The sequence below is a fragment of the Aquarana catesbeiana genome, linkage group LG03 (genome assembly GCF_042186555.1).
Source record: "Aquarana catesbeiana isolate 2022-GZ linkage group LG03, ASM4218655v1, whole genome shotgun sequence".
NCBI lineage: Eukaryota > Metazoa > Chordata > Amphibia > Anura > Ranidae > Aquarana > Aquarana catesbeiana.
The window spans coordinates 541187838-541764553 of record NC_133326.1 but is presented as its reverse complement, the minus strand read 5'-3'; the positions used below and the strand labels follow the sequence as shown (position 1 = coordinate 541764553).

The following is a 576716-nucleotide window of genomic DNA, read 5'->3' as shown; positions in this document are numbered from 1 at the left end:
GCATCTGCAAATGTGTGCAGACTAAACCCCTACTTTTAACGCATACTGTTAGACAGGTTACTTGGCTGTCTGCGGGCTGATGGTAAGTTAAGCTTGGTTTTTACTTGGATTTATCCTTGGCCTTGTTTGTACACTACTTTCTATCCCCTGACACCACAGGCCCAGTAAATTGTAAGTCCACAATACTGTATACTAAAAGTATTGGGACGCCTGCCTTTACACGCACATGAACTTTAATGGCATCCCAGTCCTAGTCCATAGGGTTCAATATTGAGTTGGTCCACCCTTTGCAGCTATAACAGCTTCAACTCTTCTGGGAAGGCTGTCCACAAGGTTTAGGAGTGTGTCTATGGAAATGTTTGACCATTCTTCCAGAAGCGCATTTGTGAGGTCAGGCACTGATGTTGGACAAGAAGGCCTGGCTCACAGTCTCTGCTTTAATTCATCCCAAAGGTTTTCTATCAGGTTGAGGTCAGGACTCTGTGTAAGCCAGTCAAGTTCCTCCACCCCAAACCCCCTTGTCCATGTTTTTGGGAACCTTGCTTTGTACACTGGTGTGCAGTCATGTTGGAAAAGGAAGGGGCCATCCCCAAACTGTTGCTACAAAGTTGGCAGCATGAAATTGTCCAAAATGTCTTGGTATATTGACCAACTATACTATATTGGAACTAAGGAGCCAAGCCCAACCCCTCAAAAACAATCCCACACCATAATCCCCCCTCCACCAAATTATTTGGACCAGTGCACAAAGCAAGGTTCATAAAGACATTGATGAGTGAGTTTGGGATAAAGGAATTTGACTGGCCTGCACAGAGTCCTGACCTCCACCTGACAGAATACCTTTGGGATGCATTAGAGTGGAGACTACGAGCCAAGCCTTCTCATCCACATCAGTGCCTGACCTCACAAATGCGCTTCTGGAAGAATGGTCAAACATTCCCATAGACACACTCCTAAACCTTGTGGACAGGGGCGTACCTAGAGCATTTGGCACCTGGGGCAGATCCTATATCTGGCACACCCCCCCACTTTAAAATGTAAAAACACCCCACTGTGCTCCCTGCATACATCTGTACCCCCCAATATCTCTTTGTCACTACTGTGGACCCCCTCTCCACAACTGCATCTCTGGACCCCTTTACATTACACAGCCCCTCGTAGCTCTGGACCCTTTTACACTACACAATCCCCCCACCACCACAGGTCTGGACCCCTACATATTACACAGCCCCCCACACTATCTCTGGATCCCTGCACATTACACAGCCCCCCATCCCATCTCTGAACCCCTGCATATTACACAGCCCCCCCCCCACACTATCTCTGGATCCCTGCACAGTACACAGCCCCCCCCCACAGGGGTCTGGACCCCTGCACATTACACAGTCCCCCACCAAGCTCTGAACCCCTGCACATTACACAACTCCCCACAGCTCTGGACCCCTGCATATTACACTGCTCCCCCACCCCAGCTCTGAACCCCTGCACATTACACAGCCCCCCACCTTAGCTCTGGACCCCTGCACATTACACAGCCTCCCACCCCAGCTCTGGACCCTGCACATTACACATCCCCCCCACCCCAGCTCTGAACCCCTGCACATTACACAGCCCCCCATCTCAGCTCTGGACCTCTGCACATTACACAGCCTCCCACCCCAGCTCTGGACCCCTGCATGTTACACTATTACACATCCCCCCCAGCTCTGCACCCCTGCGCATTACACATTGCCCCCCCAGCTCTGGACCCCTGCACATTACACACAGACCCCCCCCCCACAGCTCTGGACCCTTGCATATTAAACAACCCCCCAGCTCGGGACCCCTGCACATTACACATTGCCCCCCCATCTCGGAACCCCTGCACATTGCATTTTTCCCCCCACCCAGCTCGGGACACCTGCACATTACACATTGTCCCACGCCAGCTCGGTACCCCTGCACATTGCCCACCCCAGCTCTGGACCCTTGCACATTACACATTGCCCCCCCACCCACCTCGGGACCCCTACTAACTGCTGGAGATAATTTTTCATATTAACATTGCTAATGATTGGTGCCCCCCCCCCTCCCGTTGGTATGCCACTGCTTGTGGACAGCCTTTCCAGAAGAGTTGAAGCTAACTCAATATTGAACCCCACAGACTAAGACTGGGATGCCATTAAAGTTTATGTGCATGTAAAGGTATGTGAACCAGCTCCATAGAGAGCCGGTCACAATATCCTGTCATGCGAATTGGATGCGGGGAAAGCTGTATCCAATTCGCACTAGTGTGAACCCAGCCTTAGAAGGGAAGAAGGCCTTGTGTCTTCAGATAGCTCTTTGTTGGTGTACTTATATGTCCGGTTTATTAGGATGATCAAGGTATATTTGGCGATGTCCTGGCAGGCAGGGGTGATGTGCAGTGTGCTGGCAGTATCCGGGTAAGCAAGGTAGATACTATAACTGCCTTGCAGGGTGTAAGTGTAGCACAGGTTCTCCTACCAGGTGAATCAGAGAAACACTGGTGACTGCATTCAGTGTATTGACTTGTGGATGACTGGGCAATTGCCCACTCACCAATCCTGCGTCAGGAGGCCAAAGGAGAAGATGTCCTGGGACAGGCTCTTCAGGTTGCCTGACTGGCTACCCAACAACCAGAATGCCTCACGCCTTTAGAAATGCCCCTAGAGATGCACCCGGGGTCCTTTTCTGGTGGGATGTCCGTGACCGGTCGTGGCGGGAAACAGTCACACAGACCCTGGATGGCAGCACCTCTTCTCCTGCTTCCACTCTTCTCCTCCCCTTGTGGTCTCTCCCCCTGCTCCAAGGAAGCCTCCTCGAGTAAGATTCCTCCTCTTTCCTGTGGCATGCTGGGGTGTGTACTTCTGCCCTCAGGGATTGGTATGGGGCCACCTATGTTGGGGACTACATGTCCCAAGATGCTTTGCTGTTCCTGCCAGAATTGGCTCTCTGTTCCTGCCAATGATAAAGCAGGGGAGGGAGCAGAAAGGGGGGGGGGCGTGTCTTTGTGAGTGCCGCTCACACACTGTACAGTTGCAAATGGTGCATGTTTAGGAGATATTTACTGTACTTATAGGTAAGCCTTATTATAGGCTTACATGTTGGTATAAATCATTAAAAGGCCTTTACTTCCAATAAGTTTAAGATTTTTTTTTTTTTACAATAAAACAAAAAAACATTTTTTAAAGCCCCCTGTCCCATCATACCTGCACATACATATGTTAACAAATGTGTCCAGTGTATTTACACCATACATATTAGGTATCTCACATGTTATAGGGTAATCATTTGTATTTAATTCTAAACTGATGACCAGTAAAGGCTTTTAAAGCAACACCTGTGGACAATTTTTGGTAAAGACATTTTTCACCATTTCATGGGCATGCCCAATTTTAAGGCTTGACATGTGGGGTATCTATTTACTCAATGCAATCTCATCTTCTTTATTTTACCAAAAATGTGGGTAATATACTGTGTTTGTGTGCACTAAAAGAACTTTAGTCTATTTTACTGTAAACATTTTAGTTTGATAAACATTTGCACCAATATCATGTGACAAAAACTACCACTATGTTATTTTCCAGAGCCTCTTCTTTAAAAAAAAAAAGTATAATATTTAGGGGTTCTCATTAATCTACAGGCCTAAATTGTGCATTTTAGCACATGTGCAAAAAAAAAAATGAAAAATGGCCTTGGATTTTGACTTGGTTAAAGGATATATGTATTTTTATTATTGCCTTTAATGTAAGGTCTCCATTCTTCCCTGTCCTGGTCGATTTGTCCCTGTGAGCCCAGTAGCAATAAGTTTGCAGTGCGCCGGTTCCAACTTGTCACCAGTGGCAGCCCATCACCAGTGGCAGCCCCCCCTCGTCCAATGCTCCAGCCCCCTGATCTACATACAGGGCGCCAGACTATGAATGCCAATGTGGGGGGGGGGGGCGGGGGTGGGGGATTGAAGCACGTGATTAGAGCCAGAGGCGCAGAGCACTGTGCCCTGATCCCACCCAGTTGTGTGACAATAGCAAATAAATATTTGCTATTTTCACACTAAATTTCCTCCCCACCAATCAGGAGGCGGGTCGTGAGACCCGTTTCTCGATTGGCCAAAATGTCAGGCGATCCTAATGGATGCCTAGCGCTTAGGAGGAACAGAGTGGAGACGTATGGTGGAAAAGCCATGGAGGAAGCCATTAGAGGAGCAGACACCGGAGCCACTGCCCGCACCCCGCCGCCCACCGCCTAGATGGGGTCCGTGCTGGAGGACAACGGAGCCGCTGCACTTACCTAAATGGAGTAAGTGCGGACTGCTGGCTGCCGGACGGGCAGTGTTGTGCCGCCGGCCGACCGGGGGTGGTTGTTTGCCGCCCCTCGCATCCCAAAAAAAAAAAAAACACCAGCCTCCACTGCTTGTCACACTGCTGAAGTGACAACTGAAACATGGTGGCACTAGAGTACCCTGCTTGTGAACGGAAATGAATGCAGCAGACAGCTACAGCCAGTTCTGGATTGGTGCTCACAATGTGATGAGTTGGAGTCTGAACACTACAAGCTACCATACACTATGTGGCTCACTGGGTCGATGTTGGGCTCCAACGAATGACAAGCTCCAATATGCTAGTAGCTAATCTGACCTGACTTGTTTTTCTAACAGGTACCCACTCCCCTTTCTGCAATTTTTGCCTAGGCAAGAATTACATCAGCTTGATCTTTGAATTCTCTGTGTTACTTAATCCTGACCCTTGACCTCTGTGTGCCACTTACTCCCACTGACTCCCAAACTCTGTGCATTACTTTCTTTGACCCCTGAACTCTTTAGCAGTCTGTACTTTACTTAATCCTGGCCCTCGAACGCTGTGTGCCACTTACTCCTGACCCCTGAACTCTGTACATTACTTAATCCTGATCCTTGCACTTTGTGTGCCACTTACTCCTAACCCCTGAACTCTGTGCATTACTTAAAGTGGAAGTCCAGTCAAATCCAAACTATACTTAAATCTGCTCCCACCCCCATGCTAGGCCTATTCTAACTACCCTGTAAAGAAAACTATGCTGAGGGCGTTCCGGTCCAGTTACATCATTGGCATCAGCAGTGGCTTCAATGTAGAGGAGGGAAAGCAGACAACAGATGCCCCATAGTAAGCCTATGGGTAATGTCATTTCTCAGGCTCTGCAGCCAATGTTTGCGATCTCTCCTCTGCACTGAAGCCGTCTGCTGGAGAGATCATGTGACCGGACCAAAGCGCCCTCAGCATACCGTAGGTAAGTATAGGAATCTTTCCATTACAGGGAGGTGGGAGCAGGTTTAAGTATAGAAAGGAATCTTACTTTAATCCTGACCCCTGAGCTCCATGTGTTACCTAATCTTGACCCCTGAACTCTGTGCTTTACTTAATCCTGACCCCTGAGCTCCATGTGTTACCTAATCTTGACCCCTGAACTCTGTGCTTTACTTAATCCTGACCCTGAACTATTTGCCTTACTTAACCCTGACCCCTGAACACAGTGTGCGTTACACTTAATCTTGATCCAGAACTATGTGTGTTACTTCATTTTGACCCTGAACTATGTGCATTATTGAATCCTGACCCCTAAACTCTACTCATTACCTAATCCTGACCCTTGAACTCTCTGCATTTCTTAATCCTGACCCCTGAACGCTCTATGTTACTTAATCCTAAACCCTGAACGCTGTGCAATTCTTGATAACCTCTGAACTTTCTGTGTTACTTAATTCTTACCGTGAACTCTCTGTTACTTAATCCTGACTCCTGAACTTTGTTACTTAATTCCTACTCCTAAACTCTCTGCGTTACTTAATCCGAATCCCTAAACTCAGTGTGTTACTTAACCCTGACTCCTGAACACTGCATGACTTAATTATGACCCTGAACTCTGTGTGTTATTTCATCCTGACCCCTGTAAACTACGTGTTTCTTCTAGCCGAAGGCTGCCATTTTGCTGAAGCCCAGAGCCCCTGACCAGCAGTAAATCATAAAAGGGAACTAAAGTCATGGATTTAACAATTTCAAAAAACAGTTACATTCCTGGAAAGCCTGGACTGCAAACTGACCCATTTGCTTGTGCCCTCAACCAAACTTTTAAACCATCAAATGGTTGGTGTCATAACTGATCACATGTGCAGCACAATGGCAGTTGCAGATCAAACAGAAGCAGCTTCCTTGGCTGTAAAGAATAGGAGCTGTCAGCAGATTGGCCTCTATAAACCTGACAGTGCCTAAAAATAGAGAGCAACTGAGCATGTCCAGAGCAGGATTAAACTGTGTATTACTGGATTTGAAACAGTATAGACACTTATTTTTTATGTTTTACATAGCTATACTTGCAAAAGGGGCCAGCCTGAAGTTATCTAGCAGGACTTAATTTTTTGACTAAAGTTCCACTTTGCGTAACGCAGAGGGTTTAGGGGTCAGGATTAGTGGTTGTAACCCTAAAAAAATAAAAACATGCTTCTATCCCTTTAAGGAACAAGATATAGCACAGTGCTTTTTCCTTGTCAATTGTCCCTTTCTATGTTCTATAACACCTGATTGTTCCTGCCTGTTCTTGTCTTCCAATCCCCATCATCCTGCTGTGTATTCAGTGTCTTTGCATTTCCCCCTCCCTCTCCCCTTGTCATTTCCTCCTCCTGGCTTGATTGAGTATTCTGCTGCAGCTGCTCCTCCCCTTTGGTAAAGTGTAAAGTAACATCTATTATATACTTTTATCCTCTCTGTTTCATGAACATTTTAAGTACAGTGTGTGTATTTTCATTTTCAATTATAAAGCTAAATACCGTTTTTTCCCAGGGCTGATGTGTGGTCACATGTCCTCCCTCTGCTAGCTTGTATATGTCAGATGGGATCTGTCTGTTTTACATTGACAGATCCCCGTTCTGGCTCTCTGAGGAGCAATCGCGGATGGCCAGCAGACATTGCGGCCACCGACCACGCGCATCGGCTCTGGTGTCACGCCACGGGCGCGTGGGGGCCACCTATAGTTTTTTAAAGCGGCCAACGTACAATGACGGCGATTCGCGCAGCCGTGCCAACCTGCCGCAGTACAACTGCGCCGGTTGGTCATCAAGTAGTTAATATGTTCCTAAAACAAAGGATAAAAGAATATAATATATGTGATTTTACAACCATAGAAAGCCCCCATAGAAAACAACTTGCTATGGGGCCACTCGGGGGGGGGGGGAGCCAGGAGCCCTGGCGGCGAACCCCAGAAGAGGAAGATTGGGGCTGCTCTGTGTAAAGTCATTGCACAGAGCAGGTAAGTATGACATGTTAATTATTTACAAAGAAAAATACCTTTACAATCACTTTAATCCTAAACTTTTTCAGGGCACGTTAAAAAACTGGAGCGTGATTTGTGGGTGTGGTTACCAATTAGGATGTGGTTTTGTGGTTGTGGTCAGTAGAGTGTCCCTGGATTTCATTTTGAAAATCTGGTAACCTTATCTTCTTATCTTTAAGCCACATGAGGCTGTGTCGGGGAAACTGTATTTTTTCACTTTTTTTTTGCATTGGTGCATGTTCTCATTGCCAGGTGCCCAGCTCCCCATGACATTTTTTTAACATTAGCTTGCAAATTTGAAGACAAAAAAAAGGCCAGAAAAAAAATGACAGAATTGGCTTCCTATTAACCTCAATTGGGTTTGGCGTGGGTTCACAAACTTCCTCAGGGTTTGCTGAATGTTTGCAGAACTGAAGCCAATTCACTCATCCCTACACAGAGGGAGGCGGGGCTTAACATTGTTTGCTGTACACTGTGACAGGTCCTCTTGTGTCATCTGCTCTTCTGATTAAGCATCTATATTGATGTGAAACGCGTTAGCATGTCTGTACCTTTCATCACCATGATGTAAGAGATTTTTGGATCTTCTACACTGTTTTGGGAGGAAGAAAAGGTGTTATTTGGAGTGCGGCCGATCAGCTGTTTTCTTCGATTTTCTTAGCAACTCATCGTTTTATCTGACATTTGCTATTTTTCACTCAAACAAATGTTCAGTGTGAAAGGCCAGGCTGAATTCAGAAGGGAATGTGGCGCAGACATGGCGATCCTCAGACCTCAGGCACAATTTAGGGGAGAGTCACAAATCTGTTATACAATTCATTATCGTGTGCAGGTGATAGTAAAAACATGGCTGCACTCCGGTGATGTCAGGTTGGAGAACAATCAGCCATTCTAATCATATAGCCAGAGCCAGGTTTACCAGGGTTCAAATCACCGTATGGTAGGGGTCCTCCTGGAACTTCCACTAATAGGATTACTAGCTCTGTTCATCTCCACTCTGTGCATTTCATACATTTATTGTTCTGATCTGTCTATATCTATCTATCTCTATCTATCTATCTATCTATCTATCTATCTATCTATCTATCTATCTATCTATCTATCTATCTACAGTATCTCACAAAAGTGAGTACACCCCTAACATTTTTGTAAATTTTTTATTATATCTTTTCATGTGACAACACTGAAGAACTGACACTTTGCTACAATGTAAAGTAGTGAGTGTACAGCTTGTATAACAATGTAAATTTGCTGTCCCCTCAAAATAACTCAACATACAGACATTAATGTCTATAAACCGCTGGCAACAAAAGTGAGTACACCCCTAAGTGAAAATGTCCAAATTGGGCCCAAAGTTTCAATATCTTGTGTGGGCACCATTATTTTCCAGCACTGCCTTAATCCTCTTGGGCATGGAGTTCACAGGTTGCCACAGGTTCCAGCACTGCCTTAACTCTCTTGGGCCTGGAGTTCACAGGTTGCCACTGGAGTCCTCTTCCACTCCTCCATGATGACATCACAGAGCTGACAGTAGTCCATTTAGTATAACCAATAGAAAACAAACAAACAAAGAAACAAATAGAAAACCTCCATTCACACTATCCTATACCCACAGATTATCCTGGAAAAAGCCCTAATAAAGCATGATCCAGGTTGCTCAAGTGCAGGCATAAAATTCCTTCCTGATCCTCCAAAAGGCAATCGGATATTCCTTAGATAAACTACCCCTGTCGTTATTACCTCTAAATATTAATATTCACGTATACTGTGTTTTGTGCATTTATGAATGTATACAGGTCTTATTAAAACAATCTACTGAGCTGGCCAGCTCTTGAGGAGTCTTTTCCACATTTTCACAGCTCTGGGAAGAAACCTCCAGACATAAAGACATAAAGAGCGCCCCCTTGTCCTCTGTGATGACCTTAAGGACACTTTCACACTGGGGCGAGGGGGTTAGTGGCGCTTTTCGAAAAAGGGTTAAAAGCACCCACAAAGTCCTGCTGCTGAAGTGCTTTGCAGGCGCTTCGGCAACACAGGCCATTGATTTCAATGGCAGGGTCATTTTAGGAGTGATGTATACACTGCTCCCGCAATGCCCCAAAGATGCTGCTTGCAGGACATTTTTTCCCGTCCTGCAAACACATCGCTCAATTGTAAAAGCACTCGGGTACTCCCACTGGAGCTGCAGGGGAGGCATTTTTCAGGCGCTTTACAGGCGCTATTTTTAGCCATTTGGCATCTGGAAAACGCCTTAGTATGAAAGTAGCCTTAAGTGAATAACTCAACACCAAGTTCATTTTATGGGACCACTTATGCATTTAAATATGGTGATCAGAACCTCACCTGCCATGAACATTAAAAAAAATTAAAAAATAAATAAAAATAAATAAAAAATAAATAAATATATGGTGATCATATCCCCCCTTAAATTGTAGCTGCTTTCATAATAAACAGACACTCATCTGTTCAACAGGGATGTGCAGTCAGGGGAGGCAGGTGAGGCAGAACCTCACCTGCCATGAACATTAAAAAAAATGTAAAAATAAATAAAAATAAACAAAAAATAAATAAATAAATTGAGCTTTGAGGGTCGTAGCTCGGCGACATGAGGTCACAGAGGCCCCAAATTTGGTAGCCTAAGTCCTACCCCACTACTGGTAAAAATTTGGGGCTCCTACGACCTATGGTTCCGGAGATACGGGGATCTTTGCACAGCCTGTCAGAAGCTAGATACAGAGCGGCCAGGTTAAATACAAGCTGTCCCTCCCCCTTTTTTACCCTCTCTATCCCTGTGATAAAGGGAATACCCTTGAATGGTTGCCAGCCAATCATGAGAGCTGATGAACACTGATGAACCAAGTCTCTGAAATTCCCACAAAATCGAAATCCTCCTGGTACAACATTATCTCTAGTTCTCCCATCTTGTCCACCAGGCTCCTGGCATTGGTGAACATGCCACGTAGTTTAGACCGGTCACATACTGTCCTCTTATTGGGCGTTCCGAGATTGCAAATAGGACTTTCTGATGTGGCTCGAGGTACTGGTAGTATTTCTGAGAATACTACCTTTGGAGGTCCTTTTCCTCAATTTAGCTCCTAAGTCCCTAAAATCTTCCCTGACTTGTTTCACCAGTGTCACTCAATGGAGCGTACTTATTGGGATGTTCCAGCCCAGGGTCGGCCTCCCTGGCACCTTGCCCTCTAAAAAATTGGGAAAAACTCAGCACTTAGGATTAGACAAGGTGTGCAGCCTCCCCTAATAGACCCCCTAGGGGGGTAATTGATATGAGTAAGTAAAGTGGGATAGATGGCGCTACCTATACTTGGGGAAAAACTTCTCCCTGATATTACAAAAAATGTGCACCCTTACACGTTACAGTGCTCAGATAATCAGATAGTGATACTACAATCATATATAACAACATGTGATCTACAATTTAAAGTGCAGCCAAACCGAATCAATAATGACATATAAATGGTAAGTGTCCAAAATTAATTACTCCTGTGTATAAAAAAATAATATATTAAATACCATAAAAAATTGGCAAATACATCAAAAAATCATCAAAAAATTGATATGTATATTAACAAAAAAGTCCAAGTGATAAAAAGTCCCAAAAACAGTGTTAATAATGTGAAATTGGTGAAGCTCCAAAATGGTCAAGTGTTCAAACAATCAAGTGACTCTTGTGCTCAACAGATCAGGAGACTCATGTGCTCCCCCTTATGGGTCCCCACTAGGGATGAGCTTCGTGTTCGAGTCGAACGCATGTTCGACTCGAGCATCGTGTGTTCGGACGTTCGCCGAATTACAAACTTTATGTGCCGTTCGCGCCAAATTCACTGCGGCACCGCTTGCTCCAGTGATGAGGAGGGAGGGAATGATGAGGTCACTGACTCCTTGTGGGTGCCTGATAGGAGAGAGGAGGAGGAGGAGGAGGCACATCACCAACGAGGCAGGATGCCCTCTAGGGGCCAGCCTAAGGGCAGCACACTGACTGCATCACACCACAGAGCTCCGCATGTGCAGGGCGCTGCTGTCTCTGCGCGTTATTCCAAAAGTTCTTTGATGTGGGCCTTTTTTGAGACAAGTGCATCAGATCTCACTGCTGCTATTTGCAACATATGTCTCAAGCGTATCTCGCGTGGCCAAAACATCTCCCGCTTGGGCACCACATGCTTGACCAGACATAGGTTGACCTGCCATGCAGTTCGTTGGCAAGCGTACCTAAAAGACCTACACCAAAGAACAAAGAGGACCTCTCCTTGCTCCTCATCAGCTGGGATCTCCAACCCCACTATACCTTCAGTCCTCTCTGAGACCTGCACTGAGAGGAATGAAGGTGTAGAATTAGGTGTGTCACAGCCAAGTACTTGCGGGCAATCTGCTATCGGTACACCGACGTCAGATTGTACCAGGCAAATTTCCCTGCCCCAGCTGCTGCACCGCAGAAAGAAGTTCGCTCCCAGCCATCCACATGCCCAGCGGTTGAATGCTAGCTTGGCAAAATTGCTAGCACTTCAACTGCTACCTTTTCAGTTGGTAGACTCTGCCCCCTTCCGTGAGTTTGTGGAATGTGCGGTTCCTTGGTGGCAGGTTCCCAAACACCACTTTTTCTCACGGAAGGCGATTCCAGCTCTCTACCGGCATGTGGAAGGCAATGTCTTGGCCTCGCTGGACAGGGCGGTCAGCGATAAGGTGCATATTACCGCTGATTCATGGTACAGCAGGCATGGAAAGGGACGTTACCTAAGTTTCACGGCGCATTGGCACCACGCCTCCAAAATGCCAGTACTGGTGATTCTGACACACCTCTCTCCTCCACCCCCTCCTCTTCTTCTTCCTTCATGGCCTCTTCCTGTGCTTTGTCCTCAGAACCAGCTGTGCTCCCTAGGCGTTCAAGGGGCTACTCAAGTATGCAGGCCAAAAGATGCCATGCGGTGCTTGAGCTGGTGTGCTTGGGGGACAGAAGCCACACTGGGGCAGAGATTCTGTCAGCTCTGCAGGGGCAGGTTCAGAGGTGGTTGATGCCACGCCAACTTAAGGCAGGAATGATGGTTTACGACAATGGCACCTACCTCCTCTCCGCCCTCTGACAGGGACAACTGACCCATGTGCCCTCTTTGGCTCACGTCCTTAACTTGGTGGTGCAGCGGTTTTTAGGCAGGTACCCGGGCTTACAGGATGTCCTGAGGCAGGCCAGGAAAGTCTGTGTGCATTTCTGCTGGTCATATAATGCCAGTGCTTGGCTGGCAGACCTCCAAAAGGAATTTAACCTGCCCAAGAACCGCCTAATCTGTGGCATGCCCACCAGGTGGAACTCAACGTTGACCATGCTGCAGCGGCTGCACATGCAGCAGAGGGCCATCAATGAGTACCTGTGCGACTATGGCACCAGGACAGGGTCAGGGGAGCTTGTTTATTTTCCCCATGCCAGTGGGCCATGATCAGGGATGCATGCACTGTCCTGTCACCATTTGAGGAGGCCACAAGAATGGTGAGCAGTGACAGTGCATGCATCAGTGACACTGTCCCCCTTGTCCACCTGTTGGAGCACACGCTGCATGGAATAATGGACAGGGCACTTCAGGCAGAACAGAGGCAGGAAGAGGAGGACTTCCTTAGCTCTCAAGGTCCCTTTTATCCAGACAGTGTTCCTGTGTGCCCGCCGATCACACAGGAAGAGGACGAGGAGGAGGATTGTGTCAGCATGGAGGTGGAACCTGGCACTCAGCATCAGCAGCAGTCTTTAAGGGATCATTTACAGTCCCAAGAAACCCATGAACTTGTACGTGGCTGGGAATCATGTTGTCCCTAGTGACCCAGAGGACTCCGGACCGAATGCCTCAGCAAACCTACGCTGCATGGCCTCTCTGATCCTGCAAAGCCTGCGGAAGGATCCTCGTATTTGTGGTATCAAGGAGAGGGATGCAGACCTTATCTTGCCGTTGCAGAGGGAGCAGAGGATGAAACATCTTTGGGAGGCCTTGCAGAAAGGTCTGTGCAACGCGTTCCCAGAGACTGGGAGTTTACAAACTCCTGTTCCTGGACAACGTGTCAAAGTCAGTCAAAGAAGGAGCTGTGGAGAAGGTGGCCGTCTGACCGATGCGTTCAGACAATTTTTTAGTCCGCAGCCCCAAGGTATGATCGGTTCCAGCAACCATCGCCAGCATCTGTTTTACATGGTGCAGGAATACCTAGGGGCAAGATCTGACTTGGACAGCTTTCCCACTGAAAATCCTCTGGGTTACTGGGTCTTGAGGATGGATCACTGGCCAGAGCTTGCACAGTATGCAGTTGAGCTGGCCTGTCCTGCATACAGCATTCTTTCGGAACGCACATTCAGTGCTGCTGGAGGCTTTGTAACCGATCAGAGGGTGCGCCTGTCCACCGACTCGGTCAATCGACTGACCTTCATAAAAATGAATCAGTCTTGGATCACCACCAGATACCAAGCACCTGATGCTGATGTAACCGAATACATTTTTTTTTAAATGTCAGATCCCTTCAAGACTGCCTATACTGATGCTGAGTGACTATCCTGTTATGCTGAGTGACTATCCTCTTCCTCCTCAATGATCATGCTGATAGCTTGTTTCTGGGCGCCGCCACCAGTGCCTAAGGCCCAATTTTTCAGCCCCTGTTTAACAGGGGCGTGTATTTACAATTTTTGATGCAATTCTTTGCAGCAGGGCTCGTTCCTGCGCTCCAACTAGAGTATCTGTGAGGGGTTGCAGTGTTGTGGCACCAGCACCAGTGCCTAAGGCCCAATTTTTCAACCCCTGTTTAACAGGGGCGTGTAATTACAATTTTTGATGCAATTCTTTGCAGCAGGGCTCGTTCCTGCACTCCAACTAGAGTATCTGTGAGGGGTTGCAGTGTTGTGGCACCAGTGAGTGACTATCCTGTTATGCTGAGTAACTATCTTCTTCCTCCTCAATGATCATGCTGATAGCTTGTTTCTGGGCGCCGCCACCAGTGCCTAAGGCCCAATTTTTCAGCCCCTGTTTAACAGGCGCGTGTAATTACAATTCTTGATCTAATATTTCACAGCAGGACCCGTTCCAGCGCCCACCAAGAGTAACTGTGAGGACTTACAGTGTTGTGGCACCAGCAAAACCACCACCACCACCACCACCAAAGGCCCAATTTTTCTGCCCCTGTTCAACAGGTGCATGTAATTACAATTCTTGATCTAATATTTCACAGCAGGGCCTGTACCAGCGCCCACCAAGAGTAACTGTGAGGACTTACAGTGTTGTGGCACCAGCACCACCACCATTACCAAAGGCCCAATTTTTCTGCCCCTGTTCAACAGGGGCATATAATTACAATTCTTGATTTAATATTTCACAGCAGGGCCCTGTGAGGGCTTACAGTGTTGTGGCAACACCAACACCTAAGGCCCCAATTTCTGCAGAGTATATAGGGGAGGGCCCTACTTTCCAACATCCAACTTACAAACTATTCCTACTTGCAAATGGAAGGAGACAACAGAAAGTGAGATGAAATCTACCCCTAGGAAGGGAAATTCTCTCCTGTAAGAGTTAATATGGGAAAAACGTTTCTCCTTTCCACTGATGCTTTATCACCAATCCTTGTTTCCAGGGCTTTTTTTCAGCAGGAACGCGGGGGAACGCGCGGGAACACGGGGGAACGCAGTTCTGGCACCTCCAGCACTGAATACATCTAATGGCAAGGGGTGCTGGGGTGTGCTGGAGGGTCTACTGATGCTGGCTGCTGGAAGATCTATTGTTGCTGGAGGGGATCTGTTTTTGTGTGGTGGCCTATTGTTGCTGAGGAGGTCTATTGTTGCTGGTGGGGGATCTATTGTTGCTGGGGGAGGTTATGTTGCTGGGGGGTCAACTGCTGCTGTAAGGGATCTACTGTCCATTGTTTCTGGCTGCTGGGAGACCTGGCCTTGCTGCCGGGGGTCTATTGTTGCTGGGATGGTATTGTGTTGCAGGGGTCCTATGTTGCTGGGGGGTCTATTGTTGCTGGGGGGGGGGTTATGCTGCTGGCTGCAGGGGATCTATTGTACTGCTTTTCTTGTTATCATTACCAATTTCCATACAAATTACTTTAGCATAGCATGGCATAATCATACTTGGCTCTGTATTCTCTGAATGAGATGGTGCTAGGAGGTGGGTAAGGGGTGGAACCAAGAGATGTTGCTCGGAGGTGGGTAGGGGGCAGAGACAAGAAGTGACTCAGTAGGTGGGAGTTCCAGCACCTATTCTCTGAGAAAAAAAAGCCCTGCTTGTTTCACTAAAAACCCCAAATTTTCTAAAAACATTTGTCATTGTGACAGAAAGTGAGGTGAAATCTTCTGAAGAGGTGCACAGACCGCAAAACAAATGTCACAGGGGTGATAACCCTTCCCTATGTTTTCCAAAAATTTTAAAAATAACAATTTTTTGGCTGGAGCTACACTTTAAAAATGTACCAGTTAAAAATTTCAAACAGATTCTACTTAACAACAAACCTACAGTACCTGTCTTGTTTGCACCGTCTGTATACTGCTGTTCAGAGTATATAGGGCCTGGGGGCCTCACGCCTTTCCTTTTTTTAATTTGGATGCGGGGTTCCCCTTAATATCCATACAAGACCCAAAGGGCTAGGTAATGGACTGGGGGGGGGGGGGGGGGTACTCATGCCGTTTGTCTCACTGATTTTCATCCATATTGTCGGGACCCGACATTACATTAAAGCCGCAAGCAGTTTTAACCACTTGCCGACCGCCGCACGCCAATGAACGTCCAAAGTTTGGTGGCGGATATCGTTGTTATGGCAGCAGCTAGCTGCCATAACCCCAGTATCCCCGTTTTCGTGCGGCGGTCGGCTTTCAGATAAAAGTGGTCTCTGCGGCGAATTCGCCGCCAGATCACTTTTATCAGTGGCAGGAGAGGGGGTCCCCCCTCCCGCCGTGATCTTGTGCCCTCCGCCGCTTACCGGAGCCGTTGTAGCGGTGGAGGCGATCGCGTCTGTCTCCTTGCTGTGCCTGGAGACGAGTGAGGCTAAGATGGCGCCCACTTGTCTCCATGACGCTGCAGGGCAGAAGTGATGTCAAAACGTCACTTCCGCCCATACGTCTTAAAGGCACATTTTTTTCAATGTCATTTTTTTAAATGACTTTTTTTTTTTATTGCATTTTAATGTAAATATGAAATCTGAGGTCTTTTTGAACCCAGATCTCATATTTAAGAGGTCCTGTCATGCTTTTTGTTATTACAAGGGATGTTTACATTCCTTGTAATAGGAATAAAAGTGACACATTTTTTTTTTAAACAGTATAAAAATAAATAAAATCATGTAAAATAAATAATAAACGCATACTTGAGTAGCGCCCGCATATGAAAACGGTGGTCAAACCACACACATGTGAGGTATCGCCGCAATCTTTAGAACGAGAGCAATAATTCTAGCTCTAGACCTTCTCTGTAACACAAAAGATGAAACTTGTAGAATTTTTTAAACGTCGTCTATGGAGATTTTTGAGGGTAAAAGTTTGACGCCATTCCACGAGCGGGCGCAATTTTGAAGCGTGACATGTTGGGTATCAATTTACTCGGCGTAACATTATCTTTCACAATATAAAAAAAATTGGGCTAACTTTACTGTTGTCTTATTTTTTTTTTATTTTTTCAAAAAAGTGAATTTTACCCAAAAAAGCGCGCTTGTAAGACCGCTGCGCAGATACGGTGAAAAAAAGTATTGCAATGACTGCCATTTTATTCTCTAGGGTGTTAGAAAAAAAACAATATATAATGTTTGGGGGTTCTAAGTAATTTTCTAGCGAAAAAAAACTGTTTTAAACATGTAAACACCTAAAACGAGCCTGGTCCTTAAGTGGTTTAAATGACTTTTATTCCTTTAAAACTGTCATTTTGTGCAGGGACTGTTCTAAGCACGGGAAACATGCGCCACTTTACAGGCATACTATAGACACTCCCCAGGTACGATATTTAATGGAATATTTCACTTTTTTTTTCACTTTAGGCATCATTAAAATCACTGCTCCCGAAAAAACGTCCGTTTTTAAAACTTTTTTTTGCATTGATACATGTCTCCTGGGGCAGGACCCGGGTCCCCAAACCCTTTTTAGGACAATAACATGCAAATTAGCTTTTAAAATTAGCACTTCAATGGGGTTCTAACGTTCATGTGAAGTTTCGGTCCGTTCGCAGGACCTGCGAACCGAACTGGGGGGGGGGTTCGGCTCATTTCTAGTCCCCACTCACCAGCTCCTGTTACCCCTGTGGGGGTGATAAGCATATATTGATGACTGTGGGTAATCTTCCTTGATGGCTCCACCAGTGGTCTGCCCGTAGCCTATCGGGCCTCTACATCCGCTCCACCGGACCAGGGCATCCAAACCGGTCTCCTGCTCAGCAACTCACCAGTCACTGTATCAGCCTAGGCGGAGCCATGCACTTACGTAATTTCCGGTACAGAAGTAGGGAGCCTGGAACGCAGTTGAAGAGCACGCTGCAAACCGGCCCCCCCTACATACTGCATTGACCATACGCTGTAGTAGTTTTTTAAGGTCTTTTCCCATTTGATGGGAACTTTTTTGTTTTTAGCTTTAATTTTTAAAATAAAGTACTTTTTACTGCTACACTATGGGAGCCTTGTCTCTTCCTATGAGGAGCTAGCCTTGGGAAGCTGCTGAACATTTTTCTGGATACGGTGAATGGTGAGGTGCTGAGCGGGAGACCGGTTTGGATGCCCTGGTCCGGTGGAGCGGCTGTAGAGGCCCGATAGGCTACGGGCGGAGCATTGGTGGAGCCATCAAGGGAGATTACCCACGTTTATCCATATATGCTTATCAACCCCGCAGGGGTAACAGGAGCTGGTGAGTGGGGACCCATAAGAGGGAGCACATGAGTCACCTGATCTGTTGAGCACAAGAGTCACTTGATCGTTTGAACACTTGGCCATTTTGGAGCTTCACCAATTTCACATTATTAAGACTGTTTTTGGGACTTTTTATTACTTGGACTTTTTTGTTGATATACATATTAATTTTTTGATGAATTTTTGATGTATTTGCCATTTTTTTCTGGTATTTATTATATTATTTTTTATACACAGGAGTAATTAATTTTGGACACTTACCATTTATATGTCATTATTGGTTCGGTTTGGCTGCACTTTAATTTGTAGATCACATGTTGTTGTTATATATGATTGCAGTATCACTATCTGATTATCTGAGCACTGTAACGTGTAAGGGTGCACATTTTTTGTAATATCAGGGAGAAGTTTTTCCCCCAAGTATAGGTAGCGCCATCTACCCCACTTTACCTTTCCCTCTACCCTTCCTGACTATCACCCATCTACTCTTTTCTAGTGCCTGCACCTCTTTGTCTCCACCTGCCACTGTGCTGGCCCCTGCCAGCACCTTCCGGGTATGTTCCTGGCTCTCCTTTAGTATGGAGGGTCTTCTCAGTGCTGACAGTTGCTTCCCCAGATTCAGAACCTGGGCTTTCAGGGAAACAATGTGCTTACATTTTGCACAGCAGTATTCGCTCTCAATCAGATGATCAAGGAACGCATATACCCTGCAAGTTGTACACCGAGTAACATCTCTGCACCCGCCGGGCATCGTACCCACTAATTTAATGAGGATTGGGGATTATACCCTGTCCAAATTAACTAACAACCAGCTTACTGACACTAATACTCAACAATACACAGGTACTCAGCAATACAATATACAGGTACTCACAGCCCACGTGCACTCACAGGCCACGTGCACTCACAGGCCACGTGCACTTGCAGCCCATGTGTACTCACAGTCCACTTCTCTCCTACGTGTAATAATCATAATTTTTTTGCTAGAAAATTACTCAGAACCCACAAACGCTATATACAGTATATTGTTTTAGCAGACACCCTAGGTAATAAAATGGTGGTCATTGCAACTTTTTATGTTACACAGTATTTGTGCAGCAATTTTTCAAATGCATTTTTTTGGGAAAAAACTGTTTCATGAATATAAAAAAAAACTGATTTTTTTGAATAATGTAAAAGTTAATGTTACGCCAAGTAAATAGATACCTAACATGTAACACTTTCAAAATTGCGCACACTCGTGGAATAGTAGTAAGAGTAGTAAGAAGAGCCGGCAGAACTGTAATCCTTGAAGTGTCGTTTATTGGTACATCAGAGTGACAATAAAACAATAGAGCTGACGCGTTTCGGCAATAGCCTTAGTCGTAGTTAGTTTGAAACAGATATGGCAAAATATATATATACTCACATACACATATGCAAACTCTATCTCTACATAATTGGCCTATCAGGTTAGTGTCACAGAAAATTAACATATTTTATTGATACCATCAATTTTCCAAGTGGTTAGTCACTACACCTGTTTTTAGCCAGCATGAGAAGGGGGAGAGGAAACAAAGGCAATATAAAAAGTTATTTTGTTGTGCCAAAAAGAAGTATGAAAAAATGCTACATGAGATATTAGGACCTTATTACGCTAAGGGAGAAATGTATTCCTTAGAAGAAGGTGAAAATGCAGACTCATGTTCAAGTAAAATACTTTGTGGTAGCAACACAATGTAAAGCCAAATTATGGCGTAGAATGGCGCCATACTTCAGTACTTCAAAATCTCCAAAGGCGATGCTTTAACATTTTTTACAGATTGCATGTTTAGAGTTACAGAGGAGGTCTAGTGCTAGAATTATTGTTCTCGCTCTAACGATCACGGCATATGTAACCCATGTGTATCTGGCTCTGATACTAGCCAGTGCCTGACCAGCCACTGACCTCACCGCACGTGCCTGCTGTCCAAGGATCCAGCGCTCTGCTCACCTGAGCTGTCCTTTCCCTCCATCTCCTTTCCCCAGCGCTGGCATTTCAACTGTGGACACCCTGCATTGACAGCTTGTGGCTTTACAGCCGGGTGTTCACTGCAAATGCGTGAGCCGTGCTGCGCATTGTGAGTGGTCCCATAGTCTTCTGGGGCCTGTGACATGTCCCAGAAGAATGCAGGGAGGGGGAGAGGAGAACTTCCGGTCGAATCGCCTAGGCTATCAGAACGGAAGTGGGAGTGGGTACCTGTCAAAACCAAGTACACGCTCCCCCCCTAAACAAAAGTGCCATTTTGGGAAGAGGAGTGGGTGAGGAGGCCTTAAAGTGGAACTTTCCCTTTTAGGTGGAGCTCTGCTATAATCTCCTCCTCTCGAGACAAAATAAATTCAGTTCAACTTATCTTTCCTCATAGCTGAGCTTCTCCATACCTCTTTTCTGCCCCTCCCTATTAGATTGTAAGCTCCCAGGAGCAGGGCATTCCTAACTCTCTTGTATTGCATTGTATTGTTGCTGTATTGTCTCCCTTTATATTGGAACGCTATCTATCTATATTTATCTATCTATCTATCTATCTATCTATCTATCTACAGTATCTCACAAAAGTGAGTACACCCCTCACATTTTTGTAAATATTTTATTATATCTTTTCATGTGACAACACTGAAGAAATTACACTTTGCTACAATGTAAAGTAGTGAGTGTACAGCTTGTATAACAATGTAAATTTGCTGTCCCCTCAAAATAACTCAACATACAGACATTAATGTCTAAACCACTGGCAACAAAAGTGAGTGCCCCCTAAGTGAAAATGTCCAAAGTGTCAATATCCTGTGTGGGCACCATTATTTTCCAGCACTGCCTTAACCCTCTTGGGCATGGAGTTCACAGGTTGCCACTGGAGTCCTCTTCCACTCCTCCATGATGACATCACGGAGCTGGTGGATGTTAGAGACCTTGCGTTCCTCCACCTTCCATTTGAGGATGCCCCACAGATGCTCGATAGGATTTAGGTCTGAAGACATGCTTGGCCAGTCCATCACCTTTACCCTCAGCTTCTTTAGCAAGGCAGCGGTCATCTTAGAGGTGTGCTTGGGGTCGTTATCATGTTGGAATACTGCCCTGTTGCCCAGTCTCTGAGGGAGGGGATCATACTCTTCTTCATTATGTCACAGTACACGTTGGCATTCATGGTTCCCTCAATGAACTGTAGCTCCCCAGTGCCGGCAGCACTCATTCAGCCCCAAACTATGACACTCCCACCACCATACTTGACTGTAGGCAAGACACACTTGTCTTTGTACTCCTTACCTGGTTGCTCCCACACACGCTTGACACCATCTGAACCAAATAAGTTTATCTTGGTCTCATCTGACCAGAGGACATGGTTCCAGTAATCTATGTCCTTAGTCTGCTTGTCTTCAGCAAACTGTTTGCAGGCTTTCTTGTGCATCATCTTTAGAAGAGGCTTCCTTCTGGGACGACAGCCATGCAGACCAATTTGATGCAGTGTGCGGTGTATGGTCTGAGCACTGACAGGCTGACCCCCACCCCTTCCACCTCTGCAGCAATGCTGGCAGCACTCATATGTCTATTTCCCAAAGACAACCTCTGGATATGACGCTGAGCATGTGCACTCATCTTCTTTGGTCAACTGAGGCGAGGCCTGTTCTGATTGGAACCTGTCCTGTTAAACCACTGTACAGTATGGTCTTGGCCACTGTGCTGCAGAGTTTCAGGGTCTTGGCAATCTTATAGCCTATGCCATTTTTATGTGGAGCAAAAATAATTTTTTTCAGACCCTCAGAGAGTTCTTTGCCATTAGGTGCCATGTTGAACTTCCGGTGACCAGTATGAGAGAGTGAGAGCGATAACACCAAATTTAACACACCTGCTCCCCATTCGCACCTGAGACCTTGTAACGCTAACGAGTCACATGACACCGGGGAGAGAAAATGGCTAATTGGGCCTAATTCGGACATTTTCACTTAGGGGTGTACTCATTTTTGTTGCCAGTGGTTTAGACATGAATGGCTGTGTGTTGAGTTATTTTGAGGGGACAGCAAATTTACACTGTTATACAAGCTGTACACTCACTACTTTACATTATCTATCTATCTACCTAGCTATGTTTCTATCTATCCATGTATCTGTCTGTCTTCTGTCTATTCATAGCTATATTATTATTATTATTATAATACAGGATTTATATAGCGGCAACAGTTTGCACAGCGCATTACAATGTTAAGGCAGGCAGTACAAATACAATACAATACAATTCAATTCAATACTGGAGGATCAGAGGGCCCTGCTCTATCTATCTATCTATCTATCTATCTATCTATCTATCTATCTATCTATCTATCTATCTATCTATCTATCTATCTATCTATCTCCATATTTATACTTATATCTATCGTTTTCATATTCTATCTATTTATCTATCTATGTATTTTCCCACCGATACATCCTCCGGAGGTGATGGATTATGGCGGCGGGCATTCACCCATGGAGATGACCGGCGTTGGGCGTAAGTGTAAGTCACTCAGGAAAGTTTTTATTAATCTGCGGCACACATGGTCACCAGATGTGATGGGAAAGGGTGTTTAAAAGCAAAAGGGGGCACCGAGCAGGAGCTCTGCATTTTTTAACCTAATAATCTCGCTTTTGTTTTGGAGTCTATTGTGTTTGGGGGAGGGGGGGCCTGGGGGGAGCCGTCTGAAGTTTAGTGCGGTCATTATACCCGGAGATGAATGGAATTCTTTGTATGGGCAGAAAACAATGCGCTCTGTTGATGCGGAGATCCTTTCATGAGCATCAGAGTTTTGTTCTACCATTGAACTTAATGGAGGCACTGGCCATGTTTACGGCTGATACAATGACTTTTCTGAGGATTCTGTGTCCAGGCGGAGCGCCCTCGATGAACTCATTCCCACTTCATAACAAACATGGAGAACATTCTCAGACGTGACACGCACAGATAGCACCGACCACAAAGCTCAGATTGTCATTCCGGGGAGGTGACATTATTTTTTATCCGGATACACCAGAAAGCGACCCTTCCCATCCCCCCCTTACCAACCCCCTATCTGACATTGTCTTTCTTAAGGAAACCGATAAAACGGTTCATCTTTATCTATATCACTTTTTATTTAAAGCTGAAAACCAGGCATAAAAAAACTTCATTTAACTATGTTCTTCAATTGCCACAAAGGATCTACCTTCACTTTGTGTGCACCAAATGCCTCTACACACCCAGATATTACCTTGTAACGTATAGGGGACTTCATCACTCTGCTCTACATAGCCTGTGCAGAGAGTAGAGTGGTGGGAGGGACCCAGCAGGACCCCACCCACTACAGGCTGCTTGCAAACAACTCAAGGAGGGGGCTGAGACAAGACCGCTCACCCTGCACAAAGAGAGAGAGCAGCAGTGACCGGTCTTTATTACAGGAAGCTCCTGCACAGAGGTAAAGTTTCACACTGGATTACTCTACAGATCTGGAAGAAATGCACAAAGCACACCAAGAATCAAGTAAGAATAAATGTCTATTGTATTTAGACAATATTTGCTTATCCTGGAGTTTAAAGATTTTTATGCACCAGCAAAGCATTGTAGAACTGATGTTGGTTAAAGTGATTGTAAAGTCTTGTTTTTAAAAATAAGATAAAAATGAATAAACATGTTATACTTACCTCCTTTGTCCCTCTCGGGTCCCTCTTCACTGCTCCTGGCCCCTCCCTCCTGTCGAGTGCCCCCACAGCAAGCAGTTTGTTATGGGGGCAACTGAGCCGAGTCACAGCTCCCTGTATCCATTCAGACATGGAGCTGTGGTTCAACCCGCCCCTCTCTCTCCTGATTGGCTAACTGACTTTGATTGATAGCAGCAGGAGCCAATGGCGCCGCTGCTGTGTCTCAGCCAATCAGGAGGGAGAGTCCCGGACGGCCGATAGAGATGGACCTCAGGTAAGTATTTAGGGGGGCTGAGGCGGGCTGCTGCACACAGAAGGTTTTTTATCTTAAAGGGGTTATAAAGGTTCAGGGCTTTAAAAAACAAAAAAAAGTCATACTTACCTCCGCTGTGCAGTTGGTTTTGCACAGAGTGGCCCCAATCCTCCTCTTCTGAGGTCCCTCAGCGGCACTCCTGGCTCCTCCTCTTATTGAGTGCCCCGGTCGGAGAAGCGCTTTCCTTTGTCGACACCCGTGCGGGCGCGCTCCCGTGTCCTGCTTCTGTGTCTATTGACACAGAAAGCAGGACTCGGCCCCACCCCCCGCATCATTGGATTTGAATAATAATAATAATTTGATTGACAGCAGCGGGAGCCAATGACTCCGCTGCTATCAATCTATCCAATCAGGACACGAGACACAGTCCGGAGCTGGTGTGCTCATTCCCGTCATGGGAAACACAGGGCTCAGGTAAGTATAACGGGGGCTCTGGGGGGGCTGCTGAATGATAGAATGCATTAGGGTGAAAAAACACAAGGGTTTACAACCCCTTTAATGAATAGAGTGCATTAAGATGAAAGACCTTCTGCCTTTACAACCCTTTTAAACTGTGCCTTCTACTTACATGTAATCTTTTATATAATGTTTAATCTGCTCACATTTTGCCTTCTCGAGTTCCTCTTTTCCCCTCTCGTTAACTTGCTGATATCATCACTGGGTCTCTGTGCCTCTCTATCCAATGCAGGCAGATCATGGCTGGTGGCAGGGTATGTACATAGCTTTCTGAAAACAGGAAGCCCATTTGTGATGCTGAGCCTCCATGAATAATAGAACAAAAACACACAGAATGAAAGGGGCAGGCCAGGAACAGTCAGGATGGGCAGCAAAAGGAGCTAGATGGTGCTGGATATCCTCCAGTCAGGAAATGAGGCTTGCTCCAACTTCTAATACAAAATGTGAAAAGCTCACAATGTACATTGAAATCAGAGGAAGCAAATTCAGTAAGGAGCAGAGCCTGTGGATGTGCAAGACTGAAAGGAAGGCTAGAGTTCAACTCTAAAGTGTTACTAAACCCAGTAATGTGAAAATAGTTAATCCACCTACCCCCCCCCCCCCCCCCCCAAGAGCTCCCACAGCTTTTAAATCTTTTTACATTAAAATACTGCCACTATATAACTTTTTGGATGATCTGTATACCACGGTTACATGATAAACAGCACAGTTTCTCCAGTGCTGAGAGTTCAGGTAGGAGGAGACTTCCACTACAGCCTGTATACACGCCCACATGTGTGATGTCAATATCATGTGACCTGACGAGGTCTGAGAACAAGTAAATGTTCTTTCCAGCATAAAAGACACAACTGAGCATGTGCAGGTCAGCTAACCCGTCAGCTAACCTGCCTGTGTTAGCTGGCTTTCCTCAGATAGACAGTGATGGAGGGGGAGGCTCTGTGCATACAGAATAAAACAACCTTTTTACACAATGCTGAGGATTAACCATTTAAGTTCCACAGTGGATATAACAAGCATCCTAGGCTGCATATACAGACAGATTTTACTGTTGTGGGTTTAGTAACACTTTAAAATAGGTGTAAAACCAATTAATAAAACCTCAAAGACGTTTTGATAATTTTCAATCCATTTACTTATGCAGTGTTTCATTAACCAGCCTCAGAAGATTTGGCTGCTGAACGACCAGGCCATTTTTTGCGATCCGCACTGTGTCGCTTTAACTGACAATTGCGCGGTTGTGCAACGCTGCACCCAAACAAAATTGATGTCTTTTTTTTTCCCATAAATAGAGCTTTCTTTTGGTGGTATTTGATCGCCTCTGCGGTCTTTATTTTTTGCGCTATAAACAAAAAAAGAGCGACAATTTTGAAAAAAACACAATATTTTGTACTTTTTGCTATAATAAATATCCCCATTTTCATTTTTTTTAAAAAAGCTCATTTTTTTTTCTCAGTTTAGGCTGATATGTATTCTTCTACATATATTTGGTAAAAACAAAATTGCAATAAGCGTATATTGATTGGTTTGTGCAAAAGTTAAAGCGTCTACAAAATAGGGGATAGATTTATAGCATTTTTATTATTATTTTGTTTTACTAGTAATGGCGGCGATCTGCGATTTTTATCAGGACTGCGACATTATGGCGGACACATCGGACACTTTTGACACATTTTTGGGACCATTGGCATTTATACAGCGATCAGTGCTATAAAAATGCACTGATTACTGTAAAAATGTCACTGGCAGGGAAGGGGTTAACACCAGGGGGTGATCAAGGGGTTAACTATGTTCCCTATGTGTGTTTCTAACTGTAGTTAGGAAGTGACGGATCATGGTTCCTAGCTAATAGGAACACGATCTGTCATGCCTCACAGAACAGGGATTTGTGTGTTTACACACACACACACGTCCCTGTTCTGCCTCTCGTGCCCGCGATTGCTCGTGGCCAGCGGTCATCGTGACCATCGGCCACGAGCATCGGCACCCCCGCTGTGCAACGGGCGCCTCCGGCGGTGTGCGTGCGCCTGCTAACCGATTCCGAGAGCCGATGTATAGCTATGACGGCTCATGGGATCGTGCCGACCTGCCGCAGTAAAATGACGGCAGCTGGTCGGCAAGTGGTTAAGATAATCACTGGTGATTCTGCCATGATGTTCCTTATACTGGAACATCTTATTAGAGGTTGGCAACGCACTGTTCCTGTCTTCCAGTTGTGGTCCTGTGTTGTCACCTAGGCTTTAGATGGAACTTCAAATGATATTTTTTGATTGCGCCCACCCGGCTGTGGTCTCACTGGCTCCCTTACATGGCCGGGACCTGCCAATTGTCTGAGTGAGTCACAGGAGACAACACAAACCTCTCTACTAGAGATGGGCTGAACGACTACCTGTTCGGTTCATGACAGAACGTTCGAACATCGCAAACGTTCGGAACCGAATAACGAACCCCATTGAAGTCTTAGGGACCCGAACTGGAAAAATCAAAAGTGCCTGTTTTGAAGGCTTACAGTATCTCACAAAAGTGAGTACACCCCTCACATTTTTGTTAATATTTTATCTTATTTTTCATGTGACAACACTGAAGAAATGACACTTTGCTACAATGTAAAGTAGTGAGTGTACAGCTTGTATAACAGTGTAAACTTGCTGTCCCCTCAAAATAACTCAACACACAGCCATTAATGTCCAAACCGCTGGCAACTAAAGTGAGTACACCCCTAAGTGAAAATGTCCATATTGGGCCCAATTAGCGCCCCCCCCCCCCCCCCCCCGGTGTCATGTGACTCGTTAGTGTTACAAGGTTTCAGATGTGAATGGGGAGCAGGTGTGTTAAATTTGGTGTTATCGCACTCACTCTCTCATACTGGTCACTGGAAATTCAACATGGCACCTCATGGCAAAGAACTGTCTGAGGATCTGAAAAAACAATTGTTGCTCTCCATAAAGATGGCTTAGGCTATAAGAAGATTGCCAAGACCCTGAAACTGAGCTGAAGCACGGTGGCCAAGACCATACAGCGGTTTAACAGGACAGGTTCCAGTCAGAACAGGCCTCGCCTCAGTTGACCAAAGAAGTTGATTGCACGTCAACCTCCCAAAGAGGTTATCTTTGGGAAATGGACTTATGAGTGCTGCCAGCATTGCTGCAGAGGTTGAAGGGGTGGGGGGGTCAGCCTGTCAGTGCTCAGACCATACACCGCACACTGCATCAAATTGGTCTGCATGGCTGACATCCCAGAAGGAAGCCTCTTCTAAAGATGATGCACAAGAAAGCCTGCAAACAGTTTGCTGAAGACAAGCAGACTAAGGACATGGATTACTGCGGTCTGATGAGACCAAGATAAACGTATTTAGTTCAGATGGTGTCAAGCATGTGTGGCGGCAACCAGGTGAGGAGTACAAAGACAAGTGTGTCTTGTCTACAGTCAAGCATAGTGGTGGGAGTGTCATGATCTGCTGACACTGGGGAGCTACAGTTAATTGAGGGAACCATGAATGCCAATATGTACTGTGACATACTGAAGCAGAGCATGATCCCCTCCCTTCAGAGACTGGGTCGCAGGGCAGTTTTCCAACATGATAACGAACCCAAACACACCTCCAAGATGACTACTGCCTTGCTAAAGAAGTTGAGGGTAAAGGTGATGGACTGGCCAAGCATGTCTCCAGACCTAAACCCTTTTGAGCATCTGTGGGGCATCCTCAAACGGAAGGTGGAGGAGTGAAAGGTCACCAACATCCACCAGCTCTGTTATGTCGTCATGGAGGAGAGGAAGAGGACTCCAGTGGCAACCTGTGCAGCTCTGGTGAACTCCATGCCCAAGAGGGTTAAAGCAGTGCTGGAAAATAATGGTGGCCACACAAAATATTGACGCTTTGGACCCAATTTGGACATTTTCAATTAGGGGTGTACTCACTTATGTTGCCAGCAGTTTAGACATTATTGGCTGTGTGTTTAGTAATTTTGAGGGGACAGCAAATTTACACTGTTATACAAGCTGTACACTCACTACTTTACATTGTAGCAAAGTGTCATTTTTTCAGTGTTGTCACATGAAAAGATATAATAAAATATTTCCAAAAATGTGAGGGGTGTACTCACTTTTGTGAGATACTGTATACACAAATAATTGGGCATACAATGGTTATGGGGGTCCGGGTACTGCCCTGGGGGACATGCATCAATAAAAAAAAGGTTTGCAAAAAACATAATTTTTAAATGAGCAGTGATTTACTGATGCATAAAATGAGAAATAACAATAAAATGAAAAATTCCTTTAAATATAGTGGCTAGGGGGGATCCCCTTAGTCTGCCTGTAAAGTGGTAAATCTGTACCGTGTATAGAACCTGCTGCAGCAATAATGACATTAATAAAGCCAAAAAAAATTACATTTTCCATTCAAGCTTTCCTTATTTTATAAACAATGGCTTGGGGAGCCAGTCTGTATGATGAGGCCACAATTTAGTGCACTCAGAACAAGACTATAGATTTTTTTGGATACATTTTGGTGTCTCTACCACAGACTTTGGATAGAAGTAACAGGTGTGGAAAAATTAAGCTTTGGGTTTCGGTGGTGCCTTCACACCGTAACCCTATAGAGAGGTACTCTTGATGAAAGCAAGAATTGGGCTTGCTGTCAAAAATTGAAATGATATGCACCTGTAAAACCTGTAAAAGCTTTAGGTGTTGGGGTGCCTTCACATTGTAACCCTATAGAGGTATTCTTGATGAAAGCAAGAATTGGCCTTGCTGTCAAACATTGCAATGATGTGCACCTGTCAAACAAGTGCAGAAAAATTGGTCTTTGGGTGTCAGTGGTGCCTTCACACCGTAACACTATAAAGGTACTCTTGATGATAGCAAGAATTGGCCTTGCTGTCAAAAATTGCAATGATATGCACCTGTCAAACAGGTGCTGACAAATTGGTCTTTGGGTGTTAATTGTGCCCATGAAACCTACACCAAAACATTTCTTCCAGATGAAATCAACACCCACAAAGCTGGGCAGTCTAGACAGTCTTTTAGAGATTTGAGATCCAGAAAGCAGTTAATCAGCGACATCGGCATCGGGGCCTTGATAGCTACTAATCAAGGACTGATTCATTTTGATAAATATCAGCCGGTCCATGGAGTCTGTGGACAGACTCGCTCTCTTATCTGTCACAAAACCTCCGGTAGCACTGAATGCTCGTTCAGAAAGCACACTGAATGTAAGGCAGCTCAGCAGCTCTGTTGCATACTGGGCAAGTTCTGGCCAGTGGTCTATTCTCATGACTCAGTAACCCAGTGTATAGTCCACTGGAAAGCTCTCCATATCTGTTTTCGCCCCTAGATAATCTTCCCCCATATGATAAAGATGCTGCTGATGGGATGTGGAAGCAGGACAAAAAAAAATTTGAAATGCATCACTGAGGTGGCCCCCTTCTCCACCACTCCTCCCTTGGCCAACAAAAGCCCCAAAACAACGTTTTCCACCAGACTGTAACCTACCAAAGTCAGGAAAGACGTTATATATATTCCTCCTTAAGGTCCCCTCAACAGATTTCATCTTCTGCTCCCTCTGTGGGGACAGAATAAGTTCTGAGACTTTCCCCTTGTAATGGTTGTCAAGGAGGGTTGCCAACCAATAGTGATCCTTCTCCTTGATGCCACGTATTCTCGGTCCTTTTGCAGGCTTTGAAGAAGGAAGACTTTGAGGAAGCCCGTGCACCGCAAGTTTGCGGAGGCATAAGAAGCAGACTTCTCTGGGTCACTGAGGATTATAGTACCTGGAACTGCCTCCTCCCAGCCATGTACTACTCCCAAGGGTTCTGGGGATGGAAAACCATCTGTTATATTATTAAAGCTCTGTAATAGGAGGAAATAATTGACCACTGGCCAGCCAATCATTTGTGAAGTGGATAGAAGACTCTTTTTTCAGGTAACCAACCAGGATTGATACAATGTAACACGAGCTAAGGGGAAGGAGGGGGCAGAGTTACACCATAATAATACATGCCAATTGGCTGACCAGTGGCCAGCCAATCATGTATGAAGAAGGTGCTCTGTCTTCAGGATACATATCTTGATTGATACATTGTAACCTATGCCCAAGGAAGAATGAGGCAGGACTGCTACTACAAGTGAGTTTAGCCAATCGGAGATCAATGCCCAGCCAATCATGCCTGATGTTTATAAGATGTTTTTTTTTTTCAGGTACTAATCACGATTGATACATTGTAACTTAAAGTGTTTGTATACCCCCAATGCGGAAGTTGTACCTATAGGTAAGCCTATAATAAGGCTTACCTATAGGTACTGTAAATATCTCCTAAACGTGAGTCGTTTAAATATTTACCTTGTAGTGCGCCAATGTCTCTTCACTAGCAAGTGCCTTGACTGACGGCTCCTGTGTGCATGCGTGGGAGTGACACCACGTAACTCCGGTCAGTAACAAAGCCGAAGTCCGTGGCCACGGAAGGAAGAGGGGCGAAGATGGATGCGGCCACCAGTGGGGACAGCGCGGGCTTCGTTTTCAGGTAAGTGGCACATAATGGGCTAGTATGCGATGCATACTAGCCCATTCTGCTTTTACTTTGCAGGAGAAAAAGAGAAAGTAAAACCCATCAGGGTTTACTTCCTCTTTAAAACAGATCTTCACTGCATCTGAGCACCACCAACTAAAAACACTATTTGATTCATTTTTAATATTCAAAGCAAACTCCCCCATGCATCAATGTCTTCATGCTTCCATTAGTTAAGAAATCACTTTGAAAAACACCCTGGCATTTCTGGCCATGGTCATGTTGAGTAAGGGCAAATGATTCATGTAGCATGTACTTCCTGGAATCCATCTGCCCTTAGTTTAGGCATGCAGGCAGGAGGGTGTGCTTAGCACTGGTGAGCACAGATAAGGCACTGGTGACAACGCACTGATGGGCACAGATAAGGCACTGGTGAAACCACGCTGATGGGCACTGATAATCTGCACTGGTGACACCGCACTGATGGGCACTGATAATGTGCACTGGTGACACCGTGCTGATGGGCACTGATAATCTACACTGGTGACACCGCACCAATGGGCACTGATAATCTGCACTGGTGACACCGTACTGATGGGCACTGATAATTTACACTGGTGACACCGCACTGATGGGCACTGATAATCTGCACTGGTGACACCGTACGGATGGGCACTGATAATCTACACTGGTGACACCGCACTGATGGACACTGATAATCTACACTGGTGACACCGCACTGATGGGCACTGATAATCTGCACTGGTGACACCGCACTGATGGGCACTGATAATCTACACTGGTGACACTGCGCTGATGGGCACAGATAATCTGCACTGGTGACACCGCACTGATGGGCACTGATAATCTGCACTGGTGACACCGCACTGATGAGCACTGATAATCTGCACTGGTGACACCGCACTGATGAGCACTGATAATCTGCACTGGTGACACCACACTGATGGGCACAGACAAGGCACTGGTGACACCGCATTGATGGGCACTGATAATCTGCACTGGTGACACCGCACTGATGGGCACAGATAAGGCACTGGTGACACCGCACTAATGGGCACTGATAATCTGCACTAGTTGTCCCTGACATGCAGCACTTGTGGTTCCTGATATTCGGCACTGGTGGTCCCTGATAAACTGTATGGTTTGTTTAATATGCATTTATATTAAAATGCTTTGTATTTATAAGGCTGTAACCTATCATACTGTGGTGTCCGTTTATGAAGCAGTGAAATCTATTCACTGCTTCATTCTCCGGCATTCACAGTGAAGATCTTTCTCCTCTGTGTGCCAGTTTATGAAGCGGTGTAGATCGCTTCACCTTCTGAGGAGTGAAGTGATCTACAAACGCTTCCAACAGTGGAGAACGGCCCCTGATACTGGAATCTCGTGAGACTTTATGAGATTACAGTAACAGAAATTCACCGAAACACAAAGATGTCAGTTTATTAAGCAGTGATAAATCATCACCGCTCAATACACTGACAGAAGGTGTGGATTAATGTTAATAAAATAATGAGTCCCCCTACATTATATACATATGTATACACACACATTATATATACATGTATATACACACACATTATATATATATACATATACACATTATATGTATATATGTATACACATAAATATGAGAGGGGGACATGGTTACAGTGTTGGGGGGTCTGAACGAGGCATAAGGAAGTTAAAAATCTTCCTCCTTCCCCCTCAGATCCCCCCAGATTTCCTCTTCACTCCCCGATTCTCCACCTCTGAGCTGGTGAACCTGGGAGTGTGAATTCTGACACAGATTGTCAGTGAAGCGGTGAGATCACCGCTTCATAAACTGGCCGTTACTGTGTCATTCATGAGGATTCTCCATGTGTAGAGATAATCGGCGGGAGAACAAGTTCAAACATGTTCTCCCCCAATTATCACTGTTTCATAAACTGTTTATGGACTGTGATCAGCGGTGATCCCGAGGATCACTGCTTCATAAACGGACACCTGTGTGTTATGTGGCTTGCTGGCTGCAGAATGAGGGGGTGTGATTTATGTTGAAGTGGGCGAGTTCACATTTACATGTACAGACCTAGTGTACTCTCCCACATTCACTCCCATCCTAAGTATTCATGGGAAATGTAGGCTGATTACAGTTAGAGAAAGAGAAGAGGATATGATGCAATCCCTTCTAAGAGATCCTCCCTGCCAAAATACAGGCTGCATTTTTTGAATCACAAAGCTGACTTCCTATAAATTCAATCAGACATGCAGTATCTCTTAAACGGTAAGACATTTCACAAATATAATAACGGTTTAGTGTTTTGTGTAGGGGGAGTTCTGCTTTAAGCTCAGGAGAAGAACAAGATGGGACTACACCAAGTAACTAGAGCCAATCACAGATGACCAGTAGCCAGCCAATCACATGTGAAGTATTTTTTCCCAAAAATAGAATACAATATACATAGCTCCCAATTGTCCCTGATATCAAGGGACTGTCCCTAATTTTATCTTTCCCAAAGAGTTTCACAGTGCAAAATCTTTCATCCAGTTTCTAAATTGCTGCATTTGTACATTTCAAAAACCAGTATAAAGGAATAGTAGTGGTAAAAAAGCACTTTTCGGTTTAACTAATCTTTTTTTTTTATAATTCTCCTTTAAGGGGTGTGGCGGGGGTCCAATGCCTACATACTTTTGCTAATAGGTGTCCCTCATTCCCGTCTCAAAAAGTTGGGAGGTTAAGAGTCTATTGCTGACAATGTCACCGGAGGCCAGCCAGTGTGAACAAGAGGATACAGGTCAGGTAGTGTGGTTGGCACTTTTGCAATGTAAATCAGTACAATGGGGTCAATACACTAAGAGTTAAATAAAGGCCAAAAAAATTTGGTAAAATAACGCTTGCGGTAAATCAGTTTTGGAAGTGCAATTCACTAAGAATTTTGTGTTAAATACTGAATGTGATGTTTGTTCGATTCATCGGTAATTACCGCATTGTTTAATGCATTGTTTAACTTATCGCATTGAGCTGGTTGCTAAGGAGCGGGTCGGGAAGAGGGCCGCCGTATCCTTAACAACGGATGACTCATCAAATGTCAGCGGGTTCCCCATTGACAGCTGAATATTAAAAAAAATTCCGGTAATTACAAATTACTTAAAAACAGCATGGTGTCCCACCCCCCAACGCATGCCAGGCCCTTCGAGTCCAAATTAAAAAAAAAAAAAAACCTCATGGGGTCCCCTCCCAAAATCCATAGCAGACCCTTATCCGGGCATGCAGCTCGGCAGGTCAGGAAATGGGGGAGCGAGCAGATGGACCCCCCCCCATTCTGAACCATACCAGGCCACATGCCCTCAAAATGGGGGGGTGCTTTGGGGAACAGGGATCCCCATCCCAAAGCACCTTTCCCCATGTTGATGAGGACAAGGACCTCTTCCCCACAACCTTGGGCTGTGGTTGTGGGGGTCTACGGGCCCAAGGGGCCCCCCAGATCCCGGCACCCCATGTGAATGTGTATGGGGTACATTGCACCCCTACTCATTCACCAAAAAGAGTGTCAAAAAGGTAAGGGCGGTGCCACCAGATATTGTCCCTGGGTGGCCCCGCCCCTTACCTTGTGACATCACCGACCGGTGCATGCTAGTTCGATGTGATGTCACCAGATGGACCCGCCCATGTTGAGGACATGTGGCCTGGTATGGTTCGGGGGGGGCACTCACTCATCCTTCCCCTTTCCTGACCTGCCAGGCTGCATGGCAGAGAAAAACGAAGGGATCTGGAAGCCGCACACCGGTCATGATAAGTGCCTTTATTAATGAAAAAGTTGAATCATGGAGGTATACAAAAACACTACAGCAGAAGTGAACAGGGATCACTTGACGCGTTTCGCACTCACAGCAAGTGCTTACTCATAGCTGGCATACATGCCAGGCTGCATGCTCGGATAAGAGTCTGGTATCGATTTTGGGGGGGGCATGCTGTTATTTTTTTTTAACTTTGGCGTGGGGATTCTCCTTAAAATCCAATCCCAAATCCCAAAGGGCCTGGTATGCATGGGGGGGGGTTCATAATTTTGATTTGCCTCGTGTTATTTTTACATTCAGCTGTCAGTGGGGAACTCGCTGACAGCTGATGAGTCATCTGTTGTTAAGGACGCAGCGGCTGGCTTCTCGACCCACTCCTTAGCAACCAGCTATTTGTCAAAAAAACACTGTTTTTTGACAAATACCGCATGTGATACCGCCAGCAAAACCTTGGTGATAAATATTGCATGTTTTTTTACTCTCTGTTCCAGTTGTGAATTGGACTTAAGAGCTTACCGCATGGTTTTTAAACGATATTTATCAGCACATTTTTCATTTTGCAGTAAATACCACATAATCGTTATTTTATGTGAATTGGACGTTAATCATTTTATTAGATGTTATCGCATGCGGTAAATGTTAGTGAATTGACCCCAATGTAGTATATAAATATATAAAAGACAGTAAAAAATGTTTCAGCTTCTCCCCAGGCTTCCACCTGTTTCCTACTCACTGTTGGTATCATACAGACCATCATAGGTGCGCGCGGCCCATTGCATTAGGGTGTGCACCCCAAAGCTTAAACACACATGCCTTTCTCTGCAGCCTCAGCTACACAGGACAGGGAATGAATGGGAAGTACTCTGTTCCTGTTCATTCACAAACTGAAGCATAATAAACACTTTACTATGCTTCAGCTATGAATGAACATAGTGAGTGAGTGTGTCCATTATGTTCATTTAGAAAGGAAGGGGCCGGTATATTACATATTGACTAGCCCCTTTCCCTGCTCTCTATCCTGAAACATTCCCCGCAACAGCCAGGGGGGAGAGGAGAGGAGGAAAGCCAGCAGCAATGCGGGGGCCCAACACAGGGGGATGCCGGGAAGTAGGGGAAATGGCCACTGCACAGTGATTAGGTTGTGCCCAGGCACACCTAGTACACCCCTTGTGCACGCCTATGCCATACCTCACAATTTTCTGAGATGGGAATGAGGGACATCAATTAGCAAAAGTATGTAGGCATAGGGCACATCCCCTGTCACAACCCCTTAAAGTATTAGTTAAACCCATGGGTGCTTTTTTTTTTACTACTACTATTCTTTTATACTGGCTTTTGATATTTACAAATGCAGCATTTAAGAAATTGGATGAAAGGTTTAGCACTGTGAAACACTTTTTGAAAGATAAATAGTGCATTTAAAATACAACTATATAGATCAGACCAAAATGAGGCACAAATGAGGAGGAAAGAGGGACAGAAGGAGTTTGTTCCAAATCAGGGACAGTTGGGAGCTATGATACAGACCCTCGTGAAATCACAGATACAACTGTAACTCTTTCTGACAAAACTCCTTAGACGAGCACACTGAAGTTTTCTCCCTGTTCCCAGGTGACCCCGTTTTCTAACAGTACTTCCAGTAGGCCCCCACTATGCAAACTTGTTGTCCCTTTCATGTTTTTTCCATCATTCCTCCCTCCGAGGTGATGACACGGATAAGACGTTTACAGGTACCGCCATCTGTTCATACTAAATTCTTAATTGCATTGTCGGATCCTCCAGAATGGCGATGAATATTTCATCATCACAAACTCACGGAGAAGACGATGGAACCATCTAAACCTGCCGTCTTCCAGAAATGAAGACACTTCGCTGCAGTGACTTTTTATCACCTAATGCACATAAAAGCTGCTGAGGATGCCACATGTATGTTATTTTCACAGATCGTACTTCACCCCCTCCCCCCCCAACATTGTGCTGGCTTCCCCCCCTCCATAGCAATCTGATGGCAGGAATACTGCTGAAAAGTGTGAGAAAAGCCAATGACTTGGGGTAAGGGACACACAGTTCTAATATACCACCTGTCTGCATTTAAATCCTGATGAAAGTAACTGAAATAAATATGCATTGAGATACTCACTGTAATAAAAAAAATCTTGTTTTTAATTAGCCTTTCCTTTCCTAATTACCGTGCTGTGTGTATGTGTATATATATATATATATATATATATATATACACATACATATAACATACATATATATATATAATCCAATGAGGGCATCAAACAAATGTCCAAGATAATTTAATGATAAAATAGATTCATAGCAGGGATTCACTAACACTGGTGTAACCTGCCCCCCTGAAACTTTCCAAGCAGTAAATAACAGATTTATTTGGTATCTGCTTACCTGAGTCCATTTAAGCACAGTCAAACTTATTGAGCCCTGATTAAGTAGGAGTGTGTTTGGCCCATGAAATGGGTTGGTTTTTCTCTGCTATGAATCAATTTTATCATTAACCACTTGCCGGCCGCCATGTAGCAATATGACGTCGGCAAAGTGGCTGCGATATCCTGACCGGACGTCATATGACGTTGCCAGGATATCAAGCCGCTTCGCACCCCCGGGGGCGTGCATCGTGGCGATCGTTGCTGTGGTGTGTCAGACTGACACACCGCAACTCCGATCTAGGTAAAGAGTCTCTGGAGGAGACTCTTTACCACGTGATCAGCCCTGTCCAATCACGGCTGATCACGATGTAAACAGGAAGAGCCATTGATCGGCTTTTCCACACTCACGTCTGTCAGAGGCGAGTAGAGGAGAGCCGATCGGCTGCCCTTCTGATGGGGGGGGGCTGTGCTGATTGATTATCAGCACAGCCCCCCCCCCCCCCCCGAGGTTGCCCACAGTGGACCACCAGGGACGCCATCAGGACCACCAGGGATGCCCACCACTAGTCACCACCAGGTATGCCACCCTAGACCACCAGGGATGCCAATCAGTGCCCACAATGGATGCCAATCAGTGCCCACAATGGGCATTACTGATTGGCAGGCATTATTGTTTGGCACTGATTGGCATCCATCAGTACCATCCATTAGTGTACATCAGTGCCACCTATTAGTGCCCATCCGTGCTGCCTATCAGTGCCCATCCATGCCGCTTTTCAGTGCTCATCAGTGCCACCTATGTGTACCCATCAGTGCTGCATATCAGTGCCACCTATCAGTGACGAATATTAGTGCCCATCAGTGCCACCTCATTGGTGCCACCTCATCGGTGCCCATCAGTGCCGCCTTATCAGTGCAGCCCATCCATGCCCATCAGTGAAGGAGAAAACTTACTTATTTACAAAGTTTTGTAACAGAAACAAAAAAAAAACATTTTTTTCAAAATTTTCGATCATTTTTTTATTTGTTTAGCAGAAAATAAAAATCCCAGATGTGATCAAATACCACCAAAAGAAAGCTCTATTTGTGGGAACAAAATGATACAAATTTAGTTTGGGTACAGTGTAGCATGACCGTGCAATTGTCATTCAAAGTGCGACAGCGCTGGAAGCTGACAATTGGTCTGGGCAGGAAGGTGTATAAGTGCCCTTTATTGAAGTGGTTATGTTATCTTGGACTCGTGAACATTTGGTGCTTTCATTGGATTGCATGTGCATGGATTCTCAATTCTGGGTCTTTTCCCTTTTCCCAAAGTGGTCCCGTTTTGTAGTGTGTTGCTGAACTGGAGCCAGTGATATTTTCAGTGACCCTTATGCCCCATACACACGATCAGAAATTCTGCCAGCAAAAGTCAGATATGAGCTTTTGGTCAGAAATTCCGACCGTGTGTATGCTCATTGGACTTTTGCTGGCAGAATCTATTTTTCAGTCGGAAAAAGTTCCTATCCAAAAATGCGTTCGTCTGTATGCAATTTGGACGCGCAAAAAATCATGCATGCTCGGAAACAATTCGACGCATGCTCACAAGCATTGAACTTAATTTTCTCGGCTCGTCGTAGTGTTGTACGTCACCGCGTTCTTGACGGTCGAAAGTTCAGAGAACTTTTGTGTGACCGTATGTATGCAAGGCAAACTTGAGCGGAATTCCGTCGGAAAAACCATCCAAGTTTTTTCTGACAGAATTTCTGGTCGTGTGTATGGGGCATTAGAAAATAAGAATCAAGTGACCTGCTTTTCTTGTGTTTGGGTGTCTACATATGACTGTGCTGTCCAGTCAGTAGGCACAGTGCACTCAGTAAAAGGTCTGATCAGACATGCCCCCTCTCTGGTTTGACACATCCTTTTTCTCTCTCTGCAAAACAGGTCTGTGTGAGGACATAAAGGGGTGTGGCTGTGATGAGGGGTGTGGCTGTAGTGAGGGGTGTGGCTGTTACTCAGCTCTACCAGCCCAGAGCACTGGAGGAGGAGATAAGAAGGCAACATTTTCACTGAGAGAAAAGGGTATTTTAGGGTATTTCTAAGCAAAATCATAACATACAAGAAAAATACAAAACTATAAAGAGAAAAGAAAGATGTGGGACTTTGTTTGGGCTTTAAATACACACTGGCACTGATTTGTAGCATGGCGGAGATGTTTATGCCTCATGCATAGCTCAGGCATATTTCATTGGGTGGATCAATGACACAAACATACCAGTGCAGACTCAGAAAAGGTGGTCTCAGCCTGTAGGGCAAAGTAGCCATATACAAGTATAAAACGGGCTGAACAGAAACATTTTATAGAACAATGGCTACAAAGGTTTTCAATTTTTTTTTTTGGTCCGGAGTTTCTCTTTAGGTAAGGTGGTATGTTTGCAGCAGCCAAAAAGAAAGTTATGGGAAGAAATCTTTATCTGCAGCTTTTGCTATAGGGCTGGAAATATATGCTTTCATATGCATGGGAGGCATGGTGGAGAGTGAAGCCAGAGGATAGGGCTGTACAGGGCGTGAGTTGTGAATGAATAAAAGACTTAGCAGCCTTTGTTGCCTGGTGACACCTCCCACATTCTTGTTTCTACAGCGTCACCAACATAACGTGTGCCCGGAGGGCCTGAGAACAATCCCTTATGACCATGTGATCACTGGAACGTCCATCCAGACCGTCCTCTAACTGTCACTCTTATACTGTCTGTGGAACTTTGTTACTGTGCCAGAAAGACACATTTCTCAGAGGCTATGCCCTAGAGAAAAGCCCAGTATTTCATGTGTGCAGGGAGGAGAAAGAGCTCTGAAACAAAAAAAAATTTTTTGTAAGTTCCATAGCTGAAACATTACATGAAATGTTTTCTTTATATTCCTTATTTTAGACCCAATGACTTCATCACTGGGTCACTGTGCTTCACTATGCAATGAAAGAAGCAAGAGAAGGTAGAAAGAAACAAGGAACGGAAGGAACGAGAGAGGAAAAGAAGCAATGAAGAAAGGAAGAAAGGGGAAAAAAGAAGCAAGGAAAGAAAGAAGGGAAGAAAGGAATAAGAGAGGAGAAGAAGCAAGTAAGGAATGAGGAAAGAAAGGAAGCAAGGGAGGGGGGAAGAAGGTAAGCAAGGGAGGAGGAAAGAAGGGAAGCAAGGGAAGGGGGAAGAAATGAAACAAGAAAGAAGGGGAGGAAGAAATAAGAGAGGAAAAGAAGCAAGGAAGGAGGGAAGAAAAGAAGCAAGGAAAGAAAAAAGGGAAGGAAGGAATAAGAAAGGGGAAAAGGCAATTAAGCAAAGAGGGAAGAAATGATGCAATGGAGGAGGGAAGAAAGGAAGCAAGCGAGGAGGGAAGGGGGAAGAAAGGAAGCAAGAGAGGAGGGAAGAAGGGAAGCAAGGGAGGAGGGAAGAAGGGAAGCAAGGGAGGAGGGAAGAAGGAAGTAAGGAAGCAAGGGAGGAGGGAAGAAGGAAGAAGGGAAGCAAGGGAGGAGGGAAGAAGGGAAGCAAGGGAGGAGGGAAGAAGGGAAGCAAGGGATGAGGGAAGAAGGGAAGCAAGGGAGGAGGGAAGAAGGAAGAGGGGAAGCAAGGAAGCAGGGGATGAGGGAAGAAGGGAAGCAAGGGAGGAGGGAAGAAGGGAAGCAAGGGAGGAGGGAAGAAGAAAGAAGGGAAGCAAGGGAGGAGGGAAGAAGGGAAGCAAGGGAGGAGGGAAGAAGGAAGAAGGGAAGCAAGGGAGGAGGGAAGAAGGGAAGCAAGGGAGGAGGGAAGAAGGGAAGCAAGGGAGGAGGGAAGAAGGGAAGCAAGGGATGTGGGAAGAAGGGAAGCAAGGGATGAGGGAAGAAGGGAAGCAAGGGAGGAGGGAAGCAAGGGAGGAGGGAAGAAAGGAAGCAAGGGATGAGGGAAGAAGGGAAGCAAGGGAGAAGAGAAGAAAGGAAGCAATGGAGGAGGGAAGAAAGGAAGCAAGGGAAGGGGGAAGAAGGGAAGAAAGGGAGGAGGGAAGGGGGAAGCAAGGGAGGAGAGAAGAAAGGAAGCAAGGGAGGAGAGAAGAAAGGAAGCAAGGGAGGAGAGAAGGGGGAAGAAGGGGAGCAATGGAGGAGGGAAGAAAGGAAGCAGGGGAGAAGGGAAGCAAGGGAGGAGGGAATAAAGGAAGCAAGCAAGGAGGGAAGGGGGAGGAAAGGAAGCAAGGGAGGAGGGAAGAAGGGAAGCAAGGGAGGAGGGAAGAAGGGAAGCAAGGGAGGAGGGAAGAAGGGAAGCAAGGGAGGAGGGAAGAAGGGAAGCAAGGGAGGAGGGAAGAAGGGAAGCAAGGGATGAGGGAAGAAGGGAAGCAAGGGAGGAGGGAAGAAGGGAAGCAAGGGAGGAGGGAAGAAAGGAAGCAAGGGATGAGGGAAGAAGGGAAGCAAGGGAGGAGGGAAGAAGGGAAGCAAGGGAGGAGGGAAGAAGGGAAGCAAGGGAGGAGGGAAGAAGAAAGAAGGGAAGCAAGGGAGGAGGGAAGAAGGGAAGCAAGGGAGGAGGGAAGAAGGAAAGCAAGGGAGGAGGGAAGAAGGGAAGCAAGGGAGGAGGGAAGAAGGGAAGCAAGGGAGGAGGGAAGAAGGGAAGCAAGGGAGGAGGGAAGAAGGGAAGCAAGGAATGAGGGAAGAAGGGAAGCAAGGGATGAGGGAAGAAGGGAAGCAAGGGAGGAGGGAAGCAAGGGAGGAGGGAAGAAGGAAGAAGGGAAGCAAGGGAGGAGGGAAGAAAGGAAGCAAGGGATGAGGGAAGAAGGGAAGCAAGGGAGAAGAGAAGAAAGGAAGCAATGGAGGAGGGAAGAAAGGAAGCAAGGGAAGGGGGAAGAAGGGAAGAAAGGGAGGAGGGAAGGGGGAAGAAGGGAAGCAAGGGGGGAGAGAAGAAAGGAAGCAAGGGAGGAGAGAAGAAAGGAAGCAAGGGAGGAGAGAAGGGGGAAGAAGGGGAGCAATGGAGGAGGGAAGAAAGGAAGCAGGGGAGAAGGGAAGCAAGGGAGGAGGGAATAAAGGAAGCAAGCAAGGAGGGAAGGGGGAGGAAAGGAAGCAAGGGAGGAGGGAAGAAGGGAAGCAAGGGAGGAGGGAAGAAGGGAAGCAAGGGAGGAGGGAAGAAGGAAGAAGGGAAGCAAGGGAGGAGGGAAGAAGGGAAGCAAGGGAAGAAGGGAAGCAAGGGAGGAGGGAAGAAGGGAAGCAAGGGAGGAGGGAAGAAGGAAGAAGGGAAGCAAGGGAGGAGGGAAGAAAGGAAGCAAGGGATGAGGGAAGAAGGGAAGCAAGGGAGAAGAGAAGAAAGGAAGCAAGGGAGGAGGGAAGAAAGGAAGCAAGGAAAGGGGGAAGAAGGGAAGAAAGGGAGGAGGGAAGGGGGAAGAAGGGAAGCAAGGGAGGAGAGAAGAAAGGAAGCAAGGGAGGAGAGAAGAAAGGAAGCAAGGGAGGAGAGAAGGGGGAAGAAGGGAAGCAATGGAGGAGGGAAGAAAGGAAGCAGGGGAGAAGGGAAGCAAGGGAGGAGGGAATAAAGGAAGCAAGGGAGGAGGGAATAAAGGGAGGAAGGAAAAAAGAAGCAAGGGAGGAATGAAGAAAAGAAGCAAGGGGGGGGGGGAGGAAAGATGGAAGAAAGGAAGCAAAGAGAAAAAAGGAAGGAAGGAAAAAGAGGACAAGAAGAAGGGTGGGAAAGAAGCAAGGAAGAAAGTAGGTAGGAAGGGAAAAAAAAAGGAAGGAAATCATAAAAGAGGAAAAGAAGGAAGAAAGGAAGAAGGGAAAGAAAAAAGGAAGCAGTTTGTCACATACAGGAAATTTCTTGTTATATCTCGGTCATACAGAGAGTGTGGTTTATTAACTGCCACCCCAGTTTACCAGCACTGAACATGGAATTCCCGTCTTTGGAAATATTAGTATGTAAATAAACAAGCAAATGGTGAAAGTGTTTGGAGCATTCCCTGTGAGTGATGTGAGCCTTTCCCAGTGTTTGTCGTGAACCTTCTCTGGGAGTTGTTCATTTTCCCTCATTTTGTAGTTTGCATTATTTAGTGAGGCATCAATCCAAAGCAAATTCCATTGGTGCCATTTTTAAAAACACATTGCAATGGGCCTGTCAGATATCTTACCGTATATGGCTGTGGGACTGCAAATTCCCTAAGTGACTTGTTCAGTGATTGAGTGCCTGTTCTTTGGCCAATGTAAACATCACAATGGTCATCTGTGTCTCTGCAGCTCTATTTGTGGGGATGGAGAACCCCAAACAGCACGACTAAAGTGAGGGCCAGTGTGGGCCAGTCCTCACCGCCTCCCCTGCTTGGTCTCTGGTTCTTCAACATGGAGTTACACCTGATATTGAAATATGTGTAAACCTCTAACTGAATGACATATAGTTTGCTCTGTGCATAGTGAATCATAAATAATTCATTTTCTAATAAAATACTTGTTCTCATCATTACTTAATCTTGGTTTCATCTCAGTGCAGTTGATCTCCTGCAGCCTCTTTGCAACCATTTCCTGTCTACATGCACTCCAGCGATTGTGGCATTGCTTTTTTCAGCGTGGTTTTTCTATCGGAAACACATGTGACAGGTACCAGCTGTTTCACCCTTTAAGAGGAGGTGCCTGTACAGAGACCATTACAGCAGGATCACCGGGGATTATTTTCAATGAAAGCTGCAGTTTTGAAAATATGTTTTTTTAAAGTCACAGAAAAGATTAAAGTGATATTAAACCCCCAGCTTTAAGCACTTTCAACAGCTGATTTAATCACCGGGTGCGTGTCTACAATTGTCCCTATCCCTGTACATTGTGTCTCATTAAGATGCTCAGCTATTATATTATTATTTATTTAAGGTACCCATATAGCGTTGTCAATTTATGCAGCCCTCCACACATACATCGCACACTCACATTGGTCCCTACCCTCAAGGAGCCCACAATCTAAGGTCCCCAACTCACATTTATACACTAGGGCCAATTTTGGGCAGAAGCCAATTAACCTACCAGCATGTCTTTGGAGTGTGGGAGGAAACCCGGAGCAAACCCACGCAGGCACAGGGAGAACATGCACACTCCAGGCAGGCAGTGTCGTGGTTTGCATTTGAACCAGTGACCCTTTTTACTGCTAGGTGAGAGTGCTACCCACTACACCACTGTGCTGCCCCTAAAGCTTAAGCTGGTTAAGCTGGTGCCATGGCCACTGACCCAGGTTTTCTGTTTCAGGGTGGCTGCTTTCTTTTGCAGTGTCCAATGGAGCCACCCTTGCATGCAGGGGCCAGAGTTATGTCTCCCTACACTGTGTGTACCAATAGAAACACACGGTACCATAGCCTTGGATTGCGAAAGGCCCTCCCTTCTTCTCTCTCTTCTCCAAGCTAATAGGCTGCACTGTCCAATGTTAAAGCAGTATTAAACCCAAATACAAAAATCATTTACATTGTAACTTACCAGTCCTTGCATGTAGTGGGTGCATTAGTGTTCTTTTTTTAGGCATTTTATTCATTTTTTTCACCTGGTGATTCAGCAAGTAAATAAGTCTGCTATTTTTCAACTTCCTTTAACAGACCAAGCTGTTCAGAAAAAAAGTGTCAGTTAGAGGGTTGAGACAAGCCGTTCAATACTGTCAGGAGAGCTTACAAAGAGCAGAGAAATACAAATCAAATCATTATTTGGTGTGACCACCCTTAGCCTTCAAAACAGCATCAGTTCTTGTAGGTACACCTGCACACAGTTTTTGAAAGAACTCGGCAGGTAGGTTATTCCAAAAATCTTGGAGAACTAACTACAGACCTTCTGTGAATGTAGGTTGCCTCAAATCCTTTTGTCTCTTCATGTAATCCCAGACAGACTCCATGATGTTAAGATCAGGACTCTGTGGGAGCCAAACCATATCTTCTAGGACTCCTTGTTCTTTACGCTGAAGATAGTTCTTAAAGACATTTGCTGTGTGTTTGGGGTCATTGTTCTGCTGCAGAATAAATTTGGGGCCAATCACACACCTCTCTGATGGTATATCATTATATTAAAGTATCGGCCTGTATTTCTCAGGATTGGGGACACCATTGATCCTGACCAAATCTCCAACTCCATTTGCATAAATGCAGCCCCAAACTTGCAAGGAACCTCCACCATGCTTCACTGTTGCCAGCAGACACTCATTATTGTATCGCTCCCCAGATCCGTCCTTTGTGCTTAAAAGCATTCAAAACGCCAGGATCAGCATTTTTGAATACTTTTGATTTTCAAAAAATGGCACTGTTGGCATCCAGGTAAACCAGAAGTGATGTCAGGTCATCTCTTCTGCGTTACCATAGCACAGACCCGATGAATGCCAATTCCAGCTGTGTATGCGTCACCAACCAGCTGGGGGATTTGCTGGCTTGTGGTAGAGACCCCGAGAGCGGCAGAAGGCGAGAGGGAATATCCCATTCCACTGCGTGTAACAGCAATCTAGTGGCTAGTTAGCTGCTCCAATTGCTATTACAAGAAAACCAACCGTCGGCTCGACAAAATGGTACAGGTGCAAGCATCCCCCCCCCCCCGGTACAACCACTTGACATACCAGGTACGTGATGTGGCGGAAAGTGGTTAACTGACCCGAGCTGTATACTGTGTGTGCCAGTTGCTTGCATTACACCTCTTTATTAACTTCAGACCAGGCAAGGACAAAGTTTCAAAAGCATTATAGAAAACTCTCAGCATACAGAACAAAGTGCACAGTCTTTGCCTAGCATCCCTAACTCAGACTTTGTAGCTGCTCAGCATACCTGCACAGGATAGAGTCCATTATGGCAACCCTCCAGACTTAGTATCTTTAGATGATTTGCGATCTTAGTAGACCCATATGCTGCAGTAGGTTCTGTATCCACAGGTGCTCCACGGCAGCATGTTTTATAGTATGCGCAACCCTCCCCCCCCCCTATTTTATACAGCACAGGACCAGTGGGTCAGACCCAAGAAAGCCAAGAAGGTCTCGGGAAGCAAGTTAACGCTAACCCTCTCGACTGGGGCAGCATTAAACGCAACCTGCTTACATACTTATAAAAACTCTGTATATAGTGAATACAGATGAGCTTGGGTGTCCTCTGAATTCATTTATGTTCAAACTCCAAATTTGTGCAGACTGTTTCATCCTGGTCCTGCAGCTCACGCAGACAAGGAGGTGTTTATGACCCAGCCCACAGCTCAATGGAGGTAAAAAAAAGACAGATTGAGTGGGTCCACCCTCAAGTCCACCTGCCAGAACACCTGGCTGATTATAAGGTGAAAGGCTGAGAAGCTTCAAGGGAGGAGGTGGTGGAGTATAAAAACTTAAAGCTCAGGATTCAGATAGACATGAGTTTGAAGTATGCTCAAGCTCGTCTCTAATAGTGACTGTTAGGCCTCATGCACACAGGGCATTTTTCCGAAAAAAATTTCTGATGTACAAGATTTCCAAAGTGTGCCACATCCCAACGATCTCATGTATGTGCAATTAAATAAGAAGTATCAGCACTTTAGGCCTTTTTTGGCTATGCATTTTGGGATTAATATAATATAATATTATATTAATATATTAATATAACTTAACTAACTTATTGTTGATTATTTGTATTTGAATTTTATAGATTATATTTTTCCTGTTAAGCCCTGATGAAGGAGACAACAGTCAACTCCGAAACGCGTTGGGTATAGGATTTCTGTATCAACAATTTGCATATCTTGATTCTCCAATATTCATGACTTTTTTCAATATTCAATGTATTTTTCTACAAAATTATTAAAATTATTATTCTTAATTTTTATTGTCTGTTGGTAATGCCTCCAAAATCCCACCTCCAGGGGTTTACTTTCTTTCTACAGGGCATTTTTCCTGCCACTTTTAGGAGCATCAGGCGTTTTTTTTTTTTTTTTTTTTACAGCATAAAAACGTCTCTCTGTGTTAGGTTTTTAGGAGCTGTAAGTGGCATAGGTGTTTTAAAGCTGTAAAAAAAACCAGGGCCAGGGGGTTCTGGGGCAGCAGCGTTAAGCTGTAGAAAAGTCTGACGCTGCTAAACGTGCATTAACGCTGTTTACAGCGTTAAGCCATGTCAAGTGTTTTTAAAGCATAGGTCCACCCTAAAAAACATTTATACATTAACAATTTCTTTGAAATAAATTAAAAAACAGAAACCCCTGTTGCTATGCAGTCTTCCTAATCTGCCTCTTCCTATTTCGCGGAGCTGTTTGGTTACTTCCTCCTCTTCAGCGAGCTGCCCCGCTGCCTTCTGGGACCTGTGTGTGTCCCAGAAGACGACAGGGCGCAGTAGGAAACAGGCAGTGAAGCCGCAAGGTGCCTGTTTCCCTTAGTTAGGATGGCGGCGCCGGCACCCGATCCGATGGACGGATCGGCCTTGGGGGGGGCGACATCGTGGGCTCGCTCGAAAGGTAAGTGCCCTTATTAAAAGTCAGCAGCTACAGTGTTTGTAGCTGCTGACTTTTTTTTAAAAAACGGCTGGAACACCGCTTTAAGCTGTAGTAATTGGATTTGGGAGTGGAAAATAGAAGAGGGCAGAGAAACGCTGCTAAATGGTAATGCTGCTAAATGGTAACGCTGCTAAATGGTAACGCTGCTAAACGCGCATTAATGCCAATGCAAAACGCTTCTAAAAGCGTGTTTTTACAGCTGCTTTTTCCTGGCGTCAGTACTGGCTTTGCAGCTCGTTTTTTTTGTGTGCATGAGGCCTTAGGTGTGCGAGAAGCACTTGGAGGGATCGACTATGAGTTGGTATAAGGCCTCTTTCACACATGCTGTCCATTTGTCTGTATTTCATCCATCCGTTGATGGAGGAAAAACGGACATCAATGCATCTCTATGGATGATCATCCATTTACATCAGTTTACATCCGCATCCGTCATCATCCGTTTTTGAAACTGATCAAAGCTCTATTTTTCTCCCGTTAAAAAAAATGGATCGCATGAATAAAGGATGTACAGTAAACTGACAAATGGTCAGTTTTTCATCTGTTTTTGCATTGATAGTGGATGTAAAAAAATATGAAAAACTGATGAGCACTGGTGAAAAACGGATGAGCACTGATCAAAACCTGATGAAAAATGGATGAATACTTCATCCTTTTTGACGTGACTGAACTGATGAAATGAGCGGTCCGCATGCGTGAAACAGGGCCCAAGGCTAAATAAAGGCCTACTCATACCTCCCAACTTTTTGAGACGGCAACTAAGCACACCTATTAGAAAAAGTATGTAGGCATAGGGACACACACCCTGCCATGCTCCCTTAAAGGAAAATTATACAAAAAAAGATTAGTTAAACCCACAAGTGCTTTTTTTTACCACTACTGTTCCTTTACATTGGCTTTTTTTACAAATGCAGCAATTTAGAAATTAGATGAAGTGCATTTTATATATTAGTAAGTAATCCCTCAGAGAAACTGTATTGCACCATGCCTTCCTGGCACCGAACTATCATCTGAGAGTGTCCCCTGTCACAATATATATATATATATATATATATATATATATATATATATATGCAAAACACTGAAAAAGCAAAGAAAAATATGTCCACAAGAACAAACGACCATTGACCATTTCTTTATAGAAACCCAAGAATGTGCCTTTGTGTTTAAACACTCCATAAACATTCCATCTCCGAGCAAACATTGCCTTTGTTCTGTGTTATTGTCTGATGTATGGGCGGGATTATTGATAGGAGTGACATTTTACGGGCTGCTTGAGCGCAGGACTCCGGCTAATGCTCTGCGAAGGGATCTGACAGCCTGAAAGAGGGGAGAGTGGCTAAATGGGGCTTTTTGGCTAAAAAGAGAGGAATAATAGTGACAAGTGAGGATATAACTGCGGGCAATCGTCGATAACCTTTCCTGTGAACTTGGGAGAGTCACTTTTGTTTTGCCGCCCTTCATGCGTAAGAAATGAATTTGCAAGCAAAATGCCACGTCGGTGAGGAGAGGTGGCAGAGTGTGCCAGGGTGGCCGGGACACGGAGAGACCCTCTGTGGAAAGTGGAGAGGGACTTACACAGAGCCCAGCTACAATAACTGTCTTCACATTGGGAGGGTGAATTGATGCTTCTGTTTTCTCCTCGAAAAATAAAGCTTTAAAAAAATATACACAGACATTTTTCATTGCTGTCTGTGTCCCTGCTGGGGAGATTCACTCTCTCTAGGTAACCATTGTCATGATGTAGAATTCTAAATATTACAGTTGCCACCAGAATAGGAAGTTAGGGTAAATCTCACCATACACTGTATATTATGAGGGGTTTCCACCATCCATGTTATGTGTTCTCAGGGTAGAACAGCTGCTGTGCTCATTTTAAAGGGTTTCCACCAACCCTGTGCTGAGTCTGCACACCTCCTGTGCTCATTATGAGGGGCTCCAACTAGCTCTTTGCTAGATTCCCAGGTCTGAACACCTGCTGTGCCCATTGTGAGGGGTTTCTACCATCCATGTGCTGAGTTCCTGGGTGTGCACACCTGCTGTGCCCATTATGAGGTGCTCCCACTAGCCCTTTGCTAGATTCCCAGGTCTGAACACCTGTTGTGCCCATTCTGAGGGGTTTCTACAATCCACGTGCTGAGTTCCTGGGTGTGCACACCTGCTGTGCCTATTATGAGGTGCTCCCACTAGCCCTTTGCTAGATTCCCAGGTCTGAACACCTGCTGTGCCCATTCTGAGGGGTTTCTACAATCCACGTGCTGAGTTCCTGGGTGTGCACACCTGCTGTGCCCATTATGAGGTGCTCCCACTAGCCCTTTGCTAGATTCCCAGGTCTGAACACCTGCTGTGCCCATTCTGAGGGGTTTCTACAATCCACGTGCTGAGTTCCTGGGTGTGTACACCTGCTGTGCCCATTATGAGGTGCTCCCACTAGCCCTTTGCTAGATTCCCAGGTCTGAACACCTGCTGTGCCCATTCTGAGGGGTTTCTACAATCCACGTGCTGAGTTCCTGGGTGTGCACACCTGCTGTGCCCATTATGAGGTGCTCCCACTAGCCCTTTGCTAGATTCCCAGGTCTGAACACCTGCTGTGCCCATTCTGAGGGGTTTCTACAATCCACGTGCTGAGTTCCTGGGTGTGCACACCTGCTGTGCCCATTATGAGGTGCTCCCACTAGCCCTTTGCTAGATTCCCAGGTCTGAACACCTGCTGTGCCCATTCTGAGGGGTTTCTACAATCCACGTGCTGAGTTCCTGGGTGTGCACACCTGCTGTGCCCATTATGAGGTGCTCCCACTAGCCCTTTGCTAGATTCCCAGGTCTGAACACCTGCTGTGCCCATTGTGAGGGGTTTCTACCATCCATGTGCTGAGTTCCTGGGTGTGCACACCTGCTGTGCCCATTATGAGGGGCTCCCACTAGGCCTTTCTGGGTTCCCAGGTCTGCACACCTGCTGTGCCCATTCTGAGGGGTTTCCACCACCCCTGTGCTGAGTTCCTGGGTCTGCCCACCTGCTGTGCTCATTATGAGGGGCTCCAACCATCCCTGCACTGACTTTCCATGGCTTGCAATCTCCTGTGTCTATTATCAGGGGTTCCCACCATCATTTAATGTGCCCATTACCAGGGATTGTTACATCTCTGTGTAGAATTCCAGGGTCTATACATTTGTTGTGTATATTATGAGGGGTTTCCACTATAACTGTGATGTGTTTCTAGGTCTGTTCACCTCATACCAGGGTTTCCTACATCTCTGTGCTGAGTACCTGGGTCTATACACTGGCTGAGCATATTATAAGGGGTTCCCACCACCCCTGCTGATTTTTTTTTTTAATTTTAATATTATGGAGAATTGATCTGGAGGTTCTGAACATCTGGCACTATAGCTGGGAGATCTTCTTACTGGAGTCTTTAAGACATGAAAGATGTCAACATTTGGCCCTTAAAACAGTAGAGAACTTTATATAAAATTTAAATTGCCAGCTCAGTCCTTACACAATCTTTAATTATATTTAATCCTTTATGGTGGAGCTCCGGCCCAACAGCCAAATGCACAGCTGAGACACATCATTATCAATAAGTCAGAATGTTGCAAGCACATAAAACAACCATTAAACTTCCAGCGCAACTTTCTGATTACGGCCTTCAGAAATATTTATGTGAAAGTTGACATTCCATCCCATGGCGGGAGCTGCCATATACATTGTAGGGCTGCCTATTGTTCTCAATTATCAGCCACGGGGAGGTCACCGCGAAGCTGCCAGTGTTGTCTTTTATTAGCAGGAAGTGAGCTGTGTGTTGGGAATCATCTCCCTTCAGGATCAGCACTTTATCTGAGCCATCTCGATAAGCTTCTGCAATGTTTGCACGCCAATCCAGGAATGTTATCAGTGGCTATTTAAGTGATTTTTTTTCTAAAGAAAAAGATAAGCCTTTTTTTTTTGCTTTTGTAGTAGAATAGAATATTTTCTATATGATCCGAGGCCACACCTGTAAGGAAATCACGTGAGGTGGAAAAGTACAGTGGAACTTTTTGAAACTGGAAACATGGAGCTGTCAAATATTTTAGGACCCCGTTCCCACCTGAGCGATCTGAAGTGTGATTTGAGCTTTTACCAAAAGCGCTTCGTTGCTCAACTCTCGGATTTCCATTATATTTATTGGTGCCATTCTTACCTGAGTGTAACATCGCTTGAAGCTCATTGTTCAAAAAACAATACGAGCTTCTTATGCTGCACTTGTGTGTTTTGGCCTCAATAGACTTCGAAAGGGTGCTTGAGAAACATGCAAAAATTAAATTTTTGGTGTTTTTTTTGCCCTAGTAGCTAGCTTTTACGTTGATAAAAATATTATTATTTATTATACAGGATTTATATAGCGCCAACAGTTTGCGCAGCGCTTTACAAAATGAAGGCAGACAGTACAGTTACAATACAATTTGCTAGAAGAGGAATCAGAGGGTCCTGTTTGTTAGAGTTTAAAATTTAAGATATTATAAAATAATGATTGCAAAAAAGTTGAAACCTGAAATGCACACAAAAGCACTTAAAAATGCGTGTACAAACACTTAAAATTGACCAAAGATGCTCAGATCAGGTGTGATTGTGAAATCAAGGGTTTGATAACCACTTGAGCTCCCAAAGGTTTTACCCCCCTTCGTGATCAGCCCATTTTTTGCTATTTAGCACTGTACTACTTTAACTGTGCAGTCTTGCAACGCTGCACCCAAACAAAATTTACATCTATTATTTCACATAAATAGAGCATACCTTTCGTGGTATTTGATCACCACTGGGTTTTTCATTTTTTTTTATTATATAAGGGAAAAAGGACTGAATATTTTGAAAAAAAAAACAATATTTTTTACTTTCTCCTATAAAACATATTCAATAAAAAATAGGAAAAAAAATCGAATTTCTTCATAAATTTAGGTCAAAATGTATTCTGCTACATGTCTTCGGTAAAAAAAAAACCCAATTAGTGTATATTAATTGCTTTGTGTGGAAGTTAAAGGCATGTACAAACTATGGTATACAGTATATACTGGATTTTATTTCATTTTTATACTAGTAATGGCAGTGATCAGCGACTTATAGTTGGACTGTAATAGTATGGCGGGCACTAACTGGCATTGGGTGGGAACTGACTGACACTGACATCACTAGTGACACTAATATAGTGATCAGTAATAACACTATACACCAGTTGTCTCTAAACTGTGGCCCGGTGGCACTATTTCATCCACTGATACCAACAATGGGGCATAATTCCCCCCACTGACACCAATGAAGAGGCCACAATTCCATCTTGGGGTAATCAAGGGGTTAAGTGTGTGTCTAACAAGTGCTAATGTGTGTATTATGTGCTTTTTACTAAAAATCTATTTGTTCCTTCTCCGTGCAAAGAGATTGTTCTCTCTGTACAGAGCCCTGTGTTGTTTGTCAACACAGGGCTCTGGGCTGTGATTGGACACAGCAGATCAGCAGGTCCCGGCCGTGAATCATTGTACCTGCTGGCAAAATCCTGCTGTGTCTGAAAGTCGCCCTGAACCCGGAAGAAGGCAAAGACGTACAGGTATGTTGCTGTGCCTGTAGGAGCTTCCTGTCCGCAGTACAATGTGGTCGGGTGGTCCTAAAGTGGTTACGTTTTTGACCGAAGTGACAAGAAAATTTAAAGAGGCAGGAAGGAAATGTTATCTCAAACAAATGAAATTTAAACAGTAAATGTAGTTTTCATTTGGGAAAATCCATTCACTCCAAAATTGAATGTTCAAAGCAAACCAAATTACTTTCAAACAACATTCGGCAAGTCATGTATGATAAGAATCTTTGTACGAACATTCGCTCAAAATTTACTAGTGTATAGCCCGCTTTATTTGCGTACTGCACATAGACAGTGAGCCATTTTTAAAATTGTGATGCACTGAACTGTAGTGGTGCACGGTTGCTGATGCGCAGGGGTTCCGTTACTAATGGCACCACGAGCGTCTGCTAAAGAGCAGTGCGTTTCTAAAAAACGTGCGACTTTGCGTACGTTCCCGCCACACATAGATCTGAACCAAGCTTAACTCAAGAACACATTACTTGTGGAGATCAAGGTTGCGAGTGGGCGTTCCCCAAATATTTAGAGGTGGAGTCTGGGCCATAAAGTATGCATAATTTGGGTGTGCCCACCTAGAAAGTGGATGTATGAAATGCATACCGTGGGTAGGGTTAGCAGTGTCCTGGGATTGGGGACCATAATGTTGGTAAGTATTAGGCCCCTTTCACACGGGCGATCTGATCAGGTCCGCTTGTCAATTTTTCAGGTGAACCTGATCGGGCCCTTTAGTCTCTTCTATGGAGCGGCGGATGTCAGCAGACACATGTCTGCTGATACCCGCCGCCATCCAATCTGATCCTGTCCACCAAAAACAGATGGATGGGGGACTTATTTGCCATCCATCTGGTGGATCGATTCGAATGGCATCGGATGGAAACAGACAGGCGGACGGGTTTCCATCCAATTGACCCATAGATGAGAGCGGGCTGTGTCCGTGTCTGCTCTGTATAGGGAAGTGGACCTGTCATTCGCCCACTCAGTGGAGATCAGTGGAGAGATCCCCCCGCTGAGCAACCTGATCCCACTTCACTGAGGCTCCCTATGAAGGGGGCCTTAGACAACTGGCTGAAGGTCCTGTAGACATGTCAGAAGGTGCAGGATTCCTTGTTCCCCTGAGAGTTCAATCCACGTAATCATAGTACCAAAGGATCCACACTGCAGTGGAGGAGCAGGAATTTTAGCGCTGAGATTTAAAGGCAATTGCTTATCTTGCAGTTAAAATGCAGACTGCTCACCAGGTGGAGACCTTGGCTCTCATCCTGCTAAACCTTCAATCGGCACTGCGTGGTGTGACTATCATCATGTCTATGCAATTACTGATCATGTCAAAGTCGCTATCACAAAGGCAGAGATTTATTTGGATGTTTAAAACCCTATACGACACGTTTTGTGGCGTACAAAGGCCACTTCTTCAAGTCTAGGGATGGGAACAGGTTCTTCTTGCAGCAGAGTGATCGGCCCTTCATGACATTGTAGCGGAGTTCCACCCATAATAAAAGTCAGCAGCTATAAAAAGTGTAGCTGCTGACTTTTTAATAATCAGACACTCACCTCTCCCACGGTGCGAGCGAACAAAGCCTCGCTCCTCTTCCCCTCCTCTCTTTGGCGCTGGAATTTTGACTGTGGGCGCCCGGATGTGGCTTCACAGCCAGGCACGCACTGCACATGCGCGGGCCGTGCTGCACGCTGTGATTGGACGGGCAATCTTCTGGGACCTGTGACGTGTCCCAGAAGATTGCACGGAAGGAGGGGGGAGAGGTGAACTTCCTTCTGGCTCAGCATGCCCCTAAAAAGAGGGTATCCGTTCCCCTCCAAAAAAAATGACATGCCAAATGTGGCATGTCAGGGGGTTACCTTCACTTAAAGCGGAAGCTCCATTTTTGGGTGGAACTCCACTTTAAACTTACATAGCTGTGATATTTCCTTAAATTACAAAAAAATGTTCCGAACATTCCCCACGCAGCAGAATAGGACTTGTAAAAATATCATTTTTTTTCTTTTTTTGTTCCTCTTCCTTCAACAGAAAATGTCAGCCCCAGTGTACTGAGCACAACATACGACGTCTCATTTTATCTCATTTCTGGGTGTTTATTTTCAGACTCAACCCGCCAAACCTGTCATGACTTGTTTGTCTCTCACAGCAGCCCTGCACGGCCTTTCCTTTCTGGAGTCTCACTCCTTTTGCTGCAATCTCACAATAAAATGTATCTATGGTCAAAATGTAAAGTTGTTATATTAATTTCTACATTGTATTTCAATTACTTCTAGCCTACTCCTATTACAGGGGGTCCCCTACTTACAAACATCCGACTTACAAACGACTCCTACTTACAAACGGAGGGAGACAACAGGAAGTGAGAGGAAATCTACCCCTAGGAAGGGAAATTCACTCCTGTAAGAGTTAATATGGGAAAAAGTTGTCTCCACTGATGCTTTATCACCTATCCTTATTTCCCTAATAACCCCAAATTTTCAAAATCCAATTGTCATTGGGACAGAAAGTGAGGTGAAATCTTCTGAACAGGGGCACAGACAGCAAAACAAATGTTACAGGGGTGATAACCCTTCCCTATGCTATCTACAAAACTTAAAAATAGATTTTTTGGCTGGAGCTACACTTAAAAAATGTACCTGTTCCGACTTACAAACAGATTCAACTTAAGAACAAACCTAAAGTCCCTATCTTGTTTGTAACCTGGGGACCCCCTGTACATGCTCCCAACTGTCCCTGATTTTGATGGACTGTCCCTGATTTTGGAACAAAGCCGATCTGTCCCTCTTTCCTCCTCATTTGTCCCTCATTTTGGTCTGATCTATATAATTGTATTTAAAATGCACTATTTATCTTTAAAAAAGTGTTTCCCAGAGCTAAACTTTTCATCTAATTTTTAAATTGCTGCATTTGTAAATTTCAGAAGCCAGTATAAAGGAATAGTAGTGGTAAAAAAAAAGGCACTTGTGTGTTTAACAATTTTTTTTTGAATAATTCTCCTTTAAGAGGGTGTGGCAGGGGGTGTGTCCTATGCCTACATACTTTTGCCATTAAGCGTCCCTTTTTCCCAACTCAAAAATTTGGGAGGTATGGTATGATTCTGAATAATCTGAAGGTTTATAAACTGACTTTGTGAAGATCCTCACACATTTATTCCCTTGAATTCTGTGATATGTAGTCACTATGCCCTGTGAGCAGGCACTGCTGTATCACACTTTTCACAGAGTCTGTCTTCTGAACTACAAAGGAACTGAGAGGAGGAGTTTCTGGAGGCAGAGTCAGTACAGTAATCACTGCTTGCAGTCAGCAAGGTACCATGGGATATGTAGTCCTTAGAAATTTAAAGTAAACAACAGAGGAGAAGCTGCAAAGCACATAGGGAATTCAGGAAGTTTTGAAAAGACATGGCCAGCAGACAGGCAGCGCTCACACCATGAAATCCGATTTTTGAAGTAAGCTTATATTGGATTGTAAAATAAAACTATTATTTGTATTGTTATTACAATGCTGATGTTATAAAATTAAAGTCTGTGCTGTGACTCCTGGAAGGAAAATAAGTCTTGCCATGGTGGGCAGAGCTGGGAAACCAAGATCAGAGATTTCACTGTGGTGCTAATTATTCTATTTAAAATAAAATTCATTAATGTATTTCAAAACTTGGATGGAGCAGTGGGGTGATAGAACCCCTTTCAGGTTTTTATTGCTGTTTGTGTCCCCACTAGGGAGATTTACCCTCTGAGTGTTGTCATCCAGACAGACAATGATGGCAATGTAACATTTTACGGTTGTCACTGGAACAGGTCTAGATGGGAAATCTTCCATTGGGAACACCTGTTCTTGCGAAAAACTGTCTAAGAAGGGTTAACCCTTACTTTGAAGATAGCTAAAAACCTAGATAAGGGCCTGTTCACACCTGCACATTTCAGTAATGTGTGATAAAACATGCACTGTATGTCCATTGGTGTGCTGTAGCACCATCCATAACACTCCTGCGCTGCAACACATTACAGTACACATTGGGGTTGATTTACTAAAACTAAAGCGTGTAAAATCTGGTGCAGTTGTGCATGGTACCCAATCAGCTTCTAATCTCTACTTGTTCAATTAAAGTGATTGTAAAGTCTTGGTTTTTTTTTCCATAAAAATAACAAACATGTTATACTTACCTGCTCTGTGAAATGGTTTTGCACAGAGCAGCCCAGATCCTCCTCTTCTCTGGTCCCTCTTTGGTGCTCCTGGCCCCTCCCTCCTGTTGAGTGCCCACACAGCAAGCAGCTTGCTATGGGGGCACCAGAGCCGAGCTGCAGCTCTGTTTGTCCATTCAGCTCTGGTTCACACTGGAGCATTCTGACATGTGATTTGACAAGTCAAATCGCATGTCAAATCGGCGGCAATTGCCGTCAATGGCACCGTCCTGGCAGATGCAGCGTTGCACCGATTTCAAAAAGTAGTTTCTGTACTACTTTTTGCAATTTCAGGCTGTGATTTACATTGACATCTGTGCAGAAACCTGAACTCGCACGGCTTCATTCCCGCAGCTCAGAGTGAACCTGGGCTCAGACATGGAGATGTGGTTCGGCCCCCCTGATCCCTCTCTCCCCCCCAGACTGCCAATGCTACTGTCCAAAGGTGCCCCCTGTGCTCCTTGATTCAGAGTGGGGGGCACTCTAATATAGGAGATGTGTTACTGGCCAAATCACCAGATGAAAACAGGCTAAGAAAACAAAACCAATGCAGCCACCACATCTAATGATTGGTAAACTGCAATATATTACATTTTTGTGTAGCACCCTTTAGTGTGTGCTAGAGTAAGGCTGGGTTCACACTTATGCAAATTGGATGTGGGTTTCTCCGCATCCAATTCACACAGCAGGAGATTGTGACCAGCTCTCTATGGAGTCGGTGCACATATCTCAGCAGTGGCTTTGGTGCGAATTGCGGTCCGTTTCAGGTCCAAATTCAGCCAAAACTTCGGGCTGAAATCAGACCTGAAACGGTGAACGAGAACCCCTGCTGTGAACCTCCGCTGCGTGCTCATATGTGAACTCAGCCTTAAGGTGGTTTTGTTAGTATAGGTTTGGTAGTGTAGGAGAGGTCGGTTTGGCTTGGGGTTATGCCTGAGCTGTGAATCTGGGTCAGGGTTCAATGACCCAGGGATGGGTGACTCATCCTGACCGCTCCTCTGGTGCCTCTGCCTTGCCTGGAAGGTGGTAGAAACTTCCAGAGCTAGTGGGTGGAAGTTATGAGGAGCTGTTTGGAATATTTATGAGGGCCTCAGCCAATCCCCAGCAAAAGACTGGCAGGGAGCAGGTTCACCTCATAAATAGGCATGGGAGATTGTCTATGGCCCTTAAGGGTGCTGCCTAGCCTGGGGGGGGGGGGTGAGCTTGGGCCGGGGCTCGGGTGATGGAAGGATCCTGCCACAACACACAGAGGAAGCCCTTCCTGGAGGCATGGGAGCAAGTGTGAGGACAGTGTGAGTAGAGCAGCACTACTGGGGACTTACAAGGGGGGAGACTGCCACATGTAGCCAGTTCTCCCTGAAGGCCGCGTTGTGCCAAGTCTTCAACCCTTCCCGGGGAGATCTCCTGCAGAGTCAGCCGGGTGGGCTGATGAAGAGTCAGTCTGAAAGACTGTGGAAGGAAGTTAGCCTGGAGGGCTAGTGAAAGGGGTAGCTACAGTCAGGTAGGTTGGCAGTGCCTGAAGAGGTGGTGCTGGGATCAGTAGCCACTGGAGGGAGATTGCAAGCTGATCACTGTATATTATTACACAACAAGGGGCTTTGAGTTCCTGCCTACAAAGGGCTATTGCTAAATCTGAATGTGCTTGTCAGATCCATTTCAGTGATTCAGCTGGAGTCTGCAAGCAAGTAAAGTGCATGACTATGGTAAGACAGATCCAAACTGACCCTTAACCACTACACCTACTATACATATTGTATGCCAAATTAAATGACCAGACGACACCCTTTTTGGAGTAAAATTGGCTGTACCGGCCATTTATTAACAAATAACCATAACATTTTATTTACAAACAATAATCTCACAGATAGATCTTAACCAGGTTGCTGATCTTTGAAGGCACTGAAAAGACCCCAAATCAACTTAGTATCAGCGTGACCACACAAGGTCCCCAGTCGCAACACACCGACTCGGGGATGATAACAACTCCCCACCTTCCAACTCTGATACCCATATCCAAATACCCAGTTAAACCTTGGCTAACTGGCATCTTACCGAGGACCCCATATCATAGATGGTTCCCCACTATGCCATATCGGTATTAATTTAGAAGGCCTCCAAAGATCCCACACCACTACAATAGTCACTGCCGAACGTCCATTCCCCAAAAAGTGGTGGGAGGGTGGGAAGCTGGTTCTTCATCGTCCGATGACCTCCAACTGACCACTGGACACTTGGCACCTCCCTTCCTAGACCTGCAAAACCCCTCCTGGCCACCCCCACCTAACTGACCCAACTCAAAACACTGTGTTAACCCCTTGTGTCCTAATTGCACTACCACCGTGTCATGCCAGCCCTACACCTATTTTCTCTGTCTTTTTGCTACGGGCTTCTCTGGAGGAGTGTCGAGGTAGCTGAATCTAGGCTGTGTATAGACTGTGTTCAGGAAGATGTCCCTGAAGATGTTGCTAAAATGTTGTTGCTAAAGTCAAGTGGGCATCCCGTAATTTCCCATCCCCATCCAAGTTATTAACCCTCAAAAAAACAAAGTTATGGACTGTCTCCGGAGTGAAAATTCAGTGTGCCTGGCTGTGCCCCTTTCACACTGACGGACTGATCGGTTTCGGTTGTCCATTTTTCAGGCAGACCCGATTGGTCAATCCATTGCTCTCTAGCGCGGCAGATGTCATCAGACATGTCTGCTGACACCCCCCGACATCCGATCCGATCCTGTCCGCTAAAAACAGACAGATGGAGATCAGATCGGATGGAAATGGACAGGCGGTCTGTTTCCATCTGAAAGCCCATAGAGGACAGCGCTAGTAGAGTGGACACGGACCTGTCATCCGCCTGCTCAGCAGAGAGAGAGCCCCTGCTGAGTGGGCGGATTTGCCAGTGGACACTAAGAGCGGAGCTGTCCATTTATGTCAATGGGGAGGGGCGCTTTAGGGGCGATGTATACACCACTCCTAAAGCGCCTCAAAGAAGCTGCTTGCAGGACTTTTTTTACATCCTGCCAGCGCAGCGCCCCAGTGTGAAAGTACTTGGGCTTTCACACTGGGATTGCAGATGAGGCATTTTTCAGGCGCTTTACAGGCGCTATTTTTAGTGAAATGGGTCTAAAAGGGAGCTAACCATCATTCTTATTTCATCCAAAACTTAAAGAATTCTATCCAAAAATAGCAACATAAAAGCAAATAGCACATTAAAAGCTAAAATAACAAAACCAGCTTTTACTGCAGTATTCACCTTCAATCCAGAGATTTCCCCTGCAGTACTTGTATTTCTGACACTAGATGTCTGATGGTCAGCATCATTCTACCCACTTACTTGTGACTTGACAGTGAAAAGAGAACCAGTACAGTGATGAGCTCATCTCTCTGTTGTTTTGCTCCTTTTTTTGTTAGCGCATGAACCAATTGGCTCCTTGTGCTGCTTCACCCTTTCACACTCCAGCCCTGCTGTACAGAGACTGCAGCGGACGGATACCAGGTCAGATTCAGATACTTACACTGCTCGCATTTAAAACATATTTTTAATGATGTATTAATGATTACAGAACTGCATTATCTGTGTCTTTTATACCTGTCTGGGTTTGAGCTTTAAAGTGATACTAAACACACACTGTTTAATTGACATTGTCCCTTCTATTTCTGTATGTGGATGATGGCACTGTAATTATTTTAATTAAAAGAAAACATCTAAGTACCTTTTTCCTAATCGATATACAGCTGTCACATGACCTAGCTCTGTCTCAGCCTGGGAAACATAAGCAAGAGGAGCTTCTAGTCCTCTGCTGCTGGTCACATGTTCAAAATTAAAAAAAAAAAAAAACAGCTTTTGGAATACAGAGTAAAAATAAATTATTAATATCAATAAACTGTTTTAGGTTGTCATATAAATATATATTTGAAATCAAAACTTTATTATTTTTTGGCAATAACATGGTGAGGGCAGATTTCTGCCAGTCATATTCTGAGTCACGCCCCTTCAGCCTTCGTCTTAAAATAAGAGGGAGGTGAAGCCTCCATCAATCTACATGTAATATCACTGCCCCTTTGTGTTTAGCTAGTTACTGGGCATGGAGGAGGAGGGAGGTAGTGGGCTGTCATTTACCACTGTGTATACTCCCACATATGTGACTCTAGAGTCACATGGCCTGCTCAGATGTGATATGGAGGAAACGCATAGAAACTCACTGAAATCTGAGCATGTGCAGAGTTGCCACCACAGCTGCAAAATCCCCAACTGAACTGGGGACATGAACAAGGTGGAGGTAGAGAACAGCAGGATGCAGAATACAGAAAATGAATTTCAGAGTGAGTATAAAGAGCATGTAATACAGCATTAATTTAAATAGCTTTTTATGAGGTGGGTTTAATAACACTTTAAATAATAAAAAAATATATTGGCTACAGATACACTGTAACAGCCCAAGGAATCTAATGAAAGATAGCTATTTGTACATACAGGTAGATCATATTCAAATCATACAAGGCTGTACAACAAGAGCTCAAAAAGATCCAAATTTACACCTTCTGAGCAAAGTTCAGGAATTTTTCTCTACTAACAAGGGGCCGGCAGCAGAGTATTGTCCGCCAATCAGCACGGCCTTATCAATAAACAGAGTCCATGGTCACTTTCCTGGGCACAATGTCCCCTCTACCACAATGCAGAATGAATGTGGAGTCACACCAAGCTGGGACGCCCTGCGTTCCCCACGTAATGCGGCCGGTTTACTGGTCTGTGCGGAGGATAAATAAAACATTATGAAGGTCTGAATGGTGGGGAGGGGGAGAGGGGAAGTCTAAATAACAGTCGTCCACAGATGTCTAGAAAACAAACAAGCCAGGAACACTCCGCTATTGATTATGGAGGGTGTGGAATGTTCTGAAGGTGGAAAAATCAGCTTTACTGACACACTAAATGGAGGAAAAGTTCTCTGCATGTGTAGGCTCTATTCATGGCCTCGGCGGCCAATCAACATAGCCCCCACCGGAGAGCATTTACACAGGTTTACCCAAAAATGTCCCAACGCCTTTTATGTCAAACACAACTATGTATTATGGGAGGGGAGAGCCCGACGCGGGCAATTACACCTATCCCAGGGGAGACACAGCAAAGACTGAATCGCCTTGTCCTCCAACAATACAGACACATTGTAGCAAGACGTGGCAATCAAAGCATGCCGAGAGCCGCAACGGGAAACACAAACGACAAATTGCTTTATGGAAATCTGAGTTCTGATAATATATAAAAAAAAAAAGTATCAATTTATCAAGCAATAAAAAATTTTAAAAAGACGGCCCATGTACGCTTTTGTTGCCTTCGCTAACTGTGTATAAATGTATCAGAAATTAATGAAATTTAATAGAAGAAATTACGCTGATACCAGAGCAAGATTTTTCAACTCCCCAATTCCATAGGTGTCATGTACCCTGGCAGCTCCTAAACTTGAGTTTAGGAACTTTTGACGTTTTTTTTGCCCAAGCTCTTAAAGGGTAACTAAAGGTTCAGTAAAAAAATATATATATATATATGTCATACTTACCTCCTCTGTGAAGTTGGTTTTGCACAGAGTGGCCCCGATCCTCCTCTTCTGGGGTCCCTCAGTGGCGCTCCTGGCTCCTCCTCTTCTCGGGTGCCTCATTGGAGAGCCGCTCTCCCTCGGGGCACTCGTGCGGGCGCACTCCCGTGTCCTGCTGCGTTCATTGACACAGACAGCAGGACTTGGCCCCGGCTCCCGCGTCATTGGATTTTATTGACAGCAGCGGGAGCCAATGGCTGTGCTGCTATCAATCTATCCAATCAGGACCCGAGACACCGGCTGGAGCTGGTGTGCTCGTCCCCGTCTCTGGAAAGACTGGGTTCAGGTAAGTAAAAGGGGGCTCTGGGGGAGGGGGGGGGCAGCTGCAGCACAGAAGGTTTTTCACCTTAATGCATAATATGCATTAAGGTGAAAAACCTTGAGAGTTTACAACCCCTTTAAACTCAACTCCATAAAAGCCTATGGGGTTGATTTACTAAAACTGGAACACAGAATCTGGTGCAGCTGTGCATAGTAACCAAACAGCTTCCAGGTTCTATTTAGGAGCTGCCACATTTAGGTGAGGTTAAATTTTCCTCTCCTGTACGCGAAAAAATCGCGTTCAGGATATGAACTTTTTGACCACCGCCGCAGGAAAGCGTAATTTGTGACAAAATTGTGATTTGCGTTTTTGCAGCGGTTTGCATTTTCCGACGGCCGCGGTCAGAGTAGGCAAGTGTACCTGTACCAACCGTCATGGAAAATCCTGTTCTGCTGCCCAGCCTCACTACGTTTGTTTCTTAATGTCTAGTACTAATTGTTTCTTGAAGTCCGCTGGAAAACTGACACTTCCAGGAGTGTCGATCTCCTGGTACCTTCACAGCTCTCAGGGGTTCCTCCTGCTGACCTCCAAGTCATTTTACATCATACAGTGGTGATTAGTGTTGCTGGAATATGCTCCTGTATAATTTGCGGGGAGTTCGACCAAACGAAAATCAACAAAAACACCAAACCCGAATCCAAACACCGGGATATCACAGTCATACACTATTATTCTAAAAGGGGCTTCCAGATACCCCATATTATCCCCACCTCCTTTTTGGGGCACCAAAGGTGGGGAAGATGCCCTTGTTCATCAACAGTGCTTAATAAGGAAGGGGAGCTTTGCTCTCCCCACCTTTAGGGTACCCCTCTTTAAAGTGTTACTAAACCCAGGACCCTGCATTCACTAAATCTGGTCTCCCACACTACACAGAACATGGAATGCAATTATTTTAGTAAATATAAACTGCTAAATATCTTTTCTCATCATCATTAAATAGCAGTCTTGAGACTCCTATCAGTGTCTGGCCAAGCACTGGTTAAAGCTTGTAGGAGGAGTTTTCATTCTCCGCTTACTGTCCTGTGAGGCCACAGGTCCCCTGATCCTCTGTCTGGACAGTGCTGATTGGCCCTGTGCTGATCACATGCACCCTCCAAAAAAAAGTTCAGTAACCAGAACGGATAGTCAGCCAAGCCAGAATTCTGGATCAACATAGTGAAACATCAAGCAGGATCTGGAGCCAGAAGGGATGTCAGCAAAGCAAGTCTTTAAACAGGAACACAGTAGATAGTCTCTGTGATGCTGACCAAGGTGAAGGCAGAGCTCCTCTGGACTGGACGGCTTAAGTAGGTGGGACTGACGAACAGGATATCATCAACAGCTGAGTAACTGTGGAGAGATAGGAGCTGGTAGCTCAGAGAAGGAAGGGCTGAGCCCAGCCCTGACACATGTGCAGAGTGCCCCCAAGGCTCTGTACTATCAGCAGATGGATTGGGGACAATAAAAGAAGGGGAGTATCAGAGAGGACAGGATCAAACAGCCTTTTTTATACAATACAGAGGATTAACCCCTTAGGTTCCACAGTGAGTATAACAATCATGCTTTACTGCATATACACATTGATTTCACTGTTGTGGGTTTAGTACCACTTTAATGGTAACAGGCATATGGCTGGTATGATACAGAAATGGGGGGGGTTTCCCGCTCGTTGCCCTCCCTTCTCTACCACACCATGGCTGCATTCATAGGTTCAGTTGGGATGCTCCTAACCCACACTTTTCTTTATTTTATTACTACATATCCTGCACAGCTTTTGTGTCATTTTGGTGACAATACATTGCTGAAATATAAACTAGCCCTGTATTGGAATATCATTCTTTACTATAAATAGACCCCCACGGACTTTAAAGAGCTGCCCGAATGATTACCGATATGAACATAAAATTATGCTCGTTGCGTAGCTATTAGCACATTTTTTTGCACTGAGGACAGTGTACGTGAGGGTCACAGATGTTTGGTTTCAGCATTTTGCTGAGTATAAACAGCAACCCTATTAGTGACATGGAGATCAGAAGGAGGAATCAGTGCAAGCTGCAGGAAACCCAAGAGATCGACTCTCTAAAAAGAGTCAGTTGACTCAAAAAGCCAAATCATTAGCTTAACAGCCAGGGAACTAGCGTTTTTAAAAGGAGAGTTCAGCAATGACAACCTTTATTTTTTTTCCCAGTACAAAGTCACTTTTAAAACATTTCTAAACCCAAGCACAAAAATGTAACATATTGCAGCTTAGTTACTGTTCTCCTTTTTCAGGCTTTGTTCCCTTTATTTCCATCTGATGGTCCTGCCTGCAACACACTTACTGTCCTAAGGTGACAACGCTTACTCGTTGTAGTGTATTTATGGAGAAGCAGCGTTGTCATCCTAGGCCAGAATCACAGAACACCACCCCTTCCCTCTTCCCAATAATATAGGGGTAGGTATTTTATAGTCAACAGAGATAGCCAAGAACAATGTAAATGATAACTGTGCGGCACAGGCAGACAGCAGAGGAAGTCATCAGCACACTCTATTTCTGGCAGGGTCAAGGGGTATTTTTTAACTTAATGAACAGAATGCTTTCAAGTATACATTTAAGGTTACCTGTGCTTATCTTGGCAGTCCTAAAGCAGGGAAGCTAATTCCGTGACATACAGGTGACCACTAGAGGGGGCACTTCTATAGAAAATACCCATCTTATAGTCCCCTATGTTACATTGGTACAAATATCCTATTTCTTTCACATAAACACTTTAATCCCTGCATGAAAATTAAAGGATCAAAAGGAGGCTTAGAGCGGATTTCTGCCCGCCCCTTTAAAAATTAAAAGTCAGCAGCTACACATTAGGGCCGAAACAACTAATTGATTAATTGACAACTAACAGACTATGAAAAGAGTTGACAACTATTTTCATAACTGATTAATCGGCCAGCCGATTAGTTGGCCTGCATACAGAATGCATTATTTGTTTAAATATCAGGAAATACAGTGAAGCACACATACAGTTCAGTCAGTACACCACCCATACATGTCAGTAAGTGCCTGAGAACTTGTAAATGTGAACGTGTGAGGAGCAATGCCTCTTGGGACGTGTAGTCCTGGCAGGAAATGAGTGGTTCTAAAGGCAGAAGGTTTTTTTTACCTTGCTATAGGGGCACTCTATACTATACTTTGCAGCTTGCTTTTGGGGCACTCTGAATGCAGGAGGAGCCAGAAGCGTCAGTGGGGGGGGACCCCAGAAGAGGAGAATCATGGCTGCTCTCTGCAAAACCATTGCACTGGGCAGGTAAGTATAACATGTTTGTTGTTTAACAAAAAATAAATAAAAATCATTTTAAAGAGGAACTGCATTCTGCTCACATAATTTGTAATAAAAACATCTTTGCCATTCTGAAGCTTCCCTCCAACCACTTTGCATATTATTTTATATATATACTGTAATTCCGTACTTGCCAAATATGCTGCAGAAATCTCCCTTCACTAAGTCTGGCTGCAGCCATTTTAACTGTGGGCAGCTGAAGCTGCTGCCTGTTCACTTCCTGGATTTACATAGACACACACCTCCAGCTCTGCAGCTCTTATTGGCCCTCTTATGACTCATCCCCCCCTCTCTTCCTGGCAAACTCTCACGAGAGTGGGAGAGGGGACTGTGCATGATGTCATAAGCCTAGGCTTTTTACCAGACAAGAAACAGGAGGTGGGCTGTATAAGGTTTTTAATGGCAGAAAAAAACATTTACTATTCAAAGTTAAAACAACAAGGTCAGAAGATTTAATAGATGGAAAGATGAAAAAATGTGTGAAGGTCCCCTTTAAAGACTCTGTGTGGGGAAGATCTGCATCTGAACCCAGAGAAGGTGGAGGCTGATAGACTGGTAGTAAAAGAAAGCATTACAATTACATTTAAAGTAAACTTTTACCAGTATTGTACATTATATTTAAAATGATCATATCCATGAAAAAAGTCTCAGCTTTTAGTACTACTTTAATATAAAAGATTTATATCTCCCTTCTGCCTTTCATACAGCTTCATGTCTGACTCCTAGTTAAAATGCCCATTTACCACTGCATATAGATATTTAAGAATAAATTAATTGCCTTTTATTTTAAACTTTATATATTAACTAAATTGTACACCACACTTTTTTTAAGGTTATTATTCGAATCATTGAAACAATAATCGGCCAACTACTGTAGCTGCTGATGTTTATCATTAGGACACTTACCTGGGGTAGAGTCCAACAATGTCGGCATCGCAGCCGATGTTTATATCGGCTGGTTGGGTGCTGCCGCCTCCTTTGCGGGTAGGGGAACCCGGCAGTGTAGCCTTACGGCTTCACGGCCGAGTCCCTACTGCGCATGCGCGAAGCGTGCTGCTCTCTCTCACTGGCCCGGCAGAAGGGGAGGTAGGAGGGGGTCGAGCTGATGACATAATTTGCCGTGGCACCAGAGGGGGGGGGGGATCAAATACGCGTAAGTTCCACTTTTGGGTGGAACGCCGCTTTAAGGAGAGTCAAGGTGGCAGAGTTTATTCCCATAGGTTACCTCTTTCATCATTAAAGGCTAAGCCGACCTTTAAAAATAAATAAATAAATGCACATATTTTTCAAAGTAAAAAAAATTTAATTTTTTTTTTTACTGGAGCCCGCAGAGCATTGCATGCGCGATCAGCAGATTGTGGGTGCAATGTCAGGCTCCTGCACAGTTTTCCTCTAGCTTGGTGCACGTATCTCTGTATGGATTTCTGTTACAAAGCTAGGGGAAGAATAAATAAACTACAAGCGTGCTGAGCTGCGCGCCTGCAGCCCATTCAAACTACAAGTCTCTCTGCCTCAGTGACAGATGGTACTTGTAGTTTTGTCATTCACAGAGATCTATAAGTGAGTGACACAACTGTCAAAAGGTGACAGGGAGAAGATCCACAGAGAGAGAAGTGCTGGTGGCAGCATGTTACATGTTACACTCTAAATATGTGTATAACATGTAACACGCTCCTAAAGGTGAACTTATCCTTTAAAGCGGAGTTCCACCCAAAAGTGGAAGCTCCTTTTATCTGACTCCCTCCCCCCTCTGGTACCACATTTATGGGGGCGGGGGGAGCGGGTACCTGTTTTTGACAGGTACCTGCCCCCACTTCCGAGAGATCTTGCCGCAGCAATCACTGGAGGTTGGCCCTCTCCTCCTTCCCCCGGACGCTGGGGCAAGCGCAGCGTAGTAGGGAACCGGCTGTATAGCCGTAAGGCTTCACTGCCGTTTCCCTTACAGGCTATGGCGGCAGCCCCCGAGAGCCAACGGAAACATCAACTGGGGTGCTCTGGATTCCAGGACAGGTAAGTGTCCTAATACTAAAAGTCAGCAGCTACAGAATGTGTAGCTGCTGAAATTAATTTTTTTGCTGGGGGGAGGGGGGTGGGGCGGAACTCCACTCTGAGCACACATACCTTCACTGAAATATATTCTTAATAGCTACAAAGGATGTAAAGGTACTTTGTTTGCAGCAAATGCTTTCGTAAACCCAGATATTACCTTGTAAAAGTATCAGTGTCATGACTGTGCTATACATAGAGCTGTGGGAGGGACCCAGTAGGCTCCACCCACTACATGCTGCCTGCAGAAAACGACAGGAGGGGGGCGGAGACAAGACCAGTCACCCTGTACAAGGGGAGGGAACAGCAGTGACCGGTCTTTATTACAGGAAGCGCCTACACAGAAGTGAAGTATCACTGGATTACTGTACAGATCTGGAAGAAAGATACAGAGCACATCAAGATTCAAATAGCAATACACATGGCTCTTGTATTTTGACACTATTTGCTTATACCGGACTTCACCTTTTTTAAAGGGACTTTTAAAAAAAAAATCTCCCCACGGGGGAAATGGAAGATTCCCAGGTGTGAGTAACTTTCGACGGCGCAGGTTTTATACACCAGGCGCTTACAGGGCATCAAAGTCGGTATGAAGTGACATTATTTAGTCATTAGGCCTAATGAGGTTGTCACATTAAAAGTAAAAGAAAGGAGAGATGAGAATCCAGGGATTATCACCGAGCTTTATCTGGCCGCGTCCTACGACGGCAATTCAGCGCCAAGCTTCCACTCTCAGCCTCTTCCTTTTCAGAGACTTGATTAAGCAACTCCGGATGAAATAGAAATCCTGTGATTTGACCTCTGTCTGGCCCGGGAGGCCGGCTGTTCGTATAACAATTTCCTTTTGTTCTTTGTTCGCAGTTATTAATCCAACATGAGCTTTGAATTAATCAGACTACGGCGCTGTTATATCTCTAATTCATAGCGCCACTGCCTGTGTCTTTTTTAATTAAGGTCGAATGATAGCAGGCCCCCGCTTCTGATTGCAGCCCTTGCTAACTATACATTGCAGGATGAAGAGGCTAAACAAACAGAATGAGATTACTCCTTAATTGTTTCTTCCTTTAGGTAGAGGGGCTGCGAACGAAGAGGCTAATTCCAGCAGGAATGTTTCACATTTATTCCGCGTGTTTAAGACAAAGGACGCCCTGATTGCAGGGAGGCAATATTAACAGCCCCGGGGTATTTATTTAAAACATACATCCTGCCTGCCGCACACCAACCTAAAGAAAATACATTTAGGAGGAACTCTGACATTCTAATAATGACATTGTTAGGACAGACAATGCATACTATTCACATCAGTCTTTGCACCACATGAGCTTACAGTCTAATATTCCACCAAAGTCACACATTGTTATTATTTATATAGCTCTGACATATTCTGCAGTGTTGTACAGAAAACTCTTAGCCAGTCTCTGCACCAGAGGAGCTTACATTCTAAACTCCTAAAAAAGTATTGGGACGCCTGCCTTTACACGCACACGAACTTTAATGGCATCCCAGTCTTAGTCCGTAGGGTTCAATATTGAGTTGGCCCACCCTTTACAGTTATAACAGCTTCAACTCTTCTGGGAAGGCTGTCCACAAGGTTTAGGAGTGTGTCTATGGGAATGTTTGATCATTCTTCCAGAAGCGCATTTGTGAGGTCAGGCACTGATGTTGGATGAGAAGGCCTGGATTGCAGTCTCCACTCTAATTCATCCCAAAGGTGTTCTATTTTGTTGAGGTGCAGGCCAATCAAGTCCCTTCACCCCAAACGTGCTCATCCATGTCTTTATAGATCTTGCTTTGCCCAATCGGTGCCCAGTCATGTTGGAGCAGGAAGGGGCCATCCCCAAACTGTTCCCACAAAGTTGGGAGCATGAAATTGTCCAAAATGTCTTGGGATGCTGATGCCTTAAAAGTTCCCTTCACTGGAACTAAGGGGCCAAGCCCAACCCCTGAAAAACAACCCCTACACTATAATCCCCCCTCCACCAAATGATTTGGATCAGTGCACAAAGCAAGGTCCATAAAGGCATGGATGAGCGAGTTTGGGGTGGAGGAACTTGACTGGCCTGCACAGAGTCCTGACCTCAACCTGATAGAACACCTTTGTGATGAATTTGAGCAGAGACTGCGAGCCAGGCCTTCTTGTCCAACATCAGTGCCTGACCTCACAAATGCGCTTCTGGAAGAATGGTCAAACATTCCCATAGACACACTCCTAAACCTTGTGGACAGCCATCCCAGAAGAATTGAAGCTGTTATACAGTAGGTGCAAGGGGTGGGCCAACTCAATATTGAATCCTACAGACTAAGGTCGGGTTCACATATATGCAAATTTAATGCGGGTTTCGCCACATCCAATTCGCATGGCATGCAAGTGTGACCAGCTCTCAATGGAGCTGGTTTACACAGGTGTGGGGCGGCCGCGGTCCACATTTCAAAAAGGTCCTGTGCGTGTTTGGGTCTGGTTCAGGTGCGAATTCAGGCAAAAACACGGACCGGATTCGCACCTGAGCCGGTGAACAGGAATGCACCGGACCCCATGCTGGGAACCGCGGCCGCACATGCCGCACATATGTGAACCCGGCCTAAAACTGGGATGTCATTAAAGTTCATGTGCGTGTAAAGGCAGGCATCCCAATACTTTTGACAATACAGTGTAGCTCTGACATATTATGCAGTGCTGTACAGAGAACACTTACCCAGCCTCATCAGTCTCTGCACCAGAAGAGCTTACACTCTAAACTCCCACCACAGTCACACTCTATTTCAGCGAGTCATCTTCACCACATCTAGCTGCCTAAATGCATTGAGTTGCTGCCATGTGATTGACTGCTTAGCAATTTGTGTTACCAAGCAATTAAACAAGTGTACCTAATAAAGTGGCCGGCGTACAGTGCCTTGAAAAAGTATTCATATCCCTTAAAATTTTCCGCATTTTGTCATGTTACATTTTGTCATGTTACATTTTGTCATGTTATATTTTGTCATGTTATATTTTGTCATGTTATATTTTGTCATGTTACAACCCAAAACATAAATGTATTTTATTGGGATTTGATGTGATAGGCTAATACAAAGTGGCACATAATTGTGAAGTGGAAAGAAAATGATAAATGGTTTAAATTTTTTTTTTACAAATAAATCTGAAAAGTGTGGCGTACATTTGTATTCAGCCCCTTTACTCTGATACTCCTAACTAAAATCCAGTGGAACCAATTGCCTTCAGAAGTCGCCTAATAAGTAAATAAAGTCTACCTGTGTGTAATTTAATCTCATTATAAATACAGCTGTTTTGTGAAGCCCTCAGATGTTTGTTAGAGAACCTTAGTGAACAAACAGCACCATGAAGGCCAAGGAACACACCAGACAGGTCAAAACGTTGTGGAGAAGTTTAAAGCAGGGTTAGGTTATAAAAAAAATCCCAAGCTTTGCACATCTCACAAAGCACTGTTCAATCCATCATCTGAAAATGGAAAGAGTATGGCACAACTGCAAACCTACCAAGACATGGCTGTCCACCTAAACTAACAGGCCGGGCAAGGAGAGCATTAATCAGAGACCAGCCAAGAGGCCCATGGTAACTCTGGAGGAGCTGCAGAGATCCACAGCTCAGATGGGAGAACCTGTCCACAGGACAACTATTAGTCGTGCTCTCCACAAATCTGGCCTTTATGGAAGAGTGGCAAGAAGAAAGCCATTGTTGAAAGAAAGCCATAAGAAATCCCATTTGCAGTTTGCGAGAAGCCATGGAAGAGGACACAGCAAACACGTGGAAGAAGATGCTCTGGATTGAACAGTGCTCCGTGAGATGTTCAAAGCTTGGGATATTTTTTTATAACCTAACCCTGCTTTAAACTTCTCCACAACTTTATCCCTGACCTCTCTTGTGTGTTCCTTGGCCTTCGTTATGCTGTTTGTTCACTAAGGTTCTCTAACAAACCTCTGAGGGCTTCACAGAACAGCTGTAGTTATACTGAGATTAAATTACACACAGGTGGACTCAATTTACTAATCAGGTGACTTCTGAAGGCAATTGGTTCCACTAGATTTTAGTTGGGGGCTGAATACAAATGCACGCCATATTTTTCAGATATTTATTTGTAAAAAAAATTTGAAAACCATTTATCATTTTCCTTCCACTTCGTTTTGGTCTATCACATAAAATCCCGATAAAATACATTTATATTTTTGGTTGTAACATGACAAAATGTGGAAAATTTCAAGGGGTATGAATACTTTTTTTCAAGGCACTGTATTTCACATACAGAGAACACTGGGTCTTTCACATTAGTTTCTGTAACATAAGAGCTTACAATCTAACACCCCACCACAGTCATACACTATTATTTGAAATGTATATAGCTCTGACATATTCTGCAGTGCTGTACAGAGAACACTGCGCCACTGTCATCAGTCTCTGTACCAGAGGAGCTTACACTCTAATGTCTCACCACAGTTACACACTATTATTATTATTATACAATTATATACTGTAGCTCTGACATACTCCGCAGTGCTGTATAAAGAACATTTATCCAATGACATCATTCTTTACCTCTATATAGTCACAGTATTACACTCATACAAACACACACTAAGGCCAGTTTTGGGGGAAGTCACCTAACCTGGTGGAATATTTTTGGATTGTTGGAAGAAGCTAATTTAAATACTTGGAAGCAAACTCCACAGAGATGAAGTCCTGATGGGACTAAACCTGGTTCTCCAGCACTGTTAATGCTAGTCCAAATAATTTCTTCTGATAAGAACCCAGAGAGCCGTAGAGAGGTATGAGGGCCATTTTTGCCCCATCCTTGTTCCCCCCTCTCCCTGATCTCTGCTTCCCTCCATCATGGAACCCCCCCCCCAAAACGTAGGATCTTATTGTGCTGCTAACAATAACAAAGAGTCCCTGCCTTCCCGTTGGGCCTTATTGTTTTGTAAATCACCTCTGTGGGCCACGATCCTCCACGGAGCCCCTGCCAAGCGTTGGCTCGGCCACAGTTCTCACTCTCCCGTATATATTAGAGCAATGGAGATCATTATGGGGGCTGTATTTGAGTCATTTTTATTTAAGATGGCAAACAATACGCTGTTGATTGGGGGAACAAGGCAAGAACAATAACGTTCTGTGTCGCATAATACGCCACCATTTTCAAGCTTCGCTTTAGAAGGGCCCTCGTCATTGTTTTTCCATAAAAATGGTTCTTAGGAGGAGGAATATTTGGCTGAGGTATGTCATTATTTTGCAAATTTCTATTATCTCATCATGTTGTCTTCATTGTAAATTGCAGCTAATTAGGAACCTAGTTAGAGCCTGTAGCTTTGAGGCTTGCTTTCTGTGAAAAGGACTCACCGATTATGGCTCTACAAGAGAGGAAGAGAGAGAAAAGGGAGATTAATCTGGTTACCTAGGCGACATTCGCTCCCATCTGCGACGAACAATACATTTTTGTTTCCTTGGCTCAGTTCAGATCTGTTTTGTTTAGGGAAAAAAAAAAAAAAAAAAACAGGAGAAAGCGTACTTTGCCCTGACAACAATACTGAAGCCTGTCTGAGTCCAGACACAGCCACCTTCCCTACCTCGGAAAATAAAATAAAAAAGTTTGGGCTTTCTACGGGGGCACATGAAAGGGGACTCACGCCCAAGTTTTCACGGGTTCCCCTGACCTTGCCACACAAAGCTGCCAGTTTTACTCTCCAATCCCCTCCCGGTGCAGAAAGCACTCGATGAAATAATATACTCCACACCCCAGCGTTTTATAAGCCCAGAGGTTGGCATATTCGGAGCTTCAGAGAGGCTTTAAGAACTTCTGATTAAACTGTCAGGCTTGAAATAACTTTTTCAGCTCGCTGACAGCAGCAGAGACAGGGGCGTACCTCCCCCCCCCAAAAAAAACACAGTGCTCCTTAGGATTATGAAATGTGAACACGGGGTACCTCAAAACAAACTCGACTTAAAGTTAAACTATGGCCACGAAAACTTATATTGAACTATAGTCCCCAGTAGCCACAAAGAATCGAAATCTGCTTTATGTTCACCAAATGACTTCACAAACGCAGATATTACTTTGTAAAGTAGAGGTGACATCATCACTGTGCTGTACATAGCCTGTGCGGAGAGGAGAGCGGTGGGAGGAACCCAGCAGGCCCCACCCACTACAGGCGGCCTGCAGAAAACTACAGGAGGGGGCGGAGACAAGACCAGTCACAACGTACAAGGAGTAGGGTTGCCACCTCATCCCTTTAAACCCAAACACATATGAATTACACAGGTTCCGAGGCTAATTTAATGCAGATAAGGCACCAAGTGAGTTTAATTACCACCTTAATCAGCCACAGAACCTGTGTAATTAATTTGTGTTTGGGTTTAACCTCCCAGATTCTTGCGTCTCAAAGCGGTACAATTATTTTGCATAGAAATTTGGTGTTTTATATTGTAGGCCTGTAAATTCTTAGCAATAACACACTTAAATCTGTCCACCAAGAGTCTAGTAGATATCCCGGGTATGATGAAGTTTGAAACACAAAATCATAAATTATAATATAATAAATAAATATAAATAATTATAAAAAATAATAATATAATAATAATAAAATAAATTTCCCCACGATTCACTATCGCTCAATTCTGCAAGTGTTCTAATTTACTATCGCTGTTTTCTAGCTAGTCTAAAACCACTTTTGACGTAAAGGGACACTTTTTGGTTGCTATGGACAAGTTTCAGGCAGAAAGAACAGTATATATCATATAAAACTGCATGCAGGGCATAGGACAAAGCACTGGGGACAAAAGGGATGTGAAATCATTTCATACAGTAATGTAATCTGTAAGATTACAGTGTACTGTATGTGGTATGAATTTTCACTTTTTTTAATTTGCCACCAGGCTCCGCCCCCGTGCATCGCGACGCTCGCAGGAAACGTAGCCCGGCACACGGAGGCATCGGGAGGAGGACAGAGCCCGTGGACACAGCGGGGGGGACATCACAGGATCCTGGGGACAAGGTAAGTATACCATACCAGGATCCTACTAATGGTACTGAAATTTAACCCCCCGAGCCACACTCGGGAAAACCGCCAGGGAGGCTACAGGGATGAGGTGACAAACCTAACAAGCTACCAAGGAGAGAGAGCAGGGCTGTGGGAGGGACCCAGCAGGCTCCACCCACTACAGGCTGCCTGCAGAAAACTGCATGAGGGGGCGGATACAAGACCAGTCACCCTGCACAAGGACAAAGAGCAGCAGTGACCAGTCTCTATATACAGAGGTAAAATGTCACACTGGATTACTGCAAAGATCTGGATGAAATACACAAAGCACACCACGTTTCAAGTAACAATACACATGCCTCTTGTATTTATATAATATCAGTTCAGCTCTAAAGTAGATCTGTACTGACACTTTTAACCTCTTCCCGCCCGCGCTATAGCGAAAGACGGCTACAGCATGGGCTTACATTTCTGGCAGGGCTTCCATGGACGTCCTCCCGTGATCGTGCTGCACTCTGTGATCGATGTGTCCTTAGGACACGGCCCTTTACCGCGTGATCAGCTGTGTCCAGTGACAGCTGATCACAATGTAAACACAAGCCAGTTATCAGCATTCCTTTCCTCATGCTGAGAGGCTTGTGTCCTATCAGTGTCCTGATTATCAGTGCCGCAGTCCCATCAGTGCTGCCAATCAGTGCCGACCAGTGCTGCCAATCAGTGCTCATCAGTGCTGCCAATCAATGTCCATCAGTGCCTTGTTATCCACATCATCCATTAGTGCTGCCTACCAGTGCCGCCTAACAGTGCCTCCTACCAGCACCGCCTATCAGTGCCACCTATAAATGCCCTTCAGTGTTGTCTATCAGTGCCCATCAGTGCCCTTCAATTCCACCTATCAGTGCCCATCAGTGCTGCCTATCAGTGCACGCTCATCAGTGCCCTCCATTCCCGCCTCATCAGTGCAGCCTATCAGTGCCCATAAGTGCAGCCTCATCAGCGCACATCAGTGAAGGAGAAAAATTTTATAACAAACTATGAAAAAAACATATTTTTTTCAAATTTTTTTCTTTTTTCATTTGTTTAGCAACAAATTAAAAATCCAGCGGTGACAAAATACCACCACAAGAAAGCTCTATTTGTGTGAAAAAAAATGATAACATTTCATATGGGTACAGTGCAGCATGACCCCGCAATAGTCATACAAAGTGCAAGAACGCTAAAAGCTGAAAATTGGCCTGGGCAGGAAAGGGATAAACGTGCCCTGTAGGCAAGTGTTTAAATAGTCCGTCCATGCTATATGATTGGATGACAGATTTAACTTTAGTCCACATCAGTGGCAGTTTGTGGTATATTTTTTTTGGGGGGGGGGGGCGGCAACCAATCCACCGGCTTGGAATCCATGCATCCGGCGCCCCGCATGTGGATTAGGGGCCGGACGCATGGATTGGGGGGGGGGGGGGGGGCAGCGCCCCTGCTCCCTGCATTACGGGCCGCCACTGGTCCACATGATTAAAATTCATAACATGTCATAAGATACAGCAACTATATTTTTCAGAAAAGCTCAAAAGCTCCACCTATTTTCATTAAAAGACATGCTTGAGATCCAGTCAGTGACTGTGCCTAGGCTGTGATGATGTCAATCTGCTGCAGGCAGGAGGAAGTCTCCTCTCCACCCAGTGATCAGACTGTAACATTGTAACTTTATAGAATGTCGCAAGGTGAGAGGCTGCAGCAGGGGGCTGATCTGTGTCAGAGATTTGTGAACACAGCCAAGAACTGCATTTGGCCCAGGATTTACATAACTGTGACATCTCTGAGCCAGCATCTTAGAGGTGGAAAGTGACCCTGCATGAGTGCTGAATAAAGATGGTGTGCTCCTTCTGGATAAAAGAAGATGAAAGCATTGTCAGTGGGAGTACTGTGATCTTCGTGAGAGGTAATAAATACCAGCAAATGTTACACTGACACATTATTCAGCATGAAAGTATCTGACGACAGGTCTATGAGATGTACTTATCCCACATTTTATTTGAAAGTACATTTATATGCCACCTGCCAAGGAAATAGATAACCCGTTGCAGCCATTGTCCTCCATAGGTAATGTGCCATGCCGTGTATTGCTCATTCTGTCTCCTGCCATGACACGGCTTGTGACACAGAGTCAGAAAAATAATGCCACTTCCTTGCACTGCTTATCTCTGCCGTGGTCGCATTCTGCGGTAACGTCTTTTCACCTCAGCCCTTTACATAAAACTTGTTTGTTGACATTTTCTTACAGAAGGCAAATCTTGCTTTTTACTTCTTGTCGGCTGAGCACCAGGAACCAGTGAGTTTGCCCCGGGGGGGAGCAGCTGAATTTCCACTGAGAGTAAAGAATGAACTTTCTCCGTCTCCAGAGTCCAGCGCACAGCGAAAATCGAGCGCTGTCTGTGCAGGGGGACCGCCGAGGATGGTGTACATGTGCTGAGAAATGTCTGCATTTTGGGGAAGATAAAATCTTTACTGCCAATAATTGGGCACAGAGTGTATTAAAGTGATTGTAAAGGATCGTTTTTTTTTTTTAAATAACAAACATGTCATACTTACCTCCGCTGTGCAGCTCGTTTTGCACAGAGAGGCCCCGAACATCCTCTTCTGGGGTCCCCCGGTGGCTCTCGCGGTTCCTACCCGCATCAGATAACCCCCTAGGAGAAACGCTCTCCCGAGGAGGTTACCTTGTGGGCACACTCCCGAGTCCATCATTCGGCGTCCATAGCCGCCAAATGAATGACTCGCTCCCGCCCCCTGGCGCCCGCGCCATTGGATTTGATTGACAGCAGAGGGAGCCAATGGTTGTGCTACTATCAATCTATTCAATCAGGACATGAGACACTGGCTGGAGCTGGTGTGCTCGTTCCCACTGCACAAATTTCGGGGCTCAGGTAAGTATAAGGGGGGCGCTGGTGCAGTAAAAAAAAATTTCACCTTAATGCATAGCAATGCATTAAGGTGAAAAACAGCGAGGGTTTACAACCCCTTTAAGGAATTCCTCTAACTTCCATTTACATTTAACTGTCAACCTAAGCTATTTTACTCAAACAAGATGGACGGAGTGAATTCATCATAATGGATTATCCACAAAATTAATTTGGCTACTGAAATTCAGCCTAAATTAGCTACATTTTTTTGCTTGGAAAAAAAAAACAACCTAGTGATCACATGGCTTTGTTCATCAAACAATGTTCCAGCATTAATATTATTACTAATTTACTAAGGTCATGTGACCACAAATACATATTATTATTTTTATTATTATTATACAGGATTTATATAGCGCCAACAGTTTGTGCATGCTTTAGAACACAAGGGCAGACAGTACAGTTACAATACAATTCAATACAGGTGAATTCAAAGGGCCCTGCTCGTTAGAGCTTACAATCTAGAAGGGAGGGTGAAGTGATACAAAAGGTAATAGCTGTGGAGGATGGGAGGATGAGTTGATGGAGAAATAAAAGTACAGTTGTTAGGTAGGGGCAGAATAGGCTTCTCTGAAGAGCAGGGTTTTCAGGGATTGTCTAAAAGCAAACAGAATAGGAGATAGTCGGATAGATTGGGGTAGAGAGTTCCATAAGATAGGAGAGGCTCAGGAGAAGTCCTGGAGGCGAGCATGGGAGGAGGTGACAAGGGTTTTTTTCCTTTCTGGGTTGTGGGTTGAGTCTATTGAGAAGGTAAAAGTAGATCATTCTATAATGGAGGCACTGTGTTCATGGCCAACAACACTTCTAGGGGGCCGTAAATGTGGAGATGTATTGGAGGGCCGGCACCAGAACTTCTAATTCAGCAGTGCTCTATTACCATTCATGGCCCTTCACAGGAAGCAAGACTATATCGCATTTGCAGAACTTTACAATAATATTATTGACAATTTGATAACGAAAGAAGGATGTATTTGAGGACTAATGGAATTTTGTGGAAGCAGACAGTATTCAGTTAAAAAATACTAGTATAGGTTTAAGAATATATTGTAAAAAAGGTTTTATATTATGTGCATTTGTTTTGAAGGTTAGGGATTGAGTTGGTGTTAGCATTTAGGGTTCCCTTATTCTGCAATATCTAACCCATATCTACAGTTTTTAAACCTGAACCCTATAACTTTATGCCCCCATTCATTTTGTTGCACAAGAACAGGTTTAGAATAGATAAAAGAAGATTCTATAAGCTTCTGGGGCCATTAAAAGCCGATTGTACCCCCAAAAATGGAAAAATACTGCAATACATTTGCTGATCTGGCGATTTGTCTGGATTAGTAGCCAGTGGCGGCTGGTGCTCAAAATTTTTTGGGGGGGGCGCAAGCATACTGAAAAATTCTTTAAAAAAAACATCAATTGCAGCCTCACTGTGCCATCAAATGCAGCCACTGTGCCCATAAAATGCAGCCACTGTGCCCATCATATGCAGTCACTGTGCCCCATAAAATGCAGCCACTGTGCCATCAATTGCAGCCTGTGCCCATCATACAGCCTCTGTGCCAATCATATGCAGCCTGTGCCCATCATATGCAGCCTCTTTGCCCATCTTATGCAGTCTGTGCCCGTAATATGCAGCCTGTGCACGTTATATGCAGCTTCTGCCCATCATATTCAGCCTGTGCCCATCTTATGCAGCCTGTGCCCAACATATGCATCCTCTGTGCCTATCATATGCAGCCTGTGCCCATCATATGCAGTTTCTGTGCCCATCTTATGCAGCCTCTGTGCCCATCTTATGCAGCCTGTGCCCAACATATGCAGCCTCTGTGCCCTTCATATGCAGCCTGTGCCCATCATATGCAGCTTCTGCCCATTACATGCAGCCTGTGCCCATCTTATGCAGCCTCTGTGCCCATCATATGCAGCTTCTGCCTATCACATGCAGCCTGTGCCCATCTTATGCAGCCTCTGTGCCCATCATATGCAGCCTGTGTCCATCATACAGGCTCTGTGCCCATAATATGCAGCATGTTCCCATAATTTGCAGCTTCTGTACCCATCATATGCAGCTTCTGTGCCCATCATATGCAGCTTATGTGCCCATCATATGCAGCTTCTGTGCCCATCATATGCAGCTTCTGTGCCCATCATATGCAGCCTCTGTGCCCATCATGCGGTCTCTGTGCCTACCATATGCAGTCTGTGCCCATCTTATGCAGCTTCTGTGCTCATCATATGCAGCATGTGCCCGTCATATGCAGCTTCTGCCCACCATATGCAGCCTGTGCCCATCTTATGCAGCCTTTGCCCATCATATGCAGCTTCTGTGCCCACCATATGCAGCCAGTGTGACCCTCCCCCACTCGCCCGCCATCAGACCAGCACTTACTCCATCTGGGTGGCGGCAGCAAGCTGTTGCGCTGCTGGTTCCTCTCCTCCTGTGTCAGCAGTGGCGGCGGAGGAGTCTAATCCTCCAGCTTCCTCCGCTGTGTGTGTCTTCCGCCAAAGCGCCGGGCATCCAATAGGTCTCACTGAGCTGCCTCCTGATCAGCGGGGAGGCACTGTGGTGTAAAAATAGCGAAAATTAATTTGTTATGGTCACACAACAGGGTGGGATCAGGGCGCACTCTCTGCGCCCCGAGCCTACCCTTTTTTGAAGCCTATTAGAGCCTCAGGCTCTAATCAGGTGCTTAAAAAAAAAACACATCCTCCCACGCTGCCATAGGAGTTCATGCGTCCAGCACCCTGAAAAGGGCTGTTCGCATGGATAGGGAGGCAGCGGCAGGGATTAGGGGGGGTGGCGCCCCTGCGCCCACAATGCGCCCACAATGCCCCTGTTAGTACTGATAAGCTGAACATACCTGGGTTCAGGGAAGGTATGTCAAACATTACTAAAGCCGGAGGGCCTAATCTAAAGCCAGAGAGAGCCAAATGTTAAAAAACAGTAATGGCCATTTTCTAGGCTAATGGGCAAGGGATTGCCAAACAAATGACCTAGGGGGTTGGGCACTGTCCTGGGGGACATGTATTAAACCAAACAATATTTTTTTAAATGTAATTTTGGTGGGAGAAGTTGTTATAGTAACCAGTGGTGGCTGGTGTTCCATTTTTTTCATTTTTTTTTTCTTTGGGGGGGGAGGGGGGCGGCAAACAAACTACCTAACACCCCCCCCCCGGTGGGTGGTAATCACGGGGTTGGGCTCTGGCTTGTGTGTTGGCGGCGCTGCAGAGCAGAGAGATCGCTCCGATGAGGACGGCCATCTCCCGGATCTCCCCATACAGCCTCCCTGGTACCGGCCAATATGGTCGCTTCTCCTCTCAGCCAATCAGGTCTTAAGACCCACTTTCTGATTGGCCGGGAGGAGAGTCAGGGAGACAATAGCAAATATTTGCTATTGACACACAACTGGGTAGGCTCAGGGCGCAGTGCTCTGCATCCCGAGCCCACCCTTTTTTGAAGCAAATTAGAGCCTCAGGATCTAATCATGCGCTTCAAAAAAAAAACCCCATTGAAATCCATGCATGCGGCGCCCTGCATGTAGATTAAGGGCAGGGCACATGGATTAGGGGGGCGGCACCCCTAATGGAGTGGCCGCCACTGATAGTAATGCTTGAAGTGAAACATTAAAAATACAAAATCCATTAACTAACCCGCCTGGGGGATGCCCCAACCCTGCTTGCGAAGTGGCACATTTGAGAGATGTATACAACTTACCGTAGCAAAACTGACATTTGCAGAGAAAATAGTGCTTTAATTACCGGCAAAATGACAGCTCCCAACCATTTTGTTCTGTTTGTAAACAAAGGGGTTAAGTATTCCATTCCATTCCATTATACTTGACTCTTATCCTAGATGAGGGTCCGGTAAAGATGTCTCACCCATCATCCAGCAATGTAGATCTATATATATATGCTCAAGGATACCCCAACCCTTTGTATATATCAGTTGTCATCCACTGGCAGTAGTGAAGAGACGGAATCAAACTGTGTGGGGCAGGCAGCGTTTTTATTTTTATTTGAGCGGGCGTCGAAATTGACATGGATCTACATTGCTGGACAACATAATTGATTATGGATGTATATTATGGGACATTTGTTTTTGGAGGGGAGGTTAAAGGACTTGTGAATAAGTACTTTTTGTACCCCATACTCATTTAGATGGGGGAGGGTGGGCTGGTATCTGTCTGCCCCCTTATTGTTTAAGGCAGCTTTAAGATTCTAATAAGCCCCCTGCCGACAGACCCCCACAACTACTGGGGCAGAGCTCTGGGGAAACACTTCAAACAAAGACAAAATTCCCATTTTTGTTTATACCCAATAAACAATAACTCTCAGAAATAAACACAGGTTTAATGCACGCATGGTTGCACGCATTTTTTCATTCTTTAGTGTGTGTTGAAAAATAATGGGTTTCCAACACACCAAAACATCCAACAAATTGGACATACACAGTTTTGCTGCACACTACAACAAACAATAATGGATTACAGTGCATTGTGATGCGCAAAAACACATGGGCTTCAGAGCTGTGTTGCCCTAGTGCAGTGATGGCGAACCTTGGCAACCCAGATGTTTTGGAGCTACATTTCCCATGATGCTCATGCACTCTGCAGTGTAGTAGAGCATCATGGGAAATGTAGTTCCAAAACATCTGGGGTGCCAAGGTTCATCACTTCCCTAGTGTGTTGGGTTGCCATTTAAAATGAACAAAATATTAACATGCAAAAATCCATCTGATGTTAGGTTCACTTTAAGTTACCAAAGACACAAACTTTAGGCAGCCCATACATACATTTTTTTTTTTTTTAACCAGCAGGTTGAATGGAAAAAAATGTTCTGATTCTCCATCCACACATTTGACGTGGATAGTAGAATCCTCCCCGCTGTGTTGGGAGCATTCCGGTCGGTTAGAATACAATGATCAGTGTTTCCAGCTATAGCCGGCGGCACTGATCGATCAGGAAAAAACCAACAGGCTGGTTGTTGATTGGTAGATCGACTTCTGTACAACCAGGGTGCCCATACATAAAACAAAATTTGGCCGGTCCCTGCTTTAGAAACACCTAATGCCTGACAAAGAAACCAAACGTTTTTAAAGCTTTTTAATCTTTAGTAACTTAAGTCAGCCAATAAACGGCCTCTCTCCAAACTTCCTGCACTGATATTTTCATATATATTTTAATAATATACAGTATTGTTGGTGTGTGCTGCTTGATACATTATCAATTTTAAAGCAGAAGTAAACCACCAGTGGTAATCAGTGTTAATTTTGTCGACTAAAACATTTTAGTCGCCTAAATGAATACTATTTTAGTCAACTAAAATACGACTAAAAATAAAACAATTGAGATGACTAAAATAGTTTTAGATGCTATAAAAATGCACTGATTACTGTGTAAATGTCACTGGCAGGGAAGAGGTTAACACTAGGGGGCGATCAAGGGGTTAACTGTGTTCCCTAGGGAGTGATTCTGTGGGGGGAGGGGACTGACTGGGTAAGGAGACCAAATGTTGCGGGCACGTGCCGCCTAGTGGTCAAAAGGCGAACCGACTTACAGTTATGTTGGTTTGCCCAGGTGAGCCAACCTGCCGCAGTGTAACTGCGGCGTCTGGTAGGGAAGGGGTTAGCCACCCTAACCCTACGTTCACACCTATGTGTTTTTAGTGTGTTTTGCAGTTTACAGAAACGCACTACAGTCCATTTAACATGGTTTCCTATGGTACTAGTTCACATCTATGCGTTTTGTGGCCAGTGCGTTTTTGGAAAGGGTCGGGGACTTTTTCCCGCGATTTGCGGCTAATAGACTTCAATGGAGCTGCACCAGAAATGCAAGTGGTGCATTATTGATGCAATTTTTGATGTGTTTTGCGGTTCTTATTTTACCACTGTATATAGCTGGTTGCTAAGCAGGGGGTCAGGAAGCCGGCCGCCGTGTCCTTAGCAACCGATGAGTCATCAGCTGTCATGGGGATTCCCTGCTGAAAGCTGAATGTAAAAAAAAAAAATTCACGAAAAAAACGGCGTGGGGTCCCCCCCAGGTCCATACCAGGCCCTTCAGGCCTAGTATGGATTTGGAGTGGACCCCCATGTCAATTTTTTTTTTTAAATGGCGTGGGCCCCCCCCAAAATCCATACCAGAACCTTATCCGAGCATGCTGCCCGGCAGATTGCCCTAAACATGGGGGGGTGGGCTCAATGGGAAAAGTCATCTGATGGCCACGCCCCAAGGCTATATAAGAGTCGGCAGAGAGTGGGCAACATCAAGACAGATGAAGACATCAACAGAACAAGAGCGGCTTTTTTAGTTTTTTTTAACCAGCGGCAAGGATGAAGACAGCAGCAGGAAGAGACGGCGGCGGAGGGAAGAGACAGTTCGAGGAGAAGACAGCGGAAAGAGATGGCTGGAAGAAGAAGACAGTGGGAAGAGACAGCAGGAAGAGATAGTTTGAGGAAGAGACAGCTAGAGAAGACAGAGCTATTAATAAAGGTATTGTCAAAAACCGGCTCTTGTGTTTTTATTACATTTCACTTTTTTGGTGAATGGGTAGGGGTACGATGTACCCGATACCCATTCACATAGGGGGAGGGCCGGGATCTGGGTGCCCCCTCCTTAGAGGGAGGCTTCCAGATTCTGATAAGCCCGCAGACCCCGACAACCACCGGCTAGGGTTGTCGGGAAGAGGCCCTTGTCCTCATGAACATGGGGGCAAGGTGCACCCACGCCCCCCATGTTGAGGGCATGCGGCCTGGTATGGTTCAGGAAGGGGGGGCGCTCGCTCGTCCCCTCCCTTTCCTGACCTGCCGGGCGGGATGTTCGGATAAGGGTCTAGTATGGATTTTGGGGGGGACCCCATGCCATTTCTTTTTTAAATTTTGGTGTGGGGTACCTCTGAATCCATACTAGACCTGAAGGACCTGGTATGGACCTGGCGGGGAACCCCACCCTGTTTTTTTTGCCAGCAAATTTACTTATTTATTTTACATTCAGCTTTCAGCGGGGAACCCAGCTAACAGCTGATGACTCATCGGTTGCTAAGGACGTGGCAGCCAGCTTCCCGGTCACCTCCTTAGCAACCAGTGCGTTTAAAGAGAAAAAAAAAGTAAAACGCAAAATGCATGAAAACTGCATGCAAAAACGCATAAAAACCGCGGGTTTAAAATCGCAAAATGTACTGAAAAATGTGCCTGAAAAACGCATCAAGCGCAGCCGCATGGATGTGAACCTAGACTCAAAGTATCAGTTGGAGTTTAGCTATAATTTGTTAGTCGTGTATCTGAAGTCCATCTAAATCTACAAGTCCATCAACACTACACTCTTGTGTTTGGGTTTAGATACACATTGTCAGAATTGTGTTACAAAACTGCCATTTTCAAAATTTTTTTTAATGTTTTAATATTTAGTAAAGACCATTCGACAATCATTTTCAGCTGTAGTAACAAGAAAAAATGAAGGAGAAATATGGAAAATGTTTCTTGTTTCTTATTGGAATTAACACAGTTCTAACTGTGAATGTGTTTTCTGTCCTGGAAAATTTGTATTTATTGTAATGTGAATGTGCTAGGGAAAGATCCGAAGTAGAACTTTTGTTGTCTGTCATGAACATTCATTACTTTTATATATGGTATGTGGTAGAATCATAGGTGTAGCGCTCACCCCGCAAGGGCCGCCGCTGTTTTGCCACAGGTTCCTTTCCCAGATTAGCGCACTGGCAGCCAGGTACACATCAACAGTCACTCTTTGCAGCTCAACAAATAGTCTAGGGGTTTGCCTTTTTATATTTATGGCTGAATAAACTTGGATAGGGCATACTCCATTAGCACTGAACAGTGATGAGAGGACACTCTTCACTCTGTCGCTACTCCTTAAGGTCTCCAAAGGTCCCTTTAGTAATGGCTCAGAAAATGGACAGCACTGAGACACTGTCCCAGACCAAGCAAGCACTAGTACTAATTGACAGGAGATAGCAGCAGCAATAGTCACCAGGATCCTTCACTCAGGTCTGTATTCACAACGTCCCTGGATACTTGGATGTCTTCTTCCAATATCAGTCAGACATTTCTCCAGCGAAATCTCCAGACCAGATCCTTGGTAAAATCCCTTAGATATTCAGCAAACAGACCCCCTCTTTAGTTTAGCTGGGACCTCAGTGAACACAGGTTGAATTTCAGCTGGGCTGCCCAGAAGAGCCCTTCAGACTGAAAACTTCTTCTGTACATTCTAGAATCCTTTAGAAGGCAGGTGGAAACAATCAAACTTGCAGCCAGTAGAGCCCAGAACAGCCCAAAGCAATCACAAGCTGCTCCACTGATTAGAGAGGAGCAAAAAAAAAAAACTAAATGTACCTGACCATCCTAACAACCTGTCTGGGAAGGTGCTGCATTGGCATAAACATTATGCCAATTCCATTCATCCTGAAACTAAACAAAACAATTCAAAACATCGACAAGGCAATTAAACAGAATTTCCAAGGGCTTTCAAATGAAATTTAAGTCACTAATGGTCCTATCACATGCTTATGAATAGGGATGGGCTCAGGCATGTTCGGATGTTGCCCAACCTACCTGAGCAATCCCGCCAGGAAGCTGTCACTGCACACCGCCAATCATAATAAGCATGGGTACAGTATCTCACAAAAGTGAGTACACCCCTCAAATTTTTATAAAAATGTTATTATATCTTTTCATGTGACAACACTAAAGAGATGGCACTTTGCTACAATGTAAAGTGAGTGTACAGCTTGTATAACAGTGTAAATTTGCAGTCCCCTCAAAATAACTCAACACACAGCCATTAATGTCTAATCCGCTGGCAACAAAAGTGAGTACACCCCTAAGTGAAAATGTCCAAATTGGGCCCAATTAGCCATTTTCCCACCCCAGTGTCATGTGACTCGTTAGTGTTACAAGGTCTCAGGTGTGAATGGGTGTGTTAAATTTGGTGTTATCGCTCTAATGCCCTGTACACACGGTCGGATTTTCCAACGGAAAATGTGTGATAGGACCTTGTTGTCAGAAATTCCGACCGTGTGTAGGCTCCATCACACATTTTCCATCGGATTTTCTGACACACAAAGTTTGAAAGCAGGCTATAAAATTTTCCGACAACAAAATCCGTTGTCGGAATTTCCGATCGTGTGTACACAAATCTGACACACAAAGTGCCACGCATGCTCAGAATAAATAAAGAGATGAAAGCTATTGGCTACTGCCCTGTTTATAGTCCCGACGTACGTGTTTTACGTCACCGCATTCAGAATGATCGGATTTTCCAACAACTTTGTGTGACCGTGTGTATGCAAGACAAGTCTGAGCCAACATCCGTCGGAAAAAATCCTAGGATTTTGTTGTCGGAATGTCCGATCAATGTCCAACCGTGTGTACGGGGCATTATGCCGCGTACACACGGTCGGACTTTCTATCCTACTTGGTCCGGCACACTTTCCGACGGACTTTGTCCGCCAGGTGCGCCGGACTTTAAAACGGACGGACTTGCCCACACACGACCGGACTTTCCGGCGGGCTAAGTCCGCCCGTCTTTCCGACGGACTTTCGCCGGAGTTACGGCGGACTTTCAGAATGAACGGACTTGCCCACACACGGACAAGTCCGTTCATTTTGAACGTGACTCAGGTGCGACGGGACTAGAAAAGGATGTCAATCTTGCCGCTTTTATCGGCGAGATTGACACCTTGCGAGCCCCGTCGCGGGGCATGCCAGGCCCTTAGGTCTGGTATGGATTATAAAGGGAACCCCCTACGCCGAAAAAACGGCGTGGGGTCCCCCCTAAAATCCATACCAGACCCCGATCCGAGCACGCAGCCTGGCCGGTCAGGAAAGGGGGTGGGGATGAGCGAGCGCCCCCCCCCCTCCTGAACCGTACCAGGCCGCATGCCCTCAACATGGGGGGGTGGGTGCTTTGGGGGAGGGGGGCGCCCTGCGGGGCCCCCCACCCCAAAGCACCTTGTCCCCATGTTGATGAGGACAAGGGCCTCTTCCCGACAACCCTGGCCGTTGGTTGTCGGGGTCTGCGGGCGGGGGCTTATCGGAATCTGGGAGCCCCCTTTAATAAGGGGGCCCCCAGATCCCGGCCCCCCACCCTATGTGAATGAGTATGCGGTACATGGTACCCCTACCCATTCACCTAGGGAAAAAGTGTAATAAAACACACTACACAGGTTTTTAAAATATTTTATTAAACAGCTCCGGGGGGGGGGGAGATCTTCCTCCGGCTTCGGGGGTCTTCTTCCGGCTTCGGGGGTCCCTGCGCTTCATCTTCTCCCGGCGTCCGGTTGGTTCTTCTCCCGGTGTTCCAGTTCTTCGGCCGGCTCCTCTGCTGTCTTCAGGTAGCTCTCTTGCCAGCAGAGGTCCGGACTCCTGGGCTCCTGGGCTTCTGGGCTTCTTCTCTTCTCTTCTCTTCTCCAGATGTTGACACGACGCTCTCTCCGGCTGGACTGCTCTCCGAGGGCTGCGTTGTGACTTATATAGGCGGAGACCCCGCCCCCTTTTGATGTCACAGTCCCTGGGCATGCTGGGACTGTGACGTTTTAGGGGGCGTGATCAACATCACCCAGTGACCACGCCCCCTAAAACGTCACAGTCCCAGCATGCCCAGGGACTGTGACATCAAAAGGGGGCGGGGTCTCCGCCTATATAAGTCACAACGCAGCCCTCGGAGAGCAGTCCAGCCGGAGAGAGCGTCGTGTCAACATCTGGAGAAGAGAAGAGAAGAGAAGAAGCCCAGAAGCCCAGGAGCCCAGGAGTCCGGACCTCTGCTGGCAAGAGAGCTACCTGAAGACAGCAGAGGAGCCGGACGAAGAACTGGAACACCGGGAGAAGAACCAACCGGACGCCGGGAGAAGATGAAGCGCAGGGACCCCCGAAGCCGGAAGAAGACCCCCGAAGCCGGAGGAAGATCTCCCCCCCCCGGAGCTGTTTAATAAAATATTTTAAAAACCTGTGTAGTGTGTTTTATTACACTTTTTCCCTAGGTGAATGGGTAGGGGTACCATGTACCCCATACTCATTCACATAGGGTGGGGGGCCGGGATCTGGGGGCCCCCTTATTAAAGGGGGCTCCCAGATTCCGATAAGCCCCCGCCCGCAGACCCCGACAACCAACGGCCAGGGTTGTCGGGAAGAGGCCCTTGTCCTCATCAACATGGGGACAAGGTGCTTTGGGGTGGGGGGCCCCGCAGGGCGCCCCCCTCCCCCAAAGCACCCACCCCCCATGTTGAGGGCATGCGGCCTGGTACGGTTCAGGAGGGGGGGGCGCTCGCTCGTCCCCACCCCCTTTCCTGACCGGCCAGGCTGCGTGCTCGGATCGGGGTCTGGTATGGATTTTAGGGGGGACCCCACGCCGTTTTTTCGGCGTAGGGGGTTCCCTTTATAATCCATACCAGACCTAAGGGCCTGGTATGCCCCGCGCTCGCCGCAATAGGAAAATGTGTTTTTCCTATTGCAGCGAGCGCGAGATGCAATACCCTGCCCTCGTGTCGTATCTGGTCCATCGGACCAGCATACACACGAGCGGGCCTTCCGTCGGACCAGCACACACACGAGCGGCCTTTCCGCCCGAAACTGAGTCCGGCGGAAAGATTTAAAACTTTTTTCAAATCTAGGTCCGGCGGGCTTTTGGGAAAAAGTCCGCCAGAAAAGTCCGCCAGCGCCTACACACGGGCGGATTGTCCAGCACACTCTGGTCCGCCGGACCAAGTATGCCGGAAAGTCCGACCGTGTGTACGCGGCATTACTCTCTCTCCCATACTGGTCACTGGAAGTTCAACATGGCATCTCATGGCAAAGAACTCTCTGAGGATCTGAAAAAAAAGAATTGTTGCTCTACATAAAGATGGCCTAGGCTACAAGAAGATTGACAAGACCCTGAAGCTGAGCTGCAGCACGGTGGCCAAGACCATACAGCAGTATAACAGGACAGGTTCCACTCAGAACAGGCCTCGCCATGGTTGACCAAAGAGGTTGAGTGCACATGCTCAGCGTCATATCCAGAGGTTGTCTTTGGGAAAAAGACGTATGAGTGCTGCCAGTATTGCTGCAAAGGTTGAAGGGGTGGGGGATCAGCCTGTCAGTGCTCAGACCATACGCCGCACGCTGCATCAAATTGGTCTGCATGGCTGTCGTCCCAGAAGGAAGCATCTTCTAAAGATGATGCACAAGAAAGCCAATAAACAGTTTGCTGAAGACAAGCAGACTAAGGAGATGAATTACTGGAATCAAGTCCTGTGGTCTGATGAGAAAAAGATGTGTGTTGCAGCAACCAGGTGAGGAGTACAAAGACAAGTGTGTCTTGCCTACAATCAAGCATGGTGGTGGGAGTGTCATGGTCTGGGGCCGCATGAGTGTTGCCGGCACTGGGGAGCTACAGTTCATTGAGGGAACCATGAATGCCAACATACACTGTGACATACTGAAGCAGAGCATGATCCCCTCCCTTCAGAGACTGGGCCGCAGGGCAGTATTCCAACATGATAACGGCTCAAACACACCTCCAAGATGATCACTGCCTTGCTAAAGAAGTTGAGGGTAAAGGTGATGGACTGGCCAAGCATGTCTCCAGACCTAAACCCTATTGAGCATCTGTGGGGCATACTCAAACAGAAGGTGGAAGAAGGTCTCTAATATCTACCAGCTCCATGATGTCGTCATGGGGGAGTGGAAGAGGACTCCAGTGGCAACCTGTGAAGCTCTGGTGAACTCCATGCCCAAGGGGGTTAAGGCAGTGCTGGAAAATAATGGTGGCCACACAAAATATTGACACTTTGGACCCAATTCACTTTACTTAGGGGTGTACTCACTTTTGTTGCCAACGGTTTACACATTAATGGCTGTGTGTTAAGGTTATTTTGAGGGGGCAGCAAATTTCCACTGTTATGCAAGCTGTACACTCACTACTTTACATTGTAGCAAAGTGTCATTACTTCAGTGAGTGTTGTCACATGAAAAGATATAATGATACAAAATATTTACAAAAATGTAAGCATGTGTATGCAGCTGCAGGCTGGGAAATGCCTCACTGCCTATGATTGGAGGTGTGCAGTGAGGGCTTCCTGGCGGGATTGCTCAGGTGGGTTGGGACTAAGATCCGAACACACCAGAGCCCATCCCTACTCATGAATTATTTTTCTGAATCTCCTTACAGAGGTTCAAAGAATACAGGTGCATTCAAAAAATGTAATATCATCAAAAAATTAATTTATTTCAGTAATTCAATTCAAAAAGTGAAATCCATATATTATATAGATTCTTACACACAGAGTGATATATTTCAAGCATTTCTTTCTTTTAATTTTGATGATTATGACTTGAAAATCCAAAGTTCGTTATCTCAGAAAATTAGAATATTGTGAAAAAGTTCAGTATTGTAGACTCCTGGGGGTTATTTACTAAAGCTGGAGAGTGCAAAATCTGGTACAACTCTGAATAGAAACCAATCAGCTTCCAGGTTTTATTGCGAAAGCTTAATTGAACAGGTTGAGGTCAGAAGCTGATTGGCTATCATGCACAGCTGCACCAGATTCTGAGTGCTCCAGTTTTAGTAAATCTACCCCAATGGTGTCACGCTCTAATCAGCTAATTAACTCAAAACATCAGTAATGGTTTCCTGAGCCTTTAAATGGTCTCTTAGTTTGGTTCAGTGGGTTACATCAGTGTTTCTCAACTCCAGTCCTCAAGTACCCCCAACAGGTCATGTTTTCAAGATTTCTCTCAGATGAAACAGCTGTGGTAATTACTAAGGCAGTGAAACTGATCAAATCACCTGTGCAAAAGAATGGAAAGCCTTATGTAATATTCTAATTTTCTGAGATACTGAATTTTGGATTTTCAGTAGCTGTAAGCCATAATCATCAAAATTAAAAGAAAGAAATGCTTGAAATATATCACTCTGTGGGTAATTAATCTTTTTTTTGTGCAATTTTGCTCTGATGGCAGTCTGCACCTATATATACTTTATGACTTTTTAATTAGGTCACTTTCACACTGAGGCGCTTCTAAACTGCCAGTAAAACACTGAGCACTTTTGAAGAGCTTTTCAGGCGCTTTTGAAACGCTTTACATTCATTTCAATTGAGAGGGGTGTTTTTTCACCACCCTGCCAGGCACTGCCCCAGTGTGAAAGCATTCATTGATTTTAATGAAAATAGGTTTTCGTGAGCATTTCAGGTGCTTTTTTTAACTTTCAATCATTTTTATTAGTATTATTATTGTTGATACAAATTCGGTCAATACATGAATAACATACGTATCAGTAATATAGGTAGAAGGGAACAATAGGTACATGACATATTAATAAGCGTCTTTGCAAACACTAATTTACCATAAACAACCCATCAGACAGTATATTGTGTTTCAGGCGCTTTTTTTAGCGTGAAAGCGCCCAAAAAGTGCCTCAGTGTGAAAGGGGCCTTAGGTTATTATGATAATAGGTTGCTGTTATATCTTTATGACACTGGGTTTTGGATCTTGAGAGAGGATACACTTGTGTTGCTGTCTTAATTGGGATCCTGTCAGAAACCATGAACCAGACCGAGACAGAAGTACAGTAAAATCACACTTGTTTAATAATAAAAATAAAAAGGTAAATAGAGTAAGTGTAGTCAAAGCATAGCCAAAGTCCAGTAACCGGATTGGGTAGTCAGTCAAGCCAGAGTTCAGTAACCAGATCAGGTAATCAGCCAAGCCAGAAGTCAGGGATCCAAGTAGAGGAACAGGAAGCAGGATAAGGAGCCAGAAGGGACGTCAGCAAAGCCAGTCTTTAAACAGGAACGCAGGAGATGGTTTCTTGTGATGTGACCAAGGCGAAGGCAGGAATGAAGTGAGCTGGAGATCTTTAAGTAGGCGGGACTGACGAGCAGATCCACAACAGCTGGTTAACTGTAGAGAGAGATGAGAGCTGGCAATTAGCTGAGCGGCCAGCTCAGAGAAGGAAGGGCTAAGCCAGCCCTGACAGATCCTTTGCTTCTACTTGCTTTCCATGTAAAGTTAGGCGATATAGCTATGGTTTTTCTTCGGATTTATTGTACTGTCCTTGTATGTTGATTAATCCATATTGTTTCATATGGCCTCTTGCACACAATACTTTTTCAGAAGTTTTTTCTTTGTTTGTATGTATTTGCTCGCATTTTCACGTAATTGCGTGCATATGCGCAAATTTGCACGTGACGCGGAAACTCATTCTCTCGGTTTTTGTTCTACACAGTATGTATATGGCCATTTGCACACATTTGCGCGCATAAAGCGTAAATTACTGACCAAAAGTTAGGATTTTTCTATTTTTTTTTTCTACTGAAGAATGCACGGCGCTTGTTTACTCACCTGTGTGCATAGACACATTACAATTAATGGATTGTATTTTAGCTCAGTAAAAAGAAAAGCTGTACTGAGCTTTTTTCAAGCTGCAGTGTGCAAGAGGCCTATCTAGGTTCTAGCATCAAATCAGAACTTCTATCTATTTTCATCCGCCCCCTGTTCAACTGCTTTAGGCTTTACATGTTATACTATATATGTTGTCATCATCTCCAGGCTATATTGCTTAAGCGATGTGTACGTTTACACAGAGAAACACTGAATGTATATTGTTATGTTGTATGTATTCCATTTTATTTATTGTGCCTTCTTTTTTTGGCTAGACCACTTTGCTATCTGTGCGATCAAGTTTATGACACCCTGAGGAAACTAATAGACGAAAGTCAGCCTTTTACAAAGCTTCTGCAAAGTTCAATGGTTTGATTAGTATGACCTCTTTGGTGTAATTCTAATATTATGTTGGCTTAGTAATATGCCAATTGCCATGACATTGGAGCTTATGTCTTTATCTGTGTCAGGGCTGGGCTCAGCCCTTCCTTCTCTGAGCTGGCTGCTCAGCTGTCGGCTAATTGTCATCTCCTATCTCTCCACAGCGACTCACTTGTTGATGATATCCTGCTCGTCAGTCCTGCTTACTTAAGCCGTCCAACCCAGATGATCTCTGCCTTCGCCTCGGTCAACAACACAGAGACTATCTCCTGCGTTCCTGTTAAAGACTTGCTTGCCTGACATTCCTTCTGGCTCCAGATCCTGCTTGCTGTTCCACTATGCTGTTCCCTGGCCTCCTGACTTTCTGACTTGTCTGACTATCCGTTCCAGTTCCTGAACTTTGGCTATGTTTTGACTATGTTTGTTCTATTTACTTTTATTATTAAACAAGTGTGATTTAACTGTACTTCTGTCTCGGGCTAATTCATGGTTTCTGACAATCTGTCTTTTTTTATATATATTTTGGAAAAAACATAATTTTTTATAACTTCTATGTGGTCGTTTTTCGCCGGTACCGGTAAAGTCCAGATTCTTTCAGGTTCTTTATAGTATATTGTCTTAATGGATATGGTACCACCACAAGCAGCCATGTATTCTTTCTGGTTTTTACATGTAATGAACCTATATAAAATAAATGTTTCACTTTTTTTTTATTGAATTACTGAAATAAATGAACTTTTTGATGATATTTTTGAGATGCATCTGTACATCAGAAAAAAGACTACCCTTACCCAGTCTCCTGTCATAATAAAAAGTCTACCTGTCAGCACTTAAAAAAAAAAAAAAAAGACTTCACTTCTGCATTAAATTGTTTGTATAGGCTTGTTTAAGACAGCTAAAGAAGGGGTATCTTTGCAGAAAATCAGTGCTTGATGATTGAACATCTGTGGGTGCAAAACAAGCTGTAGGCGCTGCAGCTGAAATCTTTGGGTGTTAAAATTGAGCCCTCAGGCAGTCCACAGGCATAAGACAGCGCTTAGCAGACTCGTGACCAATCTTCCCCACAAATGTTATTTCCTGCAAAAAAAATCATGTAGTAAACAATAATTATCCCTACTAAAATAATTGAGCAGACACAAAATACACAATCTTTGTGTAAATTGACAGCGCTATATAGATACCTGAAATAAATAAATCACAGCAATCTTCCAGGTACAGGAAATTCAATCATACAGTCCTTTGAATGCCTCAGAAGGGAAAGTTAGACGGCAAAAAGATCATTCACCTGGAGAAAAGAAGCTGAAATATGCCAAGTTGATTTAATGCAATGTTTACCTGAGAAAAGGGTGTTCATATGATATGCTCCAAAATTTGGCCCTCAGTATTCAATTAGCATGGGACCTGAACATCCTAATAGGGTTGTGAATTGCCCTTTAGCAGTTTGCCTGAGCCTTCAGATCTGGAGAGACATTTGTCCTGACTCCTGGCAATACACAGAGCTAACCTAGAGCAATGAAAGTGTATGTAAGCCCAGGAACAAAAAGTCATATATTGCAGCTTACCAGTTCTTTTGCCCCTTTTATTTTCTCTTGGTGATTCTCCCAATAACACATTCAGTGCTAGGACAAGGTTGCCCAGAGCCCAGCGCAAATCACACTCCATGCTGAAATCCCCGCTCCCAGTACAAATCTTTGTAGCCTCCATCCTCCAAATCCCCCCCAGCACAAATGCTCCCGCCCCCCCACCCCCAGCACAAACAGTCCTCAAGCATCCATACTAGCACAAGTCCCCTTTCCCCACCAACAAAAAATTATTCTCTTAGCAAAAATCCCATCCCCCCCCTCTACCATATCCCAACCACAACACTACCTGCCTGGAGTTTGCATGTTCTCCCTGTGCCTGTGCGGTTTCCTCTCACACTCCAAAAACATGCTGGTAGGTTATTTGGTTCCTGTCTACAATGGTCCTAATATATGTATGAATGTGAGTTAGGGACCTTAGATTGTAAGCTCCTTGAGGGCAGGGAATGTACAATGTATATAAAAAGCTCTGTGTAAATTGATGGCGCTATATAAGTACCTAAAATAAATAAATACATGGACATACTTTTTAGTAAGCCAACATTTCTGTATTAAAAAAATCTTTATTTTATTGGTCTTATGTAATATTCAAATTTTCTGAAATACTGAATTTTGGGTTTTCAGTAGCTGTAAGCCATAATCATCAAAATTAAAAGAAAGAAATGCTTGAAATATATTACTCTCTGTGTAATGAATCTTTTTTTGTGCAATTTTGCTGTGATGGCAATCTGCACCTATATATACACCTTATGACTTTTTAATTAGGTTATTATGATTATAGGTTGCTGTTATATCTTTGTGCCCCTGGGTTTTGGCTCTTGAGAACGGATACACTTGTGTTCCTGTCTTGATTGGGATCCTTTGCTTCTACTTGCTTTCCATCTAAAGTTATGCCACGTACACACGAGCGGACTTTTCAGCATCAAAGGTCCGACGGTCTTTCCGACTGACTTTCAACTTGAAAAGTCCGGTTGTGTGTATACGGCTTTAGGCGATATAGCTATGGGTTTTTTTAGGATTTATTGTACTGTCCTTGTATGTTGATGAATCCACTCACTCACTCCCTGTACTATATCTATAAGGAGCTGCGTTGCCATGCTGGCACAGGAATACAGACCACCTCCCCCTAAAATCAGTGGGAGTCTTTTTATTTTTTATTAAACTTTTTGAAGATTACTTTGCAAACTATTGTTTAAAAAAGGCTCAGCAAGATTGGAGGCATGCACGGAAGCGACGTCATCGCAGCTCGCCCCAAATAAAGGACCGGAGCCCGCCAACTTGGAAGGAAGATCGGGTGAAGTTGGAAGTCCTGTCAGTGGTGACAGCGCGCCACTGGAGGGCTTCGTTTTAAGGTAGACATACTAGCACATTATAACTTTGCCTTGCAGGTTTTTTTTTTTTCATAAAGCCAGCAGGCTACTACCGCTTTAAACATTGACACTTATTCAGGCATGCAGCATGGGTGGTCATGAAAGGGATGGCAGCAAGCTTTTCCCCCCCTACCTTCTTGAACCATACGAGACCACATGCCTTTCAACATGGTAGGGGGGCATCTTTACAAATGTTGAGGGACTAGGGCTCTTCCTCACATCCTGTTCTCCAAAAGAATTGTGGGGGTTTGTGTGTGTGGGGGGGGGGAACGTATCAGGATCTGACAGCCCCTTTAGAAAAGAAGCCCCCAGATATCTCATCCCCCGGGGGAATGAGTATAGGGTACATTAGTACTCCTTATTACTCCTTCCCAAAAAAGTGTAAAAGTAATTAAAGATACCCACATCGTGACAAAGTCCTTTAATAACCAAAAACATGAAAATGGTGTCTTCCAATGTAAATCCACTGTCAATAATGTCATCCAGTAATGTAGATCCATCATCAATCACAATAACCCACCACCAGCTGATGTTTCCCCACTTCCACGAAGACCCACCTTCTGATGATGCTTCCCCCCTCCACACTACTGTCATTAAAGTGTTACTAAACCCAGGACCTTGCATTTACTATATCTGGTCTCCCACAGTACACAGAACATGGAAAAGCAATTATTTTAGTAAATATAAACTGATAAATACCTTTTCTCATGAGAAAATACTTTTTCTCATTAAAGCTTGAGTTTTCATACTGCACTAGCTGTCCTATGAGCATGCAGGACCCCTGATCCTCCGTCTGGACAGTGCTGATTGGCCCTGTGCTGATCACATGCACCCTCACAAGAAAAATAAAAAAACTCTCTAGCAATACACACGAAAATGAGCATGTGCAGCCTGACTTCAGTAACTCTGTCTTATCTGGACATGCTATGGGGACAATGCAAGAAGGGGACGATCAGAGGAGATAGGATCAAACTGTTTTTTTTTCCCACAATGCTTATGATTAACCCCTTAGGTTCCACAGTGAGTATAACCAGGGCTTTTTTTTCTCAGAGAAGAAACTTCTCCCCTCTTCCAAGTCACCCTTTGTCTCTGCCCACTACCCACCTCTGAGCACTGTCCATTGGTTCCACCCCTTACCCACCTCCCAGCACCACCCTTTTTTTAGAGAAAACAGATCCAAGTATCATTTTTTGGTGCTAAGTAAGCTGTATAGAATTTGTTAATGATAATAAAAAAGCATAATAAATCCCCTGCAGTCAGCAACAATAGCCACCTAAGCAACAATAAATTCCCCAGGAACAATAGCCCCCCCAGCAACAACAGATCCCCCCAGCAACATTAAACTCCCTGCAACAAAATACAACAAATCTACCACAGGAGCAATAGGCTCCCCAGCAACAACAGACCCCCCCCCCCCCAACAACAATAAACCCCCTGCAACAAAATACAACAGATCTACCCCAGGAGCAATAGGCCCCCACCAGCAACAATAGAAATCCCAAAAGCCAGCATTGATAGACACTCCAGCAGCCAGCAACAATAGACCCATCCCTCAACAGTAGATCCCTCCCAGCAACATAAGACCCCCCCCCCAGCAACAATAGACCCCTCTCCCAACAGTAGATCCATCCAAGCAACATAAGACCTCCCAACAACCATAGACCCCCTCCTCAACAATAGATCCCCCAGCAGCCACCATCAGTGGGCTTTCCAGTACACCACTGCACCCCTTGCCATTAAATACATTGAATTCTCCCTGCGTTCCTGCTGAAAAAAAAGCCCTGAGTATAACAAGCATGTTTTACTGCATATACAGACTGATTTTACTGTTGTGGGTTTAGCAACACGTTTAATGACAGATTCAAGCACTGCTGTTATTTAAACAACACCCCCATGCATCCTGGGTGATGTTGTCAACCAAATATGGTCATATTTGGTCAATGACGTCTCCTAGGATCCCCAGCAAACAGGTTGGTTTTGGGTCAAATACGAGCTCATCCCTTGTCTACAGAGAGAACTGGGTAGAGCTGATAACCCTGCACAGGATTTCAGAGCAGCACAAGAAGTTATTAGCTCACTGGATTTCTGGCACGATCAACAGGTATTTTTTGCACTTACTGAACAGATATAAGAAAACATTTCATTTGAGTATTTAACAGACCAAAAGGGATCAAATAGAAGAAGTTCATTGTTAGGGCTTCTATACACTTCTATACACTTCTATACACTTCCATTCTCAAAAGTCAACTCTACGACGTGGTGATCTCACTTCATACATGTCAGATCCTCTCGTACACCAGAACTGATGGATTTAAGGTTTGATTTGAGACTGTACAGGTGAATCTGTGCAGAGCAGCAAATCTATTAAGAGATGAAAGCCTTTGCTGCCTGTGTTCGGTAAGCAGACATAAAATCAGCGCTCCCTCGTGAGATTAGGGGTCTACGCCGGTAGCTGCAAAGTCAATCAATACGTCGAGATCCCGCTGCTTAGCTGTAAATGGAGGTCAGATGACTTTCACACTCTGACTGCGCGGATTCACTTGTGGGCGACCTCCCGAATCCCGGCTTTTCCCCGGGGATCTCCGCACTGCCTCTTCCACCAAGTTACAGAAAGCATTATCTTGTCTGCGTTGTGACATGTAAACAGAGTTGTCTGACAGCTGGAAATTACGTCTTCTATTACCAGTTTATATACGAAGGTCGGTCTGTGATTTTTCAGGAAACTGAGACATCCAGGGAAAATCCGGAGTGAATGTGTATATTACCCACGCAGGGCAAAGCAACAGGACTACTTAAAGTGGACCTGTCATTGGATATCTTATTTCTTGTTCCCCTTCCTGCCCAGGCCAATTTTCAGCTTCCAGCGCTGTCGCACTTTGAATGACAATTGCGCGGTCATGCAGCACTGTACCCAATCTAAATTTTTATCATTTTGTTCACACAAATAGAGTTTGGTGATATTTAATCACAACTGGATTTTTAATTTTTTTGATAAATAAACAAAAAAGACTGACTATTTTTTTTAAAAAAAACATTTTTTCTTTGTTTCTGATGTAAAATTTTGCAAATAAATAATTGTTCTTCGTGAATTTATGCCAAAATGTATTCTGCTACATTTCTTTAGTGAAAATAACCCAAATCAGTGTATATTATTTCATCTGTAGGAAAGTTAAACCCGATTCATGAAATTTGAGCTGGGCACATACTGTATATCTGCAGTGTTTCCTTATCTCTCTTCAAAGCACTATGGCCTGTAGCTTTCTCTTGCTCCATTCTTCTGTTATCAGCCTGATAACTCCTGACAAGTTCTCTGTCACATGTGATAAACGCAGCCTGAGTTTTGTGTAGGGGAGGATGCTATAAATAGATTAGCAGAGCCCTGAACTATTCAACAAACAGAGCTGAAAGTCTCTACCTATGAGGATAGGGGAGTGTGCCTTTCCTCCAATCAGCTGTCTTGGCTGTATGCCCAGACTTCACTGCAGTGCTGAACAGGAAGAGAAAATCTAACACAATCTGAACTTTCTAAACCATATATAAAGCTGAAAACAGAAGACATACAAGTAAAACTTATGTAGGGAGATTTGTTTCACCCCTGTGTATCATCTGAGGCTGTTCACTTCACTGGGTATAGGAGAGGCTTTACGTCCACTTTAAGCTGGATATACACTATTTCCAACTTCTTTAGATTTTTTTCCTTTCGATTTACCAAAACCATATAATATGAGGTAAAACCTAAACACTTTCAATTTGTATGCAATCAGGCAGGCCCTTGCACTACATAGTTAAAGTTAAATCTAAACAAAATTGAACAGCATTCCACAAACTATGGTATATATCTGAATATTGATCGATCCTGGTAAAATGATGGACTGTCTCATTTCATGACCCCTTTTTGGAAATTAGACAGTCCAAGGTATTTAATAAAAGGCATGGCGGGTGTTTTTAGGTTGTAATTTTTTGTCATTTTTTGGAAAATTAAGAAATTTAAACTTTTTTTTTTTGGCTGCCTGTGTCCCACTTAGGGAGATTTCCCCTCTCTATTTGTTCTGTTTCCCAATTTAATTGAAAGTGAAAGTAATAAAAAAAAATTGAAATTTTGGGCTGTTCCCAGAAAAGTAGTAGAGGGATAATCTTCCAATGGGGACACTAGTTCTGGTTACTCGGGGGGGGGGGGCAGGGGACTCCCTTAATTTGTAGGGATTTCCTCTCACTTACAGTTCTGGCTATGGGAAAGGAAGTGAAGGTAAATCTCCCCATAGGGAAAAAAATCAGACAGGGGTTATAACACTTCCATACTTTATCCAAAATGAAAAAAAAAAGTTTTGTCTATAATTCTACTCTAATGCAATGCACAATTCTGCATGATACATGCAGTAACACATTGCACGGGAATGGACAAGAGTTAAAATGTTATGTCTAAAGGTATTTTTTTACAATCACAGTACTCTCCCTGGCAATTCATCTGCATTTTTTTCTCTAGCAGGATACAGCAATCTTTGCTCAGGTATCATCCAGGGTCACTATCTATGCCTTGTACTGAGATGTTGCCTCACTCAGGCAATATATTCATGTAAATCCTGGTGATGATGCAGTTCACAAGTGCACTTCACAAATGTCTTGACACAGATCAGCCCCTGCTGCAGCCTCTCACTTTGTGACTTGCTACAAAGTTACAATGTACAGTCTGATCACTGGGGGAAGGGAGCCTAATGCCATGTACACACGAGCGGACTTCTCGTCCGCCTAAACTCCGAAGGACTTTTCGACGGAGTTCAGACGGAGTTCAGATGAAACGGATTTGCCTACACACGATCCCACCAAAGTCCCATAGTTTCGAACGTGATGACGTACGACCGGACTATAATAAGGAAGTTCATAGCCAGTAGCCAATAGCTGCCCTTGCCTCGTTTTCGGTCAGTCGGACTAGCATACAGACGAACGTTTTTTTTTTTATAGGACTCAAGTCTGTCGTAAAGATTTGAAACATGTTCTATTTCTAAAGTCCGTCAGATTTTTCGACAGAAAAGGTCTGATGAAGGTCCGATGAAGCCCACACACGATCGAATTGTCCAACGGATTAGTTCTGTTGGACCTTTGATGCTGAAAAGTCCGGTCATGTGTACGCGGCATCAGGAATCGCTTCTTCCTGCCTGCAACAGACTGATGACATCATCTTTCCCTAGGCAAGGCCACTGGACTAGTGCAAAAGGAAGGCTTTTTAATAATAAATGGCAGCGCTTTTCTGAAAAAAAGATATTGTTGCTGTAGATTGTGACGTGTCAGGAATTTGAATTACATTTATATTTTTTGTCCCATAAGTTTAATACTAACTGAACAAGTTGACTGCCATCCCATAACCAGTGAGTGTGTCCTTAGTGTCAGCTGAAGTATCCTTCTTGGAAAGGAGGATGGTGATCAGCACACACTCAAGACGATATGGAAAGTCATGCCCTAGTGACAAAGTGAAAATAAATCAGAGAGGAGCACAATAGGATCGTCTGACGCTTTGGCCAATCGGGAAACAGGTTTCACGACCTGCCTCCTGATTGGCGGGAAGGAACTTTAGTGTGAAAATAACACACTTTCCGGACAAACATTAATTAATGTGTGTCTGGAAAGACACGCCATTAATAGTCAATGTTACCCCCATGCATCTGCAAGTATGCTTTTTTTTCACACACACCAAAATACACATATTTGGTGGGCTGCATTTTTGGAAAAGAGTTTGGGACTTCTTATCCATTTTTCTCATTCATAGGGCAGCTCATTGAAATGAATGGGCTGCCCTACAGGCAAAGCATGGGAACATGCCTGCACTTGGATGCACCTGTAAGTGTGAAGCAAGCCCTAAGGACTTTTTGTATAATATTAAAGAGATATTGCAGAGACTACGATTTTGTCTGTGTCCCCTGTGGCTTCCTTCTATGTGTTTCCTGACATGTGAGGTTTCTTACACACATGAATGGCTTGTAGGATTTTATTTTGGCTGTGTCATATGATTACGTACTGTAAGTGTTGAAACAAAGGTATAGATTTGTGTCAATTGTTTTATGTACAGTTGACTGATTACACACTTTTATGTCATAGATTCATTACTCTTCATGTTCTCCTGAAGAAGTGAGCCCGTTTTATGAAACGCGTTGAAAGAAAAGAGAGAGACCTTTGTAGTCCCATCAGTGATTGATGTTTAAGACAGCTGTAGTAGACAAATTGATATGATTGTTTATATACCAATGATGGGGGTTTTGGGGAAGATGCAATAGATTTCAGCTTTTTTAACTACTTATGTGATTTTTAAATATTTTTCAATAATAAAAAAATATATACTTTTATTCTAATATTTAGTTGAGTCTGTATTCTGGACCCTATAATTTCCCACCAACAGTCATTTTCCGTTTGTGCGCAGTTTAAATCATGACCAAAATAGTCATTATCTCAACCTTTATTAATATTATTATACAGAATTTATATAGCACCGACAGTATGTCATTTATTTACACTTTAAGCCCTTGTTCACTTTACTGTGACTTGTCATGGAATATGAAAAACGTGAAGTCGTATGGCAAGCCTAAACACATTTATTTCCATTGTAGCCATTCCAATCTTTACTCTCTACTCAAGTTCAAAAAAGGTTTCTGCACTACTTTGATGCAACCTAAATGTGACATTGAATCCCATGGACTCTAATCTCACATGAAAGTCGCAGGGTTGCGGAATGCTGCAGTTTTTTACTGCTGCTTTTCATGTTTAAAAAAATTCTACTAGTGCATCAATAGATTAATCCTCGGGCCGTTCATGTTGCAGAGTTATAGATCTATACAGGGCTTTTTTTCAGAGAATAGGTGCAGGTACTCCTCACTAACACCTTTGGTGCACTGCACAAAATAATAGGTGTTGTCAAGGCTCAGGAGTGCGTATTGTGTGACAAAAGTGCAAAATTGCACAGGGGAGGGACTGAGGAGTGCATATCGCACAGTGCACAGGGCTCAGGAGTGCCTATCACACAGGGTAGAGGCCTCAGGTGTTTGTATCACACAGGGAACAGGAGTAATTAACGCAGGCCAGTGTACAACCAAAAATGACTTACCCCCAAATCCACCCCCCTCCAGTACAGAGCATTCCTTCCCCCCCTTCACCCCAAGTACAGAGCTTCCCCCCAAAGTGTAGGGCACTTCCCTCACCCCTTTCCCCTAAGTACAGAGCTCCCCCTCACCTGAGACCAGGTGGCTTTATACATGCCTGCATCTTCTCTGTGCCAAAATAACATATTTTGTAAAAATCACAGCTAACAACAGAAGTAGCAAATATAAGTTATGTAGCAAATCCTGAAGCTTCATCTAGGATAGAAGCTGTACTGCCCTGGTCTGTGGCCCGCTACATCTGAAAGCTGCAGATTTAAAAATATGGAAAATTACTTTACCTTGTTTGAGATTTGATTAGAGGATTCCATCTTCCCCTAGTGTAGCTCAGTGAAACTGGATTATCCTTTATGAAAACAATATGTATGGGCATAGCAGCTGTCCCCTAAAATTCCAAAAAATATGAGACCTATTGTGTAACTCAAATCTCACTTTAAGTTCAGCATTAGGGATGATCTGGGTGTTTTCAAACTTTTAGGGCGTTTGGCGTTTACGAAAATGACAGATTTCTTGCCCTGTCGATGGTTGCTAAGGAAGCAGGGGGTGCCTGCTCCAGCTGCCTTCGTAGCAACCACTGAAGTCACACAGCCCATTCACTTACTTGGTCGGGAATCCCTGGCCATGTGAGCAAAGCGCTAGGGATAGGGGGTGACATCATTGTTTAGATATGACCACATGGCCGTATTTGGGGAATAACACTGACCAAATATGGCAATGGTCATATTTAGGCAATGATGTCATAATAATCCAGGCCCCTTTCTTTATATTGCTGATGCTATCTCCAGAAGCATCAATTGTACCAAATATATAGGGGCAATAAACACCTTTCCCTGTGTAATTTATCAGTGCCAAAACTTTGGGTGACAGAACATTAGTAAAAAGTCATCTGAAATATGTTGTATGCAGTTCATTTTTGGGTACCTGTTCCCAAAAATTGAACTGGAGGAACTGAATTTATTCTCTTGTGAGAAGAGGAAATTACAGGGGGATATGATCACCATTAATAAATACATAAGTGTTCTATAAAGTGAACTTAAAATTATTCACTTTAATGTTATTATAAAGGACAATTCATCTCTTGGAGTACGTCACGAGACACAGAGGTCCCTCCCCTGCAGCTCCCCTGTCCCCCTAAATACTTACTTGAGCCTGATCTAAATCCAGCCATGTGATCAAGAACCAAGACTCTCTCGGCTCTCTCGCTCCTCATTAGCTCAGATATAGCAGTGGGAGCCAGTGATGAGGGAGCGGGGGCAGGCCTGAACCTGGCTCTGTGTGTCTTATAGACACTGTGAGGGACTGCCCGGCACCCCGCTTGGGTGCCTCAGCCAAGCTACAGCTTCCTCCACTCTGGAACTCTGGTATTATAGCTGAGCATTGCACCCAAGAACTAGACGACTCTAGCTTAGGTGCAAACTGGAACTGTAAATTCAACCAGAATATATGCCACACAAAATCAGAGCTTAATCACATTATCCTAAATAATGCAAACTGTAAACAGTAATATAATCAGTACATCTAACAGTACATCTAACAGCTAACATAAACATAAACATCCCACAATGGTTTGGTAGTGAGGTGAAGTGGACACATAACTAGCAGGCAGACAGAAACAATAAGTGACTCAATTAACAATGGGGATTCACACCTAGAAGGCACACAATGGGGAATTATACAATGAGAGAAAGACACCTTAATAAACAGATTACACATAACAGCAGGAGACACCAGCATCAAGTTGTCTGAAGCTAACTAAAATCCTCTGTTTAGAGTCTCTGAGACTAGGAGGGAGGTTGAAACAATCAATGCTAGTTTGGGCACAGAGGCCCCAAATCTGTATCCAGGTCCAAGGCTCCCAGAGTCTGTGTGTATTTGGGGAGACATGGACCCAAACCTGAAGCAAAACCACTCCAAAGGTCCCCCAGGCACACACCTGCCAATGAATAGAGCCCCTCAAAAGACAGGGCCCAAAGTCAGTAGGCAAGAGGCTAGCCTACCATCCCCTCCAAAAGCCCCTGTCCCAGCTGGGTCTGTCACAGACAGTACAAGCCCACACGAGTGCCCACATAGCAAGCAATATAACTGGAGGAGGGGCGAAATGCTTTGACGCACTTCCGGTTCACACTAACCTTTGACGCAATTTCCACCTCCATCGAACACACGCCAATGGGGGATTCGGATGTTCTTACTGATGCCTTTTTTTTGCCAGTGATCCTATAAGTGGCCCTAGCTTGCGCTGTTATATTTTATCCTACCGATATTTCACTATGAGCTCTTTGTTTCCCCATCTATGGAGTGTGGCGTATCATTTTAGCCATAAAGCAATCCCTCTGGAGAAGCCTTTGAGCAATCATCCTACATACCCCAGATCAATAGATCACAGCCAATTTGACCCCTAGACTGTAAAGCTAGGTCCATTGTTTCTGGTGAGTGGGGTCACCGAAGAGGGAGTGTTGGCACCTCACACATTTTTCAAGTTTGGAGCATCGTTGCACTTTATTCTATCATCATATGAGCACCAAGCACTTTCATGATTTGTATAAATTTGCTTATATTATAATATACATTTTTGCTTGAATATTGATTTGTAGAGCACAAGTATACTGATTTATATGGTATCAGTCACTATATCATTGAATTGTTTATATTATTACATTCTGCCAGCGCTGTTTCTTATTTTCTTTCCCAAAGCAAGCAGCTTGCTATGGGGGGCACTCGGTGGTGGGAGGAGCCAGGAGCACCGGTGGAGGACCCAAGAAGTGGAGGATCATTGCTGCTCTGTGCAAAGCCATTGCATAGCGCAGGTAAGTATGACATGTTTGTTTTTTTTTTTATTAAAAAACAAAAAAACAAAGCTTTATAATCAAGGTGGGACCTCCATGGATCACACTTTTTTCAGCACATCCCACAGACGCTTGATTGAATTGAGATCTGGAGAATATTTTCAGTAATATGAGCTACTCTTCTATTGAATTGGGCTACACTGCCCAGCTTTCGCTCCCCACCTGCATCAATGAGCCTTGGCCACCCATGATCCTGTCGCTGGTTCTCCGGTTTTCCTTATTTGGACAACTTTTGATAGGTCCTGACCCTTGGAGATGGGAACAATCAAATTACACTTGACCAATTTTTTTTGCTTTCAACACATCAAGTTCAGAGACAACGTGTTCACATGCCAATTATATCCCACCCACTTTCAGGTGCCATTGTAATGAGATAATCAATGTTACACCCTTTACCTGTCAGTGGTCAGAAGGTTATGGCTGATTGGTGTATGTCCATGTCAAGGGTAGAAGTAAAAAAATATCTCTGGCTGCCCCACATCCATAGATCAGGACTCCAGAGCCCGGAAACTACACTTGTATCATTGCTATGAAGGTTCTACAAGGAAAAATTTAACTTGGAAATTGCAACATATGATATTTAAATGTTTCTCACGTCTTAAATAAGAATGTATCTTTGAAACTCCGGAGAGAGTTGAGTGTATCATCATCTGCTATATGTTACAGATGGTGTAAACTCATCATCATCGCTGATCTCACCCGACTTCCGAGCTGTAGAACAGCAGCAGATAAGCCTTCTGACGGGACATCTGCGTTAATGCGCCTATTTAACAGCGGCTGCTGTAAACACATCATGTGTATACCCTGACGCCACGTTATACCCAGTGTGACTTCGGACCTAAATTTAAAAAACCAATTAAACACATCAACACTATTAAGGAAAAAGGAGAATTATAAACATCAACACAATTTAATTCAATGATCGCACGTAGCAGGAAAATCTCCCATCCCCTCGTAGAGCTAAATATGCATCCACCCACCTTAGTCCTCCTGTCAGGAGGGCCCGAGGGCCCATTACACACAATGACACAGTCTGATTGTGTTGAAAGCGGAGAATTGGATTGTTGATGTTCTGTAAACAGACAAAATTAATGTGTTAAAAAATAATTATTCACTTTTTTCATTTATTTTTATTTTTTTTAATGCTTTACTTTTGTCAGACGCAAAACTAAAGAACTAATTTGCTGGTTCAGAGGAAAAATAGTCTATAAGTTCATGTCATCATAAGATTCTTGAAGGTAAAACATTACTTCAAGGGTCTTCCAGACAGAATTCTTGCATATGTGTCCATTATGAAGCTAGGGGGTCTCACTCCTGCTGTTTACTATCAGATATATTCTTCCATGTTGAGTGTATCCTACTAAGTAATGTGACACAATACAGTGCCTTGAAAAAGTATTCATACCCCTAAAAATTTTCCACATTTTGTCATGTTACAACCAAAAATGGAAATTTATTTTATTGGGATTTTATAGACAAACACAGTGGCACATAATTGTGTAGTGGAAGGAAAATGATAAATGGTTTTCAAAATTGTTTACAAATAAATATGTGAAAAGTTTGGCGTGCATTTGTATTCAGCGCCCTTAAGGCTCGATTCACACCTATGCATGTTGCTTTTGAGCGTTTTTGGAGGTTTTTTTTTCATGCTTGCCGCGTTTTTGAGCCGCGTTTTTGCCGCGTTTTTGCGGCGTTTTTGCCGCGTTTTTGCCGCGATTTGCGTTTTGCGTTTTTTTTTTTTTTTCATTTTTTTTACAGTCTTAAAAAAAAATTACAAAAAAAAAAAAAAAAACGGCAAAAACGCACCAAAAACGCACCAAAAACGCTGCAAAAACGCTGCACTTGCGTTTTTGATGCTTGTCCATTGAAAACCATTACATGCAAAACGCTGCTTTTTGCATGAAAAAAAGTCCCCGACCCTTTCCAAAAACGCAGAGATACAAAAAAGCATTGATGTGAACATGTTCCATAGGAACCCATGTTAAAAAATTCCCGTGCATTTCTGCAAAATGCAAAATGCATCAAAAAACGCGCTAGTGTGAATGGGGCCTTACTCTGATACCCCTAACTAAAATCTAGTCTAACCAATTACCTTCAGAAGTCACCTAATTAGTAAATAGAGTTCACCTGTGTGTAATTTAATCTCAGTATAAATACAGCTGTTCTGTGAAGCCCTCAGAGTTTTTTTAGAGAACCTTAGTGAACACATAGCATTATAAAGGCCCATGAACACACCAGACAGGTCAGGAATAAGGTTGTGGATAAGTTTAAAGCAGGGTAAGTTATAAAAAAATATCCCAAGCTTTGAACATCTCATAGAGCACTGTTCAATCCATCATACAATAATAGAAAGAGTATGGCACAACTGCAAACCTACCAAGACATGGCCATCCACCTAAACTGACAGGCCGGGCAAGGAGAGCATTAATCAGAGAAGCAGCCAAGAGGCCCATGGTAATTCTGGAGGAGCTGCAGAGATCCACAACTCAGGGAGGAGAATCTGCTAACAGCACAACTATTAGTTGTGCACTCCACAAATCTGGCCTTTATGGAAGAGTGGCAAGAAGAAAGCCATTGTTGAAAGAAATCCATAAGAAGTCCCATTTGCGAGAAGCCATGTGGGGGACACAGTAAACATGTGGAAGAAGGTGCTCTGGTCAGTTGAGACCAAAATTGAACTTTTATTGCCTAAAAGCAAAACGCTATGTGTGGCGTAAAACTAACACTGCACATTACCCTGAACACACCATCCCCACCGTGAAACATGGTGGTGGCAGCATCAGGTTGTGGGGATGCTTTTCTTCAGCAGGGCAGGGAAGTTGGTCAGAGTTGATGTGAAGATGGATGGAGCCAAATACAGGGCAATCTTAGACGAAAACCTGTTAGATTCTGCAAAAGACTTGAGACTGGGGTGGAGGTTCACCTTCCAGCAGGACAACAACCCTAAACATACAGCCAGAGCTAAAATGGAATGATTTAGATCAAAGCATATTCATGTGTTAGAATGGCCCAGTCAAAGGCCAGACCTAAATCTAATTGAGAATCTGTGGCAATACTTGAAAATTGCTGTTCACAGACGCTCTCCATCTCCATCCTCCACAGAGCCTGAACTATTTTGCAAAGACGAATATTCAAAAAATTCACTGTACAATTATGTGCCACTTTGTGTTGGTCTATCACATAAAATCCCAATAAGATACATTTCAGTTTTTGGTGGCAACATGACAAAATGTGGAAAATTTCAAGAGGTATGAATACTTTTTCAAGGCACTGTATTTTACTACCTCTCATAAAGATCACAGTACACAGAAAGCAACAAAGAAAAATTTCCAGCTCACTTACCAGCCAGCCTGCAACAAACCTAATTTTCCGGTCTAATGCCCTGTACACGGTCGGACTTTGTTCGGACATTCTCACAACAAAATCCATTGATTTTTTCCGACGGATGTTGGCTCAAACTTGTCTTGCATACACACAGTCACACAAAGTTGTCGGAAAATCCAATCGTTCTAAACGCGGTGACGTAAAACACGTATGTTGGGACTATAAACGGGGCAGTGGCCAATAGCTTTCATCTCTTTATTTATTCTGAGCATGCGTGGCACTTTGTCCGTCGGATTTGTGTACACACGATCGGAATTTCCGACAACAGATTTTGTTGTTGGAAAATTTTATATCCTGCTCTCAAACTTTGTGTGTGGAAAAATCCAATGGAAAATGTGTGATGGAGCCTACACACGGTCAAAATTTCCGAGAACAAGGTCCTATCACACATTTTCCATCGGAAAATCCGACCGTGTGTACAGGGCATAACAGTTCACAATAAAACCAGGTTTGCACACATTTGCAAACATATGCATAAACTGCAGAGCCACTTCACGGCACCCCAGTGTACTGCAATCTTAACGCTATAATAATCTTGAGAGTCTCCAAAGTTGCAGCACATATATTATTATTATTACACAGGATTCATATAAATAATGGCTAGATTAAAACTCCGTTCACATCTAGGCATCTCGGATCATGGGCAGAATCGTAGCTATTCTGCCCGCGATCCCGAATGATGGCAAATTGCGGGATGCCTGAGTGATCTCCGTCACTTCCAATGGCACCCCGATCACGGCACGATTTTAGCCCTGATTGTCATCTGACTAGTTGCTGTAAAATCATGCAAACAGTTTTGCGAGACGCCTGTCACCCAAAATAAGTTCTTGTACTTCTTTTGGGCTACAGGCGTCTCGTGATTATGTTTGTGCGATTTTACAGCAATTCATCAGGCGATTGGAAGTGGCGGGGATTGCACGGGCGTCCAGCGATTTGCCATAATTCGGGATCAAGGGCAGAATCGAAGCAAATCCGGGACGCCAAGATGTGAACGGAGCCTTAGGGCAGGTATGCCTGGAGGGAGCCCACACCTCTTTGAAGGTATAGAGATGCATTGGACACCTAACAAGAGCACAATGGCAGTGAATGTACCAAGGGCATCCCCAGATCACAGCACTCCCCTGATAATGCCTTCATCTGCTTTTTTTTTTTTTCTTCTGAAGGACAGTGCCATCTTTGTTCAGGCCTCATCCAGGGTCACCAGCTACTTCCTGGACTGAGATGCCAGCTAAAAGATGGTGCAATTATGTAAAGCCAGGGGCCTGTGCAATTATTGGTGATGTTCACAAATCTCTGACACAGATCAGCCCCTGCTGTAGACTCTCAGCTTGTGACTCACTACAAACCTACAGCGTACGATCTGATCACAAGGGGGAAATGGGTGAAAGGAGACTGAGGAGATGCTTCTTTCTGGTTGTAGCATAATTTGAGGAAGGAAGGAAAGAAAAAAAGGAAAAAAGAAAAGAAAGTAAAGTAAAGAGTAAAGCTCTGGAGCTGAGACTGTAATGAAGACTTCTATATACTGAGCTGACAGATGTAATATGCAGTATTTGGGAATAACTCCTGCAGAAGGAACAACAGGAAACAAGTTTATTTTCTGCGGACATTGGCTCACCTTGTTTGTTTGTCTTTCTTAATTACTTTAATTATAATTACATCTTGCATGTCTGAAAAGCCTCCAGGCCGCCATGCGGGAAGAGATGATGTCGCAGTGGAGTCTGGAGGGTGAGCTGAACGCCTGGCCACACTTCGCCACACCAATCTGCTAATACTAGACGGCAGAATTCTGATGTGACACAACTTCCTATTGGCTGAACCAGGTCCATTGTCTGCTGGACACCGACTGGGTTTTCATAGTCAGCTACAGTCACCTGGGAAGACACATCTTATATAAGAGGTCACTGTCCACTGGTTGCTGGAGGTCACTGCACTTTGTACTGAAAAATGTCATTTTACATCCACTATCCTTCAGTGTGTGAAAATTCAATAAATATAAATAAAGCAATCAAGGTCACAAAATTATAGAGCAAAGTGAAACAAAGTAGAAAAGACCTTTCACTTGAACCCACTATCATACCTCCCAACTTTTTGAGATGGGAATGAGGGACACCTATCAGCAAAAGTATGCAGGTATAGGACACACCCCTTGCCACGCCTCCTTAAAGGAGAACTGTACAAAAAAACAAGATTGGTTAAACCCACAAGTGCTTTTTTTTTACCACTACTATTCATTTATATTGGCTTTTGGAATTTACAAATGTAGCAATTTAGAAATCAGATGAAAGGTTTAGCACTAGAAAACACTTTTTGATAGATTAAAAGTGCATTTTATATACATCTATATAGATCAGACCAAAATGAGGGACAAATGAGGAGGAATGAGGGACAGAGGGACATTGCTCAAAATCAGGGACTGTCCCTCGAAATCAGGGACAGTTAGGAGCTATGCATTGTTAAAGTGGTTCTAAAGGCAAAGCATTGTTTTACCTTAATGTATTCCCTGTATCCCTGTAGTCATGTATTGATCCAGTGTTGTCCGTCTGCAGTTGCTCTCTCCTCTCTACCCTTTCTGACAGGCAGCAGCAGGAGCCATTGGCTGTCAATCAAATTCAGTGAACAGAAGGGGGATGGGGTCAAGCCACGCTGTGTGTGTCAGTAGACTCATAAGCCCGGCTTGGAAGCTAACCCGCAGGTGTACCACCATAGGAAGCAGCTTCCTCGGTTGGTGCAGGGAGAAGACAGGGAGCCAAGAGCTCCGGCAGGGGAGGGACCACAGAAGAGGAAGTTTGGGGCTGCTCTGTGCAATGCGATTGCACAGAGAAGGTAAGTATAAGGCTCCCTGCACACAGGGCATTTGCCCAGCTGCCTTTCCTTCTGGCAGGAGCGTTTTGGCAGGAAAAACGCTAGATGCATGTAAAAACATCCAGACACGTTTAGTTGTGTCAAGCGCGTGGGTTTTAATTCATTCCATTGGCCAGAAAAATATTTTTTTGTAGCCATTGAAATGAATTAATGCTCAAGCACTTGACACGCCTATTGTCAATTCACATTTAGATGAATTTACACGTGTCAAGCATTTCTTTTGCCAAAATGCTGCTGCTCCTGCCCGCTCTGGCAGTGGGGTTTTTTCTGCCTCAAAACACCCCTGACTTTAAATGCTTCTAAACACTTATGTGTGCATGGACACATAGACTAACATGGAGGGGCGCTTAGAGGCAGACAAAAAAAAAGCCAAATGCCCCCTAAAAGCGGCATTTTTAACATTCAGTGTGCATGGGGCCTAACATGTTTGTTATTTTTTTTAAAAATGAAAGCTTTAAAACCGCAAAAAGCAGACCTTACATGAAATGATAGTAACTCCCCTAAATTGCAAAACCCTACATTCCAGATGCGGATAGTTTGCTGCGTTCAGAGGTGGCAAAATGCCACTTCAGGTCACAGCAACACTCTGTGCTATGGTCACATACAAGCTAACTGATTAGCTGCAGCCAGTTTGTGTGTGGTCATAACTGCACAAAAAAGCCGACCCTGGACATACACATACATCCAGTGTCAGTCAGAGGCTCTATTCGTATGTAACCACTTAGATGTGCAATACTGTGCAATCATCAGCGACACTGCCCATTGATTTGTAGAATACAAAATCTGACAGCCGCCACTGACAGCTGCTGCTGTTCGCACAAAATGTGTATAGTACTGCTGGCAAGAATTCATTGATTCTCGCTGGTTGGCTGCTGCTATTCGGCCATTTGAATGTAGTCTTAGTTCACAATCTGACTGCATTAAGTTTAAAAAGCTCCTTATATTATACAGTCTTGGTAGATCTGAAATTGATTGTACAGAGACCATGTGGTCAGATTGCAACATGTATGGTGAGCCTAATAGTTATTTTTTGTTCAATCCAGCAGGACTGAACAAAAAAAAAACCTGACAGCTGTACTAACTATGCGATGTTAGTACAGCAATCTCCCCTGCTGTGATATTGTGTCTTGACAGCAGGGTGCCCCCCCCCTCCCCCCGCCAGAACACTTTGTTCGGAAGCCGATCGGCAAACCTTTTTTGGTCATGCCCCATTGACAGAAGCTGGCTTCTGTCCCACTGGCTGCAGTACACACGGGCTGAATGTTGGCTGGTTTCTATTGAACTGGCCGACATTAAACCTGTATGTACTAGGCTTTAGTATAAGGATGCACAGAAATGAGGCATTGAAGAAAAAAGTTAAAAAATACCTTGGATCCTGACATCACTGAGCCTCCTTGCTACCTCCAGGGATGGCTTTGAGCCTAAAATCCTGTGAGAAAATATATACTGTGTGTATGTATCAGTGTGATACAATAATGTATTAGTGTGAAACTTGGTTCACACCTTGTGGAAGTTAGGAATGAGTGCAAAATTGTACACACTCCCAACACACACAGAAATATGCCACCCTTAAACAGAGGTTATGACATTGCCATTACTTGCTAATGTCACCCCCAAGCACCCGCTGATGTGTACAATGCCCATTTGAGCCAAATCACATTGTGCCACAGCACCATGCAGTTCAGGGCAGCACGATTTTGAAAAAGGGTCAAGGAATTCTTTTGCACATATCTTGCGTGTAGAGCACCCCATTAAAATGGATCGCATCTGTATGCAGTGAACCTAGCCTGAGTCATTTTGCACTTAAGCATACATGTTATGGAGCTTTGGTTTACATCTTTTTTTGGATTTTATTTTTTTGTGGGTTTACATCTTTTTTTTGATTCACTTTTATATGAATCAGTGGGACACATATCAGCTTTACAAAATCACATATCACATTCATTATTTTGAGTTAAAAACAAGTACACCCCCCCTTGTTGTTTAGGCCCCTTTTACACAGATGGACCGATCAGGTCTGCCTGTCAGTTTCTCAGGTGGACCCAATGGGGCCATTCATTACTCTCTATTGAGCAGCGGATGTCGACGGACATGTGTCCTTTAACACCCGCCGATATCCGATCCGATCCTGTCTGCTAAAAACAGACGGATGGGGGGATCTATTCCCTCTCTGCTAAAAACAGACAGATGGGGGATCTATTCCCTCTCCGCTAAAAACAGACAGATGGGGGATCTATTCCCTCTCCAATAAAAACAGATGGATGGGGGATCTATTCCCTCTCTGCTAAAAACAGATGGATGGGGGGATCTATTCCCTCTCCACTAAAAACAGACGAATGGGGGATCTATTCCCTGTCCGCTAAAAACAAACGGGGGATCTATTCCCTGTCCACTAAAAACAGACGAATGGGGGATCTATTCCCTGTCCGCTAAAAACAGACGAATGGGGGATCTATTCCCTGTCCGCTAAAAACAGATGGATGGGGGGATCTATTCCCTCTCCGCTAAAAACAGACGAATGGGGGATCTATTCCCTGTCCACTAAAAACAGATGGATGGGGGATCTATTCCCTCTCTGCTAAAAACAGACAGATGGGGGATCTATTCCCTGTCCGCTAAAAACAGACAGATGGGGGATCTATTCCCTCTCTGCTAAAAAACAGACAGATGGGGGATCTATTCCCTCTCCGCTAAAAACAGATGGATGGGGGATCTATTCCCTCTCCGCTAAAAACAGATGGATGGGGGGATCTATTCCCTCTCCGCTAAAAACAGACGAATGGGGGATCTATTCCCTGTCCGCTAAAAACAGATGGGGGATCTATTCCCTGTCCACTAAAAACAGATGGATGGGGGATCTATTCCCTGTCCACTAAAAACAGATGGATGGGGGATCTATTCCCTGTCCACTAAAAACAGATGGATGGGGGATCTATTCCCTCTCCGCTAAAAACAGACAGATGGGGGATCTATTCCCTGTCCGCTAAAAACAGACAGATGGGGGATCTATTCCCTCTCCGCTAAAAACAGACAGATGGGGGATCTATTCCCTCTCCGCTAAAAACAGACAGATGGGGGATCTATTCCCTCTCCGCTAAAAACAGACAGATGGGGGATCTATTCCCTGTCCACTAAAAACAAATGGATGGGGGATCTATTCCCTCTCCGCTAAAAACAGACACATGGGGGATCTATTCCTTCTCCGCTAAAAACAGACAGATGGGGGATCTATTTCCTGTCCACTAAAAACAGATGGATGGGGGATCTATTCCCTCTCCGCTAAAAAACAGACACATGGGGGATCTATTCCCTGTCTTCTAAAAACAGACGTATGGGGGATATATTCCCTGTCCTCTAAAAACAGACGTATGGGGGATCTATTCCCTGTCCGCTAAAAACAGACACATGGGGGATCTATTCCCTGTCCTCTAAAAACAGACGTATGGGGGATATATTCCCTGTCCTCTAAAAACAGACGTATGGGGGATCTATTCCCTGTCTGCTAAAAACAGACACATGGGGGATCTATTCCCTGTCTTCTAAAAACAGACGTATGGGGGATCTATTCCCTGTCTGCTAAAAACAGACACATGGGGGATCTATTCCCTGTCCGCTAAAAACAGACGAATGGGGGATCTATTCCCTGTCCGCTAAAAACAGATGGATGGGGGGATCTATTCATTCTCCGCTAAAAACAGACGAATGGGGGATCTATTCCCTGTCCGCTAAAAACAGATGGGGGATCTATTCCCTGTCCACTAAAAACAGATGGATGGGGGATCTATTCCCTGTCCGCTAAAAACAGACACATGGGGGATCTATTCCCTGTCTTCTAAAAGCAGACATATGGGGGATCTATTCCCTGTCTGCTAAAAACAGACGTATGGGGGATCTATTCCCTGTCTGCTAAAAACAGACGTATGGGGGATCTATTCCCTGTCTGCTAAAAACAGACGTATGGGGGATCTATTCCCTGTCTGCTAAAAACAGACATATGGGGGATCTATTCCCTGTCCGCTAAAAACAGACATATGGGGGATCTATTCCCTGTCCGCTAAAAACAGAAATATGGGGGATCTATTCCCTCTCCGCTAAAAACAGACATATGGGGGATCTATTCCCTGTCCGTCTGGCGGATCGGATGACAGTCATATGAAAATGAACAGGCGGTCCATTTCCATCCAGCAGCCCATGGAGCATAGCTCCCAACTGTCCCTGATTTGGAGGAACTGTCCCTGATTTGGAGCAATGTCCCTCTGTCCCTCATTCCTCCTCATGTGTCGCTCATTTTGGTCTGATCTATATAGATGTATATAAAATGCACTTTTTTATCTATTAAAAAATGTTTCCCATTGCTAAACCTTTCATCTGATTTCTAAATTCCTGCAAATTCCAAAAGCCAATATAAAGGAATAGTAGTGGTAAAAAAGCACTTGTGGGTTTATCCAATCTTGTTTTTTTATACAATTCTCCTTTATACTTCTCCTGCATACTTTTGCTGATAGGTGTCCCTCACTCCCATCTCATAAAGTTGGGAGGTATGCCATAGAGGACAGAGGGCCATGCCAGTGTCCGCTCTGCATGAGTGGAGTGGACACGGACCTGTCATCTGCCTGCTCAGTGGGGATCAGTGGAGAGATCACCTGCTGAACAGGCAGATCTGCTGGTGGACTCCGCCAGTGTGAAAGGGGGGGGGGGGGTTTGTAGTCCAGCAGGGGAGAACTTGACAGCAGGGAGAACTTGACAGAACTGAAAACATTGCTTGGGATTTCAGTGCAGTAGAAGCAGTATTGTCACCTCAAGCAGGAAGTTTAGGAGATCGATGCATTTCTGCCAGATTAATAAGTATATAAAACATGGGTGGATGTGCCATGCATTGGAAAGATTAACTGAATATGTTCTTTTTTTTATTTCATTTTTCCCAGACATACAAGTGACAAACTGTGGAATAATATACATTAGACAGTCTTTCGGTATGTTGGTCCATCCATCTCCCAGTTGCAGTCTCGCCCCTGTGGGGTGGGATTCCGAGGCGTACATTAGGCTGCGGCTAACATTACACAAAACTATATCACTGTTTCAGTGAATCATCGCTTCCATGGCATGCTCCAGCACCACCAGAATAATCTCATTAAATTATCTTTACTTTGGACAGCAGTATGGAAATGAGTCATGTGGGCCTTGAAACAGCAATGCCTGCAGCGTGCCGTCCACAGCGAACACTCATCTGAAGGGTCCCTGTACTGCGCCCACCTTGGACCAAGGGGCTCATCATATTGATACAGTTTTAGGACGCGACGAGAGGCCGGGCGTTGTTCGAAGAAGTGTTTCCACTTGCACCCAATAATTCTTCTGACAGTTTATATTACCCAACTTTCTTAACCTCCTCCACAAACTTTAAATGGTAATAAAAAAATGTAATTAGATTATTATCTATGATTTACAGAATTCTCTTTCAGCCTCCCGTCTGAGCGCAACACGGCCCAGAAGAAAGAGCCGATATAACAAGAATAAATTCAATAGAACTTAATAAAATACATAAAATGAGATATCTGACATTTGTGGGCAGTCTGACCTGTTGCAGATAGCTGCCATTTTAGGGCTCATTTACACCATAATGCACGCTTGTTAACAAGTGCGCTGATGCACAACCCATCAACGCAGCTCATTCGTTTTAAATGGGCCCCCAATCTGCATCCATGCCTTAAAAACACGCCTGCCTTGTTTTTTGCCAATGCACCGCAAACAGTATTCATATCCGTGCTTGGTGGTGCCGTATAGCTCAAGGGTGTTTCTTTTCCTTCAAATTCTTTACACCTTTCCGGTGTGTTGCAGTGCGTTACCCCACACACATCAACATGATTTGCATTGAGACAACCCATCCATTTTAAATAGGCTGCCAACATGCTGCAGCTTAGAAAAAAAAAGGACCCAAGTCTTTTTTTATTGCACATGCCATGCTTTTTTTTGGTACAAAAGCACTAGTGAAATGAATTCCACCACATTACAGTGCTATGTGTTCCAGCGTGCCATAAAACATGTTTTATCTTCTGTTACTGATAGATAGGTGTGAAATAAGGCTAGTAATACACTGTCAGATTTCTCTTATTCAGTCCCCAGACTGAGCAAGAGAACACAATTCTATTCCCCCATCTAAACAGCATGGATGGAGGAATCTACACTGCCAGCTATTGTATTCAGACAGCCAAAGCAACTGCAGTTGTCTGAACAGCCAAACAGTGACCGCATTTGATTGGCTGCAGTCTCTGTATGACAAATAATTTTCCATCCATCTCGTTTGATTTTTAAATTAACTTTTGTCTAGCCAGGTGGTGCTTGCGGCGTAAACCAAGGCTTGAATTTTAGCAGGATTTCTGTGGCCTTAGCAACACCACCTGGATCAACAAACTTAAATTGAGAAAAAGTTGGCCAAACAGTGACAGCAGCCATTCAAATGCAATCACAATTCAGGTATTCTGACAGCTGTTTGTGTCGGCTATCAGAATACAAGTAGCGTGGATGGGGGAACAGATTATGTTCTCATATTCAGCCCAAGTTTATATGTGCATGTAGCCCTTTGGCACTTACTGTGTGGCCCTCAGCAGGACCAGGACAAGGGGTGGGCAGGAGGGACGACTGCCCTGGGCACTGTAAGATCATGTAAGGTGGGGGGGGGGGGCAGCACCACAAGGAGATTGAGAGGAGATTTTTGTTGGGAGAAGGAATTTGGGGGGCAGCAGGGGATAAGAATTGCTCTCGGGGGGGGGGGGGGATTGGGGGGGGGGGGGGTGTTGTGCTAGGAGTGGTGATTCAGGGGTAATTTGTGTTGGGAGAGGGATTGGAGAAGAGGATTTGTACTAGGAGGGTTGATTTGGGGGGGGGGGTTGTGCTAGAGGAGATGATATGGTAGAGAGGGGAGGGAATTTGTGCTAGGGGAGATTTTTGCTGACACATAATGCTCATACATCGTTGGGGGGGGGGGGGCACATTATTGTATGTTTGCCCTGGGCTCTAGGTGATCTTTGTCCCAGCAATGGCCCCAGCAGACAGTAGTCAGTGTTTTTCTTGTCTAGGTGCTTAGGGACAGTGAAGTAAATATTAATTACATTTGTTTCTACTAGAAAAAAATATATTTTTTTATTTGTTCCTCTTTTTTTTTCAATTTGGTGTATTTTGTTTCTCTGACCTTTTATAATGGATCCTACTGAGATGGACATCCGTTATGGTCTTCGTAAATTTTAAAGCGTAACTGATTCCTACCTTTTGTTATTCTGAAAAAATCCCTGTGTGTTTTTCGGTGTCCATGTGGGAAAGTGAGTTTATTGGGAGTGGTTTCATAATTATCAATCAGCTGTGGACCTGCAGAGCACTAATGAGTAAAGCTGCTGGGTCTGCATCCCTTTAGACATGATTTCCTATTGGGGGTATCTCACAGAAAATGACATTTTTGTTGCAGGGGATGCCTGAAATCTGTGACAACATCACCTGGATGGTGGATCCACATACCTTATGAGTTTTTCTGGATGGTAAAGGCCCTGGCTGGGTTTAGAGCCACAAGTGTCACTGACCTCCCGTGATAGGAGGTTGGTGCTAGCTGGTAAGCGAGCACTTTTACTTACGATGGTGGTGATAACTGAAGGATTACACACTTTAAGGTGGTGGGTGGTTTGGATATTGTTTGAAGAATCCTTACTTCTTATCACTTTTGGACTTTTTATCACTGGTGTTTCATTAGCGCAACTCTGTATATGAACGTTTTTTTTGGGACTGTGCTATATCTCACAGTAGAGTTTGCTGATGTTTGATGTTTATATGTAACTCTGATTAATAGCGCAGTTTTTCTGTTTGGGATAAATGTATACCTGGACAATTAATTCTTGGTGTGACATTTATCTCAGATCCACCCAGTCTCTAGCTGGCATCTGCAGCATGTCTCCACTCTTTGACCATACCTGTAGCATATCTGCAGTGTCTGAATCTGTAGTGTGTCCACTTTTGCAATGCAGTTTTTGGTCGTTTTTGTAATGGACTTTAAATTACTCCTGAGTGTTGTGGAACCCTGGTCCTGTTCCAAAAAAGTCCCTTTATTAAGCCTGATACACACTAGTATTTTATTTTTTTTGTTCAACCCAGCCACTGTACTAACTATCAAATGTTAGTACAGCGATCTCCCCCTCTGAGCTATTGTGTTCTGACAGGGGGAACCCCCCGCGCCAGAACACGCCGGTCAACGCATTCAGCCATTGGCTGAGAGGGCTGATCGGATGCAGACCTTTTTTGGTCATGCACCATCGACCCAGCTCGAACCAGCTGCCGTAACACGGGCCGAAAGTCAGCTGGTTTTTATTGAACATATTAAGGAACAGAGAATTTTCAACCCAAACCCTTCATACTACTGGACAAAAAAAGTGTTTTTTTTTTTACTTTTAATATTTATTTATTTTAATTTTTTTATGTGGGGCTGTCTTCTCTAGGAAATTATTATTTTTTTCACATTTCCTCAGAGCAGTGCATTGTGTTTTTGAAAAATCATGCTTTCCGCACCATTCCTTTGTTTTTGTAAAAACACAATGGCAACGTATGGTAAACTCATCACTAAACATGCAGTGTGTGTTGTAATTAGTGCGTTTTTCAACTTACATATTTTACATATGTTACAGATTTTTTCTATGTGCCTGTAGGAAGAAAATATGTGTAAAATGTGTACACAATACATTATGCATTACAATTAAAAAAAAAACTTCCAAAACACATTATGCTCTTTGAGGAAAACGCATGCACATTTTCTAAGGTGATGCAAATAGGCTCTATACATTCTATACCAGTGGTCTCCAAACTGTGGCCCGGGGGAGCCAGATGCAGCCCTTTGTTTGCTTTTATCCATATTTCCTTTACTGTCAGCAACAGTGGGGCATAATTCCTGCCACTGACACTGACAACGGGGAACTATTCCCCCCACTGATACCAATGATGAGGCACTATTCCTCCCACTGATACTAATGATGAGGCACTATTCCTCCCACTGATACCAATGATGGGGCACTATTCCTCCCACTGATACCAATGATGGGGCACTATTCCTCTCACTGATACCAATGATGAGGCACTATTCCTCCCACTGATACCAATGATGAGGCACTATTCCTCCCACTGATACCAATGATGAGGCACTATTCCTCCCACTGATACCAATGATGAGGCACTATTCCTCCCACTGATACCAATGATGAGGCACTATTCCTCCCACTGATACCAATGATGAGGCACTATTCCTCCCACTGATACCAATGATGGGGCACTATTCCTCCCACTGATACCAATGATGGGGCACTATTCCTCTCACTGATACCAATGATGAGGCACTATTCCTCCCACTGATACCAATGATGAGGCACTATTCCTCCCACTGATACCAATGATGAGGCACTATTCCTCCCACTGATACCAATGATGAGGCACTATTCCTCCCACTGATACCAATGATGGGGCACTATTCCTCCCACTGACACTAACAATGGGGCACTAGTTCTCCCACTGACACTAACGATGGGGCACTATTCCTCCCCTAATACAAAAGAGGGGATGCTGTTTACTCCCACTGACACCAGGACATTGTCTACCCCTGGCCCTCCTAAAGTTTGAAGGACAGTACACTGGCCCTTTTTTTAGAAGTTTTGGCAACCCCTGTTCTATACCTTCCTCACGCTCTCCAAAACTAAGGGTAGAAAATATGTTCTGCAACTCCTCTACTGTATAAAGGTATGTGGTGAGCTTTAGATTTGCTGACAACTATGTAGTGTGAGGGCCTCCAGATGGATATGAACTATTTATATAGGCACTTATACTATATAGATTTTGGTAAATGTATAGGAGATTGTACAATCAGATTTTAACATGTATGGTCAGCATTGGATAACAAATGGTGGTTTCTTATTTGAATGTTGGTGTGCTTTGTGTATTCCAGATCTTTGCAGTACTCCAGTGTGAAACATTACCTCTGTGTAGGAGCTTCCTATAATAAAGACCAGTTACTGCTGCTCTCTCTCCTTGTGTAGGGTGACTGGTCTTGTCTCTGCCCCCCCTGTAGTTTTCTGCAGACAACCCACAGTGGGTGGGTCTACTTCACCCCTCCCACAGCTCTGATGTCGGCACAGGGTATGTACAGTGATGATGTCAATCCTACTTTTGCAAAGTAATATCTGTTATTGTAAAGGTATTTGTTGCACACAAAGTGGATTTAGATTATTTTGGCAATTGAGGAATATTGTGACAGACCCAACCAGGACAGGGGCTTTTGGGGGGGAACTGCAGGGTGACCACTTGTTTACTGATTATGGGCCCTGGCTTTTAAGGGAACTCTACTTTTTGGAAGGGATGTGCCTGGGGGACCCTTGGAGTGGTCTTGCTTCAAATTCAAGTCCATGTCTCCCCAAAACACACAGACTCCGGGAACTGGAGGACCCAGATACATATTTGGGGCCTCTATGCCCAAACCAGCAATGACTGCTTTAGACTGTGAGACTCAGATCAGATGTTAATACGATCAGCTCAGAGCAAACTAATACTGGGGTCTCCTGCTATAGTCTGTTTATTAAGGTGTTAAGTGTCTTTCTGTTAAGTTTGTCTCTCTCATTGTGTGCCTCCTAGGTGTGCATTCCCATTGTTAATTGAGTCACCTATTGTTTATTTCTGTCTGCTCATCTCTTGGAGAAATGATTAATATTTTGACCACTGTACCTTGTTTATGAACCATTGTGGGATGTTTATGCTTATGATAATGTGTAATGTAGTTTGTATTCAGGGTTGTGGGCTGGGTGCCAAATGGTCTGGGTGGGCACTGAGTCACCTAGGGGGCTATTTCTTTAATTAGCTTAATGTTTATGTTTATGTTGGCTGTTCCTTAGCTATGTTAATTATATTCCTGTTTACAGTTTGCATTGTTAGGGTAATGTGATCGGGTTCTACCTGATCTTCTATGCTATAAATTCTGTGTGAGTTTTCAATAAATTGAGTTCCAGTTTGCATCTAAGCTATTGTCGTCTAGTCTTGGGGGCTAAGCTATAACATCTGATTCCTAAGTCCAGACTGGAGGAAGCTATGTATCATGATGGTGGCACCCAAATTGGGTGCTGGACGGCTCTTTCACAAATATATTCAAAATGAAGGTTTTTGTGACTGGAGTTTACCTTTAACACAGTAATTGGGGGCAGTTTGTTCCACATAGAAGTGAGAGAAGAAGCTCTTTCAACCAGTGGAAGTTATTGTTTAACCACTTGCCGACCGCCTAACGTAGATATACGTCGGCAGAGTGACACGGGCAGGCAGAATCACGTATATATACGTGATCTGCCTCCCGCGGGCGGGGGGTCCAATCGGACCCCCCCCCGGTGCCAGCGGCGGTCGGCATCTGACTGGGAGCGTCGGGAGGCGAGGGGGAGACCATCCGATCGTGGCCCCCCCCTCGCGATCGCTCCCAGCCAATGGGAATCCTCCTCTGCCTGTGTGTAGTTTCACACAGGCAGAGGATGTGATGTCATCTCTCCTCGGTCTGGCAGTTTCCGTCCAGCGCCGAGGAGAGAAGACATGTAAGTGCACACAACACAAACACACACAGTAGAACATGCCAGGCATACTTTACACCCCCGATCCCCCCCCGATCGCCCCCCGATCCCCCCCCAATCACCCCCCCCCCCCCCTGTCACAAACTGACATTAGCAGTATTTTTTTTTTTTTTTTTCTGATTACTGCATAGTGTCAGTTTGTGACAGTTACAGTGTCAGGGCAGTGAGTGTTAGGCCCCGTTTAGGTCTAGGGTACCCCCCTAACCCCCCCTAATAAAGTTTTAACCCCTTGATCACCCCCTGTCACCAGTGTCACTAAGCGATCATTTTTCTGATCGCTGTATTAGTGTCGCTGGTGACGCTAGTTAGTGAGGTAAATATTTAGGTTTGCCGTCAGCGTTTTATAGCGACAGGGACCCCCATATACTACCTAATAAATGTTTTAACCCCTTGATTGCCCCCTAGTTAACCCTTTCACCACTGATCACCGTATAACTGTTACGGGTGACGCTGGTTAGTTCGTTTATTTTTTATAGTGTCAGGGCACCCGCCGTTTATTACCGAATAAAAGTTTAGCCCCCTGATCGCCCGGCGGTGATATGCGTCGCCCCAGGCAGCGTCAGATTAGCGCCAGTACCGCTAACACCCACGCACGCAGCATACGCCTCCCTTAGTGGTATAGTATCTGTACGGATCAATATCTGATCCGATCAGATCTATACTAGCGTCCCCAGCAGTTTAGGGTTCCCAAAAACGCAGTGTTAGCGGGATCAGCCCAGATACCCGCTAGCACCTGCGTTTTGCCCCTCCGCCCGGCCCAGCCCAGCCCACCCAAGTGCAGTATCGATCGATCACTGTCACTTACAAAACACTAAACACATAACTGCAGCGTTCGCAGAGTCAGGCCTGATCCCTGCGATCGCTAACAGTTTTTTTGGTAGCGTTTTGGTGAACTGGCAAGCACCAGCCCCAAGCAGTGTCAGGTTAGCGCCAGTACCGCTAACACCCACGCACGCAGCATACGCCTCCCTTAGTGGTATAGTATCTGATCGGATCAATATCTGATCCGATCAGATCTATACTAGCGTCCCCAGCAGTTTAGGGTTCCCACAAACGCAGTGTTAGCGGGATCAGCCCAGATACCTGCTAGCACCTGCGTTTTGCCCCTCCGCCCGGCCCAGCCCAGCCCACCCAAGTGCAGTATCGATCGATCACTGAAACTTACAAAACACTAAATGCATAACTGCAGCGTTCGCAGAGTCAGGCCTGATCCCTGCGATCGCTAACAGTTTTTTTGGTAGCGTTTTGGTGAACTGGCAAGCACCAGCGGCCTAGTACACCCCGGTCGTAGTCAAACCAGCACTGCAGTAACACTTGGTGACGTGGCGAGTCCCATAAGTGCAGTTCAAGCTGGTGAGGTGGCAAGCACAAGTAGTGTCCCGCTGCCACCAAGAAGACAAACACAGGCCCGTTGTGCCCATAGTGCCCTTCCTGCTGCATTCGCCAATCCTAATTGGGAACCCACCGCTTCTGCAGCGCCCGTACTTCCCCCATTCACATCCCCAACCAAATGCAGTCGGCTGCATGAGAGGCATTTTCTTTATGTCCTCCCGAGTACCCCTACCCAACGAACCCCCAAAAAAGATGTCGTGTCTGCAGCAAGCGCGGATATAGGCGTGACACCCTCTATTATTGTCCCTCCTGTCCTGACAATCCTGGTCTTTGCATTGGTGAATGTTTTGAACGCTACCATTCACTAGTTGAGTATTAGCGTAGGGTACAGCATTGCACAGACTAGGCACACTTTCACAGGGTCTCCCAAGATGCCATCGCATTTTGAGAGACCCGAACCTGGAACCGGTTACAGTTACAAAAAAAAGTGTAAAAAAAAAAAACAAAAAAAAAAACATACAAAAATATAAAATAAAAAAAAATAGTTGTCGTTTTATTGTTCTCTCTCTCTCTATTCTCTCTCTATTGTTCTGCTCTTTTTTACTGTATTCTATTCTGCAATGTTTTATTGTTATTATGTTTTATCATGTTTGCTTTTCAGGTATGCAATTTTTTATACCTTACCGTTTACTGTGCTTTATTGTTAACCATTTTTTTGTCTTCAGGTACGCCATTCACGACTTTGAGTGGTTATACCAGAATGATGCCTGCAGGTTTAGGTATCATCTTGGTATCATTCTTTTCAGCCAGCGGTCGGCTTTCATGTAAAAGCAATCCTAGCGGCTAATTAGCCTCTAGACTGCTTTTACAAGCCGTGGGAGGGAATGCCCCTCCCCCCCAACGTCTTCCGTGTTTTTCTCTGGCTCTCCTGTCTCAACAGGGAACCTGAAAATGCAGCCGGTGATTCAGCCAGCTGACCATAGAGCTGATCAGAGACCAGAGTGGCTCCAAACATCTCTATGGCCTAAGAAACCGGAAGCTACGAGCATTTTATGACTTAGATTTCGCCGGATGTAAACAGCGCCATTGGGAAATTGGGAAAGCATTTTATCACACCAATCTTGGTGTGGTCAGATGCTTTGAGGGCAGAGGAGAAATCTAGGGTCTAATAGACCCCAATTTTTGCAAAAAAGAGTACCTGTCACTACCTATTGCTATGATAGGGGATATTTACATTCCCTGAGATAACAATAAAAATGATAAAAAAAAAAAAAATGAAAGGAACAGTTTAAAAATAAGATAAAAAAATAATAATAATAAAGAAAAAAAAAAAAAAAAAAAAAAAAAGCACCCCTGTCCCCCCTGCTCTCGCGCTAAGGCGAACGCAAGCGTCGGTCTGGCGTCAAATGTAAACAGCAATTGCACCATGCATGTGAGGTATCGCCGCGAAGGTCAGATCGAGGGCAGTAAGTTTAGCAGTAGACCTCCTCTGTAAATCTAAAGTGGTAACCTGTAAAGGCTTTTAAAGGCTTTTAAAAATGTATTTAGTTTGTCGCCACTGCACGTTTGTGCGCAATTTTAAAGCATGTCATGTTTGGTATCCATGTACTCGGCCTAAGATCATCTTTTTTATTTCATCAAACATTTGGGCAATATAGTGTGTTTTAGTGCATTAAAATGTAAAAAAGTGTGTTTTTTCCCCAAAAAATGCGTTTGAAAAATCGCTGCGCAAATACTGTGTGAAAAAAAAAAATGAAACACCCACCATTTTAATCTGTAGGGCATTTGCTTTAAAAAAAATATATAATGTTTGGGGGTTCAAAGTAATTTTCTTGCAAATAAAAATTATTTTTTTATGTAAACAATAAGTGTCAGAAAGGGCTTTGTCTTCAAGTGGTTAGAAGTGTGGGTGATGTGTGACATAAGCTTCTAGATGTTGTGCATAAAATGCCAGGACAGTTCAAAACCCCCCCAAATGACCCCATTTTGGAAAGTAGACACCCCAAGCTATTTGCTGAGAGTCATGTTGAGTCCATGGAATAATTTATATTGTGACACAAGTTGCGGGAAAGAGACAATTTTTTATTTTTTTTATTTTTTTTTGCGCAAAGTTGTCACTAAATGATATATTGCTCAAACATGCCATGGGAATATGTGAAATTACACCCCAAAATACATTCTGCTGCTTCTCCTGAGTATGGGGATACCACATGTGTGAGACTTTTTGGGAGCCTAGCCGCGTACGGGACCCCGAAAACCAAGCACCGCCTTCAGGCTTTCTAAGGCCGTAAATTTTTGATTTCACTCTTCACTGCCTATCACAGTTTCGGAGGCCATGGAATGCCCAGGTGGCAAAAAAAACCCCCAAATGACCCCATTTTGGAAAGTAGACACCCCAAGCTATTTGCTGAGAGGTATAGTGAGTATTTTGCAGACCTCACTTTTTGTCACAAAGTTTTGAAAATTGAAAAAAGAAAAAAAAAAAATTTTTTTTCTCGTCTTTCTTTATTTTCAAAAACAAATGAGAGCTGCAAAATACTCACCATGCCTCTCAGCAAATAGCTTGGGGTGTCTACTTTCCAAAATGGGGTCATTTGGGGGGGGTTTGTGCCACCTGGGCATTCCATGGCCTCCGAAACTGTGATAGGCAGTGAGGAGTAAAATCAAAAATGTACGCCCTTAGAAATCCTGAAGGCAGTGCTTGGTTTTCGGGGCCCCGTACGCGGCTAGGCTCCCAAAAAGTCCCACACATGTGGTATCCCCATACTCAGGAGAAGCAGCTAAATGTATTTTGGGGTGCAATTCCACATATGCCCATGGCCTGTGTGAGCAATATATCATTTAGTGACAACTTTTTGTAATTTTTTTTTTTTTTTTTTTTTTTTGTCATTGTTCAATCACTTGGGACAAAAAAAATGAATATTCAATGGGCTCAACATGCCTCTCAGCAAATTCCTTGGGATGTCTACTTTCCAAAATGGGGTCATTTGTGGGGGTTTTGTACTGCCCTGCCATTTTAGCACCTCAAGAAACGACATAGGCAGTCATAAATTAAAGGCTGTGTAAATTCCAGAAAATGTACCCTAGTTTGTAGACGCTATAACTTTTGCGCAAACCAATAAATATACACTTATTGACATTTTTTTTACCAAAGACATGTGGCCGAATACATTTTGGCCTAAATGTATGACTAAAATTGAGTTTATTGGATTTTTTTTAGAACAAAAAGTAGAAAATATCATTTTTTTTCAAAATTTTCGGTCTTTTTCCGTGTATAGCGCAAAAAATAAAAACGGCAGAGGTGATCAAATACTATCAAAAGAAAGCTCTATTTGTGGGAAGAAAAGGACGCAAATTTCGTTTGGGTACAGCATTGCATGACCGCGCAATTAGCAGTTAAAGCGACGCAGTGCCGAATTGTAAAAAGTGCTCTGGTCAGGAAGGGGGTAAAACCTTCCGGGGCTGAAGTGGTTAAATGGGGTTCTACAGCTTACAGAACAACCTATGAATAGAAGCTGAATTTTCTTTTTATTTGAAGAAAAAGGGATGGCCCAGACACAAGCCACTGGCAGCATTCGCCAGTTGATAGACTTGGGGAAAAGCTTGTAGCAGGGTGATGGTGTTGGAGTGACAGTTCCTAGACAATCGGATGTCCTGATGTTCATCTATGTCCACATTTACTCTCCAGGCCCTAATATGAATTTGTTTGTCTAGCATCCTTTATGGTCTTCATTCCTTTTAGCAGCCTTTAATCTTCACTCTGCAATTTCTGTGAAAAATCAGGACATTTCATTGAAATTTGCCATTTTGGTAAAATGCATTGGAGTCAGTGATGAAGGTAAAATTTACATTGATGCAAGTTAAAAATTTCACAGTGACTTGAACATGTTCATGTTGTTTAAAAAGGTAATTTTTAATGCTTAAATCTTTAGATTTTACAAAAGTAACCCCTGGGGATTATGCCATGAAGGTCCTTGATCAAACAAGCCCTGTCCTTGTCTCCCAATATGCTCCTGTATTGTCACACTGGCTTCTGATGGAGACTATAAGTCGCTGTTTCAACACACATTACACAGGCATGGTTCACCGTTGTCACAATCAGGAAGCTGGTCCTGAGTAATGCCATGCAGCCATCAGTGGAGTGCACGCAGACAGGAAGTGGCCACAGAGAGGCTGCAGGAGATCAGCAGCAGTGAGCTAGAACAAAGGATAAAGGATTTTATTTTTAAAAATGACAATTGTTCATGATACACAGTTCACAGAGCAAATTAAATGTCATCTACGTCAGATTCCCGTTTTTGGTAGTTTTTAAAAGAAAAGTATGGTCATATCTCTTTTGGTCATACTTCTCATGTAGGTCAGAAAGTGCACTTACTTTTACATTGTTAGTCTGGTTCAAAAAGACACAAGTCAATCTAGTTCAACCAATAAAAGGGAAAAAAATACAATTCCATATACACAATCCTATACCCACAGTTAATACAGAGGAAGGCAAAAACCCCAGCAAAGCTTGATACAATTTTCTGCAGAGTGGGGAAAAATTCCTTCCTGAACCACCAAGAGGCAATCAGATATTCCCTGAATCAACTTTACCTATAAATGTTCGTATCCAGTTATATTATGTACATTTAGGAAAGAATCCAGACCTTTTTTTTAAAGAAATCTACTGAGCTAGACAGAACCACCTCTGGAGGGAGCCTATTCCACATTTTCACAGCTCTTACTGTGAAGAAACCTTTCCGTATTTGGACATTAAATCTCTTTTCCTCCAGACATAAAGAGCGCCCCCTTGTACTCTGTGATGACCTTAAAGTGAATAGCTTAACACCAAGTTCACTATATGGACCTCCTTTGTATGAGTAACATGGTGATCATATCCCCCCCTTAATTTCCTCTTCTCAAGAGAGAATCGTTCCTCATAGCTGAGGTCCTCCATGCCTCTTATCAGTTTGGTTGCCCTTCTCTGCTCTTTGGTGCCCAAAACTGAACCGCATATTGCAGATGAGGTCTTACTAATGATTTGTACAGGGGCAAAATTATATCTCTCTCTCACTGGAGTCTATACCTTTCCTAATACACGAAAGGGCTTTGCTTGCTTTGGAAACCGCAGCTTGGCGTTGCATGCTATTATTAAGCTTATATCTACCAGAACACCCAGATCCTTCTCCACCATTGATTCCCCAAGTTTTACTCCTCCTAGTATGTATGATGCATGCATATTCTTAGCCCCCCCAAGTGCATAACTTTACATCTATCAACATTAAACCTCAATTACCACTTAGTTGCCCAATTAGACAGTGCATTGAGGTCAAGTTGTAAATTGGAAACATCCTGTAAGGACGTTATTCCACTACATAGCTTGGTGTCACCTGCAAAGACTGAAATGGTACTTTTAATCCCAGACCCTAAATCATTTATAAAGATATTAAAAAGTAAGGGTCCCAACACTGAACCTTGGGGTACACCACTGATAATTTTAGACCATTCAGAGTAAGAATCATTAACTAACTCATTAATTCTGGAGGGACAGAGCAGAGAGCCGGTGACTGACAGTCACCACTCCCTGCTTGGTACGGAGCTGAGAACTAAGTGATAAGCGATCACATGAGTGCTCAGTTCTCAAACTTAGAGGCGGTGAGGGTTATGTGCAACATCAGATCGATGCTGCAACCACATAGGTGAGTATGTGTGTTTCATTTTTTTTACTTCCCGCATTTTCTCTTTCACTTCTCCTTTAACCACTAGCCGAACCAGCCGGCGTCATAATATGGCAGCAGGTTAGCTCTCCTGCACAAATCGCTGTAGCTGTACATCGGCTCGCGGGGAGCGTGCCCGCGGGTCGGACGGACTCGATGTCTGCCGACGACCTGCGATCGCCTAGTACAGAGGCAGAATGGGGATCTGTCTTTGTAAACAAGACGGATCCCCATTCTGACAGGGGACATGACAGAGATCTACTGTTCCCAGTGATTGGGAACAGTGATCTCTGTCATGACCCTGCCTGCCCATCCCCCCTACATTTAGAACACACCCAGGGAACACAGTTAACACCTTAAACACCCCCTACTGTTAACCCCTTCCCTGCCAGTGTCATTTTTACATTGATCACTGCATTGATCACTGAAGGAACATCCTCAGGGACTGGTGATTCCATAATTTTTGCCAGGGGTTGTATAAACAACCCCTGGCAAAAATTATGGAATCACCAGTCCCTGAGGATGTTCCTTCAGTTGTTTATTGTTGTAGAAAAAAAGCAGATCACAGACATGGCCAAAAACTTAAGGCATTTCAAATGGCAACTTTCTGGCTTTAAGAAACACTAAAAGAAATCAAGAAAAATAATTGTGGTGTCCAGTAACAGTTAGATTTATAGAACAAGCACAGGGAATAAATTATGGAATCACTCAATTCTGAGGAAAAAATTATGGAATCACCCTGTAAATTTTCATTACAAACACTAACACCTGCATCAGAATAAATCTGCTTGTTAGTATGTAGGTAAAGAGGGTAAATCATCATGCAGTGTTGCACAAGATGTTGGTTGTTCACAGTCGGCTGTGTCTAAAACATGGACCAAATACAAACAACATGAGAAGGTGGTTAAAGGCAAGCATACTGGTAGACCAAGGAAGACATCAAAGCGTCAAGACAGAAAACTTAAAGCAATATGCCTTGAAAACAGAAAATTTACAACAAAACAAATGGGGAACAAATGGGAGGAAACCGGAGTCAACATCTGTGACCCAACTGTAAGAAACCGCCTAAAGGAAATGGGATTTACATACAGAAAAGCTAAAAGAAAGCCATCTCTAACACCTAAATACAAAAAAACAAGGTTACAATGGGCTAAGGAAAGGCAATCGTGAACTGTGGATGATTGGATGAAAGTCATATTCAGTGATGAATCTCGAATCTGCATTGGGCAAGGTGATGATTCTGGAACTTTTGTTTGGTGCCGTTCCAATGGGATTTATGCAGACTGTCTAAAGAAAACATGCAAATTTCCACAGTCAATTATGATATGGGGCTGCATGTCAGGTAAAGGCACTGAGGAGATGGCTGTCATTAAATCTTCAATAAATGCACAGGTTTACATTGAAATTTTGGACACTTTTCTTATCCCATCTATTGAAAGGATGTTTGGGGATGATGAAATCATTTATCAAGATGATAATGCATCTTGCCATAGAGCAAAAACTGTGAAAAAATTCCTTGAAGAAAGACACATAAGGTCAATGTCATGGCCTGCAAACAGTCCGGATCTCAATCCAATTGAAAATCTGTGGTGGAAGTTAAAGAAAATGGTCCATGACAAGGCTCCAACCTGCAAAGATGATTTGGCAACAGCAATCAGAGAAGGCTGGAGCCAGACAGATGAAGAGTACTGTTTATCACTCATTAAGTCAATGCCTCAGAGACTGCAAGCAGTTATAAAAGCCAGAGGTGGTGCAACAAAGTACTAGTGATGTGTTGGAGTGTTATTTTGTTTGTTTGTTTTTCATGATTCCATAATTTTTTCCTCAGAATTGAGTGATTCCATAATTTATTCCCTGTGCTTGTTCTATAAATCTAACTGTTACTGGCCACCACAATTATTTTTCTTGATTTCTTTTAGTGTTTCTTAAAGCCAGAAAGTTGCCATTTGAAATGCCTTTAGTTTTTGGCCATGTCTGTGATCTGCTTTTTTTCTACAACAATAAACAACTGAAGGAACATCCTCAGGGACTGGTGATTCCATAATTTTTGCCAGGGGTTGTAGCACTGAGCAATGTAATAATGTCCCCAAAAAGTGTAATTTGGGGTCAGTTTTATCCGCCGCAATGTCACAGTCCCGTTTAAAATCGCAGATTGCTGCCAATACCAGTAAAAACAATAAAAAAAATAAAAGTCCCTAAATCTATCCCATAGTTTGCAGACGCAATAAGGTTTGTGCAAACCAACCAAAATACGCCTATTGCGATTTTTTTTTTTTACCAAAAATATGTAGAAGAATATATATCGGCCTAAACTGATGAATAAATTATTTTTTTATATATTTTTTGGATATGTTATATTGCAAAACGTAAAAAAAATTTTTTTTTTTTTTCAAAATTGTCGCTCTTTGTTTGTTTATAGCACAAAAAATAAAAACCACAGAGGTGATCAAATAACACCAAAAGAAAGCTCTATTTGTGGGAAAAAAAGGACATCAATTTTGTTTGGGTACAGTGTTGCATGACCGCGCAATTGTCAGTTAAATTGACGCAGTGCCGTATCGCAAAAAATGGCCTGGTCATTAAGGAGGCAAATCCTTCCAGGGCTGAAGTGGTTAAAGTGATATTAAAGGTTAGTTGCTTTTTTGTTAAAATAACAAACATGTTATATTTACCTGCTCTGCCTTTACAACCACTTTTAAGGGTGTAATGAGCATTAAATGGCTCCTGAGGGTTATGGAACCTTGGTCCTGTTCTTGTGCCAAAAATGTCCCCTTTTTAGCTTGCAACACAGTGTTAGAAACACAGAACAAAGAACCTTCAACCTGAACCTTACATACAAATGGACAACAAAAGCGAAAAACAAATATTTTTAAATTATGAATTAATTATGAAAACTTGCTTAATCAGTTATTACAATGACATACCTCTAAAAACCCACCCAAAATTCACCTGCTCATCATGATCGCAGCAATGCCACATATGTGTGTGTTATTTGTTGTTTGTACCTATAGTAGGGCCCAGACACAATAGTACACACTGACACTGATACCGAATTTTAAAAAAAGTTGTTTTTTTACCTACCTAAAATACACTGACCCTGACCCTCAACTCTGACATTTGACCCTGACCATGATCCTAACCTTGATCTAGATCAAACCCCAACCTAGCCATTTTCTTTTTTTTTTTCTTTTACACAAACTTCTTTTCTTACACTTTTCTCCTCTAGCAAGGAGTAAAAGATACAATGTACTATATACTTTTCTCCATTCAAGGGGAGAAAAAAACAGGGTGGGTTGAACAGTGACTGATAACGGTGATAAGATAAATGTGGGGGCGCTAGTGATTCTAGTACCTGTGATGTTACCAACTATGATAAATTGTCTACAATGGTATGTGCAATAAGGGCCAATTGCTACTCCAAGGAGCAAAAACATACAAAGTGCAAAGTGCTAAATAATAAATATGTTCAAAACAAATAAAGTGTCCTTTAAACAGTTCATAAAATCATTTTAAAAAATCATTCAAAAAGATCATTCGAAAAAATCTTGTGTCTTCAATGAGACATCCTGTGTATATAAACCATCACCAACTTGTAGTTTATGCGAACACACGCCCGATGTGCTCAATATATATATCTAATGCCCGGTACACACGGTTGGATTTTCCGACGGAAAATGTGCGATCGGAGCGTGATGTCGGAAATTCCGACCGTGTGTGGGCTCCATTAGACTTTTTCCATCAGATTTTCCGACACACAAAGTTTGAGAGCAAAATTTTCCAACAACAAAATCCGTTGTCGGAAATTCCGATCGTGTGTACACAAATCCGACGCACAAAGTGCCACGCATGCTCAGAATAAATAAAGAGATGAAAGCTATTGGCTACTGCCCCGTTTATAGTCCCGACGTACGTGTTTTACGTCACCGCGTTCAGAATGATCGGATTTTCCGACAACTTTGTTTGACCGTGTGTATGCAGGACAAGTTTGAGCCAACATCCGTCGGAAAAAATCCATGGACTTTGTTGTCAGAATGTCCGATCAATGTCCGACCGTGTGTACAGGGCATTACTCACCAGAGGGCCATGACCTCTTTAATTACAAAGAAGGTCAAAATGTGCTTATAGGGTTAGATCTTGGAGCTTGCTTAGTAGTTCTTTGGAATAAATCAGGAGACTTGTTTTTCTATCCTCCTCTCCACCAAGTTAGCCCAACAAAAATAAGAGAGGGAGGGAACCAATAGCGTGATATTGTTTATTAACCACTTCAGCCCCAGAAGGATTTGCCCCCTTCCTGACCAGGCCATTTTTTGCGATACGGCACTGCGTCACTTTAACTGACAATTGCACAGTCGTGGGACGTTGCACCCAAACCAGTGACATTTATACAGCGATCAGAGCTAAAAATAGCCACTGATTACTGTAAAACCGTCACCGGCAGGGAAAGGGTTAACACTAGGGGCGATCAAGTGGTTTACTGTGTTCCCTATGTGTGTTTTTAACTGTGGGGGGAATGGGGCTGACTAGAGGAGGAGAGAGATCGTTGTTCCTACTTAGTAGGAACACACAATCTGTCTCCTCTTCCCTGAGAGAACTGGGATTTGTGTTTACACACACAGATCCTGGTTCTCGCTCTGTCACAAGTGATCGTGGGTGTCCGGCGGTCATCACCGGGGAAGTGACGTGACCGGAAAGTGACCTCTACATATGTTTTATTTTACATCAACAGGAAGCGTCCTGGTCACTGGGACTGAAGATACTAAATACCATGGAAATGAAATGTCATTGGTGGGGCTGTTAATCTCCACTTAACCCATTCATTCCCTACGTGACATTTTGGATTTGGAGGTGTTTGATGACTAGCCATCAGGTGATCGGGAACTGGGCTTCTCGGTTCCTGATCAATATATGTTCTCTCTCCCCACTCGGCGCGGGGGGGCCACCCGACGCAACCACGCTTGCTGCGGGTGGCGTTCCTTGTAACTAGGAGACGCCTGACCTATTCATGGGTCCTGACGTCCCCTGACTCCCGCGCCGCGGGCCTCTGGCGCGGGCCCTGACTCCGCCCCATCCAGCATACGCCATCATGCCTGGGGTACGTGTCACCGCCCACATGCATTGGCGGCGGTGTCCAATGGGGCCGGTGCGCGCGCCCCAGGTACGCGCCCCAGGCGTCATCACGCCTGGGGTGCGCGTCACCGCCCACGTGTTTTGGTAGCGGTGTCCAATGGGGCCGGTGCGCGCGCCTCAGGCTCGGGGGGCGTCCACCTCTCCACCTATTGGTCGCGCCCGCAACCAATTGCGGACGCGGCCTCACTATTTGAAGAGGCTGCAATGTCCATGATCATTACGGCGTCCTGCACTGTCAGAACGCCATTCTTGGACACACTATCCTGCACGGGGGCCCCCACCAGGTAAGTCAGCCATACTTTGGACGCACACTACCTTGGGCCTTTTCTCCTCCTTATTTACCGTTCCCCTACCATTTATTATTATATATTATTTTTTTCCAGACTGGACCCTGCCGGCCTTTCTGGGCCGGTCTTCATACCCTACACATTGCGGGCTTAGTATCACACTAATACCCCCGGCAGACAACATCTTAGTCTTGGGGACAGTACATTCACCAGGAGTTGGGCCCACCCCAGGTATGTCATTTTTACTCCGTCTGGCTGTCTCTCCTTCCTACTGGTGGGATACCTTTTTCCCTCCCCCCCCCCCCCCCTAGGGGCCTTCACTGAACCCCTAACATTGCCCCCCTCCATCTACCATCTTTTGCCTCTTCATTTATCCCACCCCTCTTTCATGTTTTTGCTCCTCACAGACTGGAGCCTTCCAGGACTTTTCTACCTTGGTGGTGTTTGGGACGCCCTTTGTTGGGGATTGCGTTCCCGGGCTTACGTGCCTCGGGTGGGTATACAGGCCTCGCGGTCTTGCGGACCAGGAGCAGGACCTACGTCCGATGGTGTCACGTCCCCCCCCCCCTTCTTCCTTTTTTATGGATGCAGCATTAGATACATGCCTCCTTAGCATTACTACATGGTCAGTATTCATTGTGTCTCCTTACAGATATTGTATATTTGTATCTTTTACTTTTTATGATATATGTAGAACAATTACATTTCCCCTATAACTGGCTTATTACTACTATTATTGTTTTTGATTTATAGACACATCTGTCTGTTTGCTGATTCCAATCTGATACCCCTGAGGAAGAGCATATGCTCGAAACGCGTCGGGTACTCCCCGCATATGTATTGTATATGTATTGGAGTTCTAGGATTGTGAATTAATCCATACATGTTTTGTATTGCCGATTTCTGTATGTATCACGTTTGCTGCACATTTACCCCCTGTACCACAGATGTACTATAAGATTTATACGTTCATTAAATATTTTTTCATACAACCCCTATTACTCTCCATACTTCTTATGACCCATAAGTAGGTGTTCCCTCTAAAAGTCCCCATAGAGGATCAATTTTCCACAAAGCAAGTTTTACCTTGGGATGTGGGTCCACCTACTTTTAGACCAACCCAGCACCAACCCCTGTGTTATTGATCAATATTACGGTGAGAGCCTGGTCACATTGTGCAGTGTGCCCCCAGCACAAACACAGGAACACATACACTATATTACCAAAACTATTGGGACGCTTGCCTTTACACGCACACGAACTTTAATGGTGTCCCAGTCTTAGTCCATAGGGTTCAATATTGAGTTGGCCCACCCTTTGCAGCTATAACAGCTTCAACTCTTCTGGGAAGGCTGTCCACAAGGTTTAGGAGTGTGTCTATGGGAATGTTTGACCATTCTTCCAGAAGCGCATTTGTGAGGTCAGGCACTGATGTTGGATGAGAAGGCCTGGTTCACAGTCTCCGCTCTAATTCATCCCAAAGGTGTTCTATCGGGTTGAGGTCAGGACTCCACCCTTAACTCGCTCATCCATGTCTTTATGGACCTTGCTTTGTGCACTTGTCCAAATCTTGTGGTGGTGGGGGGTTATGGGGTTATGGTGTGGGGTTGGACTTGGCCTCTTAGTTCTTCCTATCTCCCTATCAGTGGCACAGGCAGTAGTAGAAACCTGACACATGTTCTAATCCCTCTCCACCCTATCTAGAACTAAAAAAAATGTTGCCTTTAGTTACACTTTAAGACTAATTTCTATGAGATCACTTTGTGTTCATCGGAGAATGGTATTTACTTTGGAAGCATCTTCTATTATCTGTAGAGGCCGGGGATAAACATGTCATACAGAAAGGATAGTGTACGCCAAGTTCTAGTTTTTTTTTTCTAGTTTTGGATGGAGTGGAGGAATTTTAAAAATCCAAGCTGCCGGGGTTCCAGCCTTCTCCTACTCTACCAAAAAAAAAAAGCATTTATATCTCTGTCAGTTTTCCAAGTACAGATTTTCCCTCATTTCCTGTCTGCATTGCCAGCAGGACAGGAAGTGAGGGAAGATCTTTCTAAAAGATCCACAAATTACAGAAAAAAAACTGACAAGGATCCTTCCCAAAAAAGGTTTTGACTATTTACATAGCTCCTAACTGTCCCTGATTTGGAGGGACTGTCCCTGATTTGGAGCAATGTCCCTCTGTCCCTCATTCCTCCTCATTTGTCCCTCATTTTGGTCTGATCTAAACAGTTGTATATAAAATGCACTTTTTAAGTATCAAAAAGTGTTTTCCAGCGGTAAACCTTTTATCTGATTTCTAAATTGCTGCATTTGTAAATTACAAAAGCCAATATAAAGGAATAGTAGTGGTAAAAAAAGCACTCGTGGGTTTACCAATCTTGTTTTTTTTTTTTTTTTTGTACAATTCTCCTTTAAGGGGGCGTGGCAAGGGGTGTGTCCTATGCCTGTATACTTTTGCTGATAGGAGTCCCTCATTCCCATCTCAAAAAGTTGGGAGGTATGTATTTGTACACCTTAAAGTAGAACTCCAGCCTTTCCTTCACTCTTGCCCAGTTATACAGGCTCCTCTGCTGTACTGAAATTGGTTACTCTGATTTCACTGCACACTGAGTCAGATAGAGTTCCTGGCTGGAGGACTTCCAGTATCATCTACGCCTTTCTTCCCCAGCTTGACTGTCCCTAATCCTTCCCTTTCATTCATTGGGTTTAATTTCTTTCAATCATGGAGACACATGTGGGAGTTACCTACAGCACCCTGCATGCAAATGTGGCCTGCCTAGCAACACACACTCCTCCAGACTGACATTCTTCTATGAAGGCATTTTAATATTTGCATATCTCCTCCAAAGAGCCTGCCCACTGCTTGCATCAGGGCTCTTGAGAGGAGCACTGAGCTGTAATGTTTTCAGGAAACTATGTACAGCACTCTGACGTCTCCTCCTATCAGACATGATCTGACTGCATTGCATGGAGAAGCACAGAGACCCATGAAAGAATGAAGAGAGGTTTTGGTAAAAAAATTTATTAACAAGCTGATGGAACCAGGGAAGGCAAAATATAACTGGGTTAAACTTCAATTTTAAAATAAATAAATAAATTAGTCACTCAAATGTTAAAGAAAAAAATAAAATAATAAATAAAGGTGCAGACTCCATGGAGCCCTCCTCTGTGTTTCAGAATCCCTCAGACTTTCATAGCAGAGAGATCTTTACTGATTCCACACAGCAGCCAAGACATGACTCGGGGCCGATGGTGCCAGCTGTGGCCCAACTTTGGTGTCATCTATGAGGAAAAAATACAGGAGCTGCCTCTGCTGGGCTCTTTCTGAAAATGCCATGTGCCTGGTTGTTATATTAACTTAGACCAGGAAAGTCACAAGTCTTCATCTGTATACTTCTTACAGGCCAATAAGTCAAAAAATTGCAGGATGAAGATCAACATGATGTCGGGCAACCAACATTTTCAAAGCAGACCACTTAATCTCTTTGACACATTCAGCCAAACATTTTTTTTCTTTAGCTTTGCATGAAGTGCAGGAAAGTTCAGACCTTCTGTCAGGATTTATTGCTGTCTATGTCTTAACCACTTGCCTACAGGACACTTTCACCCCCTTCCTGCCCAGGCCAATTTTCAGCTTTTAGTGCTGCCACACTTTGAATGACAATTGCAACACTGTACCCATATGAAATTATTATCATTTTTTTCACACAAATAGAGACTTATTTTGGTGGTATTTAATCCCCACTGGGTTTTTGTATTTTTTGCTAAACAAACAAACAACAAACAAAAAAAAAAAGACTAAAAATTTTGAAAAAGAAACAAAAGAAAAAGAAACAATGTTTTTCTTCGTTTCACTAATAAAATTTTGCAAATAAGTAATTTTTCTTCTTCATTGATGTGCGCTCATGAGGGCACTGCTGGGCACTGATAGGCTGCACTGCTGGGCACTGATGTGGCTGCACTGATGGACACTGATAATCAGGGCCCTGATTATCAGTGTAAATGTGTGCTCTCACAGGATTGCTGGTTATCGGCTTTCCTTTTCATCACACAGTGACAAGGCTGATAAAGGAAATGCCCATAATCTCCATTTGTTAACATGGGATCAGCTGTGATCAGACACAGCTGATCACATGGTAAAGGGCTGCTGCAATTGGCCCTTTACCTTGATCTGTGATCAGCTGTGTCCAAAGGACATCCCTGGGGGCTTGCGGGAGGGCAGGCTTCTGGAAGGATGTCAATAGACGCCCTTCCAGAACAGGACAACCTCCGTCTTTCAGCAATAGCGCGATCACCAAGTGGTTAAAGTAGAACTATAGGCAAATAATTTTTTTAATTATGGAAAGAGATATTTCCACCATCTCTGTCTGATTGTGAAGATTTCCCTTCACTTCCTGTCCCATAGCCAAACAGGAAGTGAGAGGAAATCCTTGAGAATGAAGAAAATTCCTTGAGGACCCCCAGGTCACCAGAACTAATGTCTCTGTCCCCACTGGAAGGTTTCCCCTCTATTACTTTTCTGGGGACAAATCAAAAACTGGGATTTTCTTTTACTTTCACCTTCAGTGATAATGGTAAACAGGTGAAATTGAAAGGGTAAATTTCCCCTAACGGAGACACAGGGCAGCAATAAAAACTGACAGCTGTTCTAATCCATCTCCACACTATCCAAAACCTACTTATACTTTAATGACGGGTGTCCATACTGCCAACTGTCTTTGATTTCAAGGGACTGTCCCTCATTCAAAACAAAGTCCCTCTGTCCCTCTTTCCTCCTCATTTTGATCTGATCTATATAGTTATATATAAAATGTACTATTTACAGTGCCTTGCAAAAGTATTCACCCCCATTGGCAACTTTTTTTGTGTTTTGTTGTCTCGCAACCTGGAATTAACATGGATTGTTTGAGGATTTTCATCATTTAATTTACAGAACATGCCCACAACTTTGAAGATGTTTTTTGTTTTTTGTTTTTTTTTTTATTGTAAAGCAAACAACAACTAGGACAAAATAACAGAAAAAGTCAATGTGCATAACTATTCATCCCCTAAAGTCAATACTTTGTAGAGCCATCTTTTACGTCTATCACAGTTCCAAGTCGCTTTGGATAAGTCTCTATGAGCTTACCACTGGGATTTTTGCCCATTCCTCCTTGCAAAACTGCTCTAGCTCCTTCAAGTTGGATGGTTTGTGCTTGTGAACAGCAATCTTTAACCACTTCAGCCCCGGAGGATTTGGCTGCTCAATGACCAGAGCACTTTTTGGCACTGTGCTGCTTTAACTGGTAAATGCGCGGTCATGCAATGTTGTACCCAAACAAAATTTGCGTCCTTTTTTTCCCACAAATAGAGCTTTCTTTTGATGGTATTTTATTGCCTCTGCAATTTTTATTTTTTGCGATATAAACGGAAAAAGACCGAAAATTTTGAAAAAAAATGATATTTTCTACTTTTTGTTATAAAAAAAAAAAAAAAAATCAATAAACTCAATTTTAGTCATACATTTAGGCCAAAATGTATTCAGCCACATGTCCTTGGTAAAAAAATGTCAATTAGCATATATTTATTGGTTTGCGCAAAAGTTATAGCGTCTACAAACTAGGGTACATTTTCTGGAATTTACACAGCTTTTAGTTTATGACTGCCTATGTCATTTCTTGAGGTGCTAAAATGGCAGGGCAGTACAAACCCCCCAAATTACCACATTTTGAAATTAGACACCCCAAGGAAATTGCTGAGAGGCATGTTGAACCCATTGAATATTTTATTTTTTTGTCACAAGTGATTGAAAAATGACAGAAAAATTACACAAAGTTGTTACTAAATGATATATTGCTCACACGTACCGTGGTTATATGTGAAATTACACCCTAAAATACATTCTGCTGCTTCTCCTGAGTACAGGGGATACTACATGTGTGAGACTTTTTGGGAGCCTAGCAGTGTACAGGACCCTGAAAACCAAGCACTGCCTTCAGGATTTCTAAGGGTGTAAATTTTTTATTTCACTCCTCACTACCTATCACAGTTTCGAAGACCATAAAATGCCAAGATAGCACAAAACTCCCCAAAATTACCCCATTTTGGAAAGTAGACACCCCAAGCTATTTGATGAAAGGCATGTTGAGTCCATGGAATATTTTATATTTTGCCACAAGTTTCGGGAAAATTATTTTTATTTATTTTTTATTTTTTACACAAAGTTGTCACTAAATGATCTTTTGCTCAAACATGGCATGGTTATATGTGGGATTACACCCCAAAATACATTCTGCTGCTTCTCCTGAGTACAGGATTACCACATGTGTGGGACTTTGTCAGTCTAGCCGCGTACAGGACCCCAAAACCAATCACCGCATTCAGGCTTTCTAAGGGCGTACATTTTTTATTTCATTCCTCACTACCTATCACAGTTTCAGAGGCCATGAAATCCCCAAATAGCACAACCCCCCCCCCCCCGAATGACCCCATTTTGGAAAGTAGACACCCCAGACTTTTTGCTGAGAGGCATATTGAGTATTTTGCAGATCTCGCTTTTTGTCATAAAGTTTTGATAATTTAAAAAAGAAAAAAAAAAATACATTTTTCTTTTCTTTCCTCATTTTCAAAAATAAATGAGAGCTGCAAAATACTCAACATGCCTCTTAGCAAATACCTTGGGGTGTCTACTTTCCAAAATGGTGTAATTTGGGGGGGTTGTGCTATCTGGACATTTTGAGACCTCCGTAACTGTGATAGGTAGTGAGGAGTAAAATCACAATTTTTACACCTAGAAAGGCTGAAGGTGGTGCTTGGTTTTTGGGGTCCTGTATGCGGCTAGGCTCCCAAAAAGTCTCAGCTCACACAGGTGGTACACAGGAGAAGCAGCAGAATGTATTTTGGGGTGTAATTCTACATATAACCATGCCATGTTTGAACAATATATAATTTAGTGACAACTTTGTGTAAAAAAAAAAAAGAAAAATTAATTTTCCCGAGACTTGTGGCAAAACATAAAATATTCCATGGACTCACCATGCCTCTCAGCAAAAAGCTTAATGTGTCTTCTTTCCAAAACAGGGTCATTTGTGTAGGTTTTGTGCTATCTTGACATTTCAGGGCCTCCGAAACTGTGATATGTAGTGAGGAAGTGAAATCACTATTTTACGCCCTTATGCCCCGTATACATGGTCCGATTTTCCTACGGAAAATGTTCGATGGGACCTTGTTGTCGGAAATTCCGACCGTGTATAGGCTCCATCACACATTTTCCATAAGAATTTCCGTCACACAAAATTTGAGATCTGAATCTCAAATTTTCTGACATCAAAATCCATTGTCGGAAATTCCGATTGTGTGTACACAATTCCGACGCACAAAGTTCCGTGAATGCTCGGAATCAAGCAGAAGAGCCGCACTAGCTATTGAACTTCATTTTTCTCGGCTCGTCGTACGTGTTGTATGTCACCACGTTCTTGACGTTCTGAATTTCCAACCAACTGTGTGACCGTGTGTATGCAAGACAAGTTTGAGCCAACATCCGTCGGAAAAAACATGGATTTTGTTCTCGGAAATTCCTATCGTGTGTTACAGGGCAATAGAGTGCCTGAAGTCGGTGATTGGTTTTCGTGGTCCTGTACATGGCTAGGCTTCCAAAAAGTCTCACACATGTGGTATCCCCGTACTCAGGAGAAGCAGCAGAATGTATTTTGGGGTGTAATTTCACATATGCCCATGGCATGTTTGAGCTATTGCCATTTGTGATTTAGTGACAACTTTGTGCAAAAAAAAAAAAAAATTGTAATTTTCCCGCAACTTGTGACAAAATATAAAATATTCCATGGACTCAACATGCCTCTCATCAAATAGCTTGGAGTGTCTACTTTCCAAAATGGGGACATTTTGGGGGGAGTTGTGCTATCTTGCCATTTTATGGCCTTCAAAACTGTGATATGTAGTGAGAAGTGAAATCAAAAATTTACACCCTAATGCCCTGTACACACGATAGGATTTTCCGACGGAAAATGTTCGATGGGAGCTTGTTGTCGGAAATTCCGACCGTGTGTAGGCTGTATCGGACACTTTCCATCGGAATTTCCGACATACAAAATTTGAGATCTGATCTAAAATTTTCCGGCAATAAAATCCGTTCTCATAAATTCCGATCGTGTGTACACAATTCCAATGCACAAAGTTCCACGCATGCTCGGAATCAAGCAGAAGAGCCGCACTGGCTATTGAACTCCATTTTTCTCGGCTCGTTGTACGTGTTGTACATCACTGCGTTCTTGACAATTGGAATTTCTGACAAGATTTGTGTGACCGTGTGTATGCAAGACAAGTTTGAGCCAACATCTGTCTGAACAAAAACATAGATTTTGTTGTCGGAAAATCCTATCGTGTGTACAGAGCATTGGAAGTACTGAAGGCGGTGCTTGGTTTTTGGGGTCCTCTACATGGCTAGGCTCCCAAAAAGTCTCACACATGAGGTATCCCCGTACTAATATATCATTTAGTGACAACTTTGTGCAAAAAAGAAAAAGTGTAATTTTCCCGAAACTTGTGGCAAAATATAAAACATTCCATGGACTCAACATGCCTATCAGCAAATAGCTTGGGTGTCTACTTTCCAAAAAGGGGTCATTTGCGGGGGTTTTGAACTGTCCTGGCATTTTATGCACAACATTTAGAAGCTTATGTCACACATCACCCAAATTAGACACTCTTTTAACCACTTGAAGACAAAGCCCTTTCTGACACTTTTTGAAAAATATTATTTTTTGCAAGAAAATTACTTTGAACCCCCAAACATTATATATTTTTTTTAAAGCAAAGGCCCTACAGATTAAAATGGTGAGTGTTGCAATTTTTTTGTTTACACAGTATTTGTGTAGCGATTTTTCAAATGCAATTTTTTTGGAAAAAGCACACTTTTTAAAATTTTAATGCACTAAAACACACTATATTGCCCAAATGTTTGATGAAATAAAAAAGATGATCTTATGCCGAGTACATGGATACCAAACATGACATGCTTTAAAATTGCGCACAAATGTGCAGCGGTGACAAACTACATACATTTTTATAAGCCTTTACAGGTTACCATTTTAGATTTACAGAGGAGGTCTATTGCTAACATTACTGCCCTCGATCTGACCTTCGCAGTGATACCTCGCATGCATGGAGCAATTGCTGTTTACATATGACACCAGACCGACGCTTGCGTTCGCCTTTGAGCGTAAGCACGGGGGACAGGGGTGCTTTTTTTTTTTTTAATAATTTTTATTGTTATCTCAGGGAATGTAAATATCCCCTATGATAGCAATAGGTAGTGACAGGTACTCTTTTTTTGAAAAAATTGAGGTCTATTAGACCCTAGATCTATCCTCTGCCCTCAAAGCATCTGACCACACCAAGATCGGTGTGATAAAATGCTCTGCCAATTTCCCAATGGCCCTGTTTATATCCGGCAAAACCTAAGTCAAGACATGCTCGTAGCTTCCAGTTTCTTAGGGCATAGAGATGATTGGAGCCATTCTGGTCTTCGATCAGCTCTATGGTCAGCTGGCGGAACCACCGGCTGCATTCTCGGGTTCCCTGTTGGGACAGGAGAGCTTGAGAAAACCATGGAAGACGGTGTGGGGGGGGTGCTCCCTCCCACTACTTGTGAAAGCAGTCTAGAGGCTAATTAGCCGCTAGGATTGCTTTTACATGAAAGCCAACCACTGGCTGAAAAGAATGATACCAAGATGATACCTAAACCTGCAGGCATCATTCCGGTATAACCACTCAAAGTCCAGCAACATACCAGTACGTTGCTGGTCCTTGTTGGGCATACATTGTAATGTTCTTTTTTTCATGCAGCCTGTGGGCTGAACGAAAAAAAGAGATTGATCGGTGGGTATGCCCACCATTAGAATACCTCCCTTCATCCACCCACTTCTAATGATGGGCATACATGCACCATTTCTTTTTGTAAATGTGGTGGTGAATTCACCTCCTACAGTGCTGGAGTCGCTGATTTACGTATCATGGGAGCAAACGCTGTTGCTGTCAAGATGAATAAATCAGTGCTGCAGCTGAATGGCGTACCTGCTAAGCAAATGATGGTTAATAATAAAACAAAGTAACATTACAGTATAACAGTAAGACATACCATACCTGCAAAGCAAATACAATAAAACATAGTAAGAATAAAATATTTTTTAACGCAATCTGTGCCTAAAAAATATATGCCGAAGCATGGGGGCAATCCGCCCCTAATGTTAGGGGCAAATTGCCCCTCCACCCCTGCCCCCATGCTTTGGCATATATGCTCTTTTTTTTTTTAACTGTGATGGAGAAATCACCTTCTACAGTGCTGGAGTCGCTGATTTAAATATCGTGGGAGCAAACGCTGTTGCTGTCAAGATAAATCAGTGCTGCAGCTGAATGGCGCACCTGAAAACAAAAAAATGGTTAACAATAAAACACAGTAAACAGTAAAGTATAAAAGAATTACATACCTGAAAAGCAAACATGATAAAACATAGTAACAATAAAACATTGCATTGTAGAATACAGTAGAAAAGAGCAGAACAATAGAGAGAGAATAGAGAGAGAACAATAAAACAACAACTATTTTTGTTTTTATATATATATATATATATATATATATATATATATATTTACACTTTTATTTGTAACTGTAACGGTTGTAGTGGTTGTAACGGTTCGGGTCTCTCAAAATGCGATGGCATCTTTGGAGACCCTGTGAAAGTGTGTCCTAGTCTGTGCAATGCTGTACCCTACGCTAATACTCAACTAGTGTATGGTAGCGTTCAAAACATTCACCAATGCAAAGACCAGGATGGTCAGGACAGGAGGGACAATAATAGCGGGTGTCATGCCTATTTAGGTGTCACGCCTATATCCGGGCTTTCTACAGACACAACATTTTTTGGGGGGGCTCGTTGGGTAGGGGTACCAGGGAGGACATACAGAAAATGCCTCTCATGCAGCTGGCTTACTGCATTTGGATCGGGACGTTGGGCTACAGCACCATCTGGAAACAGAAGGGCTGTGATCATCTCTCCCTGGAATTTAAGGAAGGATCCAGTCCATCCTGAAGCTTTGTATAGCACATAAGCATTCAGCAGAGCCAATTGAAATAAGTATACAGACGCTTTTTTGTACCAGCGTCTGGCCTTACAGCAACTAGGTACGGCATCAACAACTGGTCGTTGAGGTCCACCCCTCCCATATTAAGGTTATATTCGTGGACACAGAGGGGTTTCTCCACAACACCAGTCGCCATAGGAATTTGGACCATCGTGTCTGCGTGAAGGGAGGACAGAATGAATCCATTCCGATTATCCCTCCACTTCACAGTGAGCAAATTATTACACTTCAAGCAGGCTCTGTCCCCCAGCCTAAAACGGGCATCTACAAGCTGCTGGGTAAGCCCTGGCAATTAGATTGCATGGTGCCACATGCGCCAATTCCATGATCAAACAAGTGACTAAAAAGTGGCACGCTTGTGTAACAATTGTCCACATATAAGTGGTACCCCTTTCCGAATAAGGGTGACACCAAGTCCCACACAATCTTACCAGCGCTCCCTATGTAGTCAGGCCAGTTCTCTGGCTCCACGTGACTATCTCTTCCCTCGTACACCATAAAACTATATGTATAGCCTGTGGCCCTGTCACAGAGCTTATACATCTTGACCCCGTATCTGACACGCTTGCTGGGAAGATACTGTTTGAAAGACAAGTGGTCAGAAAACTTAATCAGGGACTCATCAACACAGACAACTTGATGGGGAGTAAAGAAGGTTGCAAACTGTTGGTTGAAGTGGTTTACGAGGGGCCGAATTTTGTAGAGCCGATCGTATCCAGGATCACCCTGAGGACGACAGAGTTCATTATTATTGAAGTGCATGAACTGCAAGATCTGCTCGTATCGTGCCCTGGCCATGGAGGCAGAGAACATGGGCATATGGTGAATTGGGTCAGTGGACCAATATGACCGCAACTCACTCTTTTTAGTTATGCCCATAAGGAGGGATAGGCCCAGAAAGGTCTTAAATTCAGAAACCGTAATAGGTTTCCAATCTCTGGCAAGGGTCAAATGAGGATTAGCTGCGATTAATTCACCAGCGTAAAAATTGCTTTGGTCCACAATAGATCTATAGAGATCTTCGGTGAAAAACAGCGAATAAAAATCAAGTGACGTAAAATCAACTGTTTCCACCTGAATGCCGGGTTGGCCAGTGAATGGGCGGCACAGTGGTGTAGTGGATAGCACTTTCGCCTAGCAGTAAAAAGGGTCACTGGTTCAAATCCCAACCATGACACTACCTGCCTGGAGTGTGCATGTTCTCCCTGTGCCTGCGTGGGTTTCCTCTGGGTACTCCGGTTTCCTCCCACACTCCAAAGACATGCTGGTAGGTTAATTGGATCCTCTCTAAAAATTGTCCCTAGTATGTATGAATGCGAATTAGGGACCTTAGATTGTAAGCTCCTTGAGGGTAGGGACAATGTACAATGTGAATGTACAATGTATATGTAAAACGCTGCGTAAATTGACGGCGCTATATAAGTACCTGAAATAAATAAATAATGGGGGAAGTACGGGTGCTGCAGAAGTGGTGGGCTCCCAATTCGGATTGGCAAATGCAGCAGGAAGGGCCTGTCTTTGTCTTCTTGGTGGCTGCGGGACACTAGTTGTGCTTGCCACCTCACCAGCTTGAACTGCACTTATGGGACTCGCCACGTCACCACGTGTTACTGCAGTGCTGGTTTGACTACGACCAGGTCTCTGTGCTTCCTCTCTGATTAATGCCCTCTTTGCCCAGTCCATGAGTTTTGGTGTGCGGCTGTCTCTTGGTAGGTTTTCTGTTGTGCCATGTTCTTTACATTTGGTTATGTTCGATTTGTTTGTGCTCCTAGGGTTCATCAAAGATTTGGATATTTTTTTTATAACCTAACCCTGACTTGTACTCCTCAACAACATTGTCCCTTACTTGTTTGGAGAGTTCCTTGGTCTTCATGGAGGGTTTGGTTAGTGGTACCTCTTGCTTAGGTGTTGCAGCCTTTAGGGCCTTTCAAAAAGGTGTGTATATGTAATGACAGATCATGTGACACTTAGACTGCACACAGGTGGACATCATTTCACTAATTATATGACTTCTGAAGGTAATTGGTTGCACCAGAGCTTTTTATGGGCTTCATAACAAAGGGGGTGAATACATACGCACATGTCAATTATCAGTTTTATATTTCTGAAAAATAGTTTTATGTATATATTTTTCTAATTTTACTTCCCCAACTTAGACTATTTTGTTCTGATCCATCACATATAATTCAGATTAAAAAAACATTGAACCAAAGACTGTAATGTAACAAAATAGGCAAAAAGCCAAGGGGGTGAATACTTTTGCAAGGCACTGTATTTTCCAAAAGTCATCATCCAATTTCTAAATTGCTGCATTTATACATTTTAAAAGCCAATATAAGGCTGGGTTCACACTATTGTCGCATGCGGCTCACAACAGGTGTCCGGTGTGTCCCTGTTCATAGTTTCAGGTCCGATTTCAGCACAAATTTTTAGCTGAATTCGGACCTGAAACGGACCAAAAGACACGCAGGACTCCTGTGCAAATTCGCACCGGAGCCGCAGCGGAGATATGTGAACCGGCTCCATAGAGAGCCGGTTAAAATCTCCTGCTATTGCGAATTGGATGTGGGTTCCTTGCATCACATTTGCATTGGTGTGGACCCAGCCTAAAGGAATAGTAGTGGTACAAAAACACTTGTGGGTTTAACCAATATTTTTTTGTACAATTCTCCTTTAAGGGGCGTGGCAGGGGGTGTATCCTATGGCTTCATACTTTTGCTAGTAGGTGTACCTTGTTCCAATTTTAGAAAGTTGGGAGGTATGGGTATCAGAACAGGAGGTGAAGGAAAACCTCTCTACCAGTGACACAAACATTATTCAAAACTCTTTGCAACTGTATCCAGATTAAAAAGAAACATTTCTGGAATTGAATTTAAAAAGTTGTAATTAAACTCCAGTCAGTGACTTTGCCTAGGCTGGGATGATGTTATTAGTCTGCTGCAGGCAGGGGTACGCATTTGCTCAGTCTCCTCTCACCCAGTGATCGGAATGCAACCTTGTGACCAGGGCTTTTTTTCTCAGAGAATAGGGGCAGGAACTCTGCCTTTCGGAGTTAGTCCTTGTTGGAGGTAGCCCTTTTCTTGATGACCTGTAAAGGCTTTTAAAATGTCACATATGGAGAACTGTGGGTGCCATTGTTTTTTGTGATTCCACGGGTGTGCGCAATATTAAGACTTGGCATGTTTGGTATCTATTTACTCAATGCAGCACTATCTTTTATATTTTAACAGAAAATGGGTATAATACAGAAATGTGTTTGCACTAAAACTAATTTGAGTGTATTTTTTCCTGAAAATATTTGTTGATAAATAACTGTGCAAATATCATGTGACATAAAAAAATGTATACTTTTTGGGTGAGATTACAGTAAATTTTATTTTAAAAAATGCAGATTTTAACACGTGCAAAAAATGAAAAAATTGCCCCGGTAGACAAGTGGTTAAAGCGGAAGTTTAACCAAAAAAAAAGAAAAGAAATCGCCTTTAACACTATACGAACAGTCATTCAAACTTGTTTTCGAATAACTAACACTCGGCCAAGAGAGCAAACGTTAGTGCCATCATTTAATGACCGAATTTCGATTGATAACTCGTTCAATGTCACATATGCCCAGTGCAAACAGTTCAATATTTATTGGACGAGAAAAGCATTAAGCTTTAAGTTTATTGTTCATTTGGCAGAATTTTCCAACCAGTTCCTTTCGATTTTTCGGCTCTGAAAAGTTAAAACTGATTTTCTATTTGTGCCCATTAACTGGATACAAAATGATGGAATGGTCCAAATAACAGATTTTCGAGGGATTTTTTGGCCAATATAACTGACCTGCAATGAAGGATGTCCCACCATGCGCAAGTAGGTGAATGGTGGAGACATGTTTACTGCAGAGTGCCTAGACTTCAGGCTCTGAGGGAGTTAAAGAGGAGCTCCAGGCTCCCCCCAAAAAATTAAAATCAGCAGCTACAAATACTGTAGCTGCTGACCTTTAATATTAGGACACTTACCTGTCCAGGGAGCCCGCGATGTCCTCGAGCTGATTCTTCAATAGGCTTTGGGTGCAGGCACCAGCATTTTAAGTAAGGGAAAATGGCCTTGAAAGCCTTGCAGTTTCCTACTGCACATGCACGAGCCATGCTTTATGGTCCTGCGGTCTTCTGGGACCTGTGATGTGTGGGGGAAGGAGGGGGTGAACTTGCAGTTCAGATCACCATCTGACCAAAAGTGGGAGAGGTACCTGTCAAAATAAGGTACCCAGCCCCCCCCAAAAAAGTGCCAAATGTGGCAGTGGAGGATGGGGGGGGGGGACATGCAAGCAAGTGGAACCCAAAAGGCTCCAAGCTGTCAATGAAGCCCACCTCCTCCCTCTTCTTCTATTGGGAACCGTTATGTTTTGCTTGTAATATGATCTCTGAATGGATGAGAGTGTGATCAGTCACATGATTCCCTCCCCCATTCACAGATCAGGGTACAGGCAGTGTACACTATGAAAGAAGATTTCCCAGTGGAGGAGGGGCGTGTCCTCGTCGGGAGCTTGTTCACTGCAGCTTCACAAATGACAGCCAATCATTATCAGCCTGGAAGTTCATAGACAGGAAGTGGACCTGTCATTCCTGCACTGAACATTCCTCCAGGATCCAGCTGCCTGCACAATGTGGGACATCCTTCATTACAGGTAAGTTAGGTCACTAGAGCAAAAAGAGATTTTTTTTTTTTAGTTTTAGTCAGATTTAATGTTGTTCTGTGATGATGCTGGGCAGCAAAGGGTTAATTTTGCTCTGTGGGGTAGGAGGGGGTTAATGTTGCTCTGTGAGAATGTGGGGTAAGAAGGGGTTAATGTTGCTCTGTGGGGTAGGAGGGGGGTAATGTTGCTCTGTGGGGATGTACCCACTGATTACTGTTTAAATGTCATTGGCAGGGAAGGGGTTAACACTAGGGGGCGATCAAGGGGTTAACTGTGTTCCCTAGGTGTGTTTCTAATTGTGGGGGGAATGTGGCTGACTAGAGGAGGAGAGAGATCGTTGTTCCCACTTGATAGGAACACACAATCTCTCTCCTCTCCCCCCTGACAGAACCGGGATCTGTGTGTTGGCTCGCCCAGGGGAGCCAACCTGCCTCAGTATAACTGCAGCGGCTGGTTGGGAAGTGGTTAATGTTGTTCTGTGATTATGCTGGGCAGAAAAGGGTTAATGTTGCTGTGTGGGGTAGAAGGGGGTTAATGTTACTCTGTGGTGATGTGGGGTAGGAAGGGGTTAATGTTACTCTGTAGAGATGTGGGGTAGGAGGGGGTTAATATTACTCTGTGGGGATGTGGGGTAGGAAGGGGTTAATGGTACTCTATGGGAATGTGGGGTAGGAAGGGGTTAATGGTAAAATGTGGGGTAGGAGGGGGTTAATGTTACTCTGTGGGGTAGGAGGGGGTTAATGATACCCTGTGGGGTAGGAGGGGTTAATGTTGCTCTGTAGGGATGTGGGGTAGGAGGGGTTAATGTTGCTCTGTAGGGATGTGGGGTAGGAGGGGTTAATGTTGCTCTGTAGGGATGTGGGGTAGGAAGGGGTTAATGTTACTCTGTGGGGTAGGAAGGGGTTAATGTTACTCTGGGATGGCATTGGACAGTAAAAGATTGATGCTGAGCCCTGCAGATAGGGGTTAATGATCATGCTGGGCAGGCGGGTGTTAATGATTGGTGTTGGGGAGGAAGGGTGTAATGATGATGACCGCACACTGCCAGGCAGGACAGGGTTAATGTTGATGAGATCTAGGCAGCAATAGGCTGATTTATTTACCGGGCAGTAAGGGGTTAATGGTGAGGTCAGTCAGGAAGGGGTCAGTGTTGGTGTTGGGCACAAAGGTGATAATAATAATAATGCATTCGCGAGAAGGTTGGCGCTGATATCCGGGCAGGAAAGGGTTAGAGCTCAACCCCGGGATGGATCAGAACGGCCAGTGAGGAGTTAGGTGGGCGGGGCCGTGAGTGACCAGGTAGGCGGGGCAGCGCGGGGGAGGGGGCGGGTCGAACGGACATGCGGCGCGCGCTCCCGCCCTCTCATGTCGTGCTCGCGCCTGTCACTGTCCTGTCACCCGCCGGGGCCCCTACTGCCCGCACCGCCCGGGGCCCCGCACTGACACTCACACAGAGGGACAGCCGGGGAACTATGGAGAGAGACAGACACTGTGTGAGAGCTTCACCCACTGAGAGCAACTCCGGAGTCACTGCTGAGAGACACGGGGACCGCTGAGAGACAATACAGAGAGAGAGAGAGAGACCCAACACTGCCGGTACTGACCGAGAGAGAGAGTGTGAGTCTGTACACTGACCGAGAGAGACCGCACACTGTATACAGAGACCGCACAGAGTGCAGTCACTAGAGAAGAGAGAGTGTAGACAGTTCACAGAAGAGAGAGCAGTCAGTAGAGAGGAGAGTGCAGAGTATTAAGAACAGGGAGTAGAAGAGAGTGCAGTGTAGACAGCAGAGTGTAGTGCAGAGTATAGAGGAGAGTGCAGTGCAGGGTGTAGAGTATAAAGAACAGAGTGTAGTCAGTAGAGTGCAGTGTATAAAGAACAGAGTGTAGTGCAGGGTGTAGAGTGCAGTGTATAAAGAACAGAGTGTAGTCAGTAGAGTGCAGTGTATAAAGAACAGAGTGTAGTCAGTAGAGTGCAGTGTATAAAGAACAGAGTGTAGTCAGTAGAGTGCAGTGTATAAAGAACAGAGTGTAGTCAGTAGAGTGCAGTGTAGAGGAGAGGGTGCAGGGAGAGGTGTTGTGTATAAAGAGTAGAGTGCAGTCAGGAGAGTGTAGAGAGCAGGGAGCAGTCAGTAGAGTGTTGTCAGTAGAGTGCAGTGTAGATCAGAGAGAGGTGTATAGAGCGCGGTGTCCCTGGCAGGGGCCTCTTGTGTGTCCCAGTTGCTTTTCTTTGCTGGGAACAATGTGTGATTGTTGTGGGGGTGGGTGGGAGGGGGCACTCGGCAGCACAGTGGAAGGTGGCAGATCCCAGTGAACAGCTTGCTGTGTCCTGTCCCGGGGATGACGAGCATTGTGCAGGATCTGACTGACAGGAGAGCGCTCCCCACACTGCTGTCCCTTTAACAGTGATTTGTGAGTGTGTGTGAGTGTGAGGAGAGGTCTCACTCCGCTCTCTGCACCCCCTGACAGGTTCTCCTAAAGCCATCAGAAGTGGCGGCTGTGACAAAGGGATATTGTGCTGGATTCAGCATGCTCACCGAGCCAGACGCACCGCCGGAGTTTGAGAGGTGAGTGCACTTCTCCTGCTATGTACTCTTTCCCTGTGTGCTTACCCACTAGGGGGGTCTATTGTCAGGGACCTGGAGGTGCCCAGAATTCACCTAGTTCTGCCCGGACTGTACCCAGATAAAACTCTGATCCCTCATCTGCCCAGACTGTGCACTGGTCCCTGCACCCTTGTTCCTCCACCAGTCCACACTCCCCTCTGCTTCCTGCATTCTTCCCATGTCTGATGTCCCTGCTCTCTGCCTGCTTACTCCTTCCCACACTACACCCTGTCCAAGCACTCATCCCACACCAACCCCTATCCATGCACCCTACTCCTACTCCGAGCACCCATCCCACACCCAACCTATATCCATGCACCCTCCTCCGAGGCACCCATCCCACACCAGCCCCTATCCATGCACCCTACTCTGAGCACCCATTCCACACCAACCCCTATCCATGCACCCTACTCCTACTCCGAGCACCCATCCCACACCCAACCTATATCCATGCACCCTCCTCCGAGGCACCCATTCCACACCAACCCCTATCCATGCACCCTACTCCGAGCACCCATTCCACACCAACCCCTATCCATGCACCCTACTCCGAGCACCTATTCCACACCAACCCTTGTCCATGCATCCTACTCCGAGCACCCATCCCACACCAACCCCTATCCATGCACCCTACTTCAAGCACCCAACCCCTATCCATGCATCCTACTCCTACTCCGAGCACCCATCCCACACCAACCCCTATCCATGCACCCTACTTCAAGCACCCAACCCCTATCCATGCACCCCATCTGCTCCAAGCATCCTTACCTATGTTGTGCACTTTATTCTTTTTCTGCGCAACCTTCCCAATACTGCCTGTACTCTGCCCTTCTCAACATACCTTTTCCTATGGTACCCTCTCTGTGCAGCCTTGCTGTGTGCACCATTCCCTTCTACGAGCACCCTACCCTTCTCCATGCACCCTGCCTTCTCTGTGCACCCATGCCTATGTTGTATGCATCCTGCTTTTCTCCATGTGCCCTTTCCCCGTACACCCTTCTCTATGCTGTGAGCACCCTGCCCCTTTTCCGTACACTTACCTGTGCTGTGTACACCCTGCCGCTCTCCGTGCACCCTGCCCCTTCCCAATACACCTCTCTATGGAGCCCCTTCTCCATGCACCCTTATGCTGTGTGCATCCTACCACTTCTTCAAACAACCATCCCTTAGCTGTGTGCACCCTGCTCTTCTCCATGCACCCTGCCTTCTCAGTGCACACCTTTACTACGTTGTATGCACCCTGCCCTCCTCCATGCTCCCCTGCTTATGTTGTATGCACCATGCCCCTCTCCGTGCACCCTTCCCTATACTGTGTGCACCGTGCCCCTCTTCGTGCACACTTCCCTATGCTGTGTGCACCCTGCCCCTTCTCCATGCACCCTTCCCTATGCTGTGTGCACTCTGCCTCTCTCCGTGCACCCTTCCCTATGCTGTGTGCACCCTGCCCCTTCTCCGTGCACCCTTCCCTATGCTGTGTGCACCCTGCCCCTTCTCCGTGCACCCTTCCCTATGCTGTGTGCACCCTGCCCCTTCTCCGTGCACCCTTCCCTATGCTGTGTGCACCCTGCCCCTTCTCCGTGCACCCTTCCCTATGCTGTGTGCACCCTGCCCCTTCTCCGTGCACCCTTCCCTATGCTGTGTGCACCCTGCCCCTTCTCCGTGCACCCTTCCCTATGCTGTGTGCACCCTGCCCCTTCTCCGTGCACCCTGCTCCCTGACTGCTGTGCCTCCCCACACAACCGAACAGGCTGTTGCTGTCCCTTGCCTTAACAACCCCCCAGCTTGCTTGGCTCAAGGCTGCACTTCTCGCAGGAGTAATCCATGCAGGTACTGCCTAAACTGTAGTGGGCTTTTACCGGGCTAGCCATTTATCGATGTAGTTCCTGCATAGTTTGGTGCTCAGAGATGTAGCTGGTTTCCAGGAAGTGCTGGCAGAAGTAGTGACATGTCTTGCTGCTCTGTTTGTGCAGACTACTTCTGTAGGGACTCCCTGTGCCCACAAGAGTGCTGGTCACCCACCAGAGTGGGGATTTTCCTAACTGACCCCTTCAGGAGTCTTGTCATCTGCCCAGCATATCCCTAATCTCTGCCTATCCCCGAGTGCTCTGGATTGATCCCCTCTTTTTTTTTTTATCTTCTCTCCCGGCGTCTTATTTTCATGTTTCCTTCCTGCTTTTCCATCCCAGCAATTCTCCTGACATCCTGCATACACTTCATCCCAACCCCCTGCCTGGTCTGTCCAAACCCGCTTACTGCCTCCCTCCTCCTGCCAGTTCCCCAGGTCCTCCCAAAGTTTTGTGCCTGTCTATTGATATACCTTCCCTGTCTACGTGCAACACAAATAATGTTTCAATTCAAAAGTAAAAAGTACTTATTTCTCAATTATTAGTATAGCTTGTGTCACTTTTAATTCACCAAGTAGGTTGGCGCATGAAAGATTTTATGATTTTATTCTGTGTGATGTTTGTAATTGACATTTCCTGGCATTTTGGGAAAAATGTCTCTTTTAAATTAAGTTGTAGCCTAAATTGAAAGGACAATGTGTTTTGAATATCTGGTGAGAGTTTTTTTTTTTTTTTTTTTTTCTCTTCTTGCATTTTTAGTTGTGAACCAAATGCCTTGTAACAAAGTGACAGGCGAGACTCTATTTCACATTTATTTTTCCAGCGTTCAAAGGTCATTCCTCTATCAGCTCACACAGAGGATTCATTAGATTTTTTTTTTTCTGTATTTAACTTGTAAGCAGCCGGCAGTAGGGACCTGTTTGCTCTCCCCTAATCCCATTTTAGAATAATTGATTAGAATTTGTTACACGGCTCTTGGTAAAATGTTGCAGCCGGAGAAGTTTTTTTGAAAAGTTTTGAGCGTTTGTTGTGAAGGCCTGACGTTTGTGTTGGCCGATTGTTTTCTTCCTGGGTTGGGACTAGATAACCTTAGCAGATTCTTAATATCGATTTTGGATCGGTCAGATAAGGGCGGCTGGTTATCTTGCAGCATGTCGGCCGGATTAGGAGCAGGATTTCTGGGTGCAATTTTGTTCCTCAAGACAATGTGAAAGTTTTAGCTGCAAAGACAGTGTGACAGTTTGCGGGAAGGCCAGGGCGATCCTTTTTACACACAAGCTTTTGTCATGGTGTTGTTAGTGGCAGCTGTGTTTTTTGTTTTTTTGGTTTGTTTGTTTGTTTTTTTTCTTCCTTCCCTGTTCACTATTAACACATCCCTTCATATCAGAGCAGATACTTGTCAGATGTGCTGGCTAGTTTGTGCTTGGAGGTCTGTGATTAGATTTTGCTCAGCGCTCCCCAGGCATACTGGCCAACCGTCTTGTTCTGCTCCTTGTGGCGGTCACGGCTGTGTTGTTCCTCGGTCTGCATGTGCAGCAAGGCCTCCGTCTTCACTCCTGGGGGGGTGCCTGTGTCCCTGAACCAACACTGGCGAAGCCTGGAGGTGTGTTTCTGACTAGGTCATTGCAAAATTGCGCTGGGATGTCTGTGCTTTCCGACTGGTGCTAAAGCCATCGGACAGAAAGGACAAGTTGTTGCCTACTGAAAGTTCAGTGTAAAGTTTTTATTTTTTTTTTGTTATTTTTGAACCCCTTGGCATAATATTACTGTTGAAGATAAGTAAAGCGGTGACTAATGTGACATTATTGCCCCTAGCCGGACCCAGCGGAGTGTATTGTATGTGTATCCCCCCCCCAAGCCCTGCACAGAGGGAATAAGATGAACAACTTGGAGGAGTGTATTCTAAGCTTGTATTTTCTACATCACAATTGCTGCAAAAAAGGGCATTACACAAGCGGCAGGATGTCCCGTGTAGAACAAAAACAAAAAAACGCAGGTTAGAGCAAAAAGAGGAGGGCTGTGTGTGACTCATTCGAACACCCACTGAATTTATTTTGGGGTTATGACAACAATGGGCAACTGTAAATCCCCTTCTCTACGTTAGCCAGCTCTGGGGTCGGTGCCAGGCGTTGGGCGCTCATTGTTCCAGTGACACTGGCATGGTGGTTGGCCGTTCACCTGCTCACCATTTTATCCTGTTCTCCTAAATTATTTTTCAGAAAAGAGAGAGGAAGAGAGAGACATTGTCTGTCTGCCTTGTGTGCCAGTGAAGCGCTCACCCAGGCTAGTAAAAGGGGCTGCCCGGTGAGGTCAGGATTGCCAAGTGATAAAGAGACGTCACACTGATGGAGAATGCAATGGCTGCCCGATAGGAAAAAAAATCTGAGTGTCAGATTTAGCCAAACGTTCGGCTTTTTTATTCTTGGTCCCAAATAAGGGTGGTGGATGTAAGATAGTCTTGTGAGGTCATCTGTGTGTTGTGATGTTTAGAACTGGACTGAGTAGAATATTGTGCTGCTGGACTATTTAGAAGCCCTCTTATGACCTGTTGCCAGGCCCATAAATCTCCTCCCTGGTACCCCTTGCTGTGCTAGTAGCCCCCTCCATAGTGTCCTTATCTCATGGCCATCCCTTGCCCTGGGTGAATTGCATGCCTTTTAGTCCATATTCCATCTGACAGTACGGCAACAAGGTTTCGAGACGCCTTTCTTGGGATTTAAATTCGCCTTGTTGTGTTTGGCTTTTCACGCAGCGATTAAAATACAAAAAAACTGTCAAAATCTTGTCACAGTAATGAGTGTGTTGCACGTATGACAACATCACGCAGACTGCGCACTTTGGCGGCAGCGTTCAGCAGTGTAATCACGCCCGATGTCATAATTAATATTCTGTTTCTGATCTGTTATTTGGTTTAATTTGCTGTGACTCGTTCTGTAAAGGCTGTGTTTGCCAGAGCTGCTGGATTTTATTGGACGGTTTGGCGACCCGGTGCACTATAGGTGATCAATGGGCGCATGGTTAAACCAAGGATCTCAAGACAAGTTGCTTTTGTATCTCCAGGTGTTCTCCCTCTAAACCTGACCCACGGCATAGTGGGTAGAATTTTAAAGCTCCCGTCTCATGTTTATGGTGTGACCACATGTTGCTTCAAGCTGATGCTTCTGTTTCGGCAAATGCTTGTAAAAATGACAGGTCAGACTCTGCCTAAAAATCTGCTTGTCATATTGCTGTCATTTTAAGCAATTTACACTATAGTTTGCTTTTGGTAATCTTTCGATTATTAACCTGCTGGAACCAATATGCAGTCTGTGACTATTGATCTGACTCCTGTAAACGATAATCTCATTGGTTGCTGTGATTTACTTTTTGGCTTGACCCTACTAAACCAGGTGGTGAGATTTCCCAGGTCAAAGGTCACATGTCAGAGTCACAGTCACAGTACAGATTTATTATAAGATTTCTGCTTTTTGTCTATTTAATCATTCAGTAAGTGCACTGTATGTGGTGATTCTTTTTAATCAGATTTTACCAGTTGCTTCATCTAACCTAATGGTGTGTACTAGTTGCCGGCTTTTGAGTCTGTCTTTAGTGTTCATTTGTCATTTGATTTTTGATTTTTTGTTTGTTTTTTTTTTGCTGTGATAGCATGGGTTAATCATTTGTCTTTTTTGTATTTTAATGTAAAAAAGAAATTAATAAGACCTTTAATGTATTTATTTGTAAAAAAAGATGTGAACAATCCCCATCTTAAAATAGCGATTGAATGAGATGGCAATTGTAACATGTGTGACCAACAATGCAGCCTGTCATCCCAGAACATGCTGGATTCTTGCCTACACTTTGCTGATTCTATACAGTTCATCGGTATTTGCAGTAAGATTTGGAGGATGAAGCGGGTTTATCTTTTATTCTCTATAATGAAATATTGAACATTTAGCAAAACTGTTATTTGATTTCAGAATAAGCACAGTGCTTATTTCCAGCTGACAGGTTGATGAGACCTGCGGGATAATTTGGACATATTTCACAAAAAACAAAAAAATATTTTGTTCTAGCCACAGCGTCCAGCCTCTTAAATAGGGGGGACATAGAGATGTAGAGTTCAGGAGTCAGTCACTACAATTTAGAAACCAGGAGGGCATGCAAAGAGGCCTGGGGATTTCACCATTACCAATAAAGTTCTAATTGTTGGGGTGCATTTTCATTAGATTAATTTATGTCAGTCATTATCTGTTTTTGATGTAGAGAATTAAAAAACAAAAAAAACAAAACTGCAGCTTTCAGCAGCTGATCAATTTGACTTTAAATTTGCAAAGGTTTGTGTGAGATCTTTCTCCTCTGTCACATGAGTGTTGGGGTGCTCAGTCTTTTTCATACATTGCTTAACCCCGCTCCTTTCTTTAGGATCGTCTGACTAGGGATGGCAGTGTATGCCAAGATGATGTCAAATGTAATGCCTTTAGCTCAGGACATTGCCATTTTTCATGTAAAAATTCACAGCAATCGCAACTCCTGACATGACCCTGGCTGTGTTCGGAGCTGCAACGTCTTATTATAATAGATTTATTGTTTGTTTGTCGAGGTGTTTGACTTGCTGTGTATTGTTCTGAGGATTATAAAGTCATAAGACACCAGCCTTTGGAGATAATCACAAGGGAATAATTAGATCAGCCAGGGCCTAACCCGCCTAGAATCGTTCTCTGATAGGATGTGATTGCCATGTTTTCAAAGTTGGACTTTTTTTTTTTTTTTTTTTTTTTTTTTTTTTTTTTTTTTTACGACGTTAGATTTTTGGAGTCATCCAAATCAGTTTGGATACCCTCTGTTTTTTCCTTAGAACCTCCCCTCGCCATGATATGATTTGTCTGTGCTGAGTGCGCCAATCTGCCCTTGAAAGGTGCCACACTGGTGCGGTGGCAGGAGTCGGGCAGGAAAAAAAAAAGGGTTGCTTTGTGATTTTGAGTTTGCATTCAATACCCTGCTGCCTGTAAATCCAAATTAAAAACTGCAGTGGAAGCTTTCCAAGTTCCCTCTATTCAATCTCACAAACTTCTGCAATACATATCAATCACTAGGTAATTATACTTGCAATAACAATTTGCTTTTGTTTCTCCTTAATAGTCAGGCAGACAGTCTTGATCTTGGTCCCATGCCTGTTTTCTCTCTGGATTGGGTTTGTGTACACAAGTGTTGGAGTGGTATTGTGCCGTTGTTCTGCGCCTGGTTATTTGTCACAAAGTTACTGGAGTGAGGTGCTAGGAGAGGTGAACACCAAGAACATACTTGTAGCAGCTTGTTTTTCGTGCAATCAGGGGCGAAAAATTACCATCGCTGATTTGTAGAACCCAGTTTAAAGACCAAGTGATTTGGGTCCTTCGCCAAATCAATTTTTGTTTTGGAAAGTAAAAAAAAGTTTGTAGCGAAAGCTGAGGGCTAAAAATTTTACTCTTTCCTCGACCTGACAAAATTTTATTTCAAAGTCGTGAACAGATGAGCCAGACTTTTTTGGGACAGTGAAATGCTTGCAGTAGAAAAGTCGTTTGGGGGCTAAATTGTAAATGTCTCCTGGTAATTTGGGGAAATTTTAACTGCACAACTGTTGCTTGTTCCTTGCAGAGAGTTAAACTTTTTGGTTTTTGGTGAGTCAGATGCTTGCAGTACGGAAGAAGTTTTGGAAATGGAGTACGTTTTTGATCGGACCTTTTATGTTCGCTGTGAAGGCAGACACGTGTACAGACTAATTTAATGCTGGGGGTCAGTTGTGTTGGCTTCGCTGCAACCCCATCATGTTCAGTTAACTCTCCTAAGCGCTAAAGTGAAAAATATTGCAAACGGACCCCAAGGGGCGACAGACGATGAACCTTCATGGACTGTGTTAACAATATCGTACAGTTGCTGTTTGTGTTGTCTCCGTGCTTGTAAGGATTTGCAAGAGATTAAGTGAAATTTCAAGCTGTAACCCTTGTGCTGTGTCTTTTTCATTGAGCTCCAGTTGCAGTGTATAAAATAAATCATTTTACTGTATACTTAAGAGCTCTCTTTATCGGACCACCCTGAAAATTATTAACAGATGTTCTATCTTGCCTGCCTTCTGTGAATTGCAGAGACCCATCAACCTTTTGTGATCATTTTTTTTTTCTTTCTATTATAAGATTTTCCGATACCTTAATTAAGGAAATTATTGTCTGAAATATAAAGTTTCCTGGCTGCCAGATCCTTCTGAGAAGGAAACAAATTGGAGTCGTAACGCAGCCTGACGTTCTGAGACTAAGCAAAGCAAGATGTAAGAAGTGGCTTCTGGGCTTAGAGTAAGGAGGGGGTCTCCTGCCTCTGGTCAGGGGTCACCCCATTGTTACTTGCAACCTCTTCCCTTTTTTTTTTTTTTCCCCCTTATTTATTAACCCTTTTCTGACGGCTTTATCCTGCTGTGAGCCATCCATGTAGCCCCTCCCTGGCCCATGGAGTGTCACTAATTGAATTTGAATGATCCATTACATGAAGCTTGGGTCTTGGCTTTGCACATGACTTCTCCAAAAATATGAGGGCAAAGACTGTTCCTTTATGTAAAGGCATGAATTAGCCCTATTGATAAGTCCGTGATGCTAAATATAGTCTGCTTTGTGTATGGAATATTAAGAGACTGTGGAATCTGCTTTTCTGCTTTTGCATCAAAATTAACGGGAAAAAAAAACGTTCTTTTCGCAGGAGTTTAAGTTGCAAATTTTAAATAAAATGTTCCAGAAATATCAATGTTGTGCATATTAAAATGATGATAAAGTATGTGGGAGATTTATCTCTCTCTCTCTCTCTCTCTCTCTCTCTATATCTATATCTATATCTATATCTATATCTATATCTATATCTATATCTATATCTATATCTATATATATATTTATTTATTTATTTATTTATTTATTTTTAATTTTTTACTATTTTGGTGGTTTTTGCTACAATTGCCCTTTTTGATTTACTTCTGTACATTTTCCTAAAGCAGAAAGTTTTCAAAAGGTGTGGGTATGTGTTAGGTTTATTTATTTATTTTTTTAATTAATTTTATTTTTGTGTTGGGTGGGTTTTTTTTTTTGTTTGTTTGTTTTTTTTCTGTGGTAAGGCTGTCTGATGGGACACCACAATCTGTCTTGCATCCCAGGGAACGCTGACAGGCCCAAGTGATGCACAGTAGCAAAAGTAGGAGCAGAGAGGCGCCTCTTTAAACTGTTGCAACATTCTCCGCTCCCCCGCCTTCTGATAGGCTCAGAAGAAGCAGAGGAGTGCAGCCGACAACTTCTCCACAATATCCTCTATTCAGGGATGATGGTTAGGAACAATAATAGGTTGCCCATGTTTTCAGGGACCGTTTTTTTTTTTTTCTTTCATTTCTTTTCTTTCTCTTCTCACTTTCCTCTGTATATATCTTTAGTTTTTTATTACTAGAGGTATCCCCAGCTGGAGCAGGGAGGTCCTGAGTCATCTTTATTGATCTTTTATATAGAGGGTTACCCAGCAGGAGAAAGGAGGTGCTGATTCCCTTTTATAGATCTTTAATTATTACCAAAGAAATCACCAGCAGGCGGAAGGAGGTCCTGATTTCTCTATATAGTTATGATTTGGATTGATCACCAGCAGGAGGAAGTTCCAGATTCACCTATATTGATGTTTACCTCTTATTTAGAATGTCACATTCTAGGGACCTCACTTACAAAGAGATATATTTATAAGATAGAACAAGACCAGAGATAGGCAACTTAAAGGTCTGATGGTTAAAACTCCAGGAGAGTCTGCAGGAAATTAATATGTGCAGCCTTGAGTCTGGTACCCACCATGAAAATATTGGACAAATGATTGTTCGCTTTTTTTATTTTTTATTTTTTAAATTTTTATTTATTTATTTTGCTTGCTAGTCTAAAACGAATAAGTTACTAGAGTTACAAAAACTCTCATAAGACAGAGTACAACTTCCCACGATAATGTGATGTATTGGAATGTATTCTTTTATTTCCGAGCATGCTCGGGCTTGGTCAATTGATATTATTTTTTTTTTTTCAACAGATAAACACTGTGCTGATTAAACAAAAATCGTTCATTCAGTTGTTGTAGGAGAAATTTTTTTGTGCATCTCACTTTGGATATTTTTGCATGAACTGTCGTGATCGGCTTCTCGAAAGCTGTGTACTAACAATTAGATTATCGGACAATCGTTCTAAGATCGGTATTTTCGTTTCGATTATTTATTTTTCATATGTACTAGCCTTTAATCTGGATAGACAAGTTCAGTTTTCTTTCATTAAAACAGCGGGTTGAACGAGATAAAGACCTAACAGATCTCCACATCAACACAATGATGTGTGGATCTCTTCTGCTGTATTATTGTATTCAATGATCAGCACCTGCATCCATTAGTTGCAAGCACTGATTAAATGTTGTTTTTCTTGCAAGACCGTTCCACGGAAACTGGTTGTTAGACTGGCTTCTGTTGCACAGACAGTAGTACCGAAAGTTGCCTAGTTACTGCTGAACTGGCCAACTTTCATTACGTGTTTACTGGGCTTAAAGGAAAGATGGTACATGACTGAAACCTGAAAGGTGTGAAGTTCAGGAGGGCAGAATTTTAATAGGAAGCTAAGATCAAGAAAACGGGGGCATGACCTCAATCTAGCAGGAGACATTTAGCAGAGATAGTAAGTTGGTCAACAGTAAGTCAATTTAAATGTGCTTGGGACAAACCTAAATCTTCTATACACCGTCAAAAAGGCAAACCGAGAAATCAAAATGTGCAGACTGATGGAGCACTTGATCTTCTTCTGCCATCACTCTTCTTTATTTTTATTTTTTAAATTTTGCTCTCTTCTCTTTTTCAGAACGCCTTTTGATTTTTCTGTGTTTTTTTTTTTTTTTTTCTCTTTCTCTCTAATTTATTATTATTTATTATAGAATTTTGCCACACCGACAGGGCATCAAGCAGTAAATTTTGCTCAGCACCTAAAATTGTTGCGTCGTGTTATGTATGAAGCATCAATATATGTACCATCACAAAGACAAGATCACCCCACACTTTTGTATACGGTTACTGTTGGCCAGACTATCCTGCTGTTGTAATGCTACATAAAGCAAGATAAAAGAAAAGTGTGTGAACTTTGTAGGAATGCTCTCTTGCCATTTTGCAGATGTTGGTTGTCTTGTGCCATGCTGATCTGGTAGTAAAGACCTGGGTATGGGATTTTCATGTCATCCAGACTTATCCAGTAGAAATGTGTCGTCCTGTTGGTGTTTCCTGCTCTTGGTAATTTGTTAGTATGTGTTTTATCATCTTGCTCCGAGGCGGTTTATGATTCATTGGAATTGGTGTCTTCTTGGAGGCTTTTAAAAAGTGACAGTAGTACTGTTTGAAATGAAAGTGGAGTTATAAATTGAGAAGTTCAATATGATGATGATGAATAGTGTTTCCCACAATTCAATAAAGGACTCTCATTTCACCCCAAACCAGTGCATTCAGTCAGCAAGGACTTTTTCAGTGATATGTTTTTTGGCCCAGGGAACAATAATCAAACACTTTAACAAATATGAAAAAGAAATTATAATACTATACTCTTATAAGAACCATTTCTAAAATAGTTACTTGGAAAAGTTTACCAAGATTGGTAACAAGTGTTGTATTTTGTGCCTTGACCATGGACCATTTTTATGCCATGTTCTGTGGCTACAAAAATGGAAAATCATAATATTTATCTTAAAACTATTCGCTTTAACTTAACAGAGTGACTGCAACTTATTTGCAACAAGGAATGTTTATTCTTTTCATTTTCAAAATTAGTAATCTGAAATAATTGTATTTTTGTTGAGCTTGATGTCCAGAAAAGCAGTCAGATAGCATTGTGTATAGAGGAGTAGTGAGTATCCATTTAGCCGTATGGCTCTTATATAAACACCTCCTACAATGTGGAAGTCGGGGGTCGTTTCAGGGTTTTGGGGTCATTCTTGTTTGACTGCCGCAGCTGCTCAGGAAGTCTTTGCAGGCGTTTCAGGGGGATAAAGAGTAACTTCTGGGACAGAACACGACTGAGATCTGTTAGGTATTTGTATGTCAAACAAATTGCTCTACAACAGGTTTGAACTTCACCGCTGGTAATTGCATATGGCACAGTGGAAGACTGATGAGCTTGCCTAGCAAAAATCTGTATTGCTGAAAACAGGCATCTTTCAGCATAATGGAACATTTCTGCATGGTTTACCTACCAGAATGGCACCTTGGGCACTTTTTTTTTTTTTTTCTTTTTATTTAACTGACAACCGATCTGTCCATTGTAGAGATTTTCCAGCTAATGGTTCATCCCCATCACGTGTAATTGAAAACGCCTGCTTTAATGCACATTGTGCCATCGAGCATTGCTGCGCATTTTTAGCCACACCACACTGCATTCTTGAGGGACCCATTTTAGCTGACAAAGTGAGTTTTAATACACCACAAATGCCGCGTGCAGGTGGGAACGGTCCACAATGAAGGCAAGGTTGTTCAGTTTTTGTCCTCTTTGCAAAATGTATGAAAATGTGTCCAGTAAAGTGTTGAAGTTAAGCCTCGTTCACATGGGTGTATTTAAGCATCCTTGGAAAGGGCTGTGTTTGCCTGCTTGGGATGCCTCAGTCTTCCGTGCATCCTCCTGCAGGCAGTCACACTCACATCTATTGGGACGCAGTGGCTGCATGGACACATCCACTGGTCCCAATTTGACAGCTGTGCGAGTGCTTGTCCTTGAACCAGCACTTTCTGTGTTCAGGGACATGCACTTGCACAGATGTAGGCTTAAAGTGTTACTAAACCCAGGACTTTGTATTCACTATATCTGGTCTCCCACAGTACACAGAAATGCAAACATTTACCTATATACCTTTTCTCATCAGCAGTATATGGCAGTCTTGTGACTTTTATCAGTGCCTGGTTAAAGCTTGTAGGAGGAGTTTTCATACTGCAATGGCTGCCCTATGAGGCTGCATGACCCCTGACCATCTGTCTGAACAGTGCTGATTGGCCCTGTGCTGAACACATGCACCCTCCATAGAAAAAAAAACTCTAGCACTACACACCAAACTGAGCATGTACAGCCTGACTCCAGTCTTATCCAGGCATGTTTTGGAGACAATGCAAGAAGGGGAGGATCTGTGCATTCAGGGTCAAACAGCCTTTTTACACAATGCAGAGGATTAACCCCTTAGGTTCCACAAGCATGCTTTACTGCATATACAGACTGATTTTACTGTTGTGGATTTAGTAGCACTTTAAGTACACCTGTGTGAATGGGACCTTTGCCCTAAAACTGTAACTTTAGTTATATGGAGCACACAGCCTAAAGAAGATGTAAACCCAATCATTAAAACCTCATAGAAGCTTTTATATTTCTCCAAAACTGTTTTTAAGCATGCAGTTTTCATTTAAGGAATACCTTCCAATCCTACAGTGAAGGTCCTTGTATTAAGACACTTCCTGTTATAGGGTGACCGCACTTTCTCCCAGTATTTCTCCTGTGTTCTCCTTTTGGTGTCAAACAGGCTTCCGATGGAAAGTACAAGTGCCTGTTTTGACACGGGCATGATCCACTGTTGACTCCATCAGGAGCCCCACCTTGAGAAATGCCATGTAGCCATCACTGGATTTCATAAATTCAGAAAGTGGCTGTAAAGAGATTGCAAAAGCTCACCAGCACTAATAGGCAACAAAGGAAGAAAAAAAGGTGAAGAGAAATTGATTTCTTTTATGATACCCAGTGCACAGAACAAAGTAATCATCATAGTTTACATCTATACTTCTACTATGTGTGTGTGTGTGTGTGTGTGTATAAAATGTGTTGTTTGTTTGGGTTCTTTTATGTGGCCTGGCTTCTTTTGGCGTTAACCAGTTTGTGTACTGTGTATGTATATGTGTGTGTATATTATATTTTTAAATCACTTTACATAGGACTCCAGCATAATTAAATTGATACCAGTATCTGATTTGCGAGTCTAGATCTAAACCTATGATATCACTTGGTCATTTCTTTGTTCCAGCCTTCAGAACTTCTTGTTTCCTTGGAACATAATCTTATGTCAAGACTGCTGTAAAACAGAAAGAAAGACCAGGCTGTTGTGTTTCTCTTTTCAGGTACTAAAGGAGTCGCTTGATGAGCACAAAGTAAACATAGGATATACTTTTATAAGTAATATAGATTTTTTCCTACCTTGCAGCTCGGGGTTTAAGTAAAAGTAATGCTTTACTGAGATTATATTACAAATATTAATCATTGACTTTATTTTATTGCTGTCCTCTTTCACTTCTGGATATCAGTTGCTAACCCCTGCAAGGCCAGAGTTTTGCAGTTGGTTTGGAAGGACACCTATGGCGGAGGGTTTGTAGACAAAGTCTCCATCACACAGACTTGCTAACCTGGTTGGGTGTGTGTGCGCTCTGTGTTCTCTGTTGTACTCTTCCTGTGCACAGCTCAGCTTTATTTTCCTCTTGGATGCTGTTATGGTGATTGGTTTTAAGGGTGAAAAGTGGGGTGACTTTTTTGGCACTTTGTTAAGCCCGAGTTTTTTTTTTTTTTTACAAGTGTGTGAATGCGGTAGATTGAATTACATGGGGCTCAGCGCTGCGTCACGTCCCGCATGTGTGCAGCATTAAAAGCAATAGGTGGTAAATGGCAAGAATTCCTATAAAGTTATTTATTGATTTCAGTTGCTTAATGCATTCTTTTTTTTTTTTCCTGTCTTGTGGTGGAAACGCGCTTGGCTGAGTCTTCTGCTGCCTGCACTTCATGGCAAGCAGGCCACAGAGAAGGAGCTGCATTTAAGCACAACGACTAGATTATACACAACGACTTGGTGCTTTAAAGGAGCCTTGACATCCAGATACAAAACAGGCCTCAGTTACCAGATGGCAGCTGCCTATTTACAAAGGTCCAAGCTGCAATTTTTCAAGGTTTCTGTTTTTTTTTTTTTTTTTTTTGTTTTTTTTTTTTTGTTTTTTTTTTCTGATGCTGTAGGTCTCCCTGACTCCTAACTAATGATCTCTATTTGTCTCATGTAAACCTAATCCCCAAAATCTCATGTAATCTTTAACCTGTCATTTTCAATCTTTTTTTTAAAATGTGCAACTTTTATTAAAATAATCCTTTGTGATCCTGCCATAAAGGTCCTTGTTCAGGAACTTTCTGTATAGGGTGACAAAAGTCTGTCCCTGTTTCCCAGTTTTCCTCCTGTGTTGTCACACGGGCTTCTGATTGAGACTTTCAACACCCATGACACAGGCCTGGTCCACTACTGTCACCTTCAGGAAACCTGACCTGATAAATTCCATTCAGCTATAGGATGAATTGGCTGCAGGAAATTCACAGCACTGAGATGTAGCAAAAGATGGGGAAAAAAAAAAAAAAGGAGAAAACACAGATTATATTTAAAAATGGCAATTGTTATAATACACAAAGCAAGATAAATATTACTCAGTTTTAGGTTTACACTTACTTTTATTGCAATAATTAAAAATGGTTTTTAATACTGAATATTTGGTTATAGAACAAGAATTCTGTGGAAGAAAAAAGGACATATATTTTTATTTTATGAATAGACATTGAGGTACTTTTGCTACATTTACCTGTAAAGCAGGAGTGATCAAACTATTGTCCTCCAGTTGTTCAGGAACTACAATTCCCATCATCCCTAGTCATGTCTATAAATGTCAGAGTTTTACAATGCCTCATGGGACGTGAAGTTCCACAACAGCTGGAGGGCCGTCGTTTTTGGAGATCCCTGCTGTAAAGGCATTGTTGATGTGGGTTGTACTTGTTTGCTGCTCCAGTCTAATGATAAATAAAAAAATAAAACTTTGCTTCAATAAATTTTGTGGCACAGCAGGTTTGTGTGACAAAAGTAAGTCCCTTCATACTTTGTTCTTCATTCTTATCTCAGTCCTGGTTACATAAAGATTATTTCACACATGTGTGAATTTTACACCTGTACAACACCTGAAGGAACGGCTGACTGAGAATTTCTAGCTCATCCACCTAAAAGGCTTGGATTTGAATTCTGTAAATTGTTTGATCTGGAAAGGGAAGCCTCTGGCAAATTTTATTTTTGTGTATAAGACAATTGTGGTTGTGGAGAATTGAGGGACTGCACCACAGTCAATTGGACCTTTTAGATATCTTTGTGACATTATGTATAAAATGACCTTTGGTGCTTTGGTTTCCTAAATAGATTGTAAGCTGTGCAGGGCAGGCAGTCAGTGGAAAATGGAAAATTTCAGCCTTGACTATGTATACCAATCTTACCGATTTTGTAAAAAAAGTTTGTTCAAAAACAGACATCCCCCTGTGGTTATCATATGTTGGATTCAACACAAACCCAACCTGTAGCATTGGGGTGGATTTACTAAAGGCAAATAGAGTATGCAATCTGCAAGTGCAGTTGCTCCAGAGCTTAGTAAATGAGGTGAAGCTTCACTTTATGAAGAATACCCAAAGAAAAAAAAAAACAACATTTTTGTTTGCACATGATTGGATGATGGAAGTCATCACAGCTTTTCCTCATTTACTAAGCTCTGGAGCAACTGCTCTTGCAAAGTACACAGCCTGTTTTGTGGTGTTTATTGATTTGGTTTAATTTTGCAGTTGACACGGATTTGGTTGGACTTTGTGGTTTTGTGGTGTTTTGGTTTCATTCTATGGCTTGTTGTGGTCTTGGTGCTTTTGGTTTGATGTGGTTGTGTGCTTGTTATTTGGTGTTGTGTCGGTGTTTTTTTTTTTCGATGTTTTAGTTTTGATGTAGCATCAGTGTTCTGGTTTGACGTTGTGCTTTAGGCTTCAAGTACACTGCAGCTCCTAAACTGGAGTTTAGGAGCTTTTGGCTTTTTTTGCCAAAGCTTCAAAACTCCCCTTCATAAAAGCCTATGTGTCCATGTACTTATATATAGTAAGTAAGCATGGCTGCCACTGTGTATATTACTATTCATGTGTATGTTACTAGTTACAGACCAGAAATTAAAACATTTTTTTTTTTTTTTTTTTTTTTTTTTTTTTTTTTTTTTTTAGGACACCTGTTATGTCAAGCTGGTCACATCCACATCCTGTAACTATTAGATTGTAAGCTTTTCTGAGCAGGGCCCTCTTATTCCTCTTGTATTTTATTGTATTATAACTGTATTGTCTCCCTTTTTATATTGTAAAGCGCTGCGTAAACTGTTGGCGCTATATAAATCCTGTATAATAATAACTAGTAATATACACAGTGGCAGCCATGCTTACTATATACCCAGGATACGTACTGTACATGCAGAATCCATAGCTGACATCTCTGGTGCCATTTACCTGTCATGGTCACTGACCTGGAACAAGTATGTGAATCAGCTCTGGTTTCATGACTGACATTCTAATTTGCAGGTTTGGTCCAGGTCATTAACATTAAGTATTGCAGCCAGAGAAAGCCAGAAAACTAGCATTTTCAAAGGCAGTCCCAATATTTCTCTCAAGATCAGTTTCCTTTAAAATAAGGAGAAGCTTGGAGGCTGGCATTGGCTGCTTTTCTGTCTAAAAATACCAATTGTCTGTCATGCTGACCTTCTGGTTTCCATACTTTGAGTATCTGACCTTGCACAAGTGTGCAAATGTTGACTTCTAGTTCCAGGCCACTGGCCTGAAATATCAAAGCCATTACAACACTTTGGCAGCCATGCAGTAACATTTTTTTTTAGAAGGAGCCAGGACAGTCCAAAAAATGTTTAGCTTGCTGGTCCATGTAAAAAATGTACAACTCCAAGATAAAGAATGCCTCTGTCTGGCCTTGATGAGAAGGGGTTAACCAAAATCCTACGTTTTTGTAGTATGGCGCTCTCCATAAAACCTGATCCCTCCACTGCGTACTCACAAAACCCGCTATTATTCTCCCAAACACTTTATTTAGTCACTTTTCTCCAGCAACACTTTCCCTTTTCTATGTTAAGTGGCTAGAAAATAATATTAATGAGTATTATTACAGTATTGTTAAGTGTACCCGGTGATTTGTGGGATAAATACAGAATATTAGTTCAGGGTTAGCTTGCCATAAAAGAGGTCAGAGCAGCAGGAGTAAAGTGTAGTGTGATATGTTGTGGAGTGCCTACATAAGCAGCTTCAATGCCTTCATTTATATTTCGATATTATTCCTTTTCGAGAGAGCGGCTTACAATTCACACTCTTTCTGCTAAATACTGAACCTCTCAGCTCCTGAAACCAGCTTTCAGGGGCAACCAGAGGTCTACAAGGCTGGTGACTATTGAAAAATGTTGGCTTAGCTATTTTTGTGGCATGTAGTTGGTGGTGATCAGAAATTTTTTGGGGGCGGGTGGGGGTGCTTTTTCTCCAGACTGCAAGCTATGATTGCACATTTCATCTTTTCTTTATAATTCAAAATGTGAAAGGTGAACAAAACCCATCTAGTAACTTAATTAAAACTTTTTTTTTTTCTCCTGATAGCCAATGTTGCATTTTCCATTTGACCTACTGGTGTATTTTAAAACCCCAAATCCATGTTAAAAGGAAAAAAAAATAGGAGCCAACAGGCACTTTTATGGAGTGACGGGAACCTTTTGCATCCTTTGACAGTAAGGCCTTGTGCACACTGCTGCTATCAAACGCCAGTTTTTACAGATGTTTTGACTTTCTTTGCCTTTAAACACCACTCTGTTAGTCTGTGTGTCCTTGCACACATAGGCATTTACAGATGTATAGGGGCAGAAATCTGAAGGCACCGAAAGGGAAGCATTGGGGCGCCCAATGCACCTAAACATGTGTAAATGTCTAAATGCTAGGTGTGTTTAGCATTCATTTATTTCAATGTCCAGAATAAATGAATATTTTGGCCAATAAGATGCTTAAACGGCCAAACATTTGCATCTAAATGCATTTTGAGATGACAAACGCTGCTTTATGCGCGTTTTTAACACTTCTTTTCACATGTCAGGAGAAAGGTGATCAGGAGAGCCTAGTGTGCATGAGGCCTAAGAAGTTCTAAAAAGTTAGGTGGCAGCTGTGAACTTTTTAAGTCCTTTTGCTCCTGGGATTTGCCAATGCTTAATCTCTTTGACCTTAGAAATACGGCTGAAGCCTCCTTAAGAAGGCATCCTCAAGAACATGGAAGTTAGTATTCATCTGTTTTGGTTGAAGTTCAGTGTTTTTTACGGTACTTAAAAAAAACTAAATTTCACAGCTGCAATTTGCCTATCGGGGCTGAGAATTAAGGAATATGTTACCCCCAACATTTCATATTCCTGATATGTGCCTGCTGTACCATGTATGTGTAATAAAGAGTATACTGTCCTCTCTGTATTGCTTCCTTTGTGTGAAATCCCTGGTGTTCCTGCCAGTCACTCTGCTTTTCTATTAAAAACTGACCACACTAGGCATGAGAGCACAGTGTGGTCAGTTTTCTGGCTGTGCTGGGAACTCAGCCTGTTCTCTAATGATCATACTTGCCCTGACACGCCCCCCTCTCCCCTGCACAGCCATTCAATGGGGAGACCAGTGTGCTGCTGCTTATCCTCCTCCTCTAACTTTGTAAGCTCTTTATACAGCTGAGAACAGCGGGTGATGTGATCACCTATAAAAAAACATTATACATACTTTTTTTTTTTATACCTATAAACGTTTTGCTATTTTAAACTGAATTGGTTGTTTTACAAGGAGAGGGTTTACATATACTTTAAGGAAACAGAACCTTGGATTAAAAATTGTTGTCATCACGTTTACAGTAGGGATTAAATCATGACTTGACTGGCTAAAGTTTGTTGCATAGATTCAGAAATCATTGATGCCTTGTGCTTGCTTTTCTCACATTGTGTTGATTTTGCTTTGCCATTATCATGGGTTCCTCGCTCCTAATAGGACAGTTGGGTAGAGCAAGTGTGTATGCATTACATGTGGGTGCACCCAGATTCCAGATTCATCCCAAGCAGCATGGTATTTTATCCCTCCTTTAATCTCACTGCTTCTCCATCTCTTCCAACAAAGAACACCGTTATACCAGATTTTTGCCAGAATTTGTTGCACATTGTAATGGTCAATGACAATTTCCATTTCACCATCTGTAATGGTGGATTATTAATTTTGGTCTTAATAAATGAAGACTTAATTTGAGATATGCAAGATTTTTTTTGTGGCGTTACCAGAACAAGCCCTTGTTTTAAAATGGCATAGGCACATGGCTGGAATACGTCAGAATTTTAAAAGGTGTTTCAGAAGCATTTCTGAGGAATTATATATTATATATATATATTTTTTTTTTTTTTTCAACCAAATTGAAGTATGAAAAAGCAGTAGCAAAGTGCAAACAGTGCATTTGCTAAATTTGTACCTACGTTTTTTTTTTTTTTTTTTTTTTTCACTCAGATTACTGACTATAAAGTATATGCAATGTTTTTGAGAACATACTGTAATGCAGCCTACACACGGTCAGAATTTCCAACAACAAATTTTCAGTGTGAGCTTGTTGTCGGAAATTCCGACCGTGTGTAGGCTGCATCGGACATTTGTTGTCGGAATTTCTGACAACAAAAATTTGAGAGCTGGTTCTCAAATTTACCAACAACAAAATCTGTTGTCGGAAATTCCAATCGTATATACACAATTCCAACATACAAGATTCCACGCATGCTCGGAATCAAACAGAAGAGCAGCACTGACTATTGAACTTCATTTTTCTTGGCTCGTTGTACGTGTTGTACGTCACCGCGTTCTTGACGTTCGAAATTTCCGACAACGTTTGTGCGACTGTGTGTATGCAAGACAGGCTTCAGCCAACATCCATCAGAAATAAATCCAGGATTTTGTTGTTGGAATGTCCGATCGTGTGTACGTGGCATAAGTCTTAAGCTGGTTATAGATGGATAGAATTCTTAGGAAAAGCCTTAGGAGTATTCGTACAGAAATTCTCAGAACATTCGATTGTTTGAAAGATTGTGTTTGCTTTTAAAAATGTGATTTTGGAGTGAATGGATTCTACTGAACGAAAACCACATACACTGTTATGCCTTGTACACACGATAGGATTTTCTGACAACAAAATCCATGTTTTTTTTTCTGATGGATGTTGGCTCAAACTTGTCTTGCATACACACGGTCACACAAATCTTGTCGGAAATTCCGAACGTCAAGAACGTGGTGACGTACGATGAGCCAAGAAAAATGAAGTTCAATAGCCAGTGCGGCTCTTCTGCTTTATTCCGAGCATGCGTGGGACTTTGTGCGTCGGAATTGTGTACACACGATTGGAATTTATGACAACGGATTTTGTTGTTGGAAAATTTGAGATCCAGATCTCAAATTTTGTGTAACGGAAATTCCGATGGAAAATATCCGATGAGCCTACACGGTCAGAATTTACGACAACAAGCTCCCATAGAACATTTTCCGTCGGAAAATCCTATCGTGTGTACGGGGCATAAGGTGTATGTTTGTTCAAAAAATTTCTCAACCTGCTCCATAGAATTTTCTTGTCATTGTGGTTGAAAACTAATGTTGCTTTGATCCACTTAGAAAAACCAGCAAACCTCTCTTCTCATTGGCTCACTGTCTGTGAATCACAGGGGGTGGGGGCTGCATAAGGGTTTTTAGCATTTGCATAGAATGCATGAAGGTAAAAAACCTTGAGCCTTTTTAACCACTTTATAGGAATCCTGGGATCAGTATTTTGGACAAGAAATCTTTATCAAGATTGATGCACAATCTGCCCATAGTTACTGTGTTAAGGGGCGGTAGAGAGATGGCAAACAAATGTGTGTTCCATAGAAACAAGCAGGGCTTAAACATGCATAGTGGTATCTGAAAAGTGTGCATGTTCATGTCTTATGCAAGCCATTCCCGGTACTGACCTTTGCTCTGGGAAGAGTAACAAAATCACTCTCAGGGTGGTGGCTTCCTTCCCCAAGTTTGGTTGCCTCTAGGGGTCTACACTGGTTGGTGATTGTCCATAGACAACATGGTCATTAACCGTGATAATCATTTTATGCTGTGGACGTTTTTACAGTGTTGCAGCAATCCTTTGTATCTCGCAACAGCTCACAGAACATTTGTTCAGGGGCCGTTCTGGGCTGCTTAACATGAATAATGACCATTTGGGGTCAGTTTATCAGTTGCTGGGTCTCTGTAGTCTTGGTGCTCTCTACTCCGCTTGTACAGGACATTGAGAAATCGCTGTAAATATTTTACAGCCCTCAAAGCAAAACTGCCTCCTCCAGGCTCCTTGTTTCCTCAAATGACGCTTTTATCTCTAAATTCCGTTTGTCCAGATCATATTAAGTCTGCAGACTGAGTTGAACTCTGAGCATCTGTCCATGCTTAGAATTAAGGCCGTCATTCTTCAGCCTTCTACAGTGAATAGTTTCTATGTGGTAGTAGATCAGAGATGTATTTAATAATTGCAGATAAAGTAATATGCACATCTTATTTCTTTTTTTTTTTTCTTTCTTTCTTTCCTGGCCTTAGAAAGATCAATAAAAATTACTGGAAATTTTCCCTGTGAGCAAGTCCCAATACTTCTCTATCATGAGGAGAAGAATGAAGGATTCAAGACATCGGGGATGTGTAATTCTTAGACAAGACTTGTCGAGAGTCCTGCCCATGAGGCTGTTTGAATCATAAGAATTTAGACTGAAGATCTATGAATGATTGTAAAATTCCTTATAACTGTCTGTGGTGCTTTCAGGAACACTATTATATGTCTCTGTAGCCTAATTTTATAGCGCTCGTACCTGTACTTCTATCCAGGAAAGTTAGTTCAGTGCTTGCTGATGCTTCCTGTAACGCCATAAGTTCTTGGTACTCGCACCAGGCTGAGGTGTAGAGCCCCATTGGCACTCAGGGTAGTAGGGATGCCAGCGTAAGAAAAACTCATCCAGTAAGCAATGAACATTTTAGCTTGAAACCGCTGCTTGCTGATCCTAGTATGGATGAATACATGTGAAAGCTTCAGTCAAGGCCGCTCCTCGGGCCGTGCCCCCCAGACATTTTTCGCCCACCCACCAGGTCCAAATCAACCACAATCATTAAGTCCTGGTGGGTCGGTGAAACATGTCAGGGGCATGGCTGGTGGTTTAAAGCTAAAATGCTGATGCTTCCTGTGTTCTGCAAAAGGTTTAAATTGCCAATCGCTTCCCGTTTCGTACCTTATCTAGTGCATTTCGAAGTGCAGGAGCATGCTTTTGCCATTTCCAGATCTTAAAGTGGGAAAAAAAATGGAGAGAAAAGCATTTACCAGTATGTTGGGCTGGCTTTAGAAAATATTCTGCCTTTTTTTACATTTTCACCTGCGTACTACATGTTTCAGGATCGCTCTTTGCACCACTTGTAAGCAGATACAGTTGTGGCTTTGTTTTGTCGTTGGAGACCTGTTACTTTGTTTTAGAAAACTGTTACTCAGAGATTTCCCAGTTGTCACAGTTGTCTCTCACTTGTGAAAACTATAGGGTCATGGTTGGCTCAAGGCTCACAAAAAAGTTGGTTTCAAAGGCTCTTAACTGATGCTGGGACTTGTAGTTCTCCAACAGATGGGGAGTTGCAAGTTAAGCGCCCTTGCTGTAGAACTTTCACCATAACTAGCGGAATGAAGATGTAGGAACAATGTGACATTGTAATTTTCTGTCTGGCGGTTGCAGACGGAGAGTTGTCTGGTCACCACATGCGGGGGAACTCATGGTAAACAGTTTGCCCAGCGGTGGTATCTTGTGGCCTCTTGACTCAGTGCTGATATTTAGTGTGGCCCCAGAGGATGGTTTTATGGTGCTTTAACAACCTTTTCATGAACACGGTCGTCACTGTAATTGGAAACTTGTGTAGCAGTGCAGGTTGCCTAACTTTCATGATTTATGTTGCTGTTTTCCAACACTGCGACATGACTACGCGTCTGCTTGCCATGCTGCGCCATCTAAGCGCATTTTCCAAGGGGACAGCTCTTACAGCCACTCTCTGGTGACTGAACTTGCTGGTTTCATTTTTATCATCTCCATATTTCACGGTTTGAATCTTCTATATTGTATGAACTTCTTAAAAGAAGGTACAGTGTGGAGCTAAAATGATAACCAAATTTCGCTAGCCTATCTTTCCTGTGGGGAGCATGGGCTAGCTGTAATGATTTTGGGCTGGTTCAAGCGCATTACATTTATTGGAAGATGTAATGAAATAGAATAGTTAGGGTCTCTGTGCAGTCAAACCTCTCCTGATCTGTATTTGCAGGCACGTCCCAGTGTGACCACCACCTCATCTGCACCTATCCTCAGATGACAATGCATTCGATTCTAATAAGAGTGCACAACCTAGATCCCATGCATGTGCAGTATACAGTATGGGTTCGCACTCTTATGAGATTCTAATGCTGCTGCTGATCTGACAGGAGGCAGAACCCAGGGCGTAATGTAAGCGTCTGTAAGTACAGATCAAGCCTCGCTTGCTTGCTTGCCCTCACCTCCTGCTGTGTGGCCCAATTGCTAACCGGCCACAGACCGGTACCAGTCTGTGGCCCAGGAGTTGGACACCTGTGAAATAGGGCAGATGTTGGTTTCCTCATTTTGTCGAAATATGGTGAATGTGTTCAGAGCAGCTTTATCAATCGAATAATGGTTAGAAACTATATTTTCTGTGAATGAAAATGGCAGATTATCAATTTCAAACTTTATAATTAGACTTCTGTTTTCTACAAAATGATCTCCCTTATGTAGAGCTATGGGCAAAACTTTATTTATTTATTTATTTTTTTCGCTTACTAGTCGCAAGTAGAAGTTGTAAAGGTTACTAAAGTTAAGAAAATTCTCGTACGACAGAATAAAAGATCGGAAGTGATGTAATGTGTTGTAGTGTATTTGTATTGTATTTTCGGACGGCAACTGTACTGACTAAACGAAAATCGTACGATCTGGTATCTGAAAATTTTCGTGCTTGCCCAATTGAATAATATCGGATGAACTGTCGTGATCGGCTCTCGAAAGCTCTGTACTAACGATCCGATTATCGTACGATCGTGTCGAAAGCGGTATTTTTCGGATAGTGTATAAGGGAGCGCTATAACACCTTTCAAATTTATTTTTTCACCATCTGTGTCCCATTGCCAATCAGGAAGTGAGAGGAAATCCCTGTAAATTAAGGGAATCCTCTGGGGACCCCCAGATCACCAGAACTAATGTCTCCAAGGGAAGATTTCCCCTTTTTTATTACTTTTCTGGGGCCAATCCAAAACTTGGGATTTCCTTTTACTTATCACTTTCAATGATAATGGGGGCGCAGACAGCAATAAAAACTTGACAGCTGTTCTAATCCCTCTCTACTCCAAAAAAAAGTTTGCCTTTAGTTAGTTTACCTAAAGGTGGAACCTCTGCTTATCTGCTTCTTGCCCCCCAACCCCCCCCTGGTGCCACATTTGGCATCATTTCGGGGGGGGGGGAACGGTACCCATTTTTAACAGGTACCCTTTGCACTTCTGCGGCACCGTCCCTTGGAAATTCAGGCCCCCCCTCCTCCTTCCTCCGCCGCCAGGCCAGTTAAAAAGCTCAGCAAGCAGTAGGGAACCGGCTGTGAAGCCGAAAGGCTTCACTGCCAGTTTCCCTTGCCAGGAATGGCAGCGGAAGCACCCGGGAGTCGATCCGAAAATCGGCTGGGATGCTGACATTGCAGGCTCCCTGGACAGGTAAGTGTCCATATATTAAAAGTCAGTAGCTACAGTATTTTATTTTTATTTTCCCCAGGTGGAAGTCCTCTTTAAGAAGCCTGAATATTCTGTACTATTCTGCTATTTATAGGGTCACTTTGTAAGTTTTAGGGCTTGTTCACACTAAAGCAAAACATTGCAGTGCACTAACGCATGTAATGTGTTACGGCCTGCATAATATGCATTGCGTTAGTGCACCCATTTATGAGGAATGGGCTGCCAACCCACCGCAATGGATGAAAAAAACATGCATGACCCTTTTTAGAAAAAAAACGCAGCACAATGCACAGTATATGTGCTATGGTGCATTGCACTGTGCTCTACAATGCATTGGATGCCACTTGCAATAAATGGCACTGTACAAATAAACGGATGCATTGCCATGCATTGTGGAAAAGCACAATAATGTGCATTTTTGCCTCATGTTGCCGCAATGCGTAAATGTGAATGGGCTCTTAATGCTTGGTGATGCTGGAGAGTTACCGCCTACACACCTGACCATTATGAGGGGCTCTTTCTGTCAATACACACACACACACACACTTCCCTTCTACCCAGAACAGAGATAAGTGTTGAGTGATGAAGAAATGAGGAGTTTAGTATTGTCACTTGTCATTTTCAATCTTTCACACGATGTGCATCGGTCTGTCTTGCGCAGCATTGTTCTATGCAGGCCCAGCGCTATAGCAGGTTAAATGTCGTTTATCAATATGCACAGTTCACATCAAAACTTGATTGGGCTCCTGCTGTTAAAAAAAAAAAAAATGCACGAACAACAGCTCATTAAACAAAAAAGTGCCCAATATTGCACTTTAAGTGTGATTTTAGAAAGTTGTACAGAACAAGTACAGTTGAGTTGATCATTTTCCTTCATGCTAAAGCAGGGCAGGTCTGAATGTGGAAAGAAATCTCATCACTTGAGATTCAATGAACACACACAGGTGTTAGCATCAAGCCTTTAGTACATGGCTCAACAGCCTAGCCAGTGTGGAGAAGTTTTCAGTGTTAATCTAAAGTATTGTACTCCTCTTCTAAACAGCAGCATCTTGAAAGGATGCGTAATTGCAGGCAACATGCAGGGTCAAGAACACATGGGCAAAGAGCAGCAGCAACGCTTGCACAATGCACCCAATGTACACCCTCCTTTTGAAAATAGAACATGTATATTAAAGTGGACCTTGGAAAACATGCAAACTCCAGGCAAGTAGTGTCGTGTTTGGGGTTCGAACCAGTCACCCTTTTTACTGCTAGGCGTGAGTGCTACCACTACACCACTGTGCCGCCCACAATGATGTCATCAGTCAGCTGCAGGCAGGAGGAAACCTTTTCATAGTCTCCCTTCCACCAGTGATCAGACTGCAACATTGTAACTTTCGAGCAAGTCACAAGGTGAGGGGCTGCGTCAGTTATTTGTGAATATAGCCAAAAACTGCACAGGTACCAGGATTTATATAATTGTGTCATCCCTGAGCCTGGAATTCAGTCCAGGAAGTAGATGGTGACCCTGGATGATAACAAAAAAAAACATGATGCTGGCCTTCTGGAGAGAAAAGTGAGTAGAAAAAGAAGCGGCATCAGTGAGAATGAACAGTGCCTCAGGCTAGGTGGTCAGTGAGAGAGAAAAAAATTACAACACCTGTGGTCAGTAGGAGGAAGAATAGTGCCCCATCATTGGTATTAGTGGGAAGCAATGGTGCCCCATCATTGTTGTCAGTGGAAGCAATGGTGCCCCATCATTGTTGTCAGTGGAAGCAATGGTGCCCCATCATTGTTGTCAGGGGAAGCAATGGTGCCCCATCATTGTTGTCAGTGGAAGCAATGGCGCCCCATCATTGGTGTCGGTGGAAGCAATGGCGCCCCATCATTGGTGTCAGTGGAAGCAATGGCGCCCCATCATTGGTGTCAGTGGGAATACCTGTGCCTCGTTCAGTGGAAGTAACAGTGCCCCAAGGGTCAGATAAATACAAGTAAAGGGCTGAATCCAATCTTTTTCAATTTGGAGACCACTGCTTTATAGCGTTGGGCTGCCATCTAAAATGATTTGTTACCGCAATGCTGGAAGTGTAGTTGGGCCCTAAATCTTCTGCTGCCCACAATTCCCCTTCCTCAGGGTTGGAGGTGTAGTTGACGGAGGTTAAAATGTTGGCTCTTTTCTGGCACAGAGTTCCGTTTTTCATACAGTCATTTTGGTGGACGTGATGACAATGTAGTTTGCACATTGACCCCCAGAAATAATTGTTTTCCACTCGATAATCTCAGCGGTTGTATTTCTGAAGCACTTTGATCCCTTCCCCCTTCATCTGCCCCTTTGTCGTCTAATCTCACCCGGTGGGTCATTTGCTGCTTGTTGGTGCCCTGACAGGAAATGGATCTTATCAGTTTTCTAGCGGTGCGAATGCCTTAAATTCCAGGGAATTATCCCAGCCGCTCCGCTTGTGCTGTCCATACCAGAGGAGTCCAAAGTCTTTCCTTTCTCTGTTGTTTATTAATTTTTACCACCTGCATTTCATATTTCAGAGTAGTACTTTTATGGCCGTTATTAGGATTGTATGGTTAGATATTTATGTGAATGTGAGCCGCTTAATGTAAATATTCTTATCGTGTGTTAGGCGTTTTATTAAATGATTTGTTTCTATCTATAGCGTGTGTGTGTGTATTGTGATATTGGGGAATTGTTAGCTTAGTGTAGTAGAAGCAATTTTACTGAGTCCATGCCAGTCTGAGCTGAAGTTTAGAGCTTGATAGCCAACAATTCAGAGTTCAACATCCACAGTTGCCAACACAGGGGATGTTCACCACCCATACAGGTAACCAAAAATGTCTTGCCACCTTTCTCCCCTTTTCAGCAGTGCCGCTATGAAGGCCCCAAACTTTGGCTTCTGGTCCCGCAGACCACCTTGCATAGTACCTCAGTGTTCCCAATTGCAGCTCTCAGCCATTTTATTTGCTGCACCCTACTGTCTGGGCCCACTCCAGTCATGGTAGGGGTTCAATGACACCCCAGGCTCTCATACTCCTCTATGACTTCTTATGATTCCCTCACTTCTCTGGACTTGCCTAGTCATCCGGGCTCTCCCAGTCTTGTAGACTTGCTTGGCCTCCTCGACTCAGTCCAATGATATAGGAATCTCTCCTCCAGCGTGGAGTGATGTCTCTTGTGTGGAGAACACTTATGGCCTAACACAAGGGTCTTCAAACTACGGCCCTCCAGTTGTTCAAGAACTACAATTCCCATCATGCCTAGTCATGTCTGTGAATGTTAGCGTTTTACAATGCCTCATGGGATGTGTAGTTCCGCAACAGCTGGAGGGCCGTAGTTTGAGGATCCCTGGCCTAACAGGAGCTCTGAACTATGTCCAATAAGAGCTGTGCACACCTTCACCCACATCCTCCTGGTCTCCTGCAAGACCTGGATACTGGTGTGGAGATTGTGTTTTGTTTTCTCTCTCTCTCTCCCTCCCCCTCTCTCTCTCTCTCTCCCTCTCCCTCTCCCTCTCCCTCTCCCTCTCCCTCTCCCTCTCCCTCTCCCTCTCCCTCTCCCTCTCCCTCTCTCTTCTCTCTCTCTTCTCTCTCTCTTCTCTCTCTCTCTTCTCTCTCTCTCTCTTCTCTCTCTCTCTCTCTCTTCTCTCTCTCTCTCTTCTCTCTCTCTCTCTCTTCTCTCTCTCTCTCTTCTCTCTCTCTCTCTTCTCTCTCTCTCTTCTCTCTCTCTCTTCTCTCTCTCTCTTCTCTCTCTCTCTTCTCTCTCTCTCTTCTCTCTCTCTCTTCTCTCTCTCTCTTCTCTCTCTCTCTCTTCTCTCTCTCTTCTCTCTCTCTCTTCTCTCTTCCTCTCCTCTCTTCTCTCTCCTCTCTTGTTACATTCTATCAGATTGGCTACCATTGTTTTTTAGAATCTGGTGCAGACATACACTGGAAGGCTTCAGCTGTCTTGTAAAGGTGGTGTCAGGGATTCTGATGTGTTGCTGTACTTTTGAGTAGGAAGGATAGAGCTTGTCTCCGGGTGCTCAGTGTTTGTTCCCTGGCATATACAGGTGTGCTCTTATGGTTATGCTAGTTTAGTCTGGTGTGGTGCTTACCATACAGTACAGATGTCCCACTGGGTTGAATGAGAGAACTCCATAAATTCCCCATTGTGTGATGGTGGAATCTCCCAGTGTTGACTGTTGTATTGTGACAACTAGCACCCGTGACTCGCAATGCTAGAAATGTGGCTGCAGCTGATTGGATGAAGTCTCTGTTCGGCTGTCTTCTTTTTTAACCTGCCTGGCTCCTTTTCTCAATCAATGTATGTTGAACAGGGTGCTGTTGGCAAGTCCACCCCTAACTCAGTTCATAAAATTGGTCAAAATTTAAGCCTTGAATAGCCCACATTTTAAGGCCAGGTTCACAGCTATGCAATTTATTTATTTATTTTTTGTGCATTTTCAGTTTTGCAGAAACACACTACAGTCCATTATAACATGGTTTCCTATGGGTCATATTCACATCTATGCATTTTATAGAAATACGTGGGACTTTGAATATGTAGACTGCAACCTGCAAAGGTGTGAACCAGGCGGAAGGGACCACATTTATCTAAGGGCCCCTGATACACAATGTGGCTGTTGTATGCAATCTAACACACACACACACACACACACACACACACCACACACACACACACACACTGTTCCCTTCCAGTGCATGTCCTAAAGGTGGTCTTAGGTCTTATGCATTTCAATATGGAGCTGCGGATGGCCCTGTCGGCACCCCTCTGCTCCCCGAAAGTCGTTCTTTCAACCGACTTTTGTAGAAGGAGCTTGCAAGGGGCGGAACAAGAAAATTCTACATGTGTATGGCCACCTTTAGTCTGCTTAGAATGATGTCATCTTCTCAATTGTTCATCAAAGAAATTGAACACACTGTCTCATATTGATAATAAAAAAAGCCACGAGAAGGCAGTAATAGCAAATTTGTCATATGTAAAATGCGTTCTTAGAAATATGGAGCATTTACAAATGAGTCAGACAAATGGAAAAACAACCCTGAAATCCTTCACATACCGTTCTTCCGCTGGATCCTGAGGTTACACTATGTAGCAGCACAGCTCATGGAGGGTATGTATGGGATTTTGATGAGGAATTATGGGTAAAATGTATATGACGCAATCTGTCAGTGGTATTAACCACTAACAGCAGTAGTTTGCTTCACTTCTGTAAGGCGTCTTGCACACTAATGCCTGAACTGTACCTTTTTTATTTTATTTTTTTTTTTTTTTTTTTTTTTAGCCATACAGGCATTTGTTTTACTGCTGTAAATTCAGACCTTTGTTTTTAATGTGGCAGTACACACAGGCATGAAAACAAGCGCTGTATATAGATCAGTAACAAAAAAAGAGAAAAATCTGCGTTGCTGGACAGTATGTTACTTGCATGGATGCTTTTATGACATCTAGATTTTTTTTTTTTGCATGCGTGAATATGCACATTTACTACAGTGCCCATCACAAATTTTCTGCCAGGCATATTCATACATCAGTTCTGTGTGCAAGTACCATAAAAGGTGACAACACAGTTTAAAGCGACACTGCACAGCAGTGTTGTCGCACTGGATTGGAACTATCGTCAAAAAGTGCAGCACTTTGTGTGACATCCCATTAATTTGGGCCAAATCAAATTGGACACAAACATATATATTTATATCCATAACATCCCACAACCTATGAACAATATGTAAATATTCCCTTTGGACTCAGTAGACTTAGTTTAGATGGGCATGCAGTTTTAGATTTTTAGGCAAAAGACACATTTTTAAAGTGTTACTAAACCCACAACAGTAAAATCAGTCTGTATATGTGGTAAAGCATATTTTTTTACTAACTGTGGGAGCTAAGGGGTTAAGCCTGCACATTGTGTAAAAAAGCTGTTTGATCCTGTCTTCTCTGATCCTCCCATTCTTCCACTGTCCCCAAACCATCTTCTGATAGAACAGAGCCTTGGGAGCACTCTGCACATGCTCAGTTTGGTGTGTATCGCCAGAGAGTTTTCGTTTTTTTTTTTTTTTTTCTTGGGAGGTTGCATGTGATCAGCACCGGGCCAATCAGCACTGTCCAGACAGAGGGTCAGGGGTCATGCAGCCTCATAGGACAGTCGGAACAGAATGAAAACTCCTCCTACAAGCTTTAGCCAGACACTGATAGAAGTCACAAGACTGCCATATACTTCTGATGAGAAAGGGTATTAAGTAGTTTATATTTACTAAAATTGCTTTTCCATGTTCTGTGTAGTGTGGGAGACCAGATATAGTGAATGCAGGCCCCTGGGTTTAGTAACACTTTAAGCCCAAGAGAGAGGGATATTATACACACTATATTACCTTTTTTGGGACCCCTGCCTTTACACACACATGAACTTTTATGGCATCCTAGTCTTAGTCTGTAGGGTTCAGTATTGAGTTGGCCCACCCTTTGCAGCTTTAAGCGCTTCGACTCTTCTGGGAAGACTGTCCACAAGGTTTAGGAGTGTGTCTATGGGAATTTGACCATTCTTCCAGAAGCGCATTTGTAAGGTCAGGCACTGATGTGGATATGAAGGCCTAGCTCGGAGTCTCTGCACTAATTCATCCCAAAGATGTTCTATCGGGTTGAGGTCAGGACTCTGTGCAGGTCAGCAAAGTTCCTTCACCCCAAACTCTCTCATTCATGTTTTATGACCTTGCTTTGTGCACTGGTCCAAATGATTTGGTGGAGGGGGGATTATGGTGTAGGGGCTTTTCTCAGGGGTTGGGCCTGGCCCCTTATTTCCAGTGTAAGGAAATATTAAGGCGTCAGCATACCAAGACATTTTGGACAATTTCATGCTCCCAACTTTGTGGGAACAGTTTGGGGATGGCCCCTTCTTGTTCCAACATGACTGCACACCAGTACACAAAGTAAGGTCCATAAAGACATGGATGAGCGAGTTTGGGGTGGAGGAACTTGACTGTGCTGCACAGAGTCCTGACCCTGATAAAACACGTTTTGGCATAGCTCCCATCTGTCCCTGATTTGGAACAAAGTCCCTCTGTTCCTCATTCCTCCTCATTTGTCCCTCATTTTGGTCTGAGATATATATAGATATATACACACACACACACACACACACACACACACACACACACACACATATACAATGCACTTTTTATCTTTCAAAAAGTGTTTTTCCCAGTGCTAAACCTTTAACCTTTGACTTTCTAAATTGCTGTATGTAAGTTTTAAAGGCCATTATAAAGTAATAGTAGTGGTAAAAAAAAAAAAAAACACTTGTGGGTTTACCTAATCGTTTTTTTGTAGAATTCTCCTTTAAGGGAGCATGGCAGGGGGTGTGTCCTATGCCTATGTACCTTTTTGCTAATAGGTGTTCCTCATTCGCATCTCACAAAATTGGGAGGTTTGCCTTTTGGGATGAATTAGAGTGGAGACTGTGAGCCAGGTCTTCTCGTCCAACATCAGTGCCTGACCTCACAAATGTGCTTCTGGAAGAATGGTCAAACATTCCCATAGACACACTCCTAAACCTTGTGGACAGCCTTCCCAGAAGAGTTGAAGCTGTTATAGCTGCAAAGGGTGGGCCAACTCAATATTGAACGCTATGGACTAAGACTGAGATGCCATTAAAGTTTGTGTGTGTATGTGTGTGTGTGTGTGTATATATAGATATAGATAGATAGATAGAGAGAGAGATATATATATATATATATATATATATCTATCTATCTCTGTCTTGATGTGTGTGTGTGTGTGTATATTATACTTGGATGGATATACAGTTGTTCATACCGGTCATAAATGTGTGTTTTGTTTTTTTCTCAATTTTTATGAATCTGGACACTTCTGATGTATTCCCACAATTTGCGCTGTGGCCGCCGCACACCGCATGGTAACTTTTTTAGCCATGTTTTGGGAGGGAGGTGCCTAAAGTCCCTTGTATGCAAAGTTTATCTGCGCTGGGGGGGTTCACTTTGTATTTACTTGTTCTGAAGTAGCAGGAATGTCGCAGGGAGGTGTAAGATTGCATGCAAGCTATGCCTGTGTCAGATGGCAATACTAAATGATAGGGAACCTGTTCCAATATGAATAAGGCTGCTCCCTGGTTTGCTATTTAAAGGGGCAGGCTCCAGGGCTGTCCATCTTGATCCTTTTTTTCACTTCTTAGCGAATCAGTGACCTGGAGCAAGTGTGAAGGATGGAATTCACTGGCCTGCACATTGACAGCAATGCCAGCAAGGGAAGCTTCCCTTCAACTCCTTTGTATATTTCTATACACCTATAAATGCTGAACTACCTTCCATGGAGGGGACTGTTGCACACCTGGGCTTTCCTGCACCCAGGTCTTTCATTTTATCTTTATCATTGACATTGGGTGCTTCCAGAGTCTTTAGACATGTTAAAGAGGACCCACAGCAATCCAGGGGTTCCCAACCACCCTGCCCCCACAAACCTTGCTAGTTTTGGGGCTGAGGACACCATTGCAGCAATGACATAGTGTAAAAACAGATATAAAAACCCACATCCATTTGTGTGTCAGGATGAAGTACTTTTCCAGTCCAGGCAGACCAGGCTTTTATTATGTTATTTACACTACCTTCACATTTTGCAATCGCTCATTTATGAATGATGATATTCACTGTTTTATTTATTTTTGATTTTCTGTTGTGAAGAGGCCATGTGAGTTATGGATAGGGTGTGCAATATCTTTTTACTGGCCATGATTATAGATTGTATACATCTATGGTTTACACTTCTTAACGTTCTGTACTTTTTACAGAAAATATGTTAATCCCAGCCATTGACAATAAAATACTATCTGGTTTTCTTACTATGAAGTGTTCAGGCACTTAAGTTCTATGGTGACAACACTCTGTTCTTGTCTGCCAATTGTCAGCCTGTCAGATGGGCTTCTGATGGCGAGTACTGCGGCTGATTCGGCACACGTTACACCGGCTGGTCTACTGTTGGCCTCCATCAAGAAGCCCACCTTGAGAAATGCCATGCAGCCATTGCTGGAGTGCATAAAGACAGGACGTGACTGCAATGAGGCTGCAGAAGATTAGCAGCACTGAGATGTAACCCATGATAAAGGTGAAAACAATTCTTGGATTAAAAAAAATTAATGGTTTATCATACACAGTGCACAAAGAAAACGAAACATCATCCAGTTAGCGTTTACTACTTCTACTTAGACTTTTGTAGCCATGTAACCTCTTTGTCCCTCAGTTATGAGCTACTTATATATTTATATATTTTGTTTTCAGTGATTGCTAAAGTTTAAACAGCCAGGCTGTGGTTCGTGTTTATGGAACATCAGCACATAGGTGGTCTAGATCTGCACTCCGAATTAATCCTGTCAGGTGTGACTGATAAAGAGGGTCTCATTGGGGAAGGGCGTAGTAAACAACATCGTAAACACAGCCTGTCACCCCTTCCTCTTTTATCCTTGCCAGCTGAGCTAACACTCGCCGTGCCTGCCCAGTCTTCAGTCACGTACAGGTTTGTACAGCTGTCCTTTCTGGGAACGTAACACCTTAGATGTGGACAAATTGTGTTGAGAAGAACAGAAATTGGCTTTGTGAGGGGTGACAGTCCGATTGGAGAGACCCCTCCCCAGTGGGACCTGTTTGTTAAGATGGAAATCATTTGTTTTTCTATTTGCTGTATGTTTGCAGCTGAATATTGTTTTTTCTTTTGTCTAGTTTTGGCAGATGTGACCCCCCCCCGGATTTTGCTACTGAAAAATCAGTTTACATAAAAGCAAACCTAAACTCCAGAAAAGAACAAAAGGTTGATAAAGTTCTGTGAAACCACAAAATCACCCCACTTGAGAGTATCTATATCTCCATCTTCTCACCATCAGGAAAAGGGGATTGTGCCCATTTTACAGTGGCACGAGTTTATATGAGAAATGCTTGGTTAAATCCATGAAGTACTAGTATAAAGGCAAAGGCAAAATTATTGACATAATATTTTTAGCTTTATTTATGGTGGGTGGAACTATTTTGAATTATTCTTAATATATACATATATTATTCAGAATAATTCAAAATAGTTCCACCCACGATAAATAAAGCTAAAAATATTATGTCAATAATTTTGCCTATATATATATAAATATATATATATATATATATATATATATATATATATATATATATATATATATATATAATAATTTCTCTTTTATCATCAAGCGGTTGTGTAATACAATAAGACAAATTTATTGCGGCAATGCTTGCAGACCTTATTAGATTAACGGATCTAGATAGTTGTGTTTTTTTTATTGCTATTACAGTTGTTATTGATATTGATTTTTTTATTGGTTTGTTTGTGATCATTTAGTAATGCTGGTTATAAGATTTAGCAAATGGAAACACAAACATAGTGAGCCGTGTGCTGCTGGCGAGGAGATCAGATAATACGTGTAGATGGAGCTGCATTCCTGCACTGTGACAATGTGATATAAAGTACAGTAGTGCCAGGGGCATAGATGAACACTATAAACCCAAAAATTTGTGGACATCTGACCATCACACCTATAGGCATTTGGATATTATGCCAATCCAGAATCAGTGGACACTAATGTGTAGTTAATAAAGCTTTGGATTTATAAAGCTTGTCTGAGAGTTCAGAAAAAGGAGATAGAGAGCTGAAGTTACACTCTCCAATTAGCTCACTGAGCTCTGCAGGGAAGAGACCCCCCCCCCCTTTTCACACAAGAACAGAGCTGAGGCTGTCAATCACTGGCAGAGGAACGAAGAATTGAGACAAGTACGCACTGTAAAGGGATATGCCTTGTTCATATTTCATGTCTGAGGTTTACAACCACTTTAAGCTTTGAGATGTATCCAATAAAAACCATATTCTGAGGTGGTTTGTTCAGTGCTATATTTTAATTCTGTAGTAATTTAGGATGGCTGCTGATGCACTGTCTGATTACAAAATACCTAGGAGCAGCCAAAAAAATCTGCTCAAGAAATGTTTAAAAAGTTTGCATAAATTAGTTTACTATTTAAAAGGCACACAAAGGATGATTTTAGTGTAAAACAAGACAAGAAACATCCCATACATGTAAGGCTGCAGTGTGATCTTGTCCCCTGTAACCTGCATTGGGTCCGTTCACATTTCACTAGACTGTATGGCCGATTTACAGGACAGAACGACACTTACTTTACTTTAACATCTTATTCTTCGGAAAAGGTTATTTGCTCCATGATCTATTAATCTGCTTAACCAAGACCCGGCAGATCGCTCCCCGCCATTGTCACGTTAGAAGATGTGCCTGTAATCCTCTTACAACGGGACATTCCACCTCCAAAAGTGACCGCCATGTCTGGCCTTATTCCCTGATGCTGCATTTTACATTCTCTGGATGTGTCGCTATCTTCTAGTCTGTGTGTGGTATTTAAACTGCCAAAATTTACAGTCTTATTTGAAAAAGGAAATCTTACAATCGATTTTGATGATTGTTTGACGGTTGCAGTGTGAATGGTGGCTCCATTAGATGGAGCCAGATTTAAATTTTTGAATAAATTGAATGGAATCAAACTGAACAGTTTTTTTTTTTTTTTTTTTTTTTTTATCAGATCAGCTTTCACAATGGTTTACAGATGACACCCTAAGCCAGGGGTGGACAACCTCGGCCCTCCAGCTGTGGTGAAACTACAAATCCCAGCATGCCCCTGCCTCTAGGAGTTATGACTGTCAGGGTCTTGCAATGTCTCATGGGACTTGTAGTTTGAAAATAGCTGGAGGGCCGAGGTTGCCCACCATGCCCTAAACCAACCACCTCACTAGCCACAATATAGTAGCAGTAGTGGGATTAGCAAATGAGCGACTGCTGCAGGGCCCATGGTTTAGGGGGGGCAAACAGAACTGCCCCTCCACTTTCTCAAATGTGATTATCACATGTAGTTTATGTAATGAATAAAAGTGTTGTATTTACAGCTACCTTATATCTATTGAAGATGTCCACCACAATTCTGTTACTTCCTTTTGCATTCTCCTATCCTAAAATAGATGAACACTCAGCAGAGAGAATGGGACCCCACATAATATCCAATGAAGAGCAGAGCGATCACCCAAGAGCTTAACAAAAAAAATTGCCATTTCAGGTGGTTTATTGCTTAAACTTCTTCCAAACACTACAATATCGGTTTTGGGGTAAGTGACCCTTAAAGTGGTTGTAAACCTCAGACATGAAATATGAACAAAGCAAGAGTCTCCAAACTCTCTAAACAAAGGGCCGGTTTATTGCCCTTCAGAATTTAGGGGGGCTGGACTGTGACCAGCAAAAATAGGGAAAGTGGAGGGACCTCCAGCTCACTGAGCTCTGCAGAGTGTGACTTCAGCTCTCCATCCCCTTTTTTCTCACAGCTCAGACAAGCTTTTTAAATCCTGGACTTTGATGGGATGTACAGAAGAGAATCCTGCAGATAAACAAGTACAACTTATGTAGGAGGATTTGTTTAATATTTGTGTATCATTTGAGAATGGTCACTTTGAGAGTGGTTACACGTTTTACATTTTCAGATTCGTGCAGATCTCACAGTAACTTCACAGGTGGAAAAACTCCACCTTTTATCATTGAAAAGCCAACCTTGAGCAATACTCGGTGACTTTGCCTAGGCTGAGATAATGGCATCAGTGGGCTGCAGGTGGGAGGAAGCATTTTCTCAGTCTCCTCTCCCCAGTGATCAGACAGCAACATTTATAACCTTGTAGCAACTTGGTAGACATGACTGTGTCATCTTTGTTCAGGGAGTAGTATGTGACCCTGGATAATTCCTAAACAAATTATGTGTATGACCAGTGGCGTCACCCTAATTCTTGCTAAAGTGCTAAGTGCAAAATTAGTATAACCCCGTATATGTAATCATTCACTTCACTCTGAATAAAATTGTGTATATAGGTGTATATATATATATATATATATATATATATATATATATATATATATATATATATATATATATATATATATATATATATATATATATATATATATATATATATATATATATATATATATATAGTGCAGCGCTACTATAATGGTAACTCTCTAATACCACACCTTGTGCAAATAATAAAAAGAATCAGTCATTGCAATACCACATAACAAAAAAAGTCCTTATTATAAAAACACATTTCTTGATTGCTGTGATATTCTATCACCACTGTGCTTTTCTTTATACACTGTATAATTGTGCACACCTCCACCGGCTATTTTACCTGCTCACCTCAAGAATGAGTCGGGTAGACTGGAACATAACTCAGTGTCTTTGACTCTTCAATGATCTCTCCCTTCTACTATGGATCAGCTGTTCACCTTCCACCCTCTTGTAGTTCCAGCTACTCCACCGTGCTTCACATGGATAAAGGGTTGATCTCTCATACAAACAGCCTCTCTCTTTAGACTCTCCTCCTATCCTAAGTACTTGTTTCCAGTGTCATGTAATTACAAACACAGCAAACATAGTGCTCTCTGTTTTTTATCTTGTAAGTGTCCTTTTTTTTTTTAACCACTTGCCTACCGTCCACTTACACCCCCTGCCTGCCCAAGCCATTTTTCAGCTTTCAGCGCTGTCACATTTTGAATGACAATTGCGCGGCCATGCTACACTGTATCCAAACAAATTTTTTTTTATAATTTTCTTCACACAAATAGAGCTTTCTTTTGGTGGTATTTAATCACTGCTGGGTTTTTTATTTTTTACAAAAAAAAAACAAACAAATTTTGAAAAAAAAATGTTTTTCACTTTTTTTTTCTCTTAATTTTTGGCACTGATAGGCTGAACTGGTGGGCACTGATGAGGTGGAACTTATGGGCACTGATGAGGCACTACTATGCCGCACTTATGGGCACTGATAGGCAGCACGGATAGGCAGTATTGATGGGTGGCACTGATGGGCATGGGCAGCACTGACAGGCGGCACTGGATTGCCAGCACTGACTGGTATCACTAATGGGCACTGATTGGTGGCACTGGTGGGCACTGATCGCTGGCATTGGTGGGCACTGATTTATGACACCGTTTTTCACTATTGTAATCAAGGCACTGATGATCAATGCCCTGATTACATTCCTAAATGTCCCCCCTGTGTGGAGATGCCGCTGATTGGCTCTCCTCTCCACACACTCTGTCAGTGTGAGGCGAGGAGCGTGGATTACCGGCACTTCCTTGTTTACATGTGACCGGCTGTGATTGGACATAGCTGATCACATGTTTAAAGAGCCGCGGGCACGGCTCTTTCCAAAGATTGGGGTTGCGCCGTGTCCTAGCGCGAGAGTGACCATTCTGGGACGCCGTCATATGACGGCGTCCCAGATCAAGAGCCACCCCACCGCCATTTGATGGTGGGCGGGCAGCAACCAGTTAAGCAGCGTTTTTTAATAAAATTTGAAAAACAAACACTCTCATGTGTATAATAAGAGCGTCCACTCGCTCACCACCGTGGCTGCGTGACTTAACAGGCTTGGTTCCTCCCCTCTGCACGCGTATCGACCTCTGATTGGTCAGATGTAAAATAGCCAGTGGAGGTGTGCACAATTACACAATGTTTAAAGAAAAGCATGGTGGTGATGGAATATCACAGAAAATCACAGCAATCAAGAATTGTGTTTTTTATAATAAGGACTTTTTTTGTTATGTGGTATTGCAATGACTGATTATTTTTATTATTTGCACAAGGTGTGCTTTTTAGAGTTACCATTATAGTAGTGTTGCACTATATATACTTATATACACAATGCCTAAACAATGATTATTTTGTAAAGCACTGCGTAAACTGTTGGCACTATATAAATCCTGTATAATAATAATGGCTCTATTCATGGGTGCCTTTTTTTAAATTGGACCTTAGACTGGGCAGTGGCCTTCTCTATGCTTCCACCTCCCTAAATCTGGGATGTTTGAGCAGCTGAAGAACTACAAGTCTCATAAAGTGCTAATGCCCTCCTGAGATTTGCAGTTGCATGGCTGCTTAAGCCTCAAATGCTGCCAGCGGTTAATGAAAACCTTTTGGCCTCACCAAGCTGTTTTCTTCTGCATTTCTAAGAAGCTTGGCTATTGTCTTGTATGGGGGATTTTATCTCCTTATTAAATGTAATTTCTAAAACAAGGTTTGTTTGGTTTATTTTTTAATTTTTTTTCCAGTTTTTGTGTCCCTCAGCTAGCCTAACCCAGATTTGGAGGCATTGTAAGAGAATAGCGCTCCCCCTGGGCTAGGCCCCTGGCGGATAATGTTTTATAGGTGAAATTTCTCATTTCAGGAGCCAAAAAGAATGTGCTATTAGTTGATTATTCCACTAACAAACAAGCAGTGTTCTGTTGCTACCTGCCTGGTCATTGTTCCTCGCTGTGTACTCTTCGCGGTGGTATTTGGATGGATTCCTACTCGTTTCGTGCACAAAAAGCCATTGCTGTTACAATGGACTCTAACGACACAATGACAGCATTAAGGATTTATGTGGAGCTTTTTCATTATTTTCTCCGCTTTTGTTCCTTCCAGGATGTCTTCCAAGAGACCGGCCTCTCCGTATGGGGATGCAGATGGAGAGGTAGCCATGGTGACAAGCCGGCAGAAAATGGAAGACGATGAGAGTGGTGCCCTCGCAGCCTTTCACCTTCCCTTGCACGCCAGTTTCCCCAACAAGCCTCACGCCGAGGAGTTCCAGGCGGTTTCTTTGCTGACGCAAGATGCCTGTGACCACAGGAGCCCCACGTACCAACACAGCGCAATGGTAGGTGGACCATCCATTGTCCAACATCTTAATAAGACGGCCAAGTTTTTTTTAACTGTTTTTTTCGTTATTGAGCAAAGTATTGTCATATTTTCTGACAAGCAAATAAGTAACTTTATTTGTTTAAACCTAACTCTTGCGGTTTTACACCATATGGCTAAAAGTTTGTGGACACCGGACTATGAGTTTCAATATGAGCTTGTTGAATGTCCCTTTCCAAAACCATGAGCATTAATCTAGAGTTTCCCCGCCCCACCCTGCTATGGCTGTCTTGACACTTTTCTGGCAAGGCTTTCCACAAGAAAGTAGTCTGATACTGATGTTGGATTGAAAGGCCTGGCTTGCAATGGTTGTTCTAATTCATCCCAAATGTGTTCAGTAGGGCTGAGGTCAGGGCTCTGTGAAGGCCACTTGTGTTCCTCCACACCAAACTAGTCCAACTACATCTTTTATGGAACTGGCTCTATGCAAGGGCTCATTCATGCTAAAACTGAAAATGGCCTTCCCTACCACAAGCGTTAAGCTCATACGTCTCTAAAATGTCTTTTGTATGCTGTAGCATTAACAATACTGCACCCCTTTGGGAGCTTGTTCACATACTTTTGGCCGTATAGGTAGATGTGATGTTCAAGTATCAATCTTTTGGCCATAAGTTCTATGTCATCGTATTATAAGGAGTCCAGTTACATTGGACTCCTAATTAGGTTGCAGTTCAGCTGCATTTGAGTTGCCATCTTTCTGGAGCAACATGGCCTCTTAGTTGCTTGCTGCATGATTAGACTGGTTGATAATCAGCAATTTGGAGCCCCCTATGCTGGTATGAAAGGGCGCATGCTGCCTTCCACAGCTCCGCCAATCAAACTTTTGCAGTTCTCTTGGCTTGCAACATCATTGAGGCAGGTGATTCACTTTGTGCTGATCGGATGGGAGGGCCCTTGATGACCACCAACTTTTACCTTGGCCTCAAATGCCTTTAGAATTTAAATGGAGGAACCCTGAAAAGGATAATTATGCTAGAAAATTAATTGGAGAGTGGATGTTGAAGTGTCGGTGATCCTTTTGATGAGTCTTATTCAACAATTTCAGAACTGCAGTCCATTTGTGGTCTCTTGAATCAGGAGATAAAAATTTACATCAACAGAAGGTGCTCCAACCAAGAGACCAGGTAGTGGACAGAGAACACTTCAGTATTTCCTCCTAATGACAGGAAGAACGGAATATTTTGTTTGCTCATAAGTAATTAAACTTCTGACTAATTATGTAAACTTAGTTAAACCCCTCCCTGATCAATCAGCCTGCTTATTGTGTAAAAAACAAATAAAGAAAAAAAACTTGCATTTACCTGTGTTGCAGAAAACATATGACTATGAATCCTTGGCATAGCAATTCCTTCCACCACAGGTGGACATTATCAGGGATGCTGCAATCTCTGGGTGATGGTAGTGAGCCCGTTACAGGAGCAGGAGGATGAGGATTGCAGAAAATATTTTCTTATGCAATTAAATGATGTCTGAACGTTTAGATTGATATTCGTTTACAGCAGTGGTCATCAACCCTGTCCTCAGGGCCCACTAACAGGCCAGGTTTTATGTATTACCTTGGGGAGATGCAGACTAGAATACTGCAATCACTGAGCAGCAAATGATATTACCTGTGATGTATTTCAGTTATCTTGCAAACCTGGCCTGTTAGTGGGCCCTGAGGACAGGGTAGATGACCACTGGTTTACAGGACAGATTGCATCACATGTGTATATATTAGAGTTGCCACCTCATCCCTTTAAACCTGAACACATATGAATTACACAGGTTATGAAGGCTAATTAAATGCAGATAAGGCAACAAGTGAGTTTAATTAGCACCGTAATCAGCCTCAGAACCTGTGTTCATATGTGTTCGGGTTTAAAGGGATGAGGTGGCAACCCTAGTATATATGTTACACTAACTCTTCTTTTTAAACAGAAGTATACCTTTAAAACAATTCCCTGCAGTTATTAGATGCACTGCAAATAAATCCCAAGTGACACTAAATGATACCCTTATTCTCTAAAAATAGTCCAAACACACACCCTATTTAAAGTGTTTTGTAAACCCAGTAACTGGCCTCAGGTGATGCACAGAAATGAAACAAATCCTCCTACAAAAGTTGTACCTGTTTATATGTAGCCCTCTCTCCTCTACTGCTATTCAAAGTACTTAATTTACACAGCATTTCTTGGCTCCAGAAAGCAGGGGGTGGGGATCTGATGATCTGATCAGAGAGAGCTGTGTGTAATCTGAGTGGAGGGGAAGGACACCCCCCTTCCCCAACACAGTCTCACTGGGAAACATTCACAGCTGAGGCTGGCAGTCACCTGCTGTGTGCTGGAGTGGGGGTGGGGCTGTCCCATGGGATTGCTAGGTGCTAGACTGTCAGAAGTGACTCATGGAAGATAGCAGAGGAATGAGAGGGCAGACAGAAACCACACTAGGTGCTTTGGGGTGAGGTAAGTACACACTATAGAAGGAGATATGCTTTGCTTTGTTCGTTTTTTTTCTTTTTAGTGATTTTTTTTTTTTTTTAAAAGCTTTTTTTGGAATTGGAATATATTTATCGTGAAATTGTTTGTTTCTTACTGTGTTTTTCTGCCTCCTTGTAATGTCCTCCTTGAGCTCCCAAACCCCTCCCTTTTCCCCCTCAATGAGGAGTGCACACTAGTTGCAGTCATGTGCACTGCTCCATTCACACTATAAATCCCATAGTTCTTATGGGCCCGTACACACAATCCGAATATTGTACATCCTTTTTCGCTTAATAGTCGCAAGTAGAAATTGAATAGGTAACTAAGTCGCAAAAAATTCTTGTACCACCAGAAAATAAAATCGCAAGTGATGTCATGTGTTGTAATGTATTTGTATTGTATTTTCAGACGACAACTATACTGACTAAACAAAAATCGTACGATCTGGTATTGTACGAGGAAAATTTTCGTGCTTGTCCGGTCGAATAATATCTGATTAACTGTCGTGATCGGCTCTCGAAAGTAGTGTACACACGATCTGAAAATTGTACGATTCTTCCTCGGACGACAGTTTTCATACGATATTCGGATCGTGTGTACGGGCCATAAGTCTATCTCAGGAGTGAGCAAGGGTGGCTACATTCCTACATACAGTGGGAGCATAGAGAATGAAATTAGCCACTCTCTAACAGGAAGTTACAGTACAGATAACAGCAAAATATAAAAGAAATTGGGAGGAGGCTGAGAGCAATAAAATTTACTTTTTTGAGTTAAGAATACTCAGAGAACTTTTTTTGTGTGTGTGTTTTTTTTGTTTTTTTTTTTGTTTTTTTTTAAAGTTGATTTTCATTTTAATTAGATCTTGAACCATGCTAATTGGCCCAGAATAGATAGTGATCCAGTTTCCGGAACACGCTATTGTGTGACTGGCGCTGTGTCCTTCCTGTGGAGAGATGGGATTATGGTTCTCTGCAGCGCTCTGTATTTTTTTTTTTTTTTTTTTTGCAGCATGGCGAATAGATTTGCAAGGATTGTGCTAAAGCTGGTTTACAGACCATATGTGTGGGGCGCGGCGGGGTAATTCCCTCTGTGCCATTTCACACTTCTTTCCCGTAACAGCATGTTTCCGCAAGAGATAGGCATGCTCAATTGTTACAAGTCGGAGGCGATTTCTGTGCTTGCTTATCAGATTTTTGGGGTCCACTGACTGGCTGCAGTATGTCGGAAAGCGATATTCAATCCACATGAAAGACTTCTTGTGCGGATATAATCCGGGATTTGTGCAGACTTTCTGATGATCTGTGCACTTACTGATCTGCCATGAATCACAAAGCCAAGTGGCAGCATATTAGAGGCTGTCATCGCCGATTTCGATCACTTTCCAGCCATTTAGTGAGGCCGAGCAAAGATCAGCGACGATGTGCCAAAGTGTGCGAACCCAGAAGCAGCGCTGACCTGAAACAATGTGTTTTATTGGGGTTAGCGCATTTTGTTCCTCGCTGCCTTCAGATCCTGTTTAGATTGTCTTTTTAACAGGTTTGTGTTTCTTGATGAGCTTTTATTCTGTGCAGTAAAATACCTTGCAATGCTGTGTGTTAAAGTAGAGATTAACTCTAACTGGATGACTTCTAGTTTGCTATGTGCAGCACCCAGGACAAGGTTATCGTGTGCTCAGAGCTCAATCATAAATCCCAAACTGCCCCCTTACCGCCTCGTGCATATCCAATCTTCTGCAGCTCAAATCACTGCGCATCTTTGGGTCTGCCATCGGTTTTAACATGGACCTGAAAGTGTGTAGTGATGTTGTGGATCCTTCCTGTTTGGTGTTTTCTGCCTCTGCCCCAAAACACCCCCACCCCCCCGGGAGGAAAGCCGGGACATTGAAGCCCCACATTTACCCCATCTTGGAAGCGGGCGGGCAGTGTATCCGATGGCTTCGCCTGACCTTTCAGCCAATTGGGAAATGAGTATCAGAGCCTGGCTTCTTGATTGGTAGAGAGACGATTGAGTGTTAGAAAAGCGAATATTCATTTGCTTTTCTAACACACCTGGGTGGGCTCCGAGCGCAATGCTCTGCACTCCAAGTCCACCATTTGGAAGCCTATTACAGCCTATGGCTCTAATCGGGTGCTTAAACCCCCCCCCCCGACTGTAATTTATGCGCCCGGTGTCCTGTAAGGGGCCGAATGCATGAATAGGGGGTGGTTGTGGCATTAATCTATCCATTTAACCATAGAGGGGGCGGTGCCCGTGCGCCCTTAATGGACGGGCTGCTCCTCAGACCGATTGTGAATAGGGCTGCATTGGTCAGGGGGAAAACGAAAGGACCCACATAATGAGGGTGCAGCTTGCCACTTGGTTTGCATTCCCCCCCCCCCCATCCACCAGATGTGTTGTGTGTTTGTTTTTTTCAGTGCTGCTGATTTCCTTTGGCCTCATTCATTCATTCATACCCTGTCTACATGCACTCAGCACACTGGACTGGTATCCTGGCTTCCTAAAATTGATAATGCTGTGCAATGTGTGTCGCTAGGGATGCTTGTCACCACCAGGGGGCATATATGGCAGGGCGACAGTGCAGGACCACATTTGAGCAACAGTTGTCACCCCATAACAGAATGCCTGAACAAGGACCTTTGTGGCAGTCACCAGGAATTTATTATTGAAAGCTTCTGATTTTTAAACGTTTTTAAAGATCTTTGACGTGCTAAAGGTTGTGTGAGATTTTAGCGATTGGGCTTTAGAGTGTATCTAAACTCTACTCCAAAATCGTAAAATTTGGCAGATTACTATTTTTTTTTTTTTTCCTAGGTTAACAAACACTTTAAGAATAGGCTGGACTTCCACTTAAAAGATCTCCACTGAGTTTGACTTCACCAACAATATGCATTCTGCAGAATTATTTCTACCTGCTTCAAAATGTAACCAAAATGCTAAGTAATAGGCAGAAATTGGGAAAAGGTTTATAAATGTTCAAAATGGATATTACGCAGGAGATGATCATTTTTTTCAAAGTTCCAAACAAATCTCTTAATGTCCAGTATAAGTTGAACTCTTTAGATAGTTGGGGTTCCCCCCCTCTTTCCTACCCCCCAGTGTTGAGGACATGTGGCCTGGTATGGGTCAGGAGGAAAAGGGGTGAGTGCGCATCTCCTTTCCTGGCCTGCCAGACTGCATGCTCAGAGAAGAGTATGGAATTTGGGGGATCCTCACGCCGTATTTTTTATTTATTTATTTTTTTTTAACACGTCCCTGCCCCTTTGTTCAGAGAAGGGGCGAGTCAATGGTTGTTAGGATGCTGGTGTGTGCCAGCTCCCTGACAACTAGTAACCCTAAGCAGGAGCGGCCACATTTAGCAGTGTTTGTAATACCGCTGCTAAATGTTTCATTTTCTGCTGCAGCCAGTTCAGTCTGTGAATTAAAATAAGGTGAAAACAAAATTCAAAAATAAAAAAATGAATGCATTTGTTTTTTAACGAAATGCCTGCTTCTGGGATCTATACCTCCCTTTAAATTATTTTAATGGATACATTTATTTTTGTATTGATCTCTTAGTAAATTGACGCCATTGTTTTCCCAGCAGGATTAGGCACTTTTTTTTAAATTGTCTTAATATATCCAGGTAAAGAGTGCTTTTGTGAGCTGTCATCAAGGGTCTCGCCAATGTAAAATAATTAATAGATAGTTCTCTATAACTAAGGAGAAGATAGAGGTGTTCTTTGCAAATTGTGCATGGCAGCACTGTGAGCACATGACTGCTCAATATTTGCTCTCAAGCCAGTTGTAGGTTTTGTTAGTATTCAGAATAAACGTTCACATTGTTTGTAGCTTGATTTAGTGACTTGCACACATTGTAATAATCACCTGACAATTCTGCCTCTCAGATATGATGGAGGACCGTGCAGCCGTGACAGAACTTTTTCATTTTTATCTTTTTTCCCTCCCCAAATCTCCTCAATTTTGCCGGCGGTTATCCCTCTTCGCAGCGCTCTGCTTTCTTGCATCACTTGCCCATCTCTGACTAAAGTCCGCCTGCCCCCGAGTGCTCCCTTAATTTGTCGCTGGCTGGCTGCGTTGTCCCGTGAAGGGGAAAAGTTGTTTGTTTCAGAGGAAACAAATAAAAGTCATTATCTCTGTGCCAATTTGCTCCTGAACATGATTTTATGTTCACCAAAACTTTGTATAATAAGGAATTTTTACACTTGGTCGGTCACCTAAAAGTGCTGCTCACCACGGAATATGTTGGAGCTATAGAAATGTTCTTTCCGTTTTTATTTATAGTTTTTAAGATACACGCATGAACATTATGAGCTGAATGCAAATAATCTTATCGATGTGAGTTAACAGCTTCTTTCTCTGTATGGCTTTCCTATTGATATGTACATGGGAGCAGACATATGTGCTTCTTTTATATATGAAAGCCCCTTTTTCATACTTGGTAGTTCTTCCTTTGTAATTTTACTATTGCTTTGTGCAAAAAAAAAAAAAAAAAATCTATCCGTCCGCTCACATTGATGGGAAACCAGTGTTGCTTACCTCAGCAGTCATTTAGTAGGGGTGCTGACTGTGCTTTATGATCTACAGAGGTAAAATGTACAAAATGGAAGAGCAAACCTGTATAAATTGTAAACCTAACCTCAAAATGTGCCCTTCTTGTAAATGTAGTTTTTGTATGGATTGCTCAGCTTATAAACTGCCCATTGATGGCATTGTGAGTGTTGGCTAAGCTGGGTATGTTAGTGTAGTGGTGTTCTGTGCTATGCGATGCTCATGTTTCTCTTGTAGTGCTCGGTCACGATGGCTTGTCCCGGCTCTGCTCCTGTCACGCCAATCGATGTTATTTGCTGATGTGATGTGTTCGGGAGGCATTGTGTGTCGCTCTGTGACATCTCTGGTCCTTCTTGTCTCGCTAAATAAAGATGACCGTTTTTTCTCTCCGTCCCTCTGTCCTTCGGCCATACTGCGAGATTCAAGCTTTGTCTCCCTTTAGCAGGCAAATCTCTCAGGGGCACTCCGACCTTATTTCCAGTCTTCTAGCACTTCCTGAAGTGCTCATTGTGCAGTTTTGTTCACACATTGTTGTCGCTGGGGATGTGATGGTTTTTAAAATACCGTATTTATCGGCGTATAACACGCACATTCATTTTAAGAGGGAAGTTTCAGGAAAAAAACCTTAAATTTTAAATAAGGAACTTTGAAGCAAAATAAGGGTCAGTGCCCATCTGCAGCCTCACCATTGCCATCAATGCAGCATGATCAATGCCCATCTGCAGCCTCATCAGTCCACATCAATGCAGCAGGCTCACCATTGCCATCAGTGCAGCCTGATTGATGCCCATCTGCAGCCTAGAGGGGAGAGGGATGGGGGCAGGGCGAGCGCTAACAGATTACATACAATCAGAATCTCCTATGATAGACAGAATAGTGGTCCACTGGCAGCCCAGAAGACGGGACTTCCTATTACAGAGGCCACCAAGTAAACAGGAGATTCTCACTGTATGTAATCTGACGGTGCTTGTCCCGCCCCCCTCTCTGTCCCCTCCAAGGCAGCTCACACACTATTTGTACCTGATTTTCAGGGTGAAAAAGTATGTGTTTATACGCCAATAAATACAGTATTTTCTGTGTAGAGTTTGTAGTAGTGATGGTCAACCCACAACATATATAAGGGGCCTGAATTGTGGGGTCCAAACATTGCTTGATTATGCAATGCTACAGAAAACCATCACAGGCTGCAGATGTGCTAGATATGTGATTGCAGTACACATACAAACTTGTGCATGTAGTCAGATGAAAGAAGATGTCAAACTCAATAGCTCTGGCAAGGCAGCCCTCACAAAGGAAGGCCTTCCCTCCATGGGCAGTCAACAGTAGCTCAAACCATAGAAACCTAGAGAGGAGTGCCAGACCAAAAAGGGACGAAAGAGTCCAAAATAATTGTAACCTCTTACTGTATCCATAACACATATGTGCAGCAAAAGTATAAGTTGACCTTAGCACCCAGCCACTGTATACATGCATCCATAGCGGTCTGAGGTTCTCTACAGAGATTGTGCTCTTCCAGAACACTGACCAAGCTGTTCCTGGCAGCTCTCTGTCATGGTTTTGTGATTTGGACCCAGCAGCATAGGATTTCCAATCATATGACCATCTCAGAGTCAATTGCATTAATCGCATGATCGGGAGGCTCTCCACCTCTTGGCGTTAAAGCCCACCTAAAGGGCCACCAGGAGGTGTCGGGAAGAGGTTAATTGTTGGTAAATATGTCCTAATATACACAGCCTATGTTTTTCAGGGAAAACACTACTTTCTCAGAAAAGACAGGGGCTTCACAGATCTATATTAGAATTTAGAACCAGTATTAAGCTCTCATCATGGAGAAACAATATGACAAGCTGAGCAGCAATGGACCTCAGCAGCTGTCATATTGTTAGTCCATGATGAGAGTTTAATACTGGTTCTAGTCTATCTGTCTTGTACAGATTTAGAAGATATGTTGCAAGAGGTGGGGACTGGCGGCGCGTTGCAGGGGCCTGTCGGGGACTGGCGGCGCGTTGCAGGTTCCTGTCGGGGACTGGCGGCGCGTTGCAGGTTCCTGTCGGGGACTGGCGGCGCGTTGCAGGAGACTAAGGTCACTGCTATTACAGCCGCTTTACAAAGTAGTACTACTGTATCCTACAGTGACAGTAGATCAGAGGGAGGAATTGGTGAGAGCTGTGGGGGACTGAGTAGATCGAAACTCCTAGATGTGTCTTTTGCCCATGCGGAGGTCAAGAGACGGGAACTTGTGTACAAAGTGGTGCTGGGCTTGAGCAAAGGAAATTCTTTCTGCCTTACATGGGGTTTAATAGGATTTTTAAAACTATAGACTTTGTGTTAAAGTGTATCTACAGGCGTTGTGACGGCCCTTTCATTTGAATGTAAACACTACTTTTGCAAAATGCACTATACCAAACTGCATGGTACTGCAGTACCATGTGATTTGGTGCCTGCAAATGCATTGCAATTGTGATGCCATTAACTATACATTGGCACCTGCATGCAGATCACAAGGGCAGCATGTTCACCTGCGATGCAGGAAATCTGCAGGGAATGCACCCTTCCTGCACTGCGTTCTGTACCGGCCCTGAGGAAGGCTTATCTGCTTTGTATTGCTCTCTGTGTCCCCACTGGGGAAAAGAATCACCCTCTCTATTTGTCTCAATTACCACTGTTGCTAGAAAAGTGACAGGAAGTCGCCAGTGTCACCAGAACAGGAGGCGATGGGAAATCTTTCAGAGGAGACACTTGTTCCAGTGGCCTAGGAAGATTATTCCCCTCACTTCTGAGGGATTTCAGTCCTCTTCTGGTCTTTCTTTAGAACAAGAAGTAAAGGGGGGGGGGGGGGGGGCAAAATTGGCAAAGGGAAAACCCGACAGGTAAATGCTCTATCTGGGAAAAAGAAAGTTTCGGCTCAAGACACACTTTAAAGCGGGGGTCCACCTATCTATCGTTTTTTTTTGAGTTCATTCACAAACTTTTCTTCTCAGCATTACATACTCACATATTGTGTGTAATATGTCCGCCTGTGTCAGATTTCGTCGGAAAGAATAACTTATATTATTCACTGCAGGCAGTTTCCATCTTCATTGTGGGCATTTGAAGCCCACAAGCATTTATTTCCTGGATGTGGTGAATGCTGTGCTCCCAGCATTCACCGCTCATTCCCGCACATGCTCAGTGGCATCCTGGGAAGCCTGAGACTAGCTCCCAGGAGTCTGGAAGAGGCTAGAAACATGCCTACTCCTACGGGAGGAGAACCAGGAAGTGCAAAGAAGAATAGAAAAATAAAAGGTAATTACGGCGATTTAAATTTTTTTTAAACGGCATGTCAGCATCTAGGCAAGGAAGAGAATACATACAGATATTGTTCAAAATTTGGGTGGAACCCCGCTTTAAGCTCAAACAAGACAATCTTTCGCGTTCTTTCTTTGCCTTTGCTACAGAGAACACAGATCTGTCATTGTTTGTGACAATCTCCTCACTAAAGAAAAGTATATATAAAATTGCATCTAGTGAAATTTGCCTACTTCTAGCCGACCTGACTAACAAGTTAATCCACCGCTGGCTGGAGAGTCCGGCTCCCATTATCGTGCGGCTCCAAAGCGCTCCATGCTCTGAAGAGGTTAAACGTAATCTTTGAACGCAGTCCATAAAGCCTTTTGAAAATGATCAGAAACCCCCAAGCTCCAAATCTCAGGAAACATCCGTTCTATTTCCCAGGGCTGTCAGCGAGGGCAGATTGAGAATTCCAAGCCGATCGAGGAGCGCAGATCAATGGATTATCCGAATACTAAACATCCTCCGCTCAGGGAGGGCCAACTGGTCCCGGCGGCGTGTTGTAAGATGCTAATATTCCAGTAGCTTACGGTTGGACCGCATGCGCTTGCCTGGCTGGCGCGGGGAGAGGAGAGATTTACATAAGAGAACTCAGGGGCTTTGTCACGGCAGTTGTATAAAGTGATATACAGCGCAGATCGAGTGGAGAATGTCCCTGGGTAGAAGGCGGCTTACAGCGTCTTGGAGCAGAGATTACTGTTTTATCTTGTCATACTAAATTAACGTGGCAGCGCACTGCTAAACACTCCTGACCTCTTCATCTGCCGAAATTGCAGCCTAGAGCGGCCGTGGTATTTAAGACTCTCTATCGCCTTCCCTTTTTTCTATTCCTTCTTCCTTTTTTTTTTTTCTATCTCCCTTTTTTCCCCTGCCAGTTAATTAATATGTATGTGGATGATTACATGTGCTCGGGGCGTTCGTGGGGCCGAATGATCAGCGACGCTCGTCCTTTCAGATAAAACTGATTCCGACAGACAGTTGACAAGATACAAAAAATGATTAATTTGACCACTGTTTGATTCTCTTCCCCTGTCCGTACATGGCGACATCTATACTTGTCAATCGAAGGAAGATCCTGGCAGGATGGTGACCCTAGGGGGGGGGGGGGGAGCTGACATCCCAGGTACATTTTTGTTGGGCAGATTTGGTCTGGCAGAATATCTATAGGTTTTGTTGATTGACGTAAACTGTCTACGGTGACATTTTTCTCCTATATATGCTATTCTTTTTTTTTTTTTGTTTGGATTTTTAGGATAGCTGTATGCATTGCAAGGAGTTTAACATTTTATTGCAAATTTTTACTTTTTTTTTTTTTTTTTTTTCTGTAGACATTGAGGATCTGTATAAAGAGAACACTAAGTGGGATTGTCTGATGTGCCAGAATTAAGTCTACTAGAATTGCAGTAAAAAGCATTGCGCATTGCTTCTCACAAAGATGAAGCTTTAAAGTGGATGTAAACCCAATGTCATCCTTTCTAAACTACTGCCATGGGGGTTATCTATAAGGATATACATGCCTCCTCCATGTATCCATATCTGTATTAGACCCAAAAAACTGCATATTCTGTGGGTGGGTCTGGTGTCTGGAGCTCGGTGGGTGGAGTCGTGATGTCAGTAGATGCCCCGCCCACCTCTACTCTCCCCTTGTCAATATGCATTTTCTCCTGTGTATTTCTAACACTGAACTTCTGCTATGATCTCTAACATCCAGTGAAAAGATAGGAAAGTAACCACATGACTTCAGCATGCCAAATCATGGTGAGGTGTGGATTAGCCAATCCTTGCAGAGCTGCTGAAGAAAGGAGTGAGGGGAGGGAATTAAAAAATAATGCCTGTGTCTTAGGCTAGTGCACGAGATATGTAAATCATCTGTCACTCACAGCAAGGGGGAAGATTTGACAAAGTTTTTCTCAGTTTGTCAAGATTTATCTCACTGAACAATAAAAGAGGATTGCTCAGAGCTGGATTAACTCTTTGTGGCATGACTGGGCTCAAATGATAGGAAATCTTATACTCTACATTATGACATAAAAAAAAAAAAAAAAAAATTCGGGTTTACATCCACTTTAAGTGCAATAAGGTTGCTGGTGATTCCTGAGAATTAGTCTGAAAGCAGAACTTCAGTCTTGTACAGTTGCACAGGCTTCTCTCCTGTATTGAAATTACTTACAGCAAGTCTGAACCCACCTCATTTTCTGGCCGAAGGATGTCCAGCATCATCTAGCGCTGTCCTCCCCAGCTTGACTGTCTCTGGCCCATCCCTTTTTTATTGCTTGGATTTCCGTTCTTTCAATCATGGAGGCTCAGCATTACATGTGGGTGTTAACCAGGGTGGTCTGCATGTAAATAGAGTGTGTCTTGAAACGCCCACTCCATTTGACTGACATCCACCCATCAAGCAATTTTGATATTTACATAACTCCTCCCAAGAGCCAGCCCACAGCTTGTGTCAGGAGGAATAGTGAGGCAGGGTGCTGTAATGTTTTCATGCAACTATGTACAGCACCCTGCCAGCTTTTCCCACTAGCCATGATCTGCCTGCATTGCATAGAGAAGCACAAACACCAAGTGACTTCACTGGTTCTAAAATAAGGATGTCATGGTAATAAAGATTTTAGTAGCAGGTTGATGAGGGAAAGGTACCAGCTAGGAGCAGTGCCAGTCCCTACTATTCAGATGGTGGCTGGCACCGCACCTGGCTGCAGGCTGCCTATGTTATTGCACCAGCATCTGCCCTGAACTGCGTGCAAGGCAGCCTGTAGAGGTGGATGCAGTCACAGCCACATGTCAGAATTTGACAGCTGTGCAGGCGCGCCTATATGCCCCTGAACACACACAGTCTACATTTGAGATAGACGTCAGGTTTTTACTGATGTCTGTGCCCTCACTGGGGAGATTTACCCTGTTTTGTGACTATTGTAATTGGGAATGAAGGTAATGGGAATTCCAACATTTTAAACACTGTCCAGAACAAGAATAGAAGTGAAGTCTTAACCATTTTCACTGTCTGATAAAAAGTGCCTTTCCCTCCCATCGATAATCTCTCACTTCCGGCTATGTCTGCAGTAGAGAAAATGAAGGGAAATCGTCCCAATGACACACAGATTGCAAAAAAATTTGACACAGGTTTTAACTCCCCCCTCCTTCAAAGTGTTGTTTAGATATACCTTTTAGCCTAGGTTCACACTGAATGAGAGTTTGAAATTGTGCGAGTTAAGCTGAACTCGCACAATTTCAAACCGGCATTTCAGTCCGACTTTGGGGGGCGATTTGAGATAGATCTGTGTGGGTTCATGCACAGATGTCTATTGAAATCGCTGCCGAAGTCGCCAAAAGTAGTGCAGGAACTATTTTTGGGAATCGGTGTGGCGTCGCAAAGTCGGAGTCGCACCGATTCGGACGGTGGCATTAGGCAATAGGCTCTGATTCGGCATGCAATTTGACATGTCAAATTGTCCCAATTTGAAGGGGGCTTAAGCTGTGTTCATATTTCAGGGAAAGTGGGAGGAGGATTGTGGGAAATCTTCTCTACAAACGAATACATTGAATATTCTGCTTCTCTATTCTGAAGCTAGCGTTATTTCAGGTGTGGAATTACAGTGAACTATCATTGCACGTTTATTGATCCTTTACCACAGTCGGAGTGTCACTGCAATTTTGCGGCGGACCCCATAGTGAACGGTGAGGAGGAAATCTATGAAATTAATTAGGAAAGACGAAGTGTGACTCTCTTATAAGTCGGTCCCCCGCCTCGATTTGTCTCCACGTGGGTCGAAGCAGTTGAAGAGCTCAATGGGAGCTTTTTAATTATCATTCTCTGTTTGATCTTACCCGGTTTAATGAATGGATTGCCGAGGATGGCGCTCGCGTGCCGCAGGAGAGTGATACCTGCCTGCTAATTCCTGATTTACATTTAACAAATTAGGTGATGGAGATGGGAGGTGAATCCCCATGTACCAATTTGGATGGTGGTGGAACTTTTACCGCAAGTATTAGCGACCATGTTTATAAAGACCCAGCCAATCCTTTTAGCAGGAACCAGAGACCTATAGAAGGCAACAGCATGTTAGATTTGATATGTATTTTCATTAAAGTGAATCGTCACATCAATCTCTGCACCAGAGAACACTTGGTAAGTCATGTCAGATTCTGCACCAAAAGAGCTTACACTCCAACGTACCCACCGCAGTCACACACTATTGATTTATTGTTTCTATACATTTTATTAGAGAAAATGATTATGCTGTGGGGCAATATCACAGATTTTAAGTCATCTAAAATATATGTCCTTCCTTGCAGCCGCATTCAGGACGCGTCTGAGTAGCTTTGCATCCTTCTCTCCTGCTCAGGTATAAATTGGCAGGCTGCAGTGGGCTCAGAGAAGGCAGGGCTAGAACCAGGGAACACAATGGTTGTATTTTTAGAGGATTGGATAAAGAGCTGTTCAGAAAATGGGGATGACGGCAGCTGTGAGATTTTCACTAGCTGGAGCAGCATCTGCTAAAGATGAATGCCAGAATAAGTATTCAAGGCAATCTGCAGACTCTGTCACCTGAATTTTAAATTGTCCACATCCAACTGAAGGGGGGCTTTGTATCATGGTGAAAGGAGTTTTCAAGCTCTGATTCCTCCAAAGTTTCCAACAGTGACTCTCGCTGGCTGGATATCTGGGACAGTTGCTTGCTGTAGTTTATAACTACAGTAACTGAAATGACGCGCGACACTCCACGTGCAAGAGTGAGTCCATGTTGCTTGTCACTCGTTCACAGATCTCACTGAAGAGGGTGATTTGTACCTGAATCTGGGAGCTGTCAGCCCCACGCTTGGCTGTCTCCCTCCTCCCCGCCAGCGCTGTCACTTTTCATTAGACATGGGTAAATGGCACAATCACAACACTGCCATTTACTTCGAGCCCAATAGAGGGGACACATGGCGAACCGTCAGCTGGCTGATTCCTCATCATCTATTTCATTTAGATTTCGGAGATGAGCAGCCAGGACTGGGGTAGTGAAGGGAGCAGAATCTGGAATCTGTCCACCATATTCATCCCAAAAATGACACCCGGTGCATCCAACAGATGTAAGAGGCCTTGGGTGATTGCTGCAGAATGATCTGACACGGAGCCGCGTGTCCAGAGTATCCCCATAATTTTGCTTAATCTCTTCAAAAGTCCAAAGATTTCCTGGTTTTATTCCCTTTTATAGCTCTGACACATTCTGCAGTGCTTTACAGAGAACCCTGAACCATTCACATCTGTCTTTTGCACCAGTGGTGCTTACACTCTAATTTCCCCACCACACTGACCCTCTATTATAATTCTAAATTCATTTACCATGTTTCCCCGAAAATAAGCCAGAGTCTTGTATTAATTTTGGACACCAAAAACACACTAGGGCTTATTTTCGGGATAGGGCTTGCCATGCAGGAGTCCCCAGTATGAACATACTAGTAAAAGGATCATATAGTGCAAAAGGTGCTACTGCACTACAACTGTGCAAACACCCTTACCGTATATCGCTTCCATCACCTGCCCTGAGCGGTCTTCTCCACTCTGATTACTGCAGGGAGGGGGGCCGAGATCCCCCGCCGCTTCCATCGCCTGCCCCAAGCCGTCTTCTCTGCTCTGAACAATGCAGGGAGGGGGGCCTGAGATCCCCCGCCGACAGCCAGGAGAGCGGAGACACACACCGCCATAACAGAGGATTATACCGTGTTTCCATGAAAAGCACACAAGCACTTCAAACTATGGCTTATTTTCGGGGTAGGGCTTATATTGCAGCCCTCCTGGAAAATAGCGCTAGGTCTTATTTTCGGGGTAGGTCTTATTTTCGGGGAAACACGGTAGCTCTGATATTCTGCAGTGCTGTCACATAGTATAAGACCTTGTGCACACTGAGCATTTGCACAGCTCCCCTTAATGCCGTTAAACCTGGCAAGAGAAAAGCTGCTCAAAAAAACTTGCCAAAAGCCATGTTTTGCACATGCGTTTAAGTACGTAAGCACATAAGAATTAATGGTTTCCATTGCCCAGAATATTCATTTATTCTGGCCATTGGATTGAATCCTCAAACAATAAACGCACCTAGCTTTTAGATGTGTTTAGGCACGTCAAGTGTTTTTTCTGAATAAAAGCTCCTCTCCTGAATGCACTAGTGTTGGATTTTATTTATTTAATTTTTTTCCTTGCCTGTAAATACTTTCCTTTTCAAGTGGCTGTAAACCCACAAACAAACAAAAAAAAACCTTGCAAAACAAAGGCATAATGAGCTCGTATGCATAGCATACGAGCTCATTCTGTATTACTTACCTTACTACGAAGCCCCCGCAGTGGTCCTTGTACACCGCTCCAGCCAGCGACATTGCTCTCGGAGTTACTGCTCCGCGCTGTGATTGGCTGGAGCCACGATGACATCACTCCCGCCTCCGGTAACGCCACAGTCTAACTGAAGCAACAGCACGTACGTGCCATTGCTTCAGTGCGCATGTGCCGATGACGTCGGCACATGCAGATACAGGGGATATCTCCTAAACCGTACAGGTTTAGGAGATATCCAGGCTAGCTACAGGTAAGCTTACCTGTAGCAAAAAGTGGTTGTAAAGGGTTTACAACCACTTTAATATGTCTGTAAACGCCTACGTATGTGCACATGGACACATAAGGGAACATAGAGGTGCGTTTACAGGCAGTAAAAAAAGGTCGGACGCCTGTAAAAGCGTCACTTTTTAAGCACAGTGTGCACAAGCCCTTACTCTACAGTGAATTGGAGCTTGTGCAGGGCTTTCTCTTTGCCTACTAAAGGGAGTGGCAGGGGAATAAATGGAAAATACATACACGGCCGCCATTAAAGAAACTGTTGCTTTCTTCCTGTAGGTGCTTGAGAAGCAGGATCCAAGAGGTGTCAGTGTAAACTGTAGCACTACTGCCCTGCTTGGTTCTCCATTACCGGAACTATAATTAAAAAAATAAACACAAAAATCCCTGTACTTCTAGATATGGCTGTTTTTTAAGTGTAGATGATCGCTTTAAGTTTGCTTTTTTTTTTTTTTTTTTGGCTTTTTAAGTGGCAACAATAAGTTCATATATAAGAATCTGACACATGTGGACAGCTTATGTTTTATATGTTTATATGTTTTTATAATAATGTATTCATGGAGTGACATAAAGAGACTGTGCAGAGCCCTATGGTTGTCTCTGACTAATGTTTGCCTCTACTTTTTTTTTTTTTCCACAGGATATTGATGGCAATAAGGTTGTCTCTTCGTTTGCCCCACACATCTCAGCTACCTCACCTATGAAGGCCGATGAAGGTGGAAGGCAAAGCGGCGAATCTGTGACAAATAATTCCCTGGGAACACCTGAGAGACGCAAAGGTAGCTTAGCAGACGTGGTGGACACGCTGAAACAGAGAAAGATGGAGGAGCTGATTAAAAGTGAGCCAGAAGGTAAGACTGGAGTGCGAGGTCTACTGCAGACTCATGTTCTACGTTGTCTGTCATATTGAGGCAGATGAGGATTGTATACTATGTCATCAGATTCAGTTACTGTGTAGTAGCCAAATATTATGTTTAAAGAGAACGTGTCAGCTACCACAGACAGAGGCTGCCATTGTTGGACTGGACTCTACACACTGAGATGACCCCTGAAACTGGTTCTTGGGCAGGGCACCTCTCTGGGGACAGCATACACATTGAGATGACCCCTGAAACAGAAACAAATTCATAAGTTTTGAGTGATCCTTGCAGTGCCAGATGGTATCCTCAACTGTGATGGAAAACAACCATCACAGTTTTGAGTGCCTGATTCTGCAGACCTGATTAGACAATGTCCAACTAATGCAGAGACTGTTGGCCCATTTGATTAACCATTTGTGATGCGCTGTAGAAACTGTATGGTCATGCCATCATCCACCTCAGTGTTACTGAGAGAACTATATAGGCCAGGGATATGCAATTAGCGGACCTCCAGCTGTTGCAGAACTACAAGTCCCATGAGGCATAGCAAGTCTCTGACAGCCACAAGCATGACACCCAGAGGCAGAGGCATGATGGGACTTGTAGTTTTGCAACAACTGGAGGTCCGCTAATTGCATATCCCTGATATAGGCTGACCTCATCTTGAGAAAATGTTGGTTTCCTGTCTGTCATACTGATCCCATGGCTTCACTACTTTTTTGAGTCACCAATTACAAATTTATAGATCACCACTTCTCATTTTAGTGGTTACATACATTTTTCAGGTCCAAGTATTGGATCCTGGGAAAGCCAGGCAAATAATATTTTCAGAAGGAAGGCAGCCCTTATAATTTTTCTCACTTCTGGTTTTCTTTAGACATTTTTACTTTGTGAGATTACTCATGAAATGCTTGAGATCAGGGGTGGAAAAGATGCAGCTATAAATATGGTTCTACATAGATGTGTTGGTAGAGAACCCTAAGGGGCAGAGCTTTGGCTCAGAATCAATCCTCAGGGGTGGAGCTTTTTTGCTGTTTCATAATAAATCCTCAGGAGCAGAACTTTATTATTGTTTCCTATCAAAATCCTCAGGGGTGGGGCTTTGGTGCTTCAGAATAAATGTTTGTGAATAAAATTGCCTCCTTTCTGCTAATTATTAAAAGGACATTAAACTGTGTGGGAACTGGGCCACATTCACACCTACATTTCACATGGCAGATCGCACCTGAATGTTTCCTTTCATTCTCCGACACTTGTTTTGTATATGCATGCTTCTTTCAGTGTGCACCCATGCCTTTCTAATGGACCTGAAAACAGCTCGTGACCTCAATACACTACAAAAGGTACACCTGTATACACCAGTGTTGTGGTGAAAAGAAAAGGGTCAGGTGGTGTTTTTGATGCATGGACCTGTGTTGAGGACTCTGAAGAATTGAAGAGGTGCACTGAAAAAAAACAAAAAATGTACAGCAATGCATGTCATTCCATGAAGATGAGCAACGCGTTCTATAAGACACGCTCAGGTGTGAATATGTCCTGTAGGGGTCATGCTTGCAGCTTGCTGGCTTTATACTTGCTGACATTTCCCTTGTTTTAGGCTTTGCATTATGACTTGTGGGGTAAGATTTGGTGGAAGGGGATGTATAGCAGATGCTTAGCAAGGAATATCACTGGTGAATTGTGGAAAAGGGAAAGCTGCATTCTCAGACCAATTTATTGCATCCTAGTGTGTGCTGGTTGGCTGATTTAACAATGACAATCCCTCCCTCAACACTGGTCTGTGCTGTGGACAAAATGTTTGATACTAATCCCCCTAATGTGGTATGAATCTCTAAGGATAAACCTACAGAGACTGACTTGCTTTTAAAGTTCCAAGCTGGGGTGTCATGTTCATGAGCTTCAATGCTTTGATGAGTCCCTGACCCCAAATGGGTTTGTACATATCAGATGCCCCAACACTCCACCAGTTTCTTCCTTGATTAGGGTTTGTGATCCCTAAGTAAAGAAGAAAGGATAAAGATGGCATTAGTGGTGACTTCCATATTCCTATCCTTAACAGGTTTTCTTTTAAAAATGAACTCAATACAAACCACTAAATAAACAATGAAATATGTGTGTGGGGCTTGCTTTACCTGCTAAAGGGTTTTTATTTCTGTCCATTCAGTCCTGGTTTACACAGCTCTGTCACACAGCATAGCCCTGTCTGGCAGGTCTGGAGACCTGATTTTTCTCTGCTGCAGTTTTGCTTTTGCTTCTAGATCTTGTCCCTCCCCCAGCCTGTGACTGGGCAGTGAAAGAAGAAGCAGACTGAAGAGCTTATCTTTGTCATTCTGCTCTTTCCTCCAATCAGCACATTCCTTGGCACATGAGCACTGCAGTACAACTGATTGGCTCCTCCTCCCTCCCCCAAGTCTGAGCTCTGCTGTACAGGGGACTGCAAGAGGTTGATCTCAAGTCACTGTCAGATATTGTACACTGCTTGTATTTGAAAAAAAAATCCAATGATATATTAATACAGAGGCGAGAACAGGGTACAGTTAATTGTAGTCGAGAGCTGCAGATAGCAAGGTCTTGTCGTGGAAATCTTCCTGTTGTAGCTGATTGACGGGCCACAGTGGGTTGGAAATTCCTGCCATAGCTGTATTTTAATCCTCCTTGTGGAGCTTTTGTGTGGAGAGCCAGAGGTCGTATTGAAGTGTTTACAATGACTTTGTGTACTTTCGTTGTGACACAAAGCTCACTGTTGCAATAGTTTGGCACTTTGCGTTGTTTGCGGGCCGCTGTATTGTCCTCCACAACAAAAAGCAGAGAAGATGGGGGATTATGTTTCTGTTTGCGTAGGGAGCAGACGCGGCCGGTGTGCGGCGCGCATGGACAGATTTGCTGTAGGGCATGGCTTGTTAGCGGGGAGGGTGAGCTGAGATCGCCGTCAATGAAGGCCATCCTGTTTTTCCACGCACAATTGTTCTGAAGTTCAAGATGTTTGTTTTATCTTCTCTTTGTCTGTTGTGTACTGTAAATATTGAGGGATAAATCCATAATGTATTCTTCGCCTGTAACCTGTTCATACAGGGGATTCTGTCAATTCTGCTTGTCTTTTCCACAATCTCTCTGCTCTGTAGCTGTCTTCCAACCTAAGAAGGACACACACAATGCAATCTTTTTGTCTTGGTCACCATCATCAATGGGACTGGAAATCCAAAAATGTTAGTTGTCACTGGAACAGGGGGTGAGGAGAAAACTTCCAATGGAAACCCCTGTTGTAGTGACAGCTATCTATCCTACTTGGGAAAGATTAGAATTTGTCTCCAGAGATGAAGGACCTCTCAGGAAAGGGACAGACGGCAATAAAAATCGTAGATTGAAGTGCCACACCACAAATGAATAGTCCAGATACAAATTTATTTCAATGTAAGATCGGGTAGAAGACTAAATGTAGAAAACCAGGGCCTAAAAATCTCTCCCTTCATCAGGCGTCAATGATAGGAAGGTGCCAAACCAGCTGCTGAGTCCTGGGCTTTGTACTGTACTGGTCAAAATACAATTACTGTATATACTCAAGTATAAGTCGATCCGAGTATAAGTCGAGGCCCTAATTTACCACAAAAAAATGGGAAAAACTTAGTGACCCAAGTATAAGACGAGGGTGAGAAATGCGCAGCTACTGTAAGTGGAAAAGAGGGTCAACAATGCCCATTTGCATTAAATTGAAAAGGGGTATGGCGCTCCCTATGGGGTTGAATGGGTCAGTGTATGGGGGGGGGGGTTTAGGTTATGTTATATCCCCAGGTGATTTCCCCCACTATGATCCTAGTAGAGGTACCTAAATTATAGGTCTATAATTATATATATATAACAGCAAAAGTAAATAAATGATTAGACAAGGAGCTGTCTTCAATGGTAGTTCGAACAAGCCCTATAGGTAAGGGATGTGTGCTGAGGCCCCTACAGCTGTGATAGGTCTGCACCATATACCACCACAAAGTGAAGTGGCTATAACATATAAATGTAAAACATATATGTGCTCTACTAGTGCAAATAGTATCCAAAGCATATAATAAACTCTGCCTAAACAGTGCAAATAAATGTATTGCAAAGAAATACACATCATAATCAAAGTCCAGTGATCAAATAATTGCATTTTGAACTAGTTAGTGCAGAAAAGAATCAATTAAAATTTTTTTTGTGATTATAGTCCTTAGAGTGAAAAAACTGTTCAAACCCAGTGTTCCAAGCAATTTTCTTAGCACAAGAAAACCGTGACTTGAGTGCTCAGCTAGTTCCTGTGACTTTTGTGCTCCCCCTTATGGGTCCCCACTCACCGAATCCAATAGCCCCAGAAGGGGCAACCAGCGTAGGATATCTCAATCACGATCTCCTCTCCACATCAATCGTGTAGGGCATTCGGGATGATTTCCGTGCTGTTGGTTTTCCCAATGGCTTCCTGGATCCACCAGCCCCAGACGGGGCAGACTGCATGGGGTATTACGATCCCAATCTCCTCTCCACCACAGTCCTACTGAGCATCCGGGTAATTTCCTTACTATTGAGTTAAGGTGTTCACAATGGCTCCCAGCCAGCCTGTAACAAACCAAATAAATTATAGCGTTAGGACTGCAGTACACTGGGGTGCGGTGATATTGGCCGCTGCAGCTTACGCATATATTTGCAAATATGTGCAAACTAAACCTCCTTGGTTTTAACGTGAACTGTTAGACAGGGTCAATTTGGTTTGTTACAGGCTGGCTGGGAGCCATTGTGAACACCTTAACTCAATAGTAAGGAAATTACCCGGATGCTTAGTAGGACTGTGGTGGAGAGGAGATTGGGATCGTAATACCCCATGCAGTCTGCCCCGTCTGGGGCTGGTGGATCCGGGAAGCCATTGGGAAAACCAACAGCACGGAAATCATCCCGAATGCCCTACACGATTGATGTGGAGAGGAGATCGTGATTGAGATATCCTACGCTGGTTGCCCCTTCTGGGGCTGTTGGATTCGGTGATTGGGGACCCATAAGGGGGAGCACAAAAGTCACAGGAACTAGCTGAGCACTCAAGTCACGGTTTTCTTGTGCTAAGAAAATTGCTTGGAACACTGGGTTTGAACAGTTTTTTCACTCTAAGGACTATAATCACAAAAAAAAATTTTTAATTGATTTTTTTTCTGCACTAACTAGTTCGAGATGCAATTATTTGATCACTGGACTTTGATCATGATGTGTATTTCTTTGCAATACATTTATATTTATACATTTATTTGCACTGTTTAGGCAGAGTTTATTATATGCTTTGGATACTATTTGCACTAGTAGAGCACATATATGTTTTACATTTATATGTTATAGCCACTTCACTTTGTGGTGGTATATGGTGCAGACCTATCACAGCTGTAGGGGCCTCAGCACACATCCCTTACCTATAGGGCTTGTTCGAACTACCATTGAAGACAGCTCCTTGTCTAATCATTTATTTACTTTTGCTGTTATATATATATAATTATAGACCTATAATTTAGGTACCTCTACTAGGATCATAGTGGGGGAAATCACCTGGGGATATAACATAACCTAAACCCCCCCCCCCCATACACTGACCCATTCAACCCCATAGGGAGCGCCATACCCCTTTTCAATTTAATTCAAATAATCAGCGGAGAATCCTTAGGGAAGCTCTTTTAGGGGGGCAGCATACCTAAACGATTGTTCTAAGCGCAGCTTTCACATTTATTTTAATGCCCATTTGCAGCCTCACTGTGCCCATTTGCAGCCATAGGTCCCCCGAACTTCAAACTCAGTAGTTAAGGGTTCCTAGATGCCCCCTAGCTGCAGCCAAAATTTGGGGTCTCTGAACCCAAAGGGTCCCGAAATGACATTGCTACAGAGGGACACAGTTAACCGACTTTGGGGCCCCGTATCTCACTTAGTGCTAGGAACCCCAAATTTGGTGTGCAAACCCAGTGGAACTAGCACCATAAAATATCCAAAGCTGGGGTTTCTAGCACTAAGTGGCCCCGAGATACGGGGCCCCAAAAATCAGTTCAAAAAATGTCAAGCACTTTTCTGCAGCAGAGAATGACATTTTCCGAACCGGATTTGGGGCCCTGTATCTTGGGGCCACTTGGTGCTACGAACCCCAGCTTTGGATATGTTATGGTACCAGTTCCACTGGGTTTGCACACCAAATTTGGGGTTCCTAGCACCAATTTTTTGCTGCAGAAAAGTACTTGACTCGAGTATAAGTCGAGGGGGGCACTTTCAGCACAAAAAAAATGTGCTGAAAAACTCGTACTCGAGTATATACGGTAATTGTGTATCCTCTGTTCAGACCTTACACTTTGTTTTTTATCACTACATTGGTTCTAAAAGAAAAAATGACATATATGATGCAGTGTGTCACTAATCCCCCGTAACATAGTTTTTTTTTTTTTGTTTTTTTTAACCTGTTGATTCTGTTGTAATTTTTCAACTTCCTCTAACAGACCAAGCTGTGCAGCAAAAATATAAGTTAGAGGGTTGAGACAAACCACTTTACCACTAACAGGGATGCTTACAATGATCAGCTTTTAGAGCCGCTTCACAACAAAATGCAGTGCCTTAAAGGCACTGGTGACTTCCTGTCACTTTTCCTTCCAGTGACCGTGGTAAACGGGACAAATAGAGAGGGTAAATCTGCCCAGAGGGGACACAGAAAGCAATAAGACTCCTTTCACACTGGGGCCCCGAGTGCTTTCACACTGGATCGGTGCGCTGGCAGGACGCTGAAAAAAAGTCCTGCTAGCAGCATCTTTGGAGCGTTGAAGGAGCGGTGTATAAACCGCTCCTGCCCATTGAAATCAGTGGGGCAGCGCGCCTATACCGCCGGCATAGCGCTGCTGCAGCAGCGCTTTGCGGTGGTTTTAACCCTTTCTCGGCCGAATAGCGCCGCAAAATTGACGGTAAAGCGCCGCTAAAAATAGCACACCTGAACGCAGTGCAAGAAAGGTGCATTCCGTGCACGTTTCTAAAACTACAGGTGAACGCATCGCCCCCTGCTATAGAGGTATGCGGGTGCTAATGATTTGTTAATGGCACCTCAAACACATTATGCAAACTCAGTGCGTGCACGGCCACCAAAATGCATGGCACTGCAGCACTATGCGGTTTGATGCAGCACGTTTTGAAAAAATAGCGATTGTACTACTTTTCCACATCACAGTGCATTTTGCAGCCCATTGAAATGAATCTGCTGTCAAAACCACACTGCGCAGGAAAACACGAGATAGTGTGCATTCTGGTGTGAATTATCCCTTTTATTCATTTATTTAAAACCTTAATGCCAACAGGGAAGAAGCCTGTTTTTTATAAATGCTCAAAAGCATTAACTGAAGTTAGGATTTAAGTTGTTAATCACTTATGTTTAGTCCATCTCACACTACCCATTCCAGACAATGCTGTTGTCCAAGGGTGGATCCATAGATAGAAGAGTCACACTGAAGCTGGCCATAGATGGTTTTGTTTTTTGTTTTTTTATCAGCCAGCGGGCCAATTGGGGGGGGGGGGGGGGGGGTTGAATAATTAATTTTTTTGTCACAAGTGATTGAAAAATGACCAAAAAAACCCACAAAGTTGTCACTGAAATTATATATTGCTCACGTATGCCATGGGTATATGTGGAATTACACCCAAAAATATATTCTGCTGCTTCTCCTGAGTATGGGGATACCACATGTGTGAGACTTTTTGGCAGTCTAGCCACGTACCGGGGCCCCGAAAACCAATCACCGCATTTAGGCTATCTAAGGGCGTACTCACTACCTATCACAGGTAGGCCATGAAATGCCAAGATAGGACACTCCAAGCTATTTGCTGGGAGGCATGTTGAGTATTTTGCAGATCTCACTTTTTGTCACACAGTTTTGAAAATTGGCAAAAAAAATAAAATACGTTTTCCTTTTCTTTCTTCATTTTCAAAAACAAATGAGAGCTGCAAAATACTCACCATGCCTCTTGGCAAATACCTTGGGGTGTCTAGTTTCCATAATGGGGTCATTTGGGGGGGGGGGGGGTTTGTGCTATCTGGACATTTCAGGGCCTCCGAAACTGTGATAGGTAGTGAGGAGTAAAATCACCATTTTACGCCCTTAGAAATCCTGAAGGCAGTGATTGGTTTTCGGGGTCCTGTACACGACTAGGCTCCCAAACAGTCTCACACATGTGATATCCCCGTACTCAGGAGAAGCAGCAGAATGTATTTTGGGGTGTAATTTCACATATTCCCATGCCATGTGTGAGCAATATATCATTTAGTGACAACTTTGTGTTAAAAAAAAATAAATAAATAAAAAAAACATTTAATTTTCCCAAAACCTGTGGAAAAATTTAAAATATTCCATGGACTCAACATGCCTCTCAGCAAATAGCTTGGGGTGTCCACTTTCCAAAAAGGGGACATTTGGGGGGGGGGGGGGGGGGTTTGAACTGTCCTGGCATTTTATGCCCAACATTAAAAGCTTTCACCAAGTTCCACCATGATCCACTTTTTGTTTACATGAAAGATATTTTTTTTTTTTTTTTTGCTAGAAAATTACTTTGAACCCGAAACATTTTATATATATATATATTTTTTAAAGTAGAGGCCCTACAGATTAAATTGGATGTTGCAATTTTTTTTACAAAGTATTTGCACAGCGATTTTTTTCAAACGCAATTTTTTTGGGAGAAAAAAAATTTTTGTTTTTGTTTTCATTTTAATGCACAAAAACACTAATATTGCCCAAATGTTTGGTGAAATATAAAAGATGATCTTATGTGAAGTACATGGATACCAAACACGACATGCTTTAAAATTACGCACAACCATGCAGCGGGCGACAAACTATGTACATTTTTAAAAGCCTTTATAGGTTAACACTTTCGACTTTACAGAGGAGGTCTACTGCTAGAATTACTGCCCTCGATCTGACATTCACTGTGATACCTCACATGCATGGTATAATTGCTGTTAATAATGGGCATACATGCACCGTTTTTTTGTTTTTTTTTTTTTGTTTTTTTTTTCATGGGCTGAACGAAAAAAGAGGACCTTACAGATTCCTCCATTCACATCGATTGACAAGAAAATTAAATAAAAATATATGCCGAAGCATAGGGGCAATCCACCCCTGCCCCTATGCTTCGGCATATAGGCTCTTTTTTTTTTTTTACTCTGGTGGTGAAATCAGCTCCTGCATCACTGGAGTCACTGATTTACGCATCGTTAAACATTAACTGAATGAATCAACTTTTTTTTTTTTTTTTTTTGCCAAAAAGTAAAAAATATATATGGCGAAGTATAGGGGCGGTCTGACCCTAATGTTGGAGGCAATCAGCCCCTAATGTCCACCCCTGCCCCCATGCTTCGGCATATATGCTCTTTTTTTTTTTTTAACTGTGGTGACGAAATCACCTCCTACAGTGCTGGAGTCACGGCTTTACGTATCGTGAGAGCAAACTGACACTGTGTCGGGAGTGAAAGGGTTAAACCTTTATTAGGTATTGTATGGCGGGTACCCTGGTGCTATAAAAAAAACTGCCGGTGACACTAACTAGCATCACCCGTGACACTAATACGGTGATCAGAAAAAATATCTGTACACTATACTAGTGACACTGGTGATAGGGGGTGAAAGGGTTAACTGAGGAGCAATCAGAGGGTTAAACCTTTATTGGGGAGTTAATGGGGGTACCCTAAACCTACCTGGGCCTACCACAACTACCCTAATGCTATTTAGTGTCACAAGTGATATCAATACAGTGATCAGTGAAAAATCTGAAAACTGTACTTGGTGACGGAGTGAAAGGGTTAACTGGGGGGTGATCAAGGGGTTAAAAGTGTATCTACGTGTACTGGTGTCAATGTAGTGTTGGTGTACTCACAGTAGATGTCTTCTCTAGCGCTGGAACTTAAAAGGGCTCCACGAGGGGAGATTACCTAATTTCCTCTGGCCTGAGTTTACGTTACACAGGCAGAGGACAGTCTGCCATTCGCCAGAACCGATCACCAGGCCAGAAATCATTGGCCTGGGCCTGGAGACTGATCAGTTTTGGAAAAAATTCGATCACCGCGGGGACGGTGGGGGTGCGCGCACTGTACAGCTACAGGGATTCGCTCAAGGCTGCCAAACTGCCGCCGTATAACGGGTGGTCGGAAACTGGTTAAAGGGTAACTCCACCTTTTTGTGGGGAAAAAAATAGCAAAAAAATGTATATACACAATTGCGGCTCAAGTCATATTTGTAATTAAATGTTCTTAAAAAGAACCTTTCCTTTTCAATCTGCAGCCACTGTAATTTTCTGTAAAATGCATTGCAATATGGCTACCTGGAGGTGTCCTGTACACAGACTGTGTACAGAACACCCCTCAGAACAATCATTTCCTGCTTGTGTGATTGGCTCCTTTTATTTTCCCATAAGTCTACACTAAGATACAAGTCAGATTTCCAGCATGCAACAAAAAGGTCATTTTGGGGGAGATACTCCCAATAGGAAATCATGTCTAAAAGGATGCAGACCCTGCAATTTTGCAGGTACAGCAGCTGATTGATGATTATGAAACCACTACCATTAGATTCACTTTCCACATGGACACAGACAAACACACGGATTTCTTCAGAATAACAAAAGGTAGGAATCTGCAACAAAGTTTAAATCCCTGCAATGTCTATAGCTTCTCTTTAAGACAGGAAGTGTTACTTGCTGGATCACCAGGTGAAAATAAAATAATTGTTAAGCTGTAGTATATGAATTTTTTTTTGGCCTAATACTGCTTTAAACCCTAAAGAAGGTGGTGGTTTTGGGCCCTGAAACACATTTGGGGTTGATTTATTAATACTGGAAAGTGCAAAATCTGATGCAGCTGTGCATGGTAGCCAATTTACTTCTAACTTCAGCTTAAGCTTTGACAAAAAAAAACAAAAAACTGGTAGCTGATTGGTTTCTATGGTCTTCTACTTGATCTTACATTGGAGTCAAATTGTATCTAACCTATTAGGCTCCATTCACACTAGCGCGTTTTTTGATGCATTTTGCATTTTGCAGAAATGCACGGGAATTTTTTAACATGGGTTCCTATGGAACATGTTCACATCAATGCCTTTTTGTTTCTCTGCATTTTTGGAAAGGGTCGGGGACTTTTTTTCATGCAAAAAGCAGCGTTTTGCACGTAATGGATTTCAATGGACAAGCATCAAAAACGCAAGTGCACCGTTTTTGCAGCGTTTTTGATGCGTTTTTGCCGTTTTTTTTTTTTTTTTTTTTTTTAATTTTTTTTTAAGACTGTAAAAAAAACTGTAAAAAAAAAAAAAAAAAAAAAAAAAAAAACGCAAAACGCAAATCGCGGCAAAAACGCTGCTCAAAAACGTGGCAAGCATGAAAAAAAAACCTCCAAAAACGCTCAAAAGCAACATGCATAGGTGTGAATCGAGCCTAAATTTGTGGTGTGGAGCTGCAATCTTGGATGGAATGATTTGCACCGCAAACCAGGTTAGACACTGATAAGTAGAAGCTGTCAGTCCAGAAACAAGCCACCCTATACAAACTCCCCTACAATACTGTTAGATAGCAATAACTGTAACAATCCACGGGTTACAGTGCTACCTATTTTCCCAAGCAATAAAAACTTGACTGGGGTTCTAAACATCCCCTACTCTATCCAAAATTAACAAATACTGGCTATAGATACTTTAAAATGTAAAATTGTCCGCCTGTGTCTAACTTTTAGAGGCATTGGTACTCCATAAAAGATAAAAAAATAGACGGTTTGCAGTATTCATTTAAAGTTATGTTTAGATACCAATCGTAGTTTGTGAAGATCATTACGCTATTGCAATCAAGTCAACTTATTAATTTCGTTTTCAAGTAGTCTTTCCAGCTTAAACTGTCTGAATAGCGTTTTTTTGCAAGCAACTGTCTGTTTATCCCATCGTCAATATTTTTAACTTTAGTCGCTGATGCCTCTAAATGTAACTCTGATGCGTTGCAGGCCCCAACACATGCATGTACACACCTGAGGACGGTGCAAGCGAAGAGGTTGCTCCTGTTCGAGAAAGATGGACAACAAAAGCGACATGTAAAGCCTCCGATTTGAGCCTGAGATTACGTCTGTTCAGGAGACCCCATTAGCAAAGGTCGCCATGAGACATTAAAATGAATCTCGAGCTGGCGCATTATCTCGCCTTTTATGAAAATGCGCAAACAAAAGCAGCGCGACTCTTTGAAAAATAAGAGGGAGTGAGAAGAAGAGAAAAAATCTGTCCAATGCAAGACTCTCCTCTCCTCTGCCTATTGTTCCATTGTCTTGGAGAGGCCATTAAAATGAACAGCAGGTTGCGGTGAAAATTTCATTAAGCCTTTGTTCGCTCATTATGAGAGAGCCATATTCATAGCTCGGCTTTTTATATTTTTCTTTCTCTTTCAAAGTCGAGGAAATGCTGTTTTTTTTTTTTTTTTTTCCTCCTTCATCTCAATACAAACCCGTGAAACATAAGTTAAAAGTAAGGGAAAAAAATTGAAAGAATAGCAAATAATGAGGGGAACAAAAAAGGGGGTCAGTGGGTGATGCAGACTTGGGTTTGTACATGGGCATTAAAAGGGGTCCTTTGCAGCGCCTCTCTCTCCCTTGCCATCCCACTCTTACTGAGGTATTCATTTACATCTCTACAAACGCCTTGATTTCTGCAATTAAAGCCTTCCGGCTGGTACATAGCTTCTGCTGTTGTTTCTTTTTTTTCCAGAGTAAATATCTTGGAGTCGCACATGCTTTGTGTGCACCTCCCATTTGTGTTCCTCTCATTTTCCATCTTTTTGCCCTGCAGTAGAAGCCCTGATTTTAGGATTGTAGATTCTGTTCTAACCAACATTCTTTCTGTATTCAGTAGGGCTGTTCTTTAATAAAGTGGAACTGTCAGCAACTTTACAAGTCTGCAATAATAAATCCTTAACATTTCACAATATATAGCAACAGTGTAGTTTTTCAGAAAAGCTGCAACTTTTATCATTAAAAAGCCATCGATAAACTTTCTTTAGTGACATGAATCTGCTGCAAGGTAGGAGGAAGCATTTCCTCAGTCTCTTTTCCCAGTGATCAGATAACATTGTATTTTCAAAGCAAGTCACACATTGAGAGGCTGCTACAGAGGCTGACCTGTGTCAGACATTTTGTGAACTGCCCAGACATCGGGATTTGCATGATTTTCTTATCATTGAGCCAGTGTCTAAGTCTAGAAAGGAGATGGTGACCCTGGATGATAGCTAAACAAAAATGGTGCTGTCCTGGACATAAAAGCAAATGAAGGCCTTGTCAAGGGGAATACAATCTATCTTCCTGGAAGGGTTCACTCTGATGCGTACATTATATAGCATGCTGCACTCAACAGGTAAAAACAAATCTGATGATACATCATGTTTAACGTAGTAAAAGGGCATTTGACGTGCACCCAGATGCTGCTAGCTGCAGAGTAGTACCTGTACATAACCCCTTCTGTAATCAATGCACATGTGCTATATTGTATCTTCTAAAGCTGGCTATAGATGGACCACAGGTTGCAAGAAAGAAAAAAGCTTGATTCCGTGTTGGTGGGGGAATCTCTCTCATGTAGCCATTGTGTTCTCCCAGCGGGGGGTCAGGGGGAGTCGCCCTGGCAGGGATTATTGCTAGCATCTGGAGCGGTCGATCAACTTTGGTACAATCGACCTGCTCATACATGGTTCAAATCTCAGCCGGTCCCTGCTAACCTGGCTGAGATTTGTATTCTGTGGCTGGCTTTATTGGCTGCTAGTATGCAGAGGTCTCTTGCCAGCCAGATATAGCTGTTTATCTCCATTTTTGGAGCAACAGAATGTCCACCAGTTTCCTCAAACTAGCAAGGTCCTTCTTCTTTGTAGAAATTGTCTTTTAAGCCCTGAGTTTCTTTGTGTGGAAAATACAAATAACTCTTTTGTAAAGGGAAAAGACTTCTGGGTAAATCCTATTGTTTGCCTGGCCTGTAAGCGAATACCCAACCACTTGGTTTTTAAAGCATCACGCGGCCTTTGCTGAACCAGAATGCAGCCCATAAATGGTATTGTTACGTCCTGCTAGACCTCATAGCAGGTAGTTCTAGTCCGTGTGTGAAATCCTTTTCTGATATATTTTTTCAGGAAGAGGGGGTATTTCATAAATACTACTTTTCCATGTATTTCCCAGGGTGTATTGTTTAAAATCTTCCTTTTGTCCGCATTGTAATTGTTTATACTAGCATTAGGTGGCCATTCCATTACATGGTCTCATCCTTGTCCTTTTTTCCCTCCAGAAGATGGAAGCAGAACCAGGAACAATTTCTGCTGTGACTTGGAACAACAAGCTTAGCCACAGTTATTCATTACTGTACTCTGATGGTTGAGATTTAGTTCCAGGAGTGAATTCATTCCTACAGAGTTCAGTAGGCAACAAGTGTTCTCTTGGAGCCAGTGGGGAATCATAAGTGGACAGAGATGGGATGGTAGAAGTGGTGGAACTGTCACACTTGTCGCACACTCTGTCATATCTCTATTACAGATTTTCGTGTCCAATCTGAATCTTCAGCTTGGTCTCAAAAATGTCTGAATCCTTCTGATTTTACTATACACATCCCATGATTGGATCAGTTGGCTCGTCATACATTGAACAGCCACCTTTAATCACCTGGCATGTAATTTGCCATAAACAGATTACAATACAGCTCACATGGCCTCCTCCATTCCACCAGTTAATTCCATTAACAACCAATGCTTTACTCTCAAAGGGAGCAAGTGTCAGCCATTTTACTCCCCTTCCAATAATCAATACTGTTAAAGTCATTGGCCAGGGCGATCGTTTAATGCATGCTATACACGGGGCGCAGTACATTGCTATAAAAAGCCTTGGCTGGTTTAAGCTTTATGAATTAATTGCTTGGCAGTTGTTTTCCTTTCATTGCAGAAAAAAAAAAGATGGTTTTATGCTCAGTCATTTAGTTTTTGGGGAAATTAGTTGAGTCTTTAATAAATGTACTTTGTATTGCGGAAACACGTCAGGAACTGATGTTTGTAAGAACCTGGATCTCTTAAATTGCTATAACCGGGAAACCTTACAAATAAATGGGTGTCCCATAATTAACCACCTTCTTTTCCACACAGAGCAGAAGCCTCAGCTCACTGTTATGTCTTGAAACAGTTCCATTCTGAAAGCACAAACAAAGTGCTCATGATGGCTTCTAAGGCTTCATGTACACGGGACGTTTTTACAACATCTCCTGAACGATTTAACTTGCCAGATAGTAACCGATGTTTAAAATGTCAGTTTTGCAGCGTTTACATGCTGCGTTTAGTGGCGTTTTGGCGCGTTTGCGCTTAGATGCATTTTTAAAAAAAGAAGCGTTTCATTTTTGGCTATTTGAGAGGAAGAAAAAGAATTCCTGTAAATGAAACGCGGCTACATGCGAATTACCACGTTTATGCACGTTTACAAGCTCTTACAGGCATTTGGCGTTTCAAATGCATCTGCACATCCGTCCTGAACACATTTTTTTGGGGTTCCAAAAAATGCTTTTAAACTCAACTGCCTAGAAACAAAAAAATCAAAAACTGTCCAAGGGAACCCTAAACTGAACCTGTGCCTAGATCATGCACACTAAAGTATTTAAGAGATGCACAGGTTCTCCAGAAAGTTGAGAGGAGAAAAAAGAGTAGCTTGTACAGAAAAGATGGAAATGATTAATATAGTTTTAATTCCTATATCAACATCTGTGAGGCTGCAAGAAGAGATTAAGCAACCTGATTTTGCGTGGCATAGTTTGGTTGGGTGGTCGCACTTAGTGCTCGTCAAAATATTTCGGATGATCCTGGGCTGGGCAATAGTTTGGATCCCAGCACAGAACAGAGTAGAAGGTTGTTGTCCCATTGGAAAAAAGATACAGATGAAGTAAATAAAATAAAGTAAAATAGATTATATATATATAATATCTCTCTATCAGGATGTCAAACACAAATTTATTGCGTGCCGCATCAGTGTTATGGTTGCCCTTAAAGGACCGGATGCATCTGCCATGGTGTTCTGTCTGAGCAGTCTCCAGTAAAGTTTTTCATGTGGATAATACCATCGGTGCAAAACCCTCCTTTTCAACTGACATAGAATTGTAATATTCTCATAATAATTGTAAGTGGATATCCAGAGCACCCCACTCTCAGTGTACCCCCTCTTAGCTTGTGCTGCTGGGAAGAAGCTGGGGCGGAGATGGGAGGCAGAAAGTGCAAGGTCTGGAGCAGGACCAGAGGAGGGCTGGAGTCAGCTGCCAGAGTCTGCTGTATGTTGGGACCAAGGGAGGTCGATACGAGGGGGTGCTGCAGCTGCACAGGGAGGCGCAGGATCTTTAGGATGAGTTCTATTTTCCCCTCTGCTGCTGACTGCTGAGATGAGCCTCTCTACGGCTGCACGGAGAAGCGCAGGATCTGGCGAAAGAGTTCTGTCGTCCTCTCTGCTGAAAACTGCTGAGACAAGGTGAGGGCGGAGATTAGGGGAGGTGCTGCAACTGCAAGAGAGATGCGAAGGCTATATGAAATGGCCTGTTGGGCCGGATTCAGCCCTTAGGCCTTTTGTTTGGCACGTGTTATAACATAAAAATGGTAATTGATAAAATGAATAGTCACTGTTTGCGTTTTGGGAAAAATGGATAAAAATGAAATATAAATGTAATTAAACCTATTTCTTAGCTTCTAATGAGCTACTATTATTTAATTACCCTATGTTATTATGCACTAAATTAATTAGCTTACATAGCATGTAAAGTAAACTATCAGCTTAGTAATCTTAGGCCTCTTTCACACTGGTGCGGTTTTTTTTTTTTTGCACTATTCCAGGGCAACAAAAGCACAGGAAAACTATTCCTTATTAATTCCCATATAACTGTTCATACTGCAGGTGCGCTGTGCTTTGAAAAGCACTGCATGCTGTATCTTTGGTGCAGTTTTTTAAGAGCCCGCCAAAAAGGCACCTTCCATTGTAAGTCACTGGAAACGCATCAAAATTGCATCCGTGTAAAAGGACCCTTAAGTTGCACAAAGCACAGCAAAGCACAGTTTTAATTTTTTTTTAATTATTACAAAATTGTTTAATCTTCACACAGCAGTATGTAAACATTTGGGAATTTATTACAACATATCAAATCCTCCTTTATTTTTTATCTGTTTATTCCAGAACTCAAGCCGTGACTATTAATATATAAATTATTTTTATGGCATGTATTGTTTATTATATACTTTATTTTATTTTTATCTACTTGGTGTTTTCCAATACACCATTCCTGAGGAAAAGTACATCACAGTGCCATGAAACATGTTAATGATGTTTTTTGATGGCTGTGTGATAAACAAATAACCACCTTTTTAAAGAAAATCATTTTCCAGCTTCTCCTTTCCATATGGACAACTCCACTGAACATGCCTCTCTAGCTTTTTGCCATTAAGGCTAAAATCTTACACTATAAACACTAACTATTTACATAATGTGAACAAGCAGTAAATGCACTTCATGCATGTTTTTAAAATGGCATTTGTGTGTCTGTAGTCCAGTGTTAAAGATTTTGTACTGCTTGTTAAGAATATGTATATTGTTGAATGCCCATAGTCTACTTTAAGCTTTTTCACATAGTCCTGACTGCACTGAGCCCAAGCCGGAGACAGGACTGCCCCTATGTGGGGCCTTATAGCCTGAATCTGATTCAACACTTCTGCTCTGAAAGGGAGAGAACGATTATACTCAGAGGTAAGACTTCCTGTTAAAATACAGTGCCTTGAAAATTAATTCATACCTCTTGAAATTTTCAACCAAAAACATAAATGTATTTTATTGGGATTTTATGTGATAGACCAACACAAAGTGGCACATAATTGTGAAGTGGAAGGAAAATGATAAATGGTTTTCAAAACTTTTTGAAAATATGTGAAAAGTGTGGTGTGCATTTGTATTCAGCCCCCCTGAGTTCAATACTTTGTAGAACCACCTTTCGCTGCAATTACAGCTGCAAGTCTTTTTGGGTATGTTTCTACCAGCTTTGTACATCTAGACTGAAATTTTTGCCCATTCTTCTTTGCAAAAAAGCTCAAGCTCTTTCTGATTGGATGGAGAGCGTCTGAACAGCAATTTTCAAGACTTGCCACAGATTATCAATTGGATTTAGGTCTGGACTTTTACTGGGCCATTCTAACATATGAATATGTTTTGATTTAAACCATTCCATTGTAGCTCTGGCTGTATGTTTAGGGTTGTAGCCTGCCGGAAGGTGAACCACCAGCCAAGTCAAGTCTTTTGCAGAGTCTAACAGGTTTTCTACTAAGACTACCCTGCATTTGGCTCCATCCATCTTCACATCAACTCTGACCAGCTTCCCTGCCCCTCCTGAAGAAAAGCATCCCCACAACATGATGTTCCCACCACGTTTCAGGCTCGGTTCACACTACAGCACGGAGCGGCTCATGGCAGGGGTCTGGTGCGTCCCCGTTTACCATTTCGGGTCTGGTTTCAGTCCAAATTTTGGGCAGAATTTGGACCTGAAAAGGGACCAGAAGACTCACAGGACTCCTGTGCAGTTCACACTGGAGCCGCTCCGGTGATGTGTGAGCCAGTCACAATCACTTAACCATGCGAATTGGATGCGGGAAAACCCACATCCATTTAGCAATAGTGTGAACCCAGCCTCAGTGGGGATGGTGTGTTCAAGATGATGTGCAGTGTTAGTTTTCTGCCACACACAGCATTTTGCTTTAGGTGAAAAAGTTCAACTGTGGTCTTATCTGACAAGAGCACCTTCTTCCACATGTTTGCTGTGTCCCCCACTTGGCTTCTCGCAAACTGCAAACAAGACTTCTTATAGCTTACTTTCAACAATGGCTTTCTTCTTGCCACTCTTCCATAGAGGTCAGATTTGTGGAGTGCACAACTAATAGTTGTCCTGTGGACAGATTCTCCTACCTGAGCTGTGGATCTCTGCAGCTCCTCCAGAGTTACCATGAGCCTCTTGGCTGCTTCTCTGATTAATGCTCTCCTTGCCCGGCCTCTCAGTTTAGGTGGATGGCCATTCCTTGGTAAGTTTGCAGTTATGCTATACACTTTCCATTTTGGGATGATGGATTGATCAGTGCTTTGTGAGGTGTTCAAAGCTTGGGATATTTTTTTTATAACCTAACCCTGCTTAACACTTCTCCACAACTTTATCCCTGACCTGTCCTGTGTGTTCCTTGGCCTTCATGATGCGGTTTGTTCACCAAGGTTCTATAACAAAGGGCTTCACAGAACAGCTGTATTTATACTGGGATTAAATTACACACAGATGGACTCTATTTAATAATTAGGTGACTTCTGAAGGCAATTGGTTCCACTAGATTTTAGTATGTGGTATCAGAGTAAAGGGGGTAAATACAAATGCACACCACACTTTTCCAAATTTTTTACAAATAAATATATGAAAACCATTTATTTTCCTTCCATTTCACAATTATGTGCTGCTTTGTGTTGGTCTATCACATAAAATCCCGATAAAATACATTTACGTTTTTGGTTGTAACATGACAAAATGTGGAAAAATTCAAGGGGTATGGACACTTTTTGTCTAGGTACTGTGATTCAAGATTACAGGAATGGCTGTGACTAGTTCTTTTGCATAGCAGTGCCTCTTTAGTGGAAAAAAAAAAAAAATGTGACCCAAAAAATAGAAACCTCCATTTAGCACCGTAATAGGACATGTTTTTGATTCTGTTAACTGCTTCTACATTTTGTCAGTGACTCCACAAAAAGGTCCCATAGTGTCCTAGTGAAGCCTTTGGTGCAGTCAATGAGGCATAATGCAACTGCCTGAAAGATATTGGATATTGACATTGTGGTCTTCATCACTCCATAGGTATTATGGCACCTCCGCCATTGTGGTGATGCAGTTGGATCAGTTTAATTATTATTGGTTTATCATAGACAGGCAATGCCCTCTACGTGGTCATTTGCTATTATACCCCATAAAGCCAATAGAAAGACTGTTTTCTTCCTGATATTGGCTGTTGAATTGCACAAATTTAGAAAACTGTCATGTTGGAGGGGTCAGCCCTCTCCCTCTATGACTTGGATCATCTGACCACTCTTGCTTTTGGTGGAGATGGCAACAGGGGGAGCCAGAACATACAAAGGTGTACTAGAACACCCAAAAATCCCAGATGGGCAGAATCAGAGCCAGGAATTATGGCAGGAGATCTGTTTGAAGTACCCAAGACTTGTAATATGTGGAAACTGGCTTTGCCCATTACACCCCATCTATAATTAATCCTCCCTAGATTATCATCACTAATATGTGAACCTGTCACATTAGAAACTCCTCTTAAAAGGAACCAAATTCATCCAACTTGTCTCTTCCTTCCTCTGAGATCAGTAGAGACGGTTAAGTGCTGCATGTACCTGACTGTGCGAAGAGTAAAATAAATTGCGCTGACAGCAGATTCCATCCAGCATGTAATTTGTATAATTGTGATTATGTTCAGTGTAGTTTACGGTGTAATCCTCTAGAAAATCTTTACACAACTTTACCGTAATCAGCCCCTGAGGACACAAATCGCGAACACAAAGTTTTAATGATCTGGGTCCCGTCCACGCAACCTTAACCATTCTGAAGAATGCTTGTGCATGTTTAAATTGCCTGTCCTCCGATAACATAATTAATGGTCTGGGTAGTTAGACATTGTATACTCTGTGACAGACCTCGGGCGCACATTGCCCACGGCCGTTTATTTTCTACAGCACAAAACAATTGCACTTAACAAGGAAGGCGCTCTGGAAAGGCCAAGTTGGCTTCTATTGTTTGCTGTGTGGTCGGTGAACGGTTAAACCTCTCAGATTTATTGAAGCATAAACGGGAGAGAAGACAAAATAGAGTTATTTAATGAAGTGATTCACTTTTTTTTTTTTGTTATTTAGAGCTCAGAGCTGACTTATAGGGGATTCAGATCATGAATCTGGTTACACTCTGATGCCCCCCCCCAGTCTCACACTATTATTATTTATTGTTATACATTTACAGTATCTCACAAAAGTGAGTACACCCCTCACATTTTTGTAAATATTTTATTATATCTGACAACACTGAATAAATGACACTGCTACAATGTAAAATATTGAGTGTACAGCTTGTATAACAGTGTAAGTTTGCTGCCCCCTCAAAATAACTCAACACACAGCCATTAATGTCTAAACCACTGGCAACAAAAGTGAGTACACCCCTAAGTGAAAATGTCCAAATTGGGCCCAATTGTCCCTCCCTGGTGTCATGACTTATTAGTGTTATAAGGTCTCAGGTGTGACTGGGAAGCAGGTGTGTTAAATTTGGTGTTATCGCTCTCACTCTCTCATACTGGTCACTGGAAGTTCAACATGGTACCTCATGGCAAAGAACTCTGAGGATTTGAAAAAATGAATTGTTGCTCTATGTAAAGATGGCCTAGGCTATAAGAAGATTGCCAAGATCCTGAAACTAAGCTGCAGCACGGTGTCCAAGACCATACAGCGGTTTAACAGGACAGGTTCCACTCAGAACAGGCCTCGCCATGGTCAACCAAAGAAGTTGAGTGCATGTGCTCAGTGTCATATGCAGAGGTTGTCCTTGGGAAATAGATGTATGAGTGCTGGCAGCATTGCTGCAGAGGTTGAAGGGGTGGGGAATCAGCCTGTCAGTGCTCAGACCATACGCCGCACACTGCATCAAATTGGTCTGCATGGCTGTCTTTCCAACAGGAAGCCTCTTCTAAAGATGATGCACAAGAAAGCCTTAAACAGTTTGCTGATGACAAGCAGACTGAGGACACGGATTACTGGAACCGTGCCTTGTGGTCTGATGAGACCAAGATAAACTTATTTGGTTTAGATAGTGTCAAGCGTGTGTGGTGGCAATCAGGTGAGGAGTACAAAGACAAGTGTGTCTTGCCTACAGTCAAGCATGGTGGTGGGAGTGTCATGCTTTGGTGCTGCCGGCACTGGGGAGCTGCAATTCATTAAGGCAACCATGAATGCCAACATGTACTGTGACATGTTGCAGCAGCGCTTCATGTCCAGATCACCCGGACACACTTTCATATATATTTCATTATATGAGATGAAATATTATGGTGAGGATCCTATAATGTTCTGTGAGAGAAGGTATTTCTTCCACCAAGTGTTATACCACGTGCGGAGAACCCCTAATGAAATTGCATTTTCAGTGCAGACCTATTATTACCATTCAAAGCTGATGTTTGCTGGATTTCTGGTGAGTGCAATTTCATTAGGGGTTCTCCGCACGTGGTATAACACTTGGTGGAAGAAATACCTTCTCTCACAGAACATTATAGGATCCTCACCATAATATTTCATCTCATATAATGAAATATATATGAAAGTGTGTCCGGGTGATCTGGACATGAAGCACTGCTGCAATATTGAAAGACTTTATTTATTTAAAAATATTTTTTATTGCCTTTAATCGTATTCTATCTTTTTAAGTAGCTGCTGATTAATATAATACTTTTATTTGTGCTGCTTCTATACTGTTGGTAATTTTGTACTAGGCGCAGAGCGATGTTTTGATAGGTGGGCACGTATAACATCTCTCTATATATTATGTATTGTGACGTACTGAAGCAGAGCATGATCCCTCTCCCTTCGGAGACTGGGCCGCAGGGCAGTATTCCAACATAACGACCCCAAACACGCCTCCAAGATGATCACTGCCTTGCTAAAGAAGCTGAAGGTAAAGATGATGGACTGGCCAAGCATGTCTTCAGACCTAAACCCTATTGATCATCTGTGGGGCATCCTTAAACGGAAGGTGGGGGAGCGCAAGGTCTCTAACATCCACCAGCTCCATGATATCCTCATGGAGGAGTGGAAGAGAACTCCAGTAGCAACCAGTAAAGCTCTGGTGAACATGCCCAAGAGGGTTACGGCAGTGCTGGAAAAAAATGGTGGCCACACAAACTATTGACAGTTTTAGGCCCAATTTGGACATTAATGGCAGTGTGTTGGTTTTTTGAGGGGACAGCAAATTTACACTGTTATACAAGCTGTACACTCACTACTTTACATTGTATCAAAGTGTAATTTCTTCAGTGTTGTCACTTGAAAAGATATAATAAAATATTTACAAAAATGTGAGGGATGTACTCACTTTTGTGAGATACTGTATATAGCTCTAATACTGTATATTCCATAGTGCTGTACAGAGCATTGAGCCAGTCAATTCAGTCTATGCACCTCAGGAGATTACACTCTAATGTGCCCCCCCCCCCCCCCCCCCAAACAGTCGCACCATTATTATTATTATTACACATTTGTATAGCTCTGACATATTCTACCGTGCTGTAGGTCTCTTCTGTGGTGTAGGAGCGCTTCACCTTGTGGTGATTTGTTATAACGTTATATGTGGTATGCAGTCTTGGAGGCTGCTCACCAACAACTGTGGTATCCTGCTGGACCCTCTGAGGAGTTTGCTAAAAAGAAAATTTGAAAGGATGGGAGTGCCACACTAGTTCATACAGTTTAATGAAAGATTTTATTCTGCAACAAAAGCCGATGTATCTCCAGGGCTTAACAATAAATACTATGAACGTGTTTAAAAAAAACTATATAAAACTATATGTACAGTACTGTGCAAAAATTTTAGGCAGGTGTGAAAAAATGCTGTAAATTAAGAATGCTTCCAGAAATAGAAGTGTTATTAGTTTATTTTTACCAATCAACAAAATGGAGAGTAAATGAACAGAAGAGAAATCCAAATCAAATTAATATTTGGTGTGACCACCCTCTTGCCTTCAAAACGGCATCAATCCTTCTAGATTCACCTGCATGCCGTTTTTGACGGAACTCTGCAGGTAGGTTGTTCAGGCATCTTGGAGAACTAATTGCAGTTCTTTTTTGGATGTAGGCTCCCTCAAATCCTTCTGTGTTTTCATGTATTCTTAGACTGACTCGATTTATCAGGGCTCTGTGAGGGCCAAACCATCACTTCCAGGACTCCTTGTTATTCCTTGCGCTAAAGATGGTTCTTATTGACATTTGCTGTATGTCTCGGGTCATTGTCCTGCTGCAGAAAAATGTTGGGGCCAATTTCACACCTCCCTGATGGTATAGTATGATGGATAGGTATCTTCCTGTTTTCCTTAGCATTGAGGACACCATTTATCCTAACTAAATCTCCAACTTCATTTGCAGAAATGCAGCCCCAAACTTGCAAGGATCCCCCACCATGCTTCACTGTACTGTTACCTGCAGACAATCATCAGTGTACCGCTCTACAGCCCTTCATGAACAAACTGCCCCCTGCTACAGCTAAATATTTCAAATTTTGACTCCACAGTCCAGAGCACCTGCTACTATTTTCTTGCACCCCAGTCCCTATGTTTTCATGCATAGTTGAGTTGCTTAGCCATGTTTTCACATCAGAGGTATGGCTTTTTGGCCCAATTCTTCCATGAAGACCACTTCTGGACAGTCTTCTCCGGATAGTATATTGGTGTACCTGGGTCCCACTGCTTTCCATCAGTTTCCACCAGTTCTATGCTGATGGCGCTGCTGGAGTTCTTCCAATGTCAAGGGAAGTTGGCATGATGTAGCTTTCATCTGCTGCCTTACGTTTCCCGCTCAATGGTGTCCCCAGTGCTGAGTAATACAGACTTATCCATCATGCCATATCATCAGGGAAGCATGTTATTTGCCCCAAAACTATTCTGCAGCAGGATAATGACCCCAAACATACAGCCAACTATCTTCAGCATAAAGAAGAACAAGCTGTCCTGGGAGTTATGGTTTGGCCCCCACAGAGCCATGATCTCATTATTGTCGAGTCTGTCTGGGATTACATGAAGAGACAGAAGGATTTGAGGCAGCCTAGATCCACAGAAGATCTGTGGTTCACTCTCCAAGATGTTTGGAACAACCTACTTGCCGAGTTCCTTCAAAAACTGTTTGCAGGTGTACCGAGAAGAACTGATGCTGGCTTGAAGCCAAAGGGTAGTCACATCAAAAATAGTTTTTTTGATTTTTCTTTTGTTTGCTCACTTTGCATTTTGTAAATTGATAAAAATAAACAACAGTTAATAAATATATTTTAGAAAGCATTCTTACTTCACATTTCTTCACACCTGCCTAAAACGTACTATATGTATGTGTGTGTGTGTGTGTGTGTATGTATATGTGTGTAATTACCCCAATGTACTCTTTTTGAAGCTAAAAAATCTAGAGTATAAAATACTGTTCATATACATTCCAGTCCATAGGGCACAGTCCAGTGTTCTTACAGAGATCTCAATATAACAGCATTCAAATTGCTAGCAATATTGTTATATGCAATATTTACATTCAAATGGGATAATTAAAATGGATTATGACTGGAATAAATTCTCTGTGTGTTCAGTGTCAGAATAATGTCTATATAGTATAGCATAAGACAATAATCTTAATAAATATTGAGAAAAACTATGCCGTAAATATGACCTAAATGAGTACATCGGCTTAACCAGTATCTGACAACACACACATTCATACAAGTATATACAGATAATCATATGACCTGGACATTCACTGATGTTCTCAATTTTGGCCCGAATGAAGGTGAGGAGTACAAACACAAGCAGGGCTGGACTGGGACAAAAATTTGGCCCTGGACTTCACCCAGACTGGCCCACTTTGACAGGTCTCTCCCATGCCGGCTTGCCACCCAAGCCCCCCCCCCCCCCCCCCCACTAGCTATTAGCCGTTCTACATTATTTCTCTTATAGGCAGTATCAGTGGGGAAGCTAGACATTATTTCACCTGGGGCAAAGAATCAGTTTGGCAATGGAACAAGATTAGGCAGGAAAGTGAGGCCGCCCTCCTTCCAGATCGTATGATGAGCTTCTAAGTGTTGACTCCTGAGCATCATGTCTGTATTCAGGCGCGCTGCATAACTAGCCAGGGAGAGGAGGTGAGCACTGCGGGGGGGGGGGGGACAGAGGACTGGAGGGGGGCAGCGGTCCACTGTCACTGAAATCGGCCCACTGAGCCATCGGCCCACCGGGAAACTCCCTGTAGTCCCAATGGCCAGTACATGCCTGAACACAAGTGTGTCTTGCCTACAGTCAAGCATGGTGGTGGGAGTGTCATGGTCTGGGGCATGAGTGCTGCCAGCACTGGGGAGCTACATTGAGGGTACCACGAATGCAAACGTGTACTGTGACATACTGAAGCAGAGCATGATCCCCCTCTCCCCTCCCCTCCCTTCGGAGACTGGGCCGCAGGGCAGTATTCCAACATAACAACCCCAAACACACCTCCAAAATGATCACTGCTTTGCTAAAGAAGTTGAGGGTAAAGGTGATGAACTGGCCAAGCACGTCTCCAGACCTAAACCCTATTGCACATCTGTGGGGCATCCTCAAACAGAAGGTGGAGGAGCGCAAGGTCTCTAACATCCACCAGCTCTGTGATGTCATGGAAGAGTGGAAGAGGACTCCAGTGGCAACTTGTGAAGCTCTGGTAAACTCCATGCCCAAGAGGGTTAAGGCAGTGCTGTAAAATAATGGTGGCCACATAAAATATTGACACTTTGAGCCCAATTTTAGACCTTTTCACTTAGGGGGTGTAGTTACTTTTGTTGCCAGCGGGTTAGACATTAATAGATGTGTGTTGAATTATTTTGAGGGGGCAGCAAATATACACTGTTATACAAGCTGTACACTCACTACTTTACATTGTAGCAAAGTGTAAATTCTTTAGTGTTGTCACATGAAAAGATATAATAAAATTATTTACAAAAATGTGAGGGGTGTACTCACTCATTTTTGTGAGATACTGGTACAGGTGAGGTATTAATGTTCATTATTACCGTTTTATGTTCTCTCTGTTTCAGACAAGTTTTGAGAGATAACAGTGCCCTAAAAAGAATCCTTTGTTTAATGCATCCTTTTATTTTTGTCTACAATATGGCATTTTCTCCAATCCGTTGTTGGCGTGTTTTTTCCTCCCTGCAGTCTGTGCTCTCCTGTAGAAGTTGAGTCTTTTTTACTCCTCTCCTCTTCAGCATGAAGTACTTTAAAGTGTCCACCAACATGAGATGGTGGCTGGAGGATCTGACCACAACATGATCACGCCCTAGAATATTTATGTCCTAAACATGTTTGCTTGTTTTATAGACATGTGATTCCCAATCTGATTGTAATTGGATATAAAAATTAAATGGGAAATATTGGAAAACCATAAAGAAATCAAAACACTAAAGCTATGCTGAAGTAGATAAAGAAAACAAAATGGTGATAGAGTGGATGAGGAGTGGGGGTAATATATGGTCACTATTTCAGGGCAGCCAGGAGTTTTACATGCATGGTTATGTCACGGTTCTTTTTAAAACTAACAGAAGGCATCAGAAACTGTTGAACGCTTATGAAATTAAGTGTTCTGCTGATGATGGTACAACCTAGCGAGATGCGCTCATGGAGGGGGTGGCTAGAGCCAGTTTTTCGTGCTCTACACAAACCAAGGTAAAGCAGAGGTCTTCCCCATCAAGAGGATGCCACCTGCTACTGAGGCCTCTCACCGCCGTTTGAAAGGCTCAGGAACCTCAGTGAATCTTAACACTCCAATCTTGTATAAAGACACAGCGGATCAGTGGATGAGATGTGGAGGGTTCGAGAAGGGCTGTTGTGGTACCCTCGGGGCGATCGCCATGACCGCACATATTAAAATGAATCGGTGCCTTTGGGCCCGTGTAGCTGTATGATTAACAAAGCCAAGTGCAGAGAGAGCATTTTCTCCTAATTAAGAAGACCAGCTTGGTCGGCTTGTAGCGGGCGCTTGCCTTGATTTAATCGTCGTTGCCGGCGAAGTAGGCACGGCTGACACTAGAACCGCTTAAGAGCTCACTCAAAAGATTCCTGTGCCACCTGCGCCCCAGTGCCAGGACCCTGGTGTGCCCTATGCTGTTTGTTGAAGGGTCTGTTTTGTGTAAGTCATGCATGTGGCAGAGAATATAAGAGCCAGATTTGGCTCGGAGCAGCTACTCCGAAATGGCCTGTGCGCTTCCCTAATTATCCGTCTGCTACCCTGCAAACTGCTCAACTAAGAGCAGTCAGGCGATGGGGTGGAAGTCGTTCAACTTCCTGAATAGGCAGGAAATTCTTTGTGTGGATGAACTTCGACAGGAACCGAGCGTGACTCTGTGCTGAAATATTAATAACGGATCTTTCAGTGGTGGTTTCTGAATACCCTATATGTGATGAGAGATGCTCATTCTTCATACAGAGCCTATTCTGAACCCTCCCTCTTTTCTTCTAATGTACCACATACCTTGCAATCGGTTATCAGATCCTGATCATGTAAAAAGAAAAGATCAGTTACCCCATGCACTATCAAAATAAACCGGCACAGTGAAGATCCAAGGGCTACAGAAACTGTCTGGATTTTATAAGCATTGCTTAAAATTGGGAGCACTGCTTGCTATTGCTAGGTCATCTTCGGCCCCTTCGGACTGACCTTTTTTTATCTAGTAATAAACGGGAAGTGCAAGACTTAATTGATGATTATGAGAGCTTCTCTGTAGAAAAGGCTTTCAACATGCTGGAAAACCTCTGATTTGCTCAGTGGAGAGCAGAAGAAATATTCAGATTGGGGTAGGAACCTCTGGCTTTTGGCCATTGGCACCTGACCTGGTTAGTGTGCAGGAAGGTGTCAGAGGTCAAGAAATCTATGCTTGCTCCATAACTCAGTGGATAATTAGGGTAATGTAAAGTAATAGAAAATTCTCCCTGCATTGGGTATTTGCTGCTGACAGCATTTAAAGCAGAACTCCAGCCAAAAATAACAAGATAAAAATGAATAGCCCAATAACAGTAAAATCTGCAAAACTAGCTTTTACTGCAATATTCACTTCAATCCGGAGATTTCCCCTATAGTGCCCTGCCCTCAGCTTGATGGGAAACATCATTCAACCCACTTCCTCCAAGCCCAAGTCATCTTGGACCCGCCCCCCAGCCTGTGACTGGCCAGGGAAAGGATAAGCAATGCAGCGATGAGCTCATCTCTCTGACACTCTGCTCTTGCCTCTGTTTACATGCTTTTTGTCAGCACATAAAACGAATTAGCTCCTTCTACTGCTTCTTCCTCAAACTTCAGCTCTGCTGTAAAGGGACTGAATTGGGCTTATACCAGGTCAAATCCAGTTACTTAATACTCTGCTTGTATGTAATACAGGGGACATGTATCAATGCAATTTTTTTTTTTTTTTTTTTTTTAAACGGCCATTTTTTCGGGAGCAGTGATTTTTTTTTTTTTTTTAAATGCTTAAAGTGAAACAATAAAAATGAAATATTTCTTTAAATATCGTGCCTGGGGAGTGACTATAGTATGCCTGTAAAGTGGCGCATTTTTCCCGTATTCAGAATAGTACCACAGCAAAATGACATTTCTAAAGGAAAAATTGGCATTTAAAACTGATCGTGGCTGTAATGAATTGTCGGGTTTCGGCAATATAGATAAAACTCGTTGAAAAAAAAGGGCATGGGTCCCGCCCCAGTCCATTACCAGGCCCTTTGGGTCTGATATAAATATTAAGGGGAACCCCAAACCAAAAATTAAAATAAAATTGCGTGGGAGGGGGTCCCCCCAAAATCCATACCAGGCCCTTCAGGTCTGGAATGGAAATTAAGGGGAACCCTGCACCAATTTTTTTTTTTTAAATGGCGTAGGGATCCCCCTCAAAATCCACACCAGACCCTTCAGGTCTGGTATGGATTTTAAAGGGAACCCTGCACCACAATTAAAAAAATGGCGTAGGGGTCCCACCCAAAATCCATACCAGACCCTTTTTCGAGCACACAACCTGGCATGCCACAGGAAAAGAGGGGGGGACGAGAGAGCCCCTCCCCTCCTGAACCGTACCAGGTCACATGCCCTCAACATGGGGAGAGTACTTTGGGGTCTGACCCCAAAAGCACCTTGTCCCTATGTTGATGGGGACAAGGGCCTCATCACCACAACCCTTGCCCGGTGGTTGTGGGGGTATGAGGGCCCCCCAGATCCCGGTCTCCCCCCCCATGTGAATTGGTAACAGGGTACCAGAGGCGGGAGCCTCCCATGGAGGCGGAGCGGTTGTGACTTTTTTTGGTCCATCGGGCGGCGTGAATTTACATCACTGGACATTTTTTATTTTATTTTTTTTTAAAAAAGGACTTGTCCCAAGCGGTCTCTTGTGTGGTTTTTTTTTTTTTTGACACTTCTTTTGTGAAATGGTAGGGGTACCATTTTGTACCCTGTTACCAATTCACATGGGGGAGGACGGGATCTGGTGGTCCCCTTGTTGTCCAGATTCCAATAAGCCCCCCACCCACATACCCCCACAACCACCGGGCAAGGGTTGTGGGGATGAGGCCCTTGTCCCCATCAACATGGGGACAAGGTGCTTTGGGGGGTTACTTAAAAGCACTTCAAAGCACCCTCCCCGTGTTGAGGGCATGTGGCCTGGTACGGTTCAGGAGGGCCGCTCTCTCGCCCCCCCCTCTTTTCCTGCGGCCTGCTAGGTTGCTTGCGCGGATAAGGATCTGGGACCCCTACGCCATTTTATTTTTTTAAATTTTGACGCAGGGTTCCCCTTAATTTCCATATCAGACCTGAAGGGCCTGGTGTGGATTTTAGGGGGACCCCCAAGCATTATTTATTTATTTATTTTTTTGGTTCAGGGTTCCCCTTAAGATTCATACCAGACCAGGCTTCACTATAAGCGTTAAAAGAAAATCACTGCTCCCGAAAAAAAAGGTCCCTTTTTTTTTTTTTTTAATTTGTATCGATGTCCCGTGGGGCAGGACCCGGGTCCCCAAACACTTTTTATGACAATAACTTGCATATAAGCCTTTAAAATGAAAACTTTTGATTTTTCATGTTTGTGTCCCATAGACTTTAACGGTGTTCTGCCAAATTTTTTGCCTGTTCGGTATGTTCTGGTGCGAACCGAGGGGGGGCAAGGGATGCCAATAAAATTGATCGAAGTAAATTAAAACCTTTTGCTGATGCATATAGAACTTGAGATGTTCAGATTTGTACTTTGTGTGCTGCCCAGGTCTTACTACCCATAGTTATCAGCCGTAGTGGGGTCTTCTATGGTTTCTGTACAGCCCCACAGAATCATAGTAGTGTTTCTGTGGTGGGAACATTAGAGTGTAAGCTCCTCTGATTTGACTGGTGCAATGATTTCTGTACAGCACTGTGGAATATGTCAGAGCTATATACATGTATTATAATAATTGTGTGACTGTGGTGGGGACATTAGAGCGTAAGCTCTTTTGGTGCAGAGACTGATGTGACTGGTTCAGTGATCTCTGTACAACACTGTGGAATATGTCAGCGCTATATAAATGTATAATAGTAATAGTTGTGTGACTGTGGTTGAACTTTACAGGATAAGCTCCCATGAGTGGCAGTTGAACTCTATTGTTTGGCTCAGTTTTTCACATTTCCTGTGTCCATGGCCTGGCGATTTCTCTTCGTCACTACTGGCTAGCTAGTAACACAATGCGCGGTGTACAGTGGGTGTACATCACATGGAAAGAAAAGGACCAGAATGAGTAAATATGTCTTTCGTCACCGGTTTTGTCTGCCGTGTTTGCAGTGCGCTATTCCTGGACAATACGCATTGTGTGAAGGGGTGACAAGCTCCTTTTGTTTGGTTCCTGCAGAGTTCTGCAGCGAGGTTTGTGTGTCCACCTGGCAGCTGAGCCTCCTCATACGGCATCTCAGAAATGCTATGAGAGGAAACGCCCCCATCGTCCTCAATTGAAATTCCTCACAGAATTACTCGCACTAATGTGTTGTGACATGACTCGCTCACCTACTGCAGAAAAAAAAATTCACTTTATTTATTTATTTATTTTTTTTAATGCTTTACACTTAAGAGCCTGCACTTTTGTAGGTGGCTGATGGTTTTGTATCGGGGTATGAAATGCTTAGTTCCGGAATCCTGACTGAGAGTATAGAGGCAGCTGCCTGTGGCCACACTCTTATGCCTTACACACCAACAAAGTGGTGGGAGGTGCCTCTTCCCAATAGGGATTTACAATGGCCCCAACAGTAACATTCCAAAGCTGCATAAATAAACTCTTAACATGTCATAATGTACAGTAACAGTATCATGTTCCACTTTTTAGCATTAAAAAGCCATCCTTGAGCTCCAGTCTTACTTTGCCTAGGCTAAGATGATGTCACCGGTCTGCTGCAGGTAGGAGGAAGCATTTTCTCTGTCTCTTCTCCTTGGTCTTTACGTTGCTTGATTAGTGGTGCTGCAGAATGGGAGGGGACTTTCAGAACAGGCACATTGTATTTATACTGACTTCATGTGATTTGGATTTTGTGGGAATTTCAGAGACCTGGTTCAACAGCTCTCATGATTGGCTGGCAAACATTCAAGGGTATACTCTATACCACAAGGATAGAGAGGGTAAAAAAAGGGGGAGGGGTATGCCTATATATCAAGAATAATGTACAAGTGAATGTGAGAGATGACATCACTGAGGGAGCTAGAGAGGAGGTGGAATCCTTATGGGTAGAGCTCCAAAGGGATGAAGCTAAGGGGAAAATAATACTGGGAGTATGCTATAGGCCCCCTAACCTGAGGGAGGAAGTGGAGACGGATCTCCTATCACAAATTGGATTAGCAGCAAGGATGGGAAGTGTTATCATAATGGGGGATTTTAATTATCCAGACATAGACTGGGCGGAGGGAACCGCGCATTCATTTAAGGCTCGCCAGTTCCTTAATGTCTTGCAGGACAATTTTATGGGTCAGATGGTAGACGCACCAACTAGAAATAAAACATTACTGGATCTACTGATTACCAACAATACAGACCTGATCACGGATGTGGAAATACGGGGCAATTTAGGTAACAGCGATCACAGGTCAATTAGTTTCAGTATAAATCACACAAATAGGAAACATGAAGGGAACACAAAGACACTAAATTTCAAAAGAGCCAGCTTCCCTAAACTACAAACCTTGCTAAAAGGCATAAATTGGGATAAAATATTAGGAACAAAGAATACGGAGGAGAGATGGGTTTGCTTTAAGAGCATATTAAATAAGGGCATTAGCCAATGTATCCCATTGGGTAATAAATTTAAAAGAGCGAACAAAAATCCTGGATGGCTTAACTCCAATGTAAAAATGCATATAAAAGCAAAGGAGAAGGCCTTCAAAAAATACAAGTTTGAGGGATCATCCTCAGCATTTAGACTTTATAAAGAATGCAACAAGAAATGTAAGGGTGCAATAAGGACGGCTAAGATAGAACATGAAAGACACATAGCGGAGGAGAGCAAAAAAAATCCCAAGAAATTCTTTAAGTATGTAAACAGTAAAAGAGGGAGGACAGACCATATTGGCCCCATAAAGAATGAGGAAGGACATCTGGTTACAAAGGATGGGGAGATGGCGAAGGTATTGAATTTATTCTTCTCCTCAGTCTTCACGAGTGAATCGGGGGGCTTCAGTAACCAAAACTGCAGTGTTTATCCTCATGACACAACACAGGAAGCACCTCCATGGTTAACAGAGGACAGAATTAAAATTAGACTTGAGAAACTTAACGTTAATAAATCACCGGGACCAGATGGCTTGCATCCGAGGGTACTCAGTCAAGTGATTGCCAGACCGTTGTTCCTAATTTTTACAGACAGTCTATTGACTGGAATGGTACCAGCTGATTGGAAAAAAGCCAATGTAGCACCAATATTTAAAAAGGGCCCAAAATACATCCCTGGGAATTACAGACCAGTTAGCCTAACATCAATAGTATGTAAACTCTTGGAGGGGATGATAAGGGACTATATACAAGATTTTAGTAATAAGAACGATATCATTAGCAGTAATCAGCATGGATTCATGAACAATCGTTCTTGCCAAACCTATCTATTAACCTTCTATGAGGAGGTGAGTTGCCATCTAGATAAAGGAGGGCCCGTAGACGTGGTGTATCTGGATTTTGCAAAAGCATCTGACACAGTTCCCCATAAACGTTTACTGTACAAAATAAGGTCCGTTGGCATGGACCATAGGGTGAGTACATGGATTGAAAACTGGCTACAAGGGCGAGTTCAGAGGGTGGTGATAAATGGGGAGTACTCAGAATGGTCAGGGGTGGGTAGTGGGGTTCCCCAGGGTTCTGTGCTGGGACCAATCCTATTTAATTTGTTTATAAACGACCTGGAGGATGGGATAAACAGTTCAATCTCTGTATTTTCAGACGATACTAAGCTAAGCAGGGCAATAACTTCTCCGCAGGATGTGGAAACCTTGCAAAAAGACCTGAACAAATTAATGTGGTGGGCGACTACATGGCAAATGAGGTTCAATGTAGAAAAATGTAAAATAATGCATTTGGGTGGCAAAAATATGAATGCAATCTATACACTGGGGGGGAGAACCTCTGGGGGAATCTAGGATGGAAAAGGACCTGGGGGTCCTAGTAGATGATAGGCTCAGCAATGCCATGCAATGCCAAGCTGCTGCTAATAAAGCAAACAGAATATTGGCATGCATTAAAAGGGGGATCAACGCAAGAGATAAAACGATAATTCTCCCGCTCTACAAGACTCTGGTCCAGCCGGACCTGGAGTAGGCTGTCCAGTTCTGGGCACCAGTCCTCAGGAAGGATGTACTGGAAATGGAGCGAAGGGCAACAAAGCTAATAAAGGGTCTGTGGATCTTAGTTATGAGGAAAGGTTGCAAGCACTCTCTGGAGAAGAGACGCTTGAGAGGGGATATGATTTCAATTTACAAATACTGTACTGGTGACCCCACAATAGGGATAAAACTTTTTCGCAGAAGAGAGTTTAATAAGACTCGTGGCCACTCATTACAATTAGAAGAAAAGAGGTTTAACCTTAAACTACGTAGAGGGTTATTTACTGTAAGAGCGGCAAGGATGTGGAATTCCCTTCCACAGGCGGTGGTCTCAGTGGGGAGCATTGATAGCTTCAAGAAACTATTAGATAATCACCTGAATGACCGCAACATACAGGGATATACAATGTAATACTGACACATAATCACACACATAGGTTGGACTTGATGGACTTGTGTCTTTTTTCAACCTCACCTACTATGTAACTATGTAACTATGTGATACTTTGCACACGGGTGGACCTTATGTAATTGTCTGATTATGGGATTTCCTCAGGTTGATTGATAGGTTTGACCACATATTAATTAGGACTTTCATAGCAAAGGGACGAATACTTGCACACACGCAAGCTTTCTGTTTGTTTTTGTCTTAATTGTTTCTGCCACAATGTAAGAAAAAACAATTGTACCTTCAAAGTCGTAGGCATGTTGTGTACACATGGTACAAAGCCCCAAAAAAATCTATTGTAATGCAAAAAAAAACTGGAAAAACACTGAACAGGTAAATACTTTCACAAGGTACTGTAGATGATGGCCCTGGATGTATTCTGAAAAAAGATAGCACCATTCTTCTGGAGAGAAAAGTAGATGAAGGCATTGTCAGGGGCAGTACTGTGATATCAGTGAGAGGTAATAAATACCCAAAGTCTTACACTGATGCATTGTTTAGAAAATATATCTGATGGCAGATCCACTTGGAGATGGCAAAGTTCCTTTTTAATTCATTCAGTAAATGTCCCAACAATGAAATGATGGTTCTTAATTCAGGGGGACAGGCCTCATAGGTGGCCATCCTCCCCTCCCATTATGTTGAAGCAGCCTGGGGAATATTTTACTTTTTTTCTTTTCTTTTTAAAAAGTTCTTGTTCAGTTTTAATCTTTTATGTTTGACCCCATTCGTGGCATTGGCTTAATTTCATCGTGGGTGCAGGCACATTTACTTACTGACTTGTTTGTTCAAGATTTTGAATATACAGTGATATGAGATTAAAGCCCATCTCCAGATAGCCTTCTGTTGCTACCTGTAACCAGCTGGGGAGATTTGCACTTCACTTCCTTTTCCAGAGACCTAACAAGAAGTGAGAGCAAACCTCCCCACCCCCCTACAAAATCCCTAATCCCCCAGTATAGGTGTCCCTCATTGGGGTGATTTTCCCTCTCAATTAGTCTCTACTCCTATTTTTTTTCCCTTGAGATGGCAGTCACCAGAACAGCAAGGGGGACACAACAATTCAAATACATTTCCTACCCCATCACTTCTAGGTCACCAGTCAGGAAGTTGAAAAATGATTTTATTTTTAGGAGAGTTTTTTTTTAAAAAAGTCCAAACTTTTGTTGGCTCTTTGGTTCTGTCTAAATCCCTCATTCCCTGTCTGATGTCACTGGGACAGGAAGTGAGGAGAAAGCTCTCTAACGGAGCCTCAGATAATGGTAAAACCCTGACTTTAAAATGGTACTTTTTCAATTATCTTTTAAAAGGCTCACCCAACCCAGAGCTGAGATTTCAGTAAATGCTGGAAAGTGAGAGCTGCCTGACACTCTCTTTACTATCCATTGGAGACTCTAATGGTGAGATCCCTGTGCTGAGTTCCTAGGTCTGTATACCTGCTGTTCCCATTATGAGGGGCTCCCAGCATCCCTTTGCTAAGTTTATGCGCCTGTACCCCCTTCTGTGCCGATTATGAGGGGTTCCCATCATCCCTTTGCTTAGTTTGTGGTTCTGTACCCATGCTGTGCCCATTATGAGGCGTCCCCATCATCCCTTTGCTAAGTTTATGCGCCTGTACCCCTTCTGTGCCCATTATGAGGGGTTCCCACCATCCCTGTTGAATTTTTGTACAGAATTTTATTTTGCAGAGATTTATAACAGGCTGATCTGCTCCCAGTTGCCAATCTTTAGCCCTTTCTTCCCCCATAATTCCAGATAGAATTTGTGTACAGAACTCACGACCCCCCAGAAATGTATAAGTCAGGTTTCCGCAGCCAGCAGAATGATTTCAGTTTGTTAGACTCATTCTTTGGTGGGGACTTATGATATATCCTGTTATTTCTCTAATATGTTCAGCGCACCGCTGCGCCACTGCTAATTAGACCCCGATATTCGGTGCTTCTTAATACTGCTGGTAAAATCGCCTCAGATAATGATCGTGAAGGCGAGATCCAGGGGTTCTGCGAATTGAACATAATAAATCTTTATTAAAAGTTCCTCGACAGGAAAGCCGGAGCAGCTTGCGTCGTTAGGTCGTCCTGTTGCGCAAGCTATTAGCAGAATGCATTCCTTTACACTTACAAGTGTAGTATGCCAGTTCTAGTGCGATATGACGCAGCCAAATTTTGGAACATGTCCAACTGGTGTCAAGTCTGTGGAATACTCTGCAGTGTTACAGATCGACAAGTTTATGAAGCTGTTCGGCGGAGACTTTGAGCTCAGCAGCGGGGACCCATCAATGTACCAAAATACTTTCCTAAACTTTTGATGTGCTAAAACTGTTTGTTTTTTAAAGTGGACCTGAGCAAATCAAACTGCGCATTCATTGTAGACACCACACAGCAGAAGAGCGAAAGCTCCAGAACTAGAAGCAGCTAAAGTTGCATGCAGATCCCTACTTATACTGTGCGAGTCAAGTTTGGATTCATCCCCTCATTCCTCCAGAGCAGTGTTTCTCAAATTTTGTCAATGCATCCTTTTAAAATTCTGCACAATCTCAAGGCACCACATTCTAAAATGTAAAAAATCCACACATGTAGGACACCCAACATGTAAGGCGCTTTATTCTTCAAAAGCAAATACACCTTTGCACACTGGTACCGACTGGTATTTCAGAGGGGCAGGGGAGATGCACTGGCTTGTATACAATTTTTGGGCAAGTTTTAGGAATTTTGCCAGTCGCCCCTAAAAAAAAAAAAAAAACAAAAACAAAAAACAAAAAACCTGAAGGTACCCTGGGGCTCCTGGGCTCCCTGGATGAAAAAGACAGTTCTGGAGGCTCATTTTTTTCATGTATTTATTTTTTGTGTCTTCATGTAACAGACCTCTTCAGTAACTAACAGGAGGTGGGGACAAGCTTGACTTTAAAGTGGAAGTAAACTTCCATCACTAACTTTTTTACCTATAGGTAAGCCTAAAATAAGGCTTACCTATAGTTGGTGGAAATCTTTCCTAAACTGGCTCCGTTTAGGAGATATTTACTGTACATGCAACCAGTGACATCACTGGCGCATGTGCTCTGAAGGAACGGCCACCCGTGCCGTTCCTACAGAGAACTGTGCCGTAACCAGCGGCTCCCACGTGCATGTGCGGGAGTGATGTCATCGTGGCTCCGGCCAGTGACGGAGCTTGAGTTCACAAACCCAAAAGCAAGATGGGTGAAGATGGGAGCGCCTTCAGCTCTGACATCTCGGTGCTGGAAGAGCTTCGTTGTATAGGTAAGTTTAACATAATGTGCTAGTATGTGAGGCCTACTAGCATATTATGGCTTTATCTTGCAGGGTAAGAAGAAAAAAAAAAACGTCCAGCAGTTTACAACTGCTTTAAAACTAAGTGGGGATTTGCATATAACTTCAGCTACCTGTTTCTCTGGGTCTACCATTGCAAAAAAAAAGTTTTTTTCTGGATGGTGGGGGAACGGTCAGAAAATCTGTTGGGATTCTATTGCTGTCCCTGTCCTCACAGGGAAGATTCACCCTCTTTTTATTTGCCAACCATTTTTATTAGAACTGGAATAGAGGAGAAACCTTCAAACAGGAACTTTTGTTCTAGTAAAACTGTTTAAGGCTGGCCATAGATGATCTAATTTTCTTTCCTGCAACCATAATGGCCGCTAACAATAATTGCATGTAAAATCCAACAGATTGGTATGTTCAGCCTGCCCATACATGGTTCAAATCTCAGCTGGTCCTTCTCTGAGGTCCCTTTCACACTGAGGCGCTTTTCAGGCACTTTTACGCTAAAAAAAAGCGCCTGAAAAGTGCACGAAAAACTATTTTCATTAAAATCAATGAATGCTTTCGCACTGGGGCAGTGCGCTGGCAGGGTGGTGAAAAAATGCCCCTCTCCATTGAAATGAATGGAAAGCGCTTCAGAAGCGCTTGAAAAGCTCTTCAAAAGTGCTCAGTGTTTTACTGGCAGTTTACAAGCTCCTCAGTGTGAAAGGGGCCTGAGAAGTAATTTTGCTATGCTCTGGAGAAATTTCCTCCCAATTCCTGTTAAAGTGATTGTAAACCTCTGTCATGAAATCTGAGCAAAGCACATAGATCTGTAGTGTTTACTTATCTCTCTCCAAAGCTCTAAGTGTCGTTTCTCTCTGGTGCTTTATTCCTCTGTTATCAGCATGAGTCACATCTGAGAAGGTTTCGGGACACATGAGATTTGGGTCAGCATACAGTTTGTCTATTGAGAACACATTTCTTCTGCTGTGTGAAGAGGGTGTGTTCCTTTCCTCCAATCAGCTGTCACACATTGTAAATGCAGCCTCTCTGCCGCCTCTGTAATATGAGGCTATTCACTTCACTGGGTATATGTGAGGGTTTACAACCACTTTAAGCCCCTGGAACAAATGGTGACTTTTTTTTTTTTTTAATAGACATCACAGAATATTCCCTATCCATGCTGAACTGGGTGATGATCATCTTCTGTCTTTAGTAATATGTAAGGTACCCTAGGTTTTCAAGGCTGGCTTACAATTGGCTGTCAGGGATCAACTGAGATGGATTCTGGGAATTCCCTCTCTTGTCAGCTTCCCTGCTGTCATTTTTCTCTTCACATATTCCTGACACTGCACAGAAGGCATGTGCTACACAGAAATCACTTCTGTCTTAAAGCAGATCTAAAGGCAAAAGTACTTACCTTGGTTTCAACAATCTGATGCCTGCAAAGTCTCTCGCCGGCGCAGGCTTCTTCCAGGGGCCAATCTTTGGCTGTCTTGATTTGGCTGGTGCGGGATAATGTCATTCCCATTCATGCACAGAAGTTCAGACATCATGGCACACAGGCAGAACCTAAACTGAGCAGCGCAGGCTCAGCTCAGTGTACATTCTACAGGGAATTCAGAACAGGCAGGTAGGTCTATTATTGCAGAAGAGAGATTGCATGTCTATAAAGCAATGAAGAGATTGCCTGCTCACAGTTTTTTATTTTTCAATTTTAGTTTCACTTAAAACTGCTCCATGCAAAACGTTTGGTTTAGAGAGAGTCTGTATCAGATTTGTATAGTTCTGTCTCCAGGATGGGAATTGACAGGAGTTTCCCCAACCTGGATATTGACAGCAATAAAACACAGTAGAGATTGTAACCCTCGCCTGCTCCATCCAAAATGTAAGAAAAAAGCAATGAAAGTTGAACAGTGTAAACAAGGTGATTTTTGTGAATTTTTTTTTATAACTTATTGTTTGTAAACCCTCTTAATAATAAAGTCCCTTTTTAATACTATGACCAGCAGCTGAAAGTAATCACTGAGCAGATGGAGGGAAATCCTGCATTGGCTTCATTGATGAGAGAGGAATGGGCAGGAGTGAGTACCAGAACTATCCATTAGAATTGCCTCTGATCATTTTCTAGGTGGCAGATGCACCTTCTTCAGCAGAGCCACCGTTTAGGTCCTGTTGACTTTATGGAGTTGTAGTAACTCAGGCGTTAACTGTTGTGCTTTGCTACATGATACAGTAAAGCGATTCCATTTGTTGGTGGGATGAAGTGCCATTCATTCTGTGGTACCCTTCATTTTGCATAGCATCTAAACGCAGCTTGCTGGCGAATGTGCGCGATGAACATGCTCTGTGGTGTACTGCTAAAAAATTAGTGCTTTGCCACACTTTGGTCTGTGCTACAAAGCACCTCCAGTGCCATTCAGAATGCAATGCAGTGACAATTATTCTGAGGTGCCCTGGCACTATATAATACCAAAACATTTACCATACCTTGCGGTAAAGCATTCAATAATGCATTTTACACTGCCCCTAGATACAGCTGCCTTAAAGTGGTTGTAAACCCTTACATGTACCCACTAAAGTGACTATCCTCGGGCGATGCACAGAGATTAAACAAGTCCTCCTGCATAAGCTGTACCTGCTTATCTGCAGCCTTTTCCTTTGCTACAGTTGCCTAAAACGTACCTTTTACACAGAATTTCTGAGCTCCAGAAGACAGGTGGTGGTTATCTGAGGCCACACACTGCACAGCATAGAAAAGGGAGCCAAGTGTAATTTGAGACCTGAGTGGAGTTAAAGGACACACCTCCTTCCACTGTCCCATCGGGAAACGCACACAACTGAGGCTGTCAATCACAGGCTGTGCACTGAAGGGGGTGGGCAGGGCTGTCTCCCAATTGTCAGTTGTCAATTGTTTGATGTCAGCATAGACTATCAGAATTGATGCAGATAGCAGAGGAATGACAAAGCAGACAGAAATTACACTAGGCGATTTGGATCAGGGCAAATACACACTATAGAAGAATGTGCTTTGTTCATTTTTCCTTTCAGGGGTTTACAACCATTTTAAGCTGGCCATACACCAGTAGAATTCCATTAGGAAAAAAGTGTTTTCAGAGCATGTTTGATTTTTTACGATAGTTATTGGGATCAAATCGATGAACCTTTTTTTTAACCACAGTAACAAGAAAAATTGAAGGAGAAGAGTGGGATTTTTTTTTTTTTTTTTTTTTTTTTTGAGTAAATGAAGTTCCATCTGTGAATCTGTTTTTTGTTTAGGAAAAACTGTATTTATTGTAATGTGCATTCACATCTTAAAATCGAATGTAGAATTCAAAGTATTGTCATGGTACTCTAATGCAGTCTTTTCGTACAAAATTTGTCAGATCCATAATGGCAAAATTGCACGCTCTGAAAAGCGATTTTTTTCCAAAATTCCGTACGGTTGGTTGATTGAAATTCTTCTGGGCTCTGGCCAGTTTTAGGCTCCTGCCTAGATTATTGAAACGCTAGTCTATTTTTACCGAAAACTTTTTTTCTATAGTTTTAGATGCAGTGTGGAATGGTGTGATTCTCTGGCAGGTTTTTATTAAATGAAGCTCTCTGAGCGAGGTGTGTGTGGTCACTGGCGATCTCAGAACAGAGGCAATTGAGTTATTCACTTTATGAATCAGCGAGCTGTCTTCCTGATGATAGAATAGACATTGTACAGTACTGCTAAGCAGCCATTTGTCAGCATGTCATTCTCATTTCAGCTTCAATGCCCTGCAGCGCCTGGATAAACATTGCCACTGACTAACCATAGCAACACGCTGACTGATAAGACTCCTTTTAATTTTGCAGTCGACCTTACAACTCATTATACCTCCTTTTTTTTTTTTTTTTCTGTTTGTGAACAAAAATTCCTTGTCAAAACCTTCCCCATTGTTTGCAGATCTTGTTGAGCGGAGTCATGTTCTTTGTGCGATGGGCTGGCCTCTCTTCAAATAAAAGTAAAAATAGTTAGCAAAACTTTTTTTTTTTTTTTTGTTACAAAAGCCTAATCGCTTGTCAGTGGTGCAGCCTGTAAGGACTTGCTGTGGGCTGAGAAGTATGCTTTTTAGCTATTGTGTACACGCCACATGTGTGACAAGCATGATGACAGCAGGGAGGAAGTCCTTGGTGTGACCCCCTTATGGCTCCAAAAACATCTCTTGTTACTGTTTGAGTATTTATACCATAAATTGATATCATACTGGAACCTTATTCTGCTCTGTACAGAGAGCCAGTCCAGCAGTCTCTGCACCAGAGGAGCTTACACTCTAATGTTCACCACAATCACACACTATCATTATTATATATTTATATAGCTCTGACATATTCGCCAGTGCTGAACAGCGAACACTGAGACATTCCCATCTGTCTCTGCACCACAGGAGCTTACACTCTAATACACGCAGTTGCATACTATTATACATTTACAGAACTAGAACATATTCCATAGTGCTGTACAGAAAACACTGAGCCATTCTAGTAGTGTCTGCACCAGAGGGGCTTACGCTCTAATGTCCCACCACAGTCTCACACTATTATTATACATTTATATAGCGCTGACATTCCACAGTGCTGTACAGAGTACTCTGAGCCAGTTACGTTAGTCTCTTCACTACAGGAGCTTGCACTCCTATGTCCCACCACAGTTTTACACTATCATTATCCATTTATATTGCTCTGACATGTTCCATAGTGCTGTACAGAGAACATTGAACCAGTCCAGCAGTCTCTGCAGCAGTGGAGCTTTCATTCTAAGGTCCCACTACAGTTAAACACCATTGGTAATACATCTTTATAGCGCTGACATATTTCATAGTGCTGTACAGAGAACACTGAGCCATTCTCTGCATAGAAGAGCTTACACTCTTATGTCACACACTATTATTTTACATTTTTATAGCTCTGACATATTGCACAGTGCTGTACAGAGAACACTGAGCCAGTCACATTACAACGAGCTGGTTACTGATCTATAAATTTCATTTTTGTTATCTCGGGAGTTTTAGCCCATTGTTCTCTCTTTCCTCGGCAGTGCAGGGGTTATCCTGCATTCCAACTCCGGGTGTATCAGTTGATTTCATTTGCGCCCGGAGATCTGTGCAAGGGACAAGCTGAGACAGATTCGGCCATCATTGTTGGTTTGCATTGTGTGGGGTGTGTACATTGTTGTGTGTGTGCCTTCTCTCTGCAGCCTCATGTTATCTGTCAACATGTCTCCAGGATCCTCCAGATTTCGGTCAGTGTTTGTGGTCAGATCAGCCACTGTAAAACAGTTTTCAGAATCTTTGTGCAATTGTGCTGTATAGTTAGTCGCTAATATTGGAAGATGCTACAATCCCATCCACTAAAATAGACTCAACAATAGCATTTGCTGGGTGCTCCTATACCCATAGCTCTGTTTAGCATGATCTGATATAACCATTTTCCAGCAGTCTGCCACATGCTTTGCTTGGATCTGCAGCCTTGGATTGCATGATTCTTTACTGTTTAGCTTCTTCATGAGCGACAGCAAGGAGCCTATAAAGGGCTGGATTGGAAATACCTGACCTGCACATTCACAGGACATAGCCATTGGTGTTCCCAAAGCACCAGATGGGAAGTGGTTTTAGTTAAGAGGTAGCAGTCACATATTTATGTCTACCTTCCAGGACTTAGCCTAGGTTCACAATGATGCGATTTGACATGTCAAAACGTATGCCAAATCGGCGGCTGTTGCCAGAAATGGCACCGTCCAAATCGGTACGATGCCGACTTTGCACAACGCACCGATTTCCAAAAGTAATTTCTATGCTACTTTTAGTGACTTTGGGGTGCGATTTGTATAAACGTCTGTGTAGGAACCTGCACAGATGTCTCTGAAATCCCAAAGTCAAACTGACATGCGGGTGTGAAATCACGCGAGTTCAGCTGAACTCGCACAATTTCAATCCCGCTGTCGGTGTGAACCTGGGCTCAAAGGGGAACTTTCAGTGAGTTACTGCTTTGTTTTGCGGACTCCATCTGGCTTGTGAGGCACTTTTAAAATGGCTGTAAACTCCTATCCAGTGAAGTGACTGGCCTCAGGTAATACCCAAAGATTAATGAAATCCTCCTACAAAATCTGTATATTTATCTGCAGCCCCTCTCTCCTCTTAAGCCCTTCCAAGTGCACAGTTTACACATTTCTGAATTCCAGTAGGCAGGGGGTGGGTACTGAGTGTAATCTGAGACCTGAGTGGGAATAGACACCTCCCTCCTCTCCTCATCTATAGAGTTTCATAGGGAGACATGCACAGCTGAAGCTGTCAATCATCATCTGTGTTGCTTTGTATTGAGATACATGATTAGAAGTGACTCCAGCAGATAGCAGAGGGAGGAAAGAAAAGCTACAAATCACACACTGTGCTTTGGATTGAGGCAAGTACACCCTATAGAATGATATGCTTTGTTCGCTTTTCATTTCAGAGGTTTACAGCCACTTCAGTTTCTGATGTGACTGTTCATGTTCTCTATTTTCAAGGTTTTAGGCTTCATGCACACTGGATGTTATAATAGCGTTATAAAAACGCCAGTAGCTTTGCAATGAGTTTTTCGGCGTGTTTTTTTATTATTTTTTTCCATGGGATCAAAAACGTTAAATGCTGGTGAGCCACGTTTATCTGCGTTTTTTGATGTTAGAATGTTTTTACAGCTGAAAAACTCCCCTCAGAACCCACTCGTTTTGTTTTTTTTTTTGTTTTTGTTTTTTTACAGCCAACTGCCCGGAATTCTCGTGTCCTGATTGGATAGATTAATAGCAGCGCAGCCATTGGCTCCTGCTGCTGTCAATAAAATCCATTGATGCGGGAGGCGGGGCCTAGTCCTACATTTGACGTCTATGGAGCATGCCCACGAAGTAACCCCCGGGACAGCGCTTCTCCTAGGGGTTATACGATCTGGGGAGGAGCCACGAGAGCCGCCGGGGGACCCCAGAGTTGGTGTTCGGGGCCACTCTGTGCAAAATGAACTGCACAGTGAAGGTAAGTATGACATGTTTGTTATTTAAAAAAAAAACAAAAAAAACGAAGCCTTACAATCACTTTAAGTGAGTATCAGTAAAGCACAGTCATTGTGCAGCATTACTAAGTAAAGAGTTAAATCTGTGTATGTAGTGTGCACACATGGAGGCTGCTAGATGCTGAGAGATTCTGTTTTAAGTCTTCCTTATGAGTGGCGTGTTCCAAAATATATTATATAAATATTCCAAAATTTAATATACAGTATTTTATAGCTGATGCTGAATCTGAGTGCAGTGCTGTGGTGTGACAATCTCACTGCAAAATCGGATCATAGTTCAGGAAGCTCAGCAAACTGGCGTGATACTCATACTGTAGAGGACTTGGGTTAGCAGGGAGCCAAACTCCTCATTTACAGGCCACCACCAAAAACCATTACTCACCATCATTACAGATTGAGAGGGGCTGCACAATGAGGAAGACTACACAACAAAAATGGCAAAAAATTTCCCCAAACTTCTTGTAGCACACAGACCATGATGAACGATTTACATTAAAGCTGAACTCCAGTGTTCTCTTCTTGTACAGGCTCCTCTCCTGTACTGGAAGTGCTTACTCTGAATTCACTGCACAATGTAAGCCTCTCACAATGTGCATTAGAAGCTGCAGCAAGTCACATAAAGCCAGTATGGATAAAAATCATTGTTTTGGGTTTTTTTTGGATTTAAAATCAGATTTTTTTTTTTTTTTTGGATTTTTATCAAATTTATTTTAATACAATGCTTTTGGTGTAAAAATCTATCAAAAGATAGTTTTTTATTTAAGATACATTAATAATTTAGTTTATTGAGCATGAAATGGAGTTTAATTATGTAACAAGAGGCTGTATATTCTGCAATATTTACATTTTTGGTAAACTCAATGAATCCAAGCTCTGCAAGCTGAGATAACATGCACTGCATACAATTTCACAGTAATCATGAGATAAAGCAAAGTTCAGGAATATTCCTTTATCCCATTGTTTTGCAAACCTATGTACACTACAAACTGTATGATTGAATCGGTTCTGATATTTACTAACCTGACAGCTTATTCTAAATAGGAAACCTTCATTTTGTTTGCAAATATTAAAGATTCTAACTACCAGCAAGAATGAGTCCTTACAGTTAAAGAGAACCTGTCATTTCAGATACATCATCGCAGCGCCTGTTAGCGGCATCCACTCACTTGTTACCGCCACTTCCCTCACCTTACTTTTACAATGCAATATCTGGGTTTGTTGTGTCACTGCCGCATTACCAGCCCTCCCATTAAAGTGAATGGGACTGTCGGTGAGTCAACAGCAGGTCAGAGGAGTAGCTGCTGCGGGACAGAGATGACAGCGCTTTAAAAATTATGATTTAAATCAAGCCTTTTACTAGTGATTTAAAACATGATTTCAATTTGTGATTTAAATCGACTATATTAAATCAAATCCACTTTGCAAAAAGCTCAACTTGTTTCCTGGCTGGAGGATGTCCAGCATCATCTAGTACTTTCATCCCCAGCCCGACAGTCCCTGACCTGCTCCTTTCATTCATTGGATTTCCGATCTTTCGTTCATGGTGGCTCAGCATCACGTGTGCGCAGTACCTAGAGTGGTATGTATGTAAATTCAGCCTACTTAGGAAAGTCCATTCCTGTAGAGTGACATCCCACCCATCAAGAAATTTTGATATTTGCATAAATCCTTACAAGAGCCAGCTCACTGAATGCTTGAGGGCTCTTTAGACTTCATGCACACTGTGCTTCTTTGGACGCCTTTTTGTCCTTTTTTGTATCTTGGTATACTTTGTGTATTTCTTCCAGATCTGTGCAATAATTCAGTCTAAAAGTTTAGACCCTGCTCACATGGGGCAAAGATGTGTGTGTACCCTGTTCAGGGTTGTCAACACCTGTGCATCCCAGTCACTGTGTCCCAATATGACATGTGGATGCAGGATCTTGAACTTGCCCTGTGTGCGTTTGGGAGCCTGCACCCGCATGTCATATTGAGACACAGTGGCTGTGTCTGTGCAGCTGCGTGTCCCAGTAGAGAACAATGGGACACCCTGGCATAGGGATACATGCAACACCTGTGCATCCTTGTGCTGGGAAAAGACGGCTTTGCATGGAGCACAGATGACCTTGCCCCATGTGAATGGGGTCTAACTTATGTGTAGGAGCTTCCTGTAATAAAGACCAGTCACTGCTGCTCTCCCTCTTTGTACAGAGTAACTGTTCTGGTCTCCGCCCCCTCCTATAAATTTCTGCGGGCAGCCTGTAGTGGGTGGAGCCTGCTGGGTCCCTCCTACTGCTCTGCTGTCTGCACAGTATGTACAGCGCAGTGATAATGCCACCTCTACTTTTACAATGCAATATCTGGGTTTGTAAAGGCATTTGATGCACACAAAGTAGTTTTATATCCTTTGTGTCTGGTGAGCAATATATTCAAATGGGAGTTGTTGTGCCTGACGTTCGGCTTGAAAATTAAGAATGTTGAGTTTTGGCTAAAACTTTTAAGGTGTTTTGGGATTTTCCCTTCTCTCAATAGCACTTCAACAAATCCAATCCTGGCGAAAGTGAAACATTGTAGGAAAATGACACAGATTTTTGAGAATAAATATTGAGATTTTTAAACAGCTGCAAAACCTTTTCCAGCCTGGTGGGAGACTTGCAGATTACACACCTGGCCCCGGCGGTGGGACAGCTCTTGTCGTTTTTGCTGTATATGGCCAGTTCAAAGCTAAACTCTGGACACAAAATATTGTCCTATAGTCACAAGATTTCAGTAACACTGCACATGTCTCCTGTATTAGACAATATTTTTTTGTCCCGGAGTACATTATCGGCTTATTATATCATTGTTACCTGCCAGGCACAGAAACGCCAGCGGCTCTGTTCTGACCCGTGTGACTTGGGGCCCTCTCTGCGCCATTTCTCCAAGTTTCACAGAAGACGGATCTTTTCTGCCCCTTCGCCGCGGCACGAGGACAGATGGCTGCCGGTTGCGTTTGTGTGCGTGGGAGAGAGAGGAACTTCCACATGCGAGTTCAGCATTTGGTAGTAATTAGCTTGTTGTATAAATTAACATTAAGTGAACCATTCTTCAGTCATTGTTAGTAATTATCTTCCCCGAGCCTCAGAATTGCCGAGCAGAATTAAAGGAGAAGAAGAATTGGCGCCGTGTTTGATGCCACCGTCCTAATCTATCATTAGGCTGAATGGGCGGAGATTGCTCCTGCGTGCGCCATCGGCTGGGAACGCTAGGAGATTCACAACAGACCAGCCAAGCGGAACTTGCAGATGACTGAGAAAAATCCTGCTATGTGCGGTCTTCGAAAATGTATTGCCAATCATTGCCTGCGGACCTGCTGAAATTTCAGATCTGGCTCCCTGTATGAGTGCCTACACTGGAATCTTAAAGCAGACTTCTCATCAGATATCATTTTTTTCCCATGTTATGTGCAGCAAGCTCAGTAATGTGTCAGTGTAATGCATCCAGGTATTTATTACCTCTTCCAGAGATTTCATACTTTCCCCTTCATCTGCTGTTCTCTCCAGAAGGATGGTCCATATTTGTTCAGGGATCATCCAGGGTCACCATCTATTTCCTGGGCTGAGATACTGACTCAGAGGACACAATCCTGTAAATCCTGGTGCCTGTGTAGTTCTTGGCTGTGTTCATAAATAACTGACACAGGTCAGCCCCCTGCTTTAGCCTGCAAGTTTGTAACTTGATGCAAAGTTACAATGTAGCAGTTTGATCACAGAGCTTTTCTAAAATGATACTGTTGCTAGATATTGTGACATGACAGGAATGTATTCATGTATTAAAAACTGGTGCACTTTTAGATAGGGCTAGTGAGTGTAGTTTAGGTTGCAAAATGTGTTTTTCTTTTTTTTTTTAACACACCGGCTGTTCCCATTATGAGGGGCTCCCACCATCCCTGTGCTGAGTTACTGGGTCTATACACCTGCTGTGTCCATTATTGAGGGCTCCCAACATCCCTGTGCTGAGTTACTGGGTCTATACACTTGCCGTGTCCTTTTTTAGGGGCTCCCACCATCCCTGTGCTGAGTTACTGGGTCTATACACTTGCCATGCCCATTATGAGACTCCCGCCATCTCTGCTCAGTTTCTGGATCCACCCATTAGCTGTGCACATTAAAAGGGACTCCCACCATCCACTTTATTTGGTTTATATAATGGAGAACGTAACTGGAAGAGCTGGGGCACCCCGAGGTAGGTGGTGGTAGGGAACAATAGCAGATGATCTCTTCACTGAGCTCCTCGTTAACTTTAGAAGCCCGTCTCATTAAACTCCATCTCTAACTTAAATGTTGTTTTGGCCAGAGAGACCCTTTATATAGGAATGTGTCTATATTCATGAACAGTAGACAAGGGAAAGTTTGTGTTATTGTAAGTCATGTGATTTTGTATTGCGCCATGCTGCGTGCTTCTATTAAGTACAGATAAAACTTATTTGCAGTAAAAACATCTCTCAGGAGATAAAATAACACGCTTGTCTCCGGATGGATTCCTGTGTGATGAGAGGGAATTCTGGTGAGGACAATGTGACTCTCTCCTGGGCTCCCTGCATGCCCTTTGCCGTACCTTTTAAATCACCAGAGGTGGAATGCTGCGATTTGCTGTCTCAACACCCATCTGTATCTAATTCTAAAAGTGCGGCACAGCTAAATCCTCCTTCTGATGATATAACAACATTGTTAAAACGCAGGAAAATGAATGAAGTTTGGAGGTATTGAACCCAAAACCAATAATGCAATATATTTCAGCTTACCAATCATTCGATATGGTGGCTGCATTTGTTTTTTTTTTTTTTTCTCAGGCTTTTTCCCCTGTGATTTTCACCTGGTGATCTGGCCTCACCTCCTGTATTAGACTGCCCCCACTCTGGATGAAGGAGAACAGGGGGCACCTTTTGGACGGCAGCAATGTTTGTATTGGGAAGGGGTTGGGGGTAGCGCTAGATAAACTAGCAGATTTAGATACACTAAACAAATGGAAGCTGAACTCCAGCTTAATACTTTATAAGCAGTTTGTTCCTTTTTAGGATAAAGGTTATACATAAATGAATAAAATCTGACCATTGTAAGCAACCCTGTCAGTGATAAGTTTTGTCTCACCCCTTTTAACTGCTACATCTGCAGGAGAGCTCGTACTTTTGAAAAACAGACTTGCTAGGTGAAAATAAGAGGGAAAACCTCAAAAAAGAAAAAAAATGCAGTCATCACATTTATGGATTGGAAAGCTGCAATATAATAAATGTTTGATTTTGGGTTTAATATCGCTTTAAGCTGTACTGGACTGATTAAAGGTTACAGTCTCAACACCACTAAAGGTGTACATCAATAGAAGTTCGAGCAAATAATTGAATGTAACATTTAAATTATGTAGCATCTAGTAAGCATAAGTGTTCATGTTTCGTATACTCGGTGTAAGTAAGGATAGCTCCCAGGGTTTGAAACATGTTAGGATGACAGCACTGGGTAACACAATAGTGTCTGATTGGCTTGTAGCACAAAACCTCCCTCGCTGTCAGATTTCTCGTGTGCGAAGGATTATGTAAAGCTGAGTAAGCTGTAATTACGAAAACTTTTTTTTTTTTTTTAACTCTTAAATGAAGACATACATGAGCTAAATGGGAACATTTATTCTTTTAACCTAACCGTACACGGACTGTTATTATCAGCCGTGCAATCCACACAACTCTGTACATACTGACCGATTTTCATGAACTCCTGCAGATGAGAAACTCTGATAATCATCGTGGAGAAATCTCACCCAACAGCCACTCCCCTATGACAATACGCAGAGGCCGCTTGTGACAATTACCATCCCAGTGTGACACTGCCCCGCCCCCTTCTGCACATCCACCTATCATGTGTAATGTGACTCACTGTGTGCAAACAGCATCTATCTATCTATCTAATATCTCTATAGTCTTAGAGATTTGCTCCACTCAAAAAAAAGTTTTCTCATAACAAAGAGTGCAGGATGAGGAATGAGACTCTAATGCCGCGTACACACGACCGGTTTTCCCGTCGGAATAAACTGAAGGTTTTTCCGATGGAATTCTGCTGAAACTGCCTTGTGTACACACAGTCACACCAAAGTCCGACCGTTCAGAACGCGGTGACTTACAGCACATACGATGGGACTAGAAAAAGGAAGTTCAATAGCCAGTAGCCAATAGCTTCCGTCTCGTACTTGCTTCAGAGCATGCGTCGTTTTTGGCCCGTCAGAACAGCATACAGGTTTTCCCAATAGGCATTGATTCCGTCGAAAATATTTAGAACATGTTCTATTTCTAGGTCCGTCAGAATTTTCGAAAAAAAAAGTCCGATGAGGCACACACACGATCGGAATAGACAATGAAAAGCTTCCGTCTGACTTTTTCTGTTGGACATTCCGCTTGTGTGTACACGGCATAAGTCAGGAGGGGTGATGTCTGTACTGAAGCCCCTGAGACATAAATGACAGTGAACTGCTCATAATTAGGATACTATGTGTTTGATTTACTGAAGGCAAATGGGCTGTTCGCTTTGCAAGGAATGTTGCACATTGCAAGGGAATTTTCCCCAGAGTTTAGTGAATAGGGTGAAATTTCACTTTGCAAAGAATACACAATCATGTGCAATAAAAAAAAAAATTGCAGCATTTTTGCTTGCACATAATTGGATGATGGAAGTCAGCAGCCTTATTCCCTAAGCTCTGAAGAAAATGCAGTTGCAAAGTGCAACTTCCCTTGCAAAGAGGACAACCTTATTTGCCTTTAGTAAATAAAACCCATGTTATCTGAATTATGAGTGGTTCACTGTCATTGTCTCAGGGACTTCTCCCCTTCTGTACTGGCATCCTCTTCTACATGCTTCATAATGTGAAATGTTATTTTTGAGTGGAGTAATCCTTTAAGGATAGATAGATATGAGACAGACAGATAATCAGTAGATAGATAGAAATCAGACAGTCATGAGATGCGTAATTAGATTTATCTATCTATCTATCTATCTATCTATCTATCTATCTATCTATCTATCTATCTATCTATCTATCTATCTATCTTTTCTTTTTATTTATCTATCTATCTTTTCTTTTTATTTATCTATCTATCTTTTCTTTTTATTTATCTATCTATCTTTTCTTTTTATTTATCTATCTATCTTTTCTTTTTATTTATCTATCTTTTCTTTTTATTTATCTATCTATCTTTTCTTTTTATTTATCTATCTATCTTTTCTTTTTATTTATCTATCTATCTTTTCTTTTTATTTATCTATCTTTTCTTTTCTTTTTATTTATCTATCTATCTTTTCTTTTTATTTATCTATCTATCTTTTCTTTTTATCTATCTATCTATCCTTAAAGGGTTGCAAAAAATGGTTTTCCATTTTATGAAAAGTGCAGGAGGAGGAATGCGAGGAAGTCCCTGCTTGAAGCTCCTAAGACATAAGAAACAGTGAGCCACTCATAATTGTCATACTGTGGGGTTGATTTACTAAAGGCAAACAGGCTGTTGACTTTGCAAGGGATCTTTCCTTCGCTCTGCTGACTTTCATCATCTAATTATGTGCAAGAAAAATGCTGTTTGTTTTCCTTGGACTTTATTGGGTATTCTTTGCAAAGTGAAATTTCACTGAGAGCTTCGTTAAGCTCTGGAAAAATTCCCTTGCAATGTGCAACTTTCCCTTGCAATTCCCTATTAAAGTGGACAGCCTGTTTGCCTTTGGTAAATCAATCCGTGTTTCTCGGTAGAACCATCTCTACTGCCAGTGAATACAGACTTTCCTGTAGCTGAATAAGATTTTTGGCTGTGGAAAGGCGCAGATTGTTCTGTGCCCCGATGTTGCTCTCCTGATCGTTGAAAAGTGACTGCTGTGACCTCTCTTCTCTTGCCGGCTACGATATAATTAGTTGATGGTGATATGGTGCAATTGTGGGGGGAGGGGTTGTAAGAAAGTACCCGGGTCCTTTTTCATGATTCTTTTCATCTGTTAAACTTCCCATTGCTGATGCCGTTTTGCTTCAAACCTTCTCTGAGAAACAATTGGGGGAAAGAAGGGCCGGGCGGACACTCGGCGTTCGGGTAAACAAGTAGCGAAGTACGCAGCGCGGATGTGAAGAGCTGGAGAGAGGGATGAAAGGCGCAACGAGCAGCTTTGGTGGCTGAAAGCTCAAAGAGAATCCAGTAATTAGCCCGGAAGGATAGCTGGGATGCTAAAGTGAGAAGCGGCAGCTTTGAAACCCAACTGATTTTTATCCAGAGCGCCGTGCAGGTCAACAACCTTGTAGAAGAGAATGAGGGGAGGTGGGTGGGGGATAGAAGGGCACAATATGGAAAGCAGATGTCAATTACAGGGGGAGATGTCTCTCTATCACACTGAAAATATTCATTTATATTATTCATAGTGGCCCATTAATGAGCGCTGTGGCCTTGCGGTACTGGGGGCCTGAGCTTATTTCCCCAATAGGATTCCTTATGCATGGGAGTTGGTATGTTTCCCCAAGTGCTACAGTGTCCATATCATACTGACATGTTAATTGAGAGGCCAACAGAGTGTAAGCTCCTGTGGTACAGTAGTGACTGATGTGACTGGCTCAGTGTTCTCTGTACAGCAGTGCTGAATATCAGCGCTATATATAATAATAATATGACTGTGAAGAGACATTAGAATGTAAGCTCCTATGTTGCAGAGAGACTGATATGACGGGCTCAGTGTTCTTTGTACAGCACTGTGGAATAGGTTGGAGCATTATAGATGTATAATAATAGTGTGTGACTGTGGTAAGTTTTCTGCTCTCATCATCTACAGAGTTTTGGGAGTTCCCCCCCCCCCCCCCAATATTGTGTGCCCTGGCCCCTCTCCCTTACACTCTCCTTAATGTAACATTTTGGGTTAGTAGGGACCCGTCATAATGGGCACAGCAGATGTGCAGACCTGGAAACACTAAACAGATATATGAGCCGGCTTTCATCAAACACTGAAAACATCCTTCAGAGGGTGGACTGACCTTTTAAAGAGATGTGTACAACTCCCCCCTCCCTGCGGTTTTGGCCTACCTTGCCGGGTGTCCCTGGCAGAGCAGACAGGTGGCCCGGATTTTTGATTTTGGTGCATCTGAATTAATCCTGTCAGCTCAGCTGTTAAAACAACTGTCACCTCCAGCTGTTAGTCATTTTCCCTGCGCTGTGCTGCAGGTTGCCAAGTCTCGGGCCTCATCCTAACCCCCCCCGTATACATCATTCTCCGTTTTAATATCAGGATTCTCCCGCTATCCCCTCATTGTCATATCTGTAAGTAAGCTGGGATTATAAGGGGAGAACCGGGCGTACGAGATTCGGGCATGTAACTATGCGGTACGCGGGCACTGTGGATGACACGCTGCTACAGCTGCGCCGCCATGTGTTTTTAACTTTGATTGTGTTAGAGATTAGGCCAACGCTCTGCAGCTCAGCAAGCTGAACAATTTTATATCACAGCCGATTAAAGGGAAACTAGTGTATTGTCAGTGAGCACACATTGTGAACCTTACCTTAAATGTATTCCCAATGTCACTTTCTCATGTTTGTAGGTTTGCTGTTCCATATTTTCATGGGGGTTTGTATACTTTAATGCAGGCATTGTCAGCTCTTGCAATCAAAAGAAAAAAAGAAATCTTGTACAATTCCCATTGTTTACTGCTATTATCCTCCAATTTGGGGGATTTTTTAACCACAACATAGGCTGTAGTGTATGAGGGCAGAGCAATCCACATGTTATGTCCATGACTCAGTTTGCATACCTAGAACCAAACTGCCAGTAGAATAAAGTTAGTTTGCCCTTCTCTTTTAGTTCTGGGTATATTGACCCTGAGTTGGGTAGAACCCTGGCCTTGAGATGTGATTTCACCACTTGGTGGTCACTGAGTTAGGATGGGTTGTGGAGCATACGATAGTTTGTTGGAATGGGGCGGAAGAATTAATCTGGCTATGCCTGCCATAACAGCCAGGGCATTATAGATCCTCCCTGTTTTCTCTATGCAACTGTCTTTTCATATATTCCTTTGGAGCATCCACTAGGTGGCCGGTGACACCATAATTCTGGTGTCATAATGCTGATGTCACTGCCCCCTAGTGGATTCCAAGAATGTATGGAGAATAGACGGTAGAGAAAATAGCCAGGAAGTTTAGCTCACAGGCAGCAGAACATTTCCCATTGAGGGCTGCACACATCAAGATCCAGAATTGTCGTACAATAAAATCCTTTCACATTGTATCTTAAACTCGATAAAAGTGTGTTTGGCTTAAATTCCATTTTTAATTCGCAATCATTGTGCAACACTTGCTGACTTGTGTATGCTCAAAACATTTGGCAGGCTGGTTCATGTAAAGGAATTTGTAATTCCATTGATGGATAAATATGTAAAGAGGGCCTCTTCTCAAAATCCAGGGGCAAGCCCCAAAGTTATTAGCCAGCAGCAATGTAGCCTTATCTAATGTATGCAGTCAAAGTAAAAAGTTCCAATCTTGTTAGCCAGGAAGAAAGATGGCTTTTCCCGTCTCGTGGTGTCAGAACTAAAAAGTCACCGCAAGTCTTGTGATATAGAGTGCAAGGGGAGCTTCCTTCCTGGTAGTCACCCATCTGACAAATACACCTTGGGGGGTAGATGTACTAAAACTGGTGCAGCCGTGCATAGTAACTAATCAATGTCAATAAAACCTAGAAGCTGATTGGTTACTGTGCACGGCTGCACCAGATTGTGTGCACCAATTTTAGTACATCTCCCGCTATATGTCCAAATGTACATGTCCCTCCAAATTGTTCCCAGTGACGTGTACTGGTATTACTACAACATACAAAGACATTTTAGACAATTGTACTCTTTCAACCTTGTAGTAACAGTTTGGGGAAGGTCCTTTTTCTGTTTCAGCATGACTGTACCCCTATTTACTTAGCCAGCTCTATAAAGACATGGTATGACTAGTTTGGTGTGAAGAAACTCGAGTGACCTGCATAGAGCACTAACTTCAAACGTACTGAACACCTGGGGGGGAATTTAACACCCATTGTGGGCCAGACCTTCTCATCCAGCATCAGTACTTGATCTTACCATCGGGCACAAATTCCACTGGTACTCCAAAATCTTGTACACAGCCAGCTTCCTGTCCAGTCATTTATTCAACTATATCCAACTGACATAGAAAAAATTTTTAAAAATATACACTATCTCACAAAAGTGAGTACATCTCTCACATTTCTGTAAATATTTTATTATATCTTTTCATGTGACAACACGGAAGAAATTACACTTTGCTAAAGTAGTGAGTGTACAGCTTGTGTAACAGTGTACATTTGCTGTCCCCTCAAGTAACTCAACACACATCCATTAATGTCTGGCAACAAAAGTGAGTACACCCCTAAGTGAAAATGTCCAAATTGGGCCCAAAGTGTCAATATTTTGTGTGGCCACCATTATTTTCCAGCACTGCCTTAACCTTCTTGGGCATGGAGTTCACCAGAGCTTCACAGGTTGCCACTGGAGTCCTCTTCCACTCCTCCATGACGACATCACTGAGCTGGTGGATGTTAGAGACCTTGTGCTCCTCCACTTTGCATTTGAGGATTTCCCACAGATGCTCAATAGGGTTTAGGTCTGGAGACATGTTTGGCCAGTCCATCACCTTTACCCTCAGCTTCTTTAGCAAGGCAGTGGTCATCTTGGAGGTGTGTTTGGGGTCGTTATCATGTTGGAATACTGCCCTGCGGCCCAGTCTCCGAAGGGAGGGGATCATGCTCTGCTTCAGTATGTCACAGTACATGTTGGCATTCATGGTTCCCTCAATGAACTGTACCTCCTGTGTCGGCAGCACCCATGCAGCCCCAGACCATGACACTCCCACCACCATGCTTGACTGTAGGCAAGACACACTTGTCTTTGTACTCCTCACCTGGTTGCCGCCACACACGCTTGACGCCATCTGATCTGAATAAGTTTATCTTGGTCTCATCAGATCACAGGACATGGTTCCAGTAATCCATGTCCTTAGTCTGCTTGTCTTCAGCAAACTATTTGTGGGCTTTCTTGTGCATTATCTTTAGAAGAGGCTTCCTTCTGGGATGACAGCCATGCAGACCATTTTGATGCAGTGTGCGGTGTATGGTCTGAGCACTGATAGGCTGACCCCCCACCCCTTCAACCTCTGCAGCAATGCTATTTCCCAAAGACAACCTCTGGATATGATGCTGAGCATGTGCACCCAACTTCTTTGGTCGACCATGGCGAGGCCTGTTCTGAGTGGAACCTGTCCTGTTAAACCACTGTATGGTCTTGGACACAGTGCTGCAGCTCAGTTTTAGGGTCTTGGAAATCTTCTTATAGCCTAGGCCATCTTTATGTAGAGCAACAATTCTTTTTTTTCAGATCCTCAAAGAGTTCTTTGCCATGAGGTGCCATGTTGAACTTCCAGTGACCAGTATGAGAGAGTGAGAGCGATAACACCATATTTAACACACCTGCTCCCCATTCACACCTGAGATATTGTAACACTAATGAGTCGCATGACACCGGGGAGGGAAAATGTCTAATTGGGCCCAATTTGGCCTTTATTACTTAGGGGTGTACTCACTTTTGTTGCCAGCGGTTTAGACATTAATGGCTGTGTGTTGAGTTATTTTGAGGGGACAGCAAATTTACACTGTTATACAAGCTGTACAGTCACTACTTTACATTGTAGCAAAGTGTCATTTCTCCAGTGTTGTCACATGAAAAGATAGAATAAAATATTTACAGAAATGTGAGGGGTGTAGTCACGTTTGTTTATATTTATTTATATTTTATATATAAAATATATATAAACATACTATATTTTTTATAAATATAATGTATGTGTGTTCTAGATAACTAAAGATAATATAATATATAGATATATATTTTTTGCAGTCTTCACTCACACTGCTTTTTATATGTGTGTGCATGGTGAAGTCTTCATGCAAATTTGCAGTTGTCGTTGAAAATTAAATAACCCTAATGACCTCTGAAGAAAAAAACGTGTCATCTGTATCCCCCCCTTACGTATGATGTGGTGCGCTCTGCCTTCACAAGATCTGCGTCTGATCGGAGGCGCAGGATGAATGTCGCCCCCCCCGCTGGGCTGGAACATGTGGCCCCGGATGATAATGCCGTATGGTGGAGCCCCTGCCGCTATCGGCGCTCACAATCAATGTATCACTAATGGAGGCAGATTATCGGAGGCTCCCCTGCCTCCAGCGCAGTCTGTTATGTGGACAGATCTCTATTTTGCTCTGTAATTGTCAAATATCATTTTACACATTTTTAACCGCAGCTGTGTGACATTAGTGCGCACGGTCCGGTGTTTAGATTAATGGATCTGTGGGCCCCCTTCACTGCACCTATGGATATATAGGTTGCTTTAATGGGCTTAAGGAAGAACCACTGCATACGACCTCAAGACACCAAACTATAGATACCTGGAACACATTCACAGGAAGCTATTGTGTGTTTGTTTTTAGTAAATAAACATTTTAAAGTAATTTAACATCTCGTATAAGCTTTACCATGTTAAAGTGGTTGTAAAACCTCAGACATGAAATATGAAAAAAACCTATCCCTCTATAGTGTGTACTTGTCTCAATCCAGAGCACTAAGTGTCATTTTTGTCTGCTGTCTTGTTCCTCTGCTATAAGCATGACTCCCTTCTAACAAGTGTTCCTGATGCCAAGAGAAAAAAGGTGATGGGAGGGATCACCAGCTGATTGACAGCCTCAGCTCTGTTCCTGTGACCTAAATGAGGGGGGGGGGGGTGTCTCTTCCCTCCAATCAGCCTTCAGAGCTCTCCTCACTGAGGTAGCTTCAGCTCTCTGCCCCCTGCTTTTCAGAGCTGAGAGATCCTGTGTAAATTTTGCACTTTGAATTGATGTAGATAAACAGGTACAACTTATGTTGGAGGATTTTTTGCATCACCTAAGGCCAGTCACTTCACTGAGTATATGTGATGGTTTACAACCACTTTAATGTACTTTTTTTAAAAGTAATTTTTGATCTTTTTAAATCTGTATTTTTCGTTAAATCCCTGGTGATCCTGCCATGAAGGTACTTGTTGAGGCACTTCCTGTTTATAGGGTAACTATACTCAGCACTTGTCTCCCAATTGTACTCCTGTCATCCTGTCACATTGGTTTCAGCACACATCACACAGGCATTGTTCACTTTTGGTAACATACAGGAAACCCACTCTGAGAATACTATGCAGCCATCAATGTGGACAGGAAGGCATTAATCAGATTGCTTACATCATTCTGATCCATCCTAAGCTGGCCATACACTTATTGAAATTTGCCCGGTCCAGCAGGGACAAACCAAATTTTAAACAGTGTGTGGCCTATTCAGCTTAAATGAAGCCGGGTTTTTAATTGACTTCTGTTGAAGATCATGTCAAAACGTTTTCCAATAATCAGTGGCTGCGAATATATTCTGATATCAGTGGGTGCTTCTGTCAGAATGCAATGTCCCGGCAGAGTGGGATTCCTCCATGCACCTTGTTTGTGTGGATGGAGGAACCTTTTGATTTTTTTCCTTCAGTAAAACAATCCATGTGCCCAGCATTGTATGTAAATCTAAAAAGAGAACTCTATTAGGACTTAAGTTCCCATTAAAGCTAAATTCCTTCCTCTCCTCTAATGCATTGGACGTTTCTCCTAGTTGGTTGGGACATATGCCGTTATTTCACTACAGCAGTTGAACTGCTAACATGACTTCATGCAAAGGAACCTAGATAAATGGCTTCATTAACTCTTGTTCAGAATTAAAAACTGGTTTTCAAGGAGACTTCAGACCACACTAAAAGCTATGGCAGGAGTTGCACTTTAATTCCTCCCTTCCCTTTCACTAGCACAGGGGGGAATGGCTTACTTGTGCCCCTGGTGGTCTCATCTAGTACTGCAAGATTACTAACAATTATGACATCTGTGACCAGCAGAAGTTATCTCCAGTCTACACTGTACAGCTGGCCATAAACGGTGAGACCTCTCCCCAAGAAGGTTTTTTTCTGTAGTAAATGTAAGTGGTGAAGCTTCACTTTTGTAAAGAATACTCAGGTGCAAGAAAAAAAAAAGGCTTTTTTGCTTGCACATGGTTAGTTGATATGAACAGAGCGTTACCACTTTTACTAAGCTCTAGGGAAAATGAGTGCAGCTGCACTTACAAAGTGCACAGTCAATGTGCCTTTAGTAAATCTACCCCAAAGGGTGAATTGGGCCCCCACGGACAGATTTTCCATCGCATTGAATGATCTCTGTGTTTAATAACAAAGCTTCCTACTGTGAGGATGCTCCCCGCAACACAGACAGTGCCCTATTGTATCAATCAGTGCTTGAAATTAGGACTATCACTTGTTATTACAGAACTGTTTATGGCTACCTTCCACAGAGGCGGACACATCCCTTTCCCTCCAGGTTGTCACCTTTATAGCTCCCATATTAGCTTTCTACAACAGCACCAGGTCACATTTTGCCCTTGCTGGTCACAGTCAGTACTGCAGATTTATGTCTTGTGGTTGTTCACTATTTTGGCCTGTATTCTGCGGTTGGACCAGTCTCTTCCGCCTGTAATAAAGCCACACATGCGGTTCTGTGGTAGGACCTGTGTGAACGTGTCCATTCTGTACCAAGCTGTCACCAAGCACGCAGCTTACATGTCTTCTGACAACCTGCCAGCCCATGTAATTCATTGAGGTGCCCTCAGGCTACACAATAATAAAACATTAATTACCTCTGTGGCTTTCTCAAAGCAGATGGAGACTTAATTTTGTTCCTAATTATTAATATTGAATAGTCATTTCTTTAATATTACAATGTAACATTTGCCGTAAGGTCCCCATACAGCAGCACAGAAGATTGTTGGGGGTGGTCAGTGATTGGCACATAGCATGGTAAGCTTGGACAATGATCTAGACAGGAAGTTGGCTGCCTGTAGAACAGTAGCCCCCTTCTGCCTTCATTTTAAATCGTCTCACTTTTTAAAAAGTTCAGGAAGTGTGTTTTTTGCTCTTTGTCACTCTTTATTACATGTTTTAAATTAATCAATAATGGATACGGTTAAAGTGGACCAGTAAGTAATATTAAAATTCTGCAGGAAATGTATAAAACATGAAAAAAGGATCCAGGCTATCTCAAAGGTATCCAATAGCTTGCACCTTTAATAACTTAAAGTGAAGGTAAAGGTTAGTTTTTTTTTTTTTTGTTTTTTTTTTTTTTGTTTTTTTTTATTAAAATAAAAAAAAAGATGTTATACTTGCCTGTTTTGTGTAACAATATTGCACAGAGCAGTGCCTTACCTCCTCTTCGGCAGCTCCCCACTGGCGCTCTCTGCTCCTTCTTTCTTTCTATGATTGCCCCCTCAGCAGACCATGTGCTTAACAGGCACCCGTGTGGGCATGCTTCCAAACAAGGCTGTATGTACCTATAGACACACACCGTGTGGCTCATACACGCCCCCCTACTCCCTCACAGGATTTGACTGACAACAGTAGGAGCCAATGTCACCCACTGCTCTGAGTCTCCTGTGAGAAAAGGAAGTAGCACTACCGCGGACGGGACATCGCTGGATCAGTGGAGGACTCGGGTAAGTCTTTAGAGTTGGGGCACAACAAGTAGTGGAGCTTTTTTTTTTTTTTTTTTTTTTACCTTTTTAATGTAGGGAATGCCTTATGGTTAAAAAAAATAAATTAGAACCATTTTAAGGCAATAAAGGGTATCACTTAAAGTCCAAACTTTCTGCAAGGCCGCCTACATAAAGTCCTGACGGGTCACCATGTACAGAAACCGTATTATTTCTCAAAAAATCTACACCTTAAAAAGTCACCCTTGAGCTCCTTTGAATGACTTTGCCTAGGCTGAGATGGTGTACTCAGTCTGCTGCAGATAGATGGAAGCATTTCCTTAGTCTCTTCTCTCCCCAATGATCAGACTGCAACGTTATATCTTTATGGCAAGTCACAAGGTGAGAGGCAGCAGCAGGGGCTAATTTGTGTCTGACATTTGTAAACATAGCCAAGGACTGCACAGGCAGCAGGATTGACATGAATATGTCCTCTCTGAGCTGGCATCACAGTTCAGGGTGGTGGCTCTGGATGTTGCCTGAACAAAGCGGACACCATCCTGGAGGGAAAAGAAGATGTAAGCATTGTAGGAGGAGTATTGTGATGAGGTGGTGAAAGATAATAAATATCTGGTCATGTCATACTTAAAGTAGAACTATAGGCCCATTTAAAAAAATTTTTTTGGATCGAGCAAGGGAGGGTTATAACCCCAGTTGGGTTTTTTTTCCCGCCATCTGTGTCCCATTGCGGAGATTTTTATTAACTTCCTGTCCCATAGCCAAACAGGAAGTAAGAAGAAATCCCTGCTAATTAACCACTTGCCGACCAGCCACCGCAGATATACTGCGGCAGGGAGGCTTTATTGCATGAATCGCATACCGGTACGGCGCTCCGTGCAATAGCTATAGCAGGTACGCATGCCCGGCGGCTGCGATGTCCGCCAACCACCCGCGATCGCTCCACAGAAAGCCAGAACGGGGATCTGTCAGTGTAAACAAAGCAGATCCCCGTTCTGACGGGAGTAGAGAGAGCTCGTCTGTTCCTAGTGAACAGCAATCTCTCCACTCCTAGTCAGTCCACTCCCCCCACAGTTAGAAACACCTCCCTAGGCAACATTTAACCCCTTGATTGCCCCTAGTGTTAACCCCTTCCCTGCCAGTGTAATTTACATTGATCAGTGGCTATTTTTAGCGCTGATCACTTTAATGTCACTGGTCCCAAAAAAGTGTCAAGTGTCCGTTCTATCCGCTGCAATGTCGCAGTCCCGCTAAAAATAGCTGATTACCGCCATTACTAGTAAAAAAAAAAAAAAATTTATAATAAAAATGCCATAAATCTATTCCCTATTTTGTAGACGCTATAACCAAAAATATGCAGACGATAACATATCAACCTAAACTGATGAAGAAATGTGTTTTGTTTTTTTGTGATATTTATTACAGCAAAAAGTAAAAAAAAAATAGCTTGGTCATTAAGGGGGTAAATCCTTCCGGGGCTGAAGTGGTTAAGGGAATTCCTTGAGGACCCCCAGAAGTAGTGTCCCCATTGGAAGATTTCCCTTCTGTTACTCTTCAGGGGACAACCCAAAATTTTAGGATTTTCTTTTACTTTCACTTTTAATGATAATGGCAAACAGGACAAATAGAGAGGGTGAATCTCCATAACGGGGGCACAGACAGCAATAGAAACGGACACGTTATCTCATCCATCTCCACTTTTACCCAAAACTAAGAAAAAAAAAAAAAAAAGTTTTGCCTTTAGTTATACTTTAAACATTACTGAGCATGCTGAACCTAACATGGAAAATATATCTGGTTGTATATTTACTTCAGAACCCTGAGATTTGTTTTTATATTGTGTCCCCATATGGGGCTTTTTCCCTGGTTTTCTGTCTAGTCCCCAGAACAGGACGTGAGATTAATTTCTCACCAGCAAGGCCACAGAGAGTAATTGTACGCGCAAACACACACACTCACCCATTCTCTCTCTTCTCCATTCTAAACCAGAAGAAAAAGGGGTTGAGATCCTCACTTTATATTTAAGGGCTCGATTAGGGATGACTGTGTCTCATGTGATTTTAGATGTTTCAGTGTTGGACGGTGAATATTTGCCTTTACCCTCCCACACACCTTTTTTTATTCTCCTATAAACTTTTTGCCCACGATGCAGAGGCATTTTTGCTTTTCCGTGTGCGTCCCCTGTTTCCTCCAGCTGCGAAGCTGCCGTTTGCAGGATAATAGCCATTGCCGCGTTCTTGTGAGAGAAGCGATGTGTCAACGATGCTACTGCCACAGATTTCAAACGTCGTTGTGTATGAATGACTCAGCCCTAAAGCAGCTTTTAAAGCCGGAGAGAGAGAAAGCAAGAGACCAAGACGTGGGGATAAGTGGCTTTGTAAGTGTGAAAAGGTAAATATTCCCCGACCACCTACACTCGATATATGGCGGAACAATCGCAGCCTTTGTCTGAGTCCTGCGTGGACTTCGCCTGAGTGATGGTCTGCTGTTTTCCGCCAGTTGCTGTATGATTGTTGTATACAGAGCAGAAGTCGGCGTGCTTTTTAATTCACGTCAGGGAATGCAGATAAAAGTTTGTTTCAAAGGTGTTATTGAGGACACGTACATCAGACCAGACTATGCCATTGGTGCTGGCGTTGTTTGGTGATGTTTGACATGTACAGAATAAATGTGATTTTTTTTTTTTTTTTTTTTTTTTTTATCGTCGGAGTGGAATAATAATGACAGTCCTCAGTTGCAATGTTCTGCACTGGGCTATGCTTGCTCATACACCATATTTGGAGACCGTTGGGCAACTCGCTCTTTCTTTAACTTCCTTGTAGCACATGGGAACATTTTCTGATTCTGTGAGATGGCTCTGCACAGTGGTGGAAAGTTGAACACTGCCGGAGCAATTGTGGTCAGGTTGTTCCCCAGTGCTTGTTCCAATATAGATCTGTTAAGTCACCTTTTTCTCTGAGTCCATCCAAGCTTTATACTGTGTTGAGCTCTGATGAAGGGAGAGTGTTGTTGCCCCCGAAATGCGTTGGCGGGTTTTATATCACTTTTTTTTTTTTTTTTTTTTTTTTAAATCAAAAATCAAAGTTCACTTAGAATCTTTCATTTGGTTTTGGTCTAGTGCTTCTTTCGGTATTCCTATGGGTTGCGGTACTGTTGGCTACCCATCAAGGAAAGGCCCGGCTGTATGGTCGCTGCCTTGCCACATCGAGTGAACTTGCTTAAATTTTCCTTCATCTGACTACATGTGCAAGTCTAAAAGTTCACAGCACCTCCTTGAGTATGTGGTTCTGGAGTCTTTTTATAAAGGAAAGTGGTGGTCCTTTCTGTGGTCGTCTGTGATGAACATGTATTGTGGAGACTATATACATACAACTCTCTAGAGCAGGGTTCAGTGGAAATATAGGGTTCCTCCAGAGGTTTCTAGGGGTTTCTTGAGCAAAGAGCAATTTCTGCCTCACAGTTAAGTTTTCACTGACACCATTTATCTTTTTAGCTATCTGTAAGGCGTAAATTCTTCCCAATGACCACAAGTGTAAGGAGCATTCTCCCCACTGATCATCACACTAATGTATCATGAGTTAGACATTATTATCAGGGGTTCCTCTGTTTTGAAAAGGCTGAGAGCGGATGCTCTAGAGTAGCCTTTCTCAAGCAGGTTACCTCCTCAGTTTGTTAGGGGTCCCTTGAGCTGTAATCAGTGGAGACTTCCTGCCCTACCTAAACTGGCCACCATTGCAGAGGGCAACTTTCCACTCACCACCATCATCATAAGGGGTTACAGTTACACTGGCCACTAATGTTAGGGCACGCCACAATTTTATATATCTGCTTTTTTGTGTGAATATTTACATTTACTTTAATTTTAAGGGTTCTGGAGGGGAGGGGGAGGAGTATACAGGTTGAGAAAGCTTGTTCTTGAATGTAGCTTTGAAGAGAGACACTTCTCCTGGACCCCTGAGGTCTAGAGGACCCTTTTGTTTAATTTTCATGACCTTTTATTTTACTACGGAGACAGTTGCTGTGATTCTTTCTGGGGAATCGCGTGCAGGAATGGTCCAGATCGCATGCAGAGATCCCAACATCTACCTGCACTGTAAGTAACCTGTAGAAGGTAGCATGCAGCTCATCTATTTATAGGCACCCAAGGAGTTATATGTGGGAGGGGCATTTCACTGCCCATCTCTGACTGGTAAAGAGAACCTAAAGCTGGAATTTTTTTTTAATCTACCAGATTTCCTCATTCACACGTTCGACTTGGAGGAGGAAATCCTCCCCGTTTGCACTGTTGTATTCTGACAGCGGGGACTCTGTCTCTCAGAATACACTGATCAACACTGTAGCCATTGGCTGCATGTGCTGATTGAGTAAAAATTTTGCAACAGTTCTGTTCAAGAGAAGCCGATTTGTTAGATCGACTTCTCTGGAGTGGGATTGGCCATGGATGAATCAAAATTTGGCCAGCCCCTGCTGACCTGGCTGAATTTCGATCCATCTATAGTCAGCCAAATTTAAAGGTGCTTTAAGACACCTTTTGCTGAGTCACAAATTCTGGCCATACCCTTTACAGCAAATTCATAACTCCTGCTGGTTTCTGCCATCTTTGAGTCCTTATGATTTTGCATTGTGTTTAAGCCCTGATGAAGGGAAAGGTCTTTGAGCCCCGAAACATGTTGGCTGTTGTATGAGGTTGTTTGTGAACAGGTACTGATATTATGTTTTTGGACTCCAAGACTGGCGCTCTCATTACACTTTGTACATGTGACTCCCAAAATCTGGGCCCCCCTGTTTGAGGAACACCCCATATTTGTTGAGCATCCTCACCGAAGCTACTGTGCTTGATCACCATCCATCTCATCTACTGATGATTTAAAGTCAGCACATCATTTCTACTTGTTTTAGGACAGTAATTGTCAGACTTGTGGCTAATTCCTCATCAAAACTCACAGAAATGTATGTGCTGAAAAATATACATGCTGCAGTGGCATATCAAAACAACATTTCAAGGCAAAGGGAATGTGTGAATGCACAAAAGAGACACCGAAAGGCTGAGATGTGATATAATTGTATTCTTGATGGAAAAATGTAAGTAAATTCAAAGTATTGTTTTGTTTTTTTGGGTTTATTGCTTTGCTAACAAGTGACAGGAGATGTGATAAATGACTATCTGTCGTTTGTGGCTTTTGAAAGAGTGACTGGGGTGTTTGATCTAACAATTTCAGTGGAATAGAGGCCAATGTGCCGCTTCTGCACAGCGATTATACAGTATTTAATGTCCTTCTCTGAGCCTCCACCTAGAACATAATACGACTGTTTATCCTTGTGCCATGCGAATGTGGAGTGCAGCGTGGGCCGCAGTCTGGGTGTGGGGCACTGTAGACTGGATAAACATGGGATTTGGGCCACGCCAGGTCTTTTTCCTGGAAATCAGGTTGGAATAGAAAGCGAGAGGTGCTTCAGAAATGGCGGCCCATAACAAAAGGCCTGTGTTCTCTTCTCTCCTCTGCCACTGGAGAGCTTCTTGCATCTCACCGCCAGAATTCCAAACATTTCTACCGTACTATAGGACGCACCCGTCGCGGGCCTAACCTACACCCAACCTACTCAGACACAAAGATATATACACTGTACTTATATCCATATTTGTGGAAATTAGAACGATCGCCTATATAGTTCAGACACCTGTGTAAAAGTGGAGGCTTTAACCTGACTGCTAGATGTCTTAAGAATGAGGTTGCATATAAGGATCAGTTCACATTGCTGTAATGTTGTGCGTTTTCCAATTGCATTGTGCTCACATGCTGATGCAATTGTTTTAAATGCATTGCTGTGTGGTAGTGTACAATGTTTGATGTTTTATAAACTGTTGCATTCAAATAAAGAAAACTTCTGCCATTGCCAAGCAGAATAGCGCACTTAACGCTTTATAATGAACCTTCTTTTCTATAGGCCTCCAACACCTTAGTGCAGAATAAATAGTGCGTTCTGTCTTTGCTGCACTGCAACATAACACAGCAAAATGAAAACCACATATAGAAATTCTAAATTGTTTAGGTAGGAAAAAAAAGACAGTTGTAAAGATGTGAACAATTTTTCATGTGGAAGGATTGATCAAGGCAGTGGTTGTACCTGGAATATAATGGAAGTGATTGTGTATAATATCTCTGTACCGGAAGATCTTCTCACTATTCAGCAACAGCATTCAATAAACAAAATACAAAAAGAATGTGTATACAGTATATCTGGTATAAAATGAAAATATAGATCAGGAAAAAAAAAAGTGTATCTAGATCTGCAATGTGTGGTGATTTTAGCCATTCACTAAAACATTTGATAAAAGTAGACATGTATGTAGTTCAGGTGGCTGTGTCGCATTTGCCTGATCTTTTGAGAAATGACATTTAGTACATAGAGGAAGCAAATGCCTTTTATAGTTCAGGATCATGTGTCACAGCGCATGCTCATCCCAGATTCTGCAGTGTCAGACAGTCAATGGAATTACAATGGACGTTTATGTAGTTCAGGCCTCTGTGTCAGCTGCTGGAAAGCCTCTGCTTTATACACAGGAGGTTTCCTGTGTGTCATTCTTCAGTGCCTGATATCTTCCATACCAGTGAGATCAGACTGTGGAAGACTGGAAAACAAATTGATTTCTTTGATTATAATGGACTGCAAAAGATCTTAAAGGAACACTCCACTTTTGCTGTTATATTGAAATTATTAAAAGCTTAACTCTGGCCTACTCTGACGCACACTGTGAGCGTCTCACAATAAGCATTAGGGTGCATTCACACCCTGCCTGTGTTTTAGAGGCAAGAACTCCAGCCGAGGTTCCCGTGATTAGTTGGGAGTAGACAGCCATATTGAAAGCAATGGGAGGCAGCCGCCTCTCACAGCTATTGGTGCTCACTTACCTGTAATCTCAAGCAGCAATCACATGTGAGTGATGGGCCCTGGACCCAGGAAGTCTGCTACCAAGACGGATCGCTTGCCTGTGATTGCTGCATGAGTGGACGCGATTAGCTGCAGGAACCCGCTACTTCCCATTGCTTTTAATATGGCTGCCTTTCACAGCTAACCGCTGGAACCTCCTCTGGGGTTTCACATCTCATCGCTGGCAGGGTGCATTCGCAGGTGTCAGAGCCTGCCTAATCTTCTGAATGGGGAGCATCCAGCATCATCTAACGCTTCCTCCTGGGCCTGATTATCCCCGACCCTTCCCTTTCATTGGTTGGATTTCAGTTCCTTCAGTCGAGGAAGCTCAGCATCAGGAGTGGGTGTCAACTAGGATAGTCTTCATGCAAATGCACCTTGCCTAGGAACGCCCACTTCTCCAGACTGACATCCACCCATCCATGCAATTTAATATTTGCATAATTCATCCCAAGAGCCAGCCCACTGCTTGAATCAGGGCTGGGGGCTCCTGAAAGAAGTTGGAAGGCAGGGTTCTGTGATGAACAGCTCTCTGCCCCAGCCATGATCAGCCTGGCTTTCATGGAGAAGCTTAGAAACCCAGAGATTACATCAATGGGTAGAACATAAGGTTTTTATTTGGGCATTTCATTAGCAATTTGATTGGGGGCAGGGGAAGAGGGAGGAACCAGGGAAGGAAAGTATTTTTTTTAGGTTTTGGATAGCGGAGAGGGATTAGAACATCTGCCAGTTTTTATTGACCTCTGTGTCCATGTTAGGGACACAGAGGTCACCCCATTTGTCCTAATCATTTATTTTTACTGTTGGCACGGACAATGAAAGAAAATCCCAACTTTTGGATTGTCACAAAAACTGAAATAAGGAGAAATCTTCCAATGAGGACACTATTTTTGGTGACTCGGACAATGATTTGGGATTCCCTCACTTTGTAGGGATTTTCTCTCATTTCCTGTTTTGGCTATAAGACAGGAAGTGAAGGGAAACCTCCCCAATGCAACACAGATGGCAAAAAAGTCTGGTATGGGTTCTAACTACTAAGAGTTTTTGCCTTTTAGTTCCACTTTTAGCTTTTAATGATGGCTACACCTGCCAATTTCTTATTCCAGGTTATTACAAATCTCAGTTTCAATATACAGTTCTTTAAAATCCATCCTTACTATATTCAGAACACCCCCAGAAATGTCCTACGTGTTTGATTGGCTGGCTGATTTTCCCAGAGGTCTGCACTGAGATACAAGTCAAATCTCCAGCAATTGCATTTTCATTTTGGGAGATTCTCTCTAAAGATCATCATTCTAAAGGGACGCAGATTCTGAAGCTTTTTTTTCTCATTACAACACTGAGGTTGTTCAGCAGTTTTAATGCACACTGACCCCCCCCCCCCTTCAGAAATCAGGTGAAACAAACAAATGTAGAGAAGGAAATGTGAAAGAAATGCTTTCTATGTATATAGTTCACCCAGAGGGGTTGTACAGGTTCATATCGAGGAAATATTCCTTCTCCAGCTTTTCTACACGAAGAACAGTATACTCTGCTGGGTTAGGGTTTAGGACATTGCAGAACTGGTGATGCTTTTCATGAAAAAAGCTCTTTATAAACCAATGCTGTTTTTAAATGTTTTATTGGATTGTCATCGCTGTAGCTCTACTCTTCCATTTACAGAGTATTGTATATGAAGGAAATGTGAATTGCACTGTTTATATTGGGTGAATGTTTTCACTTAGATCCAGCCAATCATGATTTGTGAATTGCTTGATTTCTTTTTTTTTTTTTTTTTTTTTCTTTTTTTTTTTGACAATATGCCGATTACCATAATTGGTGAATCAATTGGCAAATCTGAGAGAAATGGACAGGACAATTTTAAAAATAGGCAAAATTGGTGGGATTAAAATCTCCAGTTAAAATAACACTGTTTATAATTCGGCTGGATAAGGAGATGATGAATGGACCTAGTCTCTGGGTGCCACAATGGGAAATGCCAGGAGGAGTCGGGCCTCTCTGGCCATGGAAAAGTCGGCTGTCCCTGCGCAGTCTGCAGGCCTCGGATAATGCCGGCGAGCGGCGGAATAATCGGGTATTCAGTGGCCGACCTTGTTCAAAGCTCAGAGCCAGAAACTCGCATCACCGCTGCCAATTCTGTGTGAATGCCGTGTGTGTGCTGGGCCGGGGGCCGGCCTCTTCCTGTGGGCACCTTTCCACCTCGTCTGTGACTGGCGCAATGACAGTAGGGCTATTGTTGTACCAGGCCAGCCCAAGAACTGCTCTTCACAGAATTCCACATCTATATACATACTAATATTATTACAAGCATTTATATAGTGCCAACAACTTTATATACTGCCCATTCACATCAGTCCCTGCCCTCAAGGAGCTTATAATCTAAGGTCCCTATTTCACATGCATAGCCAATTTAGACATGAGCCAAATAACTAACCAGCATGTCTGGAAGTAGGAGGAAACCGGAGTTCCCGGAGAAATCAACACACAAGCACTGCAAGAATATGCAAACTCCATGCAGCTAGTGTCCTGTTCCAAGAATTAATCTGAGGACCCCATAGCATGTGTGCTGACTACTAATCCACTGTGCTGCCCATTGACTGTCCTTCGTCATCTGTCCCAGGCAGCACATCCTAAGATGAAGGGCTGTGACCGTGCTGCTGTTCCCTTCTAGGCCTGTATTGCAGAGGAGGCGCTGCATACGTCTGGGGGAAAAAAATGGTGATTGGCAATAAAACAAGTTATATATTTTTAGATATTCTTCCAGATGAGCCCCATAGATAATAAATGATTGACCAGGAGTCCTCTAATGCCTATTGGTGCTTTTATTTGGGGTGGCCACACACTGTCCAATCCTAACAGACAATGAGATGGATTGGACAACGGGACCGTGAAAAGCAGTTTCACTGGCAGCCTATGGGGTTCTTGCAAGCCTTGCAGCAGATTTGAGCACCGAAATCCTCGTACTCGACCAGCTTTAATTAGTCTTCTACTTGGATGTGTTTTCTTTTTTTTCCCCCCAGAATTGCACAAGTTTCAAGTACAGAAGGTAACTTAAAACAACAGTCGCCCCGCTTTCCCTTTCAGAACTTCTCTAATTAAATAACGTCGCGGCTGCAACAAAACTCCAGATTTCACTAAAGGAAAATGAGTCACTTCAGTGTCCAGAGTTAAAAGACAAAAGGCTCTTTCTTTAGTCGGAGGTTCTCCGCAGGGGGGCTTCACACTCCGGCAAGACTGAAATCCTCATCAGATGTCGCCTCAATTCTGCCGCAGTTCACAGCTCGCTCTGAAATCTCCGCCGTCAGTTTTTTTCGCTGCCTTCTCCACCTTCAAGCTGCAGAGTGGAGCAAACTTTCAGCTTTATTATCTTCAACCAGAACGAATTCATCATCACTGCAGAGCTGCTGAATTGTATCCGTTAAGACATATTGGAAAAGACCAAATCAGTCCTAGGTCAAAAAAAATAAATAAAAAATAAAGATATGTTTATATATTTGGTCTATGCAGTCCTTTATCGGGCCAATAACAAATTTAAAATTCTATAGTGTAATATTTCATAAAAGTATAGTAGTAGAACTTGATATAACATGCATAGTAATACCACAATACACTTTTGCCTATTGAATACGAGGAATAAATCAGTAACATATAGACGGATACAATAAATCTTCATTGTGTGCGACAATCCCTTGGTGATGATAGGTGCCTGAAGCCTATCTGAATCCACAATTGCCGCTCATCCGAAAGTGTTGTACAGGGGTTGTTGTGAAATCTCTCTTAAAAATTCTGACCCCCCCCCCCTTCCAAGTAAATAGGGTGACAGCGTTGTGTTTATGTGCACTTATGTGAAGCAGTGTTGCCATCCTTCTGTGCCTTCATGAATAGAACTATAACTGCAAGTTCCGACCCACGCTTTGCATTGACCCATCCAACAGCAGATTGACTGACTGACAATAAGACCAAAATTAAGAAAAAATTGGACAAAAAAATACCACTTTCAAAGCAATCGTATGATAATCTGATCGTTAGTACACAGCTTTTGAGAGCCAATCACAACAGTTCATGCAAAATTATCCAAAGAGACAAACTAAATATTTCTTACAACAAAAGAATGAACGGTTTTCGTTTAATCATACAGTATTCGTCCGAAAAAAATCAGAAGACCGCGCATGCTCGGAAATGAAAGAATACAATAAATTGCTTATTCTGTCGTATGAAAATTTTCCTAACTTTGGTAACCTATTTGTTTTCGATATGACAGTAGCATGGAAAAAAAAAACACTATAATTTGTCCGATTATTCTCATCGTGTGTACCAGGCTCAAGGCAGCACAGTACAGCCGGGCTACAAAAACTTCCATTTGCTCAGTTTTTATTAATAGGTGCTTTATGCAGAACAGGAGATAAAACTGGAATATAGAGATGAGATCACATTTCTATATGAATAAAAGTAGAATTTTGTTATGATTATGATGATAGTTATTATTACTTTATGTATCTAAATTACAGGGTACTTAGAATGATATTTTTTTGTTATTTGGTGAAGATGAGTACAGATGGCTGTATTCAGGTCTGTTGCTCGCTAAGACTCAATACATACAAATTGGACTCACTTGCCCCGCTCCTCATGCAATATCATTAAGTGGAGTAATTACATTAGTGAAATCCTACTGCATGATTTATCTGTAGTCAGGATTTATGTGAGACCATGTACCTGCACGAATCCTCCATTCTCGCCGTTCCTCATAGGATATTTTAAAGACTCCGTTTCAGCTGTAAACCAGAAGAGAATACAGCATGAATAAAGAACTGCCAGCACGCTGGATGATGAATGAGAATCTTGAAATCTTAAGTGCAACACAAGTTGTGGTCACGGATGTTTAAGGGGCCGCTTCTTTACAGGGCAGATATACAATGTATTGATTGTGATTTACACAATTCTGTACAAAATATCGTGCTGGAAAGTTGGCCCTAATGTACCATTTGGAGGCTCCACTTCTCATAACACCACTAAGGCCTCTTTCACATTGCAGCTCAAAGAAGCGACTCCTACAGGGGTTTGTGCTGTTTTCAACTTTTACTTTTCTCTGCCTGTTTACTCCGCTCCATGTTAGCCAATGTGTCCATGCACACAGTGGCAGGGAAGTTTACAGGCAGAAAAAAAAAAAATCACTTGTGCGTTCAGGAGAGGAGCTTTTGAGCATAAAAAAACGCTCAAAAGTAAAAAAAACAAACAAACATGCATTAGCGCTCATAAACGTGCATTAGTACATGTTAATGCATTGTAATGGCCCGACACAGGAACGTGCATGCAAAAACATGGCTTTTTACTGTGTTTGATTCTAAAAAACTCCTGTAGCTTAAAAAGCATTTTTGAGCTTCATTGTGCATGAGGCCTAAGGCTGGATTCACACCAATGCATTTTTAGTACTTTTGCAATTTGTGATTTGTATTACAATCCATTTACCATGGTATCCTATGGAACACGTTCTGTTGTGCAAATCTGCAAAATGCAAAAAGCACTAAAAATGCATAGATGTGAATCCAGCCTAATGGTGCTTTATTATATATTTCTGTGTATTAGAACAACATTTTTGTGTTAAAATAATTACTATACAATATTTTGTACAATTATCTACTTTAAAGTTCAATATAGATATATTACTGTAATCACTTTTAACATCATGGACAGTAGCTTTACAAGTGATAGGAATATCACTTAATTGGCAGAGGCAAATCAGAATTCTTGCATGGTGATGTCATTCCCTTAATGGGAATACATATTTAAAGTCACATGCTGGCTTTCTATATATTCTGCCAGTTTCTGGCTTTGTTTTTGCCCACCTCGGGGTGTTCAACTTCTTCAGTTACATCCTTTAATAATGTAAAATTAATAAGGCGTGCAATCCTAGGAACTCCCCACCTGGTTAGTGGGAACCCCTTATAATGGCACAACTGGTGTGCAGACCCCCAAACTCAGAATAGGGATGGTGGGAATCCCTCACATAATGGAAAGTTTTACAGAGCCTGTAATTTTGCACAGGGTTGATGGGAGCCCCTCATCATGGGCACAACAGGTATGCAAAGCCACAAACTAAGCACTGGGATGGTGGGAAACCCTCAAAATGGACACAGCAGTTGTATAGATCTAGGAACTTGGTGCAGGGGTGGTTGGAGCCCCTCATAGTTGACAAAGCAGGTGTGCAGAGCTGGGAACTCCAGGTCTATAGACCTGGGACCTCAGCGTAGGGATAGTGAGAGCCCCTCATAATGGGCACAGCAGGTCTACAGACCTGGGACCTCAGCAGAGGGATAGTGAGAGCCCCTCATAATGGGCACAGCAGGTCTACAGACCTGGGAACTCAGCGTAGGGATGGTGGGAGCCCCTTATAATGGGCACAGCAAGTCTGAAGATGTGGGAACTCTGGGCAGCAATGGTGGGAAGCCCTCAAAATGGGCACAGCAGATCTGCCAATCCAGGAACTCAGCACGGGCATTTCATCATTAGAAACCCATGACTAAACAGTTTTGCGTAGAATGGGCCTTTTACAGCAGCAGAATTGTACAATGTGAGCGATTTCCCACTTTTGATACCAATTTTTTTTTAATTTTTTTTTTATTGCTGCTTTGATATGGCAGAAACGCACACATGTAGTCACCAGTATCCGTGTCTCGCCACTATGTGCGCCCATCCACTTACTGTGCACGTTTCAGTTGGGTCCCGAAGTGTAGCAGGGGTTAAACTCAGATCTCAGAGGTGCCATTTGTCCTGCTGTGTGTAGCTTGTTTGCACAGCTCTTTGGAATGTGGCAGGATGGTTTCAGAAATAAGAGGCTTTGTGCTTGTGTGCTGAAACAATAGGACGTTCTATTCTGGAGACCGAGACACCAAACACTGGTGCTGGACATACACTGCAAGACTTCCATTGATCAGTTTCCAGAATATTTCATCAGACCCCACGAGGGACAGACCTGGGAAGACATGGAAGGGCAATGTTTATCATATGTTTTATTAATAATAATCATTTACTGTAAATAGCTCTGACATATTCCACAGAGAACACAGAGCCAGTCAAATCAGCCTCTGCACCAGAGGAGCTTACAATCTAATGGCATTCCACAGTCATACACCATTATTATTATACTTTTTATATAGCTCTGACATATTCCACAGTGCTGTACAGAGAACAATGAGCTATTCACATCAGTCTAATTTGGTCAGTCAGTCTGTAGGTTAAGTTTTTGGATTTTCAGAGGAAACTGGAGCCCTTGGAAGAAACAAAAACAAAGGCATACCCTGAAGGAACCGATCCTCTGACCCCAGCGCGGCATAAAGGTTTCATTTATTTTGAAGTGCATTCACTGTATGCTTGTAACCAACGATAAACCATCTTGTTTTATCTTGTAAAGCACTGTACAAACTGCTTGCACTACATACATTCTATATAATTCTAATAATAATGCTAGCTGAAAGTTGAAATTAGGCTTGCAGTGGGAGTGTCTACTCTGTACACTGATAGGTGGGGGGGAGGGAGAGATTGCAGGATTTTAAGAGCTCAGAATGGTGATAATCAGTAGTATTTCAAAGAGCAGGCAGGTGGCAGTGGTGCAGTCAGCAGAATGCCATCCCTTAAAGGTGATGTCCACATCCCATAGTATGATGGGGGGTCATGGAAGAATATTTGCAATACTTTACAAATATGCCACCAGGTAAACCTGTTTTTATGTATGTCTTTCTTGCTTGTATTAAGCCCTTGGGGTGATGCTGTGAAGTGAGAGTTCAGTGAGATTGGGACAATGTCCATTTTTTTTTTTGTTTTTGTTTAGTAAAAAAAAAAAAAATCCCTGTTCAGTCCTATCCCCATCCCCCAAGGGACTGGCGACTCTGTAATGCAGCCTTCTCTCCAATGCCAACCACTGTATTAATAGCCCTGTTTTTGCCCCATAATGACTCCCAGAGAGGACAGACCATTTGTGCCCCCCTTTCACTTGTCGCCGTGGCCGGATGAGAGGGCCGGGCCATTGTTCCCAGCCCGACGGCACCTGTTGGAGAGACAGCTGTCACAAGAGGGTTAAAAAGGGCTGCAACAATTAAGGGCATAATGTGTAGAGTGTTGTCAGTACAGCTGCAGGGGGACATGATAGGGCCAGGAGAGGTAGCGGAGGCCTCCCCCCCCCCCGCCCCCCCCTTCCTCCTCCTCGGTCTCCCCTCCCCCCTCCCCTCCAGCCACAGGGTCCTCTCCTGCGCTCACTGGAGCACATTGTCAACTCCAGGCAAACTTGCAGTAATGTCAGACGACGAGGGGATTGGGCCGACGTGTGGCGTCCTCTGCGAGCCCAGCACCGCTCCGGTCCCGGATTGTCACAGGAGCAAAGGTGGCCGTCCCTTCTCTATCTATGTCGTTGTTCTGCCCAACCGACCGTAAGCCGCTGTTTTTGTCTCTTGTTTTTGTCTTGTCTCCGTGCGTCGCTTGTGGTGTCATGGGAAATGTGAGTCTGTGACTGAGCCTTTCCTGGCTGCGCTGCACTCGGCGTACACTTGGCAAGGCGACAAAACTGGACGCACTCTGAAACAAACTCTGTTTTCTGTTGTGTGTTTTTTTTTTTTGGTTGGGAACGCCGCTGCTCTTTTTATTTTTTTTTTTCCTCCCTCGAGTTAGTGACGCTGCTGGTTTACTGTGTCAGTTGGTAAGGTCTGGGGGAGCGTATGAAATTCATTAAGTTATTTAAGACGAGCGCGGGCGCGCACCTCTTTCAGCACGCTCGTGCAGTTTGAACCCACATGGGGCTGATTTAAAGGTGACAGCTGTCAACTGCCGAACGGGGAAAGCCGATGGATGACCCTTTTCTGCAGCTGTCATCTGAAGGAGTTTATTTTTTATTTTTTTTGTCTTATTTGTTTTGTGATTTTATTTCATTGTCCTTTTATGATTTAATGATTATCGATCTTGTATTACCTGACACTGATTGAGCCATTGCACAGATAAACTGCCCCTAGACCTAAAACCAAAATGTGCTTGTTCAAGAAGATTGTCTGAAAAATCACAAGATGAGAACATTGATCGTGTATATTCGGGTTTTTTTTTTTTTTGTTTTTTGTTTTTTTTTTTTGTTTGTTTGTTTTGCTGTTGCATGAATTCATGTTTTGTTTGTCTACTTGTCTTAAAATAACCAACCGCTTATAATATTCATGCGGCTGTTAAGAAGCGAGTAATTTAGAAGATTTAATATTTTCAAGGAAGTTTTTACATCTGTCTTTTTGTTTTAAACCCTATTAGATGTACTTGTTTCATACTCCTGAATGCTACTTCCAACAATTTTACTCTTTTTATAATTTGTGTGGAATTGCCATCTGGTATAAATTTTCCACCATGCTGGTAAATATCTGGGCTTTGGACTGCGACTTGCCATTCAGTGTTCTCGATCTTAAGCAGCACATGAAACTCCGATGTGAGAATCTTATGTGTTGCCAGTATCAGAGCAATTATTCCATATATCAATATATTTCTCAGTTTGAAAAGATACATTTTTGTGCAAAATGAAGATTGCAAGGATGGAAGAATCATTGGGCTTATATGTCTATAAATATAAAGTTAAAAAACCCGCAGTGTGTGCCAATGATGTCTAGTTTTTTGCAGAACCTGTGAGGAGTATGATGAGTTAATATTTATGTTTAAAAATAGACTATTTCAGTGAAATTCAGGAAGAAAGTAAATGGATTTTGGAGTGATTTTACAATTCATGCTACATTCTGAATCTTTCACACTATTGATTTATTTGTATGGAAAGCAATGTGTTTGAGGGGGCACATGAGACGGGGATCCCCTGTCGATGGGACTCGGGTTGAAGTTATTTCAAATTGTACCGGTTTATGCCTTTTATGTTATGGAATATGTTGAGATATAACATTTTATTGTGACACATTTTTGGAGATTTAAGTGAATTCACTGATACAATTTGAGCAAGTGTGAATCAATAAATTTGTTTGGAATTGCTGTGTGCTTGCATATTTGGCTACAATATATTTTGAGGTATCGTTATCACGGTGTAGAGAGGCTCCGATCGTGTTTAAAGCTGTCACAGTTCCTCTATGGATTTTATTTTATTTATTTTTTTTAATTCTCCAGCATTTACTGGCCACACTGTGGAGGGCGAAGCTGTCCCTCGGCGTGCCCGCTGTGTGTGGAAGTGGCAGAATGTTGGCACATTTCTCAGGGTCGCATTGTTCCAGATGACGGGATCAGTCTTAGGAGAGGTTGGCATGTAGAGAGGAGAGGGAGAAAGAGGCAGCCGAGTGACAGAGCGCCAGGATGTCACTTTAACAATACTTGGCTCCGGCGGACAGCCATTCACCACTGGGTATTGCCATCGGCGCTGATGCGAGGAAGCATATGTGAGGAGCAGAAACTTGGGTGAAGGGAACACATACGCCATATTAATACATCATGCCACACAGCGGACTTAACCCCCGCCGTGCCTGAGCACAGCCAAACAGTTGTCTGATTTATGGCGCACAGAAAATGCATGTCTGTGTACATGTTGTATGGCTGTCTTCTTATGGAGAAAGGAGTGCTCAGAAGGTGTTCAATTCAGTGCAATTCCTTCATTCCTTCACTCGACCAAGTTCTAATCCAACTGTGCAACTATCCATGATTTCAAAACTGTGCAACTATCCAGGACTTCAAACCCCCCCCCCCCTTCCAAATCTGTGCAGCTATCCAGGACTTTACCACACACCCCCTTAAATCCCAAATCTGTGCCACTTTCCAAGAATCTCATGCCCCACTACTCAAACCTAAATCTGTGGCACTATACCTTGCATCCCCCAATCTGTCCAACTTTCTAGGACCCCCATTGCCCTATATACGTGTAATTATTCAGGATCCACCCCCCTCCCCCCCAATCTTTTTTATATGCAGGACTCCCAGTCTTATCTTTTCTTTCTTCCTTTCCTTTCCTTTCCTTTCCTTTCCTTTCCTTTCCATTCCATTCCATTCCATTCCTTTCCCTTCCTTTCCCTTCCTTTCCCTTCCCTTCCCTTCCTCTTACTCCTCTCTATCTAATCTACCTTTCTTTTTCTCGCACCCTCTTGCTTACCTCTCTTCTCTTTTCTTTCTCTCTATCCATCTCTCTCCTTATCCCCCCCTCTCCTTTTCTCCCCTCCCCCTTTCCTCTTATACTGAGTACACAGGGTAATGGTCGGCGGCTTAGCTGCTCGCTGCTCTGTTTTTGCCAAGATTATTATATAAAGAAGTAACAGAATTGCATCTAGCGAGGAGTGTAAGTGCTTTCCAAATTGAGCCTCTATTGTTCAACCATGGAGACAGTTCTCTGATAAATGTGGCTTGTTGCCATCCTTCATCGCGTTTGTCTCTGCAGATCGCCTCTGTTACATTTTTACCTGATGGAGGACCTGTCTTCAGACAATCCACACAATCCCCCCCACCCATTGCTGATGCTATTCTACACTGCAGTTTCTGGATGAGGCTTATTAGCAATGTTTTTCTCTGGTTCATCACATAACCAGTGCATGCGCACTGTGGACCTGTCTCTGTGCTAAAAATAAAATAAAGCCTTGGGACAACTGTTGTCATCAGCCTTGGTCTAAGGCCTTATGCACACAGGGCTTAGAAAAAACTTTTACCGGCGTTTGAGGTTTTGTTTTGGAGAGGAGCTGAAAAGCAGAAAAACCGAATGTAGATGCGTTTAGGTGCGTTCGAATGTTAATGCATTCCAGTGAGCACTATAAATATTCTGGTCAGTGGAATCCATTAATGCTTTAAACATTTGACGCACCCAATGTGTGTGCAATATGTGGTTTTTAGCAGCTTTTCTCCTGTAAGGAGTTCCGGTGTTTAGAGGAGCTAAACGGACACCTGGAGTGGGTGAATAATTGTCCTCGGTGCTACAAAGTAATATTTCTTTACTAATGAGACCCATGTATGGCTGCAAATAAAACATTAAGTACAACATGTTACTTATAGCCAAAATATCTGCTACACTGCTCAAAAAGTACACAGTAGGGTCCTAACCTTATTTTATTTCACCAAAACAAAAGGGTCAGTGTTTTTTCTAGCAGACATAATCTGCAAAAAAACACAAAGGTTGCAATTTAATCCAAAAGTGTTTGTAAACCTCAGACATGAAATATGAACAAAGAATATCCTATTATTTTTACTTGTCTCAAGAGCACAAAGTGTCTTTTCTCTCTGCTGTGTTCCTTTGCTATCAGCATGAGTCTCTTCTGACAAGTTTTCCCGAAACCAAGTGACAGGGTAGGGAGCTCCAGCACACAACCTGTGATTGACAGCCTCAGCTCTGTTCCTGTGTGGAGGGGGGGGTGTCCCTTCCCTCCAATCAGCTCCCACAGCTCTTCTCACTGAGATCTGCAGTGTGTAACTTCAACTCTCTGCCCCCTGCTTCCCCAGAAATGCTATAATATATCTGCACTTTGAACAGATGTAGAGGACAAATGCTGCAGATAAACAGGTACAACTTATGTAGGAAAACTTGTTTCATCTCTGTGTATAATCTGAGGCCATCACTTCACTGGGTATATGTAAGGGCTTACAACCACTTTAATTTTACAATATGCCTACTACTAATGCTTTGTGGTAGCTTTTTCTATATTGTGTGTCTGCTGCCATTCGCAAATGGTATTAACAAATTTGACCTTGTTTTTGTACCTGACGAATCTGTTCTTGAATGTGTGTGTGTGGAGAGTACACCGACCCCTCTAGATGTCTTCTAATGCCATAAAGAACCTTCCACTGCGCATACTGTCATACAATTTCATAGATCTTAAACTTTTCCTTGTAACTCGGATACAATTGATATCACCCCAAATAAGTTCATTCTACTACCTCACCAATCCTACAACTTTTAGTGAAAAACCCCACAAACATATTTAGCACTTGGCAAAGTCGTCTGTACAGAGGATGTGTGCCGGTTTTTCTCAGTAATATTGTATTACGTACTTTAAATAATAAGAAGACCTCATGCACACTGGACGTTTGCCCTGCTCTTCCGAACTCCTTTTCTCATGGCAGGAGAAAAGCCGCAAAAAAAGCGTCTAAAGCTGCATTTTGCAAACACATTTAGGTAAGTCAAGCATTTGGGCATTCATTAATTCAATTGGCTAGAAGAATAATTCATTCTGATCATTGAAATGAATGAACACTCAAGCACTAACCATGCCTAGCATTTAGACATACGGGTGGTTTTTCTGCTGAAACGCTGTTCTCCTGAACGCCTTTTTTTTTTTTTTTTTCTGCCTCTAAGGCCTGGTTCACACCTAATGCATTTTGTAGTGCATCTTCCGTTTTTCAGAAACGCACTACAGTCCATCTAACATGGTTTCTATGGGTCATGTTCACATCTGTGCATTTTATGGAAAGGGCCAGGGACTTTTTTCTGGTTTTTGGTTCCATAGACTTCAATGGATCAAAAATGTGTATTGAAAAACGCAAAATGCACCTAGAATATGCATAGGTGTAAACCAGGCCTAAACGCTCCTGCCTTTAAATGCCTGTGTGTGCGCGTGGACAGACGGGCTAACATGGTGGGGTGTTTAGAGGCATACAAAAAGTCACTCCCTTAAATGTGTAATTTTTGACACCCAGTGTTCATGAGGCTGGAAAGTTTGGCAAGTACCCACCGGGGTGTGCCAGCCTGTCCAAGGGGTCTTTCTGTATAATCTATATTTATTGGTATCACCTCCTGGGTATGTGTGCCCTGTCCTCCAAGCAATTCCTGTAGGCACATGATTAAATATCTGTTCCAAGGGATAATTTCCTAGAAGTATGCAGTGACTGTTCGTCTTAGAAAACTAGTCACATCAGTCTCTGCACCATAGAAGCTTACACTCCAATGTCCCCACCACACTCGCAGCATGCTTTTTTTTTTTTTTTTTTTTTTTTATAGCTATGACATATTCTGCAGTGCTGTACAGAGAACACTGAGCCAGTCACCTCAGTCTCTGCATTAGAGGAGCTTACACTCTAATGGCCCACCACAGTCACACATCTATTATTATACATTTATATAGCTCTGACATATTCTGCATTGTTGTATAGAGATCACTGAACCAATCACATCAGTCTCTGCACCAGAGGCGATTACATTCTAATGTCTCACCACAGTCACCCACTATTATACATTTATATAGCACTGACATATTCTGTAGTACTGTACAGAGAACACTGAGCCCAGTCGCATCAGTCTCTGCACCAGAGGAGCTTACACTCTAATGTCCCACTACAGTCACACGCTAATAATAGTGTGTGACTGTTGTGGGACATTAGAGTGTAAATTTTTTTTTTTATTAAAAAAAAAAATCATACAAACATACAATTTAATTAATTAAAAACATATTTACACAAAAATAAACCACAACTAAACAAAAACAAACGTGCTTACATCAGTTTCCTGACATAACATAGAAAGAAACATATTTTAATGACAATAAAAGAGACTACAAACCCTGAACCTCAACTTAAACACAATCCGGGCTAAGAAACGTTTTGAGATTTAATCGCCATCAGGATGCGATTCCAAAACCCCCCCCATTCACCCCGACTTCCACATCATTCACCCCGACTTCCACATCATTCACCTTGCATTCTGCACTAGCCACCCTCATTCCCTTCCCATCTCCCCCATCATCCAATCCATCCCTCACTCCACCCGCACTTCTGCCATGCCGAGGAGGAGGGGTTGGCACCACCATACACGCTGGTCCAGCACCCTCTGCTGCCTTCACTACACTAGGAGAAACAATAGGTGCAGACACGGACTTGACAACCACACTTTCTGACACTGACGGGGAGACGACTGACTGGGGAGACACTGACACCACAGATGGCCTCACAGACACAGATTCTGACGGAACAGAGACACTAGGATCCCCTGGTACAACCTCCACCAACCCAGACTCTTCTCTATCCAGACGGAAGAATTCCTCCACTAACTCTGGCTTATTGTGCAAAGCCTCAGGGCACCGGCTATAAGGGTGACCAACCTTATCACATAGGTTACATTTGATGATGTTACAGTCCCTTGTCAGATGCCCCAGTTCCTGACACAAAGAGCACTTCTGTTCTGGACATTTAGATGAGAAATGTCCCTTGACTCCACATTTATGGCACAGCTTAGGTTGACCAGGGTAGAAGATGGTAATCCTATCTCTACCAATAAAGACAGAGGTGGGCAAATGCTGGACCACATTCCCACACACACTTAACCTCATTGACGCTGACCACCCACCCATCCAAATTCCTCTATCATCCACAATCTTTTTAGGGGACACAACGTTTCACTAAACCTCCTCAACCAGACCCATAAATCCTCAGGGGGTATAGACTCATTCCTAGTTAGGATAGTCACATTCTTAATCAAGCGCTGACGTGAGACAACTTTGGGGACAAGCCCCTTCCAGTCTGGCAGGCCCCCATATACATTCTCAAATCGCTCCCAAAACAGATCCAGCGACTCCGGACGCTCAAATGATAAATCATATTCATAGGAACCAACCGGACTGATAAGAGCATAAATATCCTCCGCCTTAAATCCCATGGCTAGGATCCACAACCACCCTCCTGATAGGTGGAATATATTCTCCCTCCCACCTGAGCTGTACCACATTCTTGTGTTTAATAGAAGGTGCATTCGGTGAAAGTCGCACAACTGGCTCCCTTCCACCACCAGCAGCATGACTTTGTCCCGACACAGCCTAGTTCTGGGACAGAGGACACATTAACTGGCTGCATAGGAACCTCTGAAATCTGGTTTGGTAAATTACCCACCACTTGATCCTCCCTCCTCCCCTCCAGCACAACCGTCCAGCTCACCATAGTCCCAGAAGTACCACAGATACCAGCAGTACCATCATCAAGTAAAGTCTTCTGTTTAGAAAAATTACCAGCTGTTTCAGCATTCATACAGTCCTCCTGCTCTGCAGTTTCAATGTTCATGCGACATTCCTGCTCTGCACTGTTAATGTCCATGTGGGACTCCTCACAGCCAGCAGAACCTTCTCTGTCTGGATACATGCCATCTTTTATTGCATTCCCATGATCTTCATCTGATGGGTTGGTGCCACACAAGGGAGATTCCATTTCTGTAATGGTCTGCAGCAATCCACCATTTTCCTCAACCTCCTCCTGAGATGACCCAGGCCGCTGGGGAGGGAGGGGGGCAGATACTGACTCAGGTGCAACAGATCCTGAGACAGGGGTAGTACTGGGGCCACCATGTGAAGCCACTTCCTTACCCCCCATCCATACTGTCGCCGTTGCTGTGGCGTCTACCCTCTGGCTGGTACTGGCACAGGCACTCTCCTTCATCTGTTGGAATATCTCCTCATTCTCACACATTTCTCTTAACATCTCCTTCAGAGAAGCAACCAACTTCTCATGCTTTTTCAATGCCTCCTCCAGAGACTTCAGCTTGGATACTTCTCTCTTACAGTTTCCAGACTTACTATGCAGGGATTTCTTTTTCCTGAGATCTTCTTTCATGACAGAAAGTTTCTGTTCCTCTTTAGCAATGTGGCAAAGTCTGTTCACCACTTTATCCTGGAAGACTGGTAAGGACTCTTCTTGCACAGGGACAGGCCCAGGATCCATTGCAGCCTGAGCACATGGAGTAGGCCTCAGTGCCTCTGGAGAGCCTCCACCTTCTTCTTCCCCCACCCACTGCATGGGGGCTGGGGGAGAAGCCTGCAGGACAGTCCCAGGCTTGATGTTTCCTCTAGCTGAGATCCCAGTAGAGTGAGCCAACAGCACCTTGCAAAACAGCACCACCTGGTGGAGAAGCTCCTCTGGTGCAGAGACTGATGGGACTGGGCTCAGTGTTCTCTGTACAGCACTACAGAATATGTAAGTGCTATATAAATGTATAATATACATTTATATAGCACTGACACATTTTGTAGTGCTGTTTTCAGAGAACACTGAGGCATTCGCATCACTCTGCACCAAAGGAGATTAAAATCTTCTGCCCCCCCCCCACCAACCCCCACGCACAGTTAATAATAATATTATTATACAGGATTTGTATAGCGCCAACAGTTTTGCACAGCACTTTACAACATGAGGACAGTACAGTTACAATACAATTCAATACAGGAGGAACCAGAGGGCCCTGCTCGTTCGAGTTTACAATCCAGGAGATGGAATACAGTCATACATATACTTAGGCAAAATTTGGGTAAAAGCTGTACAGTCTCCCTGTATTTTTCTGTGTTTTCTGTAGGAAACTGGCTCACCCAGAGAAAGTCCACCCAAATTCACCACAATCGTACAAACTCCATGCAGACAGTGTCCTTGTGGAAACTGGGTGCAAGACCGCATCGCTTCCAGATGACCGTGCTGACTGCTTAGTCACTGTGTTGGCCAGTAAGGTTAATGCTCATACATAGTATAGGTTTTCCTTGGGCCGTCCTGAGAAACGTATAGCTCATACAGACGCGGTTATTTCTGTACAACGCTGTCATCTGCCTTCTGTTTAACATTTTAATTAGCAGATTGCCTCCAGACTTTTTTCCTTCTGCACTTTGCGGCAGAATTATTCCGAGCGACCTCTCCAATAATTCCCTCTCCTCACACCGAGTGTCTCCTGACAGTTTTCGGAGATCTACTCTGCCATTGTTGTTGAGATTTCTTGGAAGATCTGTGGGTGACGGAGAGGGAAAGAGAAGAAAAGCTTCAGAAACCCGATAACTGCGGCTTTAAGTCTGTAAGTCTCCTGTTCCTTTACGAGCGCACCACCGCGAATATTTTGTCTAGCTGCAGGGGAAAAGCTTTGTCACACAGTCCTCTGACAATAGACTTAAAAGTACAATGCTTTGCCTCAGATGCCTGGAGGTAGTGCAGCCTATTGTGTGAGTACAATGGCCTTCTATTACTGCATTCCTGCATCGCATAGGTTTGTCAGCCCTTTAATAAGTGACAGACCTCGCTTGCAAAAGCCACATTCCCGGCCCTCTCCGCCTGTTCTACAAGAATGTCGAGGCAAAACACAGAGGGGAAAAAAAAGTCACTTCTTATTCTTGTGTTTCTTAAATGGTTATTCTACTAGATACTTTCAGTACATCAGAGAGAATCTATACAATAACTATAAGCTGCAGAATGTTTCCTCGCTCTGCTGCCGCCTCGTATGTTTATTTTATTTACTTTTTATTCATTTTTAAATTATTCGCATATACTGCAGATCCTTACAGAGAACATTAAAGCAGTTACACTCTGTACCAGAAGAGCTTACGCTTTCTTGTTTCCTCTCAATCATATACTGGAATTAAAGCTGAACTCCGGGAAAAGTAAAAAAAAATATTCAGTTTTAGTGGGACTATCCCCCACACTGCAAGGGTTAAGTGGTCGTTTATGTCTAGGAGTATGGGGAAAGCACTACCCGATATTCTGCTCACGCAGCCCTATGATGCCAGACTGCATTTCATCCTCTGTACTTCATGGGTTGGATGCCCTCTGACATCAAGACAATGGCAGGGCCCATAGCCCTGCATTGGAAGTGAGGAAGCTGAGGAACAACCCACTGCCAGAGCATAGGGGAGCACCGTCTGCCACGGGAAGTGGACAATTGGATAAGTAATACTGCCTTTCTAACCTCTAGACATAAACAAGCATTTAACTCTTTCAGTGCAGATGTGCCCCACTGATAGGGACAATTTTTACTTTCTCTGGAGTTGGATTTTTTTATTCATTTATTTAACGTTTACTTTGACATATTCTTCAGCTCTCTACAGAGAACACTGAGCTATTCACATCAGTCTCTGTACCAGAGGAGCTTACATTCTAATGTCCCCAACTTGCACCATATCATACATTTATATAGTTCTGACATATATTCTGCAGTGCTGTACAGAGAATACTGAACCAATCACATCTGTCCATGACCCGAGGAGCTTACACTCCAATGTCCCCACCACAGTCGCACACTATTATTAATTATTATTATACATTTATACAGCTCTGACATTATCCACAGGGCTGTACAGAGAACACTGAGCTGGTTATATCAGTCTCTGCACCAAAGGAACTTACACTCCAATGTCCCACCGCAGTCGCACAATATATAATTTTATAGCTCTGACATATACCGCAGTGCTGTACAGGGAACATTGGGCCGGTTACCTTAGTATCTGCATCACAGGAGCTTACACTCTCATCTGTCCATCACAGTTACAGACGATGAAAAATAAGAGGTGGTGGTCTGTCTTACTATTTATTAGACTTGGGAGAGTGAAACAGTCAGTGAATTTGAATTCTAAAACATAATTTAATTATAGTAACATTGTATAAAGCTGAGAAGACAGATGTGAAGTATGGCAGGTTGCAGGTTTCATCATATTAACCGGTTTACAGAATGCTGGATAGTAAGTAGTGTCTAGTCTTGTATATTGCAGAAAGTGGCTTTTATATATATATTTTTAATAGTCCATTTTTAGGATATGTCTACCTTGTGTGCCAGTCCTTTGGTTGTTTGTCTATGACTAGTGGAGATCAGCACCATGTGCAGCTTCAGGAAATGTGGAATCAATCCGATAGGATTTATTTGCTGATGGAGCCAACGAGGCCCATCCCAGGAGCCATTGCTGTGAGCAATGTAGCGGTGTTCATTCTCTGACATCCTTCCAGAATCCTTGCTTTAGATCTTTGTAAATCACAGAACAAGGACAAACATCTAGAAGTCAAAGTGAGGTCAGGGCTCCTGTACGGGTTCAGTGCTGCGGAAAGCATTGAAGTCATTTATCAATATGTCAGCCAGGCAGGCAGCATTTTCAGAACTACTGAAGGCTTGAGAAAAGGTTTAAATGACTTCAGTATGTTTCAGTGTAGATGCAGCTCTATTCAGTATTTCCATTGTCTCCTCGGAGGGGCTCTTCACATGGACTGAACTGCATTAGTTGCAATTGCTGCTTGTGTCTGTGTTTTGTTAAACTTCCTGGACTATAATGGACGGAATGACTCCTGAATTCTGAATGTGCCCATTCCTGTGTTACAATGTAACATACAGCTGATTGGTGAAGGCTCTAGAACAGGGGTCTCAAACTGGTGGCCCTCCAGCTGTTGCGAAACTACAAGTCCCATGAGGCATTGCAAGGCTGACAGTTATAAGCATGACTCCCACAGGCAGATGCATGATGGGACTTGTAGTTTTCAAACAGCTGGAGGGCCTCCAGTTTGAGACCCCTGCTCTAGAAGGTCTCCCCCTGGCATAGAATTGACCAAAGTAGCTAATTGGAGCTGAAGGAGGACAGGATCATACAATCACATTTACCTTCCTGCAAACCTGTGAGTGTTACTCACCTCTATGGCACCTGTACAGGTAGAAGAGAGTATTAGAAGATTCTCTTCTTTTGGGATACCCAGTTCTAAAATTGCAGCTTTGTGACCACTTTCATCTATGCACAGTACTAGAGGGAGCACATGTTTAGACATTTGATGTACAGTGGGCAGCACAGTCGCTAAGTGGTTAGCACTCCCCCCTGGCAGTTCGAATCCCAACCATGGCGTAACATGCCTGGAGTTTACACGTTCTCCCTGTGTCTGAATGTGTTTCCTCCCACACGCCAAGGACATGCTGGTAGGATAAAGTGTATGTCACCTCAATATTTCATATTCCTGATATGTCCGTTGTATCATGTACTTATGTTTAAAACGTTTCCTGTTCTCTTTGTATTTCTTCCTTTTGTGTGAAATACCTAGTGATTCTGCCAGTCCCTCTGCTTTCTTATTTCAAACTGACCTTTTATAGGCATGAAAGCACATCCATCTCAGCGTGGTCAATTTTAAGGCTGTGCTGGAAGAACAGCCTGCCTGTCCTCCAATGGTCAGAACTGTTCTGCTGTTTCTCCACCCCCACCTCTCTAAGCCTATTATACAACTGAGAACAGAACTCATGTGATCACTTATTTAAAAAAAAAAAAAAAAAAAAAAGGTTATTTATAAACTGAATGGGTTGTTTTGCAATATGGGGGTTTACATATACTTTAAGTGCCGGTTCACACTGGAACGCGGTGCGGGGAATCCACTTTCCGTACACGTTTCCTGCACTGCGTTCAAAACGCGCTGTGTCTGAGATCTGCAGCGGGTGTCAGTGTAATGTTCTTGCCACCCCAAATGCAAATGGCAAACAGAGTACCAAAGTATGTAAGTATGCAATCCATTTGCAGTGCGTTTAAGAGTAGTGCATGCATTACACAGGAACGTGAGCGTGCGTCTGTGCGATTCTTGGTGTGAACCAGCCGTAATTGTCTCCTTTTCTAAATTGGCTCTAGTATGTACAGTATATACATGAATGTGAGTTAGGGAACTTATATTGTAAGCTCACTGAGGGCAGGGACTGATGTGAATGTACAATATGTAAAGTGCTGGGTAAACTGATGCCACTATATAAGTACTGTAATAAAAATAAGTATGTACTTGGCTGAGCAGCCATTAATGTGGATCTGTCATCTGTGCCATTATGACTGAACACCTCAAAAGCTGAATTTGCTCATTTGTGAAAATCTGTTGTTGGAACGTTTGTCCGAACTTCTAATTGTAGGCAGTCGCTTTTCATTTTTTGACTATAGTGACGAAAAAATTTGAAGGAGCAGGATGAAAGTGTTTTTGTTTTTGTTTTTTTGTTTTTTTCTTGAACAAATACAATTTTAACAATGCATGTGGTCTTCATTTGGGAAATTCCATTCATTCCAAAATCGAACATTAAAAGCAAATGAAATGTTGAAGTTATTTCAAATGACATTGATCAATCTATGATGGCATTATGTAATGTACGGACATGGTTTTTCTTAGGAATGATAGTACTAAAATATACCAGTTTTTGGGCCAGCTTAAGTCTGAATCCCTCCTAAACCATGATCATACTGCATTGCGGCAGAGGCAAGGTTGGTCTTGGATAGCCGTAAGGTGGGCACCATTATAGAGCACCACTCCATACGGGTCATAGTGCAGACAACCTCCTTCCCAAAGGGTATAGCAGGTTTGTTGGGTGCCTGTTGCTGGATGATTCATAGATGACTTGATTGGTTTTATTGTACTAATGATGTGTTGTCATGCATTCATCTCAGCCAAAGCTCACAACCCCAAATTTGCCCCTCTACATGCGCTATCTCCTCACCGTGGCAGTTGTTCCTGGCCACACTCCATTCATCAGATTCTTTGCGGACAGAAAAGTAACTTGTATTGAATCCTCAATGCTGAATCTTGGTTGCATGGATTAATAATTACCAATGTTTTTGTTTTTTTTTAAAGTGTCACTAAACCCACATTATAAAAAAACTATCAAATTATGTATTACAGTACATGCTGTTCATACTCGCTCATTCAGCTAGGGATTGTGTAGCTCTAGAGGCAACTCTGCACATGCTCGGTTTTCAGTGAGTTTTTATGCTGAGCATTTCCTCCCTATCACATCTGAGCAGCCCAAGTGACTATAGAGTCACACATGTGGGAGTATACACAGTGCTAAATGACAGCCAACTCCCTCCCTCCCTCCTCCACGCCCACTAACCAGCTAAACACAAGGAGGGGGGCGGGATATTGTAGATTAATGGAGGCTTAACCTCCTTCTTATTCTAAGACACATGCTGGAGGGGCATGACACAGCCTGTGACTGGCAGAAATCTGTCTACACCATGTTATTTCTGCAAAATAATAATATATATATATTTGTATAACAATTTTAAACCGTTTCATATTATTTATTTTAACTCTATTTTCCAAAGGCTGTTTGTTTTTTTTACATAGTAGGTAAGGTTGAAAAAAGACACAAGTCCATCCTATATGCATATTTGACCAGCAACAGAGGATTAGAAGCTCCTCCTGCTTATGTTTCCCTGCAGAAAGGCTGGGAAAGATCTGGGTCATGTGACAGCTGTATATATATTAGGTAAAAGGTACTTAGATGTTTTTTTTTTTTTTTTTAATAAAATAATTACAATGCCATCATCCACATACAGAAATGGAAGGGACAATCTAAATTTAAACAGTGTGTGTTTAGTATCACTTCAATACCCAAACTATTTGCATCGCCAGCAGTAAACAAAGTTTGCGTGGTTATCGTAAGCCAGGCCACAGCACATCCCAGAATCTAATTCGTCATTGCTAATAAAAAACAGAAATTTACAAATGATCCCTAACTTTATCTAGAGGCCTCTTCTTAATTCCAACCCCCATCTAAATCCAGCTTTCATTGTCCATCCCTGGTTGAGAAGTCCCAATCATGTCACTAGAATTCGTTTCTCTGATCCACAATGCTCTTAGTTGGCTTATAACTAGCTGTGGAGTCCTAACAATAACTACTACCTGGCAGATCACAAAAACTTTTCAAAGAAAGGAGGATTGGAGGTCATGACCCTTGGGTTAGGACCTTTTCAGCTCCAGAAGGCGGTGAACAGGGAATTCTTGTTTGAGTGCAGCTTCCAGCCAAAACAAAGCAATAAATATTTTTGAGCCATCTTATAATTAAATGCAGCGGCTGTGCTGTGAGTCCTGCAGGGCAGTTCTTCCATCCGTGGCTTGTTAACCCTTCCATCGCCGCAGGCCACGTAGACGGAGCTGAAAGCTTTTTGGCCGCAGACATGATGAGGAATCACTTTGCACGTCCCTCCTCTTTCTGTGGGAAAATTAACCAGGTTCCAGTAATTGTTTGTCCTTCAGAAGAGCCTGTCGCTTTGATAAGTTAACAGGCATTGGGTTTTATGTTCCTAGCAGGGGGGATTGTAATGTCCAAACAAGCCGGTACGCACATAAACACCAGTGAGGGGGCAATTGCCATATACTTTCTTAAAAGGGAATATTAAATGGCAGCATTGTTATTAAGCTGAATCATATTGGGACTCTTATCTTTGCGCGCTCTATTTTCTTGCTGAATGGCGGAGTCATAATCACGGTTTTGAAAGCGCCGGGTAATTGTCAGCCGTCTCAGCTCTGACATGAGTATACAATTACATTGTTGAATTCACTCAATTGTCCTCCACATTTGAATAGCATTTGTATGCACTGCCATCAAGGGGGGAGCGATCGGCAGCGTTCAGGTCAGCGTGGCAGAATTGAATGTCAAAATAGCGGGGCAGGGGTTGCTGGGATCACAGTGCGGTGATTCTACCCTCGGCGGCACAAGGAAAGTTTGGTTTGTAGATGGTGCACAAACTAGTTTCCCTGTCGGTGTATTGTGGGTGTATGTAGATGCTGCAGGTGTGTGTAAATGACTTCACATGTGCATTTGTTGAGTTTTGTTTGTATTCAAAGGCATCAAAGCAACCACCACAGATTGTTATTGGATTAGTTGATTGCCTGTCAGGTGCATCTGTAAATTCCAGGAGTGTAGAGGGGAAGCTGACAACTGAGCTGCTAATTGAGAGGCAGTTGCTTAGTGTTGTCAGCCTCTGACAGGGAGTGCCGTTACTGGCAGGATCTCCAGGAAAGAAAATTCACGAAAAAAGATTTGCTGCAGAAAACTGTATACAGTGAGGTATAATGTCTAACATATTGAAATTGCTTTGGGGTTTATAGACAGCCTAAATTAAAAACGTATTGGTTAAATCCTGGTTCACACCAGTGCAATTTGACAGTTCCAAATCACATGATAAGTTGCACCCTATTGCTGGCAATGGAACCCCTCAAATTGCCTCGACTCAGAAAAAGGTTCCTGCGCTACTTTTTTTTCGATTTCATTGCGACTTGTATAGACTTCTGTTGAACAAAGTCGCAAGCCGCAGTGAAATCGGAGGTGCAAATTACACTTATCTGCGACTTTGAAATCGTGCTGAAGCCACACTGGTGTGAACCAGGGCTAAGTCTTTTATTTAATGACAACATTTTAATGTAAATAATCTTTTTAATGTATCATAATAATTTTATAAATTTAAGTTATACATACTAGTTGTGTTCAGCCATTGTGTAATCCTGCTTATTAGTGCTGTATTGTGATTGTGCTTTCCTGTTCCTCCTTCTCTGTGTCTTCCAACCAGGTCTGATCCATAGAGAACAATACACCCTCTGGGTGGCTGAGATTTAAAGTGTGAACCCCCTACCTTGTTGGAACAAAACTCATTCAGTTTAAAATAGAATGCAAGGCAAAACATTTGTGTATACTTTATACATAAAAAAATTATTAATACGTTTTTTTTTTTGTTTTTTTTTTTTAATCCTAAAACCTCTGTTCTCAGCTGCATAGGGAGCTTAGGGGGTCGAGATTGCAGGGGGACATGTCAGCAGAGGAACAGCAGCACACTGATCTTCCCAATGAAGAGCTAGGCAGGGGGCGTGTCAGCGCGAGTCTTGGCCATTGGAGGACAGGCAGGCTGTGCTCCAAGGTAGACTTCAAAGAAGAAAACTGATCACACTAGGATGGATGTTCTTCCATGCCCTGGAATGATCAGATTGAAATAGGAAAGCAGGAAGACTGACAGAATCACCACGAATTTCACTCAAAGGCAGCAATACAGACAGTAAAGGATACATTCTCATACAAGTACATGGTACAGCAGGGACATATCAGGAATATGAAATGTTGGGTTTACATATTCTTTAACATCAGCAGTTGATGAACATATACTAGTATACAGATGGGGTGTATGAATTAGCTCGGTATGAAATGTGTTTTTGTTTCCTCTGAGAGCTTTAAAAAGTAACACGTTTTGTTCATTGATTGCTACTTTTACTGACACTATGCTAAGATCATTCCAGTATTGGTATTTGTAAAGGTAGTATAAGTGAAAATGTAGAAGTACTGGTAAGTGTCCGTGTTCCTCAGTGTTACCTGCACCTGTATTTAATATCTGTGTCACAACAGATATTTGCTTGTGCCGATCCATGTAAATAGCCCCTAGCAGTATGAATGTTTTTAAAGTGGAAATACACCCTCCAAGCCCTTGCACATGAAGTTGTCACCATTATGGCCTCGATTTTAATCTACAATTGCTGCACAGGTGATCAGCTATGGCACCGGCTTGAAAGTTCAGTTAAGAGCTGACATAAGCACACTGGTGACTGTAATAGTTATCCCCAGAAACATGCTGTTTAATGTAACTGTTTAGGGAAACCATTAAAGCGTCCATTGAGAACAGGGGGGGTTCACGTGCACCGGTGACATCACCAGTGCTGCTTAGGTAAATATCCCCTTAACTGTACACGTTTACCTACAGGTAGGCTTTTTTTTATATGCTTACCTGTAGGTAAAAATACAAAAAAAACCTTTACTACCACTTTAAATTGATGGGCGTAGTTCTGCTTTAGGCTGGGTTCTCATTGTTGCATTGTGGTAGCACACATGTTGTGCACTGTGGTGATATTCATTCTTAATGGAACTCCAATGCACATACATTGTAGCACACTAAAACACATGGTAACGTACTCCTATGCGTTGTGTGCTGCATTGCCAGAAACAGTACAAGCACCTTTTGTGGTGCATTAGGCAGCCTGTTCAAATGAATAGGCTACATGAACACAACGCACGTTAACATTGGGCATAATGTGTGTTCATATGAGTGCATTTGATTTAATTACACACAACAGTGTGAACTCACCCTGGCCATACATGTGATTTTCAGCCAGTTGCAACCACTTTTGATTCACTAAGAATCACAAATATGATTACACGGTTCTCTCCCCAAAGCACCCAGGAGTTTGATCGAAGACCAAAATTGAGTCGATTGCAACGTTGGGAGTGATCAATAAAATATCTGTTTCAATAAAGAAGGAAACATCATTATGGTTAAAGTGAAATGTCCGGTCCTTTACAAATGGGCTCACATTTCCACAGACACACTCCAAAATCTTCTGGAAAGCCCAGAAGAATGGAGGCTGTTCTAGCCACAAAGGGAGCCAAGGGGGGCCCTCCATATTAATGGCCATGGTTTTGGAATGGGATGTCCAACACATTTATAAAGGTTTGATGGTCAGGTGTTCACATATTTTTGACCAGAACTTGTATTATACTTTAGCCTTTCTTTTCCCATAGGCCCCTGAAGGAGGTCACATGAATTATTCAACCACCTCAGGCATCGGTTCTGTTGTTGCCTTTCACAAATATAAATGTTCATCATGGCTAAGATGGCTGGGTTGGACAACTATGATTTGTGGGTATCTATAGACATGAGGTGATTGTTGTCCATTCTGGTTTTCAGTCTGCCCCATCACTGTTGTTTTTTCACTTAAGCCTATGTTAAAGGGGATTGCATGAGGCGCTCTCCTTACCATGCCATAGTATTAGCATATGAGCACACCGGCGACCTGAGCACCTATGTCTCGAGCTGGATTAAAGCCATTTTAAGGTTTTCAAATCCTGCCCACACATACAGCCTTTCTGTGATGAGCAAGACTAACCTAAATGGTCAATTTAAAGCGGAACTAAACCCATCGATTTGTCGGTTTCCCTAAACCGTTACATTCCTGGAGTGCCAGGATTGCGAACTGTCACATTTGCTTGTGTCCTCAACCAAACTGTCAAACCAGCAAATGGCTGGTGTTTTAATTTATAACGTGTACAGCACCATGGCAACAGCAGATTAAACAGAGGCTAAGATGGCAGCTTCCTTGGCTGCGAAGGATAGAAGGGTTTAGTTTCACTTTATTCTGGCTATACGTGGTTTACATTTTGGCTGATTCCTGCTGAATAGAACAAAATTCAAGCTGTGGGTGGCCTTGCCAGCACCACCTGGCTTGACAAAAGCCTATAAAAAAAATTGATAGAACAAGGTGGACATTTGTTGGCCGAACAGCGACTGCATCCAATTGCCGTCACCATTCAGGTATTCAGGCAGCCGCAACACCCGCTGCAGTGCAGGTTCAATCATCCAGTTCACAAGGCTGAACAAAGGACATCTAACCATGTATCGCTAGCCTTACTTCTGTAGATCAGACCTAATGTAGAAAGGAGAGGGGGGGGGGGGATTTTGGGTCCAGGAAGTAGTACCAGTCTGAGGTTTGGGGTTGATTAGTTGTGTGATAATATAAAGCGGCAGGCAGGACTGGGATCCTCTGCTCCCCCCCTTGTTAGCACTGTGACTCTCATTGTGTCCTGAACTCTTACACTAACACTTGTCATCTTCTTTTTTTACAGAAACGCCCAGCATTGAAAAGCTTTTGTCGAAGGACTGGAAGGACAAGCTCCTGGCCATGGGATCGGGGAACCTGGGTGACATAAAAGGTGAGAAGAAGAGTTTGGTGTCCATTAGATAAGAATGAGGAGGAAGCCAGGCCTTGCTACATGGTATTGTGAGATACTTTCCCTCTAATTGTCCTGCGGAGTCCAATGCTGAACAATACTTCATCCGCAGCTCTTCCTCTCCGCAGAGCATTGTCTATTGTCATCTTCTTCCTCTCTCCTCTCTATTGTTTTCGTCTCGGCTCGTCACAGAAAACAGTCCACCCACAACTGTTATATAATTGCCGATTTCCACTGAGGGACTTGTTTCAATTTTTAGTTTGATGCCGTGCTAGTTCTTCTAAAGGTTTGAAATGTTTTATCACTTTGCTGCTGCAGTTCCAGGGAATTGTAATATCTTTTTGCGAGGAGAACTGTTCAGATTCCAAATGTTAAGATTAGTGTTTGTAGACAAAAGGAAGAAAATGAATCGGAGTTCCCATATGTAGCAGGAACAGGGATGTGTCCTCTTCAGATCTATTCAGTCATGTTGAAGAAAACAGTCAACAGCTGGCAAACACTGCCGGGCCGCTGCTTGAGAACCCTAAAGGCATCACTGAGAGGTCCATTATGGCTCTTGCTGTGGGGCCTGTGCTGTGCAAGGGTACTAGTACAATATACACTTGCGCTGTACCTAATTATGACAGCAGGAAATTCAGAAGATGTAAAACCCTTTGAAGGGTTCAGGGGTGCTTCCGCTTGGCAGATTTAACAGAAATCTGTCATAACAAAATGGAGGCTGCCATTGTTAACCTTAATCTGAACATGCTAGTTGCCTGGACATTACACCAGTCTGTGACTTTAGTATTTTCTGAACAAGCATATAAAAAAAAAGTGGGAGCAACGTCAGAATCCCATATCTAAATAATTGTTTCAGATCAGTTACTTAGTACTGAAATGTACTGAAAGAGGATCAGTTTGACAACCAGGGAACTAGTATTTTTAGAAGCAATGCTCAGCATGCAATATATATCCTTTTTCAAGCACATTCTTATGCTTGGTACACACAAAAAATATATATTTTTTTGGTCCAAGTGCTGATTGGATCCTGATCAGCTGCTGGTTTTCCTGCAAGCTCGTTCGATAGAAGCCGGTCTTGAGACTGGCTTCTGTTGCATGAGGAGCTGTACAATTGGGCCAAAAGTCAGCCAGTAACTGCCAACCCAACCATGTGTACCTAGCTTTAAACATGGGAAGGTTTGCACAAATTGTGTGGCACAAGCAGATGCCCCCTGACTGCCATTTCTTGGGAAGAAATTATCGATCAATCGATCAGACTGATTTGAAAACTGTCATGGTTTTCCTGAAGATAGGCCAGCACCGGTGGTCACACCCTCATCCATAAACAGGAGTGCAGTGTCTGCGTTCATGGTGGTACCTGGCCAGCAAGACCCCTCCTAGCGATAGTGTCTGCTAACCTGGCCTGGATCAGATGTCTGCAGCCTGGTGTCATAAAATATCTTTATGTATATAAGATGCTGGCATGTCGCAGCCATGGGGAGGGGGGTGTAAGGATAACGTTCGACCCTTAGTGGGTTAATCAACTCCAATTTTAGAAGTCCTGAAACTGCTTCTAGATAGTCCCCGCAAAGCTGTAACCAGAGCCTGGTGTTTTGGTGCGCTCTCTGGCGTCTGGTTACTACCTTTTGGACAGAGCACCTTTTATTTGTCCCTCGTCAGACAAAGTTTTGTAACGGTGGCAAAGCACAGGGCGGATATTAGGTGGGGTGCAGCTTTGGCAGAAAGCTGTGAAAACAAGGCTCGGTTTATTGTTCCTGCCGACTAGCGTGACACTGGCAATTACTGTCCATTGTTTGTGTGGGGTTAGCAAGGAGGCAGGATGCAGTTCAGGCCTCCCCTCTGGGGTAGATTAATTTGACATGAGTTCTCTCAGGTCACAAAGGGCGCTTATTTACTGCCTGGAGAATGAGAAGTTTGTGCCACCGCTGGCCCACAAAGGCAGATTCAGCTGCTGCACAGCTGTATTTAGTGAGACAACACGGCCTGTGTACACTCAGCTGTCCGACACTGCTAACAAAGACATTCTGTGCGAGGCCTGCACATAGCCAGGTATTCTCGCCTGCCTGTTTGCCTTGGCACATTCGCCCTTCTTCTTGTTAGAGTGACTCGAAAACACCATTTTTACTCCAGTAATTCCATTTCACTCAGATGAAGTTGAGAATTTCCGGGAAAACACATTTAAACGTTAAAGAACTGACAGTGACCAGTGTGGAGTATGCCTATACAGGAGCTGCACCGTACACCGAAGGGTGTAAGATAGATGGCACAACTGTTCATATCGCCCAAAACTGATATTTAGGTTATGAGTGGATATTGATCGGCTGAATTGAGCATTTTTAAAATATCTTATATTTCAGTAACAAACTTTTTAGAGCATATAGAGCAGGCACTGTCTGTGTTAGAGGAGCTTACACTGTAAACATCCATAGTCTTATTTATTTGATATAGTGCTGACATAGTCTGTAGCGCTGTACAGAGAACACAGGGGGCCACTCATATCTGTCTCTGCTCCAGGGGAGCTTACACTCTGTCTCCACCACAGTCGCACAATATTATTATTATACATTTATATAGCTCTGGCATATTCCACAGTGATGTACAGGGAACACTAAGGCACATCAGTCTCTGCACCAGAGGAGCTTACATTCTTTCCCACAGTAACACACTTGTTGTTATGACACATTTCTTTAGCTGTGACATATTCCACAGTGCTGTACAGAGCACGATGAACCAGTCATATCTGTCTGCACCAAAGGAGCTTACGCTCTAGTCTTCCCCACAGTCCACACTGTACTATTATTATTATTATACATTTCTATTACTTTAACATATTCCACAGTGCTGCACAGAGAACACTGGGCCAGTCATATCTATCTCTGCACCAAAGAAGTTTACACTCTAATCACCCCCCTTCCCATAGTCGCATGTTTAAGGAATTGTTTGTATGGGAGACCTATATCCTGATACTGTTGGATTATGAAAGTTAACACTTAGAACTAAGCCCAGGACAAGTGTGCAGAATGTCTGTATCCCACTACCCCACCATGAAGCTTCTCCTATTGTAGCCTGGCAATGCACTGTAATGTAAATCATACCAGGGTTGCAGACTAGCCATTACACACACTGCAGTTGCATTCATCTAGCAGTAAACCCTCCCATATCAGCCATTAAAAATGTCCAGTCTGCTGCCTCGTATTTATGAATTGCAACTTTCCCTCAGCATCTCCTAATCAGAATATAAACCGAAAATGCACATCACCCAATAGTATGCAAGTTCTTTTGTGCTTTAGCAGCCTTTCTATCTGTGCTTTCTCAGTCCAATCGTGTTGGTGGTTGGATGCAGATGTTGCAGAATGCGCAGTGTTTAGGTGTGCGGACAGACAGGATATAACCCGGCATTTATTTTTAGTTAATGAAGAAGTAAATGGTATCGGATGGCTGTGATTTCACCTGGGCGGGGGTTTTATTAAGGGGATTAGTCCGTCATCTAATTGACGATAAATAGATTAACTCGTTCTGCATTTGTGAAGTTATCAGCCCTTCCAGACAAATTAGCCTTCCTACGATTTATTCCGCTTGGCTTGGCGCACCAAGGCCTTGTCAGATCTGGGTGAGCAGGAACAATGCTGAGGAGCCTGTGTAAGGAAAGTTCTCCCCTCGCCTCCCACAAGTGTGAGTGCATGCCGCTGGTTTACACCACAGCTCACTAGTGCAAGGGTGTTCGACCCCCTGCTGGGGTGATAACTGTGCTGACTGTGACACCCCCTCACTCCTACAATGGCTCATTCATGTCAGTCACACATTTGTACTTAATGGTGGAAGAGTGTCACCTTCAGCTTCTTCTGTGTCTTTCTCTGTGGACCTGTCAGTAACTTTATAGGTCTGCGTGAATTACATGTCACAATATACAGCAACAGTAACATTTTTCAGACTCTCATTAAAAGCTGTTCTTGATCTCCAGTCAGTGACTTTGCTTTGGCCGAGATGTTGTCATCAGTCTGCTGCAAGTGAAAGCATTTCCTCCGTCTCCTCCTCCCCCAGTGGTGAGACTACAATATTGTCACTTTGAGAGGCTGTGTCAGGGGCTGATCTGTGTCAGACATTTATGAACAGAGCCAATAACTGTATAGACACCAACATTTACATGGTTGTGTCATCTCTGGGTTTGGCATCTCAATCCTGGAAGTAGATGTGGACCCTGTATGACGGCTGAAGAAAGATGGCTCTATTCTTCTGAAGTGAAAAAGCAGATGAAGGTTATGTAAAGGGGTAAGGTTATATAAGGGTAGTAAATACCTGGAAGTATTACATTGGTGTATTGCTCAGTATGCATGGACCCACTATCCCTGAATTCCAGGGTCTGTGTACCCACTGTGCCCATTATAAGGGTCTCCCACCACCCCTGCATGGAGTTCCCCAGACTTTACACATGCTGTGCCCATTATGAGGTTCCCACCATCCCTGCACTGATTTCCCGGGCCTGTACACCTGCTGTGCTCATTATAAGGGGTCCCCACCATCCCTGCACTGAGTTCCCCAGACTTTACATCTGCTGTGCCCATTATAAGGGGCTCCCACCACCCCTGCTGTGTCTTTTATTTATTTTATATTATGGAGTATGTAACAGGAGAAGCTGGAACACCCCAAAGTAGAGTCAGAAACTTAGGTGGGGCTCCATATAAAACATCACTTTTGGGTGGTTTGGCCCTGTCTGGGTTTTGAAGGGTACAGGGGCTACACTGATGGCCCCCAAAAACTGACCTGTACCTAACACTAGCATAAAGAGTAACTGTTGTGGAAATTTTGGCAGCTGTTTAGTAGCGTTGGGAGTGTCAGTATATGGGATCATTTTGGGACTTTTAAAAAGAAAATCTCTGAGGGTAAAATTGCGTTGTTTTCGAAGGGAGAATGTGCGAGAGATTTTATAATTTTTTTTTTTACATTTTTGTTTGGAGAGTTTAATAGTTGTGGAAGTAAACATTTGCAGAGCCCGCTGAATTAATACATTTTGCGTGTTACGCCCGGCTGCATCGTATATAATTAATCCCCCAGACAATAGAAATTCTCTGTGATTGCAGAAAGCCAGAAACTCTTAATTTGTGAAATAAAAGCGTCATCGTCTGCGGCACAGCGAGCCGATTTATTCACGAGAAACACACACAGGACGCCTTTGTGGCTCTCGCCGCTGTCGGCGTGCTCGGGCGCTTACTGAATTTGGCTTGCTCGACGTGCAAATCCCAGCAGGCGAGGCTACACCTACCGGCCATGGCGTTTTTAAAACATAATTGTTCGTCACTGACGCAGCTCGCCGGCTTTCCGTGACCTCGCTTGGTGAACGTTGAATCCGCGCGGCAGCTGTTTCCAGTTAGGCAAACAATTCAACAGCTCCGGCGAGTGCTCGGCTGGTTCACGCTTACCGTGTCCTTGGATTACTGTCACCTGTGTCAGCGGACCGCTACAACAAGATATTGCTCTGTAGGGGATGCTCATTGGATGAGGCTGCCACATCTCACTTACCCAGCCACCAGACTGTCTTACAAAGAGACTGATGGGAAAAAACAGGACTCCACGTTGTATTAAACAATCTCTATTCAAATCGATTAACATGGCAGACATACCGTAATCTATATATCTAGCACCAGTAGTTCGTATAGCAGGGGGATCCTGCTCGTGAGAGCTTACAATCTAAAAGGGAGTACCTGTGGAGGGATAAGTTGATGGGGAAAGTAAAAGTTCACTTCTTATGTACTGGTGGGTCAGGCTACCCCGAGGAGATGGGTTTGCAGCAATTGAATAGAATGCAGATGGACAGATTGTGGTAGGGAGTGCCATAGGATGAGGGAGGCCCTGGAGAAGTCCTGGAGGGGACAAGGGGTATATAAAGCAGGAGGTTTTTGGGAATAGCAGAGAGGGGATGGCATTTTGAGATGAGGTTGGTGATGCCGCTCAGGGCAGAGTTGTGGATGGCATTGTAAGTTGTTGGTATTTTGAGTACTATCTGTCCATGTGTATCATATATCATCATACATACTATATATATATCAGTATGTATATATAAAATGTGACAATGGTTCTAATTATAATTACAGCATTAAAGGCTTGTTCACACTTGACTACATTTCTAACGCTTAACAAATGCTCCTATGGGGTTAGTATGGGCATTAGACTCGCTTTAATGAGCTTTAGTATGGGCGTTGGACTGGTGTATTACAGGCGTTAATGAGGCATTAAAAACGTTCCCCAAACGCCCTATGGGCAGTTTAGAAGTGTTCGATGAGCGTTAAGGCGTGTTAAAACTGCTCCACAAACGCCTATTCCATTACAGGAAATAAGGTAATCTTAACGCCCCGCAACTGCCTGCCAGAGCGTTTGGGAAGCGTTTCCATTGACTTGATTGGGAGGCACTGAAAGGCTTCAAACGCTTCCGGACTCGACACGAGGCTTCCGTTTTGATACAACGCTAACGTTTCATTTTTTTATAGTGAGAACAGCACTATGTGTTGTCCATTATACCATTATCATAGGCGTTTGAGGGGTGGTTTTAACTTTTTAACTGGCTTTTAATGCCAGTGTGAACTTAGCCTAAGGCTCCATTCATACTTGTGTGACTCAAAAGCTATGCGATTTCCATTGCAACTTAAATGCAACTTTAAATGGGTGCAACTTGGATGCGACAGTGGCTGTTGACTATTGCACAACTGTCGCATTGTTAACATTAAGATGCTGCTTTCTTGAGTTAAAGTTGCAGTCTATGGCACTTAGGTCGCATCAAAGTAGTGCAGGAACCTATTTAAAGTCTCTGCAACGTTAACACGGATAGATTTGAGCAGCTTCTATTGAAATACATTGGCTGCGTGAGAGTCGCATGGCAAGTCGCATAAGTGTGAATGGAGCCTTATAATAAACCTTTCCCTAAAGAAATTTGAATTTGTCATTGCTAACTTCTACTTCTGAAAATACTACTTGCCTGGCACTTAGCCCCTATTCACACCGATTTGACAGGTCCAAAACAGATAAGTTGCACCCTGTTGTCAGCAATGAAACTGTTCAAATTGGTGCAGCACCGACTTTGCAGTTCTGCACAGATTTGAAAAAAAGTTCCTGCGCTATTTTTGGCGATTTTCAAGTTTGACTTGCATAGACATCATGAAGTTGCACAGATGTCATCCAAGTCGCACCTGAAGTTGCACTCGCATGCAGATTTAAAATCCTGCGATTTAAAGTGAAGCTGCATTATTTGAAAGCTGCATTCAGTGTAAAAGGGGGCTTACTGTCCCTCTGACGTTGATACTTTGAATCGCTAACCTGAAACAAGCATGCAGAACAGGACCTGCAAATTCTCCCTGACTCTCCTGATCAGAATCATTTTGGGTCTCTGGGAATAGGAAGCCAGCATTTCTAGTAATGGTCCCCCCCCCCCCCCCCCCATAGCCCTCTCCTGAACCTAGGTGGTGGTGGTACTGTACTGGTCACATGGTTGGAGGAGTGATTAGTGTCAGAACCAACTGGACACAATGATCTTCTTTGGGACATTGTTGTAGGTATTAATCTCTGTTGCTGGGGACTGTCAAAATATGGAGCCTTGGAATCTCCTGACAGGCTTTGATATTAATCACACGTATTGATTACCTGCTTTCCTCTGCTTATCAGTGTTATTTATGATCCATCAATTCTGCCGTGCGTGAGAAGTGTGCTGCACGTGGCGGCTCATCCTCTGGCACTGCCATAAATATTGTATATAGGATGCTACTCTTTAAAGAGGAACTCTGGAGAGTACAAAATCTACATTTAGCCCATAAAGTCACAAAGAAATTGCTATACCTACTTCTACACTGCCCCTCGTTTGTTGTCATCCCCTGCTCACTTGCTGAATTTCAAAAATGGACTTGAAGTTGTGTTTGTGGAAATTAAGAGACGGAAAAAGAAACACCAGGTGTTTTCAGCCTCTATTATAACGTGTTTTTGGCATTGGAAATGGGTGGGGAGAGGTGCATGAAGGCTGCAAACATAACTTGGGAGGAGGAATTTAGCTTTGCAGAGGATTTTTTTTTACTTGGCTTAGTGAGCAAATTGAAGTTGTGCTGACTTCAGTCATCCATCAATCATCAATGTGCAGCCATTGAGATTCGTTGTTCCCTGTGTGCAGCCATTGAGATTCGTTGCCCCCTGTGTGCAGCCGTTGAGATTCGTTGCCCCCTGTGTGCAGCCGTTGAGGTTCGTTGCCCCCTGTGTGCAGCCGTTGAGGTTCGTTGCCCCCTGTGTGCAGCCGTTGAGGTTCGTTGCCCCCTGTGTGCAGCCGTTGAGATTCGTTGCCCCCTGTGTGCAGCCGTTGAGGTTCGTTGCCCCCTGTGTGCAGCCATTGAGGTTCGTTGCCCCCTGTGTGCAGCCATTGAGGTTCCTTGCCCCCTGTGTGCAGCCATTGAGGTTCCTTGCCCCCTGTGTGCAGCCATTGAGGTTCGTTGCCCCCTGTGTGCAGCCATTGAGGTTCGTTGCCCCCTGTGTGCAGCCATTGAGGTTCGTTGCCCCCTGTGTGCAGCCATTGAGGTTCGTTGCCCCCTGTGTGCAGCCATTGAGGTTCGTTGCCCCCTGTGTGCAGCCATTGAGGTTCGTTGCCCCCTGTGTGCAGCCATTGAGGTTCGTTGCCCCCTGTGTGCAGCCATTGAGGTTCGTTGCCCCCTGTGTGCAGCCATTGAGGTTCGTTGCCCCCTGTGTGCAGCCATTGAGGTTCGTTGCCCCCTGTGTGCAGCCATTGAGGTTCGTTGCCCCCTGTGTGCAGCCATTGAGGTTCGTTGCCCCCTGTGTGCAGCCATTGAGGTTCGTTGCCCCCTGTGTGCAGCCATTGAGGTTCGTTGCCCCCTGTGTGCAGCCATTGAGGTTCGTTGCCCCCTGTGTGCAGCCATTGAGGTTCGTTGCCCCCTGTGTGCAGCCATTGAGGTTCGTTGCCCCCTGTGTGCAGCCATTGAGGTTCGTTGCCCCCTGTGTGCAGCCATTGAGGTTCGTTGCCCCCTGTGTGCAGCCATTGAGGTTCGTTGCCCCCTGTGTGCAGCCATTGAGGTTCGTTGCCCCCTGTGTGCAGCCATTGAGGTTCGTTGCCCCCTGTGTGCAGCCATTGAGGTTCGTTGCCCCCTGTGTGCAGCCATTGAGGTTCGTTGCCCCCTGTGTGCAGCCATTGAGGTTCGTTGCCCCCTGTGTGCAGCCATTGAGGTTCGTTGCCCCCTGTGTGCAGCCATTGAGGTTCGTTGCCCCCTGTGTGCAGCCATTGAGGTTCGTTGCCCCCTGTGTGCAGCCATTGAGGTTCGTTGCCCCCTGTGTGCAGCCATTGAGGTTCGTTGCCCCCTGTGTGCAGCCATTGAGGTTCGTTGCCCCCTGTGTGCAGCCATTGAGGTTCGTTGCCCCCTGTGTGCAGCCATTGAGGTTCGTTGCCCCCTGTGTGCAGCCATTGAGGTTCGTTGCCCCCTGTGTGCAGCCATTGAGGTTCGTTGCCCCCTGTGTGCAGCCATTGAGGTTCGTTGCCCCCTGTGTGCAGCCATTGAGGTTCGTTGCCCCCTGTGTGCAGCCATTGAGGTTCGTTGCCCCCTGTGTGCAGCCATTGAGGTTCGTTGCCCCCTGTGTGCAGCCATTGAGGTTCGTTGCCCCCTGTGTGCAGCCATTGAGGTTCGTTGCCCCCTGTGTGCAGCCATTGAGGTTCGTTGCCCCCTGTGTGCAGCCATTGAGGTTCGTTGCCCCCTGTGTGCAGCCATTGAGGTTCGTTGCCCCCTGTGTGCAGCCATTGAGGTTCGTTGCCCCCTGTGTGCAGCCATTGAGGTTCGTTGCCCCCTGTGTGCAGCCATTGAGGTTCGTTGCCCCCTGTGTGCAGCCATTGAGGTTCGTTGCCCCCTGTGTGCAGCCATTGAGGTTCGTTGCCCCCTGTGTGCAGCCATTGAGGTTCGTTGCCCCCTGTGTGCAGCCATTGAGGTTCGTTGCCCCCTGTGTGCAGCCATTGAGGTTCGTTGCCCCCTGTGTGCAGCCATTGAGGTTCGTTGCCCCCTGTGTGCAGCCATTGAGGTTCGTTGCCCCCTGTGTGCAGCCATTGAGGTTCGTTGCCCCCTGTGTGCAGCCATTGAGGTTCGTTGCCCCCTGTGTGCAGCCATTGAGGTTCGTTGCCCCCTGTGTGCAGCCATTGAGGTTCGTTGCCCCCTGTGTGCAGCCATTGAGATTCGTTGCCCCCTGTCTGCAGCCATTGAGATTCGTTGCCCCCTGTCTGCAGCCATTGAGATTCGTTTTTCCCTGTGTACAGTGATTGAGATTCGTTTTTCCCTGTGTGCAGTGAATGATCACGAATTGCTATAGCACAAATTTCACCTCCACAAATCACATGCCCAGCCTTAAAGTGGACAAGTGGGTCCTCTGTGCATCCACAGGCCTGTCTCTCCGCTATCATTATCAAGGCTTTACCCAGCGATGGTGACAATTGTGGTTTTAGGGACACAGACAGAAATTAAATTTGCTGTTTATCTGAAAAAAGGATGATGGAAAAGCGAGTTATGGAGGGCAGTGATGGATTATGGGAATGCTAATCCTTTCAGCGATGGATCGTCCCTTGAATTTAAACATATGTTTCTTGCGGGGTTAATATGCGGATTATAGAGGATAATGTTACTGGTCCCACGATAATGGAATAGAACTGGAAAAACATACAGTACATTTGTGGGATGAAGGCAGTACGTTTTTGGGGCTGAATCAGTGTTTTTGAGAAAATGATTATTAATTCTGCCAGTGCTAGCGGTGTCACAGGTATTGGTGGCAATGGATGGACAGTAATTTAATAGGCTAAAATTAGGTGTAAACCCAATCAGTAAAATCTCATACAATCTTTAACATGTTCACGTCCTTTTCAAAAGTAAATTTGAATATTTTTCATTAAAATAATCCCTGGTGATCCTGCGTAGAAGGTCCTGATTTGAGGCACTACCTGTTTTGGGATGACTACGTTCTGTCCCCCTTTTTTTTTTTTTCTTCCTGAGTTGTCCCCCATCACATGGGCTTCCGGAGAAGACTATCAGTGTTCACGCATGTTATGCAGGCATGGTCCACTTTTGTCCCCATTGTGCAATCCACTGTGAGAAATGCCAATAAACACTCATAAGTGGCACTACTCCACGTGGATTCCATGCAGTGACTCTGCATTTTAGGATCTGCCTCCTCCCCTTACACCATGCGAAGTTAAAGCTGCACGCTGTTTTTTTTTTTTTTTTTTCTTTCAACTGCAATATTCCTTATTGACACCAGGCAAGCAAACTAAAGAACAAGCAGGGTCACATATCCTTCACTTGTTCAGCATTGCTCTTGTCTGACGCGTTTCACCCTTAATATGGCTTAGTCAGGAGTATGACTACAAGCTAAGACTAAACCCATATTGTGAGTTCAAGGGGGATTCGTATCAGCTTGTTATAGGATAGATCTGAGTAACCTTGCTCAATGTGTTGCTTGAACTTTACATGGTGCCATACAGCCATCACTAAAGTGCATGTATACAGGAAATGGCTGCAATGAGGCCGCAAGAGATCAGCAGCATTGACAAAAAGATGGAAAATTATATTATATAATATCTAATGTTGTATGATAATATCAGATTAAAGCATGGCAATTGTTTCTGATACGCAGTGTCCAGAGCAGACTACTAGTCAGAATACCACTTGAATTTCACACGAGCAAACATGGCAGCTATTCCCCTCTCCTCGCCTGACATTGTTCCAAAGTTATGGAGCGGCGACTAATAATATATTTAACGTCGCGGGCTAATTTCAGGATTCATTTTATACATTTCAATATTTGTACAGCGTTAATACGGCGCGGGCGCGGGGTCCGCGGTCTGAGTTACATTAATGTGTTTGACCCCTGCACGCCGAACGTGAGCGAGGAAAAAACTGCCCCATAATTAGAGGAGCCAGAGTCAATCGGTCAATGTATTCCAAGAAATTTCAATTCAATATATCTCACCGTCCGCCGTGTCCCTCCATCTCCTGGGCACATTTTTTCCATTTTAACACAATTACACACAATGGGCTGTAATTATTCACACAGGCTTTTAAGCAATAAACACCGGGCCGATGACCGCATCGCCGCGCAAAAGGTTTAACCGTCAGATGCGGTGCGTAAAACACACATCGCTGACTCCCCTGAAGTCCCGACATGTAAACTTTTCCTGGGCCTTCATGGGTCCCGCTGACAAGAGCCCAGAAAAATGTGATTAAAGAAGAACTCTGGCCTGGTGGATACCAATCTGTTCCAAAAATTACTGTGTGGATTTACAATGAATGGAACCAAATGGAAATAAAGCTGCTGCCATTTGTAACCGCTTTAAAGGCTGCTAGGGCTCTGGGTGGTGTTGTCTTCCCTGGCTTAGCTTCTAGGAACAAGTACACAGGTCAGGATGTTCTGGCTTCAGTGGCTGAATACTCCATTGACATCAATGGCTATGAAGCAAAGGATAAACCTGACGGCTAAGGAGTTTACTTTAACATGTCTGAGAAACTAATATAAGGCTGTATCTGGTACCCAACACCCTAAACAATGCCATGCATGCTCCCATATGCAGCATTGAATTATATGCAGCTTGGGGAGTCCCCTTGTGCATTACTGCTGATCGAACTGGCACCTCTTGGTGTGTCCTAAATGTCACTTTCTGCAGGCACACCACTGGTCCTGTGGTCCTTTTCTGGGTCCATGTTCAATACAAGGAGGCTCATCCTATTCCCCCATGATGTAACGGAACCCTTATGGGTTTTAGATGGTACGGTGTATAGCAATAAGATGCGTTCCAATAAATTAGATTATAATTTTTGAACAAGTTAGGCCTGGTTTACACTTATGCAGTTTGCTTTTGATACATTTCTGCAGTGCTTTTTTATGCTTTTGTTTTTTGTTTTTTTACCAATTTGTTTTTAGGCAAATAAAAAACACAAAACAGCACTACATGCTCTTCTGCAGCTTCTCCATTGAAGTCTATTGAACCAGAAATGCACGGTTTTGCGTTTTAAAAGAAGTCCCTGACCCTTTCCTAAAACGCAGCAGCTGAAAAAAAAGCATAGACGTGAATGTGTTCCATAGGAAACTATGAATGAACTGTAGTGCTTTTCTGCAAAAAACACTAAAAAACGCAAAGGTGTGAACCAGGATTTACTGGAAGAGGATTAAAGGGTCATTCGGCTCAGCTGCAGTTTTTGATCCATTTATTGTCCACACATACACTGGAATCTGGAAGGTTTGATGACTGACTGCAAGTGATAGAAAGTTCTGGAGAAAGGGGGCAACACAAGAAGTCCTGGATGGACTTTGAATCGTCTCTGCTAATTTTACAGTAGATGTAAACCCTAAAAAAAAAAAAAAAAGTAGATGAATGCGCCACAGAGCTATTATCAGTGAGTTTTTATTCATGACAATAAAAAAATGCCAACGTGTTTCAGGGGCTCAAAACTCCACCTTTATCAAGGCTTAAAATGTCAGCAGTAGTTTAAGGTAAAACTGTCCAGAGATCTAAAATGGAAAGACATTTACGGAGATCAGTCATAAGAATGATGGGTAAAATGTATAGCATTGAATATTTGATTACAATGGCATCTGAAAGTGGGTGGGATATATTAGGCAACAAGTGAACATATGTTGCCCATGAAGTTGATGTATTGAAAGCAGAAAAAATGGGCAAGCCCAAGGATTTGAGTGACTTTGACACGGGCCAAATTGTAAGGGCTAGACTACTGGGTCAGAACAATTCCAAAACTGCAGCTCTTGTGGGATGTTCCTAGTCTGCAGTGGTCAGGATCTTCTAAAAGTGGTCCAAGGCTCATTGATGCACATGGGAAGCGAAGACTGGACTGTGTAGCCAGATCCAATAGAAGAGCTACTGTAGCTCAAATTACTGAAAAGGTTAGTGCTGGTTCTGATAGAAAGGTGTCAGAACACACGGTGCATTGCAGTTTGTTGTGTATGGGGCTATGTAGCCACAGACTGGTCAGGGTGTCCGTGCTGACCCGTGCCCACAGCCAAAAGTGCCTACAATGGGCATATGAGCATCAGAACTGGAGCAATGGAAGAAGGTGGCCTGGTCTGACAAATCACATTTTCTTTTTTACGTCATGTGAATGGCTGGGTGCAGGTATGTCGCTAACCTGGGGAAGAGATGAGACCAAGATGCACTATGGAAAGAAAGCAAGCAAATGGAGGGCTGTGTGATGCTTTGGGAAACCTTGGGTTCTTCCCATGTGGAGTCCATACCTTGACGGGTCAGGGCTGTTTTGGCGGCAAAAGGAGGACCTACTCAGTATTAGGTGAGTGGTCGTAATGTTGTGGCTGACTGGTGTACTCTGGTTTGCACAGAAATTTCCATCCAGTTTTACTCTTAATTAGTGATGGCATTTTAAACACTGATGAAGAGGGAGCTTTGAGCCCCCAAAACATGTTGACTCTATTCTGTTGCAATGAACAATGGACTCTAATATTAGTTCTGTGGCGCTCACATTCTTTTTACATGTTTAATGCTTTATCTCCTTCTTCTTTTTTTTTTTTTTTTTTACCCATCTCATTGCTGCTGGTCCCCTGCTGTCCTTTTCTGCCACTTCACATTGGTCCAGCTATTGCTTCACATCATTGCATTGGACCAGCTTCCTGGTTTCCGATGGTAATAATGGTGGACTATGTCTGTACGATGTGTGTTGGCATGAACATGTGGTAGGGTGGCGATGTAACAGTATTGACAGACAGGGACATAATGTCATCGCCCAATAACAAGAAGTGCCTGAATAAGAACCTTCATGGCAGGATCATCAGGGATTATTTTAATGATAAATAATATTTAAAAGGACTGAAAAACAAAAATGTTTTTTGAACTGAAACATTAAAGCTTCAGTGAGATTTCAGTGATTGGGTTTATATCTACTTTAATATTTGAAGTTTGACTAGTAAATAGAATGAGGGAACTTCTAAAGTCTGCTTTTTTGAATGTCAACATTTTGCGGGATGCTGCAGTACCGAGGACTGGACTCACTGCTCCAACCTGGAAAAACTCATTTGATTTTGAAATAGAATTTGCATGCAAAATGTACTTGGTGACTACATTGCAGACAAGCCGACCTAATCACTGTTTTGTTGTCGATGGCGGCTTTGCCCATCCCTAGACAGTTCTGGAACATGTGATTGCTTCCAGTAAAAGTGGTGAGTCTAAGTTGCACATTGAACAAAGTGAATTCTTTTTTGAGCTGTAAATGTAGCCAAAAAGATCCTATAAAAGTTCTGTATATTGGATATCCTATAAAAGTTATTCTGATCAACAGGCCTGTACTTCATCTGCGGGGAGCTCGCCTCCGTCTTTGGTGGTTAACAGTGAATGAAAACAGTAGCAGGGCTGTGGACAGCCCTTTCACAGCCGCAGTGGAATGAAATAAACATTTTAAAATGTATTTTTGTTTTTGTGATGGGTTTTAATAGTAGTACCTCTGTTCAGTAAGCGGGTGAGCAATCACTGCAGCTTTCGTCTGAAGTCCCATCACCGTCATGTTTTCACAGATATGTTTGGATACTGAAATGTGCCATTTCAAAGACCAGGCTTTTTTTTTTATTTTTTTTTCTTGGAAAATATATTTTTAATTAAATATTAAAGCGGAACTGAACTGTATCTGAGCACCACCACAAACTGAAAACCCCATTTCATTCATGTTTAATATTCAAGGCAAACTCACCCACCCTCTCCATGTCTCTATGCTTTATTTTGTTGGAAAATCACCTTGAACACCACCCTAGCATTTTTAGCAAAGGTCCTCTAAAGGGCAAATGACTTGTGTAGCATTTACTTTCTGGGATCCATCTGCCCTTAGTACAGGCATGCATGCAAGAAGGTTTGCTTGCTGAGAAAGCCCCTCCTTCCATCCATCCAGATGAAAGAAGAAAGTCGGGAAGCAACTGAAGCAATGTAAAAAAAAAAAAAAAAAAAAAAGGTTTCAAACAAGTAAATGGATTATATCTTCTTATCTATTTACTAATGCAGGCAGCGCTAAAAATTGTTAATGTTGATTGAGAGAGCTAGTTTCACTTTAAATGAGAATATTAGTGTTTTCATATCGCCTTGGCTTCACCGAGTGAAAACGCTTTGATCTGAAAACCAAAGTGTATTTAAATAATTACAGTTTTTTTGCGCTTCTTGTTTTACTTCAGGTTTCCAACTATGCAGTTTTTAAGTTTTTAGTAATTAAAAATCTTTTTGGATTTTAATTCATAAACACTCCTGGGCTAATTAATAAAAAAAAAAAAAGTTTTGTTTTCTTGACTACAGTAGTGATTTTCCCACAGTAGTTTGTTTCTGCCCCTCCCACAATAATGGTATTTTCCTGCAGTAGTTTGTGTCTCTGCCCCTCCCACAATAATGGTATTTTCCTGCAGTAGTTTGTGTCTCTGCCCCTCCCACAATGGTGAGATGTTCCTGCAGTAGTTTGTGTCTCTGCCCCTCCCACAATGGTGAGATTTTCCTGCAGTAGTTTGTGTCTCTGCCCCTCCTACAATGGTGAGATGTTCCTGCAGTAGTTTGTGTCTCTGCCCCTCCCACAATGGTGAGATGTTCCTGCAGTAGTTTGTGTCTCTGCCCCTCCCACAATGGTGAGATCTTCCTGCAGTAGTTTGTGTCTCTGCTCCACCCACAATGGTGAGATTTCCTTACAGTAATTTGTATTTCTGCCCCTCCCACAATTGTGAGTTTACCAACAATAGTTTGTGTCTCTGCCCCTCCCATAATGAGATTTCCCTGCAGTAGTTTGCCTTTTCCCCTCCCACAGTAATGAGATTTCCCTGCAGTAGTCTGTGTGTCTGCCCCTTCCATAATGGTGAGATTTCCCCCGAAATAGATCGCTAACAGCCAACCTCCACTAGCACGCCAGTTTGGTAGTTTTGCTCAGAACTGTCCTTTCAGATATGTTGTTGCTCTTCCAAAACTCGTTGTCTTGTGTGGTAACTGAACTTGCCCGGACTTTGTATACTGAATGTGAGTGGAAATTGTGAAGCAGCTCAGAAGCCAAAGTGAATTGTTTTTGTAATGCGGGAAAATGTTTATGAAAGTAAAGAAAAGTGAAAATATTTTATATTTTTTGGCTTTACTGGGTTTGTTTTTCCTAATGACTAAACGCAGCCGTAGAAATCTGTTTAATCCATTTGTAGACGACAAAACATTTTCAGTGACAAATTTCCTTCTTTTTCTGCTCTGAGTAAAGAATCCCGCTGTTGTACCTTGAAGGTTTCAGCAAGTAAGTAGGAATTTCTTGTACGGCAGACAGAGCGGAGGGTGTCTGGGAGTACGGTGGAAAAAATTACTTTCATACATGGAGCCTATGCGGGATGTTATTGGCACAAAAGATTGTGTAACAAACGTCGCCCGTGTCAGTATAGTTTCTTGTCACTTGCGCCTCTGGTTTTGTAAAAAACGACAAAACAATTTTGTTAAACTTCTGGAAAAGAAAAAGAAAAATGTGTCTTCTGTGTTAATCCTTAATGGCAAATCCCAACTGTAGATTATTACGCCAGTTTAGAATATGGCAAATTAATATATCGTGTGTGTGTAATATAATTTTATTTTTACAAATGGAGAAAAATATGATTTTGTTGTCTTGTAATATTTTTGTGAGATAGTCCTGATTTATTCTCATAGTTCTCAAGTACATACAGGTGTGTGTGTGTGTGTGTGTGTCTTTGTCTTTATGGATACATTTAGATGTATTTAATCTTCCTGCTTCATGATAAAATAAAAGGTCCTCAGTTGAGTGCTGACCCCTAGTGGGGAGAGACTGTGAAAAATAAATGTTTTACATGCTTCGGACATTGTTTATATCTTTCCAACAAGAGCTCCAAGCTGTTTTGTGTTTTAGGGTTTACAGACACAAATGAACAATTGCAAATATAAAGCATGACGGATGAAGAAAGTAATCTAGAAATATATAAAATATATTGTATATTGAGTTATCACTCAGTATCATAACATATCGTAAACACTGGGGATAGGCAATATTCCAGCCAATTGTATATTATCTTCCATTAAGCTGAGGACACATCACTAATATCTCATTTTTTTAGTGTCCCACAAAATTTTAGACCTGGTTAAAAAAAAATAAACAAAAAAACTCAGAGGAAGTTAACTAAAAAAAATAAAAAAAAATCTATGCTATTTCTATGTAAGTGTGCAAGCTATGAAAAACATTAACATGTATATCATAAAGGTGCAGCAGGCATGGAAAGTAATTGGGTTTTGTTTATAATTTTGTAAACCTGTGTTGGTTATTAAAAGTACCCAGGAATTTCCTTTGCACTAGTAGTAATAGTCAAAATAGTATCAGTAGTATTAGTGGTAGCAGTAGTTGTGGTAATATTCGTAATGACGTTGATGGTAGTACTAGTAGTGCTATTAACAATGGTTTTAGTGGTAATGGTATTAGTAATGATGGTGGTGATAGTACTAGTAGTGATAATAGTATTATTAATTGTGGCGGTAGTAGTAATAGTATTAGTGGTGGTGGTGGTAGTATTGGTAGTAGTAGTACCGGTAGCAGTAATAGTAATCGTAGTGGTAGTAGTAATAGTATTCACAGTGGTATTAGCAGTGGTGTTGGTACTGGTAGGAGGAATGGTGGCTGTATTCCAGTTTCATTCAATATAGAAATTTCTTTCTAATTTGAATCTAGTCGGAGACTGTGTGCGTTTAATTCCACACGAGGGACAGGGACACTTTGAGTATGTGAGGACAGTCGCTTTAACTCTCCTCTCTCCCCCCCCATAGGGACCCCTGAGAGCCTGGCGGAGAAGGAGCGGCAGTTGATGGCGATGATCAATCAGCTGACCAGTCTTCGAGAACAGCTGCTGGCAGCCCACGATGAGCAGAAGAAACTGGCCGCCTCGCAAATGGAGAAACAGCGCCAGCAGATGGAGCTGGCCAAACAGCAGCAAGAACAGGTGAGACCTGGCGATCGATTTATGGCCGCTGTCCGACCCCATGTCTCTGGATGCGGCACGGTTTCCTGCTATTTAAAAAGACCCCTACCATGCAGGGAGGTACAATCAATGTCCCAGGACTTGTGCCCGGACAGGTAGTAGCTCGATTTGTGCCATCCCTTAGCAGCGGCTTCTGTTTACATCTCTCTCCAAATTTCCAAAGCTGCATGTGATATGCATTAAATATTTGCTCCACCTAGAACTAATGTTTCCCTGTCTAAGGGATGATGGTGAGACCTCTACACCAAGTTCCAGGGTCTGCACCCTTGCTGTGGCCATTAGGAGGGGCTCTGCAGCAGGAGTGGGAACACCCCAAGGGGGGCGGAAACAGAGCCAAAAACTACAGAAGTGAAATCTTACTCCAGATATAGAAGCCCGCCAGAATTCACCCCAGTTAATTTTTTTATACAGACATATCATACATTTTATACTGATTTGTGATGTGAATACACAGCTTTCAGGGCCCTCTCCCTCTGTAATTCTTTTCCTTCACTAAGCAACCAGTGGAGGGAGAAAGACTCCCCTTTTATGAGCCAGCAATTATTTTTCTATATGGTTCCCACCTCCTAACTTCTGCCTGAACTCTGTATCCTGGGTAAGCACCATCACTGTCTTCTAGGACCTGAAACAGCACTGTCAGACGTTTAACTCCTGTAACTAACTTCCAGAGAAAATGAGTGGAGACAGAAGGGGCCTCATCACTCTCTTGCTTTCTGCCCTCTCTCCCTTTTCCCTGTATTGTGCATTTGTGTTTCCTACTGTGCCCCCACAGATTATGATCATTGTAATTATAATACAGGATTTATATAGCGCCAACAGTTTACACAGCGCTTTATACAATATAAAAAGGGAGACAGTACTGTTACAATAAAATACAAAAGCGTTAGGAGGGCCCTGCTCATAAGAGCTTACAATCTAATAGGGTGAGGCAAGTGGTACAAAAGGGCGATGAGCTGATGGAAGTGATAAAAGATTAATTGGAGGCGTGATAGGCAAATATAACCTGAATCTAAATCTCTCCTCAGATTGCCAGACAACAGCAACAACTATTGCAGCAACAGCATAAAATCAACTTACTGCAGCAACAAATCCAGGTAAGACCTAATTTGTTACGTCTTCCTCGCTGTGCTGTAATTGGCTGCTTTCACCTGTATTGTTTGGAGTTCTGGAGGAACCACAAATCCCAGCGCTCCCTGCCAGGCACTCTGCACCACAAGTTGTTGGGTGCCTGTCCTGACTCTAATGTCCTGGTTCCCAACCTGTGGTCTGAGGCACACATGCAGACCTTTGATGTTTGAGATCTGGCCTGAGGGCCCCAGCAGTCAGTGGTGCAAGGATTGATTTGTAAAGGGGCTTTTAATAACCGTGATCTCTAGCAGTTTCATGTCAGATGTCCACAGTCTCCAATCACTCCTGTAAAACACTCTCTGACCACTTCCTCTAACAAGTCTTCAGTCTGACATATTTTTCTGGAGCATTACATTTAATAAATATTCTATTTGGCCCTGTGGAGACATCAGGGACCACATTTGAGGCCCCCTATAACTTGTAAGTTGACAACTACTGTTCTAGTGTGTTATATAACGTAAGATGCTGAGTAGGAGTTGCTTTGACTTCCTCCTTTTCTCCCCTCCTGAATACTCCTGGGATGTATGACATAATTTGGTTAGGCAAGAAACCAGGGAGTAACTTAGGAAATGTAAAAAAAAAAAAAAAAGTTTTTAAAGGAGTTGTAAAGGCAGAAGGTTTTTTATCCTACTGCATTCTATGCAGTAAGATTAAAAAAAAAACCTTCTATTTATAGCAGCCACCCCAGCACTCCCCTAATTACTTACCTGAGCCCCATCTCTCTCCAACGATGTCCACAAATGTCTAGGCCGTTCAGGACACTCCTCCTGATTGGCTGAGACACAACAGCAGCGCAATTGGCTCCTTCGGCTGTCCAAAGTCAATCAGCCAGCCAATCAGGGGAGAGTTTGCCCCCATAGAAAGCTGCTGACTGTGGAGGCACTCGATAGGAGGGAGGGGCCAGGAGCACCAGAGAGGAACCCGAGGAGAGGAGGATCTGGGCTGCCCTGTGCAAAACCAACTGTACAGAGCAGGTAAGTATAACATGTTTGTTAAAAGAAAGAGAGAGAGACATTACAATCACTTTAAAATAAGTAAGTATGATCTACTTTTCCTATCCATTTACTAATGCTAGCAGCATGAAGATTAAAAATAGTGTCGATTGGGAGGGTGAAGTTCCTTTTTAACAGCTTAGCCGCACGAACATTTACATCGGCAGAATGGCACGGACAGGCAAATGGGCGTACAGGTACATCCCTTTAAATTTGCCACCGCGTGGTCGCGTGCGCGCCGCCGGTGGTGCGCGAGCCCCGTGAGTGTGATCGCGGGTCCCGCGGACTCTATGTCCGCGGGGATACCTGCGATCGTCTCACAGAGAGGAAGAATGGGGAAATGCTGATGTAAACAAGCATTTCCCCGTTCTGCCTAGTGACACTGATCACAGCACCCTGTAATCAGGAGTGGTGATCAGTGTCATGTCATATGTAGCCCATCCCCCCTACAGTTAGAATCACTCCCTAGGACACACATAACCCCTGCAGCCCCCCCCCCCCCCCCCCGGTTAACCCCTTCACTGCCAGTCACATTTACACAGTAATCAATGCATTTTTTAATCGCACTGATCGCTGTATAAATGTGAATGGTCGCCAAATAGCGCCAAAAGTGTCCGATCTGTCCATCATAATGTCGCAGTCACGATAAAAATCGCTGATTGCTGCCATTACTAGTAAAAAAAATGAATAATAAAAATGCCATAAAACTATCCCCTATTTTGTAGATACTATAACTTTTGCGCAAACCAATCAATAAACGCTTATTGCAATTTTTTTTTTTTTTTTTTTTTCTACCAAAAATATGTAGACTTATACGTATCGGCCTAAACTGAGGAAAAGAAATGTTTTTTTTATATATTTTTTGGGGATATTTATTATAGCAAAAAGTAAAAAATAATGTGTTTTTTTTCAAAATTGATGCTTTTTTTTGTTTATAGCACAAAAAATAAAAACCGCAGAGGTGATTAAATACCACCAAAAGAAAGCTCTATTTGTGGGGAAAAAAGGATGTCAATTTTGTTTGGGAGCAACATGGCACGACCGTGCAATTGTCAGTTAAAGCGACGCAGTGCCGAATCGCATAAACTGCTCTGATCTTTGGCCAGCCAAATGGTCCGGGGCTTAAGTGGTTAATGAAGACTTGCAGCAGACAGGTGTTTTAGACTTTTAGTAAGATTTAAAAAAAAAAAAGTGTTAGACCCCATTCACACAGGGATGACTTGTCAGGTGACCTAGTCGCCTGACAAGTCGCCTCCCGTTCTGTACTATGGAGCCGTTCTAAGGGGAGCGACGCAAGTTGCTCCGACTTAGAAAAAGGTTCCTGTACGACTTTGGGGGCGACTTGGGGCGACTTGCATAGACTTCTATGCAGAAGTCGTTTTTGCAAGTCGCCCGGGCAGTCGTTTGCAGGTCGCCTCGCTGAGGCGACCTGCAAGTCGTGTTGCCCCTGTGTGAATGGGGTCTTACTGTGCTTGTATGTACAGTTAAAAAAAAAAATATATACATTCCTTGGGATACATGTTCTCACCAATTCAATTAATCTGTGGTAATGGCTCCATCTCCAATAGAGTTTTTATGTTTCTTTGAGACAGTTATAAACTCTTAGCCCCGGTTCACATATATGCGGTGCGGGAAACACAGCGAATCCTGAGAGTTTCCCGCACCGCATTGAAATTGCACTCCGTTCGTGCAATCTGCCACCAGTATCAATGTCAAATCAATGACACCCCAAAACAATTTGCAAAACACAGTGCATTTGCAAAAATTGGATTGCATGGGTATTAACACTCATGCGATCCGATGCCGGTGCAGCAAAAAAAAAAAAAGATGCCTGCACCTTTTTAGTGTAGCAAGGTGCGAATTAAGCCCAAACAAAATGAATGGGCTCAAATTGCACAAAGAATTGCATGTGATTTGAATAGGAATGCGGTGCGATTCCTGTCCCAATGTGTGAACCCAGGATAAGGCTGCATTCACATCTTAGCAAAGCCTGATTTATTTTTATTTTTTTCACGAGATGTACAACTCACATAGGGCAGCCCGTTCATTTGAATGGGCTCCCCTATGCGCTAAAGCTCCTGCACCTTTTCCTGCACATTTGGGTGTGTTTGTCCAAAACACAAGCAAACATTCACTGCAGGTGAATCTTTTAGTTCCATATGTTGTAAATGACAATAATTTACCACCAGTATACATTTTGGTCACAGCCACCGCTTTTTGAACTAGGGGGGAGTCACTGCTTCCAAGCTCACAGTGTCTGCCGGTGTCTGTGAATGTGGGTGCAGCTTGTTTGCTAGAATGAAGCTCTTTCCAGGTGATAGGCATCAGTGAGGAGGTTCTGGGTGAGGTGTAACTGTGCAGAACAATAAAGTTTTGCAAAAAGCTAATCTCAGAGGCCTGTTTACTCTTGATACAGTGCAAGAGTGCAGTTGATTGACATGTCAGTGTATGTGATCGAATGTTCACAATCCCTGAACCTAGATCTAACCATCTGTTCACTAATGTGCACTGTGTACGTGTGGTTCTCGTTTGCTGTGCTCACCGAATATTTAGATAATGTAGTTGTTATGACTTTGATTTCTGTAAGGTGCACATATAAATGTGCACACCATGTTTTCTTTTAAATAAACTGACAAAAAATGTGACCATCTAACCTGCATGTCATGAAAACCGTGTGCACACGTGGGGTTTCTTCCAAGTTGTTTTGCACATAAAATACTGATAGCGTTTAGGTAGACCCAAAGATAGGAGAAAAACACATTTTTATTTCCGGCAGGTCTCGGCATAGCTGGAGCATACATCTGATAGCATACTTGTAAGTAAATCCGGCACATATTTACTATAGCCTAGTCACAAACGAATGATAAAACTCACAAATGTAGATCGTGCCTCCGCACAGCATTGACGCGTGATCAAACGCACATACCTGTTAGTAAATCGGCATGTTGTTGGCAATGTTTTCCTTTAGCCTCATAATGAGGAAACGCCTGGCGGTCAGCCTGCCAACCGGAGGAGAACCAAAATAGTTTTTCAGAGACCCGGGTCTGACAGTATTTTACATTTTTTTTCTTCGGAAACCGTGAAAAAAAAAAAAAGAAAGAAACAAGAGCCGTAGAAACAGTGCGGGCCCTTGTTGTGCTGGGCCCTCACCTTGGCAGACCCCATCTATCAGTCCACGGCTCAGACAAACCCAGAGTTTCAAATAAACAGGCTGAAATTTATTGTCCAGGAAGTGGTGTAATTCACCTCATGGAACATTGACGTTGAATGATTATGTTCTACAAGGAGCAGACAAAGGGGGCTCTGTGCGGCCTCTGCCAGGTTCCTTCATTAACTTTTTTTTTTTTTTCTCTCCCTCAGCATTGTCACTGTGTAGTAAGAACATTAGCGGGAGGGAACGCTGCAAGGGAGCAATTCAAAAATATTCTCATATGACCCATTTTATTTCTTTGAAACCTGAAAAGAGCAAAATATTGGAACCAATTAGTTTTTTTTTTTTTTTTTTTTCTTCTTTTCTTCATCATGATGATTGATCTCCATCAGATATCATCAGATTTGTGGACTGGTCAGAAAGAATGGGGTGGATTTAATAAAGGCAAATAGACGGTGCACTTTGCAAATGACGTTGCACAAATTTTCCCCAGAGCTTATTGAATCTGGTGAAACTCAGTTCATTTCCATCGTCCAATCATGTGCCAGCAATGATGTTTCTCTTTATTTCCCTTGCACCTGATTGGGTATTCTTTACAAAGTTCAGCTTTACCTCATTCACTCTAAGCTCTGGAGAAAATGAGTGCAACTGCACTTGCAAAGTACACAATCTATTTGCCTTTAGTAAATTTACCCCAATGTCTGAAAAGGTCTTATGTTATCGGATAGAGCTTTCCATTTGTGTATGTCGAATGTGTTTTTTTTTTTTTTTTTTTGTTTTTGTTTTTTTGTTTTTATGTTGTTGTTTATTATGATGATTATTATATTTTTTTAATCCAATCCAAAAAAAGAGGTAGAACTGAATTTCAAGGTAATTTTAAATTTCACTATATACTATACACTACTATATTATATAGTGCCGTAGAAAAAAACAAGCATGTTTGACAGTTATAGTTGACACTTACATAACACAGACATTAAAAAATCACCTTTTAATGTCTGATTTCACTACTAGATACGGTAAAAAAGCAACAATGACTGAGCTCAGCAAGGAGGGGTTTGAGAAAGCACCAACATCACTTCCTTTTACTGTGCAGCACCATTGTATGAAACTATAATTCCCATCATGCAATAGTAATTATTTCCTTCAATGGGCATACATGTGGGTGAGATTCTAGCAAGCTAGAATGGGTGGCACAGACCAGGAGTCTCCTGGTTTACCCTCCAAATTCAACTGTGTTAGTGGGCAGTATAGATGGGGAGTTTAAGATCCCAATACAACCAGCCATTGTAATTTTATGTTGCCGCTGATAAATATAGAATTACGGTAGCGATGTTACACGATCAGCCTGCTGGGCTATACATTACAGCTTTTATTTATTACCATCACTCATAATAAGCACAGATAATGCCTGATAAGAAGCTTAGCAGCTTTAGGTTAGGGAAGATAGAGAAGCACAGAGGTAAAAACTACATTTTAAAAAAATATATAGTTTGCCTTCCCAGGTTAAATGAAACCTTTCCATTTTTTTAAATGCATTCTTTCTTTTAGACTCAGTGATGTAATCACTGGGTCTCTGTGCTTCTCTATGGAATACAGGCAGGTCATAGCTGGTGGGAGGTGCTGCACATAGCTTCTGAAAACATCACAGCATCTTACCACCCAAGGTAATACCCACATATGATGCTGAGCATCCATGATTGAAAGAACTGAAATCCAATGAATGAAAGGGGTGGGCCAGGGACAGCCAGGTTGGGGAGGAAAGTGCTAGATGATGCTGGACATCCTCCAGTCAGTAAATGAGGCAGGCTCTGTCTGACTTGTAGCAGCTTTAATGCACATTATGAGAAGCTGACAGTGTGCAGTGAAATCATAGGAAGAAATTTCAGTACAGGAGAAGAAGCTGTACAACCGTGCAAGTCTGATGGGAAGGCTGTCCTCATCGCTTAACCTCTTCAGGGCCGCACTTATAGCAGGTTTAGTGCTTGCTCTTGCTGTGATCACACACAGCGGGAGCCCAGTGGTGGGTACTGTGGACTCGATGTCCACCAATGATCGAGCAGAGAGGCAGATCGCCGTTCTGTCAGGAGGGTAGACGTGGATCCTGTGTCCCTACAAAGCATGGACTAGGGTCCATGTCTTCCCCTAGTAAAAGCACCTCCCACATTGTTTAGAAAAACACAGGCTAGGCACACAGTTAACCCTTTGATTGCCCCTAATGTTACCCCTTTCCAGCCAGTGTCATTAGTACAGTGACAGTGCATATTTTTTAACACTGATTACTGTATTAGTGGCACTGGTTCCCACAAAGTGTTAAAAGTGTCAGTTAGTGTCTGAATGTCAGCCGCAATATTATAGGCCTGCTTAAAGTCGCTGATCACTGCCATTACTAGTAAAAGAAATAAAAATATCCCATAGTTTGTAGAGGTTATAACGTTTGCTCAAATCAATCAATATACGCTTATTATATTGGGGTTTTTTTTTCCAAAATTGTCGGTCTTTCTTTTGTTTATAGCGCAAAAAATTGCGCACGACCGCGCAACGCGTCATGCAGTGCCGAATCGCAAAAAATGGCCTGGTCATGAAGCAGGGTTAAATCTTCCGGAGGTCAAGTGGTTATAAAAAAAAATAACAAACAGGTTTATAGTTTCCTGCTCTGGGCAATACAATTGCCCAGAGCAGCCCTTTTCTCGAGTCCTCTGCCGGCGCTCCTCCCCTCTACCAACCGTCCCCATAGAAAGCTGCTTTCTGTGGGAGCACTCATGGGCTCCCTGTCTGCACATATTGACACTCCCTTGGATTTAATTAACGATTCGCTGGATCGAAGAGGGTGCAAGTAAGTAAAAAGGGGGGGGGGGGGGTGTCTGTGACATCTGCCGCTCCATAGAGAGCAATGGGTTGGCCGATTGGGACCACCTGAAAAACTGACAGGTGAACCCAATCGGTCAGTGTATGTGAAAGGGGCTGAACTCTCAAGCCTCCACCAAACTCCAAAATATTTTTTTATTTTTTTGGGAGGGGTAGCCTTGTAAAATAAAAATGTTTTTAGCCATCCAATAAGCTCCTGGAGTACAGTAAGGAAAGCAGTGTGATGAATGGGGAGAGGGCCTGCGGGCGGTGAATAAGGCCCAGACACACCCAGAAAGCTGGTAAAAGAGGATCTCTCCATCCCAGCTGACGCTGTGTCAGTAGCAGCTGTTTTCCTGCATCTTGTAAACACAGGGACAGGCTGCTTCCAGGGGCTCGGCCACCCCCCACCCCCCCAGCCTCTGTCCCAGCCACTTTCCCATGACTCTGCAACCTTTTCCCAAACAACTGAGAATGCCGGCGGAGCCATCGGGAACAATTGTTTCTCACAGAGCCGCAGCTGATGTGCTATCAGTTATCAGTGGGGCTCCGCCCTCCACTGTAAGTCAGATAAATGCCTGGGAACCCTTCCGATCAAACAACAAAAGGCGCTGGGGTGGGAGAGACACAGGCGGAAATCGTTCTCAGCGGGCTTAACCCATCGTGCGCCGCCCCGAGGCCCACTTTCCCCCTAGGGTGGTTATTCGACGTCCAGCCGCAGGAATGGTGCGACATCTTGAAAACATTTGACTTTCTTAATAATGACATTTTAAAGAGTACTTAATAACTGCGTCATTTGTCACATCGCAGGAAGCCCAAGTGTCTGTTTATCGTCTGACTTCCAGCTCCATGCCTTTTATGACTTCACTTTTCTCTAGTAATTCTGTAACTTTTGTATCAAGACCCACATCTCTGAGGATCTGAAGAGCCAACCACTATTTTGTATCATGATGGGTAAAGTGTAAAAATAAAAAGTACGTGGCAGGGAGCGGCGTTCCTCTAGTATTTGGGTGTAGACGTCAGACAGCGTGGTGTCACGATCCTTTATTTTTATTTATTTTCTATTTATTTATTTCAGGTACTTATATAGCGCCGTCAATTTACGCAGCGCTTTACATATACATTGTACATTCACATCAGTCCCTACCCTCAAGGAGCTTACAATCTAAGGTCCCTAACTCACATTCATACATACTAGGGACAATTTAGACAGGATCCAATTAACCTACCAGCATGTCTTTGGAGTGTGGGAGGAAACCGGAGTACCCGGAGGAAACCCACGCAGGCACAGGGAGAACATGCAAACTCCAGGCAGGTAGTGTCTTGGTTGGGGTTCAAACCAGCGACCCTTCTTACTGCTAGGTGAGAGTGCTACTCACTACACCACTGTGTCGCCCATACACCACTGTGTCGCCCAATCCTTTACATGTTTAATAGACTGCAAATCGCACCTTTGCATTTTTTTTTTTTTTTTTTTTAATATTGAAGTACATAGAAGCACATCAAAATGCATCTCAATGCTTCTGTTAAGATGCGCCTTATTGTGCATCATAACGAATATCAAAGCACCATGACACACATAAACACAATATGATGTAAATCAACATGCTTCAATGCATGTTGACATGCAGTACAAAGTATGTTTCAGTACACGCTGAAAGCGCTGACAGCACTTGTTAACATGTGTTGATATGACTTTCTGTTGATTAGAATAAAAAAAGCATAGGTGTGAATTCAGGAGATCTAAACCTAATCTGTAACATATTATGTAACCCCTAACATGTTAATGTTATTCTAAAAGTCATTTTCAATCATTTAGGGTCTGTCTGTTTCTTTGCGGGTTATGCCACGTGATAGCATGCATTGTGTTGAGGAGGTCCATTCAAAATGTACCTAATATTGTAACTTACCCTTTTCTGCAACCGCATGGCAATGCACTACTGTGTGTTCTGGCACACTACAACACAGGTACTTTGCCTTAGGTCAATGGTCTCCAAACTGTGGCCCTTTGCTAGCTTTTATCTCGCCCTTGGGGCACTGTTCCTCCCACTGACACCAATGATGGGGTGCTGTTCCTCCCACTGACACCAATGATGGGCACTATTCCCTCCAGGAATACCAATGATGGAGCACTATTCCTCCCACTGACACCAATGATGGAGCACTATTCCTCGCACTGACACCAATGATGGGCACTATTCCTCGCACTGACACCAATGATGGAGCACTATTCCTCCCACGGACACCAATGATGGGCACTATTCCCCCCAGGAATACCAATGATGGAGCACTATTCCTCCCACTGACACCAATGATGGGCACTATTCCCCCCAGGAATACCAATGATGGAGCACTATTCCTCCCACTGACACCAATAATGGGGCACTATTCCTCCCACTGACACCAATGATGGGCACTATTCCCCCCAGGAATACCAATGATGGAGCACTATTCCTCCCACTGACACCAATGATGGGCACTATTCCCCCCAGGAATACCAATGATGGAGCACTATTCCTCCCACTGACACCAATGATGGGCACTATTCCCCCCAGGAATACCAATGATGGAGCACTATTCCTCCCACTGACACCAATGATGGGCACTATTCCTCCCACTGACACCAATGACGGAGCACTATTCTTCCCACTGACCCCAATGATGGGCACTATTCTCCTCAGGAATACCAATGACGGAGCACTATTCCTCCCAATTGCACCAATGATGGGGCATTATTCCTCCCACTGACACCAATAATGGGGCACTATTCCTCCCACTGACCCCAATGATGGGCACTATTCTCCTCAGGAATACCAATGATGGAGCACTATTCCTCCCACTGACACCAATGATGGGCACTATTCTCCTCAGGAATACCAATGATGGAGCACTATTCCTCCCACTGACACCAATGATGGGCACTATTCTCCTCAGGAATACCAATGATGGAGCACTATTCCTCCCACTGACACCAATGATCGGGCACTATTCCCCCCACTGACAACAATGATGGAGCACTATTCCTCCTAATGACCACAGGTGCTAGGTACCTGACCACCAACCCTTAAGCAAGGTTTATTTTTACTGATGCTGGGCCCAGGAAATTTTTTTACCCTCACTGGCCACAATCCCACCCACTTAAAGTCTAAAGGCCAGTTTGGAGATCCCTGCCTTAGTGTATTGCAGTGGCTTTCAGAATGAATGGCTCAATAATGCACCAACCCATGTTACATCTGTTACCCCAAAACTAAAGTGTGAATAATATGCAGCTTTTATTAAAGTTATCCCTGGTGATCCTGCCATATGAAGGTCCTTGTTCAGACAATTCTGTTACAGGGTTACACGCTCTCTTCCTGTCTCCTTCTGCTTTGTTTTCCTGTCACATTGACTTCTTATGGCAACTACAAGTTGTTGCCATACATTCTACAGTCATGGTCCAATGTTGTCACCATCAGGAAACCCAGGTTGAGAAATGTCATGTAGCCATCACTAGAGTGCATGTAGTCATGAAGCTGCAAAGAGGCTGCAGGCCCCATGGCTTGCCAGGTGTTTAAATAAAAGCTGAAGATTTAAAAATATCAAACTATTTTTTAAATTACATTAATTCAGAGCTTTTAGTGATTGGGTTTACATATAGTTTAAAGGTTATACCACAAAGGAACCTTTAGGGCTCATTTACATTTGCTTTGCTCGCTGAAGAGCCACCTACGCTCAGATCACTCTTTAGAGAGCATTTGACAGGCAATGAGGTGGCATTGTATCACCTTCTCACTTCTTGGTTTAAGTCTCTAAATACTGAACAACTGCGCATGTTGTGAGAAGTTGCAGAATGGCTGCAGCACTGCCCCATACACTACCAGAAATAAGAAGAGCTAGCCCGGCCGCCGGACACCTCACCATCCTGAGTGGTTAGCAGCTAAAAGCAGCCACAGCTTGATTCATTCAGACCATATTCCCGACATATTTTGCCCCACCCCGGGGCTTAATCGTGGATCCATGATTAAGCCCAGGAGTGGGGTGAAACATGTTGGGGACGTGGTCTGGATGAATCTAATCGAGCTGAGGCTGCTTTTACCTGCTAACCACATGGGCCGGGTGAGGTGTGTGGCAGCTGGGCTAGCTCTTCCTATTTCTGCAGCATGCTTTGGGTATGGACAGACCTTTCCTCAGCCTGCACCCTTGCCAATGAGCGCCATCCAACTCATCGGACCTTGATAGCCTGAGTGGGGAGACCCTTAAAGTCAGAAGTTTTTTTTTATCTTAATGCATTTTATGCATTAAGATAAGAAGCCTTCTGTGTGCAGCAGCCCCCATAATACTTACCTACCAGCGATGTCCATGAGTGCCTCGGCCGTCCAGGACTCTCCCTAGCGATTGGCTGAGACACAACAGCGGCGCCATTGGCTCCTGTCACTCAAACTCAGTGAGCCAATCAGGAGAGAGAGAGGACAGGCTGAATCGCCTTTCCGGGTCTCAATGGCAGGATACACAGAGCTGCAGCTTGGCTCAGGTGCCCCCATAGCAAGCTGCTTGCTTTGGGGGCACTCAACAGGAGGGAGGGGTCAGGAACTCCAGCCAAGGACCCGAGAAGAGGAGGATCCGGGCTGCCCTGTGCAAAACCATTTCACAGAGCAGGTAAGTATAATATATTTGTTATTTTAATAGAAAAAAAATAGACTTTCCAATCACTTTAAGCATTTACCCAATCACTACCACCCTCTGAGCATGATGGGGGGCTATAATTCCTGCATGTGTTCACTCTTGGCCTCTACCTCTGTAGAAACAGGAGAGCAATTGAGGGGCGGTACAATTGCAGCGCAGCAGCTAGGTTTTACCACTCCCATACCACAAGTGTAAATGAGCCCTTAATATGGTGCCACTGTGTGACTGAACCCTTTGTATTTGTTAGTAATCGCTCAGTAGTGGGAGATAATCCCCCTGGGTAGTTTTAGCTTTGAAACCTGTCAGGATGTCAAAGGAAGAGCGAGTCACAAGTCCAAAGTAAGTCCAGTAAAAATGTATTTTTTACAAGAGAACAGATCATAAATCCAGTGCGTTTCGGGGGCTCAGAACTCCCTCCTCTTCAGGCCTGGAATACTGCTGCAAGGAATGCAGATTAAGTTAATGGCAGTACAGGTTGCCTATCAAGTGGCTGTCCCTCCCAGTTCAGCGGCCTCTAGACCCTGGAACTTAGTCTGACTTGGTCCTCTGTTTGGATCCAAAAGTTTTTGTGTCAGGATGTCAGCAGTTGCAGAGTTCTGATCCCTGACGGTTCCGTTTTTTTTTCCTTCCATCTCTGTTGGGTTTTGCGTATGCAAAATTTCTGTTATACAATTGCAAGATGCATCAGTTCTTGCACTGAAGGTTGCATATGAGTTGGCAATGGTGCAGGTTTCCTGAGTGGACAGGGTAAAAGCTGATGCTGGGTAGAACTGCATGTGTAATGGCTTCTTTGTAGAGCACAGAAACAGAACTTCCTGTTACAGGCCTAGAACTTATTAAAGCATTACTTGTTTTTCCAAAGAGCCAAATGCAAAACACGGCCTAAAGATAGCGGACTCCTCATAAAACTTTTTTATTAACAATTTCTACATTTTGCCAAAAAGTCCAGAAGAATAAAGTGGGAACCGGCTTTGTCATCTTTGAATTTCCAGTGAAGGTCTGATGGATGCCAGTGAAAGTCTCAGCAAGGCCTTGTACTGTGACTATGATGATAACCGGCTTTCTGTGTGACATTCAGTGTACAGTGCAAATCCTAACACAGAACGGTGTGTGTGTGTGTATAGGGGGGTTCTAATCAGGGCTTAACCCCGACACATGGAAGAGCGCATTCTGCTAATGTCTTCAGGATGTTTTTTCCTTTATGGATGCGTTTCCACCAAATTGAATGACGAGCAGTCAAAATGTGTTCGCTTCGTTCTGAAGAGAAAACTACCGGTGTCTTTGGCTGCGGCGCGATGGCTTTGTGCACTAGTGACAGCCGAGTCAGTTTGAGTGACTGATAAGCGGGAAGCTTAGGCACTTACGGAGGAGTGCACGGCTAGAGGGAGGGACGAGCGTCGCTCGCCGGATCCGAATTACACCATTTCACATTGCGGCCTTCTCCTTCAAATAAAGCAAATACCGCCGGTACACAGGCTTCCTTCTGCCCATGGAACGCATGCATTCTTATTTGTATACCTTTATATGGGCTCAATAGAACACTGGATTTTTTTTTTTTTTTGGCACCTGGCACGGCCCCGTTCGACAGCATGAATAGTAATTAGCAATTGAAAAAAATAATTGGAATCAGGTGCTCGCACAAGTTACAGGCAACGGCGGCTGCCATTGTTTTTCTAAGTAGCCTTGAGATAAGTAGAAGGATTTTCGTACGCCGGGGGAAAAAAAAACCCACACAATATAGAAACAAAGCGGATAATTATTCCGCCTGTAAAGTGGGGGAAAATGCCTTTCTCGTTTTTGAATGCCGACTCCTTAACACTCAGGATGGTGTCTGACTCAATTTGATACTAATCAGCCAAACGTGAGATATTTCCAAGAGGAGTCACCTATCGTGAAGTAATGACGTTTGTTCTTAAAGGGGTAAATTATTGATTGGTTGGTGGTGAGGGTAGGTGGCTTTTGTGGGAACCCTGCTTAGCACTTTTTGCATGATTTTACATATTGGGGAAAAGTCAACCCTTTATGAAGAATAATACTGACTAACACACATGACTCCATCATCCCGTATCCAACCAAGTTTGAAGGAGCGAGTGTATAGAGGGAACTGTACTGACGCATTGAGTTCTCACATAGTGACAGATCACATCTTCTTCTGCTGGTGCTGTCTGGTGACTGAGGCTGGCCATAGACGGATCTGCTTTTTCGATCAGCCAAAAGGCTGATCGAAAATAACTGAATGGAATGGACTCCCCCATCCCCACAATTAAGGTGGATAGAGGAGTCGTTCTCGCTGTCATTGCATTTTGACAGCGGGTGCTCTGCTGCCAGAGTACACTGATCAGTGCTGCAGCCAATTGACTGCGGTGCTAATCGAACACAAATTTCCAACAAGTCAATATTAGATCAACTTCTCATAAATGGGAATATCCATAGATGGATCGCAAGTCAGATTATCCCTGCTGAATTTAAATCCATCTTTGACCAGCCTAACTGATTTTCTGTGGCACTGCTGGGCTTCTACAAAAGAATGAGTATTCCAAATCACTTGCACATGTTCCATTTCTTGTTTTCTTTTTTTTCTTATTTCTTGCTGCCATTCTCTTTCTTTATTTGGTAAGGGATATTATAATAGCGATAGTAGGTGAGTCCATGGACTTTATCAGGGGTAAGGGATAATATAAAGTGAGTAGGAAGTATGAAAGTGATATGAAGTTAGTCTAAGGACACTGTTGGGGGTAAGGGATAATATGAAGGGGACAGGAGGTGAGTTCAGAGAAATGACCAGGGTAAGGGATAATGTAAATGGGATAGAATGGTAGTACATACATTGTCAGGGGTAGGGGATAAGAGGAGAGTCCACATACATTATCATGGTAAGGGGTTATATAAAAAGCATATGACGTTAGTCCCAGGACACTGTCGGGGGTAAGGTATAATATAAAGGGGACAGGAGGTGAGTCCAGGGACATTATCAAGGAAAGGTATAATATTAAGTTAATGGGTGGAGGCAATGGGACATTATCAGGGTTGAGGGATCATATAAAAGGGATGGGAGCTGAGTCCACAGACATCAAGGAAAGGGGTAAGAAATTGGGATATGGCATTAGTTTGGGGACACTATTGGGGGTAAAGTATAATATAAAGGGAACAGGAGGTGAATCCAGGAACATTATGGTAAGGGATAATATAAAAGGGATAGGAAAGTCCAGGGACATTATCAGGGGTAAGCTATAATATAAAGGGGTTGTAAAGTGAGTCCAATGACATTATTTGGGTAATGAGTAATATAAAGGGGCTAGAAGGTGAATCCAGGGACATTATCAGGGGTTAGGGATACTATTAATGGGACTAAAGGTGAGTCCAGGAAGTTATTAGGAGTAATGGGTATAGAAGGGAAGTCATGTCCCTGTGTCAGTGACATGCTGTAATGTAGTGTATTGTCCAGCTAATGTCATCCTCAGTCCCTCTTCTCTCTGTAGAATGAGGAGTTTTCTTCTTGTTTCACTTGTGGCTTTTTGTTATTATATGTGGCCACTCATCCTTTTTGTCATTCCTTTTGCTAAGCAGCTCCTCAAACCTTACATCTCCCATGATGCAGTTGAACCTAGACTGTTTCTGGTATTGCATTATCCCTAGCCACTGTGACCGGTTAGGCAGCTTGCGATTGTTTGGTCCTTATATATAGGCAGAGTGTTTCTGCGCAGCCCTCGTGTCTCGTCGGAAGCCTGTGTTTTCCACACATTGTAAACGTGAGCACTTAGCGCCATTTATATGTTGTAACACAGTAATTACATTAAATAGCAGGTTACCCTCCTCTCTCCGGCGTAGCCTGACTTTGGTTCGCCAGCCCCAGTCTGTGGTCGTTTCTGCATGATTTGTGCACCTGTTCTCAGAACAAAATTGCTTTGTTTGTTTCTTCCTTGTTCCTCCATGTCCTCACCTTTCCCACGGCATCTGCTTGTAGAGAATCCAACTTGTTCTGGGAATAATTCCTAATGGAGGTTTGGATGCAAGATCCTGTACACCCTTTGCTATACAGTGTGAGCTTATCAGCTCCTGGTGGAGAACCACAAGTCCGAGCACGGCTCAGTTTCAGAGTACTTGCCGTGTCCATCTGCTAGCAGGCCATAGTGCTGGGCCAAAGCTTGGAAAATAAATGGGTGACTCTAAAGCCAGCAAGTCATGCTGGGATTTTTAGTTCACCGCAAGCTATTTTTAATCCTGTAATAAAGTGGCAAAATAAAGATGTTTAAAATCCAGTTATCGATATTGTATGCAGTTTTTCATTTTAATACCTGTTTCTACTCCAGGGAAACCTTCACTCAATCTATTTTTTCGAAGCAAATACATTGATTATTCTTCATTTAAAGTGTTACTAAACCCAGAACCTGCATCCACTATATCTGGTCTCCCACAGTACACAGAACATGGAAATGCAATTATTTTAGTAAATATAAACTGATAAATACCTTTTCTCATCAGCAGTATATAGCAGCCTTGTGACTTTTATCAGTTCCTAGTAAAGCTTGTAGGGGGAGTTTTCATTCTCCCCTGATTCTCTGTCTGGACAGTGCTGATTGGCCCTGTGCTGATCATACACCCTCTCAAGAACCAAAAAAAAACCCTCTCTAGCAATACACATCAAACTGAGCATGTGCAGCCCGTCCCCAGGCTCTGTCAGGTTATTTTTGGAGACAGTGGAAGAAGAAGAGGATCAGAGAGACAGGATGAAACAGCCTTTATACACAATGCAAAGGATTAACCCTTTGGTTCCACAGTGAGTATAACAAGCATGCTTTACTGCATATTCTTTTTTTTTTATCAAAAGTTTTTTATTGCGCACAGAGTCAAAATTTATACATTACATCTGATAATGACGTGACATACAAATCATAATAGAGGCGTACATTGAACAAATTTAACCTTCATTAGTAAAAAAATATATTTCCGTGTTCATACATATAGATTCCTGAGTTCGCCGTCCTTATCACTCAATCAGTATATGTGCATTTTTTAAACCAGAACAAATAAAATAAAAACAACCAGCATATTACAACCAGCAACTTCTCCCCTCCCTCCCTCCCCCACCCATAAGTCTGTCTTTGGTAGAATGGCCCACAAAGTAAAGCGAACCAGAAAAAAAGGAACAACCACCCTCTCATCAGCCCAAACAGAAAAATTGAGCTCACTATCATCCGTCCTTTGCCTATTCACTTTCCTGAAATAGGCAAAAAATCCAAAAAAAACATCCTCCCCGCAAAATATTTATCCCTCGCCTTCCAGGGTATCAGCTGAGTCAACCCATCTAAACCATACTTTTTGAAATTTTTTTGAGGCCCCCCCTAGCTTCATAAGTCATTTTATACATCAAGACATCAGAGTTAATTACTTTTTTCCACATCCCCAGTGTCAGCGGTTCATCATGTATCCATCTTCTGGCAATAAGCTTTCGTACTCCAAAAAATAAAATTCTCAGAAATAATTTTGTGTGTGTACTCATTTGTTCTTGTCCAAACACCCCTAGGAGACACCTTAAGGGAGAGCAAATATTTGGCAAATCAAACTGTTCCGAAATGAATTCTGTCACCTGCGACCATAATGGTCTTACCTTTACACATTCCCAAGTCATGTGTAAGAAAGTACCCTCCGCCCTCCCACACTTATGACAAATAGCCGATTCCCGTCTATGCATTCGATACAATCTAGTAGGTGTATAGTACTGTTGATGTAGGTACCGGAATTGAATCATTTTATCCGTGGAAGAGACTACTGATATTAGATATGTATCCAACACCTCCTGCCACATTTCTTCCGACAGCTCAGGGACAATCGTGACCCAACGTTCCATAGATCTAGAGGTTGTAGTCCCCACCCCTGGGCCCACCGCCCCATAATATCTAGAGATTCTTTTTTTTGGGTCCGGATCCATCAGAATCCTCTCTAAGTCAGTATTCTGAACTATAATTTCATCAGCGCCAAACTGTGCAAGCGCAGCATGGTGTAGTTGGACATACCGAAAGTACCAGTTCCTCGGTATTTCAAAATTCTCTCTCAGCTGTGCAAATGTACAGAAGCGATTGTCCTGATATATATGATGTAAGTATTTTATGCCATGTCTAGCCCAAGAGTTATGTCCGTCAGTTAATTTCAAAAACTCTGCAAGTGTCTTATTATACCATAGGGGATTGTTCGGTGACAACCACAATGGATCATCCTTCCTACGTCTGGAGCATATATAGAACACTTTCCCCGGTAGTGTCATTACGGATCCCACCTCTCTCCCTGGTATCCCCTTCCTATACAGCATATTTTGAAGTGTTTCCTGCGAGGAGGCAACAGCAGCCTCCAACAGGGCAGTAGCATTGGGTGTTAAAGGGAAAAATCGCCAGTGCAGAAAGGATAATTGCGACGCCAGAAAGTAAGATCTCAAATCTGGTAACGCCATTCCACCCATTGTAACTGGCAGTTTTAAAATCGCCAAGGAGACTCTGGGTGCTTTAGAGCCCCAAAGAAAACCCACAATAATGGAATCTATATTTTTAAAAACCTTCAGAGTCACAAAAACCGGAGAGTTCGAGAGAATGTAAAGAAATTTCGGCAAGAAGATCATTTTAAATAAATTTATCCGTCCCAATAGGGTAATCGGTAAATTCTGCCATTTCCGCACCTTCTCCCGAAAATTTTGTATGACCGGCGTCAAGTTTTTGTCCAAGAACGTAGAGATAGGAAGCTGGATCCCGACCCCTAAATACTTAAAAGATGTGGAGAGTGGAATGGGACATTCCCTCGGGATCACCACCCCCTCATCAATAGGGAAAATGGAAGATTTTTTCCAATTAATCCGGAATCCAGAATAATCTCCAAATTCCTGAATCAATCGGAAAGCCTCTAATAATGAGGGCCCTGGATCCTGCAAGTATAGCAACATGTCGTCGGCATAAAGCGAAACTCGCTCCTCAAAGTTGCCCAGTTTCAGTCCCACCAATTGCGATGTGGTTCTTAGTTTGACCGCTAAAGGCTCAATTGCCAAGGCAAACAGGAGGGGCGAAAGCGGACACCCCTGCCTGGTGCCTCTAAAAATAGGGAAGGAATCCGAAACTATACCATTTACCCTTAATCTTACCAGCGGGTCCGTATAGAGTAACCTCACCCAAGCAATAAAACAAGGGCCAAAACCGCTTTACTGCATATTCAGACTGATTTTGCTGTTGTGGGTTTAGTAACACTTTAGTTGAAAGATTTCAGCTAATTATTTTGACTTAAAGTGCCACCCACCAGCCGAAAGTGAATACAAGGCTTGCAGATGGAGTGGCTGCTCTGAATGCTGATAGGTGGAAGGGGCAAATACTTAGATGGGCTAACAGGGGGTCCAGAGCTCAGGGTGGGTTTTTTAGCAACGTGGCTGAAGTTTCCTTTAAATAGATTTTTCACCATCATAGGTTTTGCATGCACCTGCAACTTTTATCAAATCAATTGTCTTATTTGTTTTTTATTTCTCTATTTATATCCACATATCCTCATGGGCCTTGACTCCAAATGTAGAGTTTTTCTTGTATGCAGAGAGCTTATTAGTAAATGTTTGTAGAATATCTAAGCCTTGTGAAGGTGGAGATCCCCTTTAAGTAGAATATCTGTTGTTCTTCAGTGCTTGCCATCACAAAACAACATCAGGACCAATCTACCTTCTGCTTTGTCCATAGTGAAGGCGTAGATGGACGAATAGTTTTCTTGGCGCAGGTTGAGAGCAAGTGTTTTATCTCTTGGTCTCCCCTTCTTCCTCATTGTGCATCCCCCCATCCTCCGGCCATTGTCACCGCGTTCTCCACATCTACAATATAACAGGTGTTTCATTCATTGATCAGAGCCAGAAGACGAGGACCCTCCCAGCCTCTCTCCTCCCGGGACTCTGATTGAACTGTCCTTTGTTGCAGAGAAAATGCTGCTGTCTTCGAATGATCCTGACGCCATAATCTCCAAAAACAACTTTGTCCACAATATACATTACCCTTTACTGCGCTGTCCCCTGCGCCGCATCAAACCGGTGATCCAAATGTTACTCCGGTGGCACAATGAGCTCCAAATAGGTATTTCTTTATTATGATAAAGTCATTGTGGTCAGATTTTAGATTTTTTTTTTCGATCTATAGTTTTTTGTCTGCAATTTTTTGTGTCACCAAATGTATGTTTAAATTTTGTAACTATTTACTGTGCATTTAATAACACAATTAAAAAATAGAAGGGAATAGTTTGCAAAAGATGCATTTGTTAAGAAAGATGTTGATTTTTTTTTTTTCTGTCTTTTGGTTTTTTTTTCTGATAGTCGAAGTAGATGTAAACCCAATTGCTGAACTCTCATATAAGCATATAAGGGCTCATTCACACCACAGTGCACATATAACGCACATGCATTGACATGCATTTAATGTAATTTTCTATATATTTTTTTAAAATCTGCAGCTTTAATAAAAATAATCGCTGGTGATCCTACCATTAAGGTCCTTGTTCAGGCATTTCCTGATATAGGGTATCAACACTGTCTCCCAATAGTACTAATGCAGTCACCTTGTTATGCTGTTTGATACACAGTGCACAGAACAAACTAAAGCCGGCCATAGACTGTTTGAATCTCGGCCTGATTAGAAGGGAGAGATCAAGAATCGAGCCATGTATGGGCAGTCTGATTATACCCAAGCTGATCAATTGATAACCTTGGGTACAACCAGCCAGTCTGAATTTTCTAGAGATTTTATGCTAGCGGCTATAGCCTCTAGCAATAATCACTGTGTGTTTGCCTGGCAGAGATAGCTCCCCCTGCCGGGAGAACACAATTTTTCAGAAGGGATTGCCCCCCATTAACACTGACGATGTTGATGGGGGAATCAAGCAAATTTTCTTTCCTGCAACCGAAAATCCCACTGTCTATGGCCGGCTTAAATGTCATCCAGTTGGGGTTTGCATCTACGTTGTGTAGGGATTGATTTACCAGACCTGGAGCGTGCAGAATCTTGTGCAGCTCTGCATAGAAACCAAATGGCTTCTAGGTTTATTTTTGTCAAAGCTTAATTGAACAAGCTGAAGTTAGAAGCTGATTGGCTACCATACACAGCTGCACCAGATTTTGCACTCTTCCGTTTTAGTAAATCAACCATAGTGACTTTTTTTTTTTTTTTTTAAGACTTCGGAGCCCTGAAGTTTTCTTAGTCCTAATTGTCCTATATGATTTTCATGATGTGGCGGATGTGTCCCCCACATCAATTGGGTAGTTTATGCAAAGTTTTTGCAAGCCTTTGGAAATAATTGACAACATTTTATTGGATGTTGGGAGTTTTTATGTTGGATCATTTTGGTAAACAATTACCAGGGAGGAGAATCATTTGACCATTTGCAGCTTTGGCAGAAACTGGTGTTGCGGGAACTGGGCGTTCTTGGATGTTTTGTTTCATCTGTTGAAAATTCTGCCATGATGTGGCTGCTGTCTGTAAAAGTTTCCTCGTGTAACGCTTGTAACCGATTATACTCATTCATGTGTGCTAATTGAACCGAAGGGATGAAATCCCCGACAGCAGATCATTTTGGACCAAAAATGTTGAGAGAAAAGTTAGTTGGTTAGAATTTTGTTCGAACAATGTGCGCCAGATAGCATGTGTGTGAATTGAATGTATGATAGATTTTTATTTCAGTTCCTTTCCCAAAGGATGGTCACCATCCAGTTCTTGTGAGATGCGTAAAATGGGCTTTCCAATCAATTTTGTAAGCTGACTGGGGATGAATTGCCATTGCTTTCTTGGTGATCGTAGGTCTTCTGCCCCTGACTTAAACCACAAGACTGTGTTATAGTGCTTTAATCTTGGGCTGCATTCACACCTGAACATTTCAAAGTCCTGCGTTTTTACAGCAATTTTGCCGCAATTTTGTTCAGGTCACCAATGTAAAAAGCCTGTAATCTGCCCCAAAGAAGCTGATGTTCTTTTTTGAGCTTAGGGCGTTTTTCAGACATTTTGCTACAGTTGACAAAATGCTCAGATGTGAACAGGTACCATTGAAATGAATGGGATTTTGTTTGTCGGGCGTTTTTACAAGCGTTTTATGAGCTGAAAACGTTCAGGTGTGAATGCAGCCTTAGAAAATGCAGCAAAGGTGTTTGTAGTATCCAGCTTTGCCTTTTGTATATCTCAGAGAGAGAATGGTGGTAATGGGCAGTGCACGTCACTTCACAAGATCTGATATTTCAGCTATGGCTGACTTTTGAGGGATCTAGCAGCAATATATACTGTGTAAATCTCCTGCCAACATTTTATGCTCTTTCACTGTGGAGTGTTGTGTGTCCATGCCCATCTTTGCACGGTCTGCCCCCCCCCCCATAAGGTGTTGCCACCCAACTTCGTGTGTTACAGCTCCCCCTGTTACAATCTGGGAATAACACTATAATGGGCACAGCAGGTGTACAGACCCAGGAACTCAGTGCAGCGATACTGGGAGCCCCCTCATAATGGCCACAACAGATGTGCAGACATAGTTTTCTGGTAGATGTAAAGGAGATCGCATATAGATTGTGCAATCATGTTACAACGTGTGTTGCCTGCTTTAGTTGGAGGTGCATGTTAAGCTGAAGGAAATGTATGAGATCCATGAATATAGAAATTTGTCTCAGTAATTCCAAAAATGGTGACACCAAAAACAGGCCAGAGACCAGAATGCTGCTCAGCTCTGAGAAGGCACCCTATGCATTTCATATTTATCAATTTTTCTCTTTGCTATAATTGCTGGTTCTTAAGATGAAACATACAGCATGTACGTCGTCTATTTCCTTAATAAAATGGCAGCCGTTTGATGCTTGAATCAAACCTATGATTTTATTTATCTCTCCTATCCTGAATCCAGTGGTTATCTGGAGATGACAGTGTTGTCCATCCTCGGCCTGAAAGATCACCCAACGGCATTTTGTGAAATTTCATTCTCTCCTTGTTTTGTTGTCCAGAGGAGAAATAATACCACTGGACCCCCTCCAAAGTCGCATTTGCTTAATTAGTTTTCCCGTCCCAACCTCCAGCTGATATAATCTTCACTAGATGTCGGCAGGGTTCTGGCCCACGTCAGCCCAGAACAATGGGTTCACAGCCGCGGCTGCTGGCGTCCTCCCAGGGCCCGCATACCTATTTTTCTAGGAAAAAAACTTAATGCTCTCTATTTGTTAGGTGCATTAGAACCATAAATTGCTGGATTTAGACCAGCGCATTGTTTTTTCCCTCTTTTGATGGCATTATAATTACTGAACAACGGCGGCAGCAGTGTGGAAGGTGAACAATGACCACCTGCCATACGTGTTAATGCAGCGAGAAAGCTAACTGAATGTTTTATTCGATTATGGAAGAACTGAAAATATCACAGGGATAAGTGAGGCTACAAATGAAAGTGGAGTTCGGGAAATTGCCTGACCAGGGCTAAAAGCTCGGATGAAAGTGCGTACTTCCATTAACGCACAAGATGTAAACTAGGAACTTAATCAAAGTGGGGTTATGCGTTTCATCATGACTGGCAAAGCATTCCTTTCATTTTTTTTTTTTTTTTTTTTACTCGTTCAAATAGCCGGGGATATTACTCAAATCAGACCTCGACTTCAGCCTTATTATGCTGATCAGTGATAGTCATGACCCCGCCTCGGCCACCAATTAAAGAGCATTCATCTTCCTTAACAGACTGGGTAAGACGGCTAGTATGTCTGTTTTTAAAGATTGAAGAGCCTACTAATAACTGTTATTTGAAAGCCAACTCCATGAAAAGTTGATGTTTCAGTTTTGGCTAGGTACTTGAGGTGCATCACAAGTTAAAAATTCCCCAAAAAATGTGTTTTCACAGCTTCCTTATAGTTACGTAATTCGTGGTTGAAAAAAGTTCATCTAGTTCAAACAATAGAAAAAAAAATAGATGAATAGCAGACTCCGTATACAGAATGCTGTACCCACCCATGATCCAGATGAAGGCAAAAAATTCCTTATATAAAGACCAGTCCAATTTGCTCCAGCAGGGGAAAAATGTAATTCCTTCCCAATCCTTAAATTCCACATTGGAATAATTTCCCCCAAAGTAGTTTGTCTCAGCCCCCCCCATTGACAGATTTTTTTCTCTTGCCCCTTCCACATTGAGATTTCCCTGTTCTTGTTAGCCCGCCCCCATGCATTTTTTTCTGCATTAAAAACACATGGAAAGTAGGTTATATGGTTTCTAATGGCATAGTTCACATTGGCGCATTCCAGTTCCAGAAAAAAAAAAAAGTAGAACATGCTGCACTGGACTGTACTGAAACACGGTAAAACACATAAAAAATGAACCAGAATGCACTGGAACGTATCAAAAATGCACCAACCTCAGTACAGTGAGGAGAAAAACCGCATCTGGAATGCATCAAAAATGCATTAAAAAATGCAATGAAACATGTCAGAAATGCATTAAAAATACGCATGTAAAAACTCATCCGGAATGGATCTGTAGTGCATTTTTGTGGTGTGAACTGGCCCTTTAGTGCTTCTAATTGAGACAAGTACACACTATAGAGGGATGTGCTTTGTTCATATTTCATGTGGTGATGTAACTGTCAATTAGGTTGTGCTCTCAACCAAACTGCCAAACCATCCAATGGCTAATGTCATAACTAAGGATGAGCTCTTGTGTGTTCGCACACGCCACGTGCAGAGCCCGCCAGGAAGTCGGCACGGCGCTAATCACAGGCAGTGAGACATTTCCCAATCTCTGCAGCCACACATCGGGACAATGTCGCACTGCCTGTGATCAGCGCCGTGCCGACTTCCTGGCGGGCTCTGCACCTGGAGTGTGCGAACACGCCGGAGCTCATCTTTAGTCATAACTGATCACACCATGGAAGTTGCAGATTACACAGAGGCCAAGATGTCCGCTTCCTTTGTTAAAAAAAAAAAAAGATTTGAGGGTTAGTTCTGCTTTAAGGTGTTTTTGGCCATATTGATAACTTGTCAAAAAGCAACACAGAAATCGGGTGCTCTAATTAGATGTCCCTCAATTTGACAACTCCAGCATCCTGATTTGCACACGTCCGTTTCATAGCCCTTTAGATTGTGAGCTTAGTGAGTAAAAGATGTCTGTATCCCTCTGTTCAGTGTGAATCTCTGTGCAGTGTATACATCCTTATTGTAGCCCTGATAGTATCTTTGTATCAAGTGTTTAAACTGATCAACCTCATGGAAGCGTTTGCCCATACATTGAAGCGTACAAAAGTTTATTGTTGTGCTCCTCATACAGACAGAACATATTTTAGATTGTTGAATCTTTATTCTTCTTTCCCCGAAGATCTCTCTTCCTCCATTTGTGCAATTAACAATTCTTTTTATATCCTGATCTCGGGATCGGCAAGCATTGTCTTGGGAGGTATTTTGTCACTTTGCTGAAGGCTAGTTGCCACTTCGACTTAATGAAACACCTATTTAAATAAAAGATGAAAGAGGCTATTTTTTTATTTCTTCACATTTTTATTCCTGGCGCATTGTCTCCTCGGTGTAGAATTCTTTTAACTTGACCGTCCTCTCACCTCTTCCCATGTAGACAGATCAGTGTCCTCTCTGGGCCGCCAGCAATTAGGAAGACACAAAACTATCACTCTCTGCCCCGGGATCACCCGCCTTGCGTGACACCAGTTGACAGTGATGTTACCTCTCGCCATTACCTCTGCCTGTGACACGCAGCGGGCAATGTAGGTTACCACAATGACAGGCAGATTGTAGTTGTTAAAGTCTCATGTTTGTACACAGGTTGCAAATTAGAAGGACTCTAATTACACAACAGTCTTATAACAACCCTCAAACTATGACAAGTTTGACAAAATCTGAAAGTTTTCTGGCAAGTTCTTCAGGTGAAGGTTGCTCTTGTTCAATTGGATGCTGGGAAATCCCCTTTAAAGCGTCAGTCACAGCTTTTCTCTGTACTGTCTGGCACACATGAATTGGATGTCCACTAAACATTTACAGCATTAAAAATTAGGTTTCTCGTAAGTTGCTTCTTTATCACTTTATCAAAAGGAAATCAACCAGATCTTGGTCTGATAAGCACCAGTGAGAGTGCAGCAGACTTAGTTTGGGAGAGACACTACCAAAAAACTTGGTAACGTTGCATTCAAACTGACTTGGGGGACACAACTGGCCTACTAAGTGGAAAGGTACTAAAAGCAGCCATCCTTTTGCACCTTGCCTCGCTGATGATTGCATGTATCCTTATTGTGCTGAACATCCTCACAGCTGAGCCAATGAAAACACAGCCAGTGTGTTCCCTGGTACAAGCCCAGTGCAGCCCCACCCACACGCAGGCTGGATCACCAGTGGCGAGTTGTTCGAAGCGTTAGCAATGCCCGACAGATATCTTGTTCTGATGAGGGGTAAATGGACAAAGTAATCTGTATTCCAAAAATCATTACATTCTTTTTATTTCCTGGTTTAGAATAAATCAATTTTATTTTCTCTATTTTACATTTGTATTATTCCTATAATAAAAAAAAAAAAAACTCCAACACATGCGTTATGTGCCATAATGATTATTTTTAGCCACAAGGCTGTTATTTTTCAGCTCTTGCTGGAAAATGATTATTCTGAGTTAAAGTATCTGTGAAATCAAAGGAGATTAAATCCACCATTGCAGACTCAAGACCTTAGAATATGCCATCTATTTAAAACAAAAATAAAACCGATTAAATACCAAATTTTCGAAATGTTACTGGCAGTCACATGACTGTTAGGTTCCTTCTTCTCTGCCAAGCTCTGGGGACTTGGAGGCAGAGACAGGAAATGCAGGTCCCAGTACTGCTGTCACTCAAGGTGTGAAGACCTGGGCAGGGGCAGTGTCAGCAGCAGAGAATGACAGTGATGCAGCCAATCAAGTCATTGGTCCCAGAGCCGCTGTCACTCAAGCTGTAAGGAGCGAGTGGGAGGTGTGTCAGGAACAGACCGACTACAGGACTACAGGCACCCTGTAGCTCTTTGGTAGGAAGGCAAAGTGAGCACACTAGGAGGGATCTGCTCCAATTTTTGGCGTGCTCAGAAAGGAGCAGGAAGTGGCCCTTCATGATAGGGATTGCCGGAATCTCCAGGCATTTTACTGCTTTTACATGCAAAGGATTCCTAGGTACATTAAAAGGAACAAAGGAAAGAATCCCCATCCATTGATTTTAGAAGTGACATACACTTTAAGCCAGCTATATACTAAAGTCCAGCATTCATTTTTGCATGAAATGGCAGTTTAAAGCCGGCCATAGATGGTTCGGTTCAGCTAGAACAGGACGAGATTTGAACCGTGTATGGGCAGGCTAAATATACCAAGTTGACCGATCAATCAACTTGGGTGCAACCAGCCTGTCGGATTTTACATATGATTATGGCTAGCGGCTCTTATATCACAATGGCTTAATGGGAGGGATTCTCCTATCAACACTGTGTTGATGGGGAAATCGGGCAATTTTCTTTCCTGCAATCTGGGGTTGCAGGAAAGAAAATTGCATTGTCAGCTTAAGGGTGTCATGTAGACAGGAATTTTAGCGTGATTATACCCAGCAGGAACACAGACAGCAAGTACAGTTGGGACATTAGATTGTAAGCTCCATGAGGGCAGGGACATGTAAACACTGTGTAAAATGTTGGTGCTTTAAATAACCGCAATGAAAAAATAAATGTTTCTAACCCTTATGTGCTTCACCTGAAAAATCACCTGGAATTAGGCTTTAATAAATGACGAATAGCGAACATTTATTTGCCATATAATTCAGGAATGGATCCAGCAAGACGGACAATATCTACACGAGCCATGCAACAATGCAATGATCATCAGATCTTTTCAGCCAGGCTTGTGACCCCATTAGGTGTATGTTGAATCTTTTATCGCATTCACAAAGACACCTGAGCGCATATGATGAGCTATGTTTAGAGAATCGCTTTGTATCGCCCACTGCTTTTTCCAGGCTGACATCTCAGTTGCCGTAAATTCATCATTAGTGGGCTGCATTGGAGTGATCCAAATTGCATTTTTTTCTCCCCCTTTGTTGTCATCATGGCTGTTATTTTAGTAAGAGTGACCTGCCGCCATCTGGACAACATGCAAGAAGTATCAGCGCCCATTCTGCCGCACTCATTGTCATTCAGAGCGCACACAGCGGCATGGTAGAGACGCAGCCCATGCCATTCATTTGAATCACATTATGCCTACTTTTTTGGATGGGGAATTCATTTCTTTGACCCCCAGGGGGCAACCTTGGTGGCTGGAGATGCCAGATTCCGCCTGTTCCATTTTCGGTCAGCCGCCACTCCACTTGTGCTGGAATGAAATTAATTATTGTTATTTATTTACCGACTACTTAACTGTATCGCCATTAAAATCTGGAGCCCCGTCAGCGTATTTGATCTCGGTGACATATCAAGACGCATTCCGCTGGCAATTAATGCCATTCCGTGTTGCTAATTATAACATTGTAAAATCAGAAAAGCATTAATTGTGGACGCAACGAGAAGGAATTTGAATTGGCTCCAACATTAAACTCCAGATTGTTATGAATCCATCTTTTCCAAGATAATATAAAAAAAAAAAGTTTAGGAAGTTAGAGAGACAACGGCACTTTTCCTATGGTAGAGACACTCTCTGTGGAGGGGATTGTTTTAGACAATATGGCGGAAGCTGAGAAGTGCCAAAGGATACAGAGAACAAGAAGGCTTACAGTATACACGCAGTTCAAGAAAATGCTTTCTTTTTGTCATACAGAAGCCAGTCTTGGTGCCAAAGTTGCAGTCTTCTAGGGACAAAAAAATTGTGATCTTGTGCCATGGATGGAAAGAATGTAGTTATTTCAGTGTAACACTTCCATATTTTAATTATCTCACAAAGAGATAACAAAACACCCCTCCCCCACCCTTGAAAACATCTTCATCTGGTTTTCTCCCCAGAATGATGAAGCCATCTTTATTCAGGCATCATCCAGGGTAACCATCCGCTTCCTGGACTGAGATATCGACTCAGAGGATACAAAATATCTGGAACTGCTTGAAAAGCCAACAGGCAATGCAAGCACTGGACTGTCTTACTAGACACACCAGCATGCTCAGCAAACGCTGCTTTATGGAAACGTCCATGTATTAGATGTTTATGTATAAAATAAAAATTGTATGCAAATCAATTAATTATATTTATTTTATTAAAAAAAAAAAAAAGATAAAAAAAACAGACTGTTAGCACATAAAATTAAATGGTCCAAAAGCCATTACAGAGCCTATCTACCATTGCAGGAGATTTTGGTGTTAAATCTAGTTTAAACACACCATAGACTCCATATATAGAATTTTTCATTCTCTTTTGCCCTATATTTTACCCAGTTGGTCACCCAGCCCCTCGTAGTGCCCACGTCAAGTATGCAGGCCCTGGAGCAGAGATCTTGCCATAAGGCTTCATGCACACAGGGCATCTCTGTAGCCCCTCTGAACGCCAAAAACTTCTGGCAGGAGAAAAACTGCTTAAAAAAATGTGGTGAAAGCCGTGCATGTATGTTTAAGAGTGTCAGGCTTTTAAGTGTTCATAGGATCCATTGGCCAATATTTATCCTGGCCACTGGAATGCATTAGTGCCGGTTCATACTAGCGTGATGCGGAAACCAGCGCGATTCCAGTGCTGGTTCCCGCATCGCATTGGACTCGCAGACTGCCCTACGCAAACCGCTGTGGGTGTCAATTTAAAGTTAGTGACATCCCCAGATCGGTTTGCATATCGCAGTGCGAACTGTCAAATTGTGCATGTATCGGATTGCATGGATGTGAACACCCATGCAATCCGATTCCAGTGCATACCAAAAAAAGGGTCCTGCACCATTTTGGTGCGAATGCGATGCAAATCCAGCCATACAATCTGTCTGGCTGAATTTGCATCAAACAGACCTTGCATGTGATCTGCACAGCAGTGCGGTGCGAATCACATGCAATGTCAAACATCGGACCAGTGTGAACCCAGCCTTAACACTTAAACGCATCTGGTGTTTAGGTGCATTTGGCATTTTATTCCTGCTCTTCAGCTTTTCTCCTGAATGCACCTCCGGTGTTTTTGATTTCTTTTTTTTTTTTTTTTTTTTTCAGCCTGTAAACGCTCCTCTTCGAATATGGCTGTAAGCACCTAAATGTAAAATGCTTCACATGTAAAAATGTAAGCCCAGTGTGCACTTACCTGTCCAGGGATCCATCACTGTACAGTTGGCTTCGGGTCCAGGTGCCAGCATCTTAACTAAGCCGGCTTCACACTGCATGTGCGAATGTGCACTTGTGAATGGCCCTGCAGTCACCTGGGACCTGTGACGTGTCCCAGAAGGCTAGAAGGGGCTGGGGGTGAACTTCTGCTTGGATCGCCTGGGTGAAAGTGGGAGCGGTAACCTGCCAAAACCAGGTAACTGTTCCCCCCCACACCCCTCCCCCCAAAAAAAGGGCCAAATGATAGAGAAAGGTGGATAGGGGAGAAAGCAAACAAGCTGAACTTTCCCTTTTGGGTGAAGTTCCGCTTAAGAGTCCCCAAGTTGGAACTCACCAGTATGCATCATACAACTCATGATCAGTGTTGGATGGTGTGCTGCTGGGCACAGGGACACTATAATCAGTAAAAAAATGTTTGCTTGTTGTGGGTCCATATAAAAAACAAATGGCGCTAGGTTGTAGGTTCATTACTTTGGGTTTACATAGAAAAGTAAAAGGTAAGTCAGTCTCACTAATGTAAAGCTGCTTTGCGCTGATCTGTGAAGGACTTTCCGTGTAAGAAAACAAGGTTCAGCCCATCAGATCTTTCATTTCAAACCCAGCCAGGTCCCCCCACAGAAAGATTAATTACCTTCAGGTTGAGAAGACATCCTTGCTGTGTTTTTCCTAACATGAGAGGAGATAAATGCAGTGATTAGCCATTCCGGAGCCTCTGATCAAAACAGCGGCGAGGTTTGTGGCAGCAGGTTCAAACAGTGTGCGCGGCGCGGCTCTGACAGGTACATCAGACAGGCCTTAAACAGATGTTTGGTAACGAGATGAATGAGTAACTGTCTTCTCCGAAGCATATGAAGGATGTACATCCAATATGATTCTTTTTTTATTATCATTTTCATCAATTGTTATAATTAGTTTTTTGTTTTTTTTCTTGATTTTTTTGGCATCTATTTACTGACATGGGCCAGGTCACCTGCAGATGGCAGAGGGTGAGATGGGGACTTTGTCTCCCAAACTCTTTTCAGTCAACTTGGTCAGTTAATGAGTCTTCTGCCAGCAGTCAGGGGCGATTGAAAGGCAGCCGACATCAATCTCTGTTCATTTGTCAAACGCGCAGCATAAGCAAACTACATAGACTGGAAGATCAGAAAGCAGCAGATCATTGTTCAGTAATTACTGCCCAATCACTAGTGACTCCACAATGTGCTGCGCTGACTTCTATGGTGTGCCCCTGTGCTGTATTAATATATACATCTTCTATTATCTCTAGATCTAATAAATCCTATCTGTCTATCATTCTGTTCAGCTCTGTCTTTCTGTCTTCTATTTATCTCGTATCAATCTATCTGATTATCTATCTGTCCCATAGCGGTCTGTTCATCTATGATAGATCAATCTATCTTTCTGTCCTATAATAGACAGACTGCCATGGGACAGAAAGATGGATCGATCAAAGGACAATTTCACACTAATTTTGTGAACCTTCAGAAAATGCACCAATACCACCCAATGCAATAGAAGTCTATGGCAAAGAGCAGGAAACCCGTGGGGTCATTGCACTGCACCCGCAATGCGAGAAAACCGCACCACATCCGGGTGAAAGCGCTCTAAGATAGATAGATAATTAGACAGAGAGAGGATAGATACATAAATATTTTTATCTGTGAAAGATGGGTAGATATGAGATGGGATAAATACGATAATGAAGATAGATGGATCGATAGATAAGATAGGATAGACTGATCAGTAAGATAGATCTATAGATAAGATAGGATAGATAGATCAAAGGGTAGGATGGGATAGATTGATAGATAAGATAGGTCGATAAGAGATAGATGAGATAATATAGGATTGATAGATTGATGGATAAGATAGATAGGATTGATATATAAGCTCGATAGATAGATGAATAATAGATTGATATGGATAGGATAGATATGGATTAGTTAGATAAAATAGATTAGATGGATAGATGGAATAGATAGATACTATAGGATAGATATGATAGATACGATAGATAGATTATTAGATAGTTAGATATAGAGAGAACTCATTTTATCTTCGTGTCCAAGGTCTATCTATTCGAGATCTATCTATTCTGTCTATATCTAATTATCCATCTTTCGCTCCCATCTACAGCATCTATCTTTCTCTTTATCTATCTTATTATCTCTATATGTAATCTGCCTATCTCAGATTTATCTATCTCTCTGTCCTAGGTTGATCTTTTTATCTATCTAAAGAAAAGCAATTGTAGTCCAAAGTGGTATTTGGGTCCTAAAAACAGACAGTTAAAGGCCATAACAGCTTAACAGATCAAGAAGCATTGTGAAAAACCTGCTGAAACTCGCTCCATTTGGTTACATTACATAAAATAAAATGGAAATTGCTGTTTGTTTAAAGAAAAGAAAAAAGATGTAAAGATCCTAGTCATATAGGGGTCATACAGACTCCTCTGCCTGCCCCAATCCCCCTCACACACATTTTCAGATACAACCCCCCCCCCCCCCCCCCCCTCCTTAAATTCCTAAATTCCTGGTTCGGTCGAATGTTTCCTGTCTATTCTCAATCACATCGAGAAAATCCGCCATTTGCCCAAATCTTAACATTCGTTTTCTTAAGAAACTTGGCAAGTCACAGCCATGAAGAAATGGATGTATTTGATAAGGCAATACAGGGAAAGTCTGACACTCGAGGACTGGGGAATTTCATCCTCCGTAGACAACGGCTCATTTCCCACAAAGCGTCGAATGTGTTAATTGGCCGAGGGACGAGCCCGCACGCATCCCGCACGTATGTTGCTAAGTAGACTCTGCTTGATGTAAGCAGACCGCGCTTCCATAACTAGCTCCCAAAAAGAGAAAAAAGGAAAAAATGTGCGCCTTTGCGGGCGGCTTTGACTGTTTTGTGGCTTCCACAAAGTATTGTTCCTCTGTGACAACAGGTCAGAAAGATTCTGCATTAATTACACTAACATATGGTTATTAACAGACTCTAGCGCAGGGAGCGGGGCGATACAATGTTATCTTGTGCTTTGTCAGATGTTGGACATATTGTCGGTGCTGGCAGCTATTGTTCCACTCATTTACTTCACAGAGCTAATTACTCCCTAATAATAACTTTACCTTGGAGTTTTTCACTTGTGCGTGCCAGCAAACCTGTTCACACTACATATGCTAATTATTGGCACTTCTTCATGATGTTAAGATAGCTTTAAGTTCAAGCTGTGCAGCCTGTTTCCTCGGCACTGCCAGCTGGCTCCCAACTTCCACCTTTTTTTACTGAAGTCATTAAAAGTTTTAATACGGCCGCATCTTGTTTACTTTACGAGATTGCTGGCTTTCAGGAATTCTTAAACAAGGACTGGATACCCAGGGGGCGAGCGAGCGAGCGATGCGACTAGAGCGATTTTACCCGCCGCTGCATTTCTGAGCATTGGATGTGGAGGCTCTTCTGGTGGGGGAAGGGTGAAAACAATTTTTGTGGGTACCGATTCCTGGGGTGTACCAGGTGTAATGGGGAGGTTTGAATTTTTTTGTTGTAATGTTTGTCTGAAAAGTCTTATTGATGCAGCTCATTGCCAGTCACAGGTGCTGTATTTTCTTGAGGTATTTAAAGTGCCAGTCTGCCCCAGAGTGATTTTTTTTTTTTCACTTAAATGGGGTATCCAGGGGTTTTAATCAGTTCTACTGTTCTATTTCTTGAGGACATCCAGAGTAGGTTCATCAGCTGTAGTTCCCAACTTGAAACCATCACATATGTATTTTCAGTAGTCCCAGAAATCTTAACAGGGGCAGAGAAACAAATTACTGTTGGGAAAATCTAATCATTGGGGGAGGGGCAGAGACACAAACTATTGCTGGGAAGCTCACAATTGTGGGAGGGGCAGAAATGCAAACTACTGTAAGGAAATCTCACCATTGTGGGCGGAGCAGAGACACAAACTACTGCAGAGAGATCTCACCATTGTGGGCAGAGCAGAAACACAAACTACTGCAGAGAGATCTCACCATTGTAGGAGGGGCAGAGACACAAACTACTGCAGGGAGATCTCACCATTGTAGGAGGGGCAGAGACAGACTACCGGGGGATCTCACCACTGTGGGAGGGGCAGGGGGACAAATTACTGCAGGGAGATCTCACCATTGTAGGAGGGGCAGAGACAGACTACGGGGGGGGGGAGGGATCTCACAACTGAGGAAGGGCAGAGAGACAAACTACTGCAGGGAAATCTCACCATTGTGGGAGGGGCAGAGACGCAAACTACAGGGGAAAGGCTCACCTTTGTGGGAGGGACAGAGACATAGACTAATGCGTGAAATCTCACCGTTGTGGGAGTAGCAGAGACACAAATTACCACATAGAAATCTCACTATTGTGGGAAGGGCAGGGACACAGACTACAGGGGTAAAATATAACTGTTGTGGGAGGGACAGAGACATAAACTGTTGCTGGAAATCATACCATTGTGGGAGGGACAGAGACACCAAAGTTTTTTAATGGTGTTTTTTTTATTATGATTCTACCTTTGTAATGGAGTTGCATTACAACATCAGTGGACAGAAGGCTGCTTAAAGGGTTGCACCTGACATTGATCTATATTGGTCTCCTGCAGAAAGACTACCTGACTAAAGAACCAAATCCCTCTCCTTGTATAGCTGCTACTAAAAGTCTTACTTCTCCTGCTGCACTCTTTTTAATAAAAAAAAAAGCAAAAGTAGAATCCAGCAGAATATTGAAGACACCTTTTAATAGATCTAGGATCTGAAAATTCAGATGTAGCATTGTTACTGCCCGAGTACTCAATAGTTATAAAAATCATTGTGTGGTTCAGGTTGTTTCCCTCCACTGATGGGGAAAATATTAGTTCTGGACGGAGCGACCCCTTACGAAGCATTTCCATGCAGATTTCCCCTGTTCTGGGATGGTAGTGACCATATGCTTCATGGAGATGGAATCACAAACAAACCAATTTATAAATCTGAAATATTCCCTTGTTTCGTCTTCTCCTGCTAAGTGATAGGACCTGATACCAGGGGGGCGGGGCCTGGAGCACAGCATTCTTGCTGGCAGCTTGTTAAATTCCTAATTTTCCTGAAAAATCTTCTGCACCACAAATGATAAATGGATCCTCATAATCCTCTTTGACTCTACCCTACCGAAAACATAATTGTAGGTGGGTCTGGGTGAATTTCTCCGACTTGGTGATAACCACCATGTGGCTGTTGCCAGGGATGAAGGCCATGTTGTTTGTTTTGGCCTTTTTAGCCTTCATATAAGGTGGGAGCCAGGCACAGCCTCACAATCCTCCCAGCTTATGATTGATTGATATTGATAGGTTTATTGATCAGCATCTGGACAAGATTTGCACACCCAACCAGCGACTATGGCTGATCTGTCACAGAAAGTCAGATGCAATAAATACACGCAAGGGAATTTTACTAAGACAACAGCATCCAGAATCTGAAACTGTGCATGGCAACCAATCAGATTCTAGCTTTCATTTTTAAAGTTTAAAAAAAAAAAACTAAAAAAGAAACAACCCATTGATTTAACAGTTTCAAAAAAGTTACATTCCCGCATGGCAGGAATGCTATCACATTGGCTTGTGCTCTTAGCCAAACTGTCAAACCATCGAATGGTTGGTGTCATAACTGATCACCATCAGCATCATGGCAGTTGCAGATCAAACCGAGGCTAAGATGGCGGCTTCCTTGGCTGAAAAGGATAGGAGGGATTAGTTCTGCTTCAACTGAGCAAGCTAAAGCTAGAAGCTGACTGCTTACTATGCAAAGCTGCTCCAGATTCTGTCTGCTCCGGTTCTAGTAACCCCCCCTTTCCCCAACAGTATTTTATCTGCCTGAAGATCTGGAATTCTGTTCAGCCAGTCTTGAGATCCTTACATCCTCAACTCACTATTCAGCCTGGGCAATGACCTCATACAGGCCTTAGCTTGCACCTTCCTGTTTCCTGTGACTGAATATTATACACTGGACAAGGCTTCTAATGCTTCCCTGTGTTCTCCTCTTATGTAAGCTGTCCAAACACCACCCCCCTCCCCTTTCAAGCTGGCAGTGCCTAAACAGCTCTAACTTCCAGCCCCCAATACATGAAGCATGTTGGCATATCAGTGTTTTGTAGTAGAGCCTGTTTGGATGGCAATGCTGGTATACCCCTCAATCCAATGTAGACAATTATGGGAAGATAAAGTGTATCTCATGGCAAAAACTTGGGGGGGGGGGGGGGGGGTTAGATGTGGAAGAATTAGAACCTGTGCCAGTTTATTACTGCTATCCGGGGTTCCATTAGAAGGATTTCTCATCACTTCCTATCCAGGTGACAAAGGTTTCACCAGAGAGGAAGTGAGGAAAAATTTGCCAGTTTTGTCCAGCCATATAGGCAGTGTAAAGACAGCGACGAATAAAACACACATCTCTCCTTTTTCTTGATATGCGCAATATTCTCTCTCATTTTAGTTGGGTGCAATCTCCCCCCCTCCCCAACAGCCATTTCCTAGGAAGCCCTCCACCCCATGGATGTCAGGCATTGTAGCCGAACAGATCTGCAGAGAGGGCACAGTGTGTGTAATGTGTGCATCCAGCTGTTCGTGCAGGGATTACTGAGGTTTAATGGAGAGCACAGATGGACGCAATGCTATTGTACTCAGAATTCTAGGCCAAAGGCTAAAACTGGGAGGATGATCAGAAAAGGGCTGATTAAAAAAGAAGAATGAGACACAAATCCCCTTGTTCTACCGCCAGTCAGGGAGGGAGGGTGCGCAGGAAGAAGCAGAGGAGAGGTCAGGGTTTTGGCCATTGTTGACGTGTAGGTCATGTGACGCGCAGCTGCTGAGAACTTTGCGTTGAAGTGTTAGGGGCTTATTGCATTCTCCAGCGCTCTGCGCCCGCCGCTGCTGTATTGTTTCTGGCTGCCCGTCCACCACATGATCATAAGCTGCACATACATCACTGATCGCCCATAAATAACCAATTCATCCAAACAAATGGACTACCACTGCACAGAACAGACACATTAACGGGTTTGAGAATTCTCAGATCACGATGGGGAAAAAGGAAAAATTCATATTTTGTCATCCTCGATTCATGAGACAAGAAAAAATTCCCTTCTGTAGCGCATATCATTTCTGTACATTAACCAGCTGAGACGTGTCACGTGGTGGACCGCTGAATAGATTCTAATGTATACATCGCACCTTCTCAACCAAGCCAAAAACTATTTACATTATGTGAATCACTTTTCTTTCTGAAGAATATGACAGCTGGATTCTGACCTTGTGACACCATAGCATAATACAACCCGCTCTCATTATGTCTTTCAAAAATGCGTATTCCTTGCCTGGTTTTCTTCTTCTATCTTTAACTTTTGCGGCTTCTTGTCTGTTTAACCTTCATTTTCCTGATGATCAAATCACAACTGTAGACCAACACAGCAGAGATTTAAACCCAGGCCACAGTTTGTACTTGGATGCGCTTGTGTGCGCGTAGGTGTGCCCTGCCCCAAGTCAAATCTATAGCTTATGGAGAGAGGTGTTCTTTCCAGTGTCATCTAAAACTTTCTGACTTGTCTATTATAGATAATGTTGGTGATCTCCTGCAGCCACTTCTGTCTACCTACACTCCAGCAGTGGCGCCATGGCGTTTCTCAGGGTTGGCTTTCCTGTTGGTGACAACATTGGACCTTGCCACTTAAAGTCTCAATTAGAAGCCTATAAGACAGGATGGAAGTGCAACAGCACAACTGATAGACAGAAACAGAGCATTGTCACCCAATAACAGGAAGTGTCTGAACAAAACTTTACATTAAAATGTTAAAGCTTTTATGAGACTTAAATGCTAGGGTTTACATCTATCTACATTTATAAAAATAATTTGACCACTGGGTGATGTATATGATAGACCGTGGCCCAGTGGCAAACTGAAGGAGCTTGCACAGGCTAATGGTGGGAGGCAGTGGTGGCTAAGCGTTGTCAGCCTGCAACATGGAGAGCTGTTACTGGCAGAAACTCCAACAAATAAACTTTTCAAAAGATTCACCAACGAAAATTGGCTTCAAGTGGGATTGAGCCTAAATTTTACATATCAGTAAAAGAAGGGATTGTGGTAAATAATGCAAATGGTGGCAGCCATGATGGTTCTGTAGCTTTATCCACCTGCAGGACAGCCCTAACTGTGACGGTTTCCTGTCATTGTAATGCTACATTATCTGAAAAGTGACAGTGCTCTGCTGGATTGGCCAAGTGAGCAGGCGGCGGGGCTCACCCTCCCAGCAGTCGCTCAGCTAACCCGCTTCACCCTCCTGCTGGTTCTGGTACGACACTACTCTCCCTGCGCCAGCGTATCTTGTAATCACGAGGATTACCGCTCTCTGCATCTCCTCATCGCTGAAGCCAACCACAAATTCATTTCTGTCTCGTTAACATGCTGATGTATAATTAAAACTGCTCTGCTGATACAGATAAAGAAGTCAATAAAATCTCTTGTAATTAATTTAGACTTTATTAGTCTGGGGGTGCGCCGATGGTCCCGGATCAGCAAAGCGGCCCAGCGCAGTTTGCTAGAGCAAAGCGGCTGCTCAACAGCTTCTGTGCAGTGCAATAAAGTCGGACGCGTACGTAACACTGAACCAGTCCCTCTCCGGGCTGCAGCGTTTCCTGGTTAACCAAAATTGTTGGGTAATTGTTCTGTGGTCGGGAACAAAATGCTGAATTAAACTGTTCCCAGCACAATAATTGTGTGATTAGTGCAGCGGTGCTCCTCGCCAGGAGAACCGTCAGCGGGGCTCGAGCTGGGAGAGAAACCACAAAGACAGGAACAGAAAAGAAAAAACACAAAAGTTCCCAGTTCAATTGTCTCTTAATGAGAACAGTGGTTGGGAAACTGAATTACACGGAGTCATTCGCTAGAGAGAGTTCTGCTGAAGAGATCATGTTTCCATGTGTGTGCACAATGAGGCCAACATGTGGCTCTTGCCTACAGACTGCTTTATTAAATGGGGCAACACAGATACACATTCCACAATATAGTTACTTTTTTAAATAGTTCTTCATCAGGGGAATTCAGTAAAGCTGTAATAACGTTTTTGTGGCGATAGTTCCCTGCACCTAATTCAGCCAAGGGTTTGCAACATGTGTACTAAATTCAGGTAGTTCTAACTACCGCCACTTTTACGAACCTGTCGCTATGGCAGTGACAGATTCTTAAGGAATTACCGCCAGTTCCCGAGTTAGGAAACTGATGGCAAATAAGAACCGCTCTGAGCTGGCGTACGGAAGTACTCCAGTGCTTAGCATGAGGCATGTCTGTGCTGGGAAGTTGTCATATATGTGATATCTTTCCGCACAGGGCTGTATCCCCGGTCCCACTCAGCTGTCGGCCTGGGAAATTCCTTGGCTGAAAGCTACATGTAAACAAAGGGGACAGGATACTGGTGATGTCATCATTACCCAAATGGAAATGCCTGTATTTGGGAAATTACTTTAGGATGGGAGAACACAGAGACTAATTCCTCATCAGGTCTGCCCTGTTTTTATATGACATTTCAGTGGGTGTGTTCAAAAGTCACTATTGAACTGAGCAGCAGCTATGGGTCCACCCACTACAATGCACTGTCAATCAACAATACGGTGAACCTGATGGGTAACTACTCTCAGGTCCCCATCAAGCTCCACTCACAACACTCCAAAACTTCTTGGCTTTGTGCCTCTCTGTGTTACCCATAGCCTGTCCCTATTGCCCCTCATTCCACACATTCAGTGAGTCATTAAGTGTTTGCCTATCTGCACTGCCTGGACCTGTCATCAGATATGTTTTCATATTTAGCCCATGCGTGCTCAGCAATGGGCCAGTGTAACACTTCCAGGTATTTATTACTTTTACCAGAGATCACAGTGCTCCCCCTGACAGTATCTTCATCTGCTTTACTACAGAAGTACAGAGCCATCTTTGTTCAGGCATCCTCCAAGGTCACTATCTACTGACTCCAGACTGATGCTGGGTTCACACTATTGCGATTGCAGACATTGCACGAGATTTGCACCACCTTCCTTTGCATATCGCATGCAAATTCAGCCATACAGTTTCTATGCCTGAAATCGCATTTGCACCAAAAGGGTGCAGGACCCTCTTTTTGGTCCGCATTGGAATCAGATTGCATGGGTGTTCACAATCCGATTCCACAGTTCGTACTGCGTTCATGCGAAGCGATTTGGAGGTGCCATTTACATTACATTGACGCCCACAGCGGTTCGCGGAGTGCATTGTGAACTGCCTGAGATTTTACATGTGCTGTGGAAACCCACACAGGAATCGCTGTGGTTTCTGCATGGCACCAGTGTGAACCTAGCCTGAGATGCCGGCTCGGAGATGACACAGTCCTGTAAATCCTGGTAACAATGTTGCAGTCTGATCACTGGTAGAGAGGGGACTGAGATAAAGCTTCCTCCTGCCTGAAGTGCAGCCTAAGCATAGTCACTGGTTGGAGAATGAAGATAATATATTTTTTTTTTTTCTTAATGATAAATGGTGGTGCTTTTCTGAAAAATTGTAGCATTGCTGAATATCAGCAATTTATTCATGCAAACTTATAAAGGTACTGACAGGTTCACGTTAATATACTTTTGGCTATAGGAGGACATGTTGGGCCTGCTAGTTGCATCCACTCAAGTGGGCAATTAGGTCTTTTTGTTTTTTGTTTTTATTTAATGAATGAGGATTTTCAAGAGGTGCTGAACTTCACAATAAAAAATGTCCAGACTCCAGGAACATGGTAGACTTGACCCCTCTTGGGAGTGTGTAGTGCAGAGTAGTTACCGTTGTCAGAGCAAGGTCACTGAGCCTCCTCTCCCTCCTGGTCCCTGTCCACGGCCTGAGCATCTGAGATCCACGTCCACATTGGCAGCAATTAAAGGACTTTTACAATCAGCCTCAATAACATCCATTTTATTTTTATTTATTTATTTCCCTCCGTTTTTGGCAGCCGCCGTCTCAGCAGAACCATCTGTCTTTCTATTAGTGTTTTTGAGGTCTGTTTTGGAGCCTCTTCGCTTGGCAAAGTCACTTTTATCCTTGGAAACCATTAAAAAAAAAAAAAAAAGTTTCGTGGAGCTCTGCCGAGGAGAACGACGCAAAAAAATTCCTCCCAGCTGTTCATTTGTGTTCTCAATGTATAGATTCTGAATGTGATAAGGAAATATGTATAATTTATATGGGGAGAGGGGTTGAAACCTCTTAAGGTACAAAGATAATAATTATAATGAACAGTAAGGGGCACATTTAAACACTCATAATTCCTTTCTTTTATCTTCCACAGGTTCAGGGTCAGTTGCCCCCTTTAATGATCCCCGTGTTTCCTCCTGATCAGAGGACGCTAGCCGCCGCAGCTGCGGCCCAGCAAGGATTTCTCATTCCTCCGGGATTCAGCTACAAGGCCGGTTGCAGTAAGTCGTCTTGTATCTTAGTAAGGAGATCCTTACCTATCTGCTTCTTGGAGTCACCTATAGGCGGCACCACCAACAGCAAAGTCTGTTATCCGCAGTTCTTCATATATTGTATCATGGTTCTCGTGCGGTTTCATCTCAAGTTCAACTTAATCAATTATCTCTGTTTTTGGTTAATTTATACCTTAAAGTGGAAGTAAAAATGTTGCTTACCCCTCCTCACACCAATGTCACATACTGTTTGTAACAGGGATCTGTGTAAATCCCTTTTTCCAAATCTGGTTCGGTGTGGTCACGTGATCAAGAATCTGTGGCTCCCCTGTGTCAGCGATCAGCTGCTGCTAGGAATAGGAGGGAGCTCTGACAGGGAGGCAATAAATGCTGGTGGTCGATGTCACGTGAATTCTGGCCTGTTATTGAGTGCTCCCTCAAAGCCACAGCCTCTCGATCATGTGACTACACCAAAGCTGATTTAAAAATAAAGTTTAGTTTTTTACACAGATCTTTTATAAACAGTATGCAGCCATAGGTATGTGGGGAGGGAGACAACATTTTTAAGCAAACATTTATATGCAAATTTAGAACATTCGATGACATTGATGATTGTCCTTCAAAAACTTTTGCTTTTTTCAACATTTAAAATTCAGAGTGAATGGCCTTTTCCGAACAAAACCACATTCACTAATGATTAGAAAATTGAATAAAATCATTTCTAAAATGAAGATTTTTTTAACAAAATTCTTCTAGTGTATGGCCAGATTTATTCAGAGAGGGGCCTGCTGAGCGACTTGCAGCCTTTAGCTCTTTAAAGCTGAAGTTTAATCTGCTTATATGTTGCCTTGCCTGTTTTCTCCCCCCCCCACTTCCCATCAATATGCTAATTACATTTTTTTATTAAACCTTTCTGTTTTCATTACATACTTATTTTAGATCCAGAGATTTCATTACTGGGTTCCTGTGCTTCTCTGTGCAATGGGGGGTAGATAATGGCTGGTGGGAGGAGCTGCCATGGTGCTATACATAACTTGCTGAATACATCACAGCACCCTGCCTCAGTACTGCTCCTCCCAAGACCTTTCAGTCCTGATGCAAGCAGTGAGCTGTCTTTGGGAGGTGTGTAAGTATCAAAATGTCTTGATGAGTGGATGTCAGTCTGGAGGAGTGCTTACTAAGCAGCCTGTATTTGCATGCAGACCACCCTAAGCAATGCCCACATGTGATAATGAGACACCAGGATTGAAAGAACTGAAATCCAATGAATGAAGGGGGAGGCCAAGAACATTCAGGCTGGAGAGGAGATGACTGGATGATGCTGGATGTCCTCTATCCAGTAAATAAGGCAGGCTTTATCTGACTTGCTGCAGCTTATATTGCACATTGCTAGAAGCTCACAGTGTGCAGTGAAATCAGAGTAAGCCAATCCTGTTCAGGAGAGGAGCCTTTATAACTGTGCAAGACTGAAGGGAAGGTTGGAGTTCAGCTTTTACTTACACAGCAAAGCTAAAGGCTGTGTGTGGTCTAACCCTTATGTGAAAACCGCCACAGACAGTTTAGTAGGATTAGGGCAGCAATTCAGTTATTAATGTTTTTAATTCTCAGTGGCCTCCACTTTACAATCCTGTCCTTGCTGGCTTGTGTGACCTTACATAGGGGCTCGGGATTCATACAGCCCTCTCAATCCTATGGAAGTTAATGAGTTGAGGGTTATAAATCACGAAACATCCCTCCATCTGACCAAGTCGGGAGCGATGTCTGGTGGGAGCTCTGGTAGACGGTCATTTTCTTTTCTAATCTGTGTTCTTGCTGTTAAATACTTGTTAGTTTTATCAGCTAAATTAAAAAGCTTTTCACCATTAATTAGCATCAGGTAATGGAACATCTCAAGGACATTTCAGGTTCAGGCATGCTGCTGATTTGGTTAATTGTAAAGAATCATGGCACCATCCAGATAATGTGCCTTTATGGCTCTTCTACAGAGATCTCCTCTGTAGAACAATGGAGCATAATGTTTGTCGTGAATAGTGCAAAGGGAAATGTATGTGTGGTCTTCAGCAACCAATCACATGGAGACTGTCACACACAGGCCAAACAGTAAAGACCCATTGTTTCTTGTTGTCAGTGCATCCAGGCTGAGCTAAAAATGAGCTTTGAGTTCCAGGTGATGTCTAGTTGTCTAACACCATCTCTGCCATTATGCTATTTTGGGACATCAGCGGTGTCATTTGTTCAGGGCGTATTTCGCTCTGTTAATGCGTACCTTGGGGTGTCCCACCTCCCCCTTTTACATTTTAATTTGATAAAGTAAAGGAAAAATCTAACAGGTGTACTCATAAGTACAGCAGGTGTGTAGACCTGAGAACTTAGCACAGGGATTGTGGGGACCCCTCATAATGGGCACAAAGGGTATGTAGATCAGAGAAGCACAGGGATGGCAGAAGCCCCCTGTAATGGACACAGCAGGTGTGTAGACCCAAGAATTCAGCACAGCGATGGTCAGAACCCCTCCCAATGGGCACAACAGGTTTGTAGACCTGGGAACTCAGCACAGGGATGGAGGGAGCCCCTCATAATAGGCACAGCAGGTGTGTAGACGCGAGAATTCAGCACATGGATGGTGGAAATCCTTCATGAATGGCAAAGCAAGTGGAGTCCCACCTAAATTCTTGACTCTACATTGGGTGTTCCAGCTACATTCACCACAATTTTAAAATTGATAAAATATCCAGCAGGGATGGTGGCAACCCCTCATATTGGACATAGCAGGTGTGAAGTCCCAGGAACTCAGTGCAGAGATGGTGAAAGCCCATTAACCGCTTCAGCCCCGGAAGAATTTACCCCCTTCCTGACCAGAGCACTTTTTGCGATTCGGCGCTGCGTCGCTTTAACTGACAATTGCGCGGTCGTGCAACGTGGCTCTCAAACACAATTGACGTCCTTTTTTCCCACAAATAGAGCTTTCTTTTGGTGGTATTTGATCACCTTTGCGGTTTTTATTTTTTGCGCTATAAACAAAATAATAGCGACAATTTTGAAAAAAACGCATTCATTTTTACTTTTTGCTATAATAAATATCCCCAAAAAATAATTAAAAAAAAACATTTTTTTCCTCAGTTTAGGCTGATACGTATTCTTCTACATATGTTTGGTAAAAAAAAAAATCGCAATAAGCGATTATTGATTGGTTTGTGCAAAAGTTATAGCGTTTACAAAATAGGGGATAGTTTTATGGCGGCGATCAGCGATTTGTATTGTGACTGCGACATTATGGGGGACACATCGGACATTTTTGACACATTTTTGGGACCATTGTCATTTATACAGCAATCAGTGCTATAAAAATGCACTGATTCCTGTGTAAATGACACTGGCAGTGAAGGGGTTAACCACTAGGGGGCAGGGAGGGGTTATGTCAGTACTAGAGAGTGATTTCTAACTGTAGGGGGGGATGGGCTAGCTGTGGCACGTCACTGATCTCTGCTCCCGATGACAGGGAGCAGAGATCAGTGAGCCTGTCACTAGGCAGAATGTGGAGATGCTTGTTTACATCAGCATCTCCCCATTCGTCCTCTCCGTGAGGCGATCGTGGGTATCCCCGCGGCGATCGAGTCTGCGGGACCCGCGACCCGACTCACTAGGCTCCCAGGCACGCGCCACGCCGGTGGCTCACACGCACGCAATGGCACGGCGGGGAATTCAAATGGGACTTACAGGTACGCCCATTTGCCCAGCTGTGCCATTCTGCCGACGTACATCGGCGTGCGCCGGTCGGGAAGTGGTTAAAATGCACACAGCAGGTATGCAGACTGAGAAATTCAAAGCAAGAATGGAGGGAACCCCTCCTAATGGGCACAAGGATAGTGGGAACCCCTCCTAATGGGCACAAGGATAGTGGGAACCCCTCCTAATGGGCACAACAGGTGTGCAGAATCAGTAACTAAGCAGAGGGATGGTGGGTATAGCAGGTTTTCAGACCCAGGAACAAATATCTCATCCCAGGGGTAGAAGAGACTGTCAGGGGGTTTGATTCTACACAACATCCTTCAAAACTTTTTATGGAATGGGCGATAACCCATGCACTCTATTGAAGATTTTTTTTTTTTTTTTGTATAGCTACAGTCAACTACCAGTCTGCAGCAGTTGAAAAGAGGTAGACTGATCATGTAAGAACTATGAAACATCCCTAAATGAAGCATTTGGCAGATAAAGCTTGGTGGACTCGCCTCTGACTGAAGCATGGTGTGTCCTTATAATGCTATATTGTATCTATTAGCCCCTTTGCGGAACATTGTGTGCATTGTATGAATTGTTTATCTGTAAACATCAGAGAATTGGTTTTGTTTCATGACTGCCCTTTAAGACATTTCCTCACTGTGCATCCCGCTCACCCTCTGACATTAGACGCGCCTCTTTAGAGAGTCACTGCACTGGAGGAAATAGGGCCTTGCGCTCGGCGGAACACGTTTTCTGGATCGGCAGCGCACCGACCACATCACACGACATTGCAGAGATAAGGAGATAATCATATCACACTAATTCAATGGCCAAATGCTTCGCTGATTCCGATTCACTGTACGGGAAGAGCCTAAAACTCCCTTTCCACATAGCTGCAAGTTTATTACATTTCATCCACCCTCTGATCGCATTATTGCAGTTCACTAAAATAAGCAGTGAGCTGATAGTTGGGGGATGTTTACGTCAATCATAAACAAATAATTTGACAGTGGAAGACCGTTCATAAAGTGAAAGCGAAGGGCAGACGTTGGGACCATAGTGCAGTCCAAGGAGGCTGTGTCCATGTGGAATTGTATAGCTAACAAAGATAAATAGTTAACCACACTGAACGGCTGAAAGTTTCTAGCTAGCCTATGCGATTTGCAGCCATTGTATGTCAAATTTTGTGCACTGACACAGCACATACCTGAGATGAATTCTGCATTGCCTGTAATGATCAGGCCAAGGTTGAGCAGGGAAGGTATTCCCTGGGAAAGAGGATGATAGCTGTCAGAGGAGCTCTTTATTGCCTGTGGATGTGCTTTCATTCCCTTATATGAGAGGGTCCCAATCTTTCCCATTTCTGCAGAGAAAAGATAAGGATGTACTCACCAGATGATGTCTAATGGTGCAGCCATGCACAGAAAAAATGCACCTAATCTAATTACCAGACCGTCTCAATGGGTCTCTGCAAGATTTTGAATTTTAACTTGTAATTGGCTAAAACTGTGCAGGCTTACTTATTAAAGATTGTATTTTCCGCTTATTTACATTGAGTTTGTTACTTCACCTTAAAGTCAGGGGTCTCTTGTCAGCTCAAGGCTGGTAGTTGCTGCCTTGGTAATTAACAGACCTCATACACTGTCTCCCAGCTCCAAAGGGTACATAACATGGTCTAATAATCCTTATAGTTAGGATAAATGTTTCATCTGAACTCCAGCCTTTCCTTCAGTCTTGCACAGTTGTGCAGCTCCTCTCCTGTACTGAAATGGCTCTAGCTTTACTGCAGATTGGGAGAAGTTGTCAGAGCCTGTTTCAATTTATGGTTGGAGGACATCCCACATCATCTACCTCTTTCCTCACCAGCTTGACTGTCCTTGGCCTGCCCCCTTCGTTCATTGGATTTCAGTTCTTTCCATCATGGAGGCTCAGCATCACATGTGGGAGTTACCTAGGGTGGTCTACATGCAAAAAAAACCTGCCAGTGGCTTAAAACTCCTGCAAATCAAGGCATTTTAATATTTATAGAACTCCTCCCGAGGGCCATCACAATGCATACACTATGGATGAGGACTCTTGAGAGGAGTACTGCTGCAGAGTGCTGTGATGTTTTACTTTACACAGCACTCTGACTACCCCTCCTACCAGCTGTGATCTGCCTGCATTACATAGATAAGCACAGAGACCCAGAGTGCAACTGTATTAAGGTGGACCTGCACAAATAAATTCCTGACTTGTCAACTGTCCTGACTTTACTTCAGCAGTATAATTTTTCATAAAAGCTGTGCTTAGTGTTACTAAAGTCAAATGTTTTTATTCTCCATTGAAATAACAAACATGTTATACTTACCTGCTCTGTGAAGTGGTGCTGCACAGAGTGGCCCAGATCCTCCTCTTCTGGGATCCCCGGCGGCGATCTTGGCTCCTCCTCTTCTTTTTAGGACTACCATAGCCAGCTCCTGGCTATGGGGAGAAGGTAGTCTGCGTGCCTCTGACCTGCGTGTCTATGGAGACGCACTCAATTAGACTTACACAGTGAGACTTGGGCCAACCCCCCACTTCCTCTTCATTGCATCTGATTGACAGCAGCAAGAGCCAATGGCTCCTGCTGCTGCTCAAATGCTGTGTGAAGAGGAAAAGGGGAGAATAGATGCAGTGGTGCACAGCGCTGATCTCTTCTCCCCTCTCTTCCTCTTCACACAGGGCAAGGGGGGCACAGAGAAACTGAAAACTTTCTTTATCCTAATGCAAACAATGCGTTAAAAGAGAAGTATAGGGTTTGTTTTTTTTTTTTCCTCCATTATACTTAGGTGAATGCAGCATGGGTCTGATGCTGTATCTCTTCCCCGGCGCTTCTACACTGCGAAGCGAGCGATTAAACGCCACCAATGGCTCGGTTCTCACAGCTCCCCAAGCAGAGAGCTACTGACTGTTAATCAGCAGCTCTCTGCTCTGCTTCTTCACGCTCACTGGAGTGCTGAGCTGTGGAGGGGCAGGGAGCGGCCGGCTCAGGCTCTCAGCAGCTTGCTGAGACATCCATCAATCCAGGCACCTGGCGGATGCAGATTTTATTGTTGCGATGACATGGTGCCTGGACTGATATATGTGACTTCAGCAGAGAACTGAGTTCAGTGAAGGCATTGTCAGGGGGAGTACTGTGATGTCTGTGAGAGGTAATAAATACCTGGAAGTGTCATACTGACACATTGCTTAGCATGCTGTACTTCATGTTAAAATATACACCAATCAACTGTAACATTATGGCCACTATCAGGTAACATGAATAACATTGATTATCTAGTGACAGTGGCATCTGAAAGTGGGTGGATATATTAGGCAGCAAGTGAACATGTTGTCCCTGAAGTTATGTTGAAAGCAGAAAAAATGGGCAAGTGTAAGGATTTGAGCGACTTTAACAAGGGCCAAATTGTAATTGATAGACAGCTGGGTCGGAGCATCTCTAAAACTTCAGCTCTTGTGGGATGTTTCCAGTCCGCAATGGTCAGGATCTTCCAAAAGTGGTCCAAGAAAGGAAAACCGGTGACGGGGTTATGGGCTAGCAAGGTTCACTAATGCTTGTGGGGAGTGAAGGCTGGCCTATGTAGTTTCATCCAATAGAAAAACTACAGTATCTCAAATTGCTGAAAAAGTTAATGTTGGTTGTGATAGAAAGCTGTCAAAACACATCTTAGTTGCATTTCAGTTTGAAACCTATAGGGCTCCGTAGCCACAGACTGGTCAGGGTGCCCATGCTGACCAATATTCACAGCCAGAAGCACTTGCAGTGGGCATTTGGGCTTTAGAACTGAGCCACGGAGCAATGGAGGATGTTAGTTTGGTGAATCACTTTTTCTTTTACATTATGTGGATGGCTGGGTCCGTGTGTATCGCTTGCTTGGGGAAGAGATGGCACCAAGATACTATGGGAAGAAGGCAAGCTGGCGGAAACTTAAGGATCTACTACTTGGTGCCAGATACCACAGCATACCTTCAGAGGTCTAGTGGAGTCCATGGCTAGAAGAGTCAGGGCTGTTTTGGTTGCAGAAGAGGGACCTACACAAATTAGGTGGGTGGTCGTAATGTTATGGCTGATTGGTATATGCCTGTTAACAGGTCCACTGTACGCCTGAATATTGACATTGTTATATTAAGTTGAAATTGGTAAATATACAAGTAAGAATATTGATAGAAAAAAGTCTATCTCTGTATCCAGTTTCCTGGTAACTGTTTATTCCAATAATCTGCATAATACAATGATCAGTAATAATAGTGGAATAATTCCAATAATCAGTTTATTCACATGGCAAGACCAACCTTGCATAGAGAATGGATCATTATTAGATCAAATTAATCTACTCCTCCTAGCAGATCTAGTGATGTTTGCTGTAATCTGCACAGCTCCTGTTTTCTGAGAACACAAAGTAAAAAGAAAAAGTAAAAAATAAAAAAATTAGTGAAAACCGGTGAAGGATGAGGTTTCCGCCTTAATTGCCTAGCGCCTTTTATCCACCAGCCGCTCCTGGCTGCCATTGTGCGTGGCGTTGGTAAAAAGCAGCACAATGGGCCTTTTCATTAGGCCTGTGCACGGCACACAAAAGGCGGCTTTGCGAGCAGAGAATGCTGGAGTTTAATTTGCAGGTGGAGAGGAGATAAAAGGTGATGACGCCTCTCTTATTCTCTCACTTAGGTGACCCCTACCCCGTTCAGCTGATTCCCACTACCATGGCAGCTGCTGCCGCGGCAACGCCAGGCCTGGGGCCTCTCCAACTGCAGGTAAGGACACCAAACAATGGGCACGGAGGGGGTAGGCGGACTGCACAGAACAATGTCAACATATCCCCTACTTAAAAGAGAGCAGCCCTATTGTCTTAACAAAGTTTTTGTCAATGTTTAGAAGACTGTGAACACAACCCAATGTTAAAAAATCTTATTGGTATGTTTTATGCTTTGTTGTAGTTATATCTGTACACAGAACAAATAGATTCAAACAATACATACAACTGATTAGTAGTGCTGCTTAGTGACTGTGCTTATTGTTCTGCTTAGGCATGGCATACACAGCTTCTGTCATAGGGTCTTGCTGGAAAACCAGCATTCCATCTGCGCTTCCAGCCAATGGCTGCAGTGTTGATCAGTGTATTCTGACAGAGGGAGCCCCTGCTGTTAGAATACAAAGACACAGCGGGAGAGATTCCTGCATCCACATACCTTATTGGGATCTGTGGGGTTTACAGGGGTTTTTTTTTTTCGTTCCACTCACTGGTTGAACGAAAAAAAAAAATTCAATGTGTGTACCCTGCTTTATTAATTAACTGTGATTCAGTTAACAATTCAGTGATCTGAGTGTTTATGAACAACAGCCTTAACTGTCTCACTTTAAGCACATAATTTGGAAGGTGTAGCAGGGAATAGAGGTATGTGAGAAAGTTTAATTCAGGGTCAGAAAATGGGAATCCTATTATTTAGGACAAAGCCTTTGAAGCTTTATTATCAGGCAACCGACTAAAGCTGGCCATACTCTAGTAGATTTGTTCAAAAGTTCTCAATACATTCACTGACTTGACAAATGTAATTTGAAAGTACTTCAATATTTCATTTGCTTTTAACATTTGATTTTGGAACCAAACCAAAAAAAAACACATATACTACTAAAAAGTCGTTTGTTCAAGAAAAATTTTACATCCTGCGCCTTCAAATTTTCTCGTCACTGCGGTAAAAAATCAAGCATCAATTTGACCCCACTAACAATCAAAAAATGAAATGGATGTTGTTAAAGCCAGCTTAAGACGAACCTCAATTATCAGTCTTCAGTGCAGGTCTAGTACAAAGACAACGATTACATATGAGGGCCGCAGTGGGTGTTCACGGCGATTAGCTGCAGAAGGCAGTCCCATTGAAAGCAAAGGAAGGCTGCTGGCTTCTGCAGCTCATGCAGAAATCACCTGCAAGTGACCACGATTAACCGGGAGACTCCCATTACTTTCAATGGGATTGCCCCCGCAGCTAATCTTCAGGAACCCCCACTAGGGTTCTCACATGTAATCGGTGTTGAGCTCATTCGCAAGTGTGAATGTGGCCCTAGTGTTCGCAGCCTTCCAGTTACAAAAGGTGCGCATGTGAAGCAATTCGGCCATTGTAGTGTTGCCCCCTGAAATCTTTAAAAAAAAAAACATTGTTTATGCTGCATAACTAGTGGCACTTACACTTAAAGTGCATCATTTTAAAAAAAATTGTTCAAGGTACGGGCACACTTTTTCGCAGAATAGAAAAACGCATGAGATGTACCACATCCTACTACCCATTATCCTCCCTTAGAAGAGTAGGCATAGTAGATTGCTTGCCAGAACCCCTGGGCACCATTTCTGCAAAACAATGGATTTTGGACTAAAGCATCAAATTGATTCCAATGTAAGGTCAGGCAGAGGACCAAAGAAGAAAGCCAACTTATTTCAGGGGGCCTAAACTCACCCACTTCATCACAGCAAAGAGGATCTAAATCAATAAAATTTGTGGTTTTACACTGGACCTATATAACATAACAATTGGTATATAAAAGAACTACTATTGGTAAATATAATAATCAATACTTGGGTAACAATCCATGCATAAAATAATAACTATACAGTAAAATGAAACGTGATTAAAAGGATTAGCACATCCCTAAGTAATAATAAAGATTAGTACACTACTATGAGTAATAATCATATAATCATAATATAAAATATATGCTTAGATGACATCAATTTAAATATTTCCATCTATAGTGTGCTTTTTTTTACTGTAAGTAGTTCACTATATATATATATATATATATATATATATATATATATATATATATATATATATATATATATATATATATATATATATATATATATATATATATAATGTGTGTGTGTATATGCTGGCAGCCCAGAAACCAAATTCCCTGTACAAACACTTCTGCAGTACTATTGGATAACAATACCAAAAGGACAGCCCCAGATTTCCAGTGCTAACAATCCACTTTCCCAAGTAAATATTTCTGGGCATCTTTTAGAATTTCTGCAAACCTTAGGAAAGGTTAACTGGAAAATTATTTGTGTTTGGCACTTGTTAAGCAGCCCATAGATGAGTCTGTGGGTTAAATGAAAAAGAAAAGACTTGATTTCCCCATCCACACTGGGTGTAGATAGGGGAATCCTTCCTAATGAGTTATTGTATTCTGACAGCAGGGAGTCTTCTCCACCATCAGAATACACTGATCAGTGCTGTGCTTATAGCCTGCGGTGCTGATTGATTAGGGAAAATCCAACAAGCTGATTCTACAGAAGTCAGTTAGTAGATCGACTTTTGTACAACCAGCCTGCCCATACAGGGGACAAAATTTAGTCAACCCCCACTGAGCTGGCTGAATTTCAATCCACGTATGGCCATCTTTAGATGATGGCGCCTGAAAACCGCCTCCTAGTCATTTCAGTGTGTCTTTTCACACAGGGGCGGTGTGCTTGCGGGAGGTTAGGAAAAGTCCTTCAAGCAGCATCTTTGGGATGGTTTGGGAGCAGTGTATACACCGCTCCCAAAACGCCCTGCCCATTGAAATCAATAGGCAACGCTTCCAAAGCGCCTGAAAAGCGATTTGGAACGCCGCAAAACAGGCGTTTTTAACCCCTTCTTTGGGGTTAACAGTGACCAAAAAGTGCCGCTTAAACAACGCTAAATCGTCTATTAAATGAGCGGCGCTTTAACAATAACGCGGCCGCAGCCCCAGTGTGAAAGGGGTCTAAAGCTAAGCTTTCTATATCCTTGTCCTTAAAAGTTACAGAATTATTCTCAGGTGTTCTAGAACATTGTGGAAGACTTACAACTGGCTGGTCATTGTCACCTCACTTGTCACATTGTGAGATTTCACTTCAATAACATGGAGTGTGAGGTGGCCTGGAGTGAAGGAGTTAAGAAAAGCGGTAAATATGACACTTATTAATGCAGTGGGAGGAAAGCAGGAACAATGCAATTTAATCATTGACTTTGCCTGTGTGCAGAGTCCGGATACAGAGGACAATGGACTCTTATCTCCCGCTCTCTCTCTGCTGGGGTCAAAGCTGTCCGTTCTCTACATCTTTTCTGTCTAAACATACTGAGTACGCCATTGTGCATTGCAAACCGCACACGTCCTTAAAGCTGAACCCCCAACACAAAGTCTTTCCTTTTAAAAAGGTTCCTCAGAAGCCACAAAGGATATAAATTCACTTTGTACATCACTGTACAGAGAGGAGAACTGTAGGAGGGGCCCTGCAGCTCCACCCACTACAGGCTGCCTGCAGAAAACTACAGGACGAGGCGGAGACTAGACCGCTCACCCTGCACAAGGAGAGCAGCAGTGTCTGGTCTTTATTACAGTAAGCTCCTACAGAGAGGTTTACTTTTCACACCAGATTACTGCACAGATCTGCAAAAAATACACATGGCACACCAAGAAGTAAGAATACACATGCCTGGTATACTTAACCAGTCTTGTGGATCAGAGCAGGCTGCAGTCACAAGCCGTAAAGAAGGAAAAGATTTTTAAGCCCCAAAATGTGAAGTTTTGTGTTTTCCTGTTATGAAACTTCGATGTTGGAGTATGTTGCACTCTTAGACCTTTGATCTGATGCTTTCATTAGACTTTTTAGATATAACATATTATGAGTCTAAAACAATATACATTGTTTCTAGTATGTGTGTGGTCACCTGTACCTAGATCTTCCCTCTTGTGATTGCATGAACCCAGCCATAGATGTGATATGTTTTCTATTCTGGCTGTTTTTTATTATTGCTAATGGTATCTAGAGACCAATTTTCCCATTCTGCAGGGAATTCAGCTGTCTAGACAAGTTTAAAAATATTATCTGAACACCAATGTCCTACCACAGATGAATCTGTATCAGAGCTATGTGCTTACTCCCCTGTCCTCTCCAGAGATGACCCATGCCTTATGCCCAGAAGGGTGGTTTTAGCCGTCTTCTGCCAATGGAAGAGGCTTCAGAACTTTGTTCAATGTGTGCCAATCTCACAACTGCTCTAAATCAGCACTTTGGCCCATGCCCAAATCCAGTCATGCAGTGTGCCCACCTCTTACGAGGTTGCTGCAGTGCCCACATTCAAGGGAAGGCCCCTAGCTTAGAAATTCATATTTGTATGCTGCCCTTTTCTAGGGACTGAGGCCTTTCTGGGTACACACAGGAGCAATTTTAAGAACACAGTGGCATGTTGTTCTTCTACCTCTTCCTACTGCCTGTTTGTACTGCATGTACTAATGGACCAGTTCACTTTAAGATGGCTGTTGCGTTCTCTTATATGTCCCAGAGCCGATATTGTCTCTTCTGGCTTCCATCACTTGTCAGGGGGTCATCTGTCACTCCGAGTTCATTGTCCCAGTGACCATATCCAAAGGACAGACAGAATAAACTTCCGGCAGGAGATTTCTAGTCATTCCACAGAGCTTTGATTATCTGCATACATTTAGACATCAGATCCCTCTGTACACCAAAAATGGCATCCTGTTTCATCCTGACCCTAAATCAATGGTTTTCAACTTATGAGCTAAAGGGTGCTTCAAATGCAGCCCACGACATCACCAAACGGGCCGAACATAATGTTCAATATATGTAATGCTTGAGAGAACTGTCAGAAACTGCAGTATGGGCATGCTACATTTTTGGCTGAGGGTATGTTGCAGAAGACCATATGAAATTTGGAACATGTTACATGAGACTAGTAGAGACCAATGCTATTACCCAAACCAATGTTCCCACTACAGACTACTGAGGTCCGAGGGCTACACATCATATACCAAAGGGCCACAGGCTAGGCACCAGGGCCCTAAATAAAAGGGAAATAATTAAAAGGTAACCTCACTATGGCCGTTTAAGTTCTGAATAATCCCTGGGTGAATGGAGACTGAAACTATTTTTGGGAGATCTTGCTGGGTGACCCAATGTAAACCTACTGTTATCACTAAAACAGGACTTTTGGATGGCACTGTCACAAAAAAATTTGTAAGTACCATTATGTGTAGCCATCCTTACCCAGCAAAGGTAGACACTGCTCTGTTTAGGCTGCCATACCACTAAAAATCTGAAAGAAAACACTGTGAGGGTCAGTAAGGCTGGTGCTGGCCAAAGTTTCAATCTTGGCCGGTTCAGCAGTAACCAGCTGAGTTTTAAGCCATGTATGGGCAGGCTTAATGTACCAAGTTTATCAATCGATCAACTTGGGTGCAACCAGCCGGCTGGATTTTGCATGCAATTATCGCTAGCGGCTGGAATAATCCCAAGCAATAACTGACTTCTCCCGGCGGGGACGGCTTTTCCCGCCCCCCGCCGAGAGAATACAATGGCTTGGCGGGAGACACTGTCTGTGTTGATGGGGGAATTGTGTGGCTGCAGGAAAGACATTTACTCAGTTTATGGCCTGTGTAACAGCATGAAAACCTGTATGCAAGGTGTAGCAGAATTGTGTAGTAATAAGAGTTTTATTGGGTAAAGTAGAAGCCTCCTTTAAGTTGTATAGCGGGTGGGGGTAGGGGGCACCCTGACTTTTACAAAGCTCTTGATGTACCAGGGTATGAAACTCACAAAGCGATTGTTCCCGTTTCCTTGCCAATAGTTTGCTAATCAAATCCCAACAATAGCGCTGATTAATTGGCACTAATACAAACGCGAGGAGCGCATACGGTGGTGGTTCAGAGAGCCTGGGTGAAAAGCGAACAGCAGCTGCTGAATGACTCTCACACGGTACAATTCATCTCCTCTGCAGCAATCCGACAATGAGAATTCATCCGAATCTCCTGTGGAAAGCCGTGGACAGCATACCTTTCCGGCTTCCCAGACCAAAGTGATACCGTGTTCCTTTTTTCCCTGGATACTGCCAGTTACAGCCAAGCGAAGGTGCAGGGTGAGGGTGACCAGCTGGATGGGTGGGGTAGGGCACAATAATGTCCATGCACAGGTAACATTTTCGATAATTGTGTCCTGGATCCTTTGGGACACCTAAATGAACCAGACGTAGCCCGATAAATTTTTTCATTTTTTTGCATTCCAGGAAATGGATTGTAAAATTTTGAAGGAAGCTGGAACAGTCTATATACAGGGCAAAATTAAACCTTATGATTAGAACAATGTCAGACTAGACCTAAGCTGGGTATACACTAGTTTTAATTCAAAATTTTCTGTTTTAATAACATTCGTTCAAACTACTAATTGGTAGTGGGGTGAAAACGACGTTTGCTTTCGACAGCAGTGGTGATAAAATTCATAGGAGCAGGATGGATTTTTCTTGAATGAATGAATTTCTAACAGTGTATGTGTTTTTTCATCTGATAAAGTTCATGCATTCCAAAATCATTTGTAAAAAGCTAACAAAAGTTTAAACTACTTTCAAATGACATCCGTCAAGCTATAGAATGTACTGACAATTTTCATACGAATGTTCAAAACAGCTTAGGCACAATGCATTGTGCAAAGTGCAGTAACCTATCGCAGCAAATCAGCAGAGTCAGTTGATATAGCTGGCAATCAAGCACAGTACAGATGTGTTCACTTTGGTCTGTGCCGTTTTTCTTTCTGATGGATGGTGTGAAAAGACGCATAGTGCACATATGTGCATTTTACACGTACAAGTGCATGCTTAAAGTGAAGTTTCCCTTTTCTTTGTTTTTTGTTGGAGGAGCATTTGGGCACAGAATAGAGCAGAGTGCATCAAACTGGAGAAATAATACTACTAATAATAATCATGGCATTCCAGGGCTTTATGTTCCTTTTAAGTTGCATGTTTGTGTTGTGGACAATCATGTTTTTTTTTTGTTTTTTGTTTTTTTAAATAAAATCCTTTTTTTAACCTATGTTCACCCTTTCTTATATCTCAGTGCTGCTGATCTCCTGCACCTTTCTGCTACAGTTGATTCATGTCTACATGCACTCCAGTGATGGGTGCATGGCATTACACAGGGCAGGTTTCCTCAGAGGCAACAGTAGACCATGCCTAATGAGTAATGTGGGTTGAAATGGGCACTTGTAGTCTCTATCAAATGCCTGTTTGGCAGGAAGACAACGCAGGAGCAAAATTAACAGACCAGTAGAGAGCACGGTCACCCTGTAACAGGAAGTGAACGAACAAGAACATAAATGGCAGGATCTTCAGGGATTATTATAATGAAAGCTGCGGATTTAATAAAAGTGAAAATGACTTCTTGACCCTTGGTAAAGCTTATATAAGATTTTACTGCTTGGGTTTACAGATACTTACAAAATGTTCAAATTTAATATAAAGCACCCCCTATTTCCTCATTCCCAGTGTACAGATGTGCAATTTTTCTGTGGCCGCCCGCCGTTAGAGGCTGTAAGGTTGGCTGGCGGTGGCTTCCGGTTTGATTAATATGGGCCAGCTGTGAGAGTGAATTATGCGCATCTGCTAGAGAAAAGACATCATACAAGACCACATAATGGTAAGAATTCTGCAGAATATAGGCCGACCAGCCTTGAACAGTGTACCAGATTCCCCCTCCTCTCCTTCCCCAGGCTGATACAAAGTCAGAGCCCTACGAAGGCTTTGCCTGCAGGTAGTTTGCTTTCAGCATCACTGACATGGCGATCACAAGCCAGGAGGCTCCCTGGAGCTGTCTGACATTTGGACAAAGAAAATGGTATAAAGCAGCACCCCCCCCCCCCTCTCAATTTATATTCATTTTTTTGTGACTGTGGCAGCTTTTTTATCTTTTATTATACCATCCACAAATCAGTGTACAGCTGGTCTGACTGTACTCGGCATATAGGGCCTGTCCGCCTGTCACTACTCTTCCCAGCATGTCATGTGGTCAGCACTTTACATTGAGAACACATTGCCAAACTTTCAGTTTTTTAATTTCAAACTGTTTTTATATTTTGCAACACATTATAAAAGCAATAGTGTGGATGGTCAGCTGTGGAACCATTGTGCAGTGAAAGGATCACAAAAAGTCCCCAAGCTGGGTGGGAATATAGCAAGAAACTCTAGTAGGATCTTTGTAGATGGGCTTTAATTGGTGTCATAGTGCATTGACATACAAATGTATGGAAATGAAAACTCTTCTTGAAGCAGGTGAGGAGGGGGTCAACTACAGGTCAAATACACCTGTTAATGAATTCTGAATAAGGCCATCAGCAGAAGCCCAAATCCTATTGACATGGACCCATAGGGAGGATCTCAAAGCTGGAGACCCCCAAAAGGGCTAGTTCAGATTCTACTTATAACTGAAATATCATTTTATTTTACACTCTGAGTCAGGTGCACTGAGTGGATGTGCTACCATCCCCACAATTGCAAGGTTTGCTCAATAGCATTAGGAGGTTACAGGCCTTGGTCTTTGACAGAGCCATGCCACTGTATAAGAATCTGTGTTAAAAAAATAGAAATCCATTGCATGATGATAATGTGACTGATGTGTGCTGAAAATCCACAAATTTCATAACTAAAAAAGTGTTTGCTGTTGCTTAGCCAGAGAAGAGAGAGACTGCACAAAGAAGTTGTTCAATGCTTTAGAACAGTGCTTGCCAACCAATGAGGTATAGGGGGCCTCAGATGTATCCCTTGAAAGCACAAAAGGGCAGCACATAACTTATAGTATATGTAATGCTTTAGGAGATTGTCAGAGACAACAGACATTAGAGGAGATGATCAGAGACTACAGACATATTAGAGGTCATAGACACTGCTGATATACTAAAAGAGATGGTCAGAGACTGCAGACCTTTTGGAGGAGATGGTCAGAGACTGCAGACAGATGGTCATACTGGAGATGAGATGTTCAGAAATAGCAAACATATTGGAGGACATAGTCAGAGACTGCTGACATACTACAAGAGCTGGTCAGAGACTACAAACCTATTTGAAGAGATGGCCAGAGGCTGCAGACGTATAAGAGGAAATGGTCATAGAATACTAATATATTAGAAGACCCGATCAGAGATTGCAGACATATATTTGAGGGGATGGTCAAACTGTAGACCTATTAAAAGACATGGTGTAGACTGCAAACATATTGTTGGAGTCTAGAAACTGCTGCAGAAGACAACCAGAGACTGGGGACTTTTTTCATGGGAATTCTAGATATCACAGTTAATACATCTAGGGCTGAAACAACGAATCGATTGACAACTAATTGATTATGAAATTGGTTGTCGGCTGTTTTCATAATCGATTAATCGGCCAGCCGATTAGTTGGTCTGCATGCAGAATGCATTACTTGTTTACATTATCAGGAAATACAGTGCAGCACACATACTGCTCAGTACACTGTCCATACATGTCAGAGAAAGTGCCTGAGAACTTGTGAATGTGTGAGGAGAAATGCCTCATGGGACATGTAGTCCTGGGCAAGAAGTGAGTGGTTCTCTATACTATACTTTGCAGCTTGCTATTGGGGCACTCTGAAGGCAGGAGGAGCCAGAAGTTCCGGTGGGGGACCCAAGAAGAGGATCTGGGCTGCTCTGTGCAAAACCATTACACAGAGCAGGTAAGTATAACATGTTTGTTGTTAAAAAAAAAAAAAAAAAAAAAGACTTTAAAGATTGTGCAGACTGTGAAGATCAGTATCTGAACCCAGAGAAGGTGGATGCTGATAGACTGGAGGTAATAGAAGGCATTACGATTCCATTTAGAGTAAAAGTTTACCAGTATTGTGCATTATATTTAAAATATTTATATCCATGAAAAAAAAAAAAGTCTCAGCTTTTAGTACTACTACTACTACAAAGATTTATATCTCCCTTCCACCCTTCATATAGCTTTATGTCTGACTTCTAGTTATAATACCCATATATCCTACTTCTGGGTGTATTTATTATTATATATATGTTATAATATATAATATTATTTTCGCTGTTTCACAGCATAAATGAACCCATTATCTGCTCTTTTTGTACGATAAAGGGCTAATTTTAGTTTTTTTTTTAACCCCATTATGACAGGTGATACAAAAAAAGAAAAGCTGCTACTAAACGTCTTAGGCCTAGTTCACATCTATGCATTTTTTGGTGTTTTTTGCAGAAACGCACTACAGTTCATTTAACATGGTTTCCTATGGGATGCGTTCACATCTATGCTTTTTTCAGCCACTGCGTATTTGGAAAGGATCAAGAAATTTTTTTTCAACGCAAAACAGTGCTTTTTTTTTTGGTTGAATAGACTTCAATGGAGAATCTGCAGAGAAGCATGTAGCGCGTTTTTGCAGCAATTTGCATTTTTTTCATCTACCCAACAACAAATTGGCCAAAATAAAGCATAATAAAATGCAAAACTCAAATCACAACAAAGTCGCGTGTGCAAAATGCACAGCAAAAAGCAGTGCAGAAACTGATCAAAAGCAAACTGCATAGGTGTGAACCAAGCCTTATACTGGCCATACACGTATCAATTTTTTTGGACGAGAATATTCATATGAATGATCTTCGTACATTCGCTGAACGAAAGAATGTCATTTGAATATTTCACTTGCTTTTAACATTCAGTTTTAAATAGAATGTAATTTCTGAATGAAAACCACTTGTCTAAAAATATATTTGACCAAGAAGTTTTCTATTCTGCTCCTTCAAATTTTACCATCACTGTGGTCAAAAACAAATGTTTTGACCACAGTTTGATTTGACCCAACTAATGATTAGAAAATCAAACAAACGTTCTTAAAATGACTTTTTTTTTAGGAAGACATCGTTTTTGTATGGCCAGCATAATACTATATTTACAGTTCTGTCTGAAAAGCGACAAAACAGTCTTTCATATTTTTTTTTTTTGTCTGATATTTACCAGATTCAACCTCTAATAGTATATACAGTAGATCTCTTCTGTCTGTTATTCTCAGAGTGAATTAGAGATTTCGCTCCCTAACCATATAGTTGGTTATTTATCTTTACCTCTGCATATAGATATTTAAGAATAAATTGCCTTTTTTTTTTTTATATACTTTACATATTAACTAAATTATACACCACACTTTTTTAAGGTTTATTATCCGAATAATCGAAAAAATCGCCCCAACTAATCGATTATAAAAATAATTGTTAGTTTCAGCCCTAATTACATCACAACTGCAAGATAATGCTCCCACCAGAGGAGCAAAAGGATGCACAGCAGGTACCAAGGGGTTTTTGTGGCCCTCAGACTGTCGTTTAGGGCACCAGGTCTTTAGGATTGTCGTTCAAATATTTTTGACATATACTTTATATAGGCGGACAGGTGACTGGTAGATCGTGGTCTGGGCTTGCTGACCTGCTATTCCAGAGCATCAAACAGAGTGCAATGCAGAGGCACTACTTGTAAAGTTGTAACTGTAGTAGAGAGCAAGAACCGCATAAGCTGATGCTTCCTCTGTAGTGCTGGCTCCTGTCCCATGCGATAAGGGATGCACTGCATCTCTTATCCCGGCTAGCGGTCTCCAGAGTGGTACCAGCAGCAGGAAAGAAGAGATCTTCAGGTTAGTGTGAAGCAATACACTGGGCATAATAGTATAGGGCTGCTTTCACACGGAAGTGCTGCAGTTTACTCTCACCGCGGGTACAGTGCAGTGTACCTGCAGCTTTCCTGCCTTCAGGGGTTTTGGAGCGCTTTCAGAAAGTGCATCACACCTGTAGAATATAATGGATGTCTATGGCAAAGCGCAAATGAGGTTTAAATCGGGTGTGAGGAGACGACACGGTAACACTGTGCCCCAGTGATCTTTGACTTCTCCCATGTTCAGGTAGATCTCCAACTCTTTAAGGTTGCCTACCCCTGCTGTATATCATGCATATCTGGCCATTTGGCTTGGCATCAGGGAATGCATTGGGTATCAGTAATAAGCTCCCAGAGCCCCTTTAAAGGAGAAGTTCATGTTTTTGCAGGTAAAAAAGTGCATTTATTTTTATTTTTTCCCCAGGAGCCTGCAGAGCATTGCACCCGTGATCAGTGGATCTTGGGTGCAATGTCAGGCTTCTGTAGACACTTGCTACAGCTCTGTGCCCTTACCTCTGTACGGGCTTTCTGTTTGAAAGCTGTAGGAAGTGTCAGTGAACTACGAGAGTGCTCATCAGCAGCCTCCCAGTTCATTGGGAACTACAAGCCACCACAGATTCCTTTAAATGACTAATGTAGCTACTGTATGTGGGTAGAACCCCGCACAGCCACGCTGGGTGCAGCAACAGGTGCTGGAGCATGTTACACCCTATATATTGGTGTAACATGCTCCAAAGGCTGAACATCTCCTTTCATAAAAGGTAACAGTGCATCCAAACTGCACCATGTTCCGACTTAAAAACTGCTTCACTTTGCAAAACACCTCCACTAACCCCCATTCGTTTTCCACTGTTTGCTGTTTTTTCCACACAGCACAATATAGGTTAAGTGGCAGGGGCCAGGTAGGCCCGTAATGTTTACAGACAGAGCTTGGTTCTAACACTCGGCCTCATGAAGTGTTTAATAACAACCAGTATCGATAAATATGGAGGCATGACCTGTATGCAGCACAGTGGGATCAGTAACCATTCTATTTGTCTGTGTTATCTGAAATGTTGTGCCGTGTTCAGGGCACACAGAGAATTAGGTATAATTACTCCTATTATTGTGGGGGAGATAACAAGCTTAATTACAGAATGAGCCAACCAGAGAAATGCGTTGCGTTCAAAGGAAATCTGTCATCCCTTTTCTTTTGTAGATACATGTATGAATGTGACCACCTGTATATAGATACTCTTAATGTGTGTTTGTTTTATAAATCTTGTTTGAAATGTTGTCTATACATGGGGGGCAGCCTTATTTCTTTATTATGTTTTCAGGTACTGCTTCCTTCTAAGTAGGACTGCACAGGGATTGTAATGCAGTGTTCCTGTCATTGTAGTCTGTCAGCCTGCTCAAACTAACTGAAAATCTGTAAATTCTTCAAATTTTATTTCAGCAGCTGTTATATGTACTATCAGGGAGGAGACCTGATTTTTTTTTTTCCCTGCTGCAGTTCAATAACACTTACAGGGCATGTCCCTCCCCTACCCTACCCTTTGATTAAAGCAACAGATTGATCAGCTCCTCTCTCTTACTCAGCTCTCTGCTCCTAGCAGCTGCACAACTGATTGGCTACTTGTGCTGCTTCTCTCTTCCCCAGTCTGAGCTCTGCTGTACGTGGACTGGAAGAGGTTGATACAAGGTCAAATTTAGGTACTTACACTGCTTATACGTAAAACATTAAATAAAAATTTTATATATATAATGTGTGTGTGTATATATATATATATATATATATATATAATGTGTGTGTGTGTTGATTAGAGTTGCGTTCATTCATCTACCTGGAGTTCAGCTTTTGTGAACATCAGATTTTCTATATGGACCATTTATGTAAGGCTGCTTTCACACCGAGGTGTCTGCGGTTTACTGTCCTTTTTGTGGAGGTTTTTGGCCACTAGCGGGGCGCTTTTAACCCCCGCGGCACTGCCCATTCATTTCAATGGGCAGGGGCGCTTTGGGAGCAGTGTATACACTGCTCCTTCAAGATGCTGCTTGCAGGAGTTTTTTTTAATGTCTGCCAGCACAGCACCCCAGTGTGAAAGCACTCTGGCTTTCAAACTGAGACTGCAGGAGAGCCGTTTTTCAGGTGGTATACAGGCGCTATTTTTAGTGCAAAAGCGCCTGAAAAACGCTTCAGTGTGAAAGGGTCTAAGATCATCACAAAGCTTTTTATCAAGGATTTTGATAACACTGACAGCAAGAGAATCCAACAAAGCTGTATGTGAAAAAAACAATATGGAACAGCAAGCATTTAAAATTGTGTCACATCAAACGTCATTCCAACGTTCCCATGATAACCTAGGATTCCTGCTCACTGAAAATACTCTTCAGTTTATCACTAATCCTTGGTAGTGTAAAGGAACAGATTATAGAGTGTCAGCTCTGCACAGTGCTCTGTCCCCTCGGACATTAAAAGAGTTTTATCATCTACCGTTATTGCGTGAACACGTACAGAAAGGGCAAGCCTGAAATTAAATTCTATTTGGGCAGCTGTAACCTTTGAAAAGGCTGAGATGGCAGGGAACGTATTTCTTCCTCTTCCGAGCGCTGCCACGATGTTTGATGGCGGGAAGGCATCCAAAGGGCACAGCGGGATAATAAATTCTCTGCCAGTCTCGCCCTCTGGCGCCCTTTGTGTGCCGAGGCTTCCGCTTAGTGTCAGTGACCTGCGAATCTTGTCACGCGCAAAAATTGCAGAGGTCAGAGCCAGCAGTACAAGTGGACAGGACATACGACAGTGGAAATATCTCAAACGCAGGAGAGTGAGATGGACGTGGCAGAGGCACATTTATAGGGTGAGGGGCACTTTGTGTAGTCAGTATGTGTTGGCATTAATATACCGTCATGGGGTGTATTTACAGAGAAATAATTGTGCTCTGTTTATCTATGTTATTAAAGTGATACTAGCATGGAAGGTTGTAATGCTGTAAAAACGTATAAAATTGGACAGAAAAATGGGTTGTAGATACTAGAAAAGACTTTGAACAGGAATAAAACTTTACAACTCTCCATGAATAAATCACTTGCATGTCACAAAGCACAAAACCATGTCATTTTTCAGAAGATCCCCATTTTTTATCATCAAAATCCATCCTTGAGCTCCATTCAGTGACGTTGCCTAGGCTGAGATGATGTCATTAGTCTGCTGCAAGCAGGAGGATGCATTTCTTTCCTCAGTCTCCCCTCCGCTAGTGATTAGACTGCATCATTGTAACTTTGCATAAAGTCACAAGATGAAAAGCTGCAGCAGAGGCTGGGATGAGTTTTTAGGGATTGTCTAAAAACAGAGTAGGAGATAACCAGACAGATTAGAATAGGGTGTTCTAGAGGATAAGAGAGGCTCTGGAGACATCCTGGAGGACAACGTGGTCTTGGGAGGAGCAAAGTAGCTGGTTTGATATTTTGAGATGAGGTTGGTGATAAAGCTCGGGGCAGAGCTGTGGATGGCTTTGTGGTTGGTGGTTAATATTTAAAATTTTGTTTGTTGGGTGTGATCAGAAGTCTGTGGGGGGAATTGCAGTGAGGGCTTGCAGACCTTGAACGTTTGGTAAGGTGGATGACTTTGGCAGCAGCATTCAGGATAGACTGAAAGGGAGGTAGCCTGTGTATAGGTAGGCCAAATAGGAGGAGGTTTCAGTAGTCAAGGTTAGAGGTAACCAGTGAGTGAATTAGTAGCTTAGTGTGGTGTCATTGGTTAAAAGGGAAGACTTTTTGAACACCATAAACTGCACAGGCACCTGCATTTACGAGATTGTGGCATCTCTGAGCCAGCATTTTAGTCCTGAAAGGAGATGGTGACCCTGGATGATGGCTGAACAGAGATAGTATCATCTTTCTGGAAATAAAAAGATTAGGCTTATTATAAGAGGAGTTCTAAGATCCTTGTGAGAGGTAATTAATGAAAGTGTTGCACACCATGTAAGGTACTAAGGGCAACATTATCATTTTTGTGGGGGGTTGGTTGGCCATTATTGTTAGTGATGTATGTGGTACCAGTCAATAGTGTCAGGTTCTATGGTTCCCATATCCGCAGTCCTTTTCCATTGCGCTCAGTAGAGTAAATGTGAAATCTTGTTGCTGTCACATATCCCCATCATTGCTTCAATGTATAACATGATTAAACTTTTCGCACACGGACCACAGTTAAGCCTGTGTTAAGACACTACTATGCTGGCCATCTTGATCAGCTTGGTGTGTGTGTGCACCTTCCCCATGTGCAGACAGAATTCGGGGTGTCCTCCCCATTCACCACAGTGTTCCGGCAGCACTTTTGGAACTGATCATAATGGATTTTTCCAGCTGGACGATTATTGGACTATCTGAGCCAAATTCGGAGCATTAATGAGGCAGAAGAGCCAGGGATTGTTGATTACTGGGTACATCCTTGCAATTAAACCATTTATTATGTTCAGTTAATTTATGTTTATTTAAAGTCCTGTTCAGCAGGCTGTAGAAATAACAGTGAAGGAAGACTGGTCAAAAATTCACTTTAAGTGCTTTTTTTCGGCACTACATCTGAACTGTGTTAGTTTCCAGGGGTGGTCATGGTCTCAGCATATAAAAGTTTGTCCTTGGGATTGGCATTAAAACACTTTGATGGGAAATCTGTTAATTTTTCAGTCTGTTAACAGATATTTCAGAACCATTCAGCTCCATGTCACAGGAAAGGGTTGACAGTGTGCTAGGCTTTCAAATAAGAAAACTGGCTGCCTATGGTCAGATTTTGGTCTGTCATCTAATCAGAATTTATAATTGGATATCATTTAAATGTATGATTTAGGTCACCCTTCTACTATGAGGTTCTCTGTAAATTAAACCCCATCTTCATCCAAAGGAAGAAATTGGGAGCATTACCCTACAGGTCATTGGATAGCTCTGTGATCACTAGATAATAAGAGAGACATAGTAACCCAAAAATGATCATTTGCGGATTGCCTGATTGTTACTTAAAATCAAACCTTAATTTGACCCTTCTCCTTTCAGGCTGTCCATGCTTTATGACATACCCTCCTCCCCACTCCAGATCCCCCACTCACTGTGACATGCCCTCCTCCTTACCTCCAGACCACCCAATCTCTGTGACACGCCCTCCTCCTTTCCACTCCAGAATGCCCACAATCTGAGACACTTTCTTCTATTTCTTCCAGATCTACCACAATTTCTCTGAACTGCCCATACTCTGCAACACTCGCTCCAGACTGCCCAAACTCAGCATTACACCCTCCTTCTCACTTCAGACCACCCACTGTCTGCAACACTCCCTCCACCTCCCTTCAGACCTCCCACTCTCTGCAACACTCTCTCTTCCTCCCTCCCTTATCCTGCCAAATTCAATCCTCCTCCTTCCAGACTGCCCACACCCTGCGATACTCCCTCCCCCTCCCTTCAGATCACCCACTCTCTGCGACACCCCCTCTTTTCCCTCCCACATTCTGCAACATTCTCTCCTCCCTCCAGACATCCCACTGGACCACTCACTGTTTTGTTAGATTAACAGCGGCTCTAGGCAGGAGACTCAGCAGGTGTAGCTAGCGAGCATTGCATCATGGGACTTGTAGTTCTGCACGTGGGTGCACTAACCACCAGTTGGCTGTGGAAATGAGAGGTGGCCCTGTGTTCAACGCTGCATGAAAATCAGACCAAAAATGTAAGTCTTGTTAAATGCTGAAAAACTTTTGCTCCTTGCCTATGTATACACTATGTCTACTGATGTGCAATTTTCTCTAGTAGACTTTAACTGGACTTCTAAATAAAAACTGAGCCATTAAAGTGTATCTAAACCCAAAGACAAAATGTATTATATTGCAACTTTCCAGTCCATAGACCTGGTAACTGCATTCATTTTCTTTTCATTTGTTATTTTCAGCTGGTGATCCAGCCAGTAACACTTATTATCCTAGGGTGACAAGCACTTATTCACTGTGCTGTATCTACAGGGAACAGCATTGTCATTGTAGGTCAAGACTACAGTACATCTCCCCCTCTCCTCTCTATCAGTGTAACTGATAACTGTCAACACATGCAGAGAGTGCAGAAAGTTAGCAGTTCACAAGATTTCTGTCAGGATCAACAGGTATTTTTGTACTTCTAATACAGATATAACAAAACACATTCAATGGTATATTTAATAGAGCAAAAGACAGAAAACTGTGACTCTAGTAAAGATCAGACAAAGGTATAGTGATGAGTAGTGATTTGGTCACAAGCAGCAGACCTCCCACACAAGGGAGTTTTTAAAATAAGCTATTGTTAAATAGCTGGTGATCCAGCCAGTAACACTTATTATACTAGGGTGACAAGCACTTACTCATGTTGTAAAGCGTTTTAGTGCACTGCAAAAAAAATGTAGGATGTCTACAGTTTTTTAACTTGATTCTTTGGTGTGAACTGGATAAGAAAAGTATTTGCTGTGTCCTTGCATTGAGCCTCCATTGATCAACTTAGATCAACGCAGCAGGTGTGAGCAAGCCTATAATGTATATTTTGTAAGCCATTACAGGTAAATCTGTGCCTAAACTGCACAAGCCTGGGAGAAAGAACAAGACATCTTATTTTTATAGTGAAGATTTATCCACCATATATAGGCGGTGTGTGACATCTCCCTCTAGTAGTGGTGAATGTATACATTTATTGATGATTAGGCTGTAACTGTGCTGATAAATCCCGGCCCAGTTTGCACGCTGGGCTGCGTTCGGTGATGGATAACCTCGGATCAGGAATGAACTCTCTCGTCGTCCTCTTCGGTAATGATCAGACACTCCAGCACGACATGAAGAGGGTCAATCAAACGGGTCGTACATCATATGGAGAGGCAGATGCTGCAACATATTGTGATAGATTAGAGCGCACGGCACAGAGATGGCATCACGGAGAGGAGGGAATGGGGGGAGGCCGCGGGGAGATGAATGATCACACAGCATTTCTGCTGCTGCGGTCAGACATGGATGTCAAAGCGTCATTTAACTCCAAACTCCAATGGATTTTGTAGTGCAGTGATTACCAGATAAAATAATATACAGAGTTAACACATCATTATAGTGTGAGCCACAAAGGATGAGAAATATCAGAACAAAATATCAGAACCAAATAATAATATTGGATATTTATTTGATATAGCTCTGACATATTCCACAGTGCTGTGCAGAGAACACTGAGCCAGTTACATTAGTGTCGGCACCAGAGGAGCTGACATTCTAATTTCTCTCCACAGTAGCATGCAAATATATAAGCATTTTTATAGAGATAAAGATATCACAAATGCATGTAGTAAGTCTAATCTGTGTAGAAGCTTATTATTCTACTTATATGAAGATTCTTCCCAAAAATAAGCATAGACTCCGTTTAGTTAGTGTCATTGGTGTGAATTGAACTCAGAACAGCAAGATGGTAGAACTAGATAGTTTGCTGTTGTCTGTGACCAGGAAGTTCTGCATGCTGCATTAATAGAGAAGTATAGACTTAAAACAAAAAAAAAACATGTATACCCACCTTTATGTCCACATTTTATGCACTTATACCCACCCAGGTGGATGCAGCATCTGTCCCCCGCTGGCTCTGTAGTGAGAACGGAGCATTCAAACTCCACAGATCATTAAATTCTCCCCTCCGCTCTGTGCAAAGAGCCCGTGACTGTCAGTCATCGGCTCTTGACTTTGCCCCTCCAACGCTCACTGGAGCACTGGGCTGTGGATGGGGCAGGAGCGCCTTGCTCAGGTTCTTAGCAGATCACTAAGAGACTGTGGCAGGTGCCGATCCAGGCATCTGGGTGGATTTTGACTATATCTTTGTTGAGCCTGGACCAGCTGAGTGACATCAGCAGACTTTAGCCAGGTATTGGCTGAAAATGGGTCACAGGAGTGCAGGACGGACTGCAGTTCTGTGGCCTACAGGAGAAGTACAGCCAAAATAGCTTTGGCCATACTTCTTCTTCTTCTTTAAGTTTAACACAGCCAATAGATTTGCTGTTCAGATGCCTCTGGGAATGCTGGATCATTGATTAGCATGTATAATTAGTGGGATTCTCTCTCCCTGGACACATGGGAGGTGTGCAGCATCCCAAGGCCAATCCTCAGTGCACCTCAAGGCAAAAAAGTGATGGGATTCAGGTTCTCAGCTCTGTGAAGGACTGTAAAGCACAGCATTTTTCAGCAGGCCTGAACCCTCTGTATACATATTGCACATCTGGTGAAAGATCTGCCTGTCATTTTTCATGCTCCAACGTTCGGTCTGGGCTTGGGTTCCTGCTCTAACTCTTTGTTCCTTTTAACAGCGAAGTTTTTATTCCAAATTCTTAAAGTACAGTAATTACTCCCGAGTTTGACTTTTGTTGGAACGTCCGTTTTGAAATGCGCCCCTGTTCTTTCACGCGCGCTTGGAGCGCTGAATTAATATTTGGGAGCACGTCAAAAAGTTGTCACATATTTTCAAGTAGGGTTCTTCTAAAAATACTCACAGCTGTGTTTAGTTTAGTATTAAAAAGTCGCCCACGTCCTTTCTCCGCCTCGCGAGAAACTCTTCGGAGCCTCTGAGCAAACATTACCTCATAAAGAGCTCTGAAACGACTGGAGGTGTTGGAGCAGCTACACGGAGATCGGCTGTTTATCGGAAGGACCGGCAAGCCTTTATAAAACTATTTTTAAGATGTGATTTGCTGAGTAATTACTTCCAAATGTATCGTATTTATTTAATGCAGCACGACTCTCTGGGGATTATTTATTATGATCCGCAAAGTAACTGCTTTTTATTTCCGCTCTGTCCTCCCCATGGGCCGCTAAATCGGTCCTGTTTCCATATCCAGTTTCTAAAAGTTCAGAAGCCCCCCTCAAGTTTTGCACCAGGACCCAGTAGCTTTTTGTGACGCTTTTTATGTCATCCGTAATAAGAGAGTAAACATCTTATGGAACAATGGCAGATTCTGAAACGCTCACAAAATTTACTTGTAACTTTTCATTTCTGACATCTCTCACTGAAACTTTTCGGTAGTCTGCCCAAATTAATCCATTTAGCTTCTTCACTGCCGCAAAGCTGGAAAGTGGAAATTTAACAGTGACAATCTGTAAGAGAGTTGTCGAAGAGCGTACAGTCATTCCGATGTGAACACAGCACATTAAGCGAGGCGGCATTCACCGGCAAGGCCTTGCCTGGGCTTGTTTCACTCACAATTTGTCCTCCCTGTGAGCGCCATCAGCCAACCCAAAGTCTGCCATGCCTGATGAGGAGGCCACAGTCTTCTCTTGTCATATTGTATTAGCAGTAGGAGACAAAAGAGGAGCGGATAGCCTTGGAACCTCCCAGAATCCTGCACATTTACTATTATGCTTTCAGGCAAGATTTTGGACTGTTTGGTGCAATCGAAATGTTCCTTTTTTTCATTTTTTTTTTTTTTTTTTTTTTACTTTTCCAAACCACATCTCTCCTTTGTTGCTCTCTCCTCTTAAGTCACTGCCGACCTGCCTACAAGGCGCAAATGTCACATCTGCTCATTGTCTTTACTCTTGAGGAGAAAGCCTGGTCTCTGAGAATCTACTGCCGTTGTGGTGTCACCATTTCTGCCGCAGTTGTTACATTCAGGTCAAAGATGTGGGACACAAAGACAAAACAAACACTAAACTGATGAATATATGGTGCAAAATCTCCATTGCTTCAAAAAGTTGGGATTAACATTTTATTTTACTTAGAAATTTCTTTTCTTGTGGTTTTTAGCATCTCAAAAGCTGGAGACATGTCCCTAGTCATGTTTTTATTGATGGAGACTTCACATTTAAGAATACCATTCACTAATATATGTGAAATTGTGTTGGGACATTTTAGCAAAATTATTCAAGTCAATAGGGGAACGCAAATAAAAGTGGATATTTTAACGATGAACACCACGCGGATATAAAGGAAACAAATATTGCAGCTATTTATACATCTATAATTTTTAATGCAATTAGTGTAAGTGCTTGAATTGACCTGTTATCAGATTCTTGCAGCCCCTGTAAAGCAGAACTTAGGCTAGAAGAGAGGGAAGCAGCACACAGAGCCAATCGGATGTGTTCCAGTGTGAAAAAGGGACATAGTGATAGGAGTAAAGAGGAGATTAACAGAAAAATTGTCTCATTGATCTGCTGCTTCCCTGTACAATTGATCTCCTGCTTCACTGTACAATCACAGGCTGGGGGAGATACAAGAACTGTACACACGATCGGACATTCCGACAACAAAATCCATGGATTTTTTCCAATGGATTTTGGCTCAAACTTGTCTTGCATACACACGGTCACACAAATCTTGTCGGAAATTCCGAACGTCAGGAACACTGTGACGTACGACAAGCCGAGAAAAATTAAGTTCAAAAGCTAGTGCAGCTCTTCTGCTTGATTCCGAGCATGCGTGGAACTTTGTGCATCGGAATTGTGTACACACGATTGGAATTTACGACAATGGATTTTGTTATTGGACAATTTGAGATCCAGATCTCAAATTTTGTGTGATGGAAATTCCGATGGAAAATGTCCGATGGAGCCTACACACGGTCGGAATTTCCGACAAGCAGTTCCCATCGAACATTTTCCGTCGGGAAATCCGACCGTGTGTACAGGGCAAGTGTTGGTGAACTGCAGCAGAGAAAAATCAGATCTAGTTTCCTGTCGCTGAGTTGTGACTGAGTTGTTTGTGGCAGAGCTGTGTAAATATTGAGACTGAATGGGCTGAAATATAAATCCTTTGGCAGGTAAAACCGCTCTCATATAGGTACAGTATATCGTCTGTGCACTTAGCTGCTTGCCTGCACTTCAGCTGTAACGCTTTAAAAAAAAAAAAGTACCAGAGAAATGTCTGTTCTCATTGATCCAGGTCACGGTATAGCTAATAGTCACATTCAGCTGGCCTTATTCTGTAATGTTGAAGACAGGATTGGTGTCAGAGACACTGCATAGGTGTTAATTGTTTGATTCACATAGCTTGACACCAAGTTTGGGATAATGTAATTAGAACAACTTTCACATTTCCCATCCTGTTCTTAGACTGTCAACATCTGCCTGGACACATTCTATGGTGATTGGATTATTAAGGTGTCTGTCCTACCTAATGTACTCACATCTGTTCAGACCAGGCCAAACCAAACATAGCCAAATATTTTGTGGCTTCCTTTTCCCTTTCCAGGCAGGCCGTCTCAGAGCTCCCTTGTCTGTCCTTGCGGAGGGATTGAATGGAGCTCTGACCATTGTAATTGGCCCAGTGTCCCCTAACAGACTGAAGATGTCATCCTGCTCATATGACGTTTTGTCATTTCACCCCCTGAGATATGAATTGCAGAAATGAAGGTGACAGCGCCTGTCTTTTAGTGTGCTAAATAAATTCTTGCCAGGAGTGAAGGGTCCCACAGCCACTGGACAGAGGCTTCTGAATGATGCATATCCTCATCTCTTTCTCTTTTTCTCTTTTGCAGCAACTGTATGCCGCTCAGCTGGCTGCCATGCAAGTCTCCCCGGGGAACAAAATGCCTGGTGTGCCGCAGGGGCACCTCGGTGCTGTGTCTCCAACGAATATACATACCGAGAAGTGCACAAGCAGCCCACCACCCAAACCTAAGGTAACCCATCTGTTGTAAAGGAGATCTCCACCAGCACACAAATCACTTCTAATTGATGCTTGTACCATCGCTCTCTATGGTAGATGCAGATATCTATACTCGCTGACTATTTGCTATTTTTTACATGCTCTGATTTTTTGCAAATTGTCAGTGAATACAGACACATGCATGCATCATAGAAACAAATAATTTAATTACAGAGAGATCTATTGGGGAATGCCAAACCTAGTGTCTTAATCAGGGCTTCATTGGAGTTTATTGAGGACTCTTTTATTTCTGTAAGGGGAATCTCTGCAGTGTTCAAGGGATGGACACACAAAGTACTGTGGAAATTCATAACATTGTAAAGGGGCAGAGACAAACACTATTGAAGGTAGATCTCACCATTGTGGGAGGGGCATAGACACAAACTACTGCAGGGAAATATCACTATTGTGGGAAGAGCAGAAACACAAACTACTGCTAGGAAACTTCATCATTATCGGAGACAAACGATGGGGGAAATGATGAGGGACTTTGTTCAAAATGAGGGACAGTCCCTCGAAATCAAAGACAGTTGGGACCTATGTCATTGTGGGATGAGTGAAGACACTGCTGCGGAGAAATCTCACCATTGAGGGAAGGGCAGAGACACAAACTACTGCAGGAAAAATTCATCATTGTGGGAGGGGTGCAGATATAAACTACTGCAGGCAAATCTCATTGTGGGAGGGGTAGAGACACATGCTGCTATTGGGAAATGTCACCATTGTGGGAGGGGCAGACACACAAACTGCTACTGGAAAATTCCACTATTGTGGGTGGTGCAGAGACACAAACTACAAACTTATTTCACTGTTGCAAATTGTTGTACAGATATTGGTATGGGGATTTGCACGTCAAAGAAGTAAAACAAGTCAATTAGCATCTTAAAATTTTTGTACCAGAAAAGTGAGGTCCTTGGTTGTTGTGGCGACTGAAGTACTGTCATAATATTTAAAGAAGCTCCGCAGCATTGCAATATCGGTTTATAAGTGCTTAATCAAATATATATATATATATATATATATATATATATACATACATACATACATACATACATACACACAATGCTGTATGCTTTATTTTTTTTGCATATTTCTCACACTTAAATGATTCAGATCATCAAACAAATTTATTATTACACAAAGATAACCTGAGTAAATCCAAGATGCAGGTTTTAAATTATTATTTTGTTTTATTAAGGTAAAAAAAAGCTGTTCAAACCTGCCTGCCCCATAATTGTATGGAAAGCTGAGTTTAATTTCACTTGCCACACCCAGGCTTGATTTCTGCCAGACCTGTTGAATCAAGAATAAATAGAAGCTGTCTGACAAAGTAAAGCAAGCTAACAAATCACAAAAAGCCACACATCATGCCACAATCTAAAAATCAAGAACAGATTAGAAACAAACATGTATCGGTCTAGGAAGGGTTTCAAAGCCATTACTCCAGTGAACATCAGGGAGAGCCATTATCCACAAATGGAGATAACTTGGAACAGTGGGGAACCTTCCCAGGAGTGGCCGGCCTACAAAAATTATGACAACTCATCCAGGAGGTCATAAAAGAACCCAGAACAACGTCTAAAGAACTGCAGGCCTCACTTGCCTCAGGTAAGATCAGTGTTCATGATTCAACAATAAGAAAGAGACTGGGCAAAAATGGCATCCATGGGAAAGTTCCAAGGCCAAGGCCACTGCTGACCAAAAAGAACACAAAGGCTCATCTCACGTTTACCAAAAAACATCTTGATTATCCCCAAGACTTTTAGGCAAATATTCGGTGGACTGATGAGACAAAAGTTTTACTTTTTGGAAGGTGTGTCCCATTACATCTGGCAGAAAACTAATACAGCATTTCATAACAAGAACATCATACCAACAGTCAGACAATGGTGGTGGTTGCGTGATGGTCTGGGGCTGCTTTGCAGCTTCAGGACCTTGATGACTTGCCATAATTGATGGAACCATGATTTCTGAGCTCTACCAGAAAATCCTAAAGGAGAATGTGCGGCCATCAGTTCGTGACCTCAAGCTCAATTGCACTTGAGTTACGCAGCAGGACAATGATCCGAAAAAAACAGCAGCAAGTCCACCTCCAAATAGTTTAAACAAAGCAAAATTTGAGTGGCCTAGTCAAAGCCCGGAACTTAAATCCAATTGAGATGCTGTATCATGACCTTACAGAGGCCGATCATGCTGGAAAACTCTCCAATGTGGCTGAATTAAAACAATTATGCAAAGAAGAGTGGGCCAAAATTGCTCCACAGCAATGTGAAAGACTCATTGCCAGTTGTCGCAAATGCTTGACTGCATTTGTTGCCGCCAAGGGTGGCACAACCAGTTATTAGGTTTAGGGGGCAATTACTTTTTTACATAAGGCAAGGCAGGTTTGGACAGCTTTTTTGCCTTAATAAATTAAACCATCATTTAAAAACTGCATTTTGTATTTACTTGGGTTATCTTTGTGTAATAATATTTGCTTGATGATCTGAGTCATTTAAGTGTGACAAATATGCAAAAAAAATAAAAAATCAGAAAGGGAGCAAATATGTTTTCACAGCATTGTATATACGGGCATACCCCACTTTTAAGTACACAATGGGGTTTATTTACTAAAGCTGGAAAGTGCAAAATCAGGCTCACTTCTGCATAGAAACCAACAAGCTTCTAACCTTCGCTTGTTCAATTAAGCTTTGGTAATAAAACGTGGAAGTTCATTAGTTTCTATGCAGAAGTGGGCCTGATTTTGCACTTTCCAGCTTTAGTAAATAAACCCCATTGTGTACTTAATAGTGGGGTAAGCCTGTATACTGTACATATATATATGTGTGTGTGTGTGTGTGTTTATGGAGTTACCCTGACAGACATATTTGGTATATATTTTGGATCACAGCTGGAGTGCAGAGGGGGAGTGGCTCTTTCCCAGTTGCACAGAACATTTCCTGTTTGTCAGGCTATTAAAGGCCTCTGCAGGGGTCTCTCAGCCCCAGGTTGATGCAGAGGTTAAGTGAATCCAGCATCTCTCTCCATCCTGAGGATTATATAGGTGTCCCCCTCTGTGGATTAGTATTGACATTACACAGGTGGTGATCTGAGATATAGAAGGATTAACTCTTTTCATGCCAAGGCTGAGAAGTGTAGAGATCCTAAGCCAGCAATGCATTTTAGGAGCCTTTCCCTGAAGTATTTGGTGCATGTTTTGGGGACATATTTTATTCACAATAGAAAACATATCAAATGTTTAAACTGAGTAAATGTATCATTTTAAGAAAAAAATAGTCATTTTGAAATTGATAGCAACAACACGTCTCAAAAAAGTTGGGACAGGGCCATGTTTACTACGATGTAGTATCCCTTCTTCTTTTAACAACACTCTGTAAACCTCTGGGAACTGAGGAGACCAGCTGCTGGAGTTTTGGGAGAGGAATGTTGTCCCGTTCTTGCCAGATAGAGTTCTAACTGCTCAATAGTCCTGGGTCTTCTTTGGCCTATTTTGCATTTCAATATTTCAAATATTTTCAATTGGTGAAAGGTCTGGACTGCAGGCAGGTTAGTTAAGCACCCAGACTCTTCCACTACCAAGTCATGCTGTTGTAATAGATGCAGTATGCGGTTTAGCATTGTCCTGCTGAAATATGCAAGGCCTTCCCTTAAACACATCGTCTAGATGGGAGCATATGCTGCTCTAAAATGTGCATACTGCCCATTCCATGTGCACTAATGCACCCCCATCCTATCAGAGATGCAGGCTTTTGAACTGAGCGTTGATTACAAGCCAGAAGGTCCCCGTCCTCTTTAGTCTGGAGGATGCAGTTCCCATGATTGCAAAAGGAGTGTCAAATTTTGATTTGTCTGACTACAGAACAGTTTTCCACTTTCCAACAGATCTTTTTAAATGAGCTTTGGCCCAGAGAAGACGATAGCGTTTCTGGACTGTGTTCAGAGCTTTAACTTGCATTTTTGGATGGCAAGGCAAACTGTGTTCACAGACAGTAATTTTTGGAAGTATTCCTGCACACGTGTAGTATTTGTCGATCACAGAATCATGCTTGTTTATAATGCAGTGCCGTCTGAGAGCCCCATGATCATAGGCATGCAATATTGCGTTTTGGCCTTTTTGGTCCCATGCGCAGAGAGATTTCTCCAGATTCGCTGTATCTTTTGATGTTGTTATATACTGTAGATTACTGTATTTATCGGTGTATAACACACACTTTTTCTCCTTAAAAATCGGGTGCAAATAATGTGTGCGTGTTATACGCAGATATTTGCATTTGGCTGCCTTGGAGGGTAGGGGGGTGAGCACTGTCAGATTACATAGCATGAGGATCTCTTGTTTACTCGGCAGCCTCTGTAATACAAAGTCCCATCTCCTGGACCGGCATTGGACCCGTGTTCTGTCTATCATAGGAGCCAGGAGGCATGACTTCGTATTAAAGAGGCCGCTCTGTGTAATCTAACGTGAGGCTGGAGATGGGCACTGATCAGGCTGCAATGGTGAGGTTGCAGATGGGCACTGATCAGGCTGCATTGATGGGCACTGGTGAGGCTGCAGATGGGCACTGACCCTTATGTTGCTTCAAAGTTCCTTATTTAAAATTTAGTTTTTTTTTTTTTCCCTGAAACTTCCCTCTTAAAATTAAGGCGCGTGTTACACTCTGATAAAAACTGTATATATTTAAAGTCTTTGCAGTTTTATGCAGAGGAACATTATTTAGAAAATTGTTCAACAATTTTTAGATGCAGCTTTTCACAGATTGGTGACCCTCTGCCCATCTTTACTTCTGAGACACTCTGACTCTAAGCCCAGGTTCACACTGAGCTGCGGGAATGAAGCCATGCGAGTTCAGCTGAATTAGGATGGCGCCATTGCTGGCTGATTAGGATGGTGCCATTGCTGCCGATTTGACATGTCAAATTGCATGTCAAAACGCTTCAGTGTGAACGAGAGCTAAGATGCACTTTTTATACACAATCATGTTTCTGACCTGTTGCCAGTTTACCAAATTAATTTCAAAATGTTTTTCCAGCTCTTTCTTGCTGGTACCACTTACTTTACCAGCTTTTTGTTGCCCTGTCCCAACTTTTTTGACACCTGTTGCTGCCATCAATTTCAAAATTTCATTTTTTTTTCTTTAAATGGTAGATTTTCTGAGTTTAAACATTTAAAATATTTTCTATTTTCTGTTGTGAAAAAATATGGATTTTTGAGATTTGCAAATCATTGCATTATGTATGTATGTATTTTATACAGCGCCCCAACTTTTTTGGAATTGGGGTTGTATATACTGTACATCAGGAAACAAATTTATGTAAAATTCAGGTCATGGGTTTCTTTTAAGCCACCTGTGCTGGCGTTTTTAGGCACATACATGATGTTTACTGCCATTGATTACACAGAAATACTGGATTCAAAAATCTGCTTTGGGCTTGTTCTGGCCCTTTAAGAGACTTCCACAATGTGATACATTATACACATGTGATACAAATAATGAACTGTTAACACTATACAGGAAACAAGTCCACTCGGTCTACCTTGCCCTAAGCTTTTTTTTTTTTTTTTTTTTTTTTTTTATAAAAGTTTTTAGCCAGATTCAGCTGTAGAACTAAGGTCCTGGTCTATGCAGAGCAAAATCCTTCTCATACTTTAGCGTGGCTGTAATGGCCAGGTGTGGGCGGGGCTGGAACCAGGGAACATACTGGCTGCATTTTCAGCTTTTAGAGCAGGGGTCTTCAAACTACAGCCCTCCAGCTGTTGCGGAACTACATTCACAGATAAGACTAGGCATGATGGGAATTGTAGTTCCTGAACAACTGGAGGGCCATAGTTTGGAGACCCCTGTTTTAGGCTGGGTTCACGCTGGAGAATGCAGCGGCTCTCAGCAGGAGTCTGGTGCATCTCGATTCAGCGTTTAAAGTGGGGTTCCACCCAAAAAAACAAAACTAACTGAAAAATTGTTTAAAAAAAAACCAAAACATTTGAATTTTTTTTTTTTTTTTTACTTACCTCTAAATGCCTGTTGCTAGGTGGTCCCTCGTAGTCTGCCTCTTCCTTTGCCTGGGCTGGTGACATCACTTCCCCCCAGGCACAGGAAGGGCTCGGCTCTGCTCCCTCCTGTCAATCATCTGGGACCCATTACAGGTCCCAGGTGATTGAGCGGCCAATCATGGCACGCGGCGCCGCTCGCGCATGCGCAGTGGGTGCCAGGCTGTGAAGCCACAGCCCGGCGCCCACAGTTGAAATGCCGGCGCCGACGAGTGGAGGGGGGGGGACACGAGCGGGGCTTCGATCCCCCGCATCGCTGGACCCAGGGACAGGTAATTGTCCAATTAAAAGTCAGCAGCTGCAGTATTTGTAGCTGCTGAATTTAAATTTTTTTTTTTTTTTAATGGAGCCCCTGGGTGGAACTCCTCTTTAAGGTCCGATTTCAGCCTAAATTTTGGGCTGAATTCGGACCTGAAATGGACCAAAAGACACACAGGGCTCCTGTGCAATTCACACCGGAGCCGCTGTGGAGATGTGAGAACCGACTTCATAGAGAGCCAATCACAATCTCCTGCTATGCGAATTGGATGCGTAGAAAACCTGCATCCTATTTGCACTGGTGTAAACCCAGCTTTAGAGCAATCGGTTACAGAAGGTAAACACCAGAATGATAATTGGAGCTCCTTAGCTGGCTAGGCTGCATCTCCAGGATCGGTCTGTTTGCAGCGTTTTTTAAATGTTAATTTGGGGTTTCATTAACTTTACAGACAGGAATAAGGGCTGACCTGACCTAAAACAAAAAACTTGCAAATTGCACAAAAAATGTCTAATAGAATTCAGGTCAGGATAGACAGGAGCTTCTCTGAAAAGGCCCTGAAATGTTTCCTCGCCATGCCTATGTGACATGCTGTTTTCAATCTGCGGTGTGCCAGTAGGAGGCTCAGAGTGAACGAGACACAGGCACAGATAATGCCTGCAAATGATAGACCGCCGCTGACCTCCGAGCGAAGCCTAGAAATCCGACACATTGATTTGACTCTGCCGCCCCGCTGAGAGATCCGGCAGAGTTCACTTGTAATAAAAGAACAAGATTGTCTCGTAATGCTGATGGCGGCTGACAGACGCGCCACTTTACATGTCCTCCGCCACAGATGAGAGACAAGCCCGAGGACGGGAATTAGAGAGAGGTCACCTGACCAACCTGCGATAACTTGCCCACCGTGCACGGCAAACTCCCAGAACACTTCTGACTTTAAAAAAATCCGCAAGATACTACAGGGAGAAACGTGGGTTCACATGACTTCTTGTTCAGTGGATTTACCTGGTAACAAAACTTTACACCTCGTACCAACGTAGTTATCTGTACAAAGTTATTTGTAACTGATTTAATAATGTAAAAATGGCTGGCTGTTGGTTGTGTATGAATTTCTTCCAGTGATACTGAAAGGAGGTGGGAGATGTGAAGGCAACTGGTCGGTTTGGCCACTAAAGCTGGCAGTTAGTCAAGCAAGCCTAGTTTAACATGTTAATGTCATTCCAAAAGTAATTTCTAATCTTTTGTAACCTATAGCCTTCAATAAAATTAAAACCCCGATGATTCTGCTGTAAAGGTCCTTGGTCAGGCACTTCCTTTTATTTGTTGACAACAATCATCCCTGTCTCTCAACTGTCCTCCCTTGTTGTCACCCTGTCACATGTTGACCTAATGGAGACTACAAGCAACACATTGCACAGTCCTGGTACACCGTTGTCGCTACTTAGAAGCTGACCCAGGATCGATGTTCAGTCGATGCATATAGACAGGGTAGGCAACAAGAGATTAAAGGAGAGCAGCAGCACTGAGAAGGGGACAAAGGTTCAAATAGGGTGAAAACTTGAATTTATGGGAAAAAATTGCAATTAATTATGATATACAGAGCAAATGTCATCCATGTATTATTTGCTTCTACTTTAAAGCAGAACACCTGGCAAAGTAATATTGTTCCCTCCCCCAAACCTTGGACAACATATACTATTTATCTTCAATTTTTAGCTAAATCATTTTTTTAGTAATAAAATGGAGCAGGCCAGGGAACAGCTAAAATGCAGGGACTACATGTCCCAGAAGTCTGTGCTGTTTAAGTTGCTGTGGGCGTGGCCACTGTACTGTTTGGGCCAATAGTAAAAACCACTGGCTGTGGCGGCTGTATCATTACATCACCCCATAGTACTGATAAACTACAGGTGGTTGTTCCCACAAAGCTATTGCAAGAGGAAAGAACACAAAAGTGCCCTGCATAAGGAACATGAAGCTGTAATGTCCAAAGAGGAAAAAAAGAAGTGGGGCCAGGACCCAGCCAAACAGCAAAGATAGGTTAAAAAAATATTCCAAACTGCAGTTATGCTTTTAATTACGGTGAATGTTTTTTACTCCATTCTTTTCTTTCTGGTTCTTGGATGTGTTGATATTTTGGTGTTCGGCAGACTTCATGATAAAGAGAATTTTAAGCCTTGACTCTCCTACAATCTTCTTCCAAAAAAATTACTTATCTCGTATGTCACAATGGTTAGAAGCATTGCTTGATCTTTTGGAACAGCAGTTTCCCACCTCGGCGCTGTAGTTTTGGCACGAGGCTCATGGGACCGGGGTCTTGGATGATGATTCTGTGCTCGGCGTACATGCTGAAATGCCAGCATGAAGACTTTACTCATATGCTAGAAGCCCCTCACTAAACTGACCTAGTACTGACTGTCAGATGAATCATTGATCCCTTATATCATGTTTATCGGGCTTTGTATGGCTAGCTGTAGGAATGCCCATGGACAGACAGCTATAGCCCTGATATGTATGGATACCTGCCTGTCCTCGCAGAATTCACCCCAGAGCCAGCGGGCAGTGGCCCACATGCTACGTTGATCGTTTCTCTGCTCCATGTTGGATGAACGGATCATGCCTACAAATTGGGAAACTCTCCCACTGCAGTAACTAGCATTTCAAACTGCCCTGGCTCTCATCATTGCCCCCTAGAGCACCAGATCTATTTGTCACTTTCCTTGCCTAGGGAAGACTTGATTTCACACACAAAAACGTTTTCCACCATCACCAAAATGTCATTAAACTGAACTTAAAATTCTCCTTTGCCGTGTGACATGAATTTATCAACAGTGTTATATGCCATTTGATCCATTTCAGCACTTACATGAATATCAGTGAGTTTTGCGACTGCTATCATAAATACTTTCCATAAAGAAAACAGGTCCAGGATAGGTGAAAAGAGCTTCTGTAAACCTGGGGAGACATTTTCAAGTCTTACACCCTTAAAAACCACCAAAACCACCTTTCATCATTCTATATTGATGTATAGCCAAATGGCGAATTTTCCATAAAATATTTTGTTGAAGTGAAAACTTAGAATTTTGCTCATCCCTAGATGTGCACCAAATTTGCTAGTAGCTTGTTATGCCCATCCTAAATCATATTGGTAGCTTATGGCTAGGACAATGCTATCACTTTCCTGCTTTATATTTGGTTAGCCTTGTGATGTCTGTCCTCTAGTCAGTTCCGGAATCTGCCATCCTGCGGACATGACTGTGATACATGGATGTCTATATTAAAGTTCAAGCTAAATGGAGAGGCTGTAGACAGGGGACATAAATAGTGGTGAACAGGCCTTCAGGTCTCCTTTGACAAAACAGACATGGAGGAGGAATGTGTATGTCTTCTTCGGCCAAGACATCCACTAGTCCAAACCCTAAAATGGCCATATCAATCAACTTTTTGGAAGTCTGAAAGCCCCTGTGACTTCCCAGAATAATGGATATTTGCTGCGCTGCATTTAATTCATATGATTGTCGAGGAATACACCAAGTTGCATGAGATCAGCCCAAGGAGATTTTAATAGCAGCCTATTTGTAGGACAGCTGTCACCTTTGGCTGGGCATTGGCTTGTATGAATGACAGTGCTCAATGGCAGCCATTATTAAAATCCGTTTTATTCATTGTCTCTCTGTCCAGCTAATTTTCTGTATTATACCAATCACCTAATCACCTTATAATTATGGTGACCATTTTCACTCACATGCTTCCTGTTATATCCAGATAGTGTAGTAGTTCTTATGCAAGTGACCCCAGTTTTTTTTTTTTTTTTTTTTTTTTTTTTTTTTACATAGTCTTTCCACTAATAAAATCTTATTTTAGTTTTTGGCCTATGCTGCTTCCTGAAACTCTCTAAAATCGAGTGGGGACTTTATTGGCGAGATATCTTTATACTGAACTCTACAAGTTCTGGCTCTGCACACCTGTTTACCTATTATTATGAGGGATTCCCACCATCTCTGCACTGAGATCTGAGGTCCTTTACCCCTGCTGTGCCCATTATTAGATGTTTCCCACCACCCCTACACTGAGTTCTCAGGTCTGCAAGCAGCTGTGGCCAATATGTGGGGTTCCCACCATTCCTGGTTTAAGTTCTCAGATCTACATGCCTGCTGTGCCTATTATGAGCGTCTACCACCTATCCCTGTGCTAGGTTCCCAGCTCTTGGGGTTGGTTGCTGTTGGTGTAGAAATTGGCTTACAAAGACATTAGATGTTTTTGCTTTGGGAACATCAAAAAGATTAATCAGAATTCAGACTTGATTGTGGCTGCAGGTCTTGTATTAATTGATAGATTAAGTTATTCTAAGTGAGTCATTTGCTGTAATTAAAATATTGATTACTTAATGACATCAGTAATAATTAAAATCTCTTGTTCTATTTACTGACAAATCTGCAGTTAGCGCTCCCTTTTTAATAAATTACAAATGACAAATTAGTTCCGTGATGCTCAGAGTCCTAGCCTGGCATTCCACTCTAGCAGCTACCCAGCCTACTTGCTGCATCCTTAGAGCTGATGGTGAACTCATCAAAGTATGGGAAGATACAACTGTTGTGGTTCCTGATTTCCAACCCTTTCTCTAAAATTCTGAGTCCATCAGCACTATATACTGAAGAATGGGGGACGCATGAGATGAAGGGGTTGAATGCCACCAGTCCTGAGCAAAACTGAATTACATTTTCAATCGGTTATGCTCAGGACTGGCAGCATGCTGCTTTCTGCTCTTGGGCACTTTCCAGTCTCTTATCTCCCAAGTATTTAATTTTGGTGTTTCTGCCATTCTGAATTCTTCCAAGTATATACAATATCTGAGCCCTGAAGAAGGGAGATATTTCCTAGCCCCTGAAACACATTGGCTGTTGTTTGGTTGAACAAACACAAATATGAAAAGGATTTGGACTCGGTTCATTGGTTTTTCACTTGGACTTTGTACATGTGTATATCAAACTTTGGGCCACCCTTTCAATGGGTATCCAATTTGTGTTTGGGAGTAGCCTCACCAGAGCCAATGTATCCTGTTTGAATTTGCCTGGCTGTTTCCAGTCATGATTCATGGATGAGTGCAATCCAGCACCTCAGTCACAAATGTTCTAAGATTTTATTGTCTTCCACGTCTTCCTGTCTGAATGACCCCCCATTCCCTTTCTATGATGTCAGTGGGTTCACAGGGATAAAAAGTGAGAGGAATTCTGCCCAAATGGAGTCAAACAGCACTTAACACTTGATAACAGTTCAAACCATTGCCCACTACATCCAAAATGAAAAAAAAAGTGCAAAGTAACAGAGAATTGCCTGAAAACAAAGTGGGAAGCTGGTTCATTCCCACTCCAAAAATTGGGGTTTATTCATCACCATGCCACTTCTTTCCATTACTGCCACATTTATGTTGTAATTGTAAATTGCACAGAATCTTGGGGATTTTAGCTTCTAGAGAAGTCCATTTTCCTTTGTGTGTCTGTGACAGTCGCATACAGGCAGAGCAGAGTGAACAGTCGGTGTCCCCGCAGATTGAGTGTCACAATATCCTCTGTCCCAGCTCAATGACAGGCCATGGTGACATTGTATGAGTAGTGTATGGTAGGTCACCCCAGATCCTGATGGTCGATCGGGGGGGGGGGGCGGCCATCACCTCAGTCGATTTGAATATTTCACGTCTTTTCTTTACTGACGGTACAGGGAAAAAGAACATGCAATTCATTCTTCTAAATGAACCCCCAACACACTCACAGATGTGTACAGGGAAAAGCTGCCCTGATTGGTGACATGTCTTAAAACACAGATTTGTGACATCTTTGGCAGTGACTGGAGACTGCTTGTTCTCACATAGTGTGTACTGCCATAAATAGATCCTCTGATAGTGTCATGTTCTCGTGTAGCGCCGTGTTGTGATAGTGCTGTTGGTTTATTTAGCACTAAAATAGTTCTGTATTTTCTCATAGTGCCATGTTCTAACAGACCCGTTCCCTGATTGACCCACGTTCTCACATATTGCTGTGTTGCATAGTGACATCTTCTAATAGTTCCCCCTACTGATTTGTGCCATATTCTCCTATAATGCCACACACTCAAATAGTGCAATGTTCCCAATTGATCTATGTATTTTTTAGGTGCTGTGTTACATTGTCCCATGTTCTGATAGTCCTCTGTCCCAATTATGCCATGTTGCATAGTGCCATGTTCTTACTGTCCCATGTCCTCAATGAGCCATGTTTTCAAAGAGTGCCATATTCTGATCACAAGAATCACCAGTTTGCTCAATGTTCTTTGGGTGTATAGTTACATTCCTATATCTCTTATCTGCAGATAATTGTGCAGTGGAGGAATCCAGGCATTTGTTATACAGGATTTGTATGACTCTCTTCAGATTTGTCCAAATTAAAAAACAAAATAACAAAAACAAAAAAACAAAATAACGGTTCTCCCGTCGGGGAGAAAACTGCTGTCCTTTAGTATTTACAAGTTATACGGGTGTTCTCTGAAAAGGTGGCACAAGGAGCAATGGCGACTTGCCTAACTTGTATAACTTGTATAACTTTTATAGAAGCTAACCAAATTTTCCATGTCCCCAGTCAACAGCAGCAAGCTGCTGGTTTCTCTCTATTACTACCATATTACTACTACTATTATATCATCCCTGCTTAGTTTAACGAAAAATTTGGAATCAAGAGGTGATTTGTGTGACCATCTTACGTAATCTTTCAGTAGAAAAGTAGAGTACCCAATTTGTGTTGTAGATCAGCCTACATTTGCCTTGGCAAAGAGGTGAAAATGAGAAAAAGTAGCACCTCCATGTTGTCAAAAGCAGGAGACTATAGGAAGTAATGCAGAACAGCCTTGACGCTGTGGGATCATCATCCTCCTGTAGGACAATTGTATGGCTACACAGGTCAGCTCTAAGAAGGAATTTAAGCAGAAACTATTTTATCCTCCTGTTGCTCATACATGTCTGTGTCTCCTCCTAAAATGGAACTATTTGGCATCATTATGCTGCCATACACATGGTTTGCTACACTGGTGTATTGTAGAACCCTCTGGATATTCTCTGACCAGATGCAGAGACAGAAGAGCTAGCAATGGACACCGAAAGTTTGGAAGTCTTCGATTTTATGGTAGCATTTAGTTTTTCACTTGCAGGGACATCCGTGTTTTTTTCGTCTCAGTTCTGACTGTTGATGTAAAGAATACTACAATTTATAATTAGGATAGGATGACCCCTCGCCCAGCCGCTCTCAGATCCCGTACTGACAAGATGAAAATGATACAAGCGTTGTGGTTATTGGAAGAGACTGCCGTGACATCTGACATTGTACTGATAGTATTTAATGTTAATAGGAATTCAATTCTCGTGCCCTTCAAGTCATGGCGTTTGGACGTGCAGAGAATGATTCCTCCTCGCTAGCCACACAAGTGTTCCAGGCTGAGTCTTTGTGACTGCACATCACTTTACATTTGTAATAGAAGCATTGTCCCCAAGCCAGGGACTGTCACTGCCTCCTTGGGCGAGGTTACTGTTCCTCAGCCCTGTCCTCTGGCATTCTAGACTGTACTTGGGGCTGCGACGACCAATGCATTGTCATGAAAGGCAGTTTTTAAGCCAAATAGGTTCATAATGAGATCACTATAATGAGCATTGATTAAAATAGTTAAGAGATACTGGAGGAACCTGATCCCTGACACCAATTTTTTTTTTTTTTTTTATAGTGATGGAATTCCTTTACCAACACAATATGGCTGTAGTTCTGTAGTAGATTGTGAGGGTTTACTAGTCCCAGCATGGTCTATTATACATTTATATAGCTCTGACATATTCCACGGTGCTGTACAAAGAACACTGAACCAGTCACATCAATCTATGCATCGGGTGAGCTTATACTCTGTCCCACCACAGTCCCACACTTATTAATATTATTTATTATTATTCATTTATATAGCTGTAAAATATTTCCCAATGTTGCACAGGAAACCCTAAGCCAGTCACATGAGTCGCTATACCAGAGGAACTTAGGCCCCGCTCACATCTGACGATTTGGGATTGCGGGCAGAATCGCCACTATTCTGCCCACAATTCCAAATCACACTGCAATAGTGGAAAAAATGCACCAAGCACGTTTGGGTGCCATTCATTTTTAATGGCACCTCTAATGTGGTGTGGTTTTGCCTTGATTGTTGTGCAGAAATCCGCATTGTGCAAAGCTTTGCTAGGATTGCCGCGTGATTTATCACTGCAAAACCACACCACGTTTGAGGTACCATCAAGAATGACTAGCACCCAAACACAGGTGGTACATTTTGCCACTATTGCTTTACAATTTGTAATCATGTGCAAAATCACGGTGATTCTGCCTGCAATCCCAAATCGCCAGATGTGAATGAGGTTTTACACTCTGTCTTTCCACAGTCCTACACTTATATAACTGACATTTTATGCAGTGATGTACAGAGAGAACTGACCCAGTCACATCAGTCTCTGAAACAGAGGAGCTTACACTCTAATGTCCCACCACAGTAACCTACTATTCTATGTTTATATAGCGCTCTCTCTCCACATTATTCCAGCTGCTGTGCGGTTGTGCGAATGCTGCTTTGTTTAATGAAAACCTATTGGTCACTTTAAGTAAATATGTATTGCATGCAGCTTTCTCTTACCAACATTTACGAGAGGAAACAAGATTATTTGCATGGAGGAAGTCTCACTGTTCTTAATATTCCTCTAAAAAGATGATTGGGGGGGCACTAAGAATATGCAGAAAATGGCAGAATTTTCTGTAAAAGTTGCTTGTTAGGCCACCTGATTTCCCTATACTTCCTGTCCCAGAGGCACAACAGGAAGTGAGAGTGAAAATACCTACAACATCTCATCTTGTTGTCACCAGGACAGGTATTCCCATTAGAAGATGTTCCCTCGCCTCCTATTCAGGTGACAACTGTAAAATGTTAAATTTTCCCTCACTTTCTGTAACAGACACAGTGGTAACCAGGACAAATAGAGGGTGAATCTCCCCAGCGGGGACACAGGCAACAATGAGACCTAACAGAATCCAAAATTTAAAAAAAAAATATTTGATAAATAAAATATTCCACAGACTTAAACTGGCTGTAAATTGTCAGATTCTTTTTCATACATTATTGGAAGGGGAAGATTCACAGCTTTCTTGTGTGTGCATCCTTTTAAAGAAAGCTGAACTCGGTCAGAAAAACTTTAATTGAAATATATTCCTCAATAGCCACAATGGATATAAATCCATCTAGTGATTACCAATTGTCTTTGTAAACCCAGATAATAACTTGTAAAAGTAGTGATGATATCAGAAATGAGATGATGATGTGCAGAGAGTAGAGCAGTGGGAGGGACCCAGTAGGCCCCACCCACTTCAGGCTGCCTGCAGAAAACTATAGGAGGGGGTGGAGGCAAGACCAGTCACCCTGTACAAGGAGAGAGCAGCAGTGACCGGTCTTTATTACAGAAAGCTCCTACACAGAGGTAAAGTTTCACACTGTATTACTGCAAATATCTGAAAGAAATGCACAACACCCACCAAGATTTAAGTAGGTATATACACACAACTCTTGTATTTAAACAGGATTTGTTTATTCCAGAGTTCATCTTTATTCACCTAGGACACGTATTTACATTTTAGAAATAAATAGGATATATTTTAGTGATTATTGGATTTTTCTGTGTACCGTAATAATATATGGGAAGATATCTTATATGTTGTTTTCCCTTCCAGGATGATGTCACTCAGCCACTGAACCTTTCCGCCAAGCCCAAGACCTCAGACCGCAAATCTCCTGCATCACCCACCTCCCCGCACATCCCTCCAGCCAGGATGAGCAGCGGTAACAGTTCCTACAAACCGTCCATCTCCTCCACCCTCGCCAGTCCTCCTGTTCGAGTCAATTCTATAGGTGAGTTGTTTGCTTGTCACTGGCCTATTCAAAGCCTTTTTCATGTTCCCACAATGCCTCTCTGGTACTTCAGATATGTTACAATGGAGCTGCCAGTGTTGGTGTGAATAATTCATATTGGCCATTCAGTCTGTATAGGCTCTTGAAGGGAAATTTGAAAATGTTGCTCCTTGCCAAAGGAGAAATTGTACATAGGTGGAATTCAGTAGTGCAGGTTAAGGCACAGAAAGCTGGGTTGAGCTAGAGACCTCTTTACAGCCCATGGAAAAACTATCACATTCAGTTGGCTCCAACTTTTAACAGTGAAGCAATGTATGGCTCGGTGTTCTGGCAAAACATTGCTAAAAAAATATGTCCCATCCTGCATAATCTGGTTTGTGCTTCAGTAACCTTTCTGTGTCCTGCCACGACTCCTGAGAATCCTGTATCACCCCATAACCTCTGTGATGCTAGAGCACCCTGTGTCACCCCGTGACCCCAGAGCATGCTATGTCACTCAGTGACCCCGGAGCATGCTATGTGAGCACTCGGTGACCCCGGAGCATGCTGTGTCACTTGGTGACCCCGGAGCATGCTGTGTCACTCGGTGACCCCGGAGCATGCTGTGTCACTCGGTGACCCCGGAGCATGCTGTGTCACTCGGTGACCCCGCTATATTCTATGACACTCAGTGACCCCAGAGCTCCCTATGACTTCAGTGCCCCCTTTGCATCTCCATGACACCTGTGTCTGCACGCAGCCTATGGTATGCTCCTGGAAATCCTGTTCTGTCTTTCTCAGTGGATACAGACCTCTTTCCATGACAGGACTGTTCAGTTGGGGGTCAGATTGTCCTGTGTAAAGGACAAAAACAAAAAAAGCAACATTTGTTAAAAAGTCTATAGTTGAACAATAATCCCCAGTCTCTTTGTTACCTACATAAGCAATATTGCTGTAACAAGAGACTAGAGCTCAAGTACACAGTAGTTCAGTGGATACTTCCAGGGCCCATGCAACCATTATTAAGATAAAAAAAAAATTCCTGTGATGTGCTTTGCAGTCAGTGATGGAGATGAAGAGCACTCTTTTGCGCTGTTGTGCGTTCACTGACCTTGACCCAAAGGGCACGATCAGCAACACAATGTGTATTGTGATGACTCCAAAGCAACACAGTTTTGTTAAGTACCCCATGCTCTTAACTTCCTTTTGTTGGGTAAAAAAAGGTTCCTCCCCCTCAGGTCAGCATGTGAATACCTGTCCTTCGGAGGCACTCTCATCGCCTCATCTTAATGAGACAATAGAGTACACTGCACAATACGAACATTGGTATGAGAGATCTGTGCACAAAGCGCTAATGTCGATTTTTGTTAAATGGTGGTGTGTTTCCCTCAAAGTCAAAGTGTTTTCTCTATAGTTTTTCCCATGTGCAGGGTTTGCTGCGCATGAGCTGGCAGGACATTCTGTGACTTGCAGTTCCTTCCACCAGAATTGGAGGGACTAATAATATGCTAGTGATGCAACTAATAATTTGCTTAATTATTATGCATATTTTATTCCACATTGGGGCTTCTACTTTAATAAACCATAAATGAATGACATGTAGTTTGTTTTGTACTCTATGTATCATAAACAATTGCAATGTGTCTTGTAATCAAATCCTTGCTTTTTACCTTCTTTTTCCCTTTAAAACATTTCAATGCTGCTGATCTCCTGTGACCTCTTAGCAGCCACTTCTTGTCTACATGCACTTTAGTGATGGCTACATGGTATTTCTCAGGGTGTGTTTTCTGATGGCTTTCTGATGGTTTTTCATAGTTTGCTGCTATTGTTAAAAAAATGTTAAATTCGTTTTTGTGCCTAGAGTTCGGCTTTTAGTTTGGGTCTCCTGATTCTGATAAAATATAAAATAGTCATACGTGACATTTAATTTCAATCCGATCGCTAAAATCTCATAGAAACATGTCAGTTCAGTTTCAAAAATAATTATTAGTCTTTTTACATCTGCAGTTTTCAAAGAATCCCTGGTGATCCTGCTATGAAGGTCATTGTTTAGTTTTTTTCTGTTGTAGGGTGACAACCGTGTCTGTCTCCCACTTTTTGTCCTGCATTGTCACCCTGTCACAAATGCTTTTGGGGACTGCAAGCAGCCATGCTGAGACACATTACACAGACATAGTCCACTGTTCTCATCTTTAGGAAAATCCAACCTGACAAATGCCATAAAGCTATTGCTGAAGTGCATGTAGACAGGAAGTGACTGCAGGAGATCAACAGCACTGAGATGCAACAAGAAGAAAAAAGGTAAAGTATTTTATTTAAAAAAACAAAATTGCATGACAATTGTTTGATCTACAGTGCACAAAACAGACTAAGGCCCATTTTCACATGGGCTATCCGATCAGGTGCACCTGTCAGTTTTTCAGGAGGATCTGATCGGACCCTGCATTGTCCTCTATGGAGCAGCGGATGTCAGCTGACACCTGCTGGCATCCGATCAGAACCTGCCCACCAAAACAGACCAATGGTGGGTCCTATTTTCCATCCGTCTGGCGGATCGGATGGCATCAGATGGAAACAGACAGGTGGTCCGTTTCCATCTGATTGCCCCATAGAGGAGAGTGGGACTTTGTGTAGCGGAGCGGACACAGACCTGTCATCCGCCTGCTCAGCAGCGAGATCACCTGCTGAGCAAGCGGATTCCGTATAGCAGAGGTCCCAGTGTTAAAGGGGATTTAGGCCTCGTTTAGTCTTGCGATTGGGGGGCAGCAAAAATGTGCTGTTGAGCCGCACTTTTGCATCTGCCAACTGACACCCCCCCCCCCCACTTAAGCTGTAATAGGCTGCAAACAGGGGTGTTTACATGTTGGGGCAGTGATGATTTGCTTTGTGTCCGCAGCAAAGTTCCAACTTGTAACGCTACACAATAAAGTAAATGGGGGAGCGCTGCAAATGCTTCGCAACGCCTGCCTGTCAGTAGCCTCTGGAGCAAGATTCAAACGTGGGTTGGGCTTCTGAGGCAATGGAGATTTAGAAGTATGTCTAAATCTACCCTAAATGTCATCTAGCCCGCTGTAGGGTGATTATAACGTGTTCCCAGTTTATGGACACCCACCACGCTGGTATCGCCACTTATTCCTTTGGTATAGTGCAAAAGGCGTGCATAAAATGGGACTCCGTTATTCATTTCACAGTGCTTTTTATAGACAGATTATGTCAAAATACAAGATGTCACTCATCTATGGGATTTTTTTTTTTTTTTTTTATACGAAGCTAAATATTTTGCATGCAAATGAAAAAACTTTGAAAAGTCTATAAGCAATTAAGATATTTTACTTTTTGCAAGAGGAAGTGCAAGCAGGTGTTAATTATATAGTTTTAGCACGGCTCAGACAGCACGGCAGATTACAATGATGTCTCATTTGTGCAGCAGATACACAAACATACAATAAGAAACCCTAAACATGTTTTTCTATGTTGTCAGACTCATTGTTCCTCTGCAGTCCACACAATGTATGTCCTGTGATGGGGAGCATATGCGGCTGGTTACAGCGTACCATTCCTGTTTATCCCAGCGAATCTGACTTCCTGTTATTTTATTGGAAGACAGAGCAGAAAAATTGTGTTTACAGTTTGTCTTAATGCTGGTCTGCATGTTTTGGCTCTTGAAGTATCAGTCGGAAATGTTCAGATTTAGCCTTTGTTACCAATGGTAACAAGCTGCTAGTACTTTGTGCATATAGGCTTTGATTGGCCCATCTGATGTTTAGTGGCTCCCACCAGGCGTTAGAGACATGTTAACCTTTTCTTTTCTTTCTCTTTCTCTTTCTCTTTTTCTTTTTCTTTTTCTTTTCTTTCCTTCTTTCCTTCTTCCTTTCCCTTCCCTTTCTTTCCCTTCCCTTCCTAAAAAGCTAGATCTAAAGCCATCCATAGTCTGAACTGCTGTACTGGCTGAAATTCAAACCACATATGGGCAGACTGAATGTACCCAAGATGATCGATCTGTCAACTTGGGTACAACCAGCCTGTCGGATTCCACATGCGATTATAGACGCTAGAAGTAATCACAGTGGCTCAGCGGGAGGGATTCCCTCATCAACCCGTTCAACGCATTGGCTGTTGTAGTTGATCATATTATAAATCATTGAGTTAGTCTGGGTACCCACCAAAGGGGAGCCTTCCTTGACATGAGCAATCCTCACCAGAATCTGGGATCTCGTTGCTACTCGTTGATATCTTTGTTGTCCTGCTGGGGTTCTTCATTACTTGTTCTGAAGACACAACAGAAAGTGAAAGTAAATGGTCCCAATTTAAAACTTTTGGATTTCCGCTCACTTTCTGTCTCACTGACAAAGGTCGGTCAGTGCAAGCAGCGCGGGTAAATCTCCCCAGGGAGATACAGACAGCAATATAAACCAGTTGGAGGATTATACAGATCTCCACTTCCCTTCATTGGGGCTCAGATTTATTGCACAAGAGGAATAAGCCCTGATAAATGCAGATTTGTGCATAACCCCTGAAATGCATTGGCTATCAGCTTTTGATAGTCCCCTTTATTTAGACAAATAAAAATTGATGTCTGGACCATTACCATCCTGGCAGTCTCTATCATCAGGCAAAAGTTTGATAACTGCAAAGTTTTGCCTGTCAAATGCCTAGGGAGTTACAGTGGACAATATTTTCACTATTATATTGTAGTTCACAGAAATCCTGCTACGGTTAACCCTTTCTTGTCTGTTGAGTAGATAAATCTGTCATCAGCTGTGCTCTGTGTTCCGCCATTGTCAGTGTATACATTTCCCTGTGTGAGGTCTGATCATTGGTGAGCTCCAGGGGTCTTCACATTCCAGACAGAAAATCATCGCCGTTCTCTGCTCTTATACCTTTGATGCATTCTGTGTTTTTTCTATTATATATTGTAGTCTCGTCTCTCCTTCTTTGTGCTGTATTTGAAGCAGTTGGCAGAATCGTTTTTTTTTATTTCTGGAGGTTAACCTGATACAAAATGCAGATATTAGGAGTAGTGATATTCTCTTTATTTAAAGTGGTTGTAAACCCATACAGACCACTTTTCGCTACAAGTAAGCCTATAATAAGGCTTACCTGTAGCTACCCAGGCTGCACGGTTTAGGAGATATCCCCTGTATTTGCATGTGCTGACGTCATTAGCACATGCGCACTGAAGCAATTGCACGTATGTGCCGTTGCTTCAGTAAGTGTGTCATTACCGGCGGCTCCCGTGTGCATGCGCGGGAGTCACGTCATCGCGGCTCCGGCCAATCACAGCACCGGAGCTGCGATACCCAGAAGTAACCCCCTGGAGTGATGTCGCCGGCCGGTGCTGTGTACGGGCACCGCAGCGTGGGCTTTGATCTCAGGTGAGTATTACATAATGAGCTAGTATGCTATGCATACTAGCTCATTATGCCTTTGTCTTGCAGGTGTTAGTTTTTTTTTTTTTTTTAATGGGTTTAAAACCACTTTAAAGTAGTACTAAAGTATAAACATTTTTTTTACCATAATAGATACTCTGTATTAAGATAAAAAAAATGCCCCACTATCTGTCCTGCCCACCGCCATTCTTAAAGCAGTTGTAAACCGTGGCTGTTAAAAAAAAAAAAAAAAAAACACCTGCAAGGCAATGGCATAATGTGCTAGTATGCATCACCTTGGGACAAAGCCCTCCAGCGATGTACTGTCACCGCTGAAAGGGCTGGCATCTTCCCTCAGTCTTTCTCCTGGGTTTGCGCGCTCCAGGTATGTGATTGGCCGGAGCCGCAATGGCGTCACTCCCACTCATGCGCGCAGGAGCCCTCAGTTCTGGCACGAAGCTCTGGAGTCCCGACAAGGTATCCTGGACCTTCAGAGCGCATGTGCTGGTGAAGTAACTGGGTGAATATCTCCTTAACGGTGAACGTTTAGGCAATATTCATTTTACCTACAGGTAAGCCTTATTATAGGCTTAGCTGAAGGTAAAATTGTCCAAACAGGGTTTACTACTGCTTTAAACACACCTGGCTCCTGTAACTGTTCCAGCTCTTTCTCCGGCTCTAGCACTGCACCCATTACTTCCTGCTTTCACAGGAGACACTGGGGGCAGGTCATTAGCACCCGCTGCTGTCAGCCAAACTCCTGTGAGGAGGGGCAGGGCTTACCAGTGCTGTGTGAGTCTATGAATGCATACACCTCTGCTCCACCGGCTTGCTACAGGAGGCACCAAAAGGAGGTAGAAGCAGACAGAAGGGACTGCCAGAAGAGTAGGAAAGTGACCAATCTGTGCAATATCTTTGTATAACAACAAGTATAACCTCCTTTTTGTTTGAAAAAAAAAAATACTTTAGTATCACTAGTACCAGGACTTTGCAAAGTACTCCCAGGATTTTGCTAAGCAAGGCCTAGTTGTCACTGCTCACCTCCATAATCACCTCCATAATCGGAGGAGTGCGCTTTTTCTCAGATTCAAACCTCCTCACATACTCTTTCTATCCCTGATGCAGTAGCTCTGAGCTCAGCATTTGAGAGCTCACTCCTGTGATGGTGGAGATGAGCAGTGACTAGGCCTTACTTAGCAACGTCCTGGGAGTATTCCAGTCAAGCTTCATAAGGTATGTAAATGGCCTAAAGCAAAGGTATCATTCATCTTTAGTCAAAGCTGCACAGTTTGTTTTAATCTACAGACGCCCCTTATCTGTATAGGTAGGTTTTTTTTGTAAAGGTGAACTATCCTTTTAAGCCTTTATTTAGGCCTTTACTAGTTCAAAGTTTTTACTGCTGAGTCTTATCCCTGGCTAAACATATTTTCAGCCCCTAATAAAGGGAACAATAATTATACAGGTTTGTACAAAATAATGTCTGACATTACAATATACAACAGCGTTCTATTTGTGAAAACTACACATTTTATCATTGAAAACCATCCTTGCGCTCAAGCCCGGTGACTTTACCTAGGCTGAGATGTGGTCATCAGTATGCTGCAGGCAGGGGAAGCATTTCTCCAGTCCTCTTCTCCTTTTAATGTCACATTAAAGCCTCCAAAAAATACTTTGTGTTATGTTCCTTGATAGCTGGGTACACAGTTTTTTTTTTCTGAAATCAGGTCCATCTGTTTAGCACAGCCTTCTCCAACCAGGGTTCTTCCAGGGGTTGTTAGGGGTTCCTTGAGGAAAGAGCAGTGGCATGTGGATCTGTTGCCTACATTGATCACTAATGTAAGGGGTTTCTATGATTTGCAGTGTCTTGTTTTTTTTTTAGCTTTTATCACCCGTCCCGTTCCCCCATATTCATTTTTAATAAGCTCCTATACCAAATGTATGTTCTGCCACCAGAAATACCCTAAAGTATACCGAAAGCCAAAACATTTTCTTTGTTTTGAATAGAGTGGAGAGGGATTAGAACACCTGTCAAGTTTTTGTTGCTGTCTGTGCCCCCTGTTGGAGAGATTCACCCTCTCTATTTGTCCTGTTTTCCATTATCATTCCATTACCAAGAGGGAAAGTGAAAGAAAAACTTAAATTAAGGGTTGTCACCAGGACAGAAATGAGAGGGAATTCTTCCAGTGGGTCATAATAGTTCTGATGACAACCAGGGATTCCCTCGATTTGGAGGGATTTCCTCCCCCTTCCTATTTTGCCCATGGAATAAAGGCAACTCTCCCCAATGGGACACAGATGGCAAAAAACAGGGGTTATTACCTTCCCTTACGCTATCCAAAAAAAAATGAATTTATTTCTACTTTGTGTTTTTAAAGCCCAAATCCTTTTTTTATTTTGGATGGAATGGGGAAGAGTTAAGTCTTCTGTCATTTTTTACTTGCTGTCCTTGTCGTTGCTGGGGAGTTTCACCTTCTCGGTTTGTCCTGGTCACCATTTTGGCTGGGACAGCAAGTGATTTAATTGGAAGTTGCAGATCACTGGGAGGAGATACTGGATGTGGTTCCTAGAGGGTCGCTATCACACTCTTAACAGACTGACTAATTTTTCATAGAGATTATTGTACACCTAAATTCCTTTTTCAACTAGGTTTGCATAGTGATTCTAACTGTGTCAAATGTGGCAGGGATCAGTGCAACATGCTTCATCTCCTTTAGAGATGCCCCAAGCTATTCAGATACTGGAACTGTATAATCCAAACCTTGAATACCGTATTTACTGTGCAACATAATATTATTATTGTAAACATTTATATGGGATATATTGACTCTGTGAACATGGACAAACATACTATAGATGCTCTAAAAAGGGCACCCTTTACTGCCAGAAAATGGGTCTTTCATACTGTCAAGGAATGGTTGGGATAAATGCACCGCAAATTGACAACAGAAGAGGTTGTCCTTTAAAATTCCAGAAACTATGGGCTGCTTGGACAGAATGGATAACACATTACAAATCGTATAATCCCTGGTATTTTCAAGTCAACGTCCCTACGACTGGAGGTAGTTCTAGGCCATACTTTTTTGACAAGGTACCTGGTGTTAAGAAACGCATCAATAGACAGATCACACTGTTTTGGATTATGTTTATTGAAATCCAAAAGAATGGTTGGACTTGATAATACCTGAAGGGTACAAATAAATTTAATGGTTTTCTAAGTTCAGTGTGGAGATCCACATTCTCATAATTTTGTAGCAAACATTTACAGGATTTTTTCCTAGACTGTTTGTATACATTAACTTAATTGCCATCTTCAGTGCCCACACTTTGATATACAGTATATTTTGTTCTTATAGGCATGTTTCATAAAACAAAAAACATACTTTTCAAAAATGTTTATTTATCTGATTAAATAAAAAAAAATGCCATGTGAAATTCAAAATTTAAAGTGGAACTTCACACAATAGGGGAAGTTACGCTTTATGTCCTTGTCCCCTCCCCCTCTACCACATTTGGCACATAATAATTTATTAGGGTGATCTCAGCGAACGTTTAGTCTCCCTCTCTTTGCCTGCATTTTTCCAAGACACATCACAGGTCCCAGGAGGCTGCAGGACCATTTGTAAGCGCAGCACGGCTCGCACATGGGTAGTGGGATATCGGGGTCACAGCCGGCTTCCCACAGTAAACATGCCAGCACCGGGGATCCGAAGACCAGCTTAGAACTGACCTGGGTGAGGATAGAGCTGGATCCCTGGACAGTTGTCACTAGAAAAGGAATAAAGGAAAATCTTCCAATGAGGACACCATTCAAGAGGGTATTTCCATCATTTCCTGTTGTGTCTACAGGACAGGAATGAAGGGGAATCTTTCCAATAGATGGCATAAAAACTGGCAAGTGTTTAAACATGTCATACTTAATCGGTAACAAAAAAATAAGTATTTAGGTATACTTCAAGCAAATTTTCACAGATCATTTCCACCATCCCAAACTTTGTATAATCTGTCACAATGGAATAAGCTGGACAGGGAACAAAATAACCCTCCAAAGGTAGGGTAGATAAAGAGATCTTCAAGCCCATTGGGTTTAAATACAATGCAGAAAATATCCAATATAAAAATTTCACAAGTTAGACAGTATATTCAGTTTTTTGATAAGTTTTCTATTGGGATTCTTTTTCTTGTACTTTCTTGACACTTTCTTTGCACTGTAATCCAAAGTTCTTGCCATGGCCAGGTATTACACTGATCTCCAAACTTAGGCCTTGAGTTGTAAATTTTTTTAGCTGCCTGTTCAGATGATGTGTATAGTACAGGGAATGTTGGGGTGCAGAGATTAGCCGTGCATCAGTCGTTGTCCATGGTGCTGAATCCAGAGGGTCCCTGGGAGAGCCTGGAACCACAGGCTAGGATTGCCTGACATCTGTACTAATGACCCCTTGCATCTCAGACACTTCACGGCGAGTCCAAACTCCTCGACCTAGTTCCTCTATTTCTGTGCTCCTCTCACAAATCTGTTTAAGAGTCGAGCAGATTAATTTCTCTTCTTAAAGATTTAATTCATTGCAGCTTGGAATCTCCTTGTGCGAGCGTTGTGAAACTTGCAGGCAGAAAAGTCCTTGCAGCGGGGTTTAGCTCAACTAATCTGACACCGGTTTTTCCTCTCCGCTCATTGATCTTTAAATCATCGAGACAATGTTTTTCCTTTTTTTTTTCTGTTCATGTTTTTGGCAGCGATTGGATCAGATAGAGGTTCCCGGTAATACAGCCGAGGATGGTGTAATCTGATGCGATTAGGCAAGGCTCTTTGCAAACACGACTTTTATAATTGACACAAAGGGAGAGTATTAATAACACATTGGGCAGGCAGCAGCTAGCCATTTTAGATTCCCTTTCTTTAATCTCAGTGTTTTTCAACAAATCATGGGATTTAATCGCGTGTTTTGGCAGATTAAAGGACTTACGGGCCAGATGTTTTTTGTTCTAAAAATGGATTAGGTTGTAAAGTTTTTTTGGAATCTGCAGAACGTGTTCCGGCAAGCCGGTCATTTTTATGTGCGATTAGCAGCTGCCTTCTGTCGACAATCCCCCCCCCCATCTGTTGTGGCCTCGGCGACGATTCGAGATGCACTTTCTCTCTGTTGCCATTCTTATCTGTTTGTTTGTTTTCTTACTCCTCGCTCACGTTTGTTTTCTGACATGTCACAAAATGATGACAGCTCAGTGTATGAATAGATTGGAGAGCGGCTGATTCATCCTAAGTGATCTGTAGCACGTTTCAGCAGAATCTCCTGGGCCCAGCTCATGGTGCGAGGCGTAGGGTGGGCCACAGAGCGCCAGAATGGAGTGGGTATTAATTGCTGCATAAAAAAGGGAAAGTTTTGCTCATTGTCTTTGTGACTCCAAGTATGTGACTAATTCAGAAATCCATTTTTTTTTCCTGCTTAGTCTGTTTTTCATTAAGTCCTTCCACACAGACTTATTGATTCATACTGTTTTGCACACATCCAACATATAACATATCTGGAGAGTGGACAATGTCACTCCTGTATTATATCCTGTATAACTTCTATCTGGATAGTGATGATGTCACTCCTGTATAACATATCTGGAGAACGGTGATGTAGTTGCTGTGGCATATAACTTTACGGCTCTCTGGATTTATTATAAAATTTACATCACCACACTCCAGATACCTGTTATATTATACTGGAGTGACATCACTACTTTCCTAATATAACTTGTATTTGGACAGCGGTGATGTCACTCCTGTATAAAATAACATATCTGGAGAGGGGTGCTGTTACTCCTGTATAATATATGTTCTATCTAAAGAGCAGTGATGTCACTCATGGGAAAAAAAAAACTCTCTCTAACCCTTACTTTCTATTCATCAGATATCTTATCCTCCATTACGTCGACGGGGTACTTAAATGATCATGATGCGGTGACAAAGGCCATCCAGGAAGCACGGCAGATGAAGGAGCAACTAAGACGGGAGCAGCAAGCTCTGGACGGAAAGGTGGCGGCACTCAACAACTGCCGGACAGAGAAGGTGAGCGAAGATCAGAGCCTCCTCCAACCCTCACTCAACTTAATCACATTGTGCAAATCTGCAGCCAAAATCTGCCACTTAATTCCCCACATTACTGGTTGCCATTACAAATTATGGTTCTTTTTGGACGCTTTGAGTTCTTTGAAATATCTGGGTTGCTTCAGAGAAAAGCCGGCATGTTAGTGAGATCAGAGGGGGATTTGTGATATAATGCCGTCCTCTCTAGGAATAGAAGCTTAGCCGGTACTTGGCTGATCTCTGGTGGGGCTTAAACCGCAGCGATATGTCAGGCGGCGAGGGGGCCGTGCCACCATTCTATAGCCACCCTGACAAGCTGTGTTATCCCACTAAATACCCAAACTTATTACAAGCTGACTCCTCTCAGCTAATGACAGCTATATATTAATTAGACGTGGAGCTCGACGGACGGACTGACATCAGGATAGATGCAGCGAAAATTCCATCAGAGTTTAAGACACTTTGATGTGAGGGATGGATGTTCAATTTGCATTTCTATTGTTAAACTGATTTGGCTTTTATCGTGCAAAGCTTTTCACCTCCCAATTTAAATAATTATAAAAAGTTTTTTTTCTCAAGATTCTGAACAAGTTTCTAAGCATCGTGTAAATGCTCACTTGATATGGCCAGTTCCTCTTTTTTTAATGTTTTTTTCCAGAGATTTTAACAGCAATACAAAATTTAACCAAGAACCAAATGGGCATACATAGGATGCTCTTAGGAACGAGGTCATATAGTATAAAGAGACATAAGTCTCCATACGGTAATCATTTTAAGAGACGTTTTGGGATACAGGATTGCAGAAGAGGTGCAAAGCTAGATTATTATATGTACAGTGGCACACTGATTAGGTATGGGTGGATTGGTGGAGGGAGCTGGTAGGGTAATGAAGAGGGGAGGTGGGGATATGTGGTAAGATATGCAGAAGTAGGGCAGTGGTGTTTATAGGAGAGAAGAGGTATGGGGACATAGGGTAAAGGTTGGGTGCTGCTGTCCACAGGGCTCGGACTTTGTGGGGAAGAATGGGATCCAGTTAATTCTTTTGAAGCTCAGGTAAGGGCTGTGGCCAGATCCTCTCCTGTTTCAGACATCTGTCTGTATATATGTTCACATTCCCCAGTTTCTGGGCCCCACTGAATCCTGTTTCTGTGTAATCCCCCAGACATCATATGTAAATATTTCTCAATCTCAGCAGGATTATTAACATGGCTTTACCCTAACATTTTAGTATACGGGCTCCGTGTAAAGAAAACCTGCATGATACGGTCCTTCATGTTGTTGTTTGTGGCCACTGTAAGGATACGTATGTTGGACTGTTTGGACGTTTATCTCAGGCACCAAGTACTCTGATTGGTCATCCGTTATCTGCTAGATATGGTAACAATCTTTTTCCAGGTTGGAACAGTCAGCTTAACATTTACAGTCACAAGCTTACGTTCGCTTGGGACTTGGACATCGGACTCGAATGGCAGTGTCCGCATAGTGAACTTAAGTATCATCACTTGGTGCTGTAAATTATGTGTCATATGTAAGTTCAGAAATATGCTGTAACATTAAAGTGGACTTTAGTGCAGCTTTCCAAGTCTGCATTAATAAATCCCTGACATACCGCAATATTCAGCAACAGTATCATTTTTCAGAAAATCTCCACCTTTTATCATTAAAAAGCTTGAGCTCCAGTCAGTGGCTTTGCCTAGGCTGAGATGATGTCATCAGTCTGCTGCAGACAGGAGGGAGCATTTCCTATGTCCCTTCTCCTCCAGTGATCAGACTGCAACATTGTAACTTTGTAGCAAGCCACAAGGTATGAGGCTGCAAAGGCTGATCTGTGTCAGACACTTGTGAACACCAGCAAAGAACTGCACAAGCACCAGGATTTACAAGGTTCTTTAATCTCTGAGCCGGCATCTAAATCCAGGAAGTAGATGGTGACCCTGGATGATGCCTGGAAAAATCTGATGCTGTCCTTCTGGAGAGAAAAGCAGATGAAAGCATTGACAGGGAAGAGCTGTGATCTCTGTGAGAGGTTATAAATACCTGGAAGTGTTAAACACACTGACACATTACTGAGCATGGTGGTATTTGATTACCTCTGCGGTTTTTATTTTTTGCGCTATAAACGAAAAAAGACTGTCAATTTTGAAAACAAAACAAACTTATTTTTACTTTCTGATATAAAACACACCCAATAAAATTTAAGAAAAAATCGAATGTCTTCATCAGTTTAGGCCAATATGTATTCTGCTACATATTTTTGGTTAGAAAAATTCCCAATAACCGTATATTAATTGGTTTGAGCAAAAGTTATAGCGTCTACCAAATATGGGATATTTTTATGGAATTTTAATAAATTTTTTATTTTTTCTTACTAGAAATGGTAATGATCGTCAACTTATAGCGGTACTGCGATATTGCGGCAGACATATCGGACACAAACTGACACTTTTTGGGGGACCAGTGACACCAGTACTGTGATCAGTGCTAAAAAGTATGCATGGTCACTATACGAATGACACTGGCAGGGAAGGGGTTAACATCAGAGGAGATCAAAGGGTTAAATGTGTCCCCGCTTTCTAACTGCGTGGGGGTGCTTGCACTGTAGGAAAAGAGATCATTGTTCTTCCTTAGCAGAAACACAGGATCTCTGTCTTCCCTTCTCACAGAATGGCGATTTGGCTTGTTTACAAAAGCAGACCGCCATTCTACCTTTGTCGGGAAGAATTGGCGGGTCCGCTGGACCTGCTGATTGGCTCCTGCTTTGTCCAATCAAACCCGGAAGTAAAGATCACTTACAGGTACGTGATTTCACCTGTAGGAGTGCAGTATATGTATGCGGGGCGGTCAGCAACAGGTTAAAGTCCCTGTGTAGAGCAGGAATGGCGCTGGCACTGCAGACCGCACAGTGCTCACTTAGAACCGCTTATCGACTTCCTGTACTTCGCAGGTTGACGATGTAAGCCTTGTAGGTGCTCACATGTGCGGGCAGCGGGCCGTATAAACAGTGTATTACAGCGGTAGACGTGATCACAGGCACAAAGGAATTTATATTCAAATATTTAAGCATTCTTGAAAGGGCGCTCGGAGCAGAAATTCCTCTTTTGCTGCTCCCCGTGTAGAAAAGGTTTTTAATGCTCAGCCAGATGCTAATGTAAAGTGACTGGAGCTGTTCTTCGGCAGCGTAGCTAAATTGCCGTTATTTGTTAAGCGCCTTGAATTCATCCACAGGGGCAGCAGTTGGTTGCATTCACAGAGCATCTGTAGCCGCTTTTATTATTTTATATATATATTTTTTTAATCTTCTAGAGCAGAGGCAACCTTACCCCCCCCCCCCCCCTTCCCCGCGTGCTAACTGGGAATTATCAAGTGACAACCAACCAAATCGTTTTAGACAGCCGCTCTTCACCCGACTCCTATGTAGTTGCAGAGAGGGTCTCGTGGTTGGGTGTAGGGGCCCATTAAAAGCTTTTTTCATGGTACGGAAGTTTCAGAAATTGCGGGCGACCCCAGGAGCGTGCTGTTTAACTGCCGTTACAGCGCAGTCATCCAGACAGGGGGCCGTAATTGGGCTGACAGGCTGCGCCCTGGACAGGAGTACATTATAATAATGTGGAGAGGCTCTGTCATGGTACAGGTAGTTAATCTTCCAGATCAGCTTGCGTTCCTGTGCCAGTTGCCCGTTCTCTTAGTTACCAGTATGTGTTCCTGCTTACTTGTCACTGACCACTGTTACCTAAACTACTCTCACTCAACTAATCCCAGTTAGTTGCAATTTGAAGGAAGTACTGGGTGGTGGGGCGTGTAAGTAAATGGTGATGTTAAGGGAGTTTTGCTCTGCAGGAATTTATTTTTTCTCAGATTCTGAAACCTCCATAATCCTGCAGCCAAAATATTTTGGCCACAGCTGAAAGTAGTTTGGGGATGCAGCCTTGCGGAGATAAGTGGGATTATAAGTCAAGGTTAGTGGAGAGATGCTATTTGTCATTCTAGAGAGTTTACAGGAAAATCTTCTCACAGTTTTGCACTTCTTTGATGTCTGATAGACATCAAATTCATTGTTAAGAAAGTGAGTCCCAGCTTAATTTACGAGTTGCAGGAAAGAAATTCGATTCCCTCACCAACACAGACCGTGTTGATGTGGGAATCCCTCCTGCCGAGCCATTGTCTTCTTGGAAGCTATCCCTGCCGGTAGAAGACAGTGATTATCGCTAGCGGCTATAAAGGCCACTAGCAATAATCGCAGGTAAAAACCAGCAGGCTGTCCATACACGGTTCGAATCTCAGCCGGTTCCTACTGAACAAGAGCAATCCAGTAGATCCCTCCATTCACACTGAACAGCATGGTTGGAGGAATCTCCTGCCAGCTATTGTATTCGCACAGATTTTTTGTGCTGGTTTATGCTGACAGGGCCACCCACAGCTCAAATTCAGCAAGAATCGGGTGACATTCGAGCCATGTCTTGCAGGCTTAAGAGAAGCTATGTGAATCATGAATAAAATCGTGAATAAAGAGATCACTTTCTAATCACAGCAGATTCACAGGGACAAAAAAAATTCTGAACAACTGGGATTGTGGGCTGTTTCTCGTTAAACCGATTTCTTTTTTGGGTTTGTTTTTGGCTAATTTAAGATGAGAGCAAATCTTATTATCATCCTTATCTGACACTACCCTGCATAGTATTGCGATATTCTGATTTTCTGCAGAGAAAGACAAATTGTATGTAATGGAAAAGATTGTTCATCTGAAACGCCAAACAGATTTGGCCCAAATTCTGCAAGAGGGTTCCTTTACCCAATCAGATATTCTGTAAATAAAGATTTTATCACTTTCTCGCCCATTGAGGGACACTGAAAGTCATCTACTGTTGAGTTTTACTGCCGCCTACTGAAGCATAACCCGACAGTAGATGACATCCTGTGTCCCTCAGTGGACTCCAACAAGGGGATTTTGTGAAGTAGAAAAGTTATTTTTATTGCAGATTTGGTCTCTAGGCGGGAAAATTACAGAACAATCTCTATTTTCTCATTCTCCCTTTCTCAGGCTGCATAAATATTTGTCAGCATTGATATGTCTCGATTATTTGGCCTGAAGATAAGTGGAACAGCTTAGAATTTTTTTTTCCCTATTCTCCTGACAGTCTGAAGCCCAACGCTCTGTTTCCATCTAATTTTAACTGTTTGGGCGGCTGCCAGAGGACTCCATCTGCGGAGGTGTGCGCAAGATGGACCCTGATTCCCACTAGTCTCCCTTCCCTCATACGAAGAACACCGCCACGTATAGTTCGAGATGTTTCTCTGACTTGGAGGCTGGCTTCTTTCATTGGCCTCCCGCTCCCGTACGTTTACAGCTGTGCGCCTCCGATGGGCAGTGGACCTATTTTCACAGATGGTCAGTAAAGTACGTCGCAGCCCTGTCGCTGTGCCTCGTTTTTCATCATGCCATAAGTTCCAACTAATGAGAGCCCACGCACGCCAGAGACTGATTATGTGTGAGCGTGCAGGCCTCGAGAATGATTTAATTTTATTTTTCTAATGACAGCAATGTAAAGATATAAGCGGCAGCCCAGCAATAACTTGTAGCAGAGGCTCAGTCACCACATTCATTTTATTTCCTGCCAGGACTTTAGTTACACTAAAAAAAAATTGTATTGACTCTTTCAGGTCAGGGCTGCTGAAACACACCAGAGGTCTGAGGGGTCCGCCTGTCGCCTAATTCAGACTTGTAATATCTCAGCAGCAACTGAAATAATAAACACATTTAGTAGAATTATATACTGTATGTACAGTAAATAGAATAATAAAGATTCAATGATTTCCTTCTCTCTGAATCGTAGGTTCGTAACTTTTTATAGTGTTCTAAAGGATCTGTACATATTGTATTATACTACTGTTATATTGTATTAGAAAAATAAAGCAATAACTAACAACATTTTACTTCTTTGAGAAAGATGCACACCACACATACTTTAATTATTATACATTTCAATAGCTCTGACATATTCTGAGAACATCGATCCAGTCACATTAGTCTCTGTACCAGAGAAGCTTATCCTCACCACAGTCAATTATTATTATTATTATTATACATTTATATAGCTCTGACATATTCCGTAGTGCTGTACAAAGGACACTGAGCCAGTCACATCTGCACCAGAGGAGCTTACACTCTAATGTCCTCACCACAGTCACACACTATTATTATTATTATTATTCATTTATATAGCTCTGACATATTCCGCAGTGTTGTACAGAAAACACTCAGTCTCTGCACCAGAGAAGCTTGCCCTCACACATTATTATTAGAGGTGCACTGAATGGAAACCTACCATTTAGGATGCACTTGGCCGAAAATTACAGGTTTTTAAAAAATATGTATATATTTTATATGTATATATTTTTATATATAATTGCATTGTATTTGACTTTTTAATAATAATATTAATAATTAATAATATGAATATTATTACTATATATATATATTATAATATGAATATAAATAAATATGAATTTATTGTCGGCCATTATTGGCAACTTTAGCACAAGAAAAGCTCAAGAATTTTGCATCCCTTTAAATTCTATGTGAGTCTTCACACTGGTCTGTTGCACTTCTGTTGTGTTGTTAAAAGTCTTGTTTGCTGCATTTTTGGTCAGGTAAAAAAAAAAGCATCAGAAACGTGCCTCCCCGTTAAAATGCATTGAAAACACAGCAAGCAAGTTGTTTTTGTTGCCTTTTTTTGAGTCACATGACCTATGAAAAACATCCCATAAGCACAGTAAAATCATGGCAAAATCGCTTGCGTTTTTGTGCCATTATCGGCTTCTTTTTCTGTATCGGCAAAGTGACGAAAGCACCATTTTTGGACGATTTGTTTGGGCCGCCGAAATTTCAGTGCATCTCTAGTATTCATTTATATAGCTTTGACATATTCCACAGTGCTGTACAAAGAACACTGACCCAGTGACATCAGTTCACACATTGTTGTTATTACTATTACACTGTCTGGGACTATAAATGTTAATATTTACTAAGTTGTTATAATATAGTACATTGTTTGAAAAAATAAAAAAAAATAATAGGTTGTCTTTATGCATTATATAGCAGATCTCAATCCCTGTAATGTGATAGTGGAGCACCCCTGGTGGTCAGATGGGGAAAGTGTTAAATGGCCTGTTAGTCTGACAGTACAGGATCTTCTGGCAAAGAGTGTGCCCAGCTGTGTGTGCAGTAATTTTATGATTAAAAACAAAATAAAAATCACACATTATCTAGACACTTATAAAATAATTTGTCATTTAGTGGTCATGCAAGAGTTTTTTTTTTTCCTGAACGTATAATCTTGCTGCGGATAGACGGTCACTTACTGCATGGTATTGTAGGACTGGCACACACAACACTGGGTACCTGGGCTTGACTGCACTGGCCAACCGCTTTTTGTAGAAAGCCCATCCAAATCCAGGGTTTCCACCACATATACTTTACAGTAGTCACCACCTAAAACAGGGGGTTCACCATTATCCTCAGCGCCCCACAGAAGCCCACACAGAGGCCTCACTCATCAGTAATTTAACAATGTATCTGGATACAGTGGGAGGATTATAGTCCTTTATCTGTGGAAGATTCCAGATACTGGGAGGAGGGGGGTTAACGCACTCCGTCGTTTCTTCATTCTGCAGTAATAAAAAGATAACTAATTAATCATTAAAACCTCAAAAGGTCTTTTCATCCTCTCTGGTGGTCTGTCGTCTGCACAGCTTTTACTGGAATAATAGAAAGTTATAAAAGCGCCATCAGGGAAGAGGGAAGCGGCGAGCGAGAGTGCACAATATGTTTCATTTCACTCCTCCGGTGACTTTTGTCTTGGAGGAGAGGAGCGCCGAAGGTACAAGTCTTGGCGGCCATATCTGCCGCTCTTTGAAGAGAGTTCCAAATGCTTCAGAACGGCCGTTCAGCAAAGTTATGCGCACAGAATGGCGGAGTGCCTCCATAAAGGTGTGTTCTAGTCAGATCAATGTTATCTGCTTGGTGGCAAGATAAAGACATTTGAGCACCTCAATGGTGGAGTCTAAATTGAAGTGATAATTAGTGCACATATTTCTGAAGGAACTGACAAACGCATGTCATCATTTGATACGTAATTACTATTTATATACTGAATATTAGCAGAATTGTAAATAGAAACATAAAATGCGCAAAAGTTTGGGCATCCTGACTGCAGAAATTACAGCCTCCCAAATATTTCCTGTAGCCAGAGAGAAGTCTTCTATTCTCAGGGGCAGAGACACAAACTGCTGCAAGGAAATCTCACCATTGTGGGAGGGGCAGAGACACAAACTACTGCAAGGAGATCTCACCAGTGTGGGAGGGGCAGAGACACAAACTACTGCAAGGAAATCTCACCATTGTGGGAGGGGCAGAGACACAAACTACTGCAAGAAACACTCACCATTGTGGGAGGGGCAGAGACACCAACTAATGCAGGGAAATCTCATCAGTGCGGGACAGGCAGAGACACAAACTGCTGCAGGGAAATCTTGCCACAGGAGTTGTATATTTGTGGTATTTGTCTTCTCTAGTTTTGTGATTTTTATTTATTTTTGGTTCCTCCTGGTCTTGTTGCCATCCTTGATATGAGTATTTTGGATGATTTCCTGTTCCTAGTATTATTTTCTCATGTCTGGGCTGACTGGTGCAGTTTTCCTGCAATGTGTTATGTGAGACCTCCAACCATCCCTGTAGCGACACATCACATCATACATTTCCTCCTTCTGATCTGTAACAGCTGGTGACTCCGCTGAGCTGCTGCCACAATATCAGACATATTTGCTTGTGATTTCATAGTGGGCGTCCTGAGCCACCCATAACTAATTACTGATCTTTATGTCGAATCTGCCTGCCAATTACAAGACATTAAACAGATTTTTATTGGCTTTCGGATCGGTGTCTAAATCGACGTGACACAATGAATTTCTTGGATGACATATGACTCAGTGATAGGTGTCCTTCATTCTACCTGGATGTCCTCAAAGTTTCTGCAAGAGGCAGAAAGACTGATTGTAACAATGTGATTCATCGGTCTCCACCATAGTGAGGGATCGAAGTGCCTGTTTAATCGAATATGGAGGACATGTCAGTCTTCACTTTCTAAATCATAGGAATTAATACAATTCCACCTCTGTGAATACAGACTATAGTCATGGAATTTTACATTTCAAATCATGTTGTTGATCCACAAGCAACCTCTTGAGGAAAACGCATCACAGTATCATTTGTATATGTAAATACATATATAAGTTAACACTGCTTTGGGGTCTGGAGGTGTGGAAAATTAAAAAATCAGAAGATACTTGGCACCCCTTGATTCCTTAGAAATGTGTATGTTCATCACCACTGGATGGTGCTGTGATTATAGAAAGTTTATGATTTGTAGTACAAATGGGATGCAGGAATGTTGGAAATTTACATGATAAACTTCCATCAAATATAAGGGATGACTCCTATGCTGACAACGAATTGTTCTGGTTGTCAGGTTTCCTGGTCAAACACTGCTGGATGCAGGAAGTCCTACCATGATACAGGGCACATGGACTTTTCTGTGTGCTGAGATTACTGATCAGTTTGTTTGTTTAGTTTCTTTTTATTGTTCTTGTATTGTTCTGTGATTTACAATACCTTACAGTATTTATTTTATTCTTGCCCCACAGGACAAGCAGTCCCTAGATTGTCTGTCCCAGCAGTTGGCAGTCAAGCAAAACGATGACGGAAAGTTCAGTCACAGCATGATGGATTTTAATTTGAGCGGAGACTCTGACGGTAGGTACTGGCTGTACCGTGCCAATAATGATGTCGATCGTTCACACTGCACACTGGATTTCTCCCTCCTCTGTTGATATTGCAGTATAAATGACTTAGCAGCACAAATGAAAAAAGATGTTACACCACTAGAAGATTACAGCTGTGGGGTTGGGGTGACTTTACCTATGTTAGTCGGCACCAGCACAAGGGGCACTTTGGTTTAAAAGTATGTAATGTCCCTTATGCTTTTTTTTTTTTTTTTTTTAAGTTTAAATTTAGGCTTTACCCCAGGGTGACATACTTTTAATAATATAGTGTATTGGGACGCCTGCCTTTACACACACATGAACTTTAATGGCATCCCAGTCTTAGTCTGTAGGGTTCAATATTGAGTTGGCCCACCCTTTGCAGCTATAACAGCTTCAACTCTCCTGGAAAGGCTGTCCACAAGGTTTAGGAGTGTGTCTATGGGAATGTTTGACCACATTAGGCACTGATGTGGATGAGAAGGTCTGGCTCGCAGTCTCTGCTCTAATTCATCCCTAAGGTGTTCTATCAGGTTTAGGTCAGGACTCTGCAGGCCAGTCAAGTTCCTCCACCTTAAACTCACTCATCCATGTCCTTATGGACCTTGCTTTGTGTATGTGTGAGTTGCGATTTTCTACACGTTCCCAACCAGGAGAGAAAACACGCTGCACTTTTTGCAGATGCGTGAATGTACAATTTATTATTAAAGGCACCCCCATGCATCGGCAAAAGCTCTGTGTTTTTGCACACACCAAATTGTCGACGGTGTGGAGCGTTTCCAGAAAAGGCCAGGGACTGAACGGGCTACCAACATGCAAAACACACCTCACAATACTGTGAACCTAGGCTCAAGATAAAATACGTACAATGTTTTTGGGAGGCAGACTAGGCTTTCTTTTAGTAGTATTATTTGCAAAAATGTTTTCTTTGGGGGGAGCTTTGTTTCTATTTTTGACCATTGTTAGAAAAAAAAAATTATATTCTTAAAAAATTCTATATTGTGTCCCCTTTAAAATGACAATTTAAAAATGTTTTCTGCAACAAAGCATTACAAAGTTATTTGCAAATTTAGGAAAATTGCATTTTCTCAGTTTTTTCATTTTTTTATTTTTGTGCAGCACTAAAAAAAAAAAAACAACCAAATGATAAATAGGAAAATTAAATATAAATGGTAAAAAGAAAAACCAAGATAAAAAAAAACCAAATGGTGGAAAAGGAGTAGAAAGTGGCTAGGACAGATTAGGGTTAATAAGCAGGTAAATAAGAAATCATTTTTTTTCTCAACTTATACATTTTTATTTATTTATTTTTGTTATATGCAGGTCATACCTTTTGATGTTCTTATTAAATAATACATGTTACATTGTATTCACTCAATGACACTTTCGGACTATCTGCAAATATAATTTTACATAGGAATGGCTGCATTTTGACAGCCGCCCCTGCTGTGTAATACAGAGCAATTACCAACTGTCACTATGCAGGGGGAGAGGAGCTGGACACAAGAGAATGTGTCCTATTTAAACACTATGTGGTTAAATAAACACCAGACAATACCAACCTCAATGCCTTACTCCTAATCCTGTCCTCCTATTCCAATCCTTAGTAATACAGAATTAATATTGTATGTATACAGTATATGTATAATGTACTGCTGTGGAGAAGCCACAGATTCCTGATATTAACAGCCTTTTTGCTAGGAACGCTGCCTAACTCTCCTCTCATTGTCCTTTTGCAGGAAGTGCTGGTGTGTCTGAGTCCCGGATATATCGAGAGGCCCGGGGCCGTGGGAGCAGTGAGCCACATATCAAACGTCCAATGAATGCCTTCATGGTGTGGGCGAAGGACGAGCGGAGGAAGATTCTCCAGGCTTTCCCTGACATGCACAATTCAAACATTAGCAAAATACTAGGTATGGTCACATTAAGGATAGCAAATACTGTGTGTGACATTGTTACAATGTGTCATCAGTGTGATATATTACAAAGCTAATATGATGTATAAAGCTGGAAACACACATCAAGATTTCGTTTTTTCAGTTTAGTTAAATTCACTTATTTATGGTAAAGATTCGGCCATTCACAACTTTCGTAAGAATTGGGTTAATCCAATCCAAATGTTGGCAACTACAGGGGTGTAGCTGGTGGGGCAGATGGTAAATGCCAGGGTGTACCTTTTTCTTTTAGTCTGGGATAGTGTGGAAAAGGATTATAAACCCTGTTGGCGTTTTCCTGCTATCCAGGGCTCATTTGTAGCAATTTCCCCTCACTGACTTGGTGGTAACAGGTTCAGCAGACAAGGAGAGAGGAAAGTTATCCTAAAAGCAACAAGGACAGACAAATTCTGATTTATCAGTAGAGAAGGGGAAGGCTAGAACCTTTGCCAGATTTTTACTTCTATTTGTGCCCTGATAAAAATGTTTCTTCACTTCCCGTTTGGTGAAACTATTGTTTCCAGCACAGGAAGTGGGAGGATATCCATCCAAAGCTGCCTCAGATAGAAAGAAAAGAGAAGAAAAAAAAGTTTGGGCCGAGCTGAATTTTTACTTTGAAAAACTGCTTCACATTTTATTATGTCAGATTTTTTTTATACCTTTTATTAGCTATAAGGAAAAATGTAAGATAGACTCTTGATTTAAGTAACTGCTACATTGTATTAACCACCCAACTGCTCCATTGTATCATGAATCTGCTCCATTGTATCATGAATATGTTACATTGCATCACTGCAGAGCATGCTAACTGTGTAGAAGATGATGGCACCTTGCCCATATGTCACCCTGGTGGAGGTGAGGGCATCCTTTGTCTCCACTGATACCTTATAGACACATTCTCTTTAAGACAGACACTTGAGCTTAGCTGACATTTCTACGTCTCCCGAGAGCGACGCTGACATTTTAAAGGGTTTCGAGTGTTTTATATGACTGCAAGGTCTGGTCTTAATCAGCCGTTCCCCTGAAATTGTTAACAGAAGGAATCGCCTCTGACTGTTTGGCCCGGGATCAGGAGCGTGCGCACACATCTTTCTTCCATTATTCATACAGTAGTTCACAGACGACGTGCAAATTCATTGCAGATCACGTTAAAAAAAAAAAAAATATGACAGACTTCTCTGCCCCGGAAATTCGACTTTGATCTGCTCTGCTTTCAAACAGAGAGCAAAAGAGACGGGAAAGACGCAGCAAGTGCACAGGGAAGGAAATATTCTATTATTATATATTTATATAGCTCTGACATATTCTGCAGTGCTCTACGTAGAACACTGAACCATTCACATTAGTCTCTGCACCAAAGGAACTTGCACTCTAATGACCCCACCACAGTCACAAACTATTATTATATAATTATATAGCTCTGACATATTCCGCAGTGCTGTACAGAGAACACTGAGTCAGTCAACATGAGTCTCTGTACCAGAGGAGCTTACACTTTATTGTCCTTCACAGTATTCTAAAGTTTGCTATCCGCATACATGTGACAGTCTAGTTGGTCAGATTTGTGTTTTTTTCTCTCTGTGTGATTAGTTGGAAGATTCCCTTTGTGTCTTTTATCATGTCAGGCACACAAGAGGAATTGGTGCTCAGGTTTGACAGGGCGTATGTTTGAAGTCTGACTTGCACATTGTCAGCTCTCATTATCTGACAGTTCTGGCCCGGCAGACGAGATCTGTCTGGGTTTGTAGTGAAATGATTTGCAGCTCGCACAGTCACTGTTGTAGATGCTTAGTATCTGTGTCACAGCAGTGCCTCCTCTGTATTAGACAGCTTTCTCAAGCCATGCAAAACAGTACTTTGCCCCCCAAAAATGTATTCTATGTGTTTGATTGCTTGTTCTGGGACAATGCAGACTTTTTTTTTCCCAAGAGCTTCTGATATATACATGTGGTTGTTTTTATCTTTTAAATTGGTAGTTGAGCTCTAAGGCTAGATGAGATTAGTCTCCACATTGCTGATAATTTACTTAGACGCAGTAAATAGATCTGGTCACCCAGTAAAAAATGTAAAAATATAAAATATGTACAAATATAAAATGTGTATTGCCATTCTCCTGACTTAAATTATTAGGAACAAAATAATATTGGTTCATCAAATAACTAGGGGGAAGATCACCTGCTGCAGGGGAAGAGATCTTTGTAATGGGGGCATAGATCGCAAATTAACCTTAAAGTGATTGTAAAAGCAGAAGGTTTTTTTATCTTAATGCATTCTGTGTATTAAGATAAAAAAACCTTCTGTGGGCAGCAGCCCCCTAATACTTACCTGAGCCCAATTTAAATCCAGCGATGTTTCGCGATAGACTCGGCTGCCCGAGACTCTCCTCCTCATTGGCTGAGACAGCAGCGGAGCACCATTGGCTCCCGCTGCTGTCATTCAAAGTCAGTGAGCCAACGAGGGGAGAGGGGACGTGGCCTAGCCCAGGCTTCGTGTCTTAATGAACGCATGGAGCTGTGGCTCGGCACCTCCATAGCAAGCTGCTTGCTGTGGGGGCACTCATGAGGGGGGAGGGGCCAGGAGAGCCGAAGAGGGACCAGAGAAGAGAAGGATTGGGGCTGGTGTATGCAAAACCATTGCACAGAGCAAATAACTATAACATGTTTGTTATTTTTAGGTAAAAAAAAAAAACAGACTTTACAATCGCTTTAACATTGGTGCCAATCCTTCTCCAGTCACCCCAAAAATTTTATTATAACTTTAGCATAATTAAAGCAGTATTAAACCCAAGATCAAACAATAAATTGCACCTTACTAATTCTTAGATGTGGTTTTGGTTTTGGGTTTACTACTGGTTTATTGCTTTTAACTTTTGTTACTTGAGGGGGACACAAAACTGCATTCTACACAGATAATATATCCATCCAGAGGCCATATATCCAAGGCGATATAACTTTATAGGCTGTGCTGAGAAACTCCAACCGATAATACAGTGCACATGTCTGGAGTTTGCAGGACACTAATACCAATGTTTGTCAAATAAAAATAACTAAAATAAGATGCATATTATATTTAGATATAAGAGCACACCGGTTAAAAACAAAATTACGGAACATGAACTGTTCTCATTTCTCATAAATTAGGTTTGTAAAATTTAGAAGGTGAACATAAAGTCTACAATTCTATTAGTACGCAGTGCCGTTTTGTTGTACAATCACTACATTGTGTAGGTGATGGAGAAGGCAGTAAAATATAAACTAGAGACTCTACATAGTGCCAGTTAGCTGGGTTGGAAACTTTCAGCCAGTTACTGTGGTTAAATGCTACAATTCCACACTAACAGAAAAAGCCCTCTTTTGGATTTCTCCTGTTATTTCTCCATTGGAGAGACTTGTCTAACTTAGCGTCACAGTGACATCACTGGGAAAATCAGCAATAAAAATTCTTTCCCTTAGTAGAGTAGGGGAATCCTGGAACCCCTTTCAGGATTTTATTTCGGTCTGCACCCCTGCTACAGATTTTCCACACTGTCTGGTGAAAATATTGTCACCACAATAGGAAGTGGGTGGAAATCTCTGTATTGGAGCCCCCATAGCAGTAAACCCAATGGAAGATCTAATCCTTACTTACAGTACTAAAAAATAAAAAAATACACCTTCAATCTGCTTGTGTTTTCCATAGCCTGCTCTTTCATAGTTTTTGGGGTTTTTTTTTGCTCAGGGTCTCGCTGGAAAGCCATGACGAATCTGGAGAAGCAGCCTTACTATGAAGAACAAGCTCGACTTAGCAAGCAGCATCTGGAGAAATACCCAGACTACAAATACAAACCGCGGCCAAAACGCACTTGCTTAGTTGATGGCAAGAAACTGCGGATCGGCGAGTACAAGGCGATCATGCGCAACCGGCGACAAGAAATGAGACAGTATTTCAATGTAGGGTAAGTGGTTCTGCTTGCCTCTGAACGGAAATTAGATTCTTTCTGTATCTCTATCCAACAGGCGGAGTATGTACACTAAATGATCATGCAAATTTGACATGCCAGCCCTACAATTCACAGAGTGCCTACACTAAGTATACAGATATTTGGCAGTGCAGTGGCTTAGTGATTTGCACTCTTACCTTGGGAACAAGGACACTACCTGAAGAGAGTTTGCATGTTCTCACTGTGGTTGCGTGGGTTTTATCTGGGTATTCTTGATTACTCAAATCTGCCCAAGGGGCCACCAATCCTTCCTTTTTTTTTTTTTATGTAGGAAAGGAAGTGTGTGTTCTGTCAATGGTCAGCCTAGTCACTCAGGCCATGGTGGGTCTGGGCACATTCAGGCAAGGCAAAGATGTTTTGAGGCCGGATCTAATGGAAGATTAAGATGCATGGTGCTGGATGTTGAAGTGGTATAATCTGCTGAAGTTGGAGTACAATGGCTCTTGGCGAGGCTGCTCTAAAACTATGAAGTAGTATTATGGTCCCTTGGTCAGCAAATGCAGAGTGTATGAAGAAGACAAGTGTTGTAACAATGTAAAAGTTCAAACTCATGGTCCATCTAATAACATGTAAAAGCCAACACATTTCAGGGAAAAGTGTGTGTTCGTCAGGGTTTTGCAGTGATAAATATGAACACCAGCCTTCGTTTTTGCACAGGCTCATTTCCTGTACTGAAATAGTTTACTTTGGTAATTTTGCTGCATACTGTGAGCTCAGTAAAATGTGAATTAGAAGCTGCAGCAAGTTATACTGAGTAGGCCTCATTTCCTGACATCCAGCATCGTCTATCTCTTTCTTTGCCAAACTTAAGCCAGCCACGGACTATGTGATTTTCCTTCCTGCATCCACGGGTTCTCTCCTGCAGAACTATTATGTTCTCCCGATGGGGGGGGGGGGGTGTCTTATCCAGGAGAACAAACCGTGATTATTACTAGCAGTTATAGCCGATGACAATAGTTGCATGAAAAATTCGACGGGCTAGTTTTACCCAATCGATCAATCAACTTGGGTATAATCAGCCTGCCCATACATGGTTCGAATCTCAGTAAATCCTGTTGAATGGGCCGAGATTCAAACATCTATGACTGGCTTTACTGTGCCTGGCCCACCCCTTTCATTTATTGGATTTCAATTCTTTTAATCATAGATTCTCAGCATCACATATGGGTGCTGCCTAGGGTGGTCTAAATGCAAATACATCCATCAAAAGGTTTTGATATTTGCATAACTTCACCAAAGAGCCAGCCCACTGCTTGAATCAGGGCTGAGATCCCTTGAAAGGAGTACTAAGGTGTTTTTGGGAAGCTATGCACAGCACCCTGCTGGCTTCTCTCACCAGCCATGATCTGCTGTGTTGCATAGAGAAGCACAAAGATCCAGTAATGATGTTACTGAGTATAAAATAAGGTATGAAGGGATAACTGAGAAGTTTTATAAAAAAAAAAAAAAAAAAAATGTAAGGGCATATTGGTGAAGGGGGGGGGGGGGGGGTTGGTGCTGGGGAGCAGATTAAACTTTAGCTCTAAAAGGATCTAGCCCCAGAAAACGCACTGGTGATATGGAAGAGATTTGTTTTTAAAACCTAAAAAAGAAAAATGTATGCATGACCAAATTTTAACATGCTTTCTATTGTTCCAGGCAACAAGCACAAATCCCCATCACTACAACGGGTGTGGTGTACCCAGGAGCCATCGCAATGGCGGGCATGCCATCACCTCACTTGCCGTCGGAGCACTCAAGCGTCTCGAGCAGTCCAGAGCCCGGCATGCAGGTCATCCAAAGCACTTTCGGCATCAAAGGAGAGGAGCCCCACATCAAGGAGGAGATGCAAAATGATGACATGAACGGTGAAATATATGATGAGTACGAGGAGGATGACGATCCGGACGCAGATTTTGTCAGTGACAGTGAAAATCACAGTGCGGCACACGCCAACTGATGCAGGATGGGGTACGGCTGGAACTTTGAGGACTTAATGAGGCGCAACCCCGACTCGCCTTCATCAGTGGTGAAGCATGAGCTTTTTGGATACACTGACTGTTACTTTTAACTGTTCTTAAAAAAAATGCTGGGACTTTTAACTGACAGAATAAAACTCTTGACCCAAAATGCACGGGGTTGGAAAAGTAAAATGAAAAACACAAAATACCACAGATTTTCCACCAAAAGAATGGGATAAGCTATGGGTAAACTAATGCCAGTAATCTAGCTGCTCAGCACTGACGTCTTACCCTTCAACTTTTTTTTTTTTTCGTATATAAAAGACAAAAAAAAAAAACAACAAAAAACTTGGCTGTTTGTTCTACAATGTTCTAGAAAATCTCACTCAGGTACACAGTGCCAACAAGTGGCTTGTGAATGTGTTTTGTCGTTTTGTGCTAAAGTTTAAAGAGGAATACGTTTTTTGTTTTTTGTTTTTTTTTGTTTTTTGGGTTTTTTTTTTTGGTAACGCACCTGAAAAAAATAGATGCTCCTGGCTGGCTCCTCCTCCCCTTCCTTCATTTTCCTTGGCGTTGTAGGTGGATCCAAGGGACTGTCGTTGTGTGTGGATACCTGAATCTTTCCATCTGTACCATGGACATATTTCCTCATCTGTTGCATTTCTATTAGCAAGTGCCAAATTTGTAATTATGTGCTCAATTAGCCCATACATTTTTTTTACATTTCTTTCTGGTCTGTCTTAAGTTTAGGACAGTGTTACTTCTTAGACAATCTCTTAAAGAACTGACAATTGACCAGCAGCTGGTAAAAAAAAAAAAAAAAAAAAATGTTATTTTTAACTGTAGTTGCAGTTCTCAGGTGATGGCAAGAGACTTAAAAAAAATAGAGTGATAAAAATAAATATTTTATGTATTTTGTGTGCGTGTGAGCGTGCCATGGTTCTTACCATGCTTAACGCGGGATGAAATCCCACATCCTAATTGTCACCAGACTTTAAGAAGCCTTTAATGAATATTTGCACTTGAGATAGTTGGAGAACAGGCGAAAATAAAGAAAATGTCGTTGTGGGAAGAAAAAAGTTTTAAAAATTTTAGGAACTATTTATTTTTCTTTTCTTTTTTTTCTTTATATATATATATATATATATATATATATATATATATATATATATATATATATATATATATATATATATATATATATATATATATATATGACATTTTAATGTATCTAATTTGGCCACCACATTATAGTTCCCTAATTTTCTTTGTAATAGTTTTAGATCCTGTGCTTGGTGCAGCGAAGCTATACTCAGCTGTACATTAGGAAAGTGGAAAGGTTTCAGGGGCTCGGATCGTGCCAAGACCTTAAATGGAAATTTAATTAGGAAATAAGTAGGCCCATTGTATACGTGTATGTATATGTAGGCCAGGAGTTATTTTACGGATTTCTTGTACTGCATCAAGTTTCCGAAGAATTTTTGTATTTTTTGGGATTACAGCCATTTTTTTTTTTTTTTTACTTATTTTCTGTACGTGACAATTGCAGAGAAACAGAAGTTCCTGTATAGAACGTATAAATGCAATTGACATTTTTCACCTCATTGGAACTCAGTTAATGCTGTGCTCTCCTAGTACAAGTTTGCTGAGCAAACTTTTGCTATTGATGTTTTTGGTATACTGCTACTCCGTCCTCATTCAAAACATTTCTTAAATAGAGAAATAAAATCGCAGATTTAAAAAATCTCCATTAACAAAAAAAAAATTTTGCCATTTCAATTTTTGCCTGCTGATTTAAATTAAAATTATGCAAATGTGTTTAAGCTGGTATTTGTTTGGACATGCTTCCTCTGGACAGGCTGGATGTGAGATACTATCACCCCTTTTAACTGTTTAGCTATTTACAGCTTATTCTAGGTAACAAGTTTATCCCTGACATAAAGACTTCTTTTGGGTCCCCCATGGAGAAACTCCTAGTATTGTTGCATGTCAGTTTTATTTATATATATATATATATATATATATATATATATATATATATATATATATCTATCCTGGGTTTTATTTTTTTTGGCCTGCCTCTTTTTAGTAATGTAATTACATTAATTTTAATAATAATTTTGCTGGTTGGCTGTTCCCAGATTAGTAAGTTAAATGTAATTTATTTTATTACTTTTATTTTTTCATATTGTATTCTGATTTAATTTCAGCATCGCAGAAGAAAAGAACTGTCTAGATGTGTTTAAAAAAAAAAAAAAAAAAACTGAACTCTTTTTATAACTTTCTTAACTCCCCACTTCCCTTATAAATAAATAAAAATTAAACATTATATATATATATATATATATATATATATATATATATATATATATAGTGTATAAATAATCTAGGTTCCCTTTTTTGAGGCCAGGTGTTTTTGGATTTTTAACTCAAGAACTTTTTCTAAAAAATCTTCTCATGTCTTTTTTTTATGTAATTCGTTGCAGCGTTTGTCAGAAACATTTTTAGCACTGTATTTCAAAAGAAATTTAAATGGTGGATATTTCTTTATGACATTCTTCATATGTACAATGTGAAAACATTTATGAAAATGACCTTTTTCGTTCTTGAAAGGCAAAAAAAAAAAAAAAACAAAGTTAGCTCTGACTCAAAAGCTTGTTTCACATTTGCTGGACGTTTTAATTGCCATAATGTTAAATGTGCTCTGTTTAGATATGTGACTTTGGGCTACAAAAAATACTTTGTTTAAGCTCCAGGTAGATGCCACCAAGGCGGCCTCTGTGTAGGCCAAACATAACACACGCCAACGGTTATTTTTCTGCGCGGGGCCACATTTCTTGGCTGTCCTTATTGATCCCTGTTATTCTTGGCCCCGTTTTACCACATCTTGCCAAATCTTAATTTTGTAAGAAACTCTGCCAGGGAGACTGGCATAGAAAGAGCTGTGAACCCCAAACATTGATTTTCCACTCCTCTTTTCTTTAAAAAAAAAAGTCAACATTGCCCCAACTGTTGGTGATCAGTCATCGTATGACCATTTCGCATTCTTAAAGAAACAGAGGTTATTCAACAGCCACAGCATTCACTGCCCCAATTTATGGCCATCTATGAACAGAAAAATATATCAAACTCTTTTAGAATTTTGTTGAATCAACTATTTGCCCTATAGATACATACATACAATCTTTATTCTGTTTTAGCAATGATATATAATTGCCCTTTTATGCATGCTCGATTTTTGGTGGCAAGTCCTTGGCTACCTATTTTTGATCAACAATTTTATCCAATAAATGTATTTTTTTTTTTTCTTTTTTAAGAAATCTCCCACTCAAATTTTTTGCATCACATAACATTAAATTGTAAAAAGACACCTTTCTCATGAGGATTATCAAAAAATAACCTGGTGGCAAAATCAGGACTTGGCTCAGTGTTTTTGAAGTATTGAACTAACCATAACAAAATAAAGATTTGTAAAAATCGAATGTTCAAATGTAAATGACGATTTGCAGTTTTACCTCAAACATTATTTTAACTGATTTCAATTGTTTTCACCGTTATAAACGGTTAAAACGAGTCACTTTATTTATAATATATGATAAATCGCCTCCTTCTTTTTTTTTTTTTCTTATAAAGAATAGTTGCATGTTTGTAACATAGTCAGATATCTTCTACAGTTGTTTTGGATCCTGATGTCTCTGCCTGCCTCCTATAAAATTGTATGTAGATCACCTGATTTTAAATTTTTTATTTTCTGGGAAGGGTGACGTTCAATTAAAACGTTAAAACGGTACAAAATTATCAACAAGCTGCAATATCAAGGGAAACCACCCCCCAACACGCAATGGTATTATCAAGAAAAAAAAAAAACATTTCATGTATATCTGAATATCAAGATAACACTTCATTTTTTTAGTCCTTATTTATGTTTTTTTATGTGCAAACTTACTTGTTGGGTGCATTGGAAAATTATATATATATATATATATATATATATATATATATATATATATATATATATATATATAATTATTGCTCAGAGAAGCAAAAAACTTTCATATTGTACTTTTATATTTGCATTTTGGTTGCTGGCTGCATCATAAGTTTACCCAGCGTTTGGCTACTTTTTTTTTCTTTTTTTCTTTTTTTTTTTTTTTTTATTCTTTTGGGTGTAGAAGAGAAAAGATGAGACAATCAAATGCCTGGAGCTTAAAAGCAAAGTATGTGCAAGCAACCATCTCACTTGAAGTTAAATAAGAAAATAATTATGTAAATATAACATAGAGTAATAGATTTATATTTTGTTCATAACATATAGTGTAATATAAGTTGTATATTTTCATTTTTTGTTCTGTTTTTCAGTCATGCCACAATTATGGAAAAAAAAAAGAGGATTTATTGTACTCTTAAAAAAATGTGCGTTTTAAGACATCCTGTTTCTCCATTCCCCTTTTTCAGTATTACTGCCCTGCAAGGCACCAATAAAAGTGCGGATGTGTTCCTACCCCTCTGTGTCTGCCTCTTTCTCTGCCACGTGAAATGTAAAGCTGTTTTCCTGTCTCCTGCTAGATTCCTTCCGCGGACAATGAGCCGCTCAGAGCTTCATGTTAACACCGTCTCCACCTGGTGATCAGTCCATAGTATCTCAGGAGTGTAGGTGGGGGTGGGCAAATTTTTCCCTGGAAAAGTCCCTGCTGGTTTTCATGATAGATCTGTCCTAAAAAAAAAAAAAATCTTATTTTGCCCGTTAATGCTATTTACCTATTACGTTTTCCTCGCTAAATTTTAATATAAATGTAGCCAGAGTGTGGGTTACAGAGCAATGACAGCTGCCACAATTTAATCCTCATTGATTTAAAACAGGAAATTCAGAATTGATATTGCAATTTTGGGTGGATGCTTGCAGGTTATATCTTTTACCTATTAAAGCTGGCAACCCGCATGGCAAATTTCAGTTCATTTCAACCGCTTTTGAGCCACCAGGAATTGCACCCACAATTGCAGGTAATTGGAGACTCTGCAATTTAAACTATTTGTCGCAACAAAATAAAATAATATACTCCGCCTATACACTTACATGTTTTATATTTTAATGCTAAAAATGCAGGGGAAATACCTTTTTTCTTTCCTGTTACTGGTAATCATATGACTCCTCGGTCCGCTCTTCTTCCCTCACCTCTGAGGGTGGCTAACAGACTCAAAAAAGACACTTCACAGCTTCCACTGATGTCACAGGTCCCAGGAGCTTTTTCTGTTAAGAACGGTGAAGAAGTCCTCAGGCTTTAAATGGCAGCTGTAATCCGTCAACAGGCACACCGCATGTAGGCACAGCATCCTGTAGCTCCAAAGTAGAAAGAGGACACAAACTGACCATGCTAGGACAGGTCTGCTTCTGTGCCTAGTGCCAGTTAGAAACAGAAAGGGATTCTTATTGAGGACTGGCAGGATCACCATGCATTTGCTGATTATTCAAACTCTTAGCGACATTACAGAGGTTGCAGTTGGCCTAAGACAAAAATAATGTAAAGTAGTCCCCCCGACTTTGATAATTATGGTTCACACACAATTTTTAACACTCAAGTTTAATTGATTGACGTGGAAACTGGGGCATATAACTGACAGCCTTCCATAGTGTTATCAAGGATTGAGTTGTAATCAAAACAGGGAAAATTTTTTTTTTTTTTCCTGACAAATTTGATTAGGAGAACTTCTATTCCATCTCCTTTTGGTTGATTGAAATCACCATTTTAGGTCTGAGTGCTTTTCAATTTTGACAGAACATGCAATCAAAAGTTTGAGTGATCTCAACGTATATGGGCCGCTGAGTTCCTGGTTTTGTAACCTGCCCCACCGTGGCCACACCGGATCCCACCATCCCTGCTGAGAAGCAGCAAGAGCATAGAAAGTAGAAGACAAAGTCCAAAAGTGTTCAATGGATTTAATTTTCCAGCAATCATCTAAAACCAAATTACAGTTTTGAGTGGACTGACCCTTTAAAGTGAAGGGATAGTGCTTTTGTGAGTTTTTTCTTTATGCTTTCAGGACAACTATATTGCATGAACATTTTTCAGTGTCACTACTTTTAGGCAGTAGGTGACGGAAGCAAAGCTAGTTTTAGAAACATGGTTTACCACTATGCTGTAAATTTAATTGAGAATCGGCATATCAAAATATGCACAACTGATTGAGTCAAAAGGCAGGTCTTTCTGAAGCTTGTTGAAAGCCTACTGAAGCCTGCTAGCAGCTTGCTTAAAAGAGATGTATGGGGAAAACAATTGTTGAATCATATTTGCCTAAGTGGATGCAGAATCTGTCCCCTGCTTGCTCTAACACTGAGACCTGAGCGATCAAACACTGCTGATCACTGGGTTCTCACAGCTCCCTGAGCAGAGAGCTGGTGACTGTCAATCACCGCTGTCTGCTCTGCACCCCCTCCCCCTCGCTCACTGGAGCGATGGGCTATGAGCGACCCTTCCCAAGCCTGGACCAGCTCTGTAACGTCAGCTGACAGCAGGCTTCAGCAAAGAAGAAAGCTAGTCACACATGGGAAGTACAGCCAAATGAGCTTTGGCTGCGCTTCTCCTTTAAACTGGCAATCAACACTCCCAAATGGATCTGGATTCAACATTTACAAACTTGAGTTGAATGGTACTTTAAAGCTTCAACAAAGCTTGGTGAAACCTCTGCAAATGCTTTTTTAAAGCCTGCTGTTCACACTGCTCTTATACAACCTGAAGCTTGTGTGAAAAAGGCCTAAAAGTTAGCTACAAGAAAAACCGAAATGGAAGGTGCACACACCTAGTGCATTACCAGAGATAATTTAATAATAGGAAATTTTTGTATAAAAGTGGGTACTCACGAAATGCAACTCACAAAGGGCCATAAACACAGTGCATTGACATGCACAGAACACGGGGTACAGCTAACGCATTTCGGGGGCGCACCCCCTTAGAGCGAGGCTAGTCTCGTACACCATGGGCAAGCGCTTTTATAGGGAATGGTGAAATTGAAAATTGTGTCAAAAAGAGCCACGCCCTCAAAGGGTTGGGAAAGAGAAAAAAAAAAGAATAATATAAATAGTTGCACTGATGTAAAAACGCCAGAATCCAAAACCTATATCCAAAACAAAAAACTCCATCATAAATACACAAATAAATGATGATTCATTCAAATCCATTATATATTGCACATATATGGGTCAATCCATTTCTCACTTCTACATGCCTGAAGTAGCTGGGGGGGGGGCTCTCAGAGGTGTCTTAAAACCACACACTAGGATCGCCCCACCAGAAGTTTCAGAATTGCCAGGAAAACCCCAACTGACGCCAGCAGGATCATCCCCGCTGTAGTGCACAATCGGTGAATACCAGATGTCACACAGGCACTTTACCAGACCCCAGGGAACCAGCTCAGTGCCAGGGGGAATCCACTTCCTGGAAACTCAGGAAGAGGCCTGATGACATCACTACTGGGGCGGGAGCAGTACAACGGTGTCCCCATGGACATGAATGGGCAAAGATAGATGAAAAAAGAAACTCTTTTTTTAACCACTTCAGCCCTGGAAGATTTTACCCCCTTCCTGACTAGAGCATTTTTTGCGATTTGGCACTGCGTCGCTTTAGCTGACAATTGCGCAATCGTGCGCCGTTGTATACAAAATTTACGTCCTTTTTTTTCCAAATAGAGCTTTTGGTGATATTTGATCACCTCTGTGGTTTTTATTTTTTGCGCTATAAACAAAAAAAGGCCGTCGATTTTGAAAAGCAATATTTTTTACTTTTTGCTATAATAAATATCCCCCAAAAATATATAAAAAAACTAATTTCTTTCTCAGTTTAGGCCGATATGTATTCTTCTGCATATTTTTGGTAAAAAAAAATCGCAATAAGTGTATATTGATTGGTTTGTGCAAAAGTTATAGTATCTAGAAAATATGGGATAGATTCATGGCATTTTATTTTTTTTACTAGTAATGGCGGTGATCTGCGATTTTTATCGGGACTGCAACATCGGACACTATTTTGGGACCATTGTCATTTATACAGCGATCAGAGCTACAAATAGCCACTGATTACTGTATAAATGACACTGGCAAGGAAGGGGTTAAACACTAGGGGGCAATCAAGGGGTTAAGTGTGTCCTAGGGAGGTGTTCTAACTGTAGGGGGGATGGGCTCACTACAACATTAGAGATCACTGATCCTGATGACAGGGAGCAGTGGATCTCTGTCATGTTGCTAGGCAGAACAGGGAAATGCCTTGTTTACAAAAAAAAATGTTTTATTGCGATGAATTTTGCACAACGATAATGATTCCCCAATGTGTAACAATTAATGAAAAGCGCTGAGCCCTGGAGTACGTGAAAGCCAGCCCTACAAAAAAAATCTATAAAAGTTTGCTGCTATAGTAATTGGTAATCAATAGCAGCTAGTTGTTAAGAACAATGGTAGATTCAAGTAAAAATTGTAATAATAATTATATATGAATATGAAAATAAAGATAAAAATGTACACAAATACTTGGCTGAAAAAAGAAGAAATAAGAAACCAAAAATACAGGACATTTTGGTATAATGAGCTCCTGGAAGGACACCCACATGAAGGCAAAAACAGAATACAAACAGAAGGGGGAAGAGGACTGTGGGGCCACATAACAGTCTGAACATTCAACCCCACATTCAGGTCCCTAGGGGATAAGGCTCCTAAGTGATGTATCCAAAAGTTTTCTCTTCTACAAAGTCTCCAATAGCGCCTGCCAGTATCGGCATCCTCACCCATAACTTCCAAGCCAAGTATGCTAAGAACAGATGGATTATAATCATGTTGATGCAAAAAATGTAATAGTAGTGAATGGTTGTCGACGCTTTTGAGTATATTCCTTTTATGCTCCCTAAACCCTGTGCGTAAAGCCCGGATGGTGCAGGCCGCGTAAAGAAGGCCACGGGTATATCAGACAATATACTACAAATTGTGAACCACAATTGATGAATTGCCGAATGGCATGGGTTTGGCCATCACTACCTGTAACCTGCTTCTTCCTATCCCACATGTATTGGCATGCTCCACAGTTGGGGACACCACATTTAACGCTACCCTTTTGGTCAAATAAACTGCTCCAACATTGGTTGGCCACAGTTTTGGGTTTACGGACTCTGCTTGGAGTAATATGTACCCTTAAGTTCTTGGGTCTACAGAAAATTACATTCAGGCATTCTGGAATAACATTGGTCAAACAATGATCTCAGTTGTGAATACCCCAATATTTTTCTATGATCCACTCAATAGGGAAAGCCTTGTTTGTGTACCGAGTGTTAAAAGTCACATCAGAATGGCTGCAAATACTAGTATTTCCCTTGACTGAGCCATTCCCATCATATTTGGTATGGCCCACTTCATGCTGGGTATTTCAGCCTATATTTGGTGCGTGCATCTTCAATGGTGGCCGGATCATAGCCCTTTTCCAAAAGTGTATTACTCAGTACTGACCAAGAGGTACGTTTTTGATCCATCGGGGGTGATGATTGCTGCGGGCATGAAGGTATGAATTACCTGCTGATGGTTTGAAATGGGTACGTTAAAAAAAATACATGATTCATCATCCACCATCAGTTCAAGGTCTAAAAATACCAACTTCTGGCTATCCAGCACATGGGTGAATTCAATCCGAAAGGGATTATTCTGACAATGGGCCAAAAATGCTTCCAACTGGCTATCATCACCATCCCAGATGATCAGGATATCATCAATATAGCGAGCATATAGGACCAGGTTCGCCCCAAAGGAATTTTTGGACCAGATGTGAAACTGCTCCAAATACCCCATAAAGAGATTGGCATAACTTGGGGCGAACATGACCCCCATGGCTGTGCCCTTGGTTTGTCTGTAATACACATCCTGAAACACAAAGTAATTGTGTGTGAGGGTGTATTCGATGGAACGCACAATAAAGGAAGCTTGCCTGGGATGTAAATGGTTTTCACAAGCCAAAAAATATTGTACAGCCTGCAGTCCAAATTGGTGCTGTATAGAAGACGTGTACAAGGAGGCCAGGTCCGGTGACAGCCAAGGATAATGGGCCAAAATATCAAACATATCCCCTGAATCACGAACATACGATGGAAGCTGGACCACCAAATCATGTAGAAAATGATCAATATAGCTTCCCATAGGGCTAGTGAGGCTGTCTATGCCCGAAATGATGGGCCGACCAGGGGGGTTGGTATTGTCCTTATAGATTTTCGGCATGTGATACAGAAATAGTGTAAGTGGGTATGGACGAAATAAGTAATGCCATTCAGACTTCGAAATGACCCCATCATTGTATGCTTCATCCACTAATACTTTCAGAGCTTCATTTATATGGACCAACCGGATCACCATACAACTTCTCGTAGGTACTGGTGTCCCCAAGGAGTCTGGATGCTTCAGCTAAGTAGTCAAGTCTATCTTGTATGACAAGACTACCTACCTTATCTGCCTGTCTAATGATCACTTCATCATTGTTCTTTAAAAAGTCCAAAACTCTTTTATCAGACAAGGACATGGAGGAAGATTAATCCTTTTTGGCCCCATGACAAAGTTGTACCAATTCAGAGTAAACCACATCATAAAAGGTAGGAATGTACTTGCCTTTGGCCCAGTGGGGATGTAAAACAGATCTTGGCCTGAAATGAGTATGAGCCAAGGGAGTCAAACTGGCATAACTGGATGGAATTTCAGCTGCCGACAAATCAGTACACTGAGCTCCTTCAGACCACAACTCCTCTAGCATTTGCAATGCCTCATAGTCAGGGTCAATTCTGATATGCTGTGGGGTGACAGAGAGATAAGTGGTATTCCCAGGGTATTCCCAGCCTCCTTTTCATCCTTTTTGTTGGGAAAAAAAAACTTTTGAGGGTAAGGTTGCGTGTAAATCTATTTAAGTCTATAAATAACTCAAACGGGTCCGGAGGATTGGGCGGGGCAAAGTTAAGGCCTTTACATAGTAACCCAAGTTCTGATTCACTAAAAGTTACGGAGGACAAATTAAAGATTTTTATGGGATCATCGTTGGATCTCATTTCTTCCCTTTTTTTGGTTTTCTTTCCTCCACACTTGCCTCGTCTAGTTTTTCTACCGATCTTTTTCCCTCGATTGATCCCCCCCTGTGGGTGTACCCTAATAAAAAAGAAGGGGAAAGGGGTAATGGTAAAGAGGAGTTTGCAGAAATGGGTGGATCAGAAGGATAGATAGGCACCGGGCCACTGGGTGGTGTACATTCAGGGTGATTAGTGGACGATACCATTTCTGTACTACCCCCTACAATGCTGGAGCCCTCAAATGGAGGATTCTCCTTTGCTTCAGCAAAGGTGACACCATTGGGAGACTGATGGACTGAAAAATCATAAGGCACTGTTCTTGGCGTTGTGTTAGATGGACCTGGCTCACTGCCTTTCCTTCCATTTTATTGTTGGCCACTGGATGCATTACTCCAACCAGATGCTGAGGTTTTAAACTTACTATTGTACTTTCTATTCTTAAAATGTCTGCCTCTAGGCCACTGCAACCCGTTGGAACCCCTGGCGGGTGCCGGTCCAGGACCACGGTAGATGAGTGAGCAGGAGGATATTGGGAACTATTTGGTGGATGTCTGTTCCTAGAGTGTGAATGGTTGACGTCTCTATATTGCTGCTGTGGGCGATCCCTGGGGGTGGCAGAACCTGGACCATTATTAGGGCGTGGTGGCCTATTGTGACATGATAGACCAACTGGTGATCCTGGTTGTCTTGTTGTTTTCCACCAATGTTCATGACCCTGAAAAAAATCTTCCCTATCCCTTTCGAATTTGTCCGACTTCTTACTAATGAGGTTGGACTCAAAATACAATGATTTCGTCATTGATACAATCGTCCCATAAAGAAAATGCAGCCAAATGGGTGAAGGGATTGAACTCGTCTTTGGCAGCCTCAATCTCAGATCGAATGTGGGCAACGTTCGTCTCACGTTGGGAAATGATGAGGCTCATCCATTTTCTACTGCATTCCCTGGAGTGCCCCCTCTCCCCCCGCAGCTACTTTAGGCATGTAGAGGTGACACATGGATTGACCCATTTATCAATCCTGCATCCCTTTTTTGCTTATGTGTTCCTACAACTGTATTCATCTGACTAAATATAAATTAATGTGCAATATATCATGGATTTTAATGAATTATCATTATGTATTAATTTGTGTATTTATGATTAGTTTTTTGTTTTGGATGTAGGTTTTTGATATGGATTCTGTCGTTTTTACATCAGTGCAAACTATATATATATTTCTTTTTTTTTTTTCTTTCCCACCCCTTTGAGGGCGTGGCTCTTTTTGACACACAATTTTCAATTCCACCATTCCCTATAAAAGTGCTTGCCCATGGTGTACAAGACTAGCCTAGCTCTGAGGAAGGGGGTGCGCCCCCGAAACGCGCTAGCTGTACCCCGTATTCTGTGCATGTCAATGCACTGTGTTTATGGCCTTTTGTCAGTTGCATTTTGTGAGTACCCACTTTTATACAAAAATTTCTTATTATTAAATTATCTCTGGTAATGCACGCCTTCCATTTCTGTTTTTCTTGTAGTTCCTTTCGGATTACCCCATCTGAGGAAGGCAACATCCACCTAGTTTTGGGATACCATATATACCTTTCACACCACCATTTTATCTGACATCTGTTACTCCACACCTTGGAACACCTGTTAGCGCTGGAAGTGACTGTGTTTTTTGTATCTCTAAAAGTTAGCTAGTACAGAACTTGCTATGATCTGCACTAGTAAGTAGAAAGAGTAAGTTGAAAGCACAAATTATTTGCACAGCACAAATTCTTCATGGATAATGGACAGGGATAAAAACATCTTATAAACTCATGTACCAAATTAAAAAAATTCAAACGGACAAAAATATCATGTTTTTTTCTTTAAAACCACTGTAGGCAACACTTAGGCTAGGTTTACACTAGTGGGGTATTATTTTGTAGTGCAACGGCAGGAGGGCAACTTGGTACATTTTTGATAAGTTTTTTTTTTTTTAACTTCTTTTTATTGTTTTCAATAAAAGGTAAGAATACAAAACATAGCCTGTGGGCATACTCTGGCTCAAGGTAATACAATACCAATACATAAAACAAAGAAAAACAGTGAACAAATAAACTACAATTAAACCCGTCCTTGCTACTCACAGATAGTGCCATTTATGCCACAAGGGCAATTAAAATGAAGGAGTAGTTTGTCCTGAGAGTCATTTCCCTTCTCCCCCACCCAAGAACATAGTCATGGAGGGGATCATACAGTACACAAGCAACCTATAAAAGGCAGGTGGCTATCATGGGAAGCACTCGGGTTCGGGACCAGACATAGGTAATCCTTTAGGAAAGACTGGCAGTAGTTTCAGAGTTGTGTTGATCTACAGTAGTAGCATCCAGCCAGATGTCCCCACACTCTGTGGAATTTTTTCGGTCAGCCTCAAGACATACATGTCTCCTTGTAAAGGGGAATAGCAGAATTCACTAACCATTTTCAAAATCCCAGTGTGGAAGCAGATCCTGACTTCCATTGAATATTGATAGATTTTCTAGCATAAAAAAAATAGAAGCCTCAACAATGTACGAACAGCCCTGGTGGGGGCCAGAGCCTCCACCAGCCCAAGGAGGCATACATCCACCTGCTGTGGGATAGGGATAGTAGTCAACCTTGTGACAAACTGGAGAACCCTCGACCAAAAAGTTTGTAGGTATGGGCAGGACCAAATCATATGGAAATAAACAGCTGGTTCCGCTTGACAACGCCAGCAATGTGGAGGTCAATTTGGGTAGATCCTATGGAGAATCTGTGTAGAATTTTTAACTGGATCAGCCGATCCCTAGAAGACATAAGTTGGGAAAATGGGTACTCCCAAATGTCCTCCCAATCCTCGCCGTCCAACTCCGGCAGCTCTGCCAGCCAGGAGGTCTTCAATTTGTCTAGACCAGTGGTTCTCATCTCCTGTCCTCAGGACCCACTAACAGGCCAGGTTTGCAAGATCCCTGAAATACATCACAGGTGATATAATTTGCTGCTCAGTGATTGCAGTATTCTAGTCTACATCTCCCAAAGGTAATACTTAAAATATGGCCTGTAAGTGGGTCCTGAGGACAGGAGTTAAGAACCACAGATCTAGCCCGTAATGCACGATAGGCTGCAAGGCCTTGTAGATAGTTGACAGTGGTTTCTCAAGAAAATCATCCCGAAGGAGCGATTCCATGTCAAACTGTCATGTAGCAGGAGTTAGCCTGGAGGGCTAATGAAAGGGGTAGCTGCAGCTGCAGCCAGGTATGTGGGCAGTGCCTGACTAGGTGGTGATGGGATCAGTAGCCACAAAAGTAAAGCTAGCTGGACGCTGAAACTCTGCTACACAGCTAAGGGGCCTCGGGTTCCTGTCTGTAAAGGGCAATTGCTTCACCTGATTAAGTGACTGTCAGGTGCTCTCAGTGTTCCAGCTAAGTTCTGTAAGCAAGCATGTGCTGGAGTGAGGAAGATGATCTGCATATAGAGACTGTATATAGTTGTTCCTGAAGGCGAATGGGCATCCCATAATCTCCCATCCCTATCCAAGTTATTACCCTCAATAAAACAAAAACAAAGTCACAAACTGTTCTCTGACTCAAGTGTGCCTGTGAAGATTCGGGGTGTGCCTGGCTGTGCAGGGTGGGGGACCCCATTCTACTTGTGGCTTCATAGGGGGTGAACTACAGTCGTATATATATATATATATATATATATATATATATATATATATATATAGCCGATGTGCGTGGCTGGCGGTCGCGGGCATGAGAGCCAGAATCGGGAGGTGTGTGTAAACACACAAATCCCTGTTCTGTGAGGAGAGGAGAGACAGATCATTTTGCTCCTACTAGCTAGGCACAATGATATGTCTCCTCCTCTAGTCAGTCCCCCCCCCCAAGTTAGAAACACAAACGAGGGAACACATTTAACCCCTTGATCGCCCCCTAGTGTTAACCCCTTCCCTGCCAGTGACATTTATATAGCACTGTTTGCTGTATAAATGTCAGTGGTCCCAAAAATGTGTCAAAAGTGTCAGATCTGTCCACCGCAATATCGCAGTACCGCTAAACATCGCTGATCTCTGCCATTACCAGTGAAAAATAATAAATAAAAATGCCATAAATCTATCCCATAGTTTGTAGACGCTATAACTTTTGCGCAAACCAATCAATATACGTTTATTGCGATTTTTTTACCAAAAATATGTAGAAGAATATATATTGGCCAAAACTGATGACGCAATTTAATTTTTAAAAACATTTTTTGGGCATATTTATTACAGCAAAAAGTTAAAAATATTGTGTTTTTTTTTCAAAATTGTCACTCTTTTTTTGTTTATAATGCAAAAAATAAAAAACGCAGAGGTGATCAAATACCACCAAAAGAAAGCTCTATTTGTGGGGAAAAAAAAGACGTCAATTTTGTTTGGGTACAGGGTCACACGACTGCGCAATTGTCAGTTAAAGCGATGCAGTGCCGTATCGCAAAAAATGGCCTGGTCATTAAGCATGCAAATCTTGAGGTCTGTCAATGGTTAAGTAAAGCATTTTTGATACGTTTTTAATGCGTGTTTTACTAATGCAACTCATCCCTGCTGAACTGGCTGTTAGCCAGCAGGTATGAGTCATTGGTTGTTAAGGAGCCAACATCCGCTAACAACTAGTGACTCATCCCTGCAGTGAGCAGCATGGATGATTAATTGGTTGTTAAGGAGCCAGCACATGCCAGCGTCCTAACAACGAGTCATCCCTGCTGTCAGTGGGGGATTCCCCACTGACAGAATGTAAACAACATAGCCAAAAAAAAAAAAACCAGCAACGTGGTAGTCCTCCACCCATCCATACCAGGCCTGTGGGGTCCCCCCCAAAACCCATGCCAGAACCTTATGCAGGCCAGGAAAGGGGGGACCAGCGAGCGCCCCCCTCCTGAACCATACCAGGCCACATGCCCTCAACATGGGGGGGGGGGTGAGGACAAGGGCCTCTTCCCCACAACCCTTGCACAGCGGTTGTGGGGGTGCGGGGAGGGGGTAGCTTATTGGAATGTGGAAGCCCCCTTGAGGGGACCCTTAGATCCTGGCCCACCCCATGTGAATGAGTTTGGGGTATATTACATTACATTACTCAGAGGCCCTGGCCCATGATGTCTTAAGGGAAGTAGGTCTCAGGAGGCCGTCACATGGTGTCATAGGGGTGGAGTCACCAGATGAACCTCCCCTCCCCATGTTGAGGGCATATGGCTTGGTATAGTTCAGGAGGGGGAGGGCTTTTGCTTGCCCCCCCCCCCTTTCCCGGCCAGGCTGCATGCGCGGATAACGTTCTGCTGCCTCCTTAATAACCAATGACTCATTCCTGCTGGCCGAAAGCAGAGATGAGTCGCAGTAGTAAAACACGCATTAAAAGCATACCAAAAACACACCACACCCAGTCACACTGCAGCTGCAAATCGCACTGCACTAGTATGAACCTAGCCTTGGGAGTTAATTTGTAAAAAAAAAGTCACCTAGTAAAAGTGCATGTTATGAATGTTATTTATTTCCTGTGCTGATCAAATTTTTTTCCTTGATGTCACATGGAATACACTGCATTTGGCCACTAGATGGAGCTAAGTATCATGATCCATCTAGTGGCAAAAATGTGGTATTTTCTGTTTTCAATCAGTATACAACATTTGACCAGCCTGGCCAAATAGTCTAATATAATAAATACATTTTTTGTCACATTTCGAAAGAAACACTTTAAACGGGCACATTGCTATGCGACTTTTGTATAATTCAGTTTAAAGGACTATCTCTGTCCTGGAAAAACTGCATCTGTCATAAAATCAGACGTCCCTCTCAGTTTACCTATATCTCCCAACTGTCCCTGATTTCGAGGGACTGTCCCTCATTCGGAAAAAGGTTCCTCTGTCCCTCTTTCCTCCTCATTTGTCCCTCATTTTGGTCTGATCTGCATAGTTGTATATAAAATGCACTACTTATCTATCAAAAAAAATGTTTCCCAGTGCTAAACCTTTCATCCAGTTTCTAAAATGCTCCATATGTAAATTTCAAAAACCAATATAAAGGAATAGCAGTGGTAAAAAATCACTTTGACCCCTTGATTCTGTGGTAAGCAACTGCCCCATCACACAGTGAGAGACAGTAAAGAGCCAAAGACCCTGCTGTTGGAGGAGCTGATAATATCCATACTGGACACAGGGGCGGACTGACAACTTATGGGGCCCCCGGGCAATAGGAGAAGATTATGGGGCCCCCGGGCAATTGGAGATTATGGGGCCGCCAGGCAATAGGAGATTATGGGGCCCCCAGGCAATAGATTATGGGGCCACACAGTATACACACACACATACACACACAATATACACACACATTATACACACACAGAATACACATACACACACTGAAAAGGTACTGGAAAGGCAGGGCAGCTATAATCTTGGGATTTTTAAAAAAACACAGATTTTTACATACTGTCCCTGGTTTTATTGAGACTGGCAACCCTGATGGGGCCCCTTAGTGGCATGGGGCCCTCAGGCAGTGCCCGAGTGCCCGAATGGTCAGTCCGCCCCTGGCTGGACATTCACCTGGATCAGCAATAAGTGTTCCCAGAACACTATCCACCTGGAAATAAAGGGATTTCTAGCAGTGGTGCATTATAACTACAGTGAGGGAAAAAAATATTTGATCCCCTGTTGATTTTGTACGTTTGCCCATTGACAAAGAAATGATCAGTCTATAATTTACAATAACAAAAATATCCAGAAAACCCCATTTCAAAAAAGTTATAAATTTATTGGGATTTTAATGAGTGAAATAAGTATTTGATCCCCTATCAATCAGCAAGATTTCTACCGGCCAACAGGGGGGGAGGGTAGTTCCCCCCCCCCAAAAAAAAGAAAGCCACCAGCTGCCAGTGAGGAGGCGGCTGGGACCATAGCCACCAAGAGAACTATTGATAAGACACTACACTGTGAAGGATTGAAATCCTGCAGTGCCCACAAGGCCCCTCTGCTCAAGAAAGCACATGTACAGGCCCGTCTGAAGTTTGTTAATGCACATCTGAATGATTGAGAGGAGAACTGGGGGATAAAGTGTTGTGGTTAGAGGAGACCAAAATCTAGCTCTTTGGCATCAACTTAACTCGCTGTGTTTGGAGGAGGAGGAATGCTGCCTATGAACCCAAGAACACCATCCCCACCGTCAAACATGGAGGTGAAAACAATATGCTTTGGGGGTGTTTTTCTGTTAAGGGGACAGGACCACTTCATCAAAGGGACGATGGACGGGGCCATGTACCGCCAAATCTTGGGTGAGAACCTCCTTCCCTCAGCCAGGGCATTGAAAATGGGTTGTGGATGGGTATTCAAGCATAACAATGACCCAAAACACACGGCCAAATTTGCAAAGGAGTGGCTCAAGAAAAAGCACAACCTAGCCAGTCTCCAGACCTTATTTCCATAGAAAATATGTGGAGGGAGCTGAAGGTTCGATTTACCAAACATCAGTCTCAAAACCTTAATGACTTGGAGAGGATCTGCAAAGAGAAGTGGGACAAAATCCCTCCTGAGATGTGTGCAAACCTGGTGGTCAACTAAAAGAAACATCTGACCTCTGTGATTGCCAACAAGGGTTTTGCAACCAAGTACTAAGTCATGTTTTGTGAAGGGGTCAAATACTTATTTCACTCATTAAAATGCAAATCAATTTATAACTTTCCTGAAATGCGTTTTTCTGTTTTTCTTTTATTGTTATTCTGTCTTTCACTGTTAAAATAAACCTACCATTAAAATTATAGACTGATCATTTCTTTGTCAGTGGGCAAATGTACAAAATCAGCAGGGTATCAAATAATTTTTTCCCTCACTATAAAGCTAAAGGTAGGTATTCCAAAATCTCAATACTCTCACCATCGAATGAAGAATGGTGCCTGAACTATTGATCCCTGCCACAAAGCATACACAAGTGCACATTGAAGTAAGAGCAAGTTGTAGATGGGCATTTGCTGCTGACACTTGGAAAGGATCTGGAACGCAATGACACGCTGACACACATTACCTTTTTTTTGGACAGTAGGGACAGTTTGGAGAGATGTTTGCTTAAATGTATTTAGCATGTGTTGCATTATTCAAATTGCATCTTGTCCTAGTTCATGAGCTGGTACAGTACATGGCCAAAAAAATCTGTGCATCCCTGACCATTACACTTATAAGATTTTGCTGGGGCATCCTTTACCAAAAACTATGGCCATTAATATGGGGTTTGCCTGTCCCTCTCTTCTCTTTTCACAAGATTTTGGAGTGTCTGTGTGTTAATGTGTGTCCATTCCTGGGGTCAGGTACTGATGTTGGAGAAGACCTGGCTCACAATCGGCTTCCAATTCATTCCAAAGGTGTTCATTTGGGGTTACAAGTAAAAGTTTCCATTGCTCTTATGTCCTATATAGTAAAGCACTCCCTCGACTGACCAGGTGCAGATGTCATTATTCAAACTGCATCTTGTCCTAGTTCATGTGCTGGTACACTACATGGCCAAAAAATGTGTGTACCCCTGACCCTTACACCTATATGATATTGATGGGGCATCCTATACCAAACACAATGGCCATTAATATGGGGTTGCCTGTCCCTCTTCTCTTTCCACAAGATTTTGGAGTGCCTGTGTGAATTTGTGTCCATTAATGGGGTCAGGTACTGATGTTGGAGAAGACCTGACTCACAATTGGCTTCTAATTCATTCCAAAGGTGTTAATTTGGGGTTACAAGTAAAAGTTTCCATTGCTGTTATGTCCGATATATTAAAGCACACCCTCAACTGACCAGGGGCAGGCGCATCCTCACCCCAAACTATCAACATATCCAGAGAAAACACCACAACATCCAACACTTGCAAATCTTGTCTTATTCCAAGAAAACGTAAAAAAAATTATGCATAGGACTGCCTCCGAGTATCACCTTTGATGCATCTCTAAACATATTGGAGAGGAGGCCCCCAGGCCGGGCTTCTTAAAGTTTGCCCTGGAATAACAAAAGTTTTACAAGCATTGGATGTTACACTGTGCTACCAGTCTTCTCTGCATGTCTTTATGGAGCTGGCCATAGGGGCAGAGTAGTGCTGGAACAAAAAAGGGGCTTCCCTGAACAGTTACCACAAGGTTGGGAGCAAAATATTTTTTTTTACCTTATTTAAGTATTTTATTATATGGTGAAATCAAATAACATAAAAAGAAAAGCTTATTTCTTTATCGTACATCACAGGACACGGAGCCACAGTAATTACTGTATGGGTTATATGGCACCTTCAGGTGATGGACACTGGCACACCCTAGACAGGAAGTTAAATTCCCCATATAACCCCTCCCCTTACCTCAGTTTTTCACCAGTGTCTTAGGTGTTGGTCACAAGTAAAGATGTGCTGTGCTGAGCTCCACTGGAATATTCCTTACTGGGGCTAGCTATGCAGCCAGATCCAGTCAAAGTGTCTTTTCTTCAGGCCGAATTGAATGGTACCCGGGCCTCGTAGCGGCAGAAACAAGGTCTTGCCTGTAATGCTTTTCTTTTTAGAGAGCTGGCCCCCCGGGATCCAGTGCTTTGGTTTTTTTCAGCCATATTCCTGGCGGGGTGCTTTACAGATCCAGGGGTGTGGAACCCCCGATAAAAAGGGGCCCCGGTCCCTGAAGGTTTTTTTTTTTTTTTTCTTAATTTTTTTATTTATGGTCGGAACAGAGCCACACGGCCTCATAATATACATAACAACATTCAATCCAAAGTACAAAACCGCATTATTATATATCAACTTTTGACAGTAGATTCACCACTCATAACTTCGTCTCCTGAAAACTCCTTGCAAACCAAAAGCAGGGTGGTTTTGTATCTAGAAATAATGCCGTCCTCTGCCACCATCAATATCTGTATGTGTTGAGAAGGTACGTGCATCTAGTCCCTTTATTTTCTTTTATTAATAGCCAGGGTAAAAGAAAGAAGAGAGGAGTAATAGGTTATGGCGGTGAGAGGGGGGGGGGGGTGAAAGAGGGAGAGGGATTGGGAAGGTGTATGTGGTCTACTGGGGCGGTGAGTCCCCCCGAGCATGGAATATCTCAGTGATTTTCTCATGGTATTTTGGTTTGAGTTAGCTATGTTTATTTCTAGTGGGAGCCGTACTCCCGAAAGGGTATTTCTCATGTGATCCCATTGGCTCCCTTAAGTGCCTGGCCCTCATCTGAATAGATAAAGATATTCCATTGTTGCCAAGTGTTAGTGAAGGCTTCCTGTCTGTTCTGTGCTGTAAGAATCAGGTCTTCCATTTGTTTTATTTCCTCAATTTTCTGTAGCCAAAGTTTTATGGAGGGTGGATGTGTGGATCTCCACTGAAGAGGTATGCAGGCTTTGGCTGCATCTAGGAGGTGTCTTATCAGTGATTTTTTGTAGAGTTTCTCAGGAATGTTGGTTGCGTGTAGCAGGAAGAACGCGGGGTCCTCCGGTACTACACGATCAGTACATTTTTGGGTTATGCGTCTGATTTCTTGCCAATAGTGTGACAGCCCCGGGCAGGACCAGAAAATATGTAGTAGGGTCCCCTTGTCCGCTTTACAACGCCAACAAGTATCCGCTGTTGTCGGGGAGATTTTGTGGAGTAGTTTTGGGGTTCTATACCATCGTGAGAGAATCTTGTAGTTAGTCTGTTTTGCTACAGATGGAGGATTTGTGTGTGAACTTTAGAACGTATTGGCGTTGGAGTGTATTGAACTGACAATTCAGTTCTGTTTCCCATTTGGTTAGGCCCGGTGGAATGAACTCTGCCCTTGGTGTGTTTAACAGATTATATGCCATTGAAACTGTGTGTGTTATGGGTCCAGTGTTGTCACAGATTTCCTCTAACAATGTAAGGGGTTTGTCATCCGTATTAGGCGGTTTTAGGGAATGTAGGAAGTGTCCTAACTGTCGGGATCTCCAGAAGTCTAAGCCGAATCGCCCTCTAGGGTCAGAGAGTTCAGCTATAGTGTACCAGCGCCCTCCTGTACTGAAGTGAGCTGCTTGGTGAACCCCCTCGTCGCTCAGTCTCCGGAAGATAATATCTTCCACGCCTGGTGAGAAATTGGGATTACCCAATATTGGGTATAGGGGTGTGTTAGGTGAGGTCAGCGACGCTTTGGAAAGCAGCCCAGCACAAACCTTGGTCGTGTTGCCAATCAATGGATGGCGTTTCATCTCTGCCGGTAGCGTATGGTAGCACCATGGGGACCTATTTAGGGGGACTTCACTTTGGTGTTGTTCTAGTTGCGTCCACATTTTGGTCTCTTGGTGTCAACACCAGTCTATTAGCCTCCCTAAATGTGTTGCTTGGTTATATGCCCTAATGTCCGGTATTGCAAGTTCGCCGTGTTGTTTGGGTAGTATTAGTAGTTTATATGGGAGTCGAGGTCTTTTTTTAGCCCATATGAATTCCGTGAAAGTAGCTTGTATTTGTTTGAAGTATGATGAAGGGATGTGAATGGGTAGTGCCTGCATCAGGTAGAGGAATTTCGGGAGTATTGTCATTTTTAAAATGTTGCATCGGCCTATCCATGAATGTAAACCGGAGTGCCATTGGTTGAGCAGGGATCGTACTGTCCGGAGTAGTGGTGGGAAGTTTAGCTCATACAGTTGTGAAAATGTGCAGGGAATAAGTGTACCCAAGTATTTCAGAGCCGTCCCCGTCCATTTTAAGTTAAAGTTTGCTTGTAGGTGTATGAGTTGGGAGTGCGGGATTTCCACTCCCATCGCCTCTGACTTGGTAAAATTAATTTTTAGATTAGAGAGTACTCCATATGTTTTAAATTCCTTGAGTAAATTCGGGAGGGATATCACTGGATTGGTGAGTGAGAACATGAGGTCATACGCCGATACCTTGTATTGTGTTTGTTTTACTGCAGCACCTGTGATGTTAGGATTTAATCGTATGTGGCATAAAAAGGGTTCTAAAGAAAGGGCAAAGAGGAGAGGTGACAAGGGGCACCCCTGCCTGGTCCCGTTTGTAATTGGGAATGGTTTTGATAAAACCCCATTGGCTTTAACTCTAGCTGACGGTGTTTCATATGCCGCTGCAATCCATCTAATCATATTGGGTCCCAGTCCCACATGCTGTAGTGTAGCAAACATGAAGGCCCAATTAACGCGATTGAATGCTTTTTCCGCGTCCGTTCCTATGAATACGCTAGGAGTTTTAGTGCGAATGGCCGTGTAAAGCAGGTTAAGGACTTTGGTGGTGTTATCTCTGGCCTCCCTGTTTGGCACAAAGCCCATCTGGTCCAAGTGTATTAGCTGGGGAATATGGGCTTGGATTCTTGTGGCTAGAATTTTAGTAAATAATTTTAGATCTGTGTTCAATAATGAAATGGGTCGGTAACTTCCGCAATAACTCGGGTCTTTCCCCTCCTTCGGGATTACCGATATTTGGGCTTGTAATGTGGTGGTGTGTAGTTTCCCTCCTCTAAGTAGTGTATTAAGCAATTTGACGAAGTGATCTCCAAGTGATGGTAGAAATGCCTTATAATATTGCAACGTGAGTCCGTCCAGACCAGGGGCCTTTCCTGATTTAGTGTTTTTAATTGCCAGTTGTAGCTCGGTTAAAGCGATAGGTTCTTCTAATAGCTTGCACGTTTCAGTTGGCAGTGTGGGCATATCGGATGTATTGAGATATTCAGATATCTGGGCAGGTGTTGGCGACGTTTCATGTAGATTGTATAATGTTTCGTAAAAGGATTGAAATTCTTGTGTTATATGCTGGGGTAGAGTTACCTTTTGGTTAGTCGCGGAGTGTATAGAAGGTATGTATGAGGCTAATTTCTGAGAGTGTAGGGATTGGGCCAGTAGTTTACCACACTTGTTACCCGACTCGTAAACCCTTTTTCGCGTGATCTGGAGTGCTGCTTTAGCTTTGAAATTAAGTAGATCAGTTACTTGCATACGTAGCGTATCAAGTTCGTTACCTATGTTGTTGGTCGGGGTTTGTTTGTGTCTGGTTTCCAGGTCTCGCAGTTTGTTCAGTAGTGAGGTTAGTTGTTCCGTTCTTTGTTTTTTAAGTCTCGACCCATGTTTGATTAGTATACCGCGTATTACTGCCTTATGGGCTTCCCACACCAGCCCCACGTCACAATCCGTGTCGTGATTGGTCTGAAAGTAGTTAGTGATTTCCCTTGTCACATCCGTGAGTACCTCAGAGTTCTGTAGCAAACTCTCGTTGAGTGGTCTCTGTAGAAGTTTGTCAGGGAATATGTCAGGGTTATCGGTGCGTGGTCAGACCATGTGATGGAACCCAGGGAAGTGTCCCTCACCGCGTGTAACTGGGCGTGGGGAAGCAAAAAGTAATCTATACGTGTGTATACATTGTGTGGTCGGGAGAAGAAGGTGTAGTCACGTTCTCCGGGGTGGAATAATCGCCAGATGTCAATCAGTTGTGATGAATGGAGTGTTGATTGGATGGCCCTACGCATGCCACGGGTGGTAGAGGAGGTGCCTGTCGAGGTGTCTACCTCAGGGTGTAATGGGGTATTGAGGTCTCCCCCCACAATCAGCTGTCCCTTAGAGAATTTCTGTAGGATGTTTAGATGTTTTTTAACAAAGGCATCTTGCTGAGTGTTCGGGGCGTATAGGTTTGCAATGGTCACCTCTATGTCTCCTATTCGGCCCTTAAGGAATAGGTATCTGCCCGAGGGGTCGGACTTAACAGCTGTTAAGACCATGGTATTTGAGCTGAGATCAGGATGGAGACCCCCCTGGACTTGGCCTCCGGGTTGGTAGAGTGATACACTGTTGGGTAATATCTGTTTTCCAAGATTGGGAATGTGTTTTGGCGAAAGTGAGTTTCCTGCAGCAGTACTATGTCTGCTCTCAGGCGTCTCATATCATTAAGCAGCATCCCCCTTTTTTCAGGTACATTTAGACCTTTTGCGTTTAAAGAGACGATCTTGATCTCGTCCATGCTCGGGGGGATTAGGATATGCCAGATGGAAGAAAGATTGGAGATGTGAATAGATGAAGGGGAGGAGCGGGAAGAGGGAGGTAGAGGGGGGAGGGTGGGAGAAAAAGAGGGAGGAAGATAACAAAAAATAAAAACGGAAAATAAAAGGGATAATCCTAGAGAAGTACCAGTCTCTAAAGGTGACCAGTCTTCTAAAATCTAAATTTTAGCAAGAAGTAGTTGCTAGTACGCTCCCCAGGTCTCTGGGTGTATGAGCGTTTCCCTAGGTGGGGGTGTGTTCAACAAGGGTTACCAAGGAACTCCCGGACCCTTCCCGACCACCTCAGCCGAGTCTATAGGTCTGTGTGTGGGTTCCAGCTTAGTAGGTATTAGGGAGTGTTAGATAATTATATGAGGTGTGTGGTCCTAAGAAAAAAACCCCTCCTCCAGTTTGCACATTATGCATCAACATTCTAAATTTTAACAGAGCATAACTGTTTCTTTAACATAACATATTAGGCAAGGCTGACATAGCAAAAGAATAATAATAGTACATTGCACCCATCTTCCGGTTCCCCCCCAGATCCCCATTCCGGTTCCCCCCCTCTTATTTCCCGTCCCGCCTCCCCCTCGGCTCCCCCCCAGACCACAAACCCGAGAGCGAAGATGTATGCGTCCCCCTTCCAGCTCTCCCGTCCGAATGACCTCATGAGTCTACTCCTCCCCTCTTCGTTAGTGGTTTTCTGAAGCTTCAGTTCTCTTCCCCCTTGTTTCGCCCCTGTTCTACTTAACTGGTCCCCGATCTCCCTAAGTATGCTCATCCTATTTCTATAGATAGTCAGAGTCTCATTTTACTGTATGGTTTTTAGTCGTTCCATCCTGGTTACTCACGTGACCCGCGTTGGAATGACACTATAGTTTCTGAGGTTTCTGGTTTGCGCCTTGGAGTTGTGGGTTTAGTTCTGGTTTCGAGAAGTGGGGTAATGAACCCAGAGTGCATAGTATTAGAGAACAAGCAGGGATCACAGTCATTCCAGTAATTTTTAGTGAAAGTCTAGTTCCGGGAGGGGTGACTTCTTTCCTCGCACTCTACTGGGGTCGGCAAGCGTCTTTCTGGCATCTTGGCGTCTCGGGCCCTTAGGTCTAGGTGTTAGAGGATTGCCCGTAGTGGCCTCATGTTCTGATCGGTGGAATCCTGATGTTCCTCCATGTGTGTTGAGGTCTACCTGTAGACATCGGGGGGGGGGGTCATGTTGGGCAGTGTGCAGGACCGGTGGAGTGCCTCTTGCGTGCTGACTAATCGGGGGCTTTGGGTATAGTAAAAGAAAAGATTTTACTGAGAGTAACTGGTCTTCCCCAACCGTCTCCGGGAGTCGTCCCCGTCTGCCCCGTGATTTCAGCTTCGGGCTTCAGACCCCAGGGCAGAGGGAGGGGGCACCGAGTCAATCATAGGACCGGGGGTGTCTCCGTAAACTCTCCCCCAGCCGTCCACCCCACAGCAACAGTGGCCGGCCACATCACGTTATCTTCTGCTGGTTATCGGTGTACTGGGCGGCGGGAGGGAGGCACCGGTCTGTTTGGTATAAAGGGTATTAGCAATAGTACAAAATAAAAGTGCTGTCTGCCTTAACTGAGAGTGCAAAGTCAGAATAATCTTCAGGACTCACGTGCTCCATCTCTAGTTATAGTGCGAGAGCGGCCCCGGTTCCTCTGCTGGCGTGGAGTTTGGGGTATTCTGCCGGCGAACGGTCCTGCGCGACCCATTGGTTTCGGGAGCTTCTGTAGCCAGTTTGGTACCTGGAAAGGTTCTGTTTCCAAAAAGATGAAGAGTTCCTGGAGGTCCGCTGGTGTTCTCAGGGTGAAGGAGGTCTGTGTAGATCGAAAGATTACTGCTAGGGGATATCCCCAACGGTAAGTATATCCCCGTCTTCTCACAGCCTCCAGTATCGGCTTCAGCATTGCCCTGCGTTGCAGCGTAGCCCTTGAAAGGTCTGGGAGGATCTAGATCCTTGCGCCGTCAAAGTCGATTTCTCCTTGATCCCAGGCCTTCCTCAATATGGCTTCTTTTTGTAAGTATCTGTGAAGTCAGCACAGGACATCGCGCGGTCTGGCTGGATCTGCTGATTTAGGGCCCAGGGTGCGATGTACTCGGTCTAGCTCCAGCGTGGGCGGTTGGGCTCCCAAAACATTGTGGAATATTGCTGTGACCGTTGCTACTAGGTCTTCGGAGCCCGTTGCTTCAGGGATTCCCCGCAATCTCAGGTTGTTGCGGCGACTGCGGTCCTCCATTTCCTCGAGCTGGAGCTGCATCTCCTGGTTAGCCATGTCCTGAGCTGCCTGCGATCGTTCTACTGCCTGTATTCGGGTCTCTAATGATGTCACCGATGTTTCCCCACAGGTAACACGTTCTGTTATGGAGTTCAGCTCTGTCCGTATTTCTTGCAGGTCTCTGCTATGAGCCTCCTCTATTCGCATTATGAGGGCCTCTATATCTGCACGTGTGGGGAGAGCCTCAATGTCCGCCCTCGTGGGGAGAGCTCTCAGCATGGATCGTAGGTCGGCGTCTAGGCTGCCTTGGCTTTGGGTTTGCTCTGCCATCGTTGGCCTGAAGGCTGCCGGCGTTCCCGTGAAGGGGTCCTGGGTCGGTGAATGAGCCGGCGTGTTCCCTTGTATTGAGATGTGTAGCTCACGTGCTCCAGCAACAATGGCGCCTGGTGACCGCCGCGGAGAGTCTCTAAAGTATTGCTGTATGCTGGGCTGAGAGGTCCGGTGACGGGTTCCCCCAGTCATCGATCTTGTTCTGTATCGGTTAGGGGTGCTCATGCCTTGCCCACCGAGATCTTGTTCCGTTTGCGGCCTCTGTGAATCGGGTCGGGCCGGGAGCTCTGCAATAGCACGTCTCTACTTGGCCATTGCTAAGCCACGCCCCCCCCTGAAGGTTTTTTAACGGAGCCCACCCTGAGTGGTGAAGATTGGGTCTGTCTGGTTTTACCACAGTGTAGATACTTGCCAGCACACCAAGGATCAGCACAAGGTGGCTTCCAAACGGCTTAATTTATTGCATGATCACAACACAAAAAGGTGCAACGTTTCGGAGTCACGCAGGACCTCTTCGTCAGGCATGTGTTTTACCACAGAACGCTGCAGCTGGATAAGGTAAGGGAGGTTCCTAAGGAATTTTTCTAATTCTTGTGGGTTTTCTCCTTTAAAGTAAATGTTGTCATGCCTAAAGTCGCCACCGGGGACTGTCAAGAGCACGTACCTGTTCCATGCTTGCCAGTTTCACTCTGTCATTACAGGCTGCATGCTTCCTCCAGCCCAAGCTCCAGGTAAGACGTGAGAAGGGTTTTTTTTTCTTTTGAATGTCCCCCACCTGGATAAAGGTACCTGCTTCTCTCCAGGAGGCAGAGGGAGCATAGGCCAGTCGGCGATATGCCACGCCGCTCCCGCTGCCGCCTCCATTATGGTGGTCTTCCGTCCAGCAGCTCTCCTCCTCTCCTCCACCCCAGCCCACCTCCACATGTGATCTGGTCGGATTGGAGCCTACTCGTGCGGGAATACAGGCTTTTTTTAAAAAAAATGGGGGGGCGCGGTGGGAGGTCGGAGGAAGGGGGCGGGGCTTAGTGCAGCGTCGGCGTGATTCAGCGTCCACAACGCGGGCTGTGTAAAGCTATATAGTGCACTTTTTTTAGGTGCATACAGCTGAAGGAGGGACACAGAGCAGACGGGAGGCATGTGAATGTTGGTGACACAGGCATTCCCAGGGCACGTTTACTTTGCATCAGGCTGAGCATTAATAGCAGCGAGAGTTGCTGGACTATTTGCTCAGCAGTGGGTGCAAAAAACAAGGGCACAAAGGGGTCGCCCTCAGGCCCTAAGGACCCTCCCTCTGCAACACCATCCCCCCCGAAAGGCCTAGGGAGGCTGGTCAGAGTGAGCCATCGGGCTCATCAGGGGCTGCAGTTGCTTCCGACATTTCAGCCCCTGCCTATATAACTGGGGAGGTTTTCTCCTCAGCTATGATTGGATTGGAGGAAAGGTTAGCGGCTTTAATTGCATCTTCACAGAGTGGAAGAAAATGCATTAGGTCCCCTTCTACCACCCAGGATCCTCAAACAGAGGAACAGTGGGAGGGGGAAGATGAATCCCCCTCAGGGGACCGTGAAGAGGCTGATGACTCCTCTTCCGAGGGATCAAGTGGGGAAGGACCTTCTTCAGCTTCACAAGCTGAGAAATTGCTGGTGCATGCTCTTACTGAAATGGTCCGCTCCACATTTAAGCTACCCTTAACTGAGTCGGTTGAAAAGCCCACTTCTTGTTTGGGTTCACTAAAGCCTCCTCAAGCTTTGCGTGCCTTTCCTGTCCATTCATTGCTGGAAAAGCTTTGGTATTCTGAGTGGGATCACCCAGATAAGCATTTTTTCCCCCCTAAAAAGTTTTCAACACTTTATCCTATGGAGGAAAACTTTATTAAGATGTGGAGTATACCAGCAATTGATGCTGCTATATCCTCTGTGAATAAAAGTTTGACTTGTCCGGTTGACAATGCGCAAATGCTTAGGGATCCAACTGATAAAAAATTGAAATTCCTGTTAAAAAACATTTTCTCCTTGGCAGGTTCAGTGGCTCAACCTGCAGTAGCGGCATTTGGGGTATGTCAATCCTTGAGAGACCATTTGAAACAGGTGCTCAAGGTTTTCCCTGAACAGCAGGCCCAGGATTTAGCCGAGCTGCCAGCGACTTCAAACCTCTCATCTTACGCTTAGGTTGGTACATATGCGTAGTATCTTATGGCTGAAAAGTTGGTCAGCCGAAGTGCCATGCAAAAAGCTCCTGGCTAGTTTTCCTTTCCAATGTGAAAAGCTGTTTGGGGAGGATTTGGACAAGTATATCCAAAAGATATCAAGTGGGAAAAGTACCCTTTTGCCAGTTAGGAAAAAGAGTAAACGTCCCTCATTTAAATGGGCTCTTTCTCCAGTGCCAGGGGCATCAGTCTCCAGGCAGTTGCAACGGCCTCCTCCGTCAGGTTGAAGAGGTAAACCTCAGGGTCAACCCCAGGGACAAAAGAAGTCCTAGGGGAGGAAACCTACAAGATAGAACGCTAAAACATCTTTATGAAGGGGTGCCCCCGCTCGTTCGAGTGGGGGGAAGACTTCTGCAGTTCTCAAGGGTCTGGCAGGAAGAATTTCAAGACAGATGGGTGGTCTCCACAATAGCTCTAGGTTACAAACTAGAGTTCCGAAAATTCACGTCTCCTTGTTTCCTCAGGTCAAATGTCCCCAAAGATCCAGAGAAAAAGAAGTCTCTTTTTCAAGCGTTAGACCGACTTTTGTCACAAAAAGTGATCATAGTGGTTCCCATGGAAGAGCAGGGGTTGGGGTTTTATTCAAACCTTTTCATGGTGCCAAAACCAAATGGAGATATCAGACCCATTCTAGATCTCAAAGATCTAAACCGGTTCCTGAATATCCGCTCTTTTCGCATTTCTATCTGATCAGTAGTCTCCATCCTACAAGGAGGAGAACTTCTGGCATCAATCGACATCAAGGATACATACCTGCATGTACCTATTTTCCCCGCTCACCATAAATATCTGCGTTTCGATGTAGAAAAACGTAATTTTCAGTTTGTAGCCTTGCCTTTCGGTCTAGCTACTGCACCTCAGGTGTTTACAAAACTTCTGGCCCTTCCTCTGGCCAGATTAAGGATTCAAGGTATAACGATAATAGCATACCTAGACGACCTGCACTTGATAGACCGGTCGGTAGCCCTCTTGGACCAAAGTATGGTCATCAGAGTCAACTACCTGGAATACCTGGGTTGGGTCCTCAACCTAGAGAAATCTAGAAATCTTCTTTAAAGCCAGTAAGAAGATTAGAGTACTTGGGTCTGGTTATAGATACAGCCCAGAAGAGGGTGTTTTTACCCCAGGCAAAGATCAGCGCCATAAAGGAGCTGATTCAGGTGGTCAGGGCGAAGAAAGGTCCTTCTATTCGCCTTTGTATGAGGTTGTTGGGGAAAATGGTGGCTTCATTCCAAGCGGTTCCCTATGCTCAGTTTCATTCGAGACTGCTGCAAAACAGTATCCTGTCTGCCTGGAACAAGAAGGTCCAAGCACTAGATTTTCCAATGCCTTTGTCGGCAAAAGTGCGTCAGAGCCTCAGTTTGTGGAGGATATCCTTCTTACCAGTTACCTGGAAGGTGGTAACAACAGATGCCAGCCTTTCAGATAGGGGAGAAGTCCTGGAAGAAGCATCTGTCCAAGGGAAATGGTCCAGAACCGAAAGGACCTTGCCCATCAACATTCTAGAGATTCGGGCAGCGCACCTAGCCCCTAAAGGCCTGGACATTCAGGTTGCGGGATTCTCCTGTCAGGATTCAATCCAACAATGCCACAGCAGTGGCCTATATCAATCACCAGGGGGGCATCAGAAGTCAGGCAGCCCAGGGAGAGGTAAACCGTATCCTAACCTGGGCAGAAAAGCATGTGCTGTGCATATTGGCAATCTTCATTCCAGGGGTAGAGAACTGGCAGGCGGACTACTTAAGTCGCCAGCAGTTGTTTCCAGGGTAATTGTCCCTTCACCCCGACATCTTCCTAGCTATATGCCAAAGATGGGGGATCCCGGATGTAGATCTGTTTGCGTCCAGGTTCAACAACAAAGTCGACAACTTTGTGTCAAGAATAAGGGATCCACTCGCATGCGGAACAGATGCGTTGGTGACCTACTAACCAGGATATTGTTCTACCTTCATTTTTTTCAGAACCCTGTTCTACGGAAGAGAAGTTACAACATTCTTTGGATGTAATGAGAGCAGTCAAAATCTATTTGAAGACGACTGCTCAGATTCAGAAAACATATGTTTTGTTTGTGTTGCCTGAAGGGTCCTAGGAAAGGGCAGGCAGCGTCAAAATCTACTATTGCCAAATGGATTCGGCAAGTAATTATTCAAGCTTATGGTTTGAAGAGGAAAGTTCAAGTTCCACCTTTTCAATCCAAAGTGCCCTCTATCAGGGCTGTTAGTGCTTCCTGGGCAGTGCATCACCAAGCCTCCATGGCTCAAATCTGCAAGGCCGCAACTTGGTCTTCAGTCCATACATTCACCATATTCTATCAGGTGGATGTAAGAAGGCATGAAGATATCGCCTTTGGGAGCAGTGTGCTGCAGGCAGCAGTATAGGTCCTCAGGTCTGATTTACCCTACTTTTGTTGGTGTCCCCTCCCCTCAGATAGCATTGCTCTGGGACATCCCATACAGTAATTACTGGCTCTGTGTCCCGTGATGTACAATAAAGAAAATAGGATTTTTATAACAGCTTACCTGTAAAATCCTTTTCTTTGAGTACATCATGGGACACAGAGGTTCCTCCCCTCTTTCTGGTTAAACCTGTATTGCTTTGCTACAAAACTAGGATACTCCCAGAAAGGGGAGGGGTTATATGGAGAATTGAACTTCCTGTCTAGGGTGTGCCAGTGTCCATCACCTGAAGGTGCCATATAACCCATACAGTAATCACTGTGGCTCTGTGTCCCGTGATGTACTCCAAGAAAAGGATTTTACAGGTAAGCTGTTATAAAAATCCTATATTTGCATTGTCTATAAGCCCCTGTTCACACATATGCGATGCGTGTGATTCCAGTGTCGGTTCCCGCATCACATCTCCCCTGCAGGCAGTTCACACTGCCCTCTGCCAGCCGCTGTCAGTTCGCAAATCACAGTGTAAACTGCTAATTTGGACAGGAATTGGATTGCTTGGGTGTGAACACCCATGCGATCCGATTCCAGTGCGAGTTAAAAAGGCTTCCTGCACTATTTTCATGCAAATCCAATGCAAGTTCAGCCATACAACTGTATGACTGACCTCGCATTGCACAGACATCGCATGTGATCTGTGTAGCAATGCGGCGCGACTCACATGCAATGTCTGACATCGTATATGTGTGAACCCGCGCTAAATGTTTCAACTTGTCAAACACAAATCAATACAGCGCTTATATATTAGTGATAAACAACAACAAAAAATTATCAATATGTAACACAGTCTCTTACAACATGCTAAGGTGCTCCAAATAAGTAGAAAGTACTGAAGTTCTTCATGTGAAATTGCTGTGCCATAACCACACTCCCCTCTTGTATCCCCACTCACCAGAAACAATGGACCCTCAGCTTTGCAGTCTGGGGGTCAAATACGCTGTATTCTGGTGTTGGTAGGGTGGAACTCCAGAACTTCTCAGCAGATACTCCCAACATAGAGGTGGTGACCATAGAGGCTGGTACACTCTGCATCAGAGCAGCAACGTTCAAGTAGCCCTGTGGACGCATGGTTGACAATGCCACGACTGCAATATAGGGCAGTGGATGAGTGTTGTCACACTAGAACAGGGGTCAAGACGCATTTCCGATTTTCTAACCACTGACACCACTTTCGCCCTCCGTGGAACGCACACAAGCCGATCCATGGCGAATGTGGATGAGCTCATTCTTTGTCTGGTATTACCAGCAATCTCGTGAGTAATACTTATGATTGCACAATAAATCTGATTTTTAACTGTATTCACTATCAGCTTCTATTTGGTTTTTTTATTGAGCCTGGTAGACTTTTTGGTCACCCCCAAGACCCTCTATGTTGGGAGATCCTGCTGATGAGTCCCAGAGTTCCAGCCCACCAACACCAGATCACAGCATTTTTGACCCCCAGACTCAAAGTTGAGGGTCCATTGTTTCTGGTGAGTGGGGACAGAAGAGGGGAGTGTGGTACATGGCACAGCAATTTAACATGAAGCACTTCAGCACCTTCTACTTATTGAGTACCTTAGCACGTTGCAAGAGACTGTGTTACATATTGATAATTTTTTGTTGTTGTTTATCACTAATATATTACAACTGTAAGCGCTGTATTTATTTTTGTTTTTAATTTTTTATTTTTTAGCACCTTGTGGACAGCAGCTGCAGGTCCTTATCACATATGTCTTTCACATTCATAACATAGCGTGAGTATTTATGGTTTTAAATGTTTCAACTTGCCATTTTTCCCCCATTGTTTATAAAACATATAGATAAAAGGAGCAGTTTTTTTTCTTTAAAGACCGTGGTGTGTAAACACATAAAGACTGATACACAAAACGTGCAACGAGTATACACATGGTACTCCGAAATCGAAGGACCTTGCCCTGCTCCCCCGGGCGTTCAGCTCCAGACGGGGACTGGAGTACTTACACTTGGTCCATCTGGCCGAAACCAGACGGACCCCATTCTTTGGAGGGTCTGCCGAAACAGACCCACCCAAGTACTAGGTGGGGCTTCCCTGAAGGGAGACCGCATGAGAGAGAGCGAACTAAGCCAGAAGGCTGTGTCCACCCCCTCCCAAGACTTTCAGGGCAGGCCAGAGGACCTACACCCTACCAGTCACACGTGCAAAACCGTCTACAACAAAAAAAGACAAAAAAGTGACAAAAAAAGGGCTATAAATAAATAAAGTTGGGGAGAAGGACAATGGCCAGCCCTTCGGCCAGGAGTAAAAAATTCCTCTGGTCCCAGCCAAAAGGCCTCGCCAAGAAGCAGTTGTGAAAAAAAGTGTGTGGTAGTGCAGTGACCTTGGTGCCGCAACACAAAGTGACCCTCACTCACAGTGAAGTTACAGCACCCCTGGACTGCCACTCCAGGGGCACATGCACCATGGGCTTCTTTCGGGCCTGGCCCTCAGCCAGATCAGTGCAACTTCCGTCCCTGCCAGATAGTAACCCCTTCTGTTTTTTTCGAGGGGGGAAATGCAGACACAAAATACTAGCCTTCCAGGCCCCCATCATACCAGTGGATTTGCATGGCAACACCCCGGCCAGCCCAAAGGTCATGATGACAGCTCCTCCACCGGACGCTACCAGGAACAGAGACCACACCAATCGTAGACAAAAGTCGGCCAGACCAGTTCAGCACCCATCCTCACCAAGGGCACACTTCTGACTCTCTTGGTCTCAACCGAGTACCAGCCTCCAATACCAGGGAGCGCTCGGGTTCGGCCCCTGCCAATACAAGCTGTCTAGGTACCATTACGCCAGAGGATTTGCGAATAGGAGCAGCACAGCGCCTCCTCTGGTAACTGATAAGAATAGATACTACACTTGAAGCTGAGAAGCGATAAAAGGAGCAGTTGCCGTACCCGCAACGCATTGACAAACTGTTGCATCAGTACTGCTGCAGTCCCAGGTAACTCAATACTGTTGGACACAGAAGCTAACCTCATGGTAATACAATACACCAGCAATTATTGAAAACACTTTTGAAGTTAAAACTAGTTGCACCCTAAAAACCATCTTTAAAACCTATGTGTTTCACCCTACTCGCTCAAATGCGTTTCTTTGAAATATAGGAAATTTTGCTCATTCCTGCTGCCCGGTACTGGCCTCATTTTAGTTTTGGAGATCTTTTTGTGTGTTTTTGTTGCTTTGATGATGCAAATTGCTTGGAATATCGCTGGTTGATGTGAAATAATCTTATTTTTATATTGTCAAAATGAAGGTTTGTTGTCACCATTTACCATTTCCCGCTACTTGGAAAGCGTCGTTTTGGTTTACATTATGCATGAGGCGCAGAACTAAAGGAAAAAAAAACTCAGCTGTCAAGTCGGAAAGATGAACGCGATTTGCCATGAATTGCTTTAATTTTGTGAATACGCTGAATTACTTGGAATCTTGTGAGCAGGTGGTCTGATTAAGTCGGCTACTGTTCAGGATAAAGAAGCGCTAATCTCCATGGAGGTAGGTGACGGCACAGCTGTTGCCATTCCTGGGGGTGGGTGGCATCTTGTGGAATGCAGGAAAAACAGCCGCCCGTGAAGAAGTCACACCGTGACCCCAGAGATGGCAGCCTCACCATGCAATGACTTTCACCATTCTTTTAGAAATGGTTTTCAGAAAACACAAATTGCTTTTTTGTGGAGTTTTTGGCTTCATGACCCCTTAAAATAGAGCTATGGGGTCAAATGGTAGAAATAAAACTATCTGTATCTATGCAGCTCAAAAAACTTAAAGTGGATTTCCTGCCTAACCATAGCTATTAAAAATGTTTCCTCCCCCCTTCTGCTACCTATCCTGCCTACACCTGGTGTGTACATACAGGGGTCACAGGCGACCCAGCCCCATGCTCCAGGCACCCTGTGCACCTTGATAGGAGGGTGGCGGGGGTGGCGGCATTTAGAGGAACCGACCCCTCCATATATAGTGGCTGCAGGAGAGAAATTTAGGGCATCGGCTCCTTCACATGCCGCTCCCGCCGCCTCCCTATCACTGTGCTGCTGCCCCAGGCCCCTGTGTGTTTCCCTGGCCCCCTGCAGCACTGCCAGGTTTACCCTTCCCATCAGCTGCTGCGGGGGATCTGTCAGGATGGAAAGCAGAGAAGGGACTGGTAAAAGTGTAATTTACCGGTCCCTTCCTTGTCTTAATGAACAGAGCTAGCCAGTGATCTGTACTAATTTATTTTTTTAATTAATTGCTGAAAACATTCAGTTGGGTAAATGCACACATATTAATGAACCTTCTGGTATGCACTGACATATGTTGCAATACTGCAGCCCATTCGTTATGAATGGGCTGCCAACACACAACAAATGAAAAATCTGCATGACCCTTTTTACAAAAGCAGCACACCACAATGTACAGTATATGTGTAGCGCCCTGCTCCTGTTGATCAGGCGCTTGCATGTAAATTTAGGGGTTATCTGTTCTGTATATAGTTCAGATTTAATCTATGGCTAAATTAGCTTCTGTTCCACCATTGGCTGTGTTGCGTGTAGTTGCACATTGTTGTCTGTAGGTGTCGTTGTCACCACAGGCCAGTGTTGAAAAGCAACAGGCTGAAGTGTATTGAGTGCTCTTCTCTCTCAGAAGTAACCCAGCAGAGGTGGTCCACCGCTGTGCATTCTGGGAAAGGGTACTTAAGGGGCAGGCACCATTTTTGGGTCTCTTTTACTTCATGGCCCTCCTGGCCTAAGGTATGTGACAACTTCTTTCCTGTCTCTGGACCATGCTGGCCCGAGGCTACGTTACTACAAGTAGGCCCAGAGGTCGTCTGGGGCCTGTTGGTTTAGAGGTGGTCCTGTGCTGTCTGTCCTGCGGGAAGAAGCTAAGCAATTGAAAGATCCAGGGGAGGACTCATCATGGAGAGGACCGTGCAAAAGGCTGGTATCTCAAGAAGAGCCTGGTGACTCAATTGGAGGATGCATCCTAACTTACCGCACAGTACTGCCGGGTCGGCTTAAAGGTTCCGGTACTGTGTTGCTGCTCATCTAATATTAATTCCTGTGGCAGAGGATTGTTCATCTAATACTACATCCTGTGGCAGAGGATCGTACAACCATTTTGTTCTTCTCAAGTCTGTGGCAGAGACTTTTCGTCCGTGCACCATTCCAGCTGCTAGGTCAGTGAGAGAGACCTATCCGGGTGGGAAAAGATCTTTAGACAGAAGGTGTGTTTGTCTGCAAGATCTTAAATTTCTCAGTGATCTGCAAAAGGTATTTGAACTCTCCTGCAACTCCCTTTCTACCTCTTTACTGCTACTTCTTCAAAAGTTTTGCAATAAAGCATTGGAAACAGAACAAAGTGACTGGTGCATACAATGGTGGGCGTAAGGCCTAATACAGACTCTAAGTCCCGTATATGGTGGAAATACAGGTAAGAGGTTGTGGCAAAGACCCGATAAAATCAGCAGCTCCTTCGGGAGTAAGCGCTACATATGCATTGTGGTGCACTGCAGTGCATTGTGCTGTAACAACGTGTGTTTTAGTGCAATTTCAGTACAGGAGAGGAGCCTGTACAAATGTGCAAATCTGAAGGAAGGCTGGAGTTCAAAATAAAAGCGGTTGTAAACTTCAGACATGAAATATGAATAAAACATATCCCTCTATAGCAGGCATGTTCAAAGTCCAGCCCACGGGCCAATTGTGGCCCATGTTCCGTTTTAATACGAACCCACTGGTAATTTGGATATATATATATATCTTTTGTGGCCCCCAACGAATCCTCGAGCGCCTCTCAGGACTAAGGATGAGCTCGGGCAAGAAGTTGAAAGTGCGCAATGCTAATCACAGGCACTGAGACATTTCCCGGTCCGCAGCTGCAGAGATCGGGAAATGTCTCAGTGCCTGTGATTGGCTTCCCGGCGGGCTCGGGCACGTGGAGTTGTAAACACGCCCGAGCTCATCCTTTTTTTTTTGAAAATTTTTGTTTATTAACATTTTAACCGCTCATACAGTACAGTACAACGTGTACCAAAATCCCCCCCCCCCCCCTCCCTTCCCTCCCCCCTAACCCTTACCCTTGTGCAGCCTTTCACTATTGCTGAATCTCTTGCACAACCTTTGAATATTGCCTTCACTATGGTTAAATCACATTCCATACTCATAAAATATTTCGTTTGCTAGAGATCAATGGTACACCCAATCCTCACACAGTCAAATAATTATCTAATCAGGATTCCCGAGCTCATCCTTAGTCCTGAGCGGCGCTCGAGGATTCGTTGGGGCCACAAAAGATATATATATATATATATATATATATATATATATATATATATATATATATATATCCAAATAACACGCCTGAGCTCATCCTTAAACTCTTCACCACACACAGCATTGTGCAGGCAAGTTTTTTCAATTGAGATGAATACATTGGAAAATCTCAGTTAATGTCAGTTGGTCTAAATCAGTTATAAATATATTTGGACACAAGATGTATACTTGGTGTTTTGTTCCTGTTCATATATTTTAAACTTAAAAGTTGACAGAAACCTTTATTACCAATAATATGTAATGTACTTTGCAATGTTCCTGACATATATTTCAGCTTCCTAGATTTTTTTTTCATCTGGCCTTCAGATATGAAAGGCAGAGTGATTTAACACCTGTTTAGATTTGTTATCCATGTGTCGAAATGAAAAGTATGCCGTTTGCAATAAACTTTGCATAAAATAGTTCATTTGCATTTAATTTTAATGGTTCAAAGAATGGTCGGCCCTCACGCATGTTCACTTCATCAAATCTGGCCCTCTTTGAAAAAAGTTTGGACACCCCTACTCTATAGTGTGTAATTGTCTCAATTAAGAGCACAACGTGTCATTTCTGTCTGCTGCTTTGTTCTACTGCTATCAGCATCAGGGCTGGTGCAAGGATTTTTGACTACATAGGCGAAGGTGCATTTTGGTGCCCCCCCCCCATATGGCATACACTTTATTTGTTCTCCATTAAGCTATAGTGGTTCTAGTGCTTAGAGTATATTTAACTTACGTAAAAAAAAAGAAAAACACCAAAACGGTCAGAGATTGTATGCATGGCACATGGGACGATAAGAGATTGCATACATGGCACACGGGACGATCAGAGATTGCATACATGGCACACGGGACAGTCAGAGATTGCATACAAGGCACGCGGGACGATCAGAGATTGCATACTGTGCACACGGGATGATTAGAGATTGCATAAATGGCACACTGGACGGTCAGAGATTGCATAATTGGCACAGGGGACGATCAGAGATTGCATACTGTGTGAAAAATTTTTTTGCAACACCCACCATTTTAATCTGTAGGGCTGGCCTTTCCTTTAAAAAAAATATATAATGTTTGGGGTTCAGAGTAATTTTCTAGCAAAAAAAAAAATGTTTTCATGTAAACAAAAAGTGTCAGAAAGGGCTTTGTCTTCAAGTGGTTAGAAGAGTGGGTGATGTGTGGCATAAGCTTCTAATGTTGTGCATAAAATACCAGTACAGGTCAACCCCCACCCCCAAATGACCCCTTGACCCCTTTTTGGAATGTAGACACCCCAAGGTATTTGCTGATAGGCATGTTGGGTCCATGGAATATTTTATATTTTGCCAAAGTTTGCCAAAGTTTTGGGAAAATTACAATTTTTTTTTCCCACAAAGTCGTCACTAAATGATATATTGCTCAAACATGCCATGGGCATATGTGAAATTACACCCCAAAATACATTCTGCTGCTTCTCATGAGTACGGGGATACCACATGTGTGGGACTTTTTGGGAGCCTAGCCGTGTACAGGACCCCAAAAACCAATCACCGACTTCAGGCTTTCTAATGACGTAAAATGGTGATTTCACTTCCTCACTACCTATCATAGTTTCAGAGGCCCTGAAATGTCCAGATCAGCGCCGATCCTAGACAGGATGCACGGGGTGCAGTGCACCCAGGCGCCAGATAGGTGGGGGCGCTGAAGCGCCAGAGTGCTCCCTTCCCTCCTCCTCTTGATTGTGTCCGGCGGCGGCTCTCCGCCGGTGTTCCAAGAAGAAAGGCGCCGCTGTTTGCTGCTCAAGCCCCTCCTCCTGTCTGAGAAAGAGAGCAGCTGCCAGCCAGAGATGACATCGGAGGCAGAGCGGCTGGTCTCTGCATGGAGAGAGACCAGCCGCACAGTGATGTCGCGCGGGGGGGAGTGGAGGAGCGGTCCGTGCGTGCCTGACACATTCTCCTCTCTGTGTCTCCCACTCCTGTCTGCTTTGATCTGCTCTGCTCTCCACACGGGCGGCGCGGCTGGCTGCACACTGTCCTCTCCTCTCCAGCTGCCGTCCGGGTGTATTTATGTACCCTAATGGAGGGGGGGGCTGTACTAATGGAGGGGGGCTGTACTAATGGAGGGGGCTGTACTAATGGAGGGGGGCTGTACTAATGGAGGGGGGCTGTACTAATGGGGGGGCTGTACTAATGGAGGGGGCGCTGTACTAATAATGGGGGGGCTGTACTAATGGGGGGGTCTGTACTAATGGAGGGGGGTCTGTACTAATGGGCTCTGTACTAATGGAGGGGGTCTGTGCTAATGGAGGGGTTCTGTACTAATGGAGGGGGGTCTGTCCTGGGGGGTCTGTACTAATGGAGGGGGGTCTGTACTAATGGAGGGGGGGTCTGTACTAATGGAGAGGGGGTCTGTACTAATGGGATCTGTACTAATGGGGGGGTCTGTACTAATGGAGGTGGGGTCTGTACTAATGGAGGTGGGGTCTGTACTAATGGAGAGGGGGTCTGTACTAATGGGGTCTGTACTAATGGAGGGGGGGTCTGTACTAATGGGGGGTCTGTACTGGGGGGGTCTGTACTAATGGTAGGGGGGTCTGTACTAATGGAGAGGGGGTCTGTCCTAATGGAGGGGGGTCTGTACTAATGGAGAGGGGGTCTGTCCTGGGGGGTCTGTACTAATGGGGGGGTCTGTACTAATGGAGGGGGGTCTGTACTAATGGGGGGGTCTGTCCTGGGGGGTCTGTACTAATGGAGAGGGAGATCTGTCCTGGGGGGGTCTGTACTAATAGAGGGGGGGTTACCTGGGGGGGATCTGTACTGAGTAAGGTCTGTACTAGGGGAGGGGTTTATACTTAGTGCGGGTTCTGCACTGACGGGGGGGGTCTATATGTAGTGGAGGGGGGTCTGTACTGAGGGGTGACCTTAGTTGGTGGAAGGGGGGTGACCCTAACCCTAGTGAAGCCAATGCAGCTGCGGGCTCTCCTTTCCCCCCTCCCTCTCCTTTCCCCCCTCCCTCTCCTCCTGCGTGCTGCTGTACTAGTGAGCAGCGCTTGCCAGCACAGCTGCCCACTATGTATCTTCCCCCGCCTTCATATGCCCAGGGAAGAAACAGAATAGAAAAAGGAGCAGAGAAGAGGATTGTGGGACATATAGTCCCGAGGACTGGCAGCCCCACTGTAACACGGAAACTGCAGCCCACACAGCATGCTCAGCTGAATGGGAGAGAGAGAGAGGAGCCTGGGAAAGCTTTCAGGGAAGTACACCCAGGACTCCAGAGGGAGAGGACAGTGCTGAGAGAACACCATCAGAGAGAGAACCCCGCTGACCTGCGCCACCAGAGGGAAAGCCACACAGCCTGGCACCATCCCTGGCAGAGAAAGGAATGTAGTCATTGCCAGAATACAGATCTGGGTGCTACCCAGCGGAGTCACCATGGGCAATTCAGAGTGAGCTGACTCCTGATCAGAGGAACCGTTGCTGTATCGCTGGGTCAGGTGAGAGGGCCGATCGGCCATTATCTACTAATGTCCATAGGAACTGCAGTCTCTGACCATCTCTTGTAACATGTCTGCAGTCTCTGACCATCTCTTGTAGTATGTCTGCAGTCTCTGATCATCTCCTGTACTATGTCTGCAGTCTCTGATCATCTCCTGTATTATGTCTGCAGTCTCTGACTATCTCCTGTACTATGTCTGCAGTCTCTGATCATCTCCTGTACTATGTCTGCAGTCTCTGACCATCTCCTGTATTATGTCTGCAGTCTCTGATCATCTCCTGTACTATGTCTGCAGTCTCTGACCATCTCCTGTACTATGTCTGCAGTCTCTGACCATCTCCTGTATTATGTCTGCAGTCTCTGACCATCTCCTGTACTATGTCTGCAGTCTCTGATCATCTCCTGTACTATGATTGCAGTCTCTGATCTTCTCTTGTATCATAACTACAGTCTCTGACCATCTCCTGCACTATGTCTGCAGTCTCTGGGCATCTCCTGTACTATGTCTGCAGTCTCTGATCATCTCCTGTACTATGTCTGCAGTCTCTGACCATCTCCTGTACTATGTCTGCAGTCTCTGACCATCTCCTGTTCTATGATTGCAGTCTCTGACTGTCTCTTGTATCATAACTACAGTCTCTTACCATCTCCTGTTCTATGATTGCAGTCTCTGATCGTCTCTTGTATCATAACTATAGTCTCTGACCATCTCCTGTACTATGTCTGCAGTCTCTGGGCATCTCCTGTAAATATCTGCAGTCTCTGATCATCTCCTGTACAATATCTGCAGTCTCTGATCATCTAGTGTACTATGTCTGCAGTCTCTGACCATCTCCTGTACTATGTCTGCAGTCTCTGACCATCTCCTGTACTATGTCTGCAGTCTCTGACCATCTCCTGTACTATGTCTGCAGTCTCTGACCATCTCCTGTTCTATGATTGCAGTCTCTGACCATCTCCTGTTCTATGATTGCAGTCTCTGACTGTCTCTTGTATCATAACTACAGTCTCTGACCGTCTCCTGTACTATGCCTGCAGTCTCTGATCATCTCCTGTAATATGTCTGCAGTCTCTGATCATCTCCTGTACTATGTCTGCAGTCTCTGATCATCTCCTGTATTATGTCTGCAGTCTCTGACCATCTCCTGTACTATGTCTGCAGTCTCTGATCATCTCCTGTATTATGTCTGCAGTCTCTGACCATCTCCTGTACTATGTCTGCAGTCTCTGACCATCTCCTGTACTATGTCTGGGGGCTCTTTCTAACAGACTCTCTAACAGAAGCCTTCTTTGTGTGCATCAGAGAGACCCCCCTCCAGGTCTCATTAGTGTACGCGCTTCCTGTATTTTTTTTATTGTTAAAAGATCATGGGAGGATCCCAGGGTAACAAAGACTTCTTAGAGGAGCATCTCTGTGTTTGAGTCGTTGCCATAGAAACATTTGTAAAGGGGAGGAGTTGGTAAGATGACCACGCCCATGTGGGGGCGCCAGAAATATTTCTGCACCCAGGCGCCGGTGACCCTAGGATCGGCCCTGGTCCAGATAGCACAACCCCCCCCCCCCCCAAATGACCCCATTTAGTAAAGTAGACACCCCAAGCTATTTGCTGAGAGGCATGGTGAGTATTTTGAAGCTCTCATTTATTTTGGAAAATGAAGAAAGAAAAGGAAAATGCTTTTTTTTTTCTTTTTTCAATTTTCAAAACTTTGTGACAAAAAGCGAGATCTGCAAAATACTCAACATGCCTCTCAGCAAATAGCTTGGGGTATCTACTTTCCAAAATGGGGTCATTGGGGGGGGTTTGTGCTATCTGGGCATTTAATCGTCTTCGAAACTGTGATATGTAGTGAGAAGTGAAATCAAGAATTTACGCCCTTAGAAAGCCTGAAAGCGGTGATTGGTTTTCGGGGTCCTGTACACGGCTAGGCTCCCAAAAAGTCTCACATGTGGTATCCCTGTACTCAGGAGAAGCAGCTGAATGTATTTTGGGTTTTTTTTTCACATATGCCCAGGGCATGTTTGAGCAATATATCGTTTATTGACTACTTTCTGAAAAAAATAAAATAATTTTCATTTTCCCTAAACTTGTGGCAAAATATAACATTTTCCATGGACTCAACATGCCTCTCAGCAAATTCCTTGGGGATGTTTTTTTGTCATTTTTCAATCACTTGTGACAAAAAAATAAAATATTCAATGTACTCAACAAGCCTCTCAGCAATTTCCTTGGGGTGTCTACCTTCCAAAATGGGGTCATTTGGGGGGTTTGTACTGCCCTGCCATTTTAGCACCCCAAGAAATGAGATAGGTAGTCATAAACTAAAAGCTGTGTAAATTCCAGAAAATGTACCCTAGTTTGTAGACGCTATAACTTTTGCGCAAACCAATAAATATACGCTTATTGATATTTTTCTGTGCTGCAGCTGGCAGAGGAGGAGTTCAGTAGGCAGGGCCGGGACTGCAGTAAGGGTATGGGAGCAGATGAAGTAAACAGCACCCGACCGGGGCTGTGCTGCGCTGCCTCCTCTCGGTGTACAGAGCTGGGCTGTGTACAGGTGTCGTGCGAGCAGGGCCAGCTGCTGACGGCGCCAGTATTAGCAACTCTTGGGGAACCCCTGGCTTTGGCTCCCCCCTCTCCTGGCGCTCTCAAGCGGCTGCCTTGGCTGCCATATGCTGGCGCCGGCCCTGAACAGCATGAGTCACTTCTCACAAGTGTTCCTGACACCAAGATAAAAATGGTGACAGGGGAGGAATCTCCAGCTGATTGACAACCTCAGCTCTGTCCTTGTGTGTGTGTGTGTGGGGGGGGGTCCCTTCCCTCCAATCTGAGCTCTGCAAAGTGTAACTTCAGCTCTCCAACCCTTTTTCTGAATACGCAGACAAGTTTGATAATTTCTGGACTTTGAACGGTTGTAGAGAAGAGAAGGCCGCAGATAAACAGGTACATCTTATGTAGGAGCATTTGTTTCATCTCTGTGTTTTTCTCGCCCGAGGCCAGTCACTTCACTGGGTATATGTAAGGGTTTACAACCACTTTAAGAAAGCCCTTTGAGACTTTGACCAGGCCCTTTTCGAGCCTCAGCACATAAAAACAAAATGTACCTGGACTTCTTTTCAGCAATGCAGCACACGGCATATAGTGTTTACATATGGGCCCATTCACACCAAAGAGTGCAGTGCACTGTGACGCATATGTTTTCATGTATTAACATGAATTGCACCACCCTGCGTTAGGCTGCCCATTCACAATGAACCTTAAAAGCTCAAAAATGTGGCTCATGCTGCATTCTTCACAGCACAGTGCACAGGACAACGTGCATTGAATAGGGCAAATATGTTGTAGACATGCTATTCAAAATGAATCGCATCACAGTGGGCCAATGCACACAATGTGCATTACCATGTATTTTGGTCACCTGCGTTACCACAGTGTTGGTGGTGTGAATATGGCCTACATGTGTTTCAGTGTGTTGGTTAATACCGTACATGAACATTTGGGTGCTATTCAGAATGAACACCAGTGTACTACAATGTCCATATAAAACATATTAATGTGTAAGTGCATACATGTGTGTCCAGATATATGGTTGTATCTTAAGCAAGGATAAAGATAACAGCTCCACACTGATACACATACCAAGGACAATTGATCAGTGACACCTCCCCTATTCCTAACCTTACAGCCCCCTTTCTGTATTTTCCCTGGGGTCCTTCCCTGTAGTGTGCCTAAAGGTGGCCCATTGGCCATTGTCAGGACAGGGAGACCTTTTTCTTTTTTATTCCCTCATTCCCCACACTTGTCTAGTGCAAATGTAGACGCCAGTAGCAGTTGTGGTGTTCGGTGTACAGGGAGGGGCCCTCTGTTTTGATATCTGCTGATCGGAGCCTCGGAATTATTTACTAAGATAATGACAGGCTTCATTGTTATAGCTGAATTATAGTCATTAAACTATCTTTGGAGATTTTGTAATAAATGACAAGCGAGCTCAGACCGTCTGCCAGACACAGCGAGCTGCAATAATCACAGTTTGTGTCATTAGCATTATTTGACCAGCCAATGTGTATTTCTAAGTCCTAGAAGAAAAGTGGCTTGTCCTTTTACCCTGTGCTTTATGTCCTACCCGCTGTCCGATCTGTAGAATCCAGAGAGAGCGTTTTCACAGATTATTTGCGGTTTTGCTGCTCGCCGTTCCCGGTAGAAATCTGATTTCTCACTGTAGATGAGTGACAGGTGAATAATGCCATTCTCTCAGCTCCTGTCAGTGTGACGGACGGGCACAAGAATAAGAGAGAGGCGGGCGCCATGACCCACTTTCTAAAGCCACATAAAAAGAGGTCATCGTATTACCATATCGGGAAGGTGGAGCCCTCCCACCACACGCCACGAAAATGTATTGCGGCAAGAAAAAACAAAAAAGGCTCAACTTCTCAGCAGATGAAGATTTCACGTGTGACAGACGTGTTCCGACAGCGAAGTGACAGCTGAAGAGGGGGCCGGTGAAGAGTTTTCTATCTCCGAGGCGTCAAATATGTGAGTGCGCCACTCAGACAAATCAAATAACAAAACCGTTAGTCAATAAAGCTGATTGCCGCTGCCTGGCTATTGTTTTAATATTGTTAAAGCCCATCCATCAGCCACAAAGTGACAGGCCGATGGGGTGTGGAAGGAGTCGGCACATCGCTGGATCTTCAGGAAATTAGTTAGAAAGTTTGTATGCCCAGACTTCCAGAAGGTCACACAAGGGCCACCCTTTTATAGCAAGCTTTATGTGTCGCTGAACATGCATAACTAGGAACCCCATAAGGTTTATCGGGGTAGAGTCATTGCACCTAACACAGAATTTAGGGTGTCCTAAAATACGCTATATTGTCAAAAGTATTGGGATGCATATGAACTTTAATGGCATCTCAGTCTTAGCCCGTGGAGTTCAATATTGAGTTGGCCCATCCTTTGCAGCTATAACAGCTTCAACTCTTCTAGAAAGCTGGCAACAAGGTTTAGGAGTGTGTCTATGGGAATGTTTGACCATTCTTCCAGAAGAGCATTTGTGAGGTCAGGCCCTGATGTTGGACGAGAAGGTCTGGCTCACAGTCTCCGTTCTAATTCATCCCAAAGGTGTTCTATTGGGTTGAAGTCAGGACTCTGTGCAGGCCAGTCAAGTTCCTCCACCCCAAACTCACTCATCCGTGTCTTTATGGACCTTGCTTTGTGCACTGGTGCCCAGTCATGTTGGAACAGGAAGGGGCCATCCCCAAACTGTTACCACAAAGCTGGGAACATAAAATTGTCCAAAATGTATTGTATGCTAACGCCTTTAGGCTCCGTTCACACTGGAACCCGCTGTGGATTGCACAGGAGTGCTGTGCCTCCCTGTTCCCAGTTTCAGGGCCGAATCAGAGCCAAATCTATGCCTGAATTCGGCCCTGAAATGGAGCCAAAGACGCATAGCGTTTCTGTGCAGTGCACTCTGCAGCTGCAACGGAGATATGTGAACCGGCTCCATAGGGAGCCAGTTACATTCTCCTGCTATGCGAATTAGATGCGGGGAAAGCCGCATCTAATTCGCATAGGTGTGAACCCGGCCTAAGAGTTCCCTTCACTAGAACTAAGGGGCTAAGCCCAACCCCTAAAAAACAACCACACATCATAATCCCCCCTCCACCAAATGATTTGGACAAGTGTACAAAGCAAGGTCTATAAAGACATGGATGAACGAGTTTGGGGTAGAGGAACTTGACTGACCTGCACAGAGTCCTGACCTCAACACGATAGAACACCTTTGGGATGAATTTGAGTGTTTTCCCCTACAAGTCTGCTATGGTTACTGCTGCCCCTAGTGGTGGATTGGAACAAGAAGTCGAGCTGACTTAAAGTGCTTGTAAAGTCAGAAGGTTTTTATCTTAATGCATTCTATGCATTAAGATAAAAAGACTAATGTGTGCAGCAGCCCCCCTCATACTTACCTGAGCCCATCTGGATCCAGCAATGTTTTAGGAGTGTGTTGGCTGTCCGAGACTCCCCTCCTCATTGGCTGAGACAGCAGCCTGGCGCCATTTGCTTCCGCTGTTGTCAATCAAAATTAGTCAGCCAATGAGGAAAGAAAGGGGGCGGGGCTGGGCCGCTGCTCCGTTTCTGAATGGACACACTGAGCTGCGGCTTGGCTCAGGTGCCCCCATAGCAAGCTGCTTGCTGTGGGGGTACTCAACAGGAGGGACGGGCCAGCAGCGCCAAAGAGGGACCCGAGAAGAAGAGGATCGGGGCTGCTCTGTGCAAATCCACTGCACAGGACAGGTAAGTATAACATGTTTCTTATTTTTTTTTTTTTTAACAGTAAAGTTTTTTATTTTATTAAACATTTAAGACAGTACAAACAATGTCAGCATTTGATGAGGATCCGACATGAATCAACAGACTACAAACTTATAGCAGTACATGTGTAAAACATAAACTCCTCCATTCCATCTGCTAATATAATAAGCATAAGCTTAATCAAAGAAGCAACAACCGGGGGGCCCAAGCCTGTACAGGATGAGAGATGTGTTATCGTCATATAACTGTTCCTTGATGGGATAGTTTAAGAAAATCTGTACATGTACCATCAATGTGCTATTGATCGCTCATCCCCACCACCTCCCGAACTAGGGAGGAGGGGGGGAAGGGGGAAAAAGACATAGGCGCCCGTGGTCCCCCCCAACCCTGGGGTCAACCACCAGCACCCATCCAGCTCGACCACACCCTGTCGAATTTCTGAGGACAATTCCTGCTCTCATAGGTTAAGCGGTATAGCGGCAGTGCATTGTTTACCGCCGCTTCCCATGCCCCTTTAGTAGGGGCCTCTTTGTTCTTCCAATTAAGGAGAATTTCTCTCCTGGCGTAGAATATGGAGTATGTTAGGCATTGTTTAATATATCGGTCACCCTCTATGTCCTCCAAATGACTGAGTAATAGGACCGATGGGTCCTCAGGTACCTCAGCTCCACAGACCACCCCCAGCTTGTTTGCCACCGCGCTCCAATATGGGCGGAGCTTGGGACAGGACCAGACCATGTGGAAGAACGTTCCCACTTCTAGTTCACATCTAGTACAGGTGGGGGACTTTTCAGGGTATATTTGTGCTAGTCGCTGAGGCGTATAGTAGGCTCTATGGATAAATTTTAGTTGAATAAATCTATCTTTGGCTGCAATCATGGACGGGATAAACGTGGACAGGCACTCTTCCCATTCCTCCTCCCCCAGCGAGGGAATATCTGTCTGCCATTTGATTCTGGTTCTGTCGGTTTTAACATCGTGGGCCACTGTTAAATACAAGTAAAGAGAAGACAGGGGTTTCTCCAGCATCCCGGAGATCAAGAGACGCTCGATTGAATCTGGCTCTAGAGTCACCCGATCAGGAAACTGGGCCCTGAGGGCGTGCTGCAACTGCATATATCTGAAAAGGAAGGAGCTTGGTAGATTATGGGCCTGTTGCATCTCTCTGAATGACAGAACTCTCCCCCGTGACATCACCTGTTTTAGTTTGGTGATGCCCCGCCTTGCCCATATTGCCGGGTCTGGGACAGTGAAGAGGTGCGGGAGCATAGGATTGGCCCACAGTGGGGTATGTGGGGACACAGTGGCTGGTTGTAATAGAGCTGCCCTAGCGGACCTCCATACCTGAATGGTGGTCTTCATGGGGCCTGTAACTGCAGGAGTGGCCTTCATTCCTCTGTACGGGAGGTTGGAGAGTGCCGCATAAGAGCCCATAACCGCCGCCTCCAATGTGACAGCCGGATTTTGGCGGGGCTGCGAGAACCACCACCTCACCGTTACCAGGACAGCCGCCCAGTAATAAATTAAAAAATTTGGCAGAGCTAATCCACCCCCCGAAAGAGGAAGATACAATATAGCCTTAGCAACCCTTGGCGCTCTCCCAGCCCAGATGAAAGCAGTCACAGCACTCTCCAGCCTGCGGAAAAAGGATTTAGGTATTAAAACTGGGGTTTGCCTAAAGTAATATAGAAATTTTGGTAGATAGATCATTTTCAATAGGTTCCCCCTACCCACTGGGGACAGAGGGAGAGATCTCCAAGTGGAGCATTTTTGTTGCAGTTGAGGCAGTAATGGATAAACATTTCTGTCCAGGTACTCCTTTAACTCACCCCCCACCCGTACTCCCAGGTATGTGAATTCTCTCACCCACTTCAGTGGAGTATTTGTGTCTATAGGTGGTAGGGAACTGCTAAGGGGAAAAAGCACCGATTTGTTCCAATTAATGCGGATGCCTGAAAACCGACCGAATGTGTCGAAAAGGGCCAGAGCTGCCCTCAGGGAGTTCGAGGCATCCGCTAGATACAGGAGGGAGTCATCCGCATACAGCGAGATTTTCTCGGTGACAGCTCCCACCTGTATCCCCCTGACCATGTCATCTGCTCTAAGTAGGATGGCTAGCGGTTCGAGTGCCATAGCAAAGAGGGCCGGGGAGAGCGGGCACCCCTGCCTCGTGCCCCTCCCCAGGGAGAATCCCTCCGAGAGGGTGCCATTTGTGCGGATACGGGCCGTGGGCCTGGCGTACAGCAGTCGGAGCCATGTCAGGAATTTAGGCCCAAAGCCAAACCTAGAGAGCACCGCCCATAGGTAGCCCCACTCGACGGAGTCAAACGCTTTCTCCGCGTCGAGCGAGGCCACCACTCCCGAACCCCTCGACTCCGCCAGAGCTATATGCGTGTGCAGTCTACGAATGTTTATGTCTGTTCCCCTGCCCGGCATAAAGCCTGTCTGGTCTGGATGAATTAGGGCCGTAATCACCATATTTAGTCTGTTGGCAAGGACCTTTGAAAGGATCTTAGTATCTACATTAAGTAGAGAGATGGGGCGGTAGGATGAACATAAGGTCGGGTCCTTTCCTGCCTTGGGAATGACGACAATCACCGCCTCATACATAGAGTCAGGAATAGATTCCGCGGCCATGGATTTTGACAGTAGGGATTGGATTTTGGGGGCCAACTGTTCTGCATACATTTTATAAAGTTCGACTGGAATGCCGTCCGGGCCAGGGGTTTTGCCCGTCTGCATCATTTTTAATGCTTTTAGAATTTCCTCGACACTAATGGGGGCGTCTAGTTTATTAGCATAGGTAGAGGTAAGAGTTGGTATATCAATATTGTCCAAGTAAGCGGTCAGCTCCGCAGGGTGGTAATCCACCCTGGAGCGGTATAAGTTCTTATAGTAGGAGGCAAATTCCTTGTTAATGTCCTCTGGGGAGGAGAGCATAGCTCCCCCATCATCACATATCTGTCCTATTGACATCCCCCCCGAGTGCTCCCTAGAGAGCCACGCCAGGAGGCGACCCGTCCTCTCTCCCTGCTCAAATATCCTCTGTTTTTGGTGCAAAAGTCTCTTTTGGGTTAGCGACGTTCGCACCATGAGGGTCTCTCTCAGAAGCTCCTGCAGTCTCACATATGTCTGTGGGTCAGGGGAGCCAACGTAGAAAGCCTCCTGCCTTCCTGCCTCCTCTTCCAGGCGTGTAAGTTCCTTTCTCCTGTCCCTGCGAACCCCTGAAATGATGGTCTGGAACTGTCCCCTGGTGAACGCCTTAAAAGCATCCCAGACCGAGGCCGCCGAAGCAGACCCCTCGTTCTCTATCCAGTATGTCTCCAACTGCTGTCTATACATCGGCTCCACCTCCACATCCGAGATCCAATACCTCGACAGGCGCCAGAGTCTGTCAGATGGGGCCACCGAGGCATCTAGATCTAGGAGAAGCGGGGCGTGGTCCGAGATTCCCCGGGGAAGGATTTTAATTTCACGAACTCTAGGCAGGACAGAACCCCCCGCGTAAACTAAGTCAATTCTCGAGAAGGTTCTGTGCGACGCAGAGTGACAGGTATACGCCTTTTCATGTGGGTGCTTCCACCTCCATAAGTCAAACATACCGTAGGTGGCCGCCCACTCTGCGAGCCCCTGCGAGGTCGCACCAGTGGGGGTCAGTCTGTCCAGACCTGCATCCGGCACCAGATTAAAGTCTCCCAAGATTACTACGTTTTCTGTGGCAAATTCCGCTATTTTCGCAGTTATTTGATTCAGTATTTGGAGGGAGGCCGGGGGCGGGAGATATAGGCCCACAATAACCCATGGAACATTGTAGAGCAAGGCATGCAACACCACATATCTACCCCCCGGGTCCAGAGCGAGGCCAAGGAGCTTGAAAGGGAGTGTCTTGAGAATTAAAATGCTTACTCCTCTTGAAAAGGAGGAGTATGTCGCATGATAATGATACCCCACCCACGGTTTTTTAAGACTAAAAGTCCTTTTCCCCACCAAATGTGTCTCCTGGAACACACACACATGGGGTTGATAGGTCTTAACAAACTGAAAGACCAGTGAGCGCTTTACTGGAGAGTTCAGGCCCCGTGTGTTCCAGGAGAGCAGTCTAAGGGAGGTCATCTATGTTGTAGAGAATTGTATTAGGATCAATGGGAGGTATCAGCTCCTTGGCCAAAGGTCTGGGTCCAGGTGGGCTAAACCAGGATCTTAAGCAGCATGGAATGATTTGTAGGTAATCTGCCTGTAGCACTGTCAAAAGCAAAAAACTTATAAAAACAAAGAAAACAACACAAGTGGGTCTGCAACTGCAGGCCATTTAAACCAAACATCCCCCCCCCACCCCGCCCCTCCCCCCAACATGGCAAGAGGGGCCTCATTCCCATCCAACAAAAAAGGAGAAGGCTTAGAGCCATCATGAGGGCAGTGTGCAAACGGCGCTCAGCCTGTCACCGGCAAATCAGCTTCTTGTTATCCGGCACGGATAGTTTAGTGTGAATCACCCGGGTCCCCGGGGGCGCTTACTTAAACTTTCAACAGTTACATATCATATGCCTGCCCCAGTCAGTATCGAATTACAGCTTGGGTCCACATCATGCCCCCCCATTCCCAACAGGAGGTGCCCTGCATAGGAAGTCCCGGACCGGGAAGTCCAAAGACAGGGTCCATGACCCCTCCGCCCCCACCCCCCCCAAGACATCGATGAAGGAGAGTCCCCTCCTTGGAAGAGGAAAGACAAGAGAGGGGAGGGGGGCACGTCCTGGGAGCCATCCCCGGCAAGGGAGATCACATGGGCAAACCAAGACCGGATCAGTTAACAAGTTCCAGGATCACCATGACATGGCCTCTCCCGAGTAGTACGATGAGACAAGGTGAACCCTGGGAGGCCAAGTTAATCTCCCTGGGGAGTTGCTGCATTAAGTTTGGTCCTCTCGGACTTTATATGATGCACATGCACCTGTATGAAAAAATCACAAAAAGGGGGATCAGTCACGCATTCCATCAGGCACATGTGTGGAGGGGGGGGGGCCCAGCCCAGGATTAAATCAGAGGGGCAGCACATGAACAGAGCAGAGTGAGCGGGATTTAGGGGCGAAGAGTCTCAGCCCACGCTGCAGCATCCCTGGGCAATGTGAAAAATTGTACCCTCTCTCCATCCTGTACCCGTAGCTTAGCAGGGAAGAGCATGCTGTACTTCACGCCCTTTTGTCTCAGCATGGCTCTAACTTGGTCAAAGGATTTGCGGCGGCGTTGGGTCTCCACTGAATAGTCCGGGAATATAAGCAGGGTTGCATCACCCACCTTTAAGTCTCCTTGCACCCTGGCTGCGCGGAGGATCGTGTCCCGATCTCTGTAATGCAGGAGCTTGAATATAAAGGTGCGCGGTGGGGCTCCCGGAGGTCCCCTAGACGCTGGCATCCTATGGGCTCTTTCTATAGAGAAGTGAGGAGAAAAGGTGGCCTTGGGGAGCAGCTTAGGCAGGAGATCTTCCAGGAATGCGACCGGATCAGCCCCTTCAGCCCCCTCAGGAAGGCCAAGGATCCTCAGGTTGCTCCTCCGATTGCGGTTCTCCGCGTCTTCAGCTCTATTTTCGAGGTATTTGACTTTCAGTTTCAGGGCCTGAATGTCCGCATGATGCTCCCTCTGAGTATCCTCCACATCTGATACCCGTCTTTCCGCCTCGGCCACCCGGTCCCTGAATTTGTCCATGTCCCTGCGGATGAGGGCAGTCTCCGTCTGTACATGGTCAATTTTGGTGGTTAAGGTTGCCTGGCAAGTAGTTATGGCCAGCATTAGGGCATCAAAAGCCGCAGAGCCCGCCTGTATAGCTCCGTCAGGAGAGGAGGCCGACGGCGACGCCATCTTGGACGCCTCGTGTGCGGCGGATCTCGGGGCAGAGCGGGTCTTCACCGGGGTGTTAGTATACCTGTGCTGGCTCGATTTCCTCCCCGCGGGCATCGCCCAGTCCACACCCCAGAGCCTCCAGGAGCGATAAGGTCCAATTCTGCGATCCTTCACACTAGGATAGCTATAGGATTGATAGCCGGAGACGGGAGCTCAGCTAACACACGTCTGCTCCCAGCGCCATCTTGGACACGCCCCCCATGTTTCTTATTTTTACCTAAAAAAAACGAGACCTTAGTATCACTTTAAAGTGTTACTAAACCCAGGACCCTGCATTCACTATATCTGGTCTCCCACAGTACACAGAACATGGAAATGCAATTATTTTAGTAAATATAAACTGCTAAACATCTTTTCTCATCAGCAGTATATAGCAGTCTTATGAATTCTATCAGTGTCTGGTTAAAGCTTGTATGAGTTTTCATTCTCCTCTGACTGTCCTATGTAGCTGCAGTGATTGGCCCTGTGCTGATCACATGCACCCTTCCAAGAAAAAAAAACTTTCTAGCAATACACATCAAACTGATCAGTCTTATCATGAGATACTGTAGATTGGAAACAGTGGAAGAAGGGGAGGATCAGAGGAGACAGGATTTTACGTAATGCAGATGAGTAACCCCTTAGGTTCCACAGTGAGCATAACAAGTATGCTTTACTGCATATATAGACTGATTTTACTGTTGCAGGTTTAGTAACACTTTAATGAGGGAAGCCTATCCATCGAGTATAATAGAGCGATTTATGCTGCTTATCATTTTGCAGCAAAGTGTTCTTGTAAATGCATACTGTTAGTGGTGGTTTGGTGATGCCCATGGCTGGAAGTTTTTTCATCACCCAATAAATCTGGATGAACTGGTGGAAGTTTTATTTATTTATTTATTTATCTATACATTTACAGTGCATCCGGAAAGTATTCACAGCGCTTCACTTTTTCCACATTTTGTCATGTTACAACCTTATTCCAAAATGGATTAAATTAAATTCATTATTTTCTTAAAAATTCTACAAACAATACCCCATAATGACAATGTGAAAGAAGTTTGTTTGAAATCTTGGCAAATTCATAAAAAAAAAAAAAAAATCACATGTACATACGTATTCACAGCCTTTGCTCAATACTTTGTTGAAGCACCTTTGGCACAAGTTACATAATTATGCCCCCAGCTTGGCCAACCTAATCATGGCCAAGTGGGAGGAGGACATTGTTTATGCCCCCAGGAGACCAGAAGTGGTCCTGTGGGCTAGGTACATCGACGATGTCCTCCTCCTATGAGATGGCTGTGAGTCGGACTTGCTTAGTTTTATGGTGGCCATCAACAACAATAATAGGGGCATTAAACTGAACTTTGAAGCCAGTTTAGATTAAATCAATTTTCTTGATTTGAAGATTAAGATTGTGGAGGACAGATTTGTGACATCTACGTTTTTAAAATCAACTGACAGGAATTCATATATTTCGTTAGATAGTTGTCACTATGAGCCTTGGTTGAAAGCAGTCCCTCAAGGTAAGTTTTTACGCCTTAGACGTAACTGCACGGAGATCAGTACGTTTGATGAACAGACGGCCATTCTTTCCAGTAGGTTTGTGGAGAAGGGTTATGACCAAGGTTTCCTGTCCCAGACTGTGAAAACAGCACGAGACAGAGACAGGTCATCACTTCTGTCAGTTGGACATCTCAATAGGGAAGACAACCCCACTGTTGCACCGTTTATTACAACTTTTTCGGTGCAACATCAGAGTATCAAGAAGTTGATTCAGAAGCACTGGCATGTTCTGACCAGTGATCAAGTTCTTGGTACCATTTTACCTGTCAGACCTCGGGTTGTCTTCGAGGGGGCATCCTCTTTGGGAAGTAGGATTGCTCCCTCTGTCCAGGACCCCCCTAAGATTAACAGGTGTTTCTTCCAGAATCTTACAGGGTACTACAGGGTACTACAGATGTAGGAATTGCCAGGTCTATTCTCTAAAATGCAAAGAGAGAAAGATTTGTCGTTTTATGTCTACTAGTAACTCACGATTGTATGCGGTCGAACCCTTTATTACTTGTACATCTGAGGGTGTGGTCTACCTCATACAGTGCCCTTGCGGGTTACAGTATGTGTCCGACTAAACGAACATATTGGCAACATAAAGAGAGGTTATGATAAACATTCAGTGTCTAGGCACTATGACCAGGTACATAACAGAGACCCATCGAACAGATTATTCTTAGGGATCAACAAATATAGACCCCATTGGAGGGGCAGTCTATTAGTTAGAGAAATTTCAAAACAAGAAATGGCCTGGATCCATAGACTCAAGACCTAGGTTCCCTTTGGCTTGAATGATGATACAGATGTGAACGCCTTCATCAACAATTCTTGATGAGGGGTTCACAATATTTTGAATACAGCCATTCTCTCTTGATCTCCACTAACATCAGGTTTTTATCCACTTCCAATAGTTTCATCTTATGGTACAATTTGATTGTCCTTATGACTGTGTGATTCCATAAAAAGCTTATGTGCTATCATCATAATTTTTGTGGTAGATTGACATCATTCATGATGTTCTTATTCTTCATATTTTGCTTTTTTATTTTTTAGGTACAGACTGGGGTGATATAGAACTAAGCCTCTAATGTTCTGAGCCTTCATCTGTCTGGATGTTTTTGAATATATACACATATATGTATGTGTTTTAAACACACACGTTTTTAATTCTTATTTTTACTTTTTAAAGATCATTTTTAAATTAGGTCGTCAGATTAGTGTCAATCTGGTATTTATGATTTGTTCGCTGGGTGTCACTTATATCATCATGAGTATGATCTCTATATATATTTAGGCCGACTTTCGGTTTTAGTATATATTCTGATGGTGGCGAACACCTGTTATTTTCCATTAGTGTTGTTTGTGCATTTTTGCACAGACATTTCCTAAAAACATTTTTAGCGTCTTTACAATTAATTGTGTCAACTATGATAGTTTTTTTAATATTTCGTTATTGGATATTGGCTGCAATTCCTAAATATTTCTATGTCATCCATTACTATGACCACTTGATGTCGCCCGACTTGGCGGCTATGGATGACACTGGTGTTTACATCTAACCCATTTCCGCCCAGGATGGGCGATGGTAGGCAGTCTAAATGTTCATACTGTTGATTTTATTCCACATATCCTTCTTTATGTTCCGGCCTTTATGGTTCGGTCATCAATTAGTTGCTTGTGTGCTTTTGTTTTATGTTTATTTTTATTAACACTAGTCTGGAGTAATATAACCAACCATGGATTCCAATAATGACCCATTTTTGTGCAGCTTATGGATTATTTTAGTCTCCTTGCTGCTATTGCGCATGTCCGTTGGCGGACTGGGGCTCAGAACGAGGCTTGGTTGGGTTGCCATGGTTTATAGGGAGGTGACGCAGTGCGCCGCCCGTGCCCCTGGACGACGTAATTCTATTACGAAACGTGTAGGGCGGAGCAACGCACTTGCGTCACCTCGTATGTTGTGTTGCTGATTCCAGTAGGACGGGCTTGTCTGAATGCTTACCGGCCGGCGCACCTGACATTCAGGCGCTTTTTCTACCTTACAAATGTGAGTGCAACATTGTGCTTTTTATTATTCTAAATAAATTTGAAGGTTTTACACTATCGGAGCCTCTTATATCTTTACATGCCATACTTATCTACCTATGAGCTGGGAATGTCATGATGAGATCTGAAGTATAATTAGCCCCGTTTGGCGTTTGGACACCGTATCATCACCACTAACTAATCCAGGTTTTGGCTGCATCTGATATGCCCTGGAGGGCATTTCCTATTACAGGCTTCCCCTGATCCTCTGTAGTGGGGGATCATGGGTTTCTGGTAAGCGGCAACCCTCTAATTGTTGGTGGTGGATTAGGCACAAGTTCTCCCTATAACATCGAAGATTATACACTTTATGGATGGACTTTTTTTATCACTTTATAATTCATTTATTTTAGTTCATGGGTGATATGGTCATCAAAGGTTTTTGGACACTTTATGATATGTTTCTATTCATTTAATTACTCATTGAACTCACCATTGTTTCATTTTTGTTTTTGGTGTTAGGATATTGTTCAATATTTTTGTTCACATCATATGGCTATACACACATGGACATATTATTATTATTATTGGGTTAGTCTGTGTGTGTGCAATCATTCCATGTAATGTTTAGCCCGATTCTATATTTTTGCATTTCTTAATACTGTATTTTGTTGTGCAGGAGAATTGCTGCTTTCATAATTTTTCACATATTACTTCACTAGTACTTTTTGTGTCTGGGTACACGTTTTCATTCACCCTAGTGCAGTTTCTTTTTTTTTTTTTTCAATACCCCATAATGACAGCACGAAAGAAGTTTGTTTGAAATCTTGGCGGAGAGGTGCAGCTCTCGTTCTGGGACGCCGTCATATGACGGCGTCCCAGAACGGTCACACATGCGGGGGCACTCAGCGAGGCGATCGCGGCCGCGCCGTGTTGCTAGGACACGGCGCGACCCCGTTCTCTGTAAAGAGCCGCGTCAGTGCTGGCAATCAGTGCCACCTATCAGTGCTGCCCATCAATGCTCATCACTGCTGTCAATCAATGCCCATCAGTGGCGCCCATCAGTGCCACCCATCAATGCTCATCTGTGCCCATCAGTACCGCCTATCCGTGCAGCCTATCAGTGCCTACCAGTGCCGCCTATCAGTGCACACCAGTGCCACATATTAGTGCTCACCAGTGCCACCTAACAGTGCCCATCAGTGCCGCCTATCAGTGTTCATCAGTGCCACATATCAGTGCCACCTATCAATGCCCATAAGTGCGGCATATTAGTGCCTCCTCATCAGTGCCACCTAATCAGTGCCCATAAGTGCTGCCTCATCAGTATCCATAAGTGCCACCTCATCAATGCCCACCAGTTCAGCCTATCAGTGCCCATTAGTGCCGCCTCATCAGCGCACATCAGTGAAGGTGAAAAATTACTTAGTTACAAAATTTACTGACAGAAAAAAAAAAAAAAAAATTTTTTTTCAAAATTTTAGGTCTTTTTTTTTGTAAAACCCAGCAGTGATTAAATACCACCAAAAGAAAGCTCTATTTGTGTGAAGAAAATGATAAAAAATTTGTTTGGGTACAGTGTAGCACGACCGCGCAATTGTCAGTCAAGGTGCGACAGCGCTGAAAGCTGAAAAATGGCTTTGGCAGGAAGGGGGTGTAAGTGCCTGGTAGGCAAGTGGTTAAAGTAATGGGCCAGAACATCCATAACTCCTGAAACCATCGCAGCATCGTCCAACAGGGACTCGTTCAGTCACCACGACCAAGCTCTATGATTGCCAGACAACAATGCTAGCGTCGGGGCATGGTCCGAGATAGTTATATTCCCGATGGACGAAGCCTGCAACAGCTCCAGGGTCGGATGGTCTACACAGAGGAGATCTATATGGGTATAAACATCATGTACCTTCGAGTAGTATCTATAGTCCCTATCTGAGGGGTGAAGTACTCAGTACTCGCCAGCTGTCTATCAGAAGGTGAGTCTGTAGGGATCTGTGAAAGTGCTTGAGGAAAGCGTGGGAGTGAGAGGGATGCTGGTGCGACGTGTCAAGCATTGGGTCTGGATTAACGTTGAAGTTGCCTCCCAAAATCAAAGAGCCCCCTTTGAATTCTGCCAAGCTTTCTAGGGTTTTGTCTAAAAAGGAAAGTTGGTTACTATTAGGGGCGTAAATAGTAGCAAATGTGAATTTCTGACCCGCGATAGTCCCTTTTAAGAAAACGTACCTGCCCTGAGGGTCCACCCTGCTCCCAGTGGCCTGGAAAGGACAAGATTTGTGTATTGCTTCAGTTCCCACCACAGCTTGCTACCCTTGCATAGAGAACAGAGACCACATACATTGCAGGAAGTTACCTTAAGAGATGCCATAGGGGATCCAGAGGGCGGGTAAGTTGTGTGCGGCAATGGCTGGCACGGCATAAGAGGTGGAGGCAGTTCCTGTGAAGAAGCATGGAGTGAGAGAGAGGAAATGGGGGGAAGAGAAGAAGAAACATTGAGATATGGCAGAAAAAACATAAAAAACATAACATATCATTGGCAACAGTACCACATTACGAAACACTTGGGAGGCGGGTGCCAGGCGCAAACCCCCTTAGAGAGAAGCCTCTGGGACTGACCCCATATCCCAAAAGTGAAATATACCCAGTAAGGTACGGCCTACGTGGGCCAACATGAGAGGGAAAGCTTTGGGATTCAGCCCCTGTCCACCACTGCACCTCGGCTGCTTGTCTGATCAAAGGGGGAGAGTGCTGAGGGGTAACTGAGGGGTTCTATCTGGAGCCAGTGCAGCAACTGAGGGATGCGATAGACAAGGACCCAAACCTCAGGCCACTTCCAAAAGGCAACAAGGTAGCTCACAATCCGTTTGACTTGTAGTCCCATGTATTCCACTGGGGATACACTCAAAGGCACAGGGTGTGGCGGAGTTCAGTTCCAGTCCCAAGACAGGGGGCAGCCCCTGAGGGCCAAGTCCACTCTCAGGGAGAAAAAAAAAACATTCAGGGAGAAAATTTCAGGAGAGTGTCTTTTCAGTCTCTTGGAGATGCTGAGCCCGGGGGAGAGGCAGAGGGCGGACATCGACGGTCTTTCTTGCGACTTCTGCACTTGGCTGGAAGCCAGGGCTGAGGGAGTTGAATGAGGGGGTAATCCTGTGATCCGCTCCAGTCCGGAAAGTCAACTGGTGCCAGCACCAGGGAGGTCAGGAAGTGTGAGAGGTCATCCTTATTACGCAGCGTAACTTGTCTGCCATCTTTGGTGACCTGGAGGTAGAAGGGGAAGCCCCAGCGGTAAGGCAGGCCTGCCTTTTGGATGGCCTCTAGCAGGGGGCGGAGTGCTCTGCGCTACATGAGGGTATGCCTGGAAATGTCCTGGTAAAAGAAAAAACGTGCTCCATCGAAGTCGAAGTATGGTTTCCTACGCATTTTTTGCATAATACGGTCCTTTAGCGTATCTTTGTGAAGTTTACAAGAGGTCGCCATTTACATCCAGCTTGTATTTACCAACGGTGACTATCCTCGGGCTCCGTATTGATGCTACTGGCCTTGGCATGGGTGGCTTATTTGCTGCCCGGTGCGCGGGAGGCTCCCCAGTGCGATCATGTTTTGGTTGTGTTTGGGGTACCTCAGCCCCCACTCATTATAGGTTGGATGACTCCCTTCCTGTTTGCGTCTCACTGTCAAGTGCAGATGCCAGGAATTCTCCCGCACCGGTGACATCACGACGTGGGACACGGCCCCACCCCCACAGACAGGCCGGCGCCACGCGCCGCCTCCTCTGGAGGCAGCTAATCACGCAGCCGCACATACAGCACAGCGTGAGTTGCGTGATCAGGCCTCAGCTGATCTGGATCACTTAATCAGCGATTGCAATTAGCTGTTCTTACTTCCCTGTATTTAACTGAGAGTCTGCAGTATCTGGTCATTTGGATGGGCCGGGTTGCTGCAGAAACATCTAGTTTATTATCATACCTCAGGTATTGCCCTCACTACTATGCTATTTATCTACTCTTTCTGGTTACATTGGTTCCGTGTTTGGACACCTTGTGCCTTATATATCTAACAAGTTTTGTGTTTTTCATGACACTTATACTTTATGTGGTATTTTCTGTGCTCTTTCCACAGCTCCACATTAGTACTAGGGCATGATATCTTCATGTCGCTGACAGTGGGGCTTTCCTTATTCCATAATTTTTAGGTATGATATTTACAGACATATTATTACCATTACTTTGTTTATTACTAGTCCTTGATAGGTCGACCATATGATAGTATATCGATCGATCTGACCTATCTTTATATATTTACCTATATTCGTTGCTTTTATCGCAATTACGGTAGTTATTATTTATGTTTATATCCACAGATTTATATCATGTGCAATTGTGGACTACAAGTTGATATGGCCTATTAGCCACTGCTGATTATTTTTCAGCACTGACTGGGTGCTCTTGCAGCACATTCTGCCTTCCTGTTTCTGCCAGTGCACTACATTGAGTGGCCATTGCTCCATTCCTTTCTGGCCCCCCCTGTGTTGAACCCGCCCCGTTGGTCATTTTACACGCCCCATGATCTCCATTGTGTGTCTATTGTTGGTTGAACTGCTTTTGTAAGTACATTTGGCATATTACTCTGACTTTACAAATGATGATCTAAAAATGAATACCTTAGGGCCTCGTATGTGATTTTATTAGCAAGCAACATTTCCATATAATATATAATTTTCTGTACTAATGTTTGATTTATCTACATTATAGAAAAACTACATATCCATGTATGTGACATTAAAGTGGAGTTCCACCCACTTTTACATCTCTTCAGCATCCTTCACTAAACTGTGCACTGTAAACAAATTGGATATTTTTAAATTTTTTTTCTCAGCACTTACTGTTTATCTGCTGTATTCATTTTTCACTTCCTCCTCCCTGGCCGCGGCCCATCGCATCATTTCCTGTTTGCAATGCCTTCTGGGAAAGGGCGGCAACTTCCGCTGACACTGCCGTTGCTATGGAAACCTGATCTGAAACCTATTACACTGCTTGTGCTGCACTGAGCATGTGCAAGATCTGCAAGGATGAGATCCAGGAAGAAATACAGTCTGGCTTCAGATGCCCAGACTTAAGATGGCCACGGCCTGCTGTAAGTTTATAAAATAACAAACTACTGCTATAAACTAACAAAACAGACCTTAGTTTACAGACTAACTTTACTAGTATACATTAAGCTTGTGTATTATAGGGGTATTTTTATTTAAAAAGTATAATTTCGGCCGGAACACCACTTTAAGCCTCTGAAGAAGGACATTCCTGTCCGAAACATGTCAGGCGTCATATATGGCATCTCCTTATGCTAGCCCACTATTTGCCTACAGGGCAGCTACGTTTTTTGTCTATCATGCATTTTAATATTCTCTGACTAATTTTGATACTTGTATGTTATTGTATCTATTATTACTGTGTATAATAAAAATCTACTTTTCTACTCCACATTTGGTCTGCCCAAAATCCCGAGGGGTTACACCGTGCCTTGTGCACTAGGTCTTTTTTCTTTGTGAAATTTACAAATGACATCCCTGGGGTTATCCACATCTTGGGAAGGAGGCCTGAGTGCCCTGTGGGCACGATCAATCTCAATGGGTGCTGTAGCAGGCAACCCTAGGATTTCCCAGAATATATCCTACAGTGTAGGGATAATGTCTTTAGGGGCCGTGGCTTCCGGCAGGCCGCGAATGCTGATATTCGCCCGCTGGCTGCGGTTTTCAAAGTCATCCAACTGACACAATAAAGTCTCAATTTTCAGATCTTGGGTGCTGCATCTGTCCTGGAGCATAGAGATGGCAGACAGGGCCTCATCAAATCTCTGTTCCAAGGTTTCCATCCTAGCCCCCAGTTGATTGGTGTCAGACTTTAGCTGGGCTATATCCTCCCTAAAGGCCTTCTCCAACTTGGTGGTAAATTTCTCTAGGTCCTCCCGGGTGGGGAGAGACCAGATGTGGCGCTTAATGTCCTCATCCCCTAAGAGGTCTGCCATGTCAAAGCCCCTGTCATGTGTGGCCAAGGATCCTGGGGAGACTGGAGGGACAGAGTCACTTACCGACCTCGGAGAGAGGATTTGGAATGCCACGAGTTGCTGCTGCTGGGCCGCGGCTCGCTGTGCAGCCTTTTCAGCCTTAGAAGCTTTTGGCGTCAGTGCCATCTTGGAGGCCTCATGTCCCGATCCGCGGGTCCCGCTGAAGAAAGCCTCGAGCTGCTCCTGCTGGTCCGTCCACCCTCGACTGCTGGGAGAGTGTCCGCCGTCCCTGGGACATGTTTTATGCCGTTAGGGGGTGAGATCACCCCAGTGTGCTTGTGATGAAGCAGCGGTGGACACTGGGCTGAGGTGATGCATGTCCTCACTCCTCCATAGTCAGGCCACGTGCCACCGCAAGTCTTTTTTAGTATGATGCTATAAGCTTGGCACACCTATTTTTGGACAGTTTCTCCCATTCTTCTTTGCAGGACCTCTCAAGCTCCATCAGGTTGGGTGGGAAGCGTCGGTACACAGCCATTTTCAGATCTCTCCAAAGATGTTCAATCAGATTTAAGTCTGGGCTCTGACTGAGCCACATTTACAGAGTTGTCCCAAGGCCACTCCTTTGTTATCTTGGCTGTGTGCTTAGGGTTGTTGCCCTGTTGGAAGATGAATCTTCATCCCAGTCTGAGGTTCAGAGCACTCTGGAGCAGGTTTTCATCAAGGATGTCTCTGTACATTGCTGCATTCATCTTTCCCCCGATCCTGAGTAGTGTCCCAGTTCCTTCCACTGAAAAACATACCCACAGCGTGATTCTGCCACCACCATGCTTCACTGTAGGGATGGTATTGGCCAGGTGATGAGCGGTGCCTGGTTTCCTCCAGACATGACGCTTGCCATTCAGGCCAAAGAGTTCGATCTGTGTTACATCAGACCAGAGAATTTTGTTTCTCATGGTCAGAGTCCTTCGGGTGCCTTTTGACAAACTCCAAGCGGGCTGTCATGTGTCTTTTACTGAGGAGTGGCTTCCATCTGGCCACTCTGCCATGCAAGCTTGATTGGTAGAGTGCTGCAATGATGGTTGTTCTTCTGGAAGGTTCTCCTCTCTTCACAGAGAAACGCTGGAGCTCTGTCAGAGTGACCATCAGGTTCTTGGTCACCTCCCTGTCTAAGGCCCTTCTTCCCCGATCGCTCAGTTTGGCCGGGCGGCCTGCTCTAGGAAGAGTCCTGGTAGTTCTAAACTTCTTCAATTTACAGATGATGGAGGCCACTGTACTCATTGGAATCTTCAATGCTGCAGAAATGTTTCTGTACCCTTCCCCAGACCTGTGCCTCGATACAATGCTGTCTCGAAAGTCTACAGATAATTTCTTCGACTTCATGGCTTGGTTTGTGCTCTGACATGCACTGTTAACTGTGGGCCCTTATATAGACAGGTGTGTGCCTTCCTAAATTATGTCCAATCAACTGAATTTACCACTGGTGGACTCTAATCAAGTTGTAAAAACATCTCAAGAATGATCAGTGGACACAGGATACACCTGAGCTTAATTGTAAGCATCATGACAAAGACTGTAAATACTTATGTACATGTGATTTTTTTTTTTAGTTTTTTACTTTTAATAAATTTACAAAGATTTTAAACAAACTTCTTTCACATTGTCATTATGGGATATTGTTTGTAGAAAATTGAGGAAAATAATTAATTTAATCCATTTTGAAATAAGGCTGTAATATAACAAAATGTGGAAAAAGTTAAGCGCTGTAAATACTTTCTGGATGCACTGTATATGCATATTTGAATGAACCGGTGTAAGTTATTGGTATATGTAATATCTAGAGAATTTGTGTTATTGTTATTCATTTTTTATACATATATTTTTTTCACATTTGGATGGATTGTAGTTTTATTTTATTATATATAATTTAATTGTTTAAACATTTGAGATGAATTTGTAGTTGGTGATCATACACAAAAATAATTTCTGGCGCTGGATTTATTTTGTATAAATGAAGGCATGGACAGAGGTATATTGTGATCTCTGGGAACGGTAATAAATACCTGGAAGTGTTACAATGACACATTACTGAGCATGCTGCACCAAACATAAAAAATGAATTTAATATTAGGTCTGCTTTCATGTCCCTGCAGTAAACTGAACCTTTCCCTTTGCCCATAGACTAAATTGTATGTCTTGTAGATGCCAACCGTTGTACACATCTCTCAACTAAAAGTATGTGTTTCTGTCCACAGTGCTGGAATTGTGTATTCATTCTGACAGTATACAGCTAATGAAATCTGAACCCTAATCTCTGTATTTAGCGGTACTAAGTACTGAGGACAGAGGGTGACCACGGCAAGAAGGCAGTTGGCACTTTTAAAATGAGTTCTGCAATGACAGATTGTACATTCCCATCTTTCCAGCCACCATTTAAATATAAAAATATTGATGTCAGATGGTAGAGTACCTTTTAGGGTACATTTACATTTTCAGTGTGTGCTAACACATGCTAATGTCCTATGTTAATATGCCAATTAAATAAATGGACTGCCAACGCACCCTAACATGCTGAAAATCAAACATGCACCATTTTTGGCAACACTTTACTGTAAGTTGTCATGCATTGTGATGTGCTGCAACATAGGTGCCCTGCCTTAGTGCATTGTGTACCATTCAAAATAAATGGCATTGCGATGAAGCAATGCATGTAAATGCACTGCTGTTGTGGTAACATATACATTGTTGTGCAAATCCACAAAGCAAAATTGTAAACTCTAAATTAACGGGGTGTGCGAATGATGCAGTGTGCAAATGACAGAGAAAGCACAGCAAATCAATCGTCATGTTATAAAACAAAGATGCAGCAATAGGAGTGAGACCTCCCTCCAATGATCTTCAACTTGAACAGTAATCTAACTTCAATATATAGTTGTGGTCAAAACTTTGCATACCCTTGGAGAATTGGTAATATACAGTATGTACCATTTTTAACCAATTCCCGCCCGCCCTATAGCGGATTGACGTCCGGGAAGTGGTTCTGTTATCCTGACTGGACGTCATGTGACGTCCAGCAGGATAACATGCCGCAGCGCGCCCCCGGGGGCGCGCATCGCGGCGATCGGTGGAGCGGTGTGTCAGTCTGACACACCGCTACACTGATCTTGGTAAAAAGCCTCCGGCGGAGGCTCTTTACCACGTGATCAGCCGTGTCCAATCACGGCTGATCGCGCTGTCAATAGGAAGAGCCGTTGATCGGCTCTTCCTCACTCGCGTCTGACAGACACAAGTAGAGGAGAGCCGATCGGCGGCTCTCCTGGCAGGGGGGGTCTGCGCTGATTGTTTATCAGCGCAGCCCCCCCTCAGATCACCCCACTGGACTACCAGGGATGCCACTAGGACCACCAGGGAAGGGGCAACGTGGATGGCCAGGTATGTACCCCATGGCCATCCACATGTGCCCAATCTGTGCCAATCAGTGCCCACAAATGGACACTGATTGGCACTATTATGTCCATGATCTGCCCAGCAATGCCCAGATCTGCCCAGCAATGCTTTTTTCAGTGCCACCTGTCATTGCCCATCTGTGCCAACTGTCATTGCCCATCGGTGCCACCTGTCAGTGCCCATCTGTGCCCATCTGTGCCCATCAGTGCCACACATCAGTGCCACACATAAGTACCCATCAGTGCCACCCATATATACCAATCAATGCCACCTACAAGTGCCCATCAGTGCCGCCTATGTGTGCCCATCGGTGCCACCTATGAGTGCCCATCAGTGCCGCATACCAGTGCCACCTATCAGTGCTCATCAGTCCCACCTATCAGTGCCCATCATCAGTGCCCGTTAGTGCCACCTCATCAGTGCCACCTCATTGGTGCCACCTCATCGGTGCCCATCAGTGCCGCCGTATCAGTGCCCATCAGTGCAGCCATATCAGTGCCCATTATTGAAGGAGAAAGCGTACTTATTTACAAAAAAATTTTACAGAAACAAAGAAAAACTTGTTTTTTTTCGAAATTTTCGGTCTTTTTTTATTTGTTGCGCAAAAAATAAAAACCGCAGAGGTGATCAAATACCACCAAAAGAAAGCTCTATTTGTGGGAACAAAATGATAAAAAATTTGTTTGGGTACAGTGTAGCATGATCGCGCAATTGTCATTCAAATTGCAACAGCGCTGAAAGGTGAAAATTGGGCTGGGCGGGAAGGTGTCTAAGTGCCTGGTATTGAAGTGGTTAAAGAAAAAAGTGAGCAGGCAAAACCCATTTCTTTTATTTCTTATGGGATTCATATTCTGTAACTGTAGGTGATAAAAGAATGACACAATCCTAAAACAAAACATGGCAACAAGTAAAGCAATGAAATGACCCCTGTTTAAAATCTGCATACCCTTAGTTATTAATACTGTGTATTGCCCCTTTTAGCATCAATAACAGCGTGCAGTCTTTTGTAATAGTTATCTATGGGGCCCTGAATTCTTGCAGGTGGTATAGTTGCCCATTTGTCTTAGCAAAATGCCCCCAGGTCATGCAAAGTTTTTGGTCGTCTTGCATGAACCGCACGTTTAAGATCTCCCCAGAGTGGCTCGATGATATTAAAGTGGAACTTCAGTCATTTTTTTCATCTTTCCATTTATTAAATTTTCTGCCCTTGTTGTTTTAACTTTGGATACTAAATCATTTTTTTTTCTGCCAGTAAATACCTTATACAGCCCACGTCCTGTTTCTTGTCTGATAAAAAACCTAGGCTTATGACATCATGCACAGCTCTCACTCTCCTGAGAGTTTGCCAGGAAGGGAGGGGGGGTGAGTCATAAGAGGACCAATGAGAGCTGCAGGGCTGCAGAGCTGAAGGTTTGCCTCTGTGTGTTTGTGTAAATCCAGGAAGTGAACAGGCAGCAGCTTCAGTTGCCCATAGTTAAAATGGATGCAGCCAGTCTTAGTGGAGGGAGATTTCTGCAACATATTTGGCAAGTACAGAATCACAGTATATATAAAATAATATGCAAAGTTGTTGGAGGGACTGTCCCTGATTTAAAATAAAGTCCCTCTGTCCCTATTTCCTCCAAATTTGTTCCTCATTTTGGTCTTATCTATATATTGTAGATATATTGTAGTGCTTAACCTTTCATCCAATTTCTAAATTGCTGCATTTGTAAATTCCAAAAGCCAGTATAAAGGAATAGTAGTGGTAAAAAAAAATTGTGGGTTTAACCAATATTTTTTTTGTACAATTCTCTTTTGAGGGGGGCGTGGCAGGGGGTGTGACTTATGTCTACATACTTTTGCTAATAGGTGTCCCTCATCCCCATCTCAAAAGTTGGGAAGTATGGCAAATATGTTTTTATTACATATTATGTAAGCAGACTGCAGTTCCTCTTTAAGGTCCGGCGACTGTGATGGCCACTCCAGAACCTTCACCTTTTTCTGCTGTTACCACTGAAGGGTCAACTTGGCCTTGTGCTTAGGGTCGTGATAGAAAGTCCAAGAGCATCCCACGCGCAGCTTTGCATATTGTCCACCGCTATTTTCTGATAACATGCTGCATTAATCTTTCCATCAATTTCCACAAGTTTCCATGTGCCTTTAGAGCTCATGCCCCCCAAAACATCAGCCACCACCATGCTTCACAGTGGGGATGGTATTCTTATCACTATAGGTTTTGTTGACCCCTCTAAAAACATAGTGCTTATGGTTGTGGACTATAAAGCTCTATTTTGGTCTTATCACTTCAGATTAGAGTGTGCCAGAAGCTGTATTGCGTAGCAAGGTGTTGTCGGGGATATTGTATACAGGCTTTTTTGTGGCATTGACAGAGTAAAGCCTTCTTTCTGGCAACCCGACCATTCAAGTATCATCATAGTGTGCTCCTTGAAACAACCACACTGCCTTTTTCCAGAGGAGCCTTAGATTACCTGTGGATTTCTTCTTTGTATCCCGAACAATTCTTCCTGCAGTTGTGGCAGAAATCTTTCTTGGTCTATCTGACCTTGGCTTGGTATCAAGAGATCCCCAAATTTCCCACTTCTTAATAAGTGATTGAACAGTACTGACTGGCGTATTTATGGATATATCTTTTTATATCCCTTTCTATCTTTATAAAGTGCCACTACCTTGTTACGCAGGTCTTTTGACAGTTATTTTCTGCTCCACATGGCTTAGTATCTAGCCTGCTCAGTGCATCCATGTATGAGCTAACAAACTCATTGACTATTTATAGACAGATACTAATTGTAATTTAAAAAGCCACAGATGTGGCAAATTAACCTTTAATTGCTATCTTAACCTGTGTATTTGTGTGTGTGTCACATTGTGTGTCCAAGGCCAAACATTCCAGGGTATGGAAACTTTTGATCAGGGCTATTTGGGTGATTTCTGTTATCATTATGATTTAAAAAGGAGCCAAACAACTACGTGATAATAAATAGCTTCATATGATCACTAGCCCTAATTAAAAGGCATGTTTTTTTGTTGGCATGATCAGTCATATTTTCAATATCAATGCCAAAATTTCACAATTTCTGCCAGGGTTTGCAAAATTTTGGGCACTACTGTATGTAAAGTGCCACCACTCACCAGATGTGCTGACCCTGGAACACAAAGGAGGTCATATAATCGTGTAACATATGTACATCTTATCATATCCTCTGTGCCATAATCGTGAAAGGTCACAACCATCACCACGAAGTCCAATAGATACTCACCAAAATGTAGGACCTCGCTGCATTAATAGAGGTCAGTATGCACTTAGGGCTCATTCACAAGGGTAGACAGCAGGTGGTAGAAAGCAGGTGGTTGAGCTGTAGTTTTAATGCCCCAACCTCTACTTGAGCGAGGGCATGCAGCTGCTCAGGAATGTACACATGCTGCAGCCATGGCGAGAATTCAATGGCATGCCACATGCAAAATGCATTCAGGTGGATGGGGACACGCTGCAATCACCCTGCAACTAAGATGTGGTAGGTTGGCTTTTTCATAATTAAAACAGATGGCAAAAAGGTTACATATTGCCTCCTCACCACCTGGCAAACACCTCTGAATAGTGATCTACCACAGATCTCTTTTCAGGGGGGCTGTAAACTGCACATAGGAACGAGCCCTTAGAACTCCAAAAGGTAATATACTGGGTAAAGTCCATAGCATATGTAGCTGGCCACTCTGTGTACTCTTAATAGAATTCCTTTATTGGCTACACATAAAATGACACAGTATCCAAAATGCAGAGCATTTTGGCTCACACAGCCTTCCTCATAGCCAAAAGGGCTATGAGGAAGGCTGTGTGAGCCAAAACACGTTGCATTTTGGATACTGTGTCCTTTTATGTGTAGCCAATAAAGGAATTCTGTTAATAATACACCAAGTGGCCAGCTCTATACAGTGCCTTGCAAAAATATTTACCCCCCTTGGCGTTTTACCTATTTTGTTACATTACAGCCTTTAGTTCAATGTTCTTTTAATCTGAATTATATGTGATGGATCAGAACACAATAGTCTAAGCTGGTGAAGTAAAATTAGAAAAATATATACATAAAACTATTTTTCAGAAATAGAAAAACTGATAATTGGCATGTGCGTATGTATTCACCTCCTTTGTTATGAAGCTCATAAAAAGCTCTGGTGCAACCAATTACCTTCAGAAGTCATATAATTAGTGAAATGAAGTCCACCTGTGTGCAATCTAATGGGGCGTACACACGGTCGGACTTTCTGGAAAGCTAGGTCCGACATACTTGCCGCCAGACTTCTGGCGGACTACCGCCGGACTTTCTGAACGGCCAGACTTGCCTACACACGGCCGGACTTTCCGGAATCCGGTCTTCCCGACGGACTTCCGCCGGACTTTCAGAATGAACGGACTTTCCCACACACGGACAAGTCCGTTCATTTTGAAAGTGACTCGGGTACGACGGGACTAGAAAAGGAATTCAATCTCGCCGCTTTTTTTGGCGAGATTGAAACCTTGCGAGCCCCGTCGAAGGCATCCCAGGCCCTTAGGTCTGGTATGGAACTTTAAGGGGAACCCCTACGCCGAAAAACCGGCGTGGGGTCCCCCCAAAATCCACTGAATTGAAGTGAATTGGTTCCCCAGCCCAGAAGCCCGGACCTCCGCTGGCAATAGAGCTACCTGAAGACAGCGGAGGGGCCGGCCGAAGAACCAACCGGACGCCGGGAGAAGAGGAACCGGAGGGACCCCCGAAGCCGGAGCAAGATCCCCCCCGGAGCTGTTTAATAAAATATTTTAAAAACCTGTGTTGTGTTTTATTATTTACACTTTTTCCCTAGGTGAATGGGTAGGGGTACCATGTACCCCATACTCATTCACATAGGGTGGGGGGGCCGGGATCTGGGGGCCCTCTTATTATAGGGGGCTCCTGGATTCCGATAAGCCCCCCGCCCGCAGACCCCGACAACCAACGGCCAGGGTTGTCGGGAAGAGGCCCTTGTCCTCATCAACATGGGGACAAGGTGCTTTGTGGTGGGGGGGCACCGCAAGGCGCCCCCTCCCCCAAAGCACCCCCCATGTTGAGGGCATGCGGCCTGGTACGGTTCAGGAGGGGGGGGGCGCTCGCTCGTCCCCACCCCCTTTCCTGACCGGCCGGGCTGCGTGCTCGGATCGGGGTCTGGTATGGATTTTGGGGGGACCCCCACGCCGGTTTTTCGGTGTAGGGGGTTCCCCTTAAAGTTCCATACCAGACCTAAGGGCCTGGGATGCCCCCTGCGCTCGCGGCAATGGAAAAATTTGTTTTTCCTATTGCAGCGAGCGCGAGATGCAGTAACCTGCTCCTCCGTCGTATCTGGTCCGTCGGACCAGCATACAGACGAACGGGCTTTCCGTCAGGAACTGAGTCCGGCGGAGGTACGACGTAAGATTTGAAGCAAGTTTCAAATCTAAAGTACGTCGGATTTCCGGCCAAAACGGTCCGTCGGAAGTCCGATGGAGACCACACACGGTCGGATTGTCCGCCGGATTTGGTCCGGCGGCGTCCGTCGGACTTTTGCATGTGAAAAGTCCGACCGTGTGTACACCCCATCAGTGTCACATGATCTGTCATTACATATACACACCTTTTTGAAAGGCCCCAGAGGCTGCAACACAAGCAAGAGGCACCACTAACCAAACCCTGCCATGAAGACCAAAGAACTCTCCAAACAAGTAAGGGACAATGTTGTTGAGAAGTACAAGTCAGGTTTAGGTTATAAAAAAAATATCCAAATCTTTGATGATCACTAGGAGCACCATCAAAGCTATCATAACCAAATGGAAAGAACATGGCATAACAAACCTGATTAGAGACAACCACACACCAAAACTCACGGACCGGGCAAGGAGGGCATTAATCAGAGAGGCAGCACAGAGACATAAGGTAACCCTGGAGGAGCTGCAGAGTTCTACAGCAGGAACTGGAGTATCTGTACATAGGACGACAATAAGCCGTACGCTCCATAGAGTTGGGTTTTATGGCAGAGTGGCCAGAAGAAAGCCATTACTTTCAGCAAAAAACAAAATGGCACGTTTTGAGTTTGCATAAGGGTATGTGGGAGCCTCCCAAAATGTATGGAGGAAGGTGCTCTGGTCTGATGAGACTAAAATTGAACTTTTTGGCCATCAAAGAAAACACTATGTCTGGCGCAAACCCAACACATCACATCACCCAAAGAACACCATCCCCACAGTGAAACATGGTGGTGGCAGCTTCATGCTGTGGAGATGTTTTTCAGCAGTCGGGACTGGGAAACTGGTCAGAGTTGAGGGAAAGATGGATGGTGCTAAATACAGGGATATTCTTGAGCAAAACCTGTACCACTCTATGTGTGATTTGAGGCTAGGACGAAGGTTCACCTTCCAGCAGGACAATGACCCCAAACACACTGATAAAGCAACACTTGAGTGGTTTAAGGGGAAACATGTAAATGTGTTGGAATGGCCTAGTCAAAGCCCAGACCTCAATCCAATAAAAGATCTGTGGTCAGACTTATGCTGCGTACACACGATCAGATTTTCCGACAACAAATGTTCGATGGGAGTTTGTTGTCAGAAATTCAGACTGTGTGTAGGCTCCATCGGACATTTTTGCTGCCAGACGTCTGCTGCCAGAGTATGAAATTCAATGGCATAATCGGCAACAATTCTTGTACTCTGTTTGATGGACATAAGGCTCTTGGCAGCAGAAGTGGAGCGTGCAGGAATGTCAAATACCCTTTTGAAGGAAGCCACAAATTCTGGTTAACTCAGAATCTCAGGTTTTTGCATCTCCCATAGAGGGTTTGCCCAGGCCAAGGCTCTCTCAGAAAGCAAAGATATCACAAAACCTACTTTGCTTCTGTCCGTGGGAAACGCTTGGGGCAGCATCTCAAAGTAAATCTCAACCTGGTTGAGCAACCCTCTGCATTGAACTGGATCACCCCCAAATCGCTGGGGAAACGGAGCGGAACAAGGCATGCCTCTTATAGAGGTAATACTCGAGGCCGGTGCGTGCACAGAGACTGGAGCAGCAGCAGGGACGGCCTGCAACACAGGTTGTACCGGAGCAACCATAGTGGAAGATTCCAGGTTAGCCGTGCGACTCAGGAACGTTTGTAACGCCAAGGCAAACTGATCCATGCAGTGCAGTGATCCTGGGCATCCAATCTGGAAAAAATATTACCAACAAGTGGACTGACTGCATTTTCTGAATTTATGGCCTTCGCCTACTGTCAGAAACTATTAATCAGACCGAGACAGAAGTACAGTTAATTGCACTTGTTTAATAATAATAAAAAGTTAAACAGAGAAAGCGTAGTCAATACATAGCCAGAGTTCAGTAACCAGATTGGGTAGTCAGCCAATGCCAAAGTCAGAGAGCCAGAGATCAACGTAGTAGTACAACAAGCAGGATCAGGAGCCAGAAGGGACATCAGCCGAGCAAGTCTTCAACAGGAACGGAGGAGAAAGTCTCTGAGATGTGACCAAAGGCGAAGGCAGAGATGAAGTGAGCTGGATGGCTTTAAGTAGGCAGGACTGATGAGCAGATCATCAACAGCTGAGTCACTGTGGTGAGAAAGGAGCTGGCAATTAGCCAACAGCTGAGCGGCCAGCTCAGAGAAGGAAGGGCTGTGCCCAGCCCTGACACATTGATCCCCCATGATGGGAGTTGACCTTAGGCATAAGATGAGGAGGGAAATCCCCATTTTGACTCTCAATTTGTGTGCATCTTCAAAATTTGGACACAGTTTGGACATACTAATGTCTGATATTGCCTTCAATTTATCAAAGTTGAACTTTGTAAGTTCCTGATTTGTGTATTGTTTTATGTTTTGAAAAACATGCCTGTTTACCACAAAAAAGGATATTTCTACTGTCCCAAAAATATGTTGGTTTGTTCAAAAACCCTTTTCTAAACGCACATGTGAATGTGCACAGAGTAAAAAATGTTCTACTCAGCAATGTGTGGCTTCTTCCTTCAATGCTCAATAGCAGTTTTTTTGCTTAAAGCGGAGTTCCACACAAAAATGGAACTTCCGCTTTTCGGAACCCTCCCCCCCTCCGGTGTCACATTTGGCACCTTTCAAGGGGGAGGGGGGTGCAGATACCTGTCTAAGACAGGTATTTGCACCCACTTCCGGCATAGACTCCCATGGGAGTCTATGCCTCTTCCTGTCAGTCCGCGCTGTCTCCTGGGAAACACACAGCTCCCAGGAGATAGCGGGGACCAGTTACGATGCGCAGCACGACTTGTGCATGCGCAGTAGGGAACCGGGAAGTGAAGCCGCAACGCTTCACCTCCTGATTCCCTCACCTAGGATGGCGGCGGCAGCTGCCGAGAACCGAGCGGGTTCTCGGCGTCGCCTGCCAACATCGCTGGACCCTGGGACAGGTAAGTGGCCATGTATTAAAAGTCAGCAGCTGCAGTATTTGTAGCTGCTGGCTTTTAATATTTTTTTTTTTTGGCAGTTTAGGTGGACTCCCGCTTTAAGTTGGTGTTTACAGTGACAATGGGGTTTGTTTCGTAAAGGCAAATCCACTTTGCACTACAAGTGCACTTTTGCAAGTGGATTTTCCTTTAGGAAATAACACCCACAGTGCTTTATAATTTGCATAAATCATGCCATTATCGTCACTCAAAAAAATTAATTCAGGGTGCTGAAAATGATGAATATTATTATCATTAATGCATTACATACATTAACAACAAAAATAAGGTGTGTGTGTAGCAGACCCACAACATAAATAATAGTTAGCTGAAGAAGAGATTGTCACCTCATGTATCAAAGAAATTACGTTGGAACTATTGAAGAAAATGGACAAAAAAAAGCCCATTGGAGAACCTAGGAGACACTAAAAGAAACACAAGCAGTAAATCAAAGGAAATATTTTTCATTTTAGAATACCAAATTATTTTAAAAATACATTTATTTAAATACATATAATGTGATGTTAAAGGATGTTAAAACTAATGCCGTGTACACACGAGCGGACTTTACGTCAGACTTTGTCCGGCGGACTTTTCTACGGACTTTGTCCGCTAGGTGCGCCGGACTTAAAAACGGACGGACTTGGACACACACGATCACTTCAAAAGTCCAATGGTTTTGAACGCGGTGACGTACAGCATGTACGACGGGACTAGAAAAAGGAAGTTCAAGACCTACTACGGCACCGTTTGGGCTCCGTCTGCTATTCTCGTGTTAGTAGAAGTTTGGTTAGAGACGATTCGCGCTTTTTACACTTCAGCTTATTTCGATCGTTTTCTGCGGTTCAGTTTGTGCTTGTGAGGTTTGTATCTGCTTTTCAGTGCGTGTTGGTCAGTTCGTAACCTGCCTAGCAGGCCGTTCTGGTCCGCTCGTTCCTGATTTTCAGGTCGCTCTTCACAGGCCTTGCTGTTCTTCAGTGCGTTTGTTATAAGTTTGTTTGTTTGACCAGCCGACCGTTTTGAAGCCATGTCGCGTGGACATATTCGTTCTCGAGTTCGTGCTGCGTGGGGACTTGGTGTTGGGGTTAATACTTTGACCCGAGTCCAGTCCATGAACAGGGCAAGGAGGAGTTCATGGATGAAGAATTGGTTGTGCCAGCATGACCAATTCTCGCATATGCCTTTGCTTCGTGAGATCCGTGAAAATAATCCTGAGGATTTCAGGAATTATCTCCGGATGACGGACCCCGTTTTTGAACGTCTGCTGGCTATGCTAATCCCCTATATCAGCAGGCAGGATACCTGCATGAGGCAAGCCATCACTGCGGAGCAGAGGCTCGTTGCCACTTTACGTTACTTGGCGACTGGGAGAAGTCTTCAGGACTTGAAGTTCTCGACAGGCATCTCCCCCCAGGCTCTGGGGATAATAATCCCAGAGACCTGTTCTGCCATCATTCAGGTCCTGCAGAAGGACTATATGAAGGTAAGTTTTATCCTTTAACATTACATGATATGTATTAAATGTTTGCTAATGTATTGTCTAAATGTCCTCGTTACCTAATTACCATGCTTGGAATATGCTGTGAATGTCCACTTTATCTTCATGCATGCCTGTTTTTTTACATTAATCATTTTTTGCCCTACATGCATATTTACCTTCAATAACCTCCCCACCATGCAATCCTGGGTCCATTTATATCTCTAGCCTATAGTCCCTTGAACAATGTATATTGTCAGCTCCATTGTACTGTTTGACCCTCCCCCACCCCCTCAAATGTTTGCAACTGTCAGGTGTGTTTTTTACCCAAATTAGAACCCCTCCCCCACCCCCTCAAATGTTTGCAACTGTCTGTTGTGTTTTTTACACAAATTAGAACCCCTCTCCCACCCCCTCAAATGTTTGCAACTGTCAAGTATGTTTTTTACCCAAATTAGAACCCCTCCCCCACCCCCTCAAATGTTTGCAACTGTCTGTTGTGTTTTTTACCCAAATTAGAACCCCTTCCCCACCCCCTCAAATGTTTGCAACTGTCAGTTGTGTTTTTTACCCAAATTAGAACCCCTCCCCCACCCCCTCAAATGTTTGCAACTGTCAGGTGTGTTTTTTTACCCAAATTAGAATCCCTCCCCCACCCCCTCAAATGTTTGCAACTGTCAGGTGTGTTTTTTAACCAAATTACAACCCCTCCCCCCACATTCAAATTGATCAATGGGCCATCAGAGGGGGTGAGTAATCTTTTAAGTGGGCCTGTTTTTTAGAATTAAAAGAAAAAAAACACATATTAATAATGTTCAACTGCTTTTGTTCAAGAATGTTTTTGTGTAATCTGATATCCAAGTTATGTTTAAAAGTACTTATCTTATTTTTTTTTTTGTTTTACTCCACAGTTTCCTTCCAGTACACAGGAATAGCAGACTGTGGCCTCCCAGTTCGCTGACCGTTGGGACTTTCCCAACTGAGTTGGGGCGATTGATGGGAAGCATGTCCGCATTGTGCCACCACCCCATTCGGGGTCTTATTTCTACAATTATAAGGGGTTCCATAGTGTCGTTTTGATGGCGGTGGTCTCGGCACATTTGGAATTCCTGTTCGTGGACGTGGGGAAGAACGGCCGGATGTCTGACGGAGGAGTCTTTGCACAGACCAAGCTGTGCCAGCGTCTCCAGACTGGTGGCCTGGGATTGCCACCTGATGACCAGAATGTGGATGGACTCCCCTCAGTTTTAATTGCCGATGAAGCGTTTGCTCTCGGCGAGCACTTGATGAGGCCGTTCCCCCAAAGGTCACTCACCCCTGAGAGGAGGGTATTTAATTACCGGCTGGCCAGAGCAAGAAGAGTTGTGGAGAATGCCTTTGGGATTCTGGCCAGCCGGTTCCGTTTGTTCCTCTCGGCCATAAATCTGGCGGACTATAAAATAAATCATGTGATAATGGCTTGCTGCATTCTCCATAATTATTTGAGAAGACATTCTGCTACATATATGACCTCTGTTGGGCCTGAGGCCGGACTTGTAGTTGAACAAACACTCACAGGCCTGGAAAGTGGCCGTATTGGCTTGGCCACCCAAACCGCACGTCAAGTGCGTGACCGATATGTTAATTATTTTAATGGTCGGGGGGCCATTGCTATTCAACAAGAGCTATAATTTCTTACAAAAATAAAGGAAAAAAATTTTTGCTAAAATATCTTCTTTTTATTCTTGTTTGCATTTAGTTTTGTCTGGTGCACTTGTAGTGGCAAGTGCATTTCCCTTTAGTTAATAAGGCCCTTTGTCACTGTAACCACACAAAAATTATCAAAACATCTTACTGATAAATAATCAGCCACACACATTGTAGTAGTAAAAACATTTTACTGTGTGCACATTGAAAGGTGCATTTTTTTGGAAACGTGTTTATTTTTTTTTTTTTTCAAAAACAATCCTTTCTTTTTTTGTTATTTTAGGCATATTTCCACAAAAATAGACCTTCTTTACAAAATTACAATTAACAACAGTGTTTTTAAAAACATACAAAAAAAAAAGAACTTACAAAGTTCAACATGTTAATAACGATGCTGGTGATCACCCTTGTAAAGCCTAAAATTTGCAGATGCTCAAAATTGGGTATTAAAAAAGGTTCAAGTCAACATGTGCTATCTCCCATCATGGGGGAGCAATGTACGTGTTTTGTGTGTGTGCAATCCCTTTGTTCCTCTCACAAACAAACATTTTTATGATGAAGGGGTTGCAAACACAAAACAAGTACATTGATATCCCCTGATGGAAGATGGCACATGATAGCACACCGTGTGCATCTGCAAATTGTTTTTTTTTAAAGTTACAAAATTATGAAAAAACAAACTTGACAATGAAATGAAGAACATGATTGATATTTTTAGGCAAAACGTTATTATATTCTGCCCAAAACATCAATCATGTTCTTCATTTGCTGTTGCATGGTGTCCAGCCGATTTCTCATGCTGTCAGTTTGGTCACGCATTCGATCAATTTGGCCTATCCACACCATTATCTGGCCAATAAGTCTTTGTGCACTGTCTGTGCTAAATGGCTCGTCCGCTTGGCCTTCCACAACCAGAACCTCACCTAAAATGTGTGGATAAAAAAATGGGTTAAAATATGCACGCCTAAATAGATTACCTTAAGCTGGGGTGTCAGTCACTCACTTGGTGGGGTTGAAATCTCGCACACTTCCTCCACCTCTCCTTCCTCCAGCTCGTCGGGTGGGCGTGGTCTTGGGCTGGGGCTTGGGGTATATTCAGCTTCAGGCTGGTGACTTGGGGGGTCCTGGGATCCTTGGACTGTTGTCTGAGTCTTTTCTCCCCTATGATAATTAAACAAAAGGTATAGTTAAAACACAGTGATATTTCTTTTTTTTAAAAATAATATGAAACGTTGGTTAGGAGTTGGGGACAATTGTCATTTTTTGGCCACAAAAATTTAGAAGACAGGATGAAAATTCCCTCTGAACAAAAATTATAAACAATACACATTTTGATGCAAGTTTCACAGATGCAGACACCTCAATGATCTCCTATGTGTATTACCCCTCAAAAATTTCTTTATGGTCACACAGTACACTAGTGCTCGTGAGTCCAGATGTGGAAACAGCTGCTATGTCCTGTCCTTACATTACACTGAATCATATTTGAAGAAGCATTATATTTTCAAACACATCTACACCACATCACCACATTTTTGGAATACGACAAATTCTCAAGACCTAAATGTATATGTCCAACCCTGTACCATCGTTTTTGGAGAAAAAAATACATCCGTGCGGAAGTAGCAAGCGTCAGAAACGAAGGTAAGATGAAACGTGGGGGTGTGTGTGTGTGTGTTTGGTGAATGTGTTTTGGGTGTGTGTGTGTGTGTGTGTGTGTGTGTGTATGTATATGTGAACCCTAGATTCTGCCAAAAATAATCCTGGGGGTTCTGACTGACATTACAGTTTTTATCTTGCGTCTTGTCTTTCAGCAAAAATGAATCCCTTTAAGGAGGCTGATTTTTTGGCAAGATTCATTGATTTGTATCAGGAAAACAAAAACCTGTGGGAGGTCAAACACCCATTATATTTCAATAGAGATGTAAGGAAGGCAACACTGGGCACACTTTTGGAATTTGTGAAGACTCGAGTCCCCCAGGCAGACCTCAAGTTTGTGGACAAGAAAATTGGTATCTTGCGCAATATGTACAAGCGGGAACACAATAAGATCCAGGAGCCACTGAGATCCAAAGTAGCAGCCAACCAGGTTTATGTCCCCAAGCTGTGGTACTACCAAAAAATGCGATTTCTGGATGACCAGACAGAAGCAAGGCAATCACTTTTGACCCTTCCCCCCACCCTTCCCTCCAGCCTTCCCTCCACCTCCACCCCAGCTGAGGAGTCCCAGGAAGAACTGGGCCCTTTCATCCTTGATGAAGTGGATGCGCCCAGCTTCAGCCAGGTATCCTTTTTTGTTGAATTTGTGATTGTATAAATATTAATGATGTAAACGTCTCAAATTTTTAAGTGCTTCAGAAAAAATGACTTAATCACAAATATTAATATGTAGACATATCACTAGACAGTAGTGGCCAAAAATATACTTCAGCATAGGTGTGCGCAGCCTCTTTCATTAGGGTGTGCACCCCAAAGCTCAAATACATATGCATGTGTATATGTACTGATGGTGTCAGTAGGGCAGTGGACAGTGTCAGTAGTTTTATTTTTATTCTTTTAAAATTATTTTATTTTGTAACATTTTTTTTTTGGATGAAATATCAGTGGTCTAAACAGAGGGGAATATGCACCACACAAGGCGATTAGGGTGTGCCCAGGCACACCTGGCATACCCTGTGCGCACGCCTATGTACTTCAGATATTGGTGAGCAGTTGGAATTATGGTGGGGTCAAATAGATAGCCTTTACTATTTGTTTCGAATTATATTTGCAAGTCATGAGCTGAAAATTGTGTGTGATTGCGTAACCCAAAATTACAACTATGTCCCTTTTTTTTTACCCAGGATGAGCTCAGCCAGGAGGAGGCCTTGACCAGTGGGAGAGAGGAGGAGGCCTTGCCCAGTGGGAGAGAGGAGGAGGCCTTGCCCAGTGGGAGAGAGGAGGAGGCCTTTCCCAGTGGGAGAGAGGAGGAGGCTGTGGCTGGGCCCAGTAGAAGCCGCACGGAGTGTCAGGTGCCTCCCCTCCGCATTACCACCAAAAGGCCCAGAAAAATGACCCAAACTGAGGAGGAATCACTAGCCCTCATCCGTGAAGCCAGCAAAATCATCAACACAACACCCAATGCAGAAGAGGCGTATGGGACATATATGGCTAGCAGATTGCTGGAACTCGAAAAGGGGCATTGCCTCCTCTGTGAGGGTCTGAGTTTTCAGGCCTATCAGAAGGGCTTGAGAGGGGAGCTTACTGCTAAAACATATCTAGCAGATGAAGCCACTCCTCCTCCTCCTCCTCCTGCCCCAAGTACACCACCAGAGGCACAGCCTCCAAGGAAGGCTGCAGAGAAGCGTGGAGGGAAGGCTGCAGAGAAGCGTGCAGGGAAGGCTCCACGGAAGAGTCGAAAGTGATTGCCTGGCTTCTGTCTGGTCTGACTGTGCTCCCTGTGCTCCCTAGTCGCAAGATACCAATTTTCTTGTCCTAAAACTTGATGTGTGTCCTGGGGGATGAAAGGCTTCACAGATTCCAAGTGTCTCCAGTGTTGCCTTCCTCATTTTTTTTCCCAAAATAAATGGATTTTTTCTTTACCTTACATTATTTACTATGTGTTTTAATTCCAAAACGACATTTGGTTTGGGAGTAGGCAGGTACAGGTCAAAAAGACTGTGTATTTTTTCCAAAAGGCTAAATCATTTTGAAAATCAAGTGCAAAGTACTAGTGAAAAGTGCACTTTAGAAATTGCACTGCAAGTGCACTTGTTGGAAGTGCAGTCCCTGTAAATCTGAGGGGAAGATCTGAAATGAGGGGAAGCTCTGCTGATTTTATCATACAATCATGTGCAAGAGAAAGGTTTTTTTTTTTTTTGTTTGTTTTTTTTTGTGGTTCCTTGCACGTGCCCCTCGAATCCACAGCGAATGCACTTCAAAATGCTCTTTTTGTGCAATTCCAAGTACAATTTGCACTTGTAGTGAAAAATGAATTTGCCTTTGGAAAATAAACCCCCCTATGTCTAATTAACAAGGGACACCAACCTCATTAAGGTTCATTAAAACAACACAAAATATTAAGGTTATTGTGGTAACTTGAAACTCCAAAACTAAAAAAAAAAACAAAAAAAACATTTTGTATAATTTAGCACACATTGTAAAATAGATAGTGTTTAAATCTAAAAAAAGAAAGATGAGTCCAAAATCTAATTTAATACCTTATTTATGGAGATCTGGCTTTTTAAAAATATCATATTAGTCATGGCATGAGGATAAATCATGAAGAAAGTAGTTTGTGAGAACTCTGTGTGAATATAAAGCAGCAAAACAACTTCATTCCTCTTGCATTATAAAGAAAAAAAAGCACTGTATTAAAAGATCACAGATGAGGAATGTGCTAGCTTCAATACGAAGGCTAGTTTTATCAGACCGAGCGATTCTGTCTTGTACTTACTTCAGTTTTGGTCCGTCGGACTAGCACACAGACGACCGGTTTGTCCGCTAGAAAGCAGAGTCCGTCGGAAAGATTTATAACATGTTTCAAATCTAAGTCCATCAAACTTTTGAGAAAACAAAGTCCGCTGGAGCCCACACACGATCTAATTGTCTGACGAAATCCGGTACGCCGGACCAAGTTTGCCGTAAAGTCAGCTCGTGTGTACGCGGCATTACCCTAATATAGTCTGCAGGACCTGAATGATGGCAGAACAGGTCTCTGGAATAATGATCCCCAGAGCCTGGGGGGAGATGCCTGAACTTGATGTCTTGCAGACTTCTCCCCAATGCCAAGTACCTCAAGGTGGTGACGAACCTCTGCTCGGGAGTGATGGCTTGCCGCATGCAGGTGTCCTGCTTCGTAGTGTAAGGTGACAGCAAAGCCAACAGACGGTGAAAAACAGGGTTCGTCAGCCGGAGATAATTCCTGAAATCATCAGGATTATTCTCACGTATCTCCCGCAACAGAGGCATGTGCGAGAATTGGTCACGCTGGAGCAAACAATTTTTGGTCCATGAACTCCTCCCCGCCCTGTTCATGGACTGGACTTGGGTCAAAGTAAGAACCACAACACCAAGCCCCTGCACAGCACAAACTCTACGATGAGTACGTACCCGCAACATGGCTTCAAAACGGTCGGCTGGTCAGAACGAACTAACAGAACGCACTGATAATCAGAAACGAGCGGACAAGAATGCACTGACAATCAAATACGTACTATAAATAGCATGCACTGAAAACCAGATGCGAACTGACTAGACGCACTGAAAACCAGATACGAACCCACAAGCACAAACTGAAGAGCAGTAACGATCTGAAAAGCACCAGGCTGAAAAGTGCAAATCGTCTCTCACCAAACTTCTACTAACTCAAGATTAGCAGAAGGAGCCCAAAGGGTGGCGCACTGGCTATTGAACTTCCTCTTTATAGTGCCGTCATACGTGTTGTCGGAATGTCTGATCGTGTGTACGCAGCATTAGAGATTGCTGTTCACAAGCGCAAACCATCCAACTTGAAGGAGCTGGAGCAGTTTTGCAAGAAGGAATGGGCAAAAAACCCAGTGGTAAAATGTGGTAATCTCATAGAGACTTATCCAAAGCGACTTGGAGCTGTGATAGGTGAAAGGTGGCTCTACAAAGTATTGACTTTAGGGGGGTGAATAGTTATGCGCATTGATTTTGTCTGTTATTTTGTCCTATTTGTTGTTTGCTTCACAATAAAAAAAAAACAAAAACAACTTCAGAGTTGTGGACATGTTCTGTAAATGAAATGATGCAAATCCTCAAACAATCCATGTTAATTCCAGGTTGTAAGGCAAAAAAACACGAAAAGTGCCAAGGGGGGTAAACATTTTGCAAGGCACTTGACCAGTATAGTCCAGATGTACCCCATTCACCTCTTACTGCTATGACACTTGTACTCCAAACCCCCTTTTTCCTTCCCTCTTGAATTAACGAGACCACACCATGTTTCTGGAGTATAAATGGCCATAACAGCCTTTTATTAAACAATCTGGATAAATACCTCCAATATCAACTTAAATATATATATATATATATATATATATAACATCAGTGAAAACAACATGTTTTAACCTAAAATCTGTTGGTCAATGACGGAGCTACCCCCTTCCACCACATATAACACCAATACAATGCAGGAACCATTTTCCAACCTGATAGGCCTCCAGCTGTACCGCTTGGAGACAACCCCCTTCCCACAGTGCAACCATACCAGTATTCCGTCAACCTTTTTCGGGAATACACCGCAGGGGCCATACTACTGATGACCCCCCACCCCTTTTACCACATTTGTTTACCGCTACCGTCAACGACCAACAGAAAAAACACAGGCACAGCCCGAAAGGATGAAACCTTATCCTTAAGGGCCCCTCCACACCTGCAGGGCCCGTTGGATCCCTTCCTGCAGCCCCATGGCCCAAAGATCAATCCCCACGTCCGTGAGGTGAACCCCATCCCTACGCAAATAGAGGCCCACATTCATCTCCAATTCTCTATGCCCCCTTGCTGAGCCAAAAACCTCCCCACCACGTTATTGACTCGTATACGCGCCATGGTGATCCGTACCACAGACCTTGCCTTGCGCCAGGTTGTTTGAGCAACAATGTCAGACCATAACAGCAAGGTAATAGGGAAAACCGTGCATAGATATAGCAGATCCGACTTGACGTCCGATATCAGCTCCCTGACCGTACGCACTCCCAAATCATTACCTCCAGCGTGAATGACCAACACATCCGGCGGTCTGTCTAACCACACATAACTTCCATCTCCGCAACCACCCTACCCCACATCATCCCTGGTCTCCACAGCCACCTTATGTATGCCTCTCTCCTCGAGATGCCCAAATGCCGCCCATCTGGTCTCGCATCACCTCTCCGGGCCCCCCAACAAATATAGGAGTGCCCCAGTATCCAGACGAGGCGTGTAGACCCTCCATCTGAAACGAAAAGACAACAAGGCCAAGGTGACATCACTAAGACCAACCAACCCCAACCACAGATGTTAAACCAAACCAACCCCCTACACCCCCCATTTTTTTTTTTTTTGAAAACTTTCTTATTCCACTACCAGTTGAGGCCGTATGTAGGTACGGAATCTCTTCGATTCCCATCTACCGATCCTCCGCACAGCTGCCTCATCCAACCCGTATCTGGCAGCTTCTGTAGCCGCCCCAATGCGGAAGGAGTGTGAAGCGTATGCCATCCCGTCCAATCCGACCTCACATTTTCTAAACACTGCCACAAATTGAAATTTTGATAGGTAAGACCCATCCTTATGACACAAGAATGGCCCTCCTCCAACTGGTCTGACCCTTACAAAGTCCCCGACAGCTCCTACAAGGACATACCTTGGATCCTGACAAAGCGAACAGCCACACATCCACTCCTTTTCCCTTTTGATCTGTTTTGGACCCCTGCCCCTGCCGTAGCCGCCGACAGCAGCCAGCAAAAAACCCTACCCATGGGTATGATCCTACAAGCAAAGTTTAACTTACCCAACAATGATTGCAGGGTCCGCAATTGTACCTTTCGCATTCCATGGATCTCCTGGATTTCCTTCTGCAAATCCTCTAACTTCTCCTGCGGCAACCTGCATTCCATCGCCATTGAGTCAATTACAATGCCCAAAAAACTAATCTTGGTTGTTGGACCCTCTGTTTTTTCAGCTGCCAGTGGCACTCCGAACCTTTCCGCGATGTGTTGCAACCTTGACATTAACTGAAGAAGGGGGACCTATACAGAGGAAGTCATCCAAGTAATGTATGACAGAGTCCAGACCCGACACGTCCCTAACCACCCACTCCAAAAAGGAACTGAATGCCTCAAACATGGCGCAGGAAATGGAGCAACCCATGGGCAAGCATTTATCTACATAAAACTGGGCCTGCCAGTAGCAACCCAGCAGCCTAAAGCTATCCGGATGTACAGGAAGTAGCCTGAACGCCACCTCTATGTCAGATTTTCCCATCAGCGCCCCTTTTTCATAGCGCCTGACCCACCTAACCGCCTCATCAAAAGAAGTGTATGACACAGTGCATGCGTCAGGGTCAATGAAATCGTTGACTGAGCCCCCTTTTGGAAAGGATAAGTGGTGAATTAACCAAAACTTATTTGGCTCCTTCTTTGGCACCACCCCCAGTGGAGACACCACCAAGTCCTGCAACGGTTTTGTCTCAAACGGCCCCCCATACGGCCCAAGGCCACCTCTTTCGCCAATTTTTCCCCCACCACCCCTGGGTGTTGCAACGCTGACTTTAGATTCCGTGCCATTGCAGGAACCACCTCCAATGAACACGGTATCTTGAACCCTTCCCAAAACCCCAAGGCAAGCAGCAACGCCGCTTCCCTATCCGGATACTTACTTAGGAAAGGCTGCATCCTTTCCACCTTCACCAGTGTCATCCCTCTTGTGAGGAGGCTCCCCGGTACGCTTCCCTTTTCTGAAGCACCGCCACACCCTGAGCACCCATGCTTGAATTTGCACGATCCCCCGAACTTACAGGAGCCCTTGTTAAACTGCCAGCACACCCCCCATTTTTCGCCGGCTGGTAGTCCTGAGGAGTGAGTACCCCCAGCCCCCCCCGAAAACACTGAGGCGGGGCCCTAGCCGATGACATAAGTCTCATCCACAGGCTAATGTCCTTTTGGTCCCAACGCAGAGCCGGACGAACTGCTCTGCGTTGTCGAAACTGCTCGTCATAACGCAGCCAAGCAGTTCCCCCATAAACCCTGTGTGCCTCCCCAATAGCGTCCATATAACAAAACAACGCCGAACAATGTTCAGGGTTTTTCTCGCCAATGATGCTGGCCATGATAGCAAACGCTTGTAACCAGTTAACAAACGTCCGTGGGATCAACCTGTATCTCCTCTTCTCCTCATCTTCCTTCTTGGAGTCATCGGGTTTAACCCTATCCAGGTTAAACTTTTCCAACGGCAACAAGGAGAAGATTTCCACGTATTCCCCTTTGTAAATTTTTTCCCGTACCTCCTGTTTCAAGTGCGCTCCCAGCGGGCCCTCAAAACAGACATATACCTCGCATTTTGCCCCATCTGCAATCCTATGCATGTCTGTCTTTCCCTTAGCCTCTGAGGCCCCCTTCTCACCTGACTTTTCCTTGCCTGTCCCCAACTCCGTTGTCTTGTTAGCTGGCACCACTGTGGCCGCTGTGACCTCTACCCCCCCCCCCCGTGCGGGTTAAAACCCCCGCCATCCCCTGGCGCTCTAGGTGAGTCTTCCCCCGGGGCCACCTGTGGGGGTTGCCCCTGCCCCTCCCCAAAACATTCTACCAGAACCCGCAGGCCCTCCAATAGCTCCTGTAGTTGTCCCCCTGACCTTGAACTGGCGGACCCCCTGCCTGCCAGTTGTTGGTCAGGAGCCTGCCCCGTCAACCGCGGCGAAGTGGCAACGGCCCCTGCCACACCCGTTGTCACCACCCCCAACAAATCCTGTAAAGCATTAGTAAAGATAAGTTATCACTGGACTTACTGGGCTGACCAGGAGACTTCCCAACAGCCGCCGTGCTGCTCTCCATTGCCGGTTCTTGCTATCGTGGCTCCTCCTCCTCTTCCGACACCTCATCTTCCGACCTGTCCCCCTGTGCTGGGACTGCCGGCGTTGTTAGCCCCCCAGGCCGAAGCCCTCCTGGAGGCCGTATGCTCCCTCTGTTGTGGGGCCTGTCTTGCTCCCAAAACTCCGCCTCCCAATGGTGTTCCTCGCCGCCCTGAATTAGCTGTAACCGGGCTAGCTTGAGCAATCCCCCCTGCCGTGTGAGCTCTGCCCACTCGCGGTGTAAACAGCACCTCTTCTCCCCGTCGTGGTGGCCGCAGTTGCCGTTCTCCCCTTTCTGTCCTCCCCCCCAGCTCGTGTAGAGCTGCTGGGGGGTTCATCCGATCACCATACCCAGGAATTGCAAGTGGGGAAGCGGCGCCATGTTGGCCCGTGGCCCGCCCACCGAGCTATGGCCGCGGCGTGTAGTCCGCCCGGGCCCAGCTGCGGCAGGCGGATGGCTCCTTTTAGCTGGTGGATTGGACTGCTCCCCCCTCGGGCTCTGTGCCAGGCGACCCGGTCTTCCATCAGGCCCTGGAGAGTACCGTGCCGGAGGCTGTGACCTCCACGCAGGCGCTGTAACCTCACCTTCCTGCACCGAACCGCTTGCCTCATCCTCGAGCAGGGTCGCAACCTGGTTTTGAAGCCAGTCCGATCCTTTGGACGCTGCCGCCTGCTGCAAACGGGCCAAAATTAAGTCCACGTCGGCCACTATTGTTGAGGAGCAGTGGAAAATCTGCCTCCTCGTTTCTCTTCCCCTAGCACACTGCCCCGATCCAGGCTCCACCCCTTCCTTATATACAGCCACTCCCACCACCTTTCTCTGCTGTCTCCTCCCCACACTCCAACACCACCCAATCTTTTTAACCCTATGTGTGTCACACTAGACACACTGTCATTCCGGGCCCTACACTATGCCTCTCTTCTTTCTGTCGTTCCGGGCCTCACTGTATGCTATGGACTTCATGTTTTGGGAGCTGAGCACCCTAGTCAGAGCACCGGTCTCCAGCTTTTGAATTTGAATACAGCAGTTGAGCTTGGGTAAGGTCTTCTATAATGTCTACTAGGTAAAGTGGCTCAAAGCGATCTCCAAAGTATATAGGACCCCAATATGCGGAATAGCATAGCTCCCAGCTGTCCCTGATTTCGAGGGACTGTCCCTGATTTGGAGCAATGTCCCTCTGTCCCTCATTCCTCCTCATTTGTCCCTCATTTTGGTCTGATCTATATAGTTGTATATAAAATGCACTTTTTATCTATCAAAAAGTGTTTCCCAGTGCTAAACCTTTCCTCTGATTTCTAAATTGCTGCATTTGTAAATTCCAAAAGCCAATATAAAGTAATAGTAGTGGTAAAAAAAGCACTTGTGGGTTTAACCAATCTTGTTTTTTGTACAATTCCCCTTTAAGGGGGCGTGGCAAGGGGTGTGTCATATGTCTGCATACTTTTGCTGATAGGTGTCCCTCATTCCCATCTCAAAAATTGGGAGGTATGGAATAGTGTGGACACTTTAATTAGTCACTTTAGAAATGAGTCACTGAATGAAATACACCCAATTCTAGCTGGAGCAGTGGTGGCCGCTCATACGGGGCGTGGGGCGCCGCCCTCTAATCCATGCTTCCGGCCCCTAATCTCCATGCAGGGTGCTGGAGGCATGGATTTCAATGGAGTTTTTCTTTTTTTTTTAAAGCAAGTCCTAAGTCCTGACTAGCCAGGAGGAGAAGCGACTCCCGGGACTTGGGAGGAGACGCAGGGGGGAAAGCCACCGAAGCCGCGACCTGGATGGGATAAGTGCGGGGCTGGTGGGGGGGGTCTGGCATGCGGCAGGCGAGCGAAGTGACGATTGATTGATCGAGCGACTGGGTAAGCAGCGATCGATTGAGTGCTGAGGTGGGGGTGACTGGCTGGCTTGGGGGGTGTGGCTGTCTGGGTGGGGGCCGCATGCTGCCCCCCCCAAGAAAATTGAGCACCAGCTGCCACTGAGCTGGTGCAATAAACTCTTCTGCAGATCTGTGGCTGTATCGTGGATCTATAAGTAACACACAGGACGCGTGAATGGGGGTTTGTCTAGATGGCAGAAATAAAATCTGTGTTTGGAAAACAAGACTGTCCTGACAAGAAAATTGCTCAGAAATGTTTTTTTTCCAGGCCGTGAGGTTATTCCTCCTGTAAAATAACATTGCGTTGTGTTATGTCTGTCGTGGTAACTAAAGATTGGTGTGTTCAGGTCCGAGGCTGGAAATCCAATAATCGACCCCCCCCCCACTTTGCTGAATGTTTATTTAAGTCCACATGAAGGATGAGGAAGCGCAGTGTAATCTGGAGACTAAACACACGCTCCTGGCGCTAATTAGCAACTTACAATCGCAATCACAATACACATACGCTGCTTCTACGGGGTCTGAACTCTGTCAGTTACGTTTATATGAAAATTTAAGGTAGAAAAAAATTGTGCAGAAACAAATTTTTGGTTGATATATATATATATATATATATATATATATATATATATATATATATTTTTTTTTTTCTACAGCGGGTACCGAGAATCCTTTTGTTATTTATTTATTTTTAAAAGGAGCCAGTACACTAAAATGTGAAATTATAGGTATAGGTGGCATTAGACTAGCTTGACCTGCTGCTTTTTTTTTATATCACTTAGAAACGCCAGCAGCGACATGTCCTGACTCTGTCTGCCCACATGCAAGGCCATTTTATTGTATCTGAGCTGCGCTTCTACCCAGTACAAGTCAATGCGCATGCAAAAGCCAGCACAGAACAACTCAAAGCCCAACAGGAGCAAAGCAAGGGGAAGCCATTGTCCTGTGGGCGTGGTAACGTCACGAGCATGGGCGGAGTCCATCGATCCCACAAGGCTGTCGGCTTGAATCCAGGGAAGGATATACATTGCATATATGCTCGTTTTTAACTGCCTCTATGTAAGAAGTTGGTATCATTTATCTCTAATAAAGTCTATAAGGTTTCACACTATGGGAGTTTCTTTGATTCATCTTACATGTATGATTTGCCTGTGAACCATTGGTTATTCCATATGTGAGTGTACCCATTGGACACCAAGAAAAAGCCATAGAGGTCTCTCATTTTGCTGCAAATGAAAGAGGGTTGATGACTCCTGTCTTAAGGATATTCTATCATACTGCACTCATGACTCTTATAATCTAGAGTCCGTTTCCTCGAGTAAGCAGCCATCTCATATTATATGGTGGAGGCGCACCTAGGTGATTCACCTTTTTTATACGATATTCACTACCAAGGTGTTTTTTTTCACATATGTTGAACATTTAATCCCTCACATTCTCCTTCTCCTACTAGTTTCATGATTAGACTATATAACTTCTAATTGGACTGTAACATTTATGGGACTTTATTTCTTTGTCATTGTAGTGTGGCAATTTTCAGTTTGTATCTGATTTTGAGGTACCTGCTCCCACTTCTGGTTGGATCGCCCCTCCTTCCAATCACAGGTCCCAGAAAGCTGCGGGACCACTCACAAAGCACAGCATGGCTTGGGAGGCTGTCTGTGAGGCCGCCAGCAGTCATAGCCGGTTCCCAAAGAAAACAAGCTGGTGCTGGGGACCCAAAGATGGCTGAAGAGCTGGCTCAGATGAGGACAGTGCTGGATCCTTGGGCTGATAAGCGTCCTAATATTAAAAATCAGCAGCTACAGTATTTGTAGCTGCTGACTTTAAATTTTTTGTTTCTAGGATGAACAGCCGCTTTAACACCATTTAATGCAGTTATTTATCTATCAAAAAATATTTTAGAAGCAGCCAGTGTAAGTATTTGTAGCTGTTGACTTTCATTTTTTTGTTTCTAGGATGAACAGCGGCTTTAACACCAGTTAATGCTGTTATTTATCAAAAATATTTTAGAAGCAGCCAGTGTAAGTACCTTGATTTCCTCCTTTTGTATTTTCCTTTATCACAGCACTCGGACATGGCGAGAGCAGGGCAGCACCAATAGCCAATCAATTTTCCTGCAATACTCTTTTGCTGCTTCTTTAATGTCCAGTCACAGGCTAGGGGAGGAGAGGTGACCCAACTGTATACTGAACTATGGGTAGATATAAAAGGCAATAATTAATGCAACTCTGTATTCATATACATCATTAAAGTGATTCTAAACTTTAAAGTGATATTAAACAAAAAAAAAAATAAAAAATCAACTAGATGTTGTGTCTGCATTGGTTTTGTTTTCTTAGGGTTTCCCTCCTCCGTTTTCCTTGGCGATCTGGCCAGTAACACACTCCTTGTATTAAAGTGTCCCCCACTCTGTATGAAGGAGCACAGGGGCACCTTTGGACAGCAGCATTGTCGGTCTGGGGGACGACGACTGTACTAGCAGATTTAAATACACTAACAAATTGAAGCTGAACTCCAGCTAAAACCAGTGGCGGGAGGTGGCACCTACCCTCCCCCCACCTACTCACTTGCTGTCTGCTTTTTGGTCCGGCACTTACCCCATCTAGGTGGCGGGCTTTAGGCAGCGAGCAGTGGCTCTTGTGTCCTCTCCTCCATCATGGCAGCTTCCTCCATCATGGCGGCTTCCGCCATGCGTCTCCTCCTCTCCTCCTAGGCATCCAAAAGGATCGCCTGTCCTTTCAGCCAATCGAGTGATGGGTCTCAAGACCCACTTCCTGATTGGCCGGGAGGAGGATCAGTGTTACAATAGTGAATAGGGATGAGCCGAACACCCCCCTGTTCGGTTCGCACCAGAACATGAGAACAGGAAAAAAATAATTTTGAACACGCGAACACCGTTAAAGTCTATGGGACACGAACATGAATAATCAAAAGTGCTAATTTTAAAGGCTTATATGCAAGTTATTGTCATAAAAAGTGTTTGGGGACCTGGGTCCTGCCCCAGGGGACATGGATCAATGCAAAAAAAGTTTTAAAAACAGCTGTTTTTTCGGGAGCAGTGATTTTAATAATGCTTGAAGTGAAACAATAAAAGTGTAATATCCCTTTAAATTTGGTACCTGGGGGGTGTCTATAGTATGCCTGTAAAGGGGCGCATGTTTCCCGTGTTTAGAACAGTCTGACAGCAAAATGACATTTCAAAGGAAAAAAAGTCATTTAAAACTACTCGCAGCTATTAATGCATTGCCGGTCCGACAATACACATAGAAGTTCATTGATAAAAACGGCATGGGAATTCCCCACAGGGGAACCCCGAACCAAAATTATAAAAAAAAAAAAAGACATTTTTGACAGTTTTTTAGTGAAATGGTAGGGGTACTTTTGTACCCCCTTACCATTTCACACAGGGGGGAGGGCCGGGAACTGGGGGTCCCCTTGTTAAAGGGGGCTTCCAGATTCCAATAAGCCCCCCGCCCGCAGACCCCCACAACCACCGGCCAGGGTTGTGGGGATGAGGCCCTTGTCCTCATCAACATGGGGACAAGGTGTTTTGGGGGGCTACCCCAAAGCACAAAAAAAAAAAAAAAATACTGCGCTACCTATAGAAAATATCCCCCCAAAAAGCAGCAGTTAAACAGTGAGATGTGCACTAAAATAACTAATAAAAAGGAAATAACCGCGCTAAATATAAGTGAAACACGTGAAACAATCTCCAAGACTTCCGTGAGGAAGTACATATATAAATACAAAAATGTTGAAAATTATTAACAATTAAATTATGAAAAGTACATGGGTCAACACATGTATGTATGAATCAAACATGAGTGTCCATATGTGATATTTGCGAATAAAAATAAGTGTCCATATATAGTAACAGAAAATAAAAATGTGAAGTAATCATCTGAAAACAGTCCAAGAAAGACCCCTTGGATGAATCCAACCAGAGTCAATGGTGTAAAAAATATGAGTGACAACCCATACAGTATCCGCAAATACCCAATAATTGCGCTTACCGCAAGGCAAGCGTACACCAGCCTGTATCACGTCTTGGGTTGGAGAATCCAGATGGTGCTCTTAGACTGTATACATCGTAGCTTTCAAGGATGCAATGAGGACACCAAACTTCCATCTCATGGACATGTAAATAAAAGGAAACTGGCCATAGTGTAATACTGCCAAACTAGTTAAAGTTTAGAAAAGGTAGAAAACTTACACTAGTGCATAAAGATACAGCAGGAAAACATCAAACTCAGTAGTGAAGATGAGACCCCACACTCCGTGCAAATATTGCGCTTACCACAAGGCAAGCCAACAACAGCTTGTGTTCAGTATTGGTTAACCACACCACACTACGTGATCCACCACCAGGCAAATAATGTGCTTACCGCAAGGCAAGCCAACCACAGCTTTTGTTCAATAGCAGTATGAGAGATCCATTGGCGTTCTGGACTGCTTGCGGCAGGAACCGGGGGATACAGCAGAGACTCCAAAATGACATCTCACAAGCATGTAAATAAAAAGGATCTGGCCATAGTGTAATACTGATAAAAACGATTTAATAGATAAAGGTAGAAAACTCACATGAGTATGTAAAAATACAGCAAACAGCCGGCCGGCATAGAGAGCACCAGTCCACACTGAAAATGGCGATGACGTCAGAGCGTCAACCTCCCGACGTACGTTTCACCACAAATGGTGTCGTCTGGGGAACCAAAGCACCCTCCCAACGTTGAGGGCATGTGGCCTGGTACGGTTCGGGGGGGGGGGGGGCACTCTCTCGTCCCCCCCTCTTTTCCTGCGGCCTGCCAGGTTGCTTGCTCGGATAAGGGTCTGGTATGGATATTTGGGGGGACCCCCCACGTCATTTTTTTTTTACATTTTGGCCGTGGTTCCCCTTAATATCCATACCAGACCTGAAGGGCCTGGTATGGAATTTAGGGGGACCCCCCAGGTCATTTTTTTTTTAAATTTTGGTTTGGGGTTCCCCTGTGGGGAATTCCCATGCCGTTTTTATCAATGAACTTCTATGTGTATTGTCGGACCGGCAATGCATTAATAGCCGCGAGTAGTTTTAAATGACTTTTTTTCCTTTGAAATGTCATTTTGCTGTCAGACTGTTCTAAACATGGGAAACATGCGCCCCTTTACAGGCATACTATAGACACCCTCCAGCTACGAAATTTAAAGGGATATTACACTTTTATTGTTTCACTTTAAGCATTATTAAAATCACTGCTCCTGAAAAAACGTCCGTTTTTAAAACTTTTTTTTGCATTGATCCATGTCCCCTGGGGCAGGACCCAGTTCCCCAAACACTTTTTATGACAATACCATGCATATAAGCCTTTAAAATTAGCACTTTTGATTTCTCCCATAGACTTTTAAAGGGTGTTCCGCGGCATTCGAATTTGCCGCGAACACCCCAAATTGTTCGCTGTTCGGCGTACTTGCGAACAGCCGATGAACTCGAAGCTCATCCCTAATAGTGAATATCAGGGCTGGACTGGGACAAAAATGTGGCCCTGGACTTCATCCAGACCGGCCCAGGGCACAACACATCAGGGCACGGTACATCAGGCCACATCAGGGTACAGAGCCAGGCACATCAGGGCACAAGGCACATCAGGGCACAGCACATCGGGGCACAGCACATCGGGGTACAGGGCACAGCACATCGGGGTACAGGGCACAGCACATCAGGGTACAGGGCACAGCACATCAGGGTACAGAGCCCAGTACATCAGCGTACAGGGCACAACATATCAGGGTACAGTGCCCAGTACATCAGCGTACAGGGCACAACATATCAGGGTACAGTGCCCAGTACATCAGCGTACAGGGCACAACATATCAGGGTACAGTGCCCAGTACATCAGCGTACAGGGCACAACATATCAGGGTACAGTGCCCAGCACATCAGCGTACAGGGCACAGCATATCAGGGTACAGTGCCCAGTACATCAGCGTACAGGGCACAACATATCAGGGTACAGTGCCCAGCACATCAGCGTACAGGGCACAACATATCAGGGTACAGTGCACAGCACATCAGGGTACAGAGCCCAGCACATCAGCTAATAGGGCACAACACATCAGGGCACAGTACATCAGGGTATAGCACATCAGGACACAGCACATCAGGGCACAGAACATCAGAGCACACGACATTGAGGCACAGCACACCGGGGCACAGGACATCAGGGCACGGGACATCGGGGCAAAGCACATCGGGGCACAAGGCACATCAGGGCATAGGACATCGGGGCACAGCACATCAGGGCACATAGCACATCAGGGCACGTGGCACATCGGGGCACGTGGCACATCGGGGCACATCGGGGCACGGGGCACATGGCACATCGGGGCACATGGCACATCGGGGCACGGGCACATCAGGGCGCGGGCACATCAGGGCATGGGGCACATCAGGGCACGGGGCACATTAGGGCACATTAGGGCACATTGGGGCACATTAGGGCACATTATGGGGCACATTAGGGCACATTAGGGCACATTAGGGCACATTGGGGCACATTATGGGGCACATTAGGGCACATTATAGGGCACATTAGGGCACATTAGGGCACATTGGGGCACATTAGGGCACATTGGGGCACATTGGGGCACATTAGGGCACATTGGGGCACATTATGGGGCACATTAGGGCACATTATGGGGCACATTAGGGCACATCAGGCTACATGGCACATAGCACATCGGGGCACATGATGGGGCACATAGCACATCGGGGCACATCATCAGGGCACATTGTGGGGTCTTACTAGCCAGCATGCAGAGTAGCGCAGGGAGCTTCTGTAGTAATAAGTTCTCTCTCTCGTGTCATCACGCTGTTCCCCGGCGGCCCCTCCTCTCTTCTTGTCTATACCAGATGATCGTACAAGCCAATTGATATAGATGAGAAAAGAGGAGGGGCTGCCGGGGAACAGCGTGATGACACGAGAGAGAGAACTTATTACTACAGAAGCTCCCTGCGCTACTCTGCATGCTGGCTAATCTCGATCTACCCGTCAGGCGCCAGCTGACGGCGGTTGATGGGTAGATCGCCGTGCACCGCAGATGCGGCTGAAAGTGAAACTGGCCCAGACTGAGCCATCGGCCCACCGGGAATCTCCCGGTAGTCCCGATGGCCAGTCCATCCCTGGTGAATATTCATTCGCTATTATAACACACCTGGGTGGACTCGGAGTGCAGTGCTCTGCGTTCTGAGCCCACCCTATTTGGAAGCCTATTAGAGCCTCTGACTCTAATCAGGTTCTTCAAAAAAACCCCATTGGAATCCATGCATCCGGCGTTCTGCATGGTGGCCGGACGCATGGATGGGTGTGGGGGGGGGGGGGGTGCCCGTGCATCCTTTAATGGATGGGCCGCCCCTGGCTTAAACTTTATAAGCAGTTATAGCAAACAGTTTTTTTTTCCTTTTGGGATAGAGTTTACATAAATAAATAAAATGGATTATTGTAAGCACACCTGTCAGTGTTAAATGGTTTGTCTCATCTCTGTAACTGATACATCTGCAGGAGAACTTGTTTTGAAAAATAACAGACTTACTGGCTGGATCACCAGGTGAAAATAAAGAAAATAAAGTGTAAAGAAAAAAAAAAAGAAAACTAATACAGCCATCACATCTAATAATTGGTAAGCTGCAATATAATAAATGTTTGCTTTTGGGTTTAATACCGCTATAAGCAATTTTTTGTTAATACAAGCAGTGTAAGTACCTGAAGGTGACTTGGTATCAGCTTCTTGCAGTCCCTGTACAGCAGAGTTTAGACTGGGGGAGTGATAAGAAGCACAATGAGTCAGTCAGTTTAGTTGCAGTGCAAGGAGAGAGCAGAGTGACAAAGAGATCAGCTCATCAGTCTGCTGCTTTCCCTTTAACTGTGCAGTCACAGTGTGGGTTTGGAGAGGAGACTTGTATGTGGAACTGTAGCAGAGAAAGAGCCAATCCCCTCCTGGACAGACAGAAGTGTGCTGTGTGGCAGAGCTGTATAAATCTCAGAGCTGAATGAACAGAAATACAAAATGTCAGTTAAAATAGCCCCCATATGTATATATGTCATTTAGCTGTTTGCTTGGAGTTTAGCTATAAGGTGTCAGAGTTCCATACAAAGTTATTTTGGGAGAGATGTTACAATGTTACAGCGTCAGAACGTGTCTTTGTGGTGAGTCTCCTTACTAGGTACATACTATACAAAGTAAGGTCTGTTGGCATGGACCATAGGGTGAGTACATGGATTGAAAACTGGCTACATGAGCAAGTTTATATGGTGGTGATAAATGGGGAGTACTCGGAATGGTCAGGGGTGGATAGTGGGGTCCCCCAGGGTTCTGTGCTGGGACCAATCCTATTTAATCTGTTCATAAACGACCTGGAGGATGGGGTAAACAGTTCAATCTCTGTATTTGCAGACAATACTAAGCTAAGCAGGGCAATAACTTCTCTGCAGGATGTGGAAACCTTGCAAGAAGATCTGAACAAATGAATGGGGTGGGCAACTACATCGCAAATGAGGTTTAATGTAGAAAAATGTAAAATAATGCATTTGGGTGGCAAAAATATGAATGCAATCTATACACTGGGGAGAGAACCTCTGGGGGAATCTAGGATGGAAAAGGACCTGGGGGTCCTAGTAGATGATAGGTTCAGCAATGGCATGCAATGCCAAGCTGCTGCTAACAAAGCAAACAGAATATTGGCATGCATTAAAAAGGGGATCAACTCCAGAGATAAAACGATAATTCTCCCACTCTACAAGACTCTGGTCCGGCCGCACCTAGAGTATGCTGTCCAGTTCTGGGCACCAGTCCTCAGGAAGGATGTACTGGAAATGGAGCGAGTACAAAGAAGGGCAACAAAGCTAATAAAGGGTCTGGAGGATCTTAGTTATGAGGATAGGTTGCGAGCACTGAACTTATTCTCTCTGTAGAAGAGACGCTTGAGAGGGGATATGATTTCAATATACAAACACCATACTGGTGACCCTACAATAGAAATAAAACTTTTTCGCAGAAGAGGGTTTAACAAGACTCGTGGCCACTCATTAAAATTAGAAGAAAAGAGGTTTAACCTTAAACTACGTAGAGGGTTCTTTACTGTAAGAGCGGCAAGGATGTGGAATTCTCTTCCACAGGCGATGGTCTCAGCGGGGAGCATCGATAGCTTCAAGAAACTATTAGATAAGCACCTGAATGACCGCTTGATGGACTTGTGTCTTTTTTCAACCTCACCTACTAGGGATGAGCTTCGAGTTCGAGTCGAACTCATGTTCGACTCGAACATTGGCTGTTCGCAAGTTCACCGAACAGCGAACAATTTGGGGTGTTCGCGGCAAATTCGAATGCCGCGGAACACCCTTTAAAAGTCTATGGGAGAAATCAAAAGTGCTAATTTTAAAGGCTAATATGCAAGTTATTGTCATAAAAAGTGTTTGGGGACCTGAGTCCTGCCCCAGGGGACATGGATCAATGCAAAAAAAGTTTTAAAAACAGCTGTTTTTTCGGGAGCAGTGATTTTAATAATGCTTGAAGTGAAACAATAAAAGTGTAATATCCCTTTAAATTTGGTACCTGGGGGGTGTCTATAGTGTGCCTGTAAACGGGCGCATGTTTCCTGTGTTTAGAACAGTCTGACAGCAAAATGACATTTCAAAGGAAAAAAAGTCATTTAAAACTACCCGCGGCTATTGCATTGCCGACAATACACATAGAAGTTCATTGATAAAAACGGCATGGGAATTCCCCAAAGGGGAACCCCGAACCAAAATTATAAAAAAAAAAAAAGAAATTTTTGACAGTTTTTTAGTGAAATGGTAGGGGTACTTTTGTACCCCCTTACCATTTCACACAGGGGGGAGGGCCGGGAACTGGGGGTCCCCTTGTTAAAGGGGGCTTCCAGATTCCAATAAGCCCCCCGCCCGCAGACCCCCACAACCACCGGCCAGGGTTGTGGGGATGAGGCCCTTGTCCTCATCAACATGGGGACAAGGTGTTTTGGGGGGCTACCCCAAAGCACAAAAAAAAAAAAAAAATACTGCGCTACCTATAGAAAATATCCCCCCAAAAAGCAGCAGTTAAACAGTGAGATGTGCACTAAAATAACTAATAAAAAGGAAATAACCGCGCTAAATATAAGTGAAACACGTGAAACAATCTCCAAGACTTCCGTGAGGAAGTACATATATAAATACAAAAATGTTGAAAATTATTAACAATTAAATTATGAAAAGTACATGGGTCAACACATGTATGTATGAATCAAACATGAGTGTCCATATGTGATATTTGCGAATAAAAATAAGTGTCCATATATAGTAACAGAAAATAAAAATGTGAAGTAATCATCTGAAAACAGTCCAAGAAAGACCCCTTGGATGAATCCAACCAGAGTCAATGGTGTAAAAAATATGAGTGACAACCCATACAGTATCCACAAATACCCAATAATTGCGCTTACCGCAAGGCAAGCGTACACCAGCCTGTATCACGTCTTGGGTTGGAGAATCCAGATGGTGCTCTTAGACTGTATACATCGTAGCTTTCAAGGATGCAATGAGGACACCAAACTTCCATCTCATGGACATGTAAATAAAAGGAAACTGGCCATAGTGTAATACTGCCAAACTAGTTAAAGTTTAGAAAAGGTAGAAAACTTACACTAGTGCATAAAGATACAGCAGGAAAACATCAAACTCAGTAGTGAAGATGAGACCCCACACTCCGTGCAAATATTGCGCTTACCACAAGGCAAGCCAACAACAGCTTGTGTTCAGTATTGGTTAACCACACCACACTACGTGATCCACCACCAGGCAAATAATGTGCTTACCGCAAGGCAAGCCAACCACAGCTTTTGTTCAATAGCAGTATGAGAGATCCATTGGCGTTCTGGACTGCTTGCGGCAGGAACCGGGGGATACAGCAGAGACTCCAAAATGACATCTCACAAGCATGTAAATAAAAAGGATCTGGCCATAGTGTAATACTGATAAAAACGATTTAATAGATAAAGGTAGAAAACTCACATGAGTATGTAAAAATACAGCAAACAGCCGGCCGGCATAGAGAGCACCAGTCCACACTGAAAATGGCGATGACGTCAGAGCGTCAACCTCCCGACGTACGTTTCACCACAAATGGTGTCGTCTGGGGAACCAAAGCACCCTCCCAACGTTGAGGGCATGTGGCCTGGTACGGTTCGGGGGGGGGGGGGCACTCTCTCGTCCCCCCCTCTTTTCCTGCGGCCTGCCAGGTTGCTTGCTCGGATAAGGGTCTGGTATGGATATTTGGGGGGACCCCCCACGTCATTTTTTTTTTACATTTTGGCCGTGGTTCCCCTTAATATCCATACCAGACCTGAAGGGCCTGGTATGGAATTTAGGGGGACCCCCCAGGTCATTTTTTTTTTTAATTTTGGTTTGGGGTTCCCCTGTGGGGAATTCCCATGCCGTTTTTATCAATGAACTTCTATGTGTATTGTCGGACCGGCAATGCATTAATAGCCGCGAGTAGTTTTAAATGACTTTTTTTCCTTTGAAATGTCATTTTGCTGTCAGACTGTTCTAAACATGGGAAACATGCGCCCCTTTACAGGCATACTATAGACACCCTCCAGCTATGAAATTTAAAGGGATATTACACTTTTATTGTTTCACTTTAAGCATTATTAAAATCACTGCTCCTGAAAAAACGTCCGTTTTTAAAACTTTTTTTTGCATTGATCCATGTCCCCTGGGGCAGGACCCAGTTCCCCAAACACTTTTTATGACAATACCATGCATATAAGCCTTTAAAATTAGCACTTTTGATTTCTCCCATAGACTTTTAAAGGGTGTTCCGCGGCATTCGAATTTGCCGCGAACACCCCAAATTGTTCGCTGTTCGGCGTACTTGCGAACAGCCGATGAACTCGAAGCTCATCCCTAATAGTGAATATCAGGGCTGGACTGGGACAAAAATGTGGCCCTGGACTTCATCCAGACCGGCCCAGGGCACAACACATCAGGGCACGGTACATCAGGCCACATCAGGGTACAGAGCCAGGCACATCAGGGCACAAGGCACATCAGGGCACAGCACATCGGGGCACAGCACATCGGGGTACAGGGCACAGCACATCGGGGTACAGGGCACAGCACATCAGGGTACAGGGCACAGCACATCAGGGTACAGAGCCCAGTACATCAGCGTACAGGGCACAACATATCAGGGTACAGTGCCCAGTACATCAGCGTACAGGGCACAACATATCAGGGTACAGTGCCCAGTACATCAGCGTACAGGGCACAACATATCAGGGTACAGTGCCCAGTACATCAGCGTACAGGGCACAACATATCAGGGTACAGTGCCCAGCACATCAGCGTACAGGGCACAGCATATCAGGGTACAGTGCCCAGTACATCAGCGTACAGGGCACAACATATCAGGGTACAGTGCCCAGCACATCAGCGTACAGGGCACAACATATCAGGGTACAGTGCACAGCACATCAGGGTACAGAGCCCAGCACATCAGCTAATAGGGCACAACACATCAGGGCACAGTACATCAGGGTATAGCACATCAGGACACAGCACATCAGGGCACAGAACATCAGAGCACACGACATTGAGGCACAGCACACCGGGGCACAGGACATTAGGGCACGGGACATCGGGGCAAAGCACATCGGGGCACAAGGCACATCAGGGCATAGGACATCGGGGCACAGCACATCAGGGCACATAGCACATCAGGGCACGTGGCACATCGGGGCACGTGGCACATCGGGGCACATCGGGGCACGGGGCACATGGCACATCGGGGCACATGGCACATCGGGGCACGGGCACATCAGGGCACGGGCACATCAGGGCACGGGCACATCAGGGCATGGGGCACATCAGGGCACGGGGCACATTAGGGCACATTAGGGCACATTAGGGCACATTGGGGCACATTAGGGCACATTATGGGGCACATTAGGGCACATTAGGGCACATTAGGGCACATTGGGGCACATTATGGGGCACATTAGGGCACATTATAGGGCACATTAGGGCACATTAGGGCACATTGGGGCACATTAGGGCACATTGGGGCATATTGGGGCACATTAGGGCACATTGGGGCACATTATGGGGCACATTAGGGCACATTATGGGGCACATTAGGGCACATCAGGCTACATGGCACATAGCACATCGGGGCACATGATGGGGCACATAGCACATCGGGGCACATCATCAGGGCACATTGTGGGGTCTTACTAGCCAGCATGCAGAGTAGCGCAGGGAGCTTCTGTAGTAATAAGTTCTCTCTCTCGTGTCATCACGCTGTTCCCCGGCGGCCCCTCCTCTCTTCTTGTCTATACCAGATGATCGTACAAGCCAATTGATATAGATGAGAAAAGAGGAGGGGCTGCCGGGGAACAGCGTGATGACACGAGAGAGAGAACTTATTACTACAGAAGCTCCCTGCGCTACTCTGCATGCTGGCTAATCTCGATCTACCCGTCAGGCGCCAGCTGACGGCGGTTGATGGGTAGATCGCCGTGCACCGCAGATGCGGCTGAAAGTGAAACTGGCCCAGACTGAGCCATCGGCCCACCGGGAATCTCCCGGTAGTCCCGATGGCCAGTCCATCCCTGGTGAATATTCATTCGCTATTATAACACACCTGGGTGGACTCGGAGTGCAGTGCTCTGCGTTCTGAGCCCACCCTATTTGGAAGCCTATTAGAGCCTCTGACTCTAATCAGGTTCTTCAAAAAAACCCCATTGGAATCCATGCATCCGGCGTTCTGCATGGTGGCCGGACGCATGGATGGGTGTGGGGGGGGGGGGGGGGTGCCCGTGCATCCTTTAATGGATGGGCCGCCCCTGGCTTAAACTTTATAAGCAGTTATAGCAAACAGTTTTTTTTTCCTTTTGGGATAGAGTTTACATAAATAAATAAAATGGATTATTGTAAGCACACCTGTCAGTGTTAAATGGTTTGTCTCATCTCTGTAACTGATACATCTGCAGGAGAACTTGTTTTGAAAAATAACAGACTTACTGGCTGGATCACCAGGTGAAAATAAAGAAAATAAAGTGTAAAGAAAAAAAAAAAGAAAACTAATACAGCCATCACATCTAATAATTGGTAAGCTGCAATATAATAAATGTTTGCTTTTGGGTTTAATACCGCTATAAGCAATTTTTTGTTAATACAAGCAGTGTAAGTACCTGAAGGTGACTTGGTATCAGCTTCTTGCAGTCCCTGTACAGCAGAGTTTAGACTGGGGGAGTGATAAGAAGCACAATGAGTCAGTCAGTTTAGTTGCAGTGCAAGGAGAGAGCAGAGTGACAAAGAGATCAGCTCATCAGTCTGCTGCTTTCCCTTTAACTGTGCAGTCACAGTGTGGGTTTGGAGAGGAGACTTGTATGTGGAACTGTAGCAGAGAAAGAGCCAATCCCCTCCTGGACAGACAGAAGTGTGCTGTGTGGCAGAGCTGTATAAATCTCAGAGCTGAATGAACAGAAATACAAAATGTCAGTTAAAATAGCCCCCATATGTATATATGTCATTTAGCTGTTTGCTTGGAGTTTAGCTATAAGGTGTCAGAGTTCCATACAAAGTTATTTTGGGAGAGATGTTACAATGTTACAGCGTCAGAACGTGTCTTTGTGGTGAGTCTCCTTACTAGGTACATACTATACAAAGTAAGGTCTGTTGGCATGGACCATAGGGTGAGTACATGGATTGAAAACTGGCTACATGAGCAAGTTTATATGGTGGTGATAAATGGGGAGTACTCGGAATGGTCAGGGGTGGATAGTGGGGTCCCCCAGGGTTCTGTGCTGGGACCAATCCTATTTAATCTGTTCATAAACGACCTGGAGGATGGGGTAAACAGTTCAATCTCTGTATTTGCAGACAATACTAAGCTAAGCAGGGCAATAACTTCTCTGCAGGATGTGGAAACCTTGCAAGAAGATCTGAACAAATGAATGGGGTGGGCAACTACATGGCAAATGAGGTTTAATGTAGAAAAATGTAAAATAATGCATTTGGGTGGCAAAAATATGAATGCAATCTATACACTGGGGAGAGAACCTCTGGGGGAATCTAGGATGGAAAAGGACCTGGGGGTCCTAGTAGATGATAGGTTCAGCAATGGCATGCAATGCCAAGCTGCTGCTAACAAAGCAAACAGAATATTGGCATGCATTAAAAAGGGGATCAACTCCAGAGATAAAACGATAATTCTCCCACTCTACAAGACTCTGGTCCGGCCGCACCTAGAGTATGCTGTCCAGTTCTGGGCACCAGTCCTCAGGAAGGATGTACTGGAAATGGAGCGAGTACAAAGAAGGGCAACAAAGCTAATAAAGGGTCTGGAGGATCTTAGTTATGAGGATAGGTTGCGAGCACTGAACTTATTCTCTCTGTAGAAGAGACGCTTGAGAGGGGATATGATTTCAATATACAAACACCATACTGGTGACCCTACAATAGAAATAAAACTTTTTCGCAGAAGAGAGTTTAACAAGACTCGTGGCCACTCATTAAAATTAGAAGAAAAGAGGTTTAACCTTAAACTACGTAGAGGGTTCTTTACTGTAAGAGCGGCAAGGATGTGGAATTCTCTTCCACAGGCGATGGTCTCAGCGGGGAGCATCGATAGCTTCAAGAAACTATTAGATAAGCACCTGAATGACCGCTTGATGGACTTGTGTCTTTTTTCAACCTCACCTACTAGGGATGAGCTTCGAGTTCGAGTCGAACTCATGTTCGACTCGAACATTGGCTGTTCGCAAGTTCACCGAACAGCGAACAATTTGGGGTGTTCGCGGCAAATTCGAATGCCGCGGAACACCCTTTAAAAGTCTATGGGAGAAATCAAAAGTGCTAATTTTAAAGGCTAATATGCAAGTTATTGTCATAAAAAGTGTTTGGGGACCTGAGTCCTGCCCCAGGGGACATGGATCAATGCAAAAAAAAGTTTTAAAAACGGCCGTTTTTTCAGGAGCAGTGATTTTAATAATGCTTAAAGTCAATCAATAAAAGTGTAATATCCCTTTAAATTTCGTACCTGGGGGGTGTCTATAGTGTGCCTGTAAACGGGCGCATGTTTCCTGTGTTTAGAACAGTCTGACAGCAAAATGACATTTTGAAGGAAAAAACTCATTTAAAACTACCCGCGGCTATTGCATTGCCGACAATACACATAGAAGTTCATTGATAAAAACGGCATGGGAATTCCCCAAAGGGGAACCCCGAACCAAAATTTAAAAAAAAAAATGACGTGGGGGTCCCCCTAAATTCCATACCAGGCCCTTCAGGTCTGGTATGGATATTAAGGGGAACCCCGGCCAAAATTTTAAAAAAAAAATGACGTGGGGTTCCCCCTAAATTCCATACCAGACCCTTCAGGTCTGGTATGGATTTTAAGGGGAACCCCGCGCCAAAAAAAAAAAAAAAAACGGCGTGGGGTCCCCCCAAAAATCCATACCAGACCCTTATCCGAGCACGCAACCTGGCAGGCCGCAGGAAAAGAGGGGGGGACGAGAGTGCGGCCCCCCCTCCCTCCTGAACCGTACCAGGCCACATGCCCTCAACATTGGGAGGGTGCTTTGGGGTAGCCCCCCAAAACACCTTGTCCCCATGTTGATGAGGACAAGGGCCTCATCCCCACAACCCTGGCCGGTGGTTGTGGGGGTCTGCGGGCGGGGGGCTTATCGGAATCTGGAAGCCCCCTTTAACAAGGTGACCCCCAGATCCCGGCCCCCCCCCTGTGTGAAATGGTAAGGGGGTACATAAGTACCCCTACCATTTCACGAAAAAAGTGTCAAAAATTTTAAAAATGACAAGAGACAGTTTTTGACAATTCCTTTATTTAAATGCTTCTTCTATCTTCCTTCATCTTCTGGTTCTTCTGGTTCTTCTGGCTCTTCTGGCTCTTCTGGTTCTTCCTCCGGCGTTCTCGTCCAGCATCTCCTCCGCGGCGTCTTCTATCTTCTTCTCCTCGGGCCGCTCCGCACCCATGGCATGGGGGGGAGGCTCCCGCTCTTCTCTTCTTCTCTTCTTCTTTTCTTCTTTTCTTCTTTTCTTCTCTTCTTCATTTTCTTCTCCGGGCCGCTCCGCAATCCATGCTGGCATGGAGGGAGGCTCCCGCTGTGTGACGGCGCTCCTCGTCTGACAGTTCTTAAATAACGGGGGGGCGGGGCCACCCGGTGACCCCGCCCCCCTCTGACGCACGGTGACTTGACGGGACTTCCCTGTGACGTCACGGGGAATGTCACAGGGAAGTCCCGTCAAGTCACCGTGCGTCAGAGGGGGGCGGGGTCACCGGGTGGCCCCGCCCCCCGTTATTTAAGAACTGTCAGACGAGGAGCGCCGTCACACAGCGGGAGCCTCCCTCCATGCCAGCATGGATTGCGGAGCGGCCCGGAGAAGAAAATGAAGAAGAGAAGAAGAGAAGAAGAGAAGAAGAGAAGAAGAGAAGAAGAGAAGAGCGGGAGCCTCCCCCCCATGCCATGGGTGCGGAGCGGCCCGAGGAGAAGAAGACAGAAGACGCCGCGGAGGAGATGCTGGACGAGAACGCCGGAGGAAGAACCAGAAGAACCAGAAGAGCCAGAAGAACCAGAAGATGAAGGAAGATAGAAGAAAGAAGAAGCATTTAAATAAAGGAATTGTCAAAAACTGTCTCTTGTCATTTTTAACATTTTTGACACTTTTTTCGTGAAATGGTAGGGGTACTTATGTACCCCCTTACCATTTCACACAGGGGGGGGGCCGGGATCTGGGGGTCACCTTGTTAAAGGGGGCTTCCAGATTCCGATAAGCCCCCCGCCCGCAGACCCCCACAACCACCGGCCAGGGTTGTGGGGATGAGGCCCTTGTCCTCATCAACATGGGGACAAGGTGTTTTGGGGGCTACCCCAAAGCACCCTCCCAATGTTGAGGGCATGTGGCCTGGTACGGTTCAGGAGGGAGGGGGGGCCGCACTCTCGTCCCCCCCTCTTTTCCTGCGGCCTGCCAGGTTGCGTGCTCGGATAAGGGTCTGGTATGGATTTTTGGGGGGACCCCACGCCGTTTTTTTTTTTGGCGCGGGGTTCCCCTTAAAATCCATACCAGACCTGAAGGGTCTGGTATGGAACTTAGGGGGAACCCCACGTCATTTTTTTTTTTAAATTTTGGCCGGGGTTCCCCTTAATATCCATACCAGACCTGAAGGGCCTGTTATGGAATTTAGGAGGACTCCCACGTCATTTTTTTTTTTTAATTTTGGTTCGGGGTTCCCCTTTGGGGAATTCCCATGCCGTTTTTATCAATGAACTTCTATGTGTATTGTCGGCAATGCAATAGCCGCGGGTAGTTTTAAATGAGTTTTTTCCTTCAAAATGTCATTTTGCTGTCAGACTGTTCTAAACACAGGAAACATGCGCCCCTTTACAGGCATACTATAGACACCCCCCAGGTACGAAATTTAAAGGGATATTACACTTTTATTGTTTGACTTTAAGCATTATTAAAATCACTGCTCCTGAAAAAACGGCCGTTTTTAAAACTTTTTTTTGCATTGATCCATGTCCCCTGGGGCAGGACCCAGGTCCCCAAACACTTTTTATGACAATAACTTGCATATAAGCCTTTAAAATTAGCACTTTTGATTATTCATGTTCGTGTCCCATAGACTTTAACGGTGTTCGCATGTTCGAACGAACTTTTTTCCTGTTCGCATGTTCTGGTGCGAACCGAACAGGGGGGTGTTCGGCTCATCCCTATCACCTACTATGTAACTATATAACTAAGCCACAAAGGGTGCCCTCCCAACAATCGGACTCTTCCTCGGAACCTGACAGAGCCGGTCACAGTCTCCTGTCATGCAAATTGGATGCAGGGAAACCCGCCTCCAATTCGCATAAATGTGATCCCCCAGCCCCCAACTTTTAATATACAAACCAAATTAATATAGAACTGTAGCAACTGTAGGACCCCCTAGCATTGCTAGAGTGCTAGAGTAGGATGTTTTGTGTTAGTGTAGGTAAATTTTCAGGCTTGGCTGGCAGCCAAGCCTGTGTGTTTTTTTCTGGGTGCGGTGAGTGACTCAGGTAGGCTGGATGACTCAACAGCAGCTTCTCTGGTGACTCCTCCATGCTTGCTGGAAACTTGGAGAAGGTTCCAGAAGCAATTAGGAGGAGTCTAGGAGGAGCTGGCTGGAGTGTTCTGAGGGCCCTGACCAATCCCCAACAGAAGGGTTGGCAGGGGTTGCGCCCCCTCAGATACTCAGAGTCAGCCCAGCAGGAGCAGTGTGGAGTTCAGGTGGAAGATGGAGATGGAGTGTTAGGCTGTCGGGGCCTATGAGATAACGCCCTAGTCTGGGGGGGGGGGACTCAAGTCTGGGCTTGGGTACGGAAGGGACCCCCCTTCATGACACACAGGGGGGAAAATGTTTCCTGAGTTGTTACAAAAACTCTTTTCTCCTATCCTGGTTCTGTCCTTGTGCAAAATATGACCCTCGTTGGCTTCAATATTTTACTTTTTGTTCGAACAGCGACAAAAAAGTACAGCAAAAAGATCACAACGACCGTACACAAATAAAGATCAAATACACCAGAAATAAAAAACTCTAAGAACAATAAAATAAGAAAATAAAACTTCCATAAATAAATTAAAAAAAAAACATAAAATAATACAATTTAAAAAATAAAAAAAAACATATAAAAAACTCTTTAAATGAAAAAGTAGGTTTATTTTTCTCAAGCAAATCTTATTTAAGCTGTTCATTGAGCAAAATTATGAGTTTTCTCATAACTGAGAACAGTGAAATCTTTCCTGCTCATAAATGGATCTTTCAATGTTCAATGGGCAGGCTAATGCCCCTTCCACACTGGGGCGGGGGCAGCGTCGGCGGTAAAGCGCCGCTATTTTTAGTGACGTTTTACCGTCATTTTAGCTGCGGTATTCGGCCGCTAGCGGGGCGGTTTTACCCTCCGCTCTCGGCTGAGGAAGGGTTAAAAACCACCCACTGGCGGTATAGCCACGCTGACCCATTGCTTTCAATGGGCAGGAGCAGTGGAGGAGCGGTAAACACACTGCTCCTTCACCGCTCCAAAGATGTGGCTAGCAGTATTTTTTTTCCCATCCTGCCAGCGCACCGCACCAATGTGAAAGCCCTCGGGCTTTCACACTGGAGAAACAGCAGCGGCTGTTTCAGGTCGGTTTGCAGGCGCTATTTTTAGCACAATAGCGCCTGTAAACCGCCTCAGTGAGAAAGGGGTCTAAGGGATGACAATCCTGTATCCCTAAAAAGAATACATTGTCTTCCGGTTGTGCTGTCTGACAGAGTGTGGTAATGACATGGCTAGCTGAACAGAACTATAAGTATTTTGATGGCTAAAACAGTTGCTTGAAGGTGACCAATCTCTAATTGCATGGGTGGCACATGTGGTAGCGCTTGCCAAGTACTAAAGCTGGCCACACAGATCAAGGTCTGATTGTACAATGTCTGTAAAATCTCCTTCAAATTAATCAACAACTATAATATGAAGGCTAGCCCACGCTATCTATTCAAGCTGAATCCAATCAGGCAGGCCCCTTGTACTACAACCCAAATTTCAAAAAAGTTGGAACGTTGTGTAAAACCTACATAAAAATAGAATGCAATGATTTGCAATTTAATAAATCCATATTTAATTCACAATAGAAAATAAAAAACATATCAGATGTTGAATTTGAGAAAATGTGCCATTTTAAGAAAAAATAAGGTAATTTGAAATTGATGGCAGCAACACATTTCCAAAACTGTTGGGACAGGGCAACAAAAAACTGTCAAAGTGAGTGCTACCAACAAGGAACATTTTTCAACTAACTAGATTAGATATAAACAAGAGCATCTTAGAGAGCCAGAGTGTCTCAGAAGTAAAGATGGACAAAGGTTCACCCATCTGTGAAAAACTGTGTCTAAAATTGTCAAACAATTTCAGAATAATGTAATGTAATGTAAAATTGCAAAGATTTGAAAAATATCACAATCTACAGTACATAATATCATCATCTAAAGTTTAAAGGTATGTGGAGGAATGGTGTGCAAGGGACAAGGACAAAACGCAATATTGGATACTGTCGCCGTGCCATCCAAAAATGCAAGATAAAGCCATATTGAAGGTAATGGTAAAGCCATAAAGCCATTCAAAGAAGAAGCCATATCTGAATATGATCCAGAGAGAGGCACTGTCGTCTTCTCAAGGGCAAAACTTATTTAAAATGGTCTGTTTGCAAAGTGGAAAACTGTTCTGTTGTCAGACGATTTGAAGTTTGACATTCTTTTTGGCAACCATGGGTTTTGTGTCCTCTGGACTAAATAAGAGCCTTCTGGCTTGTTATCAGCGCTCAGGTTAAAAGCAGAATCTCTGATGGTATGGGGGTGCATTAGTGCATACGGAATGGACAGCTTGCACTTCTGGAAAGGCATCATCAGTGCTGAAAGATATATCTGGGTTTTAGAGCAGTAAATGCTCCCATCCAGATGATGTCTTTTTCAGGGAAGGCCTTGATTATTTCAGCAGGACAATGCTAAACCACATATTGCATCTATGACAACAGCATGCCTTTGTAGTAGAAGAGTCTGGGTGCTTAACTGGCCTGCCTGCAGTCCAGACCTTTCACCAATTAAACATATTTGGCACATCTTGAAACAAAAAATAGGACAAAGAAAACCCAGGACTGATAGAAACCTATATCAGGAAGAATCGGATAACATTCCTCTCCCAAAACTCCAGCAACTGCTCTCCTCAGTTTCCAGACGTTTGCAGCGTCATATTAAAAGAGGAGGGAATGCTACACTGTGGTAAACATGGCGCTGTCCCAACTTTTTTGAAACGTGCTGCTGTCATCAATTTCAAAATTACATTCTTTTTTTTTTTTTTGAGAATGGTACATTTTCTCATTTTAAACATTTAATGTTTTCTATGAATAAAATATGGATATATGAAATTTGCAAATCATTGTATTCTGTTTTTATGTACATTTTACACAGCTTTCCAATTTTTTGGGAGTTGGGGTTGTAAATAGTTGTTGATAGTTAGATTGTACTATCACATTGTAATGTGTGCGATCAGCTTAACTACTTGCCGACCGCCTCACGCCGATGTACGTCGGCAGAATGGCACGGGCAGGCAGAATCACGTACCCCCCGGTGCCAGAGGCGGCCGGCATTTCTTTGTGGGCGATGAGAGGTGAGAGGGAGGCCATCCATTCGTGGCCACCCCCTCCCGATTGCTCCCGGCGAAGGAAAATCCTTCCTCTGCCTCTGTAATGTAAACAGAGGGAGACGAAGTGATGTCATCCCTCCTCGAGCCGGTCTTTTCGCTCCGGCGCCGAGGAGAGAAGACATCAATGTAAGTTACACCAACACTACTCTTCCAGTAGAACACACCAGGCACACTTTTCACCCCCCATCACCCCCCGATCACCCCCATGTACCCCCTGTCACACTGACACCAATAGAAGTTTTTTTTTTTGCATTGGTGTCAGTTTGTGACAGTTATAAGTGTTAGGGCAGTTAGGGTTAGCCCCCTTTAGGTCTGGGGTACCCCCTTTAGGTCCAGGGTACCCCCCTAACCCCCCCTAATAAAGGTTAACCCCTTGATCACCCCCCGTCGCCAGTGTCACTAAGTGATTGTTTTTCTGATCGCTGTATTAGTGTCGCTGGTGACGCTAGTTAGGGAGGTAAGTATATAGGTTCGCTGTCAGTGTTTTATAGCGACAGGGACCCCCATATACTACCTACTAAAGGTTTTAACCCCTTGATTGCCCCCTAGTTAACCCTTTCACCAGCGATCACCGTATAAGTGTTACGGGTGACGCTGGTTAGTTAGTTTGTTTTTTATAGTTTATTATAGTTTTAGGGCACCCGCCGTTTATTACCTTATAAAGGTTTAACCCCCTAATTGCCCGGCGGTGATATAAGTTACGTTTTTAGGATCAGATAAGGTCTGCGTCAGATTAGCGCCAGTACCGCTAACACCCACGCACGCAGCATACACCTCCCTTAGTGCTATAGTATCTGAACGGATCGATATCTGATCCGATCAGATCTATACTCCCCAGCAGTTTAGGGTTCCCATAAGCGCAGTGTTAGCGGGATCAGCCCAGATACCTGCTAGCACCTGCGTTTTGCCCCTCGGCCCAGCCCTGCCCAGCCCACCCAAGTGCAGTATCGATCGATCACTGACACTTACAAAACACTAAGCACACATAACTGCAGCGTTCGCAGAGTCAGGCCTGATCCCTGCGATCGCTAACAGTTTTTTGATAGCGTTTTGAATCAGTCGTTAACAGCCAGGAGCTTTTTTGCCTGTGAGTCTCACTAGTGTACCCCTAAATTTAGAGCCCAAAATGGCAAATCGCAGGTACACTAGTGAAGAGGCCTACACGTTTCTGAGCATGACAGATAGTGAAGAGGAAGTCACTCATCTGTCAGATTCAGGCTCAGAATACGATCCTGTAGAGGACAGCGGCTCCATGACAGATAGCTCTGACGACGGAGTTGTGGTCCCTGCTAAGGTCAGGCGTACCAGACCCCAATCTTCTTCTTCTGTCCTTGAAGTGCAAGAACCGCAGGTCCCTCGTATGGAGCAGAGAAGTACTAGTGCCGCTATTCCTTCTGGTGAACTGGCAAGCACCAGCGGCCTAGTACACCCTGGTTGTACATCCAGCACTGCAGTATCACGTGGTGACGTGGCGAGTCCCATAAGTGCAGTTCAAGCTGGCGAGGTGGCAAGCACTAGTAGTGTCCCGCTGCCACCAAGAAGACAATCACAGGCCCGTCGTGCCCATAGTGCCCTTCCTGCTGCATTCGCCAATCTGAATTGGGAGCCCAGCACTTCTGCAGCACCCGTACTTCCCCCATTCACTGGCCAACCCGGAATTCAGGTGGAAACAGTTGATTTTACGCCACTGGATTTTTATTCGCTGTTTTTCACCGAAGATCTCTATAGATCTATTGTGGACCAAAGCAATTTATACGCTGGTCAACACATCGCCACTTATCCCCAGTCCTCCCTTGCCAGAGATTGGAGACCAATTACGGTGTCCGAATTTAAGATCTTTCTGGGCCTTTCCCTCAACATGGGCATAAATAAAAAGAGTGAGTTGCGGTCATATTGGTCCACTGACCCAATTTACCATGCGCCCGTGTTCTCTGCCTCCATGGCCAGGGCGCGATACGAGCAGATTTTGCGGTTCATGCACTTCAATGACAATGAACTCTGTCGTCCTCGTGGAGACCCTGGATACGATCGGCTCTACAAAATTTGGCCCCTCGTAAACCACTTCAACCAACGTTTTGCAGACTTGTTTACTCCCCATCAAGTTGTCTGCGTTGATGAGTCCCTGATTAAATTTTCTGGCCGCTTGTCATTCAAACAGTACCTTCCCAGCAAGCGTGCCAGATACAGGGTCAAGATGTATAAGCTCTGTGACAGGGCCACAGGCTATACATGTAGATTTATGGTTTGCGATGGCAAAGATAGTCACGTAGAGCCGACAAACTGCCCTGACTACATAGGAAGCGCTGGCAAGATAGTGTGGGACTTGGTGTCACCCTTATTCGGAAAGGGGTACCATTTATATGTGGACAATTATTGCACGAGCGTGCCACTTGTTAGTAACCTTTTTGATCATCAGATTGGAGCATGTGGCACCGTGCGACCTAATCGCCGGGGCTTTCCCTAGCGGCTTGTAAATTCCCGTCTTAGGCTGGGGGAGAGAGCCTGCTTGCAGTGTAATAATTTGCTCGCTATGAAGTGGAGGGACAATAAGAATGTTTTCGTTCTTACCTCCCTTCATGCAGACACGACGGTCCAAATTGCTACGGCGACTGGTGTTGTTGAGAAACCCCTCTGTGTCCACAAATATAACCAAAATATGGGAGGGGTGGACCTCAACGACCAGTTGTTGGCGCCATACCTAGTTGCCCGTAAGGCCAGACGCTGGTACAAAAAAGTGTCTGTTTATTTATTTCAATTGGCTTTGCTGAACGCTCATGTGCTATACAGAGCTTCAGGACGGACTGGATCCTTCCTTAAATTCCAGGAAGGGATCGTCAGAGCCCTTCTGTATCCAGACGGTGCTCCACCTCACCTTCCCCAACCAAATGCAGTAAGCCGGCTGCATGAGAGGCATTTTCCTTATGCCCTCCCGAGTACCCCTACCTGAAAAGCCCCCCAAAGAAGATGTCGTGTCTGTAGCAAGCGCGGATTTAGGCGTGACACCCGGTATTATTGTCCCTCCTGTCCTGACAATCCTGGTCTATGCATTGGTGAATGTTTTGAACGCTACCATACACTAGTTGAGTTTTAGCGTAGGGTACAGCATTGCACAGACTAGGACACACTTTTACAGGGTCTCCCAAGATGCCATCGCATTTTGAGAGACCCAAACCTGGTACCAGTTACAAAAAAGTTAAAGTTACTAAAAAAAGTGTAAAAAAATAAAAAAAATTAAAAAAAATAAAAACACAAAAAAAATATAAAATAAACAAAAACAAAAATAGTTGTCGTTTTATTGTTCTCTCTCTCTCTATTCTCTCTCTATTGTTCTGCTCTTTTTTACTGTATTCTATTCTGCAATGTTTTATTGTTATTATGTTTTACCATGTTTGCTTTTCAGATATGCAATTTTCTTATACTTTACTGTTTACTGTGTTTTGTTGGTAACCATTTTTTTGTTTTCAGGTACGCCATTCAGCTGCAGAGCGGATTTATTTATCTTGACAGCAACAGCGTTTGCTCCCACGATACATAAAGCCGTCACTCCAGCGCTGTCGGAGGTGATTTCACCACCACAGTTACATACTTCAGCATATATGCCAAAGCGTGGGGGCAGCAGTGGGTGGAGGAGCGATTTGCTCCTGCCTTTTGTGGGAGGATGCCCCCATGCTTCGGCATATATATATTTTAGGCACAGGTTGCGTTAAATGTTTTATTTTTTTACTATGTTTTTTTTTAATTTGCTTTGCAGGTATGGTAAGTCTTATGCCCCGTACACACGGTCGGACTTTGTTCGGACATTCCGACAACAAAATCCTAGGATTTTTTCCGATGGATGTTGGCTCAAACTTGTTTTGCCTACACACGGTCGCACAAAGTTGTCGGAATTTCCGATCGCCAACAATGCGGTGACGTACACCACGTACGACGAGACTAGAAAAGGCTGGTTCAGAACCAAGCGCGGCACCCTTTGGGCTCCTTTTGCTAATCTCGTGTTAGTAAAAGTTTGGTGAGAGACGATTCGCGCTTTTTCAGACTCGTGGCTTTCAGATCGTTTTCTGACGTTCAGTTTGTGCTTGTGGGTTTGTATCTGCTCTTCAGTGCGTGCAGTCAGTTCGTATCGGAGTTTTCTGTGTGATCTTGCCTGCTCGTTGCTGTTTTTCAGGTCGCTCTTCACAGGCCTTGCTGTTCTTCAGTTCGTTCTGTTACTTCGCTCTGAGCAGCCGACCGTTTTCTAGCCATGTTTCGTATGCGTACTCCTCGTAGAGTTCGTGCTGTGCGGGGGCTTGGTGTTGGGGTCCTGACCTTGACACAAGTCCAGTCCATGAACAGGGTGGGGAGGAGTTCATGGACCAAGAATTGGTTGCTTCAGCGTGACCAGTTCTGTCATATGCCTTTGCTCCGTGAGATCCGTGAGAATAATCCTGATGATTTCAGGAACTTTCTCAGGATGACGGACCCCGTATTTCACCGTTTGTTGGCTTCGCTGACCCCCTATATCAGCAGGCAGGATACCTGCATGAGGCAAGCCATCACTCCGGAGCAGAGCTTGGTCGCTACCTTGCGGTATTTGGCCACAGGGAGAAGTCTGCAGGACTTGAAGTTCTGGACAGGAATCTCCCCCCAGGCTCTGGGTATCATTATCCCAGAGACCTGTTCTGCCATCATCCAGGTCCTGCAGAAGGAGTATATGAAGGTAAGATTTTTATCCTTTTATATCCCATTTTATTGTATTTAATGTTTGATAATATATTGTATTTCTTCCCTCATTCCCTAATTACCATGATTGTAATATGCTGTGAATGTCCCCTTTGTCCTCATGCATGCTGGATTTTTATGTAATTATTATTTTATGTCCTTCATACATATTTGCCCTTCAATAACCTCCCCAGCATGGTGTCTCCTGCCCTATATTCACCTCATGTAGTCACTTAACAATGTATTTTATCAGCTCCATAGTAGTGCTTTACCCCAAACACCCCCTAAAATGTTTGGAAATGTTATTTTTGATTTAAATTCAGGCAAAGTGCCAGAGGCTTTTTTTGTGGTGTCCCCAAATTTTTTTTAACCCCCCCCCCCAACTTCTAAGTCAGCTGATCCCAATTCTCTATCTATCCTCAATCATCTATCTGCTGACTTTGCCAAACCCATACACACTATACCCATCTCTTTACTGGTCAGATTTATGGATGAATTCCCCAAAGCATGTAGTGCAAGGGCCTGCCTGTATACTTTCCAATGGTACTGTTTAAAGTTTTTGTATCCTATTATTATCTTGATAGGTAATAGCAGAATGTTCAAATGTCCTCAAATGTGTACAATGTGTATTTATATCTTTGTATTATGACACTTCTTACCTGTCCAGTGGTCTGCCAATAGTATAACTAAGGAGGGGCTGTTCCAAGTAATACCCTGTATTTAGGCATTCATCTCTCAATGAAGTGAAGAGGGTTACCTGTCCAAGAGTTCCCCCCCCTATAATGTTAGAAATGGCCCATGAGAGGGGGGAGGGGGAATATGATAGGTGTACCTTATACTTTGGCCTTGTTAAATTCCCCTTAGTAAATGCTATCTGGAGGTTGCCCCATAATGTTTGTGTCTAATCTGCTTGCCATGTTTCTGTGAAAAAATAGTAAGGTTTATTTTTTTTTCCTCAACAGTTTCCTTCAACGCCACAGGAATGGCAGACTGTGGCCTCCCACTTTGCCCAGCGGTGGGACTTTCCTAACTGCGGAGGGGCAATTGATGGGAAACACGTCCACATCGTCCCACCACCCAACTCGGGGTCGTACTATTATAATTACAAGGGGTTTAATAGTATAGTGATGTTGGCGGTGGTGTCGGCTAATTATGAGTTCTTGTATGTGGACGTGGGGAAGAATGGCCGGATGTCCGATGGTGGAGTGATCGCCCAGACGGAGTTCTACAGGCGTCTCCAGAATGGCAGCTTGGACTTGCCACCTCCAGAGGACAATGTTGAAGGTCTCCCATTTGTGTTCGTTGCTGATGAAGCATTTGCGCTGGGGGACCACCTGATTCGGCCATTCCCGATGAGGACCCTCACCCCGGAACAGAGGGTTTTTAATTACCGGCTGGCCAGAGCCCGAAGAGTGGTGGAGAACACATTTGGAATCCTGGCCAGCCGGTTCCGATTATTTATGACACCCATCCATATGGCGGAGTATAAACTGAACCATATAATACTTGCCTGCTGTGTTCTCCATAATTTTTTAAGAAAACATTCAGCCAACTATGCTGGCTCAGTTGAGCCTGAGGCCGGAATCCCTAATCCATCAACACTGACGGCGCTTGAAAGTGGCCGTCCTGGCTTGCCCTCCCTGAATGCCCGTGATGTCCGGTTACGCTACCTGGAGTTCTTTGCGGGTAGGGGGGCTATCAATATGCCAGACAATCTGTGACACCTTTTTCAAATAAAAAACAACCCAAAGAAATTCTTGGTGGACATTTACTGCTTGTGTTTGTTTTAGCTGACCCTGACAGAAATGTGTTGAGTGCAGAAAATGTCGTGATTGGGTAACCTTATAAAAAACAGTGTTGGCTGGTACTTCCTAAATGCAAAAACACATTTCACTACAAGTGCACTTGCAACTGCACTGAACCTGCACTTGTAGTGCAAAGAGGATTTGCCCTTAGGAAATAACCCCCATTTTTGCATAAAACAACAATTACATCACCCCAAAAGTGTTGTAGTGTTGAGACAATAATCCACACATTCTTGAGTAAGGCACTTTTTTATACCTGCACAATCACATGTGCATTTCCCAAAGGTTTTTAAAACAAACCAACATGTTTGTTGTATAACAATGTTTGCAGTAGCATTATGAAAAATCAAAATATCCATTTCAGATAAAACAGGCCTGTGTAAAACCAACAAGAAAGCCAAAAAACTTGAACTTACAAAGTTCACATTAGGTAAAACCTGAAGGCTATATCAGACATCAGTATTTAGGAACTGGGTTTGATATAGCGTTCAGATGGGGGGAAATCACCCCTGGAAAAGCCAAATTTGGAAGATGCACACCAATTTACGAATGTCAACATGTGCTATCTGCCATCAGGGGGGATCAAGGGACGTGTTTGGGGGGAGCAAGCCCTTCCTCAACGCTACTTTATAATTGAGGAAGGGGTTGCACCCCCAAAACGCATCCATTGATCTCCCGTGATGGCAGATAGCACATGTTGGCACACTGTGTGCATCCTCCAAATTTGGCTTTTCTAAACATTTAAAAAAGTTTGGTACGATAAAACAGGTGATTTTGTGGGGTTTAAATTCGCCCCAAAACATCAATGATGTTATTATTTTTTTTAATAACATCACTGATTTGTTGCTGGATGTTTTGCAATTGAAGATTACACCCCATGATCTCCCTGATCAGTATATGGGCACTTTCAGATGTAAAGCGTTCTGGATCACGATCACCTAAAAAGAGATAAAGAACAAAAAAAAAAGGTCTCAAAAATCTGCCACCATCCATCTCTTTTACCTGAGTCTGTGGTCGCAGACACTCACCTGTTGTGGTGCCAATCTCCACCACGTCTTCTTCTTCCTCCTGCTCAGCTTCTTGGGTTGGGGGTATTTCCCCTTCTTCCAGAGGGGGGGGGGGTCTCTGGTTTCCTGGGATGAGGGGTGTCCTCCGAGTCTTTTATCCCCTATGTAAAACAAAAATGGTATACTTAGCACACAGATATTTGATGGCAGAACTATAGAAATAGGAAACATTGCTTGGAAGTGGGGTACAATTGTCTATTTTAGCAGAGTTCCAAGATATATATTTTTTATTGCCCTTTGTCAAGCTGCAATACTTTACCTGTTTGGTACAAGCTTCACAGATGTAGCCCCCCCTATAGTATACACTGGAGCACCTGTGTGGCCCCCCCTAATAAAAATGGTGTTCTTGTGTCCCACACTAGTGCTCCAGTGTCCAGATGTGAAAACAGCTGCTCAGTGTCCTCTCCTTACACATAATCTAGTTTGCATTTCATTCTAGTAACAAACCCATCTACACAAACAAATATTTGGCATCCAAGTAGGCCCCCAAAAATGTGTGAAAATGCATATGGCCTAAACAATGGTGTTCTAGAGGTCGAAAGAAAAATGTTTGATACGAACGAATAATGTGCCCATGAACATTAAAGTTGACCTTTTGAAACGTTACAACTAATAAAAGCATATGGAGCAGAATGAACGTAATAAAGACAGAAAGAATAGGAACACAGCACAACTACTTACTTTTTTGCAGCACTCTCCGGATCTTTCGGTACTGCTCTGGCTCTCTCAACTTCAGGTCCGACCACCGCTTTCTGAGCTGATCTTCAGACCTTCGTACCCCGAAATTCCGCTCAAGACTCCTGACCACTTTCGCCATGATCTTGGCCTTTCGGATGTTCGGGTTGGGGTAAGGCCCATATTTTCCGTCATAGTCGGACTTCCTCATGATGTCGACCATCTCCAACATCTCCCCAAACGACATATTTGTGGCCTTAAAACGTCTCCTTCTGGATCGGGACGTGCCTGGATCCGCCCTTTCCTCCTCCTCCTCCTCGTTGCTACAATTAGCCCGCACCTGCTGTATGTCCGCCATAATGCTCTTCCCCCACTGCGCCGAACGAAAAGGGGCGGGGAATACACTAGAAAGAACGTCAGGGGCGGGCGGAGTTACACGCATGCGCAGTGTATATAAAGCGTAACACGCGTGCGTATTACGTTTGATCTGTGAGCGGAGGAAGGAGCATTGGACGCGGCGATCGTAAGAACGAAGGTAAGAGACAAACTTGGGCCTATACTGCTTCTATAGATTGAGGCCTATATTGTAACAAGATTAGGAGAGTTTGGTGTGACATTAGGCTTTGTCTTGTGTTGTGTCTTGCAGTGAACATGGATATGGTCCTGAAAGATAAGGACTTCATTTCAGTCTTCATAGAGATGCTAAGGGAGCTGCCCTGTCTGTGGGAGATTAAACACCCCCATTACAAGAACCAAACAAAGAGGAAGGCAGCACTGGAGCAATTGTGTGAAATTGTGAAGCAGGTGATCCCCACGGCAGACATCACTTTTTTAAAGATTTTCATTGGTGGCCTGAGGAGCACATATCTTAGGGAGCGCAATAAAGTCCTGGATTCACAGAGATCCGGAGCAGCAGGTGACATCTATGTCCCCAGGATGTTGTACTACGACAGGCTGCACTTTCTGGCAGGCCAGACTGAACCCAGGCCATCCCTCTCCAGTCTTCCTTCCACGCTTCCTTCCCCCCGGCTGAGGCTTCTGACGCCCAACCTGGGCCTTCCAGGCCACATGTAGAGGAGCCCAGATTGAGCCAGGTATAGCATTCCTCTAAATATTTCTGCTTGTCCAATCAATGATGTGAACTATATGTTAGTTGGGAGTACTAATTAAGGATTGTGATTGATGATGCAAAACATTACAACTATGTCCCTTTTTCATACACAGGGAAGTCTCAGCCAGGAGGTGGCCGGGCCGAGCCGGCTGGCTGATCTGCAGGTCCCTCCCCTACACCCGCAAAGAGAAAGTGGCAGTAGGAGGAGTGCCCTAGAGGAGGCGGCTATCAGATTTTTTTGTAGGGCTACAGAGATCCTGGGAGCACCACACACCAGGCAGGAGAACATTGCTGCATTCATAGCATATAAAATGCAGAGGATGGAGGAGGGCCAAAAAGCCATGTGTGAGGCCCTCATATCTGAGGCTATGGCGAAAGGTGTGAGGGGCCAAATTACACCTCACACACAGCTTTGGGATGGTCCTCCTCCTCCTCCTGCAGGTCCTACTCCTCCTCCAGGTCCTACTCCTCCTCCTGCCACATCTCCAACTGCACAGCCACAGCCCGGAAGGAAGTGTGAAAGGAAGACCAGAGAGTGATTGCCCTGGATCCAGTCTGGTCGGCCAAAAGATGCAGCCTCTTGTGGTACCACAGCCTGCGGACACAGATGTCATCTGCTGCTATCCGAGTCTCTGTGAATCCCGGACCAGACTGCCCTCCCTTACATATGGACTCCTCAGGCCACCAATTTTGATGTTTAAGAATTGATGTCTGCCGTGGGGGTCCCAGGCTTCACTAATTTCTGCTGTTGATCCAGTGTTGCCTTCCTCTTTGTTTGGTTCTGATCCCTTAATAAAGGATTTTTGTTTTGAATTATACTCTCCTATGTGTTTTACTTCAAAAAGGACAGTTGGTTTGTGAGGATTCAGGTACATTTCAAATATACAATGTGAAATGAACAAGGGTCACCAACAACAAACAATCTCCTTGAGATTAAATAATAAAAGATATCAATGGTGTTGGGGTAACTTGACACACAAAACACACACAAAAATATTCTGGAGTAAAAATAAAAATAACATTGAACAAAGATCAGCCTTGGAAAAAATCCAACATTAAAGAAAAAAAAAGGCTTAAAATCAAAAAAAAAAAAAAAAACATAAAAAATATAAAACTGTCAGATGTGACAACTAATAACAATATATTCAGGGAATCCCACTAAAAAAACACAAATAAAAGTTTGTGAGAAGTGTGTGTGAATATGAGCAGCAAAACTACTTAATTCTTGTCACATTATAAAGAAGAAGAGAGTGCGCTGTATTAAACCATTTTTTACATTGCAGCGTGAAGAAAGTGCTGTATCCATTGCTGTATCCATTGCGAACGCTAAGTTTACCAGAACGAGCTGTCCCGTGTCGGAATTTCTTCTGAGCATGCGTGGCGCTTTGTGCGTCGGAACAGGCCACACACGGTCGGAATTGACGCGATCGGATTTTGTTGTCGGAAAATTTTATCTCCTGCTGTCCAACTTTGTGTGTCGGAAAATCCGATGGAAAATGTCCGATGGCGCCCACACACGGTCGGAATTTCCAACAACACGCTCTGATCGGACATTGTCCATCGGAAAATCCGACCGTGTGTACGGGGCATTACTGTTATACTGTAATGTTACTTTGTTTTATTGTTAACCATCATTTGCTTAGCAGGTACGCCATTCAGTTGCAGCGCGGATTTATTTATCTTGACAGCACTGCTCCCACGATATATAAAGCCGTGACTCCAGCGCTGTCGGAGGTGATTTCACCACCACAGTTACATACTTCAGCATATATGCCGAAGCATGGGGGCAGCAGTGGGTGGAGGAGCGATTTGCGCCTGCCTTTACCGGGTGGATGCCCCCATGCTTCGGCATATATATACGGTGCATGTATGCCCATCATTAGAAGTGGGTGGATGAAGGGAGGTATTCTAATGGTGGGCATACCCACCGATCAATATCTTTTTTTCGTTCAGCCCACAGGCTGCATAAAAATTAAGTTTACAATATATGCCCAACAAGGACCAGCAACATACTGGTATGTTGCTGGACTTTGAGTGGTTATACCAGAATGATGCCTGCAGGTTTAGGTATCATCTTGGTATCATTCTTTTCAGCCAGTGGTCGGCTTTCATGTAAAAGCAATCCTAGTGGCTAATTAGCCTCTAGACTGCTTTTACAAGCAGTGGGAGGGAAGGGAATCCCCCCCCCCACCGTCTTCCATGTTTTTCTCTGGCTCTCCTGTCCCAACAGGGAACCTGAGAATGCAGCCGGTGATTCAGCCAGCTGACCATAGAGGTGATCAGAGACCAGAGTGGCTCCAAACATCTCTATGGCCTAAGAAACCGGAAGCTACGAGCATTTCATGACTTAGATTTCGCCGGATGTAAACAGCGCCATTGGGAAATTGGGAAAGCATTTTATCACACCAATCTTGGTGTGGTCACCCCAGTTTTTTCAAAAAAGAGTACCTGTCACTACCTATTGCTATCATAGGGGATATTTACATTCCCTGAGATAACAATAAAAATGATTTAAAAAAAATAAAAATGAAAGGAACAGTTTAAAAATAAGATAAAAAAGCAAAAAAATAATAAAGAAAAAAAAAAAAGCACCCCTGTCCCCCCCTGCTCTCACTCAAAGGCGAACGCAAGCGTCGGTCTGGCGTCAAATGTAAACAGCAATTGCACCATGCATGTGAGGTGTCACCGCGAACGTCAGATCGAGGGCAGTAATTTTGCAGTAGACCTCCTCTGTAAATCTAAAGTGGTAACCTGTAAAGGCTTTTAAAGGTTTTTAAAAATGTATTTAGTTTGTCGCCACTGCACGTTTGTGCGCAATTTTAAAGCATGTCATGTTTGGTATCCATGTACTCGGCCTAAGATCATCTTTTTTATTTCATCAAACATTTGGGCAATATAGTGTGTTTTAGTGCATTAAAATTTAAAAAAGTGTGTTTTTTCCCAAAAAAATGCATTTGAAAAATCGCTGCGCAAATACTGTGTGAAAAAAAAAATTAAACACCCACCATTTTAATCTGTAGGGCATTTGCTTTAAAAAAATATATAATGTTTGGGGGTTCAAAGTAATTTTCTTACAAAAAAAATTATTTTTTCATGTAAACAAAAAGTGTCAGAAAGGGCTTTGTCTTTAAGTGGTTAGAAGAGTGGGTGATGTGTGACATAAGCTTCTAAATGTTGTGCATAAAATGCAAGGACAGTTCAACCCCCCCCCAAATGACCCCATTTTGGAAAGTAGACACCCCACGCTATTTGCTGAGAGGTATAGTGAGTATTTTGCAGACCTCGCTTTTTGTCACAAAGTTTTGAAAATTGAAAAAAGAAAAAAAAATGTTTTTCTTGTCTTTCTTCATTTTCAAAAACAAATGAGAGCTGCAAAATACTCACCATGCCTCTCAGCAAATAGCTTGGGGTGTCTACTTTCCAAAATGGGGCATTTGGGGGGTTTTGTGCTGTAGTGAGGCCCGGAATGAGACTGACTAAAAGGAGGGGTAGTGTAGGGCCGGGCATGACAGTGTGTCTAATGGACACGGAAGGGGTTAAGAAGTTAGGCTGAAAGGTTAGATGGGTAAAGGGGAGGTAAGAAAGTTTACTTGGAGAAGAAAAGGGGAGTGGTGATATTTAAGGGGGGAGGAGCAAGTGAGGTCAGTGTGAGGAAGAATCGATCAGAGGAGGCAGTTTTTTCAACCCTCCCTCCCTTTACTTTGATGGTAAAAATGTTATGAGTTTTGTGTAGTTGTTGTTGCAGATTTTTCTTTTTCAGGAATGGATCGGGTCGTCATGACAGCTGAAATGTTCAAGGTTGAGGTGTGGCGGTATTTTATTCTGGTGGTCTTTGACTGGGGCGGTAAAAGGATGGATTTAAAGGGGTGGGGGGCTCATCATTAGCAT

General features: G+C 43.6%; 1 protein-coding gene and 1 long non-coding RNA gene across 7 annotated transcripts; one reads left to right on the top strand and one right to left on the bottom strand.

Moving 5' to 3' along the window:
- The first annotated feature begins 154782 nt into the window (after nucleotides 1-154782).
- SOX5 (SRY-box transcription factor 5) lies at nucleotides 154783-455458 on the top strand. 6 transcript variants are annotated; one of them, XM_073621454.1, is made up of 16 exons: nucleotides 154783-155059; nucleotides 155933-156030; nucleotides 197119-197350; nucleotides 214961-215171; nucleotides 312219-312305; nucleotides 331111-331283; nucleotides 332348-332416; nucleotides 373658-373784; nucleotides 382183-382268; nucleotides 405454-405597; nucleotides 421693-421870; nucleotides 433113-433270; nucleotides 442988-443096; nucleotides 444844-445017; nucleotides 448756-448972; nucleotides 450656-455458. In XM_073621454.1, the coding sequence occupies exons 2-16, from the start codon at nucleotides 155993-155995 to the stop codon at nucleotides 450954-450956; spliced, it is 2304 nt and encodes a 767-aa protein (XP_073477555.1). In that variant the 5' UTR covers nucleotides 154783-155059; nucleotides 155933-155992; the 3' UTR covers nucleotides 450957-455458. The 6 variants fall into 6 exon arrangements, with proteins under 6 accessions (XP_073477555.1, XP_073477554.1, XP_073477556.1 ...); XM_073621453.1 differs by having other exon boundaries at nucleotides 154783-155080; XM_073621455.1 differs by lacking the exons at nucleotides 154783-155059; nucleotides 197119-197350 and having other exon boundaries at nucleotides 155737-156030.
- LOC141132709 (uncharacterized) lies at nucleotides 285739-293344 on the bottom strand. Its single transcript, XR_012242957.1, has 4 exons — nucleotides 292554-293344; nucleotides 290834-291104; nucleotides 288848-288906; nucleotides 285739-287583 (listed from the first exon to the last, which is right to left on the bottom strand). It is a non-coding gene; the product is annotated as an uncharacterized lncRNA (long non-coding RNA).
- Nucleotides 455459-576716: the final 121258 nt, after the last annotated feature.

Bases quoted from the DNA above. Each gene is read 5' to 3' on its own strand.
- SOX5 (XM_073621454.1), top strand. From the start codon at position 155,993: ATGCTCACCGAGCCAGACGCACCGCCGGAGTTTGAGAG. The intron at 312,306-331,110 runs GTGAGAAGAAGA...CCCCCCCCATAG, and splicing joins GAACCTGGGTGACATAAAAG to GGACCCCTGAGAGCCTGGCG. The intron at 332,417-373,657 runs GTAAGACCTAAT...TATCTTCCACAG, and splicing joins TACTGCAGCAACAAATCCAG to GTTCAGGGTCAGTTGCCCCC.